This window comes from Rhinatrema bivittatum, chromosome 4 (genome assembly GCF_901001135.1).
Source record: "Rhinatrema bivittatum chromosome 4, aRhiBiv1.1, whole genome shotgun sequence".
NCBI lineage: Eukaryota > Metazoa > Chordata > Amphibia > Gymnophiona > Rhinatrematidae > Rhinatrema > Rhinatrema bivittatum.
Window position 1 is genome coordinate 380043520 of NC_042618.1, and position 474733 is coordinate 380518252.

At 44.5% G+C, this 474733-nt stretch overlaps 1 protein-coding gene across 3 annotated transcripts; it reads right to left on the minus strand.

The window, feature by feature from the left end:
• Positions 1-71052: 71052 nt before the first annotated feature.
• On the minus strand, positions 71053-458236 carry TASOR (transcription activation suppressor). 3 transcript variants are annotated; one of them, XM_029600917.1, is made up of 26 exons: positions 457772-458236; positions 449251-449396; positions 433050-433142; positions 411343-411415; positions 404095-404186; positions 373683-373844; positions 337616-337743; positions 331158-331189; positions 315536-315641; positions 315214-315314; positions 315006-315109; positions 311765-311837; positions 264400-264474; positions 245191-245877; positions 236746-237179; positions 223198-223342; positions 198473-198532; positions 161635-162569; positions 155376-155498; positions 139867-140026; positions 126162-126270; positions 119140-119318; positions 118889-119047; positions 85201-85412; positions 75383-75458; positions 71053-72188 (listed from the first exon to the last, which is right to left on the minus strand). In XM_029600917.1, exons 1-26 carry the CDS (start codon positions 458091-458093, stop codon positions 71689-71691), a joined length of 5286 nt encoding a protein of 1761 aa, XP_029456777.1. In that variant the 5' UTR covers positions 458094-458236; the 3' UTR covers positions 71053-71688. The 3 variants fall into 3 exon arrangements, with proteins under 3 accessions (XP_029456777.1, XP_029456779.1, XP_029456778.1); XM_029600919.1 differs by lacking the exon at positions 198473-198532; XM_029600918.1 differs by lacking the exons at positions 75383-75458; positions 85201-85412; positions 404095-404186; ... (2 more) ...; positions 449251-449396; positions 457772-458236.
• Positions 458237-474733: the final 16497 nt, after the last annotated feature.

Consider the following 474733-nt stretch of genomic DNA (forward strand, 5'->3'; position numbering starts at 1 on the left):
AAATCGCAGGCATTGTTTTGTGTGACTTGTTTTGTTTGAAGTTATTGACAAAAGCATTTCCTGGTGTTAGTGCTTAAAAACTCTAATGACACTGGTAATTAAGGGGTTAATTGAGCAGAATCTTAAAAAAAAAAAAAAAAGAGGAAGAAGGAGTGGTTGAATCAGCGTGTGGGTGAATGCAGTGAAGCGCTTCCTTCAGGGCAGGTGAATGGAAAGAAAGAAAAGAAAAAAAAATTAGGTTTCATTTTTTTAAACAAATAGAGGATACCTATTGAAGGCATGTGTATGTGAATGAAGATGAAGTGTGGCATGATTATGCTAATTAGATTGTTTTGAAAGTACAAAGAGACATTGAAAAAAGTTATGATTCTTTAACGTGCAATTATTGGTGGAGGTTGTTCACTAACCATTACAGTGTTCACTAACCATTACATTTCAGGCAACCTCACAAGCTCTTTCTTGCAACTCCGAATTGATTGGTATTCCACATTGAATTTCAGCTCAGTGTGCTGCTGACTGAATTTATTCTCCAAGATTAAAATCTAAAATTGGTATTATTCCACAAAGCAGCTTGTGATAGCACCTCCTAGTGGATGCATGATATCATTCTTTTTATTACTTCTTTGTATGCTAGCTTTTATTTTTCAGGTCAACAGCCTTCCTGTCATGAAAGAATTAAGGCCGATATTTTATTTTTCTAAGTTTTTTCAGTTTTATTTTCTTTTTCAATGTTTAAACAGAATTCTGGTTTTTGTTTTTCTAGCATTTCCTAGGCACTTTTCAAACACCTTTTTGGTTTACTTTTACTTTTATTTTCATTTTTTAGCTCAAAATATGTGTTAACTGTTGTCTGTCTTTATGTTATGAAGGCATCGTATGAATATTTGTGAAATAAATGGATATGTGTCTGTCTTGTGAAACATTTGATCTATGTAATGTCTGCCGTACCTGAATTGTCTGTGGTTCTGTTTATTACATTTGACTTCTGCTGCATCAATTTGAATTTGTGTTGCTCCATTACACACACACATATGTTCCATAAACACACATATTTAACTTAGGCCTTGATTAGCGAAAGATTAATACAACCTACTGAATAAAATGAATATACCATTGATTGTCAGCATTCAGAGCACGTCTTGGTGAGCCAGCCTATCATTATTTCATTATACGACCTGAGTTATCTACTCATTTGGCCTGATTTCTTCTTTGTTTTAATGTTTCATTATTCTTTACCCTGCTGCAATTTTCTTGATCATATGAATCAATGTACCTTGATCTGCCATGCGATAATTGATTGTTATATGTATCTAGTTTTTATGCCTTGTTGCAAGTGCCATGATTTAGATTTCCTAAATCAATGCTATAATTTGAGATCATGCAATTTTTACACTTGTAGCAATTTCCAGTCCTAAAATTTCTATTATGTGATTGCTTGAAATGTTCTTCTATATCTATAACCTAGTTTGTTTACATTTGGGATTCCAGAGGGGAATATATAATTTTTCCTTATTTCTGGTTTTTTATTCTACTATATTTCTTCCTTTTCCTGTGCAAAGACTCACACTGATGGTTTAGCAACCCTACGAAATACATTATTTGTTTTAGACCACATAGCATGCTAAAGACTTTCTCACAGAGTCAGCTGTCACTTGTTTCTATGATTATCCCCAATTACACTCAGCCACACCACCGATCTAAGAGGGGTATTAGCCTAGCTTCCCCAGAAGCACCCGAAGATGAAGCAGTACAACTAGCCTTCAACTTCATTAACAACATATACCCTTTGACCAAAACTCATTTAGATGTCTTCTCATCCACAGCTGGGTCACCTCTTGGACAGGTGACTGCCACAGTTGAATTAAGAATGTCCATATAGCGATTGCTTTCACTGCTACATGCTGTTGTCATAGACCTATATAGCGCCATCAATACCCTGCAGGACCAGCATGCATGGTATTGATGGTGCTATAAAAGTCCAATGATGTATTGGACTTTTGCTATGCCTTTGTCTACCATGCATATGCCTCTGCCTTTGACGATTTGGATCTTGCATCGCTGCAGCCATGCCCAGGATGCCCGGGCTGAAAATTATGGTCAACTCTTCATCTGCAGTGCAAGATCAAGTAACTATTATCTGTCAGCGCTTAATGATGGACATGCATGAGTTTCCCCATGAATCAGATGGGTAGGGGAAAACTGGGCTTAGCCGAGGATGGGTAAGATTTCTTCACCTAAGGCTAGCTTAGGATGTAAGGGACAACCTAAGACAGGCAGCCACGGCCCTGCCCATATGTGAAGAGTTTCTAGGCATAACCCTTCAAGAGGGGGATGTATGTAATATTAGGCACTGACTTTCTGAGGCACCTCATTTCTGCTGTATTCCTGAATACTAGTTTCTAGACAAAGAAAGAAGAGCACCCTGAATATGTGCTGGAATGCAATGAGCCGACACCCCAGACCCTTTAGTTGATTGGCCTAATACATACTCAAATCATATGTACCGCACTTATCTAAAACAACACCCTGAATATGCTCTGATTGGTCAGTATAAAGGGTTTATAATGCTATGCACACTGCTGGAGGAGCTGAGTAGCTTAGTGTTAACACGATTGCTGTAAAAACATGTGCTACTCCAGGAACAAATTACTTCCTCATTCTTTGTTCCTCCCCCTTTGTCTTTCTCTAATAAAAAGTTTGGTTTCAGATTACCTGCTGCCTGCAGTCTCATTACTCGAATTAACAACCTTACTCGGTGCTGGAGAATGACCAGGCTGAGCGCCTGTTATGGTTTTGAGGTGTTGGAGTGGATTCTTGGGTACTGTGGTGATAGACATGCCCATGGGGAGGAGCCCCATAAGGAGCCGCAGTACTAGGCTAGACTATACACGCAAACACAGAGAATTTGTATTTATTATACAGCTCAGTGGTACTGCCCAGGAGGGGCAGCAGTGAGGTAACTTAGTGGAAGCAGTCCAGGAGTCCTTAGCAGAGGAGACCAGTCCCACACTCGAGTAGATGGTAGGCAGCGCAGGGTAGTAGAGGGAAGTCGCGGATGCAGTCTCTGAGCGCTGAAGCTGGAGGTGAGACAGACTGATAAGGTTAGTTAGTCACTGAAGTAGATAGCTGTATTGATGAAGATCCTGGCAGGCAGAAGTAGATCAGTAAGGCACCAGAATAGGAAGAGCAGGCCCTCGAGGAGCAAGTACCCGATGTCCTAGATTGGTACCTGCAAGAGAGCATAAAGGCCCCCGAGGAGCAGGAACCCAGGTTAGCGATGAATTACCCCAAAGGGCAGAGAGAAGGCTTCCTGCAGCAGCTAGGAAGTGGCAGAGCAGCTTAGACTGGAGGCATTCCAATCCTTGCTAACTCGGGCCTGAATTTATCAAAATGCAATAAGTATCGCATGCAATAGCAAAAGGGGCATGTTTTATGCTAATATACAGTTTATCACAATTTGCACTAATTACCTATGCGAAGAGCTAAGTTAGCACAAATTGAGATAAGTAACAGATCTGTTGAATTTCCTGCATTCAACCACTGGGGGGCCATTGTTAATGGTCCGGGGGGGGGGGGGGGGGGGGGAGAGAGAGAGACTGAGACTAGCCATAGTGTCCTCTCCCTAGAAAGGTATTTGTATCCCTATGATAGACCCACCTAGTAACTCGAGGTGAGGTTTAGGTATTAGTGTAGGGTGTTAGGGACCACTTTGACATTCAATGTGAGACGTACGAACAGAACAGTGGTCTCTTGTGAAGATTTGATGGCCTTCGGGGTGAGGAAACTCACCCAAAGATGAGATTTGGGCAATGTTCTCTCCACCTAGCTTGATGTTACCCAGATAGAGAGTCCATCTCTCTCTCTCTCTGCTTTAGATACACTCAAACAGGCTTTTCATGAGACATCGTACAATGCGATAACAACTTACCACCCGGTAACGCAAGCTATCGCACGGCTTAACGCTATTGAAAAAGGTGTAGTTAAAATTGGCGTTAAGTCTGTGCGATAGCATTTCGCAGACTGGCAAACCCAGCCCACTCCCCGCCCCTAACTCCTCCTCTTTTTCAAATTTGCATCGCACCATACAATATAGTGCTTTTGCATGCGGTAAGGGCCTATCGCATGCGTTAATGGGGCTTTTCGCATGCGATAAGGTGTTTCACATGCGTTAAGGGCTTAACGCATTTTGATAAATGACCCCCTCAGTTTGTTAGCAAATGAAGGGCAGGCTAAATACCCGGATGTCGTGATGTCACTCAGAGGGGATGCTCCCGAGGTTCCTGCCATGACATGGATAAAGATGTGGGTGGCGTGCACACGTGCACCCTAGGAGGCCCTCAGGAAATCATGGTGAACGTCGTTGCCGTTCCAGGGATGCCAGAGAGAGCGGCATGAAGACACAGCAGCAGCCATCTTCCCAAGGCTTGAGAGAGAAGGAAGAAAGGTGAGGTACAGAGGTCGAAGCCATCTGAGACCGACGGACGCAACAGTATCCCCCTTCAAAGGGCCCCCTCCAGACGCCTTACCGGTCTTGGTTTTTGAGGATGCGATCGAAATTGACGAAGCATCTCTTTGTCCATGATATTAGCCAATGGTTCCTAAGAGTTTTCTTCTGGTCCGTATTCCTCCCATGACAGGAGATATTCCCAAACTCTGCCTCTCTTTCTTACATCAAGGATGGCATCGACCTTGTACTCGATGTCTTCTTCTGCATCAACAGGAGTAGGTTCAGGTGTCTTGGTGGAAAACTCGCTAAGAACAAGCAGATTCAGCAGCAAAACATGGAATGCATTATGAATCTTCATAGCTGGAGGAAGTTTCAGACTATAGGTGAGTGAGCCCAATCGTCAGAGAATAGGAAAGGGTCCAACAAAGCATGGAGCAAATTGAGCAGATGGAAGCTTGAGTCTCAGATGTTTGGTAGACAGCCAGACTTTATCACCAGGCTGGAATTCAGGAGCCTTGCTTTGGTGAGTGTCATAGCCTTTCTTTGCTCTTAGTCCTGCTTTTTGGAGCATCTCTTTGTCTCTTTCCAGAGCTGCTGTATATCTTTGGCAGTAGATTGATCTGCCGGGGACAACACAGAAAGTGGAAGTGATAAAAGTGGTAATGGTTGTCGTCTGTAGACCACTTCAAAAGGTGTAGATCCAGTAGATGATGCTGGATGCGAATTGATGGTGAATTCAGCCCCGGGCAACAGTTCAGCCCAGTCATTCGGCCGTGTACCGACAGAGGCGCAGAGTTCTATTCATTATGTCAGTTTGGCTATTCGACTGAGGATGATACGCAGAGGTGAAGTCAAGTGTGATGTTGAATTTCTTACTCAAGACTTTCCAGAACTTAGCTGTAAATTGAGCTCCTCTGTCAAAAACAATGGGGCAGATTTTAAAAGGCCTGCGCACGTAAATCCTTCCGGATTTACGCACGCAGGGCCCTCACGTGCCGGTGCGCCTATAGCCCCGGGATGCGCTTAAGTCCCGGGGCTTTCGAAAAGGGGCGGGAGGGGGCGTGTCCAGGGGCGTTCCCGAAACGACGCGGCGTTTCAGGGGTGTGCTGCGGCGTTTCGGGGGCGTGCCCAGAGGCGTGGCACCGGCCCGGGGGCGTGGTCGAGGCCTCTGGACCAGCCCCCGGGACCGGAGGTCGGAGCGGGGCTGCCGGCCGGCGCGCACAATAACTTTGCCGACAAAGGGGGGGGGGGTTTAGATAGGGCCGGGGGGGGGGGGGTTATTAGGTAGGGGAAGGGAGGGGAAGGTGGGAGGAGGGCGAAGGAAAGTCATTTGGTAAAATTTCAAAAGTACGCTGGATTTTATAAGATACGCGCGTAGCCACGCGTATCTTATAAAATCTGGGGTCGGTGCGCACAAGGGGGTGCACATTTGTGCAACCTGCGCACGCCGAGCCCAGCGCGCTGCCTGTTCCCTCCGAGGCCGCTCCGATTTCGGAGCGGCCTCGGAGGGAACCCCCTTGTGCGCGCCGACCCCAGATTTTATAAGATACGCGTGGCTACGCGCGTATCTTATAAAATCCAGCGTACTTTTGTTCGCGCCTGGTGCGCGAACAAAAGTACGCGATCGCGTATTTTTTAAAGATCTACCCCAATGTGTTTAGGCATGCCATGTAGGCGAAAGATGTGACTGATGAATAGCTTAGCAAGTTCCATGGCTGAAGGCAAGCCAGGGAGAGCCACGAAGTGAGCCATCTTCAAAAATTGATCCACTGAAACCCAGATGGTATTGTTACCTCCAGAAAGTGGCAAGTCCACCATAAAGTCTGTGGCAATGTGGGTCCAGGGCTCATCTGGTACTGGTACCAATATATTGTTCATTAAGCAACAAAGGATCTTTTTGGAGGTATGGAATTTCTATATTCAAAGACAGGACCCAAAAAACAAATCGGAAGCTGATCCAGTTATCTGTATAGCAGTGAGGAAAACAGAGATCGGTGTATATAAAATGTGTATATAAAAGACATCTACTAGGAGACCAATAAAAATTTATCATTGGATGAAGTTTAGTAGAAAATGGACTCGTGCTGGAGTGTTCCGGAGTGGCTCTCCATGAATGTGAAGCTGTTGGATAGATGAACCTGATATGGAATGGCTCTTCATCACTAACTTGGTTCTTCTTAGCATAAAAGGACTTCTATGACAAAGAAACAATGTTATTGTATTGCATATGAGTAATATATATCTTTTATAATGTTATTATCAGTGCAGCTCTACAGCTATACACTGTTAATTTGGCTATCGGATTTATATCTTGGAGTTGTATGCGTTGGTGAGACTTATGTGATAGCTTTGTGGGGGTGGGAGATTAGGAGAACGGGATTTTAAGGATAGGTTCCTGGGGAAAATGGGTGTGATGATCCTAATGTTTATTGTATGTGGCTGATATGTGTTATTCACAATTTTAATAAAAATATTTTTTTAAAAGTTGAAATTTTACCAAATGACTGCTAGCATGGCTTAATGGTGAGGTGAAAGAGGCAATTAAAGTGAAAAGAGCATGTTTCAAAAAGTGGAAAGCAGATCCAAATGAGAAAAATAGGAAAGAACAAAAGCATTAGCAAGTTTATTTATTTATTTATTTATGAACTTTTATATACCAACATTCATAGGACATAGCATGCTGGTTTACAATTAACTGTAAAAGATTGGAAATTACAATGAACGAGGAGAGGGGCGCAGAGGAGAAAAGGGGAAGGGGGCAGGGAGAAAAGACTAGGGGGAAAAGAAAGGAACGAAGTTAAGGAGCAAGACGGAGAAAAACCATATTAGAAGGCTAACATCACATCACAAAATGTGTACAAATTATAACTGGATTGAACATATACAAAAGTACCGTGGTGAATTCTGGTGTGACCAGGGGTAGGCTACACTTGGGGGACAGGGGAGGCAAAGAGGCTAGAGGGCAGGCAAAGGTGGATCAGGGTAGGGAATTTGGCTAGGTTTGGTCTGCATCAGGGTAGGCCTGCTTGAAGAGCCATGTCTTGATTCCTTTTTTAAACTTGTGTAAGAATGGCTCTAGATGGAGATTAGTGGGTAGGATATTCCAGAGGGAGGGGCCAGCAATAGAGAAGGCTCTTTATCCCAGGACAAGCAGGATGCTAGTCCTCACATATGGGTGACATCACTGAACGGAGCCCAGGCGGGAAAGCTTTCTGTCAAAGTTTCTAGAAACTTTTGACTGGCCCTGTGAGGCCACTGAGCATGCTATGATATTCTCTGCCACAGGTGTCTCTCTTCAATCTTCACTTTTCCGCGCTGCCGTTCGCTCCGCGGACCGATAGCCCTACCGTTTGGGAATCTCTCTTTTGACTGAAAAGTCATTTCTCAATATATTCTCTGTCACAGGAAAAATCTCTACCTCGCCAGCTGGTGAGTACTGTCTTTAAAAAATTTTCAGCCGAAAATTTTTCACACACACACACACACACAAGTTCGTTTCATCGACGGCCCTCGATCGAAAATGGCGACCGGTTTCAAAAAATGCCCGGTCTGCAACCGAAATATGTCTATCACCGATCCGCATTTGGAATGTGTACTGTGCCTCGGGGAACAACACTATGTCAGTAAATGCACCAAATGTGCAGAGATGACTGTCAAGGGATGAAATGCCAGGCAAGAGAAGATGGAACACTTCCATCTTCTCTTGCCTGGCATTTCTTTTCTCTTCAGCTAATCCCTTCTCCCTCAAAAGCACCGAGGTCGTCTCCGGCTGGAGCAAGAAAAAGAGTTTTACTGAAAAAACCGCGTACGGATGGATCCGGTGATCGTTCATCCTCGCCATCGTCTGTGATCTCCACAAAGTCGGCAGAACGTTCAAAAACCAAACATCGCCATCGATCATCGTCCGCATCGCTGTCCCAGGACGAGTCGATCCCGAAGCGGCCTAAACATCAAGATACGTCGGTGGTTAGGCCTTCGCCGTCACCAATACCTACGACGTCATCGATAGACATCGCGGCACCGCCACCGTATACACCATCGGTGTCTTCACTCATACCACAGCCAGAATTGTCTACACTTATTAGACAAGCTGTTTTACAAGCTCTACAGGAGCAACAAGTTCCGACAGGCCTGTCGATGCCAACCTCCGGGTCGATGCCGATACCCTCAGTATCGATGCCGATGCCTCCAGCATCGATGCCGATGACTCTGACATCGATGCCGATACCTTCACCGTCAGTATCGATGCCGATGTTTTTCCCTTCAACATCGATGCCGGTGATAACACCGATGACAACAATATCTTTCCTTCCAAGATCCTCGACGGGTTTCATAACCACCACACCAAGGCTCCAAACACAATCTACATCGATGTTATCTCAAATTCCATCGATGATTCCAACAACAGCATCCCTGCCACCACCTGATCAACCACTAGAAATACAAGATGAGGCATTTTACCGTTGCCTCCTACAAAGGTACCAGAATATCATCGACAATTTACCACCTATCACCCCAAGAACAACATCTGCTGAAATTTTCATCAATGATCCTCAACCTGGACCTTCAGGGCTTCATGTCCCACCAGCACCAGTAACTCAGACAACTTACAGGGAAGATTCAGAAGACTCCTGGGTTGACGAACCCTCTCAATTTTCCTCAGAGGAGTTCATGTCCAATCCTCCTTCTCCTGACCGAAGAAAGAAGTCACCCCCAGAAGATCTTTCCTTCTCATCATTCATACAAACTATGTCTGATTCCATTCCATTTAAGTTGACTGCTGAGGAGGACACAAGAGCACAAACTCTTGAAGTATTACAGTTTCTGGATCCACCCAAACAGGTATTAGCAGTACCTGTACATGAAGTCTTACTGGATCTTCAGAAGAGAATCTGGGAACACCCAGCTTCTATCCCTGCAGTAAACAAAAGAGTGGAAACCACCTACATAGTTCAACCAGCTCCAGGGTACCACAAACAACAATTGCCCCATCAGTCTGTCATTGTGGAATCAGCGCAGAAAAAAATCTAAACGCGTGCGCCCACATTCCTCCATCCCACCAGGCAGGGAGCACAGGTTCCTAGACACAATGGGTAAGAAGATCTACCAGAGTTCCATGCTGAGCACAAAAATCTCTGCATATCAGCTCTATATAACTCAACACCAGAGAAATCTCTGGAAAGAGATGGAACAATTCATCACTTCCTTACCCACTCAATTCCAAGAGCCTGCTCAAGCAATTATATCAAAAGGTCTTGAGGCAGGAAAACACGAAGTAAGAGCAGTGTATGATAACTTTGAAACTGCTTCAAGAACAGCAGCAGCAGGAATCACTGCTCATCGGTGGGCCTGGCTCAAGGCATCTGACCTCAGGCTTGAGGTCCAAGATAAGCTTGTTGACCTTCCCTGTCTTGGGGACAATCTCTTTGGAGATAAAATTCAAGAGGCTGTACAACAACTCAAAGATCACACTGAGACCCTTAAACAACTGTCTCAAACCCCTCAAGAACCTGCTAATCAACCTTCTCGTCGTCCTCCACGAAGGGATGTAAGACGGTCTTATTACAGGCCACGCAGATATTACCAACAAACAAATAGGGGTAGATCTACCAGACCAACACAATGATCCCAAGCCAGACAACCCAGGCCTGCCCGTCCACAACCTCCTGCGCAGACAGGGCCTGCAACAGGCTTTTGAGGACTCCACCAGAGAACAGATTCAACCTTGCAATCCCAAGCCAAATCTTCCAGTGGGAGGCAGAATATCCCTTTTTCACACAAATTGGCAAACCATAACCTCAGATCAATGGGTTCTTTCCATAGTCGCCCGAGGTTACAAACTAAATTTCACTTCCATTCCTCCAGAATGTCCACCAACATACTGCCAACAACAAAACTCTCAACTTCATCAATTACAAACAGAATTATCCACCCTTCTGAGATCCAAGGCCATTCAACCAGTGCCCCGGACACAGAAGGGCAGAGGATTCTACTCCAGATATTTCCTCATTCCAAAGAAAACCGGAGGTCTACGTCCTATCCTAGACCTCAGAAATCTCAACAAATTTCTAAGGAAAGAAAAATTCAGAATGGTTTCTCTAGGCACCATGCTTCCACTTCTTCAAGCAAGGGATTGGCTTTGTTCTCTGGATCTTAAAGATGCTTATGCTCACATTCCAATTTACCCTCCTCATCGCAAATTCCTGCACTTCACAGTAGGCCATCAACATTTCCAATACACATTTCTACCATTTGGACTGGCGTCTGCTCCCAGAGTCTTCACGAAATGTCTAGCAGTCATAGCAGGACACTTGCACAAGGAAGGTGTCCATGTTTTTCCATATCTAGATGACTGGCTCATAAAGAGTCCATCTCAAAAAGGAGCAATAACTTCTCTCAACCGCACAATTGCTCTACTTCACTCCATGGGGTTTCTCATCAATTATCAAAAATCCCATCTCACTCCAACTCATCTACTTCAATTCATAGGAGCGAAGTTGAACACAAACCTAGCAAAGGCCGTTCTACCTACAGAATGAGCAGAGGCCCTCATTCTACTAGCAAAGTCCATTTCCTTAAGGACACAAACCACAGCTCATCAGTTTCTGATACTGCTAGGTCACATGGCCTCCACAGTTCATGTTACTCCTATGGCAAGGCTAGCCATGAGAGTTACCCAATGGACTTTAAGGTCACAATGGATCCAAGTCATTCAACCACTCCACTATCCAATTCAAGTGACGAACCAACTAAGATCATCTCTACTTTGGTGGACCAACAAGGACAACCTGAGCAAAGGCCTACCCTTCCAACAACCAGTCCCAGAGATTACTTTAACTACAGATGCATCCACCTTAGGATGGGGAGCTCATGTAAACAATCTCCACACTCAAGGGACTTGGACAAAACTCGAAGCAACATTTCAAATCAATTTTCTGGAACTTCGAGCTATACGTTATGCACTGCATGCATTCCAGGACTGCCTTTCACACAAGACTGTTCTCATCCAAACAGACAACACAGTTGCCATGTGGTACATCAACAAGCAGGGAGGTACGGGCTCATATCTCCTTTGTCAAGAAGCAGCACAGATTTGGGGGTGGGCCTTGAATCACTCAATGTTCCTAAGAGCCACTTATTTGCAGGCATACACAATATAGTGGCGGATCGAGTCAGTCGTCAATTCCAACCACACGAATGGTCCCTGGATCCTGCAGTAGCAACCAGGATATTTCAACGTTGGGGTCAACCAACAATAGACCTCTTTGCGTCACATCTGAATCACAAAGTGGACAAGTTCTGTTCGCTACACAAACAGAACAATCAGCCTGCCAAGGACGCCTTTGCTTGCCCTTGGAACTCAGGCCTACTATACGCGTATCCTCCAATACCGCTCATAACCCAAACTCTAGTGAAGCTACAACAAGACAAAGGGACCATGATACTCATAGCCCCACGTTGGCACCGACAAGTATGGTTTCCCATACTACTAGACCTCTCAGTCAGGGATCCAATTCATCTGGGAGTAGCTCCCACTCTCATAACTCAGGATCAGGGCCAGGTTGTGCCATCCCAACCTTCAGTCCCTATCCCTGACAGCATGGATGTTGAAAGCTTGATATTACAACCACTCAATCTATCATCCCATATATCTCAAGTGCTTATAGCTTCAAGTAAACCTTCCACACGAAAAAACTATTCTTCTAAATGGAGGAGATTCACTTTGTGGTGCTCAGCAAAAGATATAAATCCTTTCACTTGCCCCACAACTTCTCTACTGGATTACTTATACCATCTTTCGGACTCTGGTCTCCAGACTTCATCTGTAAGAGTACATTTAAGTGCAATTTCTGCTTACCATAACAAGATAGGAGTTGCACCTATATCCACACATCCTCTCGTAAGTAGATTTAAGAGAGGTCTAACTCACCTTAAACCACCAATTCGAAAACCCGTCCCAAGCTGGGACCTGAATTTGGTACTAACAAGACTCATACGCTCGCCTTTGGAACCCATAGATTCTTGTGATTTAAAATTCCTCACATGGAAGACTGTCTTCCTCATAGCCATTACTTCAGCTAGAAGGGTTAGTGAGTTACAAGCACTTGTCACCTACAAACCTTATACAAAGTTCCTACATGACAGAGTGGTTCTCCGTACCCATCCAAAATTCCTTCCCAAGATAGTTACGGAATTCCACTTGAACCAATCAATAAATTTACCCACATTCTTTCCAAGACCTCATGCCCATCCAGGGGAAACAGCCTTACACACCCTGGACTGTAAGTGTACACTCGCTTTCTACTTAAACCGTACTTCAGTCCATAGGAAATCCACTCAGCTTTTTGTTTCTTATGATCCAAACAAACCGGGTAAAGCAGTGGGTAAACATACCCTATCCAATTGGATAGCAAATTGCATAGAGTTCTGCTATGAACAAGCAGGCCTTCGTCTCCAAGAGCGAGTAAAGGCTCATTCAGTAAGAGCAATGTCAACATCAGTAGCACATTTTCGTTCAGTGCCAATCTTAGACATATGCAAAGCAGCAACATGGAGTTCTCTTCACACTTTTGGAGTTCACTACTGCTTGGACAAAAAAGGAAGACAGGTTTCAGCCTATGGACAATCTGTCTTAAAGAACTTGTTTCCAGCTTAATCCCAACTCCTTCTACATCCAATGTTCTGTGATCTTCGGCTGACTCATTCAACAACAATACCTCACTGTTGCCTCAATACAACATGACTCAGCCTCTAGCTCGCTATTCACCCATATGTGAGGACTAGCATCCTGCTTGTCCTGGGATAAAGCAAAATTGCTTACCTTGTAATAGGTGTTATCCCAGGACAGCAGGATGTAGTCCTCACAGAACCCACCCGCCACCCCGCGGAGTTGGGCCTCAGACCTTTATTATTTTATTTTTGCTAACGCTTTATGCTATATACCAGACTGAAAAGAGACACCTGTGGCAGAGAATATCATAGCTGGGCATGCTCAGTGGCCTCACAGGGCCAGTCAAAAGTTTGTAGAAACTTTGACAGAAAGTTTTCCCGCCTGGGCTCCGTTCAGTGACGTCACCCATATGTGAGGACTACATCCTGCTGTCCTGGGATAACACCTATTACAAGGTAAGCAATTTTGCTTTCTCTAGTAAGGGCAAGGTGGGCAGTTTTGAGGGACGGGGTGTGCAGGGCGCCTGCGAGAGAGGTTCTGGTAGGGCAGTTAGAGGAGTGGAATCGTGGCATTTCCTCAAGCCAGGGGAGATTGTGTTTATACAAAGTATTGTGTAATATGGTAAGAGTTTTGTATTGGATATGGAAGGGAATGGGCAGCCAGTGCAGATCCTTTAAGATAGGGGTGATCTAGTCCCTTTTACGGGTGTTGGTTATGATCCTAGCCATGGCGTTCTGCAGGATCCGGAGGGGTTTAATGGTGGAGTAAGGGAAGCCCAAGAGGAGGGAGTTGCAGTAGTCCAGTTTAGATAGGATGATCGTTTGCAGTACTAAACGAAAATCCTGAGCATGGAGGAGGGGTTTGAGTTTCTTAAGGATGTGTAGTTTGTAGATTTATTTATTTATTTATTTGATTTAAAAAAAAAAGATAAATCTATTTATTTATTTTTATAATTTTTATATGCCGGCAATCGTATGTATATCATGCTGGCTTACATCGAACATTGTTAACAGTGAATGAAGAAAGTTACATGGAATTTAAAAAGAAACTTTCCATAGAAGTAAAAAATGTTTTCAAGTACATTCAAGGCAAAACATCTGTAAGGGAGTCATAAAGAAATAAGACTTGCCATACTGGATCAGACCAAAGGTCCATCAAGCCCAGTATTCTGTTTCCAACAGTTACCAATCTAGGTCACACGTATCTGGCAGGATCCGACGGGGTAGATAGATTCCAAGCCTCTTATCCCAAGAATAAGCAGTGGATGTCTGCAAATCTACCTTAATAATGAATAATGGACTTTTCCTCCAAGAACTTGTTCAAAGTTTTTTTTTTGTTTTTGTTTTTTTTAATAGTATGTTTATTGGGTTTTATCGCAAGAAATACAAATAAGTAATATACTGAATACAGTACTGCTGTGTAACTCAAAATAACAATACATTCAGAAAGCCATGGACAATATACAACACCTCAAATCTTGCTTCTTATTTCCCCCTTCCCTCACTATTTCAAATTACCTTTAACACCCCCCCCCCCTTCAAGGAAACAACATGGATAGAAGATATCAGAGGGTGGACCAGACTATTCGAATCTCTCTGCTCTGGCCATGTTACTGGATTATAATAGTATTGTTTTCTTCACCATTAGAGATAAATAAGAACATAAGAAATTGCCATGCTGGGTCAGACCAAGGGTCCATCAAGCCCAGCATCCTGTTTCCAACAGAGGCCAAACCAGACCACAAGAACCTGGCAATTACCCAAACACTAATGCAATTAATGCACTAATGCTATTGATGCAATTAATAGCAGTGGCTATTGCTTAATGGGGTACATTTTAAAAGACAGCGCGCGCACACGCGTGCTTTTGTTCGCACATCAGGCGCAAACAAAAGTACGCTGGATTTTATAAGATATGCGTGTAGCCATGCGTATCTTATAAAATCCGGGGTCGGCGTGTGCAAGGGGGTGCACATTTGTGCAACTTGCGCACGCCGAGCCCTGCGTGCGCTGCCCATTCCCTCTGAGGCCGCTCTGAAATCGGAGTGGCCTCAGAGGGAACTTTCCTTCCCCCCCCTGCACCTTCCCCCCCCCCACCACCACCACCACCTTTATCCGAAAAGTTACTACTGCCTCCAGGCAGTAGTAACTTATGAACTACTCACTAACTGCTGTGCCAGCTTACTGTGTTGGCGCTGGACTTGAGTCTGCCTGGCTGGCGGTTATAATTTATAAATCACTCAGTATCAGTAGTGCTATTAAGGGATAGTGGCTGGCTAGTGGTGGGCTACTAGCCACGCCAGTGAGCCACTAGTCAGATTACTAGTCACACAGTGACATGTCACTGACTGACGAAATCAGTCACTAACTAACTATATCCTTCTTTATATCTTATCTATTAGGTGCTGCTATCAGTACACTGCTGTGCCAGCATACTTGTTGATACTGGACTGGACTTGCAGCTTGACTGAGCCTGGCTGGTGGGCCAGTGGCCACTGGTTATAAAATTACCTATACAGTGCTAGTATAATTAAATTCCTGTTCTCTGGGGCTGCTATAATATTACCTGCTAAAGCCATAAAGTTTTAAAATGTTTGGTGGTAACAAGAAGAGTACTACTGGAAAGAGAAGTCCAGTCCCTAGAAAAAAAAAACTGCGATTTGATAAGAATGATACCCCTTCTAATGCAGCTAATGTAGAAGTGCAAGGTAACTTGCAGGACAAGGAAGGAGCAAACTCAGGAAAATGTGAAGGAAAGGTGAAAGTCAAATCTGTGCAGCTGCAGCACACTTTATTGTTAGATGAAGTGCTAGAGAAAGTCTTGAATAAAGAATCAGAGGACTCTGAGGAGGAGGATGACGATGTTGATGATGATCAGGGTTTTTGGCGTATTAAAAATTCTGAGGAGGAGGAGGAGAAGAAAACCACCAATGACAATGTATTATCAGATGGTAGTATTAGTAATGATGATGGTAGTCCGATTGCAAAAACCACTGTCAGTGCCAGTATCCTCCCTATTCCTAAACCAGTTGAACATCGGCAAGTTAATACAACAACAATTTCTTCTGCTACTTCTTGTAATACTACTACTAGTACTACTACTATGACAATGACAAGAAATGTCTAGCCTAGAGTAAGGGACAGTAGAAAAACATCTAAGGTTTGGAATCATTTTAATGTTTGGCTGATTGGAGATGCGCTGAATGTATCCATTGTAAAAGGATGGTGAGCCGTGGAAGAAGTTTTGGACATCTTACTACCACCAACATGAAATATCACCTTGAAAGAGAACATAGAGCACTGTTGCTTGCAGAAGAAGATGCAGGGAAGCCACATAAGGAAATTAGTTCAGAAGATTGTGTGTATGTGAAGCAGAAGCAGTCTCCTCCTTCTCCTCTTCCCCGGCAGCAGCGGCAAGCTACTATTGAGCAGATGGAGTGGTGTCCTTCAATTTCACAGACTAGGAAGCAAGTAATATCCAAAGTGTTGACATGACAAATTGCTGTAATGATTGCCGAGGATGATCAGCCACTGCAGATTGTAGAGAATGGTGGATTTAAGAAGCTGATGCATCTTGTAGCCCCTGACTACAAAATTCCTTCAAGAACTACATTTACCCGTCAGGTGATTCCTTCCCTGTACTCACAATGTCGTGCTGAAATGCAGATTGTGATTGCAAGGGCAAAGGGAAGTAGCATACATCTCACCACTGATGTTTGGACTAGTATGAATGCAATGCATGCATATTTGTCTCTAACAGCATATTGGTGGCAGCTGGATGAGGCATTAACTGACAGCACAAGAAGCAGTGGCAGTAGCACCAGCAGCTCCAAAAACCTTTCTCCAGGATACCGGTGGGCTTTACTGCATGCTCAAGTGCTAGACAAGAGACATACTTCTGAAAATATCTTACAGACAATTCAGGGGATGATGGAAGGATGGAAAGGGCTACTTAGAAGCAGTGATATGGAATGTTTAAATGGCTATGTTATTACTGACAATGGTTCCAATATGATTAAGGCTCTGGCTGATGGTGGATTCAAGGGCATCCGATGCTTTGCAGATACACCGCACCTGGTAGTGAGGGATGCTTTGGGGCTAAGTGGCAAGGAACTGCAAGGTGCTGAAGTCAAGTCCTGAAGCGGTTGATTGAAAAGTGTCGCAAAATAGCTGGGCATTTCAATCACAGTGTGAAAAGTGGGAAGGAACTCAGAGAAAAACAAATAGCAGTTAGGGCACCATTGCATAACCTTGTTCAAGATGTGCCTACCAGATGGAATTCCACTTATCTTATGTTGGAGAGATTGTCTGAACAACAGACACTTCTGCATGATTTGGCAATGGAATCAGAAATTGGATTGGAAAATCCACTTGGATGTCAGGACTGGACAAACATTGCACAGATGGTGTATGTCCTCAAGCCTTTCAAAGAATATACTGATGAACTGAGTGCAGCTAAGGCCAGTTTAGGTGATATCATCTCTGTAATATATGATCTGGACCAGGTATTAGAGGAATTTCTGTATCAGACAGAATTGTCGAAGGAAGGGTTGCAGGTTGTGAAATGCTTAAAAGAGCAAGTACAGAAAAGGTTGAAACCTCTAATGGAAAGGGATAGCTATATGTTAGCTGCTATGTGTGACCCACGTGTGAAAGGCAATTTTGCTCTCAAGTGCAATACTCTTGAATACTGGAAACATAAGCTGATTAAAATGGTTGAAACGATTTCAACTCCTCCCACTCCATCCTGCTCAACTGCTTCCAGTTCCACCAGTTCCACCAGAGCATGGAGTCAGATCCCCCGAGATATTGGGCAGAAAAAGCTTCAATGTGGCCTAATCTTACCATAGTAGCACAATACTTTCTTTCCTGCCCACCCACCAGTGTACAAAGTGAAAGAGTATTTTCATTGACAGGGAACATTGTGAGTCCACACCGTGCACGTTTGAATCCAGACTTAGTAGAGGAATTGGTTTTCATCAAAATGAACCTTCTGCTGCTTGAGAATGCGAAAATTCGCTGTGACTGGGAGGAGGAGTGAGTCTCTTGTCTAGGATGGGGATGCAAGGTCGTTTGGGGACGCAGCAGGATGGAGCATTCAGCAGCACTGCCTCATGATAGAACTGCCCCTGCCTCTTCACCTCAGGTGTCTGCTGTTATCATTAGAGATGTGAATCGTTTGATCGATCGTCTTAACGATCGATTTCGGCTGGGGGGGGGAGGGAATCGGATCATAGCGGTTTTGTTTTTGTAAATATCGTGTAAATCGTAAATCGGGGGAGGGCGGGAAAACCGGCACACTAAAACATCACTAAAACCCACCCCGACCCTTTAAAATAAATCCCCCACCCTCCCGAACCCCCCCAAAATGCCTTAAATTACTTGGGGTCCAGAGTGGGGGTCCCGGTGTGATCTTTTACTCTCGGGCCTGCGGTGCATTGTAGAAATGGTGCCGGCGCTACCTTTGCCCTGTCATATGACAAGTCAAAGGTAGTGCCGGCGCCATTTTGTTTTTTGTCCCCCGACGTCAGGAGCGTAGGAGATCGCTCCCGGACCCCCGCTGGACCCCCAGGGACTTTTGGCCAGCTTGGGGGGGCCTCCTGACCCCCACAAGAGTTGCCAAAAGTCCAGCGGGGGTCCGGGAGCGACCTCCTGCATTTCGAATCGTTTTGCTGTATGGCCGGCGCCATTTTGCGCAAAATGGCGCCGGCCGTACGGCAACACGATTCGACTGCAGGAGGTCGTTCCTGGACCCCCGCTGGACTTTTGGCAAGTCTTGTGGGGGTCAGGAGGCCCCCAAGCTGGCCAAAAGTCCCTGGGGGTCCAGCGGGGGTCCGGGAGCGATCTCCTATGCTCCTGACGTCGGGGGACAAAAAACAAAATGGCGCAGGCGCTACCTTTGACCTGTCATATGACAGGGCAAAGGTAGCGCCGGCGCCATTTCTACAACGCACCGCAGGCCCGAGAGTAAAAGATCACACCGGGACCCCCGCTCTGGACCCCAGGTAATTTAAGGCATTTTGGGGGGGTTCGGGAGGGTGGGGGATTTATTTTAAAGGGTCGGGGTGGGTTTTAGGGTTGTTTTAGTGTGCCCGTTTTTCCGCCCTCCCCCTTCCCCCAATTTACGATTTTTGACAATAAATCGGGGGAATTCCTATTGTATCGCGCTTCTAACGATTTTTGACGATTTAAAATATATCGGACGATATTTTAAATCGTCAAAAAACGATTCACATCCCTAGTTATCATCTATCTTGTCAGCTTGATGAATAAGGACTTTGTATATGCAAGAAAGAAACCTAAATTTGTGTCTATCAACTGTGTGCTAGTATTTTAGCAGCTGTTAGAAAACAGGCAGTTAAAGTACTTTTGACCATAGTCTCTAAGCAGTTAATGTGTATCATACTGTGATAGGGGCATGGTTTATTTTTCAGGCTGAGACAGTTTACAGCTCAGCTTACCAAATCGGTCCTGGGGATCCCACAGCCAGTTGGATTTTCAGAATATCCACAATGAATATGCATGAGTCCCCATGACATCTGTCCCCATGACATTTGCATATCATGGGGACTCAGTATATGCAAATTTACATCATGCATAAAATCCGGCTGAGTGGTTATTTGGGAAGCCCTGGTTTATAGGGACCAATTTGTCTCACTCTCTAGAAATAAAGCCTGACCACCTAAGTTAGTGCCTAAATCAAAACCATCTCCACTATATGTCATGTTACTTAACCTCCCTGTGGTCAGTATTCAAAGGTTTTCTCTGGCCAAGATTTAAATATTTCTTCCTGCGGAGCAGATACATGTTAAGCTGAATTTTCAAGTTGCATTAATAAAAACCAGCATTTACATGTGTAAATAGCATATACTTGTTTATATAGTACAACATGAGTAAATCTACACGTGTGAAAAAAAGGGATGGTCCAGGTGTTCCCAAGTGGAGGCCAACATTTATGTATATAAGTCGCTATTTTATAAGAGATTTACTGAATGTGTGTAGATTTGGCAGCTTACTTAATATTTACTCTCGCTCTTTATCTGGAGTAAGTGATCGTATAAATCTTAAAAGTGAAATACTGACTAGGTGGGGGTCTGGGGGAAATGGGGGAAGCTGAGGCTGATCTTGATGAGTTGCAGATGGACTGGAAACTGAAAGACTAATTGATAACACTGGTAATTTCATTGCTGTGTGCATGTTAGAAAATCTCTTGACAAGGTTATTTTTTTATGCAATATATAAAATTCAGTAATAAAAAAATACTTAGCTATCTTTCAATGTGGCATTCCAAATTCCCAAATACAAATACCACCATTTCAAAATGATAAATATAAATAATATTAATATACCACTAGTGATAACATTATCTCTCACCTTTCTTCTTGAGATCTTCGATCTCACGCGGGTAAGAGGCTCTCTGGCAGAACTCCTCCTGGAGAGCCACCCAGGCAGCAGACTCCCTTTGCAGGTTAGGCCTGCTGCCTGGGGGGGGGGTATAGATTCTCCTCATCCAGGAGGAGTAGCCGGGCTAGGAGGTCCACATCAGCCTGTGTGAAGCAGGGCTTCCTGGACCGATCAGCTGCCACCTTGGAGGAGGACGGTTGGGCAGACTCTGCCTCCCTATCACGATCCATTTACATTGAGAAAATAAAAAAGAAGATAAAAAAAGTAAGTTCAGAAGCTCAGAATGCAGATGGCTGAAGTATCCCACCCTTCACATCCCTCTCCCCCCCACTGCTGGTATATGGGAGAGAGAAGGGGAAGGGAAGGGAAAGGTGGAGGTGAAGGGCCAAGCAGTCCCACTCCCTGGTCTCTGAAGGACAGATCTCTTCAGAAAATCAGAGCTGCTGAATGCAGGGGCTGTCTCCCCCCCCCCCCCCCCCCCCCACATCCCTCCCCCCCCCCCCATTCACTGTGCTCAAGTTTGCAGTTCCCGTGTTAAACTTTTTTTTCACTAGAGTAGCATAAAATAAAATGAAGTACTTTGTGTATTAAACTAAAGAAACTTTACATAAAATGAAATTAAGTACTTCTCTATTTAATATGCTACTTTAGTGAAACAAAACATTTAATAAAGAAACTTGCAACCTGAGCTTCAAAACATTAACATACTATAGAAAAACTAAATAAAAAAGTTTATTATTAATTTATTATACTTACAGTGGTTAAATTTAAACAGCAGGCTGAGGCTAGACTGGCCTAGGCTTCTGGCAGTGGCTAGGCTATAGCTGGGGTGCTGGCACTGTCACTGCTGCTGTGCTGCAGCCTGCTGGCACTTTTCTGTTTTGGCTAGTGTGTGCTATATCTGGTAGCATAATGGCCACGGGGGACAGCACCGAGCATGCGCAGTTTAGTGCGCACTAAATCGCGGTTTAGTGCGCACAAAAAAAAATTAGTTAAATATATGGTTCTAAGTTCCCATGGCTATCTCCAAGGTGGTGGCAGCCAATGGGGATTCAGAATAATACCTCTAGCTAACGAACATTTCCCTCAAATGTTACTTTTAAACCATTAAGTAACAATTTTTGATAGTACGCACTAACCTTCCGTTAGTGCGCACTAATCGTAAAAACAATTTTTTTACAAAAAATAATCATGCCGATCAGATTTTTTTCTCCCCCCAGCCAATCCAGATCGTTATAACGATCGGGCACACGATTCACATCCCTACTACAAACCAGTTTTAATATTAGGTTGTTTATGTTCAGACACAAACTCTCTTTGAGCCCTGGAAGTACGTAATTATGATAATGGGTGCATAGCCACTGACACCTTGACAGAGAAATTTGAAGTACTTGTATAGGATACTTGTTAAAAAAAATAAAATTAAGAAACTGTTGTAGGGCAACCTACTGTTGTTTATTGGTTTATATTGGTTTAAAATGCCATCTTCTATAAACATATCCCCAACTAACCAATGATTCTAGCTGAGGAAAACCTAGCTCTATTCCTCAAAAACCTTCAAGTTGATCAACTATAAATGTAGCATCATCCCAACCAATCTGACAAGGAATAAACATAAAAAGTGACTAATGCAAGACTCTCCATTAAAAAATGATTTCCACTTTAAACTGAGGGTCCCTAGAGATATTGGAAATATTACAATCTTTTGACGAAGAAATAAATTGTCTTTAAAGTGGAAAAACATTTCATATCCACATCGTCAGGTTCCAACACAAACTAATGAAGTATATGACCAGCATATTTGTTTTCATTATTATATTTTCTCTTATTTTCCCCCCATATTGAGGTTGCTTGGTATGTGATATTTTGTTTCCTTTATTTGCAATTTTCTTTTTTTTCCTCATCCATTGGAACAAATACATTTTTTTTCTTGATATAATATGGATTAAAATGAGAGAGATTTAAAATACCATTTTTGGAGGCCCAAATAAAATGTACCCATGCATTAAAAAAAAAAAAAAATTACAGGAAGACAAATGATTTCCAACATGGTTCAATGGTGAGGTGAAATAAGGAATTAAAGCTAAAAGGGCATTGTTCAAAAAATGGAAAGCAGCCTCAAATGAAAAAAAAATTGGCAAAAGCATAAGTACTGGCAAGTTAGTTGTAACAATAATGACAGGCCAAGGGAAAAACTGAGAAATAACTTGCCAAAGAGAGGCATACACTAATAATAAAGGAGCAGATCTTAAAACCTGCGCGTGGGCGTAGATTTGTTCGCGCAACCTGGCGCAAACAAATCTATGCCCGATTTTATAACCTGCGCGCGTAGCCAAGTGCATGTTATAAAATCCAGGGTCGGCGCGCGTAAGGGGGTGCACAATTGTGCAACTTGCGCACGCTGAGCCATGCAGCCTTGGTGCCTGAGGCATGCATAACTTGTGTGCAATGGCCAGCGGCTGGCGCGCCATGCTCCGACACAAGCCACTGTGTCGGAGCACTTGGCCCCGGCCCATCATCACGCGCGCCCCCCCCCCCCCCCCCCCCCCCCCCCCCCCCCCGTACACGTCCCTGGACTGTCGCACCCACCACCCCGCCCCCGGACCACCCCTTTTTTGAAGCCCCAGGACATACGTGTGTCCCGGGGCTTGCGTGCGCTGCCAAGCCTATGCAAGATAGGCTCGGTGCGCACAGGGGCAGCTTGGGGCAGCTTTTCGGGGGTTACGCACGTATCTTATGCCCCAAAGAGTATTTCAGTACATTTGAAGCAAAAGATATGAGGGAGTCAGTTGGGCCACTAGTTGACCAAAGGCTAAAAGGGATGCTCAGAGAGAACAAGGAACTAGCAGAAAAACTCAATTCTTTACCTTGGTCTTTACTGTGGAAAATGTTGGAAGCATAATCACTCCACACCCAGGTGAGTGCTGAGATCAAGTTGTACAGTCCAAAAGAACTTCAAACAATTTGTAATTCCAAAGGTAATATTTATTCATAGCGGCAACTCCACTGTGTATATAAGATCATGCTTTAAGCAAAAGAGGTCCCCGACACGGACCCGTGTTTCGCCAGGGGCTGCGTCGGGGGGGACGCACAAGGAAGATTCAAATAATCTGTAATTAAAGGTAAAAGACAGGACTGTAACTAAATGTCGCTGACAGTGCCATATATACAATCATGTTACGATCCCGGTCACTAGCCTAGTGACCGGGCTCTTACCTTCCTCCGTGGCGCCGCGAACCGCCGGGTTTCTGGCCTCCAGGGCCGCATGGCAGCGGCGTCTCCTCGTGGAGACGTCGTCAGAAACTCCTCCCCCCAGCCCTGGTACGCGCGCGAAGAGCCGTGTTTTAAGGCGTCTGCACCCGGATGTGCAGACACGCCTCTTTTGACGTCAGCTGATTGAGCAGGGGATTTAAGCCGGGACTTTTTGAAGTTGCAATTCGCCTTGCAACGAGGTTTCTCTTCGGAGTGCTAGTTGCCATCGTTCATCTGCCTGCCTGGTTCCTGACTTCTGCCTGCCTGACTCTGGTATCGTTTATCTGCCTGCCTGGTTCCTGACTTCTGCCTGCCTGACTCTGGTATCGTTTATCTGCCTGCCTGGTTCCTGACTTCTGCCTGCCTGACTCTGGTATCGTTTATCTGCCTGCCTGGTTCCTGACTTCTGCCTGCCTGACTCCGGTATCGTTTGCCAGCCTGGTTCCTGATCTCTGCCTGCCTGACTCCGCTCTCTGCCTGCTTGTACCCCGGTTCGTATCGCTTCCTTGGATTCTTCTGTTATCACCTAAGACCCAGCGGTCCGGGTCCCTACAGGCTCCTCCTGGGGGGATCTCGGGCTTCCAGGGCGAAGACTCCTAAGCCCTAGTGACCCGGGCCTCTACAGCTCCTCTGGAGGGGTCACGGGTTCCCAGGTGAAGATTCATCGTTTCATCTAGTCTGCCTCCCGTCCGTCTCCCTCCGGCGGTCGGCCCAAGGATCCACTCCGGATTGGTCAATCACAACAGTTTGCAAGGCCATGGATCCGGCAGATCTCGCTGGGCTTCAGGCCATTCCTGGGTTGGCACAACGCCTGGTGCAGCAGCAACAGGTGTTGGATTCGTTAGTAGCCACGGTTGAGCGCATGGCTACTCGAATGGACAATGAACCTCCTGGACAGGCTCCGCCTCCGGTTCCGGCTCCAGTAGTCACATTCCAGACTCAGACCCAGCTGCCTGCTCCTTCCGTTATGCTGGGGATGCCAAAGCTTGTCGTGGTTTTCTCAATCAGTGCTATGTGCGGTTCGCTCTACTTCCCAATCAGTTTCCTACTGATGCAGTCAAGGTGGCGTACATTTTCTCCCTGCTGGATGACAAGGCGCTGAATTGGGCATCTCCTATGTGGGAGAAGAATGATGCCGCTCTCTCGAGTCTGGACCTCTTTGTGGCTGAGTTCAGAGCCGCGTTCGATGAGCCTGCTCGCCAAACTTCAGCGACTTCGGAGCTCTTGCAAATTCGCCAAGGACCACGTACACTGGCAGAGTACGCTCTGGAGTTCCGCACCCTGGCGCTTGAGGTGGGGTGGCGAGATGATGCCCTTCGGGGGATTTTTCTTGAAGGTCTAGCAGGCCGGATTAAAGACATTCTTGCTGCCAGAGAGCTCCCTGAAGATCTCAATGCTCTCATAGAGCTTGCTGGACGCATTGATCAGCGGTTGCATCAGCGGGCTAGAGAGGTACGCCCACTACGGCGCATGTCGCCACTAGCGCCGGTCTCGTCTAGACCTCTTGCCTCTGTTCCCCGGTCTACGGGGGCTACCGCAACACCATCTTCTGATGAGCCAATGCAGCTGGGAAGAACTACCCTGACTGAGGAGGAGAAGCGCCGCCGCAGGACACAAGGTCTGTGTTTGTATTGCGGCGGGAAAGGACATTTCCTGTCTAATTGCAAAGAACGGCCGGGAAACCCTCACGCCTAGGAGTAAGGGAGGAGTGTCCCCTGGGCTGTTTGAACGCTGCTCCTCAATGTACGGTACTGGTAACTTTAAAATTTCCCGAGGAGTCTTTTGAAACTCGGGCTCTAATCGACTCAGGGGCTGGAGGGAACTTCATTGCTCAGTCTCTGGTTGAGCGCCTGCAAATAACTACTCAACCTCGGGAGCCCTCCTTGCGAGTCACCTCCATTCAAGGGACTCCATTGGCCGGGAGTATCTCCTTGGTTACAGCTCCGATTTCTCTCCAGACCGGCCTATTCCACAGCGAGGTGATCTCTTTCCTGGTCTTGGAAAAGTCGGTACATCCTATAGTTCTTGGCCTACCGTGGTTACAGCAACACTCTCCCATAATTCACTGGGACAATTTACAGATTGCTCAATGGAGTCCACAGTGCTTCCAGTCCTGCATTACTACTACTGGGAGTTCTCCCATCACTCTGGCACATGCGGGGCCAATTCTTCCGGCGGTGTACAGTGAGTTCTCCGACGTATTTTCTAAGGAAAAGGCGGAGTTGCTGCCACAACACCGTCCCTTCGACTGTGCCATCGAGCTTCTTCCCGGTACTACACCACCCCAGGGTAGGGTGTATCCGTTATCCCAACCAGAGACTAAAGCCATGTCCGATTATATTAAGGAGAACCTCGCTAAGGGGTTTATACGTCAGTCTAAGTCTTCTGCAGGGGCAGGATTCTTTTTTGTAGCCAAAAAGGACGGATCTTTACGTCCTTGCATCGACTACCGTGGTTTAAATAGGATTACTAAAAAGAACCGCTACCCGTTACCCTTGATCCCAGAACTTTTGGACAGACTCCAGGGGGCTCGAGTTTTTACCAAACTGGACCTAAGAGGAGCCTACAATCTAGTGCGCATCCGTCCCGGGGATGAGTGGAAGACTGCTTTCAACACCCGGGACGGGCACTACGAATATCTGGTTATGCCATTCGGCTTGTGCAATGCTCCTGCCGTATTCCAGCATCTCATGAATGAGATTCTTAGGGAACTGCTAAACACTTGTGTCATTGTCTACCTGGATGATGTTCTCATATTTTCGCAAGATTTGGATTCTCATCGCCGACAGGTCCGGCAAGTTCTTCAAATTCTCCGAGACCAGCACCTTTACGCCAAACTGGAAAAATGTCTCTTTGAGCAGGACTCTTTGCCTTTCTTAGGGTATATCGTGTCTGCCACAGGATTTCGCATGGACCCAGAGAAGATTTCGGCCATCAAGAAGTGGCCTCAGCCTACAGGATTAAAGGCGTTGCAACGCTTTCTGGGCTTCGCCAACTTTTACAGACACTTTATTCCAGGATACTCCCGGCTGGTGGCACCTTTGACAGCCTTAACAAGGAAAGGAGCGGATGTTCGCCACTGGTCTGCAGAGGCTTGTAAAGCGTTTCAAGATTTAAAGGACGCGTTTCTGTTGGATACTTGCCTACGACACCCTGATCCGTCACGTCCCTTCATAGTGGAGGTAGATGCGTCCAGTGTGGCGGTAGGTGCAGTACTTTCTCAGCACTCTAGTGCAGGAACTTTACTCCCATGCTCGTATTTCTCGAAGAGATTCACTCCTGCCGAAAACAATTACGGTATCGGCGATAAAGAACTTCTCGCCATCAAGTTGGCGTTTGAGGCATGGAGGCAGTGGCTAGAAGGAGCTCAGCACCAAATCACGGTGTACACTGACCATAAGAACCTGGAGTTTCTTTCCCAAGCCCAACGCCTCAATCCCAGGCAGGCGAGATGGTCATTGTTCTTTAGTCGGTTCGATTTTATCCTCAAGTACCAACCCGCCGCTAAGAACATCCGAGCCGATGCTCTGTCCCGTAACACCATCCTTGAGGAAAGGAGTGACTCTCCACAGTATATCATTGACCCAGCCAGGATTTCTCTTGACTGCACTAGTGTATCTCAGCAAGGACGAGTAGTAGTACCTCGACGAGACCGAAGGAAGGTTCTGGAGTGGGCTCACGACTCCCTTACGGGAGGTCATGCCGGCCGAGTAAGAACTCTCACTCTCTTGAATTGATTCTACTGGTGGCCTCGGGTACGTCAGGACGTTCAGGAATACGTGGCATCTTGCCCAGTATGTGCCAGGCAAAAGCCACTTTCGGGTCGACCTTGGGGTCTGCTACAACCGTTACCCATTGCCACAGAACCATGGACACATATTGCCACAGACTTTGTGGTAGATCTCCCTCCTTCAGAGGGTAAGACTGTAATTTGGGTTATTGTGGACCGTTTTTCTAAAATGGTACATCTCGTACCACTGGACAAACTGCCTTCTGCACCTGAGTTAGCACAGCTGTTCGTACAACACATCTTTCGAGTCCATGGTCTTCCACAAAGTATAGTCTCTGACCGTGGACCTCAGTTTACAGCTCGCTATTGGCGAGCCCTTTGCAAACAGTTCGGGGTTCAGTTAAATTTCTCCACCGCTTTTCACCCCCAAAGTAATGGACAGACGGAAAGAATGAATCGGTCTCTCAAGTCTTTTCTCCGCAGTTTCATTTCTGAGAAAAGAGATAATTGGGTGGCGTTGTTGCCTTGGGCAGAATTTGCATATAATAACCATGAACACTCTGTCACGGGCCAATCACCTTTTCAAACGGTTTTTGGTCGTCATCTCAAACCTCCTGTCCCAGTTCCAGTGGAGGTGGCATCTCCTGCGGCTCAGTCAGCAGCGACTCAATTTCGTCACCTATGGCAATCACTTCAGCATCGTCTTTCGTCTGCAGCACGGAAAGCACAGACAACAGCGAATCGTCATAGACGGGCTGCTCAGACACTACTACCTGGTACTAAAGTATGGTTAAGTACCAAAAATTTGCACCTTTCAGGCTACTCTCGCAAGTTGGCTCCTAAATTCTGTGGTCCATTTCCAGTGGCAGAACGTATTGGATTGGTATCCTACAGACTTCGACTGCCATCATCATTGCGCATTCACAATGTATTTCATGTGTCCCTGTTAAAACCTGTGGTCCACTCCCGTTATCATCACCTCACTCCGGATGATGTCTCAGCATCATCTCCTGGGGATCCGGTCTATCAAGTACACGAGGTACGGGACGTACGATTTCACAATCGTCGGTGGGAATATTTGCTAGCCTGGGAAGGCTGTGGTCCTGAGGAGGATTCCTGGGAACCTGCGCGGAATATCCTGGATAAGACTCTGCTGTCCCAATTTCACTTGGACAACCCTGGAAGGCCCGGTCCTTCAAAGAGGGGGCGTAAAGTGGGGGGTACTGTTACGATCCCGGTCACTAGCCTAGTGACCGGGCTCTTACCTTCCTCCGTGGCGCCGCGAACCGCCGGGTTTCTGGCCTCCAGGGCCGCATGGCAGCGGCGTCTCCTCGTGGAGACGTCGTCAGAAACTCCTCCCCCCAGCCCTGGTACGCGCGCGCGCGCGAAGAGCCGTGTTTTAAGGCGTCTGCACCCGGATGTGCAGACACGCCTCTTTTGACGTCAGCTGATTGAGCAGGGGATTTAAGCCGGGACTTTTGAAGTTGCAATTCGCCTTGCAACGAGGTTTCTCTTCGGAGTGCTAGTTGCCATCGTTCATCTGCCTGCCTGGTTCCTGACTTCTGCCTGCCTGACTCTGGTATCGTTTATCTGCCTGCCTGGTTCCTGACTTCTGCCTGCCTGACTCTGGTATCGTTTATCTGCCTGCCTGGTTCCTGACTTCTGCCTGCCTGACTCTGGTATCGTTTATCTGCCTGCCTGGTTCCTGACTTCTGCCTGCCTGACTCCGGTATCGTTTGCCAGCCTGGTTCCTGATCTCTGCCTGCCTGACTCCGCTCTCTGCCTGCTTGTACCCCGGTTCCTATCGCTTCCTTGGATTCTTCTGTTATCACCTAAGACCCAGCGGTCCGGGTCCCTACAGGCTCCTCCTGGGGGGATCTCGGGCTTCCAGGGCGAAGACTCCTAAGCCCTAGTGACCCGGGCCTCTACAGCTCCTCTGGAGGGGTCACGGGTTCCCAGGTGAAGATTCATCGTTTCATCTAGTCTGCCTCCCGTCCGTCTCCCTCCGGCGGTCGGCCCAAGGATCCACTTCCGGATTGGTCAATCACAACACAATCAAACATTATATTCACTTACCAAGTAGAAGAGTATACACACGTAACAGGGAGCGCATTTAAGTGTCATTCAACATGGAGTTTTAAACAGGTAAAAGGCGCCAAAATCTACACAGTCCAGACAGCTGAGGCAAGCAACCCACCAATCAGAGCAAAGTATTCCTATCCAATGGGCTATCAGATGAAGTGTACCCATTCAATCTCTTTGTTGAGACCTACGGGGGTAACGGTGTTCAACCGGAAAATCCAACGCTGTTCGCATCGGATCAGATGAGCATCAAAATCACCCCCTCTAGGGAGGGGGGCAAGTACTTCCAAAACAAAAAAGAAAATGTCAGAAATCGAATGAGAGAAGGCCACCCAGTGATCAACCAAGGGAGCTAATAGGCGTGAGTGTTTAATGTTAGATCGGTGTTCTATTATCCGAGTTCGAATTTGTCTGTTGGTCTTCCCGATATAAAGTTTATTACAGGGGCAACGAATAACATAAATTACACCTGCAGAACTGCAATCGGTAAAATTAAACAAAGAATAGATTTTGCCAGAAGTAGGGTCAATAAAGTCAGACATCCTAGCAGTATGTCTACAGACTGAACAATTTCCACACGGAGCATGTGCGCCTCGTGAATGTGCCTGCCTATTATAGGAGAAGTCAGAATGAGTTAGGATGTCTCTTAAATTCCTACCCCTCCGATACGTAAATCGCAGTGAACTCTGAAAAAGTTGAGAAAAAGACAGAGCTACCCAGTGTTTCCGGACAATTGAAGCAATATTATGACTAGCTGGCGAGAATGGTAGGATGCAATTTACAGACTTGTCCAAATCAGTATGTGAGGGTAAGAATAACAGGTCTCTGTTGACATATAAAGCTCTCTTGAATGCCCGTTTTAGAATCTTCATAGGGTACCCCCTCTGTCTGAACCAGAGTAACATCTCCTTAGCTTTGTTAATGTACTCAACTTTTGACGAGCACAGCCTACGTAGCCGGAGGAACTGACCTGTCAGGATGTTAGTTTTAAGAATTCTCGGGGTGACAACTATCAAATTTCAAAAGCGTATTACGATCAGTTTCTTTTCTATATATTGAAGTCGTGAAGGTGCCATTATGGAGTTTGATTAACATATCTAGGAAAGGGATCTGAGAATGATGCAGATTAAAGCTAAACTGAAGGTGTGGGTTACAATTGTTCAACCAATCAAAAAACATAAAAAATTGAATCTCAGTCCCTAACCAAATCAACAGCACGTCATCAATATACCGAAACCATGCATGTATAAACTCTTGCCAGACAGATGGATAAATATAGGATTCCTCAAATTGTGCCACGTATAAACATGCAAGGCTGGGGGCCATCGTTGCCCCCATAGCCGTCCCTTTAATTTGTTGATAGAATATATTTTCAAAACAAAAATAATTTTTAGTAAGTGCCAAAGTCGTCAATTGCATGAGAAACGTAGTGGGGACTCGAACTGGTTCAGGGCGTTGGTTAAGAACAGCCTCAATAACATGTAAAGCATCCTGTTGGGGAATGTTAGAGTAAAGCGATGTAATATCTAAAGTCACTAGTAAATGTGGTGGTGTCGGAGCCTGTAATTATTCAACAGGGAGATGAGATGAGCCGAATCACGGACAAAGGATTTTATCTGTGGAACTGTTGGTCTCAAAAATATGTCCACAAATTTAGAAAGAGGCTCTAAAACAGAGCCAATCCCGGATACGATCGGGCGTCCCGGAGGGTCCACCAAAGTTTTATGAATCTTGGGCAGTACATAAAACACTGGGATAGTGGGAAATGAAGACGTGAGAAATTTAACCTCACGTTGAGTAATGTATCGATTTGTGAATGCATCTTGTACCAAAATAGATATAGCGTCCTTAAGGGAATCTGTAGGGTCAACTTGTAAGGGAAGATAACATGTAGTGTCATTAAGTTGACGACATACCTCAGATCTATAATTGGTCCGATCCATAATCACCACCCCTCCCCCCTTATCAGCAGGTTTAATCACAATTGTAGGATCTGCTGCCAAAGAAGACAGTGAAGCACTTTCATCCTTAGTGAGGTTATATCGAATACGTTGATGAGACTGAGAAAGGAGATGAATATCCTGTTGAATCAATTTTTCAAACACAACCACCATAGGATCAACTGGGCCCGGAGGGACCCACTTAGATTTAGTAGTGACTAAAGACCCGTCAGAGGTAGATTGAATATCCTGAAAAAATAATTTCAACTTTAACGATCTAAAGAACCTGTGCAAGTGTACTTGTACATTAAAAGGGTCATTCCGGATAGTGGGTACAAATGACAGACCCCTAGACAAAGACCTTAGCTCAATTTCAGACAAAGTCCGTGAAGACAAATTAAAAACTAAATCAGAGTCTATTGCCAGGGGTCTGATTGTTGTCGAGTCATTCTGGTTGTGCGTTGAGTAGTGGGTGGACGACCTCGGGATCTGGTACCCCGATTGCTGCGGGGCACCTGTCCCGAGTCTAAAAAAGAAGCAGCTATAGAAGCATAATGTCCCGATGATGAACCAGTTTGTAAGTTCTGTTTTGAATGAGGGTTTGGCACAGATGTATCTTCCCCCGAGGACTCGTCCGAGGACGACTGAGCGAAAGTAACTGTCCTTTTCTGTGGGTGATTCGGATTGAGCCATTGGTATAGTCTGTAATATCTCTCTGAAATTTTTTGAATTTAGCTGCCTTTAAATCTTTCCTGAATTTTTCAAGGTTTTCTTTAAATTCAGTATGTTGTTGTTCAAAAGTGTCCAGAGATGTAAAACTGGACCGGATCGTCTGAATGCTCGTTTCCACCTCAGATTTTAAAGGGGTGATAACCTCCTTAGTTGTCTCAATGATCAATACCATTAGGTCAAACGAACATTTGTTCAGAATCTTATTCCATCGTTCAATAAAGGCAGGATTATCCTCATGCAATCTAGGTGCTTTCTGAATCCGCAACCCACGGGGAATTCTTCGTGCTCTACAATATTCAGTCAATGTAGAAGCATGAAGTTCAGCGCGAGTGAGACGCTTCTGTATATTAATAATGTCTATCCAGGTTATAGAAGGAAGATCCTCAGCCGTGTCTGTGAAGAATGGGGCGTCTGCAATTACAGCCTGGAAAGCCTCATCCGAGTAGCATTCTTTGAAGGTGATTATTCTGAGCTGCTAAAACAAAGCCATGTGATAAGGGAGAAGTAGCAGTGTAATATTGTGGATTGGTAATTAGTTAAAAGAAAGAAACCAAGGGTAGGACTAAATGATCAGTATTTCCTCAGAAGAGGAAATTCAGAGCGGGGACAAGATGGCCACAAGCTGTTAGACGCTGTGCCTCTCTCCATTCTCTACTGACTTTAGCTTCTCTTTTGATATGCCACCGAAAAGGAAGGGGAAAGTTTGAGTCTTTCCCACTGACTCACCCTTCCCCTCTGGCCAGCAGGCTATCCTCACTTTTGCATCTTCTGTGGACCCTTCAACTTGCCCCAGAGGTTTGCTCCACAATGCAGCATTCACTGAGGGAGCATCGGTGCTACCAGGGGACAAGGTTTCCCTCAGCCCCCTTGAGTAGGTGTCTCCACTGGCTGTGTGTCAAGCATGGTCTGATGATGCTGCGACGGCTGATCGTCCATCACTGATATCGGCAATGGTAGGAGCTGAAGACACCGCTTCATCTGTTCCTACTTCTCCAATGGTTCCTGAGTGTGCTGCAATGTCTGGAGCTACTACTCCTTCGCTTTCTCCAGTTCAAGCTTGACTATTTGGAGATCAGCCTTTCTTCATCTGAGCCTTCAGCTTTGATTGCTCCTTCCCTGCAGTATCCTCTTCAGCTCCCAGTCAAGCCCACAGTAATAACTCTGGATTCTTTATGGGGCTTAATGGAGAATTTTGCAAAAATGTTGTCTTTTTCTATTTCTAAGCTTGATTCAGTCGCTTCTAAATTGGACCCCTTGGTTGTGCAACATGATAGTATAATCCAGGACCACGCTAAGCGTTCACATTTAAAACTAATCGGAGAAAGTTCACATTTAAAACTAATCGGAGAAAGTTCTTTTTTACTCAACACACAATTAAACTCTGGAATTTGTTGCCAGAGGATGTGGTTAGTGCAGTTAGTATAGCTGTGTTTAAAAAAGGATTGGATAAGTTCTTGGAGGAGAAGTCCATTACCTGCTATTAAGTTCACCTAGAGAATAGTCACTGCCATTAGCAATGGTAACATGGAATAGACTTAGTTTTTGGGTACTTGCCAGGTTCTTGTGGCCTGGATTGGCCACTGTTGGAAGCAGGATGCTGGGCTTGATGGACCCTTGGTCTGACCCAGTATGGCATTTTCTTATGTTCTTAATCTACTCAGTACATGACATGGGTGTCTTTTCGCGTCGGCTTGAGCTGCTGGAAAATTCTTCCCATCATATGAATCTTCGAATTTTGAATTTTCCTAAGGCTCTTGGTGAACGTCCGTTGACTACCCTTGGAAGATATTTTACTTCAGTTTTGGGTATCCTACAAGAGCTTCCTTCAATTAACAAGCTAACATTTTTGCCTTCACCTGTTTCTGTGAACCCTGTATCTGAGAATCAACTTCACCTCTTGAATCTTACCGAATTTCTTGAGTCATCTGACCAGGATATATTAGATTGTACCACCTTGCTTGTTTCTTTTGTACTTAAATCCGATCTTTCTAAAGTTGTGTTTTATATTTCAGAACGTTAAATGTTTCTTTTCATGGGCAAAATGTATGCATTTTTCCCCAACATCTCCAGTTCCACTCAGCTCAGGAGGAAAGGTTTTATTGCTTTAAGGAAAGATACTTTGGATTTGGGAGTTTCCTTTATATTCGCTTCCCTGTGATTGCATTGTTAAGCTTCAGTTTGACACTTATATTTTTTGTTCCTGAACAGTTACAATCTTTCCTTTATGCTAGGAAAATGATTACTTCTCTTGCCCTGTCTGATCCTTAGTTAGTTTTTTGAGCCTAGCCTTTTTTTCTTTTTCCTCATTTTCTCCCTGATATTTCATCCCTCCTTTCTTTTATGTTTTCTTTTATTTTGGGGAATACATTATTGAAGTAACTGTTACCTTTGTTTACTTTGCATGATTTCTGGACTTTAAAATATTTGTTTTAATGTCATTTATAATAATTTTTCCTTTTATTGTAATTTTCCTCCCTAATTCTGATTGTACAAAGTTTGCTGAATGCTATGTATATTTAAAATTGCAAAAATAAAAAAAAGAGGAAATTCATTTAACAAAAAAAAAAAAAAAAGTATTACTAACAGAATTAGCATCCCCAGGAATATCCACTGCAAAGATATTCTCAGCACCAATATAGGGCACTGGCCACTGTCAGTATCATCACAGATACATGGGTCCTGAGAATTGTCAAGGAGTAATCCAAGCTGCATTTGTCTATAATTCTACCAGATACCTATTGAAATGTGTATCTGTACGAAGTCAGGACCCCTCTTTAATGGAAGAGATCTCAGCCCTCCTCCATGCAAAGATATAAGAATATAAGAATTAAAGAAATTACATGCTGAATCACATCAAGGAACATTAAGCTCAGCAACCTCTAACAGTGGCCAGTCCAGGTCCCAAAGTACTGTAGATTTATTTCTTGTCATGCCTAGGGATGGCAACCGCATTCTCTAGTCTACTTAATACTTTATGGAAGTTTCCACCAGAAACTTGTCAAAATATCTTTTAAACCTCACTGTGCTAGTCACTTTCACCACATCCTTTGGCAACAAATTCCACAGGTTGATTCTGTGCAGAGTGAAAATTTGTTTTAAATCTGTTAGTTTCATTTAGGATTTGAAAGCGTAATGAACCATAATGAGAAATTACTACTTACCTGAAAATGTCCTTTTCTTTAGTATAGACAGATGGATCCAGAACAAGTGGGTTATGCACCTCTACTAGCAGATAGAAATGGAGCAAAGATGACATCATGGTATATATACTCCTGCAGTGACATCAGCTCGCCAGTATTCTCTGCAGAAGCCATCTATGGACAAACTAACAAAATTTGATTATTAACCATTCCAGCACTCAGCTAACTGGAAAATACAGAGCTCAGAAAAGAATATATTATCATTAGGCTAGGGAATGGACTAACATTTACCAGTAACCCCTGGAACACGCAGCCAGCAGCCAAGGACGGGAAGGTGGCTCCACCTGTCTATACTAAAAAAAAGGAAATTATCAGGTAAATAGTAATTTCTCATTTATTAGCGTTTAGACAGGTGTATCCAGAACAAGTGGGATGTACCAAAGATACTCCCAAACAGGGCGGGAGGCTGCCCGCGGTCCAGTCAAAACTGCACATGCGAAGGCTGCATCTTCCTGGTCCTGCACATCCAGACAATAATACCTGGAAAAGGTGTGTAAGAACCAACATGTCACAGCTTGGCAAATGTGAATGGGATCAAATCTAACCTCTGCCCATGATACTGCCTGAGCCCTAGTGGAATGAGCCCTCACCTAAGTAGGCAACGGTTCACCAGCATCCACACATGCGGCCGTGACTACTTCCTTAATCCAGCGGACTATTGTAGCCCGCAACGCCGGCTCGCCCTGCTTACTTCCACCATGGAGAACAAACAGGCGATCTGTCTTCCTTAGAGTTTAGAAACCTCCAAATACCTCATGATATGCCTCTTGACATCCAAGGATTGCAACAGGCAATATGGTGCCACATTTCTCTCCCTATCTAGAGATGGCAGGGGCTAATTCAAATGAAAGTCTGAAACCACTTTTGGCAAAAAGGAAGGAATAGTACACAGCTGATCACCCCCGGAGTCACTAGAAGGAATGGCTCCTGGCAAGACAAGACCTGTAGTTTGGATACTCTATACATCAAAAAAATTACCATAAGAAACGCCGTTTTCAAGGTCAGTAACCTCAAGAATAGGGCCCGCATCGGTTGAAAAGTAGGGCCCGCTAAAAAATCCAAAACCAGATTAAGACTCCACAAGGGCACTGGTAACAGCAAGGGAGGTCAAAGATGTTTCACACATTTCAAGAAACGGGCCATATCTAGATGAGCCAACAAGGGTCCACCATTCACCTGACCCCTGAAACAGGCAAGAGTTTCCACCTGTACCTTCAGTGAATTAAGGGCCATCCCTTTATTCAGTCCATCCTGCAAAAATTCCAAAATGAGCAGGATCATATCCAAACGAGAAAGACCCCTCTATCTTCACATTAAGCCTCAAAAATTCACCAACCCCTCACATAGGCTAAAGTGAAGAACTTTTCGCTTGAAACAAGGTGGCAATCACTGCAGAATATCCATGCTTCAGCAACCAAGCCCTCTCAAGGGTTATACCGTAAGACAAAATCGAGCCAGATCTTCATGAAGAACAGGTCCCTGCCACAGCAGATCCCTGTGCGCCATAAACTGGGGGTGGGGGGGAGGGGGAGTCCACCATAAGCCTTCACAGATCTGCATACCATGGGTTCCTTGGCCAATCTGGTGCCACCAGAAGCACCATCCCCTTGTGACTCATGATCTTTTGAATCATCCTGCCCAACATGGGCCTTGGAGAGAAAGCATACAGCAGCTTGCCCTCTGGCCACTCCTGAACAAGGGACTTTGGATCTCTCCTGCGACTGAAGAAACAAGGAATCTTTGCAGTACAAGAAGTTGCCAGCAGGTCCAGAAATGGAAGGCCCCAGCGATCCACTATCAGCAGAAACACCTCATTTGACAATTCCCATTCTCCTGGATCCAGACTTTGCTGAAAAAGTCTGCTCTTACATTTACTTATTTATTTGTTTGTTTTTATATACCGGTGTTCGATTTTACACATCATATCAGTTTACATTCCAACAAAAAATGCAGGAAATCAAGCGTTTCCTTTGTCAATACATTGAACAATAATAAAAATGGAAATTGTTAACAAGGGAGATAAAAACATAGAAAAGATTAACATTAAGGGTTGCACGAAGGGGTGCACAAAGGGGAGTGCCCCTTTGTCGCGCCCCCTTCGGCGCGGCGCCTGCTGGCTTGGTTCCTTTCAATGGTCCAGCTCAGTTTGTGATGATGTCGGGGGAGGGGGGCGGGTCTCTCAATCATGGCTTTCCCCACAGCATTCTCCTCTGAGCTTCAAAGTTAGTTTTTTTCAATTTTTTTGTCTTTCTTTTACCTTGGATGTTACAAGGTGTTCAGCACTGGTGGGTAGCCCTCCTCTTCATTAGCGCCTGCTGGCTTGGTGCCTTTCAACGGTCCATCTCCATTTGTGATGACGTCGGGGGAGGGGATGGGTCTCTCAATCATGGCTTTCCCCACAGCATTCTCCTCTCAGCTTCAAAGGTAGTTTTTTTTCCATTTTTTTGTCTTTTTTTTTACCTTGGATGTTACAAGGTGTTCAGCACTGGATGGTAGCCCTCCCTTTCATTGTCTTTTCCTGCAATGTTCGAGGCTGAGATCCACCCATTCCATAAGTTGGGCAATTTCCTGCGACACTTGATGACTCTTGGTTTCTCCCTGCCAATTGATGTAAGCCACTGTCGTTGCATTGTCCAACATTATTCGGATCGCTCAACCCAGTAAACGATTGCTGAACCGCAAGCATGCGTTCACCAGCCTATTAATGCTCCAGAGATATTCTTCTGTACTCCAGTGCCTTGCGCTGTCAGTTCCTGTCAGTGAGCTTCCCAACCCTGGAGACTTGCATCTGTCTTGAGTACTAGCCAGTCCAGTGAACTTAGGGAAACCTCCTTTCTCAGAGGATCCGCATCTAACTACCACTGCAGATGTGGGCAGACTTCCATCAGCAGGTGAAGCTGAATCAAATAGTCTTGAGGCTGTGGGCTCCAACGAGACAGTAGAGTGCGCTGAAGATGATGCATATGCACCCTCACCCATGGCACCACTTCCAGGGTTACCACCATCTATCCGAACACCTGTAGGTAGGACCACACATTAGGGCGCATTGTATTCATCAAAAGACGCACCTGTGCCAACAGCTTCTAAATACAACCCTCTGGCAGGAACATCTTGCCCTGCTTCATGTTGAACCAAACACTGAGCTACTCCAGTGACTGAGATGGCTGAAGACTGCTCTTGGCCAGGTTCACCATCCAGCCTAGCTCCTGTAACAAGGAGACTTTGTGCGACACCCGGAGGCTCTCTTCCAGAGTCTTGGCCCGAATCAGCCAGATATCCCAAGTATGGATAGACCAGAATCCCATCCTTTCTCATCACTGCCGCCACCACCACCATAACCTTGATAAAATTTCTGGGCGCAGTGGCCAAACCAAAAGGTAGTGCTTGAAACTGATGACAATCCAAAACCGCAAAGCGCAGAAATTGTTGATGCTCTAGCCGGATGGGAATATGCAGGTACACCTCAGACAAATCCAAGAATGACAGAAACTCCCCCAACTGCACTGCCCTTATCACTGAGAGCAAGATTTCCATGCATAAATGAGTCACTCATAAATAACTGTTGACCTCCTTGAGATCCAGGATAGGGCGAAAAGAGCTCTCCTTCTTGAACATAATGAAATAAATTGAATAGCGGCCCATATTTTCTTGAGATATGGGGACTGGGACAACAGTCCTCAGATTGAGGAGTCTTGACAACGTACACTCCACTGCCTGCCTCTTCTGTGGTGAGTTGCAGGGAGACACCATGAATATGTCTCAAGGAATACTGCAGAACTCCAGCGCATATCCATCTTGTATCACCTTATTTATTTATTTTATTTTACTATTTTTCTATACTGGCTTTCACGACCGGGGGTCGCATCAAACCGGTTTACAATTAACATTTCGTGCATTGAACAGAAAACTTGAGGAACTAAACTGGTGCAGGAATAGCAGTTACAATAAAACAAGGAAGTATACAACTGGGAGAATAGGAAGCAGAAGAAGAAAATATAACAATTGAAACAAAAACATATTTACAATCACATATTTACAAATTTACATATCACCTCCAGGATCTACTGGTCTGATGTGATTTCGACCCACCTTTGATAAGAGATAGGTGACCCTCTATCTCCTGTTCCTGAGGGTGGGTTAGCACATCTTCACTGGGAGACTCAGGGGGCTCCACTACCCAAGCCTGCGCCCCGTCTGGGCTGTCTGGGACAAAAGGAGACCCACCCAAAGGTCAAGCCCTCCGAAAGGCCACTTCTCTATGGAGTTGAAAATGTTTGGATTCCCTAGTATGACCGCTCATGCTAAAGGAGCACCGCGTCTGTTTCTTAACCTCTGGGAACTGAGGAACCTAAGACTCACCCCACTTATTAGCCATTTTCTCCAGCTCACTCCCAAACAAGAGTGAGCCTTTAAAGGGCAATTATGGAAGGTTAGACTTAGAGGTTGTATCAGCTGACCAATTTCTCAGCCATAACTGCCGCCTGGCCACTATTACCGAAGCCACCCTTTTGGCTGAAGTGTGGACCAAATCGCAGTCAACATCTGCCAAAAAGGTAACTGCTGGTTCCATCCCTGCCCTGTAATTCACACCAGCTTCATCAACCTCCTAAGAGAGAAGTAGACAAGTGTGAGCCATCAGAGAACAAGAAGCTATCTGTAACCTATACGGGAATAGTCGTCTTCTTGGTGACAACACACAAACGCATCCACTTGGGCAAAACGTAATTGCTCTCCTGCCACTGGATCCAGGGGGTTCAGTCCTTCCAAGACTTGTCCCCCTTTGAAATTAGCTTCTGGGGTGCCCCACTCAAGATCAGTCAATTCTTGAATGGCCCTCATAACTGGGGAAGAAACATGAGGCTATACGCAAAGAAATCAAAATGGGATCTTTTTTCGGCTCAGACATGGATTCAGCCCCAGGAACTCCCAGCATCTTCAAAATCTGGGAAATCAGAGCCAATAACTCATCCTAAGTACACAGAGTTGCTTACCTGTAACAGGTGTTCTCCCAGGACAACAGGATGTTAGTCCTCACAGATGGGTGATATCAGATGGAGCTTGGCATGGAAAACTTTGACTGGCACACTGAGCATGCCCAGCATGCCACTATCCACGTGGCCACGTGGGGTTTCCTCTTCAGTTTTGTATCTTAGCGAAAAAAGACGAGCGAAAAAAATAAAATAAGGAGACCACGTGATCCAATGAGTGGGTAAGCAGCTTGCTGACCTCACTCCCGGACACCCTCTCTATTAAGACAAACTTGGCGACTCAATCAACCTCTGGGTCACTCCAACAATGCATAGATCGCTTTTTTCATATAGAAACCCCCACGATGTCACTAAAACCATAGGGGCGGATTTTCAGAGCCCTGTTCACCTAAATCCACCCAAAACCGGGCGGATTTAGGCGAGCAGGGCCCTGCGCGCCGGTAAGCCTATTTTACATAGGCCTACCGGCGCGCGCAGAGCCCCGGGACTCGCGTAAGTCCTGGGGTTTTCGGAGGGGGCGTGTCGGGGGGCGGGCCCGAACCGCGCGGCGTTTTCGGGGCGTGTCGGGAGCGTTCCGGGGGCGGGCCCGGGGGCGTGGCTATGGCCCGGGGCGGCCCGGGGGCGTGGCCGTGCCCTCCGGACCCGCCCCCAGGTCGCGTCCCGGCGCACAGGAGGCCCGCTGACGCGCGGGGATTTACGCCTCCCAGAGGGAGGCGTAAATCCCCCGACAAAGGTAAGGGGGGGGCTTAGACAGGGCCGGGTGGGTGGGTTAGGTAGGGGAAGGGAGGGGAAGGTAAGGGGAGGGCAAAAGGAAGTTCCCTCCGAGGCCGCTCCGATTTCGGAGCGGCCTCGGAGGGAACGGGGGTAGGCTGCCCGGCTCGGCGCGCGCCGGCTATACAAAATCGATAGCCTTGTGCGCGCCGATCCAGGTTTTTAGCAGATACGCACGGCTCCGCGCGTATCTACTAAAATCCAGCGTACTTTTGTTTGCGCCTGGAGCGCAAACAAAAGTAGGCCTATTCGCGGAGTATGAAAATCCGCCCCATAGCGAAAAGAAAAACAGGCAGGAAAATCGCTGGAAGCTAAGATGGCCGACAGACTTCCGAGCCCACACTCCTTGTCAGCAAACACACTGCTCGTGGAAGAGGTAACTAAAGCAGTCATGCAGGCCTTATATACACGCTTTCAGGAATTGTCCCAACAAATATCAGCAGGTAATGAGACCCTGAATGCAATTAAATCCCAGGTTGAGGATACTCAACAACGACTTGCCATTATTGAAACTGAAACCCAGACCCTTTTGCAAGCTAAAGTCACATTTACTAAACAAATCTTAATGCTGGAGTCCAAAGTGGATGACCTAGAAAATAGGTCATGAAGAAACAATTTAAGGTTTATGGGTTTCTCCGAGTCATTGCCAGATAAAGACTTAACAGATGTGTTAGAAAATTGGCTACTGACGTTATTGGGCCTGGAAAACTTAGTGGGACACAGCATCGTGGAGCGGGCATACAGGTTAGGTGCAAAAATGCAGGGAATCACCCAGCCACGTTTGGTTATAGTAAGATTTCAAAATTTTACCCACAAATTCGCCATCTTGCAGGTGTACAGGAAAACTGCATTACTAGACTATGAAGGAAGCAAGATTAGAATTTTCCAAGATTACTCGGCTGCAATATCATAGAGGCAAAAAGCTTTTTCCCCAATCTGTGCTGAACTGTTCAATCGCAAAATGCAACTCACATTGCAATACCCTGTGAGATTATGCATAGAGCAAGGGGGAGTTGGAAGGTCTTTGAATCTTCAGATGATGCGAAACAATTCTTAAAAGATGCGTCAGAGACCTGAACTCAAGCTGCTTGCCAATTACTCGTTTTAGGCCCTCAACAGCAGGGACATGATGCACAGATCAGCAGGCAGACATAATACACCTATTATAACATAATATCCTGTCTTTCTTTTTAGGTTATCATAGGCCATGCAATAGTTAAAATGTTCGTGTTTGTCTTTCACGCGTGTCACAAGGGTTGCTATTGTTCTGGAGTGGGGAGGGGGAACTGGTACGGATGTATGAAGTGGCTTCTCTGCCTCCACGGAGGCCTTAAAAACGGGTTGATTAGTTTGCGGATAGGGGGACAATGGGGGAGGGTTAGGGACGACGAATATAATTAATAGCTACATCCATTCCCATGCTGTACTTGTTTGCCATGTACAGACGACTGTTATGCTCTGTGTACAGAGGAATAAATAGATAGGTTAGTGTCGCTGCTCCTCTAGGCTGGGGGAGGGGTAGCTTGCATATGTTCTCTCTTAATATCATGACACTGCAGGTATGTTTCACTAGCAAAAATATAGCTGAAGTACTTAGTGTTATATATGTTATGGTTTCGAGGTGTTTGAGGGGATTCTTGGGTACTGCGGAGATGGCCACTCACACGGGGAGGAGCCCCGGGAGGAACCGCAGTACTAGGCTAGACTCTATACATGCAAACACAGAGAATTTGTGTTTATTATACAGCTTGGTGGTACTGCCCAGGGTGGCAGCAGTGAGGTAACCCAGTAGAGTAGTCCAAGGGTCCTCGGCAGAGGAGACCCATCCCACACTCCAATGATGGTAGGCTGCACTGGGTAGAAGAGAGAGTCCCGGATGTAGCCTCGCAGCGCTGAAGCTGGAGGTGAGACAAGCTGACAAGGTTAGTTTACTCACTGAATAGATAGCTGTATTTGTTGAAGATCCTGGCAGGCAGAAGTAGTTGGTTTGCTGGCACCAAGGCAGGGAGAGCAGGCCCTCGAGGAGCGAGTACCCGGTATCCCAGATAGGCACCTGAAAGAAAACATAGGGCCCCTGAGAAGCGGGTACCCAGGTTAGAGGTGAATGGCCCCAGAGGGCAGAGAGAACTTCCAGCGGCAGCAAGGAAACAGCAGAGTAGCTTAGACCGGAGGCATTTCGATCCTTGCTAACTCAGTTTCAGGCCGATACAGTAAAGCGCGGCCGCGCGGTTTTTAACCCGCTTTGGATGCACGTTTTGAGCGCATAAGACGGATGCGTGATTCAGTATCGGCTTTTATGCGTTCTTAGCGCTTCCCGAAAAAGATGCGTATCCATTTCCGCCCGCCGCATGTATATGATATGTTAATGATTGGATTAGCTATTCCCCTCGATACAGTAACTCGCGCCCAAATTATCGCGTTTTTAACCAGCTTATTTAGCGCATCTTTAACCTCTATATTTACCGCCTACCCTGACCCTGGCTTTGGTGTGGTGATCAGTCAGCTTCGGACCGGACAGCGTCAAGGACAACATGCATATATTGGCTCTAGCGATCATTTTCATTCGGTTGAGAAGCAGAATGAGAAATGCTTGGCAAGTGAATTCTACAAGGCAGATTGGAGAGGCCAACAGGGGAGCCCAGCAGCAAGGAGAACCCAGCCAACCGGAGAACCCAGCAGCAAGACCGGAGGAGGTATGTGTTCAACTGTACCATCCATCTCTGGGCATCTCTGAGGCTCTGTACATGGACGCCTCTATGGACGCCGGAGAGATGGGAGCCGCGCCAGGCCTTCCTCCAGCATCTACTGGAGTCCTGAGGCTCCAGGGGGATCAACGGAGACATGGACGCCTCTACGGACGCCTTCCGGCGTCTGCTAGGGGTCCTGAGGCTCGGGGGAGGGCCAGCGGACGCCTTCCTCCTGAGTCTAGAATTAGGCATCCCTGAGGCTGCTGATTGTAGTAAAAGCTTAAATAAGAATGCATAGCTCATTTATGAATAGTAAAAGCTTAGCTAAGAACGCATAGCTCATTTAAGAATACAAACTTGAGAATCCACAGTGTTGCATATCCATGTATGTACTGGGAAACTTTTTCTATTTGCCCTGCTAGTAAATCTATGTACACCCGAGAATCTACAGTGTTGCATATCCATGTATGTGCTGTTAAACGATTTATATGTGCTCATCAGCGTTTAATTTGAATTTCTTGTGTTTGCCTCTGTTGTATTCCATGCAGGCACAGCACCGGGCCATCGGCAGGCCAGGACATTTCATTCGCAAACTCTGTTTGGCATGTGTGAGTGAGATATTGTCTGAACCTACCGGCTGAGCTCACAGGCAATCCTGTTCCTCTATGAAGATCTGCGCTTCGACCTAGACCCCCTGGCCAATCGCCACCATGCTGTGCCAGGGTTGACAAAACTTCTTGGTGCCTTAAATGTTTTTGGTTCCAGAAGTTTTCAAAACTCCGTGAGTGTCATTGCAGGTATGACACAGGTCTCCATTTCACGGCATCTGTCACAGGTGTTGAAGGCCATGATGAAGCAGATGAGGAAGTACATTGTCTATCCTATGTATCCGGCAGAGCTGCAACAGATCCGCAGTGGGTTCATGGGTATTGCGGGGATGCCGAACCTGTTGGGTGCTATCGACTGCTCTCATATTGCGTTTACCCCCAGGTCAGAGGAAGAGAGTGCGTTCCGGAATCGCAAGCACTTCCATTTGATGAATGTTCAAGTCGTTTGCGATGCACACCTTCGGATTCTAAAAGTTGTAGCGAAGTATCCTGGGAGCTGCCATGACGCCTACATTCTCGCACATTCATCTCTGGGGACCCAATTCCCAGAGGGAAAGTATGGTGAAGGTTGGCTACTTGGTAAGTGACAATGGCTACTGCTTGTGATTCTATCTGTCATGTGTTCAGGTCTGGGATGTTAGGGATGTTCGGTATACAATTATGTTTATGATGTAGGCGCTGCGAAGTTGTTTTTGATGCATTCCGGATTATTCATCCTATAGGTGATGGCGGCTATGGCTGTAAGCCCTGGTTGCTAACTCCACACCAGTCCCCACGCACAGCAGCCGAAAAACACTAGAATGAGGCTCATGGCAGCACCAGAAACGTGATCGAGCGCATTTTTTGAGTTCTGAAGGGGCATTTCCGATGTCTGGATTGCTCAGGGAGAGCCCTGCAGTACAGTGCTGAAAAGGTGGTGAGCATAATTGTTGCCTGCTACATGCTACACAACATTTGTCAGAGATTTGGTGTGGATGCAGAGGTAGCCGAAAACTTGCCACCAGATCCGCCTGTGGAACCGGCAGCTGAAGCGGACAACACTGCACGGGGTCATGAAGTCCGACGAAGGTTCATCGAAAGTTAAAGTTATTAAATGTTATACATTCATTTTTCCTAACTGCTCTTATTCTGTCTTGTAGCACCACTCCTGTCTCCAGGGTCCCATACTGATGTGGCGCTTTCATTGTAGTACATCGCTCTGATTAATTCGAGATAGTAATCATTTCTATGCCTGTACGGCCTATTTACTCTTGTCTTGTTTTTGTTTCAGGAGCTGTGATCCATCCATCTAACAATCCATCCCTCAGAACATTTTCCAGCAAGATGACCCCTCCATCAAACCCTTTACAGTCACAAAAGTATTCATTGTCTTCAGTTTTTTATGGTATTTCTTGAAGTATAAAATCAAAAAACTTTGTCTACCCATTGTAACCTAATTTTCTTTCTTTCCTCTTGTATGAACATCTAAGCCTTTCCCCGCAACCAAAATATAATTCATTGTCTTCTGTTTTTTATGGTTTCATTAATATTCCTTGAAGTCTAAAATCGATAAAAAGTTTATAAACATTTAACCGACATTTCTTTCTTTCCTTGTATGAACATCAAAGCTTTTCCCAGCACTCACAAACTAATTCATTGTGTTCTGTTTTTTATGGTTTCATTTACATTTCTTGAAGTATAACATCAATAAAGTGTGTCTAGCCATTGTATACATTCCTGTCTTTCCTTGTATTTTATACTCTTGCATGTGGAGCGCCCCTCCAGCGCCAAGGATGCCCCCCCCCTTTTCTCTCCTGCCATCTGTATCTTCATACCAGACATAGGGGATGAGGATGACATCGACATTGACATTATCAACCCGGTCTCTCCCTTCCAACCGCAATGACGATGATACTCTTATTCCCCCGTACGGCATGGTCCCTTCCCTTACCGTACCCATCCCATCCCCTACGTATATATCCATAACTATTAAAAAAATTGCTATTCTACTATGTTGTAATATTGACCACTTTGATTACTTAACATTTATGATTGGTTAACGGAATGATAAGCTGAGCAAGTTCTTGAATTGCGCCGATCAATTCCGCCATTGTTTCTCGAATCACATTTGCTTGAGCATCCATCCCAGTGTTTAGGTTGGATCGCATCAATCGCACTTCCTGGAGGATGAGTTCATTATGTTGATCCTGCTGCGAGGTTAATCCACTTAAAAATTGCTCACTTAGCCCATCAGTTCCAAAAAGTGCCAGTTCAAGGTCCTGCACTACTGACACCGTTTCCAGTACTGGTGGAGTGTCAGCCTGTAGCTGGGCTCCACCTGGGCTCCACCTTAACCAGAGTGGAACCAAGCTGCTGGCACTAACTTTCAAAAAGGAGATAGAGCAGCTTTTAAACTAGAACAAGGGGGAAAGCCGACAGTCACTCAGCAGTGCATGGTTCGGAGAAATGTATCCTTGAAGGATACTAATGAAACAGGAGAGTTAGGGCATCCCAACAGAGAGGTTCCATTAAAAGCAAACATAGTTCATATGCCTATATGTAAAAAATCACCAAAGCTAATGATTTCCAAATTATCCTAAACAACTTAAAAGCAGGTTGTTAAAACAAGCAAAAACCACACTTTGAAATGTCTGTATGCCAATGCCAGAAGTCTAAGAAGTAAGATGGGAGAGTTAGAGTGTATAGCAGCAAATGATGAAATAGACATAATTGGCATCACAGAGACTTGGTGGAAGGAGGATAACCAATGGGACAGTGCTATATCAGGGTACAAATTACATCGCAATGATAGGGAGGATCAACTTGGTGGGGGTGTGGCACTTTATGTCCGGGAGGGTATACAGTCCAACAGCATAAAGATCATACAAGAGAGTAAATGCTCAGTAGAATCTATATAGGTAGAAATCCCATGTGTGTTGGGTAAGAGTATAGTGATAGGAGTATACTACCGTCCACCTGGACAAAATGGTCAGACAGATGATGAAATGCTAAGAGAAATCAGGGAAGCAAACCAATTTGGCAGTGCAATAATAATGGGAGATTTCAATTACCTCACAAAATAAACGTCGCATAGATTATAATTTTTTAGATTTTTTTATGTGCATAGAATTTATCTGGAACAGTGGACCATCATAACACCCTTGGTTTTTTAGGCAGTAAAAAAACCAAGGGTGTTATGATGGTCCACTGTTCCAGATAAATTCTATGCACATAAAAAAATCTAAAAAATTATAATCTATGCGACGTTTATTTTGTGAGACAAGTGTAGTTCGTTGCACTTAATAATTAACTGTTCTTATATAGTAGATTTCAATTACCCCAATATTGACTGGGTAAATGTAACATCAGGACTTGTTAGAGACATAAAGTTCCTGGATGTAATAAATGATTGCTTCATGGAGCAATTGGTTCAGGAACCAACAAGAGAGGGAGCTATTTTAGATTTAATTCTTAGTGGAACGCAAGATTTGGTGAAAGAAGTAACGGTAGTTGGCCACTTGGCAACAGTGAACATAACATGATCAAATTTAAACTAGTAACTGGAAGGGGGACAATAAGTGAATCTGCAGTTCTAACACTAAATTTTAAAAAGGGAAACTTTGATAAAATGAGGAAAATAGTTAGAAAAAAACTGAAAGGTGCAGCTGCAAAGGTTAAAAGTGTTCAACAGGCTTGGACATTGTTTAAAAATACAATCCTAGAGGCGCAGTCCATATGTATTCCGCGCATTAAGAAAGGTGGAAGGCAAAATGATTACTGTCATGGTTAAAAAGTGAGGTGAAAGAGGCTATTTTAGCCAAAAAAAATCCTTCAAAAATTGGAAGAAGGATCCATCTGAAGAAAATAGGATAAAACATAAGCATTGTCAAGGTAAGTGTAAAATATTGATAAGACAGGCGAAGAGAGATTTTGAAATGAAGTTGGCCAAAGAGGCAAAAACTCATAATAAAAACTTTTTTAAATATATCCAAAGCAAGAAACCTGTGAGGGAGTCTGTTGGACCATTAGATGACAGAGGGGTTAAAGGGGCTCTTAGGGAAGATAAGGCCATTGCAGAAAAACTAAATGAATTCTTTGCCTCCGTGTTTACTAATGAGGATGTTGGGGAGATACCAGTTCCAGAGATGGTTTTCAGGGGTGATGACTCAGACGAACTGAACGAAATCACTGTGAACCTGGAAGATGTAGTAGGCCAGATTGACAAACTAAAGAGTAGCAAATCACCTGGACCGGATGGTATGCATCCTAGGGTTCTGAAGGAACTAAAAAATGAAATTTCTGATCTATTAATTAATTTGTATCCTATCATTAAAATCATCCATTGTACCTGAAGACTGGAGGGTGGCCAATGTAACCCCAATATTTAAAAAAGGCTCCAGGGGTGATCCGGGTAACTATAGACCAGTGAGCCTGACTTCAGTGCCGGGAAAAATAGTGGAAACTATTCTCAAGATCAAAATCGTAGAACATATAGAAAGACATGATTTAATGGTACACAGTCAACATGGATTTACCCAAGGGAAGTCTTGCCTAACAAATCTGCTTCATTTTTTTGAAGGGGTTAATAAACATGTGGATAAAGGTGAACCGGTAGATGTAGTGTATTTGGATTTTCAGAAGGAGTTTGACAAAGTCCCTCATGAGAGGCTTCTATGAAAACTAAAAAGTCATGGGATAGGAGGCGATGTCCTTTCGTGGATTACAAACTGGTTAAAAGACAGGAAACAGAGAGTAGGATTAAATGGTCAATTTTCTCAGTGTAAAAGGGTAAACAGTGGAGTGCCTCAGGGATCTGTACTTGGACCAGTGCTTTTCAATATATATATAAAGGATCTGGAAAGGAATACGACGAGTGAGGTTATCAAATTTGCGGATGATACAAAATTATTCAGAGTAGTTAAATCACAAGCGGATTGTGATACATTACAGGAGGACCTTGCAAGACTGGAAGATTGGGCATCCAAATGGCAGATGAAATTTAATGTGGACAAGTGCAAGGTGTTGCATATAGGGAAAAATAACCCTTGCTGTAGTTACACGATGTTAGGTTCCATATTAGGAGCTACCACCCAAGAAAAAGATCTAGGCATCATAGTGGATAATACTTTAAAATCGTCAGCTCAGTGTGCTGCAGCAGTCAAAAAAGCAAATAGAATGTTAGGAATTATTAGGAAGGGAATGGTTAATAGAACGGAAAATGTCATAATGCCTCTGTATCGCTCCATGGTGAGACCGCACCTTGAATACTGTGTACAATTCTGGTCGCCGCATCTCAAAAAAGATATAGTTGCGATGGAGAAGGTACAGAGAAGTGCAACCAAAATGATAAAGGGGATGAAACAGCTCCCCTATGAGGAAAGGCTGAAGAGGTTAGGGCTGTTCAGCTTGGAGAAGAGACGGCTGAGGGGGGATATGATAGAGGTCTTTAAGATCATGAGAGGTCTTGAACGAGTAGATGTGACTCGGTTATTTACACTTTCCAATAATAGAAGGACTAGGGGGCATTCAATGAAGTTAGCAAGTAACACATTTAAGACTAATCAGAGAAAATTCTTTTTCACTCAACGCACAATAAAGCTCTGGAATTTGTTGCCAGAGGAGGTGGTTAGTGCAGTTATTGTAGCTGGGTTCAAAAAAGGTTTGGATGAGTTCTTGGAGGAGAAGTCCATTAATGGCTATTAATCAATTATACTTAGGGAATAGCCACTGCTATTAATTGCATCAATAGCATAGGTTCTTCTTAGTGTTTGGGTAATTGCCAGGTTCTTGTGGCCTGGTTTTGGCCTCTGTTGGAAACAGGATGCTGGGCTTGATGGACCCTTGGTCTGACCCAGCATAGCAAGTTCTTATGTTCTTATGAGATGGTTGCGATTCAAGAAATGGTTCCAGGGTTGCTGAATCCTCATGTGCCAGGGGTACCGATGCTTCAGGTGGTTGGCTGACAGAAGACACATCAAACAGGTTCAGTGTAACCACTTCCTCTGTAGACATGTGTTGGCTGGGGGAGTCAGCACGCGACATTGGGAATATAAAATCTGGCGTGGGAATGGATTCCTCGCTGGTTACATCACCATCGTCCACTCTATCTGTGGATAAAGATAGAGAAAGAGGTTGCAGTTATTCTATAACCTCTGAAGAGTGCATCGGATGTTATAGCAGTACCGTCGTCATACTCTAAACATGTGGCTCATGGAATAATGTGTTAAGTGTAGCCCAATTTTCAATCCAGAGGACAAAAGAAAATTAAAAAAATATATATGTATACATATATATATATAGTATTATATATTTATTTATATTAATGAATTTAACTAATCGAACAAGAATTCTTATAACAGAAAAAGTACAGAGAGATGTGCCATATTTTCAAAATTGAATCAGATAGTATTACCATAAGGAGGACAACGGTAGGGCAATCATTCCCGCACATCTCAAAATCACTGTTGGACAAAAGTAGAAATCAAGAAAAGAAAAAAAACGATCAAACATCAGTCAACCCCTCATGAGCCATAAAGTTAACATTGCAATGCTAACAAGATATATGTACATGCATACCTTCACTTGCTGCCGTGTCAGCGCTGTACTGTGTCTGCACGCCTACCACGACCTCCGGCCTCACAGTTCGGAGAACCAGCTCCTCCTCTGGTATCAGCACGATATGACATGGTGGCCCTCCACCGGTCCTCTTTGCCGACGCACCAATTTTTGAGGCCTTCTCTTTCACCTCTTTTCTGGTGTCGCGCCACCGGTGCTGCACCTGTTTAACGTCCCTGGGCGTGACTGAAAGGGAGCTCACATTCTGTGCGATCTTGTCTCAAATCCTTTTCTTCATGGAGCACGAAACCTTGGACTCGAAAAGAACTTTATATTTTTCACAGACGGCACGGCACAATAATTCCTTTTCTTCATCCGTGAAGCGAGCGTTACGGGTTTGCTTTTTGGATGGCTGGCTAGAAGTTGTGCCTTCCTATTGTTCATGCTCAATGGCATGTTCCTCAACCTCAGCAAATGTGCGTTTTCCCGGCATATTAATACCTGAACGGTAAAAAATAATGGGTGATTAATGAATGGGAAGACAGCATGACGGAAATTAACAAAAGCTGTATAAATAAAATATACTAGAAACTATAGAGGCCCATGGACAGCATCAAGCAAGAGCCTGAAGTGCCTTCCAGTACTGGTTGCTGATCTCCTTTCTCCGCCTCTACCCGTGCAATGCAATGTTTTCCTGGTATCATTGTCTGAATCGGAGAAAATAACAAGGGGAAAAGGGGTTAATAACTGTGATGAAAATTATCAAAAGAATGACAGCAAAGGAACAGGGTCACATGGAGAGCATACGGCCAAGAGTCTAAACCCTGAAATAAGAGGGGCACAAATACAGCCAACAGTCACAGTGACAATCAGGAACATCAAAAACAGAATAACCGCAAAGAAGAGGGGCACATATACAGCCAATAGTCACAGTGAAAATCATGAACATCAAAAACAGAATTACCGGAAAGAAGAGGGGAACATATATTGCAAACAGGAAAATGAAAAACAGACCTGCCACCATGGATGTCAAGGCCATGGAGGGTAGCGAGAAATAGGCGGGAACATCCATGTTCGCCAGCCATGTAACCTTCCAACGTCCGTGGCCTGTGGCGGAACCAAAGGGATGCCCAATTCTAGGCTTGATCCTTGAGCGCCCTAGCCTAAGCGCACAGAAAAGTCAGTAGCAGTAGGGACATGGCGCAACCCAAGGGACGCCTAATTCTAGGCTTGAGCGTACATGATGGTCTAGCTACCAACCTTTCCGGACTATCATTAGGTTGGAAGATAGGCTGCCTTGAGCGCCGGAAAGGTTGGTTGAACGTTCGAAAGTGGCTAGCGTGGCCTCAGCGGCCATGAATCCTGGTGGCCTTGCGGGACCTGTTGGAAACAAGGAAGCGTGCATTGCTATGCCTACCTGCTGAAAGCCTTGCCAATCTCCCGATAGATATCCGACGGAACAGTTGTACACGCTCTGTCCTAGGCCAAAACGAATTAGAAAGGGACTTTTTCATTCGGAGAAGCGACTTATATACACGTCCATGGTAGGATTATGACGCTGTGATGATGTCACAAATGGGAAACTGCAGTTCAAAAAAGGCAGGAACATCCATGTTCAGCCTTGAGCGCCTGAAAAGTTTGTAGCAGTAGGGACATGGCGGAACCAAAGGGACACCTAATTCTAGGCTTCAGCCTTGAGTGCCAAGAAAAGTTTGTAGCAGTAGGGACATGGCGGAACCAAAGTGACACCTAATTCTAGGCTTCAGCTTTGAGCGCTGAGAAAAGTCGGTAGCAGAGGCGGTGGCGAGAAAAAGCCGGGAAGGTCCATGTTCACTGGCCATGTAACCTTCCAACGCCCATGGCCTGTGGCGGAGGGGCCGCAGCGTTGAGCACCTGAAATGTTTGTTGCAGAAAGAACATGGCAGAACCAAAGGGACACCTAATTCTAGGCTTCAGCCTTGAGCGCCAGAAGTTTGTAGCAGTAGGGACATGGCGGAACCAAAGGGAACCCTAAATCTAGGCTTCAGCCTTGAGCGCCCGAGCACCCAGAAAAGTTGGTAGCAGTACGCACATGGCTGAACCAAAGGGATGCCTCAACGGATGCAGGGAGCAGGTGGCAGGGCGGTTGCACGTGTAACGCCACGCTCGGACGGCCATTTTGTTAATGCATTTGCGACAAGATGCCATGAGGAAGGCTTCCAAATTTCAAGGCGGGTGATGTGAGGCTGCTCGCCTCGCTCATCGTAGCAGAGGAGTGGCACCTGTATTTCAGCCCTGGGCGCCAACGGGCCCAGGACCGGGCCGACGAGGCCTGGCGGGCGCTCAGGGCCCAATTCAACGCCCAGGCTTCCTACCCAAGGGAGGTAAGTTCATAGGCCTAATTAATTCACACAAGAAACAAAACCAAGTAAAATTACATTCACTATTTTGGGGGTTGTTTTGTATTGCTGTGGGTGAAAAAAGGAAAAAACTGCCACTTCACTTGTTGTTTGGCTTCTTTGTTTTGAAATAATTTTTGCCTCAAAAGCAAAGTAAACGTTTTATTTCAACTTGTATTTCCTATTTCTAATGAATTCCCGCCAGGTTGAGGCATTGAAAAAGCGGGCAAGGTGCATCCGGAGGGAGGAGCTGGAGTACCTGCGGGCCCACCGCAGAGCGGAAGTTGTGTGCTGTTAGCAATTGTCATGGTTGACCTGCAAGCGGCAAGAGCTTCTTTACAAATGCCATGAAGAAATTTAACATTTGTACCATTCTTGATCGGTGCATGCGCAGCAGTGACAATTTTTATATTTCTGTTTTCAGAGAGCACCACGGAAGACACTTCAAGCAACGAAGAATACGCTCCTCCTGAAGAACACCATGGTGAGCCTTTAATAGCATCAGCATAGTTAAAGTATGTGGATGTTTAATGCCATTTGGCACGCCTATGAAATGTGCATTTGTAAATGTCATACTCTCTGTAATGCTAGAGGTTGTTCCTGTTTAAAATGTTGCTAAGTTCTCCCTCCTACTGTTGTGGATGTTTGCCTGTGAAACAGCAGTAACGCTTTCACTTTTTCTCTTTTCAGACACATCAGCAGAGGATGCAGCAACACCCTGCAAGTCCCCTGAGCCCGTCATTGTCGTCCCCCCCCCCCCCCCCCCCCCCCCCCCCCCCGTGATTGAGCCACCACCCATAATTGATCCACCCCTCATTAATGAGCCCCCCCCCCAGTTATTTTTTCACCCCACCTGCCCTGGGAGGCGAGGAGGACATCGTCGTTAACGTTGTTGGCCCCGTCTCTCCTGGGCTTCCAGGGGCAGGTCGACAGCCGGAGGGTGGAGCAGCAGCTGGGGAAGGGCCCGCAGTCCTTGAGGGGCACTTGTACGCTATGCTGCTCCTGGCGCAGATGATGCGTGGCTTGGCAGTCCAGGAGGGAATGGCAGTGCAGGGGGTGAAGATCTTGCATGATCTGCACCGTGGCCAGCAGGAGATAATTGAGTTCCTGCGCACAATGGCAGGAGCTCAGTCCCTGCTAGTCATGGCGCGGTCTCCTGGAGGATGGGCACCGCCTGAGGAACATCAATGACAATGATCCTCCTCCTCCCCCATGGCATGGTCCCTCCCCTTTTTTTTCCCCATGCTCCCCTGTACAAAAATGGTTAATAATTTCCAAAAATTTTGTAAATAGTTCAAATAGTTAAATATATTTATTTTTGCTTTAAAAAATTGGTACAAGTTTCATTTCAACAATTTATTGCATTTAACTTATGTGGTGATAAACTGTGGCGATAATCAAGAACAGAATAACTGCCAAGGATGAGGAGCACATGCAGAGCATACAGACGGAATACAAAGGGAAAATCAACCAGACAGAAGAGGAACACATGCAGAGCTTACAGACGGCCGTAAAGGCAGCGGGGCCTTTCAGTGATGGACGTCTGAAAAGAGGCAGGAACGTCCTTGAACGTAAGCCCCGACCTTGGATGTCCGGCCGGGCGCTCAAGGCAGCAGCCATGGACGTTGGAAGGCAGCGTTCCCCTCTTTCCGGGCATCCATGCTCGGAGGCCCCGACCTTCACAGACGCCTGGACGTCCTTGCACGTCCTTAAGCGCCCGGACGTGGAAGGTTGGGGGTGGCCTCCGAACAAGGACATTCGGATGCTCAGGGCAGCGGCCCCAGTGTCCATTCGGGGTCTGTAGAAAAGAACCATCCACTTACCTGGTGGAATGACATTTGAAATGACAGGTATGGCGCCAGCACACCCTGGATACTGTATAGGCGCTGTATACTGCTCTATACAGTAAAATGGATTGCAAACGCCTACCGCTTCATAGGTGCGGTTTGGATGCTCGTTTGCCGCCGCTTGGATTTGCATCTAATTTGAATATTGAATCGAGCGGCTTGTGAAACAAAATGTGGCCGCGTCAAACACGCAGGCGCCCAGCACTGCTGCACTTTTTTTTACGCGTCCGTACTGAATCAGCCTGCAAGAAAACTCATCACCCAGTAAAAAAAATGCCGCTAACTGCAATTTTTATGGGTTATCATAAAGCTTGGGATCATTGCATAGAGCAGCAGTTAATACCCTTAAGAGAAACATGGGGGTAGCCTGCATGGAATGGCAATTACTTCCCTAGGGAAGTTTGCTGGGAAGTCTGGATGGGCCATTTGGTCTTTCTGCCATCGTTACTGTTACTAAGCAAATCTTACCATGAGCCCTTCCTCATCTTAAGCACATTTACATAGCTTTTCCATTTTGCTGTCTTCAGGACTCACTGTGCCCATTTGGACAGTTGTCTATAAGTTTCATTCCTTCAACCCTAGTTTCATTTAGTAGCACTACATGGTCTGTCAGTCAATTTATTAATGGCTGTAGCCTCAGTTTCACTCCCAAAATCATAATCTATCATAATTCACACTATTGCACTTGTTCTAGACACATAACCACGGTAGGTTAATAATGCAAAGTAGAGACAACTGAGTTGCAAAAATTTCCTCTTAGGCAACACTTGGACTTTGAAGAAATTGAATGTCTTTACTCCTGGCTCCTCCAATGGTTGTGGGCATCACCATTAGCTTAAACAATTGTTTTTATTTTATTTGGTTTTTGTAAAAAAGAAAATTAATATCAGTTAGCTTTTTCTCACTAGGCTCCTCTAGTGAACTATGTTAGAAAAGAAAGTAATAAAATCATTTTTTCCCCCAAAGTCAGAGCCTCTTCTGTTTGGATATTTGAAGTTATAGAATTTTCCTCTAGATTCTGAATAAGAATCAGCTTTCCATAAAAAGTGCTTTCTTATACTATATCATCTTCTAAATCCATGCTTTCTTCTGACAGAGAATTGAATTAGGTTTGGCATCTGTTCCTTTTTTTCCAGGACAGGTTAAGCCAATCTTGTTTCATGGCACAAAGGAACTTGTAGTTTTCCTTTTCTTAGGGAAATCAGATCTACAAACCCATGCTTTCAGTGGGGTAAAATTAGGACCAGTTCAATCTATCCAGAAAAAAGTAGAGCCAGTTGGCAACCCTAGAATGAATAGGTGTAAGTTTTTTTTGGTTTGTTTTTTTAAATGAAAGAGCATTCTTATAATTACTGAAAATGTAAATATATTAAATATTTTTGGAGAACTAAAGTAAAAATGTCTGTGAACATCTATCAAGCAACCTGTTTGGCTTGATAGAATTATGTAGAAGGACATCCATATGTGTTTAGAAGTCAACCATGCATTAGAACCTCTCTTCCAATTGCCACTGTCTGTGGACCAATAAACCCATTAGAGAGGCCCTTCCTGAGGAATCACATTTGTAGAGAAAAACATGTATTGTTTTGGGAGATGGAGAGAGGCTCCTTTGATTTTCCAGCAAAATCAGAACTGATCTTCATTGGCTTGCACCCCTATAAGCCTTCATTCACAACTACGCCAGATTTTTCCATTTTATATCCCCTTGCAAATCACTTAGTCCAGTTAATACAGTTGCAGTCCTTGGCTGGTGGTCACACACTAGCAATCGTTCTAGAGCCCTACAATCCTAGACTAACTCCAGCCCCCAGGTGTCACACCACTGAGCAATGCCTGGATTCCTTTGCAAAGGCTATAATCACTGCCTCCACAGCTGAGCTGGGAAAATGACTACCTAACCAGGGAACAAAGAACTTGATGTAGATGGATCTCGGTCGTCTTTACTGCAGTGCTGTACCCTACCAATAAGATACCAGACCAGCCCCTAGCTAGAGTTACTTACCTGTAACAGGTGTTCTCACAGGACAGCAGGATGTTAGTCCACCATCAGGATGGAGCCCAATCACAGAATACTTTTGTCAAAGTTTCTAGAACTTTGACTGGCACCTACTGGGCATGCCCAGCATGGCACTAACCCTGCATCCAGCAGGGGTTTCCCTTCAGTCTTACGTATAGTAAAAAGAGCATGCGAAAATTAAATAATAAATCGCAAGCATACCCAACTCGGCAGGGTGGCGGGTGGGTTTTGTGAGGACTAACAGCCTGCTGTCCTGTGAGAACACCTGTTACAGGTAAGCAACTCTACCATCCTGCTTGTCCTGTGAGAAAGCAGTTCTTACATATAGGTGAGCAACAAGCTGAGGATACCCGCACATGTACCAAAACCACCCAAATACGTGCAACAACAGGGGTGGTTCTTTGGATAATGGGCAGCCTGAAAAACCGAACAGGTGTAGGAAGTTGGGTATTAAGCTGAGAATAGATTGCGCAGAACAGACTGGCCAAAGATAGAACCTTGAGTGCTAGCTTTGTCCAGGCAATAATAGGCTGCAAAGTATGGAAAAAAAACTCCACGTTGCAGCTTTGCAGGTATCAGTTGCCATTGCTCTAATGGAGTGCGCTTTAATGCGACCCTAGAGTGGAAGGCCTGCTTGTTGGTAGCAGAAGGAAATACAGTCCGCCAGCCAGGAGGACAGGGTCTGCTTTCCTACCGGGATTCCCAGCTTAATCTTATCAAAAGAAACAAAGAGCTGGGTGGACTTCCTATGGCCTGCATTGCGTTCCAAATAAAAGGCCAGCGCACGTTTGCAGTCCAAGGAATGCAGAGCCCGCTCACCAGGAAGTGAGTGGGGTTTCGGAAAGAAAGTAGGCAGAACTATGGATTGATTTAAATGAAACTCTGATATCACTTTCGGTAGAAATTTAGGATGAGTGCGAAGTACCACCCGATCATGAAGAAACTTCGTATAAGGGGGGTATGTAACCAGCGCCTTAGGCTCACTGATCTGGCAAGCAGACGTTAGCGCGAGAAGGAATAGGTCCTTCCACGTAAGATGTCGCAACTCGCAGGAATGCAGAGGCTCAAACAGAGGTTTCATGAGTTGAGCTAATACCACATTAAGGTCCCAAGCAGGGGCCAGGGGCCGGAAAGGAGGCTTGAGGTGAACCAAGCCCTTCATAAAGCACACTACCAGGGGCTGTGTTGAAATAGAGACAGCCCCTGTACCCCTATGGAAGGCAGTTACCGCATCTACATGTACCCTGATGGAGGAGGTTTGTAAACCCGACTCTAAGAGATGCCATAGGGAAAAATAACCCATGCTATAGTTACACAATGTTAGGTTCCATATTAGGTGCTACAACCCAAGAAAGAGATCTAGGCATCATAGTGGATAACACATTGAAATAGTCGGTTCAGTTTGCTGCGGCAGTCAAAACAGCAATGTTGGGAATTATTAGAAAGGGAATGGTGAATAAAACGGAAAATGTCATAATGCCTCTGTATCGCTCCATGGTGAGACCGCACCTTGAATACTGTGTACAATTCTAGTCGCCGCAACTCAAAAAAGATATAATTGCAATGGAGAATTGGAAAAGCTCCCCTATGAGGAAAGGCTAAAGAGGTTAGGACTTTTCAGCTTGGAGAAGAGACAGCTGAGGGGGGATATGATAGAGATGTTTAAAATCATGAGAGATCTAGAATGGGTAGAAGTGAATCGGTTATTTACTCTTTCAGATAATAGAAAGAGTAGGGGGGCACTCCATGAAGTTAGTTTTAAATGTGCCACATGCTAATCAAAGAAAGTTCTTTTTTACTCAACGCACAATTAAACTCTGGAATTTGTTGCCAGAGGATGTGGTTAGTGCAGTTAGTACAGCTGTGTTTAAAAAAAGGATTGGATAAGTTCTTGGAGGAGAAGTCCATTACCTGCTATTAATTAAGTTGACTTAGAAAATAGCCACTGCTATTACTAGAAACAGTAACATGGAATAGACAGTTTTTGGGTACTTGCCGCTGTTGGAAACAGGATGCTGGGCTTGATGGATCCTTGGTCTGACCCAGTATGGCATGTTCTTATGTCTAAAAACTGAGACGTGGGGCAGGGGAAAAGGTAAAACGCCTTTGAAGTGCACCACAAAGAAAATCTTTTCCATTTAGAATGATAAGATCTTCTAGTAGAAGGCTTTCGTGAAGCTATTAGGACCTGGGATACAGAGTCCGAGAGGTTGAGCGGCTGCAGAATTAACCTTTCAACATCCAAGCTGTCAGCGACAATGCATGACGGTTGGGATAGTGCCATTATCCATTCCTCTGTGATATCAGGGACGGATCCGTGCCTAGGTGAATCTGCAGATGCACTGATAGGTCCCAAAGGATGGGAAACCATGCCTGTCGCGGCCAGTAAGGGGCAATGAGAATCATTAGGCCCTTGTCTGTGCGTAGCTTCATGAGAGTCTTGCTGATGAGAGGAAGTGGTGGGTAGGCATACAGGAGGCCCTTCGCCCAGGACAGGGCAAACGCATCCCATTGTGGAACTTGGTGACTGCGATGTAGGGAGCAGAAGTTGTCCACCTTGTGATTGTGAGGTAACACAAAGAGGTCGATGGTCGGATATCCCCACTTCTGAAATATCCAGTCCACCACTACAGCGTTGAGGGACCACTCGTGGGGCTGAAACTCTCGACAGATTGTCCGCTAGAACATTGTCCACACCCACCAGGGTAGGTCGCTCTCAGAAGCACAGCCTGAGAGAGCAAAAGCCCAAATTTGTGCTACCTTCTGCCATAGGAGGTAGGACCCAGTTCCTCCCTGCTTGTTGACGTACCACATCTAACATCAGGACTTGCTAGAGACAAAGTTCCTGGATGTAATAAATGATTGCTTCATGGAGCAATTGGTTCAGGAACCAACAAGAGAGGGAGCTATTTTAGATTTAATTCTTAGTGGAACGCAAGATTTGGTGACAGAAGTAACTGTGGTGGGGCCACTTGGCAACAGTGATCATATCATGATCAAATTTAAACTAATAACTGAAAGGAGGACAATAAGTAAATCTGCAGCTCTAACACTAAATTTTAAAAAGGGAAACTTTGATAAAATGAGGAAAAGAGTTACAAAAAACTGAAAGGTGCAGCTGCAAAGGTTAAAAGTGTTCAACAGGCTTGGACAATGTTTAAAAATACAATCCTAGAGGCGCAGTCCATATGTATTCTGCGCCTTAAGAAAGGTAGAAAGAAGGCAAAATGATTACAGACATGGTTAAAAGGTGAGGTGAAAGAGGCTATTTTAGCCAAAAAAACATCCTTCAAAAATTGGAAGAAGGATCCATCTGAAGAAAATAGGATAAAACATAAGCATTGTCAAGGTAAGTGTAAAACATTGATAAGACAGGCAAAAAGAGAATTTGAAATGAAGTTGGCCATAGAGGCAAAAACTCATAATAAAAACATTTTTAAATATATCCAAAGCAAGAAACCTGTGAGGGAGTCGGTTGGACCATTAGATGACAGAGGGGTTAAAGGGACTCTTAGGGAAGATAAGGCCATTGCAGAAAGACTAAATGAATTCTTTGCCTCCGTGTTTACTAATGAGGATGTTGGGAATATACTAGTTCCGGGGATGGTTTTCAGGGGTGATGAGTCAGACGAACTGAACGAAATCACTGTGAACCTGGAATATGTAGTAGGCTAGATTGACAAACTAAAAAGTAGCAAATCACCTGGACCGGATGGTATGCATCCTAGGGTTCTGAAGGAACTAAAAAATGAAATTTCTATTAGTTAAAATTTGTAACTTATCATTAAAATCATCCATTGTACCTGAAGACTGGAGGGTGGCCAATGTAACCCCAATATTTAAAAAAAGGCTCCAGTGGCGATCCGGGTAACTATAGACCAGTGAGCCTGACTTCAGTGCCAGGAAAAATAGTGGAAACTATTCTCAAGATCAAAATCGTAGAGCATATAGAAAGACATGATTTAATGGGACACAGTCAACATGGATTTACTCAAGGGAAGTCTTGCCTAACAAATCTGCTTCATTTTTTTGAAGGGGTTAATAAACATGTGGATAAAGGTAAACTGGTAGATGTAGTGTATTTGGATTTTCAGAAGGCGTTTGACAAAGTCCTTCATGAGAGGCTTCTATGAAAACTAAAACGTCATGGGATAGGAGGCGATGTGCTTTCGTGGATTACAAACTGGTTAAAAGACAGGAAACAGAGTAGGATTAAATGGTCAATTTTCTCAGTGGAAAAGGGTAAACAGTGGAGTGCTTCAGGGATCTGTACTTGGACCAGTGCTTTTCTCTCTCTATATATATATATGATCTGGAAAGGAATCCAAATGGCAGATGTAATTTAATGTGGACAAGTGCAAGGTGTTGCATATAGGGAAAAATAACCCTTGCTATAGTTACACGATGTTAGCTTCCATATTAGGAGCTACCACCCAGGAAAAAGATCTAGGCATCATAGTGGATAATACTTTAAAATCGTCAGCTCAGTGTGCTGCAGCAGTCAAAAAAGCAAATAGAATGTTAAGAATTATTAGGAAGGGAATGGTTAATAGAACAGAAAATGTCATAATGCCTCTGTATCACTCCATGGTGAGACTACATCTTGAATACTGTGTACAATTCTGGTCGCCGCATCTAAAAAAAGATATAGTTGCAATGGAGAAGGTACAGAGAAGGGCAACCAAAATGATAAAGGGGATGGAACAGCTCTCCCCTATGAGGAAAGGCTGAAGAGGTTAGGGATGTTCAGCTTGGAGAAGAGACGGCTGAGGGGGGATATGATAGAGGTCTTTAAGATCATGAGAGGTCTTGAACGAGTAGATGTGACTTGGTTATTTACACTTTCGAATAATAGAAGGACTAGGGGGCATTCCATGAAGTTAGCAAGTAGCACATTTAAGACTAACCAGAGAAAATTCTTCTTCACTCAACGCACAATAAAGCTCTAGAATTTGTTGCCAGAGGATGTGGTTAGTGCAGTTAGTGTAGCTGGGTTCAAAAAAGGTTTGGATAAGTTCTTGGAGGAGAAGTCCATTAATAGCTATTAATCAATTGTACTTAGGGAATAGCCACTGCTATTAATTGCATCAGTAGCATGGGATCTTCTTAGGGTTTGGGTAATTGCCAGGTTCTTGTGGCCTGGTTTTGGCCTCTGTTGGAAACAGAATGCTGGGCTTGATGGACCCTTGGTCTGACCCAGCATGGCAATTTCTTATGTTCTTACCTGGTTGTCCGTTTGGATCAGGATTGTTTTGTTGGACAAACAATCCCGAAACGCGGAGAGAGCATATCTGATCAATCTGAGCTCCAGAAAATTTATTTGATGTTGTGACTCCTCTGCCGACCAGGTTCCGAGTCTGCAGGTGGTTGACATGCGCTCTCCAACCTAGAATAGAAGCATCAGTCGTTAAGATTATTTGAGATTCTGGAGCTTGAAATGGTAGACCCTGAAGCAGGTGGGACTCCTGGATCCACCATGCCCATGAGAGGCGAAGTTGCCTGGTGATGTGGACAATGTTGGACATTGAATGATGTGCCTGTGACCAGTGGGACTTTAATGTCTACTGCGTTACTCTCATGGGCCAGACGAGCCATTGGGGTAACATGGACAGAGGACACCATATGCCCCAGTAAGACGAGTACATGACGAGCCATTGTGGTTCGGCGAGACTGTATAGCACGCGCCAGCAACGCCAGCATGTGAGCTTGGTCCCTGGGAAGAAAAGCCTTTGCTTGGATCGTATCGAGATCCGCTCCGATAAAGGAGAGGAACTGAGACGGAATTAGGTGAGACTTCTGATAATTGATTAGAAACCCCAATGATAGTAGTAGCCGCACTGTAAGATGGAGGGAGTGAAGAATTCCTTCCGGTGACTGAGTTCTCAGAAACCAGTCGTCCGGGTAAGGATAGACGTGAGTGCCCAGTCTTCTTAAGTATATGGCTACGACTGTCAGGCATTTCGTGAAGACACGAGGGGTTGATGCAAGGCCGAATGGAAGTACCTGGAACTGGAAATGTTGGTCTCCGACAAGGAATCTGAGGTACTTTCTGTGAGACGGGGTCATTGCGATGTGCAAGTACGTGTCTTTCAAGTCCAGAGAGCAAAGCCAATCTCCTTGTTGGAGAAGTGGGAGTAAGGAGCCCAAGGTTACCATGTGAAACTTCTCTTTCCGAAGATGTTTGTTTAGAGCCCGAAGGTCTAATATCAAGCAAATGCCTCCCATCTTTTTTGGAATTAAAAAGTATCAGGAGTAGAATCTGTGTCCCCTCTGGGAAAGAGGAACCGGTTCTATGGCATTCGCTTGCAGAAGGGAAGTTACTTCCTGCTGCAGATAAAGATAGTGGTCTGAGGAGGGCTGAGGTGGAGTGTCTGACGGGATGGAGAGGAAGTTTAGATAGTAACCTTGAGCTACAACTGACTATACCGACTGGTCTGTGGTGATTTTTAGCCATATGGTGGTGAAGTGGCATAGCCGGCCACCATCAGGCAGATATGGCAGAGGGGGATGATTTTTGCTCCCAAGCTGGAAGACAAAATCCCGCAGCAGGACTAGGCTGGGCAGGAGGTTGAGCTTTCTGAGTTCGTGGCTGGCGTGGTGCAGGCTTTTGGAATGGGCGGGATGGATGAGCCCGTGCCAATGGGGGATAATATCTCCGGGCTTTATATGCTGATTGTTTCATCTCCCGTCTAAACGGCAGTTTGGAGGAAGTCGAAAACTCAGCATGAGCAGCCGAGAGCTGACTGAGTGTTTCGTTGTGATCGTTCAGCTGGGCCACCATCTCCTGGATCTTTTCACCAAGAGGTTATCCCCTGTGCAAGGGAGGTCAGCTAAACGATCTTGCACCTCGGGGCGGAGATCAGATGACTTCAGCCAAGCCCAACGCCGAGCACCGATGCCGGCTGCTGACAATCGGGAGGCCATATCGAAGACATCATACGCTGATCTGTCCTCATGTTTTCCAGCAAAGCCTTTTTTAATGATAGAGCTCAGCTGATCTTGAAGCTGCTCTGGGAGGGGCTCACCAAAGTCCTGTAGTTGTTTAAAGAGGTTCCGATTGTACTGTGTCATATATAATTGATACAACGCAATATGTGAGATGAGCATAGCTCCGTGAAACACTCTGCGCCCTAAAGCGTCGAGGAACTTCTGCTCCTTAGCGGGTGATGCTGAAGAATGAGGCTTTGGACACTTAGCCCTCTTCTGGGCAGACTCCACCACCACTGACTGATGTGCCAATTGCGTCTTTTGGAAGCCCGGGGTTGGCTGCACTAGATAGATCGCATCCGTCTTGCGATTCACGGGAGGAACCATCCCAGGATGCTCCCAGTTCCGCTGCATCAAATCCTGAAGAATTTCATGGACGGGGATGGACATGATTTCCTTTGGAGGATCCAGGAACTGAAGTACCTCCAGCATTTTATGCCTGGAATCCTCCTCAGTCTGCAGCGTGAAGGGAATAGTCTCCGCCATCTCCTTGATGAAGCTAATAAAGGAGAAGTCTTCCGGCAGAGACTTGCGCCTTTCCTCCATAGGTGATGGCTCCGACGGGACCTCTGCTGAGTCTTGGGAATCAGATGTATCATCTGTCCATGGATCATATGCTGAACCCCTGCATACATCGATGGGCATAGTGGAAGACATGGACCCCCTCTAGCCAGAGGAGGTCTTGGCATCGAAGGTATTGGTGCCAGCATCGATGGTCCTGGCCTTGGCACCAATAAATCGAGATCTGATATTAGTGCCGGGCGAAGTGGCTCCGATGGCATCGGGGACTTCGCCGGTTTCCTCTGTGCAGGCACTCCCGAAGGCCCTGGAACAGGCTCCGGCCTCGACGCGTCCTCTTCCTCCGAAGAGAGCAGAATGGGCGTCGATGGAGCCATGGGTATTGGTGATTTCCTCGGTGCCCCCGGCAGGGCACAGATAAGCAGATCAAGCTTATCGAGGAGAGGAAGTAGCATCGGTGCCAGTTCCAGCATGGGCAACGGTGCTGGCATCTGTGGTCTCAGGAGGTTTTGAACAGCTTGGACCACTGCCTCTTGCACCATCCGGTGCAATTCCTCTCGGAGCACTGGGGCGAGTCCCAGGTCCAGAGTGGGAGGCATGGCGGGCAACGGCGGAGGGTCCTCTGGTCCCGGTGGAGTCTCAGCAGCCACGTCCACCGAAGGCGAGGGATGCCTCAGTGCATCCGGCTTCGAAGACAATTTATGCTCCTCAGCTCTGGTCTTCTTCGGTGGCTCGAGTCGACGATGACGCCACTGGTGCTCCGGAAGTCAAAGGTACGGCCTCCGATGTTTGTGCCGGTGCTTCTCATGGTGCTCAGCTTGTCCGGACTCTGGCATCCATGACGGGGACTCTGAAGATTGAGAACCGATCGGGACTCTGCCTCGGAGCTACGATGATGCTTCGCCGGGGATGGAGTCGATGGTGTCTGTGGAGACGGATGCTGAAATAAAAGCGCCATTTTCTCCAAACGTGCCCGACGGCCCTTCGGAGTCAACTGGGCACAATTGGTACACATCTCCATGTCATGCAACAGTCCGAGACATAATACACAGAACAAATGAGGGTCCATGATTGACATAGTCCTCGGACAGGGCACCAACGAAAACCCATTGCCATCGTGCCCGTCGAAAAATGTAGGCCGGTCGTGGTCTATGCCAATAAGGCCCACAGCGGTCCCTGCCGGGAACCGGCCGAAAAATGGGGCAAACTTACCGTACAGACTCGGCAATCGATGGTGGAGAAGGGAGACCTCTAGGGGCTATAAACCTTTGCAAGTTTTGAAACAAATTTCCTGAGGAGAAAATTCCTATCAGTAATCTGTGAAGAGCTCCAAAAATCCGCGTGGCTACTGCTGCGCAGAAAAAAAAAAAAAAAAAAAAAAGAGAATGAAGGGAGACCCCTGCTGGATTCAGGGTTAGTGCCATGCTGGGCATGCCCAGTAGGTGCCAAAGTTCTAGAAACTTTGACAAAAGTATTCCATGATTGGGCTCCATCCTGATGATGTCACCCATATGTGAGGACCATCATCCTGCTTGTCCTGTGAGAAATTTCTTTTTAAGGCTTTTCCATCTATAAAGATTAGTTCTCGGAGTTCACCATTTCAACAAATGTGCTATTACCTTTGATGCCCAAAGAGCTATTAAGATGCTATTGAGGCATCTGTCCTAGCCATTTTCCACTGAAGATGCATAGCTCACATATGCATTCTAATCTATGGTATATTGCCATTGCAAAAAGATTGCCTTGCTATTGTCTTTCTAATTTCTACCTTTGCCATCCAAATCAATCAATCTGGTTACAATGGTCTCAGTTTAAGATCAGACTTCATCAGTAGAGCTTCTTTTTGCCAAAAGATGCAGGTTCTATCAACCTTTGCCAGTTGATGAACCAGCTACACGCTTGTAGTATGTGACCTAATTCACCATTTACCAATGCAATTACCAGCTAGAAGAAAGTCCATACCAGCAGATAATCCAGATACTGACAGTAGCCATAGTTCCTTTACCCCACAAACATTTTAAGAAAGAAATATATTCACCAACAGGTTTCCACAGGGACCAGCAAAGCCCCTTTTAAGTGCATGCGAGAATAGAGCCTTCAAAATTTTGCTCGCCATACTATGCCATAAACATGAGCCAACCAGGTCTTTCCCAGATGAAATCACAAGTTCCAGAAACTTTACACACTATGCAGGATGCCTCATTACTCACCAGTACCATGCTGGAAATGGCAATACTGAAAGGTAGAGCTGACCTGGAGACCAGCAGCCACTTCTAGAGATAGTTCAGAGACACTGAAGTGCCAGCTATAATCAGGGGTCATCCCCAAATGAATGCACCACTTCCTCGAGTGTCTCTGCTACTCAGATAGCTGTACCTATGTGTAAGCCAGTTCCCTGTTAAGCCACATCAAAGGGTGCTATGGGTCCAAGTCCAAGTTCAGATGGGGGAAGCTATTTTCCTGGGCCCCTGATAAAATCAATCATTAGTATAGTCATAGGCTCACACTAACTCAATGATCACAACAAGGTGGAAGAGTGTCCAGTATAAGAGCAAGGAAGCCAAAAGTATCACAATGGGTAAAAATAAAAAAACTCACACCAGTGTCCATCCATTCAACCAAAACACTGGGAAAAGGAAAGAAAAAAAAACAAGCAAAGTCCAAAAGTGGTGTTCAAATTAATCAGTTTACTTTAACTTAAATAGCAGTATCCAAGCCAAAATTGTAAGAGTCAAAGCGTGCATAAAAAATATCAATACAATGAAAACAGTAACTTCCTTGTCCATCTTAGGTCTTCAACACTCTTTCCTTTGACTTCATCCATAGCCAGAATACTCTCCCTATGCAGAGTAGGATAACTAGAGTGCAGCTCCAGCATAAGCTAGTCAAGCTGGAAAAAAGTATCCCAAGCATAAAATGTAGACAAATCCCAAAATTGGGTCAAAAATTCTGAAACTTTAATCCCAATGCTAAATGAAATATTCAAATGTCTCTAATAAGAATGTCCAAACTTTTCTCTCAGATGTCTCTAATACAAGAGTCCACAAATTATCTTTACCCTTGCTTCTTCCTTAGCGCAGGCAAAAATCTTCTGAATCCAGTTCTTCAGGATACCGGGGGCGGGGATGCCCTTCTGTCCAAACTGACTCAGTCTAGATCCAAACATTTCTCTAGTTCCAAAATCACCCAACTGTAGATCCAAACTTCCAGGGATGAGGAAATAAGATCCTACAGCCAAGCCGCTAACTGCTGTCCAAACAACAACTCTCATGAAACCTAGTGATGGCTTCAAGCTCCTCTCTCTCTTCTTCTAACGTCTTCTCTCTAAAGAATGAGCACGCTCCAAGGGACCGTATACCCCAAAGCCTTTCCCATAAAAAGGTGAGGTTTAGATTATGGGAGGATTCAAGAATCTTCAAAACCCTTCACATTACCCATTGCTGGAAAATGAGCATGGGAGCATTTCTGGTGATTGGCAAAGCCCCATCACATATGGTATCTATTCCTTGCATGAGACTCACAAAGAGGAGAGCAGATCTGATCCTCAGTCACATGAGTAAGACCTTCCCCTTGGCAACCCTACTGTAGGTTATTCAGAGTGTGATGCTCTGAAAACAATGGAGCTCTTCTCTTCACAGTAGTTATTAGGTATGTGAGATATGGCCCCTCCCCAACTACAAAAATGTCAGCATCCTAGTGTATACTATCAACATAGCCTACTTAGTCAGCACCACTTTGTGTGGGGGTTTTTTTTTTGACTGGCAGGATTCTGTAATAAGAGTGCACACCATCTATCATAAATCACAATTAATCTGTTGGCACTATGCAAATCAGGACATGCAAAACCAAAGAGTCTAAGTAATCGCAGAGTCTGATAACCTGAATAGAGGTCTACGACTCCATTCACAGAAACAGAAAATATGATGGTCTTTTTACAGAAGCAGAATATGGCAGCACATGAAAGCCATTCAGTCTATCCAATCTGACTCCTGGTGCAATGCTAGACAACTAGCTCTAATTTTCCCCTCAATTCCTTGAAACTCTGAGATAAGTACACAGAATCCATAAAATATTTACAAATTAACTCTGTGGAGATCTAGTATAGGTCAGATTTCTCATTTCTTTGCCACAATGAAATAGTTGGAGCACATTTCTTGCTGAAGCACTAGAATTACACTTGTCCCTAGTTTCATGTGATGTCCCCCCCCCCCCACCCCGGATATTTTGGAACTCTAAAGCATAGATCCTCTGTCTTGGATTAAATGTAAGTTAACCATCCATTTAGCACCAGGCTGGGTCAACCCTGCTATAACCCCAATGTATGCATAAAGGTGTAGAATTGTTTTAGAGCAATCACTATAAAAGCCTGACCTCCCTAATTGTTGCTCCTTCTCAGAATCAGATCTTCCCAAGAAAATCAGGGACCTTGCTGGTCAGGGTTTGAGAATTATAGACCTTCAAGAGGTAAAACTTTGGAGATCTAACTCTCCCCTCTGTAAAAATCCTAAAGAAAGAAATCGTATGGACAAGTCTACTTCAGAACTGTTTGAGTCAGTACATTACAAGAAAGGTATGGAAACTTGCCATGGTCAGATCTACTCCTAAGCATATCATTTTTTCTCTATTATTTTCCTCCTTATTCCAGCATATACATCCAGTGCCGAATGGGTACATATATGCTTCAGTCTGGGTGGCAGCAGCAGATCCTAAACTTTAGTCAAAATGAGTAGAAATTGTATTAAGTATATATAAAATTGCAATAGGAATATACAGTTTATTACGGTTCATTCTCATAGACCTTAATTTACCTTCTTAGGTTAAGAAGTCTATTTGTAGAATTGCCCACTAGGAGTTCTAGCTGTACTTTCATAAGACCTTACCAGGTATCCAAATGGGCTGCAAGGTCAACTAAATAGGCTAATGCAGTCCAGGTTTGCCCTTATTACACATATAAGAACATACGATATGCTGAGCTAGGTCAGAACAAGGTTCACCGAGCCAGGTATTCTATCTTTGACAATGGCCAGTTCGGGTCAAAAATACCCAGTAGATTCCAAAAGGTAGATGGATTTCTTGTTGCTCACTTCCAGAGCTAAGCAATAACTTTACCAAGTCTATTTGGCTAATTGTTTATTGGCTTTTCCACCAGATAAGTGTCCCAACCTCTTAAAACCACTATGCTAAGTTGCCTTGACCACATCATCTGGCAAAATACTCCACAGCTTAATTGTGCTCCAATTGAATAAAAACTGTCCATGATTTGTTTTAAATCTGCTGATTGATGGTTTCATGGAGCATTCCCTTGTTTTATTATTATTAGAAGGGGCAAATAACTATCCTCTATTTACCTGTTCCACTCCACTCATGATTTAAAAAACAAACAAACCAAAAAACAAACAACTTTTACTATATCCCATTATCCTTTCTTCATAAGGGAGCCATTCCATCCTCTATCATTTTGGTTGCTCTTTTCTATACTTTTTCTAGTTCTGCTATGTCTTTTTGGAAATGGGGCAACCAGACCTGCATGCAATGCTCAAAAGACAGTCACATGAAACTGTAGTTGATTTCTGCACTGATTTCCTTAAGAAAATCAGAACTACAAATCCATGCATACAAACAGGGTAAAACCAGAACTAGATCGGCCTGTTTGAGCTAAGATGAAGTGACAATTTTAGCTTCAGCAGATGACAAATTTGGCGGTACAGAGTACATTAGTTGAACATTAATCTCTTCCATTGAATTACATTTATATTTCAGTATGACTTAGAATCTAGATGATGGGAAAAATGTACAGGAATTTTTTCTTACATTCCCATTCCTTTTTTTCATTTGTTCCTTCAGGTTGGTCTAAACCTTTCAAGAATAAAAAACTCTGGTATCATATTTAATGTGTTCTGAAAAATTAAAGGAAGAGAAACTTTTTTTTTTACATTTTTACATTTGAGTTTTAACTCAAATGTGATACTACTCATCTAAGGCAGCTCAGGGCAATTTTGAGACTTGGCAACTAACCATGTGTGGTGTTGCAAATTGCACAAGTTGTCCCATGGAAACTTGTCTTACTAAAGATAATCCTACAAGATTAGGGCATAAAGTATGACCTAACCCTCCTGGCCCGATAATACAGCCTGTGGTTTAGACTGGTGAAGGAACTAATGGGAAAAATAATTACTAGTTAAGAACACACATTTTCAGGGCTGTCAATTTTCCTATAATTTATCACAAACTAAAGCAATAATTCAACTTACTACTAATGCCTATGTGCATGAAGAGTTTTATTTTTACAAAGGGAACTTCACCACTGGTTAATCTTCAACTGAGGTATTTAGCCAAAATTCTGTAAATTTTCATAGAGATACCTATACTGTGTTATTCCTACATAAAAACACTGTACAAAATTTGTGTCAAATAAATATACACAACAGTTTTGATTATCATTCTAGTAAGGAAACTAAGTGGTTTGAATAATTAATCAGTTACACTTTACTTAAAAAAAAAAAAACAAAACAAAAAACAAAACAAGAAGCCTGTCTATATTACACTTTCAGCAAACATTCAGTTTTACATAAAAACAGGCTTCTAGATGAAGCCATAGTTTAAGTACAATTCAATACAATATAAAAACATAAGTGTCAAGATTATTCAAGTACAATTAAAAAAAAAATATATGTATCAGTTTTCAAATGCGTCAAATGTTACAGGCCACCATGATTTAAATAAAAGGAAAAGTTTGTGGAGAAGAAAAAAAGGTCAAATTTTAGTGAATAAAATATAAAATTGTTGATTCACTTTGTAGCAACCAAAATTAAATCCACAACATATCCTTTAAAAATCATTTTACTTTTTATAAATTTATTTCTAATATGGCCTAGAAGAGTTAGCAATTTACATTCTACTTTTTGTCCCAACCAGCTGAAGACGATGAAACATCTGTACCCATGCCTTGATCATAAGCAGACATAAAAAAATTAACATCTTCATTCTGATTTGCGATGGGATATGATCCCATTCCTGTTCCCAAAAATGTCTGGTGAGTGAGAACGTTGAAATGACTGAATTGATGCGACATCTTTATTGGTCTATTCTGGTAGGTCTGAAAGCTCTTGCTTGAGATTTCCTCGGTAGTATTGTTATTTTCTTCCTTAATAGAAGATGTAGAAACAGGAGTAACTGGTTGCACATTTTCTGAATCAATATTAAGTGACTTATCTGGTGTCAAACCACTGAGAGGTTCAGAAGACAAATGGATTTCAGGTTGCGAGATTTCTTTTAAATCTGTTGCATGTAATCCTTCAGTCTCTGTCTTTACAGTTTCAAATTTGGATGATTCGCAAACTTCTATGTGTGGTGTTTCATCCTCTGAATCCAATGACATATCTTCTTCATCTTTCTCTACAGGAACAATGCAAAAAATTTAGTATGCTTACTCACATCTGTAATGAGATCACCATTATAAATATTACTATAACATGCAAAGTTGCAAATATGGGGGCACAGGCTGGTCGGTGCCATTTTGGAAAATGCCATCAACCAAACCCAGAGGTTAGAGTGCACTCTGGGCCCCCACTGCACCATCAGTGTTTCTTTTTAAAACTAAGGGGGTTGGGAGCCCCAAGACCACTAGGGGCTTTATTTTGAGGTGAAAGGGGGCCTACTCTAGACCACCAGGGACTTTTTTATTGGGAGGGGGTTGTGTGGACACTTTACCATGGGGGTGCTCTTTGGTTGGTGTGGGGGTGGGGTTTAAGGCAAAGGGGAGAGGCTTGGATGGGGCATCAAACATTTTAAAATTATTTTCTATTTATTTGTTGTGGGGCTGCCTCAGGTCTACCTCAGGGACATTTGTACACTTTGGGGGGTGTAGTTCTTTTGAGGCCTGTATCTTTAACAGACTTCTGGGGCTATCTTGATGTGAGTTAGCATCCCAATATCAGAGGGAAAAAAGTAACTACACTTCCCTGAAATGTGATAATATAGCTACATTTTTTCAGTAAGGCATGTTATTTGCACTGAATTGCCTATACGTGCATTTGGAAATTTTATGCATGCAAAGCAGTTAATTTTAATAGGGGGTGGAATTTGCAGCCATATTGGAGCTTAGTAAACCTAGCCCTTAGATTGTAAGCCCTCTGGGGAGAAGGAAATACACTACCTGAATGTATGTTTGAAGAACAAACATACGAATTTGTCATACTGAGTCAGACTGATGGTCCAAACCCAGTATCCTGTTTCCAATAGTGGACAATCCAGGTCACAAGTGCCTAGCAAGATCCCAAACAGTAAACATATTCCATGCTGCTATAATGCAGTGATAAGTAGCGGCTATTCCTTAAGTCTAATTGGTTAATAAATTTTTTGGACTTCTCCATGAACTTGTCCAAACCTTTTTTAAAAACCAACTACACTAACTGCCTTAACCACATCCTCCTGCAACAAATTCCAGAGCTTAATTGTGTGTTGAGTGAAAGAATTTTTTCCAATTTGTTTGAATGTGCTACGTACTAACTTCATGGAGTGTCCCCTACTCTGCATTTTTTTTTTTTTTTTTTTTAAAAGAGTAAATAGACTTACATTTACTCATTCTGTTCTACTCATGATTTTATACACCTCTATCATATCTACCCCCCCTCAGGAGTCTCTTCTTCAAGCTGAACAGCTGTAACCTCTTTAGCCTTTCCTCACAGTTCCATCCCCTTTTATCATTTTGGTCACCCTTCTCTATACCTTTTCCAATGCAACTATATCTTTTTTTGAGATGTGGCAACCAGAACTCTACACAATATTCCAGGTACAGCCTTCACCATGGAGTGGATACAGAGGCATTATGACATTCTTTGTTTTATTCCCCATTCCTTTCCTAAGAAATCCTAATATTCTGTTTGAAATCCTTGGCTCAGTGTATGGCGGCCATCAAAAAAGCAAAGCATTGTCCACTGAGACGCCCAGATCCTTTTCCTGGGTAGTAACTCCTAATATGGGTAGGTTACTTTTCCCCCATGTGCATCACTTTGCACTTGTCCATATTAAATTTCATCTGTCATTTAAATGCCCATCTTCTAATCTCACAATGTCCTGCAATTTTTCACAATCCGCTTGTGATTTAACTCTGAATAATTGTCTCATTTGCAAATCTGATCACTTCTCGTTATCCTCCTTTCCAGATCATTTAAAAATGTTAAAAAGCACTGGTCCCAGTACAGATCCTCAAGGCACTCCAATGTTTACCTTTTTCCACTGATAAAAATGAGTATTTAGTCCTGGTCTCTGTTTTCTACATTTTAAACTGTTTGCAGTCCACAATTGGGCATTGTCTGCTAGCCCATGACTTTTTAATTTTCTCAGGAGTCGCTCATGGAGCACTTTGTCAAATGCCTTCTGAAAATTTGAACACAATATCCACTGGCTCACCACAGTCCACGTTTATTAACTCCTTCAAAAAAAAAAATGTAGGAGATTGGTGAGGCAAGATTTCCTTTGTATAAATTTATGCTGGCTGTTTCTCATTAACCATGTTTTTCTATATGTTCTGCAATTTTGTATTTTAGAATAGTTTTCATGATTTTTACCTGAACTGAAGTTAGACTCACCAGTCTATAGTTTCCTGGATTGTGGAATAAAAATAAAATAAATGCACTGAGGCATGAGTTCTCAATTTCCTGACCCTTTTTAGGACAGATTGGTAGGATAACCGGGGCTTGCTGAATCCCTCGGTTGCTTGGCCACAATACTTTGTGCCTGATGTCTTACCAAAAGGAAATGTAGTGTGTGTGGGGTTTCCCATATCCAAGGAGGGAGGAAAAAGTACAGTCAAATATAATAGAGCCTTAGATGTGGCTGTTAAGATGTTAAGCAAGTGTTTATGGTTTAGTGATTCATATAGTGCTATCCATTTATAACACCAGTCTCATTTTTTAGCAGTTCACACTTGTTAATGTTGCATGTTTCTGTACCAGGGACTGTTCCACTAACATGACAGTTGGTAGATGCCTATAGTTTTGCAGCGGTCTAATTAACCCCTGAAGAAGATGTGCATTTCAAAATGTTGCAATGTCAGGTTGGCTAGAGATAAAAGAAAGGTTGGCCAGACTTAAGACACTGTCTGTACTCTGTGTTACTTCTTGCAACTATCTCACTGCTCAGGTGTCTCTAGAGGTCTGCTTGTACACATGAAAATATGCAAGTAACTCTGCATCCCTCTGGGTTTAAGATAAGTAGACCTCTTCTGGTAAATTTTATTTGCAACAAAAAATGACTAAAAATATATACATTATCAATCTAAGATATGTGATTTCCACAGATTGATTATACATCCATTGTCATGATTTCTTAAGACAAGACCCATAATGCAGTCTTTGTGCTATTTGAGGTCTCAATTTAAAGTAAGTGGACTTTGAATTATTGTGAGTCATCTGATACCAGAGTGAAATTTTGGCTATATACCAAATTCTTCTCAGCATCCTCAAATACCTAGATACCCAAAGAAGAACTCTGGCCTTCAACCTGCAACTCAAATGGGACTATCTTAGCCATTTTTTAAAAAAATTTAATTTAATAAATCAGGTTAGGGAAGGGGATCTATGCCTGACCTGTGTGTGGCAGAAGGCCCTGCTGGTAGGTTGGTTGTGCATTCCTCCTTAGAATAGTACTCCAACACCTCAGATTCTGGGGTGATAGAAAGAAAAATTTGATTTCTTATATTTTTGATACTGCCATGATACTCAACCTAATTTGAACAATAAAAAGGGCTAAAGACTTGGGAGTTTCTGCATATGGCCTACTGCAAGACACTGGACCAGCAAAATAGTAACAATTGATAAGTACTGATAATCTAAATCAGGCAACATGCTGACTTCAGCAGAAGAAAACACAGAGTGTAGCAAAAATATAAAGGACATCAGTTGCTAGGTACTACAAAATAGCTATGACTAAATACGTTCAACACTGGCTATTCACGGGAATGGTAACTAAAATGAGCACGCAGGTGCTCATACATGTGTGTATGGGAGCACAAGCATACATATGCAGGAATTTTAAATCGTGCGTGCAATTGCGCTTGTATGATTTAAAATACACCTTCCATGCATATGTGTGCTAATTTTAAGTGGTTACTCAAGCAAACAAATAGCATATCTTCCTTAAGATTTTGTTAGCTTTAACGCGCATGTAAGCGGATTTTAAAACATGCACACATGAAGGACATTCCCAATTTTACCAATTTTATGTTGAGGTCATCCATAATTTGCGGCTTTAAAAATATGCATTGCTCACGTACAGCCTAGATGCTCGCATGTATAGGCCTTTTAATGCAAGCAATGCTTTTAAAATTCACCCCAAAGGATGTTGTATATGAAGTCCTTTTATGAGAAAATATTTGAACATACATCCAATCAGAGAAGTGTTCTCAACTGCATTCTCATGGCATCTAAAAGATATAAAAAGCATTGCTGACATTGTATCAGAGACAGAGACCACCACCCAGAAGAAATTCTGCATTTTAGTGCTGTGCTGTGCTCCGGTCCAGATTCTCCCCACTGCATTTCTAACCTAGCCAGCTAATAGAAGTTTAGACAGTGAGTTTCTGAGTTAGGGATATAAAAATCTGAAAGTTATATTCTATTTCCCTTAAGGATTGTTTTATTTAGCTCATTAGATAAATATTAAGCTTTTGTAGAAATTCTCTCTAAAATTGTTCCACCCATTCTGACTGGTGGTAGATGGGTGCCATCTAGCATCCAGAGAAAATACAGCAAGCAACTTTAAGCTATTTTAATAAAAAGCATTGTACAATTTCAATATGTAAAGTGTTAGGATTTGGAGCTTGTGGGAAGACCCCGCAAGCTGCTGGACTTACTTCCGATGCTTCCAACAGCTGGGCCTTGTGTTACAGCAGGTCACTACCTCATGTGACATGAGATGCCGTCATGACCACTGCTCCTCTAGTTTCTCTTAGGTGTGCACGTGTCTGACAGCACACTAGTTAAAGGGCCCGCAGTGGGAAAATGCCCGGGGTACTCACCTATGATGTCAGCACCTCAGCCCTATATAAGGGCTTCCCAGACTTCCCCTTGTATCAGCAATGGGTCTCCTGCCTAGCAGTGTGTTACTACCGTGTACCTGTATTTCCAAGCCTTGCCTTCCAATACAGCCTAATCCAGCTTGTCTTTCTTGTTATTTCTTCCAGTGTCTTCTGCTTGTCCATGTCCACTTTCATCTTGTCACTCCAGATCTTGACCTCTTGCTTGGGCCTAACCACTATTTTCTGCTGCATGGATCCTGACCCCTTGCCTGGCCCCGACTATTCTCACCTGCTGCTGCCCTGATTTTGCTCTCCTCTGACCCTTTTAAGCCTACTGTCTATTCTGTCTCTGACATTAGTCTGGAATTTAAGTACCTCCTCTGCCCTAGACATCCATCTAACTCCTGCCGGACACCAGAATCCAAGGGCTCATCCTACAGAAACAAAAGTTGAAGCTCCAGAATGTTTCACTACAGGGTGCGTTCACCCTAGAGGCTGTGTCAATTACACTGCAGCACTAAGGGCTCACACCCACCCTTATAGAAAGTTGTTATAAATGAATCCTTTACATATAGTTGTGCTCATAGGTTTATATACCTCTGGCAGAATTTTAAGATTTGTAGCATTTTAAGAAAACATGAGCGATCAGACAAAACTTGTCTTATTTTTAGTGTGTTTTAAATTAAACTATTATGCATCACAGAATAGCACAATTAAACAAATCAAAGCAATAAAGGAAATAAAATGGTCCTGTTCAAAAGTTTGCATACCCTTAGTTCTTAATATCATATATTGCCCCCTTTTGCATCAGTGATTGCTTACAGTTTTTTGTGATAGTGTGAATGAGGATCTTTATTTTCTCATGTAGTAAAGCTGCCCATTCCTCTTGGCAAAAAGCCTCCTGATCCTGTAAATTCTTTGGTTGTCTAATATGAACTGCATGTCTGAGTTCTCTCAAAAGTGCTCAATGATTTGAGGTCAGGAGACAGTGATAGCCACTTCAGAACCTTCATTTTCTTCTGCTGCAGCCAGTGAAGGGTCGACTTGGCCTTATGTTTCGGATCATTATGTTGGAAAGTCCAAGTGTGCCCCATGTGCAGCTTCCTGGTTGACTAATGCAAATTCTCCTCCAATATCCTCTGATAAGATGCTGCATTTATCCTGCCATTAATTTTGACTAAATTCCTCCTGCCACTACCAAAATTGCAGAGCTCGATTGGCCTTGAGTCTGCTCCAAACCAAAATGCTGATACAATACTGTGTGCTCAGGCTAGAGCACTGGTAGACATGCATCCATAACCCCGATGCAATAATGGGATCAGGGTAATCAAAATGCATGTCCAAACCAGGGGGTAGCTAATAGCAGTCATCACATGTAAATGCCATGTTGATGAAGCTATTAACTATTACCCAGCCCCGGAGCTGGCGTTAAGTTTTGAGGAGCCCCAAAAGTTGAACTGAAAAGCAGAAAATACTGGTTTTCTGTGGTTCCTCTGACTTAATATTGTGGCAAAGTAAAAAAGAAAAAAAAAAAGTCTTGACAGCGGTCAGGTTAGGAAAACGGACGTCACTTAGTTTTTTTGAGCGTCTGTTTTCCTAACCCGTGATTCTGCATGAGTTAGGAAACGGATGCTCATAAAATTGAAAGTCCGTTTTCCTAACCCATGTACACCACTTCTCCCGAGCGCCCGATGCCAAGGTGGTGCCACGGACGCATAGTTTCCCCTCGTGCCTCCTTAACTCAGCAGCTCATTTGCCTAATGCATCGTGCGCCCGGGAAAGGCACGCATTAGGAAAGCAGGCGCTCAATCATAAGTGCCTGTTTTACTCGCAGGGATATTGCATCGCCTGATAGTGTTTATGGTTGTGACCATAAAGTTCAATTCTGGTCTCATCATTCCAAATTATTTTGTTCCAGAAGTTTTAAGGCTTCTCTAAGTGGTGTTTGGCATATTGTAAATAGGCTGCTCTGTGGTGCTGGTGAAGCAATGTTTTTTTTCTGGCAACTGATTGAACTGAGGAAGACAAAGAAATTAATCAAGTCAGCAAAAAGTCAAGCGGAAGAGAGGATTGCCAAGGAGATAAAAAATGGTGACAAAACATTTTTCAGATACATCAGCGAAAAGAGAAAATTCCAAAGTGGAATAGTGAAATTGAAAGGTGGAAATGATCAATGTGTGGAGAGAGACGAAGAAATGGCAGAAATATTAAACGAATACTTCAGCTCTGTGTTCACTAAAGAAGACCCTGGAGAAGGACCATCTCTATACAACAAGAAACTGGAGGGAAGTGGTGTAGATGAAAATCCTTTTACAGTAGAAAATGTATGGGAAGAGCTAAAGAATCTGAAAGTGGACAAAGCCATGGGGCCTGATGGGATTCATCCAAGGATACTGAGGGAGCTCAGAGATGTGCTGGCGGGTCCACTGTGTGACCTGTTCAATAGATCCCTAGAAACGGGAGTGGTGCCGAGTGATTGGAGAAGAGTGGTGGTGGTCCCGCTTCACAAGAGTGGGAACAGAGAGGAGGCTGGTAACTACAGACCGGTTAGCCTCACTACGGTGGTGGGAAAAGTAATGGAGTCACTGTTGAAAGAGAGAATAGTGAACTATCTACAGTCGGAAGAAATGATGGACCAGAGGCAGCATGGATTCACCAGGGGAAGATCCTGTCAGACAAATCTGATTGACTTTTTTGACTGGGTAACCAAGGAATTGGATCAAGGAAGAGCGCTCGATGTCATCTACTTGGATTTCAGCAAAGCTTTTGCTACGGTTCCGCACAGGAGACTGGTGAATAAAATGAGAAGCTTAGGAGTGAGTGCCGAGGTGGTGACCTGGATTGGAAACTGGCTGACGGACAGAAGACAATGTGTGATGGTAAATGGAACTTTCTCTGAAGAGAGCGCGGTTTTAAGTGGTGTACCGCAAGGATCTGTGTTGGGACTGGTCCTGTTCAATATCTTTGTGAGCGACATTGCGGACGGGATAGAAGGTAAGGTTTGTCTTTTTGCGGATGACACTAAGATCTGCAACAGAGTGGACACGCCGGAAGGAGTGGAGAGAATGAGACGGGATTTAAGGAAGCTGGAAGAGTGGTCAAAGATATGGCAGCTGAGATTCAATGCCAAGAAGTGCAAAGTCATGCATATGGGGAGTGGAAATCCGAATGAACTGTATTCGATGGGGGGGGGGGGGGGGGGGGGGGGGAGGCTGATGTGCACGGAGCAGGAGAGAGAACTTGGGGTGATAGTGTCTAATGGTATGAAGTATGCGAAACAATGCGACAAGGTGATAGCAAAAGCCAGAAGAATGCTGGGCTGCATAGAGAGAGGAATATCGAGTAAGAAAAGGGAGGTGATTATCCCCTTGTACAGGTCCTTGGTGAGGCCTCACCTGGAGTACTGTGTTCAGTTCTGGAGACCGTATCTACAAAGAGACAAAGACAAGATGGAAGCAGTACAGAGAAGGGCAACCAGGAAGGTGGAGGGTCTTCATCGGATGACATACGAGGAGAGATTGAAGAATCTAAATATGTACTCCCTGGAGGAAAGGAGGTGCAGGGGTGATATGATTCAGACTTTCAGATATTTGAAAAACTTTAATGATCCAAAGACTACGACGAAGCTTTTCCATCAGAAAAAAATCAGCAGAACCAGAGGTCACGAGCTGAGGCTCCAGGGAGGAAGACTAAGAACCAATGTCAGGAAGTATTTCTTCACGGAAAGGGTGGTGGCTGCCTGGAATGCCCTTCCGGAGGAAGTGGTGAAGTCTAAAACTATGAAGGACTTCAAAGGGGCGTGGGATAAACACTGTGGGTCCATCAAGTCTAGAGGACGTGAATAAAGAGGAGGCAGCAAAACACTGCACGGAGTGGTAGTAGCCACAGAGGCATTCACGGAGCGGGATGCCAGTGGTTGGTGTTCCACCTTCACGGAGCGGAAGGATGGAGGGCTGCCATCTCCAAAAAAACAAAACAAAACAGGGGTAGGTAAGAGTATGGGGCAGGGATGTGGCCTGCTTGTTGCAGCGGTTGCTACCCCTAATTGAGCTGGATGTTCACTTGGATGCATATCCGGCGCTGCTCTCTACATTGGTGGTGGGGTGGAGGGGAATTAGGGCTGGAGGGTACTGGAAGCCAATAGTAACAGGTGGGTGAGAAAAAAAGATAAAAAAAAAAAGAAAGTGCGTAGCTTGCTGGGCAGACTGGATGGGCCTTTCGGTCGTCTTCTGCCGTCATTTCTATGTAACTCTAAAATGCAGTCCATTTTTGTTCATGTATCTCCTTATCGAGCAAATTGAAATACTCAAACTACTTTCTTTCAGAGAAGCCTGTATTTCAGTAGAAGTTGCTTGTGACAGTTGTGTCTGAAATCTTTCTTGGTCTACCATGGTATTAACAGAAACCATAATTTTCACTTCTTGATCTGAGCTTGAACAGTACTGATTGGCATTTTCAAATCGTTGGACTTTTTTTTTTTTTATATACTTTTCCTGATTTATAAAGTTGAACTACTTTTGCTTGCATATCCTTTGACAGTTGTTTTGCAATCCCCATGCTTCAGTAACCAAAGTCAGTGCAGCCCTGGATAAAATGCACAAGGGTTTCTCAAGAGCTAAGAAACTCAGACTATTTATATACAGACACTAAGTATAATCAAACAAGGTACAGGTGGGGATACCTACCCTTCATTGCTATCTCAACTTGTGTGTCAACTTCAGTGTATATTACCAGCCCAAACATTCAAGAGTACGCAAATTTTTGAACAGGACCATTTTATTATTTCTTTTATTGTTACAATTTAATGATTATGCTATTCTGTGATGCATAGTAGTTTAATTTGAAACATTAAAAATAACAGATGTCTTTTGTCTGATCACTCATGTTTTCTTAAAATTCTACACAGCTTTCAAATTCTGCCAGGAGTATGTGAACTTATGAACACAATTGTAATTGGTGGATAATGCTGAGAGGGGGAAATACATATATGTATAGAGGAGAGGATTAAAGTATTTTTCTGATTGTTTTTGCTTTGTTTTTGTATAGAGCATTATTAGAGATACAAAGAAATATGAAATATTATGGTACTGTTAGTAGGAACCGTTTGATTCTTTTACAACCAGGAAAGGTTTTATTCACGCTCCACAATTTACCACAGTAGTTAAATGGTGGGTCCATAGTGATATATAGGACTCCTCCTTTAAGAACATAAGAAAATGCCACACTGGGTCAGACCAAGGGTCCATCAAGCCCAGCATCCTGTTTCCAATGGAGGCCAAATCAGGCTACAAGAACCTGGCAAGAACCCAAACACTGAGAAGATCCCATGCTACCAATGCCAGTAATAGCAGAGGCCATTCCCTAAATCAACTTGATTAACAGCAATGGACTTCTCCTCCAAGAACTTTTTTAAACCCAGTTACACTAACTGCACTAACCACATTCTCTGGCAACAAATTCCAGAGCTTAATTGTACGTTGAGTGAAAAAGAATTTTCTCTAATTAGTCTTGAATGTGTTACTTCCTAACTTCATGGAGTGTTGCCTGGTCCTTCTACTAACCGAAAGTGTAAATAACCTATTCACATCTACTCGTTCAAGACCTCTCATGATCTTAAAGACCTCTATCATATCCTCCCTCAGCCGTCTCTTCTCCAAGCTGAACAGCCCTAACCTCTTTAGCCTTTCTTCATAGGGGAGCTGTTCCATCCCCTGTATCATTTTGGCAGGGCCGGAGGAACCACTAGGCGAGCTAGGCCTGTGCCTAGGGCGCGCCGCAGCAGGCAGCAGAATTTTGAAAGGGCAAAAGGTGCCCTTTCAAAATTCTACCAGCCTCCAACTCGCCTAGGTGGAGACCAAGCGCCGAGACTTAGGGGGCGCCGCAGCAGGCTGCCAGCTCCCGACTCACCCTGCCTCCCCCCGGAGTGCCACCCTCCCGACACCCCCGTAGTGGTCAAGCGGAGGTCCCGGGAGCAATCTGCCGCTCCCGGGGCCTCAGCTGCCACTAAGCAAAATGGCGCTGGTGGCCTTCAGCCCCTACCATGTGACAGGGGCACCAGTAGCCCCTGTCACATGGTAGGCACCAGTAGCCCCTGTCACATGGTAGGGGCTGAAGGCCACAGGCGCCATTTTCCTTAGTGGCAGATTGCTCCCGGGACCTCCGCTAGACCACTAGGGGGGGTGTCGGGAGGGTAGCACTCGCGAGGAGGCAGGGCGAGTCTGGAGCTGGTAGCCTGCCGCGGCGCCCCCTAAATCCCGGAGCCGATCTTCCTTCTGTGAGTGTGTGTATGTGAGAAAGGAATCTGCCAGTTTAAAAAAATGAAATATGATAATACATATACCTGAACTTTTGAAAAGTTGGATGAAAAATTAAATTACTGAATTTTAAGCATCCCTCTTCTAGAAAATAAAATTTAACTTAAAGTGGGTAGAGACAAATACTAAAGCAAAAAAAATTAAAGTATTTAAAATGTTCATCTCAGCAAAATCACAAATTTAAGATACTGATGCCAGTGGGGGTTTTTTTAAAGCATAATTTAAGCATGAAGACTAGAATAGAATCTGAAATGATTTTGCTTTTTTTTTTTTTTTTTAAAGCCTTTAGAAAATGTATATTTTTAAATGACTGGAATCTTCCCATTTAAAAGGGAAGCCGACTACAGATGTCTTTCTGTTCCATATCTCCCACATGAATAATCATACAACTGATAGTTTGAAGAAAGACACTTGCTTTATTGTCTGAAAGCGTAAAACAAGATAAGCTGTACAGTGTGGGTGGCTATCCCTTGGGAGGACAGAACCTGAAGGAAGGGTGTCAATTCTCCTTTTGATAGGAATGTGGTTCTCTTATTTAACGGTCGGGAGCATCACTTTCAGTAAAAGTGAAAAATGCTGCAACTCTGAAAGCAAGGTGCTTCTGTGAGAGTGTAATGTGTATGTAAGTCAGGGAGGGTGCTTCTGTGCGTTAATGTGTGTGTGCGAGAGAGATGGAGCATGTGTGTGATTGAGAGCTTGTGTGTGAGTGAGATAGAGCATGTGTGTGATTGAGAGCTTATGTGTAAGTAAGAGAGAGCGAGAGCATTGTGTGATTGAGAGAGACTGGCCAGGGAGGTGACGTGTGGGTGGGGGTGTGTGTGAGAGAGTGTGTGTGTGTGTGACTGGCCAGGGAGGTGACGTGTGTGTGTGTGTGTGAGTGTGTGTGTGTGTGTGAGACTGGCCAGGGAGGTGACGGGTGGGTGTGTGTGTGTGTGTGTGTGAGAGAGAGACTGGCCAGGGAGGTGACGTGTGTGAGAGAGACTGGCCAGGGAGGTGACGTGTGTGTGTGTGTGTGTGTGTGTGAGAGAGACTGGCCAGGGAGGTGACGTGTGTGTGTGTGTGTGTGTGAGAGAGAGACTGGCCAGGGAGGTGACGTGTGAGTGTGTGAGAGAGAGAGACTGGTTGTGGTCCCTAAGGAAGAGGACTGAGGACAGCTTCAGCAGCTACGGCTGCTTCTGGTATGGCCTGCAAGGGAAAGGAGTAGGAGAACTGCTGGAGAGGGTAAGTAAAGGTGGCTTTTTAAGTTCATTTTTCTTGATTGACTACCATTTTAATTATTGGGTAGTATGAGCTGTGTCTGCTGTTTGAAATATTTTATTGGTGTTTGGTAAAGCTTTCAAAATTTGCATGAGTCTTTAATTATTGGATATTCTATTCATCGGCTGTTTTGAAATTATTTTATTTGTATGATTTTATAATTATGATTAATGATTTATATATCTTTATTGATTTGTTTCATGAGGAATGGTGAATTTTGTTTTTCCATTGTTATACTGTATAGAGTCTGGCGTGATGTGTTTTACAGTTCAGTTTTTGTCTGAACATTTCTATTTATACTTTATGTGGCTTTATTCTGTATTTGGTGAGGGTTTGTGTTCTGCATGCAAAGACTGAGATGAAGCATTCTTTTAGCATGTGGTTTCTCTGTAGGGATCTGTAGTAGCTTGGCGTGTTCTGTTTTCCTGATAGGAGGTGTATTGATATTTTAGATTCTGGTGTAATATTTTTGGTATTCTTTTTCATAGGTAGGGTTGTTATTCTTTGAGTGTTGGCAGATAGTACTGTGTTGATATGGGAGAACCATGCTGAAATATATCATAATAGAATTCCAAGATGCAAAGTTGCCTTATGAATTCCAAGATGCAAAGTTTTCTTGTTGCATTAATCAGACATTATCCAGACCGCCCAAGCCTCTAGCCACTCAGCAAACTGCAGGCACACCAATCAAACTGCTTGTACCTCCACTATGTTCATGTTCCACTGCTACTCTGCTGCATTCCAGCACCCTTGCATCACCAACTCCTGATATCAAGCCCCCCAGCCCCAGAGGTTTGCATCTGTTGTGAGTACCAACCAGTCCATCGTCGTCAGGGAAATTCCCTTCCTGAGATGGTCTGTGTGCAACCACCAGTCCAACTGGGATCTCACTTCTAAAGGAAGGAGCAGCCTCATCGCGTAGTTCGTCAATTGTGTACTCCATCGGGAGATCAAGACTTGCTGAAGAGGGTGCATATGTGCCCTCACCCAGGGAACCACTTCTAATGCGGCAGCCATCAACCCCAGGACCTGTATATAAGACAACATGGTCAAACAGAGTTCCTTAGGGATTGATCTCGCAGCACCAATGTGTAGATCTGAGACTCTGGCAGAAACACTCTGCCCTGCCTTGTACTGAATAGACTCCTGAGATACTCCAGGGTATGAGATAGCTGCAAATTGTTCTTGGCCAGATTCATTACCCAGCCTAGTTCCTGTAGCAAGGAAGCTACCTGCGGGAAGCATGAAGACTCTTCCAATGTCTTGGCTCGAGTCAACCAGTCATCCAGACAGGGGTGAACTAGAATGCTCTACTTGTAAAGGGCCACCGCTACCACCACCATGACCTTGGAAAAGGTCCTGAATGCTGGGGGCTAGTCCGAAAGGCAAGGCCTGAAACTGGTAATGATGATCCAGCTTAGCAAATCAGAGGAAATGCTGATGTTTCTGCCGGATGGGAATATGCAGATATGTCTCCTTCAGATGCAGAGACATGAAGTATTACCCTGCTTGGACAACCATGACAGAGCGCGCTGTTTCCATCCTGAAATGGATAACTCGTAGTCTACCCTCTTCTGAGGGGAGTTGCATGGAGAGACCATAAAGGCATCTGGAGGAATACAAACAAGTTCTATAGCATACCCATTCCGAATCACTTCAAGAACCCACTGATCTGAAGTAATCTGGACCCACCTGTGATAAAACCGGGATAGGCAATCACCCATTTCCCGCACCACCAGGTGAGCCCGCAAATCTTCATTGGGAAAACTGCAGAATTCCACCTCCAGAGCCCGCATCCTTTCGAGGACCTCGGGGGCGAAAGGACAGACCTGCGGAAGAGATGAGATCTCAGAACCTCCCTGTAAGGCCAAAAACTCCCCTAGTCTCAAAGACCGGGCAAGGGGTTTCTTGTCCTCTGGCAAACGAGACCCCCTGGGGGTCTCCCCATTTACTTGCCATTTTTTCCAATTCACTGCCGAACAAAAGTGAGCCTTTGAAGAGCAGCTCAGTAAAGTTGGACTTTGAAATAGTATCTGCGAACCACTTGCGCAGTCACATTAGCATTTCCTCTGATTTGCTATGCTGGATCAGTTACCTGAACACAATAACTGAAGCAGCTCCTCTGGTGACTGTGCATACTAAGTCACAGCCCGTATCAGCCAAGAAGGCGGCCCCTGGTTCTATCATATGTCCAAGATCGGACCCAGCACCACCAGATTTTTGACAAAGATGCAAGGTAACCTGGGCTACCCAAGGTGCAACAAGAAGCAATTTGCAAGTTCATTATTACTGCCTCAAAGGCTTGTTTTCAGGATAGCCTCAATCCTCCTATATTGAGCATCCTTCAGTGCTGCACCTCCCTCTAACTGGGATGGTGGTACGTTTCGTGATAGAACACACTAAATCATCCACCCTAGGGAAACGTACTTGCTCTCTGGCCTGCAAATCCAAGGGGTATAAACCCCCCCAAGATGTGTCCCCTTTTAAAAGACGCTTCTGGCACACTATTCCAGATCAATCAACTCCTGGACTGCATCCAAGAGGGAAAAGAAACAAGAAGCCTTGTGCAGGATGACCAAAATAGGATCCTTTTTCTGCATCCCCAAGGAGTCAGGCCCAGCACTCAAAGGGTCTTCAGGGTCTGAAATGTCAAACCTGGCAACATCTCTGAAAGAAATGAAGAAGAGTTCTATATGGCTCTAAATCTGGAGAAATGTCCCCCTTCCTCCCCAGGAGAGCCAACCCCATCATCGGTATAATCCTGATCCACCTGCATTCAAGCTCTGTCAGACCACACTGTGCCACGGTGCTTGACTGCGGAGAAAGGCGAAGGAGCACTCGAAGCTACCTTAGTAGGTACTGCGGCTCCAGAAGATCAGACCTGTAGAAGAAGAATTCTAGGGCGATAGCACAGGAGAAAGGCGGAGTAAAGAACACAAACATAGGTAAATATAGGTTCTTCGCATTTATACAATTGTTTACTGTGTATTTAAATCTGTGCACTGTTGAATGTGCATATGTAAAATAAAAGTAGTCACTGGATGTGAAAACCGTTATTGTCCAGTTTACTTTGTGCCACACATTTTTCTTTTGTGAAGAATTCTACCCAGGAAAAGGAGGACAGTTCCATTCCAGGCTCTATAGGCCTGAACCTGACGTCCTGCAAGCCAGTGTCCCCTGAGGACTCGACCGGCAGATCAATCAAGGGAGAGATACTTCTGCCGTGTTTTCCTTGGTCCCATTCCCCTCAAATCGAGGTGATGGACCATAGTCAGCAAAATCAGGAGGAAAATCTGAGCATAAAGAAAGCTCCGGCTGAATGGCCCTGATGTGGCATGCAGCACAGACAAGCGCTTGTGTTTCTTTGCCGTGGGCACCATGCTATAAGCGTGCAGACCGATGAAGGCTTGTGCCTGGCTTAACCACATATAAGCGTGCCCAAAATGGATGCACAAAAATGTGCATCCAAGCCCACACGCCTAGGCAGCTCGTCCAACTGGACGCCCAGTACCATTTGCACAAAAGAGAATGGACGCACACATGGATGTGCAAGCATGCGCCAACAACTTGCAGCAAAAAGCATGCAAAACTACCCCACAGCCCACCACGCACTAAAATAAAAGAAGCCTGGGAGCAGAGTGTAGCCAAATGGCTGCTCAACCTGCCAAGCCTGTAATCTCCCAATTCACAAAACTCCCCAGACAAGCAAGACAGCTGAATACTGAGGAAACAGACTATTCTCTCCTGCTGTCTTCCTCTTGTTGTTTTTTGTTTTTTTACTCACAGGCAATCCCCGAAAGGAAATGCATGTTCTCTATCTGCTGGAGATGGAGAATACTGGCAGGCTGATGTCAGGGCAGCACTATATAGCCGTGACATCAGCTTTTGCGCCATGTGTATCTGCTGGCAGAGGTACATAACCCACTTGAGGGGATTGACCTGCCCGAATACATAGGAATAGAGGGGTATAGTTTCTAGATCAGGGTTGTCCAACGTATGGCCCATGGGCCAGAATGTGGCTCGCCAAGCCTTTCTATCTGACCCGTAGATCGGGCGCGAGGAAAAATTCCCTTTTATATCTAGCAGCCATTAAAGCAGAGGTTCCCAAATGGGGTTGCAGAATTCTCATTTGGGGTTGCGGCTACCTTCTGATGGGGAAAAAACCCTTTGATTTGAAAAAAAACCCCACTTCCGGGAAAAGAAGCCCGCGCATTCTGAGCCACGAGCTGCAACAGGGGCGGATGGACCACTCAGGCAGCATCTTGTCCTGCCATGTCCCACAATACCCCCCTCACCTCCCGCCGAGTCCAGAGTTGATCGATGCCGACAGCAAAGGCAATTAAAGGCTTTCTTTGCCTTCCTCTGCTGGTGTCAGGGCCTTTCTGCTACACTGCATCCCGCACCCCTCTGATGCAACTTCCTGTTGTCGCGCGGGCAGGACACTGTGTAGCAGAAAAGGCCCCAACGCTAGCAGAGAAAGGCAAAGGAAACCTTTAATCGCCTTTTCTGCCAGAACCCGGAACCCAGCAGGCGGGAATTGAGGGGAGAGGACAGTGTGTGTGTGTGAGCGAGCTGTAGATGTGTTGGACCTGAGGGGGGATGTGTGGGAGAGCTGGAGATGTGTTGGACCTGAAAGGGGGTTGTGTGTGTGGGAGAGCTGCATAAGGAGGGGACACAGAAGTTGCCTAAGGAGGGGCATAGAGGGAGAGAGTTAGTCTGTTTCGGTCCATTCCAGCTTTTAGACACCCATTGTAAATATTGACAGCAAAAATGGCGGCATCTGTGAGTGGAAGTTGGATGAGTAAAAAATGTAAAGCTGATGTCGAAAACCGTGTATTCAAAAGTTTGTGGACAGATGACTTTTTCGTGGTGGAGCATGTAGGTAAAATATTTTGTGCTTGATTTGCCAAAAAGTTGAAAAGGAGTACAACAAAGTGACATTGCACTACAAAGCATGCAAGTAAATTCGATAGCCTCGTTGGTCAACCACGAACTGATCGCATTAGCTTGTTGACACAAAGCATCATCAGCCAAAAGTCTTTGTTTAAAGTAGCCAGAGTTCTGAAGCAGCAGCAAAGGTCAGATTTTTAATAGCAGAAACCATAGCCAAGAGAGGAAAACAGTTTGCAGACGGGAATTTGGTTAACGAATGCTTGGAACTATTTACGGATGTGGTTTGCCCAGATAGGAAGTCTTTTGGTGCAAAATGTCAGCCTCTCTCAGACTATTGCTAGAAGAGTTGATGAACTGGTGACAAACATTCAGAGACTGATCAAGAGACTTGATGCTTGCAAGTTTTACAGCTTAGCAGTTGATGAAAGCACAGACATAAGTGACACAGCTCAACTGGCAATATTTGTAAGAGGAGTTACAGAAACGTTTTCTGTCGTCGAGGAACTGCTTGATATTTGTCCTATGAAGGGCATGACGACAGGATAGGAGATCTTTGATAACGTTAAGCAGGTAATGGAGAAGTTCAATCTGTGTGAGAACAAGATGATTGGCATAGCAACAGATGGAGCGCCAGCCATAGCAGGGAAGTGGAACGGATTTGCGTCCTTGTTGGAGAAATCAGTGCCACAGGAAGTCATCATACACCACTGCATCATTCATCAGGAAAACTTGTGCGCCAACAAACTGGAAATGAAGAATGTGATGGAAAAAGTATCAAGTGTCAACGTCATATGATCCAGAGGTCTCAACCACAGGGAGTTTAAATCTTTTCTGGAGGAAGTGGGCTCAGATCATGATGTGATTTATTTCAGCCAAGTTCGATGGCTCATCAGATTCTGGAGTTTACGTGGTGAAATAAAGACATTCATGGCCAACAAAGGGAAGGATATAAATTTCCTAGATGATAATTCGTGGTTGAGTGACTTGGCATTTCTGGTAAATATGACCAAGTATATGGCAGACGAACGTGAAACTACAAGGAAAGAATCAGCTGGCGCACAAATTGTACGAACATGTTTTATTTATTGAGAAATTGGAGCTTATTCATTCACAGTTGATTCTGAAGAAAGTTGTACACTTGACAGTCCTTTCCACGAGACCAACTGACACAGCGCAACATGAGAATTACTCAGAATTAGTTGTCATACTGATTGATGACTTCACACAAAGGCTTGAGGATTTCAGAAAACACACAGACATCATAAAGCTCCTCAGTAATCAGTTTCAAACTGATCCAAAAGACCGTGCTGATAAATACCAAATGGAACTCGTTGACATTAAGAAGGACAGTGACTTGAAGAGAGCTTTTACTGATCATGGTCTTCTGAGATTCTACAGTTCTTATGTTCACCGCACAGGTTCCCCAATTTGTCACAAGATGTCAAGAAGTTCATTGCTTTGTTTGGTAGCACCTACTGCTGTGAACATTTTTTTTTCAAGAATGAAAAACACAAAAACAAAGTCACAGTCTCTGCTTACAGATGAACATTTAACAGCATCATTGGGCATTGCAAGCTCTACAGTTGGAGCTAACAGACTACTTGTGTAAACAAAAGCAGTGCCAGATTTCCCACTGAACGTGATTAGCTTATGACGTTTGGTCCTTATGACATAAGAGACTTTGGTTCTTTTTAGAATCTAAATTTTAGAGTAGAGTAGATTGTTGGACTACACTGGTCTAAAAACTCTCTCAAGTTGTCATTTGGTGCTTATTTTAATATTAACAATATTGTTAATCTGGCCCACGAGATGTTCAACAATTGTTCAAGTGGCCCCCGAACCAAAAGGTTGGACAACACTGTTCTAAATGAAGTAAATGACTACTTCATGGAGCAGTGGGTCCAGGAACAGATGAGAGGGGGGAGCCATTTTAGAACCAATTTCTAGTGGAACACAGGATTTAGTGCAAGAGGTTCTCGGCAACAATCATAGTGCAATCAAATTTGACTTACTGACTGGAGGGAGGACTTTAACAGCTCTAGTATTAAACTTCCAAAAAGGAGATTTTGATAAAATGAGGACAATAGCTAGAAAAAAACCCCAGAGGTACAGCTAGAAAGGTTGAGAGTTTACACTGGGCATGGTCATTGTTTAAAAATACCATCTTGGCTAGATTAACCGCAGAGGCAAGATGGCATCCTGATCAGGTGTGAATTAGAGCTGCTCCTTTCCTCACAAAATTTTCCTAAATATGCCGCCGAAGCCAAAAGGGAAGGTGAGGGTATTCTCCTGAATACCTACCCAATTGTCGGAGCAGACTCTTATAACTACCTTCCTCACCCAGGGAGCTGCACAAAACGAGGTGGTGAATCCAGTTATGAAAACGCCTGGAGGAGAGGCGACTTTACTAGGGACCGACATTTCCCTCAGCCCCCCCACCCCGATACACGTCCACAGGCAGCCAGAGGAACTTTGACCCTGGATGCACAGCAGACGGCGCGGACCGATGAGGTCACAGCTGCAGGTCTGCTGGGAGAAGCGACAGCGAGTTTCGAGGAACCAGGAAGTGGAGAGAATTCAGCGCAAGGAGAAGTGCCAACCCACGCTGAACTAGTAGTTTCAACAGCAACCTCCAAATCAACCCCCTTGACATCAGGTGCCTGACCTGAAGCTCTGGTAAGGCCAGCGGTCGTTACCCTTGAAACCTTATGGGAACTGTCTGCGGGGCTAACACTAGCAGTTCGAGATTGCAACACTAAGTTGGACTCTTTTGCCTTACAAGTAAATAATAAAATTCTCACTCAAGAAAATACCTTGACTCAGCTTCAAACAACTGTGGGAAAAGTAGAAACGGAAATATCACAACTTAAAGAATTTAATATTGCTACTATACAAGATAGATCTGCTCTCTATAGAAGGTTTGAATTGCTGGAGAACTGGAACCGCCGTCTAAACTTAAGATTAATCAATTTTTCCAGAATAATGGGGGAAACGCCTATTACCACGTTAAAAAGATATTTTGCTGAAGTCCTTTTACCTGAAGCTCGATTTCCACTAATAAATAAAGCTTATTTCCTCCCAGGGGAAAAACGATCAAATGAACAGGTAGTTCCCCCTATTGATCTTCAAAATTTGACTAACTTTCTTGAATCCTCTGCCATAGAGATTATTGACGTTTCCACACTCTGTTTCCTTGATAATGGAACAAGACATCAGTAGGCTAATGATATTATACTTCAAAAATTTAAATATACTGTTCCATGGCAGTAAGGTTCAAATGTTCCCGGATATCTCAAATGATAATCCAGGAAAGATGGAAGGGATTCCTTAATATGAGGCAGGAGGTGATATCTCTAGGGGCTACCTTCTTACTTAAGATACCCTTGCAACTGTATCATTAAAAAAAGAAGCTGCCTGTGTGTTGGTGGTGAGGGTCGAGAGCTTCTGGCCTGCTTTTTCTTTGAATTACATACCTCATGGGAGCCGGAACATCAGCAGCATTTGCTTCCTACATCCGGGGCCAGCCAGGTGACGTCGGGAGGAGGAGCCGGGTAGGCATAAAACCTAGCCTACGTCGGCGAGAGACGCTGCCTGTTTGCTGGTGGTGAGGGTCGAGAGCTTCTGGCCCGCTTTTTCTTTAAATTACATACCTCGTGGGAGCCGGAACATCAGCAGCATTTGCTTCCTACATCCGGGGCCAGCCAGGTGACGTCGGGAGGAGGAGCCGGGTAGGCATAAAACCTAGCCTACGCCGGCACGCGGCTTGTCCCGGCGACTATCGACTAAAGGCGGCCCTAGAGAACAACAAAGCTAAGTAAAAGATTATATTGCCTCCTTGCTACATTCCTATCCGGGTTTTTCTTTGCTATGCCTCATACCAAGAGGAAAGCAAAGATAAGAGAACTTTCTTCTACATCTACTCCTACAAAAACTATACAACCTAGAATAGTTGAATGTTTCAAGAGGACATAGACATCAACCCCGGTGGGGGCCGCTAATGATTCAATCCTGGAGCGAGAATTGAATCATTTGGCCATAGAAACATCTTTAACCCCCGGGGCCCCAGAGAAACCAGTTCCCCCTCCAGCAATGATAGCTGGAACCTCTCCTGAGAAAGACCTTATTACCAATATGGGAAGGGTATTGAATGAGTCTAAGTCTATAAGCATGGAAAGTACTGAAAATATGGACCTCCATACCCCCAAATTGGCTTCAGGAGAGGAGGGACCCTTTAATCAGCATAAGGTGGAGGATCAAGTTATTGGATCTGAAGACATTTCGGTTATAGTACCTCAAAAATGTACTATGGAAGAATTAGGCCTAATGATGTTAAAAATGCAAAACTCTATCAACAGTCTTATGGTATCAGTGCAAGACGCTTTAAAAAATGATGTAAATACTAAAGAAAAAATTGTAAAATTGGAGAATAATGTAAATGAATTCGGGAGAAAACTGGATGGTGTACAGGAAGTACAAGTTAACTTAATAAAATCAGTGGAGGAGTATCAGGGGAAGATACTCTAGAAAATCAGACTAGGAGAATGAATCTTAGGTTTCTGAATTTTCCCAAAACCCATCTTATAACATCTTTGGAATTAGTGAATAGCTATTTAAAAAATGTGTTAAAATATTCGGAAAACTCTTTGCCTACTATTTTAAAAAGTTACTATCTTCAGCAACCCCAAGGGGGAGAGCAAGTAGAAAGCAAAGAAAATTTAGACTTAACAGAATTTATTGAGAGATCATTTGAGTCTAAAATTAATACTAGAGCTACACTATTAGTACAATTTTTATCTCCTGTTGAAAGAGATACGATACTAAGATTACATTTTAAACATCAAAATGTAGATTTCTATGGATTTCCTATAAGGATCTTTCCAGAGGTAGTACGTACAACCCAGTTTCGAAGAAGGAAATTTATAGAGATGCGAAGTGAGGTCTTAGAGAAAGGTGCTCAATTTACATTAAAATACCCTTGCAAGTGCCATATTAGACAAGGAGCGGCAAAATATGTCTTTAATGATCCAAATCAGCTTAGAGTATATTTGGATACCCATCCATAAATTATTATGCTAAGTTAAAGGGGGGAGAATAATTGAAATGTGGATAGGCAATATTGGGTGTTTTAAATTGGTTTTCCTCTCAGTATCGCTCCATTGTTGCATTCTTAGCAGTAGATTGTTCTCTAGTTTACCTGTTCATTTCCTTGTCAATAGGATGATGTTATAGGAAAAGTGAGATGTAAACTTCTTTATTGTATAAATGATGCTTGATTAACATTATCCTATGTATTTACTTAAGTTTATAAACATTGAAATGTAGTTAAAAATAAAATTAAAAAAAAAAAGAAGCTGATACATTTTTTTTTTCTCCCCAGAGCAACAAAGGCTTTATTTAGATTCCAATGCCCCTCAGGGAATCCCGTAATTTCAGGGGAATAGAGAAAATACACAGCTTCCCCTTTTCAGGTTAAGCCGTATTAATTAATTTTTGTTTCCTATATTGTCCTCGAAAGTTGCCTCCAAAGTCTCTATTATAATGAGAATTGGTTACTACATTAGAAGTTTAATTTTCTTGAATTTGTCAAAGTGAATGTAGTTTTGTTTCTTACTAATGTATTGTAACATGTTTCCTTTATATCTTATGATACAATTGTATTAGAAAAGTGATACATAAAGAATTTAAAAAAACCCCAAACATCTTAGAATCCTAGCCCAGATGTATTCCATGCACTGATAAATGACCACCAGCATGGTTAAAAGATGAGATGAAAGAAGCTATTTTAGCAAAAGAACTATTAAAAAATTGGAAAAAGGATACATCTGAAGAAAATAGGAAAAAGCATAAGAATTGGGAAGTTAGATACAACACGTTGATAAGACAGGCTAAAAGAAAATTTGAAAAGAAGCTGGCCATAGAGGCAAAAACTCATAATAAAACATTTTAAAATATATTCGAAGCAGAAAACCTGCGAGGGAGTCAGTTGGACTGTTAAATGATCGAGGAGTTAAAGAAGCACTTAGAGAAGATAAGGATATCAGGGAAAAAAATAAATGAATTCTTTGCTTCAGTGGTAACTGAAGAGGATGTTGGGGAGATACCCATGCCACAAACTGTATTCAATGGTGATTATGATCAGAAGAACTGAAACAAATCACAATGAAGGTAGATGATGTAAATAAGGCAGATTAACAAACTAAAGAGTAGCAAACTGCTCAAATCAGATGGTATACATTCCAGAGTTCTAAAAACTCAAAAATAAAATTGCAGATCTATTACTAATAATTTGTATCCTATCATTAAAATCGACCATTGTACCAGAGATTGGAGCATGGCCATTATAACCAATGTATTTTGGGTACCAACAGCTATTTTACATGAGAGCCCTCTTTCTAGAAGGAGCTAAACAGGTGAGGTCAAAAGAAACACTGCAAAGTGTTTCTAAAAAAAATTTTGAGAGTTGTTCAATTAAACTGTAGGGTAGACTATCTGCTTAGTGGCTTACTGCTTGTGGGGGCTTGGATGTTTTTACAGTAAATTCTGATTTGCTTGTTTTATAAAAACTTGTTTGCTTCTGCGGCTTCATACTTCCAAGCAACAAGTAAGCAGGACTATAAATAGGGATTCTGTGTGTGTAGGTGGAAGTTAGATTCCATAGGCTAGCTAAATTTTTGCTTGCAGGACAGGTGAGGAAAAAGACCTCGGTAGGTCTCTTATTCTCTTTCAAAAGGTACCAGAAGCAACCAACAGCTGAAGGATGGCTAGGAGACATCGTAGCACCAAAGCTGTTGCCATTGTTACTTCTACTGTCCAGATGGATGTCCTGATCCAAAGAGAAGAACCTGTTCAGTGTGAAAGATGTCAGCATACAGACTCTCAGGAAACAGGTGGTGGAATGCAGAGGAGGTGGCAAGAGTAAGTAGTATTTGGGAGAATAAAGTTAGCTTTCATAAACTACAAGACAGGTGACAATATCTGGAAAAGCTAAAATAAGCTAGGAAAGTAGTCAAGAATGTAAAGATTCAAATAAAAGAAAAATAGCAAACAGTAAACCAGGGGAACAAGATTTTTATTTGTAGATGTTAGTGATAGGAGGAAGCGCAAAAGCAGTACTGTGAGACTTAAAGGTGAAGGGGAGGAATATGTAGAGGCTGATGAGGAAAAAGCAAAATTGCTTAGATTTCTGTTCAGTGTTCATTGTGGAAGCACCAGAAGTAGGACCACATAAAACGAATAAAAAATAAGATTGGAAATGAAGTAAACCTCAATCGATTTTCAGAAAAGTGTGTTCATGAGGCACTAACTAAACTTAAAGCAGCCAGAACACAACGGGGCCAGATGGGGTATATTCAAGGGTTTTAAGGGAATTCAAGAAAAGGGGTACACCCTACTTGTTTAGCCCAGATTAATGTTTTTGAAAGATGGTAACAATACATTTGAGCTGCTCTTTGCAGCTGATCATGTTTAGACAATTTGCTGATTGTTTGAGTTTGTCTCTGTTTATCCAGGTGCAGCTCTCTGATACGAGCAGCACATCTCTTCTGGGGGTTCTGTCTAAAGTTTCTGCCCAAAGACACTTCTATAGTCCAAAATAGCTACTCTAAATCACCCATTACCCAGCCTCCCATCAGATTTTACTTATTCTGAAAAGCTTAACTTAATATGTTGATGCAGATGCTAGTCTGAAAAACAGGAAACATGGACGAAGCTGACTTGTGAAAGATGGTTTCTAAGCCTTTAAGCATCAGTATAAAAAGGTATATGAAATATTCAATATTTACATAAACTGAGCACTACTGTACCTTACATGCATATTAGCACTATGAGACTTGACATGCCCTACTAGATTCAGGCTTCCCTGGGCGTAACAGAAGTAGATGCAATTTGCTAGTTAATTAGAAGGAGTACACATGGCAACAGGTTGGGCCCAAATAAAAACAAAAAGCTGGGTGGATTTTCCAAGGGCTTCAGGCCCCTTCAGATAGTTTATTTTCCAATCCAAACTGTACAATACTTGCTCACCTGTATAGACATGTGGCCTGGGGAAGAATGCTGGAAGGACAATTGACTGATGAAGATGGAATTCAGACACTACCTTAGGCAGAAATCTTAGGCTGTGTGTGCAGAAGCATCCTGTTAAAATTTTGTATAAGATGGATAAGTCATTAGAGCTTGAAACTCACTGACCAATGTGCTGAAACAATTGCCACCAAAAATGTGTCCTTACAGGAGTTTAGTGACTCAAAAGGAGCAGCTGTCTAATGGTTAGAGCAACAGGCTACAAACCAGAGTTCAAATCCCACTGCTTCTCTTTGTGACCTTGGGCAAGTCACTTTACTCTCCACTGCCTTAGGTACAAACTTAGATTGTAAGCCCTCTGGAGACAGGGAAATAAAAACTGATTACATTCAGGTACTGTAGATAAGTACCAAAAACCAGAATATTAAAACAAATAAATAAATGGGAGCTTTCATCAACTGGGTTGAAACCATACTGAGGACCCACAATACTGCAGGAGGCTTCAACCAAAGCAAGCCCCACACAAACCAAACTACAGGCTGTGCAGAGATGGGTTTACCCTTCTACATAGTGGTGATGGAACTAATATGAGCCCTCTATTAGTCTTCAGACCAGACTTTGAAAGATGCAGAAGACATCCAAGCAATTATTTGTGTGAAGCGCAGAAAAGGTCTAGGCCCATTCTCTCACTCTAGAAGGCACATCTCCTCCATTTCAAATCATATCTTGGGGCGTGCTTCTTAGAACTAAGAAAATGAAACACATTCTCAGATAAGTTTGGGAATATGCTACCCTCTCAACATCCAGATTGTGAGAGCTAGGCACCCAACATTGAGATGATGCCTAGAATAGGTCCTGGAAATAGGCAGAATATAAATTACTGTAAGTAAAATTAATGATGCAACATTTCCCAATTCTCAGTGATGGGGAATTCCCCAACCTGATCGGATTCCTGATTGACATCCCCTGTGGAAGGGGACATCAAATCTGTCCTGGCCACAAGGAGGCTATAAAAATTATGGTCTCCTGGTCTCATTTTTACCAGGGTTCTTGGCACCAACTGAAATGTAGGATAAGCATATAGAAAACACTGTGCAATCTAGGGAGAAGGCATCTAAGGCTAGTTTGCCTTTACTCCCCTCTCTGAAGGGGATATTCAGGATCCTTCTTTTAAGAGGAGATGCAAAAAAATACTTTCCCACAAGTGTATCTCACTAGTGGAATATCTGGCTTGACATTCATCTCTCCAGGGACCATTTATGAGGTTCAAAGACATTCACCTTGCCTTGCAGGTATACAGATCCCAGGACCATTATGAGAGAAATGGACCAGCCTCATAACCAGAGAGCTGACATGGGAGGTACAAACCTTTTCCTTCATCCTTGTTATCTGTCTGGATAGGACAATTTTGTTGGCAACTGATTCTGTATCATATCATCTTTAGCTCTAGGAAATGTATCTAATGAATCTGAGCAGACCATAGGCCCTGGATGCAAAGTTCTTATAGATGAGCTCCCCAGCAAAAGCTGGATGTATTCATAGTTAGAACAATTTGTATTGTGGGAATTTGGAAGGATATTCCTTCAGTCAGATTGGATCTAATCTGTCACCAGGACAGGGAGTGAGTCTTTGAGCGATTCAGATGCTATCCAAGAGATCTTGAATGGCCAGAGTCTACTGTGATCTTAGGGTCCATTGGGCTTAACTCACATGAAAACATGAGAGACTTGTACTATTTCTGGCATAAGGCCCAACAACCTCAACATGTTCTATGCTAATGTCTGATTCATTCTCATCCTTTCTACTGTGGACATCAATGAAATCTTCCTGTGGTAGAACAGCCTTCACCTGAGTTGTGTCTAGCAGAACTCCTATAAAGGCCAATCAAGATGACAGGCTCAAATTGGATTTAGGGGTGTTTATGATAAATTTTAGCACCACCACCTGGATGGTTTTGCTCATTGATTCAGCAGCATTACCTTGAGATGACTACCCAATTGTCTAGTAAAGGAAATACATGCCCCCCCCAATTTGCATAGCTTCCACTGCAAGGTATTTTGTGAACTCCCGTGGTGCTAAGGCTAGCCCAAAGAGCAGCACATGATATTGGTAGGGAAGCTTCACCACTACAAATCTGAGATATGTACTGTGACTTGGAAATCTTTGGGTGGAAGCATCCTTTACATCCAGGGAACAATGCCAGTGTCCTTTTTCTAGAAAAGGGATTAAGGAGCCAAGGAAAACCATCCTGAACTTCCCCTTTACCAGAAATGTGTTCAAAGCTCTCAGGTCAGTCTGTAAAGGCTCCAATATCATTGCACCAACATCTAAGGCCTCCTGGATCCTCCTTTTCTGTACTTTTTACAAAACTGCTGATGGTAATACCACTACCACTTGGGAAGCAGGAGAAGAGGCCACATTTTCCTGGGTCACCTAAAAGATCAGTGGCTCGCATCCTTGGAGGATGTGATTCCAGAGAATGGCGCAAGGATAAGCTGTCCTCTCTTTGGGAATGCTTTGAGGGAGTTATGGCACCAGCTAGAATGTTCCCATTCCTGGCATCACAAACAAATGCAGAGAGATAACAATGCTTCTTGGTGTTACCTCCCCTGATGGCGTCGGCGTTTCTCCCAGACGCTGGCGCCTCTTGTGGCGCGGCCCCGCGTGAATTGGGGCTTGGCCACGCCCCCCTATGACGTCAGACGCTGACAGGATTCGGACTGCGCGGGAGATTTGCCTTTTTATTGAGAGTCTTCTCCCTTGTTCCTTGCTTCGGCCACAAGTGTGTTGAGGAGTCTCTCTGTTGGTTTATTTCCCTGCCGCTTGCTGCCTGCTCGACCTGGACTGTCTCTGGATTACCCTGTCTGCTGCCTGCCTTTGGATTATTGCCTTGGTTCCTGGTGTTTGCTGCCTGCCCTGACCTGGACTGTCTCTGGATTACCCTGTCTGCCGCCTGCCTTTGTCACCGCTACGGGTTTCTCTGGATAACCTGGAGTATCCTACCTGACGACCCGCTGCAAGTTTCCAGTTCCTTGTGCCTCATCTACTGAAGGTAAGCGGTCACCGACCTTGGTTCCACTCACCTAGTATAACAGTTGGCCGAAGCCATGGAACCAGTCGATCTGACCGCTCTGCAGGCCATTCCCGGTTTGGCCTCCCGGCTTCAACAACAAGGGGTCCTTGATCAGGTAACAGGGGTGCTTGATCGTTTAGTCGCCCGTATGGATGCACTAGCCCATGCTCCCGCAGTACCTGTAACGAATACCGCTGCTCCTCCCAACTCTGTCCGTGTACCTCCTCCGCCTTGATTTAATGGAACTGCAGCACTCTGCCGAGGTTTTATTAACCAATGCCGAATGCATTTCTCGCTGCAGCCTGCTTCCTTCCCATCGGATAAAACTAAGACTACCTTTATTTTGTCTTTACTGGAGGGCCCAGCTCTGGCATGGGCCTCTCCTTTGTGGGAGAGAGACGACCCCATTCTTACTAATTTGGACCGGTTCCTGAAGGAATTTAGTCTCATCTTTGACGAACCAGGGCGTTCTACCTCAGCAGCCAATGATTTGATACAAATCAAACAAGGTTCCCGCTCAGTGGGGGGAGTACGCCATCCAATTCAGAACCTTGGCAGCAGAACTCGCTTGGGGTGAGGATAGTCTCATTGCCATTTTTCGACAAGGGCTAGCCGAGAACATAAAGGATGAACTGGCTGGCAGAGATCCCCCGGAATCTTTAGAGGAACTAATCCGGCTAGCCATTCGACTGGACTTACGATTCCAAGAAAGGGCACGGGAGCGGACTGCCACTCGAAGGACCTTTCGCCTGGCCCCTACATTTCAGCGACCAGCAGAGGCATCTGTAAACGCCGAGGAACCTATGCAAATTGACAGATTCCGATTAACTCCTGAAGAATGGCAACAGCGAAGACTAAGAAATCTCTGCTTGTATTGTGCTGGGGCAGGTCATTTCATTAACAAATGCCCCAACAAGTTGGGAAACTCCCGGACCTAGGACGGTTAGGAGAGGCCTCCCTGGGTCCCACCATTCCCTCTCCTCAACTACTGATTCCGGTAACCATTATTCTTAAGAGTGAATCGATTCAACTTCAAGCCTTCATAGATTCAGGGGCGGCTGGGTAAGGAAAGTCTGGTAAGAAGCCATGATATTCCGGTGGAACCTCTACCCATTTCCCTTTCAGTTACCTCGGTGTCTGGACAATCCGTGGGAATGCGAATATCTCACATTACTAAACCCATTCTACTAAACACGAGTTCTTCATCAAGAAAGCATTCAGTTGTATGTTCTCCCATCCTCGGTCAACCAAATAATTCTGGGCCTACCCTGGTTAAGGATACATCAACCTCGTCTAGATTGGGCCTCTTTACAACTTACCACTTGGAGCCCATTCTGTTTTCATAATTGTCTAAGATCTGTTCAGAAGTGTATAATCCAGACTACACAACTCTCCTCTGGCATTCCTGCTCCTTATGAAGACTTTGAGGACTTTTTCAGCAAACAACAAGCGGAATCTTTACCACCTCACCGACAGTACGATTGTGCCATTGATCTTCTCCCCGAGAAAGTTCCTCCCAGAGGTATGATTTATACTATATCAGAGCCAGAATCGGCAGCCTTAAAACAGTACATCGAGGAGAACCTAGCACGGGGATTTATCAGACCTTCCACATCACCAGCAGGGGTCGGGTTTTTTTTTTGTTAAAAAGAAGGATGGGTCCTTAAGACCCTGTATCGACTACTGAGGGGCTTAACAACGTCACCAGGAAAAACAGGTATCCAATTCCCCTCATCTCAGAACTATTTGATCGGATTAAGGAGCTCAAATCTTCACTAAATTAGATTTAAGAGGGGGCCTACAACTTGATAAGAATTCGAGAGGGAGATGAATGGAAAACGGCTTTCAACACACACGATGGACATGAATACAGGGTAATGCCGTTTGGCATTTGTAATGCCCCTGCCGTGTTTCAAACCATGATCAATGACATTTTCCGCGATATCCTTTATTCTCATGTCATTGTATATTTGGACGACATATTAATTTTTTCCAATAATCTGCAACAGCACCAGGCTCATGTGCGACAAGTTCTGCAGCGTCTCAGAGAAAACAAACTGTTCGCCAAATTAGAAAAATGTGTATTTCACATGGACAAGTTACCATTCCTAGGTTATATCATTTCCAACAAAGGATTATCCATGGACCCGGACAAACTCAAAGCCATTCTGAACTGGCCCCAACCCGTAGGGTTGAAAGCCTTACAAAGATTTCTGGGGTTCTCCAACTATTATAGACAATTCATTCCGAATTTCTCCTCTTTAGTGGCTCCCCTTACTGCTCTCACTAAAAAAGGAGCCTCCATACAGAAGTGACCGGAGGAGGCCGTCAAGGCCTTTCTGCGATTACAGGAGGAATTCACCAAGGACCTATATCTCAGACGCCCCGACTCCACCAAACCTTTTATCCTTGAGGTTGATGCCTCTGCGGTAGGTGTGGGTGCAGTTCTCCTACAAATGGCAGACGATGACAATTTGGTGACATGCGCCTTCTTTTCGAGGAAATTTTCATCTGTGGAGAAAAATTATACCATCGGAGATCGGGAACTTTTAGCGATAAAATTGGCCTTTGAGGAATGGCGTCATCTCTTAGAAGGCGCCCGACATACTGTTACAGTTTACACGGATCATAAAAATCTAGAATACCTGGCGAAAGCCCAGCGATTGAATCCTCAGCAAGCACGATGGGCACTTTTTTTTTTTTTTTAGCAGGTTCAATTTTGTTCTGCATTTCCGACCTGCTCAGAAGAACGTGCGGGCGGACGCCCTCTCGAGAAGCTTTGATCTGGACGACATACCGGACCCTCCCCGATACATAATAGATCCGGCTCAAATACAGCTGGCTGCCACCTTCACGGTTCCTATTGGGAAAACTGTGGTTCCCAAACGATTAAGATTAAAAGTTCTTCGTTGGGCACATGATGCGCAATTAGCGGGGCACGCGGGAATTTCACGTACCAAGGAGCTAGTTTCCAGACATTATTGGTGGCCCCGGTGGGAAAAAGATATTAAGGATTATGTGGATTCCTGTCCAGTGTGTGCAGCTCAGAAGACTCCCCGATGGAAACCCCTTGGGTTGTTACAACCATTACCTATCCCCACCTCACCATGGACTCACATTGCCACCGATTTTATCACGGACCTTCCGACTTCGGCCAATAATACTGTCAACTGGGTGGTAGTGCACCGTTTCTCCAGAATGGCTCATTTTATTCTGCTGCCGGGGTTACCCTCTGCATCAGAGTCAGCCCACCTGTTTCTTCGTCATATTTTTCGTCTTCATGGCTTACTGCTCAGCATTGTTTCAGATAGAGGGGTGCAATTTACAGCTCAATTCTGGAAGGAGCTATGCAACTTCTACGAATTAAACTTGAATTTTCCTCAGCTTATCCCCAGTCCAATGGACTCAAAGAACGGACGAATCAATCCCTGAAAGCCTTTCTTCGATCATATGTCAATCAACGACAAGATAACTGGGCTTCCCTGTTGGTCTGGAAAGAGATTTGTCATAATAATCATTTGAGTCAAGCTACGGGGAAGTCTCCTTTTTTTGTAGTCTTTGGAAGACATCCACGTCTCCCTTTGCCTATTAACGCCTCTTCGAATTGTCCCGCTGTCAACATAACCATTGCCTCTATGACCAGGTTGTGGGCAGAAACAAGGGCTTTACTTTTAAAGAATGCCTCTAGAATGAAAGCTCAAGCAGATAGGAGATGTCCTGCTCCTCAACTCCAAGTTGGAGATCTCGTCTGGTTGAGCACGCGCAATATTCGATTACGCGTGCCCTCGTTAAAAATTTGCCCCTCGCTTCATTGGTCCCTTCCCTATTGAGAAACAGATTAATGCAGTCACTTATAGACTGTGTTTACCATCCTCCTTGCGGATTCACAATGCCTTCCATGTATCTTTACTCAAACCTGCCATTATGTCTTGGCCATCCAGAAGGAGGCGGCCCAATACACACATAATACAAAATGATAACCAATTTGAAGTGGAGGAGATCTTGGATTCCAGAAGGGTTAGGGGACAACTTCAATATTTAATTTCCTGGAAAAACTTTGGACCGGAAGAGAATACTTGGGAACCTGCTCATAATATACAGGCACCTCGTTTGCTTAAGAAGTTTCATCACAGTTTCCCTCTCAAGCCCAGGCCAAGAGAGAGGAGAGGAGGGTCTTGCAGGGGGGGGTGTTACCTCCCCCGATGGCGTCTGCGTTTCTCCCTGATGCTGGCGTCTCTTGCAGCGCAGCCCCGGGCGAATCGGGGCTTGGCCACGCCCCCCTATGACGTCAGATGCCTATGGGATTCAGACTGCGCGGGAGATTTGCCTTTTTATTGAGAGAGTCTTCTCCCTTGTTCCTTGCTTCGGCCACAAGTGCGTTGAGGAGTCTCTCTCTGTTGGTTTATTTCCCTGCCGCTTGCTGCCTGCTCGACCTGGACTGTCTCTGGATTACCCTGTCTGCCGCCTGCCTTTGGATTATTGCTTTGGTTCCTGTTGTCTGCTGCGTGCCCTGACCTGGACTGTCTCTGGATTACCCTGTCTGCCGCCTGCCTTTGGATTATTGCCTTGGTTCCTGTTTGCTGCCTGCCCTGACCTGGACTGTTTCTGGATTACCCTGTCTGCCACCTGCCTTTGGATTATTGCTTTGGTTCCTGGTGTTTGCTGCCTGCCCTGACCTGGACTTTCTCTGGATTACCCTGTCTGCCGCCTGCCTTTGTCACCGCTACGGGTTTCTCTGGATAACCTGGAGTATCCTACCTGACGACCCGCCTCAAGTTTCCAGTTCCTTGTGCCTCATCTACTCAAGGTAAGCGGTCACCGACCTTGGTTCCACTCACCTAGTATAACACTTGGCCTTCATTTGATGAATGTAACCGGAGCTCCTCAATGACTGTATGGAAATAGCATAACACTGTGCTTTCTTCCGGTTGAAGGAGCTGGATGATGTCCTCTCCCAACAGTCCTTTCTGTGTTAGTAATGAAGTTTGTGTGGATTACAGGTATGTGGGTCTGTGCAGGTAAGTATTAGTGCCAAAGTCAGCATCTTTTTTCCCTATACCACAGCTCAATCTAGCTAATCTAGGATCAACACAAAATTTGCTGAAGCTACACAAACAGCAGAACTGGATTTTGGCCAGTTTTGTCTATAGAAACAGCCTCATGCTTTTTCACCAGAATAAAAATCCCCTTGTCTGTAATTTTGCAGAAAGCAGGAAATATGCCTGTCTGAAATGAACAAAGTGTCAGCGTGCTTGACCTCAAGTAGAAACTGGCTTGCGATAGGGAAAACTGTAAAGGTAAAAAAGACATGCTGCAGATAGGCCCTGTCACAAGGTCATAAGCAAGATTGTGGTGTCTTGCAGGTGCAAGGCAACATGAACATTCACGTTTTACCAATTCACGGGAGGGTGAGCTCCTGCTATTGTTTTTCTGCTTCCATTAAGAACAAGGATACCAGCCAGAAACACAGCATGCACCTACTACTGCCATATCTGCCGATTCAGAAAGAAGATAGCCTCTCTGACTTCAGAAATTTGGCAAGGGGAAGAAGTTACTGACTGGGCAAGATAAGGAGTTCTTATTGGGTAGTTGCAGATAAACACAATTTGGCCGATTCTGTAAAAACGCAATTAGTCACATGTTTTCGATGTGCATCTATTACCCCTGGTAAGGGGTTCATAACACGTCAAAAACACACAATTAAACCCCCTGGAAACTAATAGTGCTCATCACATGCACATGTATGTTGCTGAGACTATTAGTCACTCGGTATACCAAAAGTAAAATGTGCGGCTAATCCGCACATTGTACGCTCAGAAATTAACGCCTCCCCATCGGCAGGCGTTAATTTATGAACAACCCAAAAGTGTACAAAAAAGCAGAAAATACTGTTTATCTGTATACCCTCCAACTTAATATCCTAGCAATATTAAGTAGTAGGAACCAAAAATGTTTAAAAAAATAAATAAAATAAAAATATTTTTAAAACATGCCGGCCGGTCCGGTTAGGAGAATGGACACTCATTTTTAACAGCGTCCGTTTTCCTAACCAATGGCCATCAGTCAGTAGGTTCGGAAAACAAATGCTTGTAAAATTGAGCGTTGGTTTCCTGAACCCGCTGACAGAGCCACCTCTGTTGGGCCAAAGAGGTGCTAGGGGCGCATAATCGTCCCTAGGGCCTCCTTTTAGTGTGACCCCTCATTTAAATACAGGATCATGGGCCCAGGAGAGGTGGCTGGCGTACATTGGGAGAGCAGGTGCTCAACATGGAGCACCCATTCTCCCGTACGTCTTACTGAATCAGCCTGAATATCTGAACAGGCTACTCCACAGAATCTAGTGGGGAGGGGAGGAAGTGCTGTCATGTCCCCATTCTGAACATATCCCCATTTCTTTTTTTTTTGTACTAACAATTTTTATTAGATTATCAAAAGAATACAAAATAGACAGCACTATAAGTCATAACAACATAACATACAAAATTGAAATACAGTGCTTCCTTCACCCCCCCCCCCCCCCCCAACGAATCTCCCCCCCCCCTCCCCACATCCATGTGCTCGGCAAGTGAAAAGCTGTAAGATCCAGAATCAATGCGGTACAATGTGAAGTGGTTACATCGAAAGAAAAAAGAAAATAAAAATAATTATTGGCTAGTAACAAAGTCATGCGGAGCTCAGGCTGCTATCCAAGTTAAGACAATGTTTGTCGACGTTCCCAACGCAGGTAAGGGGCCCAAACTGCCTGGAACTTAGGAACATCCACATGCAAATCCGCCGTGATCGCTGCCAGCTTACAAGAAAGATGAACCTTTTGCTGCACCATCGCCAGCGAAGGCGCTTCTGTTTGTTTCCAGGCGTGTGCAATTGTCAATCTAGTTGCAATAAAGACTTGATGGCATAAAAGTATGTGAGTTTTTCGTAAGGTTATGATCGGATGATGTAGAAGCATAAAACTAGCCCAGTATAGTCCAGAAACTCCCAGTAGGCGTTCCAGCCATGCCGCTACTGCAGCCCATAGGTCTGCTACTTTCGGGCATTGCCACCAGATGTGGAAGAAAGTCCCCGGATGGCCGCAATTCCGCCAACACTGAGCATCCAAATGAGGATACCGTCGATGCAGGAGATGAGGAGTGAGATACCAGCGGGTTATCATTTTATAACAATTTTCCTGATAAAGGGCTGAGACAGAGCACCGGCAGGCCTGATTGTATATGTTGAGCCAATCCTTTTTAGTTAACATTAGGCCCAGGTCCTGCTCCCAAGCTCCAGTGTGGGGAAAGGGTTTATCATCAGGTCCCGCCAGGAGGGCGTAAATTTTTGATATCATCCCTTTGGTTTTGTCAACTGCGGCACAAAGGTGTTCGAACTGAGATTTGCCCCTATGGATAGAGGCTTTCATTCTGGATGACCGAAGAAAATGTAGCATTTGACTGCCCGCCAGAAAATCGGTAGGAGGTAAGTGGTAGTGAGCCTGTAATTCTGGCCACGTCATCAAGGTCTCGCCTTTAAGCAAATGTTCAATGCGAAGAATTCCCTTCCTTCGCCAGGCGTTGAACACCCCATGTTGGCGGCCAGCTGGGAATTGTAGATGGTTATATAGTCCAGTGGTATGATAGTAGTAGCGGTCTCCCGCCAGTTTCACCTTCCAGCGGTCCCAGAGACGTATCGTGGTTGCCAGGGCTCCCGTCTGCCTGCCCGTCGGCAACCAAGTACTACGCTGCTGCCAGAAAAGATCAGTCAGTGGCATGCCCCCAAGCACCTGTTCCTCAAAGAAGGCCCATTGCTTTGGAGATCGACGGCTATGAGCATCGGTGATCGCCTTAAGTTGTGCAGCTGCATATAGCCATATTAAGTTTGGAATGCCAAGGCCCCCCCGATCGCGAGGCTGAAACAGTAGGCGCCGCGACACCCTGGGAGGGCGCCGACGCCAAATAAAGTCAAAAAGTATTTTCTTCCAGGAGCGAAGAATCGCTGAAGTAATATAGATGGGAATGGTATGAAAAAAATACAGAAACCGAGGAATGACATTCATTTTTATAATCGCCACCCTCCCCAACCACGAATATTGTCCCCTATCCCATAAGTGAAGATCCTGTTCAATCCGTTTCAGCAGTGGTGTATAATTTAGACGAAAGAGCTCATGTAAATTCGCTCCAATGTGAACACCTAAGTATTTCAACACCTTATGGGAGACCTTAAAGGGGTAAAGTCGCGCCAGCTCTCCCATGACTGCAGAGTCAGTATTTATATTCAATAACTCCGTTTTATCCAGATTAACCTTGAGGCCAGACACCCCACTAAACGCCCGCAGTTCCTCCGCTACTCCGTCAATGGAAGTCAGTGGTCGTGTAAGGGTGAGGAGTATGTCGTCCGCAAAAAGAGAGATTTTCATGGGGTTGGGCTTCATGGGCACTCCGGTTATAAAGTCAGAGGTGCGGACCCTGAGTGCCAGAGGCTCTAAATACAGGGCGAACAGTAAAGGAGATAGAGGGCACCCCTGGCGTGTCCCTCGATGGACCTTGAAGAACTCCCCATACTGCCCATTAATCTTAATGCGGGCTCCCGGATCCTGATAAAGGCATTGAATCCAGCGTAAGAACCCTGTACCAAAAGACATTTTTTCCAAAACAGCAAATAAAAAATCCCAATGGACCAAGTCAAATGCCTTCTCGGCATCGATGGCCATCAACACCATAGGGACCTTCGCTGTCTTAGCCCACCAAATCGCATCTATCACCTTACGCACATTGTCGGCTGCCGTCCTACGGGGTATAAAGCCCACCTGGTCACTATGTACCAAACAAGGGAGGATGGTATTGAGCCTGGCCGCCAGTACCTTGGCTAAAAGCTTTATATCAACGTTGAGCAAGGAGATAGGTCGGTACGAACCACATTGCGTGGGGTCTCGGCCGGGCTTCGGAAGAACCGTTATGGCCGCCACATTGGCATGAAGAGGTATTGAGGCACCGTCCCGTAAGCCATTAAAATAGGCAGTCAAAGGGCCCACTAATTGAGAGCTAAACTTTTTATAGTAACCCCCGGAAAAACCTTCCAATCCTGGGGATTTGCCTGCTTTCAGATCCCGGATGGCCTCCTGTATCTCTATCTCCTGGATGGGGGAGTCCAAATAGGTTTGCTGGGACTTAGTCAAGGAGGGCAGGGGTATGGTCGCCAGGTAATGATCCACCTGAGCTGGTGTGATCGTAGCATCTGCCGCATAGAGCTGGGCATAATACTGAGTGAAACAGTGTCGTATATCTTTAGTGGCAGTCAGCATAAGGCCCTGTCTATCCCGGATTTTAGCTATGAGGGTCGAGTAAGTACGCTGCTTGAGGAGTCTCGCTAGAAACCGGCCCGCTTTATTATTACCTTCGTAATATCGTTGCTTAGCCCGGAACATAGCATGCGTTATCTGCTCAGCATCCAGTAAATGCAATTCAGTGCGCTTAAGCCGGAGACGGGCCAGCGTGTCCCGAGCCCGTCGTTGGGAATGTTCCCGTGTCAGCTGTGCAATATCCGCCAAGAGTGCTACACGCTTGGCCTCCCTTTGTTTCTTAAAAGCGGAGGCAAGTGCAATCAAATGACCTCTCATGACTGCCTTAGATCCCTCCCAGAAAATCCCCGCGTCCCTCACCGTCCCCCTGTTCAAAGTCAAGTAGTCCCGTAGGTGGGCCGTCAATTGGTCACCATGTACAGGGTCCCGGAGTAGTTCGTCCCGAAGGCGCCAAAATCTACACCCCTGATCTTGATCCAGCAGGCTAACGGTGAGCCACACTGGAGCATGATCGGTCCACGTAATATCCCCTATTCCTGTGGTCAGTACCTGATTTTGAATTCCCTTATCCACCAGCAAGAAATCCAGGCGGGAATGTGTGTCATGTGGATTAGAATAAAAGGTGAAAGTGCGAGACGTAGGATTTCTCTGCCGCCAAATATCTATAAGACTCCACCCCTGCATTAAAGTCTTCAAGGAGGAAGTGGCTTTCCAGCTCCCTGCCTTTCTGGGGTGGGAGGAGTCTACCCTAGGGTTCCTCACTACATTGTGATCCCCGCCCCAAATCAATAGTCCCTCAGCATAGGTGGATAGCACGTCTTCTAGTTTTGCAAAAAAGAGATGCTGATCCACTGTAGGTGCATAAACGCTCACTATAGTATACAGTCGCCCAGCCAGCCGGAGTTTCAAGAGAACATAGCGTCCGTCAGGATCAACCACATGTGACAGATGTTCAAAAAGGACAGATTGTGCCACAAGGATACCCACCCCTGCATATTTAGAAGTAGGAGAACTAGCGGCGAAATAACCGTGAGGGTAGCCGGCAAAGCTCAACAAATGCTCATGGTGTTTCCTGGTGTGAGTCTCCTGGACAAGGGCAATATCAACATGCTGGCGCTTTAAGTCTCGAAAAAGGTGTTGTCTTTTCTGGGGAGTATTAAGGCCCTTCACATTCAAGGACCAAACCTTCAAAGCCATAAGGTATCCCTGATGGCTCGATGTATACCACACTGCTGAAACATCTCCCAAGCTCCATTCCGGACTATCCCGTCACTCAAGATCTCCCCAGTACTGCCCCCCGAGCACATGGATGAGAGCCCCCCTCCCCCTTCCCTCCAATTCCCGATATATCCCACATTGGGATAACTCCTATACCAGGGGTCCTAGAAACCCGCAAGAAGAGCCACCCCCCGGCCATATGACAACCAATCCCCACAGATATTCGGCCAAAACCCATGTAGCATAGAATAAGAGAAGACAGCCTCTGAACTTTAAACAAACACACATTCGTCAGAACTCATGTGCCCCAGAAAACAAGTGAGATACGCGCCAGTCCTTCATCCTGTAGAACCTGTGGCGGGCATTAGTCGCCCCCCGGGCGGCGTCCGCCCCTGGCGTTCCAGTCGGCGTTTGTTGCCAACCCGTTGCCAACGCGGTGTCTTAATCGAGCTGGACAGCTGTGGCACTGTATCCGCGGCAACTGCTGGCAAGGGTATCTGGAGCTGAGTGAAAGCCTCTGACGCCTCCTCTAGGGTACGTACACGGAAGGTTCTCCCCTGGGATTCAAATTGAAGACCAAAAGGGAAGGTCCACCGATATCTGATGTTCCGATCCCGCAGCGTACTGGTTATTGGGCGAAATTCAAAACGCCGGCGCAATGTAGACGCCGCGAGGTCATTGAAAATGCTTAGCTTGTGGCCTTCCCAGGCCCACTCGCGCTGTTTGCGGGTATGTGCATATAGCCGTTCTTTCTCCTTGAAGGTCTGCAAGCATACTAATATGTCCCGGGGTTTTTCAGACCTCCTGGGGCCCAGAGTCCGGTGCGCCCGCTCGATATGGAAGCTGGGGCCTCCGTCAGCTACCTGCACCCCCTCCGCCTCCCCCTCGTGCAGAATAGACTGAAAAATTTTTACCACCACGGCCTCGCTGTCGGCATAGCACTCCTCTTCGGGCACTCCACGTATGCGCAAGTTATTCCGGCGGGACCGATTTTCGAGGTCCTCTACCTTATCTGCCAGTAAGGCCTGTGCCTTCTCGCTGGAACGGAGCTCGGCGGCCATTTTGCGTACCACATCGTCCTGGCCCTCCACCCTGGTCTCCACTTCGTCCACGCGGCGTCCCAGCGCCGCGAGATCATCCCGGAGCTCCTCCATATGTTGCAGTAAGTCGGTCTTATGCTGCTTCATGTCGGCCCGCAGGTCGATGAACCAGCCCCTCATCTCTGCCCGCGACGGCAAGTCCGAGAGTGCTGCTGGTGCCGGGTGCTCTGCCTCCCCCGCTGCAGAGGGGCCGGCGAGCACATGTGCTTCAGAGTCCCTGTCTTCAGGCCCCGATTTTGCATACTGGAAGCGAGTTAAATCGCGGCTCGACTGCACGTTCGCCATCCCGGGTGCGGAGGCCGTGAGGTGCTGTCGTTTAGAGGGGCGTGCAGGCGGTAAAAAGGTGGGTTTCAGCCGTTGCGAAAGTGAAAAGCCGGGAGCTCTCCGGTTAGGCGGCCATTCTCGCCGGTGACGTCAGCGCGCCCCACATATCCCCATTTCTGCTGAACAACTGTTCTTTGGCTGGGAGGAAATTTTCCATATGGTGCAGCATTGGATTGGAGGAGTAGCCTAATGGTTAGAGCAGTGGGCTGCGAACCAGGGTTCAAATCCTGATGCTGCTTCTTTTGACCTTGAGCAAGTCACTTCACCCTCCATTGCCTCAGCTACAGATTATGAACCTACTGGAGACAAGGAAATACCTAAAGTACCTGAATGCAATCCACTCTGAAGTGTCTGAAAAGCAGAATATAAATCAAATTTTCCTGCATAGCAATGTTTACTTGTGGCTCAAGAAGTTTGACTCATGCTTTTTTTTTTTTTTTTAGGTTTTTATTTGATATTCTATTAATCAGCTGTTTTGAAATTTTTTATTAATATGGTTTTATTATCATGATGATCGATGTTTTACATGTCTTGATTTTTTTGTGGAATGGTAATGTTTCTTTTTCATTGTTGTTCTGCACACAGTGTCTGGCTTCTTTTCATAAATGAAATGTCTATAAGCAGTTAATAGTCAGGTAAACTTTGGACAGCCAGTGCTTTTCCCTAGGAATGAGATACAAGAAATGGATCAACTATAGGGAATCTGCTGGGTTCTTGTGACCTGGACTGGTCACTGTTGGAGACAGCATGCTGGACTCAATGGACCTTTGTCTGACCCAGCATGCCACTTATTTTCTTATGACTTGTAACGAAGTATACTGATGCCTATTCAGCTAATTTTTTAATTGCCCAGAATAAAATATTTATTTTAATTCATTAGTTTTGGATATAATACAAAGCTAGGATTACTTCTGATTTTCCCTTTTGTTGTGCAGTTTGGTATGTGGATATTAAGTAAACCTAAATGAAAACCTAGGCAACATAGCAGCTAACAGCAGTCATACTGATTTAACAATTGCAACACACTAATGTGAGAGAGAAAAACTAGGAGCTTTGTACATTAATATACAATGGAGAAATTACTACTTACCTGATAATTTCATTTTCCTTAGTGTAGACAGACTCAGAACTAGTGGGTTATGCTCCCTTGCCAGCAGATGGAGGCAGAGCAAGCAGATGTCACAGTATATAGTTTTTGGGTACTTGCCAGGTTCTTTTGGCCTGGATTGGCCACTGTTGGAAAACAGGATGATGGGCTCGATGGACCCTTGGTCTGACCCAGTATGGCATTTTCTTATATACTCCTGCAGTGACACCAGCCTGTCAGTATTCTCTTCAAAAGCAACTGTGGACAGATAGCAAACAAACTTGATTAAACAGTGTCAACTTAAGAACATAAGAAATTGCCATGCTGGGTCAGTCCAAGGGTCCATTGAGCCCAGCATCCTGTTTCCAACAGAGGCCAAACCAGGCCACAAGAACCTGGCAATTACCCAAACACCAAGAAGATCCCATGCTACTGATGCAATTAATAGCAGTGGCTATTCCCTAAGTAAACGATTATTAGCCGTTAATGAACTTCTCCAAACCTTTTTTGAACCCAGTTACACTAACTGCACTAACCATATCCTATGGCAACAAATTCCATTACTGAACTCAACCAACAAGAAACACTGAATTCAAGCAAGGAACGTATGAATCCCAATCTAAGGACTGGATGAACACTTACCAGTAATCTCCTGGAATATGTAGCCCCACAGGAGGACCATTGACACAATCATTCAGCAGCCAAGGGCTGAAATGTGAGTCCATCTGTCTACATTAAGGAAAATGAAATTATCAAGTAAGTAGTAACTTCAATTTCCTAGCATGTAGACAGATTGACTCAGGACCAGTGGGATGTACCAAATCTATTCCTGAGTAGAGCAGGAGGTTGCCCGCAGTCCAGTCAACACCACATGTACAAAGGCTGCGTCCTGCTGGGCCTGCACATCCAGACGATAAAACCTGGAAAACGTATGTAAGCAGGACCATGCTGCAGCTCGACAAATGTTGACGGGAGACAACAATCTAACCTCCGCCCATGACACTGCCTGAGCCCTAGTGGAATGAGCCTTAACCTGAGTAGGTAACAGCTTTCCAGCATCCACATACGTGGCAGTGACTACTTCCTTAATCCAGCATCTATCGTAGCACGCAAAGTGGTTCAACCTACTTCCTTCCATCATGGACGACAAACAGGCAATCCATTTTTCAGAAAGGTTTAGAAACTTCCAGATCCCACACAAGAAAGTCTCTTGACATCCAAGGGACGCAGAAGGCGATACTCCTCTATGTCCCTGACCTTATCCAGGGATGGCAAGGACATTGATTGATTTAAATGAAATTCCGACACCACTGTGGGCAAGAAGGATGGAACAGCACGCTGCGGTAACGCCCCTGGAGACACCCGAAGGACAGGCTGCCAGCAAGACAAAGTCTGCAGCTTAGAAATTCGACGTGCAGAACAGATGCCACCAGGAACACTGTCTTCAAGGTCAATAAACGCAAGGAAAGGCTACGCAACGATTGGAACATAGGGCCCCCAAGAAGTCTAACATCAAATTAAGACTCCACAAAGGGACTGGTAACCTCAAGGAATGCTGAAGATGTTTTTCACCCTCTTCAAAAAACAGGCCACATCAAGATGAGAAGATAAGGAATCACCCTTCACCAGGCTCTGGAAACAAGCAAGAGCCGCAACCTGTACCTTCAAAGAATTAAGGGTCAATCCTTTGTTTAATCCATCCTGCAAAAATTCCAGAATGAGCGGAATCTTGACCAAACAAGGAACGCCTCACACCAGGCCTCAAACTCTCTAAACCCACACATAGGCCAAGGAAGTGAAGAATTTGCTGCCTTGCTCTGCACTCGGAATCACCGCAGAAGAATATCCCTGCTTCAACAAACGAGCCCTCTCAAGGGCCAAACTGCAAGACAAAACAAAGTCAGATCTTCGTGAAGGCCAGGTCCCTGCTGCAACAGATTCTTGGTTGGCAGAAGATGAAGGGGGGTCTCCACCAGTAGTCGTACCAGATCTGCGGACCATGGTCATTGGGGCCAATCCAGTGCCACCAGGAGTACCATCCCCCTGTGGTTTTCAATCCTGCGAACCATCCTGCCCAACAAGTGCCATGAAGGAAAGGCATAAAGCAACTTGTCTTCCAGCCAGACCTGTATGACGGCATCTATGCCCAGGGACCACTGATCTCTCCTGCCACTGAAGGATTGAGGAATCTTCCATTCTTAAGCCTGCTAGAGAGAAGTCGCTAGCAGGTCTTAAGAATGGAAGGCCCCAGCGATCCACTATCAGCTGGAACGCCTTGTCCAACACCCATTCTCCTAGGTCCAGACTCTCCCTGTTAAGAAAACCTGCTCTTATGTTGTCTTTTCTTGCAATGTGTGAGGCAGAGATAATCTGTACATGCCTTTCCACCCATTCTATAAGTTGGTCTATTTCCTGCAACACATGTTGGTTCTTGGTTCCTCCCTGTCAACTGATGTAGGCTACAGTCATTGCACTGTCAGACATCACTCGGACCGCTTGACCCTGTAGTCTGTGGCTGAACTGCAAGCATGCCAACCGGACCACCCGGGCTTTCAGGTGATTGATGTTCCAGAGGGACTCTTTGGCATTCCAACGCCTTTGTGTTGTCAGCTCCTGACAATGAGCTCCCCAATCCTGGAGACTTGCATCTGTCATGTGTATCAACCAGGTCAGGGAGGTGAAGGAAACACCCTTCCTCGGATGAGCCTCCTGCAACTACCACTGGAGGCGAGAGCAGATTTCCATTGGCAAGTGGAGCCAAACCGAATAGTTCTGAGACTTTCCAATGAGATAGCAGTGAGTGCTGAACAGGACGCATATGCGCCCTCGCCCATGGCACCACTTCCAGGGTTGCCATCTATCAAACCGAGCACCTGTAGATAGGACCATATTGTCTGGCATATAGTGCTCACCAACTGACGCACTTGTGACATCAATTTCTGAATCCAAACATCTAGCAGAAAAACCTTGTCCTGCCTCGTGCTGAACCGAACACGCAGATATTCCAACAGTTGGCTGAAGACTGATCTTGGCCAGGTTCACCACCAATAGAGCTTCTGCAACAAGATCACCTTGCAGGTCACCAGGTAGTTCTCTTCCCGAGACTTGTCTCGAATCAGCCAGTCATCGAAATGTGTGTGTACCAGGAACCATCTCTTCTCACCACTACCGCTACTACCACCAAGACCTTGGAAAACATTCTGGGAGCGGTGGCTAGACCAAACGGTGTCACCCAAAACTGATTATGACACTCCAGCACCGCAAAACACAGAAAACGTTGGTGCTCCAAATGGATGGGGCTATGAAGGAAGGCCTTGGACAGATCCAGGGAGGTCAGAAATTCCCCCGACTGAGCGTAGGGTTTCTACATGAAAATGAGTCACCCTCAAATGATTGTTGACACTTCTGAGACCCAGGATGGGACGAAAGGAACCCTTCTTCTTGGGCACAACAAAATAAATGGAATATTGCCCCATACTTTGAGACGAAGGCACTGGAACCACAGCCCTCAACCTGAGTAGCCTTATAAACGTAGTTTCTACTGCCTGCTTCTTCTGCGGGGAGTGGATTCGGTTCAGACATGGAATCTGCAGTAGGAACACCCAGCATCTTCAAGGTCTGGGAAACCAGGGCCGGCGGTTCATCTCTATGAAAGAACCGCAACATGGTCTGATACGGTTCCAATCCCAGAGGAATTTGCTCATCTTCCAGGGAATCAGGATCTGCCCCATCATCAGTGCCATCTGGGTTCCTGTCAGGCTTACATGCAGCAAACAGAGGTGGGCTCCGGTGCCTAAACATAGGACTGGATGAGGGAGGGGCTACTGTCTGAGGATCTGCCTGACAGGAGTGGGCGAAGCTGAGGACTGTACCTGAAGGAAGGATTGCAAACCTTGAAAAAACTTCACACAAGAAAAAGCAGCCGGATCCAGGCCGAACCCAGAAGGAAGTGGAGTGGGGTCAACTGAACTGTCATCCTCTCCGGAGGAACCAGTCAAGCACGTTCCAAGATTCGGTGTACCCCCAGACAGATCCTTAACCAGATCATCAGGCTGGGAGGATCCATGCTTAGCGAAATCAGAGGAAGCCAACTCTCCCTGAGCCTCTAAACCGCGCTAACACAGGTTACAGGACATATCAGGCTGAGATGCCCGAATATGACAGGCAACACAAAGAAAGGCGCTTAGGTTTCTTGCTCACTGGTGCCATCAGTGCACAGGTGACGGAGAATGTGCATCCAGCTGGCTCACGCTGAAAAAATTTGAAGCGCACAAAATTTATGCGTGCAAAAACTAGGCACCCCAAAGTAAGCACTGCATAAACTGTGCGTCAAGGCCTGGGCACACTACCAATGTTTAGAAATTTGTGCGCGCAAAAGGCACACCTCAAACTCAGTGCACAATGCATCTAGAGCCAACACACTGCGCACAATGACGTCCTATAGAGGGCAGTAAGGCACGCACAGAAGCGCACGGACATGCCACCGTGGCCTACCACACGGCACGTAGGCAAAAAGCCTAACTGCGGGGTCTAGCCCACCAGGGACGCTCAACCTGCCAGGCTGCCCAATTCCCCACAGGAGCGGGAACGAATGTTGGAACGGCGCACAGAGACCAGAGGAAGTCCTGTAAACTCCTCTACACTGTCTCTGTCTTACAAACTTTTTTTTTTTTTTTTTTTTTTTAAACTAACCCAAACTCAGCTCTTGCTGACTGAGTACAGAGACTGTCTCCAGCTGCGGGGGAAGATGGTCTGTGCTGTCACTGCCATGCTCGGCCTTCTGCATCTGCTGTCTTTAAGTTGTACAATCAGCTAAGTCCATGCCAGGAAACCCAGCTACTGGACCAAGGCACACATCTGGAGGGACTACGGAAATCACCCCAGGAATTCTCAACTGGGGGAGGGACCATTTGGTATCACCGCAGGAGAGCGGGGCTTTTCTTTTTCTATGTTAAATTCTCCTTCCGAATTCTGAAGCAATCCCCATAGGGAGATGCATGTCCACCATCTGCTGGAGACTGAGTATACATATACTGTGACATCAGCTTGCTCTGTCTCCATCTGCTGGCAGGGGAGCATAACCCACTGGTCCTGTCCATCTACACACACACTAGGAAATAGCAATATTTATTTTATTTATTTGATTCATATTCTGATTTTTGGCACTTTATAGCTGTAGTCCAAAAAAATAAACTAAACACTATAGGAACAATTTTTATTAAGCCACCAAGAGGCAAGATATATTGGCAAAGTTACCCATATAATTTTAGGAAAAGTTTCTAAGACATTATGAAACTACCTGGGAAGTTTCTCTGAAAATTTGCTTAAAGAAAGATACAAAAGTAACTGCATATATCTTGCATCTGCTATATCTATAGATGGACTACATGCTGGGAAAGTACATGGGCCTATTTGAAAATTTGAACCCTTCTCTCCAAAAAAATAAATATAGATATTATGCGCATTGATATATAAAATAGTGATGATGTAAGTGAAGAATAAATCAAATACTATTACCTGATTGTTTCTGTGGATCAGTCATTTGCAAGGGGCAGTGTTCTTCAGTAGCACAGTTATGATACCCAACAAGACTAGTAAAGTTCTGCATAAACTCTTCAACTGTAGTAACTATGATTCCATTATCAGAATAACTGGAAAACATACTGACATTCTTTTCTATTAAAAAAAAAAAAAGAAGAAAAAAAATAGTGGTAACATACTACATTCAAGCTATTCACATTGAAGTTTAAGAGCAATGAATTTCTTACCTGTTAAAAAAACAACATGTCTTTGCTGTATGTTCTGAGCCTGAAGTCTTATAAGACAATCCAATTCAGGAGCATTTCGAGTTTGAGAGTCACAATTATGGTATGAAAGAATATCAACTAGATGCTTCTTTTGGTAACCGTTCAGAAGAGTGAGAACACCAAGAGCCTTAGTGTTCATTCTGCAAACAAATACATAGCAATTTTATCCTTCAGTATACATTTTTACAAAAAAAAAAGTGCTGCAAAGAATATCTATAGAAATAGAGTTGAGATTTTCTTAGTGAGCTGATATAAGTTTTAGTCCCATGTCCAATACCTGAGATCCATGAACTACCTAGCTCTGGCCCAATCATTTCCATTAATTTCTTCAGAATTTATATAAAATGACAGGATATAATTTTGGGAGTTATGAGGCCAAAGTGCCCCAATATGAAACAAAGGAAATGCTACTGTGTTAATTATAGTCCAGTTTCAAATCTCCCCTTCCCAGGAAAAGTTATCAACTCCAATAACTTTTATATGAACATATAATTAGTCTGGCTTTAGAAAAATATTTGTCAATGAAATGGCACTAATTGTTCTTGATTTATATCTGGCACAGCAGATGTTTGCATTAGGCAAATGAAGTAGTTGCCTAGAGAGTCAACATTTTGGGGGCAGCACAATCCAGCCAATGCAAGGCCCAGAGGAGTATTTTGTCAGAGTCAATACTGCCAAATAAGGGAGTGCTATGCAGGACATACTGCTGCCAATAGGTAAGAAGGGTGTATGACCAAAGATTTGTTTAGGGTGCCATATACTCTTGCATTGGCCCTGATATCAGGAGTAGGACAAAGGACATCTCTTCACTGTTGATTCAATAAGACTTGTTATTTGAATTTGACATCACAGATCATGAGATATTCAACTCATTTCATCAATGGTTGTGTTCTTCCTAAAAAACAAATCTCTAATTGTTTTTGGGCAATATATGCTCTGAACCCGAAGTATTGGAATTTGGCACACCACAAGATTCAATTTTATTAGCCTTATTTTTAACATTTATATTATCGTTCAGTTGGGTGATTAAAGCTTTTGATGTCAAACATTCTTATGCTAACAGAATTATATCTGTTGCCAACTCCTGATCCCAAGGAAACAATTTTCAAATTGAATGTTTGTTTAGCAAAGATAGTGAATTGGTTGAAACTCAGCAAACTCAATCCCTCAAACTGAGGTTTTATGAGTGGGGAAACTACCAACTCAAGATTTTAAGGTTATGGTAACTCTAAATGGGGTGATTTTACCATTCAGTTCCCAGACCCACAGCCTGGCAGTAGTCAGACTCTGATCTATCAGGGTCTGGGCCAGATTTTAGCACTAAAAATATGAGGCCTTTAAGTGTCATAAAACTGAACATCACATCCATTTTTAGATAACACCTTTACTTTAAGCATATATGCTTATTACTATCACATTTAGATTACTGTAATGTTTTATACGAATCTTTCCCAATAATCTTAGATTACAATTAGTACAACATGCTTATGTATTAAATGAACAAGATTTTAGCAAGATAGCTCCTGTAAAATAGGAAGCTATATTTGCTTCTGTTAAAATATATATTAGTATTTAAGATTTTATAAATTTTGAGTCTTAAATGATAGTGGACCTTTTACATTAAACTCAGCTAGTGCTTTACATCATGTCTCATTGGTTGATTGCAGTCAATGAAACTTTCCTCACAGTGGGACCGATGCAATACAGTGCGCTCAGCTGAGAGCACCATTTAACCCACGGTTGGACGTGCTTTTCAGACGCGTGTCCACACCCCCTTATGCTATAAGGGGACTAGTGTGTCCAAATGCGCATCCAACCCCCCGCGAAACTAATAGTGCTCATCACATGCAAATGCATGTTGATGCTATTAGCTATTCTCCCCAGATCAAAAAAAAAAGAGGTATGCCCAACCCACACATTTTTACTCTCAGATATTAATGCTTGTACAGTTTCTGAGCAGCCCAAAAAAAGTGTACAGAAAAGCAGAAAATACTGCTTGTTTGTACATCCTCCGACTTAATATTGTGGCAATAAGGTTGGAGGAACCAAAAGGTTTTATAAAAAAAAAAAAAAAAAAAAAAAAAAAAAGCGTGCCGTGGTTAGGTTAGGAAAAGGGACACAATTAATGAGGGACCATTTTCCTAACCCATGGCTGTGCACAGGTTAGGAAAACAGACGCTCAAAACTCAGCATTCTTTGTAATACCATCCCCATGATCCAGGAAGTTAAACACTTGACAATATCTATGCAGCCATTCATTCATTTCCAGTATGAGACCACCTCTGCTTATGCCTTTATTCTTGACTGGGAGGACTGAAGAGAATACCACTGGTGCAGCTGTCTGCACATCTACATTCCCAGGCCATGAAGTCACTTGACATTCTGTGCAGTACATAGCAGCATCATTCATGCATTCATGTATGAACAGTATTGGATAATAGGCTTGATGATTCTTGGAAATCTCTCCCTAATGTCTTAGGATCTTGGCACCTGGCAAACAGTACAATTCCCAGGGAAAACATCTGCTTGATAGATGCCTTTGTGTCCCTCAGAAGGGCGGCCACTACCTTTTTCTTCTTGGGGGGGGGGGGAGGGGGGAGGAGGAGGGCTTTCCCCAGGTATCCTGGGGCTAAAGGGAGATTCCCCTCCACAAAGGTCCCAAGGCGGCCACTCTGGCTGCAGTCTCAAAGACATCGTAGGTGTATTTCACCTCGTGTTTTTTGGCTTCAAGGCCCTGTTGCGAGATAGTGGAGAATGACTCCTGCTGCTGCTGTGGCAGGCACTCTGAAAGTTCCTGGACCTTTTTCCACCTGTTCTGGTTCTACTGGGTCATGTACAACTGATAGGACGCTATCTGGGCGTTTAGCATGGTGCCCTGAAAGACCTTCCTACCCAAGGCATCTAGCTCCCTATTTTCTTGCCCCGGAGGGTCCAAGGCATGAGTGTGGAAGCGACTGACCTTTTTGAGAGCAAACTCCACTACCACAGACTGGTGAGGGAGATGGCATCTCTCAAAACCAAAGGCCAGCAGCACCAAGTAGGTGGCATCCACCTTCCTATTTACTGGAGAAATGAATATCGGGTGTTCCCACATCCGAAGGTGGTGGTCCTTAAAATGTTGTGGTTAGGAACAGCCACTATCTCCTTTGGGGCTCAACAAATTGGAGGACCTCCAACATTTTATGCCACGCATCCTCCTCCCTGAGGAGCTGGAAGGGGATGGCCTGGCCCATACAAAGCCCACGGAAAGGTCCTCCAGGGGAGACAGACGCCTTTCCTCCAGAGGCAAAGCAGCAGAGAGAGGGTCGTCAGATACCTCAGAGGAAGACTCATCTCCCCATAGATCATACAAACCCTCCTTCTCGCAGAGGTCCCCGTGGCACCTGCTCGAGTGAGATCTGTGCAAATCCCCAGACCCGGGCACAGAGGGCACCAATGAAACCAATGGCCCCGGCAACGGGGGTCTCAAGAGGCTGGATGGCCTGGGCAAAGGCTTGGGGAACTGAGGCCTTGGGACCACTGCACCAGAAGGTGCCGGCAGTTGGTGCGTGTCTTCATCCTCTGAGGACCCAATGACAGGGATCGCTCCCGAGGGGTGCATCAGTGGCCGCTGAGGAACAGAAGGTCCTTCAGGCACCTATTGTGTCATGAGGGTTCCAAGTAGGACATCCAGACACTTGAGCAGGGGTGCCAAGATAGTGTGGGCTCTGGCACTAGTATGGGGGGGGGGAGGGGGGGGGGGTTCAATGCTCCGTAGGGCTCAGAGCACCGCATTCTGCACCCTGCGGTCCAACTCCTGCTGGAAGTTCTGTGAGAACAGGACTGATGGAGGGGGGCAAGGCATCACTGGCACTTCCTCGGAGCTCCGAAGAGGCAAGGTGCCCGTCACCGGTATTGGTGGGGAATGCTTGGGACTCCCAGGTCTGTTGGAGGAAGGGGCCTCCTCACTATGGGGTCGCTTCCGTGGCCACACAGCAGCTGCTGGTGCCGCACCACGACCGGTGCCATATGTTGACAGCGACTGGTGTTGGTGTTTTCAGGGTCTCCCACGATGCTTGGCACGGTCTTTCCCCGGCACCGAGGAGGCTGAGGATCCCAACATCCTTGAAAGTGGCAAACCAATAGAGAAGTGGTCACAGTCTCCTAGGTCCATGGATGATGCCACCAGGGGTGTAGAGAGGGAAAGCATATCAAGCGGTTCCCCTCAAACCCGGGGTGTCGATGGAGCAGACTTAGGGACCAAAAATGTTTCTTCATTTTATCGAGCCACGCACAATGGCCCTTGGGGGGTCATCTGGTCACACAGCTGACACCCTTGGACCTCGTGTGATGCCCCCAGGCAGAGGATACAAACCTCATGTGGATCTGTGATGGACATGGTCCGCAGGCACTGGGGGCACCGGCAAAAACCGGACACCATGAAGAAAGAAAAAAAAAACAATTGGCAAGCCGTTGATGACTGGGGGCCACCGAGAAGCGACGCGCTAGGAATTGACCACAAAGAAGGGAAAAAAAAGTTAACCTACTGCGCCGAGGAAGGAACATAGTCCTGTGTTTGGTTGGAAAAAACTGGCAATAAACAAGAAAAAAAAAAGACTCTTGTGAAGCTGAGCTCCAAAACCGTGAGGCAGCTACACTGTGGGGAAAAAAAAATAGACTGAAGGGGGACCTCGCGTGGGCACGCGGATAGCGGCATGCTGGGCACACTCAGGGTACCAGTCAAAGCTTCTAGAAATGTTGACAAAAGTTTTCTATGCCGGGCTCCATCTGATATCACCCATCTGTGAGGACTACCATCCTGCTTATCCTAGGAGAATAGCCTCAATCCTATCATGTAGATCCTTTAAGGCCATTCTTCCCTCTATGGGGATAGTCGTCCACTTAGACACATCACATACCAGAGCATCCACTTTGGGAAAACGCAAAAGCTCTCTCTCAGCCAGATCCAGGGGGATACAGGCCTTTCAATGTCCAATCCCCCTTTAAAATTTGCCTCTGACGCATCTCATTCCAGATCAATGAATTCCTGAATGACATCCATCACAGGGGAAAAAAAAAAACAAGAGGCCTCAAGTAATGAAACAAAAATGGGATTCTGACTCTGCTCTGACATAGCACCCGAACCAGGAACACCCAACTGTTTTCAAGGTCTGGGAAATCAGGGCTGGCAGTTCATCTCTATGAAAGAACTGCAACATGGTTAGATACAGTTCCAGCCCTGGAGGAATTTCTCCATCTTTCAGGGAATCAGGATAAACCTCATCATCTGTGCCATCCAAATTTCTGTCTAGAACACCCGCAGAGGCGAGCCCTGGTGCTTTAGCATAGGACTGGGAGGAGCCACCAGCTGACCAGCTGGATCAGACAGAAATGGGGGATGCACAGGACTGCACCTAAAGAAAGGCTTGTAAGCCTTGAAAAAATTCCATCCAAGAAAAAGCACTGGAATTGGTCCCACAGAACTGCCCTCGCCAGCAGAGGAGCCAGTCAAGGGAGAACCAAGATCTGGCGTCACCCCCCCAAGTCAAGGCCATGACCAACCCATCATCAGAATGGAAAGAGCCAGGGCGCTAACACAGGTTAGAAGCCAGGTCAGGCTGAGAAGCCCTAATATGACAGGCAACACAAATAGGGAGATGCTTAGGCTTCTTGCTTACTAGCGCCATCGCTGCAGTAAACGTGCATCGGAATGGCTCATGCTCAAAAATGAAACGCACCCAAAAAATAAGCATCTAGAAGAAAGTGTGGCAAGGCACACGCACAACCTGTGCGCCAACTTAAGCGTGTAAAAAAATTTGTGCGCGTAAAAAGTGTGCCCAAAAAATAAGTACACAACGCGTGTGCGGAGCAGACATAATGCACACACCGACGGCCTATAAAGGGCAGAACACACATAAGAGCGCGCAAAAACGGCTGCTGCTGCCTACCAAACAGTGTGCAAGAAAAAAGCCTAAGTGTGGGGTCTAGCCCACTGGGGGCTGCTTAACCCTCCAGGCTGTCCAGTTCCCCCATCCCAATGGGAGTGGGAATGTACGTCAGCATGGTGCGCAGAGAACGGAGACAGTCCTGAAACACCCTCTGTCTCTGATTCAGGTAAAACTCTTATTTTTTTAAAACCTTACCTGAGCTCAGCACTTACCAGCTGAGTACAGAGACAGTCTCTGGCTGCAGTGGGGAGAGGGCATTTGCTGTCACCACCGCACTCGGCCTCCTGCATCTGCTGCCTTTCAGCTGAACTAGCAGCGAAGTCCACGCCGAGAAACCAAGCTACCGGACCAAGGCACACCTCTGAGGGACCTCGGAAATTGCCTCCGGAATTCTCAACTGGGGGGAGGAACCTTTAGGTATCACTGCAGGAGAGCGGGGCTTTCTTTTCCTGAATTTAGAATTTCAAATTTCTCGGAGCAATCCCCATAGGGAAATGCACATCCATCATCTGCTGGAGACTGAGAACACTGGCAGGCTGGAGTCACTGCAGGGTTATATATACTGTGACGCCAGCTTGCTCTGTTCTCCTGCTGACAGAGGAGCATAAACTCACTGGTCCTGAGTCCATCTGTCTACATGCTAGGAAACTTCATTTTGAAATCCCTGCATATACTTTGCATCTCCTTTATAGCAGGTGCAAGGTACATGTGGTCGAGTTCTAAGACCCTGCCAGCCCAAATTTTCAAAGGGAACCTCCAAAGAGTTTCCTTTTGAAAATTAGCTTGAGGGTCCATCTGCAAACTACACAAGGGTTTTAAAAATTGTTCCCTTAATGGCCTTCCTGGGCACATTCATAACCCCCTTTATCATCACCATAGCCCTTTTCCTTTAAGGCAAAGAGATCAGTGAGGAGAAAGTAACACATACAGCTTAACTTTAAAATGAGCATACAGTTTTCATGGGAAAATTTAAATGGTACCATCAAATTAATCCTGAAAGAAAATCTACACCAAACTATAAACTTAATAATTTCAAGTAGTCATTTAAATACTTGCCTTCCCAATTCCTTGAGCTTTTTCTGTATTTTACAGTGAATCTTCCACTGCCACTTCCCATCTGGGGTATTCAGCTCCTCAAGAAACTTCAAGAAGGCTTTTAATTTGTCTAGTTTTCAAATAATACAAATGCATTTCATTATATTAGGCATGTTATCTTGGATGGAAAAATGCATAAATGTAACATTAAAAAAAATGCATAGAGCTTAATAGCTTTTCCGATTTGAATTTCATATACAAGAAGTTAAATCAGAAGTACTGTTATTACTGATATTTAACAAACATATCTACTACTAGATAAAGGAGCCCTCACCGACGTGCCGCAAATGCGCAGAAGAGAGCAGCTCTATCGCGCATGCGCGGGCGAGCATGTCGGTCAGAGCGGAGCGTGCCTGAAAATAAAATGGTGCTGGGAGCAGTAGCGGCGGCGAGGAGCAGTAGTGGCGGTGGAGAGGAGCGGCGGCACGCACGAGGGATGGAACCCCCCCGGAGATCTTCCGTCTGCGCCATCTGAGGGAGGGGGTTGTGGATGAGCTGAAAGGGGAGGGGATTGAAAGAGGGGGAGTGACTGAGGGGAGGGAGGAGAGAGTGAGGGGGGAGGGAGGGAGGAGAGAGTGAGGGGAAGGGGGAAGGTGAGAGGGAGGGAGGCTAGAGGAGGGAGGTGAGAGGGAGTGGGAAGGAAATGGACTGAAAATTTTTTTTAAATGTAGCCCATTGTTACGGGCTTAACGGCTAGTATAACTATACTAAAATTAAAATTCTAAGATCTCAGTATAACCTGCTCTTGGCAAACAGCAGCAGCCAACTTATTACAACATATTATGCTGCTATTCAGAAAGACATACAAAGCTGACTGCTAAAAAAAAAAAAAAAAAAAAAAGCAAGCAGTAATACAATTCTACTCCTGCATCATGTCAATTAAATGTCAGCATTGTAAATATTTTACGCCTCACCCCCCAAAATATTTAATCCCCTATCACTCTCACATGATAGCTCTGCTCCTGTAGATATGTCCAGGTGCTTCAAATTACTACACTAGTTAGAAGGGATTTCTCTTCTGAGACTGAACCTCTCAGTGTTTCTCTTGCATTAACAGAAGCCATTTTTCCTCCCTCTTAACTTCCATAATGTATTATGACACTGAATATTTAAACCCAGTTGTTCTGAAGTGAAGGGCTATAACTTAAGTCCTGGCTCAGTCCTCCCACTAAATCCCCCCCCCCACCCACCATAAAAAATAAAAACAAACCCTTACTACTGCTTCAGACATGAATATAATTTATTCTCACAAAGACTGAGGGCCTGATTCACTAATTTTTCCATAAACAGTCTTTGTGAATCAGGTCCTAAGCCCAAGAGCAAAGATTATTGATATTTTGTCTAACAGTATCATCAACTAGTTTAAATACAGATTACATTTTTAAAAAAAGTTAAAATGAATTATAATAAAAAGTTCTCATTGCATCATTTGATGCTTATACAACTTTTAACATGATCCAAACAAAAATGAATTACTTAGAACAAATATTTAATGTTGAGATGTTTAATCCTGAGAATCTGTAGCCAGCAATAAAACCACAAATGCAACACCATTCTTACAGGGTTATTCATTAAAACGCGATGGGATGCATTGCAATGTTAAGATTTAAATGAGGGAAAGGGGAGGGATTAGAGCGGGGTTAATAAAATGTTGATGGCCAGTATCACCAGCAGTAGCGCTGGTAACATCTTTTGCTGTGGCGCTATGGGGTGACAGTGGGCAGCACAGCCTCAACTGTGCGGGCAAAAACTCACTGCTGTGATGCGGCCACCGGCTCAGTATCCCCCCCCCCCCCCTTTTTTTACTTTTGCAACTCATCATTCCGCAGAATGATGAATCCCAGGGTTAGTTTGGAGAAGATCCTGTTAGAATGGATAATGTGTTATCTACTTCTATATCATCCACTCAGATAACTACACAAGTACACTATGATTAGATCAACTACAAAAAAAGTTTAAAGACCTGAAGAGATGTAATGCAGCTTTGATAAAAGATTTTTAAAAAATACAGTGCATTGTAAATTAAGAGAATTTTGAGAACCAAAGCAAGAAATTCAACCTTTGATTCTAGAATTTTCCAAGATCTCCCTTGGTATCATATGGCTACGTTAAAGAAAACTTCATCAAATTTTAAAAGCATCCTTCGATTCCATTCCAACCATTGCCTGTTTATTGGTTCCAGAGGGAAAATGGGTTTGAACAAGCTTGGATGATCTGAATTGTCAGTTGTTAGTTTACATCTAACTGGTTTTTCATAATATTCCCAATCAAAGGTTAATTCAAGAGCTACCCTGTTTGTGGCTTTTGCTCTACAGCCAAATAAAAATTGGACTGTAAAAATGTTTTTTTCATGCTATGCAAAAGCAAGTTTGCTTACCTAAGTGGTGTTTCCATAGGTAGCAGGATGAATTAGCCATGCTGTCATGGGAACTGTCCATCAGTGCCCGGGAGGCGGAGCTTATGTAGCAGAGTGTAGATTTTTGTTCCCGCGCAGGAAGCAACAGATTCTCCTCAGTCTGTAATTAAGCTTGAAAGTAGTTGATCCATTTACGACTACCAGGGAGGTGGGTGGGTCAGCATGGCTAATTCATCCTGCTACCTATGGAAACACAGTTTACGGTAAGCAAACTTGCTTTTCCCATCGATAGCAGGGCTGAATTAGCCATGCTGTCATGGGAGTCCCAAGCTCTCCATCACGCTTATTGTTGTGTGTGCGTGATGATCAGACGTGGTAGTCGGTCGTTTTAAGTAGGCAATGTTTGTAGTATTGCCTGTCCCAGCTTCGCATCCACCGCTGACTGCTGATCTATGCAGTAATGGGATGTGAAGGTATGCAGGGAGGACCATGTGGCTGCCTTACAGATGTCTATAGGTTGTACGTTACTAAGATGCGCCATGGACGTGGCCACTGCTCGTACCTGATGCGCCCGTGGTAGTGAGGGGAGTGACAGCTTCCTTTTGTCGTAACAAAACTGGATGCACTGAACTATCCAACTGGAGATCGTTCTTTTTGCCACCGGTCTTCCCGGTGCCTTTGGATCGAAGGAAACGAATAACTGAGATGCCCTGTTTAGAGCGAGAGTCCTTCTTTTGTAATACGCCAAAGCACGTTTGCAATCCAATGTATGTAACAACCGTTCTCTGTCATGGGAGTGAGGTCTTGGAAAGAAGATGAGTAACTATTGATTGATTGAGGTGGAACACCGAGACTATTTTTGGAAGAAAGGCCGGGTGAGAACGTAGTAGGACCTTATTGTGATGAAATTATAGGTATGATTCGTAATGCACTAGTGCTTGTAATTCATTCACTCTCCGCGCGGAGGTTACCGCTACTAGGAATACTACCTTCCAAGTGAGATACTTGAGATGTGCTGACTCCCTGGGTTCAAATGGAGTTAGCATTAGCTGCTCTAAAATTATATTGATGTTCCATGGAACCAGTGGTTTATTTACTGGTGGGCGCAGATGCAGTAAACCCTTGATGAACCTGGATAATAATGGGTGTTCAAGCAATAGAATGATCATTTATCGGCCGGTGGTACGCAGCAATCGCACTTAGATGCACTCGTATGGACGAGGTTGCCAAACCAGCCTGATATAGGGAGTGAAGGTAATCTAATAGTTGCGTCGGAGCACAGTCCATGGGCGGAATCCCTTGTTCTGTGCACCATTTGGATTATCTATTCCATTTAAAGGTGTAATTACGTCTAGTCGATGGTTTCCTTGATGCTATGATTATTTCTTGAGCTACTGTAGAAATTCCTTGTGCCGTCAGTAGTGTCCTTTCAATCTCCATGCAGTCAGATGGAGGGAGGAGTGGAGAGGATGGATGAGTATTCCCCCCTCTTGTAGTAGCAGATCCGGTCGGTCTGGAAGTCGAATCGGGTCGATCGACAGACACAAGAGAAAACTGTACCACAGTTGTCTGGGCCAGGCCGGGGCAATGAGAATCAACTGGCTTTTGTCCACCACGCACTTTTGAATTGTTCTGGTAATTAATGGAATCGGTGGAAAGGCATAGAGGAAGCTTGACGTCCACGGCAGAAGGAATGCATCCTAGGCGAGTCTGGTAGCGCTGGGGCGTATCGAGCAATACTGTGGGAGTTGCGTGTTCTCTTCCGTGGCGAACAAGTCTATCGATGGGGTCCCCCAACGATCGAAGACTTGCTGGGTCAATTCCGGGTTGAGTGACCACTTGTGTGGGTGGAAAATGCGACAATCTGTCCGCCCTGGTATCCCCTAGTCCCGGTAGGTACGTGGCTTGTATGTGGATGGAGTGCTTTTGCGCATGGTGAAATATCTGTAAAGGTCTCCTTGCAAAGGGACCAGGAACCTGACCCGCCTTGTTTGTTTACGTAAAACATTGCCACCTGATTGTCCGTGTAGATCATGACTCTCCGACCTCTCAGGTGAGTCTGGAAGGTCCTTAGGGCATAGCGGATCGCTTTGAGTTCCAGAAGATTGATGTGCAAAGTCTGCTCTGCTCGTGTCCATAGACCTTGAGTTTCCAAGTTGTCTAGGTGAGCCCCCCACCCCTTCGGAGATGCATCCGTGGTGAGGACTGCATTGTGCGGCGGAGGATTGAATAAGGCCCCCTTGTCCAATGCGCATTTTCTGAGCCATCAATTGATGTCCTTCCTCATTTGGGACGTTAACGACACGCGTGTATGCAGGGGTTGCGTGTGTTGCCTCCATTGTCTTTTGAGGCCCCACTGCAAACGTCTCATGTACAGCTTGGTATTGGGCACTGTAAAATTCGCTGCCACCATATGTCCCAATGCAGTCAGCACCTGTCGAGCCATCGGGCGCAGCATGTTCAGCAGTGATTGAAGGAGGGTACGGATTGTCCGCTTCCTGTCGTCCGGTAGGAACGCTCAAGCTCGTGTGGTGTCCAGGCGGGCTCCTATAAATTGAAGAACTTGCGTTGGCTGCAAGATGGATTTGGGGTAGTTGATTAGTAATCCCAGTGTTTGGAGGCAATTGATGGCTGTGGAGAGGTGAGACCACAGTAATGTCGGATCTGGCGCCGTTATCAACCAGTCGTCTGGATAGGGAAAAATAGTTAGTCCTTGTTGTCGGAGGTGGGCCACCACCACTATCATGCATTTTGTGAACACTCTGGGTGCCGCCGATAGACCAAAGGGAAGAACTTTGTATTAGTAATGCTGATTGTGATATTGAAAACAGAGGTATTGCCAAGAGGATCGGTGGATTGGAATGTGTGTGTAAGCATCTTTCAGGTCTATTGAACACATCCAGTCCTTGGGTTGCAGCAGTGGAAGGATGGATTTCAATGACACCATCTTGAACCTTTCCCTTACTGTCCATTTGTTCAAGTCTCTGAGATCCAGAATCGGCCAATTCCCCCCTGACTTCTTTGGAATTAGGGGGAATAGAAACCCCTGTTGCGTTCAATTCGAGGTACGGGCTGGATAGCCCCCTGATGGGGAGTAGGGCTATTTCCTGGGCCAGCTGGGGGTGTAGAATTTTGGGGTGCCACGGCATGAGATGTGGAATCTGGGGCAGGTGTAGAAACTGAATTTGGTAACCATTCTGCATGATTTCCAATACCCATTGATCTGAGGTTATGGCCTTCCAGGCTGAGAAGCGAGCTGTGATTCTGCCCGGAGGGGTGTCCATTAACGGTGGTGGTGGCCTGATCCTTAAAAAGACTGTGCGGATTTCCCTGTAGTCACCGTTTGCTGTTGCTGTTGTGGTCTCTGCCCTCGAGGTTTCCCTCTCCTCTGCTAGTTTTGAGGAAGAGGTTGGGTTTGTTGTCTCTGGAATGCAGGATAGGAAGGTTGTCAAAAAGGCTGATAATTCCTGTATGGACGTCTAGCGAATGGCTGTTGCCGAGTCAATGGATAGAATCGTTTGGCGGATGTTGGCGTGGTTAAGGACTGCACTGCCAGGGCTTGATCCTTCCGTTTACTGACCGTATCTTGGAATCGGTCTCTGAATAAATTATCCCCCAGACAGGGGAGGTTAGGCAACTTTTCATGTAAGTCTTCACGAATGGAGCTGGCTTTCAACCATGCTAGCCTGCACGCTGCTATAGTTGTGGTGGATGCCCAAGAGGAGGTCTCAAATCCCTCGTATACCGCTCGTAAAAGATGGCGCGAACATTCTTCCATGTCTAAAATGGGCATCGGGATGTTGTCTCCTATCGAGGTGAACATGCTCTTTGTTGCTTGGAGGCACTCATACATGTATTGCACCATGTAGAACTGATGATGGTGAATACGAGCGGTCAGCATAGCATTCTGGTAGACCCGTTTGGCGAAGTCATCCAAGCATTTATTGTCCCTGCCCGGTGGGTTGGAGGCATGAGTTTTGGACCTCTTTGACTTCTGTAACGCTGATTCCACTACGATGGATTCGTGTGGTAACTGCGGCATGGAGTATGTAGAAGGTTTCTGAAGTTTGAACTTTAGGTCCGTCTTCCTAGACACTGCTGGCACTGTGGCACTGCGAATGGTGTTTCCCACGATTTTTGTAGAACTCCATGCAACACATTGTGTGGAGGAGGGACGTGGGTTCCCCCAGTGTATCAAAAATTTTTAGAAGGCCTAAGGTTTCCGCCCTAGGCTCCAGTAACTTTTGCACCTCTAATTTAAAAATGGTTCCCATCTTTTCCATGAATTTCGGGTAAGATAGGTCCTCTGGGGGAGAGTATGGTTCCGCAGGTTGTTCTGGTGGATCAGAAGGGTATCCTGTTTATGAGGAATGAGAAGATAGTGATTCTAGCGACTCACTCCTTGAGCGGTGGGATGGTGCCGGTGAGGGTGGTCGTGGCCGGGTAGGAGTCAGATCTGGGACTCCCGGCAACGATCGCGGCTTGTCTGTTGTGTGTGACGGGTCCAATTTGTCCTCTGGCGGCAAAGGGAAAGACGATTGCAAGGTCTCGAAAAATCCCGCCAGTGATTGGGAGAGATCCCAAAAAGCTCTCTGTGTGTCTGGCAGCATTGACCGGCAGTCCCCAGAAGTGTCCTCGGGTCCTGACTTGGGTGGTGACCGTCCAGGTCTAGCTGCGTCAGGTGTAGAGTTTGCGTGTCCTGTCGGGTTGCCTACAGAGGATTTTGAACAGGAGCTCGACGACAGAGGAGGAGATCGGAATTACTCGGTTCCTGATTGTTCAGATTCTATATCCTGACTGGAGGACATGGAGAATGACCGATCTCTGGAACGGTCCGATGATCGGTGACGTTTATGTCTCCGCTCATGTCTACCGTAGGAAGGTCTTCCTCTATGATGCCCGGACCTCTTTCTAGTGTGAGATTGTAGGCTACTGGATGCTGAGTCTGATGTGGCCTGCGTGTGAGACGTGGGAGTTCCGTCCTTCGAGTGCTTCCCATGATGTTCGCGTTTCCCACTACTGCGAGAATGTCGATGCCTGTGTTCGGTTTCTTGTGTTGAAGTGCACTTCGTGAGTATCTTCTCTTGTGGGGTCTGGGACGGTTTGCCTGGTGCCGGTTTTCGTGCTGCCCGGCTTGTCGGGTGCCGTTTTGGGGTTAGCCCCCGGTTTCTTGGCGCCTCTTCCGGTGCAGAGTTTCTTCACTGAGTCCCGTTCCCGGTCCTTTGGCGCCGTTCCCGGCGCTGGGTTTCCCTGCGCTGATCTCGGCGCCCGCTCTTCCAGCGCCAATCTCGGCGCTGATCCCTGCGTCCGATCTTCCCGTGCCGATGCAGGCGCAGATGCCGGCTCCCCAAGCTTCGGTGCCGGTCCCGACGCCTGGGAGTTCGGCGCCAATCTTTCTCCCGGCTCCGGCGTCTGTCGAGTCGACGCTTTCGGCACCGATTGCGCCGTGGGTATCAGGCACTCTGAGCTCCCTAGGCCTGTCGAGCGATGTTTCGTTTTAGAAACTCCCGGCTCCAGCCTGATCCGAGCGTGGTCGGGAGATCTGTGGCATTGTCTTGCGGCCCCGTGGTGAGGGTTCACGCGGGCCTTGATGAAGTAATACCTGGGGAGCCTTACCTCCGGTCCCAGAGAGTGGTTGATCGCAAGACGAGGCTCTTCTTTTTTGTAGTGGCGGCCTTGACTCTTGTCCTGGGGAGGAATGCGTCGTGGAAGGCCTGTTAGTTAATGTGAGCTCCATCATCCGATAGGCTCGGTGCAGTCTAGCTCGCGGGGACATGCGAGCACAGAATTGACAGTCTGATTGTCTATGGTTCAGTCCCAGGCAGCGGGTAGCATCGATCATGTCTGTCACTTACCGCAGGGACACTGCTTAAAACCTGAAGGGTTTTTGGACATTTTCGTCGAAAAAGTGATGTCTGTGAGGAGAATAGAGCTCCGCGTGCGCTTCCGCGCGCGGAAAAAACAGACTGAGGAGAATCTGTTACTTCCTGTGCGGGAACCCACGCGCAGCCGCAGAGGGAACAAAAATCTACACTCTGCTACATAAGCTCCGCCTCCCGGGCACTGGTGGACAGTTCCCATAACAGCATGGCTAATTCAGCACTGCTATTGACGGGAAAATTTATTTCTTGTCAGATTGGCTATGTTTCCTGATTTATCTCGATTAACTTTGAGATGTAGGTTGCTTTTCAGTAAGCAACAGGAGGTGCTTGCCCTAGAGGCCACTTTTATGCTTAGATTTCCTTGAAAATGGGAAGTTGCAAGATACTAAATATACAATTTATAAGCCAGGCCAGCTTTATAGTTTTCTTCAAAACAGGGATAGATCCAATGAATTGTCACCTCATTAGTGCCAGTAGGATTGGTTGGGCTGTATAGAGGAGCTCCTCAAGTCCACTATTAGAGGTCTGATGGTATGCTTTCTTTTCCTATGTATGAGATGCCCTCCAAGTGTGTTTAATTAGACATGGTGATAATTATGCCATTTAGTTATTTAATTGCAGTTGGTTGTGTATTCCATTGTATTTCTTTTTCAAGTTTATCTTAATGTAGCAATCTTAAATATTAAAGTCACAAATGCAGCCTGCCAAAACTTCTGCTCTTCCACCATATATCCAGAGTTGTAGCAACTCTATTGGTTCTGAAGAAAGTAAGCGGCTTACCTGTAACAGGTGTTCTCTGCAGACAGCAGGACAAATCAGTCACACAAATGAGCCATGCTATCAGATAATGCCAAGATAGAAAAGCATTCTGAGCTCAGAAAAAAATTTCCACATAGCAGCTGCTACACAAGTCTACTCTTTATAGCAAGCTAACAGATGTGCACATTTGCTTAATTATTTTGGTATGCGCTAAAAAAAATCAGTGCGCACTATTTTCAATTAGTGTATACTATGGGGCCGATGCAATATTTGTGTGCAGAAATCGGGCGCTCAGTGTCGAGCGCCCATTTTTCCTAACACGCACCCAGCCACCTCTCCTGGGTGCGCAATCAAATATTTAAATTAGGGATCATGCAAAAAAGGAGGTACTAGGGAAAACTCTGTGCATCCCTACCACATCCTCTGCATCGAGTGCACAGGAGAGGTGGCTGTCAAGCGAGTTTGGAAAATGGACGCTCAATCTACGAGCATCCGTTTTCTCGGCATAGACATGCACAAGTTACATGGCCTGAATCTTGTACCTTGTGTATGTCTAATGGACGTCTAGAATTTTTTTTTTTTAAGACTAAATCTGCTTTGGTTCCTCCTACTTACTATCTATACAACACTATTAAAAGGAATCAGAGAAAGCAGGATTTCTCTTTTTTTTCAATGCGTCATTGAGTATGGCATACCTTTACGCCAAAATTTGCCACATTGCAATGGGCGCATTAGCCGCACAGGAAACTTTTTGCATCGTGGGGATTAGCTAATAGTCTCATCTACATGGAATTTACATATGATGAGCGCTATTAGCTATGCAGTGATTTGGACATGGACGTGTTAAATCATGCAATATGGTGTGTGGCGGCTTGCACATCAGCCCCTAAATAAATATGAAAACCCCCCCACATGAAACATTTTTAAAAGTGAAACAAAAAAAAAAAAAAAAAAAGAAAAGTTCTGGCTGCACATCCTTCCAGCTAACCTTCAATTCTATGGGAGGGAGGTAGGATTGTGGGGCAGATAGGTGTTCTCCGTAGACAACAGGACCTGTTACAGGTAAGCAACCTGGCTTTCTTTGTGAACAAGCCAGACAGATAAAAAACATACAAGTGAAGACTTCCAAGCTGAGGATTGTGCATAAGTATTTAATGTTTTTATATCAGTAGTGGAAGATGCAGCCTGTATGCAACCAGTATCAGAGGTTGGAGATAAGTGTAGAAATTAAATATGCTCTTGAGAACTGCTTGGCCAAAACTACAGTGTTGATGTGAAGTATTATCACATAAATAAAATCTACTTATGGAAAACTTTCTTGCAATCAACACCAACAAGACCGAACTACTCATCATAACGCCACACAAGAATACCTCAACAAACTTGCAACCTGATCCTTCCTCAACAACAGACCACACCAAGCTGAAGCAAGTCCGCAGCCTTGGGGTCATGATTGATAATCACCTTACTTTAAATAATTTCATCTCAACCACAATCAAGAATGGCTTCTTCAAATTACACACATTGAAAAGAATTAAACCGTTATTACATCCTCAGGATTTCCGGACTGTGTTACAAGCCACAATTCTACCAAGGATTGACTATTGTAACGCACTACTACTGGGTCTCCCTAAAAGCACAATTCAACCCCTTCAAATGTTGCAGAATGCCGCTGCTCGTTTAATTACTAATACTCGACGGCATGAACATATTACTCCAGCACTCATGTTCCTACATTGGCTACCCGTATCATTTAGAATTACTTTTAAAGTTCTCTCACTCATCCACAAATCAATTCACAACCAAGAGATGCAATGGTTCTCTGATCAGTTCATTTTTCACACCTCCAACAGACCAATTAGAAACATTCACCAAGCGAAATTAACTGTCCATCCACTAAAACACATCAAACATGTGTCCACCAGAGACCGATCATTCTCCATAGCTGGAATAAAAATCTGGAATAACATGCCGTTGGACCTGCGGCTTGAATCCTGTCACAAAACTTTCAAACAAAACCTTAAAACATGGTTGTTTGAACAAGCATTCACACTATGAATCTCGTCTAACCTTCAGCAATACCATATGATTCCTTACCTTATCCAAGTTCTTATACTCGACTATGATATTTACTATCTGCAACTCCATACCCCCACATGGTCTATCAATTCAGGCTATTATATATAATGAGACGTTGGTTTGCCTCAGATAGATTATTTGCTCCTGCAAATACATGGTTATTAATATTCTATTGTTCGATATTTATGCATATTATTTGAAACCCAGGTTTTTCTGTAAAGCCTGTTGCTATTAATTGTTTTACTGTTTATTTGATACTGTTACATGTAAAGCCTGTTGCTAAATTAATGTTTCACTGTAAACCGAGGTGATGTATTACTATACGTACCGCGGTATAGAAGAACCTATAAATAAATAAAATAAATAAATATCAGGCAGTAATAAGCAGTGAAGACATGTACATAAAGACCAAGTGGCAGCCTTGCAAACACCTTCAATGGAAACAGTATAGTGCTAAGGAGATTATCATAGCTCTGACCTAGGACTCAATAAGATGCACTGTTTGCAGTTTTACCCGTGAATGTGCGTACATTTTTGCACAGATCACTCTGGATGCAGCAAGGAGTTCTGTATGAACAAGTTAGTGCTCCTCCATTTCAATCCCACATTAATGAAGCCATTAATTATTACTCCTCCATACAGAAAGGCAAGTAGGCTTAACACAGTTTTTTGGCCTTGCAAAAATAACTTCTGGTCAAAGCTGGAATAAGGTTACTTGAGCTAATGCTAGTCTATGGGGCTGAAACCAAAGTTTATGGTGTGATTCTGAATTTATGTGCATAAACAATTTGTGCACAGTTTTCTGCATAGACTATGCCTTGTGCACAAATCATGTTTCCTGCACATAAATCTTGTTTTGTGCGCAGACTTCTCAAAAAAACATTTTTGTGCACATATGTTGTATTTTATTCATGATAAGAATATCTTCTGCACACATTTTCGGGTTAGTGTGCTTTAATTAAAAAAAAAAAAAAAAAAAAAAAGACTCCCAATACATTAGCATACCATTAGCTTACTGCATCTGGACTTAATATTTATTGTTTGAGTGAAAATGTGAGCTAAAATTTATAAGAAAATTGGTTCTTACCTGCTAATTTTCCTTCCTGTAATACCCCAGATCAGTCCAGACAAGTGGGTTTATTCATCTCTACCAACAGATGGAGGCAGAAGACAAAACTTTGGGCACTGCTACATATCTGAGTGTGCCACCTGCAGTCCCTCAGTATTGACCTGTATCCAAGCCAAGATAATTTAACAATAGGGCGAACCAAGCCCCTGGGATGGATACCCCTGAACTGGATTAATCACCAACCACAGTCAACAGAGAAACTCTAGAACATATTAAAATCAACATAGCTTTGAAAACCATCTTCATTCGAGCCTAAAGGCCCAGCAGCAGAACCAGCAGTCTTTCGGCAAGATCCCAAGGGTGGGCCTCTGGACTGATCTGTGGTATTACAGGAACAAAAATTAGCAGGTAAGAACCAGTTTTCCTTTCCTGAACATACCCAGATCAATCCAGACAAGTGAGATGCACCAAAGCCCCTCTATACTGGGCAGGAACCCAAAACACCCGCTCTCAGCAAACTCTCACCAAAGGAAGCCACCTCTGGGGCGCATACATCCAAACGGTAGTGCTTGGTTAACAGTGCGCTCCAGCGGAGCGCACTGTTAACCCGCGATTGGACACACGTTTTTGACGCACTAGCTTTACCCCTTACTCAGTAAGGGGTAATAGCGCGTCGAAAACACGCGTCCAAACCTCCCCCCCCCCCCCCCGAACCTAATAGCGGCCGCAACATGCAAATGCATGTTGATGGCCCTATTAGATATTCCCACACGATACAGTAAGTAAAATGAGCAGCCAAGCCGCACATTTTACTTTAAGAAATTAGCGCCTACCCAAAGGCAGGCGTTAATTTCAGCCGGCGCTGGGGAAGTGCACAGAAAAGCAGTAAAAACTGCTTTCCTGTGCACCCTCCAACTTAATATCATGGTGATATTAAGTCAGAGGCCCCAAAAGTTAAAAAAAAAAGTAAAAAATAAAAAAAATAAACATTTAAAAATGGGCCCGTGGCTCGAAAACCGGATGCTCAATTTTGCCGGAATCCAGTTTCCGAACCCGTGGCTATCAGCGGGCTCGAGAACTGACGCCGGCAAAATTGAGCGTCGGCTGTCAAACCCATTGACAGCTGCCGCCCCTGTCCAAAAAGAGGTGCTACGGACGCGCTAGTGTCCCTAGCGCCTCTTTTTGCCATGAACCCTAATTTAAATAAATTAATTTACTGTATCGTGCGCACAGGAGAGTGTCCTGTGCGCTCTCCTGCGATTTTTACTGTATTTGCCCGCTAGTTAGGGGGAAATCTAAAAAAAAAAAAACAACAAAACAAAAAAAAGAGTATTTTACAAGCACAAGAAAAACGGAGCACTAAGCACGTGGTTGCATGATCCAGCGTGCCATAACTCATTTATCTGCTTGTCAGAAATCAGCTACTAAAGCCTACTGTTCAGAATAAAGTTATATGCACAATCTAGAAGAAACTGTTGCATGGCAGTCATATTATGAATAGTTTAAAAAAAAAATTCATACCTATTGTAACAGATTCAGGATCAAGTACAGATTCATCAGACACAACAAAACCACCAGAAACAAATAATTCGTTGTACGTATGGTTTTTTACATCATCCAAGCTATCGACACCAGCAAAGCTAACACATGGAAGCGTCTTCAAAGTCATTAAACCAGGAATCTGAAGGAAGAAAGAGGAAAAAAAAAGTTTAAAATTGCCTAAGCAGGTGTTTAAATGAACCTAGAAGAAAAAGCAGTCCATATTCTATCATGACCTATGCAAGACCTAAGCAAACAGAGAAATTACTTACCCGATAATTTTGTTTTCCTTAGTGTAGCCAGATGCACTCAGGAACAATGGGTTATGCTCCTCTGCCAGCAGATAGAGACTGAGCAAGCTGATGACAGAATATATACTCCTGCAGTGACCCCAGCCTGCCAGTATTCTCTTCAAAAAGCAACTGTGGACAGAGTAGCAAAACATAATTAAAAAACAGTCAACCATTACTGTTCTTAACCATCAATAAACAGGGAACTCAAGAACATAGGAACTCTAATCTAGGGACTGGATGAGCAATTACCAGTAACCCCTGGGAACTCGGAGCTCCACAGGACGACTATTGACAATCATTTGCAGCAGAGGGCGGGAAGCTGAGTCCATCTGTCTACACTAAGGAAAACAGAATTATCAGGTAAGTGATTTCTCCTTTTCCTAGCTTGTAGACAGATAGATCAGGACGAGTGGGATGTACCAAAGCTACACCCGAAAAGGGTGGGAGGCTGCCCGCAGTCTAGTCAACACCGCACGTGCAAAGACTGCATTCTCCCGGGCCTGCACATCCAGACAATAAAACCTGGGAAAGGTGTGTAAGGAGGATGTTGCAGCTTGGCAGATATTGACACGAGACAAACTAACCTCCGCCCATGACACTGCCTGAGCCATAACCTGAGTAGGCAATGGCTTCTCAACATCCACATATGCGACTGTGACTACCTACTTAATTGAACGAGCTATGATAGCCTGCGAAGCCAGAGCGCCCTGCTTACTCCCACAATGGAGAACAAATAGGCAATCCATCTTTCAAAAAAGTTCAGAAACCTCCAGATACTACACTACAAGTCTCTTGACATCCATGGAGCACAAGAGACTATATTCCTCTGCATCCCTGACCTTATCCAGGGACAGCAAGGAGATGGACTGAATCACATGAAAGTCCGAGACTACCCTAGGCAAGAAGGATGGAACAGTATGCAGCTGTAATGCCCCTGGAGTCACCCGAAGGAACGGCTCCTGCCAAGACAAGGCCTGCAGCTCAGAAATTCAATGCACCGAACATAAAGCCACCAGGAACACAGTCTTCAAAGTCAAAAACTGCAAGGAAAGGCTATGCAGTGGTCGGAACGTGGGCCCCACCAAAAATTCCAGCACCAAATTAAGACTCCACAAGGGAGGCCTAAGATGCTTCACGCCCTTCAAAAAAACACAAAACAAAAAAAAACGGACCACATCAGGCTGAGACAATGACCCTTTATTCGTTCCATCCTGCAAAAAATCCAGAATGAGTCGGCTCTTAACTGAACGAGGAAGAACACCATGCTGCTCGTACCAGGCCTCAAGAACTCTCCAAACTCGCAGATAAGCCAAGGAAGTGGAGAACTTGCAAACGCGGATTAAGTTGGCAGTCATCGCAGAGGATTAACCACGCTTCAACAGGCAAACCTCTCTCAAGGGCCAAACCCTAAGACAGGACAGAGTTGGATCCTCATGAAGAACCGGTCCTGGCTGTAACAGATCAATGTGTGGCAGAAAGTGAAGGGGGGGTTCTCCACCAGGAGTCTTCACAAATCTGCATACCATGGACATCTGGGCCAGTCTGGTGCCACCAGGAGAACTAGTCCTTGTGGCCTTTAATCTTGCGAATAATCCTGCCCAGCAAGGGCCAAAGAGGAAAGGCATAAGCAATTTGTCTTCCGGCCAGTGCTGTTCGAGAGCATCTATGCCCAAGGACCACAAATCTCTCCTGCGACTGAAGAATTGAGGAACTTTCGCATTGTTAGAAGTCGCCAGCAGGTCTAGGAACAGAAGGCCCCAGAGATCTACAATCAGCTGAAACATCTTGGCTGACAATATCCATGCTCCTGGGTCCAGACTCTCCCTGCTTAGGAAGTCCGCTCTCACATTGTCCTTTCTTGCAATGTGAGACGCTTAGATCCTCTGCAGATGACCTTCTGTCCATTCCATAAGCTGGTCTATTTCCTGCAACACTTGCTAGCTCTTGATTCCTCCCTGGTGATTGATGTAAACCACCGTTGTCCTATTGTCAGACATCACTTGAACCCGCAGCCTGTAGCTGAACTGCAAGCTTGCTAGCTGTACCACCTGGGCTCCAGGCAAATGATGTTCCAGTGGATATCTTTGGCATTCCAAAGCCCTTGGGCCATTAACTCCAGACAGTGAGGCCCCCAACCGTGGAGACTCACATCTGTCATGAGTACCAACCAGGCCAGAGAGGACAAGGGAACTCACTGTCTCAGGTGATCCTCCTGTAACCACCACTGGAGGTGAGAGCAATTTCCATCGGCAAGTGGAGCCGAACCTCATAGCCCTGAGAATGCGGGTTCCAACGAGCCAGCAGAGAGCATCTGTAGAACAGACCAAGCATCTGTAGAACAGACCACACCGTTGGGCGTATTGTGCTCACCAACTGACGCACTTGAGACATAAATTTCTGAATCCGAACTTCCGGTAGAAAAACACTGTCCTGCCCAGTGTCGAACCAGACCCCCCAGATACTCCAAGGACTGGGATGGCTGAAGCTTGCTCTTGGTCAGATTCACCACCCAACTGAGCTCCTGCAATAGGACGACCACCTTGTGTGTCATCAGAAGGCTTTCTTCCTGGGCTTGAATCAGCCAGTTGTCTAAATACGGGTACATCAGGATCCCTTCTCTTTGCAAGGTTACCACTACGACCACCATAACCTTGGAAAATGTTCTGGGAGCGGTAGCTAGACTAAAGGGCAGCGCCCAAAACTGATAATGGCACCCCAACACCACAAAGCATAGAAAGCATTGGTGTTCCAATCGGATGGGAATATGAAGGTAAGCCTCTGACAGATCTAGGGAAGTCAGAAATTCCCCCGACTGCACCATTACCACACAAAGTAAGGCTGCCATGTGAAAATGAGTCACCTTCAAAAAAGTCAACCCTGTTGAGATCCAGAATGGGGCGAAAGGAGCCTTCCTTCTTGAGCACAACAAAACAATCGAAATATCGCCCTATACTTTGAGATGCAGGCACCAGAACCACAACCATCAGCCTGAGCAGCCTTTGAAATGTGAACTCCACTGCCTGCTTCTTCTGTGGGGAGTGGCAAGGGGACAAATTGAACATGTCCCGTGGAATACTGCGAAATTCCAGTGCTTATCCTCCGTATCACCTACACGACCTACCGCTCTGATGTTTTCTCGACCCACCTCTGATTTAATAAAAAAAAAAAAAAAAAAAAAAAAAAGATACAGACGTCATCCTATTTCTTGTTCCCAAAGGTGGGTCGGCAAACCTTCATTGGGAAGCTTGGGAATATCCTCCACCCGAGCCCACTCCTCTCTTGGGTTGTTGGGGACGAAAGGACTGAGATCTACCGAAAGGCCAAGTCTGCTGAAAGGTCGACCCTCTCTAGGGACGACACTGCCAGAATCCCTGGAAACAACCCCTCATAATAGAGGGGCACTGGAGACAAGCCGCACTTACTGGCCAGCTTCTCCAATGCCCTCCCAAAGAAAAGTGACCTTTAAAAGGCATCTTAGCAAGATTAGCTTTGGAAGCTGCATTAGCTAATCAATTTCGCAACCATAGCTGATTCCGGACTGCTACCACTCCTTTGGTCGAGGTACGGACCAAATCACAGCCCGCATCTGTCAAAAGGGCAGCAGCAGGATCTATTACTACTCTGGAATGCACCGCAGAATCAACTTCCTGCGAGAGAAGCAGGCAAGAATGGGCCTCAAGAGTGCAACAGGAAGCAATCTGTAAAGTCACTGCCACCGCTTCAAGGGCCTGTTTAAGGATAGACTTAAGTAGCCTATCATTTACATCCTTCAAGGTCACTCCTCCTTCCACGGGCATAGGTGTCTGCCTAGAGACGGCACAGACCAGTCCATCTACTTTGGGAAGACACAAATGCTCTCACAGTCGGTTTGAGGGGGTACACACCTTCCAATGTCCGACCCCCTTTGAAAATTGCCTCTGGGGCATTCCATTCCAGATCAATCAAGTCCTGAATGGCATCCATAACTGGGAAAAAACAAGATGCTTTATGCAAGGAAACCAAAATGCGATTCTTCTTCGGTTCAGACACAGAATCTGCACCAGGAACTCCCAGCCACCACAAGGTCTGGGACAACACCACCAAGAAAGAACCGTAACATTGTCCAGTCACGGAGGAATTTCTCATCCTCCAGGGAATCAGGATCAGCCTCATCATCCGGGTTTCTGTCGTGAAAACCTGCAGCGAATCGAGGCACACCCCCTCGCTCAACCACAAGAGTGGAAGAGGGAGGGGCCACCAGCTGCGAGTCCGACATGACCAGTTTGGGTAAAGGAGGACTGCGGCAGAAGAAAGGATTTTAAACCCTGAAAAACCTCCACCCAAGAAAAAGAAGCTGGATCCAGACCAACCAGAAGGAACTAGAGCGGGGCCCACTGAACTGCCATCTTCTGCGGAGGAAACAGTCAAGGGAATATCAAGGTCTGGTGAACCTCCAGACAAATCCAAGCAAAAAAAAAAAACTTCACTCAACTGTTTGCAACATCAACTTAAAGTGTGAGTCTACCCAGATATTTGCAAAAATGGAGGAAAAGACCTCAGAGCCTTGAAGAAAAATCAAAGAAAATAGAAGAAAATAAGATAAAAAATTTGGGGTAATTTTTGTAATAAAAAGTGTGGAGGTTGGAGGTTTTTTTAAACCAATGATTACAATTACTTCATACATGTTATATGTTCTGGATAGAACAAACATGAGGCTCTGAGGTCTTTTCCTCCATTTTTGCAAATATCTGGGCAGACTCACACTAAGTTGATGTGGCAAACAGTTGAGTGAAGTTTTTTTTTTGCTTGGAAGTATCATTGCTTCACTTGGTACCTTGCTTTGTGGAACCTTCATCAGAATGGGAGGACCCTAGCTTAGCAAAATCAGAGAAGGACAATTCTCCCTAAGTGTCCAAACAGTGCTGACACGTTAGAAGCCATGACAGGCTTAGAAGCCCGGTACAGAGAGAAAGTTGCTTAGTTTCCTGTTCACTGGCACCAATGTGGTGGTGAATGTGCACCCAAACAGTACAAGCTCAAAATTGTACGTGCACAAAAATTAGCACCCTCAAAAAAAAAAAAAAAAAAGCACTTTTAAATTCTCACGCACATGGTGTGTGTAGGTTCTTGTGCGTATCAACATCATTAAGATGTGCACGCAAAAGGTGTGCCCAAACTGTGAGCACAATGCATGTGCAAAGCTGACACTGCGCACACTGATGTCCTGTAGAAGGCAGAAACACACAGAAGTGCACGAAAAATGCCTACCACATGGCAATCAGGCAAGAAGACTAATTACAAGACCTAGCCCACCGGGGGCTGCTCAACCACCAGGCTGCCCAGTTCCCCTGGCCCCACCAGGAGCAGGAATGATGTCGGAATGGTGCGTCGAGCACAGAGAAAGTCCTAAAGCTCCTCTGTCTGTATCGGAAGGTAAAAACATTTTTTTCCTAAACTTACGAGAGCTCAGCGCTTACCAACTGAACACAGAGTCTCCAGCTATGTGGGGAGAAGGGATCTGCAGTCACCACCGTGCTCGGCCTCCTGCACCTGCTGCCTTTCAGCTGTACAAGCAGCTAAGCTCATGCCGGGAACCAGCTACTGGACCAAGGCACGTCTCTGAGGGACCACGGAAATCACCTCAGGAATTCTCAACTGGGGGAGGGACCATTAGGTATCACTGCAGGAGAGCAGGGCTTTCGTGCTCAATGTAAAATTCTCCATCCAAAATTTATAACAATCCCCATAGGGAGATGCATGTCCACCATCTGCTGGAGACTGAGAATACTGGCAGGCTGGAGTCACTGCAGGAGTATATATACTGTGACGTCAGCTTGCTCTGTCTCCATCTGCTAGCAGGGGAGCATAACCCACTGGTTCTGAGTCCATCTGTCTATATACTAGGAAACAATGGTTTATTTATGAACTGCAAGTACTGCCATTTCTAGGATGGACAGCAAATAACTTTAAAACAGTAAAATTCATTTTTCATAAACCTTTTCCTCATTCTGGAAATAAATACAATCCAAAAATGTATCATCATAGTTCAAAACCCAAAAAATATATAATGCAGAATTATTTTTTTTGTTCCTCAAGTAATGATACCATATTGGATGAACCATTTGGGTCTTTATCTGTCATATGTTATTATATTTTAGCCTCAATTATTGATATATAATGCACAGCACCATCTGTTTTGCCTTAAAGGCTGTACATTTTGAAAAGTACACAATCATGCATCAATATTTTATTATTAAATTTGAAATTTAAGCAGCACTCTAGCATTTCCCTTGACAGTAGATAGTCTGATTTATTAAAATTTTTATATGGCACTCTTCCACATTTGGAAGCATGCCTGTAGCAGAGAAAACTGGATGTGCCATCTTGGTTAAGACTAAGGGTCCATCAAGACAAGCACCCTCTCTCTAACAGTGACCAATCCAGATCATTAGGAATTTACTGGCAGATTCATTCCTTGTTTCCCTACCCCAAGTCTACCGGGCTAATTGTATTTATGGATTTATTTCAGGAACTCATCCAACCCCTTTTTAAAGCCAGCTAAATGAGATGCCTTGACAATATCCTCTGGCAACAAATTCCAAAACTTGTTTGCATGCAGAGTGAAAAAATTCTCTCTCCAGTTTTTAATTTGCTACCAGTTCGTTTCAAGGAGTTTTCCCTAGTTCTAATACTATTTAGAAGGGTAAGAGAATTGCTTACCTTTAACAGTTCTAGGACAGCAGGATGTTAATCTTCACACATTGGTTGGAGCCCAGCACGGAAAACTTCTGTCAAAGTTTCTAGAACTTTGACTGGCACGCTGAGCATGCTCAGCATGCCTTAATCCATGCAAGGTCCCTCTCCAGTCTCGTAACATAGAATTACAAAAAATACAATAAACATAGGAGAAACCCAACTCCGCAGGTTGGTGGGTGGGTTTCATTAGGACTAACGTCCTGCTATCCTAGGAGAACACCTGTTACAGGTAAGCAACTCTTTCTCTTAAGACATCCTGCCATGAAAGAACTTTGTGTATGAAGGATAAGTCACCAACGCCTGAAGCTCATTGACTCTGCATGCAGAAGTGTCTGCCACCAAAAAGAGGACCTTCCAGGTCAAGAATTTTAGATAACAGGAGCTCAGTGGCTCGAAAGGAGTTTTTATCAGCTGAGCCAACACCACGTTCAGGGCCCAAGACACAATCGGGCCGATACAGTAAAATAGCGGGAGAGTGGGCGAGCGCCCGCTCTCCCAGCAGGTGCACAGGCCACTCTCCTGTGCGCGCGATACAGTATTTTAATTTATTAAAATTAGGGCCGGCGGTATAAAGAGGTGCTAGGGACACTAGCGCGTCCCTAGCGCCTCTTTTTTTTTTTTAAATTTATTCTTTATTGTGATTTTCACATATTTAAGTAAGACAAAACTTACAACGGAAAAGAGATACAGCCATTTGTAATTATATACATTTACATGTTCAACAATCACTATATTGGCTTAATCTTATTAAAGAAATTGAGGAGATAAATAATTAGCAGTAATTATACAGGTACTTCTAATATCTAACAATAATCAGCTGGTATCTATAGTGACTGATATCTATATCTATATTTCTCGATCCCTCTTAGTGCACACTAGGGGATATTACAGAAATCACCCTAGCATTTACAAATGACTTGAGTTGCTCTGGATATAAAAATACAAAACATTCTTCTTTTTGTTTCACTATGCACTTGCTAGGATATCTTAATACAAAAGAAAAACCCAAACTCTTAACCTGTGCTCTTAACATCAAAAAATCCCTTCTCCTTTGCTGCGTTAAACGCGCAAGGTCCGGGTAAATTCTCACCCCTGCTCCATAAAATGGAGTAGAGATGTTTTTAAAGAAATTTTTCATAACAATACCCATATCTCGCAATTTGCAAAGGTAACAAGAAGAGTTGCTCTGTCACACAATTCTATAGAGGAATCCTCCAGATATCCAGTTAAATTTTCCATAATCTCAGCCTGATTTTGAGCTTGAATGTTAATTTTCTGCGGGAATTTTAAGAAACTATGTTTTTTGACACAAGGTAACCCTTGTTCATTAAACTTTAAATTTTCAAGGAAATATTTTTTAAGAGTCATATCTATTGTTTGACCCACTACTCTTGGGAAATTTATAAATCTAAGGTTGAGGTATTTGGAATAATTTTCCAGGTACTCAATTCTATGTGAAGCTGACGTAACATCTTTAACTAACTTTAATTGAATACTAGAATTATTTTCTATAACAGCTTCTATCTTATTTAATCTAGAATCATTTTTTCCAATTTTTTCTTCTATTGTTACCATTTTATTATCCAAGATATCAACATTTGCATTCGTCTCAAATAGAGCTTTACTCAAGCCAGCTACTAAGTCCCATAATGAGTCCAGAGTTACATTTACTGGCTTATCTGGTATTACATACTGGGTATATTTACCCGTTTTATCTGCCAGCTTTTCTCCCATCATCACCAGCTTCCCCTTACTTCCTCCTGTCCCCTGTTCAGGGGTCGATGATAAAGTACCTACTATGGCACCAATACCTGCTGCTCCTCCCACAGTGCCTTCAGGAGATTCTGGTAAGCTGGGAAGCTCACTCCCGAGTTCCACTCCAACCGGTGTACCTAAAGCCCCTTCGGCTATTTGATCACTGGTTAACACGGGGGAGTCGATGGGGGACACCATTGTTGGGCGTCGAGGATCAGGAGGAGACAGAGTCACATCCCCAGATGGTGACAAAGCTCCTACCTCTACCACCGTAGCGGGGCGAGTCTCCTCTATTACAGTCACAGAGGCAGGAGCGCCTCTTTTTTGACAGGAGCGGCGGCTGTCAGCAGGTTTGACAGCTGACGCTCAATTTTGCCAGCATCGGTTCTCGAGCCCGCTGACAGCCACGGGTTCAGAAACCGGACGCCGGCAAAATTGAGCGTCCGGTTTTCGACCTGCGAGCCTATTTCAAATTTTTTTTTTCTGTTTTTTTTTTTTTTTTTAAACTTTCAGGACCTCAGACTTAATATCGCCATGGTATTAAGTCAGAGGGTGCACAGAAAAGCAGTTTTTACTGCTTTTCTGTGCACTTTCCCGGTGCCTGGACAAATTAGCGCCTACCTTTGGGTAGGCGCTAATTTCTGAAAGTAAAATGTGCGGCTTAGCTGCACATTTTACTTTCTGTATTGCACGGAAATACTTAATAGGGCCATCAACATGCATTTGCATGTTGCAGGCGCTGTTAGGTTCAAAGGGGGTTGGACACGCGTTTAGGACACGCTATTACCCCTTACTGAATAAGTGCGAGTCCTCCCAGGGTGTTCCAACTCCCTTGGTGGTAGGCACGACTAGAGTTCTTACCCAGAGAGCCCTTTCTGCCTGGAGACTGGTTTCATGACCCGGTGAGTTTGGGGGGGGGGGGGGGGGGGGGATTTACCGGTGGGCCAGTCCCTCCTCCTAGCAGCCCAGAGAAGATTTAATTCCTCTGGTGGCAGCAACAGCCCAGAGAAGTTTCATTCCTCTGGTGGAGCCTATGTAGCTTGGACCCAGGTACGTTTCTTTCCCCTGGTTGATTAGAAGTTATTTAAAAAAAAAAACACAACGTTTTAGGCTCCTGGGTCTCCAGAGGTATTTACAGCTGATTACCTTGTCGCAATGCCGCGTGGCTCGCAGTGTTCAGCCTGCGGGAGCTGGCAGTGAGGCTATCCCGCGATGGCCTCTGCTTCCGATATATTCTCGGGGGGTGAAGGCTCGTCGATGTTGCCTGCCGACGGCAGGGGAGCATCCCTCAAGCGATCATATGGTGCAGGGAAAAGTCTTCCGGCTCGGAGATCTCGGTCTGCCCCGTTCCCGATTAGCGTGGGAACAGTGGCCATTTTACCTTCTTCAGGCTCTGACTCGGGGGGGAGGGGCACGGCGGAATTCCCACCTACCTCAGCTATCGCTGCCGAATTTGAGCCCTGAGAGGCCTCGAGATCCGGTGCCCGACTACCCACCCCCCCTGCTTCCTGGGTTTCCCCCAGGGAGGGGGGGGGGGTCGGGTCTTAAAGAGACAACACCGTTTTTTCTCCCAATTTGTGCTTTTGGTGCACAAAGCCTATATGGAGGGAGAAGCTGGTTTAGATTTACAGGAGCCTCCTCCAGCAAAGGTCCCTAGGCTTGCTGAAGGTCCTAGAGCACACGTGGTTCATGCATCGGACGCGGCGGTAGCCCCACTTGCTGACCCCCCAGATCTCGCTTCCCAGGATCCTCCCATCGCAGACACCTCAGATGATGTTGACAAATCTGCGCTGGTTGAAGGGGATGTTCTGCTCAGATTATTTCACAGAGGAGCTGGACCCTTTAATTCCTCATGTGCTGTCGGAGCTAGATATTCAGGCTCTGCGGCCAGGTACTGAGCCTTCCATGAGGGATCCTGTTCTGTTGGGTCTTCGGGCTCCACCTAGAACCTTCCCTTTTCATTAACGCTATTACAGCTTATGACCCATGAGTGGGAAGTGCCAGAGGCCAGTCTGCGGGTCAGTAGGGCTATGGAGAAGCTTTATCCGCTTCCGGAGGAATCGTTAGATCTCCTTAAGATTCCTAAGGTGGACGCGGCCATTTCAGCAATCGCCAAGCGCATGATGATCCCAGTTATAGATGCGGCTGTGCTTAAGGATCTCCAGGATAGGAAACTGGAGGTTCTTCTCAAAAGGATTTTTTAGGTGTCAGTGCTCGGCGTCAGAGTAGCTGTCTGCAGTAGTCTCATGCAGAGGGCACCCTTAGATGGGTACAAAGTTGCTCACGGCTCAGGAACTTCCTCCAGCGGAGGCGGAGCGTATGGAGGCGGCGGTGGCTTATACCGCGGACGCTTTGTATGATCTCCTCCTTACCTCATCATGCACTATGTCCTCAGTGGTGTTGGCCAGAAGGCTTCTTTGGCTCCGCAATTGGTCCACTGATGTCTCCTCCAAGTTTCAGTTGAGTTCTTTCCCATTCAAAGAAAAGCTTTTATTTGGCGATGATCTGGAGCATCTCATTAAGTCCTTAGGGGACAATAAAGCGTACAAGCTTCCAGAGGAGAAGCCTAGACCCTGTAGGACTTTCGGTTCATCTCGGGGTTGTTTTCGGGGGCAGTGCCGTTATCGTCTGGGCAGAGATCCATCCTTTGCTCCTCGGCAGCCGTTGACTAGGTCTCAGGCTTGGGCTCATTTCCTTTCGCGGCCGATGGCTGGCTCGTGATGGAGCCTCCCATGGATTCTCCAGCATTAAGTCTACCCAATGAAGGTGCGCCGGCCCACTCCTCCGTTTGAGATGGGAGGGAGTGTCTCTCTGTTTCGCGAGGATTGTGCCAAGATCACCTCGGCTCAGTGGGCTCTAGACATCAATGAACACAGTTATGCTTTAGATTTTGCTCGTCTGATCTGAGACCTCTTTTTGGTGTCTCCCTGCAGGTCTCGGGCAGAACAGCACGTGGTAAATCAGACCCTGTGTCGATTGAAAGCTCTGGAAGAGATTGTTCCAGTTCCACCGTCCGAATGCCGGACAGGCAGGTACTCCATTTATTTCGTGGTCCCCAAGAAGGAGGGATCCTTCCGTCCGATATTGGACTTGAAGAAAGTCAACAGGGCGCTTCGGGTACCTCGCTTTCGCATGGAGACTTTGAGATCAGTCATTGCAGCCGTCCACAAAGGAGAATTTTTGGCCTCGTTGGATCTGACGAAGGCTTATCTTCACATAGGAATCAGAGTTCATCAGAGGTTTCTGCAGTTTATGGTCTTGGGCAAGCATTACCAGTTGCAAGCACTTCCTTTCGGTTTGGCGATGGCTCCCCGTGTCTTCACCAAAATGATGGTGGAGGTGGTAGTGGCTCTCAGGAGGGAGGGGATCTTGGCTCATCCAGATTTGGACGACTGGCTCATTCGGGTGAAGTCAGAAGAGCTTTGCAAGAGGGCAGTTCAGTCAGTCTTGCATAGTCTTCACTCGCTTGGATGGGTCGTCAATTTCTCCAAGAGCCAGTTGGTCCTGGCCCAGGTGTTTGATTTCTTGGGAGCACGATTCGATACAGCTGTGGGCAAAGTTTTCCTCTTACAGGAGCGGATAGACAGGCTGACGAAGCAGATTCGCCGGCTGTTGGCCATCCCGATGTCCAAGTTACGTGACTACTTACAAGTTCTTGGTTCTATGGCGTCTACTCTGGAGTTGGTCCCCTGGGCCTTTGCTCATATGAGGCCTTTGCAGAGGATGTTACTTTCCCACTGAAACTCTTCCACAAGTTGGAGTTTCAGTTACCCCTTTGCCACTCCTGGATCCCACCAGATCCAGTCTCGGATTGTCTGGTTAGTCCCGGAACATTTGTGACGCAGTGTGGACCTCGAAGACCCTTAGTGGGTGACTGTGACAACGGATGCCAGCTTCTCCGGTTGGGGGGCGGTTTGCCAATTGCAGTCGGCACAAGGTCAGTGGACATTTCAGGAGGCACAGTGGTCCATAAATCGATTGGAAACTAGAGCAGTTCGTCTGGCTCTCCGCAGTTTTCTCCCTCTCATCCGGCATCAGGCGGCCCGGATTCTGTCAGAGAACGCGAAGACAGTGGCGTATATCAATAGTCAAGGGGGAACAAGAAGTCAGCCGGTGGCCGGACAAGCTAATGATATGGGCAGAATGCAACCTGGCCCGACTGGCAGCTTCACACATAGCCGGAGTGGACAACATGCAGGCGGATTTTCTCAGTTGCCAACAGTTGGACCCCGGAGAGTGGGAGCTGTCCGACGACACAATGCAGTTCTTGACTTGCCGGTGGGGAGTGCCCTGTCTGGATCTCATGGCGATTCTGCGGAACGCGAAGGTGGCTCATTTCTTCAGTCGCAGAAGAGAGCACGGGGTGGAAGGTGTAGATCCCCTGGTCCTTCCATGGCTCCGCAATATTCTGCTCTACGTTTTCCCCCCCTGGCCATTAGTGGGCAAAATCCTGAGAAGGAAAGAGACCCACAGGATCAGTCAATCTCGTCGTGCCAGAATGGCCACGGAGACCGTGGTTCGCAGACCTGACCAACTTGGCGGTGGACTGTCTTTTACTTCTGTCACCTCCCGAATCCTCTTTGGCAGGGTCCAGTATTTTTCAATCGGGCGGCTCGCTTTTGTCTAGCAGCTTGGCTTATGAAAGGAGGTAGTTGAGAAAGAAGGGATATCCGGATTCAGTCATCTCCATCCTCCTACAGGCACAAAACACTTCTACTTCGCTCACCTATGTTTGGGTTTGGAAGGTTTTCGATTCGTGGTGTAGCGGGTTATGGATTTCTCCGCAGCGATCCACTATCGTGCACATTCTTGCCTTCTTACAGGAAGGTTTGAAGAAGGGCTTGGCGTACAGCTCACTCAGAGTTCAAGTCGCGGCTCTAGGCTGTTTAAGGGGGAAGGTTGATGGAGCATCCCTTGCTGCACATCTTGATGTGGCATGTTTTCTGAAGGGTGTCAAGCATCTATACCCCCCTGGCTTGTCTGGTGTGTCCTTCTTGGAGTCTGAATCTGGTTCTCCGGGGATTGTGTGGTCTTCCTTTTGAACCTCTCAAACGAGCTACATTAAAGGACTTAACGCTTAAGGCTGTTTTCCTCGTGGCTATCTGTTCGGCAAGGCGAATATCTGAGATTCAAGCATTATCCTGCCGGGAACCATTCCTGCGAATTTTAGAATCCGGGGTGTCACTCCAAATAGTTCCTTCCTTTCTACCAAAAATAGTGTCAGCGTTTCACTTGAATCAGTCAGTGGAGTTGCCGGCCGTTTCAGAGATTTAGATCGTGATTCCCCTCAGGCTCGAGACTTGAGGAAATTGGATGGCAGGCATGTTCTCCTGCAGTATTTGAAGGTGACTAATGATTTCCGATTATCAGACCATCTTTTTGTTTTATGGAGCAGTCCAAAAAAGGGGCATAAGGCATCAAAAGCTACCACTGCCCGATGGCTGAAAGAAGCTATTGCTTCGGCTTACATATGTCACGGGCGGCCGGTTCCAGATGGTCTAAAAGCTCATTCGATCACATCTCAGGCGACACCTTAGGCAGAAAGCCAGTGTGTTTCACCGCAGGTGATTTGCAGAGCAGACACTTGGAAATCCTTACACATTTTCATCGAGCATTACAGTTTGGATGTTCGGGCTCCGGAAGTAGATTGTTTTGGCAGCAGTGTACTTCGAGCGGGACTCTCCAGGTCCCACCCCATTTAGGGCAGCTTGGGTACATCCCAGTGGTCTGGACTGATCCGGGTACGCACAGGGAAAGGAAAATTGGTTCTTACCTGCTAATTTTCGCTCCTGTAGTACCATGGATCAGTCCAGATGCCCGCCAGGGAATTCTATTCTGGAGAGTCCACTATGTAGTAATGCGGGGTAGGCCGAGGATCAATGTAGAGAGAGAGGAGACAATGCAGAGACAGAACTGGAGCGATAGTACTCACTCTGATACTGGCAGTTGTAGTAGGCGAGAACCCCCGAGGAGCGGAGGTCCGGGACGAAATAAGGCCCCCAGGGAGCGGATACCTTAGCCGTCCTTGTAGGTTGTAGGCAACCCCAGGTGGTAGACAGGAGAGAGGCAAGGCCCCCCCCCCCCCCCCCCCCCGAGGAGTGGGTACCTTAGGCGTCCTTGTTGGTAGCAAATAACCCCGGAGGGTGTAGAGGAGTGAGGCAAGGCCCCCGAGGAGCGGGTATCTAAGTCGTACTGGAGCGAGAGTACACAGAGCGGAAGTGTCTGGCAATGTAGAGAGATCAGCATGAGGATTCCTTGCTAACTCGTATTAGGAACTGTGAACGGAGTTTAAATATCAGATTTTGCGACATCATGCGGTGGGGACGCCCCTGAGGTTCCTGCGATGACGCACGTAAAGGACAGGGCTGCGCGCGCGTGCCCTAGGTGACTCCGGGAGAAAGATGGCGGATGCAATCGTCTATACCGGACCGGGGACGCCAGAGGGGTTGTGCGTGGAGAAGCGGAGGCAGCCATCCTCCCAAAAGGAACTGAGTCAGGCAGGAAAAAAGTGAGCAATAGAGGGCGCAGCAGTCTGTGACAGACGGGCGCAACATTTTTCTTTTCTTTATATTAATCTTCCTTAGTGGTACAATAGATAAAGATTGTGGTAAGCAAACTCTATCTACAACTTGGATATTTCCCAGCAAGCATAAAAAGCAGCAATAAGAAAAAAAAAAAGCAATATTTGGATTGTAAATTAAGACATACCTTGTGGATATAATTGGCAATATCTTCATTTTGAATGATGATTAGCAGTTTATCTAGAGCAGCTTTTGTTTCCAAGAAATGTTCAGGATGACACTCTGTATTACCTAGTCTTACAAGGTATTCCTATATAAGATATATATTAAAAAAGTGTCAAGATTAGGATAAATTGACAATACAAATCCAAAACAAGAGTGCAAATTTAACAGCTTTACAGTTTTGCAACAAAGGCAAAATCTTTGCACATTGTCCAAAAAGGATACACGAAAAGGCCAAAATGATCAATATGAGTGATTTAGCTTTTACCAAAACAAATCCCATCTCTATAAAACCAAATTTTAAAGGAGGAATTACTACTCACCCGATAATTTCCTTTTCTTTAATGAGGACAGGTTAATTCATACCAGTAGTTCATGCCTCTCTACCAGTAGAGGGAGACTGAGCAAAACTGACACCAGGGTATAAATACCCCTTGCACAGGTATCAGCCCACCAGTATTCTCTGCAAAAGCCAACTGTGGACAACTAAAGAATATATGACCATAACCGATTGCTGTTAACGGTTAACAGAAAAAACACTGAGGTCAGACAAGGAGTGTAATATTATTAATCTAGGGACTGGATCTGACACTTACCAGTAATCCCGGAAAGGCAGCCACCCAGGACAACAGCACCACCATCCATCAACCAATGGCAGGAAGGTAGAATAACCTGTCCTCATTAAAGAAAAGGAAATCATCAGGTAAGTAGTAATTTCTCTTCTCTTAGCATTCAGACAGGTTAATCCACACCAGTGGGATGTACCAAAGCTACTCCCAAACAGGGTGGGAGTTCATGTCCTGCCGGGATTGCACATCCAGATGATAAAAACTACATTGCAGCTCAGCAAATTGACAGGGGACAACCATCTAATCTCCGCCCAAGACACTGCCTGAGCCCTAGTGGAATGAGCGTTAAACTGACTAAGCAATGGCTGCTCAGAAACTACATATGCGGCTGTGATAGCCTGCTGGATTAAGGAGGTTATCATAGCCCGCGATGCCAGCTCACTCTGTTTACACCCACTGTGGAGTATAACAGCCGGTCCGTATTCCTGAGATGTTTAGAAACCTCCAATACCTTATGATATGCCGCTTGACAACCTAGATCCGAAACTGGCAATATTCATCCATATCTCTTTCCCTGCCCAGAATTGGCAGGGAATTGACTGATTCAAGTGAAAATCTAAGATCATCTTTGGCCAAAAGGACATTACAGTTCACATCTGGATGCTTTTGGAGACACCTGCAGAGATTGTTCCCGGAAAGAAAGAGCCCGCAGTTTGGAAACTCTATGCGCCAGACACTGTTCTCTAGTAAGTAACCTCCAGGAGCATCTTCGCAGTGATTGAAAGGTAGGATCCACCAGGAATCCAGAACCAGATTAAGACTCCACAAGGGCACCTGCAACCAAGGGGGGGGGGGGGGGGGGGGGGGGGGGCAGGAAACAAAGTTGCTTCATCTCTTTCAAGAACTGGGCCACAATCGGATGGGCTGACAAGGGCTCACCATTCATGTGATATCGGAAACAGGCAAGAGCCGCCACCTGTACCTTCGAGGCATTAAGGGTCAAGTCCTTCAACAACCCATCCTGCAAAAATCCAAACTGGGCGGGATTTTAATCAAACAAGGATGAACTCTATCTTCACACCAAACCTCAAACACTCGCTAAACATAGGCTAAGGAAGTGAAGAACTTTCGTGCTTGAAGCAAGGGGAAAATTACAGCAGTGAACTACCCAAACTTCAGCAACCGAGTCCTCTCAAGGGCCACATCATAAGACAAAAATCAAAATCGGATCTTTGAGAAGAATAGGCCCCTGCTGTAGCAGATCCCTGTGGACCAGTAATCGGATAGGCTATTCCACCAGAAGCCTCTGCCAACCTGCATACCACAGCCTCCTGGTCCAATCTGGGGCCACCAGAAGTACCAACCTCCGAATCATTCTGCCCAACGTGGGACATGGAGAAAAGGCATATAGAAGCTTGCCTTCCGGCCACATTTGCATGAGGGCATCAATGCCCAAAAACTTCAGATCTCTCCTGCGACTGAAGAAGCGAGGAACCTTCGCATTGTGTAATGTCGCCAGCAGGCCTAGAAAGCGGAGGTCCCAGCGGCCCACAATGTGCTGGGAACGCTTCATTGTACAATTTCCATTCTTTAGAATTCAGACTGTTTGCTGAGAAAGTCTGCTCTTACATTGCCTTTTCCTGCAGTGTGGAAGGCTGAGATCTTCTGAAGATGTACTTCCACCCATTCCTGAGTTGGGCTATTTCCTGCAACACTTGCTGGTGCTTGGCTGCTCCTTAGTGATTGATGTAAGTCACCACTATTGCATTGTCCAACATCATTTGGACCACTCAACCCTGCAAGCAGTCGAATCCCAAACATGCCAACCGAACAGCATGGGCTTCCAGCTGATTGATGCTCCAGAGATACTCCTCTGTATACCAGTGCCCCAACCCTGGAGGCTTGCATCCTTTGTCAGTAGTAGCCAGTCCAATGTTTGTAGAGGAACGCCCTGTGTTAGATGACCTGCTTGCAAATGGATGCTGATCTCCACGGGTAACTGAAGTTGTATCAAGTAGTCCTGAGACTGTGGACTCCAACGTGCACGAGGTGTGTGCACAGAACCACCTCTAGGGTGGCTGCCATCAACCCGCACACCTGTAGATAAGACTACACTGCCGGGTGTATTGTGTCCGTCAATCGCACCTGTGCCATCAGTTTCTCAATGCGGACCTCCAGCAGGCACACCCACCCTGTCTTGCTTCGTGTCGAAAACGAATGCAGAGATACTCCAGCGTCTGGGACGACTACAGATTGCTCTTGGCTAAGTTCACTACCCAATCTAATTCCTGTAGCAAGAAGATCACCTTGCATGAGGCCTGAAAACTTTCGTGGCTCTTGGCTCAAAAATCTTCTAAGTACGAATGGACCAGAATGCCATCCTCTCTCAACACTGCCACTACTATCACCATGATCTTAGAAAAGGTCCTGGGCACGGTGGCCAAAATGAAGGGTAGTGCTCAAACTGATGTCATTGCCCCATAACAGCAAAACACAAAAAACATTGATGCTCCAGCTGGATAGGAATATGCAGATACATCTCTGATAATCCAGAGACAAACTCCCCAACTGTACTGCCATAATTAGTGAGCATAATGTTTCCATGTGGGAATGAGTCACTTGCAAAAGCCGGTTGACACCCTTGAGATCCAGGATGAGGTAAAAGTAACCCTCCTTCTCAGATATAATAATTGGAATACCGGCCCGTATTTTCTTGTGACATGGGCACTGGTATCACAGCCTGGGACAATGTACATTCCAGTGTGTCTCTTCTTCGGCGAGCTGTAGGAAGACACCATAAAAACATCCCGAGGAATGCTGAGAAACTTCAGAGCCTAGCCATTTCTTACCTCTAAAACCCACTGGTCTGACGATCTCAAACCATCTCCAATAAAAAGGAGAGATAGGTGACCCCCTGTCTCCTGTTCCCAGGAGGGGGTCAGGGGGGCACCCCATTTGGGTTGCCTGGAACCAAGGACTGAGACCTACCCAGGGTTCAGCCCTCTGAGAAGTCGCTCCTCTATAGGATCGAAAACATTTGAAAACCCCTAGCACATCTCCTCATGCTGAATGAGCGCAGCGCCTGCTTTTAACGTTCTGGAAACCGAGGAACCTGGGACGCACCCCACTTATTGACTTTTTTTTTTTTAAACTCACTCCCAAAACAGAATGATATCAAAAGGTCACGCCATAAGATTAGCCTTTGAAATTGTCTCAGCACCAATTCATTAGCCATAGCTGACGCTCAACTCTGCTTTGCTTCCAAGATCAGAGGAGATCGGGCACATATAGGATGGCGAGGCCAAAGGGCACTGTCCTGAAATTCAAACCAGACTCATCCACTTCCTGAGAGAAAGCAGGCAAGAGCGCTCCACCAGGGAGCAGCAATATGCCATCTGCAATTCATTGCTACCATCTCAAGGATTGCTTAAGGATAGCCTCTCCAATCCTGCGCCTCCATCAAGCTGCTCTTCCTTCCAAAAGGATAGTCTGCTTCGTAACGGCACACACCAGCTTCCACTTTCAGACAGCACAACTGCTCTCTGTTGGATCCAGGGGTACAGCACTATATAGGCTCATCCCCTCTTTAAAATTAGCTTCCGGGGGCACCTCCTTCAAGAACAGGGATCCTTTATTTTGTGGTACAACTGGAAACAAATGCACGACTCAGGCCCAGTTTTGCTCGTATATCGAGCTGCTTCAGGGGCTAAACAATCATAACATTTATCTACTACCACTATGCCATCTTCTCGCAGGGCTAGGAATCATACACTACGTTTACGCCGATGACATTCAATTAATCCTACCAATTGAGGACACAATTGAAAAAACATTAAGCTTAGCCAATATTTATCTTGACATAATCAAACAGCTATTAAACCAAATGGAATTGGTAATTAACATTGAGAAAACTGAATTCCTACACTTAGAAAGAATATAACCATAATTCAAACGCCAATAATACTCAAAAGCAATCAAAAAATCGATTTAGCCGAGAAGGTGCGCAACCTCGGCGTCATAATAGACTCAGAGCTAAACCACAAACAGTACATATCACTAAAAGTTAAAGAAGGGTATGCTAAACTAATGGTACTATGGAAACTAAAACCATTACTGACATTATCAAACTTCCGCACAGTGCTTCAAGCACTAATATTCATAAGCACCGATTACTGCAACTCACGGCTGCTAGGATTACCTTATACATCGATAAGACCACTGCAAATATTACAAAACTCTGCAGCTAGAATTCTCACAGGCAAAAGGAAAAGAGATCACATCACAGATACACTAGCAGAACTACATTGGCTATCGAACAAAGAGTTCGATTCAAAGCACTTTGCACAATACACAAACTGATCCACGACGAAAAAGCAGAATGGCTGAACACAGCACTTCGAGTACATGTACCACATAGAAATTTAAGATCAGCAAACAAAGCACTCTTAACCATTCCATCAGTAAAAACAGCAAGACTAACCCAGGGTCAGGGAGTGTGCACTATCACTGGTTGGTCCCATTTTATGGAACACTATGCCCCTAGAACTAAGACTACAGAGAAATTTTAAACTATTCAAAACAAATCTCAAAACCTGGCTTTTCAAACAGGCGTTTTACAAAGAGAATGGTGAAAATAAGTAAGAAAGAGCCGGCATAAAGCACCCAACACAATCTCCAAGTGCCTACCTGGAAATTATTTTTATCCCACTGATAATCGTAAATAACAATTAAAAATGCTGATAATGAACCACATGTACTCACCCAGGAGACATGTTATCAATGGATAATTTGTGTCATAAACCAAGTAGTCTAACAATGTATTTGTTACCGGATAATACTGGCACCTTTTGTAAAATACAAGCTATTTGTTACTATATCTGCCCTATTGTAAACCGTTATGATGGTAAATAACTTAATGACGGTATAGAAAAACTTTTAAATAAATAAACAAATTAACAATCATCAGTAACCTGATTAGACTCAGGCAGCACAGATACAGGTATCCTGAAAGCCCCTAGCTGAGGACTATCCCTACAATGGCAGCTTTAAAACAAACTGTCAAACTTATAACAAGAATGCAATTTAGTGAAATCTATCTGCTATTCAATAACTGAGGTGAAATCATCACAGTGTACAAGTTTATAGAGTGATACCAGAAAATGAGGGAAAAATGCCAAATTTTGTTTAAATGTGAATTGCCAAGTAATTTCTGCTAAGAGCTCTGTAGTTACAAGAGACTGTAATTTTAGAAAGGCTTTTTAAAATTCATTTCTATAATTTTTTGGCAGGCTTCTTAACTGAGTACCAACTATACTGTGACAATAGGAACTAGACTGCTGAGATCATGTAAGAATGCAGCTCCATATTTGGAAGTGCAGTGATGTAACTGTACCAGCTTTGCAAAAAAAAAAAAAAAGGCCAAGTTCCTACTATCACAATATTAAAAAAAAAAAATTCAAAAAACACAAAGGATCTTAAAACAGATGTGTTTTTAAAATCAAAGTTTCTTATATTATAGGGCTGCAGCATTCACCAAATTATTCAAATCTATGGCAGTCCTCTTTTAAAGTTTCTCTGTTTTGAGAAGACTACTCCTCTTTGGAATTAAAAACTTGCACAGATTGGGCTTCTAGTAAAAAATCATACAACTCATACCTTAATTTCACTGCAAACAGTACTCTCCTCTTCTGAATGAATATAGAATTTTACAGTATTTTTCTGGACATCTTTGATAATTTTGACCAAACTGCTGAATACTTCTGGCTTTAACTGGCTGATGAAGTCAGACAAAGCTGGCTGTGTTGCTGAAATGTTCACATTATCTGGCATTGCTAGAGTCATCTTTACAGGTGCTTCCTGCTTGTCTTCCACAACAGCATTTTGATCAGACTGCAATATTTCCTCTTTGCTATTTATCTGGCATAATTCTGCTTTAGCATCCCCAAAACCAACTGAAGAGTGCTGCTCCTCAGAGTCTTCTCTTTTCAATGCATCATCGTCGTAAATTGGTTCTGATAACTCCTCAGTTTTTTCATCACTACTTGTAAGAACACTGGCAGCCTCTTCTACAGGAACAGTTAAAGCAGTTTCACTAACTGTATCATCTTTTGCTACAGCAGCAGTGCTATTGACTTGTGTACTTGTGTTACAGAAAGATATGGAAGCAATTACATCAGCCAACTTCTCATGCAGTTGCTCTACATACTGCTTGACACTAATTTCTGAGGCTTGTAGACTTAAATGTTCAGAAAGTTGTAGCACCCCCTCCTGGGTGGACAACACAGGTGTAGTTTTACTACTGGTGTATGCAATATTATTTATTTTTAAAACATCCTGAATCTTTCTTGAAAACAAACTGTATTCTTCCAATACTGCAGTCTCGATCACTCCACTTTGGCAGTGTTCTGTGACAAACATATGTCGACCTGCTAGCAAATCAGTTCTGTCCATGCGGGCTTTCTTCCTTTTATCTGAATATGGTGAATATGAGAAGTGATGGTCAGAGGTTCTCTGTCTACTCTGAACCCGTGGATCATTAGGTTCGGCATCATTTGGTGATAAATACAGCAGGTCTTCTGGAGATTTCATACCTATTCAAAAAGATAATTATAAACTGTTTTAGAAAAAGAAAACAAAAATTAGTAATTTTGCTGTTAATACACAGGGATCTGTATTGGGACCCTTACTGTTCAATATATTTATAAATGATCTGGAAAGAAATACGACGAGTGAGATAATCAAATTTGCAGATGACACAAAATTCTTCAGAGTAGTTAAATCACAAGCAGATTGTGATAAATTGCAGGAAGACCTTGTGAGACTGGAAAATTGGGCATACAAATGGCAGATGAAATTTAATGTGGATAAGTGCAAGGTGATGCATATAGGGAAAAATAACCCATGCTATAATTACACAATGTTGGGTTCCATATTAGGTGCTACAACCCAAGAAAGAGATCTAGGTGTCATAGTGGATAACAACATTGAAATCGTCGGTGCAGTGTGCTGCGGCAGTCAAAAAAGCAAACAGAATGTTGGGAATTATTAGAAAAGGAATGGTGAATAAAATGGAAAATGTCATAATGCCTCTGTATCGCTCCATGGTGAGACCGCACCTTGAATACTGTGTACAATTCTGGTCGCCACATCTCAAAAAAGATATAATTGCGATGGAGAAGGTACAGAGAAGGGCTACCAAAATGATAAGGGGAATGGAACAACTCCCCTATGAGGAAAGACTAAAGAGGTTAGGACTTTTCAGCTTGGAGAAGAGACGACTGAGGGGGGATATGATAGAGGTGTTTAAAATCATGAGAGGTCTAGAACGGGTAGATGTGAATCAGTTATTTACTCTTTCGGATAGTAGAAAGACTAGGGGGCACTCCATGAAGTTAGCATGGGGCACATTTAAAACTAATCGGAGAAAGTTTTTTTTTACTCAACGCACAATTAAACTCTGGAATTTGTTGCCAGAGAATGTGGTTAGTGCAGTTAGTATAGCTGTGTTTAAAAAAGGATTGGATAAGTTCTTGGAGGAGAAGTCCATTACCTGCTATTAAGTTCACTTAGAGAATAGCCACTGCCATTAGTAATGGTTACATGAAATAGACTTAGTTTTTGGGTACTTGCCAGGTTCTTATGGCCTGGATTGGCCACTGTTGGAAAACAGGATGCTGGGCTTGATGGACCCTTGGTCTGACCCAGTATGGCATTTTCTTATGTTCTTATGTTCATTTTTCGGTGTTAAGTAAACTACTCATGCAAAACATTAATTCAACACCTTTCGGATTCTATGTTACCAGTGAAGGTTAAAAGATTATCTTCACACAAACCATATGGATATATATGGATCTACAGACATGACTGTCAGGCAGTTGACTTTATAATAAAGTATGTCAAAGGCACTCAAAGTTAGTTGTATCAAAACAGTCGGAAGTAGTTTCACTATTAAAATAAAATTTAAATAAATCTCATATTTGGAATGAAACTGCATATTTTTCCATTAAATATGAAAATTTATGTCACTGTACTTGTACATAGATGTACTAGGATTTTAGTTTTAATCAACTAATTTCCCAAACTTGAGTTCAAGGCAAGTAACATTCAGTTATAGTAGGTATTTCCCTTTTACAGAGAGCTTACAAAGTAAGTTTGCACTGAGATAGTGGAGGGTGAAGTGATTTGTCCAGAGTCACAACAGATAAGCAAGATTTGAACCCTGGTTTTCCTGCTTCTCAGCCCGCACCACTAACCACTAGACAATTCATCTGAGGAGCTTGTGATTTTGCCAATTGTGAATTATAGAAAGCACCATTCGGTAAGAATCAGCAGAGTTGCTTACTTATAACAGGTGTTCTCCAAGGACAGCAGGATGTTAGCCCTCACATGGGAGACATCATTGGTTGGAACCCGGCACGGGAAACTGACAGGCACACTGGGCATGCCCAGCATGCCGCTAACCACGCGTCCACACGGGATCCCCTCTTCAGTTCATGAAAAAAACAAAACAGAGAGAAAACCAACTGTGTGGGGAGGCGGGCAGGTTTCGTGAGGACTACCATACTGCTGTCCTTGGAGAACACCTGTTAGAGGTAAGCAACTCTGCTTTCTCCAAGGACAAGCAGGATAGTAGTTCTCACACATGGGTAATTAAGTAGCTCCAGGCTGCTCCCAACACGTGCAGCAAAGAATGGGTGCCAACATGTACAACTGTAGCTGCCAAACAGGAGCAGGCCTGCTCCCAAGGATATAGCCAACAGAGGAAGAGTTAGGTTTCTATGACTGGAAGAGATTACAGAGGACGGACTGTCCGAAACGACTGTCCTGCCAGCCATCCTGGTCCAGGCACTAGTGCAAGCAAATGTGTGGAGGGAACGCCAGGTCGCTGCTCTGCAAACTTTGCAGATGGGAAATGCATGCAAGTGAGCCACTGAGACCAACATGGCCTGGACAGAGTGAGCTTTGACTTGGCAATCAAGCTGAAAACCCGCCTATGCATAACAGAAAGTGATGAAATCAGCTAGTCAGTGGGATAGAGTCTGCTTCGAGACAGCAACTCCTGTTTCTGTCTAAGGAGACAAAAAGCTGAGTGGGCACACGGTGAGGTGCTGTCTGTCAAGTAAAAGTGCCCTCTTGCAATCCAATGTGTGTGGAGCATGTTCACCTTGATGAGCGTGAGACCTCGGAGAAAAAAGGCAACACAATGGATTGGTTGAGGTGAACTCCAAAACCACCTTGGGAAGGAACTTCGGGTGTGTCCGTAGGACCACCTTGGCGTGACAAAACTTTATATATAAGGCAGGTACAACACCAGAGCTTGCAGCTTACCGATCCTGTGAGCTGATGTAACTGCAACCAAGAAGATCACCTTCCAGGACAGGTACTTTAGATCACAAGAACACAACGGTTCAAATTGAGGTTTCATGAGTTGCAAGAGGACTACGTTGAGATCCCAGAAAACCATCAGGGAACGAGTGGGGGGCTTTAGTTGTAGTAAGCCCCTCATGAATTGGCCAACTAGCTGATGCAGAACCATCCAACCTCCAGTGGTATGCCCTGATGGCACTAAGGTGAACCCTCACTGATGTGGTCTGCAGATCAAACTCGGAGAGGGGCAACAGGTAGTCCAAGAGTAAAAGAGGGGAGCAAGAGAAGGGATCCAGACTGCGACGCTCGCACCAAGATGAGAACCACTTCCACTTCAAATTACAAGATTTTCTGGTGGAAGGTTTTCTGGATTCCAGAATGACATAAGAACATAAGAAAATGCCATACTGGGTCAGACCAAGGGTCCATCAAGCCCAGCATCCTGTTTCCAACAGTGGCCAATCCAGGCCATAAGAACCTGGCAAGTACCCAAAAACTAAGTCTATTCCATGTAACCATTGCTAATGGCAGTGGCTATTCTCTAAGTGAACTTAATAGCAGGTAATGGACTTCTCCTCCAAGAACTTATCCAATCCTTTTTTAAACACAGCTATACTAACTACACGAACCACACTCTCTGGCAACAAATTCCAGAGTTTAATTGTGCGTTGAGTAAAAAAGAACTTTCTCCGATTAGTTTTAAATGTGCCCCATGCTAACTTCATGGAGTGTCCCCTAGTCTTTCTACTATCCGAAAGAGTAAATAACCGATTCACATCTACCCGTTCTAGACCTCTCATGATTTTAAACACCTCTATCATATCCCCCCTCAGTCGTCTCTTCTCCAAGCTGAAAAGTCCTAACCTCTTTAGTCTTTCCTCATAGGGGAGTTGTTCCATTCCCCTTATTTTGGTAGCCCTTCTCTGTACCTTCTCCATCGCAACTATATCTCTTCTGAGATGCGGCGACCAGAATTGTACACAGTATTCAAGGTGCGGTCTCACCATGGAGCGATACAGAGGCATTATGACATTTTCCGTTTTATTCATCATTCCTTTTCTAATAATTCCCAACATTCTGTTTGCTTTTTTGACTGCCGCAGCACACTGAACCGACGATTTCAATGTGTTATCCACTATGACACCTAGATCTCTTTCTTGGGTTGTAGCACCTAATATGGAACCCAACATCGTGTAATTATAGCATGGGTTATTTTTCCCTATATGCATCACCTTGCACTTATCCACATTAAATTTCATCTGCCATTTGGATGCCCAATTTTCCAGTCTCACAAGGTCTTCCTGCAATTTATCACAATCTGCTTGTGATTTAACTACTCTGAAGAATTTTGTGTCATCTGCAAATTTGATTATCTCACTCGTCGTATTTCTTTCCAGATCATTTATAAATATATTGAACAGTAAGGGTCCCAATACAGATCCCTGAGGCACTCCACTGTCCACCGCCTTCCACTGAGAAAATTGCCCATTTAATCCTACTCTCTGTTTCCTGTCTTTTAGCCAGTTTGCAATCCACGAAAGGACATCGCCACCTATCCCATGACTTTTTACTTTTCCTAGAAGCCTCTCATGAGGAACTTTGTCAAACGCCTTCTGAAAATCCAAGTATACTATATCTACCGGTTCACCTTTATCCACATGTTTATTAACTCCTTCAAAAAAGTGAAGCAGATTTGTGAGGCAAGACTTGCCCTGGGTAAAGCCATGCTGACTTTGTTCCATTAAACCATGTCTTTCTATATGTTCTGTGATTTTGATGCTTAGAACACTTTCCACTATTTTTCCTGGCACTGAAGTCAGGCTAACCGGTCTGTAGTTTCCCGGATCGCCCCTGGAGCCCTTTTTAAATATTGGGGTTACATTTGCTATCCTCCAGTCTTCAGGTACAATGGAAGATTTTAATGATGTTAAAAATTTTTACTAACAGGTCTGAAATTTCATTTTTTAGTTCCTTCAGAACTCTGGGGTGTATACCATCCAGTCCAGGTGATTTACTACTCTTCAGTTTGTCAATCAGGTCTACCACATCTTCTAGGTTCACCGTGATTTGATTCAGTCCATCTGAATCATTACCCATGAAAACCTTCTCCATTACGGGTACCTCCCCAACATCCTCTTCAGTAAACACCGAGGCAAAGAAATCATTTAATCTTTCCGCGATGGCCTTATCTTCTCTAAGTGCCCCTTTAACCCCTCGATCATCTAACGGTCCAACTGACTCCCTCACAGGCTTTCTGCTTCGGATATATTTACTGTGAGTTTTTGCCTCTACAGCCAACTTCTTTTCAAATTCTCTCTTAGCCTGTCTTATCAATGTCTTACATTTAACTTGCCAATGTTTATGCTTTATCCTATTTTCTTCTGTTGGATCCTTCTTCCAATTTTTGAATGAAGATCTTTTGGCTAAAATAGCTTCTTTCACCTTCATTCACCTCCCCTTTTAACCATGCCGGTAATCGTTTTGCCTTCTTTCCACCTTTCTTAATGTGTGGAATACATCTGGACTGTGCTTCTAGAATGGTATTTTTTTAACAATGACCACACCTCTTGGACATTTTTTTTTACTTTTGTAGCTGCTCCTTTCAGTTTTTTTCTAACAATTTTTCTCATTTTATCAAAGTTTCCCTTTTGAAAGTTTAGCACGAGAGCCTTGGATTTGCACACTGTTCCTTTTCCAGTCATTAAATCAAATTTGATCATATTATGATCACTATTGCCAAGTGGCCACACCACTATTGCCAAGTGTGCTCCACTGAGAATTAGATCTAAAATTGCTCCCTCTCTTGTCGGTTCCTGAACCAATTGCTCCATAAAGCTATCATTGATTCCATCCAGGAACGTTCTCTCTCTAGCGTGACCCGATGATACATTTACCCAGTCTATATTGGGGTAATTGAAGTCTCCCATTATTACTGCACTACCAATTTGGTTAGCTTCCCTAATTTCTCTTAGCATTTCACTGTCCGTCTCACCATCTTGACCAGGTGGATGGTAGTATACCCCTATCACTATAGTCTTCCCTGACACACAAGGGATTTCTACCCATAAAGATTCAATTTTGTATTTAGTCTCATGCAGGATGTTTATCCTGTTGGACTCTATGCCATCCCGGACATAAAGTGCCACACCTCCTCCCGAGTGCTCCTCTCTGTCATTGCGATATAATTTGTACCCCGGTATAGCACTGTCCCATTGGTTATCCTCTTTCCACCATGTCTCTGAGATGCCAATTAAGTCTATGTCATCATTTACTGCTATACATTCTATAACGAAACACACGCTGTGTCGGGAGTACTGGGCAGGATCTTTAAAATTGCTACTGCTTACCAGAAATCGCAGGCAGGACGTTTAATCCAACGCTGCCTACAAATGCTGCACAATTCAGATAAGTGGCTTTTTTCCGTGTCTGTAAAGTGTTGCTTTTGAAAAATTGAAAAAGGAGCACAAAAAAAAGTTTATATGAATTGAGTTCCCAGTAAGAACTCTAACAAGACAAACCCTATGATTATATGTAAGTGAGCCGTTCACTTGTTTTTGGAAAAACTGATTCTTAACAGTGAACGCTACACGAAACACGTTTTAAATACGTGCATGTTGGCTGACATATGAGGGTTGTCTTAGGCAAAAGTATTTATTCGTATAAATATATGATTTTTTTTCACATACCATGTGGTTTAATTATTTTAACTGTTATTGAGGTACCACTGATTTACCCAGTTTTCATATTGAAGACTGGAAGATTGGGCATCCAAATGGCAGATGAAATTTAATGTGGACAAGTGCAAGGTGTTGCATATAGGGAAAAATAACCCTTACTGTAGTTACACGATGTTAGGTTCCATATTAGGAGCTACCACCCAGGAAAAAGATCTAGGCATCATAGTGGATAATACTTTAAAATCATCAGCTCAATGTGCTGCAGCAGTCAAAAAAGCAAACAGAATGTTAGGAATTATTAGGAAGGGAATGGTTAATAAAACAGAAAATGTCATAATGCCTCTGTACCGCTCCTTGGTGAGACCGCACCTTGAATACTGTGTACAATTCTGGTCGCCACATCTCAAAAAAGATATAGTTGCGATGGAGAAGTACAGAGAAGGTGCAACCAAAATGATAAAGGGGATGGAAAAGCTCCCCTATGAGGAAAGGCTGAAGAGGTTAGGGCTGTCCAGCTTGGAGAAGAGACGGCTGAGGGATCATGAGATGTCTTGAACGAGTAGATGTGAATCTGTTATTTACACTTTCAAATAATAGAAGGACTAGGGGGCATTCCATGAAGTTAGCAAGTAGCACATTTAAGACTAATCGGAGAAAATTCTCTTACTCAATGCACAATTAATTCTGGAATTTGTTGCCAGAGGATGTGGTTAGTGCAGCTGGGTTCAAAAAAGGTTTGGATAAGTTCTCGGAGAAGTCCATTAACTGCTAATAATCAAGTTTACTTAGGGAATAGCCACTGCTATTAATTGCATCAGTAGTATGGGATCTTCTTAGTGTTTGGGTAATTTCCAGGTTCTTGTGGCCTGGTTTGGCCTCTGTAGGAAACAGGATGCTGGGCTTCGTCTGACCCAGCATGGCAAATTCTTATGTTCTTATGGAAGACCTTGTCTAGGCAGTGTCTGGGTAGTATGATGCAGCTTCCATTTCCTCATAATTGATCGAACAGTGTTCACTAGAATATCCAAGCACTGGAGAAATTACTTACCTGATAATTTCATTTTTCTTAGTGTAGACAAATGGACTCAGGACCAATGGGTATAGTGTGCTCCTGATAGCCGTTTGAGACGGATCAGATTTTGATCTGATATCAGCACTACATATATCCGTGCAGGAAGTGCAGCTCTTCAGTATTCTCCTTGAAAAGCAATTGTGGATATGTGTGTTTTAATAACTTGATTAACTTGGCCTGGTTGAACTGATTTCCAACTGGAGACCTCCAGTGCACTCAAATGAAAGACGCTGACACCCGGTAACTATGGGTGTCGTAAACTAGGGTAAAGTCTGGCTTACCCGGGCTTGACTTGCTCTCGGGGATTGTCACCCGAGGTTTCCGGATTTTGAGGCAGCTGTGGGTGGGATGCTGAGTCCATCTGTCTATACTAAGGAAAACTAAATTATCAGGTAAGTAATTTCTCCATTTCCTAGCGTGTAGCAGATGGACACAGGACCAATGGGATGTACAAAAGCTACTCCTGAACCGGGTGAGAGGCTGCCCGTGGCCCACTTAGTGCTGCCCTTGAAATTCTGTGTCCTCCCGGGTCTGAACATCCAAGCGATAGAACCTCGAGAAGGTGTGAATGGAGGACCACGTCGCCACCCGACAGATCTCTGCGGGTGACAACATCCTAGTTTCTGCCCAGGACACTGCCTGGGCCCTTGTGGAATGGGCCTGGACTTGTAGAGGTGGAGGCTTCCCTGCCCCTACATAGGCCACCTTGATTACTTCTTTGATCCACCGGGCAATGGTTGCTCACGAGGCCGCTTCCCCTTGTTTCTTCCTGTTGTGAAGGACGGATAGGTGGTCCGTCTTTCGTATGGATTCCGATCCTTCCAGGTATCAGACTAGGAGTCTACCGACGTTAAGATGGCGAAGGCATGAGTCTTCAGAATCCTTGTGCTCGTCTGGTGATGGCAGTGAGATGGTTTGGTTTAGGTGGAAAAGAGAAACCACATTTGGAAAGAAGGAGGGTACAGTGCGAAGCTGGATCCCGGTGTGAATCTAAGGGACGGTTCCCTACCGGATAGTGCTTGAAGCTCAGAGATGCGATGGGCTGAACGTATTGTCACTAGGAATGCAGTCTTCAAGGTCTGGAGACTTAGTGTCAGACCACGAGTTGGTTTGAAGGAAGTTCCCGCTAGGAAGCCTAATACTAGATTGAGATTCCATAGGGGCGCCGGCCCCTTTAGTAGTGGTCAGATTTACTTGACCCCTCTCTGAAGTGGGAAACGTAAACTGATGCAGTCCACTTTGGCTGTGAAGCAGGCCAGTGCAGCCACCTGAACCTTGATGAAGTTGAGAAACAACCCCTGCTTCAAGCCGTCCTGCAGGAATTCCAGGACCATAGGAATTTCAACTGTCCGCGGAAGGATGTTGCGTTCCTCATGTCAGGCTTCGAATATTCTCCATATTCATATGTAAGTTAGAGACGTGGAAAACTTGCGTGCTCTGAGCAAGGCGTCAATTGCTGCCCCAGAGTATCCGCTCTTCTTCAGGTGAGTCCTCTCAATGGCCAGACTGTAAGAGAGAATCGAGTTGGGTCTTCGTGGGGGGGGGGGGGGGGGGGGGGGGGGGGGGGGGGGATCGGTCCTTGCTGGAGCAGGTCCCTGTGTTGAGGTAAACAGAGAGCTCCCCCGAGAGAGAGGTCTTCGCATGTTTGCGTACCATGGCCTTCTTGGCCAGTTCAGGGCCACTAGAAGTAATAGCCCCCTGTGGTGTTCTATCTTGCGGATGATTCCGCCCAATAGTGGCCATGGGGGAAAAAAACGTACAGCAGGTCTTCCTGTGGCCAGGTCTGGACAAGGGCATCAATTCCCTGGGATTGTGGATCTCGTCCACGGCTGAAGAACTTGGGAACTTGGACGTTGTACTGGGTTGCCCGAAGATCCATGGCTGGGGCTCCCAAGCGGTTTACTATCAACTGGAAGGCTGTGTTAGACAGCGTCCTTTCCCCTGGGTCTAGACACTCTACTGAGGAAATCCGCAGTGACGTTGTCTTTTCTCGCGATGTGGGCGGCTGAGATCCCTTGTAGGTTTGTTTTCACTCACGCCATTAGGGGCTATATTTCCAGGGAAACCTGTTGGCTTCTGGTTCCTCCCTGGCAGTTGATGTAGGCAACTGTCGTGGCATTGTCTAACGTGACTGACAGATTCACCCGGAGTCTGTGACTGAAGCGAAGGCAGGTTAGTCTGACTGCTCGGGCTTTTAATCTGTTTATGTTCCATCCTGACTCTTCCTTGTCCCATTGTCCCTGGGCCGTCAGTTCCTGGCAGTAGGACCCCCACCCTCGTAGGCTCGCAGATCGGTGGGGATAGTCTTACTCCCTTGCTCAGATGGTCTTCTTGAAGCCACCATTGGAGCTGGGTCCAAACCTCTGCCGGTAGCTGGAGGCGAACGGAGAACTTCTGGGAAATCGGGTCCCATCGTGACAGTAGGGAACATTGTAGTGGTCGCATGTGGACCCTTGCCCATGGGCTGACTTCTGGGGTCGATTTCATGAGGCCAAGGACTTGGAGATAGTCCCATACCTTAAGCCGAGCACAGTTCAACAGTTTTTGCAACTGGTCCCTTAATTTCCTCCTCCTTGTAGGGGGAAAGACGACCTTGTCTTGTTTGGTGTCGCACCGGACTCCAAGGTACTCTAGCGATTGGGAGGGCTGCAGGCAACTCGTGTTTGTGTTGATGACCCACCCGAGATTCTGCACTAGATTCTTGACTCTGGTGGTCACCTGATAACTTTCCTCTGGGGACTTTGATGAACGTCCGAGAGGCAGCAGCTAGCCCAAAGGGTAGCGCCCGGAACTGGTAATGATGGTCCAGTATCGCAAAGCGTAGCACGCGCTGATGGTCGTGATGGACCAGGATGTGGAGATAGGCTTCTGACAGCTCCAGAGAAGTCAGGAATTCTCCCGGTTGTACTGCCCTTATGACTGAGTGTAGGGTTTCCATGCGAAAGTGCGGTACCCTCAGGTAGCGGTTGATGGTCTTGAGGTCCAGGATGGGCCGGAACGTTCCCTCCTTCTTGGGGACGATAAAATAGATGGAATAGTGACCGGTATTTTGTTGGTGCATGGGCACAGAGGTTATCGCCTAAAGGCGGAGTAGTTTTGTTAGTGTGGTTTCCACTGCCGTCCTCTTGGAGGGGAAGTGGCATGGTGATCTCACAAATTTGTCTGGTAAGGACCCACTTGTCCAATGTTATCTCGACCCATTTTGGTAGAAGAGGGTAAGTCTGCCCCCTATGACTTCTTCCTATGGATGGGTCTGTTGATTCTCATTGTGGGGTGCGCGGCTGGGACCTGTACCCGAGCCAGCTCCCCTCTTGTTGTATCTGTTCCAAAAAGGCTGACCTCTGCCTGCAGGGTGAGGAGGAGAAGAGCATAAAAGGGAGAATAGTGCTGGTTTCTTTTGTTCCTTTCCTCCGGGTAGCCGAGGTACTGGGAATTCGCCCCATTTGTTGGTGAGTGTCTCCAGGTCGCTTCCGAACAGGAGGGATCCTTTAAAGGGTATTCCCGTAAGGTTAGTCTTGGAGGTCGCATCGGCTGACCAATTTCAGAGCCACAGCTGCCTTCTGGCTGCCACTATGAACGAGATGCCCCTGGCTAAGGTGCGTACCAGGTCAGAGGTCGCATCCGTGAGGAAAGATATCGCCGGTATTAATGTTTCAGCTGAAGTGGTTGCGTCCCTGGAGAGAAGCGAGTAGGCACGTGTTTCAACGGCGCAGCAGGAAGCGATCTGCAGGGTCATTGCTGTGTCATCAAAATAACTGTTTAAGGATGGATTCCTGAGGTCTGTCTTGGGCATCCTTGAGTGTAGCTCCTCCTTCGACTGGGATGGTAGTGCGCTTTGAGATAGCGCAGACCATGGCGTCCCACTTCTGGGGAACCCAAGGAGTCTTTGGCCGTGGGTTCCAGGGGGTATAGGGCTCCTAGGGCCCTGGAGGGTCTCCATGAGGGAGGACCCTCGCACCGGATCAGGGTCTAGCCCAGACGGGGCTGCTCAACCCGATTTAACAGACGCCGGATGGATGATCTGTGCGGCTAGCCGAGCCTCGGAGACCGGAGACTTTAAGAAAGTTTTCTACCTTACCTTGTCTCGGCGCTTCCTGGTCTCATGCCGGGCAGTCTCCGGCTGCGGGGGGAGAGGGAATATACCTTCACCGCCGTGCTCAGTATTGCACCCGCTGCCTCTCAGCCACTCTGGGGGCTAAGTCCACGCCGGGAACCGGCTACCGGACCAAGTTTTACCTCTGAGGGAGCTCGGAAATCACCTCAGGAATTCTCGACTGGGGGAGGGACTCTTGGGTATCGCTGCAGGACAGCGGGGCTAGTCTTGTAGAGGTAAAATTCTCTCTCTTCTCTGGTTTGAATTTTCTAACGCTGTGAAAGCATGTGTGGTGTCCCGAACTGCTAAGGAGACGGAGAAATACTGAAGAGCTGCACTTCCTGCACGGGTATATGTAGTGCTGACATCAGATTGAAATCTGACTCCGTCTCCAACTGCTATCAGGAGCACACTATACCCATTGGTCCTGAGTCCATCTGCTACATGCTAGGAAATTGGATATTATTTTGTAGCTTTTTCCTCTCTTATGCATGCTATAAGCAGTTAGGGGGGGCGGTGGAATTGGTTATTGTCTTTTTTTGACTGGGAGGACATCCATAGTACAAGTGAGGGATGTGTCCTCTGCACCTTTTAGTTTGGAATGTGGAGTGCCTCAGGATCCCCTTTATTGTTTAATCTTTTTTTGCAACCCTTGGATTAATTTATCCAGGAACAAGGATTTACTGGATACATAGATGCAGTTGTGCAACTTTTGTTCCAGGTAGATGACGATATCACTGAATTGAGAATAGGACAAATGACTGGTTGAGGAGGATATTAGGGTGGTTGGAATCCCAGAAATTATTAGTAAATGCAGGGAAAATGGAATGGATGTATGTGGGGAGCGAGGATGTTCCAAGGTAATCATTAGGGCTGAATATAGGGGGATGGTTACTGAAAGAAGTCAAAAGGTGGGGAATTTAGGAGTGTTACTTGAGTCTTAGTTTAGATACATGTCTTCAGTGATTCAGGTTTGTTTTAGACTCAATTGAGGAGGTTACAATCATTTTTAGAAGTTTCAGTTTTCAGATTGGTGGTTTAGGCATTGGTTTGCCTGTTGCAAGACTACTGTAATACTGTGTTAGTAGGTCTCCTCCCCCCCCCAAAAAAAATGTTTGCAGTGCCTGCAAATGGTGCAATATATGGCAGCCCATTTTTAGTCTTCCAAGACAGAGTGTGACACCACTTTTAATAAGCCTTCACTGGTTACCAGTTGAAAAGGCGGCCAATTTAAGCTAATGACCATGATGTATAGCAAAATTGCTTACCTTGTAATAGGTGTTATCCCAGGACAGCAGGATGTAGTCCTCACATATGGGTGACATCAGCAATAGAGCCCTATGTACAAAAAACTTCTTTCAAAGTTTCTAAGAAACTTTTGACTGGCACCAGAGTGCCTACTGAGCATGCCCAGCATGCCATGATATTCCCTGCCACAGGGGTCTCCCTTCAGTCTGTTTTGTAGCAATTAGCATTAGCCAAAAATAAAATAATAAAACGTATCGGACCCAACTCCGCAGGGTGGCGGGTGGGTTTCGTGAGGACTACATCCTGCTGTCCTGGGATAACACCTATTACAAGGTAAGCAATTTTGCTTTATCCCAGGACAAGCAGGATGCTAGTCTTCACATATGGGTGATTAGCAAGCTAGAGGCTGAGTCATTTTGTAGTGAAGCAACAGTGAAGTATTGTTGTTGAAATGAATCAGCCGAAGATCACAGCAGGTTGGATGTAGAAGGAATTGGGGTTAAACTGGAAACAAGTTCTTTAAGACAGATTGTCCATTTGATGAATCTCGTCTTCCTTCTTTGTCTAAGCAATAGTGAGCTGCAAAGGTGTGAAGAGAACTCCATGTTGCTGCTTTACAAATGTCCAGAATAGGTACAGAGCGAATGTGTGCTATTGAAGTTGACATTGCTCTGACTGAATGTGCTTTTACTCGCCCTTGGAGAGTAAGGCCTGCTAGCCAGTTTGACAAAGTATGCTTACCCACTGCTTTACCTGGTTTGTTTGGATCATAAGATACAAATAGTTGACTGGATTTCCTTTGGACTGCAGTGCGGTTTAAGTAAAAGGATAGCGCACGTTTACAGTCCAAGGTATGTAAGGCTCTTTCTCCCTGGTGAGAGTGAGGTCTTGGAAAAAATGTTGGTAAAACTATAGATTGGTTTAGGTGGAATTCCGTGACTACTTTTGGAAAGAACTTTGGATGAGTACGGAGGATCACCCTGTCATGTAGGAACTTTGTAAAAGGTTCGTATGTGACAAGTGCTTGTAGTTCACTGACTCTTCTAGCTGATGTAATGGCTATGAGGAATATAGTTTTCCATGTAAGATATTTAAGGTCACAGGTATCTGTGGGTTCGAATGGAGAACGCATGAGCCTGGCTAAGACTACGTTCAGGTCCCATTGTATGCTTGGGGAATGAACTGGAGGTCTTAAGTGAGTTAAACCTCTCATAAATTTACTTACTAGAGGTTGTGTAGAAATAGGTGCATCTCCCAGCTTGTTATGGTAAGCTGAGATTGCACTCAAATGTACTCTTACAGATGAAGTCCTAAGACCAGAGTCTGAAAGATGGTATAGGTAGTCTAGTAGTGAGGTAGTGGGGCAAGTGAAAGGATCTAAAGATTTCTGAGTGCACCACAAAGTAAACCTTTTCCATTTGTAGGAATAATTCTTTCTAGTGGAAGGTTTACGTGAAGCTATCAGCACTTGAGAGATAGTGGTTGGAAGGTTGAGTGGTTTTAAGATCAAGCTTTCAACATCCATGCTGTCAGGGACAGGGATTGAAGGTTGGGATGGCGCAGCCGACCCTGATCCTGAGTTATCAGATTGGGATCTACTCCCAGGCGAATTGGATCCCTGACTGAGAGGTCTAGCAGTGTGGGAAACCATACCTGCCGAGGCCAGTATGGGGCTTTGAGTATCATGGTCCCCTTGTCCTGTTGTAGCTTCACTAGAGTTTTGGTTATGAGTGGTATTGGTGGATACGCATATAACAGGCCAGAGTTCCAAAGGCGAGCAAAGGCGTCCTTTGGTAGGCTGTTCTCCTGTTGTAACAGGGAGCAGTAATTGTTCACTTTGTAGTTCAGATGGGATGCAAAGAGATCTATTGTTGGTTGACCCCAGCGTTGGAAGATCTTGGTTGCTATCGTTGGATCCAAGGACCACTCGTGTGGCTGGAACTGACGACTGAGGCGATCTGCTATTATATGTTGCGGATGCCTGCCAGGTAAGTGGCTCGTAGAAGAATGGAGTGTGCTAGGGCCCAGTCCCAAATCTGAGCTGCTTCTTGGCAAACGAGGTAGGAACCTGTCCCTCCTTGTTTGTTGATGTACCACATGGCTACTGTGTTTGTCTGAATCAGCACAGTCTTGTGTGAAAGGCAGTCCTTGAACGCATGCAGCGCATAACGTATAGCTCGAAGCTCCAGGAAATTTATCTGAAAAGAAGCTTCGAGTTTTGTCCACTTGCCTTGAGTCTTCAGAAGACCAATGTGTGCTCTGCAGCCTAAGGTGGACGCATCTGTAGTTAGTCACTTGTGGAACTGGTTGCTGGAAAGGTAGACCTTTGAGCAAGTTGTTCATTGATGTCCACCAGAGGAGGGAGGAACGTAGCTCTTGCATTATTTGAATGTGAGTGGACAGTGGTTGAATGGCTTGAATCCACTGAGATTTGAGTGTCCATTGCATTAGGCGCATGGTCAGTCTGGCCATGGGAGTGACATGAACTGTGGAGGTCATGTGTCCGAGTAGGGTGAGGCACTGATGAGCTGTAACTTGAGATTGATTTCGAAAAGAATGTGCCAGGAGAACGAGTGTTTGAGCACGGTCTCTTGGGAGAAAAGCTTTTGCTATGATGGTGTTTAGATCTGCACCTATGAAGTGTAGCAGGTGAGATGGTGTGAATTGGGATTTTTGGTAGTTGATGAGAAATCCCAAGGAGTGAAGCAAGTTGACTGTGAGCTTGAGGGAATTGAGAGCTCCTTCTTGTGTATGACTCCTGATGAGCCAATCGTCCAGATAAGGGAATACATGTACCTTTTGTTTGTGAAGATGTGCCTCCGCCACTGCCAGACACTTTGTGAACACTCGAGGTGCTGAGGCTAGGCCGAATGGAAGCACTCTGTATTGAAAATGTTGTCCTTCGACCAGAAATCGCAGGTACTGGTGATGAGGAGGAAAGATGGGAATGTGAGCGTAGGCATCTTGAAGATCCAGAGAGCAGAGCCAATCTCCTTTTTGAAGAAGAGGTAGCATGGTGGCTAACGATACCATCCTGAATTTTTCTTTCTTGAGAAATTTGTTGAGATTTCTGAGGTCTAGGATGGGACGAAGGCCTCCGGTTTTCTTTGGAATGAGGAAATACCGGGAGTAGAATCCTCTGCCCTGCTGAGGCCCGGGAACTGGTTCTATGGCCCTGGCTCTCAGTAGGGTGGATAATTCTGCTTTTAGTATTCTGGAGTGGTGATTCACTGTCCAAGATGAGAGAGGTGGATTTTTGTTTGGTACAGTGAGAAAATCCAATCGGTACCCCTGAGCTGTAATAGGTTATGCAACCTCCGACTGGTAATTGTGGAAGAGGATTTTGAAAGGGGCTTCTGATCTCTGGTTGAATTTCAAAAGCCTGATGTAGATGCAGTCTGAGCAGGTAGTTGGGGCCTAGGAGGGCTTTGCCGAGCCTGAGGACGCTGAGTGGGACGTGCTTGTCTAGTCCGGCTTGTTGGAGGGTAGTATTGTCATGGACGGTAGTAAGGTCTCCTAATTTCTCTTCTAGGAGGTCTTCTAGAAGGTTGATGTGTTTCCTGAAAATCAGTAACAGCTGTTTGAGGGTTTAAGGTTTATTTGTGCTTATATACCGTTGTCTCGGCATGGCCTTCACAGCGGTTAACACAGCAATAAAATACAATAAAAGAAAATTACAAACAATAATAATAATAGAAGATAAAATTTAACAAGTTAGAATAAAAGATATCTTAATAAAATAATGTCTGAAGCCATAAATATTAAACCAATAAATACTAAAAAACATAAAACATGCTTTAAGTATTGAGGTTAATAAAAGTCAGAGCCAAGTTTGTGTGGTCCTTTATGGTCGTCACTGCTTCTTTGACCTTGCTCCAAATAGGTTTTCACCCAAACAAGGAAGGTCGGCTAATCTCTCCTGGACTTCTGGCCTGAGCTCAGAAGATTTTAGCCAAGCCCATTGACGAGCTGTGATTCCTGAGGCTGATAATCTAGAAGCAGTCTCGAAACTGTCATATGTGGCTCTGACCTCGTGCTTGCCTGCTTCTAGGCCAGGGGTCAGGAACCTATGGCTCTTTTGATGGTTGCATCTGGCTCGCAGACAAATCTTTAATAAAAAGTAAAAATCTAACAAAATCCCCCACCCTCCTGACGCCCCCAAGACCTCCAAAATTAATTTACTACAACCCCCACCCTCCTGACCCCCCCAAGACCTGCCAAAATTCCCTGGTGGTCCAGGAGCGGTCTGGGAGCGATCTCCTGGACTTGGGCTGTCGGCTGCCAGTAGTCAAAATGGCGCCGACGGCCCTTTGCCCTCACTATGTCACTGGGGTCGACCAATGGCGACGGTAGCCCCTGTGACATAGTAAGGGCAAAGGGCCGTCGGCTGCCAGTAATCAAAATGGCGTCGACTGCCCTTTGCCCTTACTATGTCACAGGGGCTACCGTCGCCATTGGTCGACCCCAGTGACATAGTGAGGGCAAAGGGCCGTCGGCGCCATTTTGACTACTGGCAGCCGACAGCCCAAGTCCAGGAGATCGCTCCCGGACCAACAGGGACTTTTGGCAGGTCTTTGGGGGGGGGGGGGGGTGTCAGGAGGGTGGGGGGTTTTGTTAGATTTTTACTTTTTTTTTATTAAAGATTTGTCTACGAGCCCTGGACCCCCGCTGGATCACCAGGGACTTTTGGCAGGTCTTGGGGGGGGGGGGGGGGGGGGGGTTTAGGAGGATGGGGGGTTGTAGTAAATTAATTTGGCAGGTCTTGGGGGCGTCAGGAGAGTAGGGGGTTGTAGTTAGTATGGCTCTCATGGAATTGCATTTTAAAATATGTGGTGTTCATGGCTCTCTCAGCCAAAAAGGTTCCCGACCCCTGTTCTAGGCCGTTATGCACGAGTCGTGAGAAACCCTCCTGAAATTGTTCTGGAAGATCTTGGGTAAGGCCTTCTACCTGTTTCCATAGGTTGCGTTGGTATTGGTTCATGAATAATTGATAAGAATTTTATCTTTGAGACCAACATTGCACCCTGAAAGATTTTTCTTCCTAAACTGTCCAGGAACTGACTGTCCTTTCCTGGTGGTGAGGAAGCGTGTGTCTTAAGCCTTTTAAGCTTTCTTCTGGGCTGACTCAACTACCACCAACTGGTGTGGTAGTTGAGATTTTTGAAAGCCAGGTATGGGTTGGAGAAGATATGTAGCATCTGCCCGTTTGTTAACCGATGCTACTGAACCAGGGTGCTCCCACAATCTGTACATGAGCTCTTGGAGGACTTCATGTACTGGTATAGCCAGTATTTCCTTAGGTGGATCTATGAACTGTAGCACCTCTAAGGTTTTCTGTCTGGTATCAAGTTCTGAAAGGAGTGAAAAAGGTATGGTCTCTGACATTTCTTTGATGAAATTAGAGAAAGAAAGATCTTCCGAAGGTGATTTTCTCCTATCCTCTGGAGGTGAAGGTTGGGACAACACATCTTCATCTGAAGAGACATCTGCGTCAGACTCAGTTCCAGTGTTCACTAGGTGACCTGATGGTCTGGTTCTCAGGAATTGTTGGAGATTGTGGCCTCTGAGGTTGGAGAATGCCAGAAGGACCAGGTAAGTGGTTCTGGAAGTACATCTGGATCCACATCCTGAGGTGTGTGTGAAAAAACCTGGATTAAGGTGTCCAACTTGTCCATGAGAGGCTGGAACATGGAGACTTCTGGAATCGGCATCGATGGTTTCATCGGTGCTGGCACCGGAATCGGCATCGGCGGCCCTGGCGTTGGAATGGCCGGAATCGGCATCGAGGGTACCGGTGCCGGAACGGGTGGTGCCATCGGTATCAAGGGCGAGACCCCCATCGGTACCGGAATCGGTGTCGATGGCATCGCTGGTGTAGAAGGTTGAGGCCTCGGTAACGCTTCGAGGAATGCGTCCCGTACTGCTTGACGTATGTATACATCAAGTTCCGCCCGCATGGATGGTGAGAACAGAGCACCCATGGGGGGAGGCGGTAGTGGCGATGCCGGTACCTCCTCAGAGCCCTGAGAAGGTACGGTTCCCTGCGCCGGAATCGGCGGGGATCGCCCTGTCGATGGCTCCGAAGCCTGAACGTCGAGCCGGGGTTTCTTAGTCGTCAATTCGATTTCTGTCTATGGCTTCCCGGGAATCGGGTCGGTGGTCACCGTATGCGGCCTACGATGCCAATGCTTTTCTTTTTCCCGGGCTTTTTCACTACCCGATGTCGATGCCTTTTGACTATGGCGAGGGGGAGGAAAGAGGAGCATCTCCTGACTCACCTGGGACTCGTTTCTTCAACACCACCTTCCGAATCGACCCAGCCGGAGACGATTGTGCTGAGGATGACTATGCCGGTAAGAGCTGTATTTTGAACAGTTGTTCCATCTTCTCCAGCCGGAGATGACGTCCCTTCGATGTCATGGTGGCACACAAGGGGCAAGCCCTAACATCGTGGTTCTCACCAAGGCAGAGAACGCAGTCTTGGTGGGGGTCGGTAATCGACATGTTTCTAGTGCACTTAGGGCACGTTTTGAATCCCGAAGCCATTTTAGGCCGGACAGCAGTCGACAACCAATGACCAGGGACAAAAACTCTGTCAAAAAGCGGAACGGAACTGCGAGAGAAGGAGAAAAACTTATCGCGATGGTAAACTAAGGGGAGACCCTTGCGGTTGAAGTTTTTCGAAACTTTTTAAAAGTTTAAAGTTGTGGAGAATTCTCCACAGGACTCCTAGGAACCGCGAGGCTAACTGCTCCGCGGAAAAAAGAAGACTGAAGGGAGACCCCTGTGGCAGGGAATATCATGGCATGCTGGGCATGCTCAGTAGGCACTCTGGTGCCAGTCAAAAGTTTCTTAGAAACTTTGAAAGAAGTTTTTCCGTGCATAGGGCTCCATTACTGATGTCACCCATATGTGACGACTAGCATCCTGCTTGTCCTGGGATAAAAAGCATTATATGGGACGGGTGCTTGCTATTTGCAAGCTAAGATCAGGAACTATGTTGCCACCTAAAATTTGTGAACAGCAGCCTTGGCATTGGTTCCGACTAGGCAGGAGGTGCGCAAGGTGACAAACATGAAAAGGATGTTTTCAGTAGGTGGACCAGAACTATGGAATTCATCGTCTTTGGAGGTGAGAGTAGAAACAAATCTCAATTTTAGGAAAAAGGTGAAGGCATGGCGCTTTCCATCATAGCATGGGTCTCTGGTAAAGTCTTTTGAGGTATAGCAGGTGGTTTACATTTGGGATGGGTACATATTTGTGGGTTGTTAAATTGGGAATTAGGGGTTGGTTTTTATGGGGGGGGGGATATTTAAGGTGAAGTATGATTGTTACATTGATTGTAATTTTTATATAGTATTTTAATTGTGAACTGCTCTGGCCAGATCTGGAATCTTTTGTGCAGTATGTAAGAAATAATAAATAAATATAACTATCTTTTATTTCCTTAGAATACTCTTTGGTCTTCATTTTCACAGCTTTCTTTCAGATTCACAATCTGACCAATAGTACTGGAATTAGGGGATCTTTTATCCAGAAAAGCTGACCTTTTTAATGATTCACAAGTAGAGGCTAATATCTTTCATGTGTAAACTTGGAGCTTCCACAGCACAGGGGTTCAATACTTATGCAAGTAGCATTTTTCAGTTTTTAATTTTCTTTTTCAAAAAATGAGGAGAAATAATGAATTGTGACTTTGAAAATTTACTTTTAAGAGCATACATGTTTACAATAAACATACTGTCTGGAACAATCTGTGTATCATTTGTAATCCAAACAAATCTCTTGACTTTTTAGTGGGTCAAATACTTTTGCAAGCCACTGTATATTCTATTTTGCAATGAGCTAATAAAGCCATCCAATTTTTGGAGGGCAATTTTCAAAGGCATTTGTCTACATAAATGTCTGACTGAAAATGATTATTTTCAAATATAGCTAGAAGTACAAAGTGCATGTACGTTTGGCTGCTTTAGAGAGACATATCCCTGTGGGGATGTTTAGGTTAGGGAAGAAAACAGTAAATATGTACTATTTTTCTGGCCTGCACTTTACTTTGCATATGTTAATATTTAAAGAGAAATGCTATGGATTTGAAAATTTGCAGAAGATAGGCATGTTAAAAGCACCTACATATTTTGTAAATATACAGGCTGTGTAAAAATTGCCTCTCTTTGAGAACTACACATCTTTGATGTCAGTCACACAGAACAGAAAAACATGTACTATATGTACTGCCTATATAATAAAAATGTGTTTTTACTTAATGTGAGTAACTTTAGTATGAATATACATGACAAAGGGTGGCAAGCACTCAAAGTAGGACAGCTTGAATGTGCAGAAACTGTGCAATTTTTGCCATAGAATTCTGTGGACCTTCAAAATCTATTCCCTTCGAAATAGAAACCTGAATTTTAAATTAATAAATACTGACAAGTGAAATGTAAAAAGTAGACATATATATTACTTGGAAAAAGTAAATCTTTTTTGGAGCAACTGGGATGGAGAAATGTAATTTTATCTGAATTTCCTTTTCTTAAATCATGACATACCAGTCCAGACAAGTGGGTTATGCCTCTGCCAACAGGTGAAGACAGAGCACTACACATTTTTTATGACATCACTTACAGTACATGAGCTGGTACAGTAGTAAACTGTCAGTATGCCTTTTGTCAAAGAATCAACTGAACATTAGAGCAGCTAATGATCAATAACAATTAACTTTTTTTTAAATAGGAGCCACTCTAAAGCCTTCTCTCCATGGCCTTCTCTTACTCTCCTCCTCTATTCTCCCAACAAATAAACCTCTAATTTCTGTACTTTCACCAGCCTAGACCAAGCTGTGAGGATTTTTGACTGGTATGGCAGAATTCAAGGTGAGGAAGTCATCATGTAAGATTAAAAGTTCTTATCAAGCTGCCATACCAGTCCAGACAAGTGGGATGTATCCTAGCTACCTTTATATTGAGTGGGAGAAGATTAAAACTGCTCTCAGGAACCTTATCCCAACGGTAGTATCTCAACTCTTCTGGAACTGGTCTCTAGCCAATATGTTGTGCAAATAGCTACCTTAATTCATCTGTCCATCAAGGACTTAGCAGCTGACTCGCCCACTAAACAGGATCAAGTCTGACTTCTGAAAGGAACTGGTCACTTTAAGGTCTTTCAAAATGGTTCTATGTACATCTAATTTAGTACACTATTCCTCATCCTTACATTGCCGTGATCTAAATGTTGGTAAGGAAATTGGTTAAGGTAAAAGCCTAAGACAGGGATAGGGAACATCTGTCTTGGAGTGCCATAACCAGTCCTGGTTTTCAGGATATCCACAATGAATATGCATGAGATATACTGTTGCAAGCCACTGTATTCGACCCCCTAAAAATCCAGGTTTATGTGGATTACAACTGACACACAGATTGTTCCAGATAGTATGTTTATTGCAAGCCATATGCTCTTAAAATAAATTTTCAGTCACAATTCATTATTTCTCTGCATTTTTTGTAAAATAAAATAAAAAATTGAAAATGCTGCTTGCATAGATATTCACCCCTTTCAGACTAGTTCTTGGTAGAAACAGTGTTTGCTGCAACAACAGTATTAAGTCTGCTGGGGTATATTTTTACTGGCTTTGCACACTATAGGAGTGAGTTTTGCCCGTCCTTCCTATCAAATTTGCTCCAGGTTGTTCAGGCTGGTTGAATGACACTTATGGACTAAAATGTTCAAATAATGCCACACATTCTCAATCGGATTGATATCTGGATTTTCACTTGGCTATTGTAGAGCACTCACTTTTTTGATGTTCAACCACTCCTGCATTGCTTTGGCCTTGTGCTTGGGATCATTGTCCTGCTGAAAAGTGAACCCCCCCCCCCCCAAATTTTACTATAGTTTTTAGCAGACTGAAGTAGGTTGTCTTGCAGTATCTCCCTGTATGTTGCACCATCGATCTGACCTTCAATTTTAATAAGATGCCCAGTCCACGCTGAGGAAAAGCATCCTAACATGATGCTGCCACTCCAATACTGCTGGGATGGTATTTGCTGAGGAACGGGCTTGTATTAGTGTGTTTTGAAGTTTGGCCAAAAAGCTCCATTTTTGTCTCATCTGACCAAAACTTTAACCCATATTTTAGCTTGGTCACTCTGATGCTTTTTGGCAAACTCCAGAAGGGCTTTGATGTGGTTTTTCTTCAGTAATGGCTTCTTTCTAGTCACCTTCCTATGCAGGCTAATTGTATGCAGAGTTCTTGATATGGTTAACTGGTTCACCTCCAATCCAGTCTCAGCCACTGAACTCAGTAGCTTGCTCAATGTGACTGTTGGCCTCTGGTTTCCCTCACAAATCTCCTTTTTGCTCAGATGTGGAGTTTTGAGAGATGGCCTTGTCTAAGTAGCGACTGGGAAGTATGATACAGCTTCCATTTCCTCACAATTGATTCAACAGTGCTTCCTGGGATATCCAAGCATTTTGATATTATTTTGTAGCCTTTTCTATCTTGTGCATGTCAATAACTATTTTTTTAATTTCCTTAGAATGCTCTTTGGTCTTCATTTTCACAGCGTTCCTTCAGATTCACAGTCTGACCAATAGTACTGAAATTAGGGAGTTTTATATCCAGAAAAGCTGATCTTTTTTATTGATTAACAGGTAGAGATCAATTATAAGCCAATTGTTAGGGCAATATCTGTGTGTCTTGGAGCTTCCATAGCACAAGGATTGAATACTTATGCAAGCAGCATTTTTCAGTTTTTAATTTTATTTTACAAAAAATGCAGAGAAATAATGAAGTGCCTGTAACTAAAAACTCAGCTGAGCTAAAACATTCTAACATCCCTATCAATTAAAAAGCAGAATGAAAATACAAACAAAAAACAAACTTTGAAATGTTTGTATGCTAATGCCAGAAGTCTAAGAAGTAAGATGGGAGAATTAGAATGTATAGCAGTGAATGATGACAGACTTAATTGGCATCTCAGAGACATGGTGGAAGGAGGACAACCAATGGGGCAGTGCTATACCGGGATACAAACTATATCACAATGACAGAGAGGAGCACCTGGGAGGCAGTGTGGCACTTTATGTCTGGGATGGCATAGAGTCCAACAGGATAAACATCCTGCATGAGATTAAATGCACAACTGAATATGGGTAGAAATCCCTTGTGTGTCGGGGAAGACTACAGTGATAGGAGTATATACTGTCCACCTGGTCAAGATGGTGAGACTGATAGTGAAATGCGAAGAGAAATTAGGGAAGCTAACCAAACTGGTAGTACGGAAATAATGGGAGACTTCAACTACCCCAATATTGACTGGGTAAATGTATCATTGGTACATGCTAGAGATATAAAGATCTTCGATGGAATAAATGACAGTTTTATGGAGCAATTGGTCCAGGAACAGACAAGAGGGAGCAATTTTAGATCTAATTCTCAGTGGAGGACAGGATTTGGTGAGAGGTAACGGTTGTGGGGCCACTTGGCAATAGTGATCATAATATGACCAAATTTGAATTAATGACTGGAAGGGGAAAGTAAGCAAATCCACGGCTCTCGTGCTAAACTTTCAAAAGGGAAACTTTGATAAAATGAGAAAAATTGTAAGAAAAGACCTGAAAGGAACAACTACAAAGGTAAAAAGTGTGCAAGAGGCGTGGGCATTGTTAAAAAATACCATCCTAGAAGCACAGTCCAGATTAGAGATGTGAATCGGAACCAGAATCGGTTCGGATTTCAGTTCCGATTCACATCTCTAGTCCAGATGTATCCCACACATTAAGAAAGGTGGAAAGGAGGCAAATCGATTACCGGCATGGTTAAAAGGGGAGGTGAAAGAAGCTATTTTAGCCAAAAGATCTTCATTCAAAAATTGGAAGAAGGATCCAACAGAAGAAAATAGGATAATGCATAATCATTGGCAAGTTAAATGTAAGACATTGAAAAGACAGGCTAAGAGAGAATTTGAAAAGAAGTTGGCTGCAGAGGCAAAAACTCACAGTAAAAACTTTTTTAAATATATCCGAAGCAGAAAGCCTGTGAGGGAGTCAGTTGGACCGTTAAGATGATTGAGGGGTTAAAGGGGCACTTAGAGAAGATAAGGCCATCATGGAAAGATTACATGATTTCTTTGCTTCGGTGTTTACTAAAGAGTATGTTAGGGGATACCCATTCCGGAGAAGGTTTTCATGGGTAATGATTCAGATGGACTGAACCAAATCACGGTGAACCTAGAAGATGTGGTAGGCCTGATTGATAAACTGAAAAGTAGTAAGTCACTTGGACCGGATGGTATACACCCCAGGGTTCTGAAGGAACTCAAAAATGACATTTCAGACCTATTAGTAAAAATTTGTAACCTATTATTAAAATCATCCATTGTACCTGAAGACTGGAGGATAGCTAATGTAACCCCAATACTTAAAAAGGGCTCCAGGGGTGATCTGGAAAACTAAAGACCGGTTAGCCTGACTTCAGTGCCAGGAAAAATAGTGGAAAGGGTTCTAAGCATCAAAATCACAGAACATATAGAAAGACATGGTTTAATGGAACAAAATCAGCATGGCTTTACCCAAGGCAAGTCTTGCCTCACAAATCTGCTTCACTTTTTTGAAGGAGTTAATAAACATGTGGATAAAGGTGAACCGGAAGATGTAGTGTACTTGGATTGTCAGAAGGTGTTTGATAAAGTTCCTCATGAGAGGCTTCTAGGAAAAGTAAAATGTCATTGGATAGGTGGCGATGTTCTTTCGTGGATTACAAACTGGCTAAAAGACAGGAAACAGAGAGTAGGATTAAATGGACAGTTTTCTCAGAGGAAGGGAGTGGGCAGTGGAGTGCCTCAGGGATCTGTACTGGGACCCTTACTTTTCAATATATTTATAAATGATCTGGAAAGAAATAAGACTAGTGAGGTAATCAAATTTGCAGATGATACAAAATTGTTCAGTGTAACACAATGTAACACAAGCAGATTGTGTTACATTGTAGGAAGACCTTGTGAGACTGGAAAATTGGGCACTGAAATGGCAGATGAAATTTAATGTGGATAAGTGCAAGGTGATGCATATAGGGAAAAATAACCCATGCTCTAGTTACACAATGTTAGGTTCCATATTAGGTACTACCACCCAAGAAAGATCTAGACGTCATAGTGGATAACACATTGAAGTAGTCTGTTCAGTGTGCCGCGGCAGTCAAAAAAGCAAACAGAATATTGGGAATTATTAGGAAGGGAATGGTGAATAAAACGGAAAATGTCATAATGCTTCTGTATCGCTCCATGTTGAGACCCCACCTTGAATACTGTGTACAATTCTGGTTGCCGCATCTCATAAAAGATATAATTGAGATGGAGAAGGTACAGAGAAGGGCGACCAAAATAAGGGGAATGGAACAGCTCCCCTCTGAGGAAAGACTAAAGAGGTTAGGACTTTTCAGCTTGGAGAAGAGACAGCTGAGGGGGGATATGATAGAGGTGTTTAAAATCATGAGAGGTCTAGAACGGGTAGATGTGAATTGGTTATTTAGTCTTTCAGATAATAGAAAGACTAGGGCGCACTCCATGAAGTTAGCATGTGGCACATTTAAAACTAATCTGAGAAAGTTCTTCTTCACTCAACACACAATTAAACTCTAGAATTTGTTGCCCGAGGACGTGGTTAGTTCAGTTAGTATAGCTGTGTTTAAAAAAGGATTGGATAAGTTCTTGGAGAAGTCCATTACCTGCTATTAATTGAGTTTACTTAGAAAATAGCCACCGCTATTACTAGCAACGGTAACATGAAACAAACTTAGTTTTTGGGTACTTGCCAGGTTCTTATGGCCTGGATTGGCCACTGTTGGAAACAGGATGCTGTTCTTGATGGACCCTTGGTCTGACCCAGTATGGCATGTTTTTATGTTCTTAAGTGACTGAAAATTTATTTTAACAGCATACTGGTTTGCAATAAACATTATCTGGAACTAAGTGTCATTTGTAATCCACACAAGTCTGCTAACTTTTTAGGGAATCAAATACTTTTGCAAGCCACTGTATTGCATTCACTGCCTCCATAGTATGGAGGCATATTCACTGCAGATATCCTGAAAACCAGATCTGTTTGTGGCACTCCAGGACCAGAGCTGCCTACCCCTTGCCTAAGACCACTTTAGGTAAAGGATTCACAAGACCGATCAATACGTTTTCTCTGAAATCAAGTATAAATCCCTGCAAGACAGGACCCGTTGACTCCAAAATGAATCTTGCTTAAGAGACTACCACCAGAAATATAGTCTTTAAGGACAAATCCTTTATTTGTATATGTTTGATAGGCTCAAAGAAAGATCCTGCTAGAGCCTTCAACACCAGCTTGAGATCCCAAGAAGGGACTAAATGAAATGGAAGTCTGAAATACTTTACACCCTTCAAACAATGAAACATCTGATGCGCTACTACTGAAGAACCATTAATTTATAGCTTCCATTTATACAATTACACGTTCTAAAAGACAAATATAAAACAAACATTAAAATAAAAAATCAAAACAAATACATCCTCACAAATTCAACAAATATCCACTCTCCCTACCCACATTCTGCAACTGTAATCCATCAAATCCTCCCTAACCATAATCAAGAAAAGTGGCTCAAAACCATGCTTTTCTTCTAAGGCCGCATCTAAATCTTCAGGGAACAGAGTATTTTTTTCAAAGCTATTTTGTGTAATAGATGCTCTTAAAGGGGAAGATACCTGTTGCTGCCAGACACCCTCCAGATCCATACATATGCTATAAAAAAAAAAAAAAAAAGCAGACTGCTTCCAAGTCCTCAACATATTTGCAATCACAAGGGTTTACAGACCTCTTATGTAAGTAAACCCTGTCAATGGCCAAACAGTAAGCAAGAAACAAGCTGGTTCTTCCATGAAGACTGGGCCCTGTCTTAATAAGCTTTGTCCATCAGCAACTGTAGAGGTTCATCCACTCTGTGTCACATAAGATTGATATATCATGGTCTCCTTGTCCTATCTGAGGCTACCATTAGAATCAAGAATGGATTATCCACTTCTCCTTAGCACACTTTCTTGAGTGGCCATGGAAGAAACGTAGTAGTCTTCAAGCCATGGCTGAATTAGGCATCTCTTTCCACAAAGCCTTCTTTTCTGCATCTGAAAAACCTCTCTAATTTGGAATTCTGCCTTGTGACCATGAGATCCACTTATGGGACTCCCCATTTGTTGAACACTAACTGGAAGGCCATCTTGCTCAATTTCCATTCTCCCAGTTCCAATGAATGCCAGCTAAGGAAGTCTGCTCAAACATTACCTTTCAGGTTATGTGAGCTGCTGACTGTGCTGCCAAGTGTCCTTTCTACCTATTCCATCAAGAGAGCCATGTCTTGAGCTTTTGGTATCCCCTTGTTTGTTCATATATGATACTGCTGTCACACAAGACTCAGTTCACGACTTCCAGGGTCAGTATGAGGAAGGCCAAAAGAGCTACGGTAGGCAAATGGCTCTGGTTTCCAATCTGTTGATGGACCAACTCACTTCTGGTTTTGCCCACTGGCTTTGTGTCACTTGGTTGCGACAATTCGCCCTCAAGCCTCTTAGGCTGGAATCCAGTATCACTATTGTTCATGGTAGAATCTCCAAACATTCCTTTGCTCAGTCTGTCCTTATCAAGCCACCACAGACTCTTCCTGACTGGCTGCAGAATGAGTATGCATACCTCAAAATTCTTAGACACTGGGCAGTACCTCAATAAAAGGGAGTTCTGAAGAGGTGGCATGTGTTTTTGCCCAGGGAAGCGATTCTAGGGTTTCCACCATGAAACTGGAGATGCATCTTACAGACTGCTTCCTGTATTAAGTACACTTTCTTGAAGGCAGTGTCAAATTTCCCCAGATACTCCAAGGTTTGAATGGGATTCAATCTGCTCTTTGAGAAATCTACCACCCAAACAATTGCAGAACTTGGACTACCTCTTGCAGTTGCCAACTCTTGTTCCACTTTGGCTCTGATAAGCCAGCCATCCAGATAAAGATGTAATATGCCCTCGTTGCAAAAAGGCTGCCACTGCAACCATGAACTTTGAGGTGGTTTATGGTACAATGGTCAGCCCGAATGGAAGAGCTCTGAACTGAAAATGACTTCCCATCATCGCAAACTGCAGATATCTAATGCTCTCTTCTGACAGATGTTTATTTTCATATTCCCATCAGATCCAAGGATGAGAGAAACTCCTTTTCTCACCATTACATCCAACTGCTAAGTCTCCATACAAAAGTAAGACACTTTAAGGCAATCAGAATGGGCTTGAAGGTGCTTTCTTTCTTCAGAACCACAAAACGGTTTGTCAGCCAAAACTGCAACTAGTGCTCCCAGTTAGAGCAATCTTTGCTTTGTTGACTACTGCTGCACTTTTGCCTCCAATCCTTGAGGGGAGACAAAAAGGCATCTGGTTGACTCTAAAGTATAGCTGTTTTAAATGATGTCCTGCACCCACTGGTTGGTTACGTCGTCTGTGAGCCTTCCATTCATTGGAATCACTGCATAAGAACATAAGAACATAAGAAAATGCCATACTGGGTCAGACCAAGGGTCCATCAAGCCCAGCATCCTGTTTCCAACAGTGGCCAATCCAGGCCATAAGAACCTGGCAAGTACTGCAGAGGGGACTTGCTGATTCTCATTGCACTGAACAGGCTCCTCCTAATCAGCTTGCTCCATATTGGGAATTTCCTTTCCCTCCTCAAAAGGACCACCTTTGTGGCTCCTTAGGACTTATAAGACTGGAAATTTCAGCAAGGATGGTGATGTCTCAATTCTTTAAATGGCTGACACCACACAGGCCCCTTGGTGCTTTATCCTCTAGTAATATCAGGGGCTTTACCTCCACAAGATGCTTCGCCAATTTCAAGTCTTCACCAAAAAAAGAACTGGCCTTTGAAAGGTAGCTTGCTTAAAATGAGCCAGCAATGCCTTATCACCCGCCAGTGCCTCAACTACATTAGACTCCATGCCAAGATCATCATGGCCATGGCTTTGGCTGAAGCACTCATCAAATTATACTGTGAGTACACCAAGAAAGCTGCACTGGGCTCCATCCAACCCAACTTGCTAGACTCAAAGGAGCTACAAACCCCATCCGGAAGCTGTTATGTCAATCTCAGTAGAGCTCAAGCCACATATTCCCAAGGCGAATGCAAATATCTTAAAAGCCTGTTTGAGCAGGGATCTGATTTTCCTGTCGTAAAAGACCCTGAGAGCATATCCCTTTCCACAGGGATTGTGGTCTGATGAGTAATGACCATGGCTTCTTACCTTAGGGGCCTGTAATATATGCTCTTGGTCCTCAGTCAGGAGATAAAAAGCTCTTGTTGCTTTTTCCACCTTCAGATCTGCATCAGGGAATTATGTCATGTCTCCCACAGCCTTATATATGAGAAAACTTTGGAAATTTCCTGCAGACCTCTAGAATAGGATTCCTTCTAATTTGCAATTACCAGTTTGCTGATCAGAAATCATTAGGGATTTAAGTACTTGAGACAGGAGACCAACTCCTCTTTTAAACAGCCGAGGAACAGAGGTTCAGCATCTGCTGAGAGCATTTCCTCTTCTGAGACCCAAAAGACTGTTCTTCTCTCCATCTCAAGAGACTGGCTAGAGGTAAGGATCTACTGGAAGAAGGTTCCTTTTCCAAACAGCAACATCTCTCTGTGGGGTAGGGGGCTATGATTCCCAAAGGAACACATAATCAGAGGTGTCTGGTATTAGTCATCTTGTGTTCCCCAGGCCTGCCCTGGCAAGAGAAAGGCCTTGTGTAAAAGTAGCTCAAATTCTAGGAATAAAAGGACATCTGGCCTTGAGTTCACAGGTGGAGTCACCAAGCCTTCAGGAAACAGTTCCAAGGTTGGGGGCGGGGTAGCCTCCCCCCCCCCCAAAAAAAAACAACAACAAACAAACAAAAAACATCTCCTCCTGTAGCAGCAGGCCAGACTCTGAACCCTGCAGTCTCCTCCACCAAGGAACCTTGCTGTGTAGTCTGCCCCATGCTTCTTCCACCTCCTGCAGTTGCTGCATAGTGACAATCTGAGCAAATAGAGGGATTCCACCTTTGTGGCATTTTTAGGCCCTCCGTGCTTCCCTTTTTTTTTTTTTAAACTTGATAAGCTATACTTTTCATTGCAAAAACCCCTTACACCGAGAGGGAATAGGACCAGAGCCCACAATAACAGGAGACCAAGACAAAACAAGGGGGTAGGAAAGGAGAAGAAATCAGGCCATAACTCAGACTTTCAACCCCTCCCCCCAAGGGGGCTGGAGCCTCTCACAATCTAACACACACTGAGGGTACCCAAGTTTACTTCCTTGCTCCTTGGGCGCTACCAGCATTTCCAAAGATTGGTTAACTGGGAATCCTCCAAAAACACTGCACCAGTCCAGATATGTCTGTACCTGATGAGACAGAGAAATACTAAGCATGTTCATTACTGCACCAGCTCATGTATTAACAGTGATGTCATGGGAAACTTTATTTATTTAAAACTTTTTTATACTGGTATTAGTAGGAACATCATACCAGTTTACATCATAACTGCAGGTTGAAATTACATTAAACAGATACAGGGAATGGAGCTAAAAGGAACAAGAGTGATAGCTAGAAACTAGCAAGCAAGTGCAAAAACAGGTGCAAAATATGAATGCAAAAAATATGTAAACAATACAAACAATGTAACAAGTGGCAAAACCTGGTAAGCAAAGAGCACTAACTTTATACATAGGCTCAGTCGGGTATTGTTGCCGCAAGGAATAGGGGTGCAGAGGATCTAATCAGGGTAGGCCTGTTTGAAGAGCCAAGTCTTTAATTTGGATCTGAATTTGATGGTGCAAGGCTCAAGATGGAGTTCTTTGACTCTGCCTGTTGGCAGGGAAGCATACCTGTTGATGTGGACTGGTATATGGCAAGACAAAGAATGGTCCATTACCTTATAAAGATGTACTGACAAGACTGAGTTTCAAATTTGTATATGTTATCTTTATACAGTGACACAAGAACAACTAATGTGGGGCCCATATAAACACAAGAAAGTATACAATGAATTCAAAGTATAGCTTTAACCAAATAATAGTTTAAATATTTGTCAGAACAAAATCACCTAAAATTAAAAACACAACATAAACCACCTCAACAGTTCAAACTTGAAACTATATTTTACAAAGCTTCCTTTATATAAATCAAAGCATCCTCTCCAGTATAATAAAAATGTTTAGCATTTCACTATACAGCTCTAAAAATTACAGTTAATAATTCTGTCAAATATATTTACTTTGCTTTCATAGGCTCAGTTTATATGACTTTTCCCATTTTGCATCTATGATAAAAAAAATGTTGTGAGAGAGTACCTTTACTATACAAACTGATATAGCAAGATCAAGTAAGCTGTTTAAGTTAAAAATAGATTTAAAAAGTTTATTCTAGAGGTGATTAAATGTTTAAACAAACATAGGAGATGATTTGGTTAACTGACCATTTTCTACATTTGTATAAAAGCACTACTAAGAACTCAAAGCAATGTCTAAAATGACCAAAGTTCATATGGCTGTGATGTGCACAAACGTTTTCAATCAGCAACTGCCCGTGATGTAAAATCTTCATTTTAAATAATTTCTTTGGACCTTGTGAGGCTGGAAAATTGGGCATCTAAATGGCAGATGAAATTTAATGTGGACAAGTGCAAGGTGATGCATATAGGGAAAAATAACCCATGCTTTAGTTACACAATGTTAGGTTCCATATTAGGTGCTACTACCCAAGAAAGAGATCTAGGTGTCATAGTGGATAACACATTGAAATCATCGGTTCAGTGTGCTGCGGCAGTCAAAAAAGCAAACAATGTTGGGAATTATTAGAAAGGGAATGGTGAATAAAACGGAAAATGTCATAATGCCTCTGTATCGCTCCATGGTGAGACTGCACCTTGAATATTGTGTACAATTCCGGTCGCCGCATCTCAAAAAAGATATAATTGCAATGGAGAAGGTACAGAGAAGGGCTACCAAAATGATAAAGGGAATGGAACAGCTCCCCTATGAGGAAAGACTAAAGAGGTTAGAACTTTTCAGCTTGGAGAAGAGACAGCTGAGAGGGGATATGATAGAGGTGCTTAAAATCATGAGAGGTCTAGAACGGGTAGATGTGAATTGGTTATTTAGTCTTTCAGATAATAGAAAGACTAGGGGGCACTCCATGAAGTTAGCATGTGGCACATTTAAAACTAATCGGAGAAAGTTCTTTTTCACTCAACGCACAATTAAACTCTAAAATTTGTTGCCAGAGGATGTGGTTAGTGCAGTTAGTATAGCTGTGTTTAAAAAAGGATTGGATAAGTTCTTGGACGAGAAGTCCATTACCTGCTATTAAGTTGACTTAGATAATAAGCACCGCTATTACTAGCAACGGTAACATGGAATAGACTTAGTTTTTGGGTACCTGCCAGGTTCTTATGGCCTGGATTGGCCACGGTTGGAAACAGGATGCTGGGCTTGATGGACCCTTGGTCTGACCCAGTATGGCATGTTCTTATGTTCTCTTATTTCAGAGAAAGGTTGTTCTGCAGTACCTTCAAGAAGAACGTCATACTAGGCGCATGAAGGTAACTTATTGTACAGTATGATATTTTAAGTAATGTTTGCTCTTTGATCCTAATAAACCTGCACAGGTAGTTTGCCCTCTTAATTTTCTCAAGTTTCCTATTATAAAGAAGTAAGCTATTTTCTTCAGTGGAAAGATACATCTACCAGTATGTCATGCTCTAAATTCAAGTGAGCCACACTCGAAACCCTCTTGAAATTTTTTTTACCACAATTTATATGTTAATTGCCCCAATCCAGGGTGAAGCATTCAAACTAGCGTTCAGAAAAAAATTTTTTTAGTCACAGAAAAAGTTTTTTGATAAGAAGAGGAATGTTTCATATATTAGTATCATGAACCCCTAAAGGGTGATACGGTTATATTATAATCATAAACTGACCTCCTCCATCCATATTTTTTAATTATATAGTGTAAAAACACCAAGTGATCAAATCCTTCATTTTTTTTAAAAAGAATTTTTGCTGAAACTGTGAATTTCACCTCATAAAAAACTGAAACAATTAATGTAACTGTCCCGGTAATCTATGAAATGCCCCAATATGTTTATAGTGCTTTAACAAGCTGTATCGACCTCTCAGGCATTGTAAGTGAACACAAGCTCAATCAACATCCCGACTTATCTGATATTGTAAATCAATGACCGACGCAGCCACGTTTCAAGTCCGTCCAGGGACCTTTCATCAGGGAATTCATCCTCGTTAAATCCTCTGAGGTGAGTGCTGAAATGTTGCCTGATCAATTTTGTGTGTGGTCTTCAACGTGAGTCAGAAAATGACTCTACCCAAATCTGAAAACGCTCAGAGATACCGGTTACGCTTTTGAACCTGGTGGAAGGATAGCCGGGTAGCCAATCAATGCGATGCTATGATGTCACTATGTACAGGTCGAAATATCCAATCATGAAAACACAATTGTTCTGATGCTCGGAAATGCTCTACTACGTAAAATAAATTACAATAATGAATTCCAATCCAACGATTCATTCAAACCTTCAAACTACACATAAAATTGATCAGGCAACATTTCAACACTCACCGACAGAGGATTTAACGAGGACAAATTTCCTGATGAAAGGTCCCTGGATGGACTTGAAACATGGCTGCATCGGTCATTGATTTACAATATCAGATAAGTCGGGATGTTGATTGAGCTTGTGTTCAAGCCTTTTTCACATTTATAATGCCTGAGAGGTCGATACAGCTTGTTAAAGCACTATAAACATATTGGGGCATTTCATAGATTACCGGGACAGTTACATTAATTGTTTCAGTTTTTTATGAGGTAAAATTCACAGTTTCAGCAAAAATTATTTTTAAAAAAAAGGAAGGATTTGATCACTTGGTGTTTTTACACTATATAATTAAAAAATATGGATGGAGGAGGTCAGTTTATGATTATAATATAACCGTATCACCCTTTAGGGGTTCATGATACCAATATATGAAACGTTCCTCTTCTTATCAAAAACCTTTTTTTGTGACAAAATTTTTTTTTCTGAATGCTAGTTTGAATGAAGAAAAACTGATACTTCACACATAACCAGCATAGCTCTCTGCTTCAATGGCAGGGGAGAAGAAAAACAACCAATAAGGGCTGTATAATAACAGTCTAGGTAAAACAAATAAGCATGGGTGTAGCTTGCTTATTGCGGCGGTTACTACCCCTACTACCCCTAACTAATCAAGCTTGATATTTCACTTGGATGCAGCTCTATCACTGCTCTCTACATTAATGGTGGGGGTGGAAGGAAAATAGAACCAAAGAGCTAAGAGAAACAGATAAGTATGAGAAAAAAAATGTGTGAAGCTTGCTGGGCAGACTGGATGGGCCGTTTGGTCTTCTTCTGCCGTCATTTCTATGTTTCTATGAATGCTTTACCCTGGATTGGGGCAATTAACATTATATAAATTGTGGTAAAAAAATTTTCAAGAGGGTTTCGAGTGTGGTTCATTCAAATTTTGGTAGGAATCCCTCAATTTATTGAGTGCCATTGAAAGAATTGATGCTCTAAATTCATACACTATTTTCCAGTAGAATACAAGAAGTTGAACCTATAATACATGTGGTGATGTATTTAAGGAGCTGATCAAGCTGTATTCTCTTTAACAACTTTCAAAAAGAGGAATAGTTCAATGCTATAAACTAAGTACTCTGGTATAAAAATATTTATCTGGTATTGTATAGAAGTCAAGACTACAAATAGAATGGATTTTTAGCCCCATAAAAATTCTCTTAATACATTCAGGGTCTGCTTCAGTGAGATTGTTTGGTCCATATTCTGAAATTCCTGTTTAAATGATATATAAAACACTAGAAGTAGCGGTGAATGCTTCCAAATATTAATTTCCAAACAAGGTAGCTTTTACATCAGGGTCAAATGAAAACATATATACATAACCTCACCTGATATTGGGTGATCGCTAACGTTTTCCATATGATCTTCTGGAACTCTTCCTTCCCCTCCTGAGGGAGAGCAGCAGTTAGCATTTGTGAACCTTTCACCATAAACTATGCTAATACATATTTATATAGAACCTTAACAAAACGTCATAGTACAATAAGTGATCAGTTTTAAATATATTATCTAAACACTTGTGCTAACCCCAATAAACTAGGAACAGTAATTAAGACTCTTGCCAAATTCCATAAATTTGTTTACAAAGGGAAAGAAAGCAACATCCATATTCTAAAAAATGAACATTCCACAGCCTATGATGAAATGAAGGTAATTAAAATTTGCAAGGATTGTGGTGGTGGTGGGGGGCTTGTATCATAACTGTTAAACTATTTGCAGCTATACTGTCAAGATTTATGACCAGAGGTACTTAAGTGTAGATCTGTTCAATTAGTTATTGATGCTTCTACTGTGCTGATCAAACGTAAGAATACAGCCTTTCACAGTGCTTGGGTCCACTTTCTTTCACTGCTTTATAAAATGAAGACTAATTTTCCATCTCCTTGCATTCTGCAGCTCAAGCTATCCTCCTAGTAATGTTCATTTCCAATTGTGCAAGAGTAATGTGAAGAGTCCCATAAAAAAAGATAAGAAAACCATACTACTGAGAAGCCCTCATTTTTAATGTTCCTAGCAATTTAAGTGCTCTGTATTTTACCAGAATAAATGACCTAAAACTGTAAAACTCAATGTCTTATGGTTCTGCTATTAGTTGGTTAGCTGATATGGTAGAGGAGATATTTTAAAATACTTCTATATTAGTAGTTTAAAGGATATGGGTTTTTCATAACACTTTCATGACTTGGAATGAAGCAACAAGAAATGATTTTTTAAACAGCTGAATACCAAGCTTCATATTTAACACATTAAAAAGTAAAGCGGAACAGTCCAAGTAAGATGATTTCATTCTGTATCTGTAGAAATCTCTCTGAACCAGCTAATGTTGTCTGCAACTACATAAAAGAACACAACTATTCTCTCATTAACCTCAAACTTTCTACAATAGATTTCACAAACAAGAAAAAACAATCTTTTAAACAGAAGCTTATTCATGAACTTTACAAACCTTAAGTCTTCTTGGTGGCTTCAATACTAACAAAACACCACAGCCAAAGATCTATTTCAAACAACAAATGCAGGCTACCATTTGAGATTTCACAGTTACATGAAAGTGCTACAAGCACATTCATAGCAGAATGCCTATTTCTACAATGAGTCTAAATGTAGATATCTTTTCCATAGGTACAGAATGGGAAAGTTTTTAGCATGAAGCCCAATGAATTTTATACCACCATAAAAAAAACCTCACTAAACGAGGTCCTTATCCTTCCCTTCACAAAATACGATTAGAAATACAGAAAAACGACATTTTCTGAACCACATTATAAGTACAGCTGACTTCAGTCTGGTTTGGTCATTTACTCTATAATCGATGGCATTTCTTCTTGATGCCCATTTGCAAACCTAAACTTTGAAACAGAATGTTTCTAATCTAAACTCTAGACACTGTTCACCATGGAGTATAATACTGTTGGTAATCACAAATTTCAGTGTGGTGATCCAACTGACCGTGTATTCCCGAGTGAGCCAAAACAAAGATAATTACTTGTTTATGATTGCTTTCTAAATACATTTTTCATGGCAGCATATTGGTGTGTGAATATGTTACATAGTGGCTATAGAAAGTCTACACCCACTTCCAAAAGGTTCACCTTTTGTTCCCTTACAGCCTGGAAGTAAAATGCATTAAACCAGTGTTTGTTCCATGTATTCACAAATCCTACTCGACAACTGACAAGTGAAAAATATATTCCAGAATGCCTTAGAAAGCTAAGCAGAAAAAAAATCATGGAATAACTTGTCTGGGTAATGTTCAACACGCCTCACAACCCAGTACTTCTATATCAAAAGCTCTAGTGTAATCAATTGTTTTCAAAATATACAACTAAGTGAAATGGACCCACCTGTGTTAAATTATCGATTCACATGATGAGAGGATAAATTCAGCCGTTCTCTCTGCTGCGGAGTGCATTTCAAAGCAAAAGACCTAACAATGAATACCAAGGAGCTATCAAAAGAACTCCTTGATAAAATTGTGGAAAGGCACTGATATGGGGTAGTTATAAAAGAATTGCAAAGTCCTTGAATATCCCTTGGAGCACAGTCATGCCATCCCTATAAACTAGAGGGCCGAACAAAGAGGATCCAACGGCAAAACTAACAGGCTGATACAGTAAAGTTCGCGGGAGAGCGGGCGCTCTCCCGGCGCGTGCACAGGCCAGTGTCCTGTGCGCGCGATTCATTAAACTAAAATATTTAAATTAGGGTCGGCGGTAAAAAGAGGCACTAGGGACACTAGCGCATCCCTAGCACCTCTTTTTGGACAGGAGCGGCGGCTGTCAGCGGGTTTGACAGCCGCTCAATTTTGCCGGTGTCTATTCTCGAGCCCGCTGACAGCCACGGGTTCGGAAACCGGACGCCAGCAAAAATGAGCGTCCGGTTTTCAACCCGCGAGCCGCGCTGCAATTTCAAAATTTTTTTTTTTAACTTTTTTTTTTTTTAATCTTTCAGGACCTCCGACTTAATATCGCCAGGATATTAAGTCGGAGGGTGCACAGAAAAGCAGTTTTTACTGCTTTTCTGTGCACTTTCCCGGTGCCGGCAGAAATTAGCGCCTACCTTTGGGTAGGCGCTAATTTCTGAAAGTAAAATGTGTGGCTTGGCTGCACATTTTACTTTCTGTATCGCGCAGGAATTACTAATAGGGCCATCAACATGCATTTGCATGTTGCGGGCGCTATTAGTCTCGGGGGGGGGTTAGACGCGCGTTTTCGACATGCTATTACCCCTTACTGAATAAGGGGTAAAGCTAGCGCGTCCAAAACACGCATCCAAATACAGGTTGTATCGGCCTGTAAAAGAGCTATAGGCTTCCATGGGTAAAATTGGTCAACATGTGCATGTGACATAGCAAGCACGATACAAATCTGGCCTATAAAAGATAGGTAGCGAGAAGGAAGCCATTATTTAAGAAAGCCCACTTTGAATCCTGTTTGAATTATGTAAAAACACACAGGAGAAACTAACTAACTATATGGGAGGGGAGGAGGGACAGGAAAAGGTTTGTAGTCCACCAAAATTAAATGGAACTTTTTTGGTCTGAATATGAAGCATTACATTTGGCACAAACCCAACAGAGTATACCATGCCTACTCTCATCAGCAAAGGCTGGGCAACTTACCAGGTCAGAAAGGACAATGAAGAGAAAAAAGTACAAAAAACCTGGAGGAAAAACCTACTTCCCTCTGTAAGAAAGCTAAAATTCTGATAACAATTCATGTCTCAGCAAGAAAATGACCCAAAGCACACAGACAAAGCTATGCTGGAGTGATTGAGGGGAAAAGAGACAAAGGTAAATGTCCTAAAGTGGCCCCAAGCAGAGCCCCAACTTCAAACTAATAGAAAATATGTGGTGGTATTTGAACATTGCTGTTCATTAGTGCTCCCTAAGGAACTTGACAAAGCTTGAACAGTTTTGTAAAGAATACACACCTAAAGTTATCAATATTAGATGAAAGCTGTTTGATATTTATCCCAACAGACTTTAAGCTGTAATGGCTGTCAAAGGTGCTTCCACCAAGTGTTGATTCAGGTAGGTGGAGACTTATTCAATTAGATTTCAGTTTTGTGTTTTGGATATGTCCCCCATAAAACATTTTTGGCCCTGAAAAGTGTGGAGTATAGTGTATTGAGTTGGAAAAAAAAAATCTTCATTTAAATGTATGCAGTCTGATACACTGACAGCAAAATGTGAAAAATGTTCAAAGGGATATAGACTTTCTATTAGTATCGTACTAGTGAGATGCTCCACTTTTTGCATGTATGGACAGGATGACGACCTGGGTGTTAAACAAGTCTGCTTAACCAGCAAATTTATCTTCCCTATTTGAACTGACAAACAGATAAATTCATTTCTACCCATAACAAAATTTTCAGTTTCTAACATTTTAAGATGCATTGCCTTTTAAGTACATTATCAATACAAACATGTTATCCTTTTACATAACCTTTTCTTGAAAGGCTAGAGTATTCTCCATTACCCATTTACAGAATATTCATGAGCAGCTTTTGCTCTTCCTAATAATTTTCAGTGCAAGGGCTTTGGTTAACACTATGGCCTTCCCATTCATGGAAACTCACTTCCATCAAAATGAATCAATTTTTTCTCAAAGATCTTCCTCTCTAAATTCTCTCTCAAAGTCCACTGGATCAGAGACTAGACATTCTTGGGACACAAACATCTTGTATCCTCTTGGAAAATTCCACTGCTTTAGCAATAGATGCTGTTATGCTCTCATAAGGAACCTGGCACACAGTGCTATCTCCATAAAAGCTAATATGTATATGCACTTTTCTTCCATCACCGCTCTGAGATCTTGAAAGTTTTGACTTCCTCCAGACAAGTCACCTTGTCCTCTGTAGTGTTTTGCTCTGAGTGACAAACCTTAAGTCCCAGTTGATCCAAATCCTGCAAAAGCATAGGGGACTATTTTTCCTAATTGAGAGATAAGGATGCACCAAGCTAGAAGTTTTTAGTAACCTACATAAGCATATTAATGTTAAAATCAAACTGCCTAATTTGTTCCTAACAATCAGGTTTAACTTACACACCTAGTTTATTTTAAATTGTTACCGTCCTATGATGGCACACGAGTAATTTGTAATCTATACCACCCATATTTCTCTTTATCGTGCCCTTCTGTAAACCGTTGTGATGGTATTTAACTTAACAACGGTATAGAAAAATTTTTAAATAACTAAAAATAAAATAAAATGATCCAGTTGTGAAATTCCTGTAATATTAAAATTTTGTCTCTTGCCTCTACTGTGCATGAGAAGGTTATGGCTCTTAACAAGTTATCCAGATAAGAAAACAAAAATACCCTATTCCTTAAGTGTTGCTATAAAGGTGACTAGTACCTTTATGAACATCTCAGAAGCCAGTGCCAGACCACTGTACTGACAATGCAGACTGTCTGATAAAAGTGAAGTTATGGCTGGGCCATCAGCTGCTGACAGTGTGCTCCCCACCCTCGCAGGCTCGCATATGTGGTGAGCAAGATCCAGTTCGGTGGGGATAGCCTTACTCCTCTGATTAGGTGGTCTTCCTGTATCCACCATTGGAACTGATCTCGAACCTCTGCTGGTAGTTGGAGGTGAATTGAGTAGTTCTGGGACAGTGGGTTCCATTGTGACAGTAGGGAGAGCTGGAGCAGTCGCATATGGGCCCTTGCCCATGGAACGACTTCCAGGGTTGATGCCATGAGGCCGAGGACTTGAAGGTAGTCCCACACCTTGGGACGTGCATTGGACATCAATATTCGCAAGTGTTCCATCAGTTTTCCTTCTCCTTGGAGGAGGGAGGAAGACCTTGTTCTGTTTGGTGTCGAAACAGGCCCCCAGGTACTCTAGTGACTGAGATGGCTGGAGACAGCTGTTGCCCGTGTTCACGACCCACCCAAGCTCCTGCAGGCTCTTTACTTTGTAGGTGACCTGCCGACTCTCCTCCAAAGACTTTGCCCTAATCAGCCAATCATTTAGATAAGGATGTACTAGGATCCCTTCTTTCCTCAATATTGCTGCCACGACCACCATAATTTTGGTGAAGGTCCTGGGAGCAGTTGCTAGGCCGAAGGGTAGTGCCTGGAACCGGTAATGATGATCCAGTATTGCGAAGCGCAGGAAGCGCTGGTAGTCCTGATGGATTGGAATGTGGAGGTAGGCTTCGGAAAGGTCCAGGGAGGTTAGGAACTCGCCCGGTTGTACAGCCCTTATAAACAGAGCACTGGGTTTCCATGCGGAAGTGTGGTACCCTCAGATAACTGTTGACATTCTTGATATCCAAGATGGGTCGGAATGATCCTTCCTTCTTGGGGATGATAAAATAGATGGAATAGTGTCCAGTATTTTGTTGGGACGTGGGCACCTGGGTTATTGCCTTCAGGATGAGAAGTCTTGTTAGTGTGGTTTCTACTGCCAGTCTCTTGGAATGGAAGTGGTATGGTGATGTCATGAATTTGTCCGGAGGACTGCTGTGGAATTCCAGAGAGTACCCTTCTCGAATTAAGTTTAGGACCCATTTATCCGATGTTATGTCGACCCATCTTTGGTAGAAGAGGGCAAGTCGACCCTCTAGGTCTTCTTCCTGTGGATGGGTCTGCTTCTTCTCATTGTAGAGTACGGCTAGGCCCTGCCCCCGAGCCTGCTCCCCTCTTGGTGTCTCTATTCCGAAAGGACTGGGGCCTTTCGGATGGCCGAGATGCCTGGAACTGCATATTCTTGTAGGTTCTGAAGCATTGCAATCCTCTGCCCTTGACTCTTCTGGGGGAGGCACACAGATCTTCTATTCCTATCTCCCGGTAGTCGGGATACTGGAGATTCTCCCCATTTGCTGGCCAACTTCTCCAATTCGCTGCCGAACAAGAGAGATCCTCTATAGGGCATTCTCATAAGGTTCGTTTTTGATGTCTCATCTGCTGACCAATTCCTTAGCCATAGTTGTCTTCTGGCTACCACTACTGAGGCCATGCCCTTGGCTGAGCTGCGCACTAGATCTGAGGTTGCATCAGTGAGGAAGGACGCCGCGGGTTCCAGCGTTTCTCCAGACGTATGGGTATCTCTGGAGATGAGCAAACAGGAGCGTGCTACCAGTGCGCAGCAGGAAGCAATCTGCAGTGTCATTGCTATTGTGTCGAAGGCCTGCTTAAGGATGGACTCTAATCATCTGTCCTACGTGTTTGTTCAGTGTCGCTCCTCCCTCAATGGGAATCGTTTTTCGCTTGGAGACTGCACAGACCATGGCGTCAACTTTAGGGAAATGCAGGCGTTCCTTGGCTGCGGGTTCCAGGAGATATAGGGCTTATAGGGCTTCCAGGGCTCGCCCCCCCTTGAAGCTGGCCTCCGGGGTATTCCATTCCAGGTCGATAAGTTCCTGGATGGCTTCCATCATGGGAAAACAGGATGAGGCTTTACGGAGGGACACCAAGATGGGATTCTTCTTTGGTTCCGCCATAGGGTCAGTGCCCGGGATAACCCAGTGTCTTCAGAGTCTGGGAAACAAGGGCTGGTAATTCATCCTTGTGGAAGAAGCGAAGCATGGTTCGGTATGGTTCCATCCCTGGAGGGATTTCTTCTTCTTCCAAGGAGTCGCTTTCGCTCTCAGATATGTCTGGATCTGAAGTAGGGAGGCCCTTGGTTAGGCGATGCATATCTCGAGAGGTTAGAGTAGTGCCGGAAAGGTCCTGAGCTTCCAGGCGGTATTGGGCCTGGTGCACAGCAGGGGCTGGTTGTGCCTGAAGAAGGTTTGCATCCCTTTAAAGAATTCCACCCAGGAGAAGGTCCCTGGGTCCATGTTGATCCCCGGGGTGATTAGAGTAGGTACCCTGAGGTGCCCTCCTGTGGCGGCGCCGAGCTGGAGATACATAGATCCAGGGTACAATCATCAATGGTTCTAGACCCCTCTCCGGACTGTAGAGGGCAGGTTTCGGTTCCCTTTAGCTTCTTTGCACTGCTGGCACAGGAGGGGCTCCAATTCTGATTGAGCGGCTCTAATGTGACAGACTGTGCAAAGGGAGGGTCCCTTGGCTTTCTTGGTCAGTGGTGCCATGTTTGTGTGCAGGGAAAACCTCAAGGTGGCTGGCGTGTAGTTATGCGTACGGGTGCACCTAGGTGTGCACGCCTCGTGCACATGGGTTGCACGAGTAAGTTGTGCACGCGACTAGTTGTGCGCACAGCTATGCGTATGGCAAGGTTGAACGCGCGCAAGTTGGGTGCATCAGCCGGCTGACCTGCCCTGCGCGTATCGCCAGACGAGGAGGAAATATGGTGCCGCAATCCCATTTACAAAATGGCAGCCCCCTCCACCGAGGATCTTCATTTGGGTGGACCGTTGCACCAGATCGGGGCCTAGCCTAACCAGGGCTGCTTAACCCGATCGGTGCCCTTTAAACCTTGCCGGAAGAAATGTTCAGTACGGCTGTTCGAGTTCTGGAGACCTGAGACTTAGATTTAAAGGTTTCTACCTTACCTGGTCTCAGCGCTTACCGATCGCAAGCCGGGCGGTCTCAAGCTGCGGGAGGGGGGGAAGGAGGGAATACCTTCACCGCTGTGCTCGATTCTGCACCCGCTGCATTTTAGCCACCCGGCGGGGCTAAGTCCACACTGGGAACCGGCTGCCGGACCAAGGCTTACCTCTGAGGGATCTCGGAAATCACCTCAGGAACTCTCAACTGGGGGAAGGACCCTTAGGTATCACTGCAGGAGAAGCGTGGCTCGATCTTAAGGTAAATTTTCTTCTTCTTTGTTTTAAATTGTTACACTATTCTAGTGTGTGGGTTAGTGTCCGCATCTGCTGGGAGACGGAGAAATACCGAAGAGCTAAGCTTCCTGCATGGGTATATGTAGAGTGACGTCAGCTTTGAAATCTGACTCAATCTTCCATCTGCTAGCAAAGAGCACTATACCCATTGGTCCTGAGTCCATCTGGCTACACACTAGGAAATTAAAATAGGTCACCTCTTCTAATCTATTGTATCATTAATGTTCTCAGAGACTACTCCTAAATTGCCCTTGCTGATAATTGCACTCTCCTGAGATATCCCATTTCCTTGAATGAAGATTTTCTCTTTCAGGGGCCTGTGTTCAATGTTTACTTTCAGCCCACAACAAATTCTAAGATATGAGCCAAATATATTTTTACCTTCAAGAAGCAACCTCATCCAGTCTGCTTTAAAGGAAATATCTAACTATTACCTTAGCCAGAGGCTCATCCTAGCAAAGCCACCCTCCCTCATATAAACCACAGTCATAGTTGACCTTGATACAAGGTCAAAGAGATTGTTTTTGACTTGGAAAGTGGCCACCAGTGTCAGAGCCACAAGATGCCTTAAACTATGCCTTTTTCCTGCCTTATGTCTCTTTCCAGCTGCGAGGCCCATTTCATAATAGTTTTGGACATACACAAAGAAGTAAAATATGGTCCCCTTTTAATCCTCTTAAGACCATTTCCACCCACCAGTCTGTATTATCTGTCATGGACATTGTTCTCTACATAAACAGTAGTGCATCCTGTTAGCCCTGACAATGCTACACAACCTGATCAGCTTGAAAAGACATTTTGGAAGGGTTACCAAGTAGGCTGAGGGGCAAGGAATCCTCATTCTCTCTTTACAATTTATCTTAACATAAGGTGAAATGATCTTATATCTGGAAGACCTTCTTAAAATTTAATTTGTCTTCCTGTCCTGCTTGGGCTCCTTTGCCTCCAATTCCAGGATTAACAGCACAGAATGAATCCCTGATTCTAGAAACAATGAAAACATTTTAGCATCATTCTTTTCTGAGCCAGAGGGAAAATCCCAAGTATATTATGGAATAGCCTAGTGGTTAGAGCAGTGGGCTACGAAACAGGAGACTAGGGTTCGAGTCCCGCTGTAGCTCCTTGTGACCTTGGGCAAGTCACTTTACCCTCCATTGCCTCAGGTACAAACTTAGATTGTAAGCCCTCTAGGGATAGGGAAATACCTACAGTACCTGAATGTAATCCACTTTGAAGCGCTGAAAAAAGCGTGAAAAGAGGAATATAAATCTAAATAAATAAATAAAAATATAGACAGTTTCCCAATCAGTGTGCCATGGCTCGCTGGTGTGTCTTCAGGTGTGCCACAGAAAGGGCATTAATGGCTGTTGCTCAGAGCCAGCCCAGCAGCCACACCTGGGTTCTGTTCTCAGCACTTTGCAGCAACAAGACATACCAGTGGTAGCAAACGTGTAAGATTGTCTGAGAATTAGAGGAATAGTTTGAACTTTAGTCTTAAGATTTGAATTCCTCAAACGTAATGGGGATTTTAATTGTGTCCTATACTTTTACGCTGTATTATGATTATGCTTGTTTTACACTATTCATTTGTTTTGGTGTTTTCAGTCATTCATGATTATGCATGCTACTTTGCTCTCTGACCTAAACTGTGGAGGGTACGAGCTAAAACATATTTAAAATAAAATAAAAATGTGTAATCATGCATGCCTCATTCTCCTAGCTACTTCATGAACCATGAGGTGCAGTAAGTAATGGGCAGCATCAAGGGCCTGGATAGCTGGGCTACTTGTTGGTGCACACACTGCACCTTCTCATCTTCCCCCTCCTGACCTTCTTTGAGTCCTTCCAACTTCTGTCTTACTCCCAGGCTGAGTGAGACAGGGAAAGTGTGGACTGAGAATTGGATATGACTCATTCTGGGGCCGATGCAATACTTTGGCGCAGAAAGCAGAGTTGCTTACCTGTAACAGGTGTTCTCCCAGAACAGAAGGATGTAGTCCTCACATATGGGTGAAGTCACTGGATGGAGCCCTATCACGGAAAACTTTTCTGTCAAAGTTTCTAGAACTTTTGACTGGCACACTGAGCATGCCATGATCCCTCGAGCCACAGGGGTCTCCCTTCAGTCTCGTTAGTAGCAATAGGTGTGAGCGAAAAAATAAAATAATAAAAAATTTCAGACCCAACTCCTGCTGTCCTGGGAGAACACCTTTTACAGGTAAGCAACTCTGCTTTCTCCTAGGACAAGCAGGATGGTAGTCCTCACATATGGGTGATTAGCAAGCTGCAGGCTGACTCATATTTAATTGGACCAACAGCACAGGATATGTGCAACAGGCACAACAACCAGTGTGCTGTTGGGAAAAATGAGGCAGCCTCAATCACAGTAGTTGGATGTGGAAGGAATTGGGATTACACTGGAAATAAGTTCTTTAAGACAGATTGGCCAAAGGCTGAATCTTGTCACCCTTCCTTTTCCAAGCAGTAGTGCACTGCAAATGTGTAAAGAGAACTCCATGTTGCAGCTTTACAGATGTCAGCAATCGGTGCTGAACGATAGTGTGCTACTGAGGTTGCCATGGCTCTTACTGAGTGTGCCTTCACTCGTCCCTGGAGAGGAAGGCCTGCTTTGTCATAGCAGAATTTAATACAGTCTGCTAGCCAATTGGAAAGAGTTTGTTTGCCCACTGCAACTCACGGTTTGTTTTTATCAAAAGAAATAAAGAATTGGGTGGATTTTCTATCGACTGCGGTGTGGTCTAGGTAAAATGCAAGTGCACGTTTACAATCCAAGGTGTGTAAAAAACTCTTGCCTTGGTGAGAGTGAGGCCTTGGGAATAACGTGGGCAAGACTATGGACTGATTCAAGTAGAAATCAGTAACTATCTTGGGAAGAAATTTTGGGTGAGTACGAAGGACAACTCGGTCATGTAGGAACCTGGTATAGGATGAGTATGTGACAAATGCTTGCAACTCACTAATCCTTCGAGCCGATGTAATGACTACTAGGAAGAGGACTTTCCATGTAAGAAATTTTACATCGCAGGAATCTATAGGCTCAAACGGGGAGCTCATGAGCCTTGTAAGTATTACAATTAGGTCCCATTCAGTAACTGGTGGCCATAAAGGGGACTTAAGTTGTAAGAGATCCCTCATAAATCTACTCACAAGGGGTTGCGCTGTTACTGGAGCATCCCCTACTCCCTTGTGGTATGCTGAGATGGCACTCAGGTGTAGCTGCACTGGAGACTAGGGTCTAAAAGGTGCCAGAGATAGTCTAGTAAAGATGCAGTGGGGCAGGAAAAGGGGTTGATACTTTTCTATGTGTACCATGTGGCAAATCTATTCCACTTAGACCAATAGGATTTACGTGTGGAAGGCTTACGTGAAGCTACAAGCACTTGAGAGACATCAGTTGAAAGGTTGAGTGGTTGGAGGATCAAGCGTTCAACATCCAAGCTGTGAGGGACAGGGTCTGAAGGTTTGGATGGCATAACATTTATTTATTTATTTATTGGAGATTTTTTATATACCGCGGTACGTAAAGGTCTACATCACCTCGGTTTACAGAAAACAATAACATAGCACAATGCTTTACAAGTAACAAGTTATACAGTAAGAAAACAATAAATAGCAACAGGTTTTGCATACAACAGTTAATAGGAATGTGAACAATTAACTTCAACAGTAGTTGACAACTTTATACAGAAAATTAAATTTTTTTTTTTTTTTCAAGTTAGACATTGATCATCTATGGTATGCTTGTTCAAACAACCATGTTTTGAGGTTTTGTTTGAACGTTTTGTGGCAGGGTTCACAACGTAAGTCCAGTGGCATATTGTTCCATAAGTTGATCCCAGCAATAGAGAAGGAACGTTCTCTTGTGGATACGTGCTTGATGTGTTTGAGTGGATGAGCAGCTAATTTGGCTTTGTGGATATTCCTAATTGGTCACTCTCATAACTCAGAACATGCCTTGGTTCTGAGTTATGAGAGTGGACGCTGTGCCCAGGCAAATTGGTTCTCTGATCGAGAGGTCGAGAAGTATGGGAAACACTTGTCGGGGCCAATATGGGGCTATGAGTATCATTGACCCTTTGTCCCGTTACCGCTCATAGCCAAAACTCTCATGAAGCTGCATCGGGGGATATGCGTATAGGAGGCCTGAGTTCCAGGGGTGAACAAAGGGGTCCATGGCTAATTTGTCTCGCTGCCTGTGCAGGGAGCAGAATCTGTCCACTTTGTGATTCACTTTGGATGCAAAGAGGTCTATCGTTGGCTGACCCCAGCGTTGGAAGATTCTGGACGTTACCACAGGATCCAGGGACCACTCGTGGGGATGGAACTGATGGCTGAGGCGATCTGCAACTATGTTCTGTATGCCTGCCAGATAAGTGGCCTGGAGAAACATGGAATGTGTTAGGGCCCAGTCCCAGATCTGCGTGGCTTCTTGGCAGAGGAGATAAGAGCCTGTGCCTCCCTGTTTGTTCAGGTACCACATTGCAACTGTGTTGTCTGTTTGTATGAGAACAGTCTTGTGTGAAAGGCAGTCCTTGAATGCATAGAGAGCATAATGTATAGCTTGAAGCTCTAGGAAGTTGATCTGAAATGTTGCTTCAAGCTATGTCCAAGTACCTTGAGTTTGAAGATTGTTCACATGAGCTCCCCAACCTAAGATGGATGCATCTGTGGTTAAAGTTACTTGCGGAACTGGTTGCTTGTTAGCAAGTTGTTTGTGTTCGTCCACCAGAGAAGAGATAAACGTAACTGGTGGGTAATATGAATTGGAGATGACAGTGGTTGAATGGCTTGGGCCATTGAGATTTTAGAGTCCATTGTGTTATTCTTATGGCCAGTGTGGCCATAGGAGTGACGTGGACCGTGGAAGCCAAGTGTCTCAGCAACGTTAAGAATTGATGGGCTGAGGCTATTTTCTTTGTGCGCAGAGATACAGCTAGTTTGGAGAGTGTGTCTGCGTGGTCATTGAGCAGGAAGGCCTTTGTGACTGTGGTGTCCAAATCTGCTCTGATGAAAGTCAGGAGGTGAGATGGAGTCAGGTGGGAGTTTTGGTAGTTGAGAAATCCCAACGAGTGTAGCAGATGGATAGTGAGCTGGAGAGTGTCGAGAGCTCCTTGTTTGGATTGGCTCCTTATGAGCCAGTCGTCCAGGTAAGGAAAGACGTGTATGCTTTTCTTGCATAGATGGGCCGCAGCCACTGCTAGGCACTTTGTAAACACACAAGGTGCAGAGTCAAGTCCGAAAGGCAGGACCCGGTACTGAAAGTACCCACTAGGAAACGCAGGTATTTACGGTGAGGTGGGAAGATTGGAATATGAGCATAAGCATCCTTAAGATCCAGAGAACAGAGCCAATCTCCTGTTTGTATGAGGGGAAGCATGTTGCCCAGGGACACCATCCTGAATTTTTCTTGTTTTAGAAATGTGTTGAGATTCCGGAGGCCTCCTGTTTTCTTTGGAATGAGAAAATAACGGGAGTAGAACCCTCTGCCCTGCTGAGGTCGGGGGACAGGTTCCATGGCCCTGGCACCCAGAAGGGTGGATAGTTCTGACTCTAAAAGAATTGTGTGATCTTTGTGTATCCACAGTGGATGAGTCAGTGTCTACATTTTCCCATGTATCTGAGAAGGTCTCTGGTTGAGATGTTGGACAAGGGAAGAAAGTTGGCATTGTAGGACACTCTGGCACCGATGGATCCTTGGATGGCCTCGATGGATGTTGTGGTGGCATCGATGGAAGTGTCAGTGGTACAGAGGGCATCGATGGAAACTGCAGGCGTCTCGGTCCCCCTGATGGACCAGGTATCGGTTGAGGCATTGGTGAAAATGGACTGGAATCGGTGCCCTCATCATCTGAAGACCCGGGAATGGGAATCGGGTCTTTCGGAGGCTGCACAGGTTGCTTCAGTATCGGTGGACCAGGTTGTGTTGGCAGGGCACCGATCAGTGTATCCAGCCTGGTAAGCAACGGTGCGAACATCGATGGCTCCAGTGGCGGTGCCGGTATGGGGGCTGGCACCGGTGGCTGTAGTTCATGGATAGCATCGAGCACTGCCTGGCGGATAAAACCGTCCAGTTCCTCCATGAAAACTGGTGTTGATATTGCAGCTACAGGGGATGGCAGGCTAGGCGTAACTGGCTCCTCCACAGGTCCCTGTGGGGCTCAGTACCCAGCACTGATATCGGTGGGGATCGCCTTGGATGTTCCGGCGTAGAGGGTTAAGTAGCTCCTCTACCCGTGTCCTCTTCGCAAGTGGCTTGATAGCCATCGAAGCCGATGCAGTGTTGGCACCAGGCGAGGACTCCCGTCGGTGCCGGTGTTTTCTCATCGGTGCTCGGCCCGGTCTTTCCCCAGCACAGAGGCAGATGTTGTCAATGACGGACGGTCACCGCTACCTTGATATTCCCGTTGGGGTTTTATGATCAATTTTTTCTATGCCCCAGCCAGTGACGATTGGGTGGACGTTAATGGAAGCAGTTGCATTTTAAACAGGGTTCCATCTTGTCAAGGCGAGCCCGCCTACCTTTCGGAGTCATCTGGGCACATTTTGGACAAGTCGAGACGTCGTGTGCTGAACCGAGGCACAGCACAAAAATCGTGTGGGTCAGTAATCGACATGGTTCAGGGGCACTCGGGACATTTTCTGAAGCCTGTTGCCAAAATGGCAAAGGTTGAAGCCCAAAAAAACTTTGACGGCATGCGGACACCAAGAAAATGGTGGGAGCGGTACCGACCGGGAACAGTGATTTTACTCACCGAATGAAGGAAAATATATCCTGATGGGAGACCCCTATGAGGGAATATTTTTCTGGAGGAAATATTAAGCTTTTTCCGTGAGGAAAATTGTGTGAGAAGTCTCACAGAGCTCCAAACTGCAAGGCAAACTGCAACGTGGAAAAAAAAGAGACTGAAGGGAGCCCCTTGTGGCTCGAAGGATCATGGCAGGCTGGGTATGCTCAGTGTGCCAGTCAAAAGTTCTAGAAACTTTGACAGAAAAGTTTTCCATGATAAGGCTCCGTCCAGTGACATCACCTATACGTGAGGACTACCATCCTGCTTGTCCTAGGAGAAAGCGGGCACTGAACAGTCAGTGCCGCTTTCTTAAGGCACCACCAGGTGCCTCCCTGGGGGCGCCCTGCAATATTTAAAATAGGGGGTTAGCAAGGAGAGCCAGAGTGCACAAGAGAGTTCAGGCAACGGACGCTTCTCAATTGAGCGTCCGTTTCTTGCACCCGACTGCCAGGGGTTTTTTGGGTTTTTTTTACTTTTTGTTTGAAATTTGTTTACTTTTTCCTCCTACTTAATATCGCAATGATATTAGGAAGGAGGCAGTACAGAAAAGCAGCTTTTTCTTTTTTTATTGCTGTTATTCAATCACTGATACAAACAGTAACAATAATTACAGATCATCATATAAACAGTATTTTTCATAAGTCAGAGTTCCCCCCCCCCCCCCCCCGATCATGCTATTTAGCAATCAGTTAGTAGTAATGTATCAGGATAAATAACAGGACTATAAGGGAATACCAAACAGTCCAAGTCCGCTAAGATGACTAAGAATGTTAAGTAGGCAAATAAAATGACAAGTGTCTCCATGAGATATATGGGTTCCAAATATGAGAAAATTTGTCGAGATGATGGTATTTAATAGCAGTCAAATGATAAAAAGAGTACAAGCCCTGTCAAGACGATCCAGCAGTTCAGAAGATGTCAGGGGCCTCTTCCAGTTCGCAGCTATTTCCATTTTAGCAGCTGTACAATCTTGTTGAATGAGACTTTGATTGTGCGGTGGTATTGTATCAAAAACATAAAGAAGTGCCTGTTCCTTAGTGAGATGAGTCGTAGAGGTAAGTATCTCTGTCAAAATCCCGGAAACATACTGCCAGAACGTTTGGATGAAAGTACAGTCCCACCATAAGTGTAGATACGTGCCCAGCTGGTGACAGTTTCTCCAGCAGTGAGGATAGTTAGAGGCGCAAAAAATGGTGTAAACGGGTAGGAGTTAGATGCCATCTACAAAGTAGTTTGTAATTAGCTTCTATAATCCGAGCTGATATGGAACCTTGTAAGAGACATACAAACATGGACTCCCATTCTTCCTCAGAGAGCGATTTACCCAGATCATGCTCCCAGGCCACAAGATGTGTGGGTTTAATTGACGGGCGAGCTATCAGTAGCTGATAGATTTTTGAAACCAGACCTTTAGACGAGTCCGGGTGGGTACAATATCCCTCAAATAAGGATCGCTTATGAGACAGGAGGTTTCGTGAGTGCAGCTTATGGACAAAGTGCTGTAGGTGCATATATGGCAGAAACTCTGCTGCAGTAAACCTGTAATCCTTCTGGAGCGTATTGAAGGAAACAAAGGATCCTTGAGAGTAAAGATGAGAGATTTGAGTAATACCCTGAGATTTCCAAGGAAGATAAGCAGATTTGGGGAGGCCAGGTGGAAATGTCTGATTTGTAAAATAGAGAAGATTGATGATAGTCGTCCGCCTCTCCCACCAGTGGACGTTTCCATGAGCGCCTTACGTTGAGAATGTGCCAGGTGCATGGGGACATGGTGGATGTCTGTCCCCAGGTATAGCTCAGTTGCCATGGTAGAGCCGCAAGAGGCATATCTGGCAGGTAACTTTGTTCTATCGATGTCCATGATTTAACATCTTTAGTTCTGTGCCAGTCAATGATGGATCGAATCTGTGCAGCTGCATAATACCAAGTGAGGTTAGGAAGTCCTAAGCCACCATGTACTTTAGGTTGAAAAAGAGTCACTCTAGCTACCCTAGGAGGTCTGCATCTCCACAGAAAGTGGAGTAGCTTCTTCTGCCACATTTTTAGTATTACATTACTAACAGGAATAGGCAAGCTTTGAAAAAGGTACAATAATCGAGGAAGAACATTTATTTTCAATGTTGCCAAGCAGCCCAGCCAGGTTAAGGGTAGAGAATTCCACCTGATTAAGTCCTGATCAATATTCTGGGCTAGGGGAGAATAATTAAGATGAAACAAATCAGAGATCTGTTTTCCAAGATACACCCCCAGGTACTTAAGCTTCGTTGGCACCCATTTGAAGGGGTGTGAGGACTGAAGTTGAGAAACCACTAGGGGCGGACAAGAGACATTTAAAATCTCTGACATCCCAGTTGATTTTAAAACCAGACATTGCTATAGTGGGCAAGCTCCCTTTCAATCTCTTGTAGAGAAGTGAGGGGGTGACTAACTGTAAACAGAATATCATCCGCAAACAACGATAATTTATATTGCTGAGAGCGGAGGGAAAAACCTGATATTTTGGAATGGTTGCGTATATGAATGGCTAGAGGTTCAAGGAAGATAGCGAAAAGAAGTGGGGAAGTGGACACCCCTGTCTAATTCCTCGTTGAATCTGGAAGGGAGGTGAGTATTGGCCATTTATTTTTAGGCAGGCTGTAGGAGAATTGTATAGTGCTTGTAGCCAATTTTGAAAAGGGGTCCCAAAATCCATAATAGTGAGGGTGCGAAAAAGAAAAGGCCAATGGACCATATCGAAGGCCTTTTCAGCATCTACTGCTAGAAGATGATCCAATGATTGTTGGTTAATGCCCCAAAGGATGTTGGTGATCTTCCGCACATTGTCACTAGCCATGTGGCCTGGAATAAAGCCCGCTTGGTCATGGTGAATAATTTGAGTTATAAAGCAATTTAACCTGTCTGCTAAAATTTTGGCCAATAGCATAAGATCTAGATTAATCAATGATATGGACCGACAGGATGCGCAAAGAGCCGGATCTCTGCCTGGTTTGGCAATAATAGTGATGCCTGCTTTGTTCGAGTCCGGTAATAGTAAGCCCCTTTATGTAGGAAATTAAAGTGGTTTTGGAGATGAGAAACCATAAATGGCCCAAAGGTTTTATAAAATTTTGCCGTAAGGCCATCAGGTCCTGGAGCTTTGCCCACTTTAACAGTTTTGATGGCCAATAGGATCTCTGTGGTTGTGATTTCTGCGTTTAGTATGTTTCCTGAGAGATGTGGTAGATCAGCAGATTGAAGATATCTCTCTATCTCTGAAATGTGAATGTGTGATTCAGCCGTATATAGTTTTTGATAAAATTTTAGGAATTGTTGTCTTATGGCTGAATTAGAAACTATTTGGCCCTGTTCGTTTTTTATCTTGAGAATATGGTTTTGGAAAGTGAGCTTTTTCAGTTGATGTGCCTTGTTTCCCCCTTCAAAGTAGGTTTGATGAGTTCTGTTGAGAAGATGTGTTTGATCAGTCTCCAATTGGCGTAAATCCTCCCTGGCGTTTGTTAATTTGGCCAATACTGCCTTAGAACCCAATTTAATATGTTGAGAGGCGAGTATTGAAATTTGATCTTTGAGAGTAGAACAGGCTGCATCTTTTAGGCGTTTAATAAAAGAGGAGCTGGAAATGAAATGTCCCTGTATAAAAGACTTAAAACAATCCCACACTAGTAGCGGCGACTCTACGGATGTAGCATTATCATGGAAAAATTCCCGAATTATCTTGGAGGTAGACTGGATGAAAGATCTTGGAGAAGTGAGTCGTTAAGCCTCCAAAATCGGCTGCCTTGATTGCCTCCGGTGAGATGTAATGATAAGGAAACAGGGGCATGATCTGACCATGTAATGATGCCCACCTCTGCGGTGTGTACAGAATGATATAGTGATTTATCTACCATGAAATAATCTATGCGGGAATATGAGTTATGGGCCTGGGAATAAAAGGAATAGGAGCGCGAGTGAGGATATTTCACCCGCCATGAGTCTACCAAGTTATGGGCTGCAAGTAACTCCTTAAGGGCTCTGGTGTGGGTCATTGCAGTGTGTGAGTGTCCTTTAGAAGTATCTGAATGTGGAGGGAGCACTACATTGAAGTCCCCTCCCACAATCAATTTATCAGAGGAGTGCTGGACTAGAAGGTGGTGGATTTGTTTAAAAATGCAGCCTGATCTTTGTTAGGAGCATAAATATTAAGAAGGGTAAGTTTGGAGTCATTTATCATAATACATAGCAATAAGTATCGACCCATGGGGTCCTTAATACGAGTACATTAAAAAACTAAATGAGAAGCAAAAAGGATACCCAACCCCACATATTTAGCCAGTTTGTTATTTGCTGTATAGTATTGATTAGTATATTTAGAAGACTTCATAAGGCTAGCATGTCTGCTTGAGAGATGTGTCTCCTGTATAAATACTATGTCGGGGATGATGCTCCTAATTCTTTATAGAAAAAGGATCATTTTGGTGGTGAATTTAAACCTTTAGCATTAACTGAGAGAAGTTTTAAATCCGTCATTGCTGAGGTTGTTCAGGGAGAGCTACAAACAAGAAAAGCCCTCACACTCGATGTTCAGGATCCCCAAGCAGGGCCCACCCCCACCTTCAATAAGTTTAGACATTTATTGGTATAGAGAAGTATGTATAGAGGCTTATGGCAGCTTCATGGAGACTTGACAGAGTCATGCTTAGCCAGAGAAAAGGAATGCAATGTACGACAAAGATTAATCAGATATATCCTGTATCCCATTTTGAGAGCATGGTTCCCCTGGGGAGTTATTGTATCCCCTACAATGGGTAGTGTGCCTACGAAACCCTCCATGTAGGCTTTCACCATGGCCTATAGGGGGGGTGTGTGAGTGACACTTGCAGGAGGTGAGTCTCACTCCCTTCTCCCATTTGTAAGTATCTCAGTTTAGAACTTAGTATTCAACCAACATGAAAACATTGAGCTATATATGAATGTGAACATTAAAAATTTGAAAAATGTATAGAAAAACAACTAGAATGTTTTACAGCGCAACTGAACCAGTTCTTGGTACACAAGTTATTAGTAAGAATAGTCTCCACTATTGCCCAAGATGGAGATCTGTTATAGTTCAGGCAGGGCTTTGGCTGCTTGCAAAGCTGCCAGATTGACGACACAGTCTACTATTTTTTATCCACACGCTGCCAGGTGGGGAATGGAAGTTGGGGGGCTGACCCCCTGGGAATAGATGCCGCTTCTTGTGAGCCAGTAAAGCCACATTTGGTGAGTGTTGGCAGCACTTCAGAGGGAGATAGAGCCTTATAGGTTGTGCACTCCAGCATAAAAGAGATTCCAAAAGGGTGTAGCCACCTATACTTAATATTTTTTTGTACGGAGAAACGTGGTTATTTCTCTAAAAGACTGTCTGCTCTGCAGGGTAGTGGTTGATAAATCTGGGAAAATGGCGATGTTGTTTCCTTCCCAGATCCATACATTTTATTTAAAATTTATTTTTTTATTTAAAAGTGTTTGTATACCGTCTTTACAAACAGTGTTTAATCAAAACGGTTTACATAACTAAATAAAAAACAAATGTAAATAAAGATTTAAATTTAAAAGAACATAAAGATTATCAAATTATAAAAGCTCAAAATTACAAAAATATATAATAAAAATAAAAATCTAAAACAATGAATAGTTAACATAAAAAATAAATCAATATATAATAATGTTGTGCCCTGTGTGATGGAGAAGTAGTTATGTTATTTAGTGTGTGATATATGGAAAGCAGATTGAAATAAATGTGTTTTTAGGGATTTTTTGAAGTGTTTGGAGTTGGATATGGATCTTAAAGAGTCTGGTAATGCGTTCCATAAGATTGGTCCAATGACAGAGAATGATCTTTTTCTGGTGATGTCAAGACGGGCCTGTCGTGGTGATGGGATGTCTAAGAGGTTTTTGCGCTCTGGCCGCAGTGGCTACCATTTCTTTTCTGGTATAATCATTAAAACAAACGATTATGTCCCTGTTTCCTGTGGTCTCGGTCTCTGGAAACCCCCTAAACCTAAGATTACTTCGACGAGAGCGGTTTTAGAGGTCAGCCAGCAAGCTGGCCGATACAATGCAGTGCGCTCCGGTTGAGCACACTGTTAACGCACGCGTCCAACAGTGTCCCTAGCGCCTCTTTTTACCGCGGACCCTGATTTAAATACTGAATCGCCCGCTCTCCCGCAAATTTTACTGTATCTGCCTGTTAGGTACTAGCTGAGATGTCTCAACCCGCAAGGCTTCATATGCACTAGTGTTAGCAGTTGTTTGTTCTGCCTGGCTATCTATGCGCCCATCTAGTTTGTGTTCACGGTGCCCCATATAGGTCAGTTCCTCCCGCATCTTGTCTATGTGGGTCAGAAGCTCTTGTCAGTAGGATTTGATATTGGCGTGTAAATTAGAGAACCATTCTCGAAATTCTGCCCGGGACGGGTGGTCGGACTCCAGTACGCATGGTTGCTCGGCGCCTGGTGTTAGGACATTGGGGCTTGAAGCCCACGAATCGCCGCCATCTTGGATCTCAGCCTCGCCATCGCTAAGGCTATCGGGGGCGCATTTCCCTTCTTTAGTGAAAAAGAATCTGTGAAAATCAAGTTTTTCTTTTTTAGTTGCCATGCCGGGGTACTTATCTGTATTCCCCAGAAGATGAGTGCGCGATTTGGTGCGCTTGGTAAGTGGATGGTTGTTGATTAATTGGGAGTTGGAGGAAGCTCAAGAATTAAGCGGCCATCTCTGCTCGTGACATCGCGGGCCCCCCAGAAAAGCAGTTTTTCCTGCTTTTCTGTACTGGTTTAAGGAGCACTCAGCAATTAACGCCTGCTCCAGACAGGCATTAATTTCTGATCGCTAAATGTGCATCCTAGACGAATAAGGGGATTAATTAGCACCTATACAACCCGCGTCCAACTGCAGGTTATATAGTGCGCTCGGCTGAGCACACTGTATTGCATCGGCCCCTCAGTTATGGGAGCAGCAATAACAGAGGAGCTCTGGCAGCCACATGTAGCAGCAATTAATTGAGCCAGCTACCGACATCACACAGACTACTCCATTTTCCTTTGTATAAAAATAAAAGGAACAGGACCACTGCAATAAACTCAGCCATCTTTCCCCCTTTATTTTAAAATTTGGAATGTCTTTTTTTTGTCTATAGAGTCCCAGACATGTTCACATTGCCTACAACATGGAACTTGGTGTGCCACACAATATTTCTGTTAATGTATGTGTGCTTTGGGCTTGAAAAAGTTGGGAAACACTGCTATAAATCATACTAGATAGAGAAGATTCAAGAACATCAACAGGGGACTATTAGAATCTAGCACCACTTCTGCATGGGAAAATAACCTTTTGGAATTGGAACCTTTTTGAAAAAGATCAGGATTTGTCTTGAAATGTTCACTGAGTCCATCCAAAACAAAGGGGGTCCAAGACTTCTCTCAATGTCACCCTTCCACCCTGATTGATCTCCATCTGCATCCCCCCACCCCCCCAACATCCAGGGGTATCTCCTCACTTTCAAGATATGCTTAATAGACTAGGCATGTTGATTCTGTATTAGTTGGATACATCCTTTTCACACAGTTTGGCCAGGGACAACCCTAATACTTTTTATGCTATCTGATCTCTTTTCCATGAAGGATAAAAGGGCTCAAGATGTTGGCTGTTACTTGCCCTCAAGGCCAGTATCTGAAAACATTTCTTCCTTCCCACAGGCAAGACTATCTTTCATAAGGGAGAACCTGGAAACATCCAGCTAACTTGTGCTATTTTAGGCCCAGAGTTTCAGCTCACAACACTGATATTCCCATGATCATAAGAAACCCAGGAACCAAAGTGGCTATAGTCAGATTTGGGTCTGGGACTTCAATCCTACAGTCCTCTTAAGCTCAGTCTGTCAGACATCTATAATTTTATTTAAAACTGCCATATCACTTAAAAATTGCTCAAGGCAAGTTTACAACAAACAGATTAAATAAAATAAATACACAATTTATATAATTTAAAAAATTTCTTTACAATACACACCTATAATTTGCTTCAGAAAAGGTCAAATTCCTACAAACTGAGCAAATCAACCACACACTGCAGAACAAAAGGCCTGTTCACATGCAGAAGAATCCTGCTTCTTTATACCAAGAAGACTGACAGATAAGCAGCAGAAAGAATACTTGGAGCAACAAGAACTCTTAAGACTGGTGCTGGTCTGCCATGTAGCAGATTAAATTGTAACCTATATGGATCACACTGGCAGATACATGATAGAAAGGCAGTTTACCATATTCAGTACATCTTATGGAACAACTTGCTACTCTTCCATTAACTGACCTGACTTTAAATACAGTCTAGAAACAAATATTTTTTGAAGAGTAGTGCAACAAGTCCTAAGATTCTTCTGCATGCCAGCTTTAGCTACATTCTTCACCATGGTCCTTTAAATCAGTATGTGTTGAGATCCAACTAGCTATTATAGAAATGTTGAACAGCATCTCTTTTAAGTAACAGTATTAGCACATCAATAGAGATTATATTAGAACAATATGCAAATTACGTTTGGGTAAAATTTGGATTACAAGAGACTAGCAAATATCAAACATTACTCAAAACTTGAGTATCACTGTTTTTTTTAGCCCATGTCTATGTATCGCTCAGTGACTAGGCAGAGCAGAAAAGTACCTAGATAATTTTCAAATCGGGTTAATCCAATAAATCTGTGCAGAAAACGGGCACTCCGTGTTGAGCGCCCACTTTCCTAATGTGCACCCAGTCACCTCTCCTGAGCGCACGATCGAATATTTAAATGAGGGGTCTCGCTAAAAAGGAGATGCGCTCCTAGCATCTCCTTGGCAGCGGGCACCCAGGAGTGGTTAGGAAAAGGGATGCTCGTTAACTGAGCATCCCTTTTCCTAACCTGACTGCCGGCACACTTCATTTTCATTTTTAACATTCTTGTCCTTTTTGTTCTTCCAACTTAATATTGCCACAGTATTAAGTCAAAGTAGTATTTTCTGCTTTTCTGTAAACATTTTGGGCTGGTCAGAAATTAAACACCTGCACGTCCAACATCCGCTTCCAATCATGGGTTAAACAGTGCGCTCAGCTGAGCCACTCTATTGCATCAGCCTGACTATGAGTTCCAACATGAGGCTAGGCTCTGGGTCCTTAACAAGGTATTGCTTCAGATAAGAAATGAGGCCTAAAGAAACAAATGCAGAAAAGAGGGTGCCAATAATTGAAAGAGAAGTTTTTACTGATTCTGTGTTAAACCAGGATAAAACTCAAACAAAAATAGAGCCTTCTAATTGCACCAACATATGCTATATCCTGTGTCCATGTTTGAGCAGCTTGCCCCATTGTCATGTTCTACAGCAGAGCTCCATGTTAATATTTTTTTGGAGAAAATTTGCTGTTTGACTCTAAAATTCTAACATTTTACTGTCCTACACCGAGGAACACAATATGGAAACATGAAAAAAAAAAATCTTACCTGTAATTGGAATCAGTTTCCAGTGCATTTCAGCATCCCCTAAATGATTTGAGCTAGAATACTGTCTACGGTACGCATGTTCAATGGGTGTGCTACGACAGGGACTATAACCATCAAAGCTACTAACACTTTCAGTGTTTGGATCCTTAAAAAAAAAAAAAAAAAGTTTTTGATTAGGAATTTTATAGTAATTACAAAAACCACTAGACATTCTTATCTTCAGTAAGTTTGTGCTTAAAACAACTTATTCTGATGAAGCAAACATGGTGATAGAAAGAGACTATATGGCCCATCTATCTAATCAGCTCATCTGCCCAAATGCATTTCAAGTTGTTTTTTTTAAATTAGAAAATACATCAAGAAGAAAATGTTAGCACTGCCACCCCATCAAAAGATCTACTTACAAATTAATCACAAGTCATCTAAACAACAACAAAAAAAAAAAAGCGCTCTTTTCAAATCATTTTCCCATTTTAGTAAAGCAGAGTTGCTTACCTGTAACAGGTATTCTCAGAGGACAGCAGGATGTTAGTCTTCACACATGGACGACATCAGATGGAGCCCCGACACACAAAACGTATGTCAAGGTTTCTAGAACTTTTGACTTGCACACTGAGCATGCCCAGCATTCCCTATACCACAAGTTCAAACAGGGTCCCTTCTTCAGTCTTAACACACAGAATTAGATATAAATCAAAATTAGGAGAAACCCAACTCCAGGGGGTAGGTGGGGTGCTGTCCTCAGAACGCCTGTTACAGGTAAGCAACTCTGCTTTCTGAGAATAAGTAGGATGGTAGCCCTCACATATGGGTGAATCACTAGCTACAGGCTGCTCCCCAAAATAAAAGGGGACCAACAGATACCCAACAAGGTAACAAGGGCACAACAATTGTGCTATTGGTAACAAGAGGAGTCTGAACCCAAATAATGGGCCCTAGGTGGGTTCTACACCTCAAACAGATTCTGAAGGACAGATTGGCCAAAGTGAGATGTGAATGTGTGGAGCGAACTCCACGTCACAGCCTTGCAGATCTCCTACATGGGAACTGCTCGCAAGTGGGCCACCAATGCTGCCATGCCTCTAACAGAATAAGCCTTGACATGACGCCCAAAATAGAGTCCCGCCTGGGCATAACAGGAGGAGATGCAATCTGCTAGCCAACTGGATAGTGTCTGTTTGGCATCAGCAATGCCCAACCTATTCCTATCAAAAGAAATTAAAAAAAATGTGGGTGGACTGTCTATGGGCTTTTGTCTGCTCCAGCTAGAAGGCTAAGGCTCGCTTGCAGTTCAAACTTTTCGGTGTTCATTCATTTTGGTGTGAATGGGGCCTGGGAAAGAATGTTGGCAGGACGACGGACTGGTTAAGATTAAAGTCCATCACCACCTTAGGCAAGAACTTAGGGTGTGTATGTATGCAAGACCACCCTATCATGATAAAACAGCATGTGAATAAGTCACTAAGGCCTAGAGCTTGCTGACCGTGCGTGCTGAGGTGTCACAAAAAATACAACCTTCCAGGTCATAGGTGTGCAGCAGCTCAAAAGGAGCTTTCATCAGCTGAGCTAACACCACGTTAAGGTCCCAAGACACAGCAGGCAGCCTTAGGGGAGGCTTCAACTGAAGCAGGTCCCGCATGAACTGTACAACTATAAAATGTACAGAGAGGTGTGGTGTGCGCCAATTCCACAGAGATGGACTAACGGAGCTGATTTTTAAGCCAGCTTCCAATAGGTGTAGAAGTTAATCAAGCAGTTTTTGTGTGGGCAAGAGAACGGATCTAGGGACTTCTACTCACACCACATGGAAAACCTCCTCCACTTCAGTCCATAGGACTTTCTAGTGGTAAGCTTTCTGGAAGCCACCAGGACCCAAGACACCTCCCGAGAGATCGAGTGGTTGCAGAATTAATCTCTCAACATCCAGGCTAGGAGCGACAGAGCCTGGAGATTGGGATGTCACAACCTGCCTCTATCTTGCGTGATGAGATCTGAGGAAGTTCCCAGACAGATCAGTGTCCAGATGGACAACTCCTGTAGGAGTGAAAACCAGACTTGTCTCAGCCAATAAGGGCTATGAGGATCATAGTCCTTGTCCTCGCGAATCTTCAAGGATACGCCTACAGAAGACTCTTTCCGCAATGACAGGCAAGGGCGTCAGAGGCCGGTTTGGTGTCTGACTCCCGGGTCCAGGAACCACTCATGGGTCTAAAGGCACAACTCAGTCTTTCCGCTACCACGTTCTCTGTCCTGGCAGGTACATGGCCCTGAGCACCACACTATGGAAAGGTGCCAATGACCAGATATGGATTGCTTCCTGACATAGGGGGTACGATACCATACCACACTGCTTGCTGACATATCACATAGCTTCCCAGTTGTCAGTTTGGATCAGGATAACTGTTGGACAGCCAATCTCTGAAAGCCCATAGCAAGTACTTGACAACAGCTTTCCTGAGCAGACCAGAGACCCTGGGTGCAGAGCCCATCTACATGAGCTCCTCAGCCCAGGGTAGATGAATCTGTGGTTAGGACAATTTGGGTGGGAAGACTTTGAAAAGAGATCCCCTGCTCCAGATCAGAAAGTAACCGCCACCAGGACAAGGAGTCCCAGAGTGGCAGGGTGACTCAGGTGTTCCAGAGAAACAGATTGTTAAGAAGTGGCAGTTTAAATCTCGACCTTCAGGCCATCATGCCACTATTAGCTTGACCTTCGTTGACAAGGATGGGGAGACAGAACTGGAGCTGGAAGGAAAGGTGACCCTGCCAGGGAGGAAGAGCAGACTAAGGAAGGCTGGCAGCGATACTATTTCGATGCAATTAAACTGACATTTGAGTATGGTGCACGGTTATTTTAATACCTACCACTTAATTGGTGGCAAGTCACGCAGAGCCTACATGGAGGTTCTGCATGGCTTGCCACCACTGCAACCTTAGGGTCCATTGGGCTCTGCGCATGTATAATCATGCCAAGGAAGTGACATGGACTGTTGTGGCCATATGAACCAAAAGCCTCAACATGTGCCAGGCTGATACCTGCTGGCTTTGCTGAATCTCTGCCGCGATGGTCTTCATCATGATGGCTCTTTGACGAGGCAGGAAGGCCTTGGCTGTGCCTTGCATGACTCCTATGAAGTCCAGTTGAGGTGATGGGCCGAGATAGGACTTTGGGTAGTTGATGACGAACCCTAGTGACTCCAACACCCGGATGGTCAAGTGCATGGACCCAACAGTCCCTGTCTGGCTGGTCAAGAGCACATCTCAATCATACAGATAAAGGAACGCATGCACCCCCAAACCTGCAGAGGTGCGCCCCCACTACAGCGAGGCATTTTATGAATACTTGTTGGGCTGATGCTAGTCCAAAACGGCAACACCCAGTACTGGAGGTGCCGTTTTCCCCATCACAAATTGGAAATAATTCTTGTGACTAGGGAAGATCTTGATTTGAGTGTGTGTGTCCTTTAGATCGAAGTAGCAAAGCCAGTCCCCTTTTTGTAAAAGGGGGGGGGGATCAAGATGCCCAGGGAAACCACCTTGAACTTTTCTTTTTTGAGAAATTTGTTCAAGGCCCTTAGATCTAGGATGGGATGGAGTCCTCCTGTTTTCTTCAGAATCAGGAAGTACCTGGAGTAAAATTCCCCCTCTCTTTTCCCTGGTGAGACAGGGTCAACCGCTCTGGCTATTAAGAAGGAGGACAGCTCAGTTAACAGTACCTCCCTGATGCGCTACTGACCCCCAAATTGTGCTCATAGGGTAATTTGGCGGGACACCCATTAGGTTCAATTGGTACCCTTGACGGACAATGGAAAGAACCCATGCTGGAGAAGCTCAGTGTACTCATTGGTGTTACCAACCCAGCTGGTGTCAGTTCCCAGTTTATACTGGGCCATTGGTTTGCAAAGAACCTCAGTCTGCCCCCGATCAGAGGGTCAAACATCCCAAGTACTGGTGACTGGCCTTCGCCCCTTAAAACCCAATCAAAACCTCACCCTTTGAGTGGAGTTAAATTGAAGCACCGGCTGCGGCTTGAGGGGATCTTTGCTGCTGGGATGGTGGCAGGAGCCCTGGTGCTGATGACAGGAGCAAGGGGGCAGAGGATAGTACTTCCTCTTGTGAAAGACTTCCTCTGCACCGATCTTGCTAACCTCCTAGAGGATGGGTCCAGAGTGCTGGCAGAGAGTTGGAGGGTTTCATGATGGTTCCGGAGCTGGGCCACCACATCCCTCACCCTTCTCTCTGAAGAGATTCTCCCCAGTACATGGTTGGGGATCCTAGGCCCACAGCCATGCCATTCTGCAGGTGCAGATTCCCGCTGTTAGAGAACCTCTATGTTGTCTCAAAAACATAATAAGGTTGCTCGAACCTCGTGTTTTCTACACTCCAAGCCCTTAATGCACCAGCATCATGAGGGTGTCCTGCTGCTCTTGAGGCAGCTGCTCGGCCTCCTCCTGCACTTACTTCCAGATGTCCTGCGAGTACTGACTCATATAAAGCTGATAGGAAGCTATGCAGGCGCAATGAGCATGGCCCCCTGAAACACTTTTCTCCCAAGAGCATCCATTGCTCTGTGGTACTTCCCCGAGGGCACAGAGGAATAGGTCAGACAATGCTTGGCTCTCGAGAGCAGATTCAATCACCACTGACTGGTGGGGCAGCTGACACTTATCGAATCCAGTGGCCTTTGAATGAGGTAGATCCCCATCAACCTTCTTGTTAATGGGAGGCACTGTGAGGGGGTGTTCCCTATCCTAAGCAGCAACTCCCTTAATATCGTGTACCAGGACTGCAACAATCTCCTTAGGAGGCTCTACGAACTGGAGGATCTCATGCATTTTGTGCCTGGCATCCTCCTCAGTCAGTAACTGAAATTGGATAGCTTCCGCCATCACCATCACAAAACCTGCAAAGGCTAAGTCCTCACTCAGGTGGAGACTTCCTTCGCTCTTCTGGAGGAAAAGGGTCAGATGGGAGATCCTCAGAGGACAACTCCATGGTGTCATCCCCCCAGGGGTCATAGAGACCCTCATCCTCACTTTAAGCAACAGGGGATGGTGCCGTAGGCATTTGGCCTTCGTCCAAAGGTTCAGGCACCAGCAAACCTGGACAGGGGCTATAAGCCTTGGCACCTCTGCCGGCCTAGGTGGAGCTTCCTCCAAGGAACTGGCAACAACCACATCGGTAAAGGGAGGCTGTGGTGCCTAGTGGGCACTGACGCCATCCTGGGAACTGACACCAGTTGGGTTGGTAACACCAGTGAGTGCACTGAGCTTCTCCAGCAGTGGTTCCAGGACAGACTGTACTGGCTCCGGTGCCATCGGAAACACAAGGCCGATGACCTGCATTGCCCATTCCAACGCTAGCTGGATTCATCGCTCCAGCTCCTCCTTGAATGCTGTTTATGCCAACACAGACTGGGAGGAAGGAGTGTTGGCCAGATTCTCTTTGGATCTACAAGGTGGATCAGTGACTGGCATCAGGGCCGGTGGAGACTATTGCGGATCCCCAGCACCGATGGGGAACTGGCACTCCTCACCGTGGGGTTGGCTTCAGGGGTACTGCAGCATGTACTGGTGCATTGACGGGAACCGACGCAGAGGCAGACGATGAGGAACCTGACGTCCTTGGCCTGGAGTAGACTGACAGAATAAAATAAAAGGGACACAATCAAAATAGATGGCGGCAGGCATTGATGGCCAGCAGGCACAGAGGCATTGCCGCCACAGGGGAATCAACCGCGAAAGAAAGCTTTCCAATAATTGACGAAAATCCTGACTAGGAGAACGCTATCAGGAATGGACAGAGGTACCCAGAGTCTAAAAAAAAAATCAAAAACCAAGTGAAGCGATAAGAGAAAGTTTCCCCCAAAACAGCTAAAAAGGCAAAGATTAGAGCTCACGAACTGTGATGCTGCAGCTCCGCAGAAAGAGAGACTCGAGAGGGACCACGTGTTGTATAGGGCATGCTTGGTGTGCCAAGCCAAAGTTCTAGAAACTTTGACATAAGTTTTCAGTGTCTGGGCTCCATCTGATGTCTCCCATGTGTGAAGACAACTACCACCCTGCTTGTCCTCAGAATTGCTCTTCTGTCTTTAAAATAAATTTATTGCTTTTAAAATGAAAAAAAAAAATCCCCCAAAAAAACTAAAAGAAGCTAAACTAGCTTACAATCTGCAGAGTACAGCAAATACAAATTACAGAATCTCTAGTTCTATTTTTTTTTTTTAATTAAATATGAGTAATTATTTTCTCCTGTATATTAGTACAGAATATTTCAATGTTTAGATTTACCAGCTCACAAACTTGGGACCTTAGATGATATACTGATCTATCTGTACTTTGTTAGCTGTTATGTCTCTACTACTATTTATTATGCAGTTTTTCAGATAGTTGATTAGGAGTTTAGCTTCCACATTCTTTTCTTAAAGCTAAACTGTTTTCTAAAAACAAACAAACAAAAAAAAAAAAACCCCAAACAAAACTTTGCACCTAAAGTAAACTCTCACACCAATTTGCAATTAGTTTTTGTTAAATATAGCTTGTAGGATAACTTAACCTGCTGTTGCCATCACAATCCATCCTCTTAAATGTATTCAGAAAGTTTACCAAGTGAATATGATATTTTTAAGTTTCCTCAAGGACTTCTGATACAGCAAAATTGCTTACCTTGTAATAGGTGTTATCCCAGGACAGCAGGATGTAGTCCTCACATATGGGGGACGTCAGTAACGGAGCCCTAGTGCGGGAAAACTTCTGTCAAAGTTTCTAGAAACTTTTGACTGGCAGCCTGAGGCTACTGGGCATGCTCAGCATGCCATGATATTCTCTGCCACAGGGGTCTCACTTCAGTCTTGTATGTAGCAATAAGCATTAGCAAAATAAGATTAGAAAAATAGGAAGGCCCAACTCCGCGGGGTGGCGGGTGGGTTCCGTGAGGACTACATCCTGCTGTCCTGGGATAACACCTATTACAAGGTAAGCAATTTTGCTTTATCCCAGGACAAGCAGGATGCTAGTCCTCACATATGGGTGATTAGCAAGCTAGAGGCTGAGTCATTTAATATGAAGGCAACAGTTATGTGTTGTTGTGGAAATGAACCAGCCAAAAAGAGCATGAATTTGGTTGCAGAAGGAGTTGGGTTTAAACTGGAAATAAGTTCTTTAAGACAGATTGTCCATAGGCTGAATCTTGATTTCCCTGCTTGTCTAAGCAGTAATGAGCTGCAAAAGTGTGAAGAGAAGTCCATGTTGCTGCTTTACATATGTCAAGTATTGGCACTGAACGGTAGTGTGCTACTGAGGTTGACATTGCTCTTACTGAATGTGCCTTTACTCGCCCTTGGAGAGGAAGGCCTGCTTTTTCATAGCAAAACTGTATGCAATCCGCTAGCCAATTGGATAGAGTATGTTTACCCACTGCTTTACCTGGTTTGTTTGGATCATAAGATACAAAGAGCTGATTGGATTTTTTTATGAACTGCAGTTCGGTTTAAATAAAAGGACAGAGTACGTTTACAGTCCAAAGTATGCAAGGCTGCTTCTCCTTGGTGAGAGTGAGGTCTTGGAAAAAACGTGGGTAAAACTATGGATTGGTTCAAGTGGAATTCCGTGACCACTTTGGGAAGGAATTTTGGATGTGTACGGAGGACCACTTTGTCGAGGAAAAACCTTGTGTAGGGCGCGTACGTGACCAGTGCTTGTAATTCACTAACTCTTCTAGCTGATGTAATGGCTATGAGGAAGATAGTCTTCCATGTGAGAAATTTAATCTCACAGGAGGCTATGGGTTCGAAAGGAGAACGCATAAGTCTTGTTAATACCAGATTCAAGTCCCATTCCGCGACTGGAGGTCGAATTGGTGGTTTGAGTTGAGTTAAACCTCTCATAAATCTGCTGACGAGAGGTTGTGTGGAAATTGGTGCATCTTCTACCTTATTATGGTAAGCTGAGATTGCACTTAAACTCTTACGGATGCAGTTTGAAGACCAGAGTCTGAAAGATGGTATAAGTAGTCTAGTAGTGAAGTAATGGTGCAAGTGAAAGGATCAATGTTGTTTTGCTTGCACCAGTAGGTGAATCTTTTCCATTTGGAAGCGTAATTCTTTCTTGTGGAAGGTTTACGTGAAGCTATGAGTACTTGCGAAATATGAGTTGAAAGATTGAGGGGTTGCAATTTCAAACTTTCAACATCCATGCTGTCAGGGATAGGGACTGAAGGTTGGGATGTCGTAACCGGCCCTGATCCTGAGTTATGAGAGTGGGAGCTATGCCCAGTCGAATTGGATCCCTGACTGAGAGATCCAACAGTGTGGGGAACCATACTTGTCGAGGCCAATACGGGGCTATGAGTATCATGGACCCCTTGTCCTGTTGTAGTTTCACAAGAGTTTTGGTTATGAGTGGTATTGGAGGATACGCGTATAGTAGGCCTGAGTTCCAAGGCAGAGCAAAGGCGTCCTTGGCTGGTTGGTTCTTCTGTTTGTGTAGAGAACAGAACTTGTCCACTTTGTGATTGAGATGTAACGCAAAAAGGTCTATCGTTGGTTGCCCCCAACTTTGGAATATTCTGGTCGCTACTGCAGGATCCAGGGACCATTCGTGTGGTTGGACTTGACGACTGAGTCGATCCGCTACGACATTGTGTATGCCTGCCAGATAAGTGGCTCGTAGGAACATTGAGTGATTCAGGGCCCAGCCCCAAATTTGTGCAGCTTCCTGACACAGGAGATACGAGCCCGTACCTCCCTGTTTGTTGATGTACCACATGGCTACTGTATTGTCTGTTTGAATCAGAATAGTCTTGTGTGAAAGACAATCCTTGAACGCATGCAGTGCATAACGTATAGCTCGAAGTTCCAGAAAATTGATTTGATATGTTGCTTCGAGTTTTGTCCACGTTCCTTGAGTTTGGAGATTGTCTATGTGAGCTCCCCAACCCAAGGTGGATGCATCTGTAGTTAAAGTAATTTGTGGAACTGGTTGTTGGAAGGGTAAGCCCTTGCGCAAGTTGTCCGTGTTGATCCACCAAAGGAGCGAAGAGCATAGTTGGTGGGTTACCTGAATTGGAGAATGTAGCGGTTGAATGGCTTGGATCCATTGTGACCGTAATGCCCATTGGGTTACTCTCATGGCTAGACTTGCCATAGGAGTGACATGAACTGTGGAGGCCATGTGGCCTAGTAGAATTAGAATACGATGAGCTGTTGTGTGCGTGCTTGAGAGAATCGAGCGTGCTAGGAAGGCTAATGTTTCTGCTCGATCCTCGGGTAGAAACGCCTTTGCAAGGATGGTGTTCAACTCTGCTCCTATGAATTGGAGCAAGTGAGACTGTGTGAGGTGGGATTTTTGATAATTTATGAGAAATCCCATGGCGTGAAGTAGAGCAATGGTTTGATTGAGAGAATTGATTGCTCCTTGTTGAGACTGACTCCTGATGAGCCAATCGTCTAGATATGGGAAGACATGAACACCTTGTTTGTGTAAGTGTGCTGCTATTACTGCCAGACATTTTGTGAATACTCTGGGAGCAGAGGCGAGTCCGAAGGGCAGTACTCTGTATTGGAAATGTTGATGACCTACCATGAAACGCAGATATTTGCGATGAGGAGGAAATATTGGGATGTGAGCATATGCATCTTGAAGATCCAGAGAACAAAGCCAATCTTCCTTTTGAAGGAGTGGAAGCATGGTACCTAGGGAGACCATTCTGAACTTTTCCTTTATTAGAAATTTGTTTAGATTTCTGAGGTCTAGGATGGGCCGTAGGCCTCCTGATTTCTTTGGAATGAGGAAATATCGGGAGTAGAATCCTTTGCCCTGCTGAGACTGGGGCACTGGCTCTATGGCCCTGGATTTCAGAAGGGTGGATAATTCTATTTGAAGTTGAGGAATGTGATTTCTGCTGGGAGGAATCAGAGGTGCTTGAAGCTCTGTAGGTATTGTTAGGAAATTGAGCTTGTAGCCGTGGAATATGATGGAAAGAACCCATAGATCTGTCGTTATGGTTTTCCATGTGCTGTAGAAATGGGATAATCTGCCCCCCCACGGTAAGTGGGAGTGAGGATTCAGAGATTGGCTGGGTTCTCTGGAGATGTTTTCAAAAACCAGTTGTGGGACCTGTTTGAGCAGGAGGTGCAGGTCTGGTTGTTCTTTGTTGGCGAGGTTGTGGCCTGTTCTGGGATCTTGGTTGGCGAGGCCTTGTTGCCGGTGGATAGTATCTTTTAGGACGGTAATAGGGCCTGCGAATATCCCTTCGCTGGGTACGACGTACAGCGTGGGTAGTGGAACATGAGGCATGGAAGATAACTGCCTTAAGGTCTCCGTATGCTCTTTAAGTTGGGAGACCGCTTCTTGAACTTTTGTGCCAAATAAGTTATCCCCTGCACAGGGTAGGTCTACTAACTTTTCTTGGACCTCTGTTCTGAGGTCTGATGCTTTTAACCAGGCCCATCTGCGAGCACTTATGCCAGAAGCTGCCACCCTTGAGGCTGTCTCAAATGAGTCATAGGCGGCTCTTACTTCATGTTTGCCGGCTTCAAAAGCTTTTTGTATGAGATGTTGTGCTGGCTCTCTGAATTCTTGGGGCAAGGATGGTATGAACTCCTCCATCTGCTTCCAGAGGTTTCTTTGGTACTGTGTGATGTACAATTGGTAGGCTGCAATTCTAGAATTGAGGATTGCACCTTGAAAAACCTTTCTTCCAAATGTGTCCAAGAACCTATTATCCTTCCCTGGAGGATTAGAGGAGTGCACTCTTGATCTTTTTGCTTTTTTCTGTGCTGATTCTACCACCACAGAAGAATGCGGCAGTTGGGATTTCTGGAAACCCGGTGCAGGTTGGACTAAATAGGTGGAGTCCATTCTTTTATTGATGGGAAGAACAGAGCAAGGATGTTCCCACATTCTTTGTTGAAGTTGAAGAAGAATATCATGGATAGGTATTGCCATGACTTGCTTGGGGGGGATCTACGAATTGTAGCACCTCAAGAGTTTGGTGACGGAGATCCTGCTCAGATTCTAATTTAAATGGAATGGAGTCGGCCATCTCTTGGATAAAAGAGGAGAAAGTAAGGTCTTCTGGTGGAGACTGCTTTCTTGGATGAGGAGGAGATGGGTCAGACATGAAGGTTTCTGAGGTGTCAGATTGTGTGTCGCTCCAGGAATCATATTCTGGAGTATGAGGACCTGTTTTTTTTAGCTGGATGTGGAGGAGGTACACCAGAAGGTCCTGGAATGGGTTCTTGTGGAGAAGCCTCCTCTTCCACCAGGTTTGAAGGTAAAGAATCCAGAAGATCCTGATATTTCTTCTGAAGTATTGAGTATAATCTTGCTTCAGATGATGGATCCTCTATAGAGGAAAGCGGCATCGTAGATTTGGTCTTTGTCATCGCTGACATCGGTGTCTTGTTTCTCGATGACTGCTCGGTACCCATGGTGGGTGTATACGGCGATGCCTGATGAAAACGAGCAGGAAGCATCGATGGTATACTGGATGAAAAAACAGGCATCAATGAGGGCATCGAGGTGAATGCAGTCATTCGCTCTGGAGGAAGGAACGAATCCGGAAGCCGGACGGAGCCTTGCGGTGCTGTATTTGTTGTCGACATGGCAATGAGTGGAATAGATCCGGTGGCCGATGTCGAGTAAGCCTCCGTTGTCGAGGCAATGGCCGGCATCGGGCTCGTGCCCGGCATCGAGAGAGCACCCGGCATCGGGAAATGTCCCGGAATCGCTGGCACCATCGATGGAAGAGACTTCGGTACTGATTGTACCGGCATCGGTGAAGTCGATGTTAAAGGGGACGTCACCGGCATCGGCAGAGGTGCCGGTAGTTGTTCCTTAATCGCTTGTAAAACTGCCTCTTATGTAGGCTGCGATGTCCTGTGGCATCAACGAAGGTGGTGCCACCGGTGGAAGTGTCGATGCCTCCGTATGCTGTGGAAGTGACGTCGGAGTAAGCCCTTCAGGCACCGAGGGTATAGTAAGTTTAGGCCGTTTTGGTAACGGTTCTCCTCGGTCAAGTGCCGACGGTGAGGTCGGGGCGTGTCTGTGGTGATGTTTGTGTTTAGGCCGGACGTCTACTGCCGAGCGTATCGAAGATGTCGACGGGGTAGGGGAGGATTTATCTCCGGAACCGTCAGTTCGGCGCTTTTTTAACAGTACCTTTTTCGATACTCCAGATGGCGAAGATTTCGAAGAAGTAGCTGGAGAAGGAGTCAGTTGTAAGCTGAATAGCTGTTGGATCTTCTCCTGGCGGAGCTTACGGCCTTTTGGAGTCATCTCTTGACATTTCTCACACGATGAAATGTCATGTTTTTCTCCGAGACATCTAACGCACTCTTCGTGCGGATCGGTAACCGACATTGTGCGGTTACAATTCGGGCATTTTTTGAACCCTGAGGACATCTTGACATCGACGGCCGCCGATGACAGAAAATTGAATTCAGTTTTTGTTTTTTTTTTTGAAAAAAACGAAATAATTCACCAGCTGGTGATATAGGAAAAAAAATTTTGAGACCCCTAATGGAGAGAAGTATATACTAGAATTGTAACACTGAGGTAACTCAGAGGGCTCCGATATCCGTGCTGCTGTCCAGCTGCGCGGAAAAACGAAGACTGAAGTGAGACCCCTGTGGCAGAGAATATCATGGCATGCTGAGCATGCCCAGTAGCCTCAGGCTGTCAGTCAAAAGTTTCTAGAAACTTTGACAGAAGTTTTCCCGCACTAGGGCTCCGTTACTGACGTCACCCATATGTGAGGACTAGCATCCTGCTTGTCCTGGGATAATATCGTGTTTCTGAACGTGTTAATATTTACAAAGTGCTTCAACCTAAGGAGATTCAATGTCGGATAAATTGAAATAAACCATGCGAGGTAGATATTCAAAGATAGCTTGCTCGGAAAGTTAGATATTCAGTGGCATGGCTGCACCACTAGTTAGCTGGATGTTTATCTAGCTAACTTCAGACCTGCTCAATTGTAGATCTAACTTGTTTAGTTTAGTAAGGCTGAATATTACCACTTAACCAGCTGCATTAGATGGATAAATAGCTCCTCCCTAGAATGCCCCCATCCCACCCACCATAGGTTACCTAGCTAAGTAGCAACTGCTAAATGTGGCCAGATATTCAGATATTGCCACTTATCTGTATAAGTTTAAGCTTATCTTGCTAAATAGCACTGAATATCGACCTCTGCGAGTATACAAAATGCTAAATTATAGCACTCTATAGCTGTAAGAGTAAATAGCTTTCTAACTATAACATTATATTCTCCATAAGGATAACTCTTGCTCTCCCCCAGAGGAGCTCTCACTCTAAAGCCTAGTGATTTGGAGAGGGAGCCAATGTACACTAACAGGAACTCAAAGAAAGTTTTTTCCTCTAATTCAGAGCTAAGTACTGTTTCTGAAGTTATTTACATTTTATTTTAAGGTACCAAGTTGGCTAGGTTGAAGTGCTACCTTAGAGGCCAGAAGAGAATTATACAGTTCTTATGGGTCAACTTACAATCCTTAATATAGGATCTGTTCCTTATTTGCATACTTACTTTTATATGCAGTGTGCGTTCAACACCTACTTCACTTGGAGTAACCTGGGAGTCATCAAAAGGGTAAGATATGCATGATCTATCATTTTCAGAAGGCTCTGGACTTTGTGGGTCTTTAAAAGCTATGTGATCAACATGGGTGGTATGGTCCTGTCCCATAATATTTTGCACTGGAATGCATTTATATTCATGCTTTTGTCTTATAAGTTCATTAGTTTGATCAGTATTTAGTCCCAAAACCTGGTTTACAGACCGGACCAATGAAGGATTCAAATGTCCTGAACTTGCAACTGTTTCAAAAAGCAATTTAATCAGGCCAGGTATGTCTGGAACTGGAGAATCTGAGAACTCCTGCTGCCTCATGTCAGTATCCTTTCCACCAAGTCCACTGATGAGTGACATAACGGACTCTGACGTTTCTGACATTCTTTCTCCTTTAAAAAGGGAAAAAAAAGTCAAAACAAAACCAAACTTTGAGGATAAAGAGTTTAGTTAGTATTTGTAAACACACAAAAAACCCCAGCTAGACAATTTGTTTAACAGGAACTATGACATCAAACACACATACATATAAAAATGGCTGTTTCTAATATAGTATACCTCCATGTTTCAAAAGATACATTAACTGAAAACTCTTTAGAGGGAAAAAAAACACACCCTACAGTCCCTAAACAGTTAACCATTATCTGTAAAAATAGCTATCCAAAAACTGATTAGCTTAATGTGTCCTTTATCTGCAAAAAAAACCCCCCTCCCATTATCCATAATGGGTTTGGTCTCAGTCATTCTAGATAAAGCTAAGCTCTGTGTAAGAAGTGTTAGAAATTTAAACTAAATTCTAGCATAAACAATTCTGAGATATATATATTTTTTTTTTTATTTTTTTTATTTTATTTTTATTTTCTTATTTATTTATTATTATTATTTATTTTTTTTTTAGAGTTCCCTTCTTTGTGACTTCATGGATTCATTTTTATAGATGAACACTTCTGCAGTTATTTCAGCACATATTTTAGTCTTTTATATGGATTTATTATCTGCCTTTCTGAAGATGAAATTCATTCAAGATGGTTTATATATAGTGCATTAAAGTAGCAGTAAAAGTGCAAAGCACATTTGCAGCTTTAGAAGGAGAAATTAATTCTTACCTGAATTTCCTTTCCTCGAGTCCAGCCAGAGAAGTCCAGATGCATGAGTTTATGCCTCCCAACAGATGGAGACAGAGGCCAACAGGCTTGCTGACATCAGCTTAGATAGAATACTGACTGGCTGAGGTCAGCAGTGGAGCCTATCTATATAGCAAGCTAAATTACCTATTTTTAATATTCACCTTGCCCTAACTCTCTATGCAAAACCACATGGCTTCCAAGGGAGAACAGACAGAAAAGAAACGGAACATATTCTGAATTCCTTAGTAAGGCTTACCACCTTAATATCCATTGCACAGACTAGCACACAGTTATTCTGAAAATGAATCAGGAGAATACCGTAATACAACTGGCAGAATAGGGAGGGTTCTGGACTGGTGCGCGGCTGGACTCAAAGAAAGGAAATTATCAGGAAAGAATCAATTTCTCCTTCATCCCGCAAGACCAGTTTATGCGCATTGGATGTACCCAAGTTATTCCTCCACTGGATGAAACAATGCAAAGTCCACTCTCAAGACTTCTGAATCAAAGGACATCCCTTCCCTGGCTCAAAGGAAGAGATGACAGTGCTTTGAAGAAGCATGCAAGAAAGACTAAGCCACCACTCTGCAAATCTCTAAAGATGACACCAGGCCAAGTTGTACCCACGAAGCCGCCTGCATCATGGTAGTCTATGCCCTCAATTCTTGGGAAGCAGCAATTTCTTGGCCTTGTAAGCTGCTTTGCACGATCAAGTACCATTAAATAGAAAAAAATAATGCTCCAAGGTTCTGCAACTATTAGTGACCTATAAATACTGAGAAATACTCAAACATTTAAATAACTAAGTTGAGCATACTCTTTTCCACCAAATTCTTTTGAAAAGAATAGAGACATGTCATCCAGTTAAGATGAAAAAGGGCAAAACCACCTTAGGAAGAAACAAAGGAACCATGCAAATCTCCATTGCCTCGTCCATAGTTCCCTCTAAGCTGAGCATGTGAGCAATTGCTCATACTTTTCGAAGCATCGCTCACAGGTTTTACATGGTCGCTCACATAAATTTTTCTTTGTGCTCTATACAGAAATGCACCATTAATACTGGTGCTCAAAAATTGATTGAAAAAATTGCTACTCGCATGAAAAAAATGTTTGCACATACCTAGTCATTCCTTGGAGGGCGCATTGGCTTCGTATGAAACACCCAAAAAAAGGGATCCCTACACCAGAGCCTGCAGCTTAGAAGATTTCTAGGTATCTGGGCTAGTGTTTATTGGTAGCTCCTGATATGTGGATCTAGTGAGGATGCTGAAAGGAATCCGCTATTGTTGACAACATGGGGGCCTACTCTTCAGGCTCTGGCAGTTCATGAGGATGTGTCTCAGGTTGTGTCTTACAATTTGCCCTTGAGAGCACTCATCTGTTAGAGGATATTCTCCAAAAGGTTGTAACCACCTTTTTGTGGTACAAGAAAATGTCCCCATTCTTGCTGTGAGAGTTTGGAAACTTGCGATTTGGTGCTCTGTTAAGATGTTGGTGAGAGGAACATCTGTGCCAGCTACCTCTAGAATTCCTGCAGGGGGATTGGATAAGGGTTGGCCCTTAACTCCCTAAAAGTGCAAGCAGATTAAGTGATGCCTCTTTTCAGAGGCTCAAAGGGATGACCAACCTGGTATATTGTAGCAAATTCAGATTCCAGGTAGATACTGACAGAGTGAATATGCTTCACTCCCAGAAGTAAATGAGGTAAGGGTCTATCCATCAACTAGCCTCTGACAGACAACCACGACCTGCACTTTTGGGGAGTTAAGGGCCAACCCTAATCCAGTCCCCTTGCAGGAATTCTAGAGATAGCCGTCATCTATTAATGTTCTTTCATGATAGGCAGATTGCTGAGTTTTCCTTTCATTTGCCCTATTCCATTTAGCTAGGATCCTGTTCCTTTCTACTTGTTTATATAGAATATGGCTACCTGGCTGTCAGTCTGGATTTGTATGGTTTTGTTGTTCAGCCAAGGTTTGAATGTTCTTGGTTCGTTGAAAATTGATTTCGGTCCTATTAGAACTGATATGAAGATTCTTCTTTTGACCATTTGCTTTATGTACAGATGATATTGAGATGTGCTCCCCCATCCACGATGAGATGCATCAGTCATCGGTATAGTCTATATATAGTTTCTGGGTGGAAATTTTGACCACATAAAAAGTTCTTCTTGAATGTCCACTATGAAAGTGAATTTCTCATTTCATTGTTTAGACGGTTGTTTAGTGGTTGAACAAGCTTATTCCAATTGCTCTTTACTTGCCATTGCGCTTATCTTTAGGTGTGCCATTGGTGTGTCTGACTGTTGATGCCATGTGTCCTAGTAATCATGTATTTTCACTCTTTTTCACTTCCTTTGCTAAGCTGATCAATTTGTTTGCTTTCTACATTTGAAAATATGCCTTTACTTTGATATGCATGCCTATGAACTCCAGATGCAGTTTAGTTGTGAATGTGGATTTTTTGTAATTGATGAGGAAGCCTAGGTAGTGCATAGTCTTTATCAATAATATAGAATCTCAGATTAACTCTTCAAAGGATGTAGTTGATATTAGTTGATCTAAGTATGGAAATACCTGTACATTTTGTTTCCTTAGTTGAGCTGCTACTATTCTAGACATATGGTGAATACTGAGTGCTTCTGCGAGTCTAAAAGATAGCATTCTGTACTGGTAATTTCCCCATAGCTCTCGTGACCTTCAGGCCACCCTCAGAAGTTTCCCACTCCCGATCCACCAACTTCACCTGCTTTGGTAACGGAAAAGAAGTAGGTCGTCCCCACAATCCCTTCAGGAGCGGATTCACACTCCTTCCTTGTCTGAGTCTTCCTGGACATCTTTGATGCCGAGCTCCTCCAGAACCTGGGGAAATCAGTGAACCCAGCTCCTCTCTGTGGAACAGCCGAACCACTCGCGGGTCATCTCCTTCTGCGACCGGAACCACTTCCGGGTTCTGAGCATCCGCATCTTGCATGGGATCCCCTAAGACAACAATTGATCTCTGTCCAGGTTTTGTGTTGGATCTCCCAGGGCACTCACAGGGTCCTTGTCCAGTGCCCCCAGACTCCCTTGGAGCTAGGCAGGATCATCCAGGCTATCCAACAAATCACCCTCCTCCAGGCGTCGCCAGAGACTCAGCATCCGCAGGATCCCTCCTGACTCCACAGGCCCTCTAGCCTTCTTCGCCGTCTAGGATTTCCTAGGCAAAAGCCTCTTTGCTCCCTAACACCTTCTGGGCTAAATAAGTCTTATGAAGGAGAAGCAAAAAGCCTGTGGAAAAGTCCTCCAGGATTGACTCCCTTCCCAAGCACCTCTCCAACCCCCCCCCCCCCCTGGGGCTCAGAAACGGCAGTCTGCACGTCCTGCCAAAATGGGCGTCGGCTCCTGACCCCCCTCCCCCCCGGAGCCAACCCAGCCACATGCCCTTTTCTCACTGTTCTCCGGAGGTCCCACCAAAGTCCCGGCCCCCCCAAAGTGCAACTGTGGCAAAATGACACCACATCAAGGCAAGACTGCCTCGGGCTGCAGCAAAGTCTGCCACACTGCGTGGGAGCCGGCATGTTGGGCCTGCACATGTGGTCAGGCCTAAAAATAACTAACATCAGCAATCACACTGATCTCTGTCGAGGTGCTGAAATACAGCACTTACAGACCCTGACAAATGCAGGCAATTCGGCCCAGTCCCTCCTGCTGCCTCCTGGCAGGAAACGGCAGAAAACGTACTGGCTCCTCAGCACTGCTGCTGCAGTCTCTCTCCCGCTCTCTGCTCTTTTTTTTTTTTTAAAGAAACAAGGCCTAAAGGGAACAAAGGAAGAAAGACTACTTCCCTACTTCTGGAGAATACCCTGCTGAGAAGTCAGGCACAGTAAAGAAGTGATGGGCCCAGAGGGGAGAGGGAACCAGGGCCCCTAACTATCTATGCCCCACCCTGCGAAATAAGGGCCGAGTCCTGACAGAGATTGCCAACCCCCCTGCTCTAGCCAAGGATGGCCCACAGAGGAACCTAAAACCTTGGGAAGCTTAATACTCTTCTCCTGGTTTTTTTTGTTTTTTTTAAACCTCCAGACTGCAGGTATGCATCTCTACCATCTGCTGGAGACAGAAATACTGAGGGACTGCAGGTGGCACTCAGTTATGTAGCTGTGCCTTACAGAGGCAGAGAACAAAACTATCAGCTGGTAGGGATGCATAAACCCACTTGTTTGGACTAATCCGGGGTACAAACAGGAATATATAGTTTCATGGAGATTGTAGGATCAATTATTACCCCTAGACTACAGACTTTCAACATGAATTATATTTAACGTTCTAACAATGAAGCCATGAGTAGCGATGCTCTAGCAAATATTAATTCACCAAAGCTTTAAGATCTGCAGGCCAATGCCTATTAAGACATACCAAGCTTTAAGGTAATAAAACTAGTTAAAAGTAAAGAAAAAAAAATCTGTCACAGGCCCAACATGGTAGACTCATTTGCCAGCATTAAACAAAGAGGACAATATTGAGATTTTCAGGATAAGACTGAAAGCACACATTTTGGAAAGCATTTAACATGTATAGCCTTATCACATAGGTACCAGAATACTGTATTTATGATAAGCTGTCTTGCTTATGTGTTTAAATGTAAGCCGCCTTAACCCTCAGATAAGGCAGCATATACATTTTTTAAATAAAGAATTATTTCTAAAGTAATTAAGAGCAAAAAACAAAGTATTGATTGCATAAGTCTTCAGATCCCTTGACTCAATACTTGGTGGAAACCCCTTAGCAGCAATTCAGCCATGAATAGTTTAGGATAAGCAGGATAGTACATTTTTTGCCCATTCCTGACAGAAAAAGAACTTAAGCTACTACAAGTTGGCTAGGGAATGTTTGTGGATTGCCTTTTTCAAGTCTTACCCCAAATTTTCTATTGGATTCAGATCTGGGCTCTGACTGGGCCACTCGAGCACGTTCACTTTCTTCTTGCTGAGCCATTACATTGTTGCTTTTGCTCTGTGTTTAAAATCATTCAGGCTGATGCAATACAGATGCACTAAAAACGTGCATCCAAACTGGACGCATTATTTTAACACAAGCACAATCAACTCTCCTGGGCGCTTGATGCAACAGTCAAATGAGCTGCCGCACTAAAAAGGACTAGCTAAATTGTGCATCCTTAGTGCATCCATGGCATTGGGCACCCAGAAGTGGCTGTACACGGGATAGGAAAACGGATGCTCAATTTTATGAGCATCCGTTTTCCTAACCTGACCACTGGACTTTTTAAAAAGTTTTTCTCCTCATGTTGCTGCTTTTTGTGGTTCCTTAGACTTAATACTGCCATGATATTAAGTCTGAGGAATCACAGAAAAGCAGTATTTTCTGCTTTTCTGTAAACTTTTGGGGCTCCTCAAGACCATCTAGCTCTGGGGCTGGCATACTTTTTTTTTTTTTTTTTTTTACATAAGGTGGTACTAGCTAATAGCCTCATCAACACAGCATTTACATGTGATGAGCACTACTAGTTAAGCGCTGGTTTGGACATGCTAATCCCCTTATTGAATAAAGGGTTACGGACGCATGTCCAAAACACGCATCCAACCACAGGTTAACCTGTGCGCTAGCCTGAGCACACAGAATTGCATCGGCCTGATTGTCCTGTTGAAAGGTTAATCTTCTGCTCAGTACCAGGTCTATAACAGACTCCAACAGGTTTCCTCCAAGATCTGCCTGTATTTTTCATCATCCATCTTCATATCTTCACAAGTCTCCCTCTCTCTGCTGCAAAGCATCCCCCACAACACAGTCCTGCCGCCATCAGGCTTTATTATAGGAATGAGGCTAGGAGGGCACTATACTGTGTTTTTTTTACACCACACATGACTTAGCATGGTCATGAAAAAGTTCCAGTTTAGTCTCAGACCACAAAATTTTTCCACAGGTGTGCAGGTGCTAATGTTCCCTCCATTTTTTTTGTATGAGCAACAAATTTATTAAACCAACAATTTTTGAGTGCCAGTATTAGCATTGAATTTCTGTATAAAGCACAAAGCAAGTGACCAGGTAAAACCTGTGAGCAATGCTTCAAAATGTATGATCGTTCACATGCTTTGCTTAGAGGAAACTATAGTGGGTGCACGCATTTGTCAGCCCGCACCCAGAAATGCGTCTATTTTATAACATTCGCACATTATAAAATAGCCTGGATGTGCATACATGTGCACACAATTTTAAATGAACGCACGCAAATCCCATATCTACTGGGTAAGTGGGGAAATTTTACAAGTGAGGCGCGCTGACGCCATTTGCTGTTTTCCCAGTTTGTCCAGATAGGACCTCCTAACCCCCCTTAGTTTAATAGCTTCCCTTCCCCCCTGTTAGCCCTGACCCTTAAAACCCCACTGACTCCTACATTTTTTTTGTTTTAAACATTTACACATTATTCATAGCAGAAGTAAAGTTACCTGGCAAGGGACTGTGGCGTGCATCAGTACGAGTATTTACGCATTCATCTCTTGACCAGGCTTTCACATGCCTACACCCCGCCCCATTTTGTTAACTTATTTCTACGCATAGCGGAGGATATGCACAGACACGGGAGGTTTATAAAATCCGCTTGGTGTGCACCAGCCCAACTTGTTTGCATGTCTTCTGGTTTTGATGCATGCAGGCGATTAAAATTCACCTATAAGTGTTTCTTGAAAAACATGTGGCATCTCGTATGGCTTTTCTTCTTGCTACCCCACCCATACAGGCACAGTAATCTTGAAATCAAACACTCCACATTTTCTCCATCTCAACCAGAGACATCTGCAGTTTTTAAAAAGTAATCTTGGGCCTCAGAGTGACCTTTTGCAGCAGTTTCTTTAACCCACGGCTACAGACTTAGAAAAGGAGGGATAGCCTGATAATGGCAGTATCTTGGTGGTGTCAAACTGTTTCCTCTTCACAATGATTGATCTGACAGTGCCCCCCCCCCCCGATATTCAAACACATTGAAATTCATATATTAAGGCTAAATAGAGCTAATCTGGGTTTGCTATGACAAATGGTGTGACGACGTATGCAATCAAGGCTTTTTAGGGTTTATTTTTAATCATATTCTTAATTACTTTTGGATATTTCTATAATTGTTCAGATCAGTGAAACAAAACTTTTGTCTAAAAAAACCTAGACATCAAAAAGCATTAATGTGAAAACTGCAAGGATATGAAGTTTACAAGACACTGTATGTACAGGCACCCAAAAAAACTGGGTAGGATATACTCTCTTTTTCTAAATAAATGCTCTCTTACCTTCATATTGGTAAGTGCCCCCTGCAGGTTCACTCCTCAAGTACTTCCGCAAATTTTCTGAACCATCTTCAAGTTTCCTTTTCAGTCTGCTTTTCATCTCAAAATCTTCGATTTCATTTTCCCCACCAACATTTTTTTTCCTACACTGAATTAAATTAATCAGATCTTTGAGTCTATCTGGATCATAGTCTGCATTCTGGGATGACTTTCGCAGAAAACATGCAGCAGTTTCATAAATGGGACCATTTTTCTTCACAGGTTTTGTCATGTCAGTTTCCTCTTCTGGAGCACCATAGTCAGATATTGGACTAAACTGCTGAACTCTATTTTCTTCAATCAATTCCTTAGCTTTCCTTACTGGTAATGTATATGCTTCAGGGCCTTGCATGTAGTTGCGTAAAGCACCATCAAGATGAGATTTGTTCCTTGGAGCAGAATAAAGAGATTTTTTATCATCCAATCGTGGGTCATATCTGTACAAAACAAACTCTCTGTATTTACTACAACCTTTGGCACGTCTCTTCAAATATTGGCGAGCATGTTTTTCCACAACAGCATTAAAACTTCCAGAAGTGTCTTTACGACATTGGAGTAGAGCGAAATGTAGAGAAGAAATAAACGTCAAGAGTTCTGGCATAATCTCATGACTTTCCTGCCCGGTGGTGGTTGATTCTGAATTTTGTTGTGCTGTGGAGAGAAAATAAATTGATGTACAAAAAGTAGACAGTATAAGAGACAGGTTAAGAGTTCTTGTCTATCTGTTGACTAGGAAAAAAAAAAAAGATTAAGACAAATACTATATTTAAGTGGGTCGTAGAGGCAAAGGAGATAAAAGTAACTTACCCAAAATCACAGAGTAAAACAATCCTACTTGGAATATAAACTAAAATCTCCCTGCAAGATCCCTTTACTCAGAGTGTCAAGTAGAGTGAACTAGCAGGGTGAGCTGCTAAGATTTGCACTCCTGAGAGGCTAGGCTACAGAAGGCAGCAGCAGCTCAAAGAACTAAGAACTAAGACATTATTAAACCTAAATAGCATCACATTTCTGAGAGGTTAGTTAGATTAAATTCCTAAAAATAAAACTCCAAACCTAACCTCTAAGGCAGAGGTAGGCAACTCCAGTCCTGGAAGGCCATAAACTAAACTGGATTTCAGGATATCCACAATGAATATGCATAGATACAATGGAAGCAGGAATACAAATGAATTTCATTTCATTTCCCACTCCCTTTAATATTTGGGGAAGGGGGGGGGGTTGATAGAGCCAGCAGGCCATCAGCAAAATGGGGATTGCCCAATCTCTTGCAATAGGTGCCACATGTATGTCATCTGCCTGTTTGGGAAAGACTGTATTGTATGCATCCAGAGCAATGAGATCCTAGCTCACAGAGAAGGAGTATGGTCAATGAAGACTAGAGTGGTACCCCTGGAACACCAGAACCAGAGAAAGAAGTATAAAAATACAACCTTCAGGGATATTGTAGGGTGGTCCCAGCTCCACTACAGCAGTTCCTCTACTGCTTTGCAGAAGCAAAGCCATCAGAAAAAATAATCACCTTTGAAAAGCAGAACATAATCCTGTAGCTAGAACCGGCCTTCCAGGCAATGTGTTATTCTTTTGTAAAGACTCATATCCAGGAAAGTGTGCTCAGGATGGTACAGATAGGACTTATATTATTGGTGCTATGATCTTTCAGAATGTAGATAAGTAACTGGCTGCTGGTCATGAGGATAGCAAATTGGAGGAACTGCCTAGTGGAGAGAGCAGCAGGCTGCAATACAGAGAAGCCAGGATTCAAAAGCCCACTGCCACTTCTTGTGACCTTGTGCAACTCACTTTACCCTCTGTTGCCTCAGAAAGAAACAGACAGTTCTCTGGAAAAGGGTAATATCTACATGACATGAATGTCTGCTTTGAAGTGCCTGAAAGGTCTCTGTCAACAAGGATTAAAATCAGCCATAACCAGTGAGGAGGCCCAAGCTGGGGATTGCCTTGCGAAGCAACTACTGACAACCCAGATCCCCCTGTGGAGAGTAGACTATTGGATGAATAAGCTGTGCTGAACTTAGGGCACTAAGGTATGACAAAGTCATAGAAGAGACACTAAATTCATTCTTTGCTTCAGTCTTCACAGAGGAAGATGTAAGATAGCCAAGCCAGAAATGATATTCAAAGGTGATTATTCTGTACAACAAACATCTCAGTGAACCTGGAAGATGTACTAGGGCAAACTGACAAACTAAAGAGTAGCAAATCACTTGGACCAGATGGTATACATCCCAGAGTGTTGAAAAATGAAAAAGTGGACCTACTATTAATACTTCATAAACTATCATTAAAATAGTATGGTACCTGAAAACTGAAGGATTGCCAATGTAACTCCGATTTTTAAAAATGGCTCAAAGGGTGATACAGGAAACTACAGAGACCAGTAGGTGACATCTATGCCAGGCAAAAATGGTAGAAATTATCAAATTACAAGATTACTGAACATATAGATAGGCATAACTTAATGGAACAAAGCTAACATGGATTTAGCCAAAGGAAGTCTTGCCTCACCAATCTGCTACATTTTTTTGAAGGCGTAAAACATTTGGATAAAGGTGAGCCAATTGATATAGTATATCTGGATTTCCAGAAAGCATTTGACAAAGTCCTTCGTGAGAGACTTTTTAGGAAATTAAAAAGTAACATGGATTGTGAACTGGTTAAGACAGAAAACAGATAGGAGGGCTAAATGGTAAATTTTTCCAGTGGAAAAGTGAATAGTGGAGTGCCTCAGGGATCTCTGTTCTGGGACCACTGCTTTTTAATATATTTCTAAACGATCTGGAAATAGGAACAATGATCAGCATGCAGTAGCAGCAGCCAAGAAAGCAAATTGAATGTAGGAATTATTAGAAAGGGAATGGAGTATAAAAGAGAGAATATCATAATGCCTCTGTATCATTCCATGGTAAGACCTCATCTTGAATATCATGTGCAATTCTGGTCACCACATCTCAAAATATATAGCAGAATTAGAAAAGGTACAGAGAAGGGCAACCAAAATGATAAAGGAGATGGAACAATATCCTATGTTGAAAGGCTAAAGAGGTTAGGACCCTTCAGCTTGGAGAAGAGATGGCTGAGGAGAGATATATGTCTATAAAATGAATGGAACAAGTAAACATTAATCAGTTGTTTATTCTTTCAAAGAGTACAAAAACTAGGGGACCAACAATGAAGTTAACTAGGTGATACATTTAAACTTTGAAGTGAAAATATTTTTTTACTTAACGCAAAATTAAGCTCGAACTCCTTGCCAGTGGATGTGGTGAAAGCTATTAGTTTAGCTGTATTTAAAAAAAGTTTGGACAATTTCCTGGAGGAAACATCCATAAATAATTAAGATGTGGAAATTCACAGCTTATGCCTGGGATAAGCAGCATGAAATCTATCTACCCCCTTAGGATCCTGCCAGGTACTTGGGACCTGGATTGGCCACTGTTGAAAACAGGATACTGGGATTGATGAACTTTTGGTCTGACCCAGTATGACAAGTCTTATTTACTTATGCTCTAACTTCATATCCAAAAGTACCATCTCCTCAGGACATACAGTCCAGACAGTAGTAAGATTGGAAAATGTGACTAAACAAGCAAGCAGCAGCTTTGTGGTTGTCTTCAAAGTGGTCCTCAAATGACACACTGAGGTAGCTATGGCTAGTATTTGATGAGCCTTGACAAAGTCTAATCCGTAAATCAGCTAGTATATAGCAATGTGCTATAGCAATGTCTCCCAGCCCTCTCCTGGAGGCAGATCTAGACAGTTGGGTTTTCAGGACTGCCATAATGAACATGAATGGAACAGATCTGCATACACTGAAGACCCAAGTACATGCACATTTATTTCATGCATATTCATTATGGAAATCCTGAAAACCCAACCAATTAGGTGTGCCTCCAGGAGAGGTTTGGAAAACACTGCACTACACTGTCCACTAGCCAATTATAAAGTTTTTGGTCACTGCCCTTCCCAATCTGTTGGGATCAAGGGATATGAACTATTGAGAGACTGGTCAAGGAGGTCAAGACTCCTTGAGGTAATACATTAGTGCTCTTACAGTGAGAAGGAATGAAAGCCCATTTTATTGTGTGTACACAGTCTTAGAATGAAGGTAAGAAGCACAACTGACTGGCTGATGTGGAACGCAGATACTTCTTTAGGAAGGAACTTAGGGCTAGTGCGTAGAACTATGTTGTGAAAAAACTGAATGTATGGCAAATAGACCAATGTCTAATTTGCTCACTCTTCAAACTGAAGCGATGGCCACAAGAAACACCACCTTCCAAGAAAAGAACTTCAAGTCCATCAACTTGACAGGTTTGAAGGGAGGTTTCATAGGCTGAGCCAGGATCCCATTGAGGTTCCAAAGTACTGGTGGCTTATTGACTGGAAGCTTGTAATGTTACAATCCTTTCATGAACTTTTGACAAAAAATTGGAGAGAAATAGGAGCTCCTTCCATCCATTGGTAATAAGCCACAGTGGCACTGATAGGCACCTTGATTGAAATGCTTAGGACTGAAGAAAAGAGGGAAAAAATATATACTGATGGAGATCTCTGGAACCACAAGGGAAGCTGTTCAAATGATATCTCACACCATGCAAACAACTTCTCCTTAAAACTGTAGGACTTCCTTGTGGAAGGGTTTCTAGCAAAGATTAAAATACCCTCTACTGCCTTGGGAAGGAACAAGGACGACACTACTGTGAACTTAACATTCATACTGTGAGGGCCAAGGATAGAAGCGTCAGAGATAACCCCAATTAAACTGGAGGCTGAACAGACAAGGTAGAGGAGGTAAGGCTCCACACCTGATACAGCCAAGCCAGGGCTATAAGAATAACTCCTGCCCTGTAGAATCTGGTGGACAGTCCTAACAATAAGTGAAATTGATGGGTATTCAGAGGTCAGAGAGAAGCTCCCAGTTAGTGCAAAAGCAACAGGAGCTGATCTGTAGCTGCTTGGTCTCATGAAACAGAACAGTTCCAGTTGTCCTCTGATATGAACAGGTTGATCACCAGGGTTCCCCAATAGAAGAGCAGATCGTTTGTGACCACTTGATTCAGAGACTACTAGTAAAGTTGCAAGACTCTGCTGAGCTGGTCCACCAGCAATTCTGAACACCTGCAAACTAGATCACCTGGGGGTATGACTTGCAGCTACAGGCCCATAACCAGATCCATAAGGCCTCCTCACAAAAGACATATGAGCCTGTGCCTCCTTGCTAGTTTTTATAAAACATGGCCAAATGACTGCAGTTCTAGTAGCTAAATCTGAAAATGACTACTTGGGACTACAGCTCTTAGTGTGAGCAACCCAACTTCGGTGGAGGCATCGGTAGACTATCGCTTGATGCATTGGGACATGCAACAGAAGTCCATTACTAAAGAGAGACCCACATCTAAGGAGTTAATTATCTGTTGCTATAATGGTTTGGGCAATTGATGCTGAAGAGCTTACTTAAGGTTCTACATGTGAAGGCAAGTCAAAGGACCCACAAACTGCCACCACCAGGGGCAGATTGGCCTATCAAGGCTTCAGGCATGCCCTGTTGGGCCGGTCAGGCCAGTCACATGGTTGCAGGGCCAACTTGTGCAGCTTCCTGCAGTCAGGGCATCATTAGCAATGGGTACATTCCTAGAAACTCAGCCACAGTTTCCACCTATTTTAAGCCTCAATTTAGCCCCAACAATTCCTTTGGGGGGAGTCTTTTGCGCTGCTGGGTCCCTCCTCTCTGTGGACCAAAGAGGCCATTGTTGGCCGGGCCACACAACCAAAGAGAAGCCGCCGGCCGGGCCACAAGGCGAGAGAGAGGCGGCGGCCCTGTCGGCCGGGCCATGAGGTAGAAGAGGAGCCACTGTCAGCTTATGACAACACTTGGGATCAGAGGTTCATTATTCTTTAAAGCAAACATGAAAATAGTAATTTATTGATAACAGATGGTCAGCATAGAAAAGAGAACCAGATCACTAGAAATACAGATGCATTGTTACAGTTCCTAATAGGGACGAGCACAGGAAAAAAAATTTGATTTGCTTCTTTTAAGTTACTTTTTTTTTTTTTAAATTTCAGTTGTCCTGGTTCCAAAATCAATTATTTTATTTCATTTCCATTAAAATCAATGAGGAAAGCTATGCTTCCTGGGCACAATATTCAATGATATCCACTTATCTGGAAATAACTTATCCAGATAACTTAGAAGGGATGTTTGACAGCGGCTTCTTCTCCTCAGTGCGTGTGTGCGCGTGTGTTTGAGAATATGGGTATGAGAGAGACAGATGAGAAAGTTGTACTACTCCATCCACAAACTAATCCATGACAATCTCAGCGTGACTTGAAATCAAAAGTTCCCAGGTATGGAGAGCAGGAGATTTTTTTTTTAATCCTTATTAGTTTTAATAATTGGGTGTGATTTGATGGCTTCTGTTTTAAAATATTTTATTTATTTGGTTTATATTCTGTTTTTAATGGTATTTGGGAATAATTTAAAAAAATGAATTATTGGGTATTCTTTTCATCAACTGTTCTGAAATATTCTTTTTATAATTATGGTTTTACTATTATGATTGGTGATTTATATATCTTGATTTTATTATTTGTTGTTTATTAAGGAATAGGGAAATTTCTGTTTTTACATTGTTACACTGCATATGGAGTCTGTCTTATGGTTTCCAATTCAACTTTTTGTCTGCATGTTTCTAGTTATACTTTGTCTCTTTATTCTGTAATTGGTGAGGGCCTGTCTGTGTTCTGCATGTGTGACTGAGGTGAGGTATTTTGCTAGCATGTAGTTTCTGTGTAGGGATCTATAACAGCTTGTTTTTTTCCGTTTTCCTAATATCAGGTGTATTGATGTTTTAGGGCCTGGTATAATATTTGAAGTTTTGCCTTTTCATAGTTAGGGTTGTTATTGTTTGAGTGCTAGTAGTTAGTGCTGTTTTTGTATGAGAGATTTACTATATTGTAATTAAGTTTACTTAAAGCTTTCTGAGGGCCAACATGCTTTACAATAGTCTCAATACCATATGACTACAGGTGTATTTTTTGCTGAGTTTTCCGGTTGGTACCACAGCAATGCATGTAAATAATATTTTTAAGTGATATTTTTACCTTAGAACACTGAATATTCTTTTTCATGTAAAATCTGTTACTATAAATGCATACTTTTAAAATTATTTGTGGGAAGGGTGGGATCAGGAGTGTGTGCAGTGCTATAAGGTTCGCCTCTGACACCTAATACTCTTGCATCACCTCTGGCTGTACTGGCTGCACAAGAGTAAGCAGGATTCCATCTGTAACTGTGCTTCTTTGGGTTACAAGTTCTTCCCAGTCTTGGCCAATGCTTCATTTATTTTATTTTTGTAAATTATGTTTATTAAGCTTTTCATTACATATATAACATGAAATAGAAAAAAAAGAGTACAATAACACTTCTGAACGATATATACAATAAACCAAAAATTTTATCTGTGGAAAGTTACCTTTCCCCTTCCCTACCCTCCCTTATTCCAGCCCCTTTCCCCCCTTAGGTGAACAGCATGATGAGACTTGAAAAAAAGGTAACTAAAAAAGTAAAAACTAGTGAAAAAAAAAAAGTGTATGCGTGGCTCAGTTTGGCATGGCTGGGTAAGCCTACTAATAGCTTGTTGAACAAAGGTACAGTCCCCAGAGAAGTCTCTGCCCGTAAGTCAAATCCCTAAAAGATAAAGGGATTTTAAAAACAAAACAAAACTAGTCAGTTCTCGGCGATAGAAACTCGTTAAACTTGTCCCATATAGATTGCATATCGTGAAAAGGTTTAGGTGAAGATAATTTGGCAGACAAATTCAAAAGTATAGAATTTCATAAAAAGGCAGAACCAGTGGTCCCGTTGAGGGAGAGAGGGACCAACTCAATTGGAAAGAATAACTTTTTTCCCCCACAAGGCTGGCCTTCTGAAGGAACTTGAGAGTAGAAGAATCTTCAACTAGAGAAGTGCTCAGTGAAATTCCAAATAACCAAAGGGTAGGATCTACTGGGATAGGTATGCCTAAGATTGTGCTACATCTCTGACATATCCCTTTCCAGAAGGCCTGGATGCCGGAACAGGACCTAAAGCTGTGATAAAAGGAACTTAGAGTATGTGTATATTTAGGAAAGGCTGCAGATGTGATCAGTTTTGCTAGGACAGCCTTAGCCGGAGACAAATATTGTCTTAAAGATTTAAATTGTAGCTTCCGATAAAGGGCACTCTCTGTTAAGGTCGGAATATCCTTAAAGAATATAAATTCTTGAAAAAAATGTGAAATTCTGGCAATTTCTGCCACCTCTCAAATAATATTTTTAGGTCTCCTAAATCTGGGATTTCATGTAGAGCTCTGGAAAACTGAGCTATAGATGGTTTGTATTTTTTATCACCTAAAATAATATCCTGTAAGAGTTTAACCTGAAGTGTAATCTTAAATGATCCTTCATAAGTTTTAATAAAGTATCACAATTACATGTAAGCAAAGAAATCTTGGGATGGTAATGAATATTGCTCTCGCAATTCTGGAAAACTAAATATTACACCTGTTCTTTGAGAGAAAAGTTGGAATATAAAGGAAAGACCATGTTTTCTCCATCTATGAAATATAGAGCTTCCCTTTCCAGGAAGAAATAGACTATCACATATATTTAGAAGAGGTGATAATCATGATGGAAGGTAAAGGTAATTACATTAAATAAAACCAGGCTTTCCAAGCTGAAATTATCAGCACTTGAGATGTTAAATAATTCTTTACTTCCATCTGATTAATGTGCAGTATGTGATTAAGCAAAGGTAAATCCAGCCAGCTGAGCAGTTGTTGAAGGGGAGCGTAGTAGGAAGTATCCAGAAGCCAGTCCCCTAGATAGCGCAACATGCAAACTAAATTATAAAGACGTTAAGTTGGGGCAGCCTATCCCTCCCTGTGCCAATGGTTTCATATGGGCATGTAGAGATATTCGGTCTTTCTTCCCATTCCACAGGAATTTGTGGAGCAATTTTTCTACTCTGCAGTCTCTCTTATTAAGCCAGATCAGGAGCATCTGAAGTAGATACAGCCATTTGGTAGGATCATCGTTTTAAACAGATGAATCTTACTGAAAAGGGACAGAGGTAATCCCTGCCATTTTTTAAAAGATTGGAAAGTGCTATTCAAAAGTGGGCGAATATTAACTAAATAAAGATCTGAAAGAGCGATGGGGATCCTAATCCCTAAATATTTAATTTCCTTAATTGACTCATTTTAATGGGAAGGGACCCGGCCAAGAAGAACGAACCAGACCTCAGACATCAACGCTTCCGATTTATCCTGGTTAATCTGCAAGCTTGCAAACTGACCATAGTCGCTTTCCAACCGCATCAAAAGGGTTAGAGAGACCGAGCATGGTGAGGAATATCAGATCATCATTAATAAAAGCGGCCACTTTAAAAGTATGTTGGCCCTTTTGAAATCTCAGGATATCCAGTGCTGCATCAATTTTCCTCAGCAGGGGGTCAATAGCCAAGATATACAGCAATGGGGAGAGTGGACAGCCTTGTCTAACTCCTCCCTGAATCTTCACATCTGCTGATTTGAGTCTATTAGCTATGATATTTGACACTGGGTGCTGCGGCCGCTCTGCCTCACCTCTGTTTTACCCACAGTTATCACAGTTAAGAAGTGAGATGGCCCTATAAGAGGCAGGAGTTAGGGGGTCCTTTCCCATCTTAGACAAAACTGTGACATGTGCCGTATTGAAATGAGATGGAAAGGCTCCCTTTTTTAATGCATCCAGATAGAAGGAAGTCAGAGGACCTACTACTTGAGTCTAATATTTTATTTAAAAAAAAGTCATATGAAAACCCATCTGGCCTGGGGCTTTTTCAGGTTTGCTGGTACTAATCATGTTTAAGGGTTGGATTGGCCTGTTAAGATACAGCAACTTGGGCCTCCATTAATTTTGGTAGAGGAAGATTCCTAAAGAAATCCTCCTCCACACATGGGTCCACTGGTACTTCAGCATAGAGAGTTTCGTAGAAGACCCGAAAAAACGTCACAAACAGCATTCTTTTTAAATACTCTCTCTCCCTGGGAGGTTTTCATACAGGGAGTAAAGGTTTTCCCCCTGTAGGACCCAACCATATTAGCCAAATGTTTGCCTGCTTTGTTTCCAAAACAAAAAAAAATATGTTTGGAGGCATGCAGAGATTTATGGGCTCTCTGCTGCAATACTGAGTTCAGGTCCCTCAGGATGGAAAAATATGCCGATCTGTTCTCCAAGGAGGGCTGAGCAATAAGTCTTTGTTTGGCCATTTTTAGCTAGGACTCTAGTTGTAAAATAGCATTTTTGATCTTATACCTGCATGAAGACACGAAGGATATTATCTCTCCTCTGATTACTGCTTTCCCAGAAAAGTTGGGGAGTAACTAAACTTTATTATGATTGGTAAATCTTCCCAACTTCTCTGAAGAAAGGAATGAAATTCCATGTCATTGCATAAAAAACTGGGAAATTTCCAAAAACATTCCCCAGGCTCCCAAACTGAGAACTTTAAGTCAATCCAAATTAACATGTGGTCTGAGAACTGGGGACCAATAACTGCATTTGTAACAAAAGAGAAACCCCCCTCATCTATGGTCAATCCGGGAGAGGGATGCATGGGCTCTAGACACATGGGTATAATCTTTTTCTTCAGGGTGGAGAGTGCACCAGGAATCTAAAAGATCATGCTCTGCGCAAAGAAAGGCTACTCTCTTGTATGCCCTACCAGAACAAGGAGGTCCCGGGGGACATTTATCCAGTTGAGAATCATATATGCAGTTATAGTCCAGCCACGACCAGGAACCCTTGTGGGTGAGAACATAAGCAAAAAAAAAAAATCATGAGCATAAATGTTGGGAGCATATAAACTACAAATAGGGAAAGAAATATAAATTTCTTTCCCATCTAAAGATCCCTTGACCATCACAAACCTGCCATCTTCATCATGAATTGTTTGTGACATCTGAAAGTTGGCAGATTTATGGACTAGTGTAGCCACCCTTGCTTTTTTACCATTAGCAGCCGTTAGATCTTACATTCATTAACAGTAGCTTCCTTGAAAACATAAAAACCAAATACACACAAATCCCATGGTCAGACCACTTCCTCATTAACTCTCAGATCAAGCACAGAAGACAAATAGAAAAAACAGCTGAATTCTCATACCGTCCCCCTTTCAACACTGATACACTTCAAGACAGACTAATTGAAGAACTAACACACATCAACTACGCTAATAGCCACAACAACCGACTGGTTAAACAAAACCACTACCCTGGCTAATGAATTAAACCCTCTGCAAATGGCCCGAATAAAAAAACCACTGAACAAATCAAAGAAATTAAACGAAGCCTTAGAAAGAAAGAAAAAGAATGGAAAATTAACAAAACTTCAGAGAATTTAACAAAGTACAGAAAACAACTAGCATACTACAAAAAAAAGAATTTTAGACACCAAAAAAAAATAAAAATATTACAGCTCAAAAATAGAAAAATTTTCAAACAACGCTAGAATGCTATTTAACACAGTAAAAAACCTAACAAGTGACAATACAAACAACCACTTAACCCTACAAGAGAACCAATGCAATAGGTAGCTCAATTCTTTAGAGACAAAATTGAGAAACTGAGAAAAAAAAATCCTGAACACTACAAAACAAGAGATTAAGATGGCCACTAGAGACGTTAATAACAGGTCAGAATTTGAAGAGGTATCACATGTTGAAGTCGAGAAAATGATAAATCAAATGAACCCTGCCACCCACGTAATTGACACCATTCCCATTACAGAACTAAAAAAACTAGCTAAAGTCCACGGGAGAGCGGGTGCACAGGCCACTCGCCTGTGCACGCAATTCAGTATTTAAATTAGGTCCGGCGGTGGAAACAGGCAAAAGGAGGCGCTAGGGACACTAGCGCGTCCCTAGCGCCTCCTTTTGGCCCGGAGCGGCAGCTGTCAGCGGGTTTGACAGCAGACGCTCAATTTTGCCGGTGTCGGTTCTCGAGCCCGCTGACAGCCATGGGCTCGGAAACGGGACGCCGGCAAAATTGAGTCTCCGGTTTTCGACCCGACAGTCGCTGGCCAACTTCAAAAAAAAAATATTTTTTTTTTACCCTTCGGGACCTCAGACTTAATTTCGCCATGATATTAAGTCGCAGTGTGCACAGAAAAGCAGTTTTTACTGCTTTTCTGTGCACTTTCCTGGCGCCCGAAGAAATTAGCGCCTACCTTTGGGTAGGCGCTAATTTCTGAAAGTAAAATGTGCGGCTTGGCTGCACATTTTACTTACTGAATCGCTCGCGAATACCTAATAGGGCCATCAACATACATTTGCATGTTGAGGGCGCTATTAGGTTCAGCGGGTTGGACGCGTGTTTTCCGCCCCTTTCTGAATAAGGGGTAAGGGAAAACACGCGTCCAATGACAGGTTAACTGTAAACACCGTTGAAGAAACAATGAAGCTTGCCAATATGTATCTTGAAATAATCAAACTCCTCCTAAAATCAGATGGAACTAGTAATAAACATCGACAAAACTGAATCCGTACACCTGGAACGTAAAAACATACACCACATACAACCAACATCCACAACCAAAAATACTCAAGCTGCTGTGCTAGCAACAAAAGTACGGAATCTAGTAATAATTGACCCTGAGCTAAACATGAAACAACACATTTCATTGAAAATAAAAGAAGGATACACGAAACTAATGATCCTGAGAAGACTTAAACCTCTACTAACACTAAACAATTTCCGCACAGTTCTACAGGCAATGATATTCGCAAGCACTGATTACTGTTACTCCCTACTATTAGGACTACCACAATCTACGATTTGGCCATTGCAATTATTACAAAACTCAGCTGCTAGAATATTGACTGGCAAAAAAAAAAAAAAAAAAAAAAAAAAAAAAAGAATGACCACATTACAGGAACACTCGCCGAATTACACTGGCTTCCAATCAAACAAAGAATACAATATAAGGCTTAATGTATAATTAATAAATTAATCCACAATGACAAAGCTGACTGGCTAAACACTGCACTGCGCGTCCACGTCCCGCAAAGAAACCTGAGATCTGCTAATAAGGCTCTACTAACTGTCCCCTCTGTAAAAACAGCACGCCTCATGCAAGAAAGAGAAAGAGCACTGTCACTGGCTGGCCCCGTGCTATGGAACACCATGCCACTCGAAATAAGGCTGCAGAGAAATTTGAAAATATTCAAAACAAATCTGAAAACCTGGCTCTTTAAACAAGCTTTTTATAAAGATAAAGAGAACGAGAAAAACAGTTGATTGATAAGGACACACCAAACTAGAAGATGTTGCTTGTAACATACAATTGCTTATTAATGTTAAATTCAAACCACCTAATATGTTCCTAACATACAAACTTAACTTACTCGCTGGGGTACATTTTAAAACACAGCGCGTGTGAACAAAAGTAGACTGGATTTTATAAGATACGCACGTAGCCGCGCGTATCTTATAAAATCCGGGGTCGCCGAGCCCTGCGCGTGCTGCCCGTTCCCTCCAACCCCCCCCCCCTCCCCGGCCCTATCTAGAAAAAAACCCCCACCCCCACCTTTATCTGAAAAGTTACTACTGCCTCCGGGCAGTAGTAACTTATGCGCGCCAGGCCCCAACACAGGCTGCTGTGTCGGGGCACTTGGCCACGCCCCCGGACCGCCCCGATCCAAAACCGCGCCCCCTGGCCACGCCCCCGACCGCCCTTTTTGCAAGCCCCGGGACTTGCGCGCGTACCTTATGTGCATAACCCTTTTAAAATCCGGCCCACATAGTTTATTGTATTAAATTGTTACCGTACTATGATGGCACATGATTAAGTTGTAAGCTATACCACTCATTTTTTCATTATCGTGCCTTACTGTAAACAGTTGTGATGGTTATCTAACTTAACGATGGTATAGAAGAGATTTTAAATTAAATAAATAAAAATAAACTTGTCCACATTAAATTTCATCTGCCATTTTGATGCCCAATTTTCCAGCCTCACAAGGTCTTCCTGCAATTTATCACAATCTGCTTGTGATTTAACTACTCTGGACAATCTTGTATCATCTGCAAATTTGATTACCTCACTTGTATTTCTTTCCAGATCATTTATAAATATATTGAAAAGTAAGGGACCCACTACAGATCCCTGAGGCACTCCACTGCCCACACCCTTCCACTGAGAAAATTGTCCATTTAATCCTACTCTCTGTTTCCTGTCTTTTAGCCAGTTTGTAATCCACGAAAGGACATCGCCACCTATCCCATGACTTTTTACTTTTCCTAGAAGCCTCTCATGAGGCTTCATTGTGGAAACTCAGACCCCTCCCATACTTCACAGATTTTCGTACAGTACTACAGTATATTATCTTTTCTAAAATAGACTACTGTAATGCACTCCTCCTTGGCCTCCCTGCCATTCACACCAAACCATTACAACTTTTGCAGAATGCCTCAGCCCGTATCCTCACCAACTCCAGAAAGCGTGACCACATCACTCCTACCCTCATTGACCTCCACTGGTTGCCGATACAATCCCGTATCATTTTCAAAGTTCTTTCCCTTATACATAAAAGCATCACCAACGAAAACACAGACTGGATAAACCCCCCACTACTTCGTCGCACCTCCACCAGACCAACTCGTTCCGCCCTCCAAGGAACTCTCCGTACCCCTTCTATCAAATCCACTAAATTAATCTCCACAATGAACAGAGCCTTTTCCTTGGCTGGCCCCACCCTATGGAACTCCATGCCCCCAGACTTACGCACTGAAGCCTCTACACCCAAATTAAAAAAAAAGCTAAAAACCTGGCTGTTCCTACAAGCCTACCCTTCCCATGATAACCACCTTCCTGACGACCCCCAGAGCTGCATATAGTAGTTTACCTTGCTTTACCTCACACAATGTGCTTCAATTCCCCTCGTGCTAACACTAAGTTAAACTTCCCACCCCCCTCTTCTCTCCCCCCCCATCAAAATCATCCTTGAAACCCTCCTCTGTATCCATTCTGTTTGACCCCAATTTCTGTAACTTTCTTTCGCCTACCCAGATCCTCAATCAGTTTATGGTCTCTTTCATTGACCAGCTTAAAGACGATTTGCTATTGAATTCTGTAAATAGTTTCTCAGTTTCTAGGTTATTTTGTTAGTTTCTGTACGCTTAGTTACTGTTTTATGTAAAGGCACTGTCCTAAAGTTATAAGTAATATGTAAACAGATACGATGTGCAAACGGTTGTCGGTACATAAAAAACTCTAAATCTAACTAGATAAACGACGCTTGACCGACGTGCCGCAAATGCGCAGTAGAGAGCAGCTCTACTGCGCATGTGCGGGCGAGCACGTAGGTCTTAGGCAGCGTAAAAAAAACAAAAAAACATGGCGGCAGCAGGAGGGGGTGGTGGCGGCGGTAGCGATGAGAGAGAGAGAGAGAGGGAGGGACGGAGAGAGAGAGTGGGAGGGAGGGACTGAGTGAGAGGGAGGGAGGGAGGGACGGAGTGAGAGGGAGAGGGGGGACTGAGGGAGAGGGAGTGAGTGGGACAGAGAGAGGGAGGGAGGGAGTGGGACTGAGGGAGAGGGAGGGAGGGAGGGAGAGTGAGTGGGACTGAGTGTGAGTGAGAGGAGGGAGAGAGGGGGAGGGAGTGAGTGAGACTGAGTGGGAGGGAGGGACTGGGACTGAGTGAGGGGGGGAGGGAGTGAGTGGGACTGAGTGAGGGGGGGAGGGAGTGAGAGAGGGGGGAGGGAGTGAGTGAGACTGAGTGGGAGGGAGGGACAGTGAGAGGAGAGGGAGGGTGGGGAGGAGTGGGTGAGTGTGAGGGAGGGAGGTAGGAGGTGGTGAAGAGTGAGGGGAGAGAGAATGAGGGGGAGGTGAGAGACAAAGGGATGTAGACCGTTTTAACGGGCTTAACGGCTTGTAAATAAATAAAATGAGGAACTTTGTCAAATGCTTTCTGAAAATCCAAGTTTACTACATCTACTGGTTCAACTTTATCCACATGTTTATTAACTCCTTCAAAAAAGTGAAGCAGATTTGTGAGACAAGACTTGCCTTGGGTAAAGCCATGCTGACTTTGTTCCATTAAACCATGTCTTTCTATATATTCTGTTATTTTGATGCTTAGAACTCTTTCCACTATTTTTCCTGGCACTGAAGTCAGGCTAACCGGTCTGTAGTTTCCCAGATCGCCCCTGGAGCCCTTTATAAATATGGGGGTTACATTAGCTATCCTCCAGTCTTCAGGTACAATGGATGATTTTAATGACAGGTTACAATTTTTTACTAATAGGTCTGAAATGTCATGTTTTAGTTCCTTCAGAACTCTGGGATGTATACCATCTGGTCCAGGTGATTTACTACTCTTAAGTTTGTCAATCAGGCCTACCACATCTTCTAGGTTCACAGTGATTTGGTTTAGTCCATCTGAATCAATACCCTTGAAAACCTTCTCCAGTACGGGTACCTCCCCAACATCCTCTTCAGTAAACACCGAAGAAAAGAAATCATTTATTCTTTCCGCGATGGCCTTATCTTCTCTAAGTGCCCCTTTAACCCCTCGATCATCTAATGGTCCAACTGACTCCCTCACAGGCTTTCTGCTTCGGATATATTTTTAAAAAGTTTTTACTGTGAGTTTTTGCCTCTACAGCCAGTTTCTTTTCAAATTCTCTCTTAGCCTGTCTTACCAATGTCTTACATTTAACTTGCCAACATTTATGCTTTATCCTATTTTCTTCTGTTGGTTCCTTCTTCCAATTTTTGAATGAAGATCTTTTGGCTAAAATAGCTTCTTTCACCTCCCCTTTTAACCATGCTGGTAATAGTTTTGCCTTCTTTCCACCTTTCTTAATGTGTGGAATACATCTAGACTGTGCTTCTAGAATGCTATTTTTTTTTTTAACAATGACCATGCCTATTGGACATTTTTTACTTTTGTAGCTGCTCCTTTCAGTTTTTTTCTAACTATTTTTCTCATTTTATCAAAAAGTTTCCCTTTTGAAAGTTTAGCACAAGAGCAGTGGATTTGCTTACTGTCCCCTTTCCAGTCATTAAATCAAATTTGATCACTATTGCCAAGCAGCCCCTCCACCATTACCTCTCTCACCAAATCATGTTCTCCACTGAGAATTAGATCTAAAATTGCTCCCTCTCTCGTCGGTAGATCATGGCATGCTGGGCATGCTCAGTAGGCTCAGTGTGCCAGTCAAAAGTTTCTAGAAACTTTGACAGAAAGTTTTCCGTGATAGGGCTCCGTCCAGTGATGTCACCCATATGAGGACTACCGTCCTCCTTGTCCTGGGATAAAAGGTAAGTTTTTATATCCTTTTTACATATTTTAAGATCCTGGATATTATGTGAGGAGTATGGAAGGGAGTTCCATAACGACAGTCCAACAACGGAGAATGAGTGCTCCCGTGTCTTGTTGAGATGTGCTAGCTTAAATGAGGGAACATCTAAAAGGACTAGAGTAGTTGATTTTGGTATGTGTGATGGTGTGCAGATTTTGAGAGTGGATGAGATCCATGGTGAAATGATATTTAATAAGCAATGAATACGTCTATGCCTGTGTACAAATGCTCTGTTCCTGTGCTTCAGAGCCTCCTGAAGCTTATGACCTGCTCCTCCCTGAAACTGCTGATGGAAGCACAGACTGCGAGGCAGGAGGAGAGAACACATCTTCTTGGGCATCAGAGGTGAATGGGCCACCTGTACCCTCAAAGGCTGATGCAATGAACTGTGATGAGAATGAGTTATCCCCCAGTGAAACACTTTTGGGAGGGTGGGGGGAGGAATTCATGGCTGCCACCAGAAGGTGCCCTCTCCTGGCATCACATATCAACCCACTGAAAGCTAATTCTTCCTGGTGCGCAGAGGTGGCGGAGTTGGGGGTAGATGGGAGGAAGTCCGTGCACCAATGATTAGTGTAGTCCTGGATTGGATTCCTCGATGTCTACACCTGCTGCCAAAGCAGGGCTCCCAGCAGAAATGATATTCTCCCTGGGTAATAGTCTGACAGAGACGTGCAAGACACCGTAGTCTGCCTGCTCTCCCCCCAACCCCCGCACGAGAGAGAGAAAGAAAGAAAGAGAGAAAGCGACCATAAGGCCTATCTAGTATGCTGCCTGTAGGCTCTGCAGAAAAGCTGACAATGAGGGGCCCTGCATAACATGCAGAACAATGGCCAGGATGGCACACGCCCAGCAGTGCATGATCAAAGCTTCTAGAAGCTTTGATGTCAAAGTTCCATGTCAGGCTCCATCTGTCACCCATGTGTGACGAATGCCATGCTGTTTGTATTGACATACATTTTATTAAAATTTGCTTCAGAGGGTTTTCTCCAGAATTTTACATCTTTCTACCAGCTTTGAAGCACCTGCCTACCCTCAAATCTGACTACACAATCCGGGGGACACATGCATTTCTGTAGCATTTAACTGGTCAAAATATAATTAAAGGCTTGATGTTAACTAGGGAGAACCTATTAAGTAAGGGACAGTGTGTTCACTTAATGGTACATCCCTCTATTGCCCTAAATATATCTTTCGGAACCTGTTAAATTATCTTTAAGATAAACATCTCATTCAGTTTTAAGAAATAGATTTCTCACAGATTTCAAACAAATTTAAAATGTGTTTGTATGTATCACATGCCAGTTCAAACAAGTGCTCCCTACATCTGTGGAACCATCTTTCTACTCTGAAAAATCATCAATTTTTAGTGTATTAGTAAAAACAATTGCAGAAAAAGATTTAGAGAATAATTGAAGCATCCAGAAGAATAGAGAGACCAGGATATCAAATAAGAACGTACCAAATTAAGATATTTATATTAAGTCTGGCAACAGTAAAATATACACAGCCATTAACATCCATAAGATATGATTCCTTTATCAAATGGAAAAATGGATGGACCAATTTGTCCTCACCTGCTAACACGGTCTATAATTCTTAAAATTCTAACTGCATTATTCAATAGTTATACTTACTGGGGGACTCCAAGTAATCCATTTTGCATAGATTTGTTGTTAGAAATCATTTAGCTAATTTTTTTTTATTCATTGTTCAAAATGAACCACTTTATAAACAAATACAAAAAAAATGACTAAATGCACTCACCACGACAAACAACTCCTCTAGGCTCCTGAAATGCAAACAGTGCATGTAGAAGACGAGACCTTCTAGTCTGATGTTCTAATAAGAAAGGAAATCAATGAGAATTTATCATCTGCAGGTATTTCTAAATACAATAAATTCAGATTAGTTCATATTGTAAACGTGATTAAATATATACAAACATTCCTTAGCACCCCATGACATCTGCAAATCTGATGTAGATCAGATGCAAACCAAGAAGTTGCCGTAACTGGACACATGTATTCATGAAATATATGAATTCTCCCCCAACACACCCCTTTCAAGATCCTCAAACAGCCTGACATGTCCAGAAAACTTGATGTGCATTGGATACAAAACTAAAAAGATATTAGGTGGTGTCGCGCAATACCTCAGTGCTACTCCTAACACTGACTCAGGGTTATCTGTGGACCCCCAGCAAATTGAGTTGGGTCACTCTGGGGCTGGCACTGTACAACCAATGAAAGCCCAAGATACCAGTTTCCTGAATAGCAATGCAGAGATGTAATGTCATAACGAAAAAACTGGGAAAATATGCATTCCAATCCTCACTCTGGGATTTATGGCAGGTTAATCCGGGTTCGGGCAACCATGAAGTATTCCAACAGCTCTCCACTGGAACTCTGGAACCGCCGTTCTCATCCAGGAGGCCGTTGAGGCAGGAGCCTAGGAATTCTATCTTTCGCCAGAGAAAATAATATCCTTCACCTCCTCTCGCCTATACACAGCATCAGAGCTTCCACGGACGTTCCAAGCAGCAGAGAACTCCCAAGCCCCAGCTGGCTCCTCAGTCAACTCCGGGGATGGGATTCTGACTTGGCCGTAGGGAGCATAATTGATGGCACTGGACGAAAGGCAACAGTGCTTGAGATCACCCAAAAAGGATACCAGCGAGACAAGGCCTGCAATTCCGAATTCCGTCATGCAGACCAAACCTCCACCAGGAATGTAGTCTTCAGAGAAGGTCCTTCAGTGAGGTCTCTTTCGGAGGCTCAAAAGAAGCCCCTGTAAGAACCTTCAACACCAAATTCAGATCCCACGGAGGAACAGTCAGGCCGATACAGTAAAGTTCGCGGGAGAGCAGGCAAGCGCCCGCTCTCCTGTGTTCGCGATTCACTAAAAAAAAAATATATATATATTCAAATTAGGGCCCGCGGTAAAAAGAGACGCTAGGGACACTAGCGCGTCCCTAGTGCCTTTTTTTTTTTTTTTTTTTACAGGAGCGGTGGCTGTCAGCGGGTTTGACAGCCGACACTCAATTTTGCTGGCATCGGTTCTCAAACCCACTGACAGTCACGGGTTCGGAAACCGGACGCCGGCAAAATTGAGCATCCGGTTTTCAACCCGCGGGCCCATTTTAAATTTTATTTTAAATTATTTTTTTTACTTTGGGACCTCCGACTTAATATCGCCATGATATTAAGTCGGAGGGTATACAGAAAAGCAGTTTTTACTGCTTTTCTGTACACTTTCCCGGTGCCGGCAGAAATTAATGCCTACCTTTGGGTAGGCACTAATTTCTGAAGCTGCACATTTTACTTAGTGAATCGCACAGGAATAACTAATAGGGCCATCAACATGCATTTGCATGTTGCGGGTGCTATTAGTTTCGGCGGGGGGGGGAGAGACACGCGTTTTCGATGCGCTATTACCCCTTACTGAATAAGGGGTAAAGTTAGCGAGTCAAAAACGCACGTCCAAACGCAGGTTCTATATCGGCCTGTCTGATGAAAGGGGGGCTGTGGCCTCTTCACACCTCTCAAGAAGCGAGACACATCCAGATGAGCCATTAGACACCCTCAAGGGGCCCCCTGCAGCACGAAATGGCAGCCACCTGAACCTTCAAGGAATTCAAGGAGAAAGGCCAGAATACAGGGTATCTCCACCCTCCAAGGAAACAGACCTGGTACCACAAAACTGCTCAAAACAGTCGCTAAACATGAATATAAGCCAAAGATGAGGACACTTGCAGGACTTCAAAAGCACAGAAATAGTCACAGAGAATTGCCCTTTCTTGCAGTCATTTCTATTCAAGAGCCAGACAAAACTGAGCTGGGTCCTTGAACCAAAAGACCCTGTGCCCTTGGCAGACGGAAGGGCTGGTGCACTTGCAACCATACGAGGTCTGCATACCATGGTTAGCGAGGCCAATCTGCAACCACCAGAATGACCTAATTGCTTTTCAATTCCACTTTAGTGCAGCCTGCATATGTGCACCCATGGAGAGAAGGCATACAGAAATACACTATTTGGCCAGGGGTGGACTAGGCCGATGCCCAACATCTGTTCCCAGCACTGGCTGAAAAAATGATCTACATTTGCATTCTGTTAGGTTGCCATCAGATTCACCTGTGGCCAACCCCACCTGTGAAAAATCCAGCAAAACATATGGAATTAACTCCCATTCGTTGGGATCAAACTGCTTCCAGCTGAGAAAGTCAGCTTGAACGTTTTCCTGGACCAGCAATTTCAACTGCAAGGTCTTCTCTGCTCATGGGAACAGGAGTTAGGTCTCCAATGAACCCCCCCGACTCTGGTTTCCTCCCTGCCAATTCACACATGCCACAACTGTGGCATTTTCTGAGAGGACCCGAATAGCCCTCTCCTGAAGAAGAGGGAGAAAATGACAAGCCACCAAGCGAATGGCCCTGGACCAAGAGGCTTTCATTGGAGACCACCTGCCCTGAGCTACCCACTCCTGACAATGAGCTCTCCAACCCGAGAGGCTCGTATCTGTTGTCACCAAGATCTAGGACTTCATCAAGCTGAAGCTGACCCCCTTTAGATGTTCAAGGTCCATCCATCAGGTCAATGACTTTCGTACCCACGGGCACAATGGAAGCCACACCCTGTAGTCCTGAGACTCCGGAGACCATCTGGACAGGAGTGACAACTGGACCAGATGCACATGTGCTCTGGCCCATAGAACCCAACTCAAAGTTGCTGCCATCAAGCCAAGCACTTGCAAATAGTCCCACACCAAGGGCAGCTGCCATTCTAGAAAACTCTGAACTGCTGGTGCATCTTGCTGACCCACTTGTCTATGAGAAACACCTGACCCACTTAAGTGTTGAATCTTGCCACCAAGTCTCTAAGAATTGTGTGGGTAAAATTTATCACCTAGCCCAAGCTTTCTTAGACCTGAACCACCTGTTAGGTCACCTGTACCGCATTCCCTGTGCAACAGTGCACAGATTAACCAGTCATCAAGATGGAGTGCAAGGTAATTCCCTCACGCAGAAATGTCTCCACTACCACGACCATTACCATGATAAACACCAGAGGAGCGGCCGCAAGATCAAAAGGCAGTGCCCATACTGAAAGTGTTCCTGCAGCACAAAAAAAACACCCCAAAAAAAACCCACCCACCACAGGTACCTCCAAAATCCCTTTCCTGGATCAGAATGTGAAGGTAGGCTTCTGTCAGGTCAAAGGAGCAAAGGAACTGCGGCGAGGACATACCTCAGCATTTCTATGTGATAACAGGGAACCTGCAGGCAGCAATTCACACCTTTAAGATCCAAGATAGGCCAAAAGGACCTGTCCTCCTTGGGCACCACAAAATAAATGGAATAACGGCCCTGACCCCATTCAGAAGAGGGTACTGGATTCACAGCCTGCAGGAGTTGATGCAGACAGCCATCGCTTGACCGGAATAGAACAAGGCAACACCAGACAGACATGTTGTACGGGACAACAAGGGTCCAATCTCCAACACCCATTGGTCAAATGTTATCTGGGCCCATTCCTTGTAAAATAGCCATAGATGTCTTCCTAGAGGAAACAAAGAGTGGACCCACTGCCCTCAGAAGGTGGCTCTGCCAACCCCAGTGGCTAAATTGGCATCAGGTTTCTGTCTTCTGGCTCCATAAAAAGACTGACCTTGGCCTCTCGACCTGGAATATGTCACGGAGCGGACCCAAAGAGCTGCCGACCAGGACGGTATCTTCGAGAAGTCTGACGTTGCCCTCTATCTCTGCTCCCCTATAAGAGGAGCGGCCCTTGCCCTCAGGTAATCACTAGGGCTTTCGGTCTCAGAGGTTCTTCACCAACTGGTCCAGGTCCTCCCCGAACAGAAGATTGCCTTTAAAGGGAAACTTTCTCAGCCAGGTCTTAGAGTCAGCTGCCCAATTCCAAAGCCATAGTAACCAATGGACTGCTACCAAACGGGAAACAAACGGGGATGAACTGCATAACAAGTCATGGCAACACATCTGCCAAAAAAAAAGGCAGCCACCAACTCCATCCGGGTAACTTCCTTGCTCTCCAGCAGCTGTTGGATCCAACGAAGTAGAGTCCGCACCACCATAGCTGAACAAACAGATCCGGATCGCTGTCTATGATGAGATGAACAAGTTCCACAAAAGTGGTTACGGCGGTTACTACCCCAAACCAAATAAGCCTGATACTTCACTTTCAATGCATATCCAGCATAGCTCTCTGCTTCAACGGCAGGGGAGAAGAAAAACTGATACTTCACGCATATCCAGCATAGCTCTCTGCTTCAACGACAGGGGAGAAGAAAAACTGATACTTCACGCATATCCAGCATAGCTCCCTGCTTCAACAGCAGGGGAGAAGAAAAACTGATACTTCACGCATAGCTCTCTGCTTCAACGGCAGGGGAGAAGAAAAACTGATACTTCACGCATATCCAGCATAGCTCTCTGCTTCAACGGCAGGGGAGAAGAAAAACTGATACTTCACTCATATCAAGCATAGCTCTCTGCTTCAACGGCAGGGGAGAAGAAAAAAGGATTCGCACTCACAAAGCGGGGAGTAGCTGGCTTGTTACGGCGGTTACTACCCCAAACCAAATAAGCCTGATACTTCACTTTCAATGCATATCCTGCTTCAACCGCAGGGGAGAAGAAAAACTGATACTTCACGCATATCCAGCATAGCTCTCTGCTTCAACGGCAGGGGAGAAGAAAAACTGATACTACACGCATATCCAGCATAGCTCCCTGCTTCAACGGCAGGGGAGAAGAAAAACAACCAATAAGGGCTGAATAACACAGTCTGGGTAAAACAAATAAACATGGGTGTAGCTTGCTTATTGCGGCGGTTACTACCCCTACTACCCCTAACTAATCAAGCTTGATATTTCACTTGGTTGCAGCTCCATCACTGCTCTCTACATTAATGGTGGGGGTGGAAGGGAAATAGAACCAAAGAGCTAAGAGAAACAGATAAGTATGAGAAAAAAATGTGAAGCTTGCTGGGCAGACTGGATGGGCCGTTTGGTCTTCTTCTGCCGTCATTTCTATGTTTCTATGTTTCCTGTCTTGTGAGTCCTTCAGGGAGCACCCTCTTCCACTAAAATGGTAGTAAGCCTGGCGAAAGCCATCACCAGGGCATCCACGACCAGAACCTTGGGGATGGGGGGAGGGGGGGGGAGCTTCTGTACCGCAGCTGGAGGAAAAGAATATAATCGCTACAGGAGATTAACACTGAAGACCCAACTCTGGGGACTCCCACTCAGCCAGCATCATCTTCTCCACCTCTGGATAGAGGGGGGAAAGCTGTAGTGGTCTTTCATTTATTCTTGATAACAGAATCCCACTGAAGTCTCCTGCGGCTGAGACTCTTCCAGACAAAGACAAGAAATTACCTGGTCAATAAAAGCAATTATCTCATCTTCGTGAAAGAGACCCATAACCGAATCAGCCTCTGGGATGGGAGCATCCTCCCCTCCCTCCAAGGGATCCATGGCCACCATCCCCTAGATAGTCCTGAGCTCCCTGCTCTTCTCAAGAGAGTCCCAGGGCCTCAATGGCTGCCCGTGCTCTCTTGGCCAGAATCAGAGGGAGACCAGCGAGCCATCACTTAATGCCTTGCCCATGGACCAACAGGATCTTTACCCTAGCTAAACATATGCACAAAAGGCCTGATTCAAAAACTGAAAAAAAATTCTAGAGAAAGCTCCCCCTGGAACCTGAGCCAAGGAAGACTCCGAATCTTATTGTGGCTCCCCTGCCTCCACTGCCGGCAGTAACACTGGCAGGGCATCCAGCTCCCCCACAGGCCCAGCGGCCTCCAGGCCCACACACGTGGCAGACTCCAAAATGGCTGCTGCCTCCAGAGCCCGCAAGACAGACGGCATTCTGGGCCTACCAGAGCCGATGTGTCAAAAAAACTATCCGGGGGTCAAGTAGGAGCTAGGCTGACAGTGGAACCCGCGCCCAGCAGCTGCTCTTTGCAATGGCATACCAAACAGAGATCCCTTTTCTCTGGCAGTGCACAGCATACTACAGGCCTCACAGCATCGCATCAAGTTCGCAGCATCACACCCACTGCAAACAGCCATGCACAAGAGAGGGAGAACAGATGAACTGCGCAGAGGGAGAGTACCGTGCTGGAGGCAGCCCGCCAAACTCCCCAGCCCCCAGCTGGTAACATCGCACCCTCCCTTATCACCTCCTATTCTCTTTTTTTTTTTTTTTAAACTCAAGGTGGGAGGGTCAGATAAACCAGAGGGGGAGAAACCTACTCACCACAGGCCTGGGAGCAGGGACAGCTCATAGAAAGGGAGAAGAATCCTTGTACTCCCTTCCCTTTTTTATTTTAAAAATTATTTTGTTTTTTACTCACACTGTGAGGCCATAGCTCAAGCAGGGACTGCATCAGGGTTTGAGAGCAAGACAAGGGCTCGCACTTCCGGCTGCAAGCAGTGGCTTGGCCCAGGGTTTTGACTGCAGATCCACTATCAAGCTACTGCATCAGTTCAGTCCTACCACCTGTTGGAGGCAGAAAATATTGGATTCCTACTGCTACCACCGCCTGTTAAGGAGTAGCTGTGATGTCACATAGGAACACTGTTTTCTGCCTACATCTGCTGGTAAGGGGAAATAACCCACTTGTAATGGCTGGACTGGTGAAGCAGGATGAGATGGAAATGCCTTTTGAAGAGAAATGTCTTTAGTCAGCTCTCAAAAGTGGTGTGGCATTCTACAGTTTGTAGATAGGTTGGCAACGAATTACAAAAAAAGGCTCCATCATGAGCCTCAGACAAACCGATGAGCCTCAAACATGATACATGATACATCCAAAAATACCACAAATCAGAAGAAGCGTGCAGGTCACGAGTTGGCTGATAAATTAAATTATCAGAATTGTACTAATACACAAGAATGGAGAAATTACTTACCTGATTATTTCGTTTTTCTTAGTGTAGACAGATGGACTCAGGACCAATGAGGTATGTGCTCCCCTGCTAGTAGATGGAGACGGAGTCAGGTTTCAAAGCTGACTTCACCTTAGATAAACCCCTGCAGTGACCTCAACCCTTCAGTATTCTCTTCAAAAGCCGTTGTGGACATACTGCATTTCAAAAGCCGTTGTGGACATACTGCATTTAATTGAAAAACAATTAAAACTTGATTAAAAACTGATAACAGTAACTGTACTCAATCAAACATAAGCACTGAATCCCAGCAAGATTATAGCTGCTCTGATCCAGGGATTGGGTGATGGCTTACCCGTAAACTCTTGGAATCTATATTCACCTCATGGGGATTCCTTCGCACAGTTCTTGGGCAGCTATGGGCAGGATGCTGAGTCCATCTGTCTACACTAAGGAAAAAGCAGAGTTGCTTACCTGTAACAGGTATTCTTCCCAGGACAGCAGGATGTAGTTCTTACATGTGGGTGATGTCATTAGGCGGAGCCTTATTACGGAACACTTTTGTCAAAGTTTCTAGAAACTTTGACTGACACACTGAGCATGCACAGCATGCCATAATCCCTGTGTCCACAGGGGCCTCCCTTCAGTCTCATTTGTAGCAAAAACGTGCGAGTGAAAAATAAAAATAACAAAACGTAAGCGGACCCAACTCCGTGGGGTGGCGGGTGGGTTTCGTGAGGAGTCTGCTGTCCTGGGAGAACACCTGTTACAGGTAAGCAACTCTGCTTTCTCCCAGGACAAGCAGGATAGTAGTCCTCACATATGGGTGATTAGCAAGCTACAGGCTGACTCATATTACAACAGGCCAATAGCAAACAACTCGTATGACAGGCACAATAATTGGGGTGCTATTGGCAACGATGAGGCAGCCTGAAATCACAGCAGGTGGTTGTGGAAGGAGTTGGGCATTATACTGGAAAAAAAATTTTCAAAACAGATTGTCCAAAGGCAGAGTCTTGACAGCCTTCCTTATCTAAGCAGTAGTGGGTTGTGAATGTGTGAAGAGAGCTCCATGTCACAGCCTAGCAGATGTTGGCAATTGGTACTGAATGATAGTGTGCTACAGACATTGCCATGGCCCTTACAAAATGTGCCTTCACTCAACCCTGGAGAGGAAGGCCTGCTTCCACATAGCAGAATTCGATACAGTCTGCTACCCAGCTGGAGAGAGTTTGTTTGCCCACTGGAACTTGCAGCTTGTCTTTGTCAAAGAAGCAAAGAGTTGGGTGGATTTCCTATGGACTGCAGTACAGTCTAGATAGAATGCAAGTGTACTCTTACAGTCCAAGGTATGCATAAACCTCTCGCCCTGGTGAGGGTGAGGCCTTGGAAAAGAGTGGGCAGACTACAGACTGAGTAAGAGGAGACTGTGTCCACCTTAGGAAGAAATTTAGGGTGAGTACGGAGGAGCACTCTGTCATGGACGAACCTAGTGTAGGGTGAGTATGCAACAAGGGCTTGTAACTCACTGACCCTTTTAGCAGATGTAATGGCTAGGGGGAAAAGAATTTTCCATGTTAGAATTTTTAATGTCATAGGAATGCAAAGGCTCAAACAGGGAACGCATAAGCCAGTTATGGAATGGGACCATTTAGGTCCCATTCCATAACTGGTGATCGTAGAGGAGGCTTAAGTTGTAGAAAGCCCATGATAAGCAGACTCAAAGGGTTGAGCCGTCATCAGGGCATCCCTGGTGGTATGCTGAAATGGCACTGAGGTGTACCTGTGCAGAGGATATCTGGAGACCAGAATCCGAAAGGTATCCTATATAGCCTAATAGAGATGGAGTGGGGCAGGAAAAGGGGCCAATACCTTTTTGTGTACACCATTTGGTATATCCTGTCCATTTTGAATGGCAGGATTTGTGTGTGAAAGGTTTTCGTGAAGCTACAAGTACCTGAAAAACATTAGTGAAAAGATTTGAAGGTTCGGATGGTATAAATTGCCATGATTTTGTGTTATGAGATTGAGCTGTGGACAGGTGAATTGGTTCCTGGATTGATAGGTCAAGAAGTATGGGGAAGCATACTTGTCGAGGCCAGTACTGAGGTATGAGAATCATTAAACCCCTGTCCTGCTGTAGCTTCACGAGAGTTTTTTGGCTATGAGCGGTATCGGAGGAGACGTATATAGGAGGCCTTTGTTCCAGGGGCGAGCAAAGGCGACCATGGCTAACACGTTTAGTTGCCTGAGTAGGGAGCAGAATCTGTCCACTTTGTGGTTCAATTCAGACTCAAAGAGGTCGATGGTTGGTTGACCTCATCGCTAGAAGATTTTGCTCGCTACACATGGGCTCAGAAACCACTAGTGGGGATGGAGACATCGATTGAGATGGTTTGCTAGTTTGTTCGGTATGCCTATTAGATAAGTGGCCCGGAGATGCATGGAATGTGCAAGGGCTCAAGCCTGCGCAGCTTGCTAGTAGAACCGATAAGAGCTTGTGCGTCCCTGCTTGTTCAAGTACCACATTGCCACTATGTTGTCTGTCTGTATCCACACAGTTTTGTGTGAGAGGCAGTGTTTGAAGGCATAAAGGGCATGACATATGGCTCGAAGCTCCAGGAAGTTGATCTGAGACTGTTCATCAAGCGGAGTCTACACATCTTGGGTTTGGAGGTTGTTAATACGAGCTCCCCAACCCAATATAGATGCGACCGTGGCGAAGGTCACCTGAGGAATTGGTTACTAGATCAGTGACATGGATCAGGGATGAAAACTGTTAAACGGCTTAGAGCCACTGAAATTTTAAAGTCCACTGAGTTTTTCCCATGGCTAGTCTGGCCATAGGAGTGTCGTGGACCATGGAAGCCATGTCGCCCAGCAATGGGAAGAATTGATGGGCTGAGGCTATGTTGCATGCGCGCAGAGATGTGCTGTGGACAGTTTGATAGGATGTCTGCGCGGTTGTTGGGCAGGAAGGCCTTTTGGACTGTCGTACCCAGATCTGGTCCAATGGAGGCAAGCAAATGAGACTGATCCATATGGGATTTATGGTAGTTGATCAGAAATCCCAGCAAATTTAGTAGATTTACAGTGAGTCTTAGAGAATTTAGAGCTCCTTGTTTGGATTGACTCCTTATCAGGCAGTCGTCCAGGTAAGGGAACACGTGAATGCTGTTTTTTCATAGATGAGCAGCAATCACTGCAAGGCATTTGGTGTAATACACGAGGTATCGAAGCTAGTTTGAATGGCAGAACTTGGTATTGAAAACGCTGTTGACTCACTATGAAGCGTATTGAAGGTCCAGAGAATAGAGTCAACCTCCTTGTTGTAGTAAGGGAAGCAAGGTGCCGAGAGACACCATACTGAAGTTTTCTTTCTGAAGAAATTTGTTGAGATTTCTGAGGTCAGGATGGGCGGAGGTCACTTGTTTTCCTTGGAAGTAGGAAATAGCGGGATTAAAATCCTCTGCCCTGCTGTGTCCGGGGAACGGTGTCACAACAGAACAGTAGGATGGACCGTTCTGTTCTTTGGCAAGGTTTCAAAATCCAGAAGCCTGCCAGATTGGTGGAGCTGGTGTTATCTGGATATCAGTTGTTGACGTGTACGTGCTTTTTGAAGTGGACTGGTTGGTCTCACGCGGGAGCTGGATAATACTCATGTGAGCGGTAAAAGGTCCTTCTAGCATCCCTCTTCACAGAGAGCTATTGCAGGGTCTCGCGGTGTTCTTGCAATTGAGGCACTTTCTGCTGGACCTTGTGTACGAGGAGATGATCTGCGGTGCATGGCAGATCAGCTAGTTTATCTTGGACTTCGGGCTGTAAATCAGGGGCCTTAAGCCAGGTTCACCATCTAGCACCGAGTCCTGTTGCTGGCAATGGGAGAACGTTTCGAAGCATTCACATGATGTTCGAACTTCATGTTGATGGCAGTGAGGTTCCCTCACTGCCATCAACATGAAGCTGATAAACAGCAATGTGTGACAGCAACATGGATCCCCGGAAGATTTTACAACCTAGACCCTCCCGAAAACTTCTGGTCCTCTTTAGTGACTAGGTCAAAAGGGATGGTTTCAGACATTTCCTTTACAAAAGTGGCAAAGGATGTCATTTGGAGGGATTGTCTCCACTCTTCTGGTGGAGAAGGCTCCAAGAGGAGGTTGGTTTAGGTCTCGATGGGATCGGTGCCAAAGCGGGATTAGAGTCCCCATCGCCCTTTGTGGATCCCAGGATAGGTATAGGGGCCCGTGGAGGCTCAGAAGGACGATGACTTAGGCTGTCGTTGGTAGGGTACCGATGAGGGCAGCGAGGCGGTGTCGCAATGATGCAACTATCGATGGCTCCGGTGTTGTGCCGGTATGGGGACTGGCACTGATTGAGGTTGTAGACTCCGGAAGGCATCGAGGACAGCCTGGCGGTCGAGGATGTCCAGCTCCTCCCTGGAAGTTGGTATAGGTAACGCAGCTACAAGGGGAGGCAGGCTAGGCGTTACTGGCACTTCCAACATGAATCTGTGGTGGCTCAGTATCCGGCACCGGTGTCAGTGGGGAACACCTCAGTGCCTCGGGTGCAAAGGAGCATGGAGACTCTTGTGCCTGGGCCCGCTTTGCAACTGGCTCAATGGACATCGATGCCGATGCGGTATCTGTGCCGGCACCGAATGCAGAACCCTGTTGGTGCCGGCAACTATGTTTCCCCTGGTGCTCGGCCCAGTCATTCTCCAGAACAGAGGAAGATGCCACCGCTGTCCTGGATGGCATCTGTGACGGACGGTCACTGTGCCTCTACTGCTCCTGGCGTTGTTTTTCGCTCAAGGATTACATGGGGGCACTGGTTGAGATCCTGAAGTACGGAGCGTTTTTGTTAGTCGAGGGCACTGAGGCATCGATGGCAGCTTCTACAGTATCGGTGGCCTCGAAGGCGACCACGACAGGGTTGATGGTGGCCTCCACGGCATCAATGGGAACCGTGGATGCCCCGATCCTTCTAGCCCCGATGGAAGATCGCAGCAAGGACACCCACAGGCATCGTGGGACGGACCGAGTGTGATAGACATAGGGAGAGAAAAAAAAAAAAAGAGGACCGCAAACGGTTGGTAACCTGGGGGAACCAACAGTGAGGTGACAGGAACCGACCAGAGAACACAGAATAGAACTCACCGAGCGTCGATGAAAATGTACGCAAAGGGAGACCTGTGTAGGGAAATTATTTGTGAAGTAAAACTTCCAAGTTTTTCTGTGAGGAAACGGTGTGAGAAAAGAAATCTCACAGAGCTCCTAAACGTGAGGTGAACTGCAGCACGGGGGGGGGGGGGGGGGGGGGGGGAGACTGAAGGGAGACCACTGTGGACACAGGAATCATGGCATGCTGGGCAGGCTCAGTGTGTTCTGTAATAGGGCTCCGCCTAATGACGTCACCCATATGTGAGGACTACCATCCTGCTTGTCCTGGGAGAATGAAATTATCAGGTAAGTAATGTCACCGTTTTCTAGTGTGTAGCCAGATGGACTCAGGACCAACAAGATGTACAAAAGCTACTCCCGATCGGTGTGGGAGGCTGCCCATGGTCCAGTTAGCACCACCCTTGCAAAGGCTGCATCCTCTTGGGCACAAATGTCAAAGCGATAGAACCTGGAAGTGTGCAAGGAAGATCACGTCACCGCTCGGCAGATGTAGACAGGAGACAGTAGCTTAGCTTCCGCCCAGGAATCTGCCTGGGCCCTACTGGAATGAGCTATAACCTGAAAGGGTAATAGCTTTCCTGCCTCTACATAAGCTCCCATGCCCACCTCCTTGAACCAAAGAGCTATGGCAGCCCGCGAAGCTGATTCGCCATGCTTCCTTCCACCGTGAAAAACAAACAAGTGGTCCATCTTGCACACTGGTTCTGAGAGTTCCAGATAACGTACTAAAAGCCTACTGACGTTTAAATGGCAGAGGCGTAGTCTTGTGCCTATCTAGGGACAGTAAGGAAATGGACTGATTCAAGTGAAACGCCGAGACTACCTTGGGCAAGAAGGATAGAACGGTACAAAGCTGTAACGCTCTTGAAGTCATCTGGAGGAAAGGTTCCCCACACGACAATGCCTGTAATTCAGAGATGCGGCAAGCCGAGCATATAGCCACAAGGAACACAGTTTTCAGGGTTAACAAGCGCAAGGATAGACTGCACAGCGGCTGAAAGGAAGGCCCTGCTGAAAAGTCTAATACTAGATTAAGATTCCACAGGGGAACAAGCCACCGTAGGGGTGGTCGAAAGTGTTTTGCCCCTTTTAGAAAAAGCAAATTGCTTACCTTGTAATAGGTGTTATCCCAGGACAGCAAGATGTAGTCCTCACATATGGGTGACATCATTGATGGAGCCCTATTGCGGAAAACTTTCTGTCAAAGTTTCTAGAAACTTTTGACTGGCACTCTGAGCCCACTGAGCATGCCCAGCATGCTATGATATTCTCAGCCACAGGGGTCTCCCTTCAGTCTCGAATGTAGCAATAAGCTTTAGCAAAAAAGAAAATAATAAAACACATCGGACCCAACTCTGCGGGGTGGTGGGTGGGTTTCGTGAGGACTACATCCTGCTGTCCTGGGATAACACCTATTACAAGGTAAGCAATTTTGCTTTATCCCAGGACAAGCAGGATGCTAGTCCTCACATATGGGTGATTAGCAAGCTAGAGGCTGAGTCATTTTGTAGTGAAGCAACACTGAAGTATTGTTGGTGAAAATGAGGCAGCCGAAGATCACAGCAGGTTGGATGTAGAAGGAGTTGGGGTTATACTGGAAACAAGTTCTTTAAAATAGATTGTCCGTAGGCTGAATCTTGTCATCCTTCTTTGTCCAAACAGTAATGAGCTGCAAAGGTGTGAATAGAACTCCATGTTGCTGCTTTACATATGTCAAGAATTGACTCTAAACGATAGTGTGCTACTGAGGTTGACATTGCTCTTACTGAATGCGCCTTTACTCGCCCTTGGAGAGGAAGGTCTGCTTTTTCATAGCAGAACTCTATACAATCTGCAAGCCAATTGGAGAGAGTATGTTTACCCTTCGCTTTTCCCGGTTTGTTTGGATCAAAGGAAACAGAGTTGAGTGGATTTCCTGTGGACTGCAGTGTGGTCTAAGTAATATGCTAGCGCACGCTTACAGTCCAAGGTATGTAAGGCCCGTTCTCCTTGGTGAGAATGAGGCCTTGGAAAGAATGTAGGCAAAACTATGGATTGGTTCAATTGGAATTCCGTAACTACTTTGAGAAGGAATTTTGGATGTGTACGGAGAACCACTCTCATGTAGGAATTTTGTATAGGGTGAGTATGTGACAAGTGCTTGTAACTCACTAACCCTTCTAACCGATGTAATGGCTATAAGGAAGATAGTCTTCCATGAGAGAAATTTAAGATCACAGGAATTCATGGGTTCAAAAGGAGAACGCATGAGTCTTGTTAAGACCAAATTCAGGTCCCATTCTGTGACAGGTGGCCGAATTGGTGGTTTAAGGTGAATTAAACCTCTCATAAATCTACTGACAAGAGGATGTATAGATATTGGTGCAACTCCCATTTGTTATGGTAAGCTTAGATTGCACTTAAATGTACTCTTACAAATGATGTCTGGAGACCAGAATCTGAAAGATGGTAAAAGTAGTCTAGTAGAGAAGTTGGGTCAATACTCTTTTGCATGCACCACAAGGCAAACCTTTTCTATTTCGAAGAATAATTCTTTCATGTTGAAGGTTTACGTGAAGCTATAAGCACTTGAGATACATTGGTTGAAAGATTGAATGGTTGTAAAATCATTCAAAGATTGAATGGTTGTAAAATCAACATCCATGCTGTCAGGGATAGGGATTGAAGGTTGGGATGGTGCAACCGACCCTGATCCTGAGTTATGAGAGTGGGAGGTACACCCAGGCAAATTGGTTCTCTGATCGAGAGGTCTAGAAGTTTGGGAAATCATACTTGTCGAGGCCAATATGGGGTTATGAGTATCATGGACCCCTTGTCCTGTTGTAGCTTCATTAGAGTTTTGGTTATGAGCGGTATCGGAGGATACACGTAGAGAAGGCCTGAGTTCCAAGGGCGAGCAAAGGCATCCTTGACTGGCTGGTGTTTCTGTTTGTGGAGAGCGCAGAACTTGTCCACTTTGTGATTTGGGTGTGATGCAAAGAGGTCTATTGTTGGTTGCCCCCAACGTTGAAATATCCTGGTCACTACTAAAGGATCCAGGGACCATTCGTGTGGTTGGAACTGATGACTGAGTCGATCTGCCACTATGTTGTGAATGCCTGCCAGATAAGTGGCCCAGAGAAACATTGAGTGTGTCAGGGCCGAGTTCCAAATCTGTGCGGCTTCTTGACAAAGGAGATACGAGCCCGTACCTCCCTGTTTGTTGATGTACCACATGGCTACTGTATTGTCCGTTTGAATCAAAACAGTCTTGTGTGAGAGGCAGTCCTTGAACGCATGCAGCGCATAACATATAGCTCGAAGTTCCAGGAAATTGATTTGAAACGTTGCTTCGAGTTTTGTCCAAGTACCCTGGGTTTGGAGATTGTTTATGTGAGCTCTCCAATCTAAGGTGGATGCATCTGTAGTTAAAGTTATCTGTGGGACTGGTTGCTGGAAGGGTAGGCCCTTGCGCAAGTTGTCCTTGTTCGCCCACCAAAGTAGAGATGATCTTAACTGGTGGGTCACTTGAATTGGAGAGGACAGTGGTTGAATGGCTTGGATCCATTGTGATCTTAAAGTCCATTGGGTTACCTCATGGCTAACCTTGCCATAGGAGTGACGAACTGTGGAGGCCATGTGGCCTAGTAAGGACAGAAACTGAAGAGCTGTTGCTTGTTTCTTTGAGTGTAGCGAGTTTGCTAACAGGGAAAGTGTGTCTGCCCGATCCTCGTGTAGATAAGCTTTTGAAAGTATGGTGTTCAATTCTGCTCCTAAGAATTGAAGCAGGTGAGACAGAATGAGATGGGACTTTTGATAATAGATGAGAAAACTCAGAGTGAAGCAGAGTAATCGTTCGACTGAGGGAAGCCAGAGCTCCTCGTTGTGATTGACTTCTGATGAGCCAGTCGTCTAGATAAGGGAAGACATGGACACTTTCTTTGTGTAAGTGTGCTGCTACTACTGTCAGGCATTTTGTGAATACTCTGGGAGCTGATGCAAGTCCGAATGGTAGTACTCTGTACTGGAAATGTTGATAACCCACCATGAAGCGCAAGTACTTGCGATGAGGAGGGAATATTGAAATGTGAGCGTAAGAGTCTTGAAGATCCAGAGAACAAAGCCAATCTCCTGTTTGAAGAAGTAGAAGCATGGTGCCTAGAGAAACCATCCTGAACTTTTCTTTCTTCAGAAATTTGAGATTTCTGAGGTCTAGGATGGGATGTAGGCCTCCGGTTTTCTTTGGAATGAGGAAACAATGGAAATAGAATCCTCTGCCCTGCTGAGTCCGGGGCACCGGCTCTACAGCTCTGGCTCTCAGAAGGGTGGATAATTCTACTTGTAGGTGAATTATGTGATTTTCGCTTAATGGAAAATGTTTTGGAGGAGCATCTCTTGGAATTGAGATAAAACTGAGTTGGTATCCTCGAGATATTATTGCTAGTACCCATTGGTCTGTTATCTGTATCCAATGGTTGTAAAAGGAGGATACTCTGCCTCCTACCGGTAGATCTGGTTGAGGGTTGTAGAGATGACTTTGGTCTCTGGTGATGGCCTCAAAAGCCTGCAGCCGGTCCTATCTGCGGTAGAGGTTGAGGCCTAGCAGCTCTAGGTTGCCTGGGATGAGATCTTTGCTGCAGCCTAGAAGATCTGCCTCTTGATGCTGGAGGGTAGTAACGCCTCTGTCTATAGAAAGGTCGTCGAGATTCCTTCCTTGGAGGTCGGCGAGATGATGGTGTAGCAGAGTCCTGTGGAACTGACGACAGTTGGCGCAGGGTTTCTGAGTGTTCTTTTAATTGTGCTACAGCATCCTGTACCTTAGAGCCAAAAAGGTTGTCGCCCACACATGACAAATCAACTAATTTTTCCTGGACCTCAGGCCTGAGGTCCGAAGCCTTAAGTCATGCCCAGCGACGCGCACTTATACCAGAGGCCGCTACTCTGGAGGCTGTTTCAAAATTATCATAAGCAGCTCGGACTTCGTACTTGCCCGCTTCAAGTCCTTTGTATATGATTGCTTGGGCGGCGTCTTGATATTGCTGTGGTAATGAATTTGAAAAATCTTGCATCTGTTTCCACAGGTTTCTCTGATATCGCATCATGTATAACTGATATGACGTAATTCTTGTGTTTAGCATAGCTCCCTGATAAATTTTCCTGCTCAGGGAATCCAAGAATCAATGATCCTTGCCTGGAGGAGTGGAGGAATGAGGCCTTATCCTTTTAGATTTCTTTTGCGCAGACTCCACAACAACCGATTGATGTGGCAGTTGCGCTTTCTGGTAGCCGGGGACAGATTGCACGAAATAAGTAGTGTCCACTTTCTTATTGATAGCTGGTACCGAGCATGGGTGCTCCAAGAGTCTGTGCTGTAAGTCTAGGAGGACTTCGTGGACAGGTATAGCCAAGACTTGTTTTGAAGGGTCCACAAACTGGAGGACCTCTGGTATTTGCTGTCTTGTGTCCTCTTCAGCTACCAGAGTAAATGGTATGGTGTCTGCCATATCCTGAACAAAAGTTGTAAAGGATAAATCTTCCGGTGGAGATTTCTTTCGCTCTTCTGGAGGAGAAGGATCAGACATAAATCCTTCAGAAGAAGTGTCGGTATGCCTGTCATCCCAGGTATAATACGGGTCGTCCTGATGTGGAGACCTTGGTGGACGAGAAAGCCCAGAAGGACCTGGCTGTGGTCCTACAGGTATCCGTCCAGGGACTTCTTCTTGTGGCTTGGATGGAGTCGATGGAAGAGCACTGACTATTTCATCGAATTTGTTCATTAAAAGCTGGAACAGTGCAAACTCCGATGTCCTGGAGCCCCAGGTGACATCGGCATCGATGGTATCAGGTTGGGCATCGGCGACGGAATCAGCGTCTGCATCGATGTCACCTCGGTATAGACTTCGGTTGTGGTACAGGCATCGGTGCGACCACCAGCTTCGGTGCATGCGCCGGTATCAACGTCTGCTGATCCTTCAATGCTTGAAGCACCGCTTGACGGATGAAATCCGTCAATTCCTCCGTGATAGCTGGTGCAGGCAGAGCACGTGGTGGCGGTGGAGGTGTCGATGGTCCTTCCACAGGGCCCTGTGGAAGTTAGACGATTGGTGCTTCAATATGGGGTGAAGGCCTCGGCGTCAAAGGCACCGGTGTTTCCTGGAGTCTAGGTAGTTCCGCAGTCGATTCCTCCAGGGAGAGAAGCGCCTCTGGTATTGATGGGTGTCTGTGCCGAAGGCGATGCTTCGGTGTTCCGTTGCTGACTTCGTCAATGCTATTGATGGTGTCTGCGATGAATGATCCCCCGAGCCTTCCGGATGACACTTTTTCAGTATTATACGTTTAGAGACTCCAGCCGGAGACAATTGAGTCGATGTAGAAAGGGAAGGCAGAAGCTGTAGATGGAAAAAATACTCCATCTTTTCTTGGCGGGCCTTTCTTCCATTCGCGGTCATTTCAGCACACTTGGGACAGATTGTTACGTCGTGTGTTTGACCTAGACAAAGGACACACTCGAGGTGCGGATCTGTAATGGACATTGTCCGATTACAGTTGGGACATTTTTTAAATCCCGTGGCCATATTTTTTCACCAACAACCGATGAAAATGAGAAAACGTGAGAAAAATATTTTTACTCAAAGAGTATAAAAGAGACCAAATTTTACTCACCAGCCGGTGGTAATACAAGAGACCCTGATATGGGAGAGAATAATGTTTTTTAATTCTGATTTTTAATCAGACAAACTGTGAGAAAAACTCACACAGGCTCCTGCTCCTTGATGCCAATAGCAGCGCGGAAAAACGAAGACTGAAGGGAGACCCCTGTGGCTGAGAATATCATGGCATACTGGGCATGCTCAGAGTGCCAGTCAAAAGTTTCTAGAAACTTTGACAGAAAGTTTTCCACAATAGGGCTCCATCAATGATGTCACCCATATGTGAGGACTAGCATCCTGCTTGTCCTGGGATAATGGGCCATGTCAGAATCACAGACAGGCAGGTTCCATTCTCCTCGCCTATGAAGCAGGAGAGCTGCTACCTGGACCTTCAAGGAGTTAAGGGACAACCCTTTATTCAGGCCACCCTGTAAAATTTCCAGCACCAATATTCAGGCCACCCTGTAAAATTTCCAGCACCAAAGGGATTTTGGCCATCCGAGGGGCAACCCAGTGTTCCTCATACCAGGCCTCAAATATTCTCCAGATCCGCACATATGCTAAGGACATTGAGAACCTCCATGTGTGGAGCAAGGTGGGAATTACTGCTGCTGAATGTCCACACTTCATCAGGCGAGCCCTCTCAAGGGCCAGACCATAAGACAAAACAGAGTCAGATCCTCCGGCAGGACCGGACCTTGTTGGAGAAGGCCCCTGTGTGGTGGAAGGCAGAGAGGGATTTCCACCAGGGGCCTCCGCATGTCTGTGCCAATCCGGAGCCACTAGACAGACGAATCCCCTGTGGTGCTCTATTTTGTGAATGACCCTTCTCAGCAGGGGCCATGGAGGGAAGGTGTACATTAAGTCCTCCTCTGGCCAGGTCTGAACAAGAGAGTCAATCCCCAGGGAAAGCTGATCTCTTCTGCGACTGAAGAATCAGGAGACCTTTGCATTGTGAGATGTGGCCAGCAGGTTGATGGGGTGGGAGGGCCCAGTGATCTACCAGCAGCTGAAAGGCTCTCAACACCTATTTTCCTGGATCCAGATTCTCCCTGCTTAGAAAGACTGCTCTGACATTGTCTTTTCCTGCGTTGGGAGGCAGAGATCATCCACAGGTTCAGTTCCACTTATTCCATAAGGGGATCTATCTTCAGGGACACTTGCTGGTTCTTGTTCCTCCCTGGCGGTTGATGCAGGCTACCGTTGTTGCATTTCAGACATCACGCGGACCGCCTGACCCTGAAGCCTGTGGCTGACTCGTAGACATGCTAATCTGACTCCAGGTGGTTTATGTTCCAGTGCACCTCTTCTTTGTTCAAATGACCCTGGGTCACCAGTGCTTGACAGTGAGCTCCCCACCCCCGGAGGCTCATGTCCATCCTGAGAAGTAGCCAGTCCAGTGGGGACAGGCTTATACCTGCGCTCAGGTGGGCTTCCTGCAGTCGCCACTGAAGCCGAGAACATACTTCCATTGGTAGGTGAAGGCGAATTGAATAGTCCTGGGACAGCGGGTTCCAATGTGTCAGCAGGGAGGATTGGAGTGGACGCATGTGTGCCCTCACCCATGGTACTACCTCCAGGGTTGACATCAGACAGAGTTCCTGAAGATAGCTCCACACCCTGGGGCGAATTGTGTTAGTCAACCTGCACACCGGGCACATCATCTTCCTTATGCGAGAGTGGGAGAAAGACCTTGTCCTGTTTGGTGTCAAAACAGACTCCCAGATACTCTAAGGACTGGGAGAGCTTGAGACTGCTCTTGTCCATGTTCATGACCCAACCAAGCTCCTGAAGCAGGGACATCACCCTGTTGGTCACCTGGAGATTCTCTAACGACTTTGCCTAGTCAGTTTCCAAGAAAGGGTGCACCACGATTCCTTCTTTCCTCAGTGCAGACACGGCCACCATAATTTTGGAAAATGTTCTGGGGGCAGTGGCCAGGCCAAAGAGCAGCACCGGGAACTGATAATGGTGACCCAGCACCGCAAAGTGTAGGAAACACTGGTGGTCTTGTCGGATTGGAATATGAAGGTAGGCCTCCGATAGGACCAGGGAGGTTAAGAACTCTCCCGGTTGTATGGCCATTATGACTGAGCGTAGTGTTTCCATGCGGAAATGAATTACTTGTAGATAACCGTTAATGCTCTTGAGGTCTAGGATGGGAGCAAAAGGAACCCTCCTCCTTTGGTACATTGAAATAGATGGAATAATGCCCCATATTTTCCTGGAGCGTAGGTACTGAATTATAGCCCTCAAATTGAGGAGCTTTGTCAGCGTGGATTCCACTGCCAGCTGCTTGTGCAGGGAGTGGCAAGGAGATATATGTCCCGAAGGATGCTGCAAAGCTCCAGAGCGTATCCTTCTCGTATGATTTATTTTTTTTTATTTTATTTTATTTTATATACCGGCAACCGTTTGCACATCGTGCCGGTTTACAGATAACTTACAAACAAGGATATATAGGCAAAGCCTTTACAAAGAACAGTTTGTAACAATATCCAGTACCCATTTGTCTGACAATCTCAACCCACCACTGGTAGAAGACGGATAGTCTACCCACTATCTCCACATCCCGTGGATGGGTAGGCAAAATTTCACTGGGAAGTTCAGGCCGAACCTGAACCAGCTCCTCTTTTTGGCTGTTGACTCCGAAAGGACTAAGACCTTCCCGAGGACCGGGCTTGTCTGAAATGACGAGTTGCTGTAGGGCCGAAAGCGCTGCAAACCCTGGCCTGACCCCTCTTAGGCGAGGGGCGCTGTGACCTCTCTCTCATCTTCTGGTAGCCTTGACACTGGAGATTCAATCCACTTACTGGCCAGTTTTTCTCTTGCGAAAAGGAGGGATCACTTAAAGGGCATCTTTGTGAGGTTTGCCTTAGATGTCGCATCCGCTGACCAATTTTGCAGACATAGCTGTCTTCTGGTCGCCACCACGGAGGCTACTCCTCTGGTCAAGGTACGGACTAGGCCAGAGCCCGTGTCTGCTAAAAAGGCAGTGGCGGGCTACATAGCCTCTCTGGAATGCGCCCCTGAGTTATCTGCCTCTCTCGAGAGAAGCAGGCACAAGTGAGCCACCAGGGCACAACAGGAAGCAATCTGTAGTTTTATTGCTGTCGCGTCAAAGGCTTGTTTAAGGATGGACTCCAACAGTCTATCATGCGCATCCTTTAAGGCCGCTCCTCCCTCCACTGGGATAGTTCGCTTCGAAACGGCGCAGACCAGGGCATCCACATTGGGGAAATGCATTCTCTGGCCATCAGATCCAGTGGGTACAAAGTTCCAATGCCCGACCTTTAAAACTGGTTTCCAGGGCGACCCATTCCAGGTCAATCAACTCTGGATGGTTTCCAGAATTGTAAAATAGCAAGAGGCTTTCTGTACACACAACAGGATGGGATTCTTCTTTGGTTCCACCATAGAGTCCATGCCAGGAACTTAGAGTCTTCAGAATCTGGAAAACCAGGGCCGGTAACTCATCTCTATGGAAAACCATAACATGGTCCGATATGGCTCCAACCCTGGAGGGATTTCCCCATCCTCCAATGAGTCAGCATCCCCTTCGTTGTTCATGGTGTCTGGGTCCCTGTCAGGGTTACCCTTGATAAGACGAGGCATGTCTCAAGGCCTGCTGATAGGGCTGAGAGAGCAAGGCCTTCCTGGCTGGGGTTCAGTCCAGACAGGGGCAGGAGAGGCAGACTGTGTCTGTATAAAGGCTTGAAGGCCTTGAAAATGTTACCCAAGAAAAGGTCGTTGGGTCCATACCTAATCCCGGAGGAACTGGGGTAGGTGCAGCTGAATTGCCCTCTCCCGAAGCAGACCCAGCCCCAGGATTACTCAGCCATAACCTTATCCAGTAGCACCCTGGATATGACCCATCTTCTGAATGGGAGGAGCCAGGCTTGGAAAAGTTCTGGCAGTCCAACCCTCCCTGTGCCTCCTCACAGTGCTAACATAGGTAAGACTCCAGGTCAGACTGTAGCCCTAATATGGCAGACAGCACAAAGAGTGTCGCATGTACTAATAAAAGGTAACTGTGCACTCAGCCTGATAGTGCCTGAAATTGAGTGCGCACAGATCCTGTCCCGATATGCGTAAGTAGAAGCGCACATATGCACGTGCGCAGAGCTGGCGTGCACCGCGCGTACTGCCAATCTATGGAGAGCAATGGAGATGCACAAAACCGCATGCAAGATGGCGCCTCCGCAGCCTGCCACGTGGTGTGCCCACTGAGCCTGAAGCGGGGCCACTCAACCCTCTCGGAAGTCCTCTTCCCTTACCCCAACGGGATGGGGAATGTCATCGGAACAGCACGCCGAGTAAGGAGACCAGAGGAAAGACTTACCGAAGCCCTTCCACATCTCTGAATCGGGAGGAATCCTCTTCTCTCTTCACTTACCTGGGCTTAGCGCTTACCAGCTGAGTACAGAGACAGCCTCCAGCTGCGGGAGAGAAGGCTTTGGTCGTCACCGCCACGCTCAGCTTCCGGCACCTGCTGCCTTTCTGCTGCTTCAGCAGCAAAGTCCACACCGAGAACCAGCTACCAGACCAAGGGATCTCGGAAATTGCCTCGAGAAAGCACTTTAGGTATCACCACAGGAGAGCAGGGCTCAATCATTTCTCCAATTTAAAAAGGTAAATTTTCCTCTTCTAACGAGATCTGCAATCCTGGTAGGGAAAGCACATCCATATCTACTAGGAGACAGATACTGAAGGGCTGAGGTCACTGCAGGGGTACATCTAAGGTGACATCAGCTTTGAAACCTGTCTCCATCCGCTAGCAGGGGAGCACTTAACTCATTGGTTCTGAGTCCATCTGGCTACACACTAGGAAATGCATCATTATGAGATGCCTTCTGTATAATAAGTACAGTCTTAAACCTTATTTGCCATACTATTCGTAACCAATTGATAGAATCCCTGCCTGCACAGGTGTAATCTGATCCCATAGTTTAGCCCCGGTGAGCACTTGTGGATACTTTTGAAATGATCTGCAAAGTTGTTTATTAGTAGAAAGTCCAATCTAAACAAAAAAAAAATACTGTAATCCAGGCCCATAAGGACCAATGCCTGCAAAACTATAGAAATTTGACAAGACCCTGAAATGGCTTCAGCTTAGGGAAGATCCATACTTTTGGGAAGGGGGGGGGGGTGTTAGAGAGCAGTTCTTACCACAGAGTTGACATGCACAGAGAACAATAAATGAGGTTTATTTACTGGGTCATTTAAGGATTTGGGGGCCAACTTAAGCTGGATATACTTGTACTAGCAAGGTAGGCTCAGAGCCTCTCCTATGAGATCTAAGTTGCTCAAATCAACATCTTAGCACAGAAGCCACATGAAAAGATGCTGAGGTCTTCACTCAAAGCATTTGTATTACTTATTGAGTATATCATTTGAGAGAGCAGAGTTGCTTACCTGTAACAGGTGCTCTCCGAGGACAGCAGGATGTTAGTCCTCAAACATGGGTGACATCAGATGGAGCGCCAAACATGGACATTAAGTTTTTCAAGTTTCTAGAACTTTGACTTGGACACTGAGCATGCCCAGCATGACCTAAACCACACATCCATGCAGGATCCCTCTCCAGTCTTATAACATATAATTATATATAAAAACAGAGCTAGAAGAAACCCAACTCCGTGGGGTGGTGGGTCAGTTTCGTAAGGACTAACATCCTGCTGTCCTCTGAGAACACCTGTTCCATGCAAGCATCTTTGCTTTCTGAGGATAAGCAGAATGGTAGTCCTCACACATGGATGAATCCTAGCTACAGGCTGCTCCCCTCAAAGGGGGACCAACAGACACCCAAAACCAGGTGCTAACGGGCACAACGGTGCTGTTGCTAACAGAGGGGGAGACAGCCTGAACCCCAATCAACAGGCCCTAGGCGGGAGAGAGCTGGATTCTAAATCTCAAACAAATTCTGAAGGACAGATTAGCCAAGCCTACTGTCTTGTCGGCCATCCCTATCCAAGCAATAGTGAGATGTGAATGAGTGGAGAAAACTGTCACAGCCTTGCAGATCATCTCCACTGGAACTGCTCACAAGTGGTCACCAATCCTGCCATGCCTCTGACAGAATGAGCCTTGACATGACCAAGGTGCAGTCCCGCCTGGGCACAACAGGAAAATGCAATCTGCTAGCCAACTGGATAAATGTCTGTTTGCCAACGGCAATGCCCAACCTATTCCTATCAAACGAAACAAAAAAATTGACTGGACCGTCTATGGGCTTCTTTCCACTCCAAACAGAAAGCGAAGGCTCACTTGTAGTCCAAGCTGTGCAGTGCTCCTTTGCCTTGGTGCAAATAGGGCTTGGGAAAGAATGCTGGCAGGACGATGAACTGGTTAAGATGGAAGTCTGTCACCACCTTAGGGTGCATATACAAAACCACCCAGTCATGATAAAAATGAGTGTAAGGTGGACAAGTCACTAAGGCCTGGAGCTCCCTGAGGTGACTGCCACCAAAAATATGACCTTCAAGGTCAGGTTCTTCAGATCACAAGAGTACAGCTCAAAAGGAGCTTTCATCAGCTGAGCTAATACCACATTGAGGTCCCAAGACACAGCAGGAAGCCTTAGGGGAGGCTTAAATTGAAGCAGGCCCTGCATGAATCGTACAACTATAGACTACAGAGATGGCATACCATCTACACCATGGTGGTATGCGCCAATTGCACTAAAATGAACTCTAACAGAATTGGTTTTTAAGCCAGCTTATGATAGGTGTAGAAGGTAATTCAAGCAGCTTTTGTGTGGGCAGAACAGATCTAGGGCTTTCTGCTCACACCACATGGAAAATCTCCAATTCGGTCCACAGGATTTTCTAGTGAAAGACATTTTAGAAGCCACCAGGACTCGAAAGACATCCTCTGAAAGATCAAGGGGATGCAGGATTAACCTTTCAACATCGAGGCTGAGCACAACAGGGCCTGGAGATTGGAATATCACAACCTGCCTCGATCTTGTGTGATGAGATCTGGGGAAGACCCCAGACTGGTCTCTGGATGGACACCTCCCTTAGGAATGGAAACCAGAGCTATCTTGGCCAATAAGGGGCTATGAGGATCATAGTCCCCTTGTCCTTGCGAAGTTTCAAAAGAGTCTTCGCCACTATGGGAATCGGAGGATATTCGTACTGAACACCCTTGCCGCAATGCCAGGCAAGAGCATCCAAGGCTGACTTACCGTCTGACCTGTATAGGGAGCAGAACACTGGCAATTTCCTGTTGCATTGGGACACAAATAGATCTATGTCTGGGCTACCCCAGAGGCGGTATATCCGATTTACAACCTCCTGGTCCAGGGACCACTTGTGGGGTCTGAAGTCATGACACAGTATCAACCACCACGCTTCTCCATCCTGGCCAGGTATACGACCCTGAGCACCATCCTGTGGGACAGTACCCATGACCAGTTCTGGACTGCTTCCTGACACAGAAAGCATGAACCCAAACCCCCCTATTTGTTGACATACCACATCGCTACCTGGTTGTCTGTTTGGATCAGGACAACTTTGTTGGACAGCCAATCTTTGAAAGCCCTTAGCACGTACCTGATTGCCTGAAGCTCCAGGAAGTTGATTTGACAACAGCTTTCCTGAGCAAACCAGAGACCCTGTGTGTTGAGCCCATCTACATGAGCCCCCAAAGCCCAGGGTGGAAGCATCCATAGTTAGGACTATTTGGGTAGGACTTCAAGGACAGAAACTCCATTACAGATGTGAAAGTACCCACCATCAGGGCAGCAAGTCCTAGAGGGTGGGGTGACTCAGATGAAATCCTGGAGGTTCTGCATGGCCTGGCACCACTGCGACCTCAGAGTCCATTGGCTCTGCATCTGTGTAATCATGCCAAGGGAGTGACCCAGACGGTTGCGGTCATATGGCCCAACAGTCTCAACATATGCCAGGCTGACAATTGCTGGCTCTGCTGAATCTCTGCCACAATGGTCATAAAGGGCTCTGCCCTTTGACGAAGCAGGAAGGCCTTGGCCTGAGCTACGTCTAGCAGGGCTCCTATGAAGTGACAGGCCAAGATGAGACTTTGGGTGGTTGTTGACGAACCCTAGGGAATCCAGCATCCAAATGGTCAAGTGCATGGACCTGACAGCCCCTGCCTGAGATATGCTTTTGACCAGTCAATCGTCCACATAAAGGAAAATATGCATCCCGGATTGCGTATGTGCGCTGCCTCCACGCGAGGCATTTTGTGAAGACTCATAGGGCTGACACTAGCCCAAAATGGCAATACCCGCTACTGGAAGTGCTGTTTTCCCACCACAAACCAGAGATACTTCCTGTGACTGGGGAAGATCTCAATGTGAGTGAATGTGTCCTTTAGATCGAGGGAGCATAGCCAGTCCACTTTTTGTGAAAGGGGGATCAAGGTGCTCAGGGAAACCATCTTGAACTTTTCTTTTTTGAGAAATTTGATCAAGGCCCTTAGATCTAAGATGGGACGGAGTCCTCCTGTTTTCTTTGGAATCAGGAAGTACCTGGAGTAAAATCTCCAACCTCTTTGCCTTGGTGGGACAGGCTCAACCGCTCTGGCTGTTAAGAGGGAGAAGAGTTCCGTTAGAAGTTCCTCCTGCTGTACTACTGGCCCCCAAAACGGGTTCAGAGGGCAATTTGGTGGGATACCCAATAGGTTCAACTGATACCCTTGACGGACGATGAAAAGAACCCACTGGTCCGAGGTTATATTAGCCACTGGTTTTCAAAGAACTGCAGCCTGCCCCCAACTGGACGGTTTAACTGACCCAGCCAAAATCCCATCCCTGGAGTTGACAAAGGCACCGGCTGGGGCTTAGGGGTTCTCTGCTGCCTGGGTTGGCCGTGGGAGAAAGGGCGTGGAGGATAATACTTCTTCTGTTGAAAGAAAGACTTCCTCTGCCTGATCTCGCTGACCTCCTAGAGGACAGACGGGTCCAGACTGCTGGTAGAGAGTTGTTGGAGTGTTTCATAGTTGTCCCGGAGTTGAGCCACCGCGTCCCTCACCCTATCTCCAAAGAGATTCTCCCCATTACACGGCACGTCAACGAGTCGTTCCTGTACCTCCAGTTAGAGCTGAGGCCCGCAGACATTCCATTCTGTGAGCACTGATTCCCGCTGCAGAGACCCTCAATGCCGTCTCGGAAACATCATAGGATGCTCGGACCTTGTATTTTCCACACTCCAGGCCCTTATGCACCAGCAACATGAGGGTATCCTGCTGCTGAGGCAACTGCTCGGCCACCTGCTGACCCTATTTCCAGATGTCCCAGAGAGTATTAGCTTCCTATCAGCGCTATATGAGCCACGTGGGCAATGAGCATGGTTCCCTAAAACACCATTCTCCCAGGAGTGTCCATCACTCTGTGGTCCTTCCCAAGGGGTGCTGAGCAATGGGTCCAAGAATGCCCGGTTCTCTTGGGAGTGAATTTGACCACCACCGACTGGTGGAGCAACTGATGCTTACTGAATCCAGCAACCTTCTGGATGAGGTAGACTCAGTCAGCTTTCTTGTTTATGGGAGGCACACCATGGTGGTATGCGCCAATGGTTCCTCAGAGGAGAAAGCTCCACCCAGGCCGACAGATGCCGAGGCGTCTAGAATCCTCTGTCCAGCTCTGCTGGTGTCTGCACCTCTGGATGAAGGCTGACCATCAGACTCTTCTTTTCCAGAAGAATGAAGGAAGTCTCCACCTGAGGACTTAACCTTCGTAGGATTTGTGAGGGTGATGGAAGAAGCCATCCCTTTTCAGTTACTGACAGATGACAGGCACAAAATGCTTGAGATCTTCCAGTTCATCGAGCCTCCTAAGGAGATTGTGGCAGTCCCAGTATACGATATCTTTAAGAGTTGCTGCTGAGGATATGAGAACACTCCCTCACAGTACCTCCCATAAACAAGAAAGCTGACTGGGTCTACCTCATCCAGAAGGTTGCTGGATTCAGTAAGCATCAGTTGCTCCACCAGTCTGTGGTCAAATTCACTCCCAAGAGAACCGGGCATTCTTGGACCCATTGCTCAGCACCCCCTGGGAAGGACCACAGAGTGATGGACACTCCTGGGAGAATGGTGTTTTAGGGAACCATGCTCATTGCCCACATGGCTCATATAGGCTCCTGTGCCCAATGAGCACCCACGCCATCATGGGAACCGAAGCCAGCTGGGGCAGTAACGCACCAATGAGCGCACTGAGCTTCTCCAGTGCGGATGGTACTGGCTCCAGTGCATTGGTGTCATAGGTCTGATGCCCTTTCATCACCCGTTCTACCAGCTGGACTCGCAAATCCCGCTCCTCCTCGAATGTTGCCAATGCCAACAATGACTGGAAGGATGGAAGGGTAGCCAGATCGTCTTCAGATCCACGAGGTGATCGGTGACTGGCATCGGGACCAGAAGATAACGTCGTGGACCCCCAGCACCAATGGAGGACTGGCACTCTTCACTACTGTATCACTTCGAGGGCATCAGAGCGTGCACACCAATGCAACCCCATGCCATGCACCGTGAATCGACTAGGACCGGTATCACTGCTTCTTTCACTTCCCTCAATGCTTGGCCTGGTCTGTGCCAAGGCCCCCAACGTCCTCAGCCTGGAGGAGCTAGACAGTGGTTGGTCTCTGAGCCCTTATCCGCCAATAACATGGTATCCATCAGTGCGGCTACAAGGTCCATCGATGCCGATGGCTCGGTCTTCATCGATCCAAAGAGCTGTTCCACCTTGTCAAGCCGAAGACTACGTCCTTTCGGGATCATTTGTGCAACTAAGCGGCAACCCCAGACGTCATATGATGGCCCCAGGCAGAGGACACATCTTATGGGGATCCATAATGGACATGGACCTCAGGCACAGAGGGCATCGGGACAAAATGAAAGGGATGCAAAATTAAAATTGGTGCCCGTCAGCCATCAACGCCCACTATCTAAGCACTGCCACCATGGGAGAATAGACTGCGAAAGGAGACTTGCCGATAAATGACGAAAACCCCGACTAGGAACGCTATCGGGAACGGATCGAGAGGGACCCTGCGGCGAACAATGAAAAAAAAAATGCAAAAAGCAGCAAGAGAAAGTTTTCCAAAACAGGCCGAAAAGGCCAAGATTAGAGCTCACCAACCACGACGTTGGAGCTCCATGGAAAAAGAGACTAAAGAGGGACCCCATGTGGACGTGTGGTTCAGGGCATGCTCAGTGTGCCAATTCAAAGTTCTAGAAATTTTGACAATTTTTCCGTGTCAGGGCTCCATCTGATGTCACCTATGTGTGTGGACTACCATCCTGCTTGTTCTGAGAACATTTTATAACATATGTTTGAAGCTGCCCTCTCAAATCAAAAGTAACGGTAGCAGTGAATGGCATATTTTCCCCCATTCATCTGCTCCAGAAGAGACACACTGGTGGCAATGGATGGCACAATCAACTTTTTCCGCCCTACCTGTATCCCCTCACTCACTGGCTCCTATCACTGCGAAAAACTTGCAGTGCCTCCAGCTCATCTCTCCTCCTACCCTACCAGGGCCTGAATGGCATAATCTGAACCACGTGGTTTAAAGCATGATGAACGAGCCCCCAGCAGGGGAGGAGGGAGGATACCCCAAAGGAGCTGCAAGGCCAGCCACTGTCAACATTGGCATGTTTTGTAGTGATAGGCACTAGTAAGTGAGGAGATCCAGGGGGCACAGGGAGAGACTGAACCAGGATAAATCAAGGGCTTGTAAAGTGGGAAAGTGACAGAGGGAGAGAACTGTGGGGTTTTTGTTTTGTTTTTTTTGTTTTGTTTTTTTTTGGGGGGGGGGGGGGGAGTGAGCCAGGGTGAGAGATTTGTAGAGGGGTGAAGGAAAGGATCAAGATGAGTGAGAGGATAAGGTGGGGGAAGGAAGTAAAAATGGGAGAAGATCAAAGGGGGCTTTGGAAGGCAGAAGCTATGGGCTTCTCCTCCTTCTTCATCCCATTCCAGTTTTTCCTCTCTTCCACCCCTATGCCCAATATTTCCTTTCATCCCACCTCCATCCCTGATCTTCCCTTCTCCTTGCCACCTTCCCCTATCATTCCAGTTCCTTATCCTTCCTGAATCCACCATGCTCTCCTCTTTGTCGTCCTCCATCCCTTACCTCTCTAACCCTCCTGTATAAGATTTCTTCATTTCCTTCCTCTGTTATCTCCTTCTCATTCCCAGATCCCTTTTTCCCCAGCCCCAATCACCAAGATCCCTTTTCCTCTAACAAAGAGTTAAATAAATCTTGAAAAATCTGCAGCCGGAAACTGGGGCCTCTGCCCTCCATCAAAGCATCAAATGTGACAAGACCTACCCACCTCCTGAGTATTCTTTAATAAGATTCTACCTTACCACCCCCCCCTCTCTGCCTTCCCTGGCTCTGCTCACTTTAATTTACTGCAAGCAGCAGCAGTAGTTCCCAAGGCATTCGAGACCCAATAAGACCATCAGCTATAGGACAGTTTCTTTACAGGATGGGCTGTCAGTCCTAACCCCATAAAAGACAACAGCAGAATTTTTATTTATTTATTTTTTTTAAAACAGCTCAAGCCCCACAAAGATATTAATGGTAGAATAAGCAGTTTACTACAGGCCTGGGCTCAATCACTGCAGCTCCACAAGAGCATTAACATAATCTAGGGACTTGATATTTTAGGTCCTGTATGAACATCGGTGGGGGGGGGGGGGGGGGGGGGCCTGCATTACTTTCAAAGGTGCAACAAAACTTGGCAGTAAACCTATAAATGGAAGTACTTTCAGAAGAAATAAAAAGTACATATCAAAAAACAGGAGCACCCCATTATAAAACTGAAAAATTAAAAAATAGAAGACCTGAAAGGAGGACCCTATATTTCTTCAAATTTGCTAAATGGCATACCACCATTTGTAATGACTAGCCAAAAAGCAGTTGCTTCCCTGTAACAGGTGTTATCCCAGGACAGCAGGATGTAGTCCTCGCATATGGGCGACGTTACTGGGCGAAGCCCTATCACAGAAAACTTCCTGTCAAAGTTTCCAGAAACTTTTGACTGGCACACTGAGCCCACTGAGCATGCCTAGCCTGCCATTATCCCTCAAGCCACAGGGTTCTCCCTTCAATCTCGTTTGTAGCAGTAAGTACGAGAGAAAAATAAAATAAAACGTTTCAGAGCCAACTCCACAGGGTGGCGGGTGGGTTTCGTGAGGACTACATCCTGCTGTCCTGGGATAACACCTGTTACAGGTAAGTAACTCCGCTTTATCCCGGGACAAGCAGGATGATAGTCCTCACATATGGGTGATTAGCAAGCTACAGGCTGAGTCATATTTGTTTTAGACCAACAGCATACAACTTGTGGAACAGGCACAACAACTGGTGTACTGTTGGGAAAAATGAGGCAGCCTGAAATCACAGCAGGTTGGATGTGGAAGGAGTTGAGATTTTACTGGAAATAAATTCTTTAAGACAGATTGTCCAAAGGCTGAATCTTGTCATCCTTCCTTTCCAAGCAATAATGGGCTGCAAATGTGTGAAGAGAACTCCATGTTGCAGCCTTACAAATCGCCGTAATCGGCACTGAACAGTAGTGTACTACTGAGGTTGCCAGTGCTCTTACTGAGTGCGCCTTTATTCATCCCTGGAGAGTAAGGCCTGCTTTTTCATAGCAGAATTCTATACAATCTGCTAGCCAGTTGGAGAGAGTTTGTTTGCCCACCTCTACACCAGGTTTGTTTTTGTCAAAGGAAACAAAGAGCTGGGTTAATTTCCTATGGACTGCAGTGTGGTCCAGGTAATATGCAAGTGCATGTTTACAGTCCAAGGTGTGTAAAACTATGTCGCCCTGGTCAGAGTGAGGCTTTGGGAAGAAAGTGGGCAAGACAATAGACTGATTCAAGTGAAAGTCAGTAACCACCTTGGGAAAGAATTTAGGGTGGACCACTCGGTCATGTAGGAACCTGGTATAGGGTGAGTATGTGACAAGTGCTTGCAACTCACTAACCCTTCCAGCAGAGGTAATGGCTACTAGGAAGAGAACCTTCCATGTAAGAAATGTAACATCGCAGGAATCCATGGGCTCAAATGGGGAACGCATGAGCCTCGTTAGTACTACGTTAAGGTCCCATTCAGTGACTGGTGGCCGTGGAGGGGGGTTAAGTTGAATTAAACCCCTCAAACCTACTCACAAGGGGTTGCGCTGTTATCAGGGCATCCCCTACTCCTTTGTGGTAAGCTGAGATGGCACTCAGGTGTACCCTCACCGAAGTCTGGAGACCAGAGTCTGAAAGGTGCCAGAGATAGTCTAAGAGAGATGGTGTGGGGCAGGAAAAAGGGTCGATACATTTCTGCGTGCACCACATGGTAAATCTTTTCCCACTTACAATGATAAGATTTCCTTGTAGAAGGCTTTTGTGAAGCCACAAGCACTTGAGAAACATTAGTTGGAAGGCTGAGCGATTGCAGAATCAAGCTTTCAACATCCAGGCTGTGAGGGACAGGGTCTGAAGTTTTGGAATGCATAACATGCCTTGGTTCTGAGTTATGAGAGTGGGCGCTGTGCCCAAGCGAATTGGTTCCCTGATCGAGAGCGCGAGAAGTATGGAAAACCATACTTGTCAAGGCCAGTACAGGGCTGTGAGTATCATTGACCCCTTGTCCTGTTGTAGCTTCATTAGAGCTTTGGCTTATCAGCGGTATCGGGAATTACGCATATAGGAGGCCACAGTTCCAGGGACGAGCAAAGATGACCATGGCTAACTGACTTCTCTGCTTGTGTAGGGAGCAGAAACTGTCCACTTTGTGATTCAGTTCAGATGCAAAGAGGTCTATTGTTGGTTGACCCCAGCATTGAAATATCCTGGTTGTTACTACAAGATCTAGGGACCACTCGTGGGGATGGAACTGACGACTGAGGTGATCTGCAACCACGTTGTGCATGCCTGCTAGATAAGTGGCCCGGAGAAATATGGAATGTGTTAGGGCCCAAGCCCAAAACTGCATGGCTTCTTGGCAGAGGAGATAAGGGCCCATGCCTCCTTGTTTGTCCAGGTACCACATGGCAACTGTGTTGTCTGTTTGTATTAGAACAGTCTTGTGTGAAAGGCAGTCCTTTAACGCATTTAGAACCTAACATATAGCTCGAAGCTCCAGGAAGTTGATTTGAAATGTTGCTTCGAGTTTTGTTCAAGTACCTTGAGTTTGAAGTTTGCCCACATGCACTCCCCAACCGAAGGTGGATGCATCTGTGGTTAAGGTTACTTGCAGAACTGGTTGCTGGTAGGATAGGCCTATGAGCAAGCTGTTCGTGTTCATCCACCAGAGGAGAGAGAAACGTAACTGGTGGGTTATTTGAATTGGAGATTACAGTGGTTGAAAGGCTTGGAGCCACTGTGATCTCAAAGTCCATTGTGTTATTCTCATGGCTAATCTGGCAATAGGAGTTACGTGGACCGTGGAAGCCATGTGGCCCAGCAGTGTTAGGAATTGATGGGCTGAAGCAGTTTTGCTCTCGTGCAGAGAGATGCAGCTAGCCTGGAGAGTGTGTCTGCACAGTCACTGGGCAGGAAGGCCTTTGCTATGGTGGTATCCAACTCTGCTCCGATGAAATGCAGGAGGCGAGATGGAGTCAGCTGGGATTTTTGGTAGTTGATGAGAAATCCCAATGAGTGAAGCAGATTGATAGTGAGCTTGAGAGCTCCTTGCTTGGATTGGCTCCTGATGACCCAGTCGTCCAGGTAAGGAAAGACGTGTATGCTTTTCTTGCGTAGATGTGCCGCAGCCACTGCTAGGCACTTTGTAAATACACGGGGTGCCAAGGCAAGTCCGAAAGGCAGGACCTGGTACTAAAAATGTTGATTTACCACTATGAAGCACAGGTACTTGCAGTGAAGTGGGAATACTGGAATGTGAGCGTAAGCGTCTTGAAGAGCCAGAGAACAGAGCCAATCTCCTGTTTGTAAAAGGGGAAGTATGGTACCCAAGGACACCATTCTGAATTTTTCTTTTTGTAGAAATTTGTTGAGATTGCGAAGTTCTAAGATGGGGCGGAGACCTCCTCTTTTCTTTGGAATGAAGAAATAGCGGGAGTAGAATCCTCTGCCCTGCTGAGGTCGGGGAACAGGTTCCACGGCCCTGCTTCTCAGGAGGGTGGATAATTCTGACTCTAGAAGAGAAGTGTGATCTTTGCACAGTGAGTTGGGTGGGGATATCTCTGGGTACCGTGAGAAAATTTAAATGGTAACCTTGTGGCTGTCATGGAGACATGGTTCATGGAATCACATGATTGCGATATGGTAATACCTGGCTATAACTTATTAAGGAAGGACAGAGGACAGGAAAGGGGGAGGAATGGCTCTTTATGTCAGAAACAATATCCAAGCATCTGAGCTTCAAGGAAGATGGGGCAAAGAAGCACTATGGGCCGACCTAAAAAAAGATGAATGGGGCATCCATTTTTATTGGAGTGTTTTACAGGCTTCCAAATTAAATGGAAACGCTTGACAGAGATCTGGTTGAAGACATCCAAAAGATGGGAAAGAAGGGAGAAGTGGTGATCGATGGATATTTTAATCTGCCGGATGTAGACTGGAGAATCCCTTCTGCAGAATCTAACAATAGTAGAGAGATAGTAGATGCCCTACAAGGGGCTCTGTTCAAAGAAATGGTAATGGAACCCATGAGGGAGGGAGCTATATTTGATTTAGTGCTCACTAATGGAGATAATGTCTCTAATGTCCAGGTGGGAGCCCACCTCAGCACCAGTGATCAAACGGTATGGTTTCATATCACAAATAGGATACATAGAAGAAGCACGAAGACCCGAGTTTTGCAGTTCAAAAACACAGATTTAGATGAAATGGGGAAGTACCTGGAGGAAGAACTAGAAGGCTGAGAGAACAAGAGAGATGTGGAACAACAATGGACCAAACTAAAAGGTGCAATTACCAAGGCAACTAATCTATATGTTAGAAAAGTAAAGAAAATAAAAATAAAAATGAACCTATCTGGTTCTCAAAGGAGGTGGCTGACAAAATAAAAGCTAAAAAGAACAGCCTTCAAGAAATATAAAGGATTCCAAAGGGAGGAGGCACAAGGAAGAATATCTGGTGGAACTGAGTGAGACAAAGAAAGTAATCAAGATGGCAAAAAGTCAAGCGGAAGAAAGGATTGCCAAAGAGGTAATGACAGCTGACAAAACAATTTTCAGATACATCAGAGAAAGGAGAAAAGTTCAAAGTGGTATAGTGAAACTGAAAGGTGAAAAAGATCAATGTGTGGAGAGAGAAGAAGAATGGCAGAAATATTAAACTAATACTGCAGTTCGGTGTTCACTAAAGAGGACCTTGGAGAAGGACTGTCGCTAGTTAACAAGAAACTAGAGGGGAGTGGAGTAGATGTAACTCCATTTACAGAAGAGAATGTATGGGAAGAGCTAGGAAAACTAAAAGTGGACAAAGCCATGGGACCTGAAGAGGTTCATCCCAGGATACTGAGGGAGGGGAGTGCTGGCGGGCCCACTGCGTAACCTGTTCAATAGATCCCTAGAAATGGGAGTGGTGCTGAGTGATTGGAGAAGAGCAGTGGTGGTCCCGCTCCACAAGAGCGGGAGCAGAGAGGAGGCTGGAAGCTACAGGCCGGTTAGCCTCACCTCGGTGGTGGGAAAAGTAATGGAGTTGCTGCTGAAAGAAAGAATAGTGAACTAGCTACAGTCAGAAGAATTGCTGGACCAGAGGTAGCATAGATTCACCAGGGGAAGGTCCTGTCAGACAAATCTGATTGACGTTTTTGACTGGGTGACGAGGGAATTAGATTGAGGAAGAGCACTCGATGTCATCTACTTAGATTTCAGCAAAGCTTTTGATACAGTCCCTCACAGGAGGCTTGTGAATAAAATGAGAAGCTTAGAAGTGAGCGCCAAGGTGGTGGCCTAGATTGCAAACTGGTTGACAGACAGAAGACAATGTGTGATGGTAAATGGAACTTACTCTGAAGAGAGAGCGGTGTTAAGCAGAGTGCCGCAAAGATTGGTGTGTTGCGTCCGGTCTCAGACGGCTTCGACCTCTGTGCCTCATCTTTCTTCCTTCTCTCTCCACTAGCCTTGGGAAGATGGCTGCTGCCGTGTCATCATGCCGCTCTCTCCGGCGTTCCCAGAACAGCAACTGTGTTCGCCATGTTTCTCCTGAGGGCCTCCTAGGGTGCGCGCGTGCACGCCACCTATGTCTTTATCCACGTCATGGCGGGAATCTTGGGGGCGGCCCCTCCAAGTGACGTCCCATCCGGGTATTTAGCCTGCCCTTCGTTTGCTAACAAACAGATAGCAAGGATTGGATTTGCCTCCGGTCTAAGCTGCTCTGCCGCTTCCTTCCTTCCCTCTGCCCTCCGGGGCCATTCTCCTCAAACGTGGGTACCCGCTCCTCTGGGGCCTGCTCTCCCTGCCTTGGTGCCTGCAACCAGCTACTTCTGCCTATCAGGATCTTCAAATACAGCTATCTATTCAGTGAGTAAATTAACCTTGTCAGCTTGTCTCACCGCCAGCTTAAGCGCTGCGAGTCTACATCTGGGACTCTCTCTTCTACCCAGCGCAGCCTACCATCATTGGAGTGTGGGACGGGTCTCCTCTGCCAAGGACCCCTGACTACTCTACTGGGTTACTTCATTGCTGCCACCCCCTGGACAGTACCATTAAGCTGTGTAATAAACACAAATTCTGTGTCTGCGTGTATAGAGTCTAGCCTAGTATTGCGGTTCCTCACGGGGCTCCTCCCCGTGGGAGTAGCCATCTCCGGAGTACCCAAGAATCCACTCAAACACCTCAAAACCATAACATGGTGTTAGGACCAATCCTGTTCAATATCTTTGTGAGCGACATTGCGGACAGGATAGAAGGTAAGGTTTGTCTTTTTGCGGATGATACTAAGATCACTTCCTGGTCACACCTAACCAGCACAGTTGCCAACAAAGTATGCCCCACCCAAACTCAAGTAATCAACCCAGCAAATAATAAAAAAAAAAGACCTGGTACACACCGGAGCTCAAAACCATGAAGCATAATCTACGTAAATTAGAAAAAAGCTGGCGTAAAGATTCCACACCAGCCCAACTAGCAAAATTCAGAACCTACCTCCACATCTACCGAGAGGCCATAGACAAAACCAAGAGAGACTTTTTCTCCCAAAGAATCCATCAACTCCAATTCAACGCTCGAGCCCTTTTCAAATTTGTGTCCAACTTAATGAAAGCACCCCCCTCTCTTCCACACCTAGCACAGATGACAAAGCCAACTTGAAAACCTTGCCTTATTTTTCCACAATAAGATACTTAAAATCATGTCACGCTTCTCTGCTCCATCCTTTCCACCTAAAACCCAAGCAACCAATAACACTGATATCGCCACTATCTTACCCTCCTATACCCAACTCTCCAACAGGTCGGCCAAACTTAATCCCTTCGAGAACACAACGATCGAAATTGAATCCATCCTGAAGAAAATTAAACCTGCTGTGCATCCTACTAAAACCCTACTCACTATCCCTATCATCATCTCTAAACCTATTCTCCAAATTCATCAATAGATCCATATCACTCGGAACTGTCCCAAGCCAACTCAAACAAGCCATCATAAAACCTATTCTTAAAAAAACCCCTCCCTTAGCCCTGACGATCCTTCCAACTTTCGCCCCATCTCCAACCTACCCTTTATTTCTAAAATCTTAGAGAAAATAATCAATCGTCAACTTACGGAATACCTAGATGAAAACCACATCCTCTTCCCCTCCCAATATGGGTTCCACAAACACCATTGCACTGAAAGGCTCCTCATCTCACTTTCAGACTACATACTAAAAGCCCTAGACAAAGGCCAATCATATATCCTTGCCTTATTGAATATTTCTTCCGCATTTGATTCTGTTAACCACAACATTTTATTACAACGCCTCCAAGAAATCGGCATCTCTGGCACCCCTCACTGCTGGTTTCATTCATACCTCAACAATAGACAATAGAGAGTAAAAATTGGGAACTGTGAATCAAAACCATATAACCTGACACAAGGCGTCCCCCAAGGCTCTTCACTTTCCTTCACTCTATTCAATATCAGATCTTGGTCTTCCGCACTTCGTATATGCGGATGATGTACAGATCCTCAAACCCATCTCTGACACACTGTCCAATGCCATGACAACCTGGGACTCGGCCCTCGCTTCAATCAGCTCCCTCCTTGCTGACAACTACATTGCCCTCAACACCGCTAAAACTGAGCTCTTAGTCATCTCACCCGGCAATATAAACCTCAACCTAACCATACCCAACACACCACCATCTCCCATCACCTTCGGCCCCCCATGTCCGTAGCCTCAGCGTCACCCTAGACAATCAATTTAATTTTAAAAAGTTCATCAAGACTTGCTGGCTCGGTGGGCTCACCTTCCCCTCACGTTAGTTGGGCGGATAGCTTTATACAAAATGCTTGTCTTCCCCAAGTGGTTGTATGTCCTGCAACTTCTTCCCATTGTATGGACGAGGCGTGACTTACAAGCCCAGGATTCTCAGCTACGAAACTTTTTATGGCAGGGTAAAAAACCAAGGATCGCCCTACAAACTCTTCGTTTGTCCAGGAAAGGGGGTGGTTGGGGACTCCCTGATTTAAAAGTCTATAGTGTCGCCTGTCAATTGCGTCATGTTGCGGATTGGCTGATGACAACGTCTTACTACACTCCTTTACGGGTGGAGTAAGCTAGGGTATACCCTTTGAGTCTTGCCTATATCTTACATAAACCTTTGGGCCAGCTCCCGGCCCACTTACGGACTAGCGTGTTAATTCGACCTGCATACGTGGCATGGCGATGGGCTTGCCAGCGTTTTAAGTATCCCTGGGCACTAACCCATTTTTTGCCCTTATGGGGCAATTTAGATTTCCCGCCTGGTATCCAGGACAGGGTCTTTGGCTATTGGTAAGAGAAAGGCATTAAGTCTGTCTGGCAACTGGTTGATGACTCAAATCAGATGTTTTCCTTTTCCCAGTTGCGAGCCCAATATGGCTTATCTAATGTCCATTTTTATGCATACTTACAGGTCCGACACTATATTCATGCCTTGCGCCTGCCAAATCCGCACCATCCTGCTTGGGAGTTTTTATCAGATTTCCTGGATATGGCTGACCCCACACGACATAGGCTCTCCTTTTGGTATAACCTGCTGGAGGCCCACCGGGTTTCTCCTTTGTGGGAAAGGGTGGTAGCTGGCTGGAACAGGGAATTGGGAACCTCTCTCACGACCCCTTATTACCGACAGTGTTTCTCACGAACTACTTTCTTCTCTGTGCCACTCCCTTTACAGGAGCTGCAATTCAAATTTTTACATAGATTCTATGTGGCCCCTGCGCAAGCGAGTAAGATGGGGAAAGGTGGACCGGGCTGTTGTTTAAAGTGTGGTACCCCCCGAGGTACCCTGGGTCACCAGTTTTGGTCCTGCCCTCAGGTTAGCTCCTTTTGGCAGCAGGTACATCTTTATCTCCAACAGACATGTGCCCTACGCTTTGCGTTTCATTTTAATGTTTTTCTGTGGGATGATAGTCGAGGCATAACTTTTACTAAACCAACTACGAGGTGGTGGTTTCACCTGGTGATATTGTTAGCGAAGAAATGTATTATGCAGAAGTGGATAGCAGCTGACCCTCCAACCTTAACGCAGCTCCGAAATGTAATACATCAGACTTGTCTGCTGGATAAGTATATTGCTAAGGTTGAGTGGTTTCGACCCTGTGTACATTTTGTGAATTGCTGGGAAACATATTTAAATTCTGTCTCCCCTGCTGTGCGCAGTTTACTTCTCAATGATCTACCGTTAGGGTAGACTGAGGGGGGATTAAGTTCCTGCATCTCTCTTCTGGTTATAGACCTTACTTGTTCGGATTTTTGCTTTTTACGACCGATGTCCCGAGGGGGGGGTGGGGGGGGGGGGGGGGGGGGGGGGAGGGACTGGGGAACTGTTTAAATGTATGTAGAGTTTTGGAGTTTTTTCCATCGCTGTTTTCTGGCCTAAAAGAGTGTGGCTGGACGTCAGCATTTGTGGAACACGTTTTTTCTGTCCGAAATGTACATACACCTGTGGGTATAAGAAAATGTGACTATTGGTGTTGTATGGTTGACCTTGTTTGTTGATTTTGTCACTACTATAAAAATAAATAAAATAAATAAAAATAAAAAAAAAGTTCATCAACGCTACTCTAAAAGACTGTTTCTTCAAACTTCATACTAAAAAAACACCACACAACTCAAACCCCTACTTCATCTCAAAGACTTCTGCACTATTCTCCAAGCCACCATTCTGTCTAAACTTGACTATTGCAACGCCATCTTACTAGGCCTCCCCAAAAACGCTATCCAACCCCTTCAGATGCTTCAAAATGCAGCCGCCCAGATCCTCACTAATGCCCACAATGACCATATCACTCCTGTACTCAAACACCTACACTGGCTGCCAATCACGTCCCGGATACTATACAAGTCCCTCACCATCATCCATAAATCTTTACACTTCAAAAATATGCACTGGTTCAACGAACACTTCCAATTTCGTACCTCTAGCAGACTCACCAGAAACCAACATCTGGCTACCTTGCACATACCCTCTCACAAACTCACAAAACTTACGTCCACCTCAGACCGTGCTCTCTCCATAGCAGGTCCCACTCTTTGGAACAGCATGCCCCCCAGCCTTCGCCTGGAACTATGCCCCAAGAAATGTAAACAGAACTTCAAGACCTGGCTATTCAAACAAGCCTTCAAGTAAATAACTATTAGCTCCCCACCCCCGCCTTTCATAGCATACCCCTTTAGCCTTACACACCCTATCCTTTAGCCTTTGCCCCCCCTTCTCACTTAACGTCCTCAAATTCAACTACACCTTCCCCTCCGCCTCGCACATTGCTCTGTTATTCTTACCCAGAGCATTGCCTGTCTATCTAAATATTGTTTAGAACTATTACACATTGTCCTGCTATGCGTTCAATTTATAACTCCTCTTCTTGTTTTTGTATACCCTTTAGAATTATCTCCCTGTGCTACTTGCTCATTGTAAAGCCTGTTACTGCATTACATTTTTCTGTAATCCAAGTAGACATTTTCAACGTCTCTTCTGGCTGTTGGAACACAGAGTGATCAATCTAGGGGTATCCATGTTCCATGTAAAGCCTGTTGCTGCATTATGTTTTTTTTCTGTAAACAGAGAAGATGTTCCCAACGTTTTTCGGTATATAAAAACCTTAAATAAATAAAATCTGCAACAGAGTGGTCACACCGGAAGGAGTGGAGAGAATGAGACAGGATTTAAGGAAGCTGGGTCGAAGATATGGCAGCTGAGATTCAATGCCAAGAAGTGCAGAGTCATGCTTATGGGGTGTGGAAATCCGAAAGAACTGTATTTGATGGGGGGTGAAGAGCTGATGTGCATGGAGCAGGAGAGAGACCTTGGGGTGATTGTTTCACAGACTTCAGATCGTTAGACACTATGTGACAAGGCGATAGCTAAAGCCAGAAGAATGCTGGGCTGCATAGAGAGAGGAATATCTAGTAAGAGAAAGGAAGTAATGATCCACTTGTACAGGGCCTCAGTGAGGCCTCAGTGGAGTACTGTGTTCAGTTCTGGAGACCGTATCTCCAAAAGAACAGAGATAGGATGGAAGCGGTCCAGAGAAGTGTGACCAAAAAGGTGGATTGTCTACATAATATGAATTATGAGGAGAGGTTGAAGAACCTAAATATGTACACCCTGGAGGAGAGGAGGAGCAGGGGTGATATGATACAGACTTTCAGATACTTGAAAGGTTTTAATGATCCATGGTCAACAACAAACCTTTTACGTTGGAAAAATAAAATTCAGAAGAACTAGGGCCATGATTTGAAGCTCCAGGGAGGAAGACTCAGAACCAATGTCCAGAAGTATTTCTTCATGGAAAGGGTGGTGGATGCCTGGAATGCCCTTCCGGAGGAAGTGGTGAAGACTAAAACTGTGAAGGATTTCAAAGGGGCTTGGGATAAACACTGTGGATCCATAAAGGCTAGAGGATGGGAATGAAGAGTAGAGCCATGGGGGTGGCTTGCTGGAATGGTAGCTACTACCTGGTGATTACTACCCTTACTCAATAAGCCTTCGCACGGTTAATGCAACCCCAACATTGCTCTCTGCTTCAACAGCAAGGGTAAATGTGGAAAAGAGGACTTGCATTCAGACAACAACCAACAAGGACTGAACTTCACAATCTGGGTAAACAAATAAGCGTGGGGGTAGCTTGCTTTTTATGATGGTTACTACCCTAAACCAATTAAGCCTGATACATCACTTTGAATGCATATACAGTGTTGCTCTCTGTTTCAACGGCAGGGGAAAATGTGGAAAACAGGATTTACATTCAGACAACACCCAAGGCATTGATCTGTGCAGTCTGGTTAAACAAGCATCGGAGTAACTTGCTCAATGCAGCGGTTACTACCCTTAACCAGTAAGCCTTATGCAACTCCAACATTACTCTGCACCAATGACAGGGGACGGCAGGAAATTTGAATTTATTTATTTGTTGCGTTTTATATACTGTCATTCGGTGAAGCCATCACAACGGTTTACAAGTTTCAAAATGTGATTCTCTTAACAATTGTGAAAAAGGTATAACAGGATGCATATTAAATAAAAGATTAATCATTTCTAGTCCAGAAAAGAATCATTTTTAAGAGAGGAGGGTTTGTTTGGTGCTGTTTGGAGACAAGTTATTTTGTGGATTTGGTTGAAAGTTCCATTGGGTGTTATGATGATCAGAAGTTTGAATGTCAATGTAGACTTTGTGAAACAGCCATGTTTTTAGGTCTTTTTTGAAAGTTTTGAGGTTAGGTTGGGTTCTCAAATCTTTTGGGAGGGAGTTCCGAAATTTAGGGGAGGCAATGGAAAAAGCTCTCTCTGGTTGTTGTCAAATGAGCATCTCTGATGGGGGGGATATTTAAACGTCCTGAGTTGTTTGCGCGTAGGTTTCTTTGAGGATTCTGGGGGGTTATGTTTAAGCCAATTAGTCCTTGATGTTCATTGTTTAGTATTTTATGTATGATGGTCATGGATTTGTGTTCAATTCGTGCTTTAATTGGAAGCCAGTGTAGTGAAATCAATATGGGCATTATGTGATCATTTCTCTTTGTTCCTGTCAGAATTCGGGCTGCCGAATTCTGCAAAATCTGGAGAGGTTTGAGGTTGGAATATGGTATCAGTTACAAACAAGGCCCTGAACTTGGTGGTTGATGAAACGGATAAGTATGGGAAAATAAGTGTGGAAGCTTGCTGGGCAGACTAGATGGGCAGATTGGTCTTTTTCTGCCGTCATTTCTATGTTATAATAGAAAGTACCCATTGATTTGTGGTGACGCTTATCAAATTGGGTAGAAAATGTTGAACCCGGTCTCCAACTGGTAAATTTTGAATTGGCTTTTTGGAGGGGCTGCTGTTCTCTGGGAGTTCTTCAAAACCCAGATGCTTGGCCTGTTGTGAAAGAAGCTGAGGTGTGGATGTTTTTGGTTGCCTAGATGTCCTCTCTGGGTTGGTTAAGTAGTTCTTCCACGAGGAGCGGGTGGATAATACCTACGTGGTCGGTCCTAAACGAGTGTCTTGCCGAAGAATGGGTTTCTGCTGTGATCATGGACAGCTGACGCAGTGTTTCATTGTGATCTTTAAGTTGTGCTACTGCATCTTGCACTTTTTCTCCAAATAAGTTTTCGCCAGTGCAGAGTAAGTCAGCCAGTTTATCTTGGACCTCAGGCCTGAGGTCCGATGCTTTTAACCATGCCCATCTTCTGGCACTGATGCCGATTGCTGCCATTCTGAAGGCTGTTTCGAACGAGTCGTAGGGTGCACGTACCTCATGCTTGCCAGTCTCAAGGCCTTTATTTTGACGGTATTGAGGGCATCTTGATGTTGCTGTGGAAAGGTTTCTGCTAGTTCTTGAGCCTGTTTCCACAGGTTTCTTTGGTGTTGCGTCATGTACAGTTGATATGAGGCAATTCTTGATAAGAGCATGGATCCTTGGAACATTTTGCATCCCAAGTTGTCCAAAAACGTTTGCTCTTTTCCAGGAGTTGATGAATGTGGATGAATCATTTTCGATTTCTTTTGTGCTGACTACCACAATAGATTGATGTGGGAGTTGAGGTTTTTGTAAACCTTGTATGTGTTGTAACAAATAAGTAGCATCTGTTCTTCTGTTTACCGGAGGAACAGTGCAGGGATGTTCCCATAGTCGACGCTGCAAGTCAACTAGTACTTCGTGTACTGGTACAGCCACTATCTCTTTTGGAGCGTCCACGAATTGGAGGACCTCCAGTGTCCTCTGCCTTGTATCTTCCTCTGTTACTAGTTGAAAAGGGATGGTTTCTGACATTTCCCTTATGAAGCTTGAAAAGGATAGGTGACTTTCTCCTTTCCTCTGGTGGAGATGGATCTGACAAGATAACTTCAGTAGAAGAATCAGTACCTACATCTTCCCAGGTATCTGACAAGGTATGTGGATGAGGACTTGAAGGAGGAATGAAGCATGGCGAAGGACGTACAATCATCGATGGATCCTTCGGTGGCATAAGAACATACAAAATTGCCATGCTGGGTCAGACCAAGGGTCCATCAAGCCCAGCATCCTGTTTCCAATAGGTACAAAGGGAAAACTCGGACATCTCTATCCCGGCATCGGCTGAGGGATCGCTGACTGTGGATCCGAGTCGGTGCCTTCTTCATCCGAAGACCCGGGAATGGGTATGGGGTCTTTCGGATGCTGTATCTGTTCCTTTGGCATCGGTGGCCCAGGCTGCGTCGGTAGGGCACTGATCAACGTATTGAGTTTAGTGAGTAATGGTGTGAGAATCAAACGCTCCGGCATCGGTGCTGGTATGGGAACCGGCATCAGTGGATGTAATTCTCAGAGGGCCTCGATGATTGCCTGGCAGATAAATCCGTCCAGTTCCTCCCATATAGCTGAAGACAGAGCAACTATAAGGGGTGGCAGAGTAGGTGGAACTGGCTCCACCACAGATCCCTGGTGGTGCGCAGTACCAGGTACAGATATCGGTTGGGATCGCCTCAAATGTTCCGGTGTCGAGGGCATAGTTGGCTCCTCTAACCTCATCCTCTTTGGGGGCAGCTCAATAGCCACTGAACCCGCTCCAGACTCAGAGCCGGCACCGGGCGTGGATTCCCATCCATGCTTTTCTCGGTGCTTGGTTTTTTTCTCTAGCGCCAAGGGAGATTTGGTTGATGACTTTGAGGTGTCTGAGACGGGTGGTCACCACTGTCTTCGTGTACCCGGTGGGTCTTTATCATCACTTTTTTGGATACCCCTGCTGGTGAAGATTGAGTCGATGTCGATGGAAGTAATTGTATTTTAAACAGTTTCCTTTTTTTCCAGGCAGGCCCACCTACCTTTCGCAGTCATTTCAGTGCATTTAGGACAAGAACATTATGTCCTACGCCAAGGCATAAGACACACTCGTCATGGAGGTCAGTTTTAGACATAGTACAAGGGCAGTTTGGGCACTTTTTAAACCCCATTGCCATGACAACGAAAAGTTGAGGCCTGACAGCCGATGGCCTGCGAGAACAGTATCGACCGCAAGTAGACTTTTTACTCACCGAACCAGAGAAAAATGATTTTTAAACGGGAGACCCCTATGAGGGGATATTTTTTTGAAGAATTATTGATATTTTTTTCCGTGAGGAAAATTGTGTGAGAAATCACACAGGGCTCTTAACTGCGAGGCAAACTACAGCGCAGAAAAAAAAAGAGAGACTGAAGGGAGACCCCTGTGGCTAGAAGGATAATGGGCTGGGCATGCTCAGTGGGTTTAGTGTGCCAGTCAAAAGTTTCTAGAAACTTTGACAAAGTTTTCCATGATAGAGCTTCCTTCCAGTGACATCACCCAGATGTGAGGACTATCATCCTGCTTGTCCTGGGATAATACTCCAAGCGCCAAATGTTATTTAAAAAATATATTTACTACAGTGTAAACCAGTAAGCATAAAGTGACAAAAATTAAACCAAAACTGGTGAAAAGACATTTCGCTCCTAAATATTTATGAATCAATATCATCCCCAGCAGAGATTGATTTAAAAAGAAGATGGAGGGTGAAATCCTCTGACAGTAGCAAACAGTCATAATGCCAGATTCCAGCTCCAGTTATATCTGGAAGTCCAAAAGAGCAGGATGCTAAATTGGACTCTCCCCCCCGCCCACCACCACCCAACAGACAAACTTACCAATAGAGACAATAAGACATGCAATTCTGAAAGCTAGTTTTACAAAAAGACTTGTTTTCAGAACTACACTGCCCATCCTATTTTGCAAACTACATTTCTTTTTTAACATTTCCAAATATGCTTCGTGCCAGCTAAACAAATTAATATTTAAAAATTAAAATACATACCATATGGAGATGCCATTTGCAAAGGAGAAACGAGAAAAAGGAAACCTCTGTCCCCCAGTGGTTTAATAAAAACCTATGAGTTCAGATGAGAAAAAGTTGTGCAATTCATAAATAAAATAACTCCAATAAAACTATCATAGCTTAAGAGTTAGTACTTATAAATTAAGACATTATATAGAATGTCAAACTAAAAATTGTGCTAGTATCAAATAAGTTAAGACCATGAACAAAATTTAAATCAGTAAAAACATTCAAGAGAGACAAAGCACAATTAGCTTCAAATTGGCAATCAAAACTTAAGTTAAACCAGAAAAGGTTTCCTGCTTTAAAAAAAGAAAGCTAAAATGGCTTACCCCTATTGGTGTCTGATATCAGAGCAGAGAAAGATCCATATTCAGAAGCATTTGGCCGAATAACTTAGAAGTTATTCAACTAAATGAATATTTGGGCACTTATCTGGCTAAACTGTAGCCAGAGAAATAGTTATCTGGCTAAAATTTGCCCAGATAAGTCAGGGCGTAATTGGAAGGAGGCTGACAAGGAATGCGAGGTAGTATCAAACGCCTCAGACGGATTAAATAATATGGCATATACATTCCTCAGCATCTAAGAGTGGTTGAGGGTATGCGATTCCTCCTTTACCAGAAGAAAGAAAATGTGTCAGTTTTTGTATACAAATATGTAAGCATTGCACCATGAAAAACTGGTGACCATTGGATGATCAAGGGGTTAAAGGGGCACTAAGAGAAGATAAGGCCATTGCGGAAAGATTAAACGATTTCTTTGGATAAGTTCCTAGAAGATAAATCCAAACACTGCTATGATGCTAATTAATAAGCAATAGTAGCTTGTAATCTGTTTGGGTACTTGCTAGGTACTTGTGGCTTGGATTGGCCACTGTTGGAAACAGGATACTGGGCTTGGACCCTTGGTCTGAACCAGTATGGCATATCTTGGGTTCTGTTCTAAAAATCTGCGTTGAGCTTTGAAACATCTTTTTGCCAAAATAGTCTTACCGACTTTCTCTGGTTGAGTGTGAGTATATTTTGTTTTCTTCCCTCTTAAGAGTTGACTGACTACTGATTGATGGAGTAATTGCATTATACCAAACCCTGGAGATTTTTCTCTTCTACTTTGAGGTAGTTTCCTTGCTACTGGGGCACAGGAAACTGGATTTTCACACATTCTCATTTGTAATTGTTGCAGGATGTGATGAAAGGACAGCTGCTAGCTCTGCTGGTGTTTCCAGAACCTGAAGGAAGCTCATGTTTCTGCAAAGATCTTTGTCCTCAGCCATTTTCTCAGAGGACTTTTCCCAACTTGTCCAGAGAGTAGGGAAAAGTCTTCCAGAGGAGATGACTGTGTTCTGGAGGCCTGATCCCCTTCCATTTGATCTCCCCTTCAGAGCCTAGAAGTGAGGGAACACTGATCCAGGATTCTAATGACTAAGATGATGATCTACCCAAAAAGCAACAGGGTAGGCGATCCAGTGGAGCCGTAAGGAAGTAAATTAAAACAAAGAAAATTGTTTGTTTTAATTAAGGATCCATGCTGTGAAGGATGAGCAATTTGAATTGCCAGAGACTGAGGGTTCCCTTGGCCAGGAGGGTTCACTGCTGTTAGGATCAAAGAAGTGCTGAGCCCCTGAGGCAGCCACCGCTGGTGGCGAAACTCGGCCAGAGTCGGGCACTTGCATATGATATTTTACGTCTCCTTCAATAAAAATTTGAGAAAGACTTCTTGTGGCATCCACCACTTTGTTACTTCCTTAAGATGATGATCTAGGCAGGGTCCTCAGTCACCTTGGAGGAGTATACTCCTGGATGTACATCCTCTGAATGGCTGGAGTCCTCTGAAAATGAATGCTGGGAGCTAGAATCACCCTGTGTGGGTTCTGATGGAGAATCTGCAAGAACTGGGGATACTGATTTTTCTGGTGTCTAGAGAAGATTGGCAAGTACTGCTTGATGGGTAATACTAGGACTTAAGTTTGGGGAGAAGTGAAATTGTAGGGTGTATCAATCTTTAGTATGTGCACGCCTCTGTGTAAAAGCTATTGTAAATGTTAACATTTTAATTCATACTAATGCACAACTATTTTTAGAAAGCAGAAAAATTCCTAGGAGCATTTTACTTTCAGTTTAGTGACTGGAATATAAAACAGTGATCTTGTAGCTGGATCGCTCCTGGGGCAAATTGTATTCTTGGCAGACTGTGATCACTTTTATTGGATCTATGTAAATATCCCAAAATATTGTACATGAGCTGCTGAAACAACCTGGTTCTCATCTTCAGATGTGAATATTGTTTCTGATGTGAAATAAACACACCTATGTAGTTTCAAAATATGTATAATATTTATAGATAATTCTTATACTAATCCAGTAAAAGGTTTCAGAACCTGCCAAAAACCCCATGATTGAAATGAATTTCCGTGTTATAGTATATATTCTATGTATAATTTATTTTGTCATCTGGAGAGAGGTGATGGAGGGTTAAATCATTTTGTGAAAACAAGGGCTGCTTAACCAAGTGAAACCATGCTGGTGAGAGCCCCTTGATTAACTGGAAGCGCATCATTGATCATATAAGAACCATCGCCCTAGCTTGATGGTACCGTTAAAGTCCATCAAGCTAGGGCGAGAGAACTTAGTAGAAATCTCATCTTTGTGAGATTCTCCTCACTCCAAATGACTTCAAATCTTCAGAGGTGAAGTGTGCTGTTCGTATGTCTCACTCTACATGTAAAACTGGCCCCTAAACCACCACCAATGTCTCACCTCAAGCTATTATCTGGCCCTCCTATAGAGATATAAATAGTTGACTACTATGAAGACCTTAAAAATAAATGCTCTCTCAGCCTATTTGGGCATTTCAAGAGCTGCAAAACAGAAGTATTGCGGGGTGCGAAAACTTTACCACACTATGCGATATTACCTATGCGAAGCGCTATGTTACAGCACGGTGCAGTAATTCTAAAAATTACCAAAAACACGCCCCTCTCTCTTACTGCAGGCGTTATGCATGCGATATTATAGCATTTTCATTAATCTAGTGGTAAGTGTTATAAGATCAAAGACAAAAATTCAAAAATACCAAGAGAATCAATTGAAAAACATTTTTAAATTAAAAAAAGATTTGCATTATCTTAAATTCTATGCAAATTCCAAACATATATACATAAAACATGAATCAAGCAAAATGTAATATACACATTTTAAAGAGGCAAATGTTTACTCACTAGTTTTTCCTTTTCTAGTTTTTGAAGCAAACATTCCAAGTTACTCCCAGTCCTTGTCTTCTCAACCACATCATAAAGGCTACAATACATTCGATTCTTCACAACTAATATACAAAAAGGGAAAAAAAAAAAAAATCAGTTGGGGGGGGGGGGGGGGGGGGGGGGGGGAAATCAACACAGTGACCTATTTTAGTACAAATTTATTTACCTTCATTTGACCCAAAATATGCTTCTTTACAGAACACTGCAGGAATTTCTTTTTTTAACAGTTCAATGCTCATAACTGTATCAACTTCCAACTTCTCAGGACTGAAATAAAAATTAAAGCAATGGTCAAATTGCAATACAGGTGTTAGCATTTTTGCAAAGTTTTTAATTGAAATTTGACACAAATCATGAATGAGGTATGTATGGTAAGAGTATGGGTCTGAAGCTTTATTTTTTCAGCATGTATGTAACACAAAACCTGCTATTTTACAAAAAATTACAGTGAGTCCCTGCCCCAATAAAACAAGTAATAAAATACTTACAGCTTGAAAGGAAGAAATGGACGGGTTGCCGATTCCAAAGAAGCATAGCATAAGAGTTTTCCTTTATTTAATAGCTGTCCTCGCCATAAGATGTAGTTAGATTTATCTAGAGTTTAAGATAAAGAAAATACAGTAATGTGGTTTGGAGGGGGTGGGGGGGAAGCAAACAGGCAATAGGAGGATAAAAAAATAAGCACATGAAGATAGGGCTGGCCATAGGATAAGGCATGCTGGGCAGTCGCTCTGAGTGTTGCGAAATAACGGATATCCTGGCATTGCCCACTGGACTGAGTCAGATCTGCCTCCACCCTGTCCTGTGCCACATGCATAGTTGGCAGGAGGGGCAGCACTTAACAGTATATCAGTTTCCTCTGCTGCACAGTCTCATGGCCATACTGTGAAACAGGTCCCACATAATAGAGGAAAATTATGCATAGCTTTGAAATTTGTATCAGCAAATTTGATCACTTCACTTGTTCCCAACTTTAAGTCATTTATGACTATGTTAAAAAGCAGTGGTCCAAGTACACATCCCTGAGGCATTCTATTATTCACCCTTCTCCATTGAGAAAATTGACCATTTAGCCCTACTCTTTTTCTTAATCTTTTGACCTGTTCTCAATCTACAATAGACAGTCTCCTACTTTTTAATTTCCTCGAGTCTCATGAGTATTTTGTCAAACACTTTTTGAAAATCCAGATACATTACTGGCTCACCTTTAGCCATGTTTATTCACGCCTTCAAAAAAACCAATTGCAAATTGGTGAGGCAAGACTTCCCTTCGATAAATTCATGTTGACTATGTCCCATTAAACTGGCTGTGTGTTCAGTAATTTTGTTCTTTAGAATACTTTCAGCCATTTTTCCTGGCACTGATGTCCGGTTCACCAGTCTGAAGTTTCCCAGATCATCCCAGAACCCTTTTGAGAAAGAGCGTTACTTTGGCTACTCTCCAATCTTTAGGTACCATAGCCAATTTTAACAATAGTTTACAGATCGCTAACAGTAGGTCTGCAATTTCATTTTTAAGTTCTTTCAGCACTATGGAATATATACCCATCCAGTCCAGATAATTTGCTACTCTTTAATTTGTCAATTTGCTCTAGTACATTTTCCAGGTTCACAGATTTGTTTCAGTTCCTCTGAATCATGACCTTTAAATATCACTTCTTGCATGGGTATCTGCCTTATATCTTCTTTAGTGAAGACCAAAGCCCAGAATTCATTCAATTTCTCTGCTACAGCCTTGTTCTCCCTTAGCACCCCTTTTAACCCTCTCACAGGCATTCTGCTTCAAATGTACTTGAAAAAGTAGTTATGAGTTTTTGCTTCCACTGTAAGCTTCTTTTTAAATTCTGTTTTTGCTTTCCTTATCAATGCCAGTGCTTATGTGTTTTCCTGTTTTTTTCATTTGGATCCCTTTTCCATTTTTTGAAACATGTTCTTTTGGCTAGAATAGGCTCTTTAACCTCACCTTTTAACCATGCCGGCAGTCAATTGGTCTTCCGTTCACCTTTTTTCATGTGTGGAATACATCTGGTCTGGACAACCAAGATGGTATTTTTAAACGTCATCATGCCCGATGTAAACTCTTGACCCTTGCAGCTGTTCAAATTTTTTTTTTTTTTTTTTTTTTAACTATTTTCCTCATTTTATTATAATCTCCCTTTTGAAAATTAAATGTTATCACAGTAATTTCCTTAGTGTCCTCCCTTCAGTTATCAAGTCAAATTTGATCATGTTGTGATCACTATTGCCAAGTGGCCCTAATAACACTACCTCTTTCATCAAATAATTTGTTCCATTACGGATTAGGTATAAAATAGCTCACCCCACCTCCTTGTCCGTTCTTGTACCAGCTACTCCATGAAGCCGTTATTTATTTTATCTAGAAACTTTACCTCCTTAGCATGTCCTGATGCAACACTGACCAGACAATACCAGGGTAACTGAAGTCACCCATTATTACTGTGTTGCTGTTTTTGATAGATTCCCTAATTTGTTAACATTTCATTGTCTGTTCATTCTGGCCAGGTGGACAGTTATTTTATTCCTCTTATCACAAAGAATTTCTAACCATAAAGATTCTATAGTGCATTTTGTTTCCAATAAAACTGTTATCCTGTTTGATTCTATATACTTTAACATATAGTGCCAGTCCTCCACCAATTTCATCCTACTATTACTACTACTTAGCATTTCTATAGCACTACATGACACTCTATAATTTGTAACTTGGTATCACAATGTCCCATTAGTTGATCTCCTTCCACCAGGTCTCTATCAATTTTATCCTCCTCTTCATTCAGTGCTATGCATTCTAAACTCTACAATTTATTTATTCTATTTTTTAAGATGTCTGCATACAAATGCTAGAAATGTCAAAGTATGTACTTTGTATAAACAACCTTCTTAGCAGTTGACAGGAGTAATTTGGAATCTATCTGTCTGATTTTAAAGGCCCCTGGGCCATTTTAGCATTTATTGCAACCTCTCTACCTGGGTGCCCTAACATCCCTGTTTTGTAATTATATTCAAAGATATATCATTCTGAACGATGAGCTTCTGAACTGTCAGCTTTACCCCCACCTACTTTAAAAGCTGCTTTCTCCCCTTTATAAAGGTTAGTGCCAGCAGCCTGGTTCTAACTCTGCTCAAAGGGAAGTTGATCTGGAACTATGTTGCTGATGATGCTGAGTACAGAGGAGGAATGGAATAGAAATTCAGATGCTATCTGTTGCCAATTATTTTGAGTATTCAGTTGGTAGCTGAGAGACTATAGTGAGAAAAAAACTGAAGCCTTCCCCCCCACTGGAAGGAGTGATGAAGTTGGGTACCTCCATTAAAAATGTAGTCAAACACTCTTGCTAGGATTCTGGGAAACCTGTTGAAGTTATCTTGACTGAGGTCTTCCCCATATTCCAGGTCTGGAATGTTGCTGTCATGGCTGTTGATGAATCTACTGTTGCCAAGTTTTGGAAAGGGTGTGGTTTGTAATGGAGAAATTAGTTACCTGATAATTTTGTTTTCCTTAGCATAGACAGATGGACTTAGGACCAATGGGTTACATGCTCCCCTTCTAGCAGATGCAAACAGTCAGGTTTCAAAGCTGTCACCTTAGATACACCCCTACAGTGACCTCAGCCCTTCAGTATTCTCTTCAAAAGTCATTGTAGACATACTATTGAAAGAACTTGATTATAGCTTCATTAAAAACAGATAACTGTACTCAACCAAACAAGCCCTGATCTAGGAATTGGGAGACAGATCACCCGTAACCTTTTGGAATCTATATTTACTTCATAGGCGATTCTTGGGCAGCCGTGAACGGGATGCTGAGTCCATCCGTCTACACTAAGGAAAATGAAATTATCAGATAAGTAATTTTTCCATTTCATAGAGTGTAACCAGATGAACTCAGGACCAATGGGATGTACAAAAGCTAATCCTCATCGAGACGGGAGGCTGCCTGCGGTCCTTGCAAAGGCTGCGTCCTCTTGGTCCTGGACGTCCGGGTGATGGAACCTGGAGAAGGTGTGCAAGACGACCACGTCGCCGCTCGGCAGGATGCCGATGGGAGACAGTAGCTTAGCTTCCGCCCACTGGATTTTCAGACGGCATTTGACAAAAGTTCCTCATGAGAGGCTTCTAGGAAAAGTAAAAAGTCATGGGATAGATGGCGATGTCCTTTCGTGGATTGCAAACTGGCTAAAAGACAGGAAACAGAGAGTAGGATTAAATGGACAATTTTCTCAGTGGAAGGGAGTGGACAGTGGAGTGCCTCAGGGATCTGTATTGAGACCCTTACTTTTCAATATATTTATAAATGATCTGGAAAGAAATACGACAAGTGAGGTAATCAAATTTGCAGATGACACAAAATTGTTCAGAGTAGTTAAATCACAAGTAGATTGTGATAAATTGCAGGAAGACCTTGTGAGGCTGGAAAATTGGACATCCAAATGGCAGATGAAATTTAATGTGGATAAGTGCAAGGTGACGCATATAGGGAAAAATAACCCATGCTATAATTACACAATGTTGGGTTCCATATTAGGTGCAACACCACAAGAAAGATCTAGGCGTCATAGTGGATAGCACATTGAAATCGGTTCAGTGTGCTGCGGCAGTCAAAAAAGCAAACAGAATGTTGGGAATTATTAGAAAGGGAATGGTGAATAAAACGGAAAATATCATAATGCCTCTATCGCTCCATGGTGAGACCGCCCCTTGAATACTGTGTACAATTCTGGTCGCCGCATCTCAAAAAAGATATAGTTGCGATGGAGAAGGTACAGAGAAGGGCTACCAAAATAAGGGGAATGGAACAGCTCACCTATGAGGAAAGACTAAAGAGGTTAGGACTTTTCAGCTTGGAGAAGAGACGGCTGAGGGAGAATATGATAGAGATGTTTAAAATCATGAGAGGTCTAGAACGGGTAGATGTGAATTGGTTATTTACTCTTTCGGATAGTAGAAAGACTAGGGGGCACTCCATGAAGTTAGCATGGGGCACATTTAAAACTAATCTGAGAATGTTCTTTTTTACTCAACGCACAATTAAACTCTGGAATTTGTCGCCAGAAGATGTGGTTAATGCAGTTAGTATAGCTGTGTTTAAAAAAGGATTGGATAAGTTCTTGGAGGAGAAGTCCATTACCTGCTATTAAGTTCACTTAGAGAATAGCCACTGCCATTAGCAATGGTAACATGGAATAGACTTAGTTTTTAGGTACTTGCCAGGTTCTTATGGCCTGGATTGACCACTGATGGAAACAGGATGATGGGCTTGATGGACCCTTGGTCTGACCCAGTATGGCATTTGCTTATGTTCAGAATACTGCCTAAGCCCTGGCGGAATGAGCTTTAACCTGAAAGGGTAATGGCTTTCCTGCCTCTACATAAGCTCCCATGATCTAGCGAGCTATGTAGCCCATGAAGCTGGTTCTCCCTGCCTCCTTCCACAGTGGAGAACGAACAAGCGGTCTGTCTTGCGCACTGGTTCTGAAAGTTTCAGATACAGCATTAAAATCCTACTGACATTTAAATGGCCTATCTAGGGATGGCAACGAAATGGACTGATTCACATGAAACTCAGAGACTACCTTGGGCAAAAAGGATGGAACGGTATAAAGTTGTAACGCCCCTGGAGACATCCAGAGGAATGGTTCCCTACACGACAATGCCTGTAGCGGCGTTTTACTCTTTTTAGAAAATGGGCTAATGTCTGGATGCATCAACAGGCAGGTTCTGTTCACATCGCCTCTGAAACAGGAGAGCACCGCTATCTGGACCTTCAAGGAGTTAAGGGACAACCCTTTATTCAGGCTGCCCTGTAAAAAATTCCAGAAGGGATTCTGGCCATACGAGGGACACCACCACATTCCTCGCACCAGGCTTCAAACAGTTTCCAGACCCGCACATATGCTAAGGACATTGAGAACTTCCGCGCATGGAGCAAGGTGGTAATAACTGCCGTCAAATATCCCCGCTTCCTAGCAAACCTAATGTTATTGTTTGGTGTGGTTGTGAACCCCTGGGTCGTAGTGAGAGTTGGCTCCACCCATGGGAGGAGCCCTGTGAGGACTCAAAATGACAGGCTCTAGCCTCAATAGACAGACAAGAGTAATAAATTTTATTAAGCAGGAACGTAGGTATCCCACTAGGTGGGCATAGACTCAGTCCAGAGTGAAGTGGTGCAAAGCTGGTCCTCCTGGTAGTAGTCCGCAGAGTGGGGTATGCCAGGGCAGCTCCTCTGGAGTGGAGATGCTTCTTAGATATGATCCGGTAGTGGCCCGCAGCACGGGTTATGCTGTGAATCAGGTGGAGATGAGAGAAGCACTTGTAGCAGAGGAGCAGAGAAGACGAAAGCACTCACAGTAGAGATGAAGCAGGCAGAGAGCACTCGGTAGTGGCCCGAGGTACGCCGGAGGCCTTGTCACCAAGGTGGTAGATGATGGTACTCACAAAAGAAGTATTGATTCCTGCAGACGAGATGGCCCTCCGAGGAGTGGAAAGCCAGAGTAAAATAAGGTACCCGCTCTTTGGGGGGGCCTAAGTCCAATTTCAGTAGTCAGGAACAAGTACTGAGAAGCGAAGAGAAGATCTCCGTAGGAGTGGAATCAGACAAGACGGAAGTCCTTGCTAACTCGCTGGATGTCAGGAAGCATAGGGTTTAAATACCTCTTGGCGGGTGATGCCACAGGTGGGAACGCCCTAGAGGTTCCCACCTTGATGGGAAAAAGAGGTTGATGCGCGCCCTAGGTAACTCCATCATCAAGATGGCGTCCGGGATCAACCACGCCGTCCCAGGGATGCCGGGGAGAGTGGCGTTTGCAGGCTAAGGCTGAAAGACTCCTTGAAATCACTGGAGCAGGCAAAAAAAAAAAAAAAAAAAGAAGAGGTGAGCAACAGAGGTCATAGCCATCTGCGACCGATGGGCGCAACACCTAAGGGCCAAACCGTAAGACAAAATAGAGTTGGATCCTCGTGAAGGACCGGACCTTGCTGGAGCAGGCCCCAGTGAGGTGGGAGGCAGAGAGGGGTCTCCACGTGTCTGCATACCACGGGCGCCTGGGCCAATCCGGAGCCACTAGGAATAATCCCCTGTGGTGCTCAACTCTGCGAATGACCTTGCCCAGAAGTGGCCACAGAGGGAAGGAATATAGTTAGTCCTCTTCTAGCCAGGCCTGAACAAGGGAGTCGATCCCCAGAGACCACTGATCTCTTCTGCAACTGAAGAATTGGGAGACTTTTGCATTGTAAGATGTGGCCAGCAGGTAAATGGACGGGAGGTCCCAGCGATCTACCAGGAAGCTGAAAGGCTCTGTTCGACAATGCCCATTCTCCTGGATGCAGACTCTCCCTGCTTAGTAAGTCTGCTCTGACATCTTTTCCTGTCATGTGGGAGGCCAAGATAGTTTGTAGATTCAATTCTGCCCATTCCATAAGGAGGGTTATCTCCAGAGATACTTGCCAGCACTTGGTTCCTCCCTGGTGGGTGATATAGGCTACAGTTGTTGCATTGTCAGACATCACGTGGATCACCTGACCCTGGAGTAAGTGGCTGAACTGAAGAGACACCAATTTGACCTCCCGGGCTTCCAGGCGGTTTATGCTCCAGAGCACTTCTTCCTTGGTCCAACATCCTTTGGCTGACCGTTCCTGACAGCGAGCTCCCCAACCCCGGAGGCTCGCATCTGTCGTAAGAACCAGCCAGATCGGCGGGAACAGGTTTACACCCTTGCTCAGGAGAGTTTCCTGAAGCCACCACTGGAGCCAAGAACATACGTCCATCAATAAGTGGAGGCGAATCAAAAAGTCATGAGACAGCAGGTTCCAACGTGACAGCAGGGAGTGTTGACGTGGCTGCATGTGTGCCCTCGCCCACGGTACTACCTCCAGGGTTGACGCCAGAGGACTTTTAAGATAGCTCCACATCTTGGGGCATATCATGTTCGTCAGACATACTTGGGATATCAACTTCCTTATCTGCGAAGGTGGAAGGAAGACCTTGTCCTGCTTGGTGTGGAACTGTACTCCCTGATATTCCAAGGACTGGGAGGGCTTGATGCTGCTTTTGTCCTTGTTTATGACCCAACCAAACTCCTGAAGCAGGGACGACACCCTGCTGGTCACCCAGAGATTCTCTTCCAATCACTTTGCCCAGATCAGCCAGTCGTCCAAGTATGTGTGCACCAGGATTCCTTCTTTCCTCAGAGCCACCACTATGACCACCCCTTCTGTATGCCATCCTGTAGGAATTCTAGGACCGTGGGAATCTTGGCTTTCCTCGGAAGGAGACTGCAGTCTTCACACTAAGCTTCGAATACTCTCCAGATCCGTATGTAAGACAGATGTGGAGAACTTGCGTGCGTGATGCAGGGTGTCAATCATGGCTTTTGAGAAGCCATGCTTCTTTAGGCTAGTCCTCTCAAGGGCCTTATCGTAAGAGAGAATCGAGCCAGGTCTTCGTGGGAGATCGGTCCCTGTATGGCGGCAGACGAAGAAGATTCCCCACCAATAGTCTTCGCATGTCCACGTACCATGGTCTTCTTGGCCAATCCGGGGCGACTATAGGACTAGTCCCCTGTGGTGTTCTATCTTGTGGATGGACCCTGCCCAGTAGTGGCCAGGGTGGGAAGGCGTACAGGAGGCTTTCCTCTGGCCAGTTCTGGACGAGAGCGTCGATTTCCCTGAGATTGTGATTCTCGTCTGAGGCTGAAGAATCTGGGGACCCGGGCATTGCGACAAGATGCTAGTAGGTCCATGGCTAGGAGACCCCACCAATTTACTATTAGCTGGAAGTCTGTGTCCGCCAGCGACTATTCCCCCAGGTCTAGGCTTTCTCTGCTGAGATAGTCCGCAGAGATGTCTTTTCCCGCGATGTGGGAAGCCGAAATCCCTTGTAGATTTATTTCCACCCACTCCATGAGGGGGTCTATTTCTAGAGACACCTGCTGGCTCTTGGTTCCTCCCTATCGGTTGATGTAAGCAACGGTCGTTGCATTGTCAGACATGACTGACGGACTCGCCTCGGAGTCTGTGGCTGAATCGTAAGCAGCCTAGTCTGGCCGCTCGCGCTTCCAGGCGGTTTATGTTCCATCCCACCTCTTCCTTGTTCCATTGTCCCTGGGCCGTCAGTTCCTGACAGTGGGCTCCCCACCCTCTCAGGCTTGCATCCGTGGTGAGCAAGATCCACTTCGGAGTGGATAGGTTTATGCCTCTGCTTAGGTGTTCTTCCTGTAGCCACCATTGAAGCTGCTCCCAAACCTCTGTCGGTAGCTGGAGGCGAATTGAGTAGTTCTGAGACACTGGATTCCATCATGATAGTAGGGAACATTGTAGCGGCCACATGTGAGCCCTTGCCACAGAACAACTTCCAGAGTTGATGTCATGAGGCCGAGGACTTGAAGCTAGTCCCATACCTTGGGGCGGACTGAGGTCAACAGCTTTTGTAATTGATCCATTAGCTTCCTTCATCGTGGAGGGGGAAGGTGGACCTTGTTCTGTTTGGTATCGAACCGGACTCCCAGTTATTCTAGTGACTGGCAGGGCTGTAGACAACTCTTGGTTGTGTTCACGACCCACCTGAGTTCTTGTAGTAGATTCTTGAATCTGGTGGTTGCCTGGTGACTCTCCTCTGGAGACTCTGCCCTGATCAGCCAATTGTCCAAGTAAGGATGTATCAGGACTCCTCCTTTCCTCAGTGCTGCCGCCACTACCACCATGATTTTGGTGAAGGTTCTGGGGACAGTAGCTAGTCCGAAGGGTAGCACTCGGAATTGATAATGATGGCCCAGAATCGCAAATCGCAGGAAGCGCTGGTGGTTCTGATGGACCGGGATGTGAAGGTAGGCCTCAGATAGGTCCAGGGAGGTTAAGAATTCTCCCGGTTATACCGCCATTATAATGGAGAGTAGGGTTTCCATGCGGAAGTGTGGAACCTTCAGGTAACTATTGACGGCCTTGAGGTCCAGGATAGACCGGAATGTTCCTTCTTTCTTGGGAACGATAAAATAGATGGAATAGTGGCCAGTATTTTGTTGAATCGTGGGCACTGGGGCTATTGCCTTCAGGCTGAGTAGTCTTGCTAGCGTGGTTTCCACTGCCAGTCTCTTGGAGTGGGAGTGACACGACGATTTCATAAATTTGTCTGGGGGAATGCTTTGGAATTCCAGCGAGTACCCCTCTTGAATGATGGTTAGGACCCACTTGGCTGAAGTTATCTTGACCCATCTTTGGTAGAAGAGGGCAAGTCTGCCCCCTATGTCTTCTTCCTGTGGATGGGTCTGCGTCTTCTCATTGTGGGGTACGGCCAGGGCCTGCCCCCTGAGCTTGCTCCTCTCTTAATGTGCCCCTTCCGAAAGGAATGAGACCTTCCTGAAGGACGAGGTGCTTGGGACTGTGTATTCTTGTAAGGCTTAAAGTGCTGTGATCCTCTACCCTAGGTTCTTCTGGGGGGAGGAGCGCTGATATGTTCTTTTGTTCCTGTCCTCAGGTAATCGGGGTAGTAGAGAATCACCCCATTTGTTGGCTAATTTCTCCAGTTCGCTCCCGAACAGGAGGGATCCTTTAAAAGGCATTTTTGTGAGGTTCGCTTTGGAAGTTGAGTCAGCCACCCAATTCCGGAGCCATAATTGTCTTCTTGCCGCCACTGCAGCGGCGATACCCCTGGATGGAGGTGCGCACGAGGTCTGCGGTAGCATCGGTGAGGAAGGAGATCACAGGCTCCATCGCTTCTCCGGGCGTGGTTGCGTCTCTGGTGAGGATCAAACAGGAACATGCCACTAATGCACAATAAGAAGCAATATGTAGCGTCATTGCTGATACATCAAAGGACTGCTTAAAGATGGCTTCCAGCCTTCTATCCTGGACGTCCTTCAGTGACGCTCCTCCCTCCACTGGGATCATAGTGCGTTTTGAGACTGCACAGATCATAGCATCCACTTTGGGGAAACATAGAAGTTCCTTAGCAGTGGGTTCCAGCGGGTATAGGGCTTCTAGAGCCCTCCCCCCTTTGAAAGTGGCCTCTGGAGCATTCCATTCCAGGTCAATCAATTCCTTAATGTGCTCCAACATAGGGAAATAGCATGAGGCCTTATGGAAGTACACCAGCATGGGATTCTTCTTTGGTTCCGCTGTGGACTCCGTGCCTGGGAGACCCAGTGTCTTCATAGTCTGGGACACAAGGGTTGGTAATTTGTCCTTGTGGAAGAATCGGAGCATGGTCCAATATGGCTCCATCCCTGGGGGAATTTCTCCTTCTTCCAGGGAGTTGGATTCATCCTCTGAGGTATCTGGATCCCCAGAGAGGCTCTTGGTTAGGAGAGGCATGTCTCGAGAAGCCCGGGAGGTTCCAGGATGGACTTGTGCTTCCGGCTGGGTTTGAGTCAGGTGGACAGCAGGGGCTGGTTGCGCCTGGACAAAGGTTTGCAGCCCTTTGAAAAATTCCACCCAGGAGAAGGCTCCTGGATCCATGTTGATCCCAGGAGGGGTTGTAGTGGTAGCCCCGGATGAACTTTCCTGCAGGGGCGCAGAGTTGGAGATACTTAGGTCCGGGATGCCATCATCTGTGATATCTGATCCCTCCCCTAGCTGTAGAGGGTCTTGATTTGGTTCTCCCTGGTTCTGTTTGCACAGTTGGCAAGGGAGGAATTCCAATCCAGGCTGTGCGGCTCTTAAGTGGCAGGCTGGCAAAGGAAGGGTCCCTTGGCTTTCTTGGATGGCGGTGCCATTATTTGTCCGCGTGTAGGGCTTAGGCGTGGAGTTATGCGCACGGATGGGCAGACGTTATGCGCACAAAGTGCGCGGGCAAAGGGGTTTGTGCGCACAAAGTGCGCGGGCAAAGGGGTTTGTGCGCGCGGCACATTTATGCGGCAAGTTGTGCATGCGGCCTATTGTGTGCATCATGTGCGTACAACCCAGATGTGCGTGCCGCTGTGCGCTCAAACCGTAGTTAAGTGCTTAAGTTAGGCACTTCGGGCCTCATGCCTGCCCCGCACATACCGGAGGGGGAAAATGGCGCCGATGACCTCGAAAGCAAGATGGCGACACCCCCCTCCCGGAAGGTCTCCACATGTGTGGACCCTCGCACTGAATCCGGGCCTGCCCCAAAGGAGGGCTGCTCAACCCGATTTAAACCTCGGAGGAAAGACTGTACAGCTGTTCGAGCCTTGGAGACTTAGAAGTAAAAGGGGCAGATTTTTAAAGGGATACGTGGGTAACCGCCGAAAACCTGTCCCAAGCTGGCCGGGGGCGTGTCCGGGGGCAGTGGCGAGGCAGAAGGCTCCAGCACAGCGGCCTGTGCCAGGGCAGGGAGCTGGTGGCGCACGCAAGTTCCACCTGCCAGAGGCAGGCGTATCTCCACAAAATAAGGAAGGGGGGGAGGGGGAACGGAGGCAGGCTGCTCAGTGCGCACCGGTTGCACAATTGTGCACCCCCCACCCCTCGCGCGCGCTGACCCTGGATTTTATAACATGCACGCGGTAGCGCGCACATGTTATAAAATCAGGCGTAGATTTGTTCACGCAGGGTTGGGCGAACAAATCTGCGCCCTTGCTAAGTTTAAAGATTTGCCCCAAAGGTTTCTACCTTACCTGGTCTCGGCGCTTACCGGACGGTCTGCAGCTATGGGGAGAGAGGGGAATCCCTTCACCACCGTGCTCGAATTTGCACAAGCTGCCTTTCAGCCACCCTGGGGCCTACATCCATGCCGGGAATCGGCCGGCGGACTAAGGCTCACCTCTGAGGGATATCGAAATCACCTCAGAAAAATCTTGAATGGGGGAGGGACAGTTAGGTTTTACCGCAAGGGAAGCGGGGCTCTCTTCTTAAAGGTAAATTTTCTCTCTTCTTACACTATTCTCGTTTGGGATAGAGTCCACACATCTGCTATGGAGACGGAGAAATACTGAAGAGCTAAGCATGCTGCACAGGTATATGTAGGCTGACGTCAGCTTTGAAATCTGACTCAGTCTCCCATCTATCAAGAGAGCACAATACCCATTGGTCCTGAGTCCATCTGGCTACATGCTAGGAAATTGGATTTTCAGAAGGCATTTGACAAAGTGCCTCATGAGAGCCTTCTAAGAAAAACTAAAAAGTCATGGGATACCAACTGGTTAAAAGACAGGCAACAGAGTAGGATTAACTGGTCAATTTTCTCAGTGGAAAAGGGTAAACAGTGGAGTGCCTCAGGCATCTATACTTGGACCAGTGCTTTTCAATATATTTATAAATGATCTGGAAAGGAATACGATGAGTGAGGTAATCAAATTTGTGGATGATACAAAATTATTCAGAGTATAAAATTACAGCTATGTACTTGAACATCAAACAATTGTTATCGCAAATGAAACTTAGCTTAAACATTGATAAAACTGAAATTATCCTCCTTGAAAGGAAAATTTCCATTTCAGATCAAAAGATAACAATGTCATCTGACAATCTAACGATCAATTTAAGAGACAAAGTGCGAGATCTTGGAGTCTGGATTGACCCGGAGCTCAATTTTAAAAAATGCATTGCTATTAAAATTAAAGAGGGATATGGTAAGCTGTTAATGCTCAGACGTCTAAAGCCATTATTAAATCCATATGACTTCAGAACAGTTTTACAATCCTTAATATTTACTGGTACTGACTATTGCAACTCGCTGTTACTTGGACTTCCACAATCCACTATTTGTCCTCTCCAGATTCGGCAAAATTCAGCCGCAAGGATATTCTCAGGTTGTAGTAAAAAAGACCACATCACACCTATTTTGAAATCTCTGCAGTGGCTACCCATTGAGTACAGAATCCAATACAAAGAACTCTGTATATTGCATAAAGCAATCTACGGTGAGCAAGTTGATTGGATTAACGCTGTTATTCGGTTACATACTACGCAGCAAAACTTAAGATCAGCCAATAAAGGGTTACTTTCTGTCCCTTCAGTTTCTTCAGCTCGACTCAGCGCGGTCAGAGAAAGCCATATCACTTGCAGGACCTAAATTATGGAACACTTTACCATTGGATCTAAGATTGCAATCTGACTTTAAGTTGTTTAAAAAAGCTCTCAAAACATGGCTATTTGAGTACGCTTACAAACCAAGCATTTGTTAAAACCTGAATTTTTCTTAATGTCATTTACCACAATTTCTTTTTGACTATTTTACTTAACTTGTACATTTTTACTGATTTACTAATTGTTTTATGACCATGATTTGCAGAGCACTTATCTCAATTTGTATACTTTTAATTGACTTAACTGTTCTTTAGTTTTACATTATGTTCATGTTTTCATTATGCCTTTATGTTTTTAATTTTATTTTTGTTTTTATATCTTTTACTGGATTGTGTATATGTTTTGAAACGTTTGTAAACCATTGTGACGGCTAGTCTAAACAACGGTATATAAAAGTCTAACAAATAAATAAAATAAGTAGTTAAATCACAAGCGGATTGTGATACATTACAGGAGGACCTTGCGAGACTGGAAGACTGGGCATCCAAATGGCAGATGAAATTTAAATGTGGACAAGTGCAAGGTGCAGCATATAGGGAAAAATAACCCTTGCTGTAGTTACACAATGTAAAGTTCCATATTAGGAGCTACCACCCAGGAAAAAGAAGATCTAGGCATCATAGTGGATAATACTTTGAAATCGTCAGCTCAGTGTGCTGCAGCAGTCAAAAAAGCAAACAGAATATTAGGAATTATTAGGAAGGGAATGGTTAAAACGGAAAATGTCATAATGTCTCTATCGCTCCATAGTGAGACCGTACCTTGAATACTGTGTACAATTCTGGTTGCCACATCTCAAAAAAGATATAGTTGCGATGGAGAAGGTACAGAGAAAGGCAACCAAAATAAGGGGATGGAACAGCTCCCCTATGAGAAAAGACTGAAGAGGTTAGGGCTGTTCAGCTTGGAGAAGAGACGGCTGAGGGAAGATATGATAGAGGTCTTTAAAATCATGAGAGATCTTGAAAGAGTAGATGTGTATTGGTTATTTACACTTTCAGATAATAGAAGGACTAGGGGGCACTCCATGAAATTAGCACGTAGCACATTTATGACTAATCGGAGAAAATTCTTTTTCATTCAATGCACAATAAAGCTCTGGAATTTATTGCCAGAGGATGTGTTTAGTGCAGTTAGTGTAGCTAGGTTTGGATAAGTTCTTGGAGAAGTCCATTAACTGCTATTAATCAAGTTGACTCAGGGAATGGTCTCTGCTATTACTGGCATCAGTAGCATGAGATCTTCTTAGCGTTTGGGTACTTGCCAGATTCTTGTGGCCTGGTTTGGCCTCTGTTGGAAATAGGATGCTGGGCTTGATGGACCCTTGGTCTGACCCAGCATGGCAATTTCTGATGTTCTTAAGAAGGATAAGTTACTATTAGACATACCGGAACTTGAATCAGCACTCTCTGGAACAGCAGGCAGGCCTACGCAATGAGTCAGAAGAGCAAGATATATAGAGCCTGCAAGCACAGGGATATGATGTTTGGGGGGCTTTTTTATTTTGTTTTTTTAATAAATTGATGTATTATGGACTTTGATGTCTACTACATTATGAGATTTTTAAAACTACAAATTTAAGTTGCTTAGACTGACATAGGTCAGAAGGTAGTATATAAGAATTTTTAAATAAATGCCCCCAGATAATGTCAAATGGCCAGGATAAAAGGTAGAGACCCATGGGAGAGCTGCACTTAAACCCCATACAGTCTCAAGGAATTTGCTGGTACAACTCAGTTCCCAGGGCATTATGGTTTCCTGCTGGTATTCTTACACTGAGACTCTCGATCCTTACCCTGCTGCTGGCTGGGCTTTGCCCCGGGACACAAGACTCTTCCTCAAAAAGGTAAACAGCTCAGAACAAATCTCTGATGCCCTGGTCAGTCCTACAATGACACACAGATGCCTGCCCTATATTAAAATGAGAACTACTGCTCAGAAACACTATTTTAAGCATTGAAGAAGAGCACAGTCAGTAAACCAAGGAGCACAGCAGACTAGGAATTCCTAGAACAAGGCATTCAAAGTAGTACTTATTCTACTGCCAACAATTCCAACCTATTACATATTAAAGAAAAAACCAACCACAAAGTCTTCGTTAGTAACACTTACCTGTATTTCGGTCCACATTAAAACTGTTTGACCTAAAAGAAAAGAATAGATATTTTTTTCCTTGCATAATTGTTAATTCAAAAATACATTTTTTTTTTTTTAACTAGTAACATTTTATTAAAATACTGGAATTGTTAGACCATTCAACATATTGAACTAGAATTTCTTGCTGCATTCTGTCCCACAGACTACTGCATCATATCTCACTTGGAATACATATTGAGGAAAGACAGGTTACAAATAAAGCACAATCAAGAATATTTCATTATGAATGAATTTGTACCTAGAGCAAAGTAACTTACCCAAGGTCACAGCAACAGTGGGAGAAGTGGGATTTGAGCCCAGGCTTCCCTGGTTCTCATCCTGCAGTTAAAGGAAAATTGGTTCTTACCTGCTAATTTTCGATCCTGTAGTACCACGGATAAGTCCAGACTGCTGGGTTTTGCCTCCCTTCCAGCAGATGGAGAAAGAAAAAAAACTTTGAGGGCACCCCCTCTTAACCTGGTGTGCCACCTGCAGTTCCTCAGTATAAAACAGTACCCAAGCATTTGTATAACACTATTGAACAGGCATGTCAAGTAATGGACAAGGAAGAACTAAGTAGCTATAACTATAAATAAGTGAACTTTCTGCGTAAGATAAGGATAAACTTGTACCTTCCTTCCGATGAAAATGATAACCAGACAATGAAGGAATACTAGAATGACAGTGCAAGTGGACTCTCAAGGAACTGAAAACCTTTAAAGGGTGGGCGTCTGGAGTGATCCATGATACTATAGGAATGAAAATTGGCAGGTAAGAACCAATTTTCCTTTCCCTGTACATACCCGGATCAGTCCAGACTGCTGGAATGTCCCAAGCTGCCCTATCTGGGGTGGGTTCCTTAGAGTCCAGCTCGATTGACACTGTCGCCAAAATTGGCGAAGTCCGAAGCCTGGACATCCAAACGGTAATGCCTGGAAAAAGTATGCAAAGACTTCAAGTCACCGCCCTGCAAATTTCTTGCGGCGACACCAATTGATTTTCCATCTTTGAAGCTGCCTGAGAGAGTGCAATGTGCTTTCAAACCCCTTCGGCACCGGGCGACTGTGACAAATGAAAGCGAAAGTAAAAAGCTTCTTTCAACCAGCAGGCAACAGACACTTTGGACGCTTTTTGGCCCCTGTTAGAGCCACTCCATAGAACAAAAAGATGATCCAAGAGACTAAAGGTGTTAGTAACTTCAAGATAACGCAAAAGGGTTTCTCCTGACATCCAAGCGCCTCAATTCTCGAGAGTGAGAAGGTTCCGCCTCAGCATTGGGAAAAGCTGGAAATTCCACAGATTGATTCAAATGGAAAGCTGAAACCACCTTTGGAAGAAAGGAAGGAACCGTCCGGAGGGAGACTCCAGAATTGGAAATCCGCAAAAAAGGTTCCCGGCAAGAAAGAGCATGAAACTCAGATACACTCAGAGTGGAGCAAATCGCCACCAAACACACCATTTTCAGAGTTAAGTCTTTTAAAGAGGCCTTAAGAGGCTCAAACAGAGCATCACATAAGACATTAAGGACTACACTGAGACTCCAGGACAGACTGGAGGATTCAAGTGCTTCACTCCGCGAAGAAAAGGAACCACGACAAGATGTGCCGCAAGAGAAGTCCCCTGAACTTTGCCTCTGAGGCAGTCCAAGGCCGCCACCTGTACTGGGGAGTTAAATGACAGGACCTTACTGAGGCCTCTCTGCAAAAAGGCCAGAATTTGAACCACAGAGGATTGACGCAGGAAGACTCCCTGCTCACCACACCAGGATTCGAAGAACTTCCAAACACTGAAGCAAGTTAAGGACATAGACGCCACCCTGCTTTGAGCTCGCAAGACAATGATATCCTCCTGGTATCCTTTCTTCCTCAATTGCCTCCTTTCAAAAGCCAGGCTGCTAGACAAAAGCGATCCGCCTGGTCGAAAAATATAGGGCCTTGCCGTAGAACGTTCCGAAGATGACTCAGATGCAGCAGAGCACCGTTCACTTCCAAATTGACCAGGTCTGCAAACCAAGGCCTTCGGGGCCACTCCGGAGCCCATCAAGATCACCTGATCAGGATGAACCTCTATTCTTCGAAGGACCTTGCCTATCAGAGACCTCAGAGGAAACATAGCAGAACTGTGCTCGGCCACGGGAGTACCAGGGCATCGACCCCTTCCACTCAGTGTTCTCTTTGGCGACTGAAGCATGGGGCCTTGGCATTCCTTTGAGTTGCCATCAGGTCCAGTTCGGGGAGACTCCATCTGTGCGATGAGATCTATTGCTTCTTCAGAGCTCCCACACTCCGGGGTCCAATCTCAGACAGCTCATAAAATCCGTCTGCGTGTTGTCTGTTCCCGCTATTTGCAATGTGGCCAGCACGGACAAATGATGCTCCGCCCAGGTCATCAGCTGATCGGCTTCTAAGGGTGCCGAGCGACTTTTGGTCCCACCTTACTGGTTGATGTAGGCCACTGCCGTTGCATTGTCCAAGAGGACCCACATCGCCCGGTTGGTCAAGAGCAGAGAAAACTCTACAACGCCAACCTCACAGTTCTAGTCTCAAGCCGACTGATGGCCCAAGATGCCTCCTTCTGCAACCATAGTCTCTGGACTGAGTGAGACTGGCAAACTGCTCCCCAACTGATGAGACTGGCGTCCATGGTCACTATCACCCACCAAGGCACCTCGAGATCCACTTCTTGCCTCAAGTAATCTGACACCAACCACCAGCTGAGGCTGTCCCTGGTGGAGTCCGGAAGCGGTAAGAGAACCTGGAACTCTGACACTGGATCCCAACGGGACAATAATGCTCTCTGTAGGGGTCTCATATGAGCGAAGGCCCATGGAACCAACTCCCGAGTCGACGCCATGGAGCCCAGGACCTGCAGATAATCCCAGACCCTGGGTATAGGCGCCGCCAGGCAGTGTTGTACTTGAGACTGGAGCTTGGCAACCCTCTTCGTCCAGGAGGAAGATCTTGCCCACTCGGGTGTTGAACCGGACTCCCAGAAAGTCTAAGACCTGAGAAGGACGCAGGTGACTCTTGGCTTGATTGACAACCCACCCAGGGGATTGCAGGCGATGCAAGACCATGTCCACTGACTGTTTGCAGAGAGCTTCTGACTTAACCCGAGTGAACCAGTCGTCCAGGTACGGGTGAACTAGACCTCCTTCCCTGCGAAGGGCTGCCACCACCACAACGACTTTGGTGAAAGTACGCAGCATTGACACCAGACTAAATGGGAGAGCGCAAAATTGAAAATGCATGCCAAGGACCATGAACCAGAGAAAACGCTGATTGCTGCAAATACCACTCCGTCAGATCTAGAGAAGCCAAGAATTCTCTCTTGTGCACTGCCGCACTGATGGAACACAGGGTCGCCATCCGGAAATCCGGTACCTTGAGAGCCCTGTTCACCTTCTTGAGATCCAAAATGGGATGGAAGGTTCCTCTCTTCTTTGTTACCATGAAGTAAATGGAGTAGCGTCCCGTACCCCCTTCTTCTGTAGGAACGGGCACAATGGCCCCCAGAGATTCCAGCCTGTGGATGGTCTGCTGGACTATTCGCCTCTTCGCCGGCGATCCACACAGAGAGATTAGAAAGAGGTCTTGGAGTGGCCAAGCAAATTCTACAGTGTAGCCTTGAGCAATGATAGTTAGTACCTAATGGTCTGACATTATCTTGACCCATTCCTCGAAGACGGCATTGAGGAATGGGCCAGCCGTATTTCATTGAGAGGACTTGGTGGCGAGGGATCCCTGACCAAAACCATCACGGCCTGCTCAACGTCCCCGAAAGGACTGAGACCAGGAATGAGACCTCCCTGAAGTTTGTTGCTGGCCCACACCTGATGCTTTATTTGGACGAAAATGCCACAGATTCCAAAAACTACACCAGGTCAGGGGAAACCCTCTAGGACCCTTCAGCTTATCTTCTGGCAATATGTGCACTTTATTGTCATCCAAAGATTTGATTAGTTGTTCCAAATCTTCACCAAGGAGTAGCTTTCCTTTGAAAGGGCATGCACTAAGCTGCACTTAGAGGAAACTTCAGCCAACCAATTGCGCAACCATAAAAGTCTTCTGGCGGAAATATCTAACACCATAGTTCTAGAGGAGGTCCAAAGGGGGTCATATAAGGTATCCGCCCCATAGGCCACCGCCGCCTCTAAAGGCTCCGCCTGGACCGACTCCTGAGAAGGAAGGTCCCTGGTACTCAAGAATTGCTGCACCCATCTCAGGCCTGCTCAGAGCAAGAGGCTACTATAAACAGCTGCTCAAATTCCCAGAGCAGACACCTCAAAAATACACTTAAGGTGAACCTCGAGCTTTCTGTCCTGGAGGTCTTTAAGGGCTGCCACCCTGGCCACTAAAATATTAGTCCTCTTGGTGACCACAAACACTGAAGCATCCACCTTCGGGACTTTCAAGAGCTCCAGGATGTCTTCCGGCAACAGGTAGAGCATATCCATAACCCTACCCACATGCAAGCCCGCTTCTGGAGTATCCCACTCCTGGACCATCTGAGATAGAAGAAAGGTCTTAGCTGGCCCACACAATCCTGCCAGGACCGGATCCACCTAACTCTGGCTGGGGTCCTCCAGAGGAGCTGCGAAACCCAGCTCTGCCAGGACATGCTATATGATGGGATTAAGTTCATCCCTCTGAAAAAGGCAAACACCTTAGGATCATACCCATCCAATGGTGCTGCTTTCTCTGGCTCCTCTCCCAGATCCAGAGTCATCACCCAAGGCCTGCCCTAGCTGAGCTCCGCCGAAGCAAGATCCTCTGAGGGGCCACGAACTCTCCAGACCCGAACGGATCCGTGCGGCTCCAGCCACTTGGGTAGCTTTCTGGTGGCCCTTTCGGGAGCAGAGGCCCCCCGGCCCGGGCCTGGCTAGCCAAGTAGGCCTGGTGCATAAGCAGAACAAATTCTGCTGAAAAACCAGGTAGACCCTTTAAATCCTCCCCAGGGGAACAGGATGATCCTCAGGAAGCTCAAAAAAGGAGTCCAGGGGAGCTCCAGGACTTTCCCCTGCCGGCAATAGTGTGGGAGGAAGATCCCCTCCCCCGCCTGATGTCTCTGTGGCATGTGCGAAAGAATGTAAAATGGCCACCGTGCCTGCGCTCAGCAGGAATGGATTGGCCTCTCTCTCCCTCCCGGCGGCCCTTTTACTGCACCACGGGACCTGGCCGCCAGACCTGCCACTGCTCTAGATGCTGCCTCCCCATCGGAGAGGCACCTTGCACAGAGGCCCATATGGGAGAGCCGCGCTGCCGGCTCCCTGCAGCCTCACAGCTGACACCACGTGGCATGGCCACTGGAACAAGAGCGCATGTGGGCAGCACCGCCAACCCTCAGCCCATAAAAGGAGAGGGACCCGGGAGCAACCACTGCTGAATGGACCGGGAATGTGGCCTCAGCCCCGCCACTGGAAAACCAAGTTCACTTTTTTTTTTTTTTTTTAATGAGCAAGAGCTCCAGCAAGGACAGCAAGGTGGCACCGGGTCTCCGCAGGGAGAGAAGAGGGAGCCAGACCACCAGCTATCACCTTCGGCATTAGAATAACTGGGTCCCAGGGAGGTTGGTCCGCCAAGGACCTGCCAACTCCCTGGGAGAACTGCTGAAGCTTCCTATCCTATCTTGACACCCTTTTTAAACAATTCCTTTTTTTTTTTTTAAATTAGTGAACCCACGAAAAAAGGTTCAGAACTGCAGGTTTTGCATCACTTTCATCTGCTGGAGACAGAGAAATACTGAGGAGCTGCAAGTGGCACACCAGGTTAAGAGGGTATGCCCTCAAAGATTTTCCTCCATTTCCATCTGCTGGAACGGAGGCAAAATCCAGCAGTCTGGACTGATCCAGGTACGTACAGGAAACACAAGGCTACTTCTCTAGAGTAAACTACAGTGATATTGTTAAATCTTAAATTACATCTTGAACAGCTGTTTGTATCACCTCCCAAGTACAGCCAGTGTACACATCATGCAAAACCTTTTTACATCTCTGAAAGAATCTATCACAGTTTTAAAAACTCTGTAAATCCCCACTTAAAGTATATATAGAAGACAAAAAAATTGACATTATGGGAATGTGTTTTTAAGCACATTTAGGAAATATAAAATGTGAAGCTTATTGGAGTGGAGGAATAGCCTACTGGTTAGAGCAGTGGGCTGTAAACCAGGGGAGCCAGGGTTCAAATCCCACTGCTATTCCTTGTAACTTTGGGCAGATCACTTAACTCTTTATTGCCTTAAGGTACAAACATTGTAAGACCTCTGGGGAGAAATACCTATAGTACTTGAATCTGCTTTAGTCTGAAAGGCGGAATATAAATCAAATGAATATTTTGCTTCAAAAAAAGTCTGATAGTGCAAAGTCATATGCCAATGTTAAATAATTTTATAAACATTCTAAAATATGCAGTGCAAGTCATCTTAAACCTTACCTTGAAGAAGGCAGAGACTTCGGTACTTGTGTCATTTCAACTTTGTAAACAAATGAAACCACCGCATAAGGACATACATGTCTTGGCCTTCTTCGTAACTCATCAAATCCATACTCATATAAATAATACTACAGTAGGCAAAACAAAATTAAAAATATACATCTTAAAAACAATGAATTCAATGAAATAGTTGAAAACCAAAATTGGTTTTCACTGTTAAGAGTTCATTTAAAATGTATAAACCCAGAAATAAACTCTGTACTTTGCCTCTACCAATTGGAACACTTGTTTAATCAGCTCATTAATATAATTCAGAAAAATTAAAAAAAGAAAAAAAAAAGTCTAGTTTTAAATGTTTGCTTCCTCAACTTAATTTCTACTCTCCTGGCAGGCTGAGGCTGCTGATGCAGCATTCAGCATTCCTGGGGGGAGGAAACCTCAGTCACCGTATAATGGTGACATTTAGTGGTCAGACTAGATGTATGAGTAGCAGTTTCTGGAAACAGCTGTCGACTGTGGATGATCTGTCATTGCAATGGCAAGGTAGGTAGAGGTTTATAAAGAGGAAGAAAATCTAATAATTGATAATGAAGACTCATGATGTCATAAGCCTAAGAGGCAATTTCTGTTAGAGCTGGAAGCCCAAAGTAGGAGGAAACTGCTGAATCAAAAAAAAGAAAAGAAAAGTTACTGATTTAGAAAACTGTCAAGTTTCCACAATTCCCTACTGCTACTCTAGTTACACTGGACCCCAATCAGATATCCTGAGCTTCATGAGATGTTCACGGATAGATCATATGGTGAACCAAATCTTCCCATCTACTGGCTAGCCTAAAGGCTAGAGAATGGAAATGAAGAAATGAGTGCATGGGGGTTAACTTGCAGGTGTGGTGGATACTACCCTTAACCATATTGTTGATGCAACTCCATCACTGCTCTCTGCTTCAACGGCAGGGGGGAAAGAGGAAAAGGGAAATTAGATTCAGACAGCAACCAACAAGGACATTGACTTTTGCAGTCTGGGAAAATAAATAAGCATAAGGGCAATTTGTGATGCGGCTGTTACTACCTTAACCAATAAGCCTGAAACTCTTGATACAACGCCAATATTGCTCTCTGCTTCAAGGCTAGAAGTGACGGAGAATTGGACTCAAACAGCAGCAAACAAGGGCCCTGACTTTGATGATCTGGGAAACTTATAAGTATGGGGGTGACTTGTATGGTGTGGCAGAAACTACCAAAAGCTTGCTGGACAGACTGGATGGACTGTCTGTCCTTTTATTTATTTATTTAATTTATCTATTTAAAGTTTTTTATATACCGCCACTCAGAGATATTGCGTCGGTGTACAGAGAACAGGAACATACGGCAGAGCATTATACATATAACATAAGGTTAATATATGAATTCTTAAACATGAAACAAGTAAACATAATTGAAAACAAAACATATCAATTAAACGCAACTTATAACTGTGCTGAGCTAAACATAGCTTAATGAATAATATAGGGAGCCTAAGAACAGAAGGAACATAGTTCAGGATGGATAAATGAAGGAATGGATTTATAAGTTAGTTAGAGATGGCAAATAGGGGGAGTGATGGCAAGTACAAGTAGGAACGGTTAAATAGAGGGTATAGAATGTATTAAGTAGCTATAAGGAGCAAAACAGAATTGGTGCATAACGAAGATGTATTGGGTGGATAGAGGAAGGGCATATGTAGGGAGTAGAAACACATATGTATCATGTATAAGCATGAGTGAATAACCATGTCTTGAGTTTTTGCTTGGATATCTTGGGAGACAACTCGAGGCATAGTTCAGTGGGCATAGTGTTCCATAAGAAGGGGCCAGCAAAGGAAAGCGCTCGTGCTTTGGTGGATGCATGGTTATATAGTTTGGGCGAGGGGGTCTGTAAGGTGGCGAGGTATGGATTTCTGGTGGGTTTATTAGATGTTTGAAATTGTAGTGAGTTGTTAAACCATTTCAATTCGGGATTGTGGAGGGCTTTATGGATGAGTGATAGTGTCTTGTATTGTATGCGAGATTGAAAAGCGAGCCAGTGTAGCCCTTTTAAAACTGAGGTAATGTGTTCCTTTGAGTTTGTGTTAGTAAGGATACGGGCTGCAGTATTTTGCAGTATTTGTAGGGACCGGATGGCATTTTTGGGTAGGCCTAAGAGAAGTGAATTATAATAGTCAGTTTTGGAAAATATCATAGCTTGTAGAACTGTACGGAAGTCAGAAGAGTGAAGCAAGGGTTTCAATTTTTTGAGTGTATGTATTTTGAAAAAACACTAAGAATTGCATTAATAAATTTATTGAGGGTCATTTGGTCGTCAAGAATGACTCCTAGTTCTCGGACTTGGTGGGAGAATTGTATGTGAGCAGATGTTATGGGTGTTGTAGGGGAGGTATGTAGGGGTGTAGGAGAAGATATAATCATGAGTTCAGTTTTTGTAGAGTTAAGGGCAAGTTGTAAGGATGTTAAGAGGTTGTTGATTGAAGCGGGAGTGGTATCCCAAATTTCAAGGGCTTTAGGTACTGATTCAGATATCGGAATGAGGATTTGTACATCATCAGCGTACAAAAAGTGTGGAAGCTTAAGGTTGGCGAGAAGATGGCAGAGCGGTAAAAGATAAATGTTAAAAAGAGTAGATGAAAGTGAGGAGCCTTGAGGGACTCCTTGCATCAGGGGGATTTCCTTAGATAGATGGTTGCCAATTTTGACTTTATAGTTTCGGTTGGACAGGTAGGATTTAAACCAATTATGGGCAGTACCAGTTATTCCGATCTCGTGGAGGCGTTGGAGTATTTGGTGGCTAACGGTAACGCAGAAATATCCAAGATCACTAGAAGTTGCGGTTGACCTTTATCTAGGCTTTTGATAAGGTAATCAGACAGTGATAGGAGAAGGGTTTCAGTGCTATGTAATTTGCGAAATCCATATTGTGAAGGAGAGAGAATCTGGTGTTCATCTAAATAGTCACTAAGTTGGCGGTTAATGGTTTTTTCTAGGATTTTAGCAATGAATGGGAGATTAGAGATTGGGCAGTAATTGGCAAGGTCTAACGGGTCAAGCTTGGGTTGTTTTTTTTTTTTTTTTTTAGAGTAGGTTTAAGGATAGCATGTTTCAGAGAGTTGGGCACATGACCAGAATCAATGGATGCATTGATAATGTTAGAGATAGGACTTGCTATTAGATCAGGGACCATGAGGAGGAGTTTTGTGGGGATAGTATCAGAGGGGTGGGAGGAGGGTCTAGCTTTTTTGAGTAGGGATTCAATTTCAGTTGTTGTGGTGTGCTCAAACACTGAGATTTGGGGTAGAGTTTATTGTGCGACAATGGTCATTGATTTGGGGCGTGTGAGGGCTGCAGGGAAAACGTGTCATAATTTTGTTAATTTTGTCATGAAAGAAAGAGGCCAGTTCGCATTTAATTTTGGTTTCTTCTTCTGGGATTATATTTGGAGTGAGGTTGGTAAGTGAAGTGACATATTCAAATAGAACTCTCGGATTGAATTGAAACGGGTGGATCTTGCCAGCATAGTAGTTCTTTTTGGCATTGTTTATCTTATCACTATAGCTTTGCAGAGAAGATTTGTAATGAGCAAATAGGGTAGGTGTGGGCTCTTTACGCCACTTTTTTTTTCAGCTTTTCTAAGGGCTTGTTTTAATTCTTTTAGTGTAGGAGTGTACCAAGGTTTTTTTGTATTTTTTTGGGACGAGAGTTGTTTTAGTAATGAGAGGGCATATATTATCAGCAATTGAGAGGGTATATTCATTCCATGATGTTAAGGCAGTGTCGGCGTTAGATAGGTCGGGGCTATTATAGGTGTTGGAAAGAGCAGTAGTAAGCTCATCTCTATTGCAAGTTTTTCGGTATTGTATAGTCGTGGAGCTGATTGGGGCAGGAGGGGGTCTTTGTAGAGTGTTGGATGTTCTTATGATATAGTGGTCAGACCAGGGGATGGGTGTGCATGATAGTGAATCAGTTGCAATGTGTTGGTTGATAAATATGAGGTCGAGTGAGTGACCAGCTTTATGTGTAGGCATGTTTATGATTTGACTGAATCCTAGGGATTTCATAGCTTCCAAGAAAGAGGAGCAACTAGGAGTAAGAGGCATCATATCAACGTGGAGATTAAAGTCACCTAGGATAATAGCTGGGGAGTCGATGGAGATATTTTTAGCTATGTATTCTATCAGAGAGGAAAGGTTATTGTTAAGAGCTCCAGGGGGAGCGTAAATGAGGCAGATTTGTAAAGAAGGAGCTTTAAACAAGCCAATTTCTAATTTAGCTGGGGGGGTATGGATTGGAGTGTAAGTCTGAGTTGCTTGTTAGTAACTAAGAGAATGCCACCACCTTTCTTTTTAGGTTGGGAGATGGAGACTATATCATAAATGTTGTTGGGGAGCTGGTTGAGAAGAACATTGTCAGTGTCTTTCAACCATGTTTCTGTTATTGCACAAATGTCGGGGGTTTCGTCTGAGAGAATGTCATTGAGGATAGAAGTTTTTTTGTTTAATGATTGTGCATTGAAGAGGATGAGTGTGAGTGCTGTGATGCCGATGATTTGCGTGAGCGGTGGGGAGATCATAGTTGTGTGAATACTTTTAAGGTATGAGCGTTGTCGCATGGCATAGGGTGCAGCAGGTCTATGTCTGTGGTAGCAAAGTGTCGGGATGTTTAGCATGTTGAAGCTAAACGGATAAGAGTGAGTAGGTGTAGAAGAAGGATAGGCACAGGAGTGAAATTTGGTACAGTGATGAGAAGACGACACAGGGGCGACACGAAGGAGCGCACTAAGGGGCAGGCCCCTTAGTCGCGCTCCTTCTGCGAGAGACGCCAGGGGGTTGACCTATTACTTATGAGGAGTTTCTGTCGCCGGAAGCAAGTCACCAGGGGTGGGCGGTTCGGCGGCGTCCGTTCGCGTGGTGTGTAGCTGCGATTCCCAGCCGGGAAAGTCGCAGGGTTATGGGCTTGGGCTCTGACCCCGACGGGTCTCACCTGCCGGCTGCAGAGAGTCGTGTGAGCCGGCCTTGAGATGAATCGGTGATCGGGAGGCGGCGGTCAGTTCAGGCCAGCCAGCTGCGCTAGCGAGGTCGGCGGAAAGAGAAGGAGCTGGGGGCTTGCCTGCAGTTTTTAAAAGAGTCCAGCGCCAGAAGTAAGTCACCGGGGGTGGGCTGTTCAGCGGCGTCCGTTCGCGTGGTGTGTAGCTGCGATTCCCAGCCGGGTAAGTCGCAGGGTTATGGGCTTGGGCTCTGCCGTCATTTCTATGTTACTGAAAAATTTAAATTCTGGCATGTATTTGAATGTTTCTGGAATGGGGGAGCGCAAAGGAAGGAACACTTCTCTAGCCTACCTCATGTTATTTGTAGAATGTAGAAATTTACTCTTACCTAATAATTTCCTTTCCTTAAGTCCTGTTATGACAATCCTGCTATGACAAGATGGAGGCAGAGGACAACTTTTTCTTTAGCATTATCAGATATTAATAGTGGTACAGCTCAGCAAAGCCAATATTCTTAAGATAAAGCAATAGAAGTAGGAACAAATATTTATAAAGAATTTTTTTTCAAACTGACTTATGCAAAACTAACAAAATCCTCTAATAATCATCTCTCTGCAACACACAAGAATAGAGGATAAACAATCATCAAAAACACTCAAAACAAATTAAAGTTGACCTGAAGATCCCGAACACTTTAAAACACAGAGCAAGCCTAAAACTTCTTAGATGGGTCATGGACTGGTGTACAGGATTCAAGGAAAGGAAATTAGGCAAGATTACATTTCTCTTTAGCCTAGCTGAAGAACCAGAGGCCCAAAGCAATCTGGCACATTACCATTAAATCCAATTGAAATAGTTCTCATTGCTCCATTCTGGGGAAAAAACCACAAAAACACACCTCTCAGCTGAGCTCCCACTCCCTGGGAACCAAAGTGTTCCAGATGAGAAATACTGGCCTGGACATTCTTCAGCCCAGCGATATTAACTGTGAAATCTGAAGATTTTTCTCTGCCCACAGAAATACTCAAACTGTCTCCTTGAACACTCCCTGAACTTCGGGTTTCCCTGACTATTCGTGCATGCCATACCTGCAGCGCTGCTGGAGAGAACCTGGACTGCCATTCACTATCCCAAAAGGTAGAAGTGAAATAACTAACTTGATTGCTCTGGTTTCCAACCCACCGATGGATTATAATGCTTCCTCTTGTGACCCAAGCCCCTGGTCTTAACAGTGAGCTCCACATCATATCAAACATGCATCTCTCAAGATGAGCACCCAGTGTGGAGCCTCCATTAACCCCTTTTAGCAAATTCACCAGTGACTACCACCATGCAAGGCTGATCACAGAAGAGACAGGCAAACTTCTTAACTTGATAATGTGGGGATGAAAGAAAGAGAGAGAACTGCAGAGGATATATGTGGACTCTAGCCCATAGAACCAGATCCAAAAGGTGGCTGCCACTGAATTCGGAAGCTGCAGATAATTGCAAATCCTGGGAGCCCCCTTAATCAGGAATTCTTACACTTGACTGAATATCTCAACTACCTTTTCAGTGGCAAATACTCAGCCCACACTGGAATTGAAGGCAGCCTCTAGGTATTTTAAAGAATGGGAAGGAATGAGCTTGCTCATGGTGAAATTGAACATCTAGTCCAAAACTTCTGAAATCTGTGTTACGCTGTAGGACAGCAAAAGACACGCCTGATGGAGAAGAGAACAACGTAGTAAAAATCCTTCCCTTCATAAGAAGGCTGCCACGAGTAACATAACTGGTGAAAGTTCAGGACCAAGGCAACCAAAAAAAGAAAAGCTGTTCAGCACTGGTTCTCAAAGAAGTAGAAACAGAAATCTTGGGTGATTTTCCTTGATAGGAATATGGGAGTATGCTTCCAAAAGATCTAGAGCTGAAAAAAAAACCCCAAAACAAAAACCCCTGTCTTTTCTACATCCACAAACATGAAACTGAATGCTACCCTGTGTAAGTGATACACACATGGTTTCCCCCCCCCAACCTCTAGGCCTTTGGCAATAAGAGTGTTAAGTGCCAGTTGTTGTTGCTGAGGAAGATTATCAACAATATCTTGGACTTGCTTCCACAAGTTTTTGATATTGCGTCATATAAAGCTGATATGCCACAATTCTAGACACAAGCATGGATCCTTGAAATACTTTTCTTCTCAATCCATCCAAGAATTTCTGTTCCTTTCCTGGAGGAGCAGAGGAATGTGCTTTCTGCTTCCTTGCCTTTTTCTGAACCGATTCAACGACCACTGATTGGTGTGGCAATTGTGGCTTCTGAAAACCTGGGGTATGTTGAACCAGGTATGTCGCGTCTGTTCTTCTGTTGACAGCTGGTACAGAACAAGGATGCTCCCATAAGCGATGCTGAAGTTCCAAAAGCACTTCATGAATGGGTATCGCCACCACTTCCTTTGGTGCATCTACAAACTGTAGGACTTCAAGCATCTTGTATCCTCTTCAGTGAGTAACTCAAAAGGAATGGTATCTGCCATTTCCTTAATAAAGTTTGCAAAGAACAGGTCCTCAGGAGGGGACTTCCTCCTTACTTCTGGTGGGGAAGATTCAGATACTAGGTCTTCAGTATCAGTATCTGTGTCCACAACCTCCCAAGGACTATAAGGAGGTTGGAAATGAGACTCAGAGGGATCCAAGGTGTCTTCTGTAAGAGGATGCCTTGTTTTGGAGGCAGACTTTGATGTACGTTTCGGAATCTGCTTTGGCATCGATGGAGGTAGAAAAGGCATCGATGGAGAATCGAAAGGCCTCGATTGTAATCGATGGCTGGCATCGCCCGATGGACCTGGCTGTGAAGGTATCAATGAACCCTGGCGTGGCATGGAAGGTACAGATGGTATGCGGGTTTTTGAAGGCTCGATGGCCCTGGCAAGGGATCAGAGTACCCTTCATCATCCTCCGATGAGCCTGGAATGGGAATTGCTGGGGTCATCGGTGGATGCTTTGGCATTGATGGCGGCATCAGAGCCGGTGCTGGAAATGCATCGATTAAGGCATCGAGCTTGTTGAGAAGAGATTGAAATATCGACTATTCCGGTGACTGTGGTTGTACCAGTGCTGGTACCAATGGAGGCTGGAATTCCTGAAAAGGCTCGATGATTGCCTGCTGAACCATCGAAGTCAATTCTTCCCTGGAGACTGGGACCACTGTCACAGGAGAAGGTAAGACTGGCACTTCCAATTCAGAGCGCGGTGACAGTCTCTAACACCGATCCCGGTGGAGAGTGCCTCGGTGTCTCGGGTACAGAGGGGCATGGCAGCTCTAGTACCCGGACCCGCTTCGTCATCGGCTCAACATCCTTCAGTGCCGATGCGGGAACAGATTCTCCCAATGGAACAGAGTCAGATCGGTGTCGATGGCGTCATTTCTCCCGATGGTCTTTATTGGATATCGAGGAAGACGCTATTGAAAATCTGGATGGGGTCTGTGACAGACGGTCATCAACCTTTTTCCTTTCTCGATGCTTTTCAACCGAGGATGAAGTTTTCTTCAGTGACGATGTCGAACATGACGATGGAGTTATCTTTTTAAAAAGTTCCTCCATCTTTTCCAGACGGGCACGCCTGCCCTTTAGTGTCATCTGGGTGCAGGTGAAACAAGCGTGGACATCATGGCCTGATCCCAGGTACAGAACACAAATGTTGTGTGGGTCTGTAATTGACACTGAATCCGGTGGCCATGGTGAACGAAGGCCAGGTAACGGTCGGTGGCTGCTGGTACCGGAATAGACTGAAAATAGATTCAAAAAAAGTACTCACTACCGATACATTGAAGGGAGACCCGAGTAGGTTATTTTCTGACAGAAAAGTTATATCTTCCATGAGGAAAAATTTCTGAGACAAAGTCAGAGAGCTCCTAACACACGAGGCTAACAGCAACACAGAAAAAAAAGACTGAAGGGAGACCCCTGTGGCTGTAGGGATCATGGCATGCTGGGCATGCTCAGTGGCCTCAGTGTGCCAGTCAAAAGTTTCTAGAAACATTGACAGAAGTTTTTCCGTACCAGTGCTCCATCGATGATGTCACCCATATGTGAGGACTATTATCCTGCTTGTCCTGGGATAAAGACAGGCTGGGTAGACTGTTTGGAAAGACCTGCCTGGCATCTGTTTAAGGATTCTATATCTGACCAAAATGCTCCCTGTTCCACGTGCAGGTCACCAGAGGCAAGCAGAGTCTCAATGCATGGATGAGACGATGGTGCAAGGAAGAGGGATTCAGTTTTGTTAGGAACTGGGGAAACTTTTGGGGAAGGGGGAGTCTCTTCCGAAGGGATGGGCTCCACCTTAACCAGGGTGGAACCAGACTGCTGGCGCTAACCTTTAAAAAGGAGATAGAGCAGCTTTTAAACTAGAACAAAGGGGAAAGCCGACCGTCGCTCAGTAGCGCATGGTTCGAAGAGAGGTATCTTCAAAGGATACTAATGATGCATTAGAATTAGGGCATCCAGACAGTGAGGTTCCAATAATTAGAAAAATAGTCCACATGGCTGTAACTAAAAACTCACCTGAGCTAAAAAATTCTAACTTATCCCTATCAATTAAAAAGCAAACAAAAAACAAACTTTGAAATGTTTGTATGCTAATGCCAGAAGTCTAAGAAGTAAGATGGGAAAATTAGAATGTATAGCAGTGAATGACAGACAGACTTAATTGGCATCTCAGAGACTTGGTGGAAAGAGGATAACCAATGGGACACTGCTATACCGGGGTACAAATTATATCGCAATGACAGAGAGGAGCACCCGGGACGAGGTGTGGCGCTTTATGTCCAGGATGGCATAGAGTCCAACAGGATAAACATCCTGCATGAGACTAAATACAAAATTGAATCTTTATGGGTAGAAATCCCTTGTGTGTCGGGGAAGACTATAGTGATAGGGGTATTCTACCGTCCACCTGGTCAAGATGGTGAGACGGACAGTGAAATGCTAAGAGAAATTAGGGAAGCTAACCAAATTGGTAGTGCAGTAATAATGGGAGACTTCAATTACCACTATATGAAAACAGTTAATTAAGTGCAACGAACTACACTTGTCTCACAAAACAAACGTCGCATAAATTATAATTTTTTAATTTTTTTAATGTGCATAGAATTTATCTAGAACAGTGGACCATCATAACACCCTTGGTTATTTAGGCAGTAAGCCACACTTTTAACCTTACAGGGTCATGTTTAATCATCGGTCCATTGAATGTCTTTTTACTTCTTTAATTAAATATTCTCTTTTTTTCTTTTTCTCTTTTATAATTAATGAAATCTTTTGAAATCTTTTGCAGTATATTTGAAGACGGAACAAACATCCAAGAATTCCAGTATTATACATAGTACCAAAGATTCATAAAAACCAGCAAACTCCACCTGGAAGACCGATAGTCTCGGCAAAAGAATCCGTTTTGGAACCCATTTCTATTTTTCTGGACAAATTACTACAACCATTCGTGTCACAATCATCTTCATACATTAAAGACACATCTCATATGCTTCAATTTTTATCTACAGTTACCTTATCTGATCAAAGTTTGCTAGTCACCATGGATATTGAGTCGCTATATACAGTAATCCCGCAAGAGGAATTGCTTACTGTAATATCCACGGTCCTAAAAAAACGCCCATATCCTCAACGGATACCAACATCTTATATTATTGAACTATTGCATCTAACGTTGAGTCACAACTACTTCTCTTTTCAGGACAAATTTTATCTACAAATTCGGGGAACGGCTATGGGAGCCGCCATGGCACCGGATGTCGCAAATTTATTTGTATCAGCTTTTGAAGACCAATATATACAACAGAACCCATGGTCATCATCCTTGAAGCATTGGAAAAGATATATAGATGACGTGTTCATCATATGGGAAGGATCGCAAACATCCCTATTGGAATTTCAAGCTTGGCTCAATTCACGGAATTCATGCCTACAATTCACTATAAATTTCCATCATCGACATATATCATATTTAGATATCCTTATAACTAAAAACGAAGATTCAGTAACCACCACTCTGTATCGCAAACCAAGTGACCGCAATAATCTTTTAAGATTTGACAGTTTTCACCCTGCCACGTTCAAGTTGAACTTACCTGTAGGCCAATTTATGCGCATAAGACGAATATGCACGGATAATGTTGAATTCAAGAAACAGGCACAAGTCCTAGCAGATAGATTCTTGCAGCGAGGATACCCTTTATCCAGCATTAAAAAAGCTTACCGTCGAGCCCTTTATTCTAACCGGGATTTTATGTTCTTGCCAAGACAGCGTGAGGAATCGAACCAGCAGACCCTGGTGATGAGACACACATTGGCCACCCCAATGATTAGTAGAGCCATCCGGAAACACTGGCCAATTCTTCAAGAAATCCATCCTGTATTTAAGGAACCTATTCGGATAGCATATTCCCGAGGCAGAAATATAAAAGACCAGGTGGTCCATTCAAGTTTTCACGAATCAGTAGACATACAGGACCCCATTACAGATTGTGTGAATTGCGCCCATTGCGCTTTGAAATCACCACAGACAACAATCACATTACCCTCAGGTCAGGTAGTGGAGTTGCCTCAAACATCATGCAGATCATCTTTTGTGGTTTATGCTATCATCTGCCCATGCCCACTGATTTATGTGGGCATGACTAAACGTCCTTTCAGAATTAGACTAACGGAACATAAATGTTGTCTCAACACGGGCCGATTAGAAGAACCTTTAGTTGCACATTTTAAAGAGCATAATCATAATTTCTCAGATATTAAATGGACAATTTTAGAAGTCATTCACCCTCACTGGAGAAAGGGAGATCGAGTCAAGAAACTACACCAACGTGAACAGCGTTGGATTTTTCAACTGCGCACAGTGACACCTGGTGGTCTCAATAAAGAAATTGAGTGGATTCACTTTATGTGAATCCACACCTGTCAAATCAATACACACAGGTGATCCTATAAAATCATGCCAAATCTCGCGGCAATTCAGCAGAACGCCGACAAGAGGTACCAGGCGGCTGAATGCGGTAAGAAACAAATGTAATCCATTGGGAAAAGTGCTTTTTATGTTAAGTAGTACTTGTGCAAAAAATACATATGTGGTACTAGTCATATTGTTCATCTCCATAGGTATTAAATACCATATGAATTGGATAGCAGCATTTAAATTATGGCGGGAATTAACCTTGCACTTTTTCAAGCCTAGACCCTACAACTTTCCGATCAGTCCCTGAAGCAGCGCAAACCACGAAACGTACGTCGGACTGCAGGAGCTCTAAAGTGTGTGAGCACATTTAATCGGAAGTTCATCTCTTCAATACAAAATCTAGGAGCATTTTTGCCTACAAAGCACGATAGCGCTGGAGATAATAGCGCAGCGGCACAGGATACAAAGGTCGGAAGCGCAGCGGCGCTCCGCACAAGTAAGGCAATTCCGTCTTCAAATATACTGCAAAAGATTTCAAAAGATTTCATTAATTATAAAAGAGAAAAAGAAAAAAAAGAGAATATTTAATTAAAGAAGTAAAAAGACATTCAATGGACCGATGATTAAACATGACCCTGTAAGGTTAAAAGTGTGGCTTACTGCCTAAATAACCAAGGGTGTTATGATGGTCCACTGTTCTAGATAAATTCTATGCACATTAAAAAAATTAAAAAATTATAATTTATGCGACGTTTGTTTTGTGAGACTTCAATTACCCCAATATTGACTGGGTAAATGTATCATCAGGACACGCTAGAGAGATACAGTTCCTGGATGGAATAAATGATAGCTTTATGGAGCAATTGGTTCAGGAACCGACAAGAGAGGGAGCAATTTTAGATCTAATTCTCAGTGGAGCACAGGACTTGGTGAGAGAGGTAACCGTGGTGGGGCCGCTTGGCAATAGTGATAATATGATCAAATTTGATCTAATGATTGGAAGAGGAACAGTGTGCAAATCCAAGGTTCTCGTGCTAAAATTTCAAAAGGGAAACTTTGATAAAATGAGAAATTGTTAGAAAAAAACTGAAAGGAGCAGCTACAAAAGTAAAAAATGTCCAAGAGGCGTGGTCATTGTTAAAAAATACCATTCTAGAAGCACAGTCTAGATGTATTCCACACATTAAGAAAGGTGGAAAGGCAGCAAAACTATTACCGGCATGGTTAAAAGGGGAGGTTAAAAGATCTTCATTCAAAAACTGGAAGAAGGACCCAACAGAAGAAAATAGGATAAAGCATAAACGTTGGCAAGTTAAATATAAGACATTGATAAGACAGGCTAAGAGAGAATTTGAAAAGAAGTTGGCTGTAGAAATATATCAGAAGCAGAAAGCCTGTGAGGGAGTCAGTTGGACCGTTAGATGATCGAGGGGTTAAAGGGGCACTTAGAGAAGATAAGGCCATCGCGGAAAGATTAAATGATTTCTTTGCTTCAGTGTTTACTGAACAGGATGTTGGGGAGGTACCCGTAATGGGGAAGGTTTTCATGGGTAATGATTCAAATGGACTGAATCAAATCACAGTGAACCTAGAAGATGTGGTAGGGCTGACTGACAAACTGAAGAGTAGTAAATCACCTGGACCGGATGGTATACACCCCAGAGTTCTGAAGAAACTAAAAAATGAAATTTCAGACCTATTAGTAAAAATTTGTAACTTATCATTAAAATCATCCATTGTACCTGAAGACTGGAGGATAGCAAATGTAACCCCAATATTTATAAAGGGCTCCAGGGGCGATCCGGGAAACTACAGACTGGTTAGCCTGACTTCAGTGCCAGGAAAAATAGTGGAAAGTATTCCAAACATCAAAATCACAGAACATATAGAAAGACATGGTTTAATGGAACAAATTCAGCATGGCTTTAACCCAGGGCAAGTCTTGCATCACAAATCTGCTTCACTTTTTTGAAGGAGTTAATAAACATGTGGATAAAGGTGAACTGGTAGATGTAGTATACTTGGATTTTCAGAAGGCGTTTGACAAAGTTCCTCATGAGAGGCTTCTAGGAAAAGTAAAAAGTCATGGGATAGGTGGCGATGTCCTTTCGTGGATTGCAAACTGGCTAAAAGACAGGAAACAGAGAGTAGGATTAAATGGACAATTTTCTCAGTGGAAGGGAGTGGACAGTGGAGTGCCTCAGGGATCTGTATTGGGACCCTTACTTTTCAATATATTTATAAATGATCTGGAAAGAAATTAGACGAGTGAGATAATCAAATTTGCAGATGACACAAAATTCTTCAGAGTAGTTAAATCACAAGCAGATTGTGATAAATTGCAGGAAGACCTTGTGAGACTGGAAAATTGGGCATCCAAATGACAGATGAAATTTAATATGGATAAGTGCAAGGTGATGCATATAGGGAAAAATAACCCATGCAATAATTACACAATGTTGGGTTCCATATTAGGTGCTACAACCCAAGAAAGATCTAGGCGTCATAGTGAACAAACACATTGAAATAGTCGGTTCAGTGTACTGCAGCAGTCAAAAAAGCAAACAGAATGTTGGGAATTATTAGAAAGGGAATGGTGAATAAAACGGAAAATGCCATAATGCCTCTCTATCGCTCCATTGTGAGGCCGCACCTTGAATACTGTGTACAATTCTGGTCGCCGCATCGCAAAAAAAGATATAATTGCGATGGAGAAGGTACAGAGAAGGGCTACCAAAATAAGGGGAATGGAACAGCTCCCCTATGAGGAAAGACTAATGAGGTTAGGACTTTTCAGCTTGGAGAAGAGACGGCTGAGGGGGATATGATAGAGATGTTTAAAATCATGAGAGGTCTAGAACGGGTAGATGTGAATCAGTTATTTACTCTTTCGGATAGTAGAAAGACTAGGGGGCACTCCATGAAGTTAGCATGGGGCACATTTAAAACTAATCGGAGAAAGTTCTTTTTCACTCAACGCACAATTAAACTCTGGAATTTGTTGCCAGAGGATGTGGTTAGTACAATTAGTATAGCTGTGTTTAAAAAAGGATTGGATAAGTTCTTGGAGGAGAAGTCCATTACCTGCTATTAAGTTCACTTAGAGAATAGCCACTGCCATTAGCAATGGTAACATGGAATAGACTTAGTTTTTGGGTACTTGCCAGGTTCTTATGGCCTGGATTGGCCACTTTTGGAAACAGGATGCTGGGCTTGATGGACCCTTGGTCTGACCCAGTTTGGCATTTTCTTATGTTCTTAACTTCCCCTTGAAAGGAAGCTTGCTCAGACAGGTTTTCCACTACACATCTGCCACTCAGGTGTGCCACAAAAAAAAGCCACAATTTCCTGATAGTAAGATCTCAACACCCCACAGCAACATCAGACAGGTGCGGTGGCTCTTAAACATGTAGGCACTTCTTTCTGCTTTTTCTTCCTAGCTGCAGTACAAGCCCCGAAGCATGATAATGGGCAGTATACAGGGCATGGATAGCTGGGCCCCATTTTTTGCATTATACAGGTTGCACATAGCGCATCTTTCCTATTCTGAGCTTCCTCTTTTCAATCCTTCCAGCCTCTGTCTCATCTCCAGGCTAAGTGAGGGGGGAAAAGCATGCACTGAACACTCGGTTTGACTTGATCTAAGTGATGGAAGCTGCAGCAGTGAAGGTACTCTGGAAGCCACAGAAACTGAACCGGCTGCCTGAACCACAACTTTTCCCTTCTCCTACACTTATGAAAAGAGCTGTGCAAGGGATTCATGGGTGTCTGCCGTCCCTTTCCCTTTGATTAAAAATTTGGAAGAGAAATTGGTGGGGATTTCACTGCTTTCCTAGCTGGTGTTTTTTTTGTTTGTTTTTTTTTGTTTTTCATGTAGGTGTGCCTTGGGCTGGAAAAAGTTGGGAAACACTGGTGTAGATGATAAAAAAAGAAAAGATACCAAAAGATGCATAACACACAGCAAACAATTTACAAAACCATTGTAAGGGGATGCAGGACCCATTGGAACTTCATGAAAGAGGAAAAACAAAAGGAAAGACTGCAAACAATAATAATAATCCACAATAATTAACAAATCAACAGGGTCATTTATCAACTTGCATTATGGCATTTTCACATTTATTAAGGCGTTTGCTCATGCGAAAAACACCCTAATGCACGTGAAAAGCACAACGCATGGTGCAATGCTAATTTTTAAAAGGGGAGGGATGGGGAGGAGTTGGGGGGGGGCGGGAATTTTGTAAAAGTGGGCTAGCTTCACACTTTGCGAAGCCATAACGCATGATATCGCACAGTTTTAATGCCGAAAATAACTACACCTTTTTCAAAAGCGTTAAGCCGTACTATGTCATGCAATATGCCCATAATGCAACTTGCGATTTTTTCGCAAATTCCGTTTTGGGCATTTTTAGGCTGGGGGAGGGCCTGAGATGTGGGAGAGGGAGAGCGCGAGAGTGAGCCTCTGGGGGTGGCACCAGAGTAAGCAGCTACTTATGCTACTATAGGAGGCCCAACCTACTAACTCGAGGTGAGATTTAGGTAGTAGTGAAGGGGTTAGGGGCCACTTTTACATGCACAACGAGACGTACAAACAGAACATTACACGTGAAAATTTGATGTCCTTCAGAGTGAGGAAACTCACACAATGATGAGATTTGTACAATGTTCTCGTCCATCAAGCTAGGTTGAGAGAACATTGTACAAATCTCATCGTTGCCAAACCTCATCGTGCGTTGCGCGTGCAAAGGCGGGCTATTCGGATAACATGGACAGAGACCTGCATGTGGCCCAGCAAGCGAAGCAGAAGGTGCACACTCGCAATTCGACTGCTGCGTACGAGGGCTGCCAGCAAAGAAAGGGCAAGAGCCCAAATCACAGGGTAAGAATGCCTTCACCTGAACAGTGTCCTGCTTTGCTGGGGAGCTGGGCAGAGGTGAGATTCTAGGTAGTTGATGACAAACCCCAAAAATTGCAGTGCCCACACCCTCAGGGTCAGAGCATCCCCCTGCACGGGAAATGCTTTTGACCATTCAGTCGTCCAGGTAGGGGAAGACTTGCACCGCACGATGCCAGAGGTGAGCTGACATTACTGCCAGGCACTTGAAGATGCGAGGGGCTATAGTCAAGCCAAAAGGCAGCACCCTGTATTGGTAGTGAGCCTTCCCCACCACAAAGCACATATACTTTCTGTGCCCAGAGACGATGGTGATGTGGGCGTATATGTCCTTGAGATCAAGAGAGCAGAGCCAGTCTCTTTTAAGAAGGGGAATCAGAGTGCCCAGAGAAGCCATCTTGAACGTTTCTCTTGCGAGAAATTTGTTCAATGCCCTGAGATAGAGGATGGGGCACAAGCCCCCAGTCCTCTTTGGTATGAGGAAATACCTCGAATAGAACCCGCAGCCCTGCTGAAGAGGAGGAGGAGGAGGAGTGGGCTCTATCACTCCTGCTGAGGAAAGGACAGACAGCTCTGTCCAAAGTATGACCCTGCTGGGCGGACAAACCCCATGATGGACATGGGGGGGGGGGGGGGAAAGAGTCCTCTGGGACCCTCCTGAAATTGAGATGACACCCTTGGCGGACTATGGTAAGGACCCAAGTGGTCCGAAGTGATGGCCAACCAGTGGTGGGCAAAGAAAAGAAGTCTGCCTCCCACTGGGGGATCCTGCATCAGGGGTATATCTTGCTGGCGCATGCACCCTCGCCTCCAGTCAAAAGCTAGCAGCAGGGGTCTGTTGGGGGGCCGGCTGTGGCCGAGGCACTCTGTTTATGGGAGCGGCCTCTGGAGCTAGCAAGTCCAAGAGGCAGGTGGGTAATATTTCCGCTGATGATAAAATGACTTCCTGGAGCTTGGCCTGGAAGATTTCCTGTCAAGAGGAAGGAAAGTCTGAAGCACTAGCGGAGAGCTGTTGAAGTGTTTTCATGGTTGCCCTTCAACTGAGGTACCGCATCCCTAAACTCATCCCCAAAAAGGTTTTCACCCATACATGGGAGGTCAGCTAACTTCTCCTGCACCTCTGGTCCAAGGTCGGAAGCACAGAGCCAGGCTATCCAACAGGCGCTGATACCCACAGCAGCCACTCTGGCTGCTGTCTCAAAAAACCATCAACCTACAATCTCACCTCATATTTTCCGGCTTCCAGACCCTGTTGTACAATAGCCGAGAACAACTCTTGTTGCTGCTGCGGCAGGTGTTCTGTGAGCTCCTGGATTTGCTTCCACAGGTTCCGGTTGTATTGGGTCACATACAACTGGAAGGAAGTGATACCAGAAAAAGCATGGCGCCCTGAAAGACCTTCCTACCCAAAGCATCCGGCTCCTTATGTTCTCGCCCTGGAGCAGCAGAGGCATGGGTGCCGGAGCACTTAGCCTTTTTGAGAGCAGACTCCACAACCCAGACTGGTGAGGGAGATGACACCTTTCAAAACCTAAGGCCTGCTGTACTAGGTAGGAGGCATCTGCCTTTCTATTCACCAGAAAGATGGTGATCAGGTGTTCGCACATCCAAAGGAGAAGATCCTTAAAGATGTCATCGATGGGAACAGCCACTATCTCTTTAAGAGCATTGACAAATTGGAGAACCTCCAACATTTTGTGTCACAATCCTCTGCCATGGGAAGCTGGAAGGGGATAGCTTTGACCATGGCCCTGACAAAACCTGCAAAGGAGAGGTCTTCCAGAGGGGACTGATGCCTTTCCTCTGGTGGTGAAGACTGACAGGGGTCATCAGAAAACTCAGAAGACGACTCTAAAGAATCAAGCCCCCACAGGTCATAAAGGCCCTCTTTCTCGTTAAGGACATTGCGGGACCTGCATGGGTGATGCCTGTGCCAATCCCTAGCCCTGGGCACCGAAGGCATAGAGGGCAATGACGTCACACCTTGGAAGACCCAAGGATGGGAATCTCTTCCGAGGGGGGAATCTGTGGCCAGTGGGGAATAGAGGGTCCCCTTAAGCACCGGCTGCGTTGGAAGGGGGCCCAGGACTACATCCAGCACTCTAGAAGGGGTATCAATATAGATGGTGGAGACTCCGGCACCGGTATGGGGGGCCGGTGGCAGAGGCAGCTCAACGCTCCATAGAGCTCGGAGCACCGCATACTGCACCCTGCAGTCCAACTCCTCCTCAAAGTCCGGTGAGGCCAGGACTGAGGGAGGGGAACAAGGCGTCACCAGTGCCTCCTTGGGTCTGAGGGGGCATGGTGCCCAGCACAGATATTGGTGGTTATGCCTGGGACTCCCAGGTTTATCAGAGGATGGGGTCTCCGTACCATGGGGTTTGCTTCGGTGGCAGTACAGCAGCCGCAGACACTGCACCGGAACCGGGCGCAGACGGTGACCAGGGTCTATGCTTCCAGGATCTCCCATGGTGCTTGGCCTGGTCTTTCCCCCGCACAGAGGAGGCAGAAGTTCCCGATGTCCTGGAGATCGGTGACACCAAGAGGGATGGGTCACCGGCATCTCTGTCTTTAGACGATGCCATCGGAGGCGTGGCAAGGGGGAACATATCTAGCAGTTTTCCCGCAATACCCGGGTGTCAACGCCTTCCAACACAGGGTGGATGAAGCGGATTTTCTGGATCCAAAACATTTCTCTATTTTGTTGAGGTGTGCACAACGGCCCTTGGGAGTTCCCTGATCTCACAATTGACACGCTCGGAAGTCGTGTGATGCCCCCAGGCAGAGGATGCAGACCTTATGCAGATCCATGATTGACAGGGTTCACAGGCACTGGGGGCACCAACAGAAACCGAACGCCATGAAAAATAGCCGGCACGCAGTCAATGACCGGGGGCCACCAAGAAGTGGGATGCTGGGATATCAATTGCGAAGAAGGGAGGAAAAATGTTACCCATCACGTCAAGGGGAGAACCTGACTGGCGAAGGGGGACCTGTCGATGGAATGGACAAAAAACAATTTATAGCCAAAAAAGGAAGAGGCAGAGCTCCAAAAACAGTGAGGCAACTGCACCGTAGAAAGAGATTTAAGGGGGACATGTGTGGACGCGCGGATAGTGGCATGCCCAGTGTGCTAGTCAAAGCTTCTAGAAACTTTGACAAAAGTTTTCTGTGCCGGGCTCCACCTGATGTCACCCATCTGTGAGGACTATGATCCTGCTTGTCCTAGGAGAATCGAAAGATCCATTATCAAATGTGAAAATTCACATGCAGAGGCAGAAATTCAATCTTAATTTGAAATTTTATTTCAGAATTGTGAAGAGATACCCAAGCTGGCAATACAGGGAGGGTCCTGAACTGGTCTGCCTGTACTCAGGGGAAGGAAATTATCAGGTAAGAAGCAATTTCACTTTCCTCTTCATCTAGTCAAACCAGTCCAGACAAATGGAATATTCCCAAACTACTCCTGATTAGGACAGGATGCTGCCAAGGTCCTTCAATACTTCAGAGGCAAAGGAGGTCCCTTCTCAGACACTGGCATCTAAGCAGAAATACGTAGTAAAGACGACAAAGTCACCACCTTACAATCTCCAAGATAATACTGACCATAATACTGTTGTAAAATGAACCAATACCTGATTGACAAGCAACTACCAAAATCTATGTAGGCCCTGCACTAACCACTTTAATCCAATTCATTCATATAACTTTAGGCATTGCCTCATCTTTGCGCACTCCACTAACTCAAAAGACTATTGGACCTCCTGAGACCATAAGTGAACTTGAGAAAAAGCAAAATTGCTTACCTTGTAATAGGTGTTATCACAGGACAGCAGGATGTAGTCCTCACATATGGGCGACATCACCGAACAGAGCCCAGCGCGGGAAACCTTTCTGTCAAAGTTTCTAGAAACTTTTGACTGGCCCTGAGAGGCCACTGAGCATGCCCAGCATGCCATGATATTCTCTGCCACAGGTGTCTCTCTTCAGTCTCGTATGTAGCAAAAGCGTTAGCAAAAATAAAATAAAAGGTATGAGACCCAACTCCGCGGGGTGGTGGGTGGGTTCTGTGAGGACTACATCCTGCTGTCCTGGGATAACACCTATTACAAGGTAAGCAATTTTGCTTTATCCCAGGACAAGCAGGATGCTAGTCCTCACATATGGGTGAATAGCAAGCTAGAGGCTGAGTCATTCGTGGTGAAGCAACAGTGAAGTATTGTTGTTGAAAATGAGTCAGCCGAAGATCATAAGTTGGTCATAGAAGGAGTTGGGATTAAACTGGAAACAAATTCTTTAAGACAGATTGTCCATAGGCAGAATCTTGTCGTCCTTGCTTGTCCAAGCAGTTATGAGCTGCAAAGGTGTGAAGAGAACTCCATGTTGCTGCTTTACATATATGTCAAGGATTGGCACTAAACGATAGTGTGCTACTGAAGTTGACATTGCTCTTACTGAATGTGTCTTTACTCTCCCTTGCAGAGGAAGGCCTGCTTTTTCATAGCAAAACTGTATGCAATCTGCTATCCAATTGGATAGAGTATGTTTACCCACTGCTTTACCCGGTTTGTTTGGATCGTAGGATACAAAGAGCTGTGTGGATTGTCTGTGAACTGCAGTGCGGTCTATATAAAAGGCTAGTGCACGCTTGCAGTCCAAGGTATGCAAGGCTGTTTCTCCTGGATGGGAATGAGGCCTTGGAAAGAATGTGGGTAAATTTATGGATTGATTTGAGTGGAATTCCGTAACTACTTTGGGAAGGAATTTTGGATGAGTACGGAGAACCACTTTTCATGTAGGAACTTAGTATAGGGTGCATATGTTACAAGAGCTTGTAATTCACTAACCCTTCTAGCTGATGTAATGGCTATGAGGAAGATAGTTTTCCAAGTGAGAAATTTAAGATCACAAGAATCTATAGGTTCGAAAGGAGAGCACATGAGTCTTGTTAATACCAAATTCAGATCCCACTCTGGGACAGGTGGTCGAATTGGTGGTTTAAGGTGAGTTAAACCTCTCATAAATCTGCTTACGAGAGGTTGTGTGGAAATAGGTGCATCTCCCATCTTGTTATGGTAAGCAGAGATTGCACTTAAATGTACTCTTATAGATGAAGTCTGGAGACCAGATTCCGAAAGATGGTATAAGTATTCCAGTAGAGAAGTGGTGGGGCAGGTGAAAGGATTTATGTTCTTTTCGGAGCACCACAAAGTGAATCTCTTCCATTTAGAAGAATAGTTCTTTCGTGTGGAAGGTTTACGTGAAGCTATAAGCACTTGAGCTATATGAGATGAAAGATTGAGTGGTTGTAAAATCAAGCTTTCAACATCCATGCTGTCAGGGATAGGGATTGAAGGTTGGGATGTCGCAACCGGCCCTGATCCTGAGTTATGAGCGTGGGAGCTACTCCCAAACGAATTGGATCCCTGACTGAGAGGTCTAGCAGTGTGGGGAACCATACTTGTCGAGGCCAATATGGGGCTATGAGTATCATGGACCCCTTGTCCTGCTGTAGTTTCACTAGAGTTTTGGTTATGAGCGGTATTGGAGGGTACGCGTATAGTAGGCCTGAGTTCCAAGGGCGAGCAAAGGCATCCTTGGCTGGCTGATTCTTCTGTTTGTGTAGCGAACAGAACTTGTCCACTTTGTGATTCAGATGTGACGCAAAGAAGTCTATTGTTGGTTGTCCCCAATGTTGAAATATCCTGCTCGCTACTGCGGGATCCAGGGACCACTCGTGTGGTTGGAACCGGCGACTGAGTCGATCTGCCACCACATTGTGTATGCCCGCTAGATAAGTGGCCCGGAGGAACATTGGGTGGTTCAGGGCCCAGTCCCAAATCTGTGCAGCTTCTTGACAAAGGAGATACGAACCCGTACCTCCCTGTTTGTTGATGTACCACATGGCTACTGTGTTGTCTGTTTGGATCAGAACAGTTTTGTGTGAAAGGCAGTCCTTGAACGCATGTAGTGCATAACGCATGGCTCGAAGCTCTAGGAAATTGATTTGAAATGTTGCTTCGAGTTTTGTCCAAGTCCCTTGTGTTTGGAGATTGTCTAAGTGAGCTCCCCAACCCAAGGTGGATGCATCTGTAGTTAAAATTTTCTGTGGGACTGGTTGTTGAAAAGGGAGGCCTTTGCACAAGTTGTCCTTGTTTGTCCACCAACGTAGAGATGATCTTAGTTGTTGGGTCAATTGAATTGGATAGTGTAGCGGTTGAATGGCTTGGATCCATTGTGATCTTAAAGTCCATTGGGTAATCCTCATGGCAAGCCTTGCCATGGGTGTAACATGAACCGTGGAGGCCATATGACCAAGTAAGGTCAGGAACTGATGAGCTGTCACTTGTTTCTGTAAGGAGATGGATTTTGCTAGTAGAATGAGTGTGTCTGCTCGATCTACAGGTAGAATGGCCTGTGCTAGAATGGTGTTCAATTCTGCTCCTATGAATTGAAGCAGGTGAGTTGGAATGAAATGGGATTTTTGATAATTGATGAGAAATCCCATGAAGTAGAGTAATTGTTTGTGTCAGAGAGGTAAGAGCTCCTTGTTGAGACTGACTTTTTATGAGCCAGTCGTCTAGATATGGGAAGACATGGACACCTTCTTTGTGCAATTGTCCTGCTATTACTGCCAGACACTTGGTGAAGACCCTGGGAGCAGATGCCAGTCCAAAAGGTAGAACTCTGCACTGGAAATGTTGATAGCCCACCATGAAGCGCAGGTACTTGCGATGAGGAGGGAATATTGATATGTGAGCGTAAGCGTCTTGTAGATCCAGAGAACAAAACCAATCTCCTGCTTGAAGAAGTGGAAGCATGGTGCCTAGAGAAACCATCCTGAACTTTTCTTTCTTCAGACATTTGTTGAGGTTTCCGAGGTCTAGGATGGGACGTAGGCCTCCGGTTTTCTTTGGAATGAGGAAATATCGGGAGTAGAATCCTCTGCCCTGCTGTGACCGGGGTACTGGTTGTATGGCCCTGGCTCTCAGAAGGGTGGATAATTCTATTTGTAACTGATGAAGTTGAGAATTTTGTTTTGGGCAGGAAGTTGGTGGAAATTCTGGAGGAATTGAGATGAAATTTAGTTTGTAGCCTCGAGAGACTATGGAGAGTACCCATTCGTCTGATGTTATGTTTTGCCAATTTGTGTAAAAGTGACATACTCTTCCGCCTACTGGTAGATTTGGCTTAGGATTGAAAGTTTGGATTTGTCCTCTGGTCTGTGTTTCAAAAGCCTGTCGCAGGGCCTGTCTGCGCAGGAGGTTGTGGGCGAGCAGGCCTAGATTGTCTGGCCTGGGATCGTTGTTGTGGTCTGGTAGACCTACCCCAGAAGTGTGGGGGTAGTATCTGCGTGGCCTGTAATAAGGACCTCTGGTTTCTCTTCGCGGAGGACGACGAGAAGACTGAGTAGCAGGCTCCTGTGGGGTTTGAGACAACTGACATAGGGTCAGTGTGGTCTTTAAGCTGTTATACAGCTTCCTGAATCTTGTCCCCGAAGAGATTGTCACCCAGACAGGGCAGATCCACAAGTTTTTCTTGGACCTCAGTCCTGAGGTCAGATGCCTTGAGCCAGGCCCATCTATGGGCAGTGATCCCAGCTGCTGCTGTTCTGGAGGCAGTCTCAAAATTGTCGTAGACTGCTCTCACCTCGTGTTTGCCCGCCTCCAGGCCTTTGTTGATTACAGTTTGTGCTGGTTCTTGGAATTGTGTGGGTAGGGAAGTAACAAATTCTTCCATTTGTTTCCAGAGGTTCCTCTGGCATTGAGTGATGTACAGCTGGTAGGCAGAAATCTTGGTGTTTAACATAGAACTCTGATAGACCTTCTTTCCCCATGAGTCTAGGAATCTATGGTCCCTACCAGGTGGGGGTCGATGAGTGTGGGCGCAGACGTTTGGATTTTTTCTGTGCCGACTCCACTACCACAGACTGGTGTGGTAATTGCTGTTTCTGATAGTCTGGGGCTGGCTGGACTATATAAGTAGTATCCACACGCTTGTTTACTGCAGGAACAGAAAATGGATGTTCCCAAATTCGTTTTTGAAGATCTAATAGGACCTCATGGACTGGCACTGCCAGTACTTGTTTGGGTGGGTCAACAAACTGTAAAACCTCAAGGGTTTGTGCCCTGGTGTCTTCCTCTGCTGTGAGCTTGAATGGAATAGAGTCAGCCATGCTTTGGATGAATGAGGAGAATGACAGATCCTCTGGGGGTGACTTCTTTCTCTGATCTGGAGAAGAAGGGTCGGACATAAATTCTTCTGAAGAAAATTGAGAGTGTTGCTCATCCCAAGAATCCTCAGAATCTTCTCTGTAAGGAGATTTTGATGTTTCTTTAGGCTTTGGGAAGTGAAGGCCTGAGGGGCCTGGCTGTGGATCATTGATGGAAAATGCTGCAGAAGTGTCCTGTGGCCTCGTAGATGGTAGAGCATCGATTACATCTTGATACCTTTGTAAGAGGCACCGATAGAAAGCCTCGTCTTGCACTTCTGGTGGTTCAAGTAAAGGTTGCCTCGATGGTATCGAGGGTGGCCTTGATGCCGTCATCCTCGGAAGGGTTATCAAAGTCATCGACGTTGATGGAATAGGAAACGTCATCGACGGGCCCAATGGAATATGGGCAAAAATCGATGTCTATGATGTCCATAGTCTCGGCGTAGTTGTGATGGAATCGATCGATGTCCTTTGTGTCGATGAAGGCGCCATCATCTGTGTACACACCGGCATCGATGCTGGAGGCATCGGCGGAATCGCCGGGTCAACTTGCTCTTGAAGAGCCTGGAGGACCGCTTGTCTTATTAAAATAGACAATTCCGGCTGTACAACTGATGTAGTCATCGAAGTTGTAAGCGGTGGCGGTAAGGAAACATCCTGCGACGAAGTCGAGGTTGTGCTTGGAATCGGTGTAGACGAGGGCCCAGGCGCGGAAGGTGCCGGTGTTTCCTGTTCTCTGGGCCGCTTCGGCATCAATTCTTCCTGGGACATCGACGTGGAGGATGACGGCCGACGATGGCGATGCTTAGGTTTTTGATGGTCCGCCGACTTTATAGATAACACCGACGATGGTGAGGACGGGCGATCACCAGATCGGTCCGGACGAGGTTTTTTTTTTTAACTAGTGCTCGTTTGGTTGCTCCAGCCGGAGACGACCTCGATGACTTGGAAGGAGAGGGAATTAACTGTGGTTGGAACAAATGTTCCATCTTCTCCTGCCTGGCCTTCCGTCCTTTTACTGTCATTTCGGCACATTTGGGACATGTACTCACATCGTGTTTCTCTCCGAGGCAGAGAACACACTCCAAATGTGGATCGGTTATCGAGATATTTCTATTACAAACAGGGTACTTTTTGAATCCTGTCGCCATTTTGGAATCGACGGCCGTCGATGAATGTGAATTTGTGAGAATGAAAAATTGAGAAATCAATGTGAACGGTACTCACCAGCCGGCGAGAAAAATCCCGTGAGAGACCTTATGAGAAAGAATATCGAGAAATTGAGAATTCTAAGTTTTAGTCACACAAGAATTCGCGAAGAACGCAACGGCTCCAGTCCTGCGATGCGTGAGGCAGCGTGGAAAAGCGAAGACTGAAGAGAGACACCTGTGGCAGAGAATATCATGGCATGCTGGGTATGCTCAGTGGCCTCTCAGGGCGTCAAAAGTTTCTAGAAACTTTGACAGAAAGGTTTCCCGCGCTGGGCTCCGTTCGGTGACGTCACCCATATGTGAGGACTACCATCCTGCTTGTCCTGGGATAAACTCAGAAAAGTTTCCTCATATCTAAAGTGTGAAGCAGACTGTACCCAGTGAATTCTGCCTGAGTACCAAACAAAGGCATATAATTTGCCTGATACAAAGATAGAGGCAACCTTCGGCATAAACAAAGGATCCATACTAAACTTGACCACGGTGCAATAAAAAATACACCTGTAAAAAGGTATATCTGAGCAGAGAAATGGCAGGCAGTATAAAGGGAAGCCATAGTATAGGTCATTATTCTTACATATTGTATTATAGTTTTGCTTTATACTGAACAGATTCTTTGCAAGATGAAAGCAGCATGAAAGAATGCATTGGAAAATCCAAAGATATACAAAAATATACCAAAGGTTAGAGCTTAGCCCCAGTACTTGCATATCACACTGATTAGACTTGTTGGAATAGCCAAGGATGCTGAAAAGCTAGAACATATGCCAAAGTCAAAAAAGTATGTCAAGGGTCAACCTTAAGCTTCATTTTTACTTTCTGGGCTCAATTTACAAGAAATAAAAGGACTTACAAGAATTCATTCTCATTAGCATATATGAGAATTATAATGCCAACCAATTAGGAAAATGTTATGCGAAGTCATTGGTGTATAAATTGGAAGTGTTGACCTATTTAATCCTTCATATCAAGGGACCTCGGAAAGACCTGCTCCTGTTGCATTGCATGGTAACTTGTAGTGTTCTCCGTAACATCTTATTTGTTGGTCTGAATAAAAAGTCTTCTCTTCAAGCTGCCAGTGTTAAAGCATTTAATTTGAGCCCATAATAGGTTCCTAAAAAGTTGCCAGATGTGGGATTGTTATTGTTATCAAAGCGGGGGGGGAATTGTAAGGGTGCTTTGAAAAGGTTTTTCTATAAGGCCAGACTAGTTTGGTAGCAGTGAAGAAATAAAAGAATTACAGCAATGAGATTGCACTGATCAGATTTGTAAATATATCCAAGGCTGCTAAAATACTAGAATGTTTGCTAAAGGTCAAAAATTATGTTAAGAGTCAGCACTGAGTTTCCTTCTGTCTTCTGGGCTCAGTTTACAAAAATGACATGATTTACAAGAATCCTATCATTATTTATTATTTATTATTTATTGGTTTTTATATACCGTAAGTTCCTGTATACAATACATATCACTCCGGTTCACATTTAACAGAGATAACTATCGCCGGGTAGGCGGTTTACATGGAACATATCAAATATAATATAATGAACAGAAGAACTATAATACAGTATAATATATTATATTAAGAAACAACTAAGATCAACTTAGATAACAACTTGGAACAAAACTGACTCAATGTGAGCATTACATTATTGTGGTAAGACAAGGCTGGATGTTTGTTCTTCCTGCTTTAGCTCTCTGGGAAAGCTTGAAGGAAGAGCCAAGTCTTGAGTTTCACCTTGAACGTAGTATGGCACGGTTCTAGGCGGAGGTCCGGTGGTAGTGAGTTCCAGAGTGACGGGCCCGCTGTGGATAGAGCGCGTTTCCTCAGGGTAGATTTTGCAGGTTGGGTGATCATTCTGTTCTGGTATGCCCTTCTGGTTGGTTTGTTAGAAGAGTGTAGTTGAAGCTGGAAAGTTAGGTTGAGGGGGGAGATGTTATGTAGTGCCTTGTGAACCATCATGCAGGTCTTGAACTGGATCCTATATTTGATGGGGAGCCAGTGGAGATGCTGTAGGATTGGGGTGATATGGTCCCTTTTTTTGGCATTGGTAAGGATCCTTGCAGTGGCATTCAGAACCATCTGGAGTGGCTTGGTAGTGTATGCTGGAAGGCCCTGCAGGAGTGAATTACAGTAGTCTAATTTAGTTAGAATGATGGCTTGGAGTACTGTGCGGAAATCCCTATATAGTAGAAGGGGCTTTAGTTTCTTTAGCACTTGTAATTTAAAGAAGCATTCTTTTGTGGTGTTATTTATGAATTTATTGAGGCTGAGTTTGTTGTCAAGTAGTACACCCAGATCTCTGACTTGAGGTGCGGTGGAATATCCTGAGGTGTCTGGAGAGTTGTTGGATGTTGGCGGGGCAGATTGATCTGGTGCTATGATGAGAATTTCCGTTTTTTTGGTGTTTAGCACCAGGTTGAGGCTGGTTAGCAGATCGTTGATGGATGAGAGATGGATCATTAGCATGTATAAAATAAAATAATGCCAACCAATTAGGAAAATATTATCAGGCCGATACAGTACAGTGCGCTCCAACGGAGCGCACTGTTAACCCGCCACTGGACGCGCGTTTTCCCTTACCCCTTATTCAGTAAGGGGCTGAAAACGCACGTCCAATCCGGCGAACCTAATAGCGCCCGCAACATGCAAATGCATGTTAATGGCCCTATTAGGTTTCCCGCACATTTTGCTTTCAGAAATTAGCGCCTACCCAAAGGCAAAGCAAGGTCTGAGGCCAGCATAATTGTGATCCAAACAGCCAGATGCTCCCCCCACCCCTTCCCACAGTGCTGAGATTTACCACAAGCACATAATCACAATACCTCAGCACAGGCTGCCTGTAATTTTCCACCTTTTTATTTTAAACTTTAAATGTCCTTCACAGGAAATGCAACGAAGAGAGACAGATTACAAAGGGGAGTGCGGGGGAAAGAGGGAGGGGGGAGTAAGGATCTTTAAGAGAATCCCCACAAATCTAAAGGCTCTCCCCTCTATCAAGTCTCCTCTGATACTGGGAGTCTTCACAAATGGGCTCGCTAAAAGAAAACTAGAAGCCTGACCACAGCTAAAGCCAAAACTATTACAACACTACCAGGCCAGCCAAGTTGAACCTGGAAGCCACAGAATTTACTGCACCAGATGAGAACATCCTACCATCTGCTGGAGGCAGAGCATACTGGGTTATACCACTGTTAGTATCAGTGATGACATCACAGGAAACGTTGTGTCCTCTCCTTACATCTACTGGTGAGGGGTGGGTCCGGACTGGTGTAACAGGATAAAGAAATGACCCTTACAGATATAGAATACTAAATTTTGGGCCATAATATTGGTCTGCTGCTTTAAAATTTACAAGTTGTGAAATTCTTGAAATATTTACTATAGAAAAAAGATAGCAGACAGGAAGCACAAACTGGGCCTGGTAGGAGTAGTCACAACATACACAGAAGAAACTTGGAATTAAAAAAAAAAAAAAATCAAAGAACTTTTAGCAACATTTATAGCCATCTTAGCAGCAGATATACATAGAAAGCAGAGTTGCTTACCTGTAACAGGTGTTCTGAGGACAGCAGGATGATAGTCCTGACATCAGATGGAGCCCCAATGTGGAAAACTTGTGTCAAAGATTCTAGAACTTTGACTAGGCACACTAAGCATGCCCTATACAATGTGTCCACACTGGGTCCCTCTCCAGTCTTGTAATATAGAATTATGATTAAAATAAAAAATAGGAGAAACCCAACTCCGCAGGGTGGCAGGCAGGTTTCGTGAGGGTACAGACAACTGGCATACGCTACCTATAACCCTGTCAAAACCCTGTCCCTATAGTTGACTGAGAAGCCGGCTGGGGCTTGGGTCTCTGCTGCCTAGGATGCCGCAGGAGCCCTGATGGTGTTGACTGGAGTGAGGGGGGCAGAGGATAGTACTTCCTTTGGCGAAAGATTTCCTTGGCCCCAGTCTCGTGGGCCTCCTAAAGGAGGAGGACAGGTCCAGAGTGCTCACGGAGAGTTGGAGGGTTTCATGATGGTCCCAAAGCTGGGCCACAGCATCCCTCACCCTATCTCCAAAGAGATTCTCTCCAGTACACTGCATGTCTGCAAGTCGTTCCTGTACCTTTGGTTAAGAGATCAGAGGCCCGCAGCTATGCCATTGTGCAGGCACTGATTCCGTTGCAGAAACTCTTTATGCAGTCTCGAATACATCATAGGTCACATGGACCTCGTGTTTTCCACACCCAGGTGCTTATGCACCAGTGACGTGAGTGTCCTGCTACTGTTGAGGCAGCTGTTTGGCCACCTCCTGCACCTGCTTCCAGACATCCAGCAAGTACTGCTTCATGTACAGCTGGTAAGCAGCGATGTAGGCAATGAGCATGGTGCCTTGAAGCACCTTCTTCCCAAGAACCTTCAAGAGGGCCAAGCGCTCTTGGACTCATTCCCCAGGGGAATGAGTCCAAGAGCGCTTGGCCCTCTTGAAGGCAGATTAGACTACCACCGACTGGCGGGAAAAGCTGACACTTATCGAATCCAGCCTTCTGGGCGAGGTAAACCCCCATCTGTCTTCTTATTGACAGGAGGCACTGCGGGGTGGCATTCCTATATCCTCAGCAGCAACTCCTTAAGGATCTCGTGTACCGGGACCACCATAGATGTGACTCAGTTATTTACACTTTCGAATAATAGAAGGACTAGGGGGCATTCCATGAAGTTAGCAAGTAGCACATTTAAGACTAATCGAAAAAAATTCTCTCTCACTCAACGCACAATAAAGCTCTGGAATTTGTTGCCAGAGGATGTGGTTAGTGCAGTTAGTGTAGCTGGGTTCAAAAAAGGTTTGGATAAGTTATAGGAGGAGAAGTCCATTAACGGCTATTAATCAAGTTTACTTAGGGAATAGCTACTGCTATTAATTGCAACAGTAACATGGGATCTTCTTAGTGTTTGGATAATTGCCAGGTTATTGTGGCCTGGTTTGGCCTCTGTTGGATACAGGATGCTGGGCTTGATGGACCCTTGGACTGACCCAGCATGGTAATTTCTTATGTTCTTATAATCTCCTTAAGAGGCTCCACAAACTGGAGGGTTTCAAGCTATTTGTGCCTCACATCCTCCTCCATCAATAATTGAAAAGGGATGGCTTCCATCATCCTCACAAAACCTGCAAAGGTTAAGTCCTCAGGCGGAGTCTTCCTTCGCTCATCTGGAAGAGAAGGTTCTGAAGGGAGACCCCTGGAGCTTTTGGAGGACTCCAAAGTGTCATGCCCCCAAGGGTCATAGGGTTTCCAATCCTCACTGTAAGCCACAGGGGATGGGTCCTGTGTAGTGCACAGAACTCAGAGAAACAAATATATAGTGCCTAAAGGGTTATGTTTGATATAGGGACAGGACTATGTTTAAAGAATTGCTCGATCACAGAGGAACAAAAGGGTTAAATGCTTAATGCAAGGTAATGTCTCTCTTTAAAGCTGCTCTGACCTTTTCTTTGGTTACAGTAATTAGTGTGGATTTCCTTTGCTTTTGTAAGTTCTCTGAAACCGCATGCTATGCAATGCAAGCATTCCATCTCTTTTTAAATACTTTCTAATACTGTGAACAAAGGGGGCAGGAAGGTAAAAGCATGTTTTCAGACTTCTATGATCATATACATAGTTGGGAAAGAGTAAACTGTGAATGATACCAGAAAAGGCAACATAGCAATGCCAGGAAATGAAACTAAAAGGCAGACAGGAAGGCAAAAGAAACCAGAAAAGAAGGGCATGGACAAAGGCATGTACGTGTGTATAATCACCAATGAAAGGAAGAGGCGTAGAGAAAAAGAACCGGAAAAATTTGTACATGAAGGGCAGAATGCTAGGACCAGGATGATACACCTAGTCTGTATAATGGACCAAGACAAAGGAAAGGAAACCAAAGGGCTAATGAGCTGTCAAACTAAAAACAGACTCATGCTTGAAGGCCTTCCCAGTGCTGTCCCTGACTCCCCCTCAAATGCAGTTAACTCTTCATCTGCCTAGAGATCCTGTCTGTAGTGATTGTTTTCGTGTGCCCGACTGCCTGATTACGTGTCTGCCTGACTGGACAATCAATTCAGATTCAGAGCTCTCTCAGGGAAGTAACAGCCACAGATTTGTATAGCTCAGCTTAGCCTCTTAAATGCTTATCGCTTATATTTTATACTATGTTCCAATGTAATCTATTTTATTATTGCAAAAAAATCATAATAGCTAAGAAAAAATATAACCATTTGTTACCTATAAATTACCCTCTGAGTATTACTGCTATTTATAAAGGAATTTAACAGACAGGAAATGGGGAGGCTAGATATGACTGATGAGAATCGGGAGAAACCCGAGGGATCTTCAACCCTGCATACAACACAGGTCCCTAGGTGCTCATTCTTCATCCAGAGGTGAAGACACTGGTAGAACTGGATTGGGAAGGCCCGGAAGGCCTCAGCATCTCTGCCAGCCTCAAACTTTCTCCTCTGAGGAACCAGCAATGACCATCGTATCAGTAGGGGGATGCCTCTGTGCCCTGCCGAGCATAGAAGCTGTCCCAGGAACCAGTACTAGCTGGGATGGTAACACAGCAATGAGCACTTTGAGCTTCTCCAGAAGCGGTAAAAGGAGTGGTTGCACTGAATCGGGTGCCACAGGACCAAAGCTCTGCAGCGACTAGTCCACTACTAGCTGGACTCTGCGTTCTGGCTCCTCCTCGAATGTTGCCAATGCCAACACTGACTGGGAGAAAGGAAGGCTGGCCAGATCCTCTTTGGACCACCGAGGTGGATCGGTGACTGGCATCATGACTGGTGGAGACCATCACAGACCCCCGGCATCAATGGAGGATTAGAACTCCTCACCATGGGGTCTCTTCGAGGATATCATAGCAAAAGCTGGTGCATGCCTATGCCCAGCATCGTGCATCAATGGGAAACAGGGGCGATGCTTGGCCAAATGAGGAACCAGACATTCTCAGCCTGGATGAGAATGACCAGTTGTCAGTCTCCGGTACTACTGTCCGTTGAAGTATTGACAGAACAGACTGTCACGCCGATGTTGATGGCTCAATGTCCACTGATGCGGCTCCTTGGTTCTTCGATGCCAAGGTCGATGGCTCCAAGTTCTTTGACCCGAAGAACAGGTCCACCTTGTTAAGTCGAAGCAGATGTCTCTTCGGAGTCATCCATGTGCATAAGTGGTAACACTGGATGTCATACGATGTCCCCAGGCAGAGGACACATATATGGATCTGTGATGGACATGGGCCTGTGGCACCAGGGGCATCGCCGAAAACCGGCTGTGGCCATGATGGACAAAACAAAAAGGGAAACTAATCAAAGACAATGGCAATGGGGTGTTGATGGACAGTGGGCACCGATGCACCGCCATGGGGAATCAACCGCAGAAGGAAAAACTTATATGAATTAGTTGAAAACCCTGATTAGGAGATGCTATGGGAGAGCACCAAGAGGGATCCAGCAGTGGACCAATGAGGAAAAACTGCAACACACCCCAAAATTGTCCAAAGCGCCAAAATAACCAAAGTGAGTTCATTCACACTGCGAGGCGGAGACTGGAGGGGGACCCTGCATAGACGTGTAGTATAGGCCATGCTAAGTGTGCGTAGTCAAAGTTCTAGAAACCTTGACATGTTTTCCCACATTGGGTTCCATCTGATGTTGTCACCCATGTGTGAAGACTAGCATCATGCTTGCCCTCTGAGAACAATACAGTGATATTTGAACTTGTCTAAAAAGACATTAAGATCTAATCTAATCTGTTCTTACTATAGAGTTTAGGCTCTGTATAGCAGAGTTGCTTACCTGTAACAGGTGTTCTGAGGTTAGCAGGATGTTAGTCCTTTCATGGGTGACATCAGATGGAGCCAAACACTAGAAACTTTGACTAGGAACACTGAGCATTCCCAGTATTGTATACTACAAAACTGAGGGGTCCCTCTTTTTTTTTTTTTTTTAATCATAATTCTGTATGAGATGGAAAAAAATTAGAAAACCAAATCCATTGGGGGGGGGGGGGGTGAGGATTAACATCTACTGTCCTCTGAGAACACCGCTACAGGTAAGCAACTCTGCTTTCTTAGAGGACAAGCAGGATGGTAGTCTTCACACAAATGGGACCAGCAGTTAACTAACCAAATGCCAATGGGCACACCACCACCGGTGCTATTGGTAACAAAGGGGGAGATAGCCTGAACCCAAACAGGCCCTAGGTAGGGAGAATTGGGTTCTACACCTCAAACAGGTTCCAGAGGACAGACTGGTTGAACCTGTCACATTGGCCATCTCTATCCAGACAGTAATGGGATGTAAATGAGTGGAGAGAACTCCACATCAGGGTCCTAGGTGCCTGGCCTACATCCAGAGATGCAGGCACCGAAAATGGATGGGGGGGGGGGGGGGGGGGGGGGGGGACTACAGGCCTTGGTGTCTCCACCAGCTTCAGCGGAGCTTCCTTCTCAGAGGAACTGGCAAAGACCACCGTAAATCGGCAGAGGGAGGCACCTGTGCCCCGCCGGGTGCCAGTGCCACCCCAGGAAATGACGTCAGCTGTACCAGTAACCTACCAGCCCAATGAGCTTCTCTAGAAGTAGTACAAGGACGAGCAACACCAACTCCAGTGCCATCAGTGCCACAGAACCAAAACCCCGAAGCGCCTGCTCCACCGCTAGCTGGACTCTACGCTCCAGCTCCTCCTCAAATGTTGCCGATGCCAAAACCAACTGGGAGGATGGAGGGGTGTCAGAATATACCTCTGACCCACAAGGGGGATTGTCGATTGGCACCAGAAACTGTGGAGCTGTCAGACACCGGGAATCAATGGAGGATGTGTGCTCCTTGCCACGGAGCATCGCGGAAAAAGCTGGTGTGTCCCCCTGCCCAGCACCGTGCATAGACTGAGACTGCCAATGTCGTAGTGTCCATTGGTGCGGCTCCAAAGTCCTTCAATGTAGATGCCGCCAATGACGATGGCTCGGGCTTCAACCCAAAGACATGATCCATTTTGTTGAGTTGAAGCCAATGTCCCTTCGGGGTCATTTGGGTGCAAAAGATGCAACTTCGGACATCATGCGATGCCCCCAGACAGAGTATGCAAACATCATGAGGATCAATGTTAAGACAGGAGGGGGGGGTGGTGGCATCAGTGCAAACCAGACATGGCCATGACTAGAGGAAAGGGGAAAGACGAAAATGATAGGCGACGGGCACTGAGGCACCGCTACCATGAAGGGAGTCTACTACGAAATGAAACTTACCCGAATGCCAAAAACCCTGACTGGGGACACCAAGAGGGACCCAACACCAAAGTTTTCCACAAGGCAAAAAGCCAAAATTTTAGAGCTCAATCAAACCAAAAGGCTTACAGCTCTGTGGAAAAAAAGAGACTAAAGAGGGACCCCGCATGGACATGTAGTATAGGGCATGCTAGGCATGCTCAGTGTGCCTAGTCAAAGTTTCTAGAAACTGACAAGTTTTATGCCTTAAGATACAGCTATTGTCACCCAAGTGCGAAGACTACCATCCTGCTTGTCCTTGAAGAAATTTAATATATTATATCTTCTAAACTACAATTCAAAAAAATAAAATGACAAAAGATAAAGCCCTTTTTTGCTCTTTATTAACCATTTCCCCCATCTTCACTTAATATAATTCAGCAGAAAAGACAATATCAAGTTATAGGAATAGTATTTATAAAAGCTCTGGTAGAAATGTCTGGAATTAACAGTTTTTGCATGTCTGAGCTGCTTTACACCAATAACTTACCTGAGTAAGCTCATATGCTCTGTAAGCCAACAAAGAAGTAACTCTGTTAGCATTCTTAGAGACATGACATTCATGCTTCGGTGTTGGATCTAATGCACTTTTGTTCATTGCCGATTCTAAAGCATTTTTTCCCATATGATCATATATGCTTTTCATTTTGCCCTGAAAAAAGATTTTTAAATATTTAAACATCACAAATCAGAATAACTACATCAAATATATATAAAAAAACACCACACAAGTGCAATGAACTCCCCCCATTACTCTGCGTGCTTTCTACAATACACAATGAGGCCAATATTTAAAAAAACAAAAACAAAAAAACACACATCCTAATTAAAGTTATCTGGAAAAATTATTTGGCCACCTTTAGTTAGATAATATCACCAGTTATGTTTAAGTTATTGACCTTGTGTGGCCCGATAACTTTAGACTTAACCAGCTTATTCAAAAAAATATAGCCAGTAAGAGGCCTTACAGCTGTACAAAAAAAAAAAAGTAGTTGCAGAAAGAACAGACCCCCACCTAATCAATAAACCAAAGGCCCTGCCAGGCCAAGCCTCCTCCCAAGAACATTTTAAGACTAAAAGTGCTGTCTGGGGCCAGCCTCCTCCTGCTTGCTTTCTGGTTTGACAATTTTACAATGAGTTGTCCCTTCTCCCCACCCCCAATCTAATCCTCCTGATACCTTTCCAAATCTCTATCTTCTAACTGCAATCCTGACAGAAGACAGATTTCCATTTTAGGGGTGGAGCAAGATGGTGGACCAGTTCCGAAACATTCTGGGAGGACTTCTTGTTGATTTATACTACCTGCGTTACTTTCACCATCAAGGATGGTAAAAATTAAAGGGGAAAACCCAGGTTTTTCCTTGTTAATCTGGGTTAGCATTGGCTCCTGGTGCAATGGAGCAGTTTGTCCTCCACGGAACATTGGCATCTGAAGTCGCCAGTGCGACACCATTGGGAGAAGGGGCAAGGTCATAAGAACATAAGATATGCCATAATGGGTCAGATCAAGGGCCCATCAAGTCCAGTATCCTGTTTCCAACCATGGCCAATCCAAGCCCCAAGTACCTGGCAAGTACCCAAACATTAAATGGCAACAAGCAGTGGCTATTGACTATTAATAGCAGTTTATGGACTTTTCCAGGAACTTACCTAAAACATTGAGAAGATGCAGATCTCTTCTCGAAGCAGAGTCACAAGACCATTCGGGAAAACCAGGCAACTCCACGGTCTGATTAACATGGAAGGCAGACACCACTTTCGGCAAAAAGGAGGGCACCGTACGCAGGGACACCCTATCTGCCGAAATGCGCAGGAAAGGATCCCTACAGGACAGGGTCTGCAATTCTGAAATACACCTAGCAGAGCAAATGGCCACCAAAAACAACGCCTTCAAGGTGAGGTTCTTCAGAGAGAGACGTGCCCCAGAGGCTCAAAGGGAGGATCACAGAGTGCAATAGGACTAGGTTGAGATTCCACTCTGGGCACATCTTATGAATCGGAGGATGAAGATGCTTTACCCCTTTCAGAAAACGGGCTACATCAGGGTGGCTGGCCAGGGGTCTGCCGTCTATCCAACTTCAGAGACAGCCTAGGGCTGAGACCTGAACCCGCAGAGAATTATAAGCCAAGCCTTTTGACAACCCCTGCTGTAGAAAAGTCAAAACCTGGGGGCTGATGACGTCAGCGGAGCGAGTGGCAGCTTAATCCCTAGCTCTAGACCGATCTGGTTGGAATTTCTCGTTTGTGGCCATCCAGGGCTCGTTTTGGGCAGCAGAGATACTGTTAACTTGCTGGAATCCACCCCGTGTCAACTCGGAAGAAAGGACCCGATTTCCAAAAATATTAGTTTCAAAAAACGGATGAGGCCCGCTCCGAAAAATTCAAAATGGCGGCCACGACAAACAGAAATTGAAGAACAGGCTGAGGAGCTGTCGACTGCCTCAGACTCTGAAATCCCTACTAGGGGTGAGTTTAAAACTTGATTTAGTGAGCTGAGGCACAATCTTCAAAACTTTAAAGCAGAAATCAGGGAGGTGGTGGGGGAACTGAGAGAGTCGGTAAGCGACATGGGGCGTCGCATATTTGAATATGAAATGCTCACAGAGGCACAGACGGAGTCTCTCAGCATAATTAAAAAAGAGAATGCAGCCCTGTCGCACGAAATACAGCAACTTTCTGTGAAGCTCGAGGATCTCGAGAATAGAAGTCGTAGAGTAAATCTCCGGTTCAGAGGCATCCCAGAGTCTCAGGAATATTCAGACTGTGTGCAAGTCATTTCAAAACTCTGTGCAGAAGTTCTGCAAACGCAAGGGAATGGTGTCTCTGGGGACAATATTCCACTTCCCACAGTGAAAATCGAAAGAGCGCACAGGGCTTTGAGGCCTAAATTGGCTAACAAGGCCAAGAATTTCATTGCCTGTTTTTATGAATATGCAGTCAAGGAGCGGATTTACATGTTAGCCCATAAGCAAGGGAAATTGCAATTGTATGGCCATGAGATCCAGGTATATGCGGCTGTATCCCCCCTTACTCTTAAGAAACGTTTGGAATTGAAACCTGCTACCGCACTCTTGAATAAAGAAAATATCTGCTACCGGTGGCTATTCCCCTTTGGGATTGGATTCACTATTCAAGGCAGAACATACAAGGCTCAATCCATGAAGGAGGCCGCAAGATGTCTACAGGAAGCAGACTTTAGTTTGCCAGACTATCAAGCTCCTGCCTCACCTACTACAGCACAGAAGGATGAACCCCGCTGGCAGAGAATGGGCAAAGGGGGAAGAGACTGCGTCGCACACCAGACCTAGATAACACTGCTGCAGAGCCCACGTGACATTTCCTCACTGCTTTTCCAGAATATGGTTCTTGAGAATCCCTGGATGGCTGCACTATTTTAACTACTGATTTTTTATTTTTTTTTAAAGATTCCTTTCCGGGGTGGGCAGCGGGAGCTCTGCTGTGCCATACCCCCTGAAATGGGTCACAAGACCAGAGGTTTGCATGGTCTCATGGTGAGGGGGGATAACTTGTTCTCTCAGCAGGTTTATTTCTATTCTTACATACATTATGTTTTACGCCAGGGGCACACCCTTACAGGTTTGCATATGCCGCTGGACAGGCTGATTGAGACAACTGTATCTATTATGGTTAAATGACTACCTTTAGATTGTTATCCTTAAATGTTAAAGGTTTAAATACCCCTCGCAAACGTAAATTTCGTTCAATGATCTTCAGAGGGCCAACATTGCGATAGCCCTAGTTCAAGAGACTCATCTGAAGCGGAGATTTGAGCATTTACTGCGATCACGTCAATATCCTCATCAATACTGGTCTGCCTGCACAAAGACAGCACGATATGCAGGAGTAGGGATTTTGTTTCAGAAAGATTTTGCTTTTGAATTACGCAAATGTGTATCTGACCCTGATGGGAGGTATCTTTTGCTCAATATAATGGTGGCTGGGGAACAATTTACCTTGTTAATTGTTTATGCTCCTAATGTTTTACAAGCTCCCTTTTTTGCTAATTTACATGATATAGTTCATTCACACTTAAGAGGGGCACCTTATAATGTCTGGGGACTGTAATATCCCTATTAATCCTAAGCTTGACACATCAGTAGATAAGGGATCCACCACAAAGAAAGATAGGCGAAGTTTTGTTGGTTTCCTTGGCATTTCCAGTTGGAGGACACCTGGCGCTTTTTATTTTCTAGGCAGAGGGAATATACTTTTTATTCTAAACCTCTTAACATGTATTCCTGAATTGATTATATTTTTGTTGACAAAGGATTTCTCCATAGGGTGATGAAGGCCACTGTCGATTCCAGGTCATGCTCCACTATGGGCGGAACTATCCTTCCTGTTGTGAACGGCCTCAAAAGGCCTTGCATCATGTTGTGAACGGCCTCAAAAGGCCTTGCATCCTGTTGTGTGCCCATGGGCCTCAGCCCGACCCCGACCTTCAGGACTGAGCCAAGGGTTGACGGTGGCTCCGCATGGCTGAACAATCGTGCCCTCGGCCAGGCCGGCAAGCTCCCAAGGCCAACATCCGAGGACGTTGGAAGGTGAATGGTCCTCAGACCATTCCGGGCCCTTTCGGACCTGCTGAAAGCAGCATGGAGCAGCAGGCCTGGCCTGAGGTGGAGGGCAGACGGCCTTGGCACGAAGACATGACAAAGAGTGATGCAACGGCATCCTTGGACGAAGACTCGGGGATGATGCAACGGCATCCTTGGCGAAGACATATGGCTGATGCAACGGCATCCATGACAAGACACTTGACATCCACATAGGCAACACAAGGCATGGACATTGGCACTGTCTCTCAGGGCGCCCTACTCAGGCCACCCGCGGGACTGAGTCGCGGACCACCCTGTCCCAATACGCGCCCTACACAGGCCCAAGAGGCTGGTCACGGACCACGACGGGAGCGGGACAGCACAGGAACTAGTCCAACCCAGGCAGAGCTTCAACGACGGAGCCATAAGTCGCCCGGAACTCCACATAGCCTGGCAGGCATGACGGCTCCAGAGCGCAGGGACAAATCCCTCCTGCAGACTGCGCCATTCCCGGGCATGACATCCTCCGGAAACACAGCCAGACAGGACATGAAGGCTCAGGAGCATCAGACGAAGACATGGGACAGGACATCCAGGAAGGCAGGAACATCAGGACGAGGAAACCATAACGAGACATCTGGACGTGGTCAGGGACCTCAGGCAAAACACCAAGATGAAGACATGACGAAGACGAACGAGACGAGGAGCTCCACAAAAACAGAGGACCTTACAACTCTGGCAGGCAGGAGCCTCCAGATGGAAGTTATCAAGATGCAAGGCCTGGAACAACTGACAGAGCAGCCCTTTATAGGGCTGGTACAGGAACCATCACAAAGGTGGGGCCAAGACACTTCCTGTGTCTGGCCCTTTAAATGTTAAGAGAAGACACGGCCGCATGCCAAGGGGAGAGCAGGAAGCTGTGCAGGACCGCGGACAACAGCCTGCACAGTCATCACGGCAGACGTAGAAGAAGCAGGCCCTGACGTCGGCAGCAGCTCCAGCCGCTGCGGGGAGCCCCGGGGGTGGCACTAGCCGCCGGGCCAGCCCGGGAATGCGGCCTTAGCGCTGTGAAGACGGAAGCGGCGATGGGGGCGGTCCCAGGCCCCGAAGGCGGCCGTGGCTCCGACCAAGGAGAACAGGTGCCACACAGGCGGCCTCCGGGCCGCAGGAGAATCTTCAGGCCGTGGCTCCGGCCATGTGAGGGCCGACGACAGCGTCCTGCCGCGTCGGCTGAAGATCAGCATGGTGGTGAGTGTGCCTGCTCGCGGGGAAACCCGTGGGCAGGAGAGTTCATAACACTTTCCAGCATATGATCGGGGCCAGAGATTCTGGAAGTTAAACGATAGTCTGCTAGACGACAAGCCCTTTCTTACTCAGTGTCAGCAGAGTATTAATGAATATTTGCTGCATAATTCGACACCCGCTATCTCCCCCATCATCATTTGGGATTGTTTGAAAGCCGTGATACGCCTATTGCTAGAGCTTCTCATGTTAAGAAGACAGAGATACGCTTATTGCTAGAGCTTCTCATGTTAAGAAGACAGAGAGGCAGGCAAGGAAGACCCTTATTGATCGTCTGTTGACGCTGAAGCAGCAACATAAGCGCACCCCCTCTAGTGTATGGTTAGGGGAAATTGAGGGTTGTCTGTCCCAGATTGCAGCGCTCAATGCTGCTAAAATAGCATAGATCTTGAGCGGGTGGAACAATCTTACTTTGATGGGGGAAATAGGGCCGGGAATTTGCTGGCCAATAAACTGAGGGCGAAGTGAATGCAGAACCTTATAACTAAAAGGACGAACAGGGTCAAACACTGACCTTTAATGAGGATATCAGACAGCGTTTTCTTCGCTTTTATGTGAATTTATATAAGGGAAACTCTGTAATTACTAACACAGATATCACGGCCTTTTTGCGGGATGTCTCGCTGCCTCATCTGATGGAGGGTCAATGTGCTAGTTTAGATGCAGAAATTACACCGGCCGAAGTGTCCTCTGCCATTAAGCAATTGAAGTTGAGCAAATCAACTGATTTAGATGGTTTCACTGCTCGCTTTTATCAATGTTTCGTGGAGGAGCTGTCAGAGCCTCTATCTAGGATGTTTAATGCAATACGGACTGAGGAAAATCTGGCTCCCAATTCAAATGTCGCTGTCATCACTATCATAGCTAAGCCGGGACGAGACCCTACACAGTGTGGTTCTTATCGGCCTATATCTTTGCTTAACATTGATCTCAAATTGTTAGCTAAAATTTTAGCCAGTAGGCTTAATTGTTACATTGCACAATTAATACATCCGGATCAAGCCGGTTTTATCCCGGGGCGCATGGCCTCTGATAATGTCAGGAACATTTTAGATTCTTTATGGTGGGTCAAACGATGTAATTCTCCTTTTCTTTTGATGGCCATGGACGCTGAAAAAGCTTTTGATTTGGTCCATTGGCCATTCCTCTTCCAAGTCCTTGATAAAATGGGCTTTGGACATTTTTTTATAAATTGGATTCAAACATTGTACAAAGTCCCAAGAGCTTGCATTAAGGTGAATGGCGGATAGTCCGCCTACTTTACTGTAGGAAGAGGGACCAGACAGGGGTGTCCCCTTTCACCATTACTGTTTGCTATTTTCATTGAGCCGTTGGCCCAGAAAATTAGGAGTTCTCCAGGAGTATCTGGTGTTCAGGTGGGGGAATTCTCGTTCAAATTGGCTATGTTCGCCGATGATGTGATATTGATGCTTACCAATCCTTTGAGTTCTTTACCGGCAGTGGTGGAAATTATTAAATCATACAGTCAGGTGTCTGGGTATTCCATTAAATGGGATAAAACTGAAATTCTTAATGTTTCCCTATTAGATACCCAAGTCAGTGCTCTCAAAGCTGATTTCCCCTTTAGGTGGGCCAAGGATAAGATAAAATACTTAGGAGTGTATATCGGTGCCCACACAGACATTTACAGCATTAATTACCCTCCACTATTATCGAAAATTTATAAAGAGTTGGAAGAGTGGAGTTGCTACCACATATCATGGCTGGGACGGATTGCTACCTTTAAAATGAACATCCTCCCTAGACTTTGTTACCTGTTTCAGACCATCCCTGTTAATATTCCCAGGCCCATTTTGATGAAGTGGCAACGTCGTTTCATGAAATATATTTGGCAGGGTAAACACCCACGAGTAGCGCAAAAAGTATTATTTCACCCAAAACTACATGGGGGCTTGGCTGTACCTAATTTGGTATGGTATCACGCTGCTGCACGGCTGCAGGTAGTAGCGGACTGGCATAGCAAGGGGGGGGGGGGGGGGGGGGAACTGTGGATAGCTCTAGAACAGGAATTAGTGGGGACTTGCCCTCTCTCTGCTATGGTATGGCGACCGCGGACTGAGTGGCCTAAGATGCAAGATCTTCCCACTCCAGTACAACATGCTTTTCAAATTTGGGACGCTTGGCGCAGAGTGTTAATTGGTAACAGAGTGGGGTCCATTAATACTTCTCCTTTTTATCACCGGGACTTTTTAGCGGGTCAGGCTCACTTGGTCTTTAAAGTATGGCTTATGAAAGGCATCCTCACCTGTGATCAACTTTGGGAAAATAATGGTTGGGTGTCCTTTGAAACCCTCCAGGCTAGATTTGGTCTAGATCCGGGAGAAATTTATCTTTATTTGCAGTTACACAGTTATGGGTATAAGTCCAGATTACACCAAGATCTTCAATCCCCAGTCTCACTTTTTGAAACTTACTGTAAGGTGGTGGATAAGGTGCCTCGCCTTTTGTCAAAGATTTATAAATGACTAAATAATGATCTAAAATCTCCATCTTATATCATTGCGTGGGAAAGGGACCTTGGGGTGCCTTTAGACGAAGATTTTTGGGATGAGATTTACTCCACCATGGGGAAGGGACTGATTTCTGCTGCGTTAGTGGAAAATGGGCTTAAACTGCTTTATAGGTGGTACTATACACCGGTGCGATTGCATCGCATCTACCCTTATTTCTCAGATAGATGCTGGAAAGGCTGTGGGGGCGAGGGGACCTTTTTCAATCTTTGGTGGGACTGTAAGGTAGTCTCCCAGCTATGGGACTCTGTTGCCGCCTGGGTGTCAGATATCCTTCACTTTCCTATAGTGTTTACTCCTCAGACTCCTTTGTTAAATGGGGGGTCTCCCTCGGGGGATAAGTACCCCTCACGGTTTATAATGTTTGTGGCAACAGCGACCAGGTGTGAAATTGCACTCCACTGGAAAGTATCCACGGGCCCCAACTTAGCCAAAATTCAAGCGAGCATAGATAAGGTTTATTCCCTAGGTAAAATTACTGCTCATAAACAGGGGAAGCTGGGGTCCTTTCTGAATACATGGCAGATGTACCAGGCATGGAGGGACACTCGGGCAGTGGGTTGAATGCCCCTTAACACTTGTTGGATGATAACGTTTGGTTTTTTTTACTAATGTATGTTTGATGCTTGTAAGTTGTGGATATGCTGAGAAGGGGGGAGGGGGGTTGTGAATAACAAAAAATTATGCAGAGACTGTTTTCAGTTTATTGCTTATTGTATTTTCAAGACTATGTATTCATGACTGTTATACGTTACAGTTGCTGTCTCTAATGAAAAACTTAAATTACAAAAAAGAAAAGTCAAAACCTGAGGAATGGACACAGACAACGGCACTAAACCTTGTTGATCACACCAGATTTCAAACACCTTCCACACCCGGACGTAAGCCATAGAAGTTGACAGCCGCCTGGCCTGCAGTAGCGTGGGAATCACCTCTTCCGATTACTCCTTCGTTTGTAACCTCCACCTCTCAAAAACCAGGCCGCGAGAGAGAAGCGATCCTCCTGATCAGATAAGATGGGACCTTGACTTAAGAGGTCCGGAAGATGAGCCAGGCACAATGGACCTTCGGTTGCCAGACGGACCAGATCCACAAACCACGGCCGCCGTGGCCACCAGGATTACCAGACCAGGATGAGCTATGTGCCGCAGGACTTGTCCAATCAGCAGCCAAGGCGGGAAGACATACAGGAGGATTCCGGTTGGCCACCTGCAAACTAGGGCGTCTATTCCCACCACCACGACTTCCTTCTTTCGGCTGAAGAACCGATCTGTCTGTGAGTTGAGGCAGGTTGCCATGAGGTCCAGCTGGGGGGCTCCCCATCTGGCACACATGTGATTTCAAGTCTCCCGGGACAGCTCACATTCCCCTGGGTCCAACTGCTGACGGCTGAGGAAGTCCGCCTGCATGTTGTCCACGCCTGCCACATGAGAGGCGGCGATTCCTTCCAGATGAAGCTCGGCCCACGCAAACAGGAGGTGAGCCTGCTACACCACGGCGATTGAGATAAGCCACCGTGGTGGCGTTGTCCGAAAAGGCGCGAACCATCCTCCCCTGCACCAGGGACTGGAAGTCCACCAATGCCTCGCAGACTGCTCTTGTCTCTAGACAACTGATGGACCATGACAGTTCAGGCAGGGACTAGAGACCCTGGGCCGCATGACTCAGGCACACTGTTCCCCAGCCCTGGAGACTTGCATCTGTCGACACAATCACCCAATCTGGGACTTCGAGGGGCATTCCCTTTTGCAAATTGGCTTCCAACAGTCACCACTCCAGGCTGGACCGGGCCTGTGGTGACAACGGAAACTAACTGCTACTGTTCCGATACCGGATTCCACAGAGACTGGAGTGCTCTCTGCAACGGTCTCAGTTGAGCGAAGGCCAAAGGGACCAACTCCAATGTCGATGCCATGGACCCTAGGACACTCTTCCCATCACACTCTGAGGATGGGAAGATACAGGAGAAGACGCACCTGCTGTTGCAGTTTGCACATACCGTCCATTGTTAGGAACACGCTGCTCAACAAGGTGTTGAAGCAGGCTCCCAAATATTCTAGGGACTGGAGAGGGATCAGATGACTCTGCCTCGATCATCCAACCGAGGGACTGAAGGCAATGGGTCACCCGGCGTACTACCCGCAAGCAATCCTCTTCTGACTTGGCTCGAATCAGTCAATCGTCGAGATACGGGTAAACCATCACCCCTTCCTGTCGGAGGGCCACTGCCACCACGACCATCACCTTGGTAAAGGTGCGCAGGGCCGTTGCCAGGCTGAATGGAAGTGCTCGGAACTGGAAATGATGAGAATCTTGAAGCGCAAAAACTTCCAGTGATCGCTGCAAATTGGGATGTGCAGGTAAGCCTCGGTGAGATCCAGAGAGGCAAGGAACTCTCCATTCTGGACTGCCACGATAACAGTTCGGAGACTCTCCATCCAAAAGCGGGGGACCTTCAGTTTGCGATTCACCTTCTGCAGGTCCAGAATGGGGTGGAAAGTCCCCTCTTTCTTGGGAACCACGAAATAAATGGAATACCACCCCCGCCCTTCCGGCGGAACGGGGACGATAGCCTGCAGGTCCAACCATCTTTGCAGGGTGCCTTCCACCGCGGCCCGCCTGTTGCGGGAAACAGCGCAATTCCAGGAAAACCTCCCTGAGAGGCCGAGAAAATTCTAAGGCGTAACCGTCCTTTACCACGTCCAGCACCCAGCAGTCTGAAGTGATCTTGGCCTACTCCTCGTAAAAATGGAACCACCTGCCCCCGATCATCCTGCACAAGGGGTGGGTGAGCCTGACTTCATTGGGCAGGTTTACTGGCTCCAGCCCCCTATCCGAAGCCTCTTCTTGTAGGCCGGCCGGTGCCACGAAAGGACTGTGGGCGAGAAGTGGACTGCCTGGCACTAGAAGAGGGAGCACCCCTCCCCGATCTGGTTCTTCGTGAGTCCCAAAACCGGGTCTGTGGGACGAAGGACTTCTTAAAGGGCTTCCTATCTACCGGCAACTCATTGCCCTTGGATTCTCCAGGAGCTTTCGTCAGCTGGTCCAAAACCTCTCCAAATAGTAATTTCCCCCGAAAGGGCAGATTACACAACTGTGACTTAGAGGAAGCATCTGCCGCCCAATTGCGGAGCCACAGAAGCTGTCGAGCCGCTACCAAAGACACCATGATCCAGGCAGATGCACGTACCAGGTCATATAAGGCATCCACCACATAAGCGACCACCGCCTCTAGGCGGGCAGCCTGAGATGTGGACAGGACACCAGAGGACGATGCTTCTTGCAGTTTCTGAATCCAAACACGCCCACTGCATCATGCTCGTGCATACCGCCACCCGAAGGCCTAACGAGGAGACTTCGAATAAGCATTTTGGCTGCAATTCCAGCTTGCAGTCTTGCACATCTCGAAGCGCCGCAGCCCCCGCCACTGGGATGGTAGTTTTCCTAGTGACTGCTGATACTGCCGCATCCACCTTAGGGACCTTAAGGCGTTCAAAGTGCTCATCAAGTAGCGGATATAACTTTTGCATTGCCCGGTCAGCCTTAAGACCTGCATCCGGAGACTGATGAGTTTCCGAATTTTCTTCGGGATGGGAAAAGCGCTAGGCGGGCCCCCCCCCCCCCGGAGGCCATCCAGGACCGGGTTCTCGCTGTCACTGTCAGATTCTTCCAGAGAGAATTTCACCCCCAGTTCCTCAAGCACCTGGGGAATACGAGGTCGCAGCTCCTCCTTCTTAAACAACTGGACCATGCGGGGATCATTGCCTTCCAAACCAGGATCCACCTGACACTGGTGGCCATCACCCGCATCCAAGTCCAGGGGGACCTCCCCCTGATCGTCAGCGGTGTCACCCGGGGGAGGGGGAACCTCTTCCCCCAACAGGTTGTCCGAGCCATCTAAATCTTCCCGTGCCAAGGCAACGTGGGAAGTTCGATTGTCCGCACGGAGATAAGGACGCTTCGGGGCCCCCAAACTTCCCTCCAGGGATCTGCGCTTCGCAAACTTCCGTGCCAGGAATGCCATATGCATCAGGAGCACAAATTCCGGCAAAAAACCGCCCAGGCCAGCGACATCACCACTGGAATCCAACTCCGTGGCCCTCAAGTCCTCTGGTCTTGGCTCCTGCATCGCGAGAGACAGCGGAGGAGGATCATCCTGTGAATCTTTTCCCACAGGGGGAGCAGCAGACACCGAAGCCCTACCTTTGGACCCAGTGCCGGCACCTGATCCACGTGCGGCCTTTCGAGGTTTAGACCCCTTAATTCAGGACCCCTCTCCTCCCATGACACAAGTAGTGCAAAGTGAAAGGGAGTTCAAATAGGCAGACCACACCCCACACAAGCCTTGAAGGGTTCCCACCAGTGGCTTCTCTGCCATTGCAGCACTCCAAAAGTGGCCCAAGGGCACTCCCCACAGAAGGAATCGAGTGCTGCCTTAGAGAACTGATGTTGCCCAAAAACATCGCTGGCAAAAGTCAGTCCCAGCACCTTCAGGGAGCCTCATGGAAGCTGAAAAAGAAAAAACAAAATGGCCAGCGCACCAAAAATAGAACCAGGACCACCGCGGAGGCACTGCCTAGAAGTCCCTTCCCCACCTGGGGAAGGCTCCACTAACAGCTGCTAGCTTTCCCCTCTGCAGAAAATCGAAAATCGAGGCCTGCCTGGCCCAGCCCCGCTAAGCAGACTGATTCACTCTGTGAGCTGCGGGACAGAAGAAAAAGGCACTTTTTTTTCCCAACAAAACAAGAAAAAATAACTTTCCCCAACGGGGATACGTCCCTGAACCTGCAGTCATGGAGAAGGAGCCTTTGGGCTGCTGAGAGAGCCAGTCCCCTGGCTATCAGGAGTCCCAGATCACACGGGCTAGTACTGCCAGTGGTTTGCCCGGCTCTACTCGAGGGATGCCAGGGGTTTGCCCGGCTCTACTCGAGGGATGGTCCATAAAACAAACCTGGCACTCTGAGGAGCAAGAAATCCAAACTCAGCTCAGAGCTGCAGGTATGCACCACCATCTGCGGAGACAGAGAAATACTGAGGAGTTGCAAGTGGCACACCTGGATATAGGAGTGCCTCAAAGTTTTGTTCTCTGCCTCCATCTGCTGGTGGGCGTGCACATCCCACTGGTCTGGACTGATCTGGGTATGCACAGGAACCTCGATAGCTGTCCACTACCAGACTTATGTGATCTGCAAACAATGGCCATCTCAGTCACTCCAGGGCAACCAGGATCACCTCCTGCGATGAGCCTTGATACACCTTAGAACTCTTGTTCACTAGACATCAAGGAGGGAACATATCTAACAAATCCCACATGGCCACGGTTGAATAAAGGCATCAAGACATTCTGCACCCACTTCTAGTCTGTGACTGAAATAGTGGTGAGCTTTGGCATTCATTCTTCATGCCACCCAGCCCAGCTGGGGAATTCCCAACTTGAGTGAATGAGAACCATTAATGCACTTGATAGCAAAATATTGCTTACCTGTAACAGGTGTTCTCACAGGACAGCAGGATGTTAGTTCTCACATATGGGTGACATCACAGGATGGAGCCCAATCACGGAACACTTTTGTCAAAGTTTCTAGAACTTTGACTGGCACCTACTGGGCATGCCCAGCATGACCCTAAACATGCAGCCAGCAGGGGTCCCTCTTCAGTCTTGTTTAAAGCTACAGGAAGTGCCGAAAAATAAAATAAGAAAACGAACCCAACACCGCGGGGTGGTGGGCGGGTTTTGTGAGGACCAACATCCTGCTGTCCTGTGAGAACACCTGTTACAGGTAAGCAACATTTGCTTTCTCACAGGACAAGCAGGATAGTAGTCCTCACATATGGGTGAGTACCGAGCTGAGGATGTCAGAGAAATGCAAATGTACCCAAGATGTGCAATAGGCACAAGGATTGGGGAGGAATTTGGTAGAGGGCATCCTGAACCCTAACGGGCAGACAGAAGGGTGTTGGCACGTCAACACCCTTCTGCCTGCGCAAGACAGATTGGCCGAAGATGGAATCTTGTCTTCCAGCCTGGTCTAAGCAATAATGGGCTGTAAAGGTATGGAGAGAACTCCAGGTAGCAGCCCTGCAAATGTCAGGAAGCGGCACAGAGCATAGGTGTGCTACTGAAGTCGCCATGGCTCTCACAGAGTGTGCTTTAACAAGGTCTTGAAGTGGAATGCCTGCTTGCAGAAAACAAAAGGATATGCAGTCCGCTAACCAGGAGGAGAGAGTCTCCTTACCCACAGGCTGCCCCAATTTGGTGGAATGGAAAGAGACAAACAATTGAGTGCTTTCCTTGAGGGCAGCTGTACGGTCTAGATCAGAGGTCCCCAACCTTTTTTGCACCAGGGACCGGCTTCAAGCAAGACCATTTTTCCATGGCCCGGCGGGGTGGGGGTGGGGCAGGGGTTGGATTTTAGTGCACACTTATTTAATTATGACATTTATAATGTGAATGTGACTCAACTCACCATAGGTTCTCACATGCATTACACACTGACCCATGATCGTCATGGGGCTAGATGTAAAAGTACAGTTTGTATCCACGGGAACCCCCCTGACCCACAATAATGGATGTAAAGCAGAATTATGACATTCCCCATACAACTTACCCTACAAAAAAGATATTCTGGTTCTGGTGACATCTCAGTAACAGCAACTCAAACTCCTTCTACTTCCAGGCTCAATAGCCCTACTTATGAAAAGACAGCAGTTTACCACCAATGCATGTCCTCTTGAGAAAACACAACAAATAAGACCGATAAAAACACTTACATGCTAGCAAAATATCTCATCTCGGTAACAGACAGAACCGACCTAACATACTCCCAGGATCTGTAGTAATGCACATAAACTAATCCGCACACAGTTACACCTGTATTATGGAATACACTCAAACAGGAGCAAACCTATCTATGAAAAGGCAACACTACAAATATTAAATCAGGTCCTAAAATCCAATACACCTCTTATTAGGAAAACAGAACTAGCAAGCAGCTATAGATCCCCACAGAGAAATAATTGTAAAACTATACTAATAAGCAGAATAAATGTTTCAAAACAGCTATGAACAGAATAACATCCAACAATTAAAAACTCATAAAAACTATTAAACATTCTCCAAACACCAATAAAATATTTCAAAAAAACAGACATCACACAATTAAAATGGCAGTCAAGAAAAATAAACTTAAAAAGCCACCTTTACTTACCCCCTCCAGCAGCTCTCTTACTCCCCTTCCCTGCAGGCCGTGGCACACACCAGAAGCAGCAGTAGAAGCTAAGCTCTATACTTATGGTCCTCTTCCTTAGTGCCCATGTCTCTCACTCACACACCATACCAGTCATGTCCTCATGACCAGTTTCTGTCTCTCACACACCAATCATCTCCCAGTCTTTGGCACACACACACACCAGTCACCTTCCTGAACAGCTTCTCTCATGCCATACACACACACACACAGGCTTCCCACTTCCGTGTTCTACTTACATATATGGGCTTCTCACTCTCATAATCACTTTCTCTGTCTCTCTCACACACTCACTCACCAGTCTCTCACTCTCATGCTTGTTCTCTCCACATGCACAGGCTTCTCATTCCCATAATCACTTTCTCTGTCTCTCTCTCTCTCTCACACACACTCACCAGTCCCTCACTCCCATGTTCTCTTTCAGATATACAGGCTTCTCCTTCCCATGCTGTCTCTCTCACACACCCATGTTTCTTACTCCCATGCTCACTCTCTTCACATGCACAGGCTTCTCATTTCCCATAATCACTTTCTCTTACATTCACACACACCAGTCTTTTTCTCTCACACACACCGTCACCTTACCAAGCAGTCTCTCTCTCATGCATGCACACTCACCCAGGTTTCTCACTCCCATGCTTTCTTTCACCCCCACAACACCAGGCTTCTTACGCCCATGCTTTCCCACATACCCAGACTTCTCACTTCCATGCTTTTTCTCTCTCTCACACACACACACACACATCAGTCATCTCCCTGAGCAATCACTTTCATTGTCTCTCACATACATACAAACATCAGCTCTCTGACCAGTCAATCACACACAGGCTGGCTGGCTGCTTCTCTCTCTCTCTCTCACTCACTTCCTCTTCCCCCCACTCCCCGGAGCACAAATGGGAGCTGCAGCAGCCCCCGCAGGCCAAGAAAGAAGAATACCATCAGCCGCGGGAGGCTCATGCTGCTGTCTCCTTTCTCGATTACCAGCTGCTTCAATTGCTCGGGGGCCGATGCTGCAGCCGCCGCTGCTACTTTATCACGCGGCACGGCTCTTTCTCCTTCCCGCGCACCGCTCTGTGCATCACTTCCTGTTCCGGGTCACAGGAGGGGTGAGCAGGCGCGGGAAGAAGAAAAGGCCAGCCGCGGGTACCACAGCTTTTTCTAGCACCGCTGCCGTTCCCACTGGGCTGGAACGTGCTGACAGCCCGGTGGCAACGGCAGCGGGAGAGACCGGGAGCGCGCAACACACCTGCCCTGCCGGTGCTTGGCGGCGCCGCGGACCGGCAAAAAACTCCCACGGCCCGGTCCAGGTCCGCGGACCGGTGGTTGGGGACCCCTGGTCTAGATAGAATGCTAGAGCACGTTTACAATCAAGGGTACGCAAAGCCTGTTCTCCCGGATTGGAGTGAGGCCTGGGAAAGAAGATAGGTAGTATAATGGATTGATTAATGTGAAACTCCGATACTACCTTCGCTAAGAACTTAGGGTGAGTGCGGAGTACTGCCCGGTCCTGCAGAAGTTTAGTGTAAGGCGGATAGGGCCTGTAACTCACTAACTCTGCGAGCAGATGTTATTGCCAAAAAAAAAAAAATCACTTTCCATGTGAGATAGCGAAGATCACAGGATTGGAGAGACTCGAATGGTGGTTTCATGAGCCTTCCTAAAACCAGACTGAGGTCCCAAGAAGGGGCAGGAGTGCACAGTGGAGGCTTGAGGTGAAGCAAGCCCTTCAGAAAACGTGTTATGAGGGGTTGTACTGAAAGAGGAACATCCGACACCTCTATGGAAGGCAGCTACCGCACTGACATGCATTCTGATGGAGGAGGTTTTTAGACCCGATTCTGACATGTGCCAGAGATAGTCTAGAAACTTCGTGGTGGAACAGGTAAAGGATCAAAGGATTGAGAAGAACACCATGATGTAAACCTGTTTCATTTGTAAAGATAAGATTTTCTCATGGAAGGCTTCTGTGAAACAATCAGGACACGGGAAACTGGTTCCGAAAGGTTAAGTGGCTGAAGAATTAACCTTTCAACATCCAGGCTGTCAGAGACAAGGCCTAAACATTGGGGTTCTGAGTGATCAGAAGTGGGTCCTTTCCCAAGAGAATGTGCCTGTGAATGGAGAGGTCTTGAAGAATTGGAAACCACACCTGGCGAGGCCAGTGAGGCTGTATCAGGATCCTGCGTCCCTTCTCCGGACGTTACTTCACAAGAGTCTTCGAGAGAAGTGGAAGTGGAGGGAATGCATATGGGAGACCGGTTGCCCATGAGAGGGAGAACGCATCACTTGGCTGAGTGTTGGCTGCGAGTGAGAGAGCAAAGGTTCTCTACTTTGCAGTTCTGAGGTGACGCAAAGAGGTCTATGTGGGGGTAAACACAAAGTTGGAATATTGAGTCCGCTACAGTGGGGTCAAGGGACCACTCGTATGGTTGAAAGGCACGACTCAGCTTGTCCGCCAACACATTGACCACTCTCGGCAAGTAGGTGGCCCTGAGGTACATCGAATGGGAGAGGGCCTCCGCCCATATCTGCGCAGCCTCCTGACACAGTAGGTAGGAGCCCATCCCTCCCTGTTTGTTGATGTACCACATGGCCTCCTGATTGTCCGTTTGAATGATGATGACCTGGTTGGAAAGGTGATCCTGAAATACCATGAGAGCATATCTGACCGCTTGAAGCTCCAGGAAATTGATTTGGTGTCTGGCTTCCTCTGGAGACCACGTCCCTTGTGTCTGCAAATCGGCAACATGGGCTCCCCAGCCGAGGTTGGAAGCATCGGTGGGGAGAATTATTTGAGGGTCTGGAGCCTGGAAGGGCAGGCCTCTGAGGAGATTGATCTGATTTTGCCACCAGGCTAGAGACTGAAAAAGTGAATTGGTGATGTGGACAGTGGTCGATAGAGGTTGGACGGACTGAGTCCATTGTGATCTTAGAGTCCACTGCATGACTCATAGCCAAGCGGGCCATTGGGGTAACCTGTACTGAGGATGCCATGTGTCCTAGCAGGATGAGGAAGTGGCGTGCAGTCGTGCGTTGCTGAGACTGTGCGAGAGAGATGAGAGTGAGAGCTCGCTGTCTAGGCAGAAATGCCTTTGCCTGCAAGGTGTCCAAGTCTGCCCCAATGAAGTTTGAGATGGGACGGGAAGAAAAGGCCAGCCGTGGGTGCCACAGCTTCTTCTAGCACTGCTGCCATTCCCACTGGGCTTGAACATACTGATAGCCCGCTGGCAACAGTAGCAGGGAAGGAAGAGCAGCGGGAGAGACCGGGAGCACGCAACACACCCGCCGGTGCTTGGCGACACACCGGTTGAGAAGCGCTGGTCTAGATGGGGTAGACGTGAACACCTTGAGTCCTGAGGAAGGCTGCTACTACTATGAGGCACTTGGTGAAGACTAGTGGTGCAGATGCCAGGCCGAATGGTAGCACTCTGTACTGATAGTGCTTGGGGCCTACCAGAAATCTCAGGAACCTGCGATGAGATGGAGTTATCGCAATGTGTCTATGCACGTCTTGGAGATCGAGAGAGCAGAACCAGTCTCCTTTTTGTAGAAGAGGAAGGAGGGAACCCAAGGTTACCATCTTGAACTTTTCTTGGTGAAGGTACTTGAGGGCACATAGGTCCAGAATTGGATGAAACGCCGCATGATTTTTTTGGGGATTAGAAAGTACCGGGAATAGAATCCTAGGCCTTGTTGGGAGTAGGGCACTGGCTCTATCGCTCTGGACTGGAGGAGGGAGACCTCCTGCTCCAGGAAAAGTGAGTGGTCGGATATTCTCCACGTCTGTAGAGGTGAGGAGTCCGGTGAGATGGAGAGAAAGTTCAGGTGATAACCTTGAGATATTATGGCAAGGACCCACTGGTCTGAGGTGATAGTGTGCCACCTGTTGAAATGGCACAAATCGACCTCCCACTGGTATCCGAGACAGTGGAAACTGGCTGCTGCTCTCTATGAGGAGTCAAAAGCCGGAAGTAGGGCCCGGCTGAGGAGAACCTGTGGCTTTTGTTTCATAGGTTGACGAGACTGGACCTTTTGGAAAGGTCTTGTGGAACGAGTCCTAGACTGTGGTGGATAGGACTTCTTGGTCAGAAAAATGAGTTTTTAGTATCATTTCTGAAAGACTGTTTAGAGGAATACTCAGAGGGCATCAGAGAGAGCTGGCGAAGGGTCTCATGATGGTCCTTGAGTTCTGCCACCATCCGCTGAATCTGTTCGCCAAACAGATTGTCGCCTATGCAAGGCAGATCAGATAATCTGTCTTGTACTTCAGGGCGCAAGTCCGACGACTTAAGGCAGGCCCATCTTCTTGCCGAAATAGCAGTTGCAGATACCCTGGAAGCAGTGTAAGATATCATAAGAGGATCTGATTTCATGCTTCCCTGCCTCGAAGCCCTTGTGTACCAGGGCTTGAAGCTGTTCCTGGAACTGCTGAAGCAGGGCCTCTGCAAAGTCCTGTATCTGCTTGAATAAGACCCTGTTGTGCTGGGTCATACAACTGGTAAGAGGCGATCTGGGAGATAAGCATTGATCCCTGGAAGACATGCCGGCCAATGGCATCCAGGAATTTCTGTTCCTTACCTGAGGGAAAGGAAGACTGGGGTTTTGATCTTTTGGCTCTCTTTTGGGCTGATTCTACATCCACAGATTGGTGATCCAGCTGAGGTTTCAGGAATCCTGGGACTGACTGGACCAAATAAGTGATATCAGCTTTCCTGTTGACTGGAGCAATAGAACCAGGGTGTTCCCAGTTCTTTTTGAGGAGATCCAAAAGAACCTGGTGAATAGGGATGGAGGTTATTTCCTTGGGAGTATCCAGGAATTTAACAGCGCCATCATTTGATGCCTATCATCTTGCTCAGTCTGTAATTGGAAGGGAACCAATTCAGACATTTCCTTCACAAAATTTATGAAGGACAAGTCCTCTGGAGGAGAACGCTTTCTACTTTCAGTAGGAGAAAGTGGCGATGGTAAATCATCAGTGTCTTGAGATGAATAGTCAGTCCAGGTGTCATAGGGATCAGCACCTGTCCCTGTAGGAACCTGAGAAGGACGGGACAATGGTATTCCTGAAGGTCCTGGTCTAGGATCTGAAGGCATCGAGGGAAGTACTGGAGGCACCGATGAAGGCATTGAGGGCATTGATGGGTGCATCGGCATTGAAGGATGAGGCATCAGCAGGACTCCCAATGGAGGAATGCGGAACGATGTTTCCCCTCCTGATGACAGGGTAAGCGGGGAAGGCACTGGAGCCATCGATGACCCAGGATCCATCAGTGGAAAAGCGGCTATGAGCGCTTCCATCTTCGAGAGCAGCGGTGCCAATGCTGCTGGAATGGGAACAATGGTCGGTTCCGCAACCGGCACCGATTTCGGCGCTGGGGGACCTTGGGAGTCTGTGCATCGCCTTATTGATGGCCTCCTGAACCATCCGGTCCAGTTCTTCACGGAGACCTGGAGCAAGCAGCCCCGGCTCCAGAAGGGAAGGCGGCAGAGGCATAGCCAGAGGGACCACTGTTAAAGGCGGAGTCACGGCTCCCGATTCCTGTCCAGGTGAGGGTTGCCTCAGTGACCCGGCCGCAGAAAGGGTCAATGCCTTTTCGTCGTTGGCGAGGTCGATGAGCCGAGGCTTTTGGTGTCGATGCCTATGTTTCTCTCTACAATCCCCTCGGTCTTGAGGGGGAGTAGAGGTCGTCAAAGGCCGAGAAGTCGATGCCGGACGGTCACCGGCTGCGGGCCCGATACTGGCGCGAAGTGGACGGTGCCAGTTCAGACGACGTCAATGCAACAGATGGCGGAGTTTGAGAAGAGAAGAGACGTTCCATTTTCTCCATTCTGGCCTTGCGACCTTTTGGTGTCATTAAGGTACATTTGGTGCAAGTCAGGACATCATGCTCACACCTGAGACACATTACACAGACTTTATGCCGGTCTGTCATGGACATGGTGTGAGTACAGTCCGGGCATCGACGGAACCCCAACGCCATGGCCTTTGAAAAATTTAGCTGCGGTACGGTCGACGGCCAGTAGGCCGCGAGGGCCAACTCGATGGGAACCGACCAAAAAACAGGTAAAAACTTACCAGAGTACCGAGGACTCAAAAATTTGAAGGAGGGACCCCTGTGGGGTATGAACGTTTTTAGTAATTCCGTGAGGAAAATTCTCGTCAGGAATCTGTGTGGAGCTCCTTAAACCACGTGGCTACTGCTGCGCGGGAAAAAAGAAGACTGAAGGGGGACCCCTGCTGGCTGCAGGTTTAGTGCCATGCTGGGCATGCCCAGAAGGTGCCAGTCAAATTTCTAGAAATTCTGACAAAAGTGTTCCGTGATTGGGCTCCATCCTGTGATGTCACCCATATGCGAGGACTACCATCCTGCTTGTCCTGTGAGAAAATTCCTATTCCCTACAGTCCAGGATATGTCTGCTGAGGAAATTCGTTTGAACATTTTCCCCGCCAGCCAGGGGAAAATGCATCACTGCCAGGGTCAAACAGGTGCTGCTCCACCTAGCAAAACTGTTCTTGAGCCTTCCAGTACACCACTGGACTCCTATCCTCTCTTAGCAGTTGAAGTAAGTTGCAGCCATCCTATTGTCTAATGGGACACTTACAGCCTGATTATGTAGCCTTGTAATAAAACAGAGTTAACACCTTCCAAATCTCTCATTTCCCAACCATTGATGAAACATGATGCTTCCTCCGATAACCATAGACTCTGCGCTGGTTCAGCTTGACAAGGTGGCCACCCCCAAATTGTTAAACTACCCCACTCGGGATTATCCAACCCCATACCCAGTTCCAAATTGGCCCGAGAAATCAACTATGAGACACCGGACCTGAAGATTCACTGGAGTGGACACCTATGTGCAAATGCCCAAGGAACTAGACCTAGGGTAGATACTAGAGAGTTCAGGTCCTGTTATTAATCCCAGATTCTGGCATCTAAAGCTGGCAACAATCTTCAGATTGTTTCAAACTCCCAACAACATCTCCGTCATGAGAAAAATCTTGCCTATTTTAGTACTGAAAATGTGCACCTGAGATCCTCCAGTGACTAGGATGATATCAAATTGTTCTTTGTCAGATTCACAACCCAGTTCGGACCAACTGGTGACAAAGCTCCTTCGACTCTGCCCAGATTCAGGTGCCCAAAAACATGTTTTCGGAAAGCAGAAGCTACCGCTACCATCACCTTGGCGAAAAGGCAAAATGCAGTAAGCGATACCAACTGGAAGTGCTTGGAACTGAGAAAACTCTTCCAACACCACGAAGCAAAGGAATCTGATACTCCATGCAGATGGGTGTATGTGGATATGCCTTTATGCAATTGAGGGAAACCAGGAACTCCCTATTTGGATTGCCACAATAACTGAACCCAGGGTTTCCATCTGGAAACTAGACACTTGAAGAGCCACTTTCACCTTCAAGGCCTAGGACCAATAAGTGCACTTCTTCGAAGTTACGAAATAAATGGGAATACTTGTCTCGTCCCCGCTCCCCCTTGGGCACAGGAGCTAACACATCCAGCCTCTGTAGCCATTTTAGCGTGGATCATATTGTGGCCTGCTTGATGTTGGAAGCATAAGGGAAGGTACAGAGAAGGGGAATGGAACAGCTCCCCTATGAGGAGAGACTAAAGAGGTTAGGACGTTTCAGCTTGGAGAAGAGACGGCTGGGGGGGGGGGGGGGGGGAATGATAGAGGTGTTTAAAGTCATGAGAGGTCTAGAATAGGTAGCTGTGAATCAGTTATTTACTCTTTCAGATAATAGAAAGACTAGGGGGCACTCCATGGAGTCAGCATGTGGCACATTTAAAACTAATTGGAGAAAGTTCTTTTTCACTCAACGCACAATTAAACTCTGGAATTTGTTGCCAGAGGATGTGGTTAGTGCAGTTAGTATAGCTGTGTTTAAAAAAGGATTGGATAAGTTCTTGGAGGAGAAGTCCATTACCTGCTATTAATTAAGTTGACTTAGAAAATAGCCATTGCTATTACTAGCAACAGTAACATGGAATAGACTTAGTTTTTGGGTACTTGCCAGGTTCTTATGGCTTGGATTGGCCACTGTTGGAAACAGGATGCTGGGCTTGATGGACCCTTGGTCTGACCCAGTATAGCATGATCTTATGTTCTTATATAGGCTTCCTGTACTGGATGAGCACATTTCAAGGTACAGCCATCTCTTATGACTATCAGGGCCCACTAATCCATTATTACCTTGGTCCACTCCTCTTAGAAAAGAGCTAATTGCCTTCCTCTATAACCTCTGGAGAAATTTTTCTCTAAGAAATATTTTGGAAGTGCTAAAAAATACCATCTAATGCTTTGCCACCTATTCTAAAGCATTTTATTTACCACTGGTCAAGCATGAAACTAAATCAGAGGATACATTGGAATCTTCACCTATATTCTCAGATAGTCTTGATTTGACTGCTTTTTCGGAAACTGCAGGGGTTCATTCTGTTCCGTCAACTTTGATTGTTAACTTTAATTCTGGAACTTATAAAGGACTGGATGCTAAGGAATTTTATTTATTTATTTATTTTGAAAGGAAAAACGTGCTTTTTGAAAATTTGAAAGTGCAGTTTTTCCTGATGGGGCAAGAGCTACACAAAAGAAAAAAAAACCTCAATTTTTTTCTTTTGAAATCTAGAGTCTTGCAGATTGGAGTATTATTCTTAAAATACCCTTGCAATCAAATATAATGCAAAACATTTTCTTTTTTCTCAAACTCAATCTTGCTGAGTGATTAGGTTTCACCTTCCTCCACTATAATACAACACAGTTTGGATCAGGCACCAAGTTTGTTAGGTCTGTGTTCTTTTCTTTAAATATGTTTTCTGATCTATTTTAAAGTTCTTTGGGTATGGGTTATGCATCCTGTATACACAGGATGTCTGATGTATATGAACAACTGATGCAACTGTCTTACATTTTATTCTTGCAAATAGAAGTAAAGAAAAAAAAAAAAGAAGATATTTGAGAGGATATTGGGAGGATAGGGCAGAAGCGGCCTCACTTTTGCAAAATGTCAAACCAGAGTGAGTGGGAGGAGGAAGGCCCCAGACCGCTATCCCTTTTAATTTTAAAATGCTTTCAGAGGGGTTTGAGAGGGTGGGGGAAGGCTCACTCTAGCCCAGCAGGGTCCATGTTTTACAGGTTAGTTGGGGGGGGGTTCTGTGATTGTCAACTATGAGATCAATATTCAAAGTGTGTTCAAAATTATTTAGCCAGATAAGGAGAAATTACTACTTACCTGATAAATTTCCTTTCCTCTAATGAGGGCAGGCCAATCCCCACCAGTGGTTTGCACACCTCTACCAGCAGATGGAGACTGAATAAGAGCTGACATGGATATATAGCCCTACCCAGACATCAGCCCACCAGTATTCTCTGAAAAAGCCAAACTGTGGACAAACTGATTTATACTTGACGATTATTAATAGTCAGTCACTCATGCTTTCAATCAATAGAGTACACTGAATGCAGACAAAACAATTAACCCATTCACTAAACTGAGGTTCTGGTTAAGACACTTACCAATCTCTGTAGCATTCCTGCTATTCGTTCAAAGTTTACAACAAAAAGGCAAACTAAAGGTAAAAACCAGTAGCTGAGGGTGGGTTGGGGATTGGCCGACCCTCAAAGGACAGGAAATCAGGTAAGTAGTAATTTCTCCTTCCTCTGCATTCAGGCAGGCCAATCCCCACTAGTGGGATGTACCAAAGCTACTCCCGAACATGGTGGGAGGTTGCCCCCAGTCCAGACACCACCACCCGTGTGAATGCGGTGTCCTCTCGACCCCGAACAAGTGGTAATGTGAGAACAAGTCGAAGACAGATAACCACATCGCTGCTTGGCAAGTCTCTACAGGAGAGAACAATCGCCGCCCATGCTACCACCTGAGCCCTTGTGGAACGGAGTCTAGTCCAATTCGGCAAGGGAATCTTAGCTTCCACATAGACAGTCAGGATGACTTCCTCAGTCCAACGAGTTAATAGTTGCCTGTGCCACTTGCTCAACCGGGTTACTACCACCATGAAGCATAACTAGGCAAACACTCTTCCAGCAAGACTTAATAACCTCAAGTATCGCAATCAATGTTACTTGACTCCAAAACCACTTTTGACCAAAAGACTGTCCAAAGCTGTATCGCCCTGAGAGTATGTGTAGGAAAGACTCACTGACAGAAGCAGCCTGCAGTTCGAAAAACCAGACATGCAGTACAGACAGCCACTAGGAAAAAGACTGTCTGCAAAGTAAGCATTCTCAAGGAAAGGCCACTCAGCAGTCAAAAAGTCAGACCCGCCAAGAAATGTAGGCCCAGATTCAGATCCCACCAAGGGATCAACAGACACAAAGGAGGATGAAGATGTCTAATTCCCTGTAAGTACCAGGCCACATCCAGACAGACAGAGGCCCACCAAAAACTCACCACCATAACAAGGAAGAACTACCACTTGAACAGATAAGATATTCAGGGTGAAAGCATTCTGCAATCAGTCCACTAAAAGTTCCAAAATTAATGGAATTTCCACTGTGAGAAGAGGCTGAGAACCTCACTTCTCACATCAGATCTCAAGTTCTCCAAAATGCTAATATAGGTAGAGATGTAGATAAATTTTCCTAGCCCCAAGCAAGGAGGAAACCACTGCCGGTAGAATAAAATCACAGTAACTGAGCTCGCTCAAGAGACAACCATAAGACAAAATTGACTCGAACTGAAGGGTAGGATGGAGCCTAGCCACAACAGAACATCCAGAAGCAGCAGTCTGAGGGGATTACCCACCAGCAGTCTCTGTAGATCTGCAAATCACAGCTTCTGAAGCCACTACGAAACTACCAAAATGACGGTGCAGGCCTGACTTGCAAACTTCCGAACCATCCTGCTATCAGAGGTCAGGGTGGAAAGGTGTAACAACCTGGCACTTGGCCAAACCTGAGCAAAGGTATTGTAGCCCAGCACTTTCGGATACAGTCTGCAGCTAAAAAACAGAAGAACTTTCATGTCATCGGAAATAGTCAGAAGTCTAGATAAAGGGGTTGAAAGACTTCTCCTGCTAACTCCCACTCTCCTGGGACCAAGTTACTACTACTGAGGAGGTTGGCCCTACATTGTCCTTTCTGACAATGTGGGAGGCAAATATGTGTAGAGATGTTGGTCTGCTCATACCATGAGCGCATCCATCTCCTCAGACACCTGTTGGCTTCTGAGCCTGCCTTGCTAATTGATGTAGGGCACCATTGTCACATTGTCTGAATTTAGCTGGACTGCCCAAGCCTCAAGAAACTCGGTAAAACTGTAAGCATACTAGCTGTACTGCCCGTGCTGCCAAATGATGGATGCTTCCACTGCCACCTTTGGCATTCCAGCGATCTTGCACAATCAACTCCCGACAGTGAGCAGTAACCAAGGTGTCCAAGTAACTTCTCTTCCTAGGATGATCCACCCATAACCAGCACCTTCAAAGGAAGCAAGGCCTCACCGCAAAGCCCTGCAACCGTGGACCCCAGTGGGAGAGCAGCAACATGCACTGGAAAGGGCACACATGCGCCCCTAACCCGGAAACCTCCTCCAATGTGGCTGTCAAACCCAGGACCTGAAGCTAAGAACACACTGTCAGACAAATAGTCCTTCTCCAAGACAGAACATTATCAACCAACTTCGGAATGAGACTCTAGCAGACACACTCTGCCCCGTTTCGTACTGAAATGAGATACTCCAGCAGCAGAGTCGGCTGTAGCTGTTCTCAGCCAGGTTCACCACCCAGCCTAGCTCGTGCGATAAGGCAACCAGCTTGTGAAAAGTCAAGTGACTCTGCTTCATGCCCAAAGCGTGGAAGAATCAGTTATTCAGATATGGGCAAACTAGGATGCCAACACGCCTTTTCCAGAGCCAGGGACATACAATTGTATGCCGTTATTGCAGAGCAAACGAACAGTCTTCATTTGGAAAGAAGCTGACCAAAGACAATTGTCTCCTTAGAAATCCAAGATAGGTCGAAAAGATTTTATAACAGCCCACACTGGCTTGCGATTCGGGAACTGGAATTACAGCCTTCAAAAGTCTGACTCCGTAAAGTAGTCTCCACTGCCATCTTCCTCTTAGAATTGCACGAAGAAATTATAAAGATATTCAGAGAAATGTGAAGAAATTGTAGAGCATAGCCATTCTGAATTACTTTCGGTAGCCATGGGCCTGACGTGATCTGGACCCACCTCTAAGAAAAAAAAAAAAAAAATGATAGGCAACCGCCCATCTCCATCCCAAAGCCTGCATCTTTCCAGGGCTTCCTGGGAGGAAAGGATAGTGACCACGCGAAGAAAGGTGGTCTGTGAGAAGATCACACCCCCCCCCCCCGGACCAAAATCACTCAATCTTGAGAGCGGCCACATGCCCGAAATAGACTAGAATCTTGCTTCTTACCCTCCAGCAAATGAGGGTCCTGAGTTTCCCACATCTATTTGCCATCTTTGCCACCTCACCTCCAAATGAAAGAGAACCCTTTAAAGGATAATCTTGTGAGACTGGAGTAAGAAATGGTGTCAGCCAACCAGTTTTGCAGCTACTGCAGGCACCAAGCCAATCTCACTAAGTAACATCATGGGCGGCAGCACGGACAAGGTCACAGCCTGCAAGCGCAGAAGGCAGCTCTTGGTTCCATTAACACTCCCTCAGGATCCTGAGAGAGATGCCTATCAGCTCTAACTGCCAGAGAACTACAAGAGGCAATTTGTAAAATCAACGCCATGGCCTCAAGGCTCATTAAAGGATAGCTGCAATTCTTCTATCTTGAACCACAGTTAGAGCTGCCCCTCCTTCCACCCAAATGGTGGTACATTTCGTAACAGAATACAACAGCACATCCATCGTCAGGAATCGCAACTGCTGTCCTGCCTGTAAATCCAAAGGATATAAACCTGCCAAGGAGCGCTTCTCTTTAAAGCTGGCCCTGGTGCACTCCAAGGCCAATCAACTCTTGAATTGCAGCCAGGAGAGGAAGGAAACAGGACGCCTCAATAAGTGATCCTTCGTCTACGCATCTGTAGAATCTGTCAGCTACCTCAAGTGTCTTCACAGATTGAAGAGTGCCACATGGCTATAAATCCGGGTGAATTTTCCTTTTCTCAAGAGGGGAGCAACCCATATCATCGATTCATAAACACTCAAAGATTGTCAGGAAGCGCTGCTTGATGGTGTTTACACGCTATGGTGGACAAGTGGGGTCCCCAATGAGGACCCTGAGCATGTGATCCTGACCTAGGAGGCATTACCATCTTGGAAGACTGCCCCTGCAGAAAGTGCGGAAGTCACTGGAAAAAAATTCCACCCAGGAAAAGAAGGATGGGTCCATACCAGGCCTATAGGCTGAAACCTGACAAACCTGGAGTTAGCCTGTCCTGAAGACATCTCTCCCGTGGATCAACTAAGAAGGGGCCATCCTTGTAGGGTCACCTCCAAACACCCACTCCCCTGAAGACTGAGGGAATGGACCAACATCAACACAGCAGTAGAAGGCAAAGCACCTCAAGCATCGAAGCAGCGGTGATACAGGTTCGCAAAAAACTCCAGCTGTATCGCCTTTAAAAGGCAAAGAGCACAATCAAGCACATGGACTTCTTTAATACTGGTGTCGTGCTGCTTTATGCTGAGTGCTGCAGTCTGTTATGCGCTCAAGTCGACACTCGGCTATGCGCAGAAGATGCACACAACTATTATGCCAGGCACACGCACAAACTATGCATACAAAAGCTGCGTGCACAAAGCAACAAGCACGAGCTGTGCATACTATACTCGCTAAGAGACACATCCAAGCACGCACACCACTAGGCCAAATAAGTAAATGCACAAACAGGAGTCGCACAGGTAGGCGCACATAAGCGCGCCATAACCAGCAAAAGACACGCAAAAAAACCGCTGTGGCCTACCACATAGTCAAGACACTAAGCCTGAAGAGCAGGGCCTAGCCAAAAGGCTGCTCAACCTGTCAAGCCTTCGCTGCCTCCACACCTTACTTAACTCCCAAGAAATGTGAGCAGGAAGATGCCGAACACCAATGCTGAGGAGAAAGACCTGGAAAGAGAGAAGAAGGAAGGAGAGGCTCACTACCGAATAGTGTACAGGTTGGTTTTTTTTTGTTTTTGTTTTTTTAAAAACCTCAGGCCCTCCTTGGCTGAAGCAGGAACAAGTCTCTAGCTATGGAGGAAGAGGGCGAAAGCCTTCACAGTTGAGCCTCTCGGCCTGCAACCGCTACTTATCTCTTTTGTTTAAGTCCGCGCCTGGAAAAAAAAAAAATATATATACCGGAGTCCAGGTACTCAATTGATGGAGGGACACCACTATTTTCTCAGGAGGCAAGCAGTACAATCCAGTAATCTTCTCCAGAAATTTTTTTTTTTTTTTAAACTACAAGGGGTAGGGAAATGCATGTCCACCATCTGCTGGAGATGGAGAACACTAGTGGTCTGATATTGGGGCAGGGCTATATATCAGAGAGGTCAGCTTTTACTCTGACTCCATCTGCTGCTAGATGTGCATAACCCACTGGTGGGGACTGGTCTGCCTGAATGCTGAGGAAGTCTAACTTATCCAGCTAAGTAGAGGCTGCCATTTAACCTCATATGGTTAAAAAGTTAGCTGCATAAGTTGTGGGGCATGTAGTGAGTGGAGTGACTTAGCCACATAACTTATATGGCTAAGTAACGATATCCGATCTTAGCTGCATAACAGCAGACTATGTTAGTCCTGCCATAGAGCAGGTCAACTTAGCCAGTTATAACTTACATGGCTAAACACAAATATATACATGTATATTCAGAAACACAGCCATGCCGCTGTATATACCTTGAAAGTCAGTCGGATAAGTTACTTAAAATAGCGAGCTTTGAATATTGACCTCTGTGTGACTATTTTGTGCAACAATAAGGACTCTTAACCAGTTATATTCTTTTGAATATAGCTGGTAAGTCTAAAGTTATCCAGCGACATGAAGTCAGATAACAGACCTGATGCAGAACATGGTTAGTTAGTCAAAAAACTTGTTAGACTAACTCCTATCAGCAGAGCTAGCCAGATAAGTTATCTAGTTATCTCATCCCTGCCACCATTAGTTATCCAACTAATAAGTTAGGGGATATTTATAAGCTAATAAATTGGGGATAAGTGAGGTAGGATATTTAAAAATCATCATTTATCAGGATAACTTGTGAGTTATGGCTCTGAATATTAGAATTGTTATTTTGATGTAATTCTGAATCAACTTTACCTTAATTATTTTAAATATTAACACATCACCAGTTGCACCTGCATCCAAGGGATTAACCTGCAATAAATCAGCATACCTGGAAAGATAGATACCTAAAGGGAGAAATACAGAAGTTAAAAATGGGATGGCAATATATGAAATACATTTTTCTTCATGAGCACAAAGTATTTTCTGCTCAGTCTATCAAATACATGTTAAAACCTATGCAGTTTCAGTCTGTGTAGTTTTCTGTGTTTTTGTTTTTTTTAAATATAAATAACACTTTAATGTAGGTATAAAACATTTAATCCCACTTTTTTTTTCTCTGCTAAGAGGCACCATACTCAAACATACTCTTATAGTACAATATAATGTTTCATTACTGAGCAGCTAAATTAAATTCTGAAACTAAAATGTAGCAACCAAATGCTAAATTGCCCAATTTTTTCTAAATGTACTTTAAATAGCAGGGCTTACTTGAAAGAAATTGCTATGGAAGCAGGAAACTATGGAAAGACAGAAAGACCAGGTACTTCTGGAACTAACTGGAGATAGCTTGCATAACTTTGGTAGCAAACTAACACTTTAATAATTATTTTCCCCTGATAGCAACCAAATTAATTTATGTTACAAAAGTTTTCCCTACTGTCTAATATAAAGCAAAGCTGCTTACCTGTAACAGGTGTTCTCTGTGGACAGGACAAACCAATCACACATGTGGGTGACAACATCCGCCAGCACCAACACCTAGAGCTCAGAAAACCTAGAAGTCTGAACATATGCAGGTGCTACCGCACAGCCACCATGCAAGTTTCCTCAGTCTCTTTGCTAGCTAAGCTTCAACTTTAAGGAAGGAGAGTGGGATTGTGTGGCTGGATTTTCCTACAGTCCACAAAGAACACCTACTATAGGTAAGCAATTAACTTTCTCCGTGAACAAGCAGGATGAATCCAGTCACAAAACTGGGGCCTCTCAAGCTGAGAGTTGCAATGAAATATTTGAATTTTTGCTGGATATAGAAGAATTGAAACCTGGTAAAAAGAGGAAAGAGGGAGGAAGAGCTGAAGCTCTCATATAAGAAGGTTGCTCAAAAAGTGCTAGGATAAAACCTATCATTGTGAATCTTCTTCGAGACAGTTTAGTAAAAGCATTTATAGATCAAAAAGTGGCCACTTTTTGCAGATATCTTGAATTGAGGTAGAACAGATCAGCTACTGAAGCTCTCTCTCTCCCCAGATAGGCTTTAATCTTAGCAGGAAGATGCTTTCCAGACTCTGTGTAGAACAAGAAATGCAGTCTGCAGGTCAGATCATGAGAGAAATAATTGTGTAGATTTTCTAAAGGCATGGACTAAGTAAAAAAAAAAAAAAAAAGCTCTTCTTCACAGTAAAGATTGCAGAGCTTGCCTCAGCTATGCAGAATGTTTTGGAATATGCATTAGCAATACAATAGTTTTTATTTATTTAGCATTTTTATAGACCGACATTCATTGGGAACATCACATCGGTTTACACAGAACATGAAGGTAGCGATAACGGCTTTACAGGGAACTAATATTTAAACAAGTTAGAACTAAATATAAAATAGTAACTGTGATAAAGAATGACTAAGTATTTACAGTATAGTGTAAATATTTACAGTAACAAAGGTATAGCAATGGAGGAGAAAGCATTTCTGATGGGATGTGTAGGGAAGGGTTTATAGGAGAGGTTTGCTGTGGAGGGTCAGGAGAGGTCAAAGTGTGATAAGATAAGGCATTTCTTCAAGAAGAGTAACACAGAGGGCATAGTTTGGGAAGAGTTGCGGAAGGGGGTTAAGGAGGGAAATTCAAGTATATGCCTGCTTGAATAGCCAAGTCTTTAGTTTCTGTTTAAATTTTTTTGGGCAGAGTTCTTGGCATAGGTCAGCAGGCATGGTATTCCATAGTGTAGGTCCTGCAATAGAAAGTGCATGATCTTTGGTGGTAGTGAGGTTAGTGAGTTTGGGTGATGGGGTGTGTAGTGTTGCCAGGTATTGATTTCTGGTGGGTCTTGTGATTTTCTCTTAATTCCATTTAAATGGACCCTTAAATAACATAAGGGTCACAGACCAAACAAGGCCCCATGAACTCCTGGGTTTTCCAAACAAAAGAGGGAAGCTCACTCTTTAAGGTCCTTAGGCCTTTGTACTCAAAAGTTCTTCCTGCTCACCAGTCAAGCACTCAAAAAAGATACTCTCCATAGCAGTGCTGCTGTTCAAAATAAAAATATTTATTGACTAATAACTGGGAAATAAAAGTTCAAACAAGATATACTTCTGAACAGTGGTCCAACAGCAACTTAATTAAAAAAAAAATCACAAAAATTAACATTATTTTCACCTTCTCACCAAAAAGTGGTCAGCTCTTCAAGATGGGTACCCAACTCCATCCCAGGCCCTTCCAGTACTTGTTTGGAAGCTTTAATCTTCTCCAAGGGCCTTCTCTCTCTCTCTGGGTTCTCAAGCTGACTGTAGCTGAATCAGTTTAGACTTGGGTGAACTTTTCCAGGCAGACTGTCCTTTTGACACCTTACTCACACTCTCCAGGGAAACCCTCTTCTCCTTAGGGCTCCTGACTTCATTCTGGCAAACTATCCCAGTCAGGATATCCTTTCACTGACACTTTCTAGTACACTCATCCCCTCTTCAAACTTCCTTACTTCAGGCACCTCTTCCCCTCAAATTTCTGAGCGTTCTCTATGAATGGAAAGGCCTCTTAGTCTCTCTCACAAATCCAAAAAGTTCTCTTCTCCATCTGCTCAATACTTTTCAGGTTCATGATTTGAAGTCTGGATTCAAAATGAACTATGAGAAAATCTGAAGCAATGCCTCTTCCCTAGTAACATTCAAAGAGTCATGGGGAAATTAATTCTTTGCGATGGAAAATAGGGCCCTTACATATTTGAGGATCACTATACCTGAAGATCCCGTTATTGTATTATATGCTCTATGGTTTTAGTGTTGGTTCGTAAATATGTTTAGTTACTTCAATTTTATTTTTGTATGTTAAACACTAATGGATGGTCCACGGTCTGTACAGACTGTTTTTCCGTCAATCCTGTTATTTGTAATTAATTCTAATTAATACTTATTAATAATGTCAATTGTAAAGCCTGTTGCTAAGTTATTGTTAAATGTAAACCGCAGTGATGTATATCCTTACGTACTGCGGTATATAAAAATCTCTAAATAAATAAATAAAGTTATGTTTTTCTATATGTTCTCTGATTTTCTTTATAATAGTTTCCACAATTTTTCTGGGCAATGACACCAGATTCACCAGTCTATGGCTTCCAAGTGCACCCCTGGAGCCTTTTTTAAAGATTGGAGGTTGGCCAATGTAACCCCAACCTTCAGGCATGATGGACAATCCCATCAATATGTTACAAATTATCAGTAACAGATCTGTAATTTCATCTTTGCATTCCTTCAGACCTCTGGGATGTATACCATCTGGTCACGGCAATTTGCTACTCTTTATAGATTGCCAATCTGTCTTATTACATCTTCCAGCTTCACCATGATTTGTATCAATCTTCTGAATCACCACCACTGAATACAGTTTCAAGCATAGTTCTCTTTCTAACATCCTCTTCAAGTAAATACCAAAGCAAGCAATTTGTTCAGTCTTTCCATGATGACTTTTTCTTTAAGTGCCCCTTTAACCCCTCAATCATTTAACGGTCCAACTGATTCCTTCCCAGACTTAACTTGAAGATCTTTGATATGAGGGGGAAGAGGACATGCACAGGTTGTGTTCTATGGAATGACAACTGTATCTGGTGATAGAGCATTTGGAGTTAGTTGAGCAGTACAGTGGAAGACTGGTTTGATGGAGTGGAAAAAAAAGGTCCACCTTTGCTGCATCTCAGCACTGGAAGAGACATGGAACAGTGCTGAGGTGGAGAGATCACTTGTGAGGCTGCAATCAATGGCTAAAGGAGTTTTCATGGGAGATATATAGCTTTCAAATGTATCTAACTTTGTTGTCCAATTACATATCTTACATTCTTCACAAAGAATTGCAGATCCCATACCTCACTGTTTATGTAATACATGGCTACTTGATTGTCCGTCTGTATATAACCTACTGTTCCTTTCAGCCACTTCTGGAATATTAGCAGAGCTCTGAAGAGGGCTCTCTGCTCTAAAGTTTGTGTGACAATATTTCTCTTGAATAGTCCAAGTGCCTGCAAGCAAGTCGCATGGAAATGGGCACCCCTGACCCAATCTTGTATAGAAGTATCTGTTAATATCTATTTGACCACAGAGAAGATTCAAAGGTTGGTTCCACCAATATAGGGACTTACAAGGAACATGGTGATCTTTATTCTGAAAGACAATGGTTGGGTATGCCAATTCCAACAAAGTTGCAAATACTATTGGACTTGTCTCGTGTTTATACAAGCAAGTGGAACGAGAGAAAGGGGCTGCCACATGGCCTAAGTTTTATAAATGTCCTGGCTGTCACTGATGGTTGCTTAGACAACTTCTAAATTTCTCTTTCATCCTTTGTAGAAAATGAAAAGATTTGCCCTCTTTGGTACTTAAGCTCCTATAAAATCCAAGTGACATGTTGGAATTAAATGAGACTTCTGGAAGTTCACTAGGAATCCCAATGAGAGAAGGGTATCAAGTATGTAGTATGCTGTTTGGATAATATCAAGCAGATTCTTAATAGAAGTAGAACAAAACATCTATATACGGAATGGCTAATACTTCTATTTCAGACATGTGTGGCTACAACTGCCAAAACACTTGGTGAATATTCTTGGAGCTAGAAATAGGTCAAATGGCAGGACTCAGCAGTGACAATGCTCTTTATTTACTATGAAGTGCAGGTATCACCTGTGATGCTTGTGAATGGCTATGTGCATGTAAGTATATCAAATCTAGGGCTGCCAGTCAATCTCCAATTTCTAGATGAAGGAGAACAGTGCCAAGGGAGCTCATCTTGAACTTTTCCTTTTTGAGGAATTTGTTCAGCTGCCATAGATCAAGAACGGGACTAAGACCACCTTACATTTTTGGAATCAGAAAGGATCTGAAATAGAATCCTTTTTCTCTTTCTGAGATTGGGTCTTATCATATTGCATGTGCTGCCAAACAGTGAGAAAAGCTCTTAGTAAAGATGACAGAAGCCGGATGGGCACCTTAACTAACCAATTTTTTAAAGCATGTGCTCAAGCTTCAATAAACTGGCTATTCTATAAGATGCCATCAGATTCCTGACATTTTTGCTACCCCAGACTAACACAGCTATCCTTCTGAAGCTCTTAGTAACTTTATCTAAGAGTTATAGATGTAAAAGATTAACTGGTAGTAGTTCCAAAATAATTTAGGTGATAACTTTCTCAAACTTTGTAGAATTAAAACAAACAAACAGTCTTATGATGAGTGACTATTGATTGTGAAAATGCTGTAGTCATCCTTACCCCTCCAACCCTGACCCCACACAAATACTTGGAGTGTGCAGAGAGAAAAAGGAACTTCTGATGGCTTCTTCCCGATGGCAAAAGTGGAAATAAACCTTCACAATCCATCTGGCATAACATTCCTGTTGCTCGGCCAACAGAGCTGTGACAAGTCAGGGACAAGCCACCTTTCTCTTGAGGACTCCCTCCCCCCACTTTACAACAGCAGCAGAAAAACCCGGAGCTCCGAATGATCAGTAGCAGGCACTAGGCCTCATTTCTACACAGCACCTGAACCACTTTAGTCATAAACTTTCTCCTCAAACATTAATAAGAGCTTACTTCCTGAGCAGCAAAGGCCCAAAAGAAAAGAAAAAAATGCAAGAGAGAGGGAAAGAGACAACAAGCAAAAAATAAAAAAGCAAGACAAAAGATACAGATGGAAGGCTCTCTTGTCCCTCAACTTCACTGCAACCTGAGACCAGTTTTAACTAGAGAATGCCTGGGAGCCTGGAGGAAAAACTACCGTATTTTTCGGACTATAAGGCGCACCGGATTATAAGACGCATTATCAATAAGCGCCTGCTAATGCGTCCTGGTTCATAGATATGCCGCACCGGATTATAAGGCGCAGCAGTGGCGTAGCGAGGGGTGGGCGGCCGCCAAGAAAAAAATTGCGTTTAAATGCGCTGATGCTCCTCCTCCTTCCTGTCTGTGCCTCCCCGGAAGTAAACTTTGCCGGAGCCGCGTGGGCAGGAAGGAGGGGAAGCATCAGCGCGTGCAGACGTGGAGCAGCACTTGCGTTTACGGACCGCTGCGAATCTCAAGTCGCAGCAGCCCGAGAAGAAGAGGAGGCCCGGTAGCAGGGCCACTGCAGAGCCCATCCTGCGGCGACCCGCAAAGAGGAGGCCTAGAAGTGAGTGAGAGCCTGTGCTTGAGCAAGACAGCATGTGGGAGTGAGAGACTGAGTGTATGAATGATTGTATGAGACACAGCATGTGACAGTGAGAGCCTGTGTGTGTGAGAGAGAGAAATGCATGTGAGAATGAGAACCTGTGTGTTTGAGGGAAGAAGATGGAGAGAAAAGAAACAGAAAAAAACACAATATAAAAGGAGTGGCAGCAGAAAAATTCATATATAAGCCGCACCGGATTATACGGCGCACTTCCGATTTCTGAGAAAATCGTAGGTTTTTATGTGCGCCTTATAGTCTGAAAAATACGTTAATTCCCACTCTACTGGGAAAAACCCAAAGGCATCCTAGGAGCCAAGGACCTGTATGTACAGTCAAAACCTTGAGAGAGAGGAATCCTACCTAAACCATGGAAAGCCTGAGCACTGGGAGCCTAAAAATCCTGCTGCACCATCCGCAAAACAGAATACTGGCAACTCACTGTGCTGCACTATTATTAATACTAGTGATGACACTGGACAAGTTGTGTTCTGTCTGGCAGAGAGGCATAAACCTCCACATCTGGATTGATGTAGCAGGATACACTTTTTTTTTTTTTTTAAAGGTGGTTTAACTGAAAAAAAAAATCCTAACAGTATTAAAAACAGGTGAAACAAAGATTCACAGCAGCAAGAGAAAGCAAAACATTCTTTTGCAGAAGGAACACTGAGGAGGCTCAAAGGACAGCAGCTGTGTAGAACATAAATGCATGCTCAGAAAGCTTCCTAGATCTTTCTGACCTCTAGAAAATGTACTCCATGTTGGTGTCATCAGATGAGGTCACCCACTTGTGTGGCTGAATTAGTTCTGCTAGTACAGAGAACGCTACAGAGTAACATCTATAAGACTGGAACAAGATTAGAAGATTAATAAAATAATAGTTACCCATAGAAGGGTTGCCAAGAATTGTTATTTTGGAATGGCCCACATTTAATCCTCTCTCACAAATGTTATGAACCTAAAGGTAATGTAAAACAGTAATTATTACATACATGTTAGAATAGTGCTCTGAGCTTGATATTCCATGGTTCATGAACAGGGAATGAAAAACATCAAAACAAAACATGAAAGCACAAAAGAATATCTTGTTAGTCTGCCAACAATAAAACTATTTAAAATAAAAACTAAATAGCTGAGATATTTTTATCAAATTAATGCATGTTTAAGAATGCAAACTCATAATTATAAAAGCCTTCCTCAATTACTGAGAAGAAAAAGCAGAGTAGCTTACCTGTAACAGGTGTTCAAGGACAGCAGGATGTTAGCCCTCACACATGGGTGACATCAGATGCAGCCTGGCACGGAAAACTTTAGACAAAGTTTCTAGAAAGTTTGACAGAAACAGAGCATGCCCAGCATGCCACTATCCACGTGTCCATGCGAGGTCCCTCTTCAGTTTTTTGTTTTTTTTTAACATAGAATTCGCGAAAAATAAACACAAAAGAACCCAACTCCACAGGCTGGTGGGCAGGTTTTCTGAGGACTAGCATCCTGCTGTCCTAGGAAGACACCTGTTACAGGTAAGCAACTCTGCTTTTTTTTAGGACAATCAGGATAGTAGTCCTCACACATGGGTGAAGACGTAACTACAGGCTGCTCCCAAACATAAGAACGCCAGAATGTAACTGGTGCCAATGTGCATAACAACCAGTGCTGCTATAACATCAAGAGACAACCTGAACCAGAACAGGCCCTAGGTAGAAAAAGTTGGGTTTACAGCGGAAACAGATTATGGAGGACCGACTGATCGAAACTACTGTGATGTTGCCCGTCTGTCAAAACAGTATGGAGGGAACTCCAGGTCGCCACTCTACATATCTCGTGTATGGGAATTGCATGTGAGCGAGCCACCAAAGCTGACATGGTTTATACAGAATGAGCCTTGACATGGCCCTCAAGTTGCAGTTCCACCTATGCCTAGCAGAATGAAAACAGTCTGCTAGACAATTGGATAGGGTCCGTTTGGACACTGCAACTCCCAATCTGTTCTTGTCAAAGAAGACAAAGTTGTGTGGACTAGCAGTGAGTCGCCGTCTGGTCCAGGTAAAAGGCCTGGACCCTTTTGTAAACCATAGTGTGCAGGACATGCTCACCTTGGTGAGAATGTGGTCTGGGAAAAAAGGTGGGCAGGATAATAGATTGATTGAGATGGCCCTTCAGTGGGAGTTTCAGATGCATACGCAAAATCATCTTATGAAAACATTTTGTATAAAGGTCGGTATGATACCAAAGCCTGAAGTTCGCTGACCATGCGTGGAGAGGTAACCACCACTAGGAAGACGACCTTCCAGGTTAGGTACTTCAGGTCACAAGATCTCAGGGGTTCAAACTGTGACCTCATGAGATGGGTCAGCAACATGTTGAGGTCTCAGGATACCGCTGGGAACAGTATGGGGGGGGGGGGGGGGGGGCTTGAGGTAGTAAACTGCGCATTAAACGCCCCATAAGAGGATAGGATGAGATTGCCAAGTCATCCACCCCCTGATATGCCCCGACTGCAGTAAGGTGGACTCTCAGAGGTGGCTTTTAGGCCAGCCTCAGATAGGTGCAAAAGATAATCCAGAAGTCTTGGGGTGGAGCAGGAGAAAGGATATAAACTGTTTCCTTCACACCAAACCAAGAACCTCTTCCACTTGAACATAAGAACATAAGAAAAGGCCATACTGGGTCAGACCAAGGGTCCATCAAGCCCAGCATTCCATTTCCAACAGTGGCCAATCCAGGCCATAAGAACCTGGCAAGTACCCAAAAACTAAGTCTATTCCATGTAACCATTGCTAATGGCAGTGGCTATTCTCTGAGTGAACTTAATAGCAGGTAATGGACTTCTCCTCCAAGAACTTATCCAATCCTTTTTTAAACACAGCTATACTAACTGCACTAACCACATTCTCTGGCAACAAATTCCAGAGTTTAATTGTGCGTTGAGTAAAAAAAAACTTTCTCCGATTAGTTTTAAATGTGCCCCATGCTAACTTCATGGAGTGCCCCCTAGTCTTTCGACTATCCGAAAGAGTAAATAACCGATTCACATCTACCCGTTCTAGACCTCTCATGATTTTAAACACCTCTATCATATCCCCCCTCAGTCGTCTCTTCTCCAAGCTGAAAAGTCCTAACCTCTTTAGTCTTTCCTCATAGGGGAGTTGTTCCATTTCCCTTATTTTGGTAGCCCTTCTCTGTACCTTCTCCATCGCAATTATATCTTTTTTGAGATGCGGCGACCAGAATTGTACACAGTATTCAAGATGCGGTCTTACCATGGAGCGATACAGAGGCATTATGACATTTTCCGTTTTATTCACCATTCCTTTTCTAAAAATTCCCAACATTCTGTTTGCTTTTTTGACTGCCGCAGCACACTGTACCGACGATTTCAATGTGTTATCCACTATGACACCTAGATCTCTTTCTTGGGTTGTAGCACCTAATATGGAACCCAACATTGTGTAATTATAGCATGGGTTATTTTTCCCTATATGCATCACCTTGCACTTATCCACATTAAATTTCATCTGCCATTTGGATGCCCAATTTTCCAGTCTCACAAGGTCTTCCTGCAATTTATCACAATCTGCTTGTGATTTAACTACTCTGAAGAATTTTGTGTCATCTGCAAATTTGATTATCTCACTCGTCTTATTTCTTTCCAGAGATGGTAATATTTCATAGTAAAGGGCTTCCTGGACTCGATCAAGACTCGAGACATGCTGTCCGAAAGGCCTAGAGACTGCAGGGTCATCCGATCAACATCCATGCCATGAGGGACAAGGCTTGGAGTTTGGGATGGCATAGCCTGCCCTGAACCTGTGTGATCAGGTCCAGGAGAGTAGATCCTGCAGAATAGGGAACCAGATCTGTCATGGCCAGTAAGGCGTAATCAGGATCATGAAGCTTCGGTCCTATTGAAGTTCCAGGATAGTCTCAAAGACTAGTGGGATCAGAGGATATACTTCCCACTAGTCTCAAAGACTAGTGGGATCAGAGGATATACATACAGAAGGCCAATGCCCCAATGATGCGTGAAGGCATCCAAAGCCAGCAAGATGACCATCCGTCCTGGCCAGGGAGAAGAAGCGATCCACTTTCTTGATGTCTGGGGAAGCAAACAGATCTATATCTGGGATTCCCCCAGATCCAGTTTGCCACCTCTTGCTTTAGGGGCCACTCATGGGGGTGGAAGGTCCAACTCAATGCATCTGCCATCACATTTTCTGCTCCTGTGAGGTATGCGGCTCCTTGCAGAATACCCTGCAAGAGAGCCCAAGACCAGATCTGTACCACCTCTTGGCAGAGGAATGAACCCGTCCACCCTGCTTGTTCAGGTACCACATTGCCACCATGTCGATCCTGGCCCTGAAAAAGTCAAACTGTAGTAACAGGAGAAGCTGGGATTTCAGGTAGTTGATCAGAAATCCCAGGCCCTCCAGGACCCGAATGGTGGAGCAGAGAGAATGCACTGCTCCCTGCCTGGAGTCGCTCTTGATAAGCCCACAGTCCAGGTAGGGGACAGCATGAACTTGATATCTCCTGAGATAGGCGCCCACTACCTCCAAGCATTTTGTGAAGACGCAGGGTACAGAAGCACCCGATACTGATAGTGCTCCTCCCCTACCAGAAAGTTATTTTCAATGGCAGGGGAAGATTGCAATATGAGCATAGGTGTCCTTGAGATAGAGGGAGCAAAGCCAGTCCCTAATCCTGAGGAGAGGGATTAGAGCCCTTAACGAGACCACGTTGAATTTTTCTTTTACAAGAAAACGGTTCAACACCCTTAGGTCTAAGATAGGCTGAATGCCTCCGGTTTTGAGAATCAGGAAATACCTGGAGTAGAAGCCATCACCCTGCTGATTTGGCAGAACAGGTTCGACTGCTCGAGCCATTAAGAGGGCGGAGAGCTCTAGCTGAAGTATTTGCTGATCTGACGCAAACCTCTGTGGTGGACTCGGGGGAGACTGTGAAAGGGTCTGTTGGAAGTTCAATCTGTATCCCTGCCGAACGATGGAGAGGACCCAATGGTCCAAAGCGACTGATGGTAACGGGTCGGCAAAGAGTTGTAGACATCCTCCCACTGGATGGTCGTTCTCTGGGGGTACAGATTGCTGGCTTAAACTCCCTAGCTGCCAGTCAAAACCCCGTGGTGTGGCTCTGTTGCGGGGCAGCAGGTGGCAGAGGGGTGCGTGGCTGTCTCGCTCTTGGCCTAGGTGGGGCCCGCTGGGGTCTCGCTCTAGAAGTCGGCGGATAATATTTCAGAGGCCTGTAAAAAGGGCATCTGGAAGTTTGCTGGGATGTCTTTTTACCTGAGGATTGAGGGTCCGAATTGCTGGCCGATAACTGCTGAAGGGTCGCATGGTAATCCTTCAGTTGCGCTACTGCCTCTGATTTTATCACCAAAGAGATTCTCACCAGTACAGAGAAAATCCGCCAGACGTTCCTGCACTTTGGGTCGGAAATCCAAAGCCCAAAGCCAGGCCATGTATCGAGCCCCAATGCCAGCAGCTGCCACTCTTGCCGCTATTTCAAACACGTCATAAGCTGACTGGACTTCGTGCGTCACATTCCAGGCCTTGTCTAATCACCTTCAGGAAATCTTCCTGAAACTGTTGTGGGAGTTTCTCCACCAGATATTGAACATGTTTCCAGAGGTTTCTGGAGTACTGGCTCACCGAGCTGATATAGCAAGCGATCCGGGCTGCCAACATGGAACCCTGGAAGACTTTCCTTCCCAGAGCATCCAGCGCCCTGTGTTCTCGGCCTGGGGGAGCCAAAGCATGAGCGGCAACTTCTTACGGCGGATTCCACCACTCCCAAAGGCTGGTGTGGAAGTTTATGGCCTTCAAATCCTGTGATGGGTTGAACCAAAGAGACAGCATCAGTCTCTCTGTTCACTGGAGGAATGGAAATGGGACGCTCCCAAAAGCAATCAGATCTTTTGGAGTGTCCACAAATTGCAGGACTTCTAGAATCGTGTGTCTGGAGTCCTGTTCAGCGAGAAGCTGAAAAGGCACCTACTCTGCAACGGCCCTCACAAACCCAGCAAAAGTTAAGTCCTCGGGTGGGGATTTACACCTTTCCTCAGGAGGAGATGGTTCGAAAGGCAAGTCCTCCGAGTCCTCCATTGAGGACGCCATACCCTCCCCAAGGATCATGGGGGCATCTTCCTCACTCTGAGTGCCAGGGGACACCCGAGGCAGAGCCCCCAGCAGGGTTTTATGCCTAGGTCCAGGCAGCCTCTGAGGCATCAATGGAACCAGTTGGGTTCTACAACTCAGAGATTCCAGAAGACAGACTGGACAAACCTACTACCACTTCGGCCATCCCTATCCAGACAGTAGGGTGATGCGAATGTGTGGAGAGAACTCCATGTCGCAGCCTTACAGCTCTCCTCCATGGGAGCTGCTCGCAAGTGGGCCACTGATGTTGCCATGGCTCTGACAGAATGAGCCTTGACATGACCCCCAAGATGCATTCCCACCTGGGCATAACAGAAGGAGATGCAATCTGCTAGCCAACTGGATAGTGTATTTGGCAGCAACAACTCCCAATCTATTCTTATCAAAAGAAATGAAGAGTTGTGTGGACCGTCTATGGGCTTTTGTCCGCTCCTGGTAGAAGGCCGAGGCTCGCTTGCAATCTAAACTGTGCAGCGCTTGTTCGCCTTGGTGCGAATGGGGCCTGGGAAAGAACGCTGGCAAGACAATTGAACTGTTCAGATGGAAGTCGGTCACAACCTTAGGCAGGAACTTAGGGTGAACACCCAAGGCTACACAGTCAAGATAAAAACTTGGTAGAAGATGGATAAGTCACTGAAGTCTGGAGCTCACTGACCCTGTGCAGTGAAGTGACAGTCACCAAAAATATGACCTTCCAGGTCAGGTACTTCAGGTCACAGGTGCACAGTGGCTCAAAAGGAGCTTTCATCAGCTGAGCCAGCTCCAAGCTGAGGTCCCAAGACACAGCAGGAGGACTTAGGAGATGCTTCAACTAAAGCAGGCCCCACATGAAACATACAACTATAGGCTGTAAAGAGGTGTACCATCTACACCTTGGTGGTATGCTCCAAGTGCACTTAGATAAACTCTAAAAAGAGTTGGTTTTTAGGCCAGCCTCCGATAGGTGCAGAAGGTAATCAAGAAGTTTTTGTGAGGGGCAGGAGAAAAGATCTAGGGTCTTTTGTCCACACCTCATGGAAAATCTCCTCAACTTCAGTCCGTAGGGCTTTCTAGTGGAAGGCTTTCTAAAAAGCTACCAGGACCCAAAACATCTTTGGAAAGATTCAGCAGCTGCAGAAAATCAGCCTCTCAATATCCAGGTTGTGAGTGACAGGGCCTGGCGGTTGGGATATTGCAGCCTGCCCTGATCCTGCGTGATGAGATCTGGGGAAGTCCACAGACTGATCAGTTTCCGGAAGGACAACTCCCGAAAGAGTGCAACCAGAGCCGTCTCAGCCAATGAGGGGCTACGAGGATCATAGTCCCTCGGTTCTCTCAAAGCTTAAGGAAAGTCTTTGTTACTAGAGGAAGCGGAGGATACGCGTACAGAAGACCCTTGCCCCAATGGCGAGCAAAGGCATCCGAGGCAGGTTCGCCGTCTGACCTGAACAGGGAGCAGAACTGAGTCACCTTCCTGTTGCAAGAGGATGAAAACAAGTCCACGTCTGGGTTCCCCCAGAGGCGGAAGATCCGACTCACCACCCCCTGGTCCACTGACCACTCATGGAACCTGAAGGCTCAACTCAGTCTGTTCGCTATAATATTCTCCAATCCAGCCAGATACATGACCTGGCGCACCATCCTGTGGGACAGAGCCCAGAACCAGATCTGGACTGCTTCCTGACACAGGAGTTACAACCCCATGCCTCCCTGCTTGTTGACATACCACATTGCTACTTGGTTGTCTGCCTGGATTAGGACAACTTTGTTGGACAGCCGATCTCTGAAAGCCCATAGAGTGTACCTGATCGCCCAGAGATCCAGGAACTTAATTTGATATTGTAATTCCTGGGTGGACCAGAGACCCTGGGTACAGAGCCATTGTACATGAGACATCCCCCCCCAGGGGGGACAAATCCGTGGTAAGGACAATTTGGGTAGGGGGAGTTTGGAAAGATATTCCCTGCTCCAAATTTGAGAGAACCTGCCTCCAGGACAAGGAGTCCTGGAGAGACTTAGTGATGCGGATGCGAGCCTGGAGGTCCTAGGTGGCCTGGCATCACGGCAACCTCAAGTTCCATTGGGCTCTACACATGTGTAAACAGGCCAAGGGTGTAACATGGACGGTTGAGGCCACATGGCTCAGCCTCAACATGTGCTGAGCTGATACCTTTCGTTGTTAATGAAACTCTGGGCATCGGGGCAGGCTGCGTCAGCAAGACACCAAGCAACAGGTCCAGCCACTCCAAAGGAGCAAGCACCGATGGAGTCTGCTCTGGTGGCGGTCCAAATGGAACTGGTGGCTCGATGCCCTACAGGGCCTAGCCAACCGCACAAGTCTCTCTCAACTCCTCCTGAAACGCTGATGTGGATAGGACAGTGAGGAGGTGGCAGTGAAATCAGTTCGGCCCCAGAACCATGGTGGGGGGGGAGGGGGGGGGAATCTGCACCCTCCACTGATCTCGGTGGGGATCGCTGTGGTCCTTCGGGTTGCCTGGAAGGTAAGGCTTCCTTGACCAGGGACCGCTTGGGGGCAGCATGGACTGTGCTGGTGCTCTCCTGTGGTCAGATGTATGTGATGACAAAGACCTATGGTGATGTTTTCTCAGTTTCCCCCTATGCTAGGCCTGGTCTTTCCCTGGAGCAGAGGGAGTTGGCGAGGATCCAGTCCTGGAACAAGAAGAAATAGACAAGACATCGAACAGTCCACCGCACCTGGCCCTAAACCAGCGACCAGTAGTGGGGTAGACACCAAAGGGGTCAGGGAAGCAAAGATCTCTTTACCCTTTGGTATTGAAGTTCCCAATGCCAATATAGAGGGTTCCAACTTTTTGGCACCAAACAATTTCTCCATCTTATCGAGGCAAGCCCGACTGCCCTTGGGGGTCATCTGGGCACAAAAATCGCAGCCACGAACATCATGCAATGTCTCCAAGAACAAGACACAGACCTCATGCGGATCTGTGATGGACACAGTCCAGGGGCACTGGAGGCAATAAAGAAAACTGGATGATGCCATGGAAAAAGAGCACGGCGCACTGTCTGTGCTCTGCAGCCACCGGATATAGCACCATTTGAAATTGACCACAAACAACGGGAAAACATACTGCAGTGCCAAAAGAGACCACGAAAAGTGCAGAGGCACCCAACGGGACTCGGGAAGAACGGAAGGATGGTTTTTCTGCACAAAACAATTCTGAGCTCCACGGTTGCAAGGCTTCAGAGTCGTGGAAAGACTGAAGAGGGACCCCATGTGGACACATGGATGGTGGCATGCTGGGCAGGCTCAGTGTGTCTGTCAAAGTTTCTAGAAACTGAAAGGTTTTCTGTGCCGGGCTCCATCTGATGTCACCCATGTGTGAGGACTACCATACAGTGGCATCACAAAACAGTCTCCGAAATATAAAATATTTTAGTTAAGCAACTTGTCTATAATGCCCAATATTATGAAGGCTTATCAAACTTAAGTGACAATTCAGCCAGTTGTAAACAGAGGTTCTCTAGCTACAACAAAATTCTATTTGACACCTACAGCATATAATGAAATATTTGACATGTATAAAAAGTGGCTGGGGAGGTTACTTCTGGGGGAATCCTGCACAATGCAAAATTTACATTGAAAAATTCAGGGAAGGGCAATTCTATTTTGCACAGAATTTAGCATGCAAGGGTTGACATTAGTGTTCGCCCTGGCCTGCTTAGTCATCACTCCAGGGTGCCACCTTGTGGCAAGATTCAGGGCTCACAATTGCAGGATTCTGGAAAAGCAAGTTTGCTTATCGTAAAAGGTGCTTCCGTACATAGCAGGATGAATTAGCCATGCTGTCTGGGAGCGACACGACCGGGTCAGTAGTCTGAGTTTTATCAGATAATACAGAGTTTTGAACTCTGTACGGCTGCGCGGTGAGGTTCCCGTGCGATTGCTGTTTTACCTCAGTCTCTTGTAGCCAAGCGAGATGTATGTGGAAAAGCAAAATTGCTTACCTTATAATAGGTGTTATCCCAGGACAGCAGGATGTAGTCCTCACATATGGGTGACATCAGTAATGGAGCCCTATACGGAAAAACTTCTGTCAAAGTTTCTAGAAACTTTTGACTGGCACAGTGTGCCTACTGAGCATGCCCGGCATGCCATGATATTCCTGGCCACAGGGGTCTCCCTTCAGTCTTTTTTTGTAGCAATTTGCGTTCGCCAAAAATAAAATAATAAAATGCATCGGACCCAACTCCGCAGGGGTGGCGGGTGGGTTTCGTGAGGACTATATCCTGCTGTCCTGGGATAATACCTATTACAAGGTAAGCAATTTTGCTTTATCCCAGGACAAGCAGGATGCTAGTCCTCACATATGGGTGATTAGCAAGCTACAGGCTGCGTCATATTTGTGTTGGACCAATAGCAGACAACTTGTGCAATAAGCACAACAACTGGTGTATTGTTGGGGAAAAATGAGGCAGCCTGAAATCACATATGGTTGGATGTGGAAGGAGTTGGATTATGCTGGGAATAAGTTTTGTAAGACTGATTGTCCATAGGCTGCATCTTGTCGTCCTTGTTTGTCCAAACAGTAATGAGCTGCAAACGTGTGAAGAGAACTCCAGGTTGCTGCTTTACATATGTCAAGAATTGGCACTGAACGATAGTGTGCTACTGAGGTTGACATTACTCTTACTGAATGTGCCTTTACTCGCCCTTGGAGAGGAAGGCCTGCTTTTTCCATAGCAAAACTGTATGCAATCTGCTAACCAGTTGGATAGAGTATGTTTACCCACTGCGTTACCCGGTTTGTTTGGATCATATGATACAGAGTTGAGTGGATTTCCTATGGACTGCAGTGCGGTCTAAGTAAAATGCTAGTGCCCACTTACAGTCCAAGGTATGTAAGGCTCGTTCCCCTTGGTGAGAATGAGGCCGTGGAAAAAATGTGGGTAAAATGATGGATTGGTTCAAATGGAATTCCGTAACTACCTTGGGGAGGAATTTTGGATGTGTACGGAGAACCACTCTGTCATGTAGGAATTTTGTATAGGGTGAGTACGTGACAACTGCTTGTAATTCACTAACCCTTCTAGCCGATGGAAGACTAACTTCTCATAGCCATTACATGTGAGAAATTTAAGATCATAGGAATTCATGGGTTCGAAAGGAGAACGCATGAGTCTTGTTAAGACCAAATTCAAGTCCCATTCTGTGACTGGCGGCCGAATTGGTGGTTTAAGTTGAGTTAAACCTCTCATAAATCTACTGACAAGAGGTTGTATGGATATTAGTGCATCTCCCATCTTGTGATGGTAAGCTGAGATTGCACTTAAATGGACTCTTACAGATGAAGTCTGTAGACCAGAGTCTGAAAGATGGTATAAGTAGTCTAGTAGAGAAGTTGTGGGGCAGGTGAAAGGATAGATATGCTTTTGCTCGCACCACAAGGTAAACCTTTTCCATTTTGAAGAATAGTTCTTCCATGTTGAAGGTTTACGTGAAACTATAAGCACTTGAGATACAACCACTCAATCTTTCAACCAATGTAAGATCAAGCTTTCAACATCCATGCTGTCAGGGATAGGGATTGAAGGTTGGGATGGCGCAACCGACCCTGATCCTGAGTTATGAGAGTGGGAGCTACGCCCAGTCGAATGGGATCCCTGACTGAGAGGTCCAGAAGTGTGGGAAACCATACTTGTCGAGGCCAATACGGAGCTATGAGTATCATGGACCCCTTGTCCTGTTGTAGCTTCACTAGAGTTTTGGTTATGAGCGGTATTGGGGGATACGCATAGAGAAGGCCTGAGTTCCAAGGGCGAGCAAAGGCGTCCTTGGCTGACTGGTTCTTCTGTTTGTGTAGAGAACAGAATTTGTCCACTTTGTGATTCAGAGGAGACGCAAAGAGGTCTATTGTTGGTTGTCCCCAACGTTGAAATATCTTGGCCGTCACTAGGGGGTCTAGAGACCACTCGTGAGGTTGGAACTGACGACTGAGGCGATCTGCAACTACGTTGTGAATGCCTGCTAGATAAGTGGCCCGTAGAAGTATTGAGTGTGCCAGGGCCCAGTCCCAAATCTGTGCAGCTTCTTGACAAAGGAGATACGAGCCCGTACCTCCTTGTTTGTTGATGTACCACATGGCTACCATGTTGTCTGTCTGTATCGGAACAGTCTTATGGGAAAGGCAGTCCTTGAACGCATATAGCGCATAACGTATAGCTCGAAGCTCTACGAAGTTTATCTGAAATGTAGCTTCGAGTTTTGTCCAAGTACCTTGGGTCTGTAAATGGCCAATGTGTGCTCCCCAGCCTGAGGTGGATGCATCTGTAGTTAACGTTACTTGTGCAACTGGTTGTTGAAAGGGCAGGCCCTTGAGCAAGTTGTCCATGTTTGTCCACCATAAGAGCGAGGACTGTAGCTCCTGCGTTACGTAAATAGGGTAAGACATTGGTTGAATGGCTTGTATCCATTGGCTTTTGAGTGTCCATTGAGTGAATCTCATGGCTAATCTGGCCGTAGGAGTGACGTGGACTGTGGAGGCCATGTGACCCAATAGTGTGAGACATTGATGCGCTGTTATTCGTATGCTCCTTTGTAGAGAGCTTGTTAATGAAGCTAGTGTCTGTGCACGGTCCTTTGGAAGAAAAGCTTTTGCTGTTATGGTGTTTAATTCTGCTCTGATGAATTGCAACAGGTGAGACGGCGTACAGTGGGATTTCTGGTAATTGATGAGGAATCCCAAGGAATGGAGCAGATTTATTGTGAGCTTGAGAGAATTGAGAGCTCCTCGTCTTGTTGGACTCCTAATAAGCCAGTCGTCCAGATAAGGAAATACGTGCATGCCCTGCTTGTGCAAGTGAGCTGCTGCAACTGCTAGACATTTTGTGAACACTCGAGGTGCTGAGGCAAGGCCGAATGGTAGAACTTTGTATTGAAAATGTTGAGTACCCAACTAGGAATCGAAGATACTTTCGATGAGGAGAAAATATGGGAATGTGAGCGTAAGCATCTTGAAGATCCAGAGAACAGAGCCAATCTCCTGTTTGAAGTAGAAGTAACAGGGTCCCTAGAGAAATCATCCTGAATTTTTCTTCTCAGAAATTTGTTGAGATTTCTGAGGTCTAGTATGGGACGTAGACCTCCTGTTTTCTTTGGAATGAGGAAATAACGGGAGTAGAATCCTCTGCCCTGCTGAGGCCGGAGATCTGGTTCCACGGCCCTGGCTCTCAGAAGGGTGGATAATTCTGTTTGTAGAAGTGTGGATTGGTTGTTTGCTGTCCACAATGCAGTGGGAGGAGTGTCGTTTGGTACAGTGAGAAAGTCCAAGTGGTACCCTTGAGTTGTGATGGAGAGTACCCATTGGTCCGTGGTGATGGATGACCAATTGTGGTGAAAAAATGTTATCCGTCCTCCTACTGGTAATTCTGGTGTTGGATTGGGAGATAGACTGCTGTTCCCTGGATACGGTTCAAAACCCCGAAGTGGATCCTGTCTAAAGAGGGTGTTGAGGCCTGGTTGCTCTTGGCTGTCTAGGTTGTGACCTTTGAGCTGGCCTAGATGAGCGTCCACGGGCAGGAGAAGGATAATAACGCCTTGGTCTATAGTATGGGCATTTTGATTGTTTTCTTGGGAGTCTCCTTGATGTTTGAGACTCCTGAGGCACAGAGGACAGTTGTTTTAGAGTCTCTGAATGCTCTTTGAAGAGGGAAACAGCTTCCTGTACCTTTTCTCCAAACAAGGTGTCGCCTAGACAAGGGAGATCAGCCAGTTTGTCCTGTATCTCGGGCCTCAAATCAGATGCCTTGAGCCAGGCCCATCTTCGAGCACTGATTCCGGTGGCTGACATTCTAGATGCAGTTTCGAAGAAGTCGTATGCTACACAGACTTCATGTTTACCGGCTTCTAGGCCCTTGTGAATTATGAATGAGGAGGACTCTTGAAGCTGTTGAGGGAGAGATTCGGAGCGGTCTTGTATCCGTTTCCATAAGTTTCGTTGGTATTGGGTCATATATAATTGGTAGGCCGCAATCCGGGAAACATAGACCCTTGAAACATTTTTCTGCCAATGTTGTCTAGGAATCTTATCTTTGCCTGGTGGGGTTGAAGAGTGAGTCTTTACTCTTTTTGATCTCTTTTGCGCTGACTCAACTTCCACTGAATGGTGAGGTAGCTGAGTCTTATGGAACCCAGGAATGTGCTGGACCAAATATGTCGCATCAGTCCTTTTGTTTACCGGAGGTATGGAGCAGGGATGCTCCCATGTTCTGTGTAAAAGTTCAGCAAGAACCTCGTGCACTGGAATGGCTACAACCTCCTTAGGTGGATCCACGAATTGGAGCACCTCTAGGGTCTTTTGCCTGGCATCTTCTTCAGTTTGTAATTGAAAGGGTATGGTATCAGCTATATCCTTTACAAAACTTGAAAATGAGAGATCTTCCGGAGGAGATTTTCTCCTTTCCTCTGGAGGAGATGGTTCAGAAAGGATTTCCTCTGAGGCGGTATCAGTGTCTGTATCTTGCCATGTATCCGGTGTATGGGACCGAGGTGGTGTGGAAGGCCTAAATCCTTTTGGCCTCGATGGATGTTCCGTCGGTTTTGATGGAAATAATGGCGATATTGGTGGGTGGGAGCGTGGAATCCCTGATGGACCCGGGATTGGGTCTGGAATCGGTGGTTCTTCAGTCGGTGTTGGTACAGATTTTTCCAGAGGTTTTGTTGGGATGGCATCAATAAGGGTGTCTAGTTTTGCCATTAGTGGTGCCAAAAAAAGATAAATCCGGCACTGGCATCATCAGTGAATGCTTCAGTGATGGCATCGACGGCGAAGGTACCGGTAATGTTATCTGAGGTAGCACCGATGGAACCGGTGGCACTGACGATGGCGAAGCCGATGGCGCTGGCCTCGATGGATGAGTCAGTGCTGGCATCGTATCGAGGGGCGCATCCCGTACTGCCTGGCGGATATATCCGTCCAGTTTCGCATGCATAGCTGGTGAAACCAGAGCAGCTATGGGGGAAGGCAGCGAAGGCGATACCGGTACCTCCACAGAGCCCTGTGGGGGTACGGTTCCCGGCACAGATATCTGTGGGGGATCGCCTCGGCGTGGAAGGCCTCTGAGAAACATCCGGTCCCCAAGGTTTCTTTGGTGCTGATTCAGATTCTCTCGATGAACCACCGGATATCGGGTCGGTGTCAGACTCGTGCGACCTCCGATGACGATGTTTTTGTTTACCTTCGGTGGTCTTCTCGATGGCAGACATCGATTGTATGGAGGACCTAGACTGAGTTGGCGACGGCCTATCTCCCGCTTCGTCTGGTCTTTTTTTCTTGAGGACGACTTTACGAATCGCTCCAGCCGGAGACGACTGCATTGACGTCGACGTTGAGGGCATCAGTTGTAACTGAAAAAGATGCTCCATTTTCTCCATCCGGAGTCTTCTGCCTTTCAGCGTCACCTCGGCACACTTAGTACATGTTAAAACATCGTGCTTTTCGCAGAGGCAAATAACACACTCTAAGTGTGGGTCCGTAATGGACATCGTATGGCAGCAAATAGGGCATTTTTTAAAACCCGAGGCCATGGCAAAGTCGGACAGCCGTCAATGACTTGCAGGCGAAATAGATGGTACGGAATCTGACGGAACAGAGAGAAAAACTTACCGCGTACGGTGAAAACGGGAGACCCCTGTGGTTCTATAGTTTTTCTATAATAACTTTTAATAACTTTTTGATGTGGTGAAAATCACCTCATAGGACTCCAAATAACCGTAAGGCTAATGGCTCCGCGGAAAAAAGAAGACTGAAGGGAGACCCATGTGGCCAGGAATATCATGGCATGCTGGGCATGCTCAGTAGGCACACTGCCCCAGTCAAAAATTTCTAGAAACTTTGACAGAAGTTTTTCCGTATAGGGCTCCATTACTGATGTCACCCATATGTGAGGACTAGCATCCTGCTTGTCCTTGGATAATAGGTGTTGCTTAGTTGTAAACTGTCTAGGGAGGTGAGAAGGGAACGCATGGCTAATTCATCCTATCTACGGAAACACCGTTTACGGTAAGCAAACTTGCTTTTTCCCCCCCATCCATTGCAGGCTGAATTATCCATGCTGTCTGGGAGTCCCAAGCTCCCAGGTGGTGTCCAGGTATTATGTTCTTTAGGTGAGGACACTACCCTTCAACAAAGGTAGACAGTCTTACTTATGTGCAAGGGTTGACAAGACTGCGGAACCCATGGCTGCATCAGAAGAGGTTTGCTGTTCGAGACAGTAGTGTGACGTGAAAATGTGGAGAGACGACCAGGTTGCTGCTTTGCAGATGTCTATTAATGGAACATTTCTTAAATGTTAACAGACACCGCTGTTGCCCTAATTTGGTGTGCTTTTGGTTTTGTGAGCAATGGTCTCTCACACTTATTGTAGCAGAATTGTATGCATTGAGATAACCAACTAGCAATAGTTCTCTTGGAGACGGGTTGGTTTGGCGAATTTGGATTAAAAGGAGAGAAACAGCTGAGATGGTCTGGCCGCAGTATGTGTTCTTTGCTTGTAATAAGCAAGCGCTCTCTTACAGTCTAATGAATGGAGAAGTCTATCCCTGTCATTAACATGAGGCTTAGGTTTGAAGATTGGAAGTGTAATGGCTTGGTTGATGTGAAAGGCAGAATCCACTTTAGGATGGAATGCAGGATGAGGCCGTAAGGTGACTATTATAGTTGAATTCTATATAAGGAGGATAATGAACCTAGGCTTGAAGTTCACTTACTCTTCTTGCTGATGTTATGGCAACCAGGAATATCGTTTTCCAGGTAAGGTATTTGATATGGCAGGAATCAAGAGGTTCAAAGGGGGGCAGCATTAATTGTTCTAGGACAATATTGAGATTCCATGGTATAAGTGGTTTTGTGACTGGTGGTCTAAGACATAGCATTCCACGCATGAATCTGGAAATTAAAGGATGGCTGGAAATGGGAAGTCCATTGTGAGGGCGATGGAAAGCTGCAATGGCGCCGATATATACACGAACCAAAGCAGATGCCAAACCAGCCAAGTAAAGAGTATGGAGATAGTCTAGAAGATGCCTTACTGTTGTAGAGTAAGGGTCCAAGTCTTTCGATTTGCAACATTCCGCATAACGACGCCACTTCCCAGCATAGTTACGTCTGGTGGAAGGTTTTCTGATGCAATGAGAATATCTTCCAGTTGAGATGGGAGTCCTAGATGGGTTAACATGTGCCGTTCAACTTCCATGCCATCAGGTGAAGGGATTGATGCACTGGATGAAGGAGGGATCCCCCCCTCCTGAGTTAACAGTTTGTTGCGTTCGTGCCTGTTCTCGCCCTCGCTCCACCCTCTCTACCTTTGTGGCGACTCCCTTCGGGAGTCAGATGCTGCCGTGGCTTCTCCTTGCCGCTTCTCCCCGGAATCCCGGGGCTGGCCTGACGCTGCGGATCCGCCATGTTCCTGATGACGTACGGGCGCGCGCTCCATAGTTTTGTACCAGCAAGGGCACGAACCTCGGGGGCATCCCCCCGTAGTGACATCATCCGCTTCCAACTTAAAAGTTCTTTGCTTGCAACTACGAATCGAGTTAGCTGGGGGGGATAACTCTCTCTGCTGCTCTGCCTCCACAAACTTACCTAGGGGTACCCGCTCCTCGGGGGCCCCGCTCTCTCTTCTTGATTTCAGATTGCTAAGACGGGATCCAGTACTCTCTCCTCAAGGGCCTACGCCCTGAATGCTCAGAAGACTCCTCACTGCCTGGAAGTGATCGCAGACGTGAACACTGCGAGTTCTATTACAGATAGGAACCGGTACTCGCTCCACGAGGGCCCATGTTCCTAAAACCCTTCACAGACTCTCTTCTATCTCAGAAGCCATCGCATACACAGATATTGTGAGTTCTTATTCCAGACTGCATATAGGAAACAGTACTCTCCTACGGCTCCTGTTCCTGAATATACTGAAGACTCTGTTGCATAGAAGCCATTACAGATATCTACAATTGTGAGTGTATCTTCTACTACTGGTTGTGTATCCAGCATACCCTGTCTACTCACTACCTATAGTCTCTCTCTACAGCTCAGCAACCCAGAGATCGCAATTCCAGTACCTGAGGGACTTCAGCCCTGCCGGACACATCAGCTCACTACTGCCACCTCTGGTGGTTCTACTTCCTGTCTAATAAAGAACCGTGTTTGTCTCCATACTCCAGCCTAGCCAGTGGTCCCTCTCAGGATATCCTCCTGGGGGTGCTGTCATCTGCCATCAGCCCAAGGATTCACCAATTTACATTAAAATGTTCATTCCTTACACTACTAGAGCGGTATCATAACAGACTGCCACTCTATGGGGAGCCAACCCACAACAGATCACTAACTCAGTCTACGGAGTACAACAGTCTACTTGGCTACTCTCCTCGGTGGAGCAGATTCCATAACAGATTGCTGCTACTCCTCTCTGGAGGAACAGATCTACATCAGGTTGCTAACTCCTCTCCTCTGGGGAAGCAGATCCATAACAGATTGCTACTCCTCCCCTCTGGGGGAGATCAATAACAGTTGCGGATGGTTCTCTAGCAGAATTGGTGGGCGAATGGATAGTCACTTGAGATATGCATACCATGTCTGTCTTGGTCATGACAGGGCTATGAGAATCATATCCGCCGTGTCTCTGATGCATTTTTATATCGTTCTGGAAATTAGTGGAATGGGAGGGTAAGCGTATAGTAACCCTTCCGTCCACAGAATGAGGAAAGCATCCGGAGCGTGACGTTTGCTCGGGTAGATGGAGCAAAATGTCCATGTTTGACGGCTGCTTTCGGTGGCAAAGAAGTCTATGCTTGGGAAACACCACGTTTGGAAAATTGTGGACACAACGTCCCGATTCAAGGTCCATTCGTGAGGATGGAAAATCCTGCTGAGGCAGTCTGCAGTTACGTTGTCTAACCCGAGAAGGTAAGTGGTTTGTAGCAAGACTTTGTTTGATATTGCCCAGGTTAGTATTTGAAGTGCCTCCCAACAGAGTATCCAGGAACCTGATCCTCCTTCCTTGTTTATGTAGAACATGGCTACCTGGTTTTCTGTGTATACCAAGAGACGTTTTCCCCGAACTGGGGAAGAGAAGATCTGAAGTGCTCTCCAAATGGCTCGAAGCTCTAGGAGGTTGATTTGATAGTTGCCTGAGGAGACCAGCGACCTTGCGTTTTTAAGGTGCCAAAATGGGCTCCCCAGCCCTTCCTGGAAGCATCCGTCATGAGCGTTATTTGATGAGGAGGTAACTGAAAAGTTGCTCCCGAATTCAGGTGGTTGATGTCTATCCACCATTGAATGTTGGTGAGCATTTATGTGGTATGTCGCACTCTGGTCGAGAGTAGTTGCCAAAACTGAGACCACTGATTGAGTCCTCATTGTAAGCGGCACATGTGGAGTCTCGTGTAGGGGACAACATGGATGGCTGCCGCCATATGACCCAGCAGCTAAAGAATTTTGCATGCCGATGCATGCGATTGATTGAATAGATGCTGAGCAAATTAGGATAGAGATTGAATCCTGTCTTGTGGAAGGTAGACTCTCTGCTGCGTTGTATTGATGAGCATCCCAATGAATTGCAGAGTCTTGGTCTGTTGTAGGTTCGACTTTCATAATTGATTATAAACCCCAATGTTTGAAGACAATTGATTGTTTGGAAGGTTTACGTGAAGCTATCAGAATTTGGGATATATTGGATGGAAGACTGAGTGGTTGTAAGATTAAGCTTTCAACATCCAAGCGGTCAGGGATAGGGATTGGAGGTTGGGATGTCGTAACCGACCCTGATCCTGAGTTATGGGAGTGGGAGCTACTCCCAGGCGAATTGGATCCCTGACTGAGAGGTCCAGCAGTGTGGGAAAACCATACGTGTCGAGGCCAATATGGGGCTATGAGAATCATGGTCTCCTTGCCCTGTTGTAGCTTCACTAGAGTTTGACAACTTTTGATATTTTTTCAAAAGTCTTTGAAAAAGAGCCAATTCTTGAGTGTCACTATCCTCTTGCTCAGGTATTGTCGAGGGAAGAATAGGTGTCCTCGAAGTAGTTGTCGATGGTAGTGCTCTTGGTGTCGATTCCATCGAAGGTAACGGTATAGATGAAATAGCCGGAATTTGAGCGAATATCGACGTCGATGACGTAATGATCTTTGGTGTTGACGTCGAGTCTCTATGTACCGGAGTCAAGAATGACCCCGGCATCGGTGTGCCCACCGGCATTGGCAAATTTGCCGGCATCGATGTGGAAATCATCGGCATCGACAATGAAGTCGGCATTGTAAGTTGTTCCTTCAAAGCCTGTGAGATCGCTTGTCGGATTAAATCGGACAATTCCGGCCTCACAACCGTTGGAAGCAGAGCAGTTGAGGGCGGTGGCGTAGGCTGAAGTACCAGTTCTTGTGACGTACCTTGCTTTAGATCTGGTGCCGGCAATGGAGTCGAGGTAGGCCGAGGCGTGGAAGACTCCGACGTTTCCTGAAATCTAGGCCGCTTCGCTGTCGAGGGCTCCTGGGAAGCGGGGGTCGGACAACGAAGGGCTTCTATGTCTGTGTCGATGTTTTGACTTTGATTTTTCAGACGACTTCGTCGACGTCGAAGATGAGGAAGGTGAAGAATGATCCCCCGACGGTCCCGGGCGAGGTTTTTTAAGAATTGCTCGCTTAGTCGCTCCAGCCGGAGACGACCGACGACCACGACGGGGAAGGTATAAGTTGCAGGCTGAATAAATGTTCCATTTTTTCGAGCCTGGTTTTCCTCAATTTCGGCGTCATTTCCGCACATTGCGGACAATTCTGTACATCATGTTTGCCACCCAGACACATCACACATTCAGTGTGTGGGTCTGTTAGTGACATTTTCTGGAACAAACAGGACATTTTTTAAATCCTGTTGACATCTTTATTCGAATGACGGCCGTCGATTCGACTGAGGTAATTTTTCTACTCTCCGAAAAAGAAAATCTAAGACTGGGTTACTTACCGGCCGGTAAGGAGAGACCCCGAGAGATTTTTTGTGAGAGAGAATATCACTTTTAGACTAAATAGTCAAGAAAAGGTTGAGAATACTCAACGGCTCCGGATCCGCGATGCTAGCTGCAGCGCGGAAAAAACAAAGACTGAAGAGAGACACCTGTGGCAGAGAATATCATAGCATGCTGGGCATGCTCAGTGGTCTCACTGGGCCAGTCAAAAGTTTCTAGAAACTTTGACAAAGTTTTCCCGCCTGGGCTCCGTTCACTGACGTCACCCATATGTGAGGACTAGCATCCTGCTTGTCCTGGGATAAGATGTTATTTCTGTCAAAGGTGTCAAAGTACTGACTGAAAGGGTGTCCCAACTTTTGCATATGCCATATTCATTCTATTAAAACAGTATTTTGGTTAAACATTTCAGAAAGATGTTGTGTAACTTTATATCATGTGAAGGTTGTCACCTTCTGTTCACTTAGAGATTCATTAAAACATACAATTTGAACAGCGGTGCCTAAACCTTTGCATACAAATGAATATCAGACACGTGGTAAGACACAAAAAGGGAGCTGAAACTTGTGAGTAGTAGTACCAATTATTGGGGCTTCTATGAATTGAAATTAATACCATCTCTGTCAGCTGTGAGACACCAGCAGTTGCAGACTTCCAAAACACATCCAGGTCTCTCATTAAAGGCACTTCATGAAGGTATTCTGTTTTATAAATCATACCAGTTTATGAACTCTGGACAAAATCATTCTCTCAAGTATTTAAAATGTTTTACAGTGGCTCCTAAATGCGATCACAGAACTCATAGATAGGCATCAAGCAGGCCTGCTCAGACTTCCCCAGGATCGCCGTCAGGTTAGAAATTGTGCCCTGGGAGGGATAGGATCCATTTTAAATCTTGCTGCTGGCCAAGGGATGGCGTCCTGATGTCACAGCCATCCAATTGCCCTCTGGAGACACAGTTGTATAGATATGTCTGTGCTGGAGCTTATGACAGAAAGATGTGCTTCAAATTACCCTGCCTCCAGACTTCCACCCAATCACATTTAGCATGAGGCCTGTGAGTAAGTGAAAATTCACAAGCTCTGGCCTATCCTCCTGGCATGGGCTTCTTGTAAAAAACTGTAAAGCTGTCGAATGCTGGGGCTTGTCAGCATGCACTGACTGCAGCTGCTGCTGCCGCCACTGACACTGCTATTTTCCTGCTTTGGGTAGGTGGGGGAAGGGAGAGGGGAAGGCTGCTATTGTTTGCCTTTTGAAAATTATAAAATTTTCAAATGCTAAAAAGGGGACCATCTTTTATAAATTTGGGAAGAACTGTTTCTAATGTACTAAAAAGTTACAGAATTTTAAACAAAAGTTAGTTTATGTGAGCTATACTTGGAAATTAAAAAAAAAAACAAAACACTCACTCACATCCACTTGAATCTATTAAAATTAGTTTAGCTTATTCTTACCTGAGCCCTCTCAACCATCAAAAATGCATACGATTCAGCAAGCTCCTTATCAGTACGACCATCACATTTTAATTCTCTGCGTTTTTCAGTGAACTGTATGAAAAACAAAAAGTAGTGTTTTTATAATTCCATCATCTTCAAATGGTATATAAACATTTTTTTGTTTATGAAAGACCACCCTTGTATATACTCTTAAGGAAGAGCCAAGTCCTACGAAATGCTGCTTCATAATGGTAGACAGATGAAAAAAAATACTATTTGTTGAATGCAATGAATCTAGCTACAGTTCTGAAGAATCTGCTGGTGTCTAGACTTTTGTCGCAGATTTACCTTATGCTGCAGTGAAGACTCTAGTTAAAGTCTCTTATCCAGTGGGGTTGGTAGATGTTGGCTGCCCAGTGGAAGCAATGATTTGATATCTGGGAGAGAATGCAGACCTGTAAAGCAGAGTTGCTTACCTGTAACAAGTGTTCTCAGAGAACAGCACGTAGTCAATTTTCACACACAGGCATCTTCATCCGATGGAGTTCAACATGTGTAAGGGAAACTGCAGAATCAGCTGCAGCACTGACATTCGGCCTGGAGTAGAGATGACCTGACTATCTATCCTTGAGTATTGTTTAGACTGGAACTGCTGGCAGGGATAGTGAGTAATCCTATCCTGCACGCACACTTGTTGACATTGGACTATAAAGGACGAACGGCTATGGCTGCAAAACGGGGAGAGCGAGAAACATACTTTCACTTTGCTGGTATGCAAAGTGCTGCGTGTCCTTTGTAGACGTACAAAGTGACAGGGTCCCTTTTGCCTGTGGTGGGCTCTCTCTCTGAGGCAGGCTGATGAAAAGGGTGTTGTGAGTATTGGCCGAAATATTGTGCACGGATACAGATGAATATGCTTAGAATTGTTCTTGATGCTTAGAACTGTATATGCTTAGAACTGTATATCTTTAATACTTAGAATTATTAAGATTGTATATCAATAAACATTATTTTACTTCCAGTGTATTGCTTCCCTGGTTTTGTTAAGGGCTACGCCCTAAAGTTAACTGTATTTATCTGTTCTTTGTAAGGGCTTCGCCCATAAAGTTCATGTTTTACTGTGAACCGATGCGATGTGCGAACGGACATCGGTATATAAGAGACATTAAATAAATAAATAAATAAATACATACTTTTACCTTATTCTCGCCTACCTGATTCCTTACAACATGCTTTACTAAGCATGTCCATGGCATGCACTATACCATACATTCATGCAGGGTCTCTTCAGTCGTAGAATTTAACAAAATACATGTACCTAACTTCATGAGGAGGCAGGCAGGTATCAAGGACTGACATCCTGCTGTCCTCTGAGAACACATATTGCAGATAAGCAATGAAATAAAAAGTGAAATAAAAAATGAAAATGTCATAATGCCTCTGTATCGCTCCATGGTGAGACCGCACCTTGAATACTGTGTACAATTCTGGTCGCCACATCTCAAAAGATATAATTGCGATGGAGAAGGTACAGAGAAGGGCTACCAAAATGATAAGGGGAATGGAACAACTCCTCTATGAGGAAAGACTAAAGAGGTTAGGACTTTTCAGCTTGGAGAAGAGACGACTGAGGAGGGGATATGAGAGGTGTTTAAAATCATGAGAGGTCTAGAACGGGTAGATGCAAATCAGTTATTTACTCTTTCGGATAGTAGAAAGACTAGGGGGCACTCCATGAAGTTAGCATGGGGCACATTTAAAACTAATCTGAAAAAGTTCTTTTTTACTCAACGCACAATTAAACTCTGGAATTTGTTGCCAGAGGATGTGGTTAGTGCAGTTAGTATAGCTGTGTTTAAAAAAGGATTGGATAAGTCCATTACCTGCTATTAAGTTCACTTAGAGAATAGCCACTGCCATTAGCAATGGTAACATGGAATAGACTTAGTTTATGGGTACTTGCCAGGTTCTTATGGCCTGGATTGGCCACTGTTGGAAACAGGATGCTGGGCTTGATGGACCCTTGGTCTGACCCAGTATGGCATTTTCTTATGTTCTTATGAAAAAAAGGGGCAAACAGTGCCAACAGTCATAAGAACAAGGCAACAGCCCCCCCCCCCCCCCCTTTTTTTTTTTTTACCTTGAAATGGAAGGGTAACTTGAAACAAAAAACAGGCCCTAGCTGGGAATACAGTTATGTTCTACACCTCAAACGAGTTCTTGCTGTCATGTAGGCCATCCCTATCCAAACCGTGGTGCGATGTAAATGTGTGGCGAGAACTCCATGGGGACCGACCACAGGTGAGCCACTAATGCTGCTATGGCTCAGACAGAATAAGCCTTGACATGACCCACCACATTCAAGCCCATCAGGACATAGGAGATGAAATCTGTTAGCCAATTCTGACCTTAGGCAGGAACTTAGAGTGATGTGCAAGACCAGCCTATCTTGATAAAGCTTAGATTAAGGTGGATAAGTTACTAGTGCCTAAAGCTCACTGACTCTGCACAATGAATTGACAACCACCAAAAATATGAATTTCTGTGTCAGTGGCTCAAACGGAGCTTTCATCAGCTGGGACAGCACCACGTTGAGGTCCTATGACACTGCTGGAGGCCTGATGGGAAGCTTCAGTGAAGCAGACCTACGTGAAACTTAACTAAGGGCTGTACACAGATGGGCCAACCAACCTTCTACATGGTGATGGTATGTGCCAACTGCACTGAGATGTACTCTAACCGAATTGGTCCTAAGAGCAGCGTCTTACAACATAGAAGATAGTCAAGCAGTTTTAGTATGGAGCAAAAGAAAGGATCTAGGGCCTTCTGCTCATGCCACACAGCAAATCTCCTCCACTTCAGTCCATAAGACTTCCTAGCAGATGACTTCCTTAAATCCAAGAAAATATGAGACATCCTCAGACATTAAGCAATTTCAGAACTAACCTCTGAATATCTAACTGATGAGCAACTACAATCTGCCTTGAGCCTGAGTTATGAGAGCTGGGAAAATCCCCAGGCTGATTGGATCCCAGATGTCGTCCATTCTGAAGGAGTTGGAACCAGATCTGTCTTCCTTGAGCTTCAACAAGACCTTTATAATCAGCAGGATACACATACATAAGGTCCCTGTCCCAATGTAAGGTGTCAGAGGCTAGTAGAAGAGTGGAACCTTCTGTTCCAAAGAGACACTAACAGATCCACCACTGGGGTTCCCTAGTGGCAGAAAATCTTATCTGCTACTACTTGATCCAGGAAATCATTCATGAGATTGTAAGGATCAACTCAATCTGTCTACCAACATGTTCTCCAGACTGGCCAGGCAAGTAGCCTTGAGAAGCATCCACAAGAGATGGCTCAGCCCTACAGTTGGAGAGCCTCCTGATACAGAAGGTACAAGCCCATACCTCTCTGCTTGTTGATGCAAGACATCGCCACTTGATTGTCCAAGACTGATTAGACAGACGATCTCAGAAAGCCCATATAGCACACCGTATTGCCCGGAGCTCCAAAATGTGTGTGTGACATAACTGTTTCTGGATGGACCAAGAGCTCTGGGTGCAGAGGCCTTCTACATGAGCTCCCCAGCCCAGGTTGGATGCATCTGTAGTCAAATATTAGCTGGAACGGGAACACACAGAAGGGAATTCTCTGGAACAGATTGTCCTAGTGGTAGGTACAACAGAGTCAGGATGCAGTCCAGCAGATCACAAGTGGCCTGCAGCAATTGGAATCTTAAGGTCCATTGGGCTCTCCTCATGAAAAAAAAAAAAAAAAAAAGCCGTACCATGAATGTAACATGCACTGTTGCAGCCATCAACAGGTGCTAAGCCAGGGGTGGGCACTTCCGGTCCTCGAGGGCCACAAACCAGTCTGGTTTTCAGGATATCCCTAATGAATATGCATGACAGATTTGCATACAACTGAGGCAGAGTGCATGCAAATCTCTCTCATGCATATTCATTAGGGATATCCTGAAAACCAGACTGGTTTGTGGCCCTCGAGGACCGGAAGTGCCCACCCCTGTGCTAAGCTGATGTCTGTTGAGTCTGTTGGACCTCCTTCGTAATAGCCATCAAGATGGTGGCTCTCTGCTGCATGAGAAAGGCTTTCACCCGATTTTTGTCTAGCAGAACTAAACTGGAGAGACAGGTAAAAAAATGAGACCGTATTTGATAATGGCCCCTACCTCCTCCAGCACCCGGTCATGTGCATGGACTCCACTGCTCCTGCCCAAGATGCACTCTTGAGCAGTCAATCATCCATATAGGGAAATATGGGCACCCCCAGCTTGCATAAGTACGTTGCTACCACTGCCAGGCATTTTGTGAAAACATGTGGGTACATGCAAGCCCAAATGGCAAAATGCGATACTGGAGGTGGCGGTTTCCCAAATCAGACATTTCCTGTGACTTTAAAATATCTTGTGAGTACAGGCATCCTTGAGATTGAGAAATCATAGCCAGTCCTCTTTTTGAAGAAAGGGAACTAAGATACCCAAGAAAGCCATCTTTAACTTTTCTCTTAACTTGTTCAAGGTCTTTAGATGTAGAATGGGATGGAGTCCCCCTGTTTTCTTTGGAATCAGGAAGTACTTGGGAGTAGAATCCTCACCCTCTCCGCCCTGGTAAAATGGGCTCGAACAGGACCATCTATGACCACTTATTTACTAACTTGACAATAAAAGCTGTTGCTCCACTCCATTGTGAATTCGGAATTTTGAAAATAGAACACAGAAAATACCAGACCATTGCAAAAATAATGCCAAAATACTTGCACATTAAAATTTCTCATATTTAGAGGATTAAACTGACTTTTCTTTTCATAATTTAACCACATCTTTATTTTACAAGCACAGGACAAGATCAGAGCTAGTGGTATAACCAAATAAGATATTTAAACATGAAGAATCAGATCACAATCCCATTTTCCAATCAATGTGAAACAATGAACAAGCCACTTAATCTCCAAGAATAAGAGCAACATTAAAATCTTGTTAAGATAGGCTCGAGGAAGGGAAAAAAGTTCAAATAGATTAAAACACACATATGAATGACTCCAAATTACTTGAATCAACTGCTAAGAATAGGAATATGACAAAAGCACTTATGTTGGCTATATAAAAGTGCTAGAAGTCTAAAAAAAATAAAAATAAATAAAATAAAAATTGTAGAGTCAAATGTATGGCTCTTAATGAAAATATAGGAATAACAGGATCTGAGTTGGTGAAAAGGAGACAAATCAATGGGACACTGATCCCAGGGTACATAATATAGTGAAAATGACAGTGCAGACTGAACTGTGGTGGGGTGCAGGGTTGGAAAAAAAAGAAAAATAAAACTACACCCACCCAGGAGCCAAGTTGAAAAATGGGAGAGGAGAATATTCATTCCACACAAACAAGCCTCACTGATCCAAAGAAATAGGTCTACTCCCGGTAATTCTTTTGGAAGTGACTGCCCATTGGGACTACTGCAGAAGGAACCCCTGATCCAGGGCTACTCATTTGATCAGTGAGGAAGTCCTAGCATTGATGGCTCCAGACCCAACATCAGAAAGGGCAGATTTCTACTTGTTTTGAAAGCCAAAAGGGATTATCCTCTGGGAGCTGAGATTTTGACTCTCCCAAATCCTTACTATCATCAAGACCTTTCCAAACACTAAATTCCTCCTTGAAGGAAAACTTGCAGTGATGAGACACCCAGTTCCACAGCAACAGCCTCCATGCAGCAATAAGAAGCTGCCAATCGAGAAGTATAAGGTTGTACACTGAATCAGTAAAAAGCGCAACTCAGTAACTAAAACTGCTACATCCAATGCACTAAAGTGCAAAACACACCCTCCACAAATGGAGGATTGAATGGCCAAGGCAAAGGAGTTCTAGCACCTTTTTCGGGGACCCAAGAAAGTAGAACAGAGCTGGCAATCCATTCTAGCGGAAACAGAACAGAGCCGGTAGTTGCATAGATCATTTAATGTACCCCAGTCCTTAGATGAAGTAGAGCAAAACAGTGTGTTGGAGCTACTTACCTTGAGACGAGAACCACCATGTTGCTCTGATTCTTGTGCAATTGCCTAGCAGAGTTGAGGAGACTGACTGAGAACAGCCAAGGCCAAAAAGACATGGGGTGAATCAACCCCACTGCTTCTGCTAGTGCTTGGTGTGTTTGGCTTCCTACTTATACTATTATCCCAGGCTCTGCTGCTTTTGATGCTGATCACCACATCTGTGAAGATTAAAGGGCCAAGGAAGTGAATGAGATGAGTTTAGGGGCAGTGATTGGAGGGAGGGAAAAGACTGAGTGAGTGTAGGGAGAGACTGTGGGGAAAGTGGAAAAAGTCAGATGAAAGGTACTACAGAGGGTGAATGAGAGGATCCAGAGGGACTATGAGATCAGAGTAGTGTGGGTGGGTGGGGAAGTTTGTAAGTGAAGTGATAGGAGGGGATAGGATAGGGTGTGGTGGAGGGAGAGAGTGAGAAGAGTATGTGCTATTGCTCCCTCCCTTCCACCCCCAGATAGGCAGACAGCAGACCGATCTTGAATTCTAGGTGCCACACCCATTTCCAAGGAGACGGTGGAGAGCATACATTAGTCTGCATCCTTCCCCCAAGGCAGAGGTGAGCCAGCAGATTCTTGCTTGAAGAGGAGGTCTCTACCTTACAGGCTGAGGAGAAGAGTTGCTGGAAATGGTAATTTTCTAGTTAGAGGAGGAAATTAAGACCACCAAGGACAGAGGGTGAGATGGGCTGTAGAACCACTTGGGGGGGGGGGGGGGGGGGGGGGGAGGGGAAATTGCAAGGATCACTGGAGCTTTAATTGGGGGCTAGGGATAGAGGATCAGGGTCACCAGGGCAGAGAGGAGGAAGAGGAGGTTAGAGTCCCATTTGGGTATGAGAATTTATGGCCATATCTGGCCCCTCCCCACCTTTCTCATCCTCTTCCACATACTATGTCACAGGGGCTCGGCACCATTTTGATTACTGGCAGCCGACGGCCCAAGTGCAGGAGATAGTTCCCGGACCACCAGGGACTTTTGGCAGGTCTTGGGGTGGTCAGGAGGGTGGGGGGCTGTAGGTAGTTTGTTGGGTTTTTTTTAATATTCGCTCCATAAGACACACAAACATTTTCCCCCCACTTTTGGGGGGAAAAAAAGATCGTATTTTTCACTCCATAAGACGCAATGTCCACTGGGGCAAAGAGGAGTAATAACAGCTTCAGGCCCAAAGAACAGCAATCACTGTGGTGGTGGGATTAAGATGCCTGAAAGAGCAGCTTTCAAGCTTTAAAAAAAAAAAAAGATAATTCTGATTCTACCTGCCTCTGCCCCCTAAAAATATTCTACCACTTGTGGAGCAGCACAGTAGATTAAGGATGAAAGCAGCAATCATGATAAAAGCATTGCGAGGAACAAAAACACTCTTGAATCCCTACAGGATTGAAATGCTATATGTGATGGGGAAGCTAGCACTACATGCATACTACCATTCACCTGACCAGGATGATGAAAGACTGAACTGTTGAAAGATTAAACAGATTAATAAAATTGGAAAAAAAATGGGAGATTTCCACTATTCCTGTATTAAAGAGATTAGTCTCAAAGCATGCTAGGGAAATACATTTCTAGATGCTATAAAATGTCAGTTTAGTGAAGTAACAGTTCTGGAATAGACTAAAGAGAAAGTTACTTTAGATCTAGTTCTTAATGGAATGTAGGACCTAGTGCTAGGGGTAAACATGGTGGAGCAGCTGAACAACAATTATAATCAAATCATTGCAAGGAGAATAAAGTAAACTACTGCATTAACATTTAAACTGCAAAAAAGGTACATTATGATAAAATAAGGAAGTCAGAAGGAAACTAAAGAGGATGTTTTAATTTGATGCGATCCACTATAAACAAAACTTGATAATGAAGAATATAAATTGTAACTAAATAAAAAAAAGTAGTTCCAAAGTTTAAACGTTAGCATGAGGCATGGAGAGTACTTTTACAAAATGTACTGCACACAATTAAAAAAAAAAGTAACAGAACCAAAGGATTGCCAACACATTAAAATGGTACTGTGAAAGAATATTAAACAAAAAGATTTTTTTTAAGACATGGAAAGTAGGCCCGAATGAAGAAAATAGGTATGAACATAAGCAAGGCAAGTTAAATGTAAAACATGACACAGGCCAAGGTAATCCAGGGATGAAATTGGTCATAGACGCAAAAACTAAAAGGTTTTACAAGTACATCAAAAGCAATAATCCTAAAAAGGGAGACAGTAGGACCATCAGATGGTCAGCAGGTGAAAGAATGTTCAAGAAGGATAAAGGCCATAATAGAAAAACAATTCATTCTTTGCTTTGATCTTTACTAACCTATCATTAAAATCATCTACTATACCTGAAGACTGGAGGGTGGCTAATGTAACCCCAATATTTAAAAGGGCTCCACGGGTGATCTGGGAAACTACAGACCAGTTAGCCTGATTTCAGTGCCAGGAAAATAAATTGTGGAAAATGTTCTAAGGATCAAAACCATAGAACATATAGAAAGACATGGTTTAATGGAACAAAGTCAGCATGGCTTTACCCAAGGTAAGTCTTGCCTTACAAAAATGCTTTACTTTTTTGAAGGGGTTAATAAACATGTAGATAAAGGTGAACCAGTAGATGTAGTGTATTTGTCAATGCCTTCTGAAAATCCAAAGTTCCTCATGAGAGGTTTCTAAGAAGAGTAAAAAGTCATGGGATAGGTGGCAATGTCCTTTTGTGGATTACAAAATGGTTAAAAGACAGGAAACAGTAGGATTAAATGGACAATTTTCTCAGTGGAGAGGAAAGGGTGGGCAGTGGAGTGCCTCAGGGATCTGTACTTGGACCCGTGCTTTTCAATATATTTGTAAATGACCTGGAAAGGAATACAAAAAGAGTGAGGTAATCTTTGCAGACGAAACAAAATTATTCAGAGTGGTTAAATCACAAGCAGATTGTGATAAGTTGCAGGACCACCTTGTGAGGCTGGAAAATTGGGCATCCAAATGGCAGATGAAATTTAATATGGATACGATGTTAGGTTCCATATTAGGAGCTACCACTCAGGAAAGATCTAGGCATCAGTGGATAATACATTGAAATTGTCGGCACAGTGTGCTGTGGCAGTCAAAAAAGCAAAAATGGCCTGGATTTATCAAAATGCACTATTATCGCAAGCGATAGGAAAAGGTATGTGTTTTATGGTAACAGGCAGTTTATAGCAATTTGCACTAATAGCTATGCGAAGTGCTATCTTAGCGCAAATTGCAATAACTTTTTCACACTTTGCGATAAGTGTCAGAATTGATGTATTTCCTACATACAACCACTGAGGGGACAATGTATAGTAGGTTTAAACTCAGCGAGAGAGAGAACGAGAGAAGCCATAATGCCCTCACACTGGATAGGTATTTATATCTCTATGGGAGGCCCACCTAGTCACTCGAGGTGAGGTTTAGGTATTAGTGTAGGAGTTAGGGGCCACTTTGCATGTCAAAGTGAGACGTACGAACAGAACAGTGCTCTCTTGTGAAGATTTGATGACCTTCGGAGTGAGGAAACTCACCCAAAGATGAGATTTGTGCAATGTTCTCTCAACCTAGCTTGATGTTACCTAGGTAGAGAGTACCTATCTAGTGTGAGGGTATTATGGCTAGGTGCTCTCTTCCCCCCCCCGGCCGCCAAGGAGGGCCCTAATAGCTTGGCTGGCTCTCCAGGACCTTAAAACGGCAACCGAGATAAAGCCCTATCGCACGGCTTTACGCAAATGAAAAAGGTAAAGTTAAAATTTGCGTTAAAGCCATGCGATACGGCTTCACAAAACTGTGAGCCCAGCCTACTTGGCCAAAATTCCCGCTCAAATATCCTCCCCTTTTTCTCATTTGCATCGCATCAAACGTTATGGTGCTTTCGCATGCGTTAAAAGGCATTTTTTGCATACAAAAATGCCATATACCACTTTGATAAAATGACCCCCAATGATGGGAATTAGGAAGGGAATGGTGAATAAAATAGAAAATGCCAAAGCCTCTGTATTGCTCCATGGTGAGAACACACCTTGAATAGTGTGTACAATTCTGGTCGCATCTCAAAAAAAAGATATAGTTGTGATTGAGAAGGTACAGAGAAGGGCGACTAAAATGATAAAGGGGATGGAACAGCTCCCCTATGAGGAAAGACTAAGGAGTTGGAGAAGAGACGGCTAAGAGGGGATATGATACAGGTCTAGAACAGGTGAATATGAACTGATTATTTACTCTCAGATAATGGAGAAATTACTTACCTGATAATTTCGTTTTCCTTAGTGTAGACAGATAGACTCAGGACCAATGGCATAGTGTACTCCGGATAGCAGTTGGAAACTGAGTCAGATTTCAATCTGATGTCAGCACTACATATACCAGTGCAGGAAGCTCTGCTCTTCAGTATTCTCCTCGAAAAGCAATTCTGAATATATGTGTGTTTGAATAACTTGGTTAACTCAATCCACTTAATTGGAACTGGTTGACGTGATTTCTAGCTGGAGACCACCAGTGCATTGAACCGAGAAACGCCGACACCCAGCAATTATGGGTGTCTTAACTAGGGGTAAAGTCTGGCTTACCTGTACTTGTCTTGCTCTGGGGGATTTGTCACCCAAGGTTTCCAGATTTTGGGGCAGCCGTGGGCGGGATGCTGAGTCCATCTGTCTACACTTAGGAAAACAAAATCATCAGGTAAGTAATATCTCCATTTCCTAGCATGTAGCAGATGGACTCAGGACCAATGGGATTGCCTGCCTGGTATCTCTGAATTGACCAGACTTCTGCCAAGACAATTAAAAAAAAAAAGAAAAAAAAAGTACCAAACTGTGTCTAGGAGTCTTTGCAGCTTGGGATCCTCTAGATTAAAAAATTAAAAAAAAAAAATTAAAAAAAATTAAAAAACTAGCTGCTCCAGATCTTCCCCAACTAGGAACCTCCCCAACCAAGGTTTAGACCACACAGCTGCAGTCCAGTTTCAAAGCCAAAGTAGTCTTCTGGCCACCATGGCTAAAGCCACAGACCTAGAACTCTGGAGAAGATCGTACAAAGCATAAGCTAAGGCGGCCATAGCCAACTTCATCCTGGCTGCATCCTCACTTTCTGGGAGCTACTAATTCCACCACAAAAGCACCCTAACCACCATGCTGCCAAAACAGAAATCTGAACTGCTACAGCAGAAGAGGTAAACAGATGCTTCAAAGGGATTTCAATTTTCCTATTCTGAGAATCTTTTAGGGAGGTGTTGTCTTCCACTGGAATAGTAGTATGTGTATTAACCATGGCAACCAAGGAGTGTACCTGAGGAACCTAGAATAAAAACACTAAACCACTTCTGAGGAAGTAGCTACAACTTCAGGAGATTCTTAACTCCCTTAGGACCACTCTGGGGATTCCCACTCATACAGCATCTTCTCTTCTACCTCAGATTGTAATGGGAATGTTCTAGTGAACATTCAGACTCCCTTAATTATAGGGTCTCAGACAGCTCCCCAACCTTGGCATCAGCAATCTAGATAGGAAACCACCTAATTAAAGCCACGGTCTCATCCCTGCAGAAAAGATAGATAACAGTCATCCTCCCTAGCTTAAGGAAACACTCCTTCTTCCATGGAGACACAACTGGCTGAATCCATGTTCATCTGGAACTTCCTTGTTCCACTCTGAGTTAGGAACAGTAACCCTAGCTGCTCCGCTGGAATGCTTCCTGATTCCCAGGGTGAGAAGTACAAATCCCATTCGAGGCTCATGCTTCTGGTAAAGACTCCCCAGATTTCTTAGCCTAACCCAAAGCAACCTAGTTTAAAAATTTCTTCCACAAGAGACAAGGCTGGGGGGCCCCTATCAAAAACCCTGGAGGCAAAGGCAGGACACTGAGGAAAGCGAAGTGCCCATAGGAGACTGCAACATAATAGCCACCATTCCCGCCAAAAACTAGTACTTCTGCAGCCTCATTAGCACCCCCCCACCCCCAATACCATTCGCCTGTGAATCAGTTCTCAGGTCAGAGACAGGAGCTGTGGCCTGCAAGGTGCATGCCCCAGGGACTTTCCCCAACGTGGACAAAAGCCGAAGAGGCCCCATGACGGTGGAGGTATACCTATATCCACATGTGCCACTGGGGCGGCAGTGTTCAGACTGCTCCATGCTAGCAGCCACTGAGAGCAATAAAAACATCTAAGACACACCACCTCTTCTCCCTACAAAGACTTACTTTCAACCAAAAGTCTCCCACTGCCCCCCTGGAGGCCTCAGAAGAGTGAGCCTCGCTTTGGAGTTGTAACTGTCTTTTTAAATTATAGGCAACTGGGCAGAAGCAGCAAAGGGCGGGGGGGGGGGGGGGAGGAGGAGGGAGAGGTATAAGGATTCTCTCACAAGGAAAACCTGCTTCTCCACAGAAATTCCATTTTTTTTTTTTTTTTTTTTTTAAAGCTGCCCCAGATTGCTACTAAGTCCCCTCTGGGCCTGGTAACCTCTAACCAGCAGGCTTGTACTGTTGGGAGTACCAGTAGCCTGGCCCTAAGCCTGCTTTGGAGTTGGGTTTTTTTTTTTTTTTTAAATCCTCCTGCACTATCAGTGAGTCTTACCATCTGCTGGAGGCAGAGAATACTGGGTTTCCTCTATGCTGCACTACCCGTAACTAGGGGTGATGTTGTCAGAGAAAAAAAGTGTGCTCTGCTTCCATCTGCTGGTAGGGAGACAACACACACACTTGCTGGACTGGTCTGGTGTAGCATGGAATGGAAATGGCAGATGAAATTTAAAGTGGACAAGTACAATTGATGCACCTAGAGAAAAATAACCACAATTTTAGGTAGACGATGGGTTCCGCATTAGGAGTAACCATCCAGTAAAGAATCTAGGAGTCATGGCAGATAGAAAGTTGAAAAACTCAGCTCAGTGTTCAGCAGCGGCCAAAAAAGCAAACAATGCTACAAATCATTCAGAAAAGAATGTAGAATAAGAAGTAGATAGTCATAATGCCTCCGTATATTTCTGCTCACTGCATCTCGAAGAATATAGAAGGGTTAGAAAAGGTAGAGAAAAAGGCAACAAAAATGGTTAAGGGGTTGGAACAGCTTCCTTATGAAGGCTACACAGGTTAGAACTCTTCAACTTGGTGAGCAGACAATGAGATCTACAACATCATGAATGATATAGAACAAGTAAATAGGGAACAGCTATTTACTCTTTCAAACACTAAGATTAAGGGATACTCCTTTAAACTAACAAGTACGTACAAGATTTAAAACAAATTTGAGAAAGTATTTTTTCACACAATGCAGAAAGTTGTAGAATTTGTTGCGGGATGATGGAGGTCAAGTCAACTAGCATAGCTGGGTTTAAAAGGATTTGGGCAAGTTCATGGAAGAAATACCCATAGTTATTAACCAAGTGGCTCAGGGAGACCCATCACTTACTGCGAGTGTGTAGCAAGCAATTTAATCTACTTTTAGGTATTGGCCACAAATCAGACAGAATTATGTTTGATGGACCTTTGTTCTGATCTAGCATGGCACTTATGTTCTTATAAAACTATAAACTAGCAAGAGCCCGATATTCGTACTAAGCAAAATGGTGGAAGCTATTGTTAACAGAATTACAAGGTATATGGAACCACATACAATAGTGGGGACATGCCAGTACAAATTCAGCAGAGGCAAGTCATTTATTAATCTAATAGAATTCTTGACTGTTTATATAAATAATTGGATATGGGTGATGCTGGTCAATATAGTGTATCTGAATTTTCAGAAGGCATTTGATAAAAGTTCCTCAGGAAAGTCTTTAGGAAATTATGAAGTCATGTGCTAGAAAGCAATGTATTATTGTGATTGGCAAGTGGTTAAAGGATAGGAAATGGTCAGTTTTTCTAAAGAATAAGAATAGCAAGATGCACCAGGATCTGTACTAGGATGAATATTAAAGTATACTCCTTAATGATTTGCAAAGTTGCAGATAACACAAAATTATTCTAAGTAGTTAAAATATGAGTTGATTGTGAGGAATTGCACGTAGACCTGGGGTGAAACTGAACACGGACAAGTGCAAAGTAATGCATATACAGGAAACCACCATAATGCTAGGAGGTCCAGGGGAAAAAAAAAAAAAAAGCCCTGGCATCATTGTGGACAACATTAAAATCCTAGGAATGATTAGGAAAATAAAAGGAGAATAAGAATATCGTGCTGCCTCTGTACCATTCCATGGTAAGACATTTGAATACTGTGTGCAATTCTGGTCACATCTCAAAAGAGATATAGCAGAATCAGAAGAGGTACAAAGAAGGGCAACCAAAATAAAGGGAATGGAACAATTCCTCCATCAGGAAAAGCTAAAGAAGGCAGATGAAATTTAACGTAGGTAAGTGCAAAGTGATGCATATATGGAAAATTAACCCTTGCTGTAGTTATACAATGTTAGGTTCTACCTTATGAGTTACCGCCCAGGAAAGAGATCTAGGCGTCATAGTGGATAATACATTGAAATCATCAGTCCAGTATGCTGTGGCGATCAAAATAGCAAAGTGTTAGGAATTAAGAAGGGAATGAAAAATAAAATTGAGGATGTCATAATGCTTCTGTATTGCTCCATGGTGAGACCACACCTTGAATACTGTGTGAGTTCTGGTCATTTCATCTCAAAAAGGATATAGCTGCACTGGAGAAGTTGCCCTTCGCTGCACTCAAAATAAGGGGCATGGAACGGCTGCCCTATGAGGAAACGTTAAAGAAGTTAGGGCTGTTCAGTTTGGAGAAGAGTCGACAAGTCTACAAAATCATGAAAGGACTTGAACTAATGTAAATTGGTTATTTACTCTCTCAGATAATAGGACCACCAGGGGGCTCTCCATGAAGTTAGCAAGTAGCTCATTTAAAACAAGATCAAACATTTTTTTCACTCAGCACATAATTAAGCTCTGGAATTCATTGCCAGAGGATATGGTTACAACAGTTAGTGTAACTGGGTTTAAAAAAAGTTTTGGTTAAGTTCCTAAAGGATAAATCCATAAACTGCAATGACAATTAATAAGCAATAGTAGCTTGTGATCTAATGTTTGGGTACTTGCCAGGTACTTGTGACTTAGATTGGCCATTACTGGAAACAGGATACTGGGCGTGATGGTTTGACCCAGAATTACAAATCTTATGTTCCTCAGTTCGATGTGCAGCATATAGAATGTTATGTAATTATTCAGAAATGAATAGTAAAACAGAAACAGCAAAATGCCTCCAGCGATCCACTATGCAACCCCATCTTCAAACACACTATGCGCAGTTATGGTTGCCATGTCTCAAAAAGATAGAGACCTAGAAAAAGTATTGTGAAGGGTGACAAATGTGATACAGGGAATGGGATGACTCCCCTACAAATAAAAGCTAATCATCTAGCTCTTCAGCCTGAAGATATAAAAGGTTTTATTATGAGTGGTGTGGAACAACTTAATAGGGAATAGTTATTTACTCTTTCCAGTAGGACCAATGGACACTCCATGAAACAGATTTAAAACTAATTTAAGAACATGTATATTTTCACTCTATGAAGATGTAGAATTTGTCATCAGAATGGTTGAGGCTAGTAATTCAGCTGAGTTTTAAAAAGGCTTGAAGAAGTTTATGGACAGGTCTGTCAATTATTAGCCAGATAGACTTAGGAATCGCCACCTCTTACTTCTGGGAATGAGAAAAAAAAAAATAGATCTCCCAATTTGGATGAGCTAGGTACTTCCAAATGACTGTCAGATAGCATGCTGGGCTTGGACCATTGGTTTGAACCTAGTACGGTACTTATGTTTTCGCACAGCAATTTCTAGGTGCTTGGCTTACCTTATACAGCAAGATGCACGGAGACCAGGATCAATAAGTAGCATCTACGAACTACAATCACAGCTTTAACATCCATTTTAGCTGCTATTTTTAATAAAAATGGCATCTTCAGAAATGAGGGCAACTAAGGTCCTTTCTAATCGCAAATGGCAATTTTCACGTGTTTTGAAATCTTACACATTTTCACCAATTACTTTATTCCTTCAAAACAGCCATTTGAGTTAACTTTTCCCTTACAACACTCATGGTTTGTGCCTATGCATGGCAGCCTAAAAACTCAATTTCTGCAAGTATTCACCAAAAACTTCAAATTTCAAACTTTGTTTTTTTTAAAGTCATATACACTAACCTCCTTTTCCAAGAGTTCACTATGAACCAAGCAGGCTTTTTTGTAAGTAAAATTAGTCACTGAATTCGGTTCCAAGTATGATGAACGCAGAATTTTCAAAACTTCTTCAAACTCTCGAGAACCCGAAGTTATTGGCTGACAAAGTTCTACAACAACAACAAAAAAAAAAAAAAAAGCCCCATTACTAACCACGAAGATAGCCATGATCCAAAACTATTTAAAAAAATTCAAGACAACTAAGTGCTATTAATTTTGATGTTACAGTAAGATATTTATTAAGTTACTGACTAGAAGTACAATTTTAAAGTTGGCAAATACAAAAATATTGATACTTAAGTGACATGGCATTTGGATATATTTACTTAGGGAAACTATCCCACACATTCAATAGAGAATTATATAATTTTATTTCAACAAGACATGGTTTGAACAGAGTAAGCTGCTGTTTACAACTTTTAATAAGTTATTTCATTTTCTTTGCACAAGTCATAAAACACATACTGTATCTCAGAAAACATGTCCCACTGAAAAGTGCAATAATGGAGAGAGGCATTTTTATTTGCACCAGCATACACCATAAAATATTGGCCAAGTGATGTTTATCTGTAACAAGGTTTCAAACCTTTAGGCTTCTAAGTGTCGTAGATTATCAACATCATAGTTGAGGGATCTTATATAAAGCATCTCATCCATAGTTTTGTATCTTAGACTATGCATTTCCATGACATTCCACTGAAGTCTCTGTGTCAGATAGAAGCTTAGGTCCAAGTATAAAGAATCTTTTGATACTTGCAATTGTACAAATACTTACTAAAAGTAGAACTTTTATTTCCAGGGGTGAAGAAATAAAATGTACCAAGTCACCCAAGAATTGATACCTGGCATCTACCCAGATGAAGTCACTGTAGTGTGTTTAGACCCACTAGAAGCCATGCAGCCCACCTGGGCCCAGGAGGATCCACTATGGCTGGCCTAGGACCAAAGCATGCTGGAATCACTTTAACAAGTCTAGCTCATGAAGCCTGAGACTCAGAGCTGCTCGCTACCTACCCAGAAGAGGGAAGAAAATAAGCAAAAGAGGTGTTGAAGAAAGGGAAAGTATAAAATCCCAAAATTGACAAAAACTAAACAGAATGGAAGCAAAAAGATATACTGCGAAAAAAAAGCTGCAAAATAGCAAACAAAAACAATTTACTCCAAATCGTAAAAATTTGCATTGATGGCCAAGTTTTCATATATTTCCCTCTATTGCCATTAAAATATTTTAGTCTAAAGGTCACTGAAAATCCAGATACTGTATAAGATTAGGGGAAAAAAAGAGCTAACAGTCACTTGCATACTGTTTTAGCATACAAATGTTATTAAAATTTATAGCGCTATTAGACAAAAAAAATAAAAATAACTCCCCCCAAACAAAACCCATTGCATCCACAGGAAACAAATTTTAGATTAGGTTCAATAAATTTCCTCAGCCAATGCTGGGCACTTTATGTGGAAGACCTCTATTTGACCACTTAACAGTTTTCTGTTCACTGGGAGCAAGCATGAGCGACAGCAATTACAAAGTGCTGACATCTACAAGTGGTATTCAGGATGTATACACGAGTTCCACATGGCATTACCATGTGAGGCCCAAAGCTGCAATGGTTGGGTTACAGGAGGATTTTTAATTGTTTAAAAAAAAAAGTTCTATCACCCAATGGCTACAAATTAAGGACCATGCTTCCTCAGTTTCAAAATTCCCCTCCACCTTCAATGCCAGTGAATGGGATTAATGCAGGTTCCAACTGGGTTGAAAGCTCAGGTACAGAAGAAAATCAAGATGGAAAAAAAAAAATTAGATGTCCTTTTTCATATTCTTATTTACTGCTAAAATTTTACAGTAGCAAATTTAGGGCAGAGAAGAATCAGTTGGATTAAAAAATACAATCGTGAAAAAGCATGATAGACATTCTGAAGTCATGATTGTGTTTCAATGAAAAATAAGCTTCCTTTACTATGTACATATCCAAATAACTGGGCAAATAAACAAAGCACTTGAGAAGTTAATATCTAAATAGAGGAAGTTTATATTGAGAAAGCTGCTTCCAGGACTGGTCTGGTGACTCAATAGCAGTTCTGTGCACTGTCATTCCCAGTCAGTGCTAGGAATATTACAGAAGGCACATTCACAGACACTGGGCATAGGGAATCCCAATCAATACACAGCAATATCCAGTGGCTGAATGCAGAGCCCGAAATTGTAGTGTTCTGGAAGTAGTCCTGGTGCATAGCCCTCGACCAAGGACGGTCCCTGAAAGGACTGAACTGGGCAAGCTGGGAGGGGGTAATATAAAAACAGGGAAAAATGCCCAGGTAGTTGAAAATGAAAGCTCATGGTGCCAGATCCCAGTCCCAACTGGGTTAGAAGTCAAAAGGAGCAAGAAAACTTTGTATCTGAATGTAATCTTCTTTGAAGTGCTGGAAGAAGTGGAATATAAATCAAATAAATAGCTGAATTGGGGGATGGGGGAGAGGGAGCTGCTTCGCAGAAGTATATTTGAAAATAAAGTCACAAAAAAGCCAAACTCAAAGGAAGATGACAATATTCAAAAACAAAACCTAGTTTAAAAAAAAAGTAGGCCCAGGAGCATTAGCCAGCCATACTGTATTTTCTTCCACAAAAAAAAAAACTGTAGAATATTTTCAAACAGTATACTCCCATTACAATACTGTACAAAAAAGGTGTTGGCGTATCCAAAATTTTACACCATAGGTAATTCATGTAATATCTATGTTCTGTTCCCAGTTTCAGTGTTTCCACTAGTGCCATAAAGACTGAACAAATATAGATCTAGGGTAAAACTACTTCCATAACTATTTGCATTTCTTCTGAATTGCAAAACTAATAGGTCAACAGCATAGCTGTTTTACTGCTTAACTAAAACGCCTCAACCTATTTCCCTCTAAAATCTACTGTACCACTTTTTTAGTAAAACATTCCACCACATTTTTTGCATAGTGCTTTTTCAATAGCCTAAAAAAAAAAAAATGAATGTTTAGCCCAAAGATATCTAATGATAATCCTTCAAAAAAAATTCTCTACTAAGCTAACAAACTGCAGGGCTTATAACTCTGGTTCTAGAAGACCACGAGCAGTTGTGTTTTTCATGTAAAAAGATTAGACAAGTTACCTTGGTTACTTGACCAAATGTCTAAGTATCTCAAATATTTACTGCACATATTCTGAAACCTAAACATCTGCAATACTCAAAAGGCACAAGTCAAACACCAACATAGTAGACAAATGCCTATGCCTTATGTTCTTAACAAGTTTCACTTTAATATGGAAAAAAATTAGTAGAAAACTAAATCTTTAATTCAGGCTACTGATGTTTTACCTAAGTTTTTCCACTTTTACATCCTCTCTAAATTACATAAGCCAAACAATCTGGCAGAGACATTGAGAAGTCTACTCCAAGATTAGCCATCAGAACCATTCCTGAACAAGCAAGGTTCGTTGCAACAGTTGAAAGTCATCCTTCCTTCCAATCCAGCATGCATTACCTTCACAACATGCCAAGCTCCGCAAACCCAAAGACAACTCAAATTAGTCTTCTGTGGCACAACTAATCCACAGGCCTGGCATATGCATTACATTATCCATAGCTTATTGTATGTCTTCCAATACATATGTTGGGTGAACATGTGGGAGACCAGGGAGGAGAAGTCATCTCCACTTCCTCCTCATTTTTTGGTAGCCAGCACTGTTAAGTATCAATTAAGGTAACTGGATCTTAAAACCATTTACATTAAAGCATAATCCTCAAATAAAATGCATGATCCAGCTCACAAAAATATTTTTATCCAAAGAAGCAAAAAGTCATAGTAAGCTTAAATTCAAAATTGAACACTTATTCAGTATGCTGAAAAGTAATGTATAAAGGTCTGAACTATTAAAATAAGTTTGATGACAGCTTTAATGCAAAATATTTTTCTCTATGTTCAGCCTTTGAAAGATTCAACCCATTATTGATTTTGGTCTTTACATGTGTCCATACAATAATCTGGACATGCATATCTTATCTTTCAAACAGAATCCCAACTTGTTTTATACTACTTCAAAATTCATCTTTGGTGTGAAAAGTTTGCCAACCGATTTTGTTTGATTTGTATTTTTCGAAAAGGTAAATTACTTCCAAGCTATGGTTGTCTACGGCAAAAAGAGAAGAAAGAACAATGTGTTAGTAGAGCTGGTCCATGAAAGGCAAATGTTTTGATTGTGAGCCCGAAGATATCTGACCCATAGTTCATTGACGAAAAGGTGCATATTGAGGCCAACCTAATGGCTCAACGCCATACTTTACAGCCATCTGAAGGGACTTGGATTTGATTCCAAAATCAGGTCTTCTGCTCCCCCAAGCAGGCAAGGGAGGGGAATGCTGCGGTGGCAGCATTCGCAGTTCCTGAGGTGAGAGGAGTCAAGTCATCATATAATGGCAAAACTTAATGGCCAGATTTGGAGCCCCTTGATTGCAGGGTTATTTAATAGCACTTATTGGTTCCTGAAGCAGCCCTGATGCATAGTCCCTGGCTAATGACTGTCACTGCATAACTGGACTAAATAAGCTGAGAGGGTACCTAAAATAAAAATTCCTTGATAGCTGCAAATGAAGGTTCATGGCACCAAATCACAGTTTTGGTTGGAAACCCAAAGAAGCAGAAGAAAACTGCCATGTCAAAAATGAGATATCTTGCAAAGTTGATGAGTAAGATTCAGCAACATACAATTTTGGCTGAAATTAAAGAAAAATTATAGTCTGTGTAGGAATAAGAGCTCTTCATTTTGCCCACAAAATCTGTTTAATACCATAGTCCCTTTAAATAAAAAGGGCCACTAGAAGGCAACATCCACACCACTAACATAGATTTACAGACCAACACAGAAGGCAAATCATTTTCACTTTTTATGAAATATTAAGAACAAAAGAAAGCTATCCATTTAAGTTTTCAATATCAAAACATAGAGTTGAATGTGTTATCTGTAAACACAAGTGAAATACTAATTATGTGGTCCAACATACTCAAGAAATCCAACTGTCTTCGGGTATAATGAATCCAGAGGTTATTTCCTTGCTGAAACCCACCCATCACACATGGCTGGGAGAAGGAAAGCAAAAAAAGCCATTTGTGTATTTCATAGAATAAGAACATTTGTCAAGAAGAGTTCTTCAAAAGGTTTCTTATACTTCAGAATCTTCATTTTCAGTTTCTGTTTTCATTTTGCATGGGAATTTCAATATTAGAGCAAAAGAGAAAAATCAGTGGAAAAATGACTTCCACTGATTTTTCTCCTGCGTCATCTGTCATACTTCCACTGACTTTTTGTTGTAACATTGAAATTCCCAGGCTACATAAAAACTGAAAACTTGAGTCCCTACCTATGCTGTACAGCGAGAGAGAAATGGTATTGCAAAAATGAGGCAATAATTTCCTCATATCTAGGCTGCATAACAATCAAGCCACCTCTGTCAACAGCTTGTGGCCATGCCATAATGAATTGAAACGTATTAAAGTCATGAAAATGTAGTTATATATGCATATCTCCTTAAATAGACTGCATTGTTTCACCAAAGACTCAGGGATCCTGCTCATTCTGTTGTATCCTGCAAATAAAAGGAAAAATTCCACACCAACTTAAAAATAAAATTTGCTTTAGGCCTATATAACCTAAAATCTGTAAGAAAGAGCCACAAATTTATCAGACACTCTGATATTTAAATTTGATCCATTTATTAAGCAAAACACATTGTCAATTAGTGGACAAGTCATCTAGTTGTTACTGTAGCAAGTTGTGAAGGAAGAGAACTAGGGAAGCCAATGTTCATATCTTGCCAACATTCCTTGTGACTTGGAGTAAGTTACATCACCCTCCGTTGCCTCAGGTACAAACTTGGATTGTTGGGCTCTGGGAATAGGGAAATACCTATAGTATTTGAATATAATCAGTTTTGATGTGGTTGATCAGTTATAGAATATAAATTTTTAAAAAAAAGTAGCATACCTTTTAGGAGTTCTAAAGTGCCAACCTCATTTAGTAGGTTGAAACAAATCAATTTTAAGTGGCATCAACACAATACTACCTTTTGCACAGGAAAATAAGTAAAACTTGATCTGTATTGAGCTTCTATTAAAACTTCTCTTATCTTGAGAGAAGTCACATGCTGTCTATCCCTGTATGTCTTCTTTGAGAACCAATAGGATGCTATAATTTGGTCTCTCTCATTTTGCCAAATTCTTTCGCTCTCCATGTCTTTCGTGTCCAAGTCAGACCCCTTCTCGTGTAATATGATCTACAACACTGTTTTTTATTATTTAAAAAACTTTCTGCAAAGTTTACCTTGATTCTTTGCTGGTTCTCACCATGTTCCAATTAACATATAGGTTTTTAAAAATACTACTATACTGCCTGCTCTGTGGCTTTTTGTAATACTGTGTTCTACAGCACAGAATATTGTAGTTAGACACTAAAGTAAAGCACTCAAGTGGCAGGAATGGCATCTACAGATGTGACCAACCCCTACTGGCAGAACTATGGTATTAGTCAGTAAAGGAATGTGAACTCAACAGTTGGTCTATACAGGATTAAAAAGATAATGGAAGAAAAGATAAGTGTGCAGGGGAGGTGGGGAGATACTGCCCCATTAGATTTTAATTTTGGCTACTTTTTTGGGTCTACTTTTAAAGTATACTATATATTTTCATTACATATTAAAATCACATTATGTACAACTTTTCTTCCACAGATATGACACACCTAAACACATAGTACTTAGTATGACAAATATTTACCTAATAGTTTTTGAAAAAGAAATTAAAGACAAAATTATGCTTTTAAAATGTGAAGCATTCCCTAAACATTTTGGTCCCGTTTCCTGCTTCTCCTTTGGGTTTATAGCTGAACTAGAACCAGACTACAGCATCATAAGCCTTTGGTTGCAGCTATTTTCTCTCATCTATACTCATTTAGACTAGCAACCACAACAACCACCCAAGCACCATAGTTTCCCCCTAAAACCTTGTAATCATAGATCCTACATCTAGGTACTAGATGTCAACCACTGCACACACCTTCCTCTCCCAAGGGGCTATGAACACTGCATCCACAGTATCCCCAACTAACCCAAGGAATAGATGTGATCTAGGTTTTGAACCTAGGTCTTCTGCCTAGCAGTATACAGTACTGCCACTAAGCTGACCACCCAAAAAAAAAAATAAATAAATAAAAAATTGGGGTTGTGGTGTGAGGTGAGGCAGTTTTTTTTCAGCTCCTTTGAACTACCTATTCAGTTAGAACTGGGGCAGGGATTCAACCCAATGAGCCTTCATTTGCCATCGAGGATTTTTCTGCCATTTTATATCCCCTCCCACTTCACCAGGCCATTTATTGCAAAGAGAGAGTCCTCAACTCCTTCCAGATCCACAGAATTACTATTGAATGACAGCTTCCTTCTCACCCACCACCACCACCCTCCTGCCCAAAAAAAGCATCTCCAGCCCTAGAATTGAATTCAGGTCCTCCACTGAGCTAGCTCCAAATAAACACTTTGTGTTTATATAAAATATTGCAGGCTTTGTATAACCAGATTAATATGAAAATAATCTGCAAAAACAAAAAATAATGTAGAATGCCAAAATGATTGAAGTATAGATTTAATATGGTTCTATATAAAAATTGAACCATATTTTTGCAGCAGTCCAGATTAAATACTGGTCACGATAAGCAAGCTGGACCAAATTCATTGAATTTAGGCAGCACCAGAATTTTTTTTTTTTTAAATAAACTTTCCCCATGGCTGCAAGTTTAGAAGGGTCAGTTTCACACAACCATGTTCTGATCTGAGAACCATGTGTAATCTTCGACATAAGATGTATATTTTTTTTAAAGCTCATAACAAACCTACCTTGATTTCGTCAATCAAAAAAAAAATACAATTAAACTTCTGGATGACGGCTGAAAATGTTTAGGATTAATGCGATCATTGTACTTAATTTGTATTTACTTTAGAAACTTTTCCGTCCACCTCTCTCCCATATCAAAATAAGATCAGCAAACGTAAACAACGGCGCAGTATTATGATTTCCATAGGAAAAAATATTTTTTTTGTATGACCTATGCATTCTGAACACAGAAACTTCAGTGTTGCCAGACTGCTGTAGTAATGCCGTGGAGGCACTTTAATGCAGATGCACTAATTCAGCAAAGGATGTTAACAGCCTGCCTGAGGGAGCCAACCATCTTCTCTCAGCGTGAGCCGCCGCAAAATGGCTAACTCGCCCCTCATCACTTTGCAACTTAACTATTTCAACCCGATCCGCTTTAGAAGGCGTGGATAACTCCGTACACTATCGCTGCGCTAGAGCAATGCTACTTTCATCTATAATTTTCCAAATTCCTACTGGCTACTTGGTGGGGAGATGAACGCATGCAGCTAATACGCGAGCCGTAAAAGAGTCTAATTAAAGGTGAAAGGAGAACAACCTTTCTTTTCTTTGCTTTTCCTTGGAATTTGATAGTTTCTTCTGGGAGGTTCTTCCGAGGTTTTCTGACCATACCCAGTTTCATTTTCATCCGCATTTAGCTCTTGGGAGCTGTTTCTGCGCTGCTTAGCTTTACAGTCGTTCAGCGGCAGTTCCCCACTTTCGGTTCGTTCGCCATTTTGATTGCATTGTGCTTTTCCGTACTGAGCTCCCTGCTTCACCGCGTTGTCTTCGTTTTCCTCTTTTACGTGCCCGCTTTTGTTCTTTTCTCTTCTTGGAGGCTGTTCCTTTTCTTGACTGAAGCTGCTTCCGCTACTAGCCATTTCGAGAACCAAAAACACACTAATTTTCTCTCTCTCTCTCTGTCGCTGCAATTCTTTCTTCTTCTCTTCCTCAGCTCCAAGCCGCCATCTCACTGCTGTCCCTGTGCGTCTGCCGTTTACTTCAACCCACAGAGAACAACGGTGACGCATGATCTTTAAAGGCGGGGTTCGTGCAGATTCCTGCCAATCACAGCAGAGCGCACGAATACAACTACAGAAAAGCATCGCTCTCGCTGCGGGACCGCCAAAACTGGATTCTTTTGACGGAAGGAGAAATAGATTAACGTCTTATTCTTTTTGTAGTGGATTTTTTTTTTTTATCTTTTCGCAATAAGATTTTAGAATTTACTGAGATTATAATAAATACATCGATGTTTTGGCATTCTTTTTAAACTTTAAAGTCGTGGAGAGATACAGTTTAACATACTGAAAAGCTTCGTTGAAGACATTTTACTGAACGGGGGATGTGAATGTTCAAGGAGACCAAACTGAGAGGGAACTGTCGTTCAGGATGTAGAAACTGTTCAGCTCATTGCAGGAGACATTTCGGTTGTAAAGATGAAAATATAACTTTGAATAGAAATAACATTTTGGCCAATCGAATTTTTAAAGCCTCAAATCTCTTTTTTTTTTTTTTTTAGGCCCATACTTATACCGAACTACTGCTGGGATTGTGGCACCATGAGCCTTCATTCACCATCACCTAGGGTTATGGTCCTAGACCGGAAGTTGCAAGAAGGGAACTAACGCTGAGAACACTATGGACTTTACGAGAGGAAGATGTGGTCAAGGCAAATAGCAAAGCAGAGTTTGGACAAGTGCCTGGAAGAAAAGTCTATAAATTATTAGCTTATCCCTCGGAGAAACAATAAGAAATTAATGTACTCTTTGGGAACTGCTGGCTGCTTCCTAGAGATCGAGGTTAGCCACTTTTGGCAACAGGATGCTAGATTTAATGTACCTATGATCTGACCAGGGTGACACTTCTTATGTTCTTGTGATTCTAAATTTGGCCACCAGGTGTTGCACTTAAACAAGGGCCATGAAGCTTTTTGTTCTCCTTAGTACTGCATCTGCAATTGTTGGTTGTGGAAGAACTGACTTGGGAATTAAACTGTGGACCTTCTACATAGCAGGCTGCAGCTCTGTTATTGAAGGATAGGGCTAGCCCAAAGCCTTGTGGTTTTTGGGTTTTTTTAATTATTTTGGAAGGAAGTTAGTGTCTATAGTCTACTCACTCAAATGTGATATGGGATGTAATCACCAAGATACATCAGCTGGAAAAAACCACAGCAACACCTACTTTTGTTCTTGGACTCATGTGTCTGAGATTAATAATGGGCAAGCTTTGAGGCAAAATGTCATTGTTTGGCACTACAAGGCAGACTAATGAGTAGAGCAATGCTTAAACTATAAGACAAGGAGAAAAAATGAATAGAAAAGAGATCTGCAAATACAGATGATTAGTGCTAGGGCATCAAAAGAGGCTTGTCAGATATGAATTCAGCATAACACAGTAGGCATGTTTCCTTATCTTGTGTTTTTATATTTTTATTGTACCTCCAATAAATGAAGGGTGTGCTCTATTAAAATGTGTGTTCTATTAAAATGTTCATTTTGGGGGGGGGGGGTTTCCCTTTTTTTTATGTCATTTATTTAAAACAAAAACTGTCTCTTTCCTCCCACTCACCAAATGCACAAAAATTGAAGACATCCTCCGACCTCTCGCAACTGAACAAACACAGGACTCAGACTGACAGTAACCATTCCGAAAAACTGAAGTTGCAGGGCAGGAGGGATGGGGGAAAAGGGGGATTGCATCTACCTATGGAGATGCCTTTTATTTTCGCAGGGTTGCACGAGGAGAGATCCAGAGTGGGTGGAAGTTTTTGTTTTTTTGTAAGATGGTGGCGGTGGCAGCTTCAAAAGAAAAATGAACAAAATTTAATTTTTCTTTTTGTTTTGAAAACAAAAGAAGATAGGAAATATTGTTGACATTTCCTTTTTCGTTTTAACAACAGAACATCTCTGAAGTGAATGGCGTTTGTGGTTGAGTGGAAGGGATTAGCATTGTGACGAGCAGGGTGTATGTGAAACTTGGACCAGGATTTGAATTTCTTTAGATATGCAAAATATCAGTGCTCTCACTTTGGTTTCCCACTATTTACCAAATGTGTTATGGCATTAATGCATGCGATAGTTATCACAACAGAATGCAAATGTATTCATATAGTTGAGAGAGAGCACCTCAGGGGTGCCACACATAGCAGTCAATTACTTATACAGCTTTAGGAGGGACAGCTAGTAACTCGAGGGGAGGATGTGTTGGTGGTCTAGGGTTTTGGGCCAGTTTTACAGGGAGAGTGAGACAAACGAACAGCACAGTAGACCTCGGTGAAGATTTGACATGATTTGGAGTGAGGAAAGTCACACAAAGATGAGATTTCTACAATGTACTCTCGCCCTAGCTTGATGGACTCTCTACCAGGGTACTATCAATCTAGGGTGAGCAAACATTGAAGTAATCTCATCTTAGTCTGACTTTCCTCACTCCAAATCACTTCAAATCTTCACCGAGGTCTACTGTGCTATTCATACGTCTCACTCTGCATGTAAAACTGGCCTCAAAACCCCAGACCACCATCAAAACCTCACCTCAAATTACTAGCTGACCTTCCTATAGTGATATAAATAGTTGACTACTATGAAAGCTTTATAAAGAGTCTGAGACTCTCTCTCTCCATGCAAAATTATCACATTTTGATAAATCTAGGCCTAAAAGTGGTGCAAATCCATTGAAGCACATCAAAAAAGTGACTACGGACAGATAGATCGAAAACCAGCCAAAACGAGTAAGAACTTTCATTCATTATGAAATGTACCTTGAGAAACAGTATAGAAGAGCCAGGATCAGCAAGCAAAAAACAAGGGTTCTGGGAAGGAGGACGGGAAAAGGAAGTTGCAGTTACTCATTCTCCCTCTACAGCTCTGATCTACTGCAGCTACCAATAATTTCACACTGCATGCATATTTTTTTGTGAATTATCACAAAATCTAGTTCCCGTGTATAATTTCAATAATATGGATCTGGTTATTTGTTTTACCATTATGTGATATGTGATAGATGAGAGAAGCAAAGGATCAATACCAGTAAAAATATTGCCTTTGATTATCCCGTCTCCCATTTTTTCACATGCTCAAAACACAGACACAATAAGGTATCATATTCTAAATTATATTATTTGAAACTAGAACAAAGCAGTTTTGAAGCTTGGGTGCCTAACCTTTCCTGCATAGTTCTACTCCCATAAACCTCCCTAGAACTGGAGCAAATGTATGTGCATTTTACTATGTAATATTTCATTTGAAAGGGGTATATGGGAAAAAAAGCTTTATGCAACAAAGTTGATTCTTACATTCCTGTATATGTCATTTTGTCTCATTTCAAAAAATATAGTTTCTAATTGAATGCCTTTATTTAGTAACTATTTATGTGGGAAAACTGGGAATGGGTACTAGGTTTCTGCAGAGAAATCTGGGGCCCACCCCTTTTTTAATGTAATGTACTGAAATTTGACTAAATAATGAATGCAGATGTGTAAAGCACAACTTCCTTCCACAACATTTTTTTTTATCCATGCCTTCCTGAAATGAACTATATATGTAATTTATTACATTCCATGATGATGTAACAATTTTATATAAAAAAATTATATCATATATACCTGTACCAGAATTTGTCAAATTTCAAAAAGAAACATGTAAGTGAGGTTTTTATTGCAAAGATTTTTTTGATAGGGAAAATGTGGAAATCGAACCCAGTTTGAATTTAAAAAGACTATGGCCCACTCAGAATTTCTCTGTGAAAACAGTGAATTAAGAATAAAGTGCCCTACCACAAATTATATTTTCTAAAACTAGACAAAATTACAGTTTCAGGAACTGATAATGGGTTTTCTTAAATCCATAACATCCCTTGAACATTTTCTGCCTATGCTTCTAAAAGACACTAATGATTAATTCAACAACATAACAGAAAAGCCATATATTTACAAGGAACAATCCAACCAATTTTAAGACCTGGGGTTCCAAAAGCAAACATTTATTTCTTTTCTTCTGGGTATGGCTTAGAGATCCTAGATCTACATTTCATGACCAGCACAACTCTACCCTTGAAATATATCTTAAAAAGTCAGTCTGTCAAATTTTAAAGCAAGAATAATAATCAATGTAGTAAGTTATCATTGAATCTGACGTCTCCAGAAAACCAATTAGATCTAATCTATCAAAGAAGATCTGCAAAGTTTGTTGCTGCCCTTCTAAAGCGTTCCTTTTAAAAGGTGGAAGATAAATCATGGAAACAGGAGGGAGAGATTCAGGTGTTACTTTTAATGCTTCAAGCTTGTCCTTCCTAGAAATATCTGCTGCAGAGATCAAGGGATTTCTGGGAAAGATGATGAGATCATTTCATCTTCTCACATATTCTCCAGGGACTTAATTTATTTTGTGGAACAAGAGGTCCTCCTCAATAAGAAATGTTTCATCCACTTGATGTTTTTTTGCCTTACATTCCAGGCAGTCCATACATTTGTTAATCTAAAAATTCTCAGTCTCATGGATCTTAATATTTTTCATAAGAGGTCTCAAATTTCTCAGATAAACCATGAATCTGGCCAGACACAGGGACTTCTACATAGTCACAAAACCTTCCCAAATAGCTTTCAAATTAAATACTTTAGGTCACACTAAAACTGGCTCTTGAAACAATGAAAATCTTTGTTTCCATATCACAGCCAAAGCCAAAATAAAAATTGTTCAGAATCACTAGCCACATCATCCTTCCCTAAATCTTCTGTCTTTACCTTTGTGTTGAAGTTGTGGATCCTTGGGCTGAGGTGGAGTTGGTGCAACCCACAGAGAGGAGCCCTGCATGTCCCCACCATCGGCAGACGAGACAGAGACCCAATTGGAGCTTCGCCTTTACCAGCCCACATTCCTCTCGGGTTGAACCTTTGGGTACTGGGGCCGGCAGGTCTTAAGTGGGGGCCTCTGCTGATGGTCAGAAGGTCTGTTTAGGTCACTGGGCCAGAATAAATGTAATACCGGCAAGTCTGGAAGCAGGCTAGGGCCAGTGGCAGGTAGCATTCAGGAATGTCCAGGTGGCAGGCAGTGGTCAGTGGCAGACGGTGTTCAGGAATTTCCAGGAGGCAGGCAAAGGTCAATACCGGATATCTGTCTAAAGGGATAGCCGGGTTGGATAAGCAAGGCAGGAAGGCAAGAAGTAGCATGGTGGGCAGTCAAGGAGACAAAGAAGAACTGAAGATGATGCTGGAACTGAAGACAAGACAAGAACCACAGGAACTGAAGGCGCTGAAGCAACTCACACTACTAATCGGTAGGGAGACGTGTTGCTGAGGAGAGGACTGTAGGGAAGCAAGGACCTTTTATAGGCAAGATTCTGTGAGGTCATCAGTGGGCACTGCGAGGGATTTCCCGCCCTGGGCTATTTAAATATGGTGATATTGGGTGTGCGCATGCCTAGGTGAAGTTGAGGAGAGTGTCAGCAACATTCTGCCTCGAGCTGCAATTGAGAGTGCCTGGCCTGCCGGATTGCGGCAGCCTGCCGCACTGCTAATCCTTGGTGGTGCCGGGAGCCAATGGCAGTGGCTCAGGGCCGGAGGTAAGTGGCGGTTTGCGGGGGGGGGGGGGGGGGGGGGAATATGCCAGGAACGCCAAAGACTGCTCATCAAGGAAAGCTGCAGATTCAGCCCAGGTCACACACATTCATTAGGCAGGTGATGGGAGGAGTCCCAGACTCAAAAGGAAAAGGCTGAGGGTGTCCTTTGTGCATCACCAGAGGTTAAAATAAAAAAAAATTTCCCTGAAGGATAGAATCCAGTAGAATATAGTCACTAATTCTCCACCCCATTTGTATTTCTTGTGAGCCTAAACTATGATTTAAATCTTTTGATATTTTTTAGGTGCTCTCTCTCTTCTTAATCCATTCTCTACTTGGCAGTCTCATTTTTTTATTCACTTTTATTTTATTTTCTATAATCTCTTCTGATGAAGAGCATCACAACTAAATATACTTACTTCCTACTACTATAAATAATGTGTATTTACTAGCTGCCCCCAGCTGGAAATTTGAGGTGACCTTACCCAAGTTCTTCAAGAGGCTAGTAATTTCTATTTCATTCCTTTTTGAATTTATTGCATACTATATTGATATATATAGATATAAAAGTCTTCATTGTCTTAAGAAAAAGCAGAGAAACTTGCACTCCATCACCATTAGAAATTCACATCCTGCTACTGTTGTCCATGGCTCAGCTGTCAGCACCTCCAGCCTTTGGTAGTGGAAATCAAGTGTTTGATTTTCTACTTATATCCAAGATATACAGGCATTTAAAATATCCAAAAGTAAAGCAAGCTATTTGTTAGCAGATGTCTTACACAGATAAGAATGAATAAACAATTCAAATTCCATTTGAAAAGTTAGCTTTTTTTTGAGTAGGCCTAGTCATTTCCTCCTGTTCCTTTGTGCTTAATCATAGTAAATGATGACAGAGACATTGGAACCAGCCTCTGTTGAGCTATGGTATCAAGAATCTTCATTCACAACTACCCAGGTATCGGGGGGGGGGGGGGGGGGGGGGGGAGTTTACACTATTTCCCACTCCCAATTTTTTTAGCCATTCATTGCTTCGTTATTACTTGACCAAGATCTCTGCAAAAAAATCTTCTGAAATCCTGCCATTGTGGGCCCTGAATCCAGCCACTAGGTGTAGCTATTGTGCAATGACAGAGTTCCTCCCTCAGAGACTAGGAATACTATCCACAGTTGCAGCCAGCCTGAGAAACACAGACCTGACCCCTATATGTGGCAGTACACGGCACTACCACTTCATTACCAAGCCAGCCCTGAGACATCTTTCAGTAGGATAGCTTCAATATTCTTATTGAAAACCAGCCCCCAATTCTGCTTTTCAAGTTGCAATATGCAATAAGCTTGTGACACAAACCAGGTTTTTCAGGTATTCAAGATGGGCTTTGGCAACTGTCCAAGTCAGATTTTCTGTCCTGGAGCCAAGAGAATCCGTAACTGTTTCATTGTTCGCTAGGGAAAACCACTTCCTAGTAACTACTTAAAAAAAACAAAACATGTGACTGTCTTTCATTTTGACTTATGGACTACTTCAGTTTATGGTATGGCTTGTCTGTTGGACTGCTGAGCAGCTCTTCTGAACTGGTTTACTGAACTGCTGAGGATATACCATTTTAGCTGATTTACTGTACTGCTTAATGAAGCATCTGTCAACAAAAGTGGACTATTCCTCAAGCCACTCTAATCTCCATGAAAAGCTAATATTAGGATATTTGATGTATCTGAACAAAAATCAACATCTAGAAATAAAAAGAAGATTGAAAAGCAAGTGGTAATTGAGAAATGCTAATCTGATTTCTCATGTTGTCATAATCTTTCATTGTGTATTGCACAGTTCTGGTATCCATATTGGCCCTAGAAAAACAATTGTTTTCAGATTGTGATAATCCAATAAAAAGTAACAAATATTATTCAGTTATAATGTTTGTGAGCTTTCAAAACCACATTGGTCCTTTCTTCAATGTATGGGTATGTATCTGCCCATAAAGCTAAGGACAAAAATATGGCTGTATGTGTACACACATCTGCACACATGCATATAATCAGAGCATAATTTCATCAAGGGCTTTTCCCACAGATACAGAATGAGAGAAAAGTCTTAATAATTCAGGTGCATAGACTCATATAGAAAGTGTAATCATTTTTAAGCTTTTCTCTCCAGAGACCTTTAATTTATTTAGTATTTTTATATTCTGTAAAATCCACAATGTCCAATGCAGAGTACAATGATATATTCATAATCCATAAAACATGACACAAACACCATATATATTTTAAAACTTCCTCATTTAAAACTGTTACCTTCCTTAAAAATTTAACAGAAGAAAATGAATATTTCTGGTGAGAACAGACTTCTGATAACTGGAACATGCAAGTAAACAATAGGATCTGGAGGAAGCTTCTAAAGAATCATGCAAAGAAAGCATACAATAGCAATAAATAAAAAAAAACAACAAACAATTAACCATAACATCCTGTTTAAGAAAAACATATATTAGACAACTGATAGAGACAGAAAAAGATTGCTTGCTAGACTCAGATTGCAGATAATAACTGATGCAATCAATTAAGTCACAGCTTTCATTCCTAACATATTAGGAAGGACTGTATAGCAATACTTGGAATAGTATATCCAGGATGGGGTAGCCTGACTGGTCATATTATGAGGTCATTAATATATAAATGTCTTTAAAAAATATATTTAGTAACAAGTAGAGATTATAATAAACTGATATAAGGTTGGGTCTACCACAGCCTCCACCTTCCACTTTTTCCCAATGTAGAAAAGAAAGCAAGTTCAAAAAGGTTCTGGGTTGATAACTTATCATGACCTGGCAGAAAATCCTTGCTCTTATTAGGGAAGCAAAACAAGCAAATTTCATAAGACCACCTTGGATTTGAGTTGAGCCCAGTGTACAGCTCCATACATCATTGGGCTTCTTCTGGAATATACATACCTCAACATGCTGTCCATCAGGGCTTAACATGTACTCAGGAAAAGTCCAGGGCTTAAAAGAAACATTTGTTTCTGGGTCACATTATCACCAAAATAAGGGAATAAGATGCTTTTAATGAGTTCATTTTACTGTACACTTCTGGGGCAAGGAGCATTTTAATAAAGCCTATTTAGGAGTTACTTATATAGAAATGCCATTTCATAAGACTGTATGCTAATTCAACTCCCAGTTCTTTAGTAAACTAATTTTTCCTCCCCTAGCTATGACCTGTAAGAAAAATATTCAAATATTACAAGAAATGCCAAACACAATACAAAAAAAGAGAAATAAATACTATTTTTCAGAATGGATATTATTTTAAACATTTTATTTCCAAAACCTGGTAAAATATATCTCAAATTATACATTTCCATGGAGTTTGAATATTATGATACAACCAACCAAATCTCAGCACCGTTTCTGTACAGTTTAAAAAATTCTTCACATTCCTGTGGTATAGAGGTTATTCATGGTCAAACAGCACCTTTCCTTGGGCAAGTACAACCATATTATGACTAGCTTGAGTCATAACATAATATATTTCCATGGTTACAAAGTTCTATTAAGGGATTCTAATTAAATTAGCCTTATGTTTTCATTCTCAGAAAAACAATATACTGCTATCATTTTTATCTACTAATCATGGCAAAAGATTTTGTGTCTGCATCTCTACTCATCTCACAAAATAGATGTGTTTTGTGCATACCATAATAAGAATGAATCTCACTCTCTTTTGACCCAGCGGTTTCTTCCTTCTCTTTTGAGTTTCTAGCTCAATAAGAAACAGGACTGAGATGTGGCACAACAAATCTTCATTTCTTATCATCCTGCTAGACCAATCCAGGTGCACGAGTTTATACTATCCTACTAGTAGATGGCGACAGAAAGCACAATCTTTTCTTTGTCATCATCACTGCCTATAATCAGTGCTCCTATCCTCCTGTGATTGTGCAGCCATGGGAGAAATCACTTAATTAGCTTGTTGCAGCATAATTGACAACCTGCCACAGGCAAAATGTTCACACCTCTTCATTCAGTCTTTTGAAGAAAGCTGCAGGGTGCCTACCTACTTTTAATTTCAGCTCTCACACTGATCCTGGTCCAGCACCTCCCTCAAAAACAGCCTGCAGGAAATGCTGTCTTTCTGTTATTTATCCCAATCACTCTTCCTTCTGTGTGTTACCATGTGTCCAATGTATGTGCATATATCTTTCTGGGTAATTAACAGCATGGCAAACTTCTAATGTTGAGAGCATTTTTAGCATAGAAAAGCTCATATGATTTGATTGTTTGAAAATGCACTGAATAGCAATTGAATATCCCCTTTTACAGCAGTAGATATTCACGGAAACCCAATAATTGGCTACTGTTCACCTAGTTAAATAACTCTCCACAACAGGAATGAACTTTCAGAATCATTAAAAACACCAATCACTCCAAAAATATCACTCTACACACAAAACATTAAAGGTGTTAAGGGGTATATTTCATACGTGGCTACCTCCTAATATATGTTTATGAGATGCCTGAATATAATCGTCAAAACCACCTTATCCTAATAGTTCCATTTTTTTTTTTAATTTTAGACAATTGCATTTTTAAAACACTTAGCTGAGAGAGCTGCAGCCATAAGTCCACCTAATGTTCAATCATCAAAGACCTGATTTGGCCATGTTTTAAGGGCATTTCTTCTTCAAGGGTCAATTTATAATTGTAAAACTGCTAAACTCTAGCAGAACCCGCTTATATGGTTTCCCCTGCATCTTGATCTTGCATTTTAAACTTGTAGCGTGACCTGGAGACATCCAGTCAAATAATCAGATTCAGTTAACCCATCATAAGAATTTAAATAAACAAGAGGCAATCAAGAGCTTCATCGAGTCCAAACAGGGTGCAAGTTTTTAAAATATAAATCCAAAATTCTTTAAAATTTAGCCTGGTTAACTGAATCTGATATTTTGATTGAATGTTTCCACGTATTCATTTAAAGCACCATGGCTGTGGTGGGAGAAGTACCATAGGAGAAACCAGGGTTCAAATCCAGCTGCTGTTCCTCGTGACCTTGAGCAAGTCACATCACCCTCCATTGCCTCAGGTAAAAACCTAGGGCCTGATTTACTATGCTTTTTTTCCCCACATGCACAGAATGGGAAAAAGGCCTTAGTAAATGAAGTTTCTGGGTACAGGGGAATACCGATTATATCAGAATATAATTCACCTTGAGCAACAATGAAAAGGTATAAGCTATAAATACAATACCTATTTAATGCCATGTTGAAACTGGCAGCAAAATGAAAGCAGCATGGTATGAGATTTCTGGATATTCAGCTTCTGTTGTCAACCACAATGTGCCCAATGGCATTTCATACAACTTTGTTTTCAAAATGCATCCTTAGTTCAGTAAATTGCTCAATTCCCATTGCAGAGGAACTATACATGCATAATTTTCCTAGATATTTCAAATATTTACAACATTTACCAAAATGTTGTAACCAGTTGAAAAGGGCAAATTTTTATTTTGAGCCTTTTACCTCTCTTTCTTGCCAGAAGGCTAATTTAGGTTTACTTCTATTAATGTTATCCATGTCAAAGAGAAGAGACTTATTTCTACCTTAGGTATTCTGGTTCAATTTATTGAGGTGGCAGAATATATGCAAGCTTTGTATTGATTCTGCTGAACTTAAGAGATTTTTCATCTTAACTCAAACATACATATGAACATTTTCCCATGGGAAAGCAAATGTACTCCAATTTGGAAAAGAAAACACTAGTACTGTACTCCAGTTTTCTCACATCATATATAAGAAAGGCAAGGTTTAAGAGCATTTTTTTCACTGGTTCATGCAACATTAAAAATAAAGGGATCCATATTCAGCCACTGTCTGGTCAGCATAGTTAGCTGGATAAACCTAACTGGCCAATTTTGTTAGGCTAGTCAGAGGTGTGCCCATTTCACTGAATAAACGCAGTTATCTTAAAGTTAGCTGGATACATTTATCCATCTAACTTTAGGACTGCTATGTTAGCCAAATAAAGTTGAAAACTGGCATTTATCTGGCTAATTTAGGTGGTCATTTATCAAAATGCGTTAGGGTGTTATGGCGGGTGTTAGGGCCCTAATGCCCGCAATAACACCCTAACGCATGCGATAAATACTGCATCATGAAATGCGTATGCAAATTTGAACATTTTATTCAAATGGGAGGAGTTTGGGCCAGAGTAAATGGAAATGAGGGCTGGTTAACGTTGCGTGCGATAACGAACACACACTATTGTAGGACTTAACACCGGAAATAACTTTTTTAACATTTATCGCAAATCCCGTTTCAGGAGGGGAGAGGGAGAGGAGGGGGGGGGGGATAGAGAGATTTTTTAACTTTTTATACCACTGTAAGAGGGGCCATTATGAACTCATAATAAGGTCTGTGTGGTGAGTTGGGTTTTAGGAGGCAATTTAACATGCACAGTCATATGTAAATTGATTGCAGCTAGAACTAGGTAGAGAGAACATGGTACAAATCTACTCTTCTTTCACCTTTCATCCCTCCAAATCACATTAAATCTTCACTGATGGTAACTGTGCTGTTTGTAGGTATGACTGTGCATGTAAAATTGCCCCCAAGAACCCACTCCACAAATCTCACCCTGACTTACTAGTGTCCCCTCTTATAGTGGTATAAATAGTTAACTTTTTTGTGAGTCTCTACAGAGTTTCTCTCTCTCTCTCCCCAGCCCCCCCCCAGCAGCCCAAAATGTGATACAAACCTGTCCAGTTGGTAATGCAGCTTGATTAAATTTAATGCATATTGCGGTACCAGGAAAATTACCCTAACCATGCCCCCCCCCCCTTTTTTTTTTTTTTTTAGCACGGGCGCTATTTTTTGCTATATTTATTACAAAATTATTAATCTAGGCCTTAGCCAGGTAACCAGCTATGCCCCAGAACGTCTCCACCCATGAGCTAGCTAGGTAACATTTTGCCAGATAACATGATACCTGATTGTAATGGGGCCAGTCAGCATGGCAGGATTTTCACATCTTGCTTTTTGTCAGACTAATTCTGAACTTAGCCAGGCAATCAAGACTGAATATTGACCTCAAAGTTTTCTGGAATCTTTTTCTATCTCAGGTTTTTCCCCTCAGAATTAGAAATCCAGGATAAAAATAATTATGTTCCTGATTCAATTTATTCGTTTTACCATGATTTAATTGCTTTGGTAAAATCTGATTGCATATTTTGATCCAAGAAAAGCTTACCTGACTGAGATGTACCCAGATGAAGCAACAGCTTCTTGGTCATGAATGCTGTGATCCCCAATCTGCCTATCTCTTGGTAATCTACTAATGGGTCCAATATAATAAGCTGAATTGGGCTTTACACACATGCAAGTAGTTGTTCTCACATTTTTGTGTGCAAAAATTTACTCCCAATTTAACAAGGAGTTTTATGCACAAAAATGTGAGCACAACCACGCACTAGTATGTGCACACAAATTAGCACTCTTCCATGTAAATTCTGTGTTAATGACAGTCTATACAGAGTTGCATAGACTTAACCTATGTTTTGTTAATGCTCAAAATTTAACTGCTGGTCATAAGTGGAATAAAGTTCCTGTGGTCAATATTAGTCTACGGGACTGAACCTGGAGTTCATAGTGCAGGGGTCTTGAACTTGGAATTTATGCACAGAAAACCTGATTTGTACACATAAATTATGCATTGTGCACAAATCGGGTTTTCTGCTCTTAAATTATGTGTTATGGAAGGAAAACAGGATTTGTGTGCATAAATATTGTTTTTATGTGCACTTAAGGCCTCATTTTCTAAAGTACCATAGGCCTGCGGTACTTTAGAAAACTGCGGTAATGAGGGGCGGGTGGCCGAAACGGGGGGGGCAGTCCTGCGCTAGCCGGCAGCGATTGCACCTCCGCGATAAAATCGCTGCCGGCATCGCACCCAATAACTACACCATAGAAGGTGTAGTTATTGGGTGCGAAATAGGCAGCAAAAAGGCCCTTACTTTTTTGCTGTCCTCACCGTCCTCGCAGAGTCGGCCCCAGTGATGCCCCCGACTCCTCCTCTTCCGGGGCCGACTCCGCCCCGATGTAGGTAGCACAGGCGTGCGCTACCTTCGCTAGCTATCGCAGCGATTTTAAAATCCACGCACAGATTTTAAAATCCACGCATCCATGTGCGTGCGCCGGGAAAAGAGCACATGGATGCACGCACCTTTTTAAATCTACCCCATTGTGTTCTTTAAAAAAAAAAAAAAGTTTAATGAACTGTTTTATAATGACAATTTTTTTTAAAATTTACATTGCTTATAATCTATTTCAAGAGATTCTGCTCAAAGTGGAGAAAACCACTAAAGCATACAAAATGGCAGACATAATGCAATTTGAGATCATGACTGTAGAACCTATCCATAAGTTCAACATTACTAGATGTGCAAGACTTTTGTGATTCAAATTGCAAAAAATATGGTCTGGGAAAATTACTAATAACTGATCCTAGTCTCTCAAACAACCCAAAACATTATAAAAATCTTTAGTGATTTTCCCAGATCATATTTTTAGCACATTTCAACAAAAATATATAAAGCTTTCCCAAATATACAAAATAAAGAAAGCTTTGCCAAAACATGTTATTGCATTTTCTTCCCTGTGTTGTGTTAAAGACAAAAGTAACAAAAAAAATTGAAAAGCACTAGAAAATCCAGGTATATGCATGATTTTAACTATTTTGTTTTGATCATGTAAACTTTTCCAATCCAGTAATAGTTACATAATAGGTTGAATTTATGGTTATGATTTAAAATTGTAGTATTTGTACTATAAAGTTACTGCAGGAAAATCCATCAAGGATTAAAACTGAATTAGTACTAAGCAAACATCAGCTTTTGTAAATAGAAGGCATAAGAGATGGATGATACATCTTTTTCCAAACTATTCCTATAAGGATGTCCATTGCTGCTTTTTTTGGAAAATTAATATTCAGTTTATTTTGGCTCCCTATTTGCCTTGCACTAATATTATGTGAGTGCAAATTACTGCAAATACTAAATATTAGATTGCAAGCTAGGTTTTTCTACTGAGGTACACAACACAGGACCATAATCTGCCGATGTGATACTCCCCAGAGCCTTCCAATGAGATGGGTAAGTACAATCAATTATGATTTTAGTCTCTTTCCTGAAAGTCTTTGGGGAATTGGCCATCTTTAAGTAAGCTAATTAGTATGTATTTATCTATAATTTACATAAATAGCAGAAACCTACCACCAGACATATTTATCCAATTAAAGAAAATATGGTATTCCACTATCCATAGGGATGTCAGTTAGCTCCATTAGTTATTAGATTGTTTTTATGAGCCTTTGGGTAGTTTCCTTTCAATTTTGTGTGTGCTGGAAATGAACCATATTTGTTGATATTTCATGGAATTGCACACTAGTCTGAATAAAGGAAATTTAATTGTATAGTCAATTGTTATCGAAATTTGATATTTACATTTTAACCTGTATATTTTAATGCATTTAGATTTGTTTTGTTTTAAGGTGCCCCAATTATATATATTTATTTTATTAAAACATTTGCACATTGTATTATCTACAATTCTAAGCAGTTTACAGTGATACATTTATAAAAGTTAAAAACGAACATACATTTATTAAGAGTATGTACCAACCAAGCAGATGAAGTGGTTATATCAATACAACCAAATAAGACCAACAGTCATAAAATATTGCCTGCTCCAGAGCTTCAGTCAAGACCAAGAGAGTGCATTCTTGAATAATTATCTTCAAGTCTTTTTTAAAAGAAAGCATAATTTTCTTCTCAATGAGGCCAGCAGGCTGTTCCATAAAACTGGACCTAGTACAGCAAACAACTTTTCCTGGGATTCAGTGAGCCTGACCAGACAAATAGAAAGTACATCAAGTAAAGATTGACCAACTGGAAGTAGATAAATTATTTTGTTGTTTTCATTGGATTATGTAGGTTTTTGTACTCTCTACTTAGCTTCAAACAAGCTAGGTAGAGAGTGTATTGTACAAATCAACTCCTCTTATACCTTTCATTGATTCAAACGACAGAAAATCTTCAGTGATGTCAACTTTGCTGTTCGTACCTCTGACTGTGTATGTAAACCCCCCCCCCCCCCCCCAAACCTACCCCACACAGAGTTAAAGCTCTTACAGTGGTATAAATAGAGAGTGACACAATTTTTATGTAGAGTATCTCTCTCAAAATATTTTTTCATAATGCCCTCCCATGAAGCGAAAAATAGACAGGTGTGCAGAAATTGCCTTTGTGATGCGGGATCAGGAAAATTAGCCTAAACACGCCCCCCCTTTTTTTTTTTTTTTAAATCACAGGTGCTATTTTCGCTATATTTATAGCATTTTGATAATTCCAGGGATAAGCTAACTGGCTAACTCCAATATTCAGAGTTAGCTAGATGACTTAACCAGCTAACTCTGGTCGAGTCAAAGAGCTCTCCTAAAGTTAGTTGGCTAAAGTTAGCTGGCTAACTAATTAAGGCCTGGATTTTCTATCTTCACAAAGTTTTCTGAATCGCACGGTAACGGGGGGCTAGGGGGGCGAAGTGGGGGGCGGGCCTACGAAAGCCGGCAGCGATCGCACCACCGCGGTGTTATCACTGCTGGCTTTCGCACCCAATAGCACCACCATGAAAGGCACCTTATCGCTGCCAGTGAAGTTTCTGCTGCGTCCACCCCGACGCCACCCTGACTCCTCCTCGTCCGGTCCCGACTCCGCCCCTATCTAGCTATCACACGCGAAAAGGGACTTTTCGTGTGCGATAGGGATAGAAAATGACCCCCTAAGATAGCCAGCTATATACAATAGTGTGGCTACACTGTTGAATGTACCTTCAAAATTAGCCTGAAAAGTTTATTTGGCTAACTTTGCTTTCCAGAACTGCTTCTGTATATAGACTTCTAAAAGTTCCTCAGCT

What these genes read in the sequence shown, in the direction of transcription:
- TASOR (XM_029600917.1), bottom strand. Translation starts at nt 458,093, where the DNA reads ATGGCTAGTAGCGGAAGCAGCTTCAGTCAAGAAAAGGAACAGCCTCCA. An exon ending in GAGCATATGAGCTTACTCAG is followed by an intron (nt 337,744 to 373,682) that starts GTAAGTTATTGG and finishes TGCCTACTGTAG; the next exon opens with TATTATTTATATGAGTATGG. An exon ending in CTGTTTGCAGTGAAATTAAG is followed by an intron (nt 155,499 to 161,634) that starts GTATGAGTTGTA and finishes TATCTTATATAG; the next exon opens with GAATACCTTGTAAGACTAGG.